This window comes from Ooceraea biroi, chromosome 1, assembly GCF_003672135.1.
Source record: "Ooceraea biroi isolate clonal line C1 chromosome 1, Obir_v5.4, whole genome shotgun sequence".
Taxonomy (NCBI): Eukaryota; Metazoa; Arthropoda; class Insecta; order Hymenoptera; family Formicidae; genus Ooceraea; species Ooceraea biroi.
Window position 1 is genome coordinate 860130 of NC_039506.1, and position 545357 is coordinate 1405486.

At 38.0% G+C, this 545357-nt stretch overlaps 42 protein-coding genes, 5 long non-coding RNA genes, 1 other non-coding gene and 5 pseudogenes across 79 annotated transcripts; 30 read left to right on the plus strand and 23 right to left on the minus strand.

Moving 5' to 3' along the window:
* Positions 1-22798: 22798 nt before the first annotated feature.
* Positions 22799-63607, plus strand: LOC113562455 (serine-rich adhesin for platelets-like). Its single transcript, XM_026972022.1, has 16 exons — positions 22799-23064; positions 27970-28151; positions 29109-29342; positions 34584-34933; positions 36311-36586; positions 41119-41437; positions 44142-44386; positions 44979-45253; positions 47258-47573; positions 49277-51257; positions 54836-54936; positions 57005-57523; positions 58069-58230; positions 60304-60460; positions 60985-61266; positions 61587-63607. Exons 1-16 carry the CDS (start codon positions 23061-23063, stop codon positions 62016-62018), a joined length of 5835 nt encoding a protein of 1944 aa, XP_026827823.1. The 5' UTR covers positions 22799-23060; the 3' UTR covers positions 62019-63607.
* A 2380-nt stretch (positions 63608-65987) lies between these two features.
* Positions 65988-107906, minus strand: LOC113561445 (calmodulin-binding transcription activator 2-like). Its single transcript, XM_026972021.1, is given in 16 exon segments — positions 65988-70023; positions 71151-71306; positions 72502-72986; positions 73307-73461; positions 74335-74442; positions 74736-74935; positions 75124-75371; positions 75499-75611; positions 75614-75699; positions 75701-75831; positions 76097-76870; positions 77115-77513; positions 77707-77895; positions 89732-89823; positions 106111-106399; positions 107674-107906. Coding segments are annotated over 16 exon segments (3792 nt in total). The 5' UTR covers positions 107902-107906; the 3' UTR covers positions 65988-69884.
* Positions 107907-108401: 495 nt separating this feature from the next.
* LOC113562456 lies at positions 108402-114364 on the minus strand. Of its 2 annotated transcripts, none has more exons than XM_026972027.1 (2): positions 113859-114364; positions 108402-108537 (listed from the first exon to the last, which is right to left on the minus strand). In XM_026972027.1, exons 1-2 carry the CDS (start codon positions 114336-114338, stop codon positions 108529-108531), a joined length of 489 nt encoding a protein of 162 aa, XP_026827828.1. In that variant the 5' UTR covers positions 114339-114364; the 3' UTR covers positions 108402-108528. The 2 variants fall into 2 exon arrangements, with proteins under 2 accessions (XP_026827828.1, XP_026827835.1); XM_026972034.1 differs by having other exon boundaries at positions 108490-108534; positions 113859-114363.
* Positions 114365-115378: 1014 nt separating this feature from the next.
* Positions 115379-119030, minus strand: LOC105285465 (AP-2 complex subunit mu). The gene is made up of 5 exons (XM_011349692.3): positions 118856-119030; positions 117876-118256; positions 117552-117802; positions 117222-117478; positions 115379-117140 (listed from the first exon to the last, which is right to left on the minus strand). The coding sequence occupies exons 2-5, from the start codon at positions 118213-118215 to the stop codon at positions 116660-116662; spliced, it is 1329 nt and encodes a 442-aa protein (XP_011347994.1). The 5' UTR covers positions 118216-118256; positions 118856-119030; the 3' UTR covers positions 115379-116659.
* A 619-nt stretch (positions 119031-119649) lies between these two features.
* Positions 119650-124675, minus strand: LOC113563223 (annotated as a pseudogene).
* A 5100-nt stretch (positions 124676-129775) lies between these two features.
* LOC113561804 (F-box/LRR-repeat protein 20) lies at positions 129776-143095 on the minus strand. Of its 2 annotated transcripts, XM_026969021.1 has the most exons (9): positions 142926-143095; positions 133169-133417; positions 132780-132847; positions 132136-132265; positions 131572-132033; positions 130911-131102; positions 130726-130827; positions 130378-130593; positions 129776-129906 (listed from the first exon to the last, which is right to left on the minus strand). In XM_026969021.1, exons 1-9 carry the CDS (start codon positions 142953-142955, stop codon positions 129799-129801), a joined length of 1557 nt encoding a protein of 518 aa, XP_026824822.1. In that variant the 5' UTR covers positions 142956-143095; the 3' UTR covers positions 129776-129798. The 2 variants fall into 2 exon arrangements, with proteins under 2 accessions (XP_026824822.1, XP_026824832.1); XM_026969031.1 differs by lacking the exon at positions 133169-133417 and having other exon boundaries at positions 142926-143094.
* A 7231-nt stretch (positions 143096-150326) lies between these two features.
* Positions 150327-155500, plus strand: LOC113563226. Its single transcript, XM_026974586.1, has 4 exons — positions 150327-150405; positions 150475-153333; positions 153446-153612; positions 154730-155500. Exons 1-4 carry the CDS (start codon positions 150327-150329, stop codon positions 155498-155500), a joined length of 3876 nt encoding a protein of 1291 aa, XP_026830387.1.
* A 481-nt stretch (positions 155501-155981) lies between these two features.
* On the plus strand, positions 155982-161465 carry LOC113563227. Its single transcript, XM_026974589.1, has 3 exons — positions 155982-159919; positions 160026-160155; positions 160236-161465. The coding sequence occupies exons 1-3, from the start codon at positions 156068-156070 to the stop codon at positions 160925-160927; spliced, it is 4674 nt and encodes a 1557-aa protein (XP_026830390.1). The 5' UTR covers positions 155982-156067; the 3' UTR covers positions 160928-161465.
* A 518-nt stretch (positions 161466-161983) lies between these two features.
* LOC105286742 lies at positions 161984-168659 on the minus strand. Its single transcript, XM_020034124.2, is given in 4 exon segments — positions 161984-162570; positions 162573-162745; positions 163114-163338; positions 168525-168659. Coding segments are annotated over 3 exon segments (429 nt in total). The 5' UTR covers positions 163308-163338; positions 168525-168659; the 3' UTR covers positions 161984-162508.
* Positions 168660-174747: 6088 nt separating this feature from the next.
* Positions 174748-191203, plus strand: LOC105286748 (serine proteinase stubble). Its single transcript, XM_020034111.2, has 10 exons — positions 174748-178495; positions 182677-183002; positions 183814-185266; positions 186323-186466; positions 186849-186995; positions 187959-188035; positions 188566-188666; positions 189177-189448; positions 189667-189821; positions 190108-191203. The coding sequence occupies exons 1-10, from the start codon at positions 178387-178389 to the stop codon at positions 190270-190272; spliced, it is 2949 nt and encodes a 982-aa protein (XP_019889670.1). The 5' UTR covers positions 174748-178386; the 3' UTR covers positions 190273-191203.
* Positions 191204-196021: 4818 nt separating this feature from the next.
* Positions 196022-204128, plus strand: LOC105286747. Its single transcript, XR_895307.3, has 2 exons — positions 196022-199920; positions 200935-204128. It is a non-coding gene; the product is annotated as an uncharacterized LOC105286747 (long non-coding RNA).
* Positions 204129-213109: 8981 nt separating this feature from the next.
* Positions 213110-224240, plus strand: LOC105286745 (serine protease lint). Its single transcript, XM_026972418.1, has 7 exons — positions 213110-213541; positions 217985-220377; positions 220813-221272; positions 221423-221612; positions 221885-222150; positions 222412-222566; positions 223077-224240. Exons 1-7 carry the CDS (start codon positions 213454-213456, stop codon positions 223236-223238), a joined length of 3714 nt encoding a protein of 1237 aa, XP_026828219.1. The 5' UTR covers positions 213110-213453; the 3' UTR covers positions 223239-224240.
* A 2306-nt stretch (positions 224241-226546) lies between these two features.
* Positions 226547-227723, plus strand: LOC105286744. Its single transcript, XM_011351901.2, has 2 exons — positions 226547-226828; positions 227447-227723. Exons 1-2 carry the CDS (start codon positions 226622-226624, stop codon positions 227567-227569), a joined length of 330 nt encoding a protein of 109 aa, XP_011350203.1. The 5' UTR covers positions 226547-226621; the 3' UTR covers positions 227570-227723.
* On the plus strand, positions 227579-233617 carry LOC113561379 (ITG-like peptide). Of its 2 annotated transcripts, none has more exons than XM_026972431.1 (6): positions 227579-227727; positions 229502-229690; positions 230996-231116; positions 231267-231416; positions 231514-231602; positions 232203-233617. In XM_026972431.1, exons 2-6 carry the CDS (start codon positions 229529-229531, stop codon positions 232344-232346), a joined length of 666 nt encoding a protein of 221 aa, XP_026828232.1. In that variant the 5' UTR covers positions 227579-227727; positions 229502-229528; the 3' UTR covers positions 232347-233617. The 2 variants fall into 2 exon arrangements, with proteins under 2 accessions (XP_026828232.1, XP_026828228.1); XM_026972427.1 differs by having other exon boundaries at positions 227580-227727; positions 230993-231116.
* Positions 233618-235484: 1867 nt separating this feature from the next.
* LOC105286750 (zinc finger and SCAN domain-containing protein 12) lies at positions 235485-240351 on the plus strand. Of its 2 annotated transcripts, none has more exons than XM_011351907.2 (5): positions 235485-237283; positions 237397-237814; positions 237910-238545; positions 238639-239207; positions 239386-240351. In XM_011351907.2, the coding sequence occupies exons 1-5, from the start codon at positions 237254-237256 to the stop codon at positions 239980-239982; spliced, it is 2250 nt and encodes a 749-aa protein (XP_011350209.1). In that variant the 5' UTR covers positions 235485-237253; the 3' UTR covers positions 239983-240351. The 2 variants fall into 2 exon arrangements, with proteins under 2 accessions (XP_011350209.1, XP_011350210.1); XM_011351908.2 differs by having other exon boundaries at positions 235486-237283; positions 237397-237805.
* A 950-nt stretch (positions 240352-241301) lies between these two features.
* LOC105286751 (peptidyl-prolyl cis-trans isomerase FKBP8) lies at positions 241302-244597 on the minus strand. Its single transcript, XM_011351909.3, has 5 exons — positions 243762-244597; positions 242947-243306; positions 242677-242870; positions 242299-242579; positions 241302-242148 (listed from the first exon to the last, which is right to left on the minus strand). The coding sequence occupies exons 1-5, from the start codon at positions 243786-243788 to the stop codon at positions 241835-241837; spliced, it is 1176 nt and encodes a 391-aa protein (XP_011350211.2). The 5' UTR covers positions 243789-244597; the 3' UTR covers positions 241302-241834.
* A 101-nt stretch (positions 244598-244698) lies between these two features.
* On the minus strand, positions 244699-249724 carry LOC105286752. Its single transcript, XM_011351910.3, has 7 exons — positions 249607-249724; positions 248450-248530; positions 248001-248096; positions 247007-247654; positions 246712-246908; positions 246238-246494; positions 244699-246084 (listed from the first exon to the last, which is right to left on the minus strand). The coding sequence occupies exons 2-7, from the start codon at positions 248528-248530 to the stop codon at positions 245777-245779; spliced, it is 1587 nt and encodes a 528-aa protein (XP_011350212.2). The 5' UTR covers positions 249607-249724; the 3' UTR covers positions 244699-245776.
* Positions 249725-250327: 603 nt separating this feature from the next.
* Positions 250328-251909, plus strand: LOC113562614 (peptidyl-prolyl cis-trans isomerase 5-like). Its single transcript, XM_026972457.1, is given in 5 exon segments — positions 250328-250510; positions 250814-251021; positions 251105-251122; positions 251125-251288; positions 251376-251909. Coding segments are annotated over 5 exon segments (609 nt in total). The 5' UTR covers positions 250328-250426; the 3' UTR covers positions 251511-251909.
* A 102-nt stretch (positions 251910-252011) lies between these two features.
* On the plus strand, positions 252012-255695 carry LOC105286753 (glutamyl-tRNA(Gln) amidotransferase subunit B, mitochondrial). 3 transcript variants are annotated; one of them, XM_011351912.2, is made up of 10 exons: positions 252012-252224; positions 252395-252542; positions 252621-252734; positions 252812-252984; positions 253088-253236; positions 253310-253542; positions 253638-253826; positions 253896-254029; positions 254098-254221; positions 254334-255695. In XM_011351912.2, exons 1-10 carry the CDS (start codon positions 252109-252111, stop codon positions 254547-254549), a joined length of 1596 nt encoding a protein of 531 aa, XP_011350214.1. In that variant the 5' UTR covers positions 252012-252108; the 3' UTR covers positions 254550-255695. The 3 variants fall into 3 exon arrangements, with proteins under 3 accessions (XP_011350214.1, XP_011350215.1, XP_011350216.1); XM_011351913.3 differs by having other exon boundaries at positions 252151-252256; XM_011351914.2 differs by lacking the exon at positions 252012-252224 and having other exon boundaries at positions 252401-252542; positions 252816-252984.
* Positions 255696-256141: 446 nt separating this feature from the next.
* Positions 256142-274593, minus strand: LOC113561443 (protein phosphatase 1 regulatory subunit 12B-like). The gene is given in 25 exon segments (XM_026975213.1): positions 256142-256176; positions 256179-256227; positions 258764-259084; positions 259444-259926; positions 261638-261709; positions 261945-262054; positions 262180-262363; positions 262553-262717; positions 263153-263336; positions 264120-264251; positions 265073-265255; positions 266747-266881; positions 267215-267323; positions 267410-267536; positions 267628-267710; positions 267929-267976; positions 267979-268059; positions 268366-268511; positions 268589-268722; positions 268869-269013; positions 269210-269373; positions 269995-270059; positions 270062-270108; positions 270243-270373; positions 273431-274593. Coding segments are annotated over 25 exon segments (3582 nt in total). The 5' UTR covers positions 273680-274593.
* Positions 274594-275380: 787 nt separating this feature from the next.
* On the plus strand, positions 275381-280725 carry LOC105286757 (ubiquitin carboxyl-terminal hydrolase 35). Its single transcript, XM_011351928.3, is given in 5 exon segments — positions 275381-275889; positions 275892-277020; positions 277126-277352; positions 277487-277693; positions 277696-280725. Coding segments are annotated over 5 exon segments (2643 nt in total). The 5' UTR covers positions 275381-275537; the 3' UTR covers positions 278424-280725.
* A 2232-nt stretch (positions 280726-282957) lies between these two features.
* LOC113563559 lies at positions 282958-297928 on the minus strand. 4 transcript variants are annotated; one of them, XM_026975215.1, is made up of 10 exons: positions 297616-297928; positions 288909-289032; positions 288231-288316; positions 286771-286863; positions 285879-285941; positions 285475-285558; positions 284574-284805; positions 283718-283903; positions 283394-283644; positions 282958-283296 (listed from the first exon to the last, which is right to left on the minus strand). In XM_026975215.1, the coding sequence occupies exons 1-8, from the start codon at positions 297688-297690 to the stop codon at positions 283749-283751; spliced, it is 912 nt and encodes a 303-aa protein (XP_026831016.1). In that variant the 5' UTR covers positions 297691-297928; the 3' UTR covers positions 282958-283296; positions 283394-283644; positions 283718-283748. The 4 variants fall into 4 exon arrangements, with proteins under 4 accessions (XP_026831016.1, XP_026831015.1, XP_026831018.1 ...); XM_026975214.1 differs by having other exon boundaries at positions 283394-283903; XM_026975217.1 differs by lacking the exon at positions 297616-297928 and adding an exon at positions 296007-296078 and having other exon boundaries at positions 283394-283903.
* A 9397-nt stretch (positions 297929-307325) lies between these two features.
* LOC113562013 (N-acetylgalactosamine kinase-like) lies at positions 307326-314101 on the minus strand. Of its 2 annotated transcripts, XM_026969897.1 has the most exons (9): positions 313917-314101; positions 313094-313261; positions 311906-312113; positions 311044-311152; positions 310666-310823; positions 310090-310230; positions 309480-309594; positions 308415-308619; positions 307326-308060 (listed from the first exon to the last, which is right to left on the minus strand). In XM_026969897.1, exons 1-9 carry the CDS (start codon positions 314084-314086, stop codon positions 307883-307885), a joined length of 1452 nt encoding a protein of 483 aa, XP_026825698.1. In that variant the 5' UTR covers positions 314087-314101; the 3' UTR covers positions 307326-307882. The 2 variants fall into 2 exon arrangements, with proteins under 2 accessions (XP_026825698.1, XP_026825700.1); XM_026969899.1 differs by lacking the exons at positions 310666-310823; positions 311044-311152.
* A 4121-nt stretch (positions 314102-318222) lies between these two features.
* Positions 318223-322201, plus strand: LOC105286761 (protein ABHD18). The gene is given in 13 exon segments (XM_011351935.3): positions 318223-318630; positions 319184-319268; positions 319369-319551; positions 319694-319806; positions 319901-319947; positions 319950-319970; positions 319973-320002; positions 320005-320036; positions 320113-320292; positions 320294-320311; positions 320405-320717; positions 320943-321228; positions 321416-322201. Coding segments are annotated over 13 exon segments (1461 nt in total). The 5' UTR covers positions 318223-318538; the 3' UTR covers positions 321477-322201.
* A 484-nt stretch (positions 322202-322685) lies between these two features.
* Positions 322686-344588, plus strand: LOC113563593 (la-related protein 1B-like). The gene is given in 17 exon segments (XM_026975380.1): positions 322686-324784; positions 333651-333724; positions 334207-334260; positions 334690-334870; positions 335061-335159; positions 335308-335474; positions 335689-335798; positions 335908-336106; positions 336394-337073; positions 338831-339052; positions 339373-339427; positions 339429-339546; positions 339639-339888; positions 340127-340275; positions 340472-340726; positions 342287-342420; positions 342535-344588. Coding segments are annotated over 17 exon segments (4224 nt in total). The 5' UTR covers positions 322686-323775; the 3' UTR covers positions 343003-344588.
* A 4706-nt stretch (positions 344589-349294) lies between these two features.
* LOC113563228 lies at positions 349295-350221 on the plus strand. Its single transcript, XM_026974590.1, has 3 exons — positions 349295-349359; positions 349472-349564; positions 349858-350221. The coding sequence occupies exons 1-3, from the start codon at positions 349295-349297 to the stop codon at positions 350219-350221; spliced, it is 522 nt and encodes a 173-aa protein (XP_026830391.1).
* Positions 350222-352855: 2634 nt separating this feature from the next.
* Positions 352856-358368, plus strand: LOC113562616 (microprocessor complex subunit DGCR8-like). Of its 2 annotated transcripts, none has more exons than XM_026972470.1 (7): positions 352856-352904; positions 354309-354801; positions 355206-355289; positions 355420-355804; positions 355884-356155; positions 356503-356939; positions 357061-358368. In XM_026972470.1, the coding sequence occupies exons 2-7, from the start codon at positions 354345-354347 to the stop codon at positions 357391-357393; spliced, it is 1968 nt and encodes a 655-aa protein (XP_026828271.1). In that variant the 5' UTR covers positions 352856-352904; positions 354309-354344; the 3' UTR covers positions 357394-358368. The 2 variants fall into 2 exon arrangements, with proteins under 2 accessions (XP_026828271.1, XP_026828264.1); XM_026972463.1 differs by having other exon boundaries at positions 352868-352904; positions 354320-354801.
* A 693-nt stretch (positions 358369-359061) lies between these two features.
* On the minus strand, positions 359062-363981 carry LOC105286768 (RILP-like protein homolog). Of its 2 annotated transcripts, XM_026972479.1 has the most exons (7): positions 363849-363981; positions 363146-363559; positions 362905-363049; positions 362674-362801; positions 361631-362001; positions 361347-361445; positions 359062-361272 (listed from the first exon to the last, which is right to left on the minus strand). In XM_026972479.1, the coding sequence occupies exons 2-7, from the start codon at positions 363455-363457 to the stop codon at positions 361149-361151; spliced, it is 1179 nt and encodes a 392-aa protein (XP_026828280.1). In that variant the 5' UTR covers positions 363458-363559; positions 363849-363981; the 3' UTR covers positions 359062-361148. The 2 variants fall into 2 exon arrangements, with proteins under 2 accessions (XP_026828280.1, XP_011350255.1); XM_011351953.3 differs by having other exon boundaries at positions 362929-363049; positions 363146-363939.
* Positions 363982-364023: 42 nt separating this feature from the next.
* On the plus strand, positions 364024-366282 carry LOC105286767. 2 transcript variants are annotated; one of them, XM_011351949.2, is made up of 7 exons: positions 364024-364109; positions 364235-364730; positions 364863-365040; positions 365120-365255; positions 365570-365719; positions 365872-366001; positions 366066-366282. In XM_011351949.2, the coding sequence occupies exons 2-7, from the start codon at positions 364647-364649 to the stop codon at positions 366255-366257; spliced, it is 870 nt and encodes a 289-aa protein (XP_011350251.1). In that variant the 5' UTR covers positions 364024-364109; positions 364235-364646; the 3' UTR covers positions 366258-366282. The 2 variants fall into 2 exon arrangements, with proteins under 2 accessions (XP_011350251.1, XP_011350252.1); XM_011351950.2 differs by having other exon boundaries at positions 364240-364730.
* Positions 366283-366415: 133 nt separating this feature from the next.
* LOC105286766 (dynein heavy chain 7, axonemal) lies at positions 366416-385088 on the minus strand. The gene is given in 53 exon segments (XM_026972459.1): positions 366416-366642; positions 366892-367173; positions 367259-367410; positions 367575-367806; positions 368060-368077; positions 368196-368204; positions 368302-368512; positions 368588-369185; positions 369247-369435; positions 369509-369689; positions 369758-370131; positions 370329-370555; positions 370630-370821; positions 370925-371212; positions 371308-371553; positions 371651-371823; positions 371958-372332; positions 372450-372638; positions 372731-372950; positions 373010-373239; positions 373349-373594; positions 373754-374063; positions 374133-374305; positions 374389-374610; positions 374687-374834; positions 374941-375135; positions 375303-375659; positions 375661-375694; positions 375697-375751; positions 375911-376132; positions 376215-376346; positions 376422-376591; positions 376697-377042; positions 377131-377721; positions 377920-378177; positions 378322-378600; positions 378683-378798; positions 378896-379130; positions 379206-379407; positions 379488-379714; positions 379858-380011; positions 380159-380424; positions 380512-380859; positions 382629-382789; positions 382792-382925; positions 383077-383137; positions 383140-383271; positions 383274-383296; positions 383376-383752; positions 383979-384164; positions 384279-384425; positions 384523-384676; positions 384751-385088. Coding segments are annotated over 53 exon segments (11508 nt in total). The 5' UTR covers positions 385005-385088; the 3' UTR covers positions 366416-366435.
* LOC109611478 lies at positions 385073-386130 on the minus strand. Its single transcript, XM_020034113.2, has 2 exons — positions 385799-386130; positions 385073-385654 (listed from the first exon to the last, which is right to left on the minus strand). The coding sequence occupies exons 1-2, from the start codon at positions 386128-386130 to the stop codon at positions 385096-385098; spliced, it is 891 nt and encodes a 296-aa protein (XP_019889672.2). The 3' UTR covers positions 385073-385095.
* Positions 386131-386796: 666 nt separating this feature from the next.
* LOC105286769 lies at positions 386797-394150 on the minus strand. 4 transcript variants are annotated; one of them, XR_003407014.1, is made up of 5 exons: positions 393991-394150; positions 392649-392885; positions 392497-392515; positions 391426-391756; positions 386797-390311 (listed from the first exon to the last, which is right to left on the minus strand). XR_003407014.1 is itself a non-coding variant. In XM_026972502.1 (5 exons), the coding sequence occupies exons 2-5, from the start codon at positions 392847-392849 to the stop codon at positions 390265-390267; spliced, it is 372 nt and encodes a 123-aa protein (XP_026828303.1). In that variant the 5' UTR covers positions 392850-392885; positions 393991-394150; the 3' UTR covers positions 386797-390264. The 4 variants fall into 4 exon arrangements, 3 of the variants coding, with proteins under 3 accessions (XP_026828303.1, XP_011350257.1, XP_011350258.1); XM_026972502.1 differs by having other exon boundaries at positions 391652-391756; XM_011351955.3 differs by lacking the exon at positions 393991-394150 and adding an exon at positions 393523-393984 and having other exon boundaries at positions 391652-391756.
* Positions 394151-397359: 3209 nt separating this feature from the next.
* On the plus strand, positions 397360-415691 carry LOC113562618 (annotated as a pseudogene).
* A 237-nt stretch (positions 415692-415928) lies between these two features.
* LOC105286773 (asparagine--tRNA ligase, cytoplasmic) lies at positions 415929-418932 on the minus strand. Its single transcript, XM_011351965.3, is given in 13 exon segments — positions 415929-416281; positions 416353-416616; positions 416693-416942; positions 417034-417162; positions 417240-417388; positions 417456-417599; positions 417689-417753; positions 417756-417845; positions 417914-418060; positions 418063-418248; positions 418251-418319; positions 418454-418520; positions 418756-418932. Coding segments are annotated over 12 exon segments (1653 nt in total). The 5' UTR covers positions 418482-418520; positions 418756-418932; the 3' UTR covers positions 415929-416149.
* LOC105287325 (eukaryotic translation initiation factor 5) lies at positions 418932-429390 on the plus strand. Of its 2 annotated transcripts, XM_026972126.1 has the most exons (3): positions 418932-419012; positions 427456-428414; positions 428531-429390. In XM_026972126.1, exons 2-3 carry the CDS (start codon positions 427788-427790, stop codon positions 428990-428992), a joined length of 1089 nt encoding a protein of 362 aa, XP_026827927.1. In that variant the 5' UTR covers positions 418932-419012; positions 427456-427787; the 3' UTR covers positions 428993-429390. The 2 variants fall into 2 exon arrangements, with proteins under 2 accessions (XP_026827927.1, XP_026827947.1); XM_026972146.1 differs by lacking the exon at positions 418932-419012 and having other exon boundaries at positions 427112-428414; positions 428598-428683.
* Positions 419528-426731, minus strand: LOC109611476. 8 transcript variants are annotated; one of them, XR_002193879.2, is made up of 11 exons: positions 425770-426731; positions 425293-425580; positions 424464-425019; positions 424164-424392; positions 423864-424060; positions 423664-423771; positions 420684-423479; positions 420357-420607; positions 420025-420277; positions 419794-419940; positions 419528-419617 (listed from the first exon to the last, which is right to left on the minus strand). XR_002193879.2 is itself a non-coding variant. In XM_020034095.2 (10 exons), the coding sequence occupies exons 2-10, from the start codon at positions 425367-425369 to the stop codon at positions 419881-419883; spliced, it is 4497 nt and encodes a 1498-aa protein (XP_019889654.2). In that variant the 5' UTR covers positions 425370-425580; positions 425770-426731; the 3' UTR covers positions 419663-419880. The 8 variants fall into 8 exon arrangements, 7 of the variants coding, with proteins under 7 accessions (XP_019889654.2, XP_026827692.1, XP_019889653.2 ...); XM_020034095.2 differs by lacking the exon at positions 419528-419617 and having other exon boundaries at positions 419663-419940; positions 420025-420247; XM_026971891.1 differs by lacking the exon at positions 419528-419617 and having other exon boundaries at positions 419663-419940.
* Positions 429391-430117: 727 nt separating the features above from the next.
* Positions 430118-436832, plus strand: LOC113562517 (annotated as a pseudogene).
* On the plus strand, positions 430146-435840 carry LOC113562536. Its single transcript, XR_003406965.1, has 2 exons — positions 430146-434481; positions 435700-435840. It is a non-coding gene; the product is annotated as an uncharacterized LOC113562536 (long non-coding RNA).
* A 113-nt stretch (positions 436833-436945) lies between the features above and the next one.
* LOC113562524 lies at positions 436946-439685 on the plus strand (annotated as a pseudogene).
* Positions 439686-441423: 1738 nt separating this feature from the next.
* LOC113562445 (ribonucleoside-diphosphate reductase subunit M2 B-like) lies at positions 441424-445755 on the plus strand. Its single transcript, XM_026971931.1, is given in 8 exon segments — positions 441424-441708; positions 442628-442649; positions 442652-442689; positions 443118-443303; positions 443445-443686; positions 443839-444067; positions 444335-444553; positions 444730-445755. Coding segments are annotated over 8 exon segments (1161 nt in total). The 5' UTR covers positions 441424-441645; the 3' UTR covers positions 444892-445755.
* Positions 445756-445879: 124 nt separating this feature from the next.
* Positions 445880-449933, minus strand: LOC105286777 (1,2-dihydroxy-3-keto-5-methylthiopentene dioxygenase). The gene is made up of 4 exons (XM_011351974.3): positions 449783-449933; positions 449033-449152; positions 446554-446733; positions 445880-446413 (listed from the first exon to the last, which is right to left on the minus strand). Exons 1-4 carry the CDS (start codon positions 449903-449905, stop codon positions 446279-446281), a joined length of 558 nt encoding a protein of 185 aa, XP_011350276.2. The 5' UTR covers positions 449906-449933; the 3' UTR covers positions 445880-446278.
* Positions 449934-450031: 98 nt separating this feature from the next.
* Positions 450032-456510, plus strand: LOC105286778. The gene is made up of 5 exons (XR_003406911.1): positions 450032-450164; positions 450984-451346; positions 451680-453073; positions 453739-454724; positions 454856-456510. It is a non-coding gene; the product is annotated as an uncharacterized LOC105286778 (transcript).
* Positions 456511-458318: 1808 nt separating this feature from the next.
* Positions 458319-463514, minus strand: LOC113562446 (ras-related protein Rap-2c-like). Its single transcript, XM_026971948.1, has one exon. It carries the CDS (start codon positions 462862-462864, stop codon positions 462319-462321), a length of 546 nt encoding a protein of 181 aa, XP_026827749.1. The 5' UTR covers positions 462865-463514; the 3' UTR covers positions 458319-462318.
* Positions 463515-463673: 159 nt separating this feature from the next.
* Positions 463674-480539, plus strand: LOC105286783 (phospholipid scramblase 1). Of its 4 annotated transcripts, none has more exons than XM_026971942.1 (7): positions 463674-464610; positions 472334-472439; positions 475442-475540; positions 475786-476003; positions 477092-477247; positions 477349-477510; positions 478707-479753. In XM_026971942.1, the coding sequence occupies exons 2-7, from the start codon at positions 472370-472372 to the stop codon at positions 478734-478736; spliced, it is 735 nt and encodes a 244-aa protein (XP_026827743.1). In that variant the 5' UTR covers positions 463674-464610; positions 472334-472369; the 3' UTR covers positions 478737-479753. The 4 variants fall into 4 exon arrangements, with proteins under 4 accessions (XP_026827743.1, XP_011350283.1, XP_011350284.1 ...); XM_011351981.3 differs by lacking the exon at positions 478707-479753 and adding an exon at positions 479825-480539 and having other exon boundaries at positions 464319-464610; XM_011351982.3 differs by lacking the exons at positions 463674-464610; positions 478707-479753 and adding exons at positions 467251-467269; positions 479825-480539.
* On the minus strand, positions 479960-487060 carry LOC113561377 (arginine kinase-like). Its single transcript, XM_026971934.1, is given in 6 exon segments — positions 479960-481608; positions 481895-482269; positions 482609-482647; positions 482649-482970; positions 484791-485567; positions 486703-487060. Coding segments are annotated over 5 exon segments (1125 nt in total). The 5' UTR covers positions 484832-485567; positions 486703-487060; the 3' UTR covers positions 479960-481260.
* Positions 485577-486567, plus strand: LOC105286781. The gene is made up of 2 exons (XR_895311.1): positions 485577-485770; positions 486260-486567. It is a non-coding gene; the product is annotated as an uncharacterized LOC105286781 (long non-coding RNA).
* An 11111-nt stretch (positions 487061-498171) lies between the features above and the next one.
* Positions 498172-502939, plus strand: LOC105286780. 2 transcript variants are annotated; one of them, XR_003406915.1, is made up of 3 exons: positions 498172-498296; positions 502362-502552; positions 502905-502939. It is a non-coding gene; the product is annotated as an uncharacterized LOC105286780 (long non-coding RNA). The 2 variants fall into 2 exon arrangements; XR_895309.3 differs by lacking the exon at positions 502905-502939 and having other exon boundaries at positions 502362-502660.
* A 6295-nt stretch (positions 502940-509234) lies between these two features.
* Positions 509235-512625, minus strand: LOC113561583. The gene is made up of 2 exons (XR_003406296.1): positions 511357-512625; positions 509235-510901 (listed from the first exon to the last, which is right to left on the minus strand). It is a non-coding gene; the product is annotated as an uncharacterized LOC113561583 (long non-coding RNA).
* Positions 512626-512922: 297 nt separating this feature from the next.
* Positions 512923-517481, plus strand: LOC105286785 (homeobox protein aristaless). The gene is given in 7 exon segments (XM_011351984.3): positions 512923-513414; positions 513864-514810; positions 514812-515091; positions 515094-515120; positions 515806-515884; positions 516181-516404; positions 516678-517481. Coding segments are annotated over 6 exon segments (1368 nt in total). The 5' UTR covers positions 512923-513414; positions 513864-514702; the 3' UTR covers positions 517328-517481.
* Positions 517482-518621: 1140 nt separating this feature from the next.
* Positions 518622-521550, minus strand: LOC105286786 (transcription termination factor 5, mitochondrial). The gene is made up of 6 exons (XM_011351985.3): positions 521180-521550; positions 520842-520975; positions 520449-520770; positions 519818-520239; positions 519410-519634; positions 518622-519139 (listed from the first exon to the last, which is right to left on the minus strand). Exons 1-6 carry the CDS (start codon positions 521363-521365, stop codon positions 518827-518829), a joined length of 1602 nt encoding a protein of 533 aa, XP_011350287.2. The 5' UTR covers positions 521366-521550; the 3' UTR covers positions 518622-518826.
* Positions 521551-523922: 2372 nt separating this feature from the next.
* On the plus strand, positions 523923-530609 carry LOC105286788 (maltase A2). 4 transcript variants are annotated; one of them, XM_026968825.1, is made up of 8 exons: positions 523923-524208; positions 525157-525259; positions 525479-525692; positions 526146-526285; positions 527790-527983; positions 528379-529387; positions 529569-529837; positions 530264-530489. In XM_026968825.1, exons 2-8 carry the CDS (start codon positions 525158-525160, stop codon positions 530487-530489), a joined length of 2154 nt encoding a protein of 717 aa, XP_026824626.1. In that variant the 5' UTR covers positions 523923-524208; position 525157. The 4 variants fall into 4 exon arrangements, with proteins under 4 accessions (XP_026824626.1, XP_026824624.1, XP_026824629.1 ...); XM_026968823.1 differs by having other exon boundaries at positions 523924-524208; positions 525153-525259; positions 530264-530609; XM_026968828.1 differs by having other exon boundaries at positions 523924-524208; positions 525153-525259; positions 527802-527983; positions 530264-530609.
* A 475-nt stretch (positions 530610-531084) lies between these two features.
* On the minus strand, positions 531085-540784 carry LOC105286792 (probable multidrug resistance-associated protein lethal(2)03659). Its single transcript, XM_026970687.1, is given in 15 exon segments — positions 531085-531912; positions 532117-532224; positions 532436-533514; positions 533843-534057; positions 534235-534920; positions 535228-535385; positions 535388-535867; positions 536218-536420; positions 536677-536833; positions 537150-537324; positions 537696-537951; positions 538588-538836; positions 539139-539273; positions 539952-540029; positions 540391-540784. Coding segments are annotated over 13 exon segments (3885 nt in total). The 5' UTR covers positions 539213-539273; positions 539952-540029; positions 540391-540784; the 3' UTR covers positions 531085-531867.
* Positions 540785-540882: 98 nt separating this feature from the next.
* LOC113563230 lies at positions 540883-544150 on the plus strand (annotated as a pseudogene).
* The last annotated feature ends 1207 nt before the right edge of the window (positions 544151-545357 follow it).

Below are 545357 nucleotides of genomic sequence, written 5' to 3' on the forward strand. Positions count from 1 at the left end.
GTGCGGTGCATCACGATGCGTGATCCACGGGAATCGCGTTCACCGGAGATCTCCATTCGTCCCGGTTGCCATCCTCCCTTTATGGACCATCTCAGAGAGGATCTCTTCTATCTACCGTCGTCACTGTCGTCGTCGTCGTCGTCGTTGTCGTCGTCGTCGTCGTCATCGTCGTCGTCGTCGCCGTCGCCGTCTAATTTTAAGTGTTAGATAATACGCACCCGGTGCGCTGGGATACTAAAACGGTATCGCGCGAGCGCACGCGCGTGAGCAACGTTAAATCGCGATGATGGCGATGGCGCGAGAGCCTCTTTGGATCTACACACACGTCTGTTCTTCCTATGTTCATTCCTTTACTATCTTTAAAGCTGTCCTCAAACATCTCGCCACTCTCTTTGAAAATGAAATAAGTCAGCGCAAGGCTCGTCATCGTCCAGCGAATCCTCTGGCCGAATTTTCGCCACGTTTCTTCCTGGTCTCTTCAATTTCGCTTTTCGTCCTTCCGCTTGTCCTTGATTCACTGGTGACTCCTTCGCACGATCCTGCGTCCCATTCCTGTCTTCTTCGTCTTTGATACATTTATCTTCTTTAACCCGAACCTGTCCAAGAACATCTCACTTTAGCTTCTTACGCTGTTCCCAATGCGAATTCTGCGCGCCCGACAAATTTTAGAATTTTCTGACTCTATTAAAGGTCTTTTTGTCGTCAGTTAGCACCGGCTTCGTTTCACTTTTGCTTGCTAATTTCGTAGCTTTTACGCAGCTTCTCATTAAAATGTTCAACTTGTTCCCTTTTTTTCCTTTCACTCTTTCTCCCCTTCTTTCTTTCTCTCTCTCTCTCTCTCTTCCTGCGGCAGAAGGATCTTCATTTCGCTTTTTCTTTTAACCAACGGCCTTACCGCCTTTTACTTAAACATTTCATTCCACTTTGATTATTTCGTCCCGAATCTATGCTTTTCCGTTACAACTTATCACCGGTTGTTTCTTCAGAATGCTTGTTTCTATTTCTATTTCTATATAATTTACCATCCTGTTTGATTTTCTTTGAGCTCCTTTCCGGTGCTGTAAATATTGTTCGTAAAATGATCACTTGCGGAACGAAAATATTTGCGCTTATTATTACAGTACGTTTGATATTTATTTCAAATCTGTTTCATTTTTTATTAGTTTTTCTTTTCTTATAAACGTGTCGTCTCTTTTATATTTATCCATACATATTTGATTTACGTTGATTTTTATTAATTTGGTTAGCCTCATTTTCCCGTTTTCTCGTTCTCTTTCTCTCTCTTCTTACTTTCCTTTTACTCATCTTCCCGACCGTACCCGATTTCGCCATCTACCTTCTATTTTACTCCACTGTCGCTCCTCCCCACTTTCTCCTTCTCCTCCTCCGCTTTTCCTCTGTCGTCACCGCGTTTCTCTCTACCTTTCCCTACCTTGCACGTTTCGTCATCACGAATCCTCCGGGCCTCTGTGCCTCTGTGTGCTCGATCTTGCCGCTATCTCCTACTTCCTCTTACTTCCGTCTTTTAAAGGCTCACCTTTTACCTCGGCTCTGTACTTATCTCTCTCGTATCATTTTCTCGTCAACTCGTTCACTCCTGTACCGATCTCGCCATCGCATTTCTACTTCGTTCACCGAATCTCCGTCTTCCTTCTCCCTATTTCTCTCGTTCTCTTTCTTCTTCTCTCTCTTTCTCTTTCACTTTCTCAGTTTCTCTTTTCCCTTCTATCTTCTCCCTCTTCCGTTTCTCCACCGCCTCCAACGCTCTCGTCGTTCCCCCGTTCTCCATCTCCGTCTGTCTCCGCGTGTTCTAATATGGCCACCCGGTGTCCAATTACTCGCTTCGTTCCCGCTACAGTTTTTCCGCCGCTGTATATCCGCCAACGGCCGCGACGGAGAAAGGATCCTCATCAACCTCCGCGCGACACGCCGTTCTATTTTCCGCTTTTTCCTCCGCAACGCGGCCGCTCATTCATCCTTATTCACCGGCCGCAACACCGCGCCGCGTTCCTCCCGCCCTGATGGTGCCTTCATGCTTTTTATTGCATCAAGAACAACAGCGATGTCCGATCTACGCGATCCCGATGTAAATTGAGCGACCAGAACGTGAGAATTCGCCGAGGAACAATCATGGGACGAAAACGCGATCAGAGAGATATCATAATGTGATTAACGTGAAAATTGCAGCGCGAGAATCACAAGAGCGTGCGGACTCTTTCGTCTTCTTCGTTCCTCTTCAGCGAGTGAATCTGGCTCGGCCGATTATCGCAACCGATTCCCAAAGTGCATGATTCTGCTTGGCTCGGGTCCAGAGAGCATCGGCGAGAGAAACGAATGCCACTCGTGAGACCGAAGTACTTTGGTATTTTCGAGAAGTGTTCCACGAACGTATGATACTCTCGAAACGAGAAATGCGAAAAAGAAAAATAATGGTGCAATGGTTAACAGCCGCGGCAATTGTTTAGTGCCGACTATTCTCGCGAAGAGGATCCTCGAGAAGCGTAAACTTCGTGGATATGCGGGATGATTCTCCATCGAACTTTAACATAGTTGTAGTCTCGCAACTTGAAATTCGTTGTTAAATTCGTTAAAATATAATAATTCCGCGCGATGACAATGGCTCGTAGTTTCCGCAAATATTTGTTGATTAAATTCCTGCGCGATAAATGCGTATTTCGTATGGTATTTTGCGTTTTCGCTAACGCGAGGATAGCGATATTGCGGATTTCGATCGTTCGGCGCAAAAACCTTAATGGCCACATCGGAAAAGACGATCTGGCGAACGAGGGGCCTATGAATATTTTGGCGCGTAAACGTAGCTTGCGTACGTTACAAGCACGAACTACAAAAACCCATGAAAAAATATGAGTTCCGCGTTTATTCGAAAATTGGTTTCTCAGTCAATCGCGTTGGGTACATCGAGCGTGGAGTATACACTCGAGGGAGGAAAAAGGGAGAGAGACTGATTTAACGTTGACCGCATTCACTGCAATGTCGCCGCCGCGTTTCGTTCACCGTCGCGCAAACCGCGAGATTATTTTTTTTTAATCAGACAATGGGTAATTTCGAACTACGTAACGTACATCTCCCTTTTGCGTCATCTCTTCTACCATAATGGTGTAATATTGAAATACGCGGGAAGCGTAAATCACAGCAATGTCTCTCTCGCGACGGCGTTTCCGGAGTCTCAGCGCCTCCAGCGCACCATTACGTTAATTAGAACCGTCCAACACCGTTAATCGTCACCCACGAACATCCGACTAATTTTTTTCCGCGTTTTCCGTACCTGACAGCGTTTTTGGCCAACTAATCACAGAGTCCCACGCATCCGAGTCATCCTGTAACTCAGCCAAAAATTGCCGTCGATCGGACCGCCTTCGCGAATACCTGTCGCAGTCGCCGAGTATCACCATTGAGCGCGTCCCCGCGCATGACAGTGCGCTTAAATTTACACGACACACTCATGCATCATAGCGTGCGGCGAAATGATTTACGTGGGACGCGCCGACGAACGAGAAAATTCGCGGTTTTCCGAAATTCCTTCGCGCCGTCACAATCGCGTCGCATCGCATCGCATCGCTTGCGACGATTTCAGTCGCGGTTTAACGACGGTGGATCTCTGGTTTTTAGCTGTCACAGCGCTGGATTTTGGCGGTTAGAAGGCACAACCACTCGGGGACCACTAGGGAGGGCCCCCAACCGAGGGAGACCGCCGCAAGGCGGTCAACAAATCGGGTAAGAGCTTGGATAACGTCAAACGCGCGATAATGCTGCATTTTCCGCGATACATACATGCGCATAATGCTGCATTTTCCGCGATTTCGAAATGTTTCGTGCAGTTTGCGCATTTCACTGGATGTTAATATCGACATCAAATCAGCGAGAATTCAATTTATGACAAGTCCATTGCGCCTGCTATTGCATGAACGTAATGCATATTTACGGCGTTATTAACTTGTATGCACGCTTGTAACAATTATTCGTTCACCAATTGGATTTCATGTACATTGGAATTAAAATCTTCGGTGATCTTTTCACCGCGAGCTTTGAATTTATGATGTCTAATCTTTGCTGTTGAGGGCTGTTGAAAAATAATTATGCGGGTAACGCAAGGATATTAACGAGTTTTATAATCATCTTGTTAGGGAACTTTAGTATTTCCGCGCGCGCGCTCCGGGATAATCTCTCTGTCAAATCTACCCGCTCATTAAAAGTACCGAAATTTCTCGGGAATAATAATCACATTATCGTTCTACGGCGAGAGTTAATAAGAGAAAAGTCAGCGAACAAATGAATCTGCACTAATCAATCTTCGTCGCGCGGTGCTTTATGATCTATAGCTTATTGCTGGAGGGTTGCTGATTCCGGTAGCTCTTTTTCCTCCGTTGTTCTGCGACTCTGGTACACAAAGCTTTGTCTTCGGCGCAGACTTTTACGTCGTGAAACTGACATGGAATAATTATGTTTATCGATTAGCGGAAGGATGATAGCACCCTTCGATTTGTTACGTAAAAACTCGTGTGATTTCAGTGAAATGATTAAAATACACCGGTATTGTCGGTATAGAAACCTTTGTTACGTACGCGTTGTGCGTATTAATGTTATAAAACGTACTTTTGCAACTGTCGTAATACAAGAAATAAAATATTAATAACCCGAAGTCATATATTATTGAACGAATAGGTTAATGTTTGGATGGACTCTTGCAACAAGTAAAATGAAAATTCTGTTGTTATAAACAAAATGCTGTCAGGGCAACAAAATATGTGATTGTTATTTACTATCTCTCTACATTTTTGTTTGCCATCATATGATGTATAGCCATAAAAGGTTTATTCCGATAGGAAAATATGTCGAAAAATTAGTCACATCGATATATCCAGTATCCCCATATCCGGTTTCTGAGATAAAGTGAGGCAGCCTATGAGCCGGGCCGATATTTTACGAGAATGGATACAAGGATATGATTTATCGGTTTTCGAGTAGCGCGGTACACGTATACGTTTGATATCTCGCACTGAAGTTAGTTATCGCAGATTTCGGTCGAGTTATCGTAAAAAGTCATTGGCAGAATCACAGAGCCGCCAAATGAAAAATGGTCCTTCATTTGTACAGGTAGATCTACATTTATGTCCATTCCTCGCGGCAGGTACAAGAAATCCATTTTTCTTCTGACTTTGAGATCGAGAACCGCTCGCTGCAAATGAGTCCCATTTTTCTTTGTCACAAGTGAATTTATCAATCGCTTTTTTGCATCGTACACACATTCATACTGTACTAATTTTTATATTATTATCTCTTTCTATACGCGACTGTCTACATTTGCGTTGAAAATTATCGTTTATCCAATGACAGATAATCCAGATAAGATCGTCGAGTATATACAATTTCATGAGAAATCGTGTAAAAAGTATTTTAAACGATTCACATTTGTGTTTCAATATTTAATTTTAGCTAAAAGCAATGAGATATATTTTGCCAACGTATATTTAATCTATATTCCATATTCTGATATCAATCATGGCATAAGTAACGAGCTTTAAATACTACTTGTATGGATTATAATAATACAACCGAAATGATGCAGGCGCGGAATTTGTATAAATCCGATGATTTATTGATCTCACGCGGGATTATTCCCGGGCGTTATTTACATTATGGATGGAACTCGTCTATAAAAACGCGTTCCATTTGCACCTCCAGGGTGCTGTTATAAAATATCAGCAATTAAAAATGCTTCGTTATATACCGTCGGGAATTGGGAAATTTTATTATTTCGAGTACGAAAAGATACGTAATAATTTTTTACCTGAAATTCATTAACAAGCCCCGAATGCCTCGATATTTTGCGCGCTCTCGTTTCATCCACGCGGAAAAGTGATTGCGACTAATACGTCTAACAAGTAATTGCTTTTTTTCGAGCGGAAAATGTTTCAAGTTGTTTGCGCGCTGAATGCAATGCTGACGGTGTGTTTCGTCAAGAGCGTAAACTTTGTTTGGCATTTTCGTTTGCTGCTTGACTACACCGTTCCAACGATTAAAGAAATAATTGAATTCGTTCAGAAAATACTGTTGCTCTCTCGCAGTTTTACGCTGGTTCTCCTTTATCGAAAATAACATTGTAAAAAGCGATATTGTCCGAATGACCGAATGTTAAAGCTCGCGTTGACATATCGTCGGATTTTGATAGGCTACGATCTCTTCTCCAAATATTTAGCCCGAAGTTGTTTAAATATAGATTATGCAATTAAATGCATCGTATGTATATATACATATATATGTGTATATATATATATTGGGTTGTTCGGAAAGTTATTTCGTTTTTTCAAGGAAAAATGAACGGCGGTTTTTTCATATTTAGAATAAATTTTATTCAGTGATGTATTGGCCATTTTGTTCCACTACCTTTCTCCATCTTTCTGGCAACTTTAAGATTCCACGCTCATAGAAGTCCTTCTCCTTATTGACAAAAAATTGAAGCAAGTGATTTTTGACGCCTTCATTTGAATCGAAGTTTACATTGTTCAAAGAATTTTGTAGAGACCGGAACAAATGGTAATCGGATGGTGCCAGATCAGGAGAGTATGGTGAGTGTGGTAGCACATCCCATCCAAGCTGTAAAAGCTTCTTGCGAGTGACCAAACTTGTGTGTGGTCTGGCATTGTCGTGATGGAATACGACACCTTTCCTATTCGCCAATTCCGGTCGCTTCTGCTTGATGGCAGCATCCAATTCATCCAGCTGACGACAATACACTTTCGAATCAATCGTCTGGTTGCTTGGTAGTAGCTCGAAAAATACGATTCCCTTCCAATCCCACCATACAGAAAGCATGATCTTCTTTTGATGAATATCTGCCTTAGATGTCGATTGAGCAGGTTCATCTTGCCTGGACCATGATCGTTTTTGCTTAACATTGTTGTAAACAATCCATTTTTCATCTCCAGTTATGATTCGCTTCAAAAATGGTTCATTTTCTTCACGTTTCAACAATGAATCGCAGATGGTAATGCGTCGAATCAAGTCAATTTCCTTTAAATTGTGTGGAACCCAAATATCGAGCTTTGAAACGAATCCAAGGCGTTTCAAATGATCGTAAACGGTCGAATTCGATAAATTTAACTTTTCAGCAATTTCGCGTGTTGTTATGCGACGGTTTGCATCCACCAGAGCCTTTATTTTCCGTCATCAGCTTTAATTGGCCGACCTGAACGTGGTGCATCTTTCAAATCGAAATTTCCAGTACGAAATTTCGAAAACCAATTCTGACACTGACGTTCACTCAATACATCTTCTCCGTACACGGCACACAATTTTTTTCTCGCTTGCACTGCATTTTTACCCTTTCGGTAGTAAAAAAGCAAAATATTACGAAAATGCTCACTTTGATTTTCCATGTTTGATGTGATGCCAAACAAAAATTACTTGACAGATCGCAACACAATAAGATACTAAATGACGTCTGAAATGTCAGTTGTCAAAATATAAAACGAATTTGCCGCTTAGAGTAAAGTTAAGTATCGAGGAACGCGACTAATGACATCTCTTTGTGAAAAACGAAATTACTTTCCGAACAACCCAATATATAAAATGTATTATATGCACCGCATTAGAACGATACGATATCGATGCAGCTGTGTTTAAAACGTTATATTCATAGCGTGCACGTGCGCCAATGAATTTTGTCTGTTCACGTCGACGTATCTTTTCGACGAGGGCGAAACATTGTGTATTCCGGATGTTTCGCGGCGAGGGCAATTGGTTGTGTTACAAGACGGTGAAATCAAGCGACGTTTAAATTTCGGGCCAATGTTGCCCGGAATTGCTCGCTCTATTCGAGCGCAAGTGCACATGGATAAGCTCTAGACGGTGTTCGGTACTTTAGTACTCTTTTAACGCTTTTTTTTTAGCTCTCGTCTCTTCCCGTCCATTTTGCCGCTCTCTTTTTGCTCCTTCTTCCCGGTTGTGCTGGTTGCACGTGTCAGAGCGACGAGGACTCGTGTAGCAAAAGTAGCGAGGCTTGCCGCACGATTGAAGGTACATCGTGAACTAACGAGCTACAAAGTGCATTTGAGCACGTAATAAATGTCATATGAAGAAGAGGAGCAACTTTTTACACCCATTCTTCCATGTGCGATCGTCTAACAAAAAATTCTCGATGGTAAATACCGCATCACTGGCGCCCGAGCACAATTCCTAAAATACGGCAGTGCAGCTTTTAGCATCGATCGTGCATTGCGGCTTGACGATAATTCGCGCGACCGGACGGCGCTTTGTTCTTATCGAAACGATAAATCGCATTGCCGGCGAGCAAACGTTGACTGTAACACGCGCGTTGAAATGCGCGTTATAATATTCTTTGTGATCTCTCTATGACGTCTCACAGATATTTAATGTTACGGAATACGTTAGTCTCCGTGTATCTCGCGTATGATTCGCATCCGCACGCGTGCATCGCTAAGCGAGCCGGCGTGTTTCACGAAACGTCGTGTATATTCAACGAAATTAGAAACGCCAGCAACATTATAATTTTACGGTCTCGCGCTGCACACTCATGTACCGTATACTCGACCAGAGGATATAATTCCATGGTGCGCGCACGTACGCGACGGTTAACTATAAGTAGGTAACAAGTAGAGCAGCCGAAATGCGCTGGAATTTATTGTGAACTGTGAACCGCAGCGGCGTGGTCGCGAAAACCGCGGCCACATTTTCGGCGTGGCTTAATCCACCGGGACCCGCCTGGTTTCCACTCGTGGGACTTTTATGCGTCCCCTTACTTGATATTTCATCGTTGTCATCGCAACCGCATAACGGCCTTTACGCCAAAACGATAAGCTCATCACAGCATGCGAAATCCACACCAGGACCGCTTCGCGCGCAACTCAAACGGACTGGACGGAAATTGTTGCCTTTACCGCGCCTTGGATTTCGAAAAACAGGATGTGCGCGCCACAGCCATTTCGTAATTTCGTGGCGGGACCAATTTGGCATTACGCTTGAAAAATATCATATATCTCAATTATGCTAGGAAAATTAATCTTTCAGAATAATATTCTAGTTAGTCGGCAAAGAATTTTATTATATTTTAAAATCTATGAGTAATGATTACTACATCAGATGCCGTTGCACCAATAAAATATTAGATTGGTGCAAAACTAATTGCGATTATCAAGTTGAATAGCAAAAACTGCGATTATTCTTACACCAATCTAATACTTGCGATGTAACAGAGTACGTACTTGTAAAAAGTTTATTGTTTATTCATATTTACGTAATAATTTTTCAATAACAACACTTTAAGTGAGTGATATACGTGGATGAGCATTCTCGGGGAAGTTAAATATGGAGGACAAGGTCATGTCTCGATCTCATCTCCATTCGTGCTTTTGTTCGTCGTCATCGCTGCCATACTCACGATCAACCCTCCATATAAACGAGGGGACGTGGAGACCGAAAAGAAACAAGGATATAAGTTCGCGGGATAAGCATACTCGATATCCATGCTTGGCGGTGGATCCTGCAAACTTTGCTTAAGAATCCGGACAGAGTTTAAATGCGAGATTCCAGCGGTCGAGTTTTCGAGAATTAAACTCGACGTCGCCTTACAACTAGCCAGAGAAATAGCCTTCTCTTCCTTTATGAGGAGCATTATTCTTTTAATATGGCTTTAAAGCATCTATAGCGTAAATACACTTGCAATTTCGCAATCCTGCGAAATCCGATTGTTACAGGAAGCAGGCAGCAATGCAGCTTCGAAGGCATCTCATTCAAATGCGATTAACACAGTGGCTATCTTAATACATCACAGACAGACAGACAGAGAGAGAGAGAGAGAGAGAGATGTGTACATACACACATAAATGCACCAAAGTCATTTCTAGTTTTCCTAGCACAATCGTGCTTCTCCCAACAATGTTTCTACGATTAGTACTCGTCCTCGAGCGATTCGTTACGGATCAGCTGTGTCGCTTTTGTCTACGATCGAATTGTCTGCGCATATGGATGAATTGTAATGGCGGATAACCGTTGAATATAGGAAGAGAACTGATGCATTTGCGCCGGTCCATGCCGTTAATAGGATTTATCGTGAAATCCGATGGCTATCTGGGATGTTTAGAATGTGATCGGCCCCTGCGGACAGATAATGAAAATAAAATTCGCGATTTAACTTTTTGCGCTCGTAAGAGCGTGTATTGGCGACAAGCTGACCGACAATTTTACCCCGTAGATTCTAGTGACTGCTTTTCCGACATGCAACACAATGTAAAAATTACTTATTGTAAAACAAATCATAAAAATCAAGAAATAGAAATAACGTGACGCTTTATTGAAAATCAATTAGTCATCACGCCATTCACGAACGAAATTGTATTTTGTGATACTTATCGGCAAGTATTGCGCCAGTGTTATCAATAAATAATTCGTGGCAAACATAAAAACTGTTAGTTCGAGAAACTGCTCTCTAAACATGGCCCGATCGATCGCAATACGGGGAATCATCTGCAGAGCTTTAAAGCGGCGTCATTTCGCGCCGTATCCGGGTCTATATCTTTTACTACTTTGCGTCACATGAGCCACAAACGACACTTACAAAAGATACGAGCTGGTTTCGTGCGCTTTTGATGCGAGTAACTGGCAGGGGACGGCGGATACATATAAGCAGAATTCACATGTATTTCTCTTTTTTTACGACGTCGTCCAGCGATGGAGACTGATATTTCCTGATGCGCTAATCGTTACTCAATGGTGCAATAAAAACGGACGCAAACGGCGTCCGGATCGCTTGGAAAAAACGTGTTCCTCGATTCTGTTTAAATTTTTTACAATTTGCCGTGTTCGTATTTCTCTCACGAAGGTACATTTCTTGATACAAGGCAAGTTTCACGCGAGGTATCTAATCCGCGAACGCAATATTCGCGATGTCAAGTACACCCGGTTCTTCCGAGTCAGGGAGCGACGCGTAACACACAAGGACAAAGGGCAATCTTACTGCAGCTTCCCATGTACGCACCATTACCGCGGCAATCCAAATCGCCCGAAAGTGTAATTGAGTTAACTATCGCAGTCAAAGTGCCGTCGTTTAAGTTAGGCTTCGGCTTTCCGTTTCACGACTCTCGACAACGCTCAATGGAGCGCTTGTAAAGCCATAGAAATGAAGAAGTATCATTCTCAATTTGCAGCGCAAAGCAGCGAGAATAAAAGGAAGCAATAAAATTAGTACATTCTCTTATAGGTAACACGAGTGAGGCCGTGTTGCGGCTGCATTATAAATTATATATTATATTCTCGACATCTGTTCTCTCTGTTCTGACTCTTGATTTGTCATCGCGGTCTAATGAGACGCTTATATCACACAGCTCTCGATTCAACATTGCTCTTCGAGCGCACGTCACTGCAATCGTGCGATCGACGAATTTCCGATAATGCGACTTCCCTCGCGAATAAGAAACGCGATACAACCGCGACGTATCGTGGTACTCCATATCGAGTGTACAAAACGTGCTTCCCGCCAGGAGATTTCTCTCTAATCTTCTTCATGGCTCTATTTTCTTTCTACGAGAACCCTCTCCCGATCCAGCAATAAGATTTGCTACGCGTCGTTCGTGCTCCTCTCTACTTCCTATGCAAATGATAAAGAGACTATTCACACTAGACAGAGGCAAGATCCCGTCTCTCTCTCTCTCTCTCTCTCTCTCTCTCTGTCTCTCTGTTTCTCCCCCATGTGGCGTATTTTATTTCTTCCATTACTCTTTTAGCGCGACGTCGCGTTTCCTGTTTGCGCGACAGTTTCATAAAAGTGCCACGGGATAATAAAACCGTATACTATAGCGATCTCGACTTGTCTATCGCGGCGATCAAGATCCAAACTCCATAATTTTCTTCCAGAGATTGTCGGTTACGTAACTTGACTTGTCACGCATCACGGGAGGAAGATTATTAATGAAATTCATCGCGAGATTACCCTGTTAACCTCTTAATTTTGTTGACTTACGCGATTATTCGTCGGGTCGTTAATAAATTTCATTACGCGTTGGTAATTCAGGGCAACGAGATATAAACGATTTTCCACGTTGATGTAACTTAGCGTGGAATTTATGGAGAACCATGGTCTGAGCTCGCGCCGCGCGTTAAGAGCATTTTGCAATGAAAAATAATGGGGTCGTTATTGCATGCAAATTTCACGAATGCCTGTGCATAAGAGTGTTCAATTAGATACGTATAATAGCGGTCATGCGAGAAAATAGCGACTTTACGCCCAACTGTCCCGAAATGCTCTTCTATCCTCTACAACCCTGCTTGTGCATTATGCAAATTTCATCGTAAGAGGTTTAACACTGTTCGAGATCTCGCATTAATGATAATAGCAGCCGTTCGGGCTTTACTGCTTGTCCGTTATTGGACGAAGAAGTGGTCAGAAATCAATCGTTTGTAATTATGCATCTTAAAAGGGTGCAGGGTGCGGCCGACTACAGACGATATATCAGATTGTTCAGATTGTTTTCGTTACTTTTCTACAGCAAGGCAGCGCTTTATAACTCACACTGACAGTTTATAAATATTTGTAATCTTTTCTCGATCAGTTTTTATAACGCAGCACTTGTTTCAAAACAGAACCATCAAAAGCCATCAAGATCGACGGCAATATAATTATATAATATATAATTATATCGCAACCGAACTCGAGCTACGTTGAGAGGGGGTTAATATTGAAGCAATATTTCAAATAATAGCAGGTTTCAGTTTATTATTTGTTACAAGAGATTTGCTTTTTCGCAACGATACGCACCACCAACAGTTTAAGCTTTACAATCGATACACTCCACGTCCATTATCAAATCTCCCGCGACACACGCACACATAGCTATGCAACGACTCCTATCTTACCCTCGTTCCCAATAAAATAAAGTTTGAGCTCCCGGCAGTAAACAAAGAAAAACTTTGGCCGTTATAACTTTGTATCCTATAGCCGCAAAGAGAGACGAAGAATAAAAGAAAACATCGCTGCGTCTTTTGAGCGTTAAATGATCCAAAAATGACGAATCCGGTATCTTCGCCTTTCCGCGAAAATCGGCACCAATCAGCCGGATCCTCCTTTCGCACGAATGTAACTGTATAAAGATTAAAGCGAAAGTGAAACAAGAGAAAATTCTCTGAATGGGGGATGTACGGTGGCTCCGTGGAAATCGATAGCGCAACTGGAAACTTCCACACTGCATTCACACCACTGCAGAGAGGAACGTTACGATCACCACGGGGTGCTAATCGTAATTAGGAAATTATGATTAGAGCATAGACCGGTTTGATTACTGCTTTATTGACCAGTAACTATGTTCACGTAATACGCTCTGTTCCACATCCTATTCGGGACGCCCCTAGAGCCTCTATCTCTCTTCCATCGTTCACGCAAATGTTTTACATTTTAACGAAACGTTAAAATATCTGTACGTTCTAAAAAGGATGAAAGAAATATTGCAAAATTTTTTGAGGTTTAAAGAAGGCAGAAGGACTCGTGAAAACTTTGTTGAAATCATGAAATTACGAGTTCCAAAAGTCACGTTAACAGATACCGCGAACAAGATGTAAAGAGTTAGTCAGTTTGAGATTATCAGGTTTGACGTATAAATGGCAGCTGTATCTCTATGAGAAATGTTCGGGCGATTTTACGGCGCGCCATCGCGGTGCTCGCTTTTCACGGTGATAAAGATTCAGTTTTATTTTTTATTCATTTATGTGAAGTAAAGATCTGTTACGTTTTATAAAATCCGGTCGCGGGATCGCGGGATTCCGTTGTAGTTTTAATGTCTAATTAGCATCGAGCACGCGCTTTCGCGGAAGTCCGTATGGATTGAGGTCGAGGGTACGGAGTACCTCGAAAAGTCGCTAACTGCAAATTTAATCGAAATGTACACTTGGGGTCGGGTACATATTTCAACTTGGATTTGCATTTCAGATACGTCGGATTTCTTTTCTAACGCGTCTCGTCCCGTATGTAATTCCATATGTCGTCATATCTGTTACGGCATTTGAGTTAGGAGTATACTTAGAATATGCAAAGTGTTCAAAATTAACCGGAGTATGTATGGCGTCGACCTCATTTTAAAGTCAGAACGCGTGGCATAATCTCTCCACCGCGAAACATAGTTTAAGTTCCCCGTGTATAACGATTGTGACAAAGAGATACGAATGTTCTTGCATCAGTCTTTCCGTAATTTTGCAACGCGAAATCCGGGTTACTTATTAAATTAAATAATTCTCTATCTTGAACGCGTCAAGATATATAATACCGCGAGAGCTCGCTACGACGAAGCATTGTAGCATTAACGAGATACTATTGCATATTATTGCGTTTCGCAAGAAGCATCATGAAAGAAATGATGAAATAATATTTGATCTGGACCAATGCTTTTTTTGCGACGTTATATTTCTGATTTACGACAAAGAGTTAATTAAGATTAACAATGCGAAGCATCTTGATTATCTCTTTGTTGACCTGACATAGTTCCGATTCCGCTAGCTCTCTATTGTTGAGCGTCAACCTACGATCTCCCATTTGAATAAAAGAGCAGCTATATAGCGCGCCGGAGAATTAATTGAAAAACTCCGGAATAATGTGGTTCGGAGTCAAATATAAATCGAGAATCACGGCATATCTTGCCGTGGAACTCTCAATAGCGAGGAAATTCTTAATGGCGGAACGGTCGCCACCGCATTTAAACCCTCGCACAGTTGCAAGCGTGAATAATCAAAACGGAAGCACGAGCATTAATTAAGGACACTATTTGACTTACGATGGACGCTTGAGGACTTAAATAGCGGCGATAAGTTGATAATTTATTTCTCTTTGGGATACAAGCGAGCAAACGTGAGTCGTATAACAAAAATAAATTTCGTGGATTACAACAGTTTCACAATGCTCCAGCAAATATGCAAAATCAACACAATCGCCGTGAAAAATACGAGCGCATGCATCAAGAAATCTATTTTATGGATATCGCGAACATTAAACGAAATGGGATCATGCGTTTTGCTGCAATCATGCAACGTCGATATGTATGCATTGACAATAACAGTGACAGCGGATAACTAGCGAATAAATTTCCACATCTTTACGTAGCCCTGAAAACACGACGGCGCGATTCATTCTTATATCGGGCTAATCGCGGAATTAATCCGTGGTTGCTTTATATTCGCGGGTTGAAGTTATCATGTTTGAAGAATTTTAAACGGTCCGTTATTACGCTCTCGGAATTAATTAAAGTCGTCCACGGTTTCTTATGGCTCTCATGTGCGATAGATAGAGGCAATGACACGATAATATAACGCACCTGATATGATCCTCCCGTCTTCTAACTGTAATTTGTTAACGTCATTAGATAAAGGCGAGAGTGAGGGGAGAGATAATTTACTTCATATCACCAGCCTATCCAATTAATTAATTTCCTTAACACTAAAATCGTCAAGTAACAGCAGCGCTGATAACAATGATATTTTACAATGTTATATCCATGACAACAATTTATTTTGTTTTATATTTATTTTATTTTTAGGAACCTGAAATTAATTAATGATAGGTCATTCTTTTAATGATATGTTAAACATACAGATGAAAAAAGAATAACATAATTACAGTGACATGCGGGATGTCACTTGCTCGCGAAAATAATCAGACGCTCTTACGAGACACGCTTCCGTGGTTTTCGCTGCGCGTTCGAGCCAGACACAAAATAAGAGCGAAACCGTCCTGTCTTACCGGGCTGAAAGCTGAAATCAAGCTTTTTTTCCACAGTTCCGCATAGCGCCGCGCTGACCCGGTACCCCGACAAATGAGAGTAGCTCCGGGGCCGACAACTTAATGAAAGCTGGTAATTGGAAAACCCATGCCGGCTGAATTAACGTAAAAAAAAAGAAAGAGAACTGCCCATTCGCTAACTAGATGCGGAGCAACCGATTAAAAAATATGACTTGCGAAATATGGCCGTGTTTCCGCGCTTATTAATCGACAGGCCGATGCACTCTTGCACATTTTCGCTCGAACATCAGCATAACGGCATAAACGGACGTTTAGATTAACATCATCTAAATTGGAAATTGTCCGTTATTCCGATTTTCTGTCAAGTAGTGGACAGTGATAAAGCTCGACAGACTGAGTTAACTGTAATAAAATATAGAATCTCACGCTAGAGAATCACTATGATTCGATATTTAACATTTTGGTGTAAATAACTTACGGCGTTACAAGCCAACATAATGCTCCTGCTTGATATATCTTGTAATACAATCACTTTTGCTCTGGTGTGTATTGATTTTCTTTGAATGCTGATGATTATCACATTATGAGAGAAAATGTAATATTCCAGTGAAATATGAAGAAGAACACGCTACAATGTAATGTAATAATTACGACGTTAACTGGAAAAATAATGTAGTTTAACCGCATAATAGTTGATTAATTATAATTTTTGACGTCATATACAGAAAGAAAACGGCTCTGTTGCGATATTATAACATTATCCTTAATTCTTGTTTCCTGCTCGCAATTAAAATTACTGGATAAGCTAGAATAATTGGATAATACTGAGATCGTGAATAACATTATTCGCGCTAAGCTCGCGCATCCCTGATAAAATACGCTTTTAGCGAATCAAATAGCGATTGCATACAACCTGATTACATATTCTCGGATCTTTGTTATAATATTGCATAATGACCACATTTTTAATTTCTCCTTAAAACTTAACTGGAAAGATTAGACAAAAAGCAGTAATAGAACAAATTAGAAATATCAGACAGTATATTTCCGGAAGAAAAACAGACCGCTCGCAAATTAGTTCACATGCCGAGACGGAGTTAGAGAAATGGTGAAAAAATTCGCAGACGGTGCGATAACTCAGCTTTCAACCTAATAATAAGAGCAAGCGAAAAGTGAGAATAATGGTAACGCCGTGTGGACGAAAAGTTCGCCTTCGAAGGGTGCTTTTAAAGAATGTTTGCTATTATCGAACATCGACAACTTGAAATTCGCACAATGGTCCAGGTCAAATTCAACCCCGCACAATACGTTCAATATAGCGCGCGTTCTTTCCTATCGAATTTTTATCGGCCGCGTGTATCGCGCGACCGCAAGTTCAACACACGAATTCCAACTATTTGTCATGTTCTGCTTATCCGTTTCTAATGGAAATTTATAATCGACGACTAACAGTTTATTTTCCAGCTAATTAGTAATGACGTAATAATCCAATAATTATACTTTATATTTAAAAATTTTATAATTATTATTTTATATATATATAAATAAATAAATAAAGCGAGGCACCTCTGATCATGTAATAACATAAAATTTGTATAATCTGCTGGATGAAAATTTATTCTGGAAAAATGGAAAATTTATTCTGATTTATCGAACGTATCTTCCTATTTTTACGCGCATATGTATCCACACTTGGAATTGTTATTTATATAAATGTATCTGTCACATTTATTATTACGTAATCGCTATTTCACCCATTTATAAGGGAAGAGTGATACATATTCCAGCGATAATCCCATTCCACTAATTCCTTTATATTAGAATCGCAAACTGTTTAAACTCTTTCAAACAAATCCGATCTCTTTGTATGTGCAAATGCAGCGCGAGGAGATATAACGGTTGATTAAGCGTAACGTTCGCACACAACAAATCGATCATCAGTCTGCTAAATACTACAGTTAACAATGCTGATCTTATTAATTAACAGTGACACCCAGTGATTGCGAATTTAACGTTGCATCAAATCAAGCAACGTCCATATTATTAATACGTTAAATCACGTAAATTGATAATGATAATAAAACGACTTTTCATGATAATAAATGCTGCAACCTTTCACCAAAATATTTAATCTCGAGAATTGAATGACGTCAACTCGGTGATGTTCTTCAAAGAATTTTACATTTAAAGAGGGAAAATTGTCTTTGAATCTCAGTCTCACACGGTAGTTGCAAATCACTTTGTAAATGTAAAAGACGGGCTTTTATTACATTCTTTTGCTATTTCATGCGTTATATATTCCGCGCATGGTCTACCGTCATCTGCACCTCGTACATCCTTATTCCGTTCGCATAGAGCGGCACTTTTGATTCCGTCGACACGCATTCAAATATTAAAACCTCTCGGTGTTGCAAATAAATGATTAGTTCGTCCGAGTAGTGAGGGTAAATAATAAATCGCGGAAGGCGCGAGGCGAGCCTTATGCATTATGCATCGACACCGCATAATATGGTGATTGTCGCAAGTCGGTCGAATTGGAGTGCGCTGCCATTATCTCGGGGCGAAGATATGTGTGTTATAAAATACTCCATTATATTATTCGACATCGTCGTTATTTTGAATTATTTAAACGGAACGAACGCGTGCGCGACACGTAATAAAAGAGCGCGTGGTCGCGATTCAATGTGACGAGATAAAATGATTTCTGCTATCAAAAACGAGATCGCGCGCACCGATACTGTCGCATTTAATGAAAAGCAATCGATTATTTCCAGCGTTTTGAGTCCAAAAACCGTCCGCATCGACTGTACTCCCCTGGCGTTCCACTTTCCTTTTTTGCCGCGGTAATTAATTTATATTAATCAAGCCGGTATATAAAATTCCTCCCGTTACTCGTCCTCCCGTGTCGTCCACTCGGCGCAATCCATGGCTTTTCAAACTTTTTAATCGGTTTCCGCAAGTTTTCTCCTCCCGATAACGCCGTTCTTTCCCGCTGGACCACCGCCGCCGCAATAATATAACTTTATCCACGCATCCGCGGGAAACGGCACTTGATTGCAAAACTGCCGCGCATCGTAGCAGCTTTGAAATACAATTTTTTTCGTTTTCGTCACATTTCCACTCTGCTTTAGCCTCTGATCTGCTCAAAATATGGAAATGCGCAGATCTGAATCACGAGTCATAATCCAAACTCTGAAATAACTGCCTTATATTCTTATTTCTACGAAGCAGATCTTATTATTCATCCATCTATTTTTAAAAAATCTTATAATTTATCTGTTGTATGCCATCTCGTGTACCACTATTTTATTCATGATTATTATAATAATTATCCTGGAATACTGTATTGTGTATTTCTATTATAGAATGATTGCACAATGATAGTTAGTGAACTTTTGAGAAGTTAAACTTACAATGAGGTCGTTATACTTTTCAATTAGCTCGTAATGGCAATATCGCAAAGTGCACCTTGTAAATTATTAATTAAATGTTAATTCAGAGGGATTCTCTTCAAGGAAGCAGTGGCTGACTTTTGACAAAAATTTTACTTCACGACGGGGGATAATAAAGGCGAAGCATCTAGATTAAAAGTTCCATGAGAATCTAATTATTGGGGACGAACCCGCAGTAAACACGAAGTACTTCAAGTACTCCACGCCACTAACATAGTACGTGCACTGCACACTGAAAAACGAAACAATACGGATCACTGAAGTAATTAGGATCGGTACACTGGGAGTTTGCTTGTTAAGAAAAACCGAAAGTCCGGCATGCTAATAAAACAGCAAGGCGGCACACAAAACATTTCACGTCATTGGCAAGAAATGGGAAGCGCAAAATCGAAGCTTGATGAGAAAATTAAGAAGAGCGAGTCGAGTAAAAAGTCAAATAAATCAACCATCACTCGCGAGCATTCACTGTTCTGCAGAACATTCCGGATCTTACGATTAAATCAGTCAAAACCGTGTAAATCACGAAAAGTGACGCTTTATACATACGGACAAAATGATAATGCTCGACAACGCGGGATTAGATATAATTGCCCGGGAAATAGATACATGTACGACCGTTGCAGCGATTTTCTAAAATCTCGGGGCGAGAAACAAACGGCATGTAGGTCACATGCACTCTGGAGGAAACCTCGTTGCGTCACAGTGCAGTAAGAACGAAGATTTAGAGAGCGCAGACTGGCGACAGAACTCGCCAAGGACGACGCGAGTTTAAATACGAACGGAAGAGCGGAAGGGTTCAGAAAAACTTAGGGAATCGGATTCATGATGAATATGAAACTGGAATGCGTTAAAAAACTCGGTGGACTTCGTGCGTCGTAACTTCATCTCTTTTGATGAACGCGAATTTTTAACTTCACATACCAGTGTGCCCTCCTAACTCATATCAACTTTATTATCGCGAAGCACTGTCACATTCGTCGCTCTTCCGCAAACTACGAAAAATTTCGTCTGCTTCCCTCGAGGATGGTCTCTAAAGCGAATTTTTTACCTTTCCCACCCTGACTTGTACAATTTTTAACTTCTCTGCGTTCGTTCGTTACGTTGCTTTTGATCGGAAAATGTATTAAAATCCGTATCTCTGATATCTCTGCGAGATAGTGAAGCATCTGGGTCTTGTTGGGAATAGAAACGCCGAGCATATAAAGCCGCGTCTCGTTCATATTCTGCGCGGAGCCAAGAAATCGAGAGAGATAGCAATCAGAAATTTTATTTTTTTCAGAGGATACGGAGCAAAGAGAATGAGATGCGCGAGAGATGCTTGTAGAACGAATATAAGCCGTGAGTGCATAGCGCGGAAGAAAAAGCGCACGTGCCACCTTCTGGTGCGCGAAATTGCAGTTATCGACTCGTTAAATTCGCACGCACACGAGCTTTATGCCGGGCTGTAAGCCGGCCGGATAATTCCGGCTGCAGAAAACTGTCTTGCCAGCGTGAGAAAAGCTCTGGTCGATAAACCTCTTCGCCTTCGGCACTATTCTAAGATCGCGTCGAAAATAAGCGATGCTGGATAACGCGCGTGCGGCTAAATTTAGGCCCCGGTCCGTCGTAGTGGTCGATCGTTATTTCACATAAGAGCATGGATTTCCAGATCAACGATCCACCTTCTCATTTGTACTTGCAAGGTTCGGTGCTACAGTGATCCAGGTAAAAACTTGCTTTTTTAAAATATTAGGTGCATAAATTCTTGCCGATAGATCCATGAATGGATCGCTTCAAGATGACTCTTTCGATGTGGTATTCGGATGTTGTCAGAAAAATGGGAAAAGATCGTGGAAAATGATGGAAAATACTTTGATTGATTTATGCTATATTAATTGTTTCATTTCAAAAAATCATTAAAGAAAAATGGCAAAAAACTGGCCTAATACATTCAATGAAATACATATAATCTAGTCTAAATATATAATCTTACGAATACTAAGATTGGTTTGCGCGTTTTTAAAGAAGCGAGCTAGATGATGCACTAAACCTTTCCCAGTGCTTATTTCTTTGAGTAGAATTTGTGACACAGAAAACGAGAAACCACTATGTGTGCGTTCAGTATTCTAATATGATGATTCGTCGCGGCGAGATTTTTACGCAAATGCGAAATTTCGCGTAAACTTTTCTGGGATATAGAGGGGAAGAAACTTTATTCGAAAATGAAAGGGCGGATACGACGTCCCGTTACTGAATGTTTTCCGTCAATGGAGTTTCCTGTGCACGACCCCGAGGGTTCCGTTCAATCCGGCGCGCGCACAAATGGAAACGACCCCAATGAAAAAGCTCGATTTCCTATCGGTGTTTTGTTTTTCTTCACGAGGTCATCAGCCGATTATTTGGATTAGACGTTGATATGGACCGCGAAATTGAAGGAAAAAAGAGGATAATTGAGAAAGAGCTGCTCGAAAGAAAATATATTTACGGCTAACGAACAATGGGTCGGATCGTTTACAATTTCTGTCACGCGATTACACGTTTATATCGATTGATAAGAAAATAACTGCGTGTATGTCCGGCGCACTTGCGTCATTTGGCGCAATATTGTCCGTTATTGCATCTATTGCAAGCTGGCCGCGCTGGCAGATTGAATAGAAATTTTCGTTGATCCGCCCTGACAGACTGCATATTAATGCTGACATTAAACAGGAACGATTATTAAACGGCACTCGTTACGCACATCATGTCGTTCCGTTTCTATAAAACGGATAATTGGAAATCGGCTATCGGATTCACCATTCCGCGCTTTCGAGAGAAACAATATCGCGACGCTAATTATTATAGCGCCTGCATCAGTGCGCCCTGCTTTAATGACGCAGCTTTTTTCACATTTGTTCACGTCGTCGTCGGAAACGTCGCACGTTTGCTTGGCAAAGACAAATTGTCGAGCTTCGAGTTCTAACGTTTCATTTTGCGACGGCGTTTCACTGTAAACCGAAAATCATTTAAAGCTTCCTTTGCATCCACTTTAATTTATGGCATGGAATTATCACCTCCCTTCGACATCTCCAAAATTGATCATTAAATAATAGTTGATTAGTGAAACAATATTTACCGATCACATTAATTAACATAAATGTAATTTGATGCGCACGCTAACATAATGAACTTGTAATACAATAATATGTAATAACGTTTGCATTAGAAATACACAGTGTAACAGAAATATATTTACAAGTGAAAGAGTAAAAGCTACATCAAAGAGATGAAACGGAGAGAGAGAAAGTGGGACGTTTCCAACAAACTTTTACGAGAAAAAGATGTAAATTGTGAGGGAGGGTCGAGTACGAACATGAAATTTTCCGATCCACTCCGTGTTCTCGCGTTCTTTGTATTTTCTGTGCTTTCCACCAAAGATCGTACGTCGAAAACGAGCCGCCGGAAATCGAAGGTCCTCTCGGCTAAGTATAGCTCGCGCCGTGCGAGCATAAGTCGGGCTAGTGACGTCGAGAAGTGTCAGTATACTGGATCCCGTGTGGACCGAGCGTTTTCCAGAAGCGCGACGATCTGCGGCGCTCCGATAGCGAGCAACTACAGCCTCCCGCAATTGCAATAGCTGAACGGCTTTTGTTCTTTTTGTTCGCGGCGGGTGCCAAATATTTCGAGTCTTATTGTTGCTGCCTGGTGCCAATCACGACACGCGGATGGATGATCGATAACGCCGCGTGTGCAAGCCCGCGAGTGAACGTGTGCAGATCGGGGGATTAAAATCGCGATCAGTTCGCAGCGTATCGGCGGATCATCAACAGGGGTGCCTCGATACCGCATCGCGATAGTGCAACCCGAATAACGCCCGTGCTCTCACGGACACTCGAATGGGTATTCGAATTTCATTTAATCTTTTTATTTATGGTTAAGTTTTTTCGCGTGGAAAACTGTTCTTTTTCAAGATGGAAAATAGATTTGTCCCGGGCAAGGGATGGAAAATTGATTTATCTCGACGGAGAGATGAAAAATTTACTTTGTTTTTAAAATCAAGTCAATAATTTTCATCGTCACGAGACAACGATAGAAATTGTTTACACGAGAGACAAGTGAAAATATTGATTTGGCGAAATGGACGACGGAATATTGTTTAAAGAAATGGAACGGTATTTTTATTTTTTATCTTGAAATTGGAGTTGGAAAATATATCTTCTATTTGGATAACTTTGACGGACATTCTAATATGGGTATGTATTTTCTCTACTTTCTCTCTCTTCGCACCTCTCATCTCTCTCTTCCATTTTAATTGCAAAATACTGGAGATATGCGGAGTGTCCCTTAATGTGGATGAAATTAAGGAGATTTATCTTATTCGTTTACATCAGCAAGCGCGCATTTGAGCTTACAAGACATTAGCCGCTACACAAATTACTACATGCTGTGCACCGCAACCGGAGGAATTATTCGGTATGTTCGTTGCTCTATGAGCAATTTAGAATTCGTTGATTATATGCAGGTGTATGGCACATCTCCGCGATCATTCAGGACCGGTCATTAGGTTACTGAGTTTAGGAGCAAAGTCAGACCACGATAACTTAAGCTCATGATAGCTCAAAACGTAGATTTATACACACCATAATCACCACATAAACATGTAGTAAACTTCAGTCAGAAATCCCGAATTTAAAATTTAATTTCATTTTTTATTATTTCTGCATAAATTCTATGACATGTAATATCAAAGCATTCTTTGCATTAAAATAAAATTAATTTAATTAAATAAAATTAATTTAATTAATTTAATTAAAATTAAAAAATAAAATTAATTTAATTAATTTAATTAATATAATTAATAATAAACGCTAACAAAAGAGATTTTCTTACTTTTGTCAATGGTTCTGTTCAAAGATTTAATTTAGCCATCACTGATATTAATTTCTCTTTTTAAATTTTAATTATTAAATTGATTTTAGCAGTGATATAAGCACAATTTACTTGTATAAAGCATTTTACAATGACAAAATTAAAATTGAACGTATATTATAAAATACCAACGCACTCCGCGAGCATTTCGTGGATAATGAATGGTAAATTTAGATTTCTGTGAATTTTTGGTGTTCAATTACTCCGCGTATCTACAGCGGATGCATTAGATGAGAAAAGAGGACCGTTCTTTTGAAATGACGTCCGCAAAATTCTGCCGCGCGCGAACAAAGGAAAAAGCTGAATCATTCGCAATGCTGTTTATTTTGTTTTGCAAGAATAATGATGCGCCACGTGCAGCTGCGTTTCGCGAACGTACGACACTCGGTATTTTCGAATGCCGCATTATGCGAGACCGCTTATTTTGCTTTGAACAAGGGAAAAGGCTGCCGATAAATTTAATAACTGCATTCGATATTAACAACTGATACTGCATTATTGTCAGTTTACTCTTTCGCATATATTTTACATGCGCATATAAACACAGACACATACAGGAACATACAGCATCTCTAATAAATTCCGGAGTGGTCACTTTCCTTTTATCTTGATCTCGTTATTATCGCTAATAGTGAAGACAATGTCGCGCATGGCCACGTCACAATGAATCACTTTAATTCGTCATTGCTTCCCAATGGAAATGTCATCCAAATTTATCGAGGCACGATGGGTTTTTTTCATGAGACTTCAAATCTCTATAATCTACCACGAAATATTATATCGCGCAATTAAAGCATGACAAAACCAGGACTGAAATAAGGGAAACGGATGAAATAAGGGTGTCTCGGAAGCGACAGGAAAGTGAGTGGGGTATCGAAGGGGGAGGCTGAAGTTTCGGTGAAGTTTCGAGGCTCAGTCAAAGTGTCAGAATTAGCATCCGTTTCATCCTCGCGGCAACGCCCATGAAAGTTGCTAATACAATCGTTGCTCACTGCCTGTTGCACCTTCAGACACACACCAAAGGTGCCACGGGGGTGGAGCGAGAAGGGCGGGGGAGCGAGGGGGATGGGCGAGTTCGCTTTAAGATCCAACAAGTGGTTCGTCTAACGGTAACAATGCTTCCTAATGTACTAGCTTTCGCCATTGTGTCGGCTCGGAAGCGCGATCGGTCCTCGACGTCGCGACGTCGACCTTCGACGTCAGTAACGTCAGCGTCGAGAGGCTTGCGAAAGCTGAAACGGATTTGGCTCGGCTCCTGGCTATCCGCGTATCCGCCTCGAACGATCTCTTTGAACATCCCGCACGTGATACTGACGTGTGCGTTCGTGTCGGTGGTACGCACGACGTTATTTAAATTTAAGTTCCCGCCATCGAGGTTTCGTACTCACGAAGGGAGCACGGGTTACTTGCGGGTCTTTTCTACTCTCTACTCTTACTTACAATCTTAGCTTAATCCGAGCTAATTTCAACGTGCAATGACTGTGCGATTGAACTGCTGCTATATACAAAGGATAAAAATATAGTATTTTAACAAAATTGCACTGTTCATTACGTTTATTTGTTGATGATTACTGAAATTTGTCAACGGTGTTAGCAGCTGAGAGTTGGGGAGAGAGTTTTCATTCCCGCAAAGATATTTTGATGTTTTAAGAGGTCTATGATTTTTTTATTAGCTGAAAGCTGGATAGTAGTTTGCGGTTGCGGACAAACGTTTGCGTCGGCGTTGTCATTGGAGCGACAAACTGTCGGATGCTTTATGAGGAGGTCAGACCTGAAATAAACCCGCGTCTCGTGGAATTAGAATTGACATTGATCGAGTATTTCCGCATCAGAGAAAGAAATGATGTAGGCCTCCAAAAGTTTTTATAGAATTTTCGGATTCTCACTACGTCATGTTCGTAAAGAATTGCTTCGAATAAATTGTGGAAACAATACTACAAGTGTACACTATAGTCAAATGTATTAATCGAGTTTGATAAAATGACATCAAATAATTTTGAAATATAGGATAAAAAACACGGATAAATAATGTTTTCGTCGAGTTAATTAGAAACGAGTTGTAATTAAAGCGAAATAAATAGTACGTTGTAAAAGCAAGAAAATGTTTACTTTAAATTATTAAAAAAACAATTTTTAAATACAGAGAGAAATGGAGAAGAAATGCAGAAAGAAATTTTAAAAAACGCTTACTAAAATCTGCTTTGGTTGAGAAATTAGATTCGCTGATGTATCATAATTAAATTCTGCATCAGATACGAAGCATGAGAGAGAGAGAGAGAGAAGAGAGAGATGTTACGAATTTTAACGAAATTAAATGCATAACGCTAAATAAAACATCCGGTTTGCTTTAATCGAGATTATCTCGGCTAATGCTCGCTTCGTACAGGCGTGATAATTAATTCGTGGATTGTATGGATAATTATCCACTCATTGCCGACGTTTAAATAATTATCATGGTTACCGCGGTTTTTGATCTGTAATACTATGCGTTGCAATTTGGTCGCAGTAACAGCCCTGTAATACATCATCATCTAATACTATTACATGGTGGTTAAATTACACGAAACTATTTTCACAGTAGATAAATTTAAACATTTAATTACACACTAGATTTATCGTGCTATCGTCACAGTATTTCCCACGAAGTTTTATGAAAGTTTTACAAGAATTTTACGATCTAGGATTTTACTTTACTTTTACAATGTAACGAAAGAATGCTATAATATTTAACATTATTATTCTCATTTTTCCTGCTGGAGATCGAAGAACGTTGGGAATAACGTCGACAGAAGTACGATCGCGGGATTCAAATAAAGTTCCACTTAAGATTAAAAGATTAAGATTATGAAAGATTCAATTAACGATGCACAACCGATTGCTATTTAATAGTACAGGGAAAAATTACGTTTCAGGTTAATTCGCGCGGAAAACTTACGGGGTTGTCCCCTGAGTTCACCCATCTCTTTACTACCGAATTCATGCTGATGATGCACCGTGTCTTAAAATAGAAGTGCAACGACTCCACGCAGATCTTGACATTGTCTTGGCACTCACGCTATACATCACGCACATCGTCAAAAAAGAATTGCGAAATTTCGGCTGTAAAAATTGAACGTGAATTCGTCGCAATTCGATTGGAACGTGTATAATCGTTAATTGCAAATGTAGCGAATTAATTAATTACGTTATAAATGCAATACATAATATACGCAATATTGGCTGACTCGTACAATAAAATGACTTAATCAGTAATATTTAAAATGAATTAAAAATATCGCGTACGCCAGTTGTTCGCGACTTCATCTTTTTCTCACGCGCGAATTGCGTGGTTGAGAATTTTATATAAACGTATAATTTATACGGTATAAATATCGACCCAATCACATGACTGATGCAAGATGCGTTACTCAAACAAACAACTGCCTTTTTCTTAATCGCTTAACACGTGGCTGGATGAATAAGATTTTGGCAGCGTTCGAATTTGAAACTATGGCCGGTCGACATATTTGTATATCTATTTATTAACTATGACGATGACAAGTTAAAATAATGCGAGATGGAGTAACACGTTGAAAGAGATACACTCTTGCATTTGCATATATTCTAGACGAACATGATAGAAACGCAAAGAAAAAAATATTTATAACATTAGCTGCATCATATATTTCTAAAGTAATAGACTAAAGATACATCTATATTTTTAGATTTATAAGGAATAAAAGAGGTTTGTATTTAAATTTAATGCCAACCAAGTGATATTGGAGAAGTGAATACTAATATTATGCAACCAAGAAGAGATAGCTTGTGTCCCACTTTGTGACGTCTATCCGTGTGCAAAGCGAACAGGATTGAGAGTAAGCTCTGTTCTTTTTACAGGCATGGAGCAGTTCGAGCAGCTGCTAACCTGCGCGATATGCCTGGACCGATACAGAAATCCAAAGCTCTTGCCATGCCAGCACAGCTTTTGCATGGAGCCGTGCATGGACGGCCTCGTCGATTACGTGCGTCGACAGGTCAAGTGTCCAGAATGCCGTGCCGAACATCGTATACCGTACCAAGTGAGTTGTCGCTGTCTTTTATTAAGCTATTAAGTGTTTCGACGTTAATACTGAATTTCAGAATTATCGACGATATGTTTAAGCGGTACCGGGGATTTATATCGAGAATTTTTATCGGACTCGCCTGATTACTTCACGTGGGATATTATTAAATTATGTATGCATTATGGACAGGGAAAAATAGCTCTTCGTAATTCCACAAATTATATATATATGAAGCACATTCGCGCAAACTGTCATCGATCATTCGTCGCGAACGACACCGTTTTTCAACAATTACGCCGTCTTATCGCTTTTATGTCTTTAATATGGTTGCGGCACGCTCGAGTACTAATGTTGAGTAATGCGAGTAGAAGGATAATCGATCTACACGATTCCGCCGTGCAAATTAAATGTTTTCGCGCGCACGGCGTGACCAGACGTCGTGCTATATATCTACGTGCCAGCTCATCTTTATTCAATGACGAGTCCAAGAGCGCAGGGGGATTCTCATTAAAGCGAGTGTACTCTAACGTTTCGCGCTAACGTCGTCTTCGGACTATCGTCTGGCCGGTACGTTTTCCCCGGAATAATCGCTCGCGATTATTCTGCGGAAGAACGCCAGAATTCAAAACGATTTTCGATTGGATTTCGCGCGGACGCGCGGAATTATCCGCGTCCGTATTATCAGAAGGAATCACAGAAGCTGGGAGCACGTTCGATTCGATCGAACCGGTGCACGGGATAATATCTAATAAAGCCGCATTCCGTAATAACGACGGTTAATGCGATCCGACATTCCGACAGTAGTTCCGTTCAGGTGACGTCAAAAAAGGAATGTTAGGCGCGCGTTGCATAATTAATTCGCGTCGTTGTTCACGCGTTTCACCGAGTCCGGTTCATTAATAAACGGCGCGCGCGCTACATTACAGACGTTAATCGAGCTGATCATACGTCTCCCCTTTCCGCTATTTACAGGGTGTGCAAGCTTTTCCGACCAACGTGACACTGCAACGATTCCTGGAATTGCATATCGAGATCACGGGGGAACTGCCGGACCCGACCAGCGGACAGACCATGGAACGTTGCGGCGTTTGCTCCGAGAAGAGCTACTGCTCCCTGTGCGTGCACTGTGAAAAGAAATGCTGCCCGGAATGCAAGGACGCGCACATGGATATCTTGAGGCGCGAAATTGCGCGCATCAATTCCCAGGTACGACATTAAACATCCTGTACTGGCTTATTGCCGGCATTGCCAGCGAGGAAGGTCAGTAGAGCGACGTGCGAAGAAATCCAAGTCGCAACTTACAAACAAAACGGGATCAAGAAGATTGGAAATAACGGGAGAACGTTGGAAAAATAAGTAGGACGATTGATTGATGATAGCTTAAGCATCGATATTTCCACATTGTGCGAATCTTTGTTAATACTGCGACTTTAAACTTAAAGTGTACGTGATTTTTAGTACTGCCCTTTATTATTGTGGTTTTTAGGGTTTAATTACTAACGTCAATCGCTTCTCCAGTTTGTATTCAATTAAAGGACAAGCTACCACGAGAAATTATGTACCACTGCTCGTATAGACTGTAGTCAGTTGCAGAACTAATTTTCTCTTTAGTTCGCGACGAATAGATAATTTTGCTGTCGTTATAACACGTCGAGGAAAGTGGAAATTGTTGTGTTACTGGTATCTGGTATCGTAGTGTACTTTAAATTCGTTACGTTGTGCCCTTCGGCGTCGCGACGGAAAATTTATCGTCACGCAAGTTCGCGCATCGCAATTAAGCGCACACGATGGGACGTACGTTGAAACAAGATTGCGACCCAGATTTTTCGCTTGCCGCGAGTGGATACGCAATATGAAGCTGTTAGTTACATGTCACCGATAACACAACACGAATATCAATTACATATGAAATACAATCGTGGATTTGTAATCAAATAAAGTATTTGGCAAGCTTATCGTATCGTATTATGTAAAACACGAGGAGCCATTTCTCTCGAAATCACAGAATTGCAATCTCGATTTCATGTATCTTAAAATTTCACAGATAATTTCGTCACACACCTGAAAAGGTAAAATTAATTACGCGAAGCAATCGGTTCAACTCAGAAAATCCGAGTTGAGCCTGCAAAGATTATGTTGTTCCCTGGAATAATGATTTAATTAAGCAAACAGTTGGAGCGCCGTAACCGTAGCGTCGATGTTTATCGTTAGGATTACGTTCGATCATTTATACCGAGAATTTCGCGCGACTGCCAGGTCTGCATCTGCAGAGAGAGATGACGTTCGGGATCATACGCATCTGCCGTGTGTCTCCAGAAGCACCTCGATGAATCACGTCTATTTCCAGCGGCGGAATAAACTGCGAGCCGCAATCCTCTTTGAGACAGTCCAGAGACACCGTGATCGCGCGTCGACGAGAGCGGGATATTGCGCGTGTAAATCGCACGGATTCGCGAGCGCATGTCAGCGATCAAATGTTACCAATACGGCTCTCTGTCGAACCTGTCTTTCCTGTGCGCCGCGGAAATTGCGTGTGCGTGCCTGAAATATGCGCCGAGCTCGCTTTTCCCGTCCGGGATCGATGCTGATCGCTGTTCGTGTCTCATTTCATTTCTCTCGATTATTCAGAAGTACATTGCGGATGAAGGCTGACAAAGTGGCGTAAATAACAGAAAAACACGTTGTCCTCTGTTATAAAAAAATGACACGTGTCCTAATCGAAATGTTCTTTCAGTTCGTGCAAATTGCAGCGTATATTAGACTCGTGTCCATCCTACTTTGATGGAATTTTAATTATAATTTTACAATCAAAAGTGTATCCATCCAATGTTAAACGCTGAAAAAGATTCCAAAAAGTGCTGTCGTATAATTAAATTTTTCCTAAAGAAGGATCGGCTACAGATTGGCTACAGAATGCGTAGATGAAAAGCGATACGAGGAATCTAGGACATCCCTGGGATCTCTTTCTGCCTTTTAATTACATTAATTTATTTATTGTACAGGCGGGATATAGAAAAATGCATGCTTTATATTTTTCTTATGCACGTAGTCGTCCCTATCGCGTTTCCATGCCCCGTTGTATAATTTCCATGATTTAATTAATTAATGAACAAATTCCAGCTCCGTGGATCTTTTCGAAGGCAGTAATAATCAGTGAACGTTGGTGCGCCGTTGGGAATTTTATTAGCCTTAATTAATTAGTTAACAACCGGATTTCTCTTTGAACCGCGGGACTTTCAAGCACATTTCCTCTTCTATATGCCAGAACCCCATTATTGTATGCACGCGATTGCGCATAGAAATTTATACGGCGAAATAAATACTTATTATGCTATAAAGCATGACCGATCTTAATTATAATACTGATTGTTTTCGATTTCGATCAGTCTCGCAAAGTAGCATAAAAGTATGTGTGCCTTATGCACATAATACCTTTTTGAAAAATGAAGATAATTTTCAAACGTGCATAGAAAAAAAATGATCCTCTTTATTTCGCGGAATATAACGTAACATAATCCTCTTTTAAAAAGCTGTTATTTAGTCCAATGATACTCGGAATTGATCAATTTGAAAAAGAATCACGCAATTTGCATTTATGATATGACATTCTGTAAAACGGCGTTAACGCTTAATACGTACTGGGAAATTGATATTTTATGTACACTTCTAGATATTTTATTTGGCATAGCGCACACGTGCACGAGTATTTTCCTACAAATATAATTTTTCTTCGAAAGCCAGTCGCGCGCATCTATCGCCGTGTCGTTTAAGCCATTAATACAATTTCTATGCTGCACTCTGGGAAATTTCGTTGATTACTGCGCGTTGTGCGGGAGCAACAAATGCTTTCGCACGGGCGTCGCTGATCCCAGAAACGCTCACAATCTCCCCAGCAAAAAAATTTGATTTATTTAGTTTAATTGTTCGCAATTTAAAGGATTTATACAATTTTCGGCGCCACGAACGACAGGCCATAAAATTACGCGCGGAAATAACATCTCTCCGTGTTTTGAGAAGCATAGGAAAAAAGCGTCGTTGTCGATCGATGAAATAAACGTGCAAGGGAGAATACGCGGTGAAATTATCGCCATGTCTCGGAAAAATTATGATCCTGACGCCGGAGACATGTTGGCAACTGCATTCACTCTTTTCCAACTCCCAGCAGAATAATTAAACGACCCCCCAATGATCCTCCGGATCCATTCCGTAAACTAAGCGCTATTTTACTCCTGTCGGCGCGCAGTGCAACCAAAAAGAAATATAACGATATGCAATTGATACGACTGGCTTTTTTCCGGGCGTTTTGTATCGAGCCTGAACAAATACGGTAGCAGCAGCATTGGAGGCGCGTAAATGATGCAGCATGTAACATAGCATATTTTATATATATAATAATAGAACAAAAATACGACATAAAAATCTTGGAATTATAATTATTTCTTCCATTATGCGATGACGCTTAGTACCGTGCTATTGAAAAAGTTTTTATTAGTACTTACTTTTGTAGGTAGCGTTACGTTACGTTGGAATTCGCCGTTGCTATTTGCGGGCGGATCATAAATGCACACGAGATAAATGTTTTCATTGGGTTCGACGACACTTCCGACACCTATGAATTTTGAGTCTTTCCATACCAATTGAATGAAATTACGCACATTCTTCAAATTTCTCGGTTGTAGCTCGTCGTATTTGTAATACCTGCTCTCTTGATACCTGCATACCGGAACAGCAAATGAAACGATTGTAGCAAAAAAAGCAATCTCTTTTCGCCTAGTTTGAAAATTGTATTTTCGCTTTTCGCGGATAAATATTGTCGAAAATACGTGAGGGATTACTGATTAGACTGTATAAAATGTATACGATTCTTGCAAACTAGTACGTTCCTCTCTGATTTTTCACCTACATATTTTTAATATCTATTACATTTTTGTCGGGGAAATCTCTAACCAGTTTTGCACTACATCCTCAGACATTCTCCAATACGGAGTTTGGCAGCCGACGTACACATTTAAACCATATGGTATATCTACCATCTCCAACTTATCTTTTATTTGCGATAAATTGTACGCGAATTGCTGAGCACGCTTGTTCAACTGCAATTCGAAATAGACAGTACGTTATTCGGAAAATAGTTGTTCTTTTTCCAGAGTTACATGTTGTTCTATCATTGCTAAATCTGTAAAGCGCGGATTCTGCAGAATTGTTGAAAGAGTAATAGAGCAACAGATAAAAAAATAATATCCTACCTTTTCATCTAGTAGCAGCGGTGGCGAATCGTGAAAGGCTCGATATCGATTGTGTACCTTCACGATATCTTCTATGAATTTTGAATCCTCACTGTATACAGAGTAAATATTGTTTCCGCCGTAAATATGTAACGTTAACAAATATTATATCAAATTTTACCTTGCCTCCATTTTTCATCGATTTTAACTTGGTCTTTGGCCGAAAGTCAAGTTACGCGATTGCATGATTCGTCGAAAATAATTGGCGAAAAAAGGAATAAAAAATAATTATTTCAGTTTCTTCATGTTTTAGGTTATACAATGTAATCGTTCACGCAATATGAGTCATCGATTCGAGACAATCACGAAAACAATTGAGAATATTATCTCGATATTCCACGGCATATTCTATCATTTTTAATTTATTATGGTCATGTACATAGGTGCGACCCTAATAACCTCCTTCTAAATTTTAGTTCTAATTCAGCGAGGGAAACTTGATTAATTTGGGTCAGCGCTAATCCGTAGCCGGTTCCTACCGAACTTACATGAACAGCTTAATTACATTTGACTTATGTATGTCTATGAAAATGTGATGCTTTCGTAGAGAGCACGAACCATACAGCTAGGCGTAAGGCTTACGAATCTTAGTATTATGATATTTATATGTTCAGACAGAGGTTTATTGCTTCAGCTAGATTCGCTCCTCGCGTTCATTCAAGCCTCTATATCTGGGTCGGAACAGTTATAGTACTATAACCATAATGAAACCTAAATATAGTCGTCAGCGCGTTCGACCGCCTCTGAGCTATCCAAAAGGAGAGATTTCAGTTTACCGCAAAAACGCTTTTCCGTGTAAGATTCCGCACAAAAGCGTCACGAATAAAGATATTAGAAAATGAGATGGGAATGAGAACACACGACGAAGAGACGAGATACCGAGTTTCAAGATGCCGCGTAGCAGGCTGGTCGTTAATTCTTGTCGATCGCGTCTGATTTCTATGTCTTCCACGCGGAATTCCTAAGCGAGTCTGCAGGTTTACATTAATAATACGTTGAACTTGCATTAATAATATTAGCGATAATTAGCAAACCCACGCTCGCCCACGTTCGCTTGACATTTGCATAATCGATATCGCGTTTGTGATACGACGGCGAGCTCTAAGCTTATCGCGTCCCTCGATATCCGTCAAAGCTGACGGCTCGGTTTCTATTCCCACAGGTGCGCAGAGGCTTGCACAGGTTGCAGGACGCGTTGGCTCTGGTCGAGAAGAACACGCTGGGCCTGCAAACAAATTGCGCGTCGGTCGCCGAGGAGGTGGACGAGATTTATCGGAGGCTGAGCAAGGCCCTGAAAGACCGTACGGAACATCTGCGTAACGAGGTCGATCGATACCTCGGCACTGAGCTCAGAGGCCTGATTCAGCTCAAAGAGAATCTCGAATTGGAAATCGCGAATATCCAGAGCAACTGCGATTTGGCGGAGGCGCACATAAACGAGAACGTGCCATGGGACGATACCGAGCTCCTGGACACGAAGGAACTCTTCCTGCGTACGGTGGAATTTATCAGGTTTGTCGCTCGTAATCCCTCTCATCTTCCATCGCCCCGCTATTTTTTGTCACCTGCTCGTTAAATTCACGACTAGGATTGTCATGTGTGCGAGCGCGCGCACGCGCGCGTGTCCTACAATTTATTATCGGCTATCTATTCCGCGGCCATCCCCTTTTTATGATGCGAGCCAGAAAAAATTGTCAAATTGGATCAACCCCTGTCGCCTCGCAACTTATTGTATTTCAATTTTCCCGAATTCCGTCGAAGTGACGCTTCTCATCGGTTTAATCTATTTTGATCGATTTAATGGTGTCAGCGTTATTTCACGAAAATCATCGCGGCTGTCTTTTTTCGAATCGATTTTAACGGGAATCCTGTTTGAATGAAAGAAATACTTGTAATTCTACCGAGCGAGATTTATTTGTCGTAGTTAAATATATTTTATCGGTAAAATGCAATTATTGAGAAATTAATAATGGAAGGTACTCAGCTCCACTCTACGATGTAATAAATAATAAAAAAGAGAATCCATCGAGAATGATATGTAAAGAGAGCGATATATTGCTAAATGAAAAAGCTAATCGTAATTCGAACGTTGTCGGTATGAATGCATGGTATCGACGCCAGCTACATGAATTCTTGCGAGATTTGTGTTAATAGCATTGTGAGAGCGATGGAAATCCAGTGTTAGCTACGTAATGTAATTAACGTTCGACGTTGCCACGCGCGCAATTACGAAACGTAATGCGCAAAATCTACCGTAAATTACAGACGTGAATCGTTTATTAACCCAAGTGTAATAATCATGTTAAGCAAACGGCGAGGTATCAAAGGAGCGTGTATTCCAGTCTCGCGAAAATGTTAGAGAAACGTAAAATCGCGCATTCGCAAGATAATACGCTTCATTAGCAATTAACATGCCGAATTAATGCCGCGATGAATTTTAAAAGCTCGCGTTATACGTGTCTGTCGAAATTCCACGTGTGCTAAATCAGGACGCAAAGTTATCGCGGGTAATCCTTTTCCCGGTGCATTATTTAAATCGCGCTGGCATGTGTCGAAATTCTGGCTCAGTCAAGTATATGCACTCGGCACCGTGTAGACGGTGTTATGCAACTCCAGTTTCCCTCAGTTATCATATGAGAATAAAATGGAGATTTTAAATAAATCGTGCGTTGAAACATGTCTCACTCGACCAATATTAAGAAAGTGTTTTTATTCATCTAAAATGTATTATAATAACACGAAGATTACATTGCATGATTTTTATCGGTTCTTCGCCGCGTGATTCTCGTATTAGTGCCATTATCGCTTTTCTAAAATTGATTACTAAGATTAGCGGTATGATTATCGTATCCTGGCAAATGTGGAGGTGTGAGCCATTGTTCTTTACAGGAATTTCGAATATGAGGCGGGGGATTACAGCCGACGAGTCCGTTTCGTGATGGCGCACGATCCGAATCAGCTTGTCCTTCACGTGGCAGGTTACGGCGAATTGAACATTAAACCGGAAAGCGGAAGCGGTGGATTGCTAGGGAGCTCTAGCAGTTTAGCCCCACCCGGAGGCTCGCCCGGTCTCATGAGAAGCAAGAGCGATCACCGTCTCGCCTCGCAATACAGGCAGCAGGAGGAGGAACGACTGGCGAGGAATCGATACGTTCCCGAATACGAGTAACTATCGCTTCCTTGTACATCTCTTATTCCGAGTATCCGAGTATCACAGTATTTTATATTCGGCTAACACGAGTAAATCGATCGTTTCCAAGTCATCGCGTTTTTATTATTGCGAAACTGTTCGCCTGTTGCGACGAGTCAAACTTCGCCGTAACACTTCTGCGTACGGCATTCCTTTTTATTACTAATTTGTAGAAATGATAAAGTTTATTTATTTTTATTATACTCTTATATATTTGTCGCAAAATGCAATGTTTCCCGGTGTTAGTAATGTCAGTCTTTGTAAAGTGACACAAAGTTTTTCCTAAAGGATAATATTTTTTGAAAAAATATGGAATATTGATCGGAAAAGAAATTCTTACGAAATGAAAACTTTTCAAAGGGAAGCTGCTTATATAAAATTCGATTTCTAGACCAGCAGCTTGACTTGACTTGATTAGAAAAACGTTCAGATGACGAAACCATATATTCCGCCATTTGTCAGTGAGATCAATTTATTCCTCCCCCGAACAGGAAACCGGTTAAAAACTGCAAGACAGTCAATTGAGGCAAGAAGTGTCCTTGGATCGCCAGACAGCCTGGGATCGAGCATCCCTTAATTTATGGTGCCAAGATTCAGTCTGTTTTCGACGAACGATAAATCAGCTCATATCGCGAGAACTCGCAGTCTTATTTACGACACCACCATACCGAATTGCTACGTGAGATGACTGCAAATAATTTGCGGTTTGCGCAATTATGGCAAACGATTGGTCTAGCGAGGGAGGCCGACGTATTTTGTTTATTATAGGGTTGAACTATAGGTACACCCGCGCGACATTTTATTGTTTATTGCTACGGGAAAGCAGATCGGACCGATAACAAAGTAGTTTCTTGCCGCTGAGCTTGCTCGGATGCCAGATTATGTGACGATATTAATATTCCATTCGCGTAGCAGATAAACGGTGCAGGTATTTCATCAGATCAGGCGCGTGATGATTGGTACGTGCCTATTTCCTGCAAAGGTCTGGAAGGGACATGTTTATGATACACTTACGCCAATAGGCTTAATCGAGTAATATCATTAGTCGGAAAGACCCTTTCTTCTGGATAATAATCCTAATTTCGTTTGGACAATAAGCTTCACTCGGACTGGCTTGGACTTTAATCTAGTCTTTACATGCAACTATTTCTCGATTATTTTTATTTAATTATTTTGCGTATTATTATGTCAAATTATTAAACGATATTTTCATACTAATGTGTCATTCGTGGTTCGTAGATATTTAATCACATGATTGCAACATCGGGAAAAACATTGCATTTTAATTATTAAATTTCTATGCGATGATTTAATGAAAAGTATATTTCACAACATAAAACAGTAAAGTTCATCGATATTTACATAGTAGATACATGTGAAGACCCTCGAACATACATATTACGTAATTAAAACTAATGAAAAATGTCAAGTTTATTATAAATCTTATTCTGTGTACATGTGATTATGAGAAGAAGCTGCGTATTTTTCGAGGTATTTCACATGTTTATTTCGGTATAAGTTATAAATGTGTGGTTGCGGTGCTCCTCCATTTACTCCATCTTTCTCTCTCGCTCTCTTTTCTCTTCTGTTCCGACTCAAAGGTACCTTCAGCTCGGAATAGGCGCGTCGGGTTTAATTACTGCCTGTTTCATGCAATGCCAGTCGTTAGAGCCCCTCGCCGGGCCGTTTTATTAAGCGGCCTCGTCAAAATGTAAATTAAATGCTTTAGGTACGCACGAGCACGTACTTTTTAGTAATTAACGCTCGCGAGCTGCAAAGACCTACTTCACATGCGGCAATCGCGGTTGCACGGTCATACGGTTCTGTCCCGTTTGTTATATAATTACGACAGTCGTGATCGTTTTGTGCGATTATTGGAGAAAATACAATTATTTGCCGTGGAGGTCTCATCAATTTGTCAGTCGCGCTCGGACCAGATATCGCGGGATTGTAAATGCATCTCGCGCAATGCATTTTCATCGCGCGGGGCGATGCGGATGCGGCAGTGTTTATTTTTGACACTTGCCTTGTGATATCCGAGCGAAAATTCCATTCGTGCTTTTTTTCGATATACATTCCTGTGAAGCGCATGTTCCATTCATTCTCTTTTTACGTGGCGTGAAAAGCCAAAATATACAAATACTCGTCATCGCCGCTGCAATTTCTGCCGCGTGTTCTTTCCAACGTTTTGGAGCGTGACGGTGGCCGATACCATATCACAGAAATGTAGCCAAATGATCAAGTTCCTGAAATTGATAATACTAGACGTTTGTAAATGGTGTAAATACAGATAGATGGATTAACAATCAACAAATTCCGCACGCAATACGTGTTAAACACGTGTGCTTTATCCGCATGCTTTCATATTATCGCAGGAAATAGCGAGAGAAAAATACATTATCGAAGCGAGATTAAATCCCGAACCAAAAAACTTTTTCATTTAATCTTAGCAAGATAAAAATATTTTACTACTGTACTATTATCGTCCATTATCTTCCATTATTTTTCATTATCTTCTATTATCTTCCATACAAAATTCAGAGAGAGATCTGTAATAATCTTTATATTATAAACATTAAACTTACATAATATTTTAATATTCTTTATTACAAAGGAAATATCAGAAAAACACTCTTTCCAGGAAATCTTTTTGATACAAAATATTGTATTGTAGAAACAAGTAATACTTTAAGAAACGAATATTATTTGTAAATGGATTCTCGAAGCTTCCTCTTAAAAATGCAAGACATGAACTTTTTTAATAACAGCATTTCCTAGATTTGAAAGCGGTCATCTCTTAAAGCTAGCGGCTAATTATTTATCTTCGGCTACCGACGGATCTTATTGCAATTCACGAACAAGATTGCTTCTCCGCAGAGAATTTCGTGGAACGCGATATTGCAATTCCTCCAATGGATTCCTCCAATGGACGGTCCGAGCAGATTTTGATTAAAACACCAGCGTATATTCTGATTTTTTAGTCATCTCACCTGAATGAAAGTATACTCCGACTGTTTGTTTATTCCATTTCTATTTATTTATAGGTGTTCTGCTATAGCTAATCTAGGTATACGACATATAGTTGTCACGCAACTCTTGGAAATCGAGTAGCAACGTACGTCGTTTCTCCACGACTTGCTTAAAAAAATGTATAAATTTTAGCTTTTATAAGCTAGTTATGTAATATATTAAAGAGACTTTTATTATGTACTTCTTCGAAATGTGATTTTAAAAATATGATAAAGTGAGAATTATCTATAGTTTAATTAAATTTTATTTTATTGAAATTATTTATTTTAATTATCTTGTATGTTACATCTTTTATTTATATTAAATTGATATTGAACGCATAAAAATTAATTCAGATTATCAAAAAATTCCTTGGCATAAAACCAACGGACTCTAGCTAATTAAAAATTTTTGTTCTAGGTTTATAATTCTCCATTATTAAACATATGTTATTAAAATAATTATCCATGTCGGTTTTTGTCTAGTTTCTGTGATGAAACATTACATACGACGTTGTCGTCGAGTGTATACGCTTTGACGTTAATTATTAAATTTACGTTGTTAAAATGTTTACTGCATGTAGATGCTTTGTCTCGCCGTCAAGGCATATCATTGCATTACACGCGGCACGTGGCGTGCTGTTGACAGCGTATTTCAATATTTAAAGGGTTAAAATATAAGGCGAAAATTTGGTAGGGCCTATCAGCGGGCATTGGGGAAATATCGGAGGAGATGATATGGGGGTAGAAGAGATGGAGATCCCCTAATATCATTTCGTCCTGTCACCGACAATTCTCTGGAACGTCCTCCCGAATCGAACTCAGATAATCTGACTATAAAGCAGGTCGCGTTTCAGCGTAGGGCTTGTCATTCGCCCCTTGTCATAATTTCAAGTGACGTATATCAGGGACACGTGTTTTTGCGAGATCTGCCCGCGAAATTGATAAGTTGTTATTCGTCTTCGAAGAGGATAGAGACGCTCTTATATTCACGCGATTTAGGCGGATATCCCGTGTCTGGCCGACGATTGACTTGATCTACTTTACGTATCTCTACATTACAGCTGGTTATAGCCAACTTGTAGTAAAGCAATACATATATTATTTTTTTCGCACAAATTTATAATATTAAACAAAATCGTTTTATTGACGTTTATTGAAGACGTTTACTCAATTTTATTGTGATAATAAACGGAATCTTTATTAAAAATTCATAAATACAGAATTACAGAATTTCGCATGACATGTATGTATACAGCATGCGCTCCAATTTTCTATCGTTTTATAACAAGAAATAGCAAGAAGTAACGCTTGGGAAACATTTATTCTTCGCGTCTAAGATTATTTGCTACATAATTTACTGATCTATCGTGGAAACGGACTTCTCTTCGTCATGTAATCTATTGGAGAAACTGTGACAACTGGTACTTCGACGAACTGTCCAGGCAAATCGGTTTCCTGACAACAATTTAATCGCTCATCATTGCGATATGTCCCAGGTACGATGCGCCGGAATACGAGGTGCCCAGGAACAAGTCGAGATACAGGAGCCGGTTTATGCGACATCGGGATGGTGACGATTCTGACGGCGATTCGAGGTCGACGGTGAGATTTACGGCACCGCAGGAGACGTCCGGTCTGCGAGAACGTGTCCTGGACACGGAAGATGCCGCGCGTGGTCCACTGTCCGGCATATTTCGCCTGACTGATTCGCCGCGGGTCATGAAGAAGTTGCAGGAGTGCGAGCGGGCTGGCAAAAGGAAAAAGGAGGAACCGGCAAGCCAACCCGTGCAACAACCTCAACCACCCAAGCCACAGGTTAGAGAATAGCACGCTTCTTCTTCGAGCCGCGCCTATACGCGAGTCTCGCAGCTAAAGCGGATTGAATCCATAAATTCGTCAGGCTCTCATGTAATCTTGATGAGACTTGACATTCCGAGCGGATATTGCAAATGAAAATCGGTTATCCGTTTTAGCTGCGCTTCATCAAGTTCAAAGTATTTAATGGCGCGACGCGTCGATTCGAAAAGTGCTCGGACGCGATAATCGCAAAAAAAAAACTGTCGATCAAAGAAATGTCGATATAGCATTTAACTAGTATTGATTGGATTAAATAGTGAAGAAGAATTGATTGTTGCCTAATCTCGGTCGAAGAAGTAATTCTGCATGAATCTCGCGTTTAATACGGTGGGTTCGTTAACAAGAGCTTGAGTATAACATAATATTGCCATGTGTAACTTGGTAAGTATATATTCTACTTATACTTTTCTATGTGATAAATAATTCATCATTTATCAAACCAGACACGCATAAAAATTTGTTTTTAATACAAATATTTGATAATGTAATAAAAGAACTTTTGAAAAGCTCAACGCGATCTTGATGTCGGAATAAAATATAACAACATTCTGAAATAAACCCATTATATACATATATACTAGAGGCATAAATACGCATAGCTTTCGCCGTTAAATAAAAATTTAGTGCAAACTGAGAGGATAATCCAGATACATTTGCTACATGTGCATGCACACACACATACGGAATTATTTCCATGCTGTATATGAATTCTATATGACCTCTCTCCGCGCCCTTTGTATAAGCCCTCTTAGGTCGCTCAGTTCTTATATCGAGGTATTGATCTGCTCTCTCTGCCGTTTACCTGTTTCAACTTCCATAAACATCGCTGTTATTATAGGTCCCGCACTAAAAGCGAGACTAACTGCCTCTAAGCACACGGCCATTATTTCGGTAACGTGTATTTGAGCCGAAAAATCTCGACGAAATTATAGCGAATTGGGGAACGTCAAGGGATGATGTACGAATACCTCGTGATCATCGACCAGAACAATGTTATTGATACCAATCGTTGTTACGTGACGTAATAACCGTCCACAAAATCCACAAAAATTCGTATCAATTTATTTATGACATTTTCATCGACAAATAATTCTCGGCCGGACATCCGTATTTTTTTTTTTTTTTTTATGTAACGCGCGATTTCATGCTCTACTGACTCATTTGTTTTTCTCTGTCGACGTTCATATTTTAAATGTTGATGTAGTCCAGTTGATTGAATCGAACAATCATGCCCGGTATTTATATGCAAACTTGCTCGATCGGTGTATATACATATTTTCGCGCCGAAAAAAACTGTACATTCCACAGGAGAAGCGTATCAGCGAATTTAATCGTCGTTTCCTGCTTATCGAAATACGTCCACGCGCGTGGACGTACATCACCACGTCACATCAATATTTAAACGAGTATAGACGTCGATAATATAGTCAATTTACGGTCTCGAATTTGATCAATCAACGCTATGGAATCAGGGTTGCATGCATTTTCGTGGAACACTCGGAAAAACTACCGTTATCACAATATGTCGGAATGTGATAACACGGTCACCGATGTGCAAAGCGCAAAAATATCGAAAAAACATTAACGACGATTGTATAAGAAATATTTGATACAACTACATACATTCTTTTTTTATTGGTATACTTAATTTACTGTAAATTTAATACTGTATTTTAGAAATGCAAGTCTTTAATTTTGTTCACGAGTCTTGATCGCGAGCTAATAGCGACTGATTAACTGATTAATTAATTAATTAAGCATGACTTTCGAGTGAGAACCCGTGAATTTGACATGGTATTTATTTTTGACAGTGATACCTCCGCACTTTTGCGCAAGGAATCCCTTATTATGGAGAAATAAACGGATGGAATCTCCCGAACTCTCCATGCTGACGGCCAGTGCAACGAACGAAATTTGTTCGATGCCGCGCATCCCGTTGTTCGGATGATAGCGGCTGGTGTCAAAAAGCTCAATGAATGTACAAATGCAGATCGGCCCGTACACGTGACACGAGGACCGTTACTTTAATATAACGATGATTTATATCGAGTATACATACATATATACATGTATACGAATGAGAGTGCCATTTCTACGATGATGTAAAATGTCAATCATTTCACAAACATTGTACAATGTTGATTTTCTATGAAATCACATACCAGTAGATAGATGTAACATTACGTGTGTACATAGATAGAACGTAGCCAATAGCGAAGAAGAGAGAGAAAGAGAAAAATGAAAGGAGTAATATAATATATTAAGTTTGCGTATACTTTTAAACATTGTATTTTGTATGAGACACTGCGGATGAGATAACAATACAATAATTTTACACTTTTTACTACGTTTCATCATTATACGCCATCCATTTAATCCCACATCACACCCACCTGCCCTAACCGATCACTGGCTGCACTCGCGAGGGCGCAGAGCGTGTTGCGCGTAATTACCGCGCCCAATTCACCACCTGTCGTATGCGCCATAATGTTGCATTTAGATGCACGTGCGGATTGCACGGCTCCAATAAATCGCATTGTGACGCATCGAACGGTCAATCGGCCGCCGAGCGAACTGCAATTTGCGAGTTGTAAAATGCGTATCCGAGGGAAAATCCATGTTAGATTTTCATAACTGTCATAATTGGTTTTCTGACGCGCAGGTACAAGTGAGAAAGGTACCGACTGCGATGGCGAGGCAGACCAGCGAGGACGATGAGATCTCCAGGATCAAGAAGCAGAACAAGAATGCCGCCGCCACCGCAACGGCGGCCGCCGCCCACCCCGAGACGGTGGAGGAGAGGCAGCCGACGTCGACGCCCGCTCCGGTTCATCCACCATCATCCGGGAGGGAACTTCCGGAACGGGAACCCGAGGAGCAGCCACTTAGGAGACCGGCTATAGTCAGGTAATAATAAATGAAAGCTTCACATTGTAAAATTTGATATATAAATGTACCAGAATGTGATTAACGCGTGTGCAAAATGTGATGGACGCGCGCGAAAGAAAATTATTCAACAAATCAATAAAGAAGTAGTGTATAAAATGTACAATTGCACGAGAATGACATGGAGAATGATAGTAACAATTTGATCATGAGATAACGAGTTTCTGTAAGTTAATTGATGTAAGCCTTGACGTCGCGTCAAATCAGAGAAGAAAAGCGCCGAGAGAAAGAATGGAAACAATGATAACGGAAGATGTCAAAATTAGAGATATCTGCACTTGTCACGGACTCGGACAGCTGAATGACGATCCTGTGATTTCCGAAGGGACCGGAAGCGACGGGAGCGCGTTTGTGTTCACGCAGATATTAATCACGCCGCGATGTAACCGCTGGGATTCGCGTCAGGCACTCGCGAGTACTATGTCGGACTTGGACGAGGAGTTCATCCGCGCGACGTTGTTACGTCGGGTGAACAAGTAACTTGCCCGAATTTCCCTCCACCTCCCTGCCTCTCTCGGGGCGTTATTAACGCTTGTTTGTAATATTGTCACAGGAGAACTTCGGAAACGCACGCACCCCCCGCGGCCAGGAGTGCCTCGTCGGACTCGAGCACCGGCTCCGAGAGTTCGACGGGATCAGGAATACGCAGTACGGGCGCGCCCTTCACCGCCGAGGAGATGAAGCAGAAGTACTTGTCGAGAGCACCGCCGACCAGCACGACAACCACCGTCCCGCCGAGCTCGACCGTGACACCCACAACAGGCAAGGAGTCGCCGAACACTACCCCGGCGCCTAGAGCACCCTTCCAGAGCCGTTTTTTAGGCGCAGGTAATTAGTCACGTGATCATTAATTATAAATTTTACAGTTCTCAGCTTGGAACAGATGGTAGCGGAGCTTAGGACTGATGCACGAATTATGGATGGTGATACGACAAAAGAAATATCTTTGTGATAGTGTTCCGTTCTTTTTTTTATTAGCAGGAGAATAATTAATTGTTATGTATAATTAATCATATTATTTAAGTATAAATTTAAGATGATATAATGAGATTATATAGTTTGCTGCTGTTGACATAATTCAATTGAAGATGAAACACCTTTGTGTTCTGTAGCGCCGGCTGCTTCCGCTGAAAAGCTTTTTCCACTGAAATATATTTCCTACAGAGCGAAAGTAATTGCGATTTAATGAGAGGCGGAAACGCTTCGCAGTACGTAAAAGGATTGCACATAGAATTTGCCTTGGACTACGCGTCACAGGGAATTAGAAGGAACAATGCAACGGGTAGTAATCGAAGGTTAGACCCTTTTATAGCGCTCCCGCAGTCAGAAGCCAGCAGCTCTATCCGTGTGGCACGTCCCAATTTCCGGTTGTGCGCCTATTACCCATTGTTTACACGAAGAGAATCGAAAGCACGTCTCTGCTCGCTTCGCACGTCCTGTCTAGCGCTCCTATTGTGTTTCTCAGTACCCCGTCTAGCACCTCGCGGAAATTGAATGCACGGACAAATTTGCGTTTAACTCTTCGCTCCTAATTCAGGAGACCTGATTTGCCCGAAGAACTTTTTCATTTCTCGAAAATGCAATATCGCAACTTTAAACGCAACATTAAAACTTTGAATGTTTGAAACTTTAAGTGTCTTCAAATTAATGCAATAGCGTTAAGAGATAATCTTTTTTAGAAAAGCTCGTTCCATAGCTTTGATAGTATGATGGAACATTACGCCACCTTGATGATTCTTTCGTTCCGGTTTGTAAATGTAATTTTATACGCGGATGTTCTCTTACGGTAAATCCTGCTTTCAAAGAAGAACTCAAAGGAGAACGGACACTTGATAGAATTGACGCGCAAGCGTCGCAACCACCGCATTTCGACGCGAATCGATCGTGAATCTCCGCGTGTCCGCCACAACTAATCCCGTATGCGAAGGGCGTGCGTAAAATGCGGCCGCACAAAGCGCAGGAAGACCCAGCGCAGTCGTGAGCTATAACCGTAACTCGCAATTCGCAAATGGAACGACAGCGTGTCGAGCCGCGAGGCACGAGCGATACTTCACGATTTGAAAGCTGAAATTGGCACCGGCCGTCGCGAGTTGCGGCACGGTAATTGCATTATCCATTCAACGCCCTTAGTTAACGTTGTCGGCTCGCTTTTCTGACGCCACGTTCCGGCCGTCACATCTCCGCTCGCGCGGACGCTCGCGGCTGCCCGCGCGTGTTAAGTCGGAGACGACATGTTTCGCCGTAAGCGAGACACGCGGACGGACATGGTGATGTTCGCGTTTGCCAGCCCATCCCGTTCCCATCTCGTCATCCGGGTGATCGATATGATCGCTCGGTCCGCTTTCTCATCGCCTTCCCGTCAATCGCGAACACGTACAGACAGATCTGTACGTGGGAAGAAAAGCACCCTCCTCCTGCTCGTGTAGCTGAGACCGTGCAAACGCACATTTCTATGCACCGCGACAAGTCCACTTCTGTCTCTCGCTGTTTCCTTTGTTCGTGATCGTGTTCCTTAGATCCTCGTTTCCCGACATTACGGTGTTTCCTTGCGTCTCGCTTCTCGCTGAACGCGTTTCTCCCGCGGAACATGTAATCCTGTCGGCCAAGGCGCAAGAAGTGATCATTCAATTGAGATATCTGAAAGACAATACTTGCAGCAACATTGATTATATAGTCACTTATGCAAGTTACATAAATGATGTATAATATATTTAATAGTTAATTATACAAAGAAAACTTTAGTGCATAATTTTAAGTGGAATTAATATTGATGAGATCAAAATGTAAATCAGATAGACATGAATTAACACCTGAACTTTTCTGTCATCGTAGGTAACCGTCGTGGTCGCGCGGCTCCGCCGCCTCCTATCCAGCCGCCGCGAGAGGAACCGCCAGCGAAAAAGAAGGAGGAAGAAGAGGACGAGGATGAGGAGACGAGCAGTTCGTCTGAGGAAACGGAGTCGGATACCGAAGAAGAGTCGGAAACGGACGTTCATCCAACGGCGAATACCGCTACTTCTGCAGCTTCCGTCGCTTCTCAGGATCGTCAGAGGAACGAATCAGCCATGGCGCGCACTGACATCGGGCCTTTGCTCGCTCGCAGCGCCGAAGCCAGAAGAGGAAGTAAGGAAGATTCGCCTTCGACCAGGCAAGTTTCTGATTTCTAAAAATCTGAGTTTGAATTTTAAAGAGAAACATTTAGGTAAACTTTATTCATTATTGATAATAGCGAATCTGAGTTTTCCAACAAACTTTTGGATATTATTTGATGAAGAATAATGACACTGAAATTTAATATGTCATTGTTTTGTTTATTTTTAATATGAGTATACCTGAATATAATATTGATATAATGTCACTTCTTCATTAAAATCGAGCTAATGTTTTAATTAATAAGTTAAATAGAGTAATATTACATTACATAAATTTAATAATATCATGTTATAAGATTAATATCATGTTATAATTTAAAATGTGGATTATGGCAGTTAAAGATGAAAAGAATGTTATCATGGAATGTTAATATTTTCAAAAGTTGTATACTAGTCACTTATTATATGTGTGATATTTACAATTAAATATTTATTTATTAAAATATTAATTTATAAATATTTTTTTAAGTAGGATTGCAGAAAATTGATAGAAATATGTTCTCCTTGTAATCTGCTCACTATGTTTTTCTTTCCTGTTTCGATAGTTTACGTGATGGAAAAACATTTAATGATATTTCTGCTGCAAGTATCTTTAAATAAATATGTACATTATTTTTCTTGTCACTTTATAATTTTAAATTGCTAAACAATTTTTTCGTGTAAATTTTACGTATTCAGTATTCGCAGGAACCAAAATATGTTTATTTAAATTCGTTACGAAGGGTACTATCGCATAAATGCATTTCGACATTTTCTCTCTCTCTCTATTTCACATCCGAGAGTTACAAACGGGTTACTGTACTCACTCGCGCTGAATTTCGAAATAAGTTTTTCCTTCCACTGAGGGTCGCAATCTTCTTGCACGAAACTATAGCCTAAGGAAAGGAAGAGCGTTCGGTAGAATAGGGAGAAACCGGCAAAGAGCTGTAAGTGCTCTCTGGTCGGGCTGCCGCTCCCTTCGGTTTTCGTAAAAGAATCACGTGGCTCGTTCCCCATCGCGCTGCCTGCTATCAAAAACTTTTCACGTACCGCTGCGAAAACTGATTAGCCGTTCAGTCTGGCGATGAATTATAATACATTACGGCGCGGAAACTCGAGCACGCGAATCGCGCGTAATGGAACGACAATCACTTTGTGCGATGAATCAATCGACTTTTACATCTTTTTACAAATTGTTTTATTCATTATTTTGTCAAGTATTTTATTTCAATATGTCGGTCAAAATTTTAAGAACTCGGATATCTTTTTTTAGCTACGCGAATAATGGAATGTATTATATCTTGATTAAAAAGCGCAATTATAATCGTCGAATATGATACGTAATATTCTCTCGAATTCTGTGATACGTAATACGTGATCCGTAATACGTGATCCGTAATACATGATACGTTTCTCTCTGTACAATCGGGGAAATCGAATTGGATAGCTGAACTACAGAGTTCGAAAAACAGAACTTGAAGATCAGTGAAAGGTTCGCGCAATCTCGCGTCTCAATCCTGAAAGAGAGGCAGCTTAGCTAACAGCCGATAGCCGGTTGAAATAACGTGACTCCAATGTTAAAGGAGAAAGAGATTATCACAGAACGCATCACACCAGTCGGCAAACAGCGTCCTCGACGACGCAATCAAGCCGGCATATCCCTTAGAAGTAGTAGCCCCCAAGAAAAGAGAGAAAGTCCGACCGATCACTCGTGTCTCAGGTATTCGTCGCCGAGGGGGAGCCCCGCGCAATCCGCGACGACGACGACGACGACGGTGACGACGACACCGAGCAGCGCCGCGATGACGACGACGACGACGTCGACGCCGGGCGGCTACACCAGCAGGTTCGTAGCGCACGTAGCTCACGGTCAAACGACTGCTCATGATGAGGCCACTTCTAATTCCAGTAACCCCCTCGACCGTGATCGTTTTAGGGCATTTAGCGCGGACGGTACCGGCGACAGGTACTCGGCCGGTGCTCGCGTCGTGGCCGATAAAGTAATCGCGACAGCTACGACGGCTATGTTCGCGGATTATGCATTTGACGGCGACGCTGATGACGGGGACGCGGTTAAATCGCAGCCGACGTACGCTAGCTCGGCAACACGTACGGACGTTATTATGGACACCGACAAATCGACCACCTCATCCACCTCCCTCCACCTCGCGATTAGCAAACCCTCCGAAAGCCTCCTCGAGGGTAGTCGCGACGATACTCGGGTAACGAGAGCGAGTTCGAGCGTGGCTCCGTCCGAGGATGAAGGCGCGTTTGCGGAAGGTCCTTCCGGGAATGATGAAATCTCATCGGTAGTCACCGATCACGGCCAGAACGGATTCGCTCGCGCGACCAGTAATGATTCCAGAACGACGCAGCACGACGAGATCGCGACCGGAAATCGTGAATCCGAGGATACTCCGGGTATCCTTCAAATCGTCGTGGAGGATGTCGACGCGATTGCCGATGCTGAACAGCCTGTGTCGGATATCGCGAGTCGGTCCGTTGCGATGATCGAGCGCAGGGATCGATCGAGATCCAAGGACTCCCAGAGCGTTTCCGAGTGCTCGAGTTTCGTCAGCGGACAAACGGCGTCCGACAGCGAATCGGGGAGTGATTCTGAAAGCGGCTCCGAGGAGGAAGACGAGGAGGAGGATGACGAGTCCCGGGACGAAAACTGCAACGTGAAGGAGAGAAAGGAGGAGAAGAAGGAAAACGAGAACTCGGATAGTGAAGACGGTGCGGGAAGTGACGCTAACGAGGAGAGCGAGAGTTCCTCGAGTTCCGAGAGCGACGAAGAGGCAACTGTATTGAGTGCTAGCTCCAACACCCGAGGCGAGAACAGCGTGACGCCCGACGATCGTTACGAGAGAGAGCTGAAGCGCCGAAGCGCCTCGATAATTGACGAGAGGAGCGTCGAGGAGATGTTTGACGACAACGGCTGGGTGATCACAGAGCAGGATCTACAGCAGGATCTACAGACCGATCTGCAGACCGTGTCCACGATCCCACCGGGCTTCCGATCGACGAACGATTCTGCTGATTCTGCTGATTGTCCACTTGAGTTGACCAAAGTATCTCCAGTCGATACGACCGATCTCGAAGACGCCAGTGGGACTCGTACCGAAGAGATTATTTCAAGAAATGGTGATCAGAGTCGCGACGAAGTATCGAGCAGTCTCGAAAGTTCCTCCGCGCGGTCGACGGGCACTGTCGACGATGTCGAGAGGACGATCCCTATGAGCGAGCGACGAGCATCTGAGACTCTGCCCAGAAGTCGCGTGTACAGGCAGAGCAGTCTGGGTAAGAATGGATGGCTGGTCTCTGATGAGTCCGAGAGCGAATCTGAGCGGACTACCTCGCCGATCGAAGCTTCTTCGGATCGAGACGGCGACGCGGGAAACAGAAGCACTCACGCAAACGACGCGTGGAGGATCGACACGATCGAAGATAGCACGATGGGCAGCATCGACGAGAACGGGTGGGTGATACTTAACAGCGATGGGGACGACGTCAGAAATGACCGCGTGGGGGATCGCAGCGCGCAGGAGAACACGATTCAAACGACCGGCCACGTAACGAAAACGAATATTGAAAATGGCACGTTAGTCGCGAACGTCACCCGGTCGAAGGGCACCGAGCAATCAGGATCCGATGAGGACGAGGAAACGCCCGGTACCGATATCAGTATACCGATGCAAATGGTAACCACCGTCTTCTGTGTGTCCGTGCTATGTTACAGCGTCCTAACGACTCTCTTCCTGTAATCCATCGGGCTCTGTCTCTCTATTTCTGTCTCTTTCTTCCCATCTGAGACGCACAGACACTACGTACAGGTCTCCTCAGGTCTTCCTCCTATATTCTCTCTGTCTCTGTCTCGCGCGTTGTTGGTATCGGTATTGATGATGAAAGACTGTGGACTTTACACGAGCGTGCACGGAAACTGACGGGACTGTCTTGTCGCGAGTGACGATGCAACAGCTTATCCGATAGGACACTTGATCCGATACTCGTTTAGGAAGAAGTTTGTTCCGCCCGCGAAGGTATCATTAATATCACCGTTACCTCGGGATTAGTTTACGTCAGAGGTTTGAGTGACACGAGATGTCTGTCTCGTAAACTTAATTATAAATTGCATTTAATTCGTAGCTTTAGAAATTGTTTAATCTGCGGATTGATTGATTCGAGAAGAAAGAAGAAAATAATTTGAGGATCTTATCAGTTAATCGGGATGTAATGTGTGACTACACAAACGCGGGCTCGAAATCCGATTAATCTCGAATTAATTCTGATTGGATTCCAACTGATTTCCAAAATCGAGCATTCCGGAATTTAAAAGTTTGATAAATCAATCACCGGGATCGGTTGTCAAAACTGGTACACCGGTAAATATTCAGGAAGTGCAGTAACGAGAACAGAGGAAAGTGTACGCTGATCCATTAAAATGCTGTTGCTGTCGAAACTTGCGCTTCACGCGTCCTCCGAGCAGTGTAGTCGGACGGAAGCCCTTCACATCGGTGATTGTTCATGAAACGTTCACGTAGCTACCTAGAGCCACGCTATTATATGGTAAACTTGCATTTTATACATTGTGATAGTCGTATATACGGCCGAAGCGCCATTGTTCCTACAATTGTTGATCCGCGGTACGTAATCCTCGCATTGCTCAAGTACGTAGCTTTTCGTAGCCGTGCTCATACATGTACACACGTACACGCGCTCATATTATCGCGGTAGTTCAGTAGCGAGGCAATTTTAGATTCGCGCTTTTTCATGCTGAGCTTTAAAGCTGTCCCCGGGGTGGCAGAGGCGGCCAGATGTCACGACAGCCACACGTGGCGGGTCGTTCGCCACGTGGACCAGCCGCCTCCCCGCGCCGCGGTATCTATCATAAGTTTTTGTACTCTCTCCTCTTAGTGAGTAGGCTTACGTCACAGTTTGTTGGTGTGATAAATAAACTGCATTTCTTTGTGATAACTCGTATTATTTATTTCCCTGTCAACCGTCCTCAGCATCAGCGTGACGTAACACGAGCAACCAAGTGTTGGATCCTGCCTGGAAATCTTGTTCACGTTTTCATTCTTTTTCTTCTTTTCCTTTTTTTCTTTCTTTTCTTTTTTTTCTTTGATCGTTCATTCTCTGTCAATTCTCCCTCCCGATTCCCCGCGTCCTCCGATTTCTTGTATATTCTTGTCTAATCTCCCATTTCTTGTTCGCTCCGTCCCGGTCCACGTATATGTCACCCTTGGGAATACCGCCGAGCCGGATACGATATGTACGAGAAAAAAATGCATATTTATTTATTGCACTAACAGATTGTACGTTTACGACAGCGCCGTTGATCGGTGGTGGTTTCACCGATAGTTTCGCGGGTGGAAAGCGGCTGTCCAATTTCGTTGTCCGTTTCGGGAATCCTCCGAATCGAATCGTTCATCATCCGGAATGTTTGTCAGAAGTGATTTCCATGCGCATTTAAATCGCATGACATTATGCGTCGGACCGCGGGCAGTCACTTTTGGATGTGCGCGAGATTAGATGATTTATTGCACGTGGAATAGATCACTTTTTTCTAAATTTTTTTTGACACGTGAAAGTTTATGAGTCTCTCGTTATGTGACGCATTTATCTTCCTAGTACATGGACGATATTTTTGTAGTTGAACAAGCTCATGACTAGAGATGAGCAAATAATGTTACATTGCATATGAAAATTACTTCTAGAAATTTACTTTGAATGATTCACGAAATTCTCGTTAAAGCATGGCACGATTTACCAAGTAGGATTTCCGAACGAGCGGCAAAACATAGCAGTTAAAAACACATAAATCATCACAACATTACATGATGATACTTTTGATCTACAATAATAATTAATTCGCATTGCGCATCTCGAAATTCACATTGATAAGTTAGTAGTAAATCAGAGGATATTAAATATGTAATAAGAGATTGGATTGACAAGTGGGTACGAGATTAAAAAAGTACAAATTTACACTTTCCGATAGTGGATTCGAATACACAAATCATTCCGCGGAAAATTGTGCAACGGGCTAAGAGAACTCTATAGGGAAATCTATACCCTGTAATAACCTGCGATTAACCCATTTTTCATTTTGCAATTTAAATACACGCTCCATTAGTTTTGCGAAAATAAAAATCCGCTAACAAAAATTTGAATGTTAAACACAGCTATGTGGTTTTTGCAACAGTTAATAATGAATTCATTTGATTAACTTTTAAAGATGATTAACAGATTTAATAATTCGATTGTACTTTCCAGCTGTAGCAGTGACAATGGCAACAACAATAATCAAACCACGGTTACTTATCAGACAGATCGAACAAATTGTTTTCTAAATTATAACAGAAAACGATAATTGTTTAATGGAAATTCTACTATGAAAGTTCCCGCAGTCGAAAGCGGATTACGCCTAGCATTAGCGCTGCGTGATATTCTTAGCACGTTGCACACTACTCCACGCTACATTATAACGAATTGACAGTGTCGTGAGTTCGCAGTACACAGCCGTTTGAGAGAAATGTAGAACCATCGATCCACGCCGCAATCTGATCTACCAGTTTCGTAAACTAGAAACTTCTTACTTTGTGTCACGTTGGTTCTACCGATGCACTGGGACCCGACTTAATACGACGAAATACGAACTTAGTTCGGGATTCGGTGTAAAGTCATACAAACCGGGCGCGCGATAAACTATGTTTATACCGAAGTTTCGCGGACATTCATGAACTTTCTCAAATTCGAGCAGACCCGCACAAACATTGTTTGACTCAATCCGAAAATTTCATCTGCAACGCGCAGCTCGTCCTTCACAACGCTACCTTCTCCCCGCGCGCGCGATGTTAATCACGGTTTAATATAGCCGGATTTGCACCTCCCCGGTTATTTGTCATTAATCAGCGGCATTTGCTGGAGCTGTTATCATCCGGTTACGCGACGTGATCAGAATATCTGCCGATGAAATCTAAAGCCTGTCCCAAAATTTCCATCAATTCGAGCGTCTGAAGCGGATTTCGCTCATTTCGGGAATCTCTCTCCAGAATAATTTACAATTTTCCAGTCTGAGAGGGATAAACACTTTACCGAATTCCCTCATCATTCGATTACGACAGAGTAACCGCCTCTCGAAGATAACAAAATGCTTGCAGAAATGAGATGAGATGTGTGCATGACGTGTTTCTGCTGTAAGATATTTCCGCTGTAGAATTCAAAATCACGAATCATCATAAATTACTTACCCGCATATTCATGGTCATGTATGCAGGATGTCTCACGAATCTCTGGTAAAAAGTGCGGCGCATCGGTGGCCGCCGATGATTGCACTCGTCCGTGGAGCTGGAATCAAATTATATCGGTGGCTATTTCGTAAGCACCTAGGTTCTCTTTTTTCTCGAATTACATTGCCGAAAGTGTAATAATACCCGCAACGTCACGATCCGATAAGTGTCGCGACAACTTCCGCTGTAGATTGCTCACTGACGGCGAACGCCTCCGGCGAGTGTACAGACCACACGTCAATTAGCGCCGAGATTAACTGCACTGATCTCGCAGCTTATTTCATTGTCACATTGAATTGACATGATCGGAATGACTGTATGTGATAATAACGGTTTTACACGTCTGCGATAACGCTTCCTCTCACTCTCTCTTTCTCTCTTTCTGATTCAAGCGGTAGAAAGAACAAAGCTTTCATTGTTATTTTACGTAGCGACATCCGTGTGTCTTCGCCACGTCGTCGCGTGTTGATTTGCTGCAAAAGCTCGACCGTAACGTGCAAATCGAGGCGTGGTATTCTTTCCGATCGAGATTGACGGGCGAATCACATGCTTCCGCATAAATTCCGACGCGCACCACTCAACGTTACGTGTAACTCGGACAACGAATAGATTCGCGGGCAATCAGATGCAAATGTCGCTCCCTCGTAAGCTTAATCCCATAAACGAGACGGTAGCATCGGTACATTGTGTACCGTCGTGTGTATGAGAAGCAGTTAGCTACCTAACTCGGTTACTTCATTCCCCTCAGACTCATTAGCGTACGCAATTTACAACGCACCCATATTATTATTGTACCTTTTAAAGCTTAATGCACGTGCAATGTGCAATACGTGCCTCAGCATCGTATAAATCGCGTTTCCTTCGGACACCGCTGCATTAGCGCGATACGCTTGTGCAATTGATAAATACATCATTCGCTTCGTACAAAGTGACCAGGCACGTTTAATCAACATCGTCCTAATTTCGCGAATCCACAATAACGGACGTACAGATTACTTGTGCGAACGCCGAGCATTCTTCTCTCGTGATTTTTCCTTCGACGACAATGATTGATATTCTTATTATGATTGATAGCGCATCCGCGAGCACGCGATTAATAATATAACGAGCCCCTACGTCTACAAACGCAATTAACACAATGTAAGATGCTACTCGCGCGCGAACGAGCGCGTTCTCACTCGGCCTCGTTTCTCCCGCTGAAGACGACTCGAGACTTTCGAAATAGAACGTGCTATAAATATAGGCGGTATTGTCCGTCTGTGTTCGTTGATAAGTGGTTTCCGTAGTATTGCGTCCAACTTGCCTCGCACCGTGGTTTGCGCTCGCGGCACGCATGCACCGAAATAGCTCGACGCGAGTCTCGCTCTCGAAAATACAACCGTTGGTTACCCGGCCATTCGCCCGCGATGGGTATCGTCTTTCCATGTGCGTACCGAGATCGAGGTACTCTCAGGGATCCTGCGATGCTCGAGGTGTGCGATTACTCGAAAGCTACTCGAATTCAGCTAGAACAATCGCGGTCCGAACCAGGGAGAAAAGCCAAGCCGTGCGCACGAGAATGCCGGGAAACCCGACCGCTAGAACGCGTAAAGAAACCCCCAAACGTACGTGATACTCGGATCACGAGCGGTTGATACCGCGAAAATCCGAGGTGCATGCGACGAAGACACTTGAGACGATTTTACAGCAGTAAATGGGAATTGTTTCAGTTTTCTTACGATTAACAACAAACTCGTTACGCTTTCCTGTAGGTAGTTTTTATTATGTATTGATCATGTAACGCAAGAAGATAAAATGAGACTACATTGCTCTTTCATCGCTGCTTACAATAATTACTTGTCACTTGTTGAATTACATGCATACGTGTCGGATGGAGTCACTTCAGTCTTACATCTTTGACAGAATTTTAAAGAGACTTGTGAGATGCATAAAGGAAACAATTCATAATCTTATATTCATAAGCTTGTAATTGCAATATCTTAATACTCGTCACGTATTGATTAGCATCTCAGAGAGATGAGAAGATATCAAAACTCTTGTGATACTACAAGCACGCCTCTACAAGATTGAAGTAGCTCACCATGTCGTCGTATTAGCATAAACCAAACTTCCATCAGACGCACGAAGTGAGCGTAACTGTTCCACTGATGTTCCAGGTTCCTGAACAAGAGCAGGAGCCAGGCGGCGATGATGGCGTCCCGCGAGCGGGAACGTGAACGCGAGCGTGAACGCGAACGCGAACGTGAACGCGAACGTGAACGCGAGCGTGAACGGGAACGCGAAAGGGACATGGACGCGGACATTGACTCGTCCTTGTCGGCGAGATCTCGCTACGCGGCCTTGAAGGAGCGACGCCAACGTCTGGCCCGGTCCAGGAGCTCGCACAACTTTGGCGGCGACGACCTCGACCTGGACGAGGAACCGCCGTCGCCGACGACCCAGTCGCCGAACGCCTACCTGGCGGCGAAGTACGGTGCCGGCTCCGAGCTGGCCCGTAGCCGCAGCACTCACGCCCTGAAGTCCAGGGAACCGAGCCCGGAACGCGATCGCCCGGGCGCGGAGAAGGACGGCGCGGCCCTCAGCTCGTGGGCCAGGTACCTCAAGAACAAATACGGCAATCGCACCACCAAGGACAAGGAACCGCCCTCCTCGTCCTCCACGATACCTTCATCCAGGTAATAATCGGGATTTTTTTTATGTTTTTACGATTTACGGATTTTTTTATGTTTGCGAGGAATGGATTTATGAAACGATCTTACAAAGACATTGCGAGTTAGAAGGCTAGCTCTGTGATTTTCCAATCAGGAATTCAGCAAACATCGAAGTTACCATAATATAACTGAAATCTCACGTGCGGAATATCTTGATCAAGTACCTATTTGCGGGATAATTAGTACACATTGCCGGCCATATTGCAAATAATGCGTTATGCAGTCATCTGTGGCACGACAAATTTAGTCGTATTGATATGTGCACATGGTTCGGATGGTTCAATGGGACCAATGTAGGATTACTGGTATAATAGATATTTATTATCCGTCGCGTTAATGCGGACTTAACAGAACGTGATATAAAGCGTGTGCGTTCGTCTTGCAACAGAAGAGATTATCGACAATAGGGATCGAATTGTATGAATTCAGCATTATTGAATAATTTATATTGTCGTTGCAATTGCAATGAAGCAAGAATCTCGGGAATCATCTTGGGAATTATTTTGCAGCAGCAGCGCGACTGCGAGAAGGCTATCGTTGGGCTTGCCTCTACGGCACACCGGGCAAACATCCTTCGAATCTTCTGACGACGACCAAAAAAACCCGTCAGGCTCCCCCACGTCCCCTACAGCAGCTCCCGTTATACCCGCGGCAGCAGGTTCCTCCACTAGGTGAGTCTTAATTAATTATATTAAAATACAAATATAGATAAGCGCAAACGTGATTTTAAGGATATCACTTATATTAGGAGTGTGATTTAGTTTTGAGGGTTTTGCAACAGATGGCTGTAGTGTCAGTTTGTTCCAATAGCTGTTTCCAATAACTGTTGTTTCTTACAGTGTTGACATTATCCATGACATTTAGTAGTATTATAGCAATAGATGCAATAACAGTCGTGTTTATATCATTGTAAAAATGCAACTTCCGAAAGCTCTTAGCATTTTCGACATGCGTTGCTTTTGTTTTTTAATCAAAAGAAACTACGGCTGAGGGTTATAGAATTCTTGTGGAAACTTATGGTGATTCTGCCCCATCAATTAAGACGTGTGAATACTGGTTTAGACGCTTTAAAAGTGTGATACTGATGTGAAGGACAAAGAACGCTCGGGACAACCAAGAAAGCTTGAAAATGCAGATTTGCAAGCATTATTGGACGAAATCCAACACATCCACTTCAGAACTTGCCAGAGCATTAAATGTTGATCGTACAACAGTTACCAAACATTTACATGAAATGGGAAAATTCAGAAAGAAGGGAAATGGGTTCGACATCAATTATCGGAAAGTGCGATTGCGAACCGGTTGAACATTTGCATTTCGTTGATCGCCAGGCAAAAAAAGAAGAGTCTTTTGTCTCGGATTGTTACTGGGGATGAAAAGTGGATCTATTTTGATAATCCGAAACGCAGAAAATCATGGGTGGATCCAAAAGAACCATCAACATCCACTCCGAGACGCAATATTCACGGTTCAAAAGTAATGCTCTGTATTTGGTGGGATAGTGTACTATGAGCTGTTAAATCCGCATGAGACTGTCACGGCTGATGGTTATCGACACCAATTGTACAAGTTGAAGCAAGCATTGGACTAAAAACGACCACCAATTGCGAGTAAACGACGGAAAGTGATTCTTCTTCGTGACAACGCTCGATCTCACGTTGCGTTATCAGTGAAACAAACACTATTAGAGCTTGAATGGCAAGTCTTCTCCGGACATTGCTCCATGCGATTATTATTTGTTCCGGTCGATGCAACACGCTTTAGAGGATACACACTTTCATAATTTCGAAGAAGTGCGAAAATTCGTCGACGAATGGATCAACTGAAAAGAAGAGTCATTTTATCGTGGTGGAATCCATCTCTTGCCAGAAAGATGGGAAAAAGTTATAGAAAACGAAGGAAAATATTTTGATTAAGGTATTCATTCATTATCATATTTAAATACATGCGTTTTTGAGCAAAAAAACCCTCAAAACTAAATCACACCCCTAATACATTTTAATTTTTCTTACAAAATCTTCTCTTAAATATGAAAACTCTTTTTTTTATAAAATATTAAATTTACAAACGTGCAACAGGGCTTAACTTTGCGAAATTCGATCGCCTTGAAAATGGTTGAGAATATAAGCCGTTTTGTCAGTTCTTTTTGTTCGGAGCTTACGACGAAAAGGAAAGAGAAATATTTCATTAGTTGAAATGAAGACGCAACGTGCTACTTGTTAGAAAGAACGTGCAAGTTTCTAAATACCCGTCCGGGCAAGTACTCTTCAATGGAGTCTTCGCCCGGATGGGCGCGTAGCGAGAACCAGCTATCGCAATCAAAGCACTTTATCCTCGTTATCCGTTGCGTTGCACGGTGCACTCCGGGACTTCTCGCACAGCTATAATTCTCGAAGATCTACCGCTGTTTCTAGCGGAGTGAAACATCGTGCCGCTTGAAAAGTGGATTTACGAAAAACATTCTTTTAAGAACAATGAAGATACAGGGTCCACTATATCCGAGTTTGCTTCTTTCTGCTGAGACTGCATTCGCTCGGCGAACTTTTCTTAATTCAGGGATTTCAGGAGTTACATAGGGCGAAGGGGATAATTATATTTATCACGTAACTGTTCGCGCATAGCCGAGCGTAATCAGCCTACATGAAAGATCTATAATCTTGCCTACGGAGGAAGATTAATATAATCGCGCCAAGATCGAGAATCCCTATAATGAGCTTTATTGACCACCGTTTCATCGGCTCCAGCAATGGTCGGAGGAGTCACTATCTGCTGAAGCGGCGGCAGCTGTTCAAGTTTGGGATGCGGGGGAGCGAAGCCGGATGCTTTACCTGGCCGAGAGGCCTCGCGGTCGGCCCGGACAACTCCATCGTCGTGGCCGACAGCTCTAACCATCGTGTTCAAGTAAGTCATTTATCTAACTCTCTCAAGACTGATCTTCGAATTTAATTATCCAAATTTATAATAATATCAAATCGCTAACAGTGATAAACGTAATCATTGGTTACATGATACAACGTAACAATGTTCCAGCGATGAAATTAGCAGTCACCAAAAAATCAATAAAAAATCTTATCTCGGTTGTAAAATTATTTTACCCAAATCAATCAATTCCGAAATGAATCTGTGTTTCATGACGCGTAACGATCCGCCGAGGATACAATTTTATATTGATAACAAGCACGACTCGATGAATCAGCCGAATCGTTTCCGGCAATAACAGCTAACTGCCACGTAAAGCGGAAAGTATGAAGCCTTCAGAATTTCATGGGCGCCACTCTGGTGGTATCGGCGATCGTAAATAAGCCAGACACGTTGCTCGCAACGACGGCAAGGACGGCAGAAAATTCCTCGTCCTGGTCGTTATTGCCGGCCGATTTTAATATCGGTGGCGCGATCAATACGAAACGACCTTGCACCACTCGCAGGTATTCGACGGTAATGGGAACTTCATGAAGGAGTTCGGAACATATGGCAGCGGCGAGGGCGAGTTCGATTGCCTCGCCGGGGTGGCCGTAAACAGGATCGGGCAGTACATCATTGCGGACCGTTACAACCACAGAATCCAGGTGCTTGACCCGTCTGGTCGTTTCCTGCGAGCATTCGGCTCCCAGGGCACCGCCGACGGTCGCTTCAATTATCCGTGGGGCATCACCACCGACGCCCTCGGCTTCATTTACGTATGTGACAAGGAGAACCATCGTGTACAGGTACGTATAGATTACATCCAGGGAAACAGTAAATTAATTAACGGCGAGAGTAATTTGCCCTATACGTGTACAATTCGGCAACAGCATTTTTAATCTTCGTACAGTAGATTTTGTCCGCTTAAAACGTGTACCGTCGTCGTGGTGCTGATGTACGAAACAATTGTTTTACACAATACAATCGGTCTCAGGGGGGAAAAAATGCATACAGCTTTATGTCCGCCATTCCACATTTCGATGTTATTGTCGAGTGCAATTGTTAAAATCCCGCACCGGCCATTGTCGCGTCACTGTTCTGACCGCTCGAAATAACGGCTTGGCAGGTATTTCAATCGGATGGCACGTTCGTGGGCAAGTTCGGCTCATGCGGTAGCGGACGCGGCCAATTAGAACACCCGCACTACATCGCGGTGAGCAACACCAACCGAGTGATCGTCAGCGACAGCAACAACCACCGCGTGCAAATATTCGACGTGAATGGTCGCGTGTTGACGTCTTTCGGCTCGGAGGGTTCGGACGACGGCCAGTTCAAGTTCCCACGAGGGGTTGCCGTGGATGATCAGGGCTACATCGTCGTCGCCGACTCCGGTAACAACCGCATACAGATCTTCAGCCCGGAGGGCGCCTTCCTCAAGTCATTTGGCTGCTGGGGCAGCGGGGACGGCGAGTTTAAAGGGTTGGAAGGCGTCGCCGTCACCTCCACCGGCAATATTGTCGTCTGCGACCGCGAGAATCACCGGGTCCAAGTATTCTGAATGCGTTGACCACCAGTTTCATCGCCAGTTTTCTGTTCGCGTTGAGAAGAGCGAATTATTGAGCTCTTTTGCTGAGCATACAACTTGCCGGTCGATGATATTCGCGTTTGTTAATATTGTTAATGATGAGCGAGTATAAGCGAGTATCCAGGATATATCTACTATATTTGCAGATAATGTTATGTATTTGGATACTTGGAGGATACTTGGATTGATGTTCGTGAGCAAATATTAATGGGACTCGATAATTTTGAATGTCGACAATCCATTACGACTTTTTTATCTGAAATTTATAACTAACAATTAGCAGGGCTCATTTAGATGAAACTAAAATAGAAAAATAGAAAAAATAGAAAATATACGAGATGAAAGGTAAAAAAACATTACAATATCTTGGTGAATAAATGATTATAATCGTGCACGTTTTATGATAAGCTGGCGTACCACCTGAATCAATATGCAAAGTCAATATTGCGAATCAGAGGGTTTTCCAGTTCAATTTCCATACAGACATTCTGCAAACACACATTTCAATAATTTCGTTCGTAAATCGGGAGTGAGATGTCACGGTAGCTTATTTAATTAAAATATTAACACCAATACCTTTTTTATCCACCTATTTTACGTTTATCCACATCGGGAAACCCCTCTCGTGTGAATCTTATGAAGCTTGATATAATTTTCTTCATCCTCTATTACCCTTCATCGTTTAGCAATAATAAATTTATCGCGTTCGAGGCAAAATGGGTAACGATGATCCGTTTTTTATTATTACATCGTGAATAATTAGCGAATAATTGAGTCACGCGAAATTTAGCATCTTTATTGACAATTAACAAAAAAATATTAACGAAACTCATCGCTTATCTTCACTAATGTTATTTTTATGCAGACTTGTACCATGAAATGATGATTTCAACTTCCAATTCTAAGAGGGAGGCTCAAATGTTAATAACTATTATACTTACCTATTTTTTCGCTAGGGACAAAATGGAGAAAATGAAAGATACCCAGTACTTTCCTCGTTCCAACTTTCTTTTCCCGAAATTTTCCAGAGAAGTCAGTTTTAATGTTTTCTGTGTGCTTTTGATTCGGAAACATGTAAATTCATTGTTTTTTTTGTGGTTTCTCACATTCGTTTTTCGTGTTACTTCGACAAACATTTAATTCGTACACTCGGTGCACGACGCGATATAGATTGAACGAAATATCGGAACAGACGGAATAATGAAAAAAGAGGCTGAAAAAGTAGAACAGCAATCATATCGACGAGCGCAACGACGCGTGAACGCAATCGAGCCGCCCGCTCGCCGACTCGAATTTTCGAAAGGAAAATCTCGAAAGGACGCTAGTCGATTTTCCACTCGACAGCCCCGAAAAAATACGCACGAATACCGTGTTTGTTTTTTATCCTCCTTTCCGTCTCACTCCCACTATTTCTTTCTCTCTCTCTTTCTCTCGTATCTATCTCTCTCTTCTTCTCGTATGCGCGCGATATCTGAGCAATTTAATTAAATTTGTACTCAAAATGACAGCAACTAAAGTTTGTACCGTTTGTATGCTTTAAATAAATTGTTGCGGAAAGAAGACGATGAGTAAATTTTTCTTAAATCAATCTTTGTCTTGATACTATTCGCCGTGACATGTTACTTATACGTTCTGCATGTTTGTAGCAGCAGATATTAGATAAAACATAAAAGGATTATTACTTTCGCGCTCTCTGAATACGATCGTTAAATTTAGCGGTTTGCAAAGTCCTGATTCGGCACTCCATTTGATGAGCAGTTGGAACTGGAAGTTTACTTTAACATCAATGGGAACTCTACGAGCAACTTCAACGACGCGTCCTGAGATCATTATTTGCCCGAGGATATTCCTTAACTCGCCGTAATTACATTATTCTCTATATATTCCAGTCCAGGCACAACTACAATATTCACTACTTACAAGTCAACTAGTAATTCACATTTTACTATGGACTGATTAATTGAACCAACGGAGCGTTATGTCTAAAACCTCGATTATTTGTTTGCACAATATTTAACAAAGTACTTGTGGATATAATCATTTGTAATTTACTAACTAATTTATTATAAAAAAATTAATATTTTATATATATTAATATTTTATATATATACCTTTTTGATATTCTGGCATTTGTATCTAAATAGTGGCACGACTTATGAATATTTAAAGTTGTTATTATTCAAATCTACAAAATTGCAGGAGTAAAAAGAGAGCCCTAGAAGGATAGGTAAATAAAAAGGTGAGTGAGTCAATAAATATATAATTTATTAAATGCAATGATGAAATGGTGTAACAATAGAGGGGCGGGCGAAACGACGACCGATATCGGTCGCCGCGAAGGCGGACAAGAGATAATACGTCGCCCCCGCCCGGCGCCCCCCCGGAGATCGGAAATATAGATAAAATATTTTCGTTATTATTTACAATATTAGTCGAACGTTAGTCAATAAATAATAAACAGTGGCGTAATCCCTTTATTTAATATAATTTAATCATATATATATTTATATATATAATATTACGCTTGCGATAATAAAAATATTACAAGAGATGGAGCCTTTACCGTTATTCGTTTCCACTAGTAAAATCTAGCACATAGTGCCAGCCGCAGCTGCATGACGTTTCGGCATTCTAAAATTTCTTGGTAACCGATTCTGCGTAGGATGGTACGCGATCCCTGACTTCTCTCGCAAGATTCGATAGCAAGATAATGATCAATTCCGCACGATCGCCTGAATCTTGGAACACCGAAACGTCATGTGGCGGGATTGATGTCGAAACAGCCGTCGAAACCATCATCAACGATTCGGGAAACCCGCGCTCTCTTTTTCTCTCTTTCTGCCTCGCGCGAACAAATCGACGACGGGACTGAACAACGAATCAGCTCGATTTTCGACGCGCCGAGTTATCACAACGAAAATACACGCGCGACGTATTAATTATCCGGAATAAAAAAAAAAGATCGTATATGTGTGTTCTTCGTGTGCAGTTTGCCGTGTGTGTGAACGCCGCCACGCGAGACTAGGAATTGTGTAGCACGAACCAGGCAGGCAGCAAGCAGGTACAAAGTGATCGTCGCGACGAAGGAACATGTGTCTGGGTCTCTATGATTTCGTGTCTCTGTGCCTCTCGTTAATTTCATATCTAATTCATTGTGTGTATTTTAGAGTGTGTGTACATGTGTGTGTGTCCGTTTGTAACTCCGTAATTTTGTGTCTCCATGATTCTGTACGCCTGTATACCCATCGTGATCTCGTGTGTGCGCACAAACATGATGGGCACCAACCCGATCGTTTCGACCCTTTCGACATCGTGACAGCGCGTGCAACGCGATGCCGCAGGCACCCGCGTGTTCGCGCGATCGCGAGTCCGTGCCCCGGTGTGCCCCCGTCCGAACCCCGAGGTTGAGAGGCGGGCACACGACCAGCTCCGGGTCACCGTGCCAAATTTTCGTTTTTGTTTCTTCTCTTTTGTTTTGTGAAAAATATACGGAAAGGTTTTATGCGAGATGTGTCGGCAACGTCCGAGTCACGGCGGAACAGCATCCCGCATCGACGTTCTCGAATCTTCGAACTGGAAGTGCGTCTCGCCGAGGTGCACTTCCGGTTCGTAAGAAACAGCGTCGTCTTCATCATAATCCCTGTAATTGCGAGGCTGCCATTCTCGAAGCACAATCTCGCGACAACGGCAAAGCTCGCGCGAACTCGCGTGGTACCTCGTTGCGACTCTGGAGACTGGACAATTGGAAATATCTCGGAATCTATAGCGTGAATCTTGATCGTTCCCGATTTTAGGAAAAAAGTTAATCTCGTTTTAATTTCAATCTTGCTTAATAGTCCGCTATTACCTACTGATTCGTCTCTGCATCTAGAGAGTAGTTTGAAAAGTGGCATGAGATAGAGTGTGTTATAGATTTGTTTTTTTTTTCTTTTATTAGTATTATTTTCCATCTGTTGTATCTCTCGAGAGTAATTAAGTAATAAAGTTATAATTATTTAATTAATTAAAGTGGCAGCAGTTAGGCCATGCGGCTCCTATCATCTAGTCGTCTTTGACTCTTGGCTTTCTTACGTAGAATTTAAAAATTTTCCTCCATTACTTATTAAACTTCTTTATATTTTGAGAATAATTTGTATTAAATGACTTTTTAAAGTTTATGTATTCTTCGAAGCGCCTACCCTAGCGATGTCTTTTTAATTAAGATTATTTTTCAGCGGCTTTTCTCCCTTCCTTCCTTCTTCCATTCATCTGTTTCTCGAGTCTCGATTTAACAAATAATCTCGCCTAACTTGCCCTCGGTACATGTTGTTGATTATGCGAAACAACGGCGAAACTTTGCACTCGCGCGGTGTCGGCTACTCCCCTGTTCGCCGTTCTGCGGGTAAAAAATACTGTATCCGACTTGTCTTGCTGAAATCCCCCGGAAAAGCGACAGTGCATCTCACTCTCGGTGCGCGCGATTGCACCTTGAGCTCTGTCTTTCGCCGAGACCGCGCGCGCCATATCGTTGGGAATCTTTCCCTCTTGCGTTTTCCACTTCAGTAGCCCTAATTATACCACGCGTGACGACAAGTTGCAGCGCGACAGACTAGAAGTGTCCCTTTGAAACTCGAGACTTTGTTCTTCATCGTCACCATCATCGTCATCGTCAGCACACACGTGCCTCCGCTACGTTTATGTAATCGCTAGCTCTCGTTTAATTAGATTCTTAAGTATGTAATAAGCAAAAATATGAATATATATAATAATAGTTTTGTGTATATAATTATTATTATTTTACTCATTTTAAGTATTTCGATAAGATCGTGATTACTTTAATTAATTAACAATGATTAAAAGAGTGTAAGAATTTGTCATTCTCTTCTTTCCTTCATTTTCCCGCCGCCCACCTCTTGCTCTTCCCGCGCACGTCTCTCGCCTCATTTTAATAACTAATAACTCTTTAAGCTTAATGGCATGAAAATGCTCGTTGGAATTGACTCATGTGTACAATATATTGTATATTGTAGTAATATCCCACACACACACACACCTTTGCACTTCGCGCAATTATCGTCGCTCTATTAGATCTCACAACCTCCGCTCCGTATGTGTGGTATGCGAAACTTTGCGAAACTCACCCCGGGAGGGGGGAGGCTCGATATGGGTCACCCGAAGAAATTCGGCAATACGGATCCGGCAATATACCCTTACCGTCACGAGACACGCGGTATCGACGCGTAACTATCCCGACAGATCCCGCGTGACTCCAGTTCGGACTCGCCACTATTCAGCCATCCTCGAATCTCCGTCTGTCCGTCCGTCTGTATCCGTCTCGTCTCCATTTCCGATCTATCACGGCGAGAGTTCTCGCGCGCGTCTTCCGCGTGCGCGGAGAGACGTACGTCGGAGACGCACGTGGATCTACCTCTCCTCGCGGTCTCCTCGTGTCCCATTGCGCGCGGAAATACTTTCTTGGATCACCATTAATTTATCACAATAGACGTTTGTCCTCTTCGATCAAGACTTGAACGCGGGACAACCCTCGGCGGGTTCACGCGCCGCCCTTTCGCGCGATCGCGCGTCCGCAATCAGCTACGCCCTTATTAATTTAACCGCTACTTAGTTTACGCTAGAGAACCTTTAAAAAAATCCCCTATCGGAGAGAGAAACGGTAGGTAGTTTTTTTGTAACAATGCGTAATCGATTAGCTTACGTCCTAGGAAGTAGTCTCTACGAAGTTGATTATACTGTGACTAGCACAGCCCGTGGATGAAGTTGCACCCTTTGGACGAAGGGCCTTGTTTCTTTTTTTTCTCTTTTTTTTCTTTTCTTAATTCTGTCATCCTTCCTCTTTTTGCATCTAATAGCTACCTCCTTCACTGCCTCTCTTCTCGCTCTGCCTTTTCCTCGCTTCCTCTTTCTCTTTCTCTCTGTTGCTCTCTCTCTCTCTCTCCCTCCCTCTTTCTCTTGCTCTTTCTCTAAAATTCTCTAAAATCAAAGTGTAGTCTTTGTCGTTAATTTTTTGTTTCTCAAGCAAAACGAATTTCATGTACGGAAGAGACCAGTTTCTTGCCACGTCAACGTTCTCACATCTAATGAATATGTACAATAGATTCTCGACGCTGCGTTCTATCACGGTCCTACCGTGAATGATAGGAGTGCGTGTCCAGCTTCGCGAATCACTTAAATTTAACTACTATGCCTCTCGTAAAAATATAGAAAATGGACACAGACGATAATACCGATAGGAAATCAAGAACTTTAATTGCTCTAATTATGAACGTCAATACTTCAAATATGAACCGATCGAATATTTGGACTTCCACCTTCACGCTTGGTACCTTTGAGTTTCATCTTAATGTATAGAGTCGATCTAACGTCGCTCCATGTTTGCTTAATACACATCCATTAATGTCAGCTCCGAAGTCCAACACGTGAATAAAAATATGGAGCAAGTCCGGAGTACATAAAGCTCGGATACGAAATTCACGAGTATAAATTTAAGATAAGCTTCTCTTGCTCGAGGCTGCGTCTTCATTCTCTTTTTCTTTCCCAACTCTGTTCTCTATCGATATGATCCTAGCCACAGCTTTGCCTACGTTGATTATGATAAACAACAAAAATTCGTAAACGCAATAATAAAGAAGAATAAGAAATACTAATTGTTTTCTACTTGTCAAGCAAAATTATTGTACATGGTGCGTGTGATCGGTAGCTATCGCCATGTCAAAAAATAGATGTAGTAATATATAAGTATTTATAAATATGTATCGGCATAAGAAAGTAAAGCTACGAGCAGTACGATGCTAATGATACCAGTCAATGAGATACGTCAGGCAAAGAAAGCTTTAACTTTTCAGATTTTCAGAATGTTATTCTTAAATGAAAAATTACGGTATCGAAGTTTATATATTGATCTAACTTTCGTATGGATTTAATGGATGGCAACATAGAATGAGCATTTAACTCGTTATCACTTTCAGAGCTGTAGACATCAAGACATGCAGTTTGCAGTATTTTCCGAAAAAAGCTTTGAATTTGTCGGTTAACGTTCATCAGAGAAGAAACATGATTACACCTATCTCACTTTGTAATGCAGAAATATATCGTTTCTAAAAGATCTACGCAGATCGGTAGAACTCGACAAATTCGCGAGTTATTAGAACCTACGAAAGAGACAGCAATTTTGTGCGATTCAGCTCGATGCACGCGTAATGGATTCAATCAAGTGTCGCTCATCACCCAACTTCGATACCGTCGCAAGGAATCGACGTACATACGTGCCGGACGAAACGGATCCGCGCTTCTCCTGGGAATACGGACTCGCTAGATGTACTTTACACGCTAATGCGAAAGGTGTACTTTGCGAAAAGCCTTTCGAGTCTATCGATCGACCTTGCGCGAATCTTCAGCAAACCCATCTACGATCGGCGACGCTCATTCGAAGGAGGATGCAGCGAATGCGGTAGCAGCGAATGAAGTACAAGCGAAACGAAAGTCAAGCGAGATGGTCTGAGGGATGAAACTACGCCCGAGCGTGTTAAACTCATCGTCATGTGGGAGCAGGGGAGCTCGAAATTATGAGACAAGACTTCAGGTAGGGAGCAGCAACCGCGAGTACGCAAATTAGAGACGCAGCGAACAAAGCGTGTCGTACGTCTGGTACCCTCCCGTAGTTATTGCTGTGTCTGTCGTCGTCGTTGTCGTGCTGATGACCTCGGGGTCGCGTGAGGATGGTATACTCCCTTCGCAGTGTTGCGACGGCCGATCCGGGATGCGTTCACCATCGCTCTCGCTATTGGCCATGTCACTTTGCTGTCGAATTATTATTCTGCGCGTTGTTGGATTGATGATTGGCTAGGTGACCTCCGGGCTGGCGGCTGCTAGGCTGGCCCCTGGGCTAGATGAGGGCGAGCTTTGGGGGACAGCAGCCGCCCGTGAAATGACTGCTGGCTGCCTCCCGTTCCCGTTTGCGACGGCCCTGGCGTTCTGCAGTCTGATTTAAGGGAGAAAACGTTTTATGTAGAACCCGCGGTCAGGCACATCGCTCGCGCGGGGAAGTGCATAACGTGACACCGAGTGATCAGGCAGCATATACCGGTAATCGCACGGCAAACAGACGTATCTAAGTGTTCCCCGATCAGCACTTTGCTCGCTAACACGAGTTTAACTCGTTGCGTTTAAACAATTTTCATGCTGCATATTTTAGAATCTTGTTGCTCGGATATCATTCGCTGTATTAATATCTACCTGCCTTTAATATAAAAATACACGTAATTCGCGTACTGGAATTGTGCATATTGAATATATTTCGGAGTTAAATAATTCAGTTGAATATTTATAAATTATTACGATATTTTTTCGGTCTGTAAATATGAATAACCGCTCAAAAATAAATATATTAATGCTGCTTCGACAATATTTTAATTATTCAAAATCGTAATATACGTTCTAAAGTTACAACACGCCGCAGCTCGCACCAGTTTCAATTACGCATATGCGTTATAAATATGCATTATGCTTGACGTATCCGTCCACGGGGCAAAGTGTTTATCGAGGAACTCAGTAGTTCTACATTGTCAAGCGACGAGAGAGACGCGGTTTCGTTGTACAAAGACACAGAATATATATATATGCCGACGAAGAACATTCCAACAATAAACACGAAGCATCGTCGAACGTGGTGCTAGGCACGGATACGACACGGTCCCGGTACATAGACATAATGTAACTCGTTAGGTCGTGTGTGCTGTGGTACAAGGTGCACAGGTCGGGAGATATAGAGACACGTAACGACGAAAGCGTTAATTCCCTCCGGCACAGAAGAGCACAGGAGCGAGCGAGGAGGACAAACGAGCATTGTGCACCACCCGAAACGATCGCCCCATCTACGAGGTCGTTACTTACCGGTCGTGAATCGTCCCACGACAAGCTGCATTAGTGACACACAGAAGAGGGAGAACTTTAGAACTTTTACACTTGTCTTTTTCTTTTTTCGTACGATACGATAAAGCCTTTCGTGTGCTAACGAGAAGTCTCTACTACGTAACTAATGTGGCGTGCACATCGTTGCAACAAGAAATGCAGCACTGTACACATACGCACACGTACGGGGATACTAACTTGATCTTGGACTGCCGCATGAACTGCTGGATCTTCCGCGCGGCCTGATGAGCCGCTTGCTGATGGACCGCCTGCTGCCTGGCGCTGGCCGTGCCCGGTCGCGAGCGATAATTTCGATAGTTGTTCTGGATCACCAGGGCCGCCTTCGTGGCTTGTCTGCGAATAAAAGTCACAACGTAAAGTCTAGACGTCGTAAAACGTAATTTGACATTGAAGTCTCGCGCAAGGCGGTTCGTGCTAAACTTTGAAGATGATTGCCTGTCGTATAACAAAGTTTTAGAGGAAAGCGTAAAATGAATGCGGCAACGATGAGAGAATAAATGAGAAAGAAGAGTGATTTTCGCGGAAGAATTTGTAATAAAACACCAGTTGTCAAGCGTCGACACATCTCGATCTTCATTCCTTGGCAAATGGCAGCCAAAGTTGGTCGCGTGCATAACATCCCTCGCTACTTTCTACGACTTGCATTTCTACAATGGGAATGTATGGCCAACAGATTGTCACTAATTTCAGCGACATTACAGCGAGAAGTTCAAATTGCTGGGTGTGTAACTTGGGACGGGAGGAACCACTGCTGGTCCCCATCTTCAACGAAAGTCGTATTAATTTAATGCCAACTTAATTCTGTATTCAGGCCACCGTAACGAAGACAAGGAAGTCCGCAAAGTTTCCGAATTATTTACGATGCCAATTAAAAGTTCGCCTCTCTTCCGCCCCCCCCCCCCTGGGAGAGTGCACGGGCCAAACTTCTTAGTGGCATCAGTCTAATTCAGTCGGAGGTCGTTAAGTCGGCCCACAATGGTACGTCTTGTCCCCCCAGTTATTAATTGTCGCTTATTAAGATGCCCCATTCCCCCTTTGTTTCTCTCTCTTCCCGACTAGTAGATTATCGATGGAAATTTAACTTTCCAAGTTCGAAGCAATTTGGCGATGTCCGCGCGATGCGAGATAATGATCTGTCATATTTAACAACCTTGAGCTCAACCTGATAACACGTGCTTGCACAAACTTGGGCGATTTGTAACTAACCGTCGCATGCATCGCACGGTGCAAGTTAATACTGTCGTAGTCCGACAACGAGTGATCCATATCCTTCTTAGGCAGACTTTCTAAGTGAAAGGGGCCGAGTTGGCACGCGAAATGGGAAAAAGGAAGGACATTGGAATGCGCAAAATAAACTGCTCTGGACACGAACACGGAAAGACACAATGGTAGATAGAAATAAATATATAAGATAAATATAATGGATATTACAGATAATTTTCATTATAATGATAAACATAAAATATATGGTATTCTAAATAAATCGACTAATAAGTGAAAAATTTCTCGCGAGCGGCGGACAAGTTACCTGTGATAAGCGTACTGCTTGTGACGGCGATAGTACTGTTGGATCAGAACGGCGGCGTGCCTCTCGGCTTCCTCTTGTCTCTGACGACCCTTGTAGCTCCTGTATGCCTTTTGGATCATCCGGGCGGCGTGATAGAGCTCTCTTTGCTCACGGTCAGAGAGCGTCAACCTGCTCAGGTCCGCCTCGCTGTCACCATTTCCGGTCACCGTTATGGCGCCAGAACCGAGCATACCGTTCAGCTTCCGCTCGCCGCAGTTTGATGGATAGTATTGGCCATTGCGTGCGTTGCCGTTGCTGTCAAGTTGCAGCTGCAGCTGCAGGAACTCGCAAAAGTCAGCTGTGGTGGGCGGCGGAGACGGCGAGTCCGGCGTCAGGCAGCTACTCGATGGACTGGAGGGACTGGCGTCGGCGTCGGCGTCTGAGATCGACGCGGCGCCGCCGCCACAGTCGCGATATGAGTCGAACAGTTCTCCAGAGTCGAGGGGCTACAAGCAAGAACGCGATTAGCATGTAAATCGAGTTCCACTGGGCGCAAACTTCTGGGAACTTTATTGTTATCCGCTCGCTGGTACTCCGATCCCAAAGTTTTATTTCTAATTCTGTGATTCCAAGTTATGGGCCTAATGGTCGCCATTATTCTTTTGATTGCACAGGCAAAGTTTTCGTGTTTGAATTAATCGTTCTGGTACGATTAACTCTATGTGTAATCTACTTTAAGATCTGAATAAATTGGGATGAAACATCGTGTAAGCTGCACGACATTTCGACCGATCAAACAACGGTAATGCGAACATCGTACACTTACCATTTGTTCCATCAGAGCGTCTTCCAAGGGTGATAGGGGTGCCGCGGGTGGTGATGAGGAAGAAGACGGAGAATCACCCCCCGCCCTCTTGATCCTTTCCGGTAGCGCCGCTATAATTTGCTCTGCCAATGTCAGCACCCTCACGTCTTCTTCCCCTATAAAAAGGAATTACCACCCTAGCCAAACTCGGAAAAGCTCGCAGTGGCAAGCCGCCGAAATCACATCGATCACAACACCGAGGTTTTAAAAGCTGTGAACGTGTTCTCTACGATGCACCGTTATCGCAAAATGACAGATAAAATGTTTTAAACACCAACAAGTGCGCCGCTACGACACGAATCGGACAAATCGGTGACCAACGTAGCGTTTCCTTACTCGCCGGAAGTCTCGTGAAGGACAGCCAGCTGCGATACGATCCACATCGATTGGCCGAACAGATCGCGCGTCTGTCCAGCTGACGGTTTTAGAATCACTACACGATTGTTTAAAGGACAGTAGCACATAGATCAGAGGTGTCGTTACTCGAGGGCGTTTCAACAGCCGAGTGATGGCTAAGAAAGTTTAGGCGTTTACACAGCAATTCATCCAACACCAGCAATTACGAAGGCCAAGCAATACACCAATGTTCAAGCTGCAAGAGTTCAGAGGAGTTAGAGGAGACTGCGGAGAATCGCTGATCGAGTCCAGTGATCTCGTAGAGATCTCAGAGAGAGAAAGAGAGAGAGAGAGAAAGAGAACACTATTGTACGTGTGTACGTTTCTTGACGGTGTATATTCAAAGTGTAAATATATGTATGTGTGTATGTGTGCGTGTTCATTTGCAAACGAGGGACGCAGTTTCAGCTAGGATCTATAAGGGATACGTATTTCATGTGAGATTGTAACAGTACGTCTAGGTCGACACGTTCTATCGGTGGTGTGTCACAGAGAGACAGAGAGAAAGAGAGAACAGACATAATTACGGATATTTCTTATAGACAGGCAGACAGACAAACAAATAGAAGAAAGGAAACGAGGAAGGTACGGACCTACGGTCTCCTGAGGGGTCGGAGCGCTCTCCATTCCCTGTTCGCTGAGGCCTAATGATGACTCATCCTCTTGCAACAATTCCATGTTGTCCAGTAGCGGCGAGCCACCTGTGTGTTTTTCGACAAACCCCACTTAATGCTATGTAACGTGGTCTAAATATTACGCTCGCATGACTTACGGCCTTTTTATGATTCTACAGTCTTTGCGAAGGAACGGGGAAATATACAGTGGCGCTGAAGGTTGGCGAATAGGAAGTTATTAACAAGGGAAGCCGTGTGGATATGTGTGTGTGTGTGTGTGTGTGTGTGTGTGTGTGTGTGTGTGTGTGTGTAAATATGTGGGTATGTGTTTTGCGTGTACACGAGGAAGAGAGGACAGTATAATAGCAAACGAGACTAACACAACGCCAGATCGAGACCGCTGTCTTGAGAGGGCCTCCTAGGGCTAGGGCTGGCGGGTCGCAAGAAAAGCCTCTCGTCTTGCCTTCGAGCTTCAAACTGATTCAGTTCTTCGGCGATTGTCGTGTGGCCGTTCTCCGCGGCCAGCTCGGTCGCTGTTCTATTCCGACAGTCCCTCACACGAAGCGCCATAGCGTTCCATCTACGAAGGCAGAGTTAACAAACACTTATTAAAAATAGTTTTAATGTTGCAAGATATCTGCAAAACGGAAAACACGAAAAACGCAGAATCATAATATAATATATTCGTCATAAACTTTATGAGCTACTTATTCGCACATGTTGTTAGTTAGATAAACATTTCTAATGCAAATTTGATTGTTTACGCACCTGTAAAGAATCCTGGCGGTGTCGGCATGCCCTGCCGCGCAAGCCCAAGCGAGTGGCGTAAGGCCAGCACTATCTTGTCTAAGAGCATCAACCTCGGCATCCAAAACGCTACTAGGATTTTCCGCTCTCCAGTGAAGGAGTGCACAGGCTAACCTGGAGTATCCCAATCCGGCTGCCAAGTGCAGGAGGGTAGGCCCACCGGATTGAAGAGGTTCCGCTCCAGCTCGCCAAGGACGGACAACAGCATCCTGTAACAGTGGATAAAAAACTTTTCGCTTTTCATTCTGTTTTATTATTACATAAAATTTATTGTGTGTATTGTTGTACGAGCTAGAATCGTTTTGAATCTGAGACGAATTACAGTTTTCATAATACCTGGCAATAAGCAACCAGTCGCTCTTCCAGATGAGCTGCAGGTGAAGGGGGACCGGGCCCCTGCAGACGAGCCTCGACGTCCGCAAGACGGTCCAGTAGAGCTTTTTCTGGCTAGGTTCGCTCGTGGGTGCTCTACGATATTCGAACGCAACGCTATCGGACACGACAAAACCGTCGCAAGCCACCTGAAGGGACGCTATTCGGGTGCGTGCGCGGACATCGACAACGCAGTACACCTGGTTGCACGAGGCACGCTTCTACTGGTTCCGCGTCGAAAAGTACCGAATATGATTGGGAACCGCTACCGCCAGTCCATGGACCAGCAACTAATACCTTGGAATACCATTGAACGAATTATAATTTGTGTAAATCCGAACATATAATAACATTTATCTATATAAAAGATAAACGTTTCTATTCTAAAAATTATTTAAATATATATTTATAATGACTTTATAATAAATATATGCAATCTGCAATTAAATTAAATATATTAAATTAATTAGAAATATAACTATAAATTGCACTTTTTCAAGAACAAATATATTTATGATAATTATTCTATGAGCAAAAAATAAAGAATAAATGTTTTATTCACCTTTACACCACCCTCGGTGTAACTCCATTCAGGACTATATTCTGCAATATGGACGGTTGTACCAGGATGACATCCGACGTCGTTCTCAGGACCACGCTGTTCCTCATGTTTCGTCTGATCGGCCTCAAAGTCGTGCAGCTCTGGCAAATCGCCGAACACGTCGAACGCGTCCAGATTTACCAGCACATCGTCCGACGAGTCGATGAAGTCCATCGGATTGATCATATTGTTGTCTGCTGGTGAGGGCGATGGCGATGGCGGCACCATGTTGGCCGACAATGTTCTCTGAATGTCCTCCTGACTCAGATCCAGCGTCTCAGCGAAATCGGTCACCTCAGAACCGGAACTGCCAATCGGTAATGGCTGCACGGCGGATCTGTCCATGTTCTCTTGCGCGTCGATTTCCTGTTGCGTTTGTTGCTCTCGATCGACGTTGTTTTGCGGCACAATTTGTTGTTCTGCGACCTGTTGCATTTCTACCTGCTGACTCTGTTGTTGCTGCTGCTGCTGCTGTTGCGATTGTTGCTGCTGTTGCGATTGCTGTTGTTGTTGCTGCTGCTGCGACTGTTGTTGCTGCTGCTGTTGCTGCTGCTGCTGATGATGATATGGTTGACTGTTGAGTATCAGAAGACCACCACCGCCTTGAATCTGTTGCAAACTTAAAACTAGAGGAGCCGGCTGCTGATTCTGAGTGGAATGGGAATGTCTTGAGTACACGCGAGGTGCTGGTGCTGCTGTCGTTGACGGTTGCTGACCTCCCGTGGTCGAAGAGACCTATTTTAAGAAATAGTTATGCATAACATATCAAAATTAACTTAACAAACGTTGAAATTAAAATGTTGAATAAAAAGCACTATCAATATGATAAAATTGTCATGACAGTCTTTTAGAGAAATTTAGAGAAATTTATTATAAGTTATTAATTGTTCCGAAAAATTATTGTGTAAGTATAATTTTAAAAAGTTTTCAAAAAATCTCAAACAATTGCAACGCGATTTAATGAGATTTAACTCGATACCTGATTGTCGGGCGTGAGTCTCCTAGGCGCAAGTTGGGTGCCGCTGGTGGAGGAAGTGGTGGATGCCCTCTGCCTATCGAGTAGCTGAGAGACTATCATGTCGACCGGATGGTTCGAGTGCTGCGTGAGATGAGGATTATTTGGATCGTCATCCCCGCCGAGGAACATGGGCCTTAATTGTGACGCTAGCTCGTCTCGCGTCCACTCCTTCTTGTCTGGCGGTAGTGCGAGACAGGGTGGCAAAGCCGCTAGCTTCGCATCACCGTCCGGATAAGGAACGTTTAGATAGTGGACGAGAACAACGTCCGGATTCTGCAGTAGCCAGTAGCACCGGCGGTGAAACGTCGGTAGGATCGCCGAGTGCACGTAACAACCGTAAATGCACTCGACACCCTGAACCTATAAACAGATTGACCAGTACTTGGTAGAATCTGGCAGCAATACTGCGTAACATTTTATTCACTCCACATAAAAATTTCTGAGATGAAATTTAATATGTTGAATATTGTTGTTATATGAGGATCATTATTTGTGTCGACTTCCTTTATGTTAATATTTAATATTCTTCTAATTGCTTTCGTAGTAATGCTACCTTCAGTTTCATATGATCCTCCCGTGTAGTTTTTCCATCTTTTCGCTTTTTCCAGCAATAACCGTCCCGCCGATAGCGTACTTTCTTCCTCGAGTATAGTAACATCGAGCCACTTCGTGGTCGTACTTTTACCTCCCGACTTTGCCATTCGACGTGCCTCTGAAAACTAATCAGGATCGCGGCAATTTCCTGAAAAGAAAAAGAATAATGGTTACATGCCTATACGTAGATATAATGCCACTAAAACATTTCAGTGCCTTAAAAACGTTAAAACAAAAATAAATTGCACAAGAAGACATTAAGACGAAAGAAACTCGATGTCAGGAATGTATTTTAGACATTTCCGCTGACGTTTGTCTTTCTTCAAAATTTGGCCGCAGTCCGGAAATCGCGTTGACGTATCTCTGATCTATCTTTCATCCTGCACCTTCATCTTTGGAGAGAAATGGAGCCACAAACACGTTGAACGATGAACTCGCTAAGATATATTTGCACAGGCATTGTTGAAACTTTGTTCTAAAGAATTTTAATGTGACCTAGTGCAATATCTGCACGGTGATCCATGAGAATGTTTTATTCATAACAGCATTACAATATTGTTTACAGACGCTTCGGATCTGTAGAATAATTTATCATCGTTTAATTGTAAAAAAAGCACTTACGTTACGAATTATCGATTAAGTACTTTGCTGCAAGCCTGTATACCTTTTTTTATAAAGAATATAAAAAGATAAAGTGAAAAGTGCGCACTCTTAATTTGTATTTAGCATGATATAATCAAGACAGATTGAGTGACAAGTTAATTGGTCTGAATATTGAATTCTTGAACGAAGCTTTCGGTCTGGAAAATTTTCAATTTTTCAGCCATCAGACCAAAAATACTTAATGTAATGAATAATTCAGTAGAAGCACGTATATACATCGGCGTGTCTAACGTATGAAAAATGAAGAAACTGTCTTTGCGGGTCGGATATCTTATCCGTATACCTTACATCGCGCCTGTAGCATAATACTAAGTAAGTGGCGAAATGTGCATGTTGCGTCATTCGCATTTACACGCCACTAACAATAACAGCGCCATTATTACAGTTCGCTATTGATTTTTGTGCCGCGAGGAACCGCTCGGCGCGATTTTAAGCGAGCAGCGCGATAGCGTTATTATTACGGCAGGAAGTAACGCCGGCTCTTGGACGAAAAAAGAAATTGCAATTACCGCGAGGACTTTTGACGTCGCGTATCACGATATGCCATTCGTAAATTCACTCTTCCCCCGTTCCGTCCCGTGTCTGTCAGCCTTAGGTATGCGCGAAAGCGACACGCAACAATCGGCACTCGGCCGGCCGACGCGATGCGCATAATCAGGGTAAAATGCAAAATCCGCTTCTATAAATATTCGCGGTACAACATGCGATGCCTATCGGCAATTCAGGCTACTTGAGGACATAAAAGAAGAAAGGCAGCCTCCGTGGTCAGAAAAAAACTCAACACCCGGAGGCGCGGCGAATAGGCAGGCCAGGAGTGCGCGACACGCGATCTAACGTGCCATAGATCGAACAATGCACACGGTCGATCCGATCGATCCGAGAGATTTAATAATGAACGGGCAGTAACGAAACGTACGCGTGCTCCGTGATTAATCGCGATTCCGAGACCATTAGTAAAATTTCCAGCGGAGATGGGGAAACGTGTAAAACATGACGAAGCGTTCATTATCCGCGCTGCAGAACAATAATTTGCAGAGTGACACAAGATTGTGAATTGTTGATCGTAAATTCGTGGGTGCTTACCGTTCACAGCTTAACGATCATAAATCCCGGTAATGCATAACACATCGAGAGTTAAAGTATTACACGGTATAATTAAATTACATGGAATTGAAACGCGGCCGTCAGGGATATCGTATGTCACAGCGGGCGATGTTTGTTAAACATTATTGTTATTAGAGAGTCGGGGTTAATGGCGGGGCATAATATATGTACGCAATTCTCGCGATATTCTAATCAAGCGAATTTGCCTTCAGCTCCACTGGAAATAATGTAGAACGACTGTGCGAGAACGTATGCCACATCTCGGCGAGACTGCATATAATAACTTAAAAAAAGCGCTTTGCCTAAAAATTCTCTTCCGATTCAATTTCGCTGATTTGGCAGAGTGCCCCGTGCATTTCTGTGAGAAAATTATAGAACGGCACTAAATATGCATATCAGCTGGAATATGTATCGTGCTTCTCACGAAGGTTACTATCGTACGTCATTAGAGCTTTTGTCAGGCGCACCCCTTCGCCCCCTGTTCACGAACTGCCTCTTCCCCCTGCCACATCCATTAAATTTCTTGGCCATGATCTCGGTCTCGCGTCGAATCATATGAGATGTATCTGGGACGCAATATTTTATATATGTGGCATAATATCTTATAATTATCTCCCTGACATATCTCCCTCTACAATTTATTCACAAATATGGAGCAATCTAGAAGTAGAATAAATTAAATTCGAAAATCGCGCGTGTATTCTCATATCACTGTAATAATGTAATTTTGTATCGCCGCAAATCATAATTGCATCTTTTTTTGTATAATTACATACTAACTACGTGCGAGTAAAACGTTCGATAACCGAAACGTGTACTATAAGTATGAACATTTATCACGTCTGGAATGGCTGCGATCCGCATTTATACGCCAGGCAGCATTCATCCGCCAAGTGCAAATTAAATTCCCGTGAGATTCTGTGGCTATCTTCCGCATGGTATTGAGGATAACCCGAATACCACACGACAACACGGCTACATGCATCTTGTGAACCACGTATCTTGCGCACATTTTGCAGCGACAGCGCCAGTGCCAGATTAGGCCCGCACCGTGAACCGAACCAGCATGCCATTCATTTTAAATGAGACATGGCAGAATTGGATTTTCAAGGTAAATATGAAATCAGGATACATATGAATCAAGATAAGCCATATGGATCTCATAAAAGATACGTGACCAAATTTATTATAAAAAAAAGAAATATATACATATCTATCTACTGGCGCATTTTTTCATCTATTTTTATTCGCTGAATGTTATTTCAACGAAATTTGCAATTATACATTCATCTTGCCTTACAAGATTTACTTTTCATTCTCTTACAACGTTGCGTCTATGATATCTGAAATAATTTACGCGAAGGCATTTTCTTGTCAAGTAGTGCACGAGTTTGGCAGTGTATTATGTTGCTGTAATAAATTGATCAAAACGAACTCCCAATTACTAATCTAGAATACCTCTTCCGTTCCAAATGTTAATCGCGGAAAGGACGACCGCGTGGCTGGGAATTCGTCAGGGGGCTACTTAATACCTTCGTGCCCCATGGGTATGCCTTCAACTTTCGAAAGGTTCTCCGGTGAACGTGGCTCGAATAATAAATAATTCAAATGAGGGATGGCAACGAGCAATAAAGAGGGTAGCAATAGCTATAGATGATTCACATGATACAAACATTATTAATAGCAGTAATGATAATAATATATATAACGTAACAAGAAGAGTATGTTATATATTGTACGAATATTGTACGTATATTGTAGAATTAGACACGAAACTTGCACATCAATTATTCCTCGTGTTCCAACCGTGCGCTCTTATCAAATTATATAGTACTTTGTACATAAAATTAATATATTTCATTGCAGTACAGATGAATTCTCTGGGTTGTAATGCATCCCACGAGATGAATTTTCTTGTTAAAATGAAACGGGAAGAGGTTTCCCTTCCCGGACTACATATTACTTATTTTAGGGCATTTTATATAGCGAGATCGTGGAGAGCATATGAAAATAGAATGGGGGGGACCTGATGCCGGCTCCACAGCCATTAGACGGACCGAATGGCGACGGACAACGGGGCTAGATAAAGCCTCACCTAGCACGCCGTGGTGATTTACAACTGGTTAATTGATCATTTGCATTCTAGCGAGGATGCTTCGTGCCGCCGTTCGTCGCTCGCCCAACGGAGACCAAAACTCGCGACCTCGGCTTTACCAAGCATTCATGCATCCTTCCTCGCTACAACTCCCCCTCGTACTTCTCCCCGAAGCTACGTCCATTTGCCTTGATTAATCGCGAAATGTGTCCGGGCAAAAATTAGGTTGAGCCATCACAGGTGAGCTCTATCACGCGTGTTCGCGCGTTTCACGAGTACGTCAATTAATTCTACCATATTTGATTACCAACGCCCATGTATGTTGTATTTGTCAAAATATTCTTTTCATTATTATAATAGGATATTTTGTTGATATTTACAAAATTTTTTTAAAAGTCACAGTTTTTTTAAGAACAAGTTTTATTATTTGCGTTATTTATATTCACAATATAGTATATTTTTTTAATTAGGCAATTTGTACTATGCAGCATATCATGCAAGAACTGTGATAATATAATAATGAAAGAGAAATGTAATTCTTTCATGTTAATCTTAATTTTTAGATGTAAAATATATCTTGTTTTCTGTATATTGGCGAGACTGGAAGTTTTCTAGCAATAATATCAGTGCATCTCCTATTTCTCTGCAAAATATATTGCACAATACTGTTTGAGGAACATATGTCTTATTATTAATAAATTCTGAATTTCCTTACAAATTCCTGACGCATTTGTATATTTTTCTGTGTGCTCATGTGCTGCGTTTCGCGCAGATCGTGAAATAGGTCAAGCAGCGTATGGAATATTTTAGTTTATGATATTCGCACATATGCATACGTGACAAAAGAAGCTTATAAAATATAGATGCGATTATCGATTGCAATGACAGAAATTAGCTTTCGTGTAAAAGTATCTTTTTGTAAAAATACTCACGTTATAAACGGCGCGAATATCGGACGCATATAAATATTCTATACCGTTTCAACAGAATTATTGTAAAATACATACATCGTATAACATTGCATTGGCATTTCACGAGAAAACTCCATCTGTTTCTGTTAATAAATTGTTGCTATTTAATGCTGAAATTTCTTGCTCTTTATTCCTTTCTTATTATTTTTTATATTAAACTATTATTTATATCATGTAGCAAAAAGCTAACTTGTCCGATCGGATTTTCCACAGCCACGATTTACGTCGGATATTGCTTTGATACATGTTCCGTCAGATATACGCGTTCAGACGAGAACTCACACTGGATCAAGTGGCAAAAGTTATAGATTCGTGGAAATACGACGAAAGAGAGTGGCAATGGATTTCTCCCCTTGGTTTAACAGGTACACAAACGCGACACTCTCTGTTTCACTGCTACCGGAAAGGATGTATTCCGTCTGATTTACGAATGCAAAAGGAGCGATAAATCGACTCTACTTCCGACATCCAAGACGAAGATGGTGCGTCCTTTCTACATCCGTAATTCAAGCGCGCAAGAGTATCGGTATTCCCACGATAAATCGTTATTCCCGACGGAGAAAGCTTCAAATAAAAATGTGTATCGGCTTTTCCAATTATAAAACATATTTCGCTTCCAATATCCAATATCTACGGCGACTCGGCACAAAGATGAATAAATTTCGTTCATCCTAAATATGTCTTTCCGATTGATTCATAATTTATTTTTTCCACATCAAAAAATAAAAATAATATTAATATAAAATTAATAAAAAGATACTATTATACTTATTTATTTTCATTAACTATATTAATTAATTATAAGAAATATTAAAATAATTAAACATTTTTAAATTCAGTTCCTGGAAATATCGAAATGTTACAATCTCTCTTCGCGAAGTATTCATCAATGCCTGCATGTAGCAATATTATGCAAACACAAATTCCTTATTGTAATAAAGATTAATTGCTATCCGCATACAATCATCATCGTCATTGTCATACGGTATCAGCAATTGTACGGAGAAACACCAATGAAATATCGATGCCGGCTGTGGCGTTGAATCGAACTGCCGCTGCATTGTATCGTCGCGACTATTCAGTGTCTCACAAAAGACTTAGGAAATTGGTTAATTTTTCCGAGATGACAGGGGAAGCCATTCCGAGATGTCGATGCGGAACGCGTCCGTATACAATATTTGAGATGCACTTCGGATAGGACGCCGTCGTGCCTCTATTCTCAATGAAGCGATTTCGTGAATCGAGGGCAATGCAATTTTAGACGGCGAACGTGGAAGCGTGCATGTATGTGTGCCCATGTTATTACAGTTTTTTGCGAACTTTCCGGATCAGCGAATCTTTTCGAAGTCACGACGACTTTATTTATTCGATTCCTATTTCTTCCTCTTCGAGGTTCTTTTTCCTATATATATGGACCTTATTGCATTCACATCAAAATATCTTAAATTGCAAACATTAGTAAACAAGACATTAGTAAACAATGTTAGAAACCATCCAATTCTTAAATAATTAAAATAAATATTATATTATTGCATATTAGAATAAATATTATATTACTTCACGTATACATGTTATACTTTAATTATCATATTTATAAGCAGCCATAATATTTATGTATCCACTCTTTAAAAAAGCCGTGTTAAATCAAATCGAAATCATTGTTGCCTCTTTTTCGCGACGCTGATTGGTTATCTCGATTCGCGTTGTGCGTTATGTTCAGTTTAGATTACCATCGCACGGCTGTCTTCGCGTGGAGGTTAACAATTTGGTAGAGTGTGATAATTGTGCATATAATAAATAATAGATGAATATTATTAGTCGAAAACATTATTAATATTGAAAAATAAAATAACGCGCGCCTGTGTTGTACTGGTAACAATATAAATAGCACCGAACTCCTTGGAAAAAGAAAAAAATTTTAATGGCTAGAATTTTTTCATTTATTGTTTTAACGAATTTTAAATCATCGAGAACTCTAGGCAATATGCCAAATAACAATATAAATAGCACAGAACTCCTCGGAAAAGAAAAAATTTTAATGGCTAGAACTTTTTCATTTATTGTTTTAACGAATTTTAAATCATCGAGAACTGTAGGCAATGTACCAAATAACAATATAAATAGCACAGAACTCCTCGGAAAAGAAAAAATTTTAATAGCTAGAACTTTTTCATTTATTGTTTTAACGAATTTTAAATTATCGAGAACTCTAGGCAATATGCCAAATAACAATATAAATAGCATAGAACTCCTCGAAAAAGAAAAAAATTGTAATCGCTAGAACTTTTTCATTTCTAAATCTAAAGTATTTTCAATCGACGAGACCTCTTCGCAATATGCCAATCCACTCTTACAAAAGCCGTGTTAAATCAAATCGAAATCATTGTTGCCTCTTTTCCGCGACGCTGATTGGTTATCTCGATTCGTGTTATGCGTTATGTTCAGTTTAGATTACCATCACGCGGCTGCCTTCGTGTGGAGGTTAACAATTTGGTAGAGTGTGATAATTGTGCATATAATAAATAATAGATATAAGATATTATTATTCGAAAACATTATTAATATTGAAAAATAAAATAGCGCGCGCCTGTGTTGTACTGGTGTATAAAATTAAGTATTCGTGTAATAATTATACGTACGCTGAAGTTGGCTTAAATTAATCTTAACTTTAGTAATAAAACTCAAACTATAATTAACAAACTATACGATATATCCGGATAACGAGTTTCTGCGGAAACGTCTTTCAATTAAAAGGTGCACGGCAAGCGGTCTCAAGCGGCATTTAATTATAACGACCATCGTCGCGATGTAGCTTCGCGAATCCGTGCGATTTAGTAGCCGTGCTCTCGCATACAATCGGAAATCAATAAGCACAAAAGCACAAACAGCTCTGTTATTTTCAGAGCGATCTCTGTCTGCAGATTCGTTTACAGAAATAAACCATGACGTTCCTCGCGTCGATTAAATTAAGTCTAATGTACTTGATAAAGTGAAGTGACAAAATCACGAATCAATTTTGTACCAGTTAATGTTTTTATTTTTACTTGCAAATTTCCTAAGTTTATCTCTATACAATACAACATACATATAAATTAAAATAAAAAATATATATTTAAATCAACGAAGAAATTCAAGCAATGTTTTTAATATTTCTTTAAAAATTTTCTTTAAAAATGTAGCATTTCTATTTTATGCTTGTTATTTTAAGATCTAGACTGACAATTACGTATGCATAAATTTATTACATTTGTAGGTATTTTCCGAAAAGAGGCTTAACAAGGCTGCGCGCATTTATATGCGGTCGCCATTTGTGCAAGAAATATTTGTAACATTAAATTAGGATGCACGGGACTTCTTATCCAGGCATTTCCTCATTTAACACTGCAGTGTAGGAGATTATTTAATAAATCAGCGTCATTAAGGCACATTATGAAAAAAAATGTAGAACCATGTTCGCCTGTAGGTATGTGCTAAAACTTATTACTGTAATTCCCCTCCTACGTATGTATTCAGCATTGCCTCGTTTCGGTACAAATGGGATTTCATCAGGCGACGGTAATAAGAGCCACGTCAGAACCTCTGAAAATTATTGGCGTCAAAGCGAGAAAAAACACGACGGAATATTCCATGCGTAGCCGAATTGTGAGCGTCAAATCGCGACCAGCTAAACCTCTTAAAAACGTGAAAATTGTAAAATACATTATTCATTTAATATATATATCATACTAAAAGTAATTTCAAAATATTGTCAAATTTTTTAAAAACATTTATTGAGGGCACCATTTATAAACCATTTATAAAGACTCCACATTTCCATTACACAAACGAATTAACACGCACTCAGGAGCATTAATTCATCGCATATGACTATGCTCGTCGACGTAAGTACAGCGCATGGATCGTAAAACGTGCGTGCAAGAACAACCTTGGGCCGAGCTGGCAAGTCGTTCGCTTTAATCCCCGCGAAATCTTTGTGTTCGCGAGAGTGATTTCGAGTGGCGAAGGGGTGGCGAACAAGCGCACGACGAATAAATCACGGATATCATTCCGGACTTTTGATCGTCGACGGCTGGTTCGGAGACTCGGCGGAAAGTGTGAGATCCGCTCACGATCCACAGCCGTCGGAACGCTCGTGTGAAAAATGACGTGTACGAGGGTAACACGACCGAAAGTGCGGACGAGAGCGTCGTTCGCCAGAGAACAAGATCATGCTGAAGGAGGAATCTCGCGCGGGATTTCTCCCGAGCGCGCGGTGGTATGCACCAGGGATTTATAAAGTTGCCGGGACCGCGAGAATTTACTCCGTTACCTGTCCGCGAACTTCTTCCTCGCAGCTCGAGCCGTCGCGTCTTACCCGAAATGAATCGACCGGGCTGAGTGGTTCCATAAATCCCGGGACGTCGCGGAATAACGCTGCCGAGACGTTGACAAATGTAAATAAGATTGAACTCGCGCCTCGCCGGGATTTCACGCGCGAATCTGGCTAAGTGAAAAGGATCGCAGCTCTTCAGAATACTGGATGAACAAATATATCCTTTTGTCTGGAAAGAAGTGAAGCTACATCGTAGATAGCGTGCGCCAACCGATGACAGCCATCACGAATGTATTATAATTAAAAAGTATTTCAAGAATTGCATCGTCATATTATTGATAAATTAGTAGAAGCTAAAAAGTTAATTTGGATTTTATCTATAAAAGTTGAATTTTTTTTATATAAAACTTTGATTGAAGAAAGCAAAAAGTTCGTGAATAATCTAGAACTCTGAGAAGATAGATGTTATCGCTGATAAACGTTCACAAACTGAAAAGGAAATTTTACTATATCTCGGGGAGCGTTATTCCATGAAATTGGCATGTGCTTTCACATAAAATATCTAATCAATGATTATAAATAGTCGACCAGGGAAGAAGTTGTCGGTTCTATTTCCAGGGAGCATATCAACATTGGTATAAATCACTTTGCGTGATTCCTGTTCTTCAACAAAGCTCAAATTTGTTGGCTCGCGCAAATCGATAATTCTCGAAGGACCCCAAGGACTTGATAATGTAGGTACCGGATAAGGCGAACACCGTGACACAGTATTCCACCCCTTTCGCGTTGACCCTATTAGCGATGTACATATGCTACGACTGCCGACGTTGAATTTCATTGAAACGTCTGCTCGACAGTTTGATAGTTCTCTAAACGCTTGCATTTTATCATTACAAAGTCAACATTCTACAACGCATATTATCAATCATCGGAACGACAGGAGCTGAAATCCGAATGAAGGCGAAATTACTCGAGCGATGATATTCCGTTGAAATTTAATAGATCCATCAGATAGAAGCGGGCAATTTCATCGACCGGGACATAGACGAATGCATCGAAAGGAAAAAACTGATGTGGGCACCAATGGAGACAGATAGCGAGAGTAAGATGAGTCTGCTAGAAAAAGAAAAGGAGGAAAGAGACAATCCTCCCATCGTCACCATCCCAAGGACTCTTCGAGAAGACGGTGTCGACGACTTTCCTCCCTCCAGGAACTTTTAATTTCCGGTACTTACGAGAGGAGGTGGTTCGGGAGGTTAACGAGCATGTGAAGAATCAGGGGGAGAGGATACAAGGAGGGACCGGTCTCTCGGCTTCATCATGATAGTCGTCGCGGGTGGCGCGCACGGGAATCGCAATTGAGTTCGGTTCGGCGATACTGAAAAGCTCAGCGCCGCCGGCTGCGAGCTCTCGCTGGCTCCAGCTATTGATCGGAGGCCGACCGACCTGGGTCAGGGTGTAGCGGTGTGGACTGGCATCGGTGCAAGCCGTCTACGTGAGCGGCGCGCGCGAGTATGGGTACGTGCACCCTTGCCGGCGCTGCACACACCGGCGCGGAGCCGCGCCGCTGCACACACCGACGTCGCCAGGGTCGTGACCAGGAATTTCACCCTCTCGGGCGAAACGCTGAAATAGCACTCCCTCACCCTGCCCTCGGCGATACTTTAAACAATCGCGCGAAATTTTGGGAACCGAGGCAGCCGATACATATGCCACAGACCGACAAAACCAGAATTAATAAAATATGGGGATAAAAATAACAAATGTTATTTGAACATTATTCTAGTTGTCCCGCTTTAAATATACATATATTTCCATAAAATATAATAATTGAAGAAGTGAGAAAAAAAATAGCGACTCGAAATTCGTCTCAAGATTGTACGATTGTACGATTAAAATTAATCAATCAGAATTTGTTGCACATATCTGAAAATTGCGCCGCCAGAAGCGTCTAGAGCAATCTCACCCCTGCTGACGACACTGGACGTTGCACACGAACGAGGGTTGCAACAGCTGCATCTGTCCTCTCTAACCGCGCCGCGTACCAACCAACGCGACAAGCAGCGAGGAGCGCGCGCGGAGCCACACGCTACCACACGTTATTTACTTTCCCACACTTTACTCTTTCGCGGCCGCGTATAAATATATATATCCGCTGGTCGCGGCGAGATCGCGATAAAATTCACACTAGGAAAAGGGGAACGACGCGCGAAATGGTCTATCGGAATTCCGGTAATTCCGGATCGGTCCGCTAACGCCGAAATTCGCCGCGGCTGAGCACGCGCGGAGAGGGATGCTCCAGAATGCATCCGGATGTAAGGTGCATTATCGGTATCTCGTACCATTTTACACCTCAAAGTACCTCATTGTTAAATTCCAGTCCGACCTCGAACCGGTAATTTGCAATATCCACGTGTTACTACTTCCAAATCGATCATCGGTAGGTTGATACGTAAAACAATAGAATAAACTTTCAGATATAGATTAAAAGAAGACTCGTGCGTATTCAAGTGTTTATTATAGAACATGAGTTTAATATTAGATTACGCTACTTGAACTTCTCAAAGTTTTCCTTTCATGTTTAATTTGTATTCGTACTTCCCGAAAGTCTCATGTTGCAGACTATAACGTGATCCGGTTTGACATCGATCGTGCAGCTGTGCGAAATTGCAGTTCGAAAGCGTGATGACACATAGGGGACCGTCAACGCGCGACATCGCGCACGATCGAGAAATATGACATCGACAGGTCGTTGGGTATTTGGGTTACGCGTGTGTACATTCTCTATTGACCCGTGAATTTAATATTCGTGTCTAACGACGAGCGATAGGTGGCTTACCTCGTTGGTGTTCCATCGATGCCTCTGAGTTGGAAAGTGTTCAGCTCGCGGCAAGGTTTCCAGATTTTCGGGGAGCTTTATCGGGTCGCCGTCTGCGAGATAAATTATTCCAATTAATAGCTGTTCTCAGGAAAAGTATAATGTATGTGCGAGATTGTAAAAAACATCAATTTCAGGAGTGATTTTCGTTACGTTATTTAATCGCTTTCCGTTACATTATTTAACGGAGAGTGTAAGTTTATGTCGTTGGCGTGCGCGCGTTTTAATCAATGTGACAATTTCGCAGCGATCGATAAACAGATCATTATTGTATCATGAGCAATGAGCATTAGTAACTGCTCATACTCGGTACACGTCGACCACACGTTAATATTACGTGCATGTCATTAGCTCTGTTTATACACAACCGATCGAAAAGTCCCATCGATCTAAGCTATGTATATGCACGCTCGCCATAAAATAGCACTCGTAATAGATTGCACCTTCCACGAACGTTATGAACTACCTACTCTCGTTAGAATATATAAACCCCGACGGTCTAAAAAGATTCTTTTACCGAGAACTCTAGCACGCTATATATTTGATTACGTTTAACTTTTACGCAATTACGTTTTTCTTTTAGATAAAACTCAAATATATACTGCTCTGTGAAGAGAAAAGGAAAGTATTACATTAACAATATCAAGCGATATCAAGCAATAAACTTTTGTGTAGAGATTTACCTCTTTCGTAAAGAAATTTATAGAAAATGTTGAGATATCGAAGATATCGTCATTCTTCAAATATTCTGCGGGTATCAGAGGAACGTTTCAATGAAATCAGAGTGTATGTTCTTATGTTCTTGAATTATTGGAAGCCAGGACCAACGATTCTGTAGCGGGACCTCAAGCTAGCTACCATTTGCTTGATAAAATGCCTCCGTTTCGCAACTCGCCTTTCCTCTCGATATTATTGATATTACGCACGGGACATTTGTATTTCTTCGCCTAAGACCTATACGATATATCATATGCCATTCCCAAAGTACCATCTTTTATGAGATAAATGCGAAATAAATTTACTGTCGTAACGCAACACTTTCTACTTTATGTAATAATTACATAAAATTTAAAAAATACAATTAGAAGATGGAAACTTGTAAAAATAACAAAGATATCACGTGTCTTTCATACCAGTTGTGTTACAATTTGCTTATAAGAATTTTCTTCACGAAACTGTTTAAACAGTAATTACAAGTTGCATGATAATAAAGAATAACGGTGAAGACGAAAGTACAGAAAACGAGAACGAATGTAGCTTGTTATATTTTTCAGATTTTTACATAAATTTAAATCACGATCACGTGCGATCGGAAAGTTTTTATACTCGTATAATTTACGGTAACCTTGTTATGCTTTAATTACCTACATGAATAAGTTCATTGCTCAAGTGCACTTTTCTGTAAGACAATTTGCTAAAATCGCTCTGATCGATTAAAATTCTGTATGTAAGTACGTTTCGTATCGATGAACATATAAATTCATTCATTTGTTTGCTTCCATCGAATCTCTCTCGTGAAGTACAGTGAGTCTATTTCACGTTTAGTCTTTAGTCAGACATTCACCGAAAATTCCTACCTAGAGCTAACAAGAGTTATTCAAGAGAATCAAATATTTATCTAATGGCGCTTAGCTTTCGGTAGCCTGTGACCTGTATAATATTTATCGATTCACGAAACTCGCCGAAACTAGGCGCCATTAACTAAACTTTCTATTGTAAGAATGATACTTAAGTGTAATCGCCGCGCGGTCTGCTAGATTCATAATAGCAAAGCAATATCTACTCGGACTTTTTAACATTTATCGTGGCATTACTTAGTTGATAGATACAACAATACATCATAAATCTATGCATTTTTCATAATCTTGCTGTACTATAAAATTGTGTGAATGATACTTTAGTGAATAATTTTCAACGACTTTTTTAATCTATAATTTTAATATGAAAAATGAGGGATAATTCAAGTTCTGCAAATTTCAACACAAACTGTTGCAGCACAAACCGTTGAAATTAATAGGAAACTTATTGTCAATATGACATACATATTTAATTCAGTAATACATCTTCAATCCATTTATTAATTCTATATAAACAAAATTAGTTAATGCGATTGCATTAAAAATGAAGAACATAGGCCAAGAAGGAGCTAGGTCTCTTCGTACTTTAAAAGCCTGTGAATCGATTTAGCTTTCTCTGCATTAGAACAAAAAGCAATTAATTTTAATCTCGAAATGCTCTTTCGTGCAACTTATTGCATTCCAAGCAGTCCCGCTCGATATTTCAAGTGCGATTCGAAACAAATTCCCATCCGTGCAAGCTCTCCAACCCTCTCAGACACGAAGAACGCTGGAATGCTGCGTGTCCCACATACACAGCGCAACCCACCCCCGCGTGGCGTGACGTATCGAAACGTGGACGAACGGCTTGTCTATGGGGTGCATAAATAGCAGGTAAACTCACTTGGGGCGAGGGGCGTCGGGTAGGTCGCGTGGTAGACGACACGCTGTGGATTCGAATGATTATAGCCCGCCATCTCCGTAGTGCTGGTGCGCGCTCGCGCTGCTCGGATCTTACCGATCGTCGTGACCGATCGTCATCGTCTTTGAGCGCAGGCGAGACGTGAGCGCAGCTGGGGCCGGGCGGGCATCTCCGGATGGACTACTCTTCGTCGTGCTGGTGGGCCCGCGTGCTCGGGGGATGATCGCGTAGCTGATATGACGGGTATCTGCCGATGATCGCTCCGCTTCGTGCGAGATGAGCTGAGAAGCTGGCCCTCTTTTTGTCAGGACAGCTCGTCCAGGATGCAGGGACGGCGCGCGGATTGACGTTGTTCTCGGCGTTGCGAAGGTTGCGCTCCTGGATGATGATGACGACGACTCCCCTTGGAACGGCAGGACATATCCCCCGGAACAACGGCGTGCACGCGAGTTTGATTATATTATTCGTAAGCAGTTATCGATTGACGGATATGTCATGAACGTGTCACGATTCCGGTCCGCTTCCGTCGTCCGCGGATCGTCCTCTGATGTTCTTTTTCCCGACTTCGTCGTATACGAGACGCAGATGATCTCGGGGGATCGCGATTGAGATTCTCGCAGTTTCGTCGCGTCGAAGGACACACGTGGAGGTGCACGCGGAAACACGGACAGAATCGATCCTCCGCCACCCTCCTTCGTACTCTCCTTTCGACTCTCTCTTTCTTTTTCTCTTTCTCTTTCTCTTTCTCGCTCTCCCTCTCTTTCGTTCTCTTGCTCTTTCGCTTTCGCTCTCGCTCTCGCTCTCTCTCTCACGCTTTTTTGTTAGATTCTTCTTCTAGTATAAAAAATTAGAGCTCCATTATTTTTCTACACGTCGTCCGGAGCCATCCCTCTCCGTGAACGTTCTTTTCTTCCCGTCGTTCTTCCTCCTCGTCCTGCTGCTCCTTTCTCGTCTATTGAACGTTCTCGTGAACGTTCCCTTGACACGGACGCGTTTCCGCTCACAAGCACGCACTCTTCTTGTCCGTTCGGTATCTCCCTCTGCTATTCTTCCGGAATCCCAGTCTCTCCTTGTTCTCTCTTTTTGTTGTGCGCTCCGGAGCTCTTTTTAGTCTTCTTATATCCTAAGTTACAACACTGAACCCGTCCCCATCGGGGGGACAAAATAATGTAAGGGTCACACAGTACAGAGAGAACTTAAAACGCGATATCTCGTCCCGTAGCAGTCGACGCGTGCTCCTCTACGATCTCCCTCCGTTTATACTTCCGTCCGGGTCTCTCTTCTTCACTTCCGTCGCCGCGTCGCGCACCCCGTCCGACCGAGGAATAACTTGAGAAAATAGACGATTTTTCTATCGATTTGATTCTTTCGTAGCTTGTTTCTTGTTTACTGTGTACTGCTTGTGTGTGCGTGTATATTACACGTTTCGCGTTTGGAAAAACCAGGAAATGGAGTTACCTCGTCGTATGCTTCTCTCTCACCCTCACCCTTTCTCTCTTTCTCTCTCGCTCTCTTTCTCTCTCGCTCTCTTTCTCTCACTCTCTCTTTCTCTCTCTCTCTTTCCGGTCACGCGCGCTCTTTAACCTCGTGTCTTCCTTCTTTCCTTGCCTCCTTTCCTTTCTTTCTTTCTTTTTACAGACGTCTTACGGGTGTAAGGTAAGGTTTATAGAGAGTCCTTAGGAGAAATGTGTTGTTGCTGTTTCGTGTTTACGGTTGTTAGTGGTGTTATTTACAAATATGTAATTTTTTGTTTTTGTTAATAAAATAGTTCAAATTAGTCTTTTGGCCCCGCGTGTCTGCTCCCGAGCGGCGGGAGCCGCAGAGTGAGGCAGCTCGCGACTCTCGACCTCCTCCTCGTGCCTCTCCACCCTCTCTCGTCCCTCTCCGATCGTGGTCCCCTCCACGCGTTACTCTGGAGTCCTCCAACCCCAACCCAGCACCACCAGCACCACCACGACCAACCGTGAGGAGAGCAATCGCGCTCCCTTTCTCTCCCCGTCTCTCTTTCTCTCTCATCCTCGGTGAGGTCCGACTATCCGGCCCCAGCCACAACCCCTGTCCTCGCTGTCTGCCGAATCTCACCCTCACCACCCCTCGTTTGCCACCTACCCTTCTTCCTCCATCTTCTCCTACTCGCCGCCACCCTCTCGCGCTCACCCTTCGCTGTAGCGACCTCCTCGTCGTGTCTACCTACGTACGTCTACTTACCACTTTTGCGCTTGGCAGTGTAGGTGCACCACCGTGCCAATTCCTGTGCGAAGCGACCGATGGTGCTGTTCGTTACCTACCTACCCACCTACCTACCTAGCTGACTGGCTGGCTAGCCACCTACCCCCGGAGAACTCGTTAGAGGTGTAAATTAAGGATTATCAAGAATACAAATTAATGTCAAGTCGTGTACTTGAAGAATGTGATGCGTTTGGAGAAGATTGATTGTTTATTGTCATTGCGGAAATGCGAGCAAAGCGCATCGCACTTTACGCCGAGATAATCATTCGTTATCCGACCCACCGTGCGGATTTGCCACGCTGTTCCAAATAATTTTCACCGTCGACGAATCGACGCTCGTACGTCTCGTGCCTCTGTCGCCGAAGCCGATAAATTCACGAGAGTTTCGCCAGAAAGATGGACGAGAGTTGTGCGAAAAGTAATCGCGAATTTGCATGCGAGGTGCAACCTTGAACCGCGATACGGCTAGATTTGGAAGAGAAAATGGCAAAGCAACGCAACGGCTTGCAGTTCAAAATGAAACTCATTGAATGATTTAAATTATTAATAAAAATGTTAAATACGATTGACAGCTCGTTTAATGAATATTCATTAATTACGGATACGCGTGCGATTAAATATTAAAAGCGTAAAGTTGATTAACATGTCATTAACTGAAACGTTTCTGGATTTACTAAATGTATTTTCGCTTATTCGGTTGATGTTAAACTGTTAACGAAATTAACTTGCTGTTTATATAATCACACAAGAGAATCACATTACACGGAACATTGAAATGAATCCAAGTTAGAGTTAAGTTACTTTATACGGCGTAAAGTTTACATAGTTTACATAGTTTTATAAGATTCATAACAAAGCATATGAAGAACATCATTAACATGCAAGTCTGTGAAAATCGTAAACTACTTGAGTAGCAAGTCTCCCGCGGTTCCGCGAATAACTTGCAAAAGTATGATAAACTTTATCTTTGTTGCTGCTGACGACATTAAAGAAAACCGCACGACTCCTTGGACCGACTGGTATAGCTATGCACGCGCGTCCGGACGGGTAATTTACAAGATTATGCATTATTCGGATTGCGACCATAAATGCACGGACTGAAACGACCGACTCGGCATTTTACCACGAAGATAGCCTGAACCTACCGAACAATTGGAAAAGGTACTATTCAGGATTTATATCGACAGAGGAATTTTGCGGCTTGTAAATAAAGAAAAATGTCGTAATGTCGTAAAAGGGCTCTTATTTTGTTCCAATAAAATCTTAGTTTAAAATTCTCTTGCTATTTTACACCAAAACCTGTAAGCACGCTTCGGTAAAAATAGATACAAATAATAATACAAACCGATCAGTTTTCTCATTAATTCGTCGAAAGTACTTTAACGAGATAATTCCCACAGATCTGGGCCAACGATCGAGAAATACGAGAAAATCCAAAGGAGGAGGGGCAAGAAAAAGAGGCAAGTAAATCTGTGCAATTACGAAGATTCGTTAGCGAACGTTAAAAACGTCGTCGTAAGCAGCAGGAGCCACAACGGGCAATCGGAATTGGCTCCGGCACTTCCGCACATGTCTCCCCAATCTCCTTCGAGACGCGGGGAGGATGGAAAGGGCGGCTAAACGATATTCCTCTCACAATCCGCGAAACGCAGGCCAAGTCCTCCCCAACTTCCCACCTATACATGAATCCTGCACTCGCTCGTGCCACGGGACTCGTACGATTGCAGCGCACGACCGGTGTACCTAGGCCCATATATATTCGTGTACATATATATATGTATACATGTATACGAGCACATATATACCTATAAGCGGGACATGACACAGCACACATCGGATTCTCACAGAAGGTTCGTGTCGAATTTTAATGGCGGTGCCGCCACCTCCCAGTGACCTCCGCAGTCAACCCTGCGTTGGAGGCATTTTGCGAAGAGGATGTCGAAAGAAAAAAAGAAGACACTCCTACCAAGCCAGGAGAGTGCAGAGGGGTGGAAATCACTCAGGCGTTGAGCCCCTATCGCCAATCTGATTAATGGATAGATTCATGAGCCCGGGTATTTATACGGATTTAAGCGCGCCGGTACGGTGTGCACGTAACTTCAAAGCCTGGCTAAATTAGCGAACGCGACAGCGAGGTCACGGTGTGCACGTGTACACGGCCACGGATGTATCGATGCAGCGTGCAAATAGGGGTGGAAGCTCTTCCGCGATTCCAAATAGTTTGAGAGTCCGTGTGATATGAACGTAATTAATTAGGAGGAGTTAAAGGGCAGCATGCTCCTTTCAAAAACGGAAAATTTGGATTAAACTATTTGTGAGAATATTTAATATTTCAAATATTGCTATATTCTATCCTGCGAAGAATCAAGCAGAGAATTTGGGATCAGTCAGAATAATTATGCGCGAGAATGAATTAGCTTGAAAATTAAATTTCATTTTTTTTGGATACCGATTTTATGAATCCGCGCTTGTATCATTCCGCTGACGTAATTGCGAAAAATTCAGGGTTCCTGCATAAAGTTATCCCGCGCGGACTTCTGATGATTGTAGATCCGAAGATTAAATTTCAATTAGTTTGCCTGCAGATCCGTCCCTGATCCAAATTAGCTTCTGATCACACGCCTCTTAAGCTCCCTCTCTTAAGCTGTCACTTTAAGCCCGTAATTTATCCGTGGCCTGGTAATTGAGTGAATCTCGTGTCGTCGAAATGAAACAACCCGGCGAAAATCTCGCGCGAGTTGATCAGCGAGGATCTCGCACAAGATGGTTCGAGAGGATTTCGCGTGAGTTCGAGGTGTCCTCTTGGCTTTCCGATACTCTCGACATGCATATGCGCGCGATCATCCCCCAATTTTTGTGCTTTCACATATATCATATAACGATGGTGATACTTCATACGAACTCAATCGCCATTATGTACCTTTGACATGACCCAGTGTCGTTTGTCATTTTTATGGAATTTCGCTTCATTACTACTGCTTTTCTGTCACGTGCGAAAAGAAACTCTCATGACTTTTCGAAGTATGATAAAATAAAGTCAGTCATATTTAGATATCGATGCCTGACACACAGAAAAAAAGTAAGTGTCACATCAAAACTTATATACTTGTATATACGCAACAATTTATAATCTTCGTAAAAGAATTTAATAATCTTAAATTTCAACTAAAATGAAATAATGAAATTATATCACGTTAAACGAAGAAAACAATTTTTGAATAAAGCAATTTTGTATAGTTCAATCAAGAAAAATATATTTTTATTATTTAAGAATAATTTTCTTGAATAGAAAGGAAACAATGTTAAATAGAAAATAACATATTTTCAAACTGTTTTCGCGTTGTGCGTTATGTTCAGTTTAGATTACCATTGCGCGGCTGTCTTCGCGTGGAGGTTAACAATTTAGTAGAGTGTGATAATTGTGTATATAATAAATAATAGATATAAGATATAATCCCGTCAACGTGAAAATACGTCTCTTACCTCCACGACCACGATCTTATTCCGTTATTATTTGACGCATTTTCTAGTCGAGAAAATAATTATATTGTATTCTTCAGGTGACAACTATAATATTGAAATAAGATTATAATATAGTTGAAATTCAAGATTATTAAATTCTTTTACGAAGATTATAAATATTGTTGCGTATATACAAGTATATAAGTTTTGATGTGATACTTACTTTTTTTCTGTGCATTATCGTTTCCAATTGAGCTTATTGAAACAGCGATGTACATCTTTATGCAAAAGTGTGTAACTCCGAAACGCAAGGGAGTTTCCATGTGCGTCACACTGTTAAACATCGCGTACACGTTGCTGACGGTTCGACTGTGTTGACAAAGTAAATATGCATTAAGCTGCATACATCATTCGCGATTACACACGTTCTACCGTTTCGTGAACCGCGTAGGCGGATGTAGAACGCACGTGCGAGATGATTTCTAGCTGTACTCGACATATGGTCAGAAATGATTACAATTGTGTTCCTTGGAGCCGATCCGCCAACTAATTTTTGGGTCCGTGCCGAGTTCACTAGCGTCTTGCCGCAGCTCCGTGATACTCGGACCATCGAAACGGAGCATTACATTTCGCCCATTTTGTTTCGCCCTGATTTATGATGGCCGCGATACAAAAACGCCTCGGGTTTCGCGAGCGGCAAACGGGACCGACGGTTCCCACTGCAAAAACAACGGTCCGCCAAAGTAAAACGATGATGTGCATGGTGTAGTGGTAATTCTTCATCATCTGTCATAATTTAAGCAGCGTAAGAAAAAAGATTTGCATGAGAACAACAAAAAGCTACGCCATATGAATTAGTCATAAGAAATGTCTTCCTCGCATATGTATTCTAAAAATTAATGATTTTCGTCCTGTAAAACATGGTTCGAATTTTTTCAAAATGGTAATTGTCCCGAAAAATGCAGCTACTAATTTAACGCTATAGATATTGCTTTTTCATATTCTTTTTTCTACACCTGCGGAGATATTTTTAATGGAAAGAGTTATTGCAGCACGTGTGATCAAATATTTTAACGTCAAATATTTAAGCAGCGTAATTCATCACTCAATATACGAAATAAAAAAATATCGTTACCACCGAAATCTCGTTTTCGCGTGACGATGCTTCATTTCAAAAACGTGACGTGCAATGTTATTGCCGCGAATGCGTATAAACCCATCAAAAATCTATCTTTGGTGCCGTTTCAGATCTAATATAGATTAATCTTAACAATTTTGTATTCACATATCAGTTTTAAAAACAAATAATGTAAAAATGCACGAAAAATAATATATATGCGCATTTCTGTACAGTTTACAGCGTTTCATCGCGTTTCAGATAGCCAGAAGCTTAAAATCACACCTGCAAGTTATCACGTCGTTTGTAGAGCGGATAGTACAAATAGATTAATAGCGTACTTTAAGATATAATCGCGACAATTAGCTTTGTCATTTATATCAGCAGACAGTTATCAGCAGGCTTTCCGGCTTAACGATCTACAATCTGCCCTCGCCGTAAAATGTATGCCGTTTATAAACCGATCCGTCGCTCTCTCATCCGTTCTTCGTCACCTCACATACCGTACCCAAATAGCCCCAAAGTAACCGAAATAGTTTAAGGGGGCATACATATTCATGCGCCCGCCAATCTTTTTGCTGCAAAATTGCGAGCGCGCGGCGCAACAAGAACATCACGACCGACGCCGTTGTTCGTGTTGAATTTCATAGCTTCCTTGAGGAACTTGCTTAATTAACGTGCGAAGCATAAGTGGGCGCGAATAAAATAAATAAATGAATAAATATCTCCGCCACGTTGGCGTTTTTCTGACCGAGCGCCGGAATCTTATTCTCATTAAATCGTTAATAAATCAATCCTCGTTTATCAACGATAACGCGGCGAAAGCTTATTCAAATGTGGCACATGAATAAGTTTGAAATGAATTAAGGTGCCGCGAGTATAACGATAACGATTCGCATTCGCCGACGGTATCGCAACGCTGATTGCATACCCACCAAAGGTTTTACTGCGACTTCACTACGTACGAAAGGGTTAACCGTACACGCAACCCTTTATCGACGGTCTGATTAATTATTGCTACTCGAAAAAGTGGAGTAGACGCATAACAATCAAGCAGCATATTCCTTTTTGCCTAATTTATTCGTTTCCCTTATTATTTTTCGACATACTGTGCACTCAACATGCTTGCAACTGTAAAAGTAATTCAGAGTAAAATCATTCTCAGGATACGGTAGGGAAACGGCATGAGTTCAATAGCGAACCCACGTGAATTAGGAACGCGCGGGAACAAGTAACTAGGTCTCCGATCGCATGTCGCTAAATTCTGGAAACGACACTCCGGCTTAGCACGGACAATGCGTTTCGAACACTAGCATCGTCCACCACTGATAACGATAACGCCATTAATGGACCAGGAACAGATGATAGAGACGGCATTTATCCTATCGCACAGAACCGATCGGAATTTGGTAATTCCTCTTCTTCAAATAAATAATTGGTATAATTTTATTCAACTTTTAATTGTTTTTCATTAACGATACGTATTAATTAATCACAGACGTCTGTCGTGTGATATTCCGCAAAAACGAAATAATCAAATACATAGCAGTTTTAAGTAAATTAAATTAAAAATTCATGATTTTATTTATTACTAGTATTAGGTACCTATATGACATATAATACATTTCTTAACTTTTTGGACTAAACGTATCTTTGTGGAACACTGTCCAAATTAATGATCCCCATGATCGTAAAGGATCGTTTGCGAATATCAGTCGTCGTTATTTGCACTTCAGACACTTGAGATAACTCATTTATCGCGTACTTCATAATTGTTAGATTATTCTTCATATCTTATGCTGTTGATTTCTTAATATCCATTTCAAGATGATGAATGAAGAGTTAGTGATTCAAACTAAGAAGGAGATTGAGATGCATAATCTTCTGAGACACTATGCCATCTTTTATGCTGGTTAATTCCCAATATCTATCTTCCTTCATCAATTCCGGAACTGTGTGTGTACTTCACAGATGTAACTTGGTCTACGTTAGTCGCTGACGATCACAACAAGGCGAGGACAACAAGGACCCTTTTGTGCGCTTTTTCAGGAGGATCGGTGGAAGGGCCATGCAAGGACAAGAGGAGAAAGGGCTAGAATTACGAGACACAAGGGCGGGGCGGAAGAGGGTGGTCGCGCTAACACGGGGCAAGCGCGGGGCGATCAATTACGTAACTCAATAAAAGTGGGTCACGTGTCAAAGTGCGGAGCCATCCCCGAGGTGTCCAACTTTTTGGTAAAAGCTCGTAAATTACCAGTCAGCCAGCTAGCTTCGCTTACTCCTTCCCTTCCACCCTCTCCCCCGCCCCGCGGTTTTAAATAGAATGTCGGTGGCTCGGGGGCGCGTATTCAACCACCCTCTCGCGTCTTTCTCATTCGTCGCTTTCTTTTTCTACCTTCCACATCCTCCTTTATTTCCCACTCTTCGTCTGGTCTTGCCTTCTCCGGACGCGTCATGTAGATAGTTCCTCACCCCGGTTTTCTTTTTTGTTTTATACGAAACGATCCAGAGCTGGCCAGACACGTAAGTCGCTGGTCGTTAGTCGTTGGCGATAGCTCGGCACCCATGTGGTAGCGGGTGTGATAGCAGAGGAGTGAGAGAATGAGGAAGAGGAAGACAGATAGAGAAGGTCGATTCATGAGAGAGAATTGTAGAAGAGGTGGAACGAGTGGGAGAGGGTGGCGGCGATACCGAAACGAAAAGCAGCGAGAGAGAAACAGGGGAAGAGAGAAAGAGAGAGGAAAGAGTGAGAAACAAATAGCTAGACAGAGAGGAAGCGTCACGGCAGGAGAGCTAAGACAATCAATAAGATTGCTAGGTCCGAAGAAACTCGAGCCTGGATTCGCCGAATGAGTTCGGTACACTTCCTGCCAGACCATGAGGAGACTCGCGTTTTAGCGAGCTCAGTCATTAAGCCGTATCCTTGAATGCGAGACGCCGAATTGGAGTCTCCGGCAAGACACGAAGAAAGCGGAGCGGGGAACTGCGAAGGGCGTCGGGGATTAAAAGGGAAGGGTGCGTTCTCTCGCACGGAAGGGAAGGGCCTGGTCTCCGAGGGGGTCGATATCTGGTCTAGTCCGGATAGGCAATCGGATAGGTCAGGATAGAACGGGATAGGCCAGAGGATGCCCGTGGATACCAGGCCGCGTGGGTGAAAGGAGCTGTCGGAGCAAAGAGGGTAGCGACGTGAGGTGGACGAGGGGTGGTGGAAGCTGCGCGATCGCCGCTCTGGCGGATATTGCCGGAACTACGAATTACCCCGTGTCGCTCGGGGTACTATTCTGCTGGGGTGCAACTTCTGGCGGAAGCTCGAATGAAGCGTTACGATGCTGATGCCTCCCCCGGAACAACGGCGCGAGAAATTCCGGGGGTGAACTTCGCGCGTCGATAAGGAAGGCCACCCATTCCGTTATAAGAGGGATGCACAACATGCTCCGAAGTTCATGTATTATTACATATATCATTATCACTTTACACGTATCACAGAATTAGCGCGCAGATCGATTTTGTATTGCACTTATTATTTCTCAAATGATAAGAGAGAGAAGTATCCAGATTTTTAGTGAAAGCGAAATTTTTAGCAAGAGATATTCTAGTTTATAAAATTATGAAACTAATGTATTTCGATAAAAGTGCAATTTATTGATATAAATACAAGACTAATTATTAAAGATTATGCAAATGATAATTTATTTATTTATCTAGTAATAAATTTCTTTCACAGCTTCTTTGACTCACTAACAGTATGAAGACATTTTTTGAATTTTTATGCAACGCATATTTTCTGATTATTACGATAATAAAATAATTACAATTTATAAATAGACAATTTTTCAGAATAACATTATCTTTAAAGTAATTTTTCTCAGCTTTTAATATTTTTCCAGTTGAAGAAAACAAAAGAATTTTGATCATCTAATGATGAATTCTGCTCCGAAAGAAGACGCTACAAAGGGTTAAGGTTTGCGCACGATCGGAAAACTGTAGATCCTAAGAGAAAGTTTCCCCAGCCTATGTGGCACTAACAATAAATAACAAGGTCGGCAATAAATAAGAAGCACGATACAGAAGGTCTCGTGCGTCACAAAAGCCGGTCACGATACAGAAAATAAGCAGGTATAAACAGAGACACATTCATCGAACAAGCATATTAGGAGAACTAAAAGATAATTTGCTATTTGGCAAATTTATTTTCAGATTAAGCAAAGCTATTAAATAATCATGTAAATAATTTCAAATATACTTGATATTATAATAAATTTTAGCCATTTTTATATTTCTGTCTTTACATCTAAATTTAGATAAAATCTTTAAAGCTTTCAATCAGTTGACAAGAAAAAAGAGTCAAACGTGATCTGAGTAGAATGTTGGAACGAAAGGTTGGTCTGTCTTACATTTTTCAATTAAAATTTCGATCAAACTTTGTATTAACTGCGTTAAACGTAACGCTGCAATAAGAGAGAGAGAGAGAGCATCGCAGATTTATTTTTTCTCTTTCTAATACGATGGCGACTAAGTGCTCCCGCGAATTGTTGTCGAGTTTCGTCACGTCGTTAGAACTTGGCGCTCGTAAAAACTGTCATCCCGAAATTTGCGCGACGTTTTAGTGCTAGCATCCACGTCTTGTACTTTCCGCATGGTAAAGAGTAACTACTCTACTCGCGATTCTTTCCTCACGACCTTCCCTGCGGCGCACGACCGCGGCTCCTTCTATTTATATTCGGAATCGGATTCATGCACGAGTGCCCTTTATGGAAGATGTTGCTCGAAGAAGCATAGAGGAGCCGACTGCACCCGCCGGCAATGCATATGCCGCGCGATTCGTAGTGCATGTACATCTCCGCGCGATGCATACAATCGATTCTGGAAATGAGTCGAAAGCTCTTTTCGCGGCGGGATAGATGGACGTAGGAAGATATAAAGCTGAGGCAAGAGGTCTCTCCTTCGGAACGTAGAACCGGGAAACGTGACGCAATCGTATCCTGGAAAACTCGTTTCCCGGGAAAACTAGCGGCGACCACAACGGAAATCCCACATAACGTTCGGAAAGTTTTGTGATTGCACGCGGATTTTCTCATGTGCTTCGTCGAAATCCAAGAGAGAACTCGGTTTCATATGCACCGTTCGAATGAGAGGCGGAACGTGAAATTAACGATAAAACGGTAACAAGATGCTGAACGCACGAGCCGCCGCGTAATTCTTCTTCGTTTAAAAAAATATTTGCGAGAAAATATTTAAGCAGAAAATATGCGTTTTTATTATTTTATATTATAGAAATTCCGGCCGTTCTATTGCCATTTCTCACGTGCTTCGTAATACAGATCAATAATTCCCATTTCAGAAAAGATCACGATCCGCAAAAAACGGGCATGGCAATAGATGGGACGGTCTAGGGATGAAAAGCTTTAGATCACCCTCATAAAACGTTCTCAGCACATATCGATCGATTCTGTTTTCGTAATCTCTGTAGATGGGAAAGGAGTAATCCGGTTTGGTGAATTGTAGACATATTTGCTTTCTGCATTCAGTTTTAAACTACATTCTGGGTTTTTTTTTTGTTTTTATACCCGAGCTATCGGTGGATGATGGCGTATCGTACAAAAAAATATCGTATCGACATTGCGTATTATCGGAGATCGACATGTAGCATGTTGTACATACACGGATTACGCTGTTTTTCCGTACGCAACGGCAGCTAAATTCATTTGTAACTGCACGAAACAATTTAGCGACGTATAAAAAGATGCGGCGATTTAATTACGCAGGAAAAAGTGATGTTGCAACGATGATTACGTCATGGCACTAATTGCACGTACGAATTCTATTTGGGATATAAATCGATTCTCTATTTTTAAAATGGCTAAAAATATTGAAGATTCAAAGATTTGACTATCTGAGAGAATATCGACGTTGTCGAGAATAAGAAGATCCTGAGATCTGAAATTCAGTAAAGAAGTTCACATATAGATCCAGGAAGCAAACGAGAGATCTTAAGATCCAGAACGGATCACAGAACGCAAAAAATAATTGAGATATTTGATGAACTGTGAATCAGTTTGTAGCAACGCCGAATATTGCATTTCTTTTTCCTCGTGAACGCTTTATCCCGAAATCTCTCCTCGAACTCAATTTAATACAAATTTTCTTTTACGACTTATTCTTATCTCGTTCAATTATCCGCACGTTAATGGTCCTAAAGAACACCTACTGCCCCTTAGCCAATTTACACAGAAAACTGCAAACTGTAAAAGTTGTAGGGCCGATAGTTTATCGTTCCCTCATACAGTCGCTCGTTGCTAATCGCGTGGTTTACGGGTCCCGAAGTCATTCCGGGCGAAACTCGAGTGCAGTTTGTGTGCAGTTTCCGTTTCCATCGTGATGAGTGGAAACTTTGGTCAGGCTTCTCTCCGTTCCGGTGCCACTGTTCCCGGCGCGGCAGCAGCGTTGTAACGACGGCTCGCTCGAAAACGCTGGCATTTGTTTTAAACTTCATTGCGATTTTCTTCAAGTCTCAACGTGCGCGGGAGGGGCTAATTCTTCGTCAGTGGCTCCGCTTAGCTCTTCGTGTGGGAGCGCCATAATTTTTGAGAACTACTTAAAGCTGCCTTAGACAGGCGAGCCTGAAAACTTCTCCTAACGACACAACGCCCACGAGAACTTCGCCACAACGTTGACGCCAATATGCAATAAGACTCGTGCTTGCAATACGCGAAACTCTATTATTTATTCCCACTCGCTTCAGATTATCAGGCAAATTATCCGACGGATCAATTCTGCATTTGTTGCTAAGAACGATATTTCATTCATTCCATGTCTATTCCTCATGTGATTGTTTAGCCGTTTAGCGTTTCCTTCCAGTTTCAAGATACAAATTGACACATCAGCTATTCCCATCCAGATATGTATTAATGTAGGCGCAACATTTGTCACATGAAGGATACGGGCCATATCGTACGTCTGAACGTCTTCCTAACCAGATGCACGCGCGAATAATTTACGAGACGATCGCTCGGGGCTGTCAAAGGTACAGATAAGTAATGGCGGAAGTACTCACCGGAGATGGGATCCGCGCTATCGAGTTTCCTGTCGGAGGCAACGTTCTCGTGTGCGACTTCCTTGCTCGTCCTTGGACGACATCCAGCGGCTGGGTTCGTCTCGTTGCTGACGATCCCGTCCTGGTTCTTGTGCTCGTTCCGTAGGTGATCGTTCCTCTCGTTCTTGCAACCACCGCCGCCAACCCCGACCTTCGGTGACGGTTTGCAACCGATGCCGACCAGGTTCCCGTTGATGTTCGCGTTAACGTTGATGTTGCCATTGCCATTGGTCGATGCGTGATTGTCGGCCTAAATGGTGCACAAAGCGATTTTCAAGCGCATCTTCTCTCACGGAGAGTGTTATTTTAGCCATTTTATTAGCTCGTAAAACGCGCACACGTGTATTACTGCGTAAGACAACAATGCTGTGTGCGGGGTGAATCAATCGGGAACAATTGGATATTACAAAAGACTCCAGCGAGCGTAAAAAATTTCAAATAGACCATCATATTTTCGATAATTTTATAATCTCAAGAGAAGCGTTAAAACTTACATTAAAAGGAGAAAAAAGCGGTGCGCCTTGCGCTTTTTAATCGAGCGTGCTCGTCAATCAATTTAAACTCGTCAAGATGAGAAATAACGTAACATTAACGAAAATGTGTAAATAATGTAGAACCGTTGCGCCAAGTCGCGACACTGAATCATAACGAAACGTCCGTCACGATAAAGAGCGATCTATCCTCTTTAACCCTTTACATTGGAACGAGGCGAGGCTCGTGGTACCACCTGCCACCCATTCCCAGCTATAATTGAAGTTGTCTCGTTTCGTATTGTAGGGCTATATAGGCAGTTTTTTTTCCTCGTGCGCTATACCGGCTGGAAAGGCAAGTCTTTTATTCTGTAAGTACTTTGTTGCGAGACTAACGGGGATCTTTCCCGGAGACATTCGTCCTAGAAAGGGAGACACCCGGTGTCTCGTACCTTCCTTCGCACATTCGATCCTGCATTCAGCGATCATTTGACCTTTTGCCGCCGACACGTTTTTAGCAGGAACTTCCTAATACGATTTCTACGTTGAACCTGGTAGTTAAATCGAGGTAATATCGACAAGCAATTTACCAGATAACAATTCACAAATGAGAATTAATTAACCGATCTGCAATCCGTTGGACGTTCACGGCTTAGCCCGCAAATAGCATCATTACATTCAGAATAAAGATCTGAATAAATAATCTTTCCTTTAACACATAAATACCATCAGAAATATTTATTACGACCGATAGTCGTCAGTGAAATAACTAATTTCTGGAACAATATTGATATCTCGGATCGCAAACAGCCTAATCGATCGTAGTTCAAATTAATCCCCTGACAGTATTTTCCTGAGAACGTATAAAAGAAAGACGGTCACGCTGACGTAACAGTTCTAGTTTCCGCGTTAGTTGCTGCATAATCAAAACCGGTGTTATAGCACCCGCAAAGTAAACACGAACAAGGGACTCCAAACCAAACAACCCTTTGATGGTCCACTCGAGATTGCTCGTCGATTATACCCGCGCAAGAGAGTCGGGCGTCATTCTTACCGAGCTGGTCATGCAGGTGGATGAGGTAGACGAGCGCACCACGACGATCCTGTTCTGATTGTGGTCGTTCGAGGCAATCGTGGAGACGGCTGCGTGATTGACCAAGTGAGTGTCGTTGGTACCCGTCGGATTGGAGTTGACGTTTCCACCAACGCCGCCACCAGCCAGCGAGGTCTGTCTGATCACCAGCACGCTGCCCGCCGGCTCCAACACGACCACCTGCCTCATCCTCGTCGCCCCGATTTTTCCGCTGGTCTTCCTCACCGAATGCGAGACGGTGCACTCTCTTCTCTCCTCGTCTTTTCGTCGACGATACCGACGACGATGACGACGACGACGATGACGTTAAGCCGCGTCGTTCTCCCAGCACGACACGTTCCACGGCTCTTAAAGCTCCCGCCCGTCCGCTGCCACCTGCTCCTTCTGTGCGCACAAAAACACCCAGGCTGATATTAAAGCTGTCGTTTTAGGGGATGATCCTACCGCCCGTCGTCTCTACCGCCACGGTTCACTCCCGGGGGTCGGATTTACACGCCCGCTTTCGGTTCGTAACCGCGCGAACGTACCGGCGTGGCTTCTTCCGGAAAGCGAATCGATGGGATTATTTCTGCCGACACCGTCGACGAGCGGACCTACGAGGCTCTGCCTCTCTTCCAATACCCGGCTCACGCGTCTACGCCTCGGCGACAAAGTAGCGGGCGTGTGCGCGTTCAAAAGTAAGTCGCGTCGGGTCTAGAAGCCGTCGGCTTTTAAATAATGGTCCGTTGCACATTCAATACTCTCTAATGTGTCCCGTTTTTCCTCTTCTCTTTTTCAACGATGACCAGAGTGTTTGTACCTGTAGCGGGAGATCGATCAACTCTGCTAAACAGATTTAATTCAAGGACTCATTATTGCTGGATGGACTTTACTGTGGAACTATTCTCGATACGTGTTAACGAGCCATCGTTTAAAAAGGGGAAAATTATTTTTCTTAATTAAATTAGCAGTTACCATCTAATATAGTGTAATTAGTTAATTACTTTAGTGTTTCTGCATTTATACGAATATACTTAAATTGACATGTCTGTCATCAAAATCTTTATTTATTTTTGAACAATATGATAACTGTAAAGACTGTATGGAGGTTTGAAATAGTTTTAAATATGCTAACGAGTATATCTGTTATTGCGCTGGCATTATGGCGTCTTATTTTGACCTAAATCTGTTGCAATTTGAAGGTTTGGTCAACCTTTAAAGTCTAGTATGATTTTTTCGTTTCTTCGCTCCACTCGAGCAAAGGGATTTGTTTTCGAGATCTCCAAGCTCGTGGCAAAAGATTTCGAAGGGATCGGGTCTTAAAATTGGATGGGTTTTCTTCAATACCATTTGTGCTCATGTCCTGATATCCTGCGAGAGATGCGCCATATGATTGAAGCTTGAAAACTGATAACCGCTAGAAAAACGATATATAGCAAGATTTATTTTTATAGAGTAGAATTCCTTTTCAAATCCGTCGAAGCTTCCGTCGAAGAAAATGCATGATGCTGTTAGTTCATGATTCAGTTCGTGTTTGCGGTGTTCAAACAACAAACGTAAGTCTAAAACTATATGATATTATACGCTACAATTCGCATCTTATCGATTTTCGATCATTTTGCTCATCGTGAAGTAGAAATTACACGAGCTTGTAGACGTCGAAGAATTATCTGAAAAGTATCAGCAGATTTATTCTCATTTGAGTGACTCCGCACGAGTTATTATGTGAAACAGCGCACATGGAAAACTGTTCCATCCTTCTAGACTCCGTGGAACCACTCAAGTTGGCATGCATTGTCATTAATTGTATTTCTTGGCGGCTACTGTCATGTATCTGCTCGGCAAATAGGAACTGCACCTGCAGCAGTGCCAATTCCCGCATGTAACAATTCCGGTGGTCTACAAAAGAATTCTCATGACAATACTTATTGTATAAAGTAATAAAAAAGAATCTTTACATTTCTTGCATGTTATATCTTATGTCACATAAAGCGAAATCATCAAACACATCTACCTGGCTGGAATAAACAATTGTCAACAGAATAACAAAAATCGGTGGTAAAAAATATATATATTACTACGTAAGCTAAATTGATTTATACACTTTTTTTAAAAAGGTTTTTTAGGGATTCCCTACTTTGCCGAAGCTACGAATTGATTCGATATAATACCTCGACGCCATAATTCCAGTCACAGGGACGCCACGCGTCTCGTCACGCACTATCTGTGACGAACTCACGGTGTGTCAGGTATTTTAGTAAGAATTAATGTCATTTGCTTGGCATGCTTTCAATAGATATTAAACATACAGGGTGAATGTTAAAGGCGAGTAAATAACGCGGCCATTCATGTATGGAGTCGTATCGAGCGCGCGCGTAGCGGATATCTACCGGTACAACGGCACGTGCGGCAGTAATAATAGAACCGTCGCGTCGTCGGTGCATTCACATGCGGAGGATGCCTAGCTGCTACTATCCTACAACACGTTGAGCACACACAACTTTTACGTCGGGACTTATGCACCCGTCCTCGATTGTCGTGGGATTAGACCGCGAGTTTAATCGAGCCGAACCGAAAGTCTCTCGCGAGCCGAGCTGAGCTGAATTACCGCCAATCTCGGATCGCGCGGTCATTTGCATAACGACCACGAGGACGCCGGAGATTCGTGGATTTACTGTGCCGTGTAGCTCGAGAAACGTGCACGGTGCCATAAAAATACGCTCGGGGGAGCTCGTCGAAAAATTTGAGCCATTTAACCATCTAAACAAGCGCGAGAGTATCAACTGCGTGGCTCGGGCTGGGTCGAGAAAAGCGCGGATTTAAATTTTGCATAATATTCTTGAATTTACCTCTTGCACATAGACTTACGTAGCGCAGTTACAGCGGTGAAAAAAACTGCGAGTGAACATGTTTTTTCGTGCAACCGTTGAGTGATATTTACGCGGCCTTTTTATAGTCATTAAACGTGGAACATACGTTCTACCTGGGTGATCCGCATTGCCGTTACATAATAAAAAGAAAAAGTATCGCTATGAACCCAAGATATTTTCTTTCAGGCTCTGGATAGCTCTTTCTCTCTCTCTCTCTCTCTTGTATGAGTATAAATTAATGTACCTGCTAATACATGGATTACATCTGTCACGTGTAATCCTTTGCCTTTGTGCATGTGCCGTTGCGTCACGTATAATCCCAGGATCCATGATCAGCACACCACGTTTTGCAAGTCAAACTAATACTGAGGATAATTGACGTTAAAATTCTTTTTGAAAAAACCGATGATTAAAAACGTGAGAAAGAATTCCACGCGTGATGAAACTCTTAGAACCCATCAAGAGACATCGCACATGTAACGTGATACAAACAAAGTCATCCCGACTACAAAAGCATTACAGAAATAATGTTGGATTTTCTCGAGCGCTCGCTGCAACATGCAGCTCGTCATGCAGAATAAAATCTAATGTGTCAGCAAAATGACTTGTATGGGAGAAAACACCCACCGGTGAATAAAATCTGACGTGCCGCCAATAACGACAAGGGTGTGAATAAAAAGAAATACTAAACGCGTTCGCGCTTCCACAGGACAAGCGTAGGATTATTTAGATTATAGTGCGCATCACGCACATTAGTTCCGTACTATAATATCATTAACCAGAAAATAGCAAGTGGGTGGTCACGAGCTTAGATCGATCGATCTCCTAGACGGCTATACGTTCCATCTTCCAAAAGCGAAACCGTCGCTTGAAGAATCGTCGCAATTTGACATTTATCGAAAATGGCATTAAAGAACGCGTGCGAGTAGTGAGTTTCAAAAAACCAAATCAAGGAAAAAGAAGCTGGGGAACTTTTGATTAAATCTCACTTGATTGAACATCATTCTAGAATAAATTTCTTTCTATTAACTATTGAGAAATTTTCTATGTTTCTTCTGAATACTTCTCGAGATAATAACAATTTCGCAGGCTGATATTACCTACTAACTGTTTCTTTTACAATAGTTGCAAACAAATCTACTATCGCGATACTATCGCGATCTTTCAATTATCTTATAATATCTGTATTATACGGAACAAACAATCGTCAAATCATTTCGTTTATTTTGGAAATTCGTGATGTTGTTATGAAAATACCCTCGTTGCAAAATATCCGCATCGAAAAATCGGTTGTAATCGAGCATTATTTTCGAACTCACTCATCAATCGAAGGTGGAACGTCAGTTTCCAAACAGTTAGTAAAACAGATACACTCTAAAGTGATGTTTCCGAGTACGGTTCCAATTATTCAGGTGGTTACTATCGAGAAAGCCATCAGAATCCCAGGTGCAGGTAACGCACGACGTGTCACTCTTGATAACAGCTGATTACGATGAGCTCGTCGAGATAACGAACCTAGTTTGATGAGCGTGATGTACGTTGATGTTACGTTGAAATTGCATCAATATTGTCAATGCCTACGAATTTTTCTCCATCACTAAAAAGCGACAAAATGCGCACACTCAATCGCGTTTACGTACAGACTTGGTCGAGTAAGAAATAATCGTTAGATAAACTTTTCATTTCCGTCCGCTTTTCAGATCGATCCGGGAGATTTGCGCAGTATGAAAACCCGGGAAAGGAGTGCTCGCTTCAATAAGTCAAGGCTATAAGACCCGGGATTAACCTTGTGTTCTGAAAATATTATCATCTACGAGGGTCTTTCACTACCCTTAAGGGATGTATCTACAACGTGGCTGCCGTTAGAGAAGATTACGTCGTGCCTGTGTTAGCGTCTATGACATTTGCGTTATGAAGGGCAAGAACAGATTTCCCAGCTTAAACAAATTAATCTTATTTGAATTGCCAAACTTTGACGCGGGAAATTAACAAAGGGAGAAAAGACAGAGTGAAAGTGATACAAAAAGTGAATTTAGTTTTATATTTATTTAAGATTTTCCAAGACAATTGAAATTTATAGGATTTCCAGCTGCTTTTGTAGGAGGAAGATAAATTCTTTTATGCGATATATAATTTTAATCAAACTTTCAAACGTTTTTGAAAAAAATATTATTCTGTCGAATGCCTGACCGGTCGAAAGTCTGCAATTTAAATTTTATCAATCCCCATATTTCCATCCGCGCGCGTGAAGCGATAAAAGCGCGTTGATTTACATAAGGCTTATTTTTCTATATCTGCAGCCTCGAAAATTGAATTTACCGAAATTACACCGGCGATAAGCTATCGCGCTTACATGCGAAGCTCCTAAAGCTCTGACGTGACTCGAGTTTCCCCAGGAATTATTTTCCAGAAAGGTCAGCGTACTCGCCCTTGAAAGATAAAACCTCATCGCAAACTCGTAAAATTCATATATGTAACTGCTATCGAACCTTACGCACTAATACAACGGCAAAAAGCGCAATTAAATTCAGTTCTCGTAAACTAGTCTTTAAATAGAAACCTGTTTAATGATCTTGTTAAAAATATATAAACCGCTTATGCGATCACTGAACATTTTTAGTTTCCAATTTCATACGTGTATAGCTTCAGTATTTTCAATTTAAAAGTCAACCTTTTAGTCAAAATGTAAATGCATACCAACCACAATAAAAACTGGAAGTACGTAATGAATGTCACAGTAAGCTTCTGATTAATAAAACCCGACTGTTTTCCCGGATCGATAAAGATCACATGAATTTATCGCACCGAGAAACAAACCCCGCCGATTCGTCGACGCTCCCGCCAAAAGCTCACCGCCTCATCAGCGACGAGGAGCATACTATTCATCAGCTAACGTTACTCGAACCAGGCCGCGAACGATCCGGATGCACGTGCGAGTGAGCGCGAACAAAGCGCGAGATTCCTCCCTTACGGATGGCCGCGAGCCACCGGGTTTACGATACGACGCTAAAAATAGCGGCACCCATAAAATCGCTCGCGCTCGCGAAGACCGCCACGCGGAGAAACTCTCGAACGCAGCGACGGGGACGACGTCGACGTTGACGATGACACCCTCTGCATCGCTCGTTTCCTTTTGCCTCTGCAGCTTGTATTTGTCGCGGCGGAACGCTCCGGATCGTTCAAAACGCGCGGAAAACCGCGCGATCGACGACGACGACGAGGTTGCACGCGGCGCGGCGTCGCGACGCCAGTCGTCAGTCTCACGAGGAAACGCAAATGAAAATATGGGATACTCACGGAATCCGTGCTCCGAGTGAGAACAGAGGGCCCGACGTCGTCGTGGATGATCATCTCGACGCCTCTCCCAGGGACGGCAGAGCGCGTCTCCGCGCGTCGCGACGCGTTTACCAGCGGCTGCGGCGGCGGCGACAGCACCTTCCTCCGCGCGACGTCATCGCGACGCTCATGATCCACCACCACGACGGCGACGACGACGACGACGACAGCGACGACGACGACGATAACGCCTGGTCCACGGCGACCTCGTCTACGGCGTCCGCTCTGCGTTTCCTCCTCGTGTACGTCAGGCACCGCTCGTCGTGCGCGCGTGCGTGCGACGCGTGACTCTCTCACGCAGGAAATCGCGCGATCACGCGTGCCCGCGGTGGCCGCGGTCGATCCTCGGAATCCATGACAGGTACACGTACGATACGTATACGTTGTACGTGCACGGAACGGAGCGGAACGGAGCGGCGGCGAGGCGAGCGTGGACCGCATGCGCCGCGTTCGGGCAAAAGTCGTCGCGCCGTCGTGGGAAAACTCGCGGGCGCGAATTCAAAGCACTCCCGCGCGAGTTTCCCGTCTTGGACGCGACATCCGCTTGCGTTCCGCTTCGAGAGAGTAAGAGCGAACGTCGAAAAGGCGACACGCGCGTCGTCGGGACATTTCTCGATGATAACCTCGATGACCGTCATGACCGATACTAAAACAGTCATGTGGACGTTTATTTATGTAATAAACATTACGATACATTATTTCGAAAATTGCAAGAGGTGTACTAGCGTTAATAATGCACTACGCATTTAATTTATGGTGCAATTTACAGATTGAATTAATTTAGGCGACAGATGCAGAAAGTGGGGAAAATGTCGAAAATTTTCATTTTGATAAAACAGTATTACCTTCACTTGATTGTTCAGTGATTTATTAGCTGTTAAATTTTAACATTATTCGTCGTGGAAGCGGACTATTCGGTCTCTTGCGCTTTCGGATTCCTCCGTCGAAATTTAAAAGGTTTCCGTACATCGAGAGATGGCGCGCGCATCGATATATCGTTCGACTTCGATACGAGCAGTAACGGGCTTCTGCTTCCCACTTCGTTTCAGTGTTTTTCAGTGCAGTGTTTGTTAGACTTTTTCAAATTTTAGATAATCTCGTATCTTTGATATTTTTGATTAAATAATCTCGTATCTTCTTCGACTAAAGTTTCTCGGATCTGATGTATCGTGACAACCGTGCCGATGAACGTGAGTATTTCCCATATATATTTAACTTCTAATTATACGCAAATTACATTACGTATTTTTGCTGTATTTATGCTGATAAATAACAGTTACGTCGAATCGAACGTAACGGTCCGTATAATGCAAATAAATTGCAAATTACTATTCACATGAAACATCAATGCATGTGAAACATGATTTTACGTTGTTTAAATTAAATCACAATATTTTATTTGATTATTTTCGCGAACGTTTCGAGTTTCAATTTTGTCGCGCACAACATTCAGGGCAATAACTCAAAGGAGAGTAGAGTAATTAAATTTACACACGGGCAGTGATTTATTTTACACATATATATATATATTTCATTACGCATGTGAACGTTTCGTAACATAGAGAGACAGAATCAGTTGCGCTCGTACAATTGCGATCAACGTTTTTCTTTCTACTCTTTCTTATTCTCATGCATAGATAACAGATATTATCAGCGTCCTACATTTCATTGAGCGCATCGCAAGCTTATGCACAAGTGATCCGCCGTACAGTTATGGGTTTTGTTCAGTGTCGCTCATTGTGGTACCAAAGAGGTCGTATAGAGCCTTATACTCTCATTAATTACATAAGAAATGAGTAATTAAATTCGCGTATGTATCAACACATTGTACAATAATACAAAAATTTAATATCATAATACATTTAAAGAGAAAACATTCGTTTACATGTGTAGCAAGATAACCCTAAATATGTTCATCTCGTAAACATAAATAACTGTAATATCATATATTTATCATGTAGCATTGATTTCAAGGAAAAAGCAAATGAGATTTCTTCAATAATTCGCTCCGTATTGTATAACATTTACAATTTTTCCTGATTTTGTGCCTCAACATAAAAATAGTAGAATAAAAAAACGAATAAAAATCTATTATTTTAGAATGATTCAAGAAAATTTGTAAATAATCCATAATTACATCTAATTAACATTATATTCAGCCACATATATTTTATATCTCATGATAAAAAACTTGATAAAATCTCATGCAATCCAATATAACCCAGCGTAATGAGACACCGCGACTGATTACGGTAAGGTATCAACGCGAGAAAATGGACGACATAAAATATTGGCACGAAAAAAAAGAATCTCCCTGGTACCCCGATTATCGTGTCACTCGCTAAACACTTATCCGCGGAAATTAGGATCTATCTTTATCCGAAAACTTTCTCCAAACACGTAACAATGTCGGCGTCGCCAGCTTCGAGAGCAAACGAAGACTCCGCTCTTGATTCGACTCGACAGAACTTCTTACTACCGTAATGTACAGGAAAGACTTGCCACTGTTGCAAATCTTGTGCTGGATAACGGAATTCCTCTTGAATATGTCGTATACGAGTTCGCTACGTGCTGTGGGTCTCGCTCGATTCGAAGTTTAATCATCCAAGCCATCTGGAAAATCGCCGCTTCGAATATGCGCTACAATGAAACAATGCCGAGAAAGATTCAATATCATAGTCGCGTTGACTCCTCGCATTGAGATTACTTCTTTACAATTATTCGTGTGTCGCCTCGGCCTCGCCGCGAATTATCAGCGCGAATTAACATCGCGTCTCGTACAAGCCGCTGCGCCCTATATAGCGCACCCATTTGATCACGTCGTGGTCAGAGTAATTCAGTTTGGACTCGAATACTTTCAAGTAGCGCACTTTGAAGCCAGACGGCGCGAACGGCACCTCGAAGTTCATCGATATCGGCGGTCTCGTCCACTTCTTCTTCGTGTCCGTCTCCAGTAGATCGATCTCGGCAGACAGCTGCGTCTCCTTCATGCCGGCCATACGCTTGATCTTCCATACGATTGCATTCTCCGACGCTTTGTACTTCGCCTTGCCCTTCAGGCATATCAGCTGCACGCCGGCGGTGTTGAGCGGCGTCGGCACGCGTACCTCTATCTTCTGTCCCAGCAACGAAGGCTTGAAGTTCGATTTTAGAACAGCCTTCACCTCCATCTTCGTCCGGCCCACCTCGCGCACCAGCGGTATCACGCGAAACGGCAATGATATATCCTTCGTTGTGCGGTATCTGAAATTCAGATAATCTTGGTGGTTTATCTTAATGGTATTATCTTCGTGCTACAAGACGCTGAATTCTTCACCATCTCACCTCATCAATTCGAATTCACCATCAGGCGGTATAAAACTAATGGAATGTTCGGTCTCGAATTTGCTAAGCTTAACGCACTGATGAAATTGACAGTCATCGATCACGACAACCGGCTTGCCGGATCTCGCACCCGTAGGATCATCACCACCGCCCCCTAGTCCGCCGCCTCCTTTCATGCCCTTCGCTTCCATGACGATCTTGTCGTTGATCCCAAACTTGCACTCCGGCATGCCGGACAAGTAAGATTTCATTACCACCTGGAGGAAGAAAGATTTTTCCATCAGAGATCGAGAAAGATTTCGACAATTAAGCGTTTTGCGGATAGTTCACCTTTCCAGCAACATGCGCGCTAAGAACTTGGCCCTGGGGGCTCATTAAGAGATTCACATATTCAAGGACGTCCAAGAAGAGCTCGTTGCGCCTGTACTTAATGCCCTCTCGTCTCCATCCGATCTGACCGGTAACTTGCGATGTTATCTGAGCCTGTTCCTCCTTGGTGGCGGATTTCACGCCCTGCTGAGTGATGAAGGTCTTCAGTACTCCCGTATCGCAGTTCTGTGGATATCCAAAGTCGAGGATCTCTGCGAGAAGACAATTAAATTATTAAATAAGTTGTGTACGATGATGAAAAGGTTTATTAAAGTTTATACTGACCGTCAAGTAGCTCATAGATAAGCACGAAGTTGTTCTTAATGTTCTCTTCGGAAATCTTGCCAAAGTACGACTGCATAACGTCTATGATCTTCAACAGCAGCTCAAACACCATGGCGGCGTTGACATTTTGTTTAGTGACGGCGGCTAACCAGATGTTGGCGCGTTTTATGTGGAAAAATGACGTTCTGGCGATGTTGGTCACGGGCGAGCGTACCTGCTGCCGCGCGTGGATAACATTGACACGGAATGCGTCCACTGCGTTCCGGCCAATGTCATCCCGATATACTCGGGAGATGAGTACCTCCCCCTTATGGTTGTAGACAAACAGACCCCCTATCATCTTGACAGAGGGTAGTATTAGCTTTTCGAGCTAGAATCAGCCTGTAGAAAAGTTAAAATAATCACGTATTCAATATTTAATAATTAATATTAATTTACAAATTTCTGTTACAACAAATAAAAATATAATATAATATCTCTTTCTTGGAATAATTGCTCAACAAACCCATAATGTTCAAGATCAACATATTTCCGAATTTGTGACAAAAATATTCCAAGATATGTGAAATCTGCTCCAACATATTATACTCGACGCAACTACACATAGCGGCATACAGTAAAACCGCAATAATTTACTATCCCTTCAGTGACAAGGATACATGTAGAAACGGTAAAAGTAGTTCTTACAGGTTGCTCGGCGAATGGCTCTTAATTAAAAGTAGAAAGAATATGTGCCATGTGTGTGCAAAGTTGTGATATCACAAACCCGTCGACTCATATTCCCGTATCGCGCAAGGCACAAAACGCTCGCAGATAACGCTCCGTTTCTTGAATGACATTTGGCACCGTCCGTCTTCGTCTGGTGTACCTTGCGAGACGGTTAGTGTTATCGATCGGATGCGGCCCTGCGTAACCCTTCGCGCTCAAGTAATTGTGCTCGACGAAAACCGCCATTGAAAGTGGGATCAAGTTGCACTTACGCATGTCTTCTTGATGATACTCTTCGTTGAAAATTCTCTACGCGATTCCGCGTATCCGCCCTCCACGACCGTCGTGCGATACCCTCGACACAGGCAACGGCAAGCCGACGGATGGGTGACGAATGCAACACCCACTTTCTGATACTGCCAACGAGAAACGCCGTGGGTAATGAAAATCGAGAGAGTGCACTCAATGTAACGCCACTGTTCACTGCTTGAAGAGAAGCCGAGACTGACCGATATTGAGTCATTTTACTACTTGAATTTCTGATCTAAAGCGAGGTCTACAAACGAGAATTAAGATAATCTTTATATAAGAATAAAAGTCCGTTCTTATATTAAGCTCACCTTAAATATCATCTTAAGATATTTGTTAGCCACTTAAATAGCTACATTAGTATTTAAGAAGTGTGCCTAAGCTATCTCATTATAAGAATGGACTGTGAATACCGACAGAGAAAGTGAAGGATTTTAATGGAAAGTTTTGGAAAAAAAGATTATATGAGAGCATGAAGAACGTATGCAGAATGGCAACCACAACCTATTTAACTCGTCAAGTCGCCATTCTTATGTGTTTCCGTAGCCCGCGTTTATAGATTTGCTTTTTAGTTCCTAAAACCTCCGCTACGAGCCTCCACTTGCTAAATTGATGAGTAGTATAATATTAAATATTGAGAAAAAAATTTATTTTCAAATATTATAATTATAAATAGCGTAAAATAAAAAAGTTTTTATTTTAAAGTGGCATGACACAAAATTATTTTGCGTTTAATGTTTAACTGAAACTTTAAATATTATATATTTCTATTGCACTTATTTTTTCGATTGTAATAAATGCGCCAGTAGCTCGTCATCTTTTGGCACATTCCATTTTATTACTCCACCTACGGAATAACATAAATGTTATTAATTACACAGAGTTACTTATATATTTTTAATTTCTCTATCGTGATAATTTATGAGCAAAACTTACATTGGGCAGCATAATCTTCCTTCAATTCCGTTGAATTCAGTGCAGAATTCATTTCTGCTAATCCTTCATAATTCTCGACAAAATACAAATTCTGTTCTCCTTTTAGCGACGTGGAAAACAGCTCTTCAATAACGTTGTAGTCCGCATGTTTTTGGCCTTGGCTGATAACAATAGCAAACGCTTCGTGGCCACCATTCCTTAGATTCTGCAAGCTCTCCACAGCGGTCCGTAAATTCTTTTTATCTTTGTCCTCGGTCACGTGTTCCCCATCCGTCACGAAGACTATTAATATAATAAACTATTAGCAATGTGCATATGTGAATAACATATTAAAGAATCCATTCCAAATCTTATAATAAAAAATAATCATTATACACAAACTTTATTTAAATCATTATTTTTTAACAAATTTTATTTTTAATTAAAAAGAAATCTAAAATTTCTATCATGAACGCAATAAATTTTCTGTTATTTTAAAATCAGCTTTTTCGTATTATATTATAATTCAATGATACATCAATAACGTCTTACCTACAATAACTCGTTGCATATTCGAGGCACGAACAGTATCTACCGACATGAGAGCAGCATTGATTAAGTTTGTAGTTTTCCCAGCAACCCCATCAAGATCCTCCTTAACTCGAGTCGCACGATTCGCAAGCATCTCCTGAGATAACGTGCCCAGAACATTGCAAGTATCCGTCTGGTTCAGAGCGAGAACTACCTTCGATTTTTGCGAGAAGGTAATCATGCCCATCGGATGATTGCGCGACAATCTGTTGATAGAATATGTATCTTATGATATCAAGAGCTCCCAGAAAATTACAAATTTATTAAATTGTAGAAATCAATTTTGCTTTAAAGAACTCAAGCGGTTCTTACGGGAAATATCGACGGATGATGGTAGCTGCTAGTTTCATTTCTTCAGCAAACCAAGCGTTCAATACGCTTAAACTATCATCCATTACAAAAAGTAAACCGGACTGCTCGTCTTTCGCTAGTTTACGTATTCTCTCTGCTAAATTTGTAGCTTGTTGCTGGATATCTAAGAGGAAAATAAAAAAAATTTGTAGATACCAAATTTCTCATATTCACAGAATATATATAATATGTTCATGGTATATATGATCGAACTCACCAAGTGTGACATTTTTGCGCAAATTTTGATCCTGAGTTTGACTGATGCTTTCGTTAGTCTTGATTTCGGTCGTTCTGTGAATGCTGACCGCAGCTGACTGCTGTTCTTCTTAGTGGATAAATTGCACAGAACATATTGACTGGTTGCATTGCAAGGTAATCCGTAGAACAAGGGTGATTGTAACCTTCGCGATCCAAGTTTAAACAACTCTCGCGATCAGGGAGTGGCCAAGAACCGTTGTCTTTGTCAAGGCACCAGGAACTACCACTGCCGATGCCATTCTTCGAAAGAACCTCACCATTCTCGTCTACCCATTTCCAACCGTCCTTGGTCATGATTGTTCGGCCACCAATCCAAATATGTTCTAACGCTGATTTGTTTGAAATGTATAAATAAATGTACAATTATTTATGTAAAATCAAATTTACAAATTAACTTAACTTTTCTTAAAAGTAGTTTTTACTCGAAAAAAAACTATTTGATCGCGTTTTCTTTTCATTTGAGAAACTTGGAAAGAAACATTGATATAAACTACTTTTGTCTTATATATTTCTAATAAATAAATTTTATTTAGTAATAAATTTATGTATACCTAATTCCGTCATTTTCTCCAATACAGTGGATAAAGTCTTAGCGTCCAGTATACTCGCGACATGACCGGATCTCCCTTGGCAATAAGCTTCGCCTTCATCCCCACGTCATTTTAGAGAGGGATAATATTAATCTTTTATCATTGAGTAATATGTCTCTCTCATTGCTGTCCATCATATTACGTTCTGGGATCGCTGCGTTTGTGAGAAGACATCATATTTAAATATTTACTAGGGCATCCATTAAGGAAATCAGAAATTAATGTTCTTCGCTATAAAATCGTAATATAATTACAATTATATAACATTAGAGTCAAAAATTCAAAAAACAATTCTACGTAAAAGTGATGTTGATAAATGAAAAATTAAATATCGATTTAAACGTTTTTGAAAAGCAAATGTACCATCTTGACAAACGAAAGGCCTTTTTCTCTCGCAATCCAGATCGAGGGAAAACCGGGGTTGTGTACTCCGCGCAGAGATGCCTATCGAGAATCAAACATCTTCCTCTTTGATAAAGATCATCATTTCCCGGCAGCGATATAGGGTGACCTTCTGACAAGGTGGATACGAAGTAACGTTCGACTTCATTGAAGGTAGCGTAAATCCCGAGGAAACCCATGTCCAATCAGTACCGTCGGCGCTGCGACCATCCAACCACACGCTCTCCATCGCTGGCAGGCCCGTAAAAGACAATTTATTTAAATTTCTTCAGAATATAAAATTCCACAGTGGAGTAGTTCTTCGTACTATTGATGAATCATAAATAATTTCCAATTTCACCATGAAATTTTACTAGAGTTCTATAAGAACGCCGATTGATAATCGCAAGTTAATTTTCCGTAAATAATGACTAACTTGTGAAACTACTCTTTGATATTCCACTTTTTTTCTGTTGTCTCATTAAACAAATTTGACGGTTCAGTATAAAAATTACGAATGATGCCTCATTACACGGTCTGCTCCTCAGCATGGCGTTCGCTATAACGGTGGCTGCCTCGTTGGTAAAAACCATAGCAAGATGCTTGCCCCGTTTCTTACACTGCAATCTCGCCTCTTTCCATGTAACGCCCACCCCCGTTAACTTCCGCACCCCTTCCGCTCTAAGTGTCTTCTCGTCCTCGTCATCGACGATTTTATATAAAGTATATCGTTGACCGTCGACGAGGACACTGCTACCCTCCGTAATGTTACCTTTCGATTTCTTCTTCCCTTTAAAAAATTTGTTCCAAAATTTCAACCTTTTGTGCTGTTGATTATTAGTATTACAATTTGATTAGACTCTCGAATTAGAGCCACATTTTTTGGGAAGTCGATTAGAACATTTTTCTTTTTAAACAATTGTCTTTTTGTTGACTTTATTATTATTACTTATTGTCGCGATTGTCATCTATTAATTACATTTATCCAAAATATAATAATAAGATATTTGATTAGATTAAGAATCGAATTCCAACTCAGAGTCAGATATTTTTTGACTCTTCATTAAATTGTTAAATAGATGATGTACAACGGTCACGCTACCGCGCTTTTATTACAATATTTAACGATACGTTCGAGAAGTAGTGTAGGTAGATGCGAAATAGTGTAAGTAGATACGAAAGAAATAACAGTATAATGCAAGGACTGATAATGCGAGTCGTGCTAACTACGCGCCGCGTGATAAAAACGGCAAATTAAAAGTTAAATTGGAATACAAATGGAAATCATGTACCGCGATGATAGAGCGATGAACGCGGCAACAAATGTCGTAACGATTTACGATCTTTTCTAATGGAAACGAAACCAATGCGCAGTATTCGTGCGTTACACAGCCAAATCGTGGACTTGTAGCTTCTCACCAGTTCTCATGCAGACAAACGGCTTTCTGTGTCGGCAATTTTCTGCGACGAGTGCGGGAGTGCCATGACCCGATCTGTCAAATGCGAGACAATTCTTCTCCTCCTGTATCTTCGCGCTGTACCAGGCCGGACGGTCTCTAATCAACAGAGACTCCGATATCAACGTGTCCCCTTTTTCCCCTATTGATCCAGGTCCAGTTGCTGGCGGAATCCTTCCTCTGACCCCCTACCCAGAGACCGTCGTATCCTGAACGAGCGCAGATAAAATTCAACAACGAATAAATGTGAGATTAAAATCAATCATTAAGAAAATTGTTTTAAGCTTGCTTATCAATATTTATATTCTCTAATCGCGTGACTTTAATTTATAATACGTTTTAGAGCGAGTTAGGATCAGCATCGGAACGACAAAGTCAAACTGAAAAGAAAAATCTTCTCCCTTTTATCTTTGGCAGAGAGATGAAAGATAAAATAATGAAACAAACGGTAGTTTGATTCGGACACCATCCGCGCAAGCCAATCCATCGTGTCGTTGTCGAGCACGGCCAATGTACTTTCGGTATCCGTTTCCGTCTCGCGCTTCAGAGAATCCGGCGGGTCGTCGTATCCCATTTCCGCCTGCTCGAGAACCGAGAGAGGATTTAGGTGTCCGTAAATGGGACAGATTGCCAGCGCTTCGTTCCACGGGACCCGTCCGCCGATCACGAGGAATTCCCATTGAGCATCCTCGTTTTCATTTTCCCATGTCATTACCGCTCCTCGGCGTGTAAGTGAAATGGTCCACAATGCGGTTGCTTGGCGTTCCTATTGAGAATGTCGTTCGCTATTACCCGCTTTTCAAGTCTCACCAAAGTGGCAAATCCCCAAATCTCTTCGAGAAAACCACCATTCTTAAAATCGCCTCGACAAACGCATCAAATATGTGATCAAAGAAATCCACAAATCCAATCATTTCACAAATAATAATCCTTTCACCGCAATAAGGCGCGATAACTTTTTGCGTCTTACTATGATTACAATATAAATTATACAAGCCATAAATTTTCAGAAATAACGTCTACATTTCTAAACTTTTTAATATCAATCAGAATTAATTCTCGCGAGAAGAATTAAACGATCTTCGTCCTACCTATTCGGAAGGTAGTGGCGATCTCGAGGATGCAGATGAAACAAAGTGCCCTCGAAATCATTTGTCACAGACAGACGCGAGTGCCGCGAACGAGTACACCAGAGAACGTATAAGACAAGGAATTAAGCTGGACTGAAAGGCTGGTCTTGTCGACTCCGACGAGATCGACATCGTCGAAGCGCATTCGGATCGCCAACGAGCTAACAGCGACTGTAATGAGCGCTACCAATCGTTGGTAATACGCATGATAATGGCAGATCGACGTGCACACGGTTGAGACCGGAACACGAGTGTCATGTGACGTGTTCCCACAATTCAATTACCCAGTGTATCAATAAATCAACACTGACCAGCTACCGCTGCAGATAGTCGGCGATAATCGTGAGTGAATGTCGAAGCCTCGAGCATAAAATCAACGTCTAATTCAAATTTACAATGAAACGGGTAATCAACGCCAAGTTCTTGCGCTCCTCCAAAATTCTCTCCTACCACAAAAATATATAGATACACAGAGGAAGCTATAAACGCTATAGAGTAATAAGTTATCCGCTTCAAATAGTCATCCTTAACGCCATGTTCTTTTTAATATATTATATTGTAAAATATTTTATACAATTATTTATACAATAAACGCGACTTTATCTTAAATACTTGCAATTTAAACATTCATATTTTTAAGTATCTGAAATTTTCTGACTCTGCTTTGCAGCATCTAACTTCGCGGTGCACGGATGGAGGGTGCGACGCGAATAAAATAAAGATAGTCGATGATTTGTCTCGAATATATTTTATTATACATACATTAATGAAAATATATACATGGTAGACTGCAGCTTCTCGAAGCAGCGAAGTGTCAATATAATTAGCTACAGTAATCGTACGCGAATCTGTTCTTCTTTTTTTTTTTCTTTTCGACGTCCTCTCGATAGCCGAGGTTGTCGAGGTTGTCGGGAGCACGTGTAGGCCGACACTGTAGACCATGGATGTTGCACATGAAACGTTTCTGGAGTTTCCGTTATATTTAAAACGGCTGATTGTAACGGTCGATTCCGATCCGTTTCCGACTCGACGAATCGTCGACGGTTTGTCGCGAGCATTACGAGACGGACCGTGACAATCCGTCGATACACGCAGCGGTGGTTGCCAGATACTTTCGCTGACTTCGAATTAATATGAATCTTTATATATGTATTTTTCTCTCTCTCTCTTTCTCTCTCTCTATCTCTCTCACACGCACCCTCTCGCCCTTTCACTCTTTCCTCTCTCGCTCGCGTTTTCTCTCTCTCTTTTCTTTCTCTCTCTCTCTCTCTCTCTTTCTTTCTCTCTCTTCGTATTCACAGCCTTCCTATTCGACCTACTCAGCCTTTCCTTACACCAGCCAAACACTTGCTCGATCACACGGCATCAATGCTTCGATCTCTTATCTCCTTAATTATCGTTACAACACATTCAACGGTGACAACTGCGGATTATTACAATTGATTAAACTGTAAGTGGCGATCTTCGAAAGTGTGATGGGTTTACTTTGTCGTTTTCATCTGTTCCCCTCTCTCTTTCTCTTTTCTCCCTAACTCGCAGAAATTTTAAATTTCTGAAATTCCGCACGCCCAGATCAAAGGGGTTCCCGACAGGCTCTTACGTCTCGCGTCATCAAACTGCGCTTCGTTCACAGGATAACGCAATGTAAAATCAACGATAACAGTAATGACTTCCAAGTGACGGGGCGATTAACGACAATTGATACTAGAGTCTCTGCGGATCTCCTCCGGTCAGTATCATTACGCGTGTACAATCCGCTGTCCGCCGACGCCCAGATACGCCGAGCTAAACTTTGGTTCAGCCAAACAACATTCTACGAGCGTTACAATCTGTCGCGCGCGGCGAGCGGTCTCAACGTCGGTCAATAACAATTTCAGATACAGAGAGTAGTTTTGTAACATTTCAGGCACTGCGATTGACTTTGTATTTTGAGTTTAGCTCGTGTATCGGGCAGCGCTTGGACTCAATCCGTTGGCATATCGATCGCGAAACTGTCGGAGAACTTTCGCGGCCCTTCTCGTTGCGGGCCGGCATCGCGCATCGCGCAAGTCTCTCGATCTTTGGGCATCGGCCGAGAGATTTGCGCGACGTGAAAGTCCCTCCGTTTTCTCTCCCATTCCGCACGGCGAAGAGAAAATCACGATCGGGTCCCAACGCGACGCGAGAAACAATCCCTGCCCCGGAGGTGCTCGGAGGAAACGGAAAACGCAAATGCTCGCAACGAGATTCGCGAGAGGTCGGAAAGCCTTGCATGAGTGCGGATAGCATGTGGTGTGTGTAATTGTGTGTCCTGCATCATCGCGGTTACGTCATGCGCGCGTAATCATACATTATCACTTATAATTATTAACCTGACTTCGAACGACACGTTTACAATGATCACGTTACTCCTCTAGGGATGACATGCAGCGTATAAAACATATCTTATCTATATATTTATTAATGTTTATTATATATACATATATATATATGTACATATATATATAGATATATATATATACATATATATATTTATATTTATATTTATATTATATATCTAGGTTGCCGGCATCCGTTATTTCTGTGTGTTACACGCTATATACTCATATATATACGCGGTACGTCTCTTACACGCTACCAAAGGATTAACAATCGGTACTTCGTGTTTCTCCTTTCTTCAATTATCCCGTTGTTCTCGCGCGACGACACGGCGTGTCGTCGCGCCGCCGGGTATTCACGTATTCGCGATTCACGAATCAAAAACAGAGGAAGGAAAACGAGGCGCGTCCCGCGTCTGACGGATATTGCACTTCGAAATCTGGACCGTTTATAATTCCGCGTTTTTGGTCTCCGACCGGCCATTAACACGCCCGAAATGCGTCCTCGGCTGCTTCAGTAAAAATCTGGCAAGAGTACGCCTTCTAAAAATATAGCCAATGCGCGTAGAGTGTCTTTTGTATTCAAAATAAGCTTTGTCGATTCGAAACCCAATCCGTTCCGTCGTGTGAGAACCTTCGAGGAAAGTTGCGCTGTGGAATTCCTCGTGTACAATTAAATCGGAAAATCGCAATCCACAAGTACGAGGGGCAGTTCGTTCCTCTCCTCTCGCGGTCTATTCCTGGCCTCAGGAATTCCCGTGTTCGATATTCCGCGTCTTGTAATAAACTGCTCGTCCCTCTTTCTCCTCTCTCTCTCTCTCTCTCTTTAGCGCCTGCGAAGATCCCGCAGAAATTGGTTGCGTCGTCGAGCAATACCGTGATCTTCCAATTGAAAGACGTTGCCGATCTCACGATCGACTTTACACATGCAATGGACCAAAGGATTAAACGTCTTTTTTTCTACATTTAGTTGCTTATTTGTTCTTCACACCGGGCACATCGTCACTGGCAGTCACGGAGCACCAGGGATGATCGCGTTGACGATGATCGCGCGCGGGAATCGCCAATTTACCGCTTCTACGATACGTCCGTGCCTTTATGATACTGCCGCCATTCCGTTTTTTTTCTTTTTCTTTTAACCTAGGCTTAAAAGTAAAAATACCGGCGTTGTTTCGCCGCCGGCACGAAGTTAATCGGTTAACACATTAACGGTTTGATTCGTTTGTCAGTCTGTGCCTCCTAGTCCATGACGAGTTACAAAAAACGAAATAATAATAATAGTAATAATAATAAAACAGAACATAAAAGAATAGATGATCGGGCTGTCGAGGAGGAGTTACGTTTACACGGGACTCGAAAGTACGATTCACGGGCGGAAATATACCGTCTGCCCGCGAATCGATGTAAAATGCGTCGCTCGCGTGCTACCGCTAAACTGCGCTAGTAACGGTAGTCGTACGAGTCTTGAAAGACAAACTCGAGCAATTCTCTCCTCTCTTTTTCTCTTGCCTCCTCTCTCTCTCTCTTCTCTCTCTCTTGCTCTTTCGCTTTCCTTTGTGTCTCGAGTGTCCACACAATCACAATATGTCGAATTTCATCGTTAAAGTTGAATTGTGCGCCCTTTTTTTAACGCGAGAAACGTCGCGTCATGCGTTTTTCTCCTTTTTTTCTCTTTTTCCTTTTTTGTTTTTTTTCTTTTTTTTACGGAAGGAAAGAAATTCGTAGGTATTCGCTTGATAATTACGTATGCGCGATCCGTTAATACTTTTTAAACAGACACCGAGAAGAAACATTTCCACCGAACGTATTTCGTCGGTACGTACATGTCTATGTTATACGATAAACGATAATAATATCCTAAATGTATCATTATACGACGAGATTCGATCGCGGTTCCTATACCGTATTTGTTCCTTTTTTTTACTTTTGCTTCTCCGTTTGCTCGTTTATCAATAGCATTATAGGCAGTGTTCGTTGAGAAACTGCTACGGTTGCACACCGAAGAATGTGCAAAATTCGATTCGTGATACGATTGCGCGCACTTTACGCTCGACTCCCGTTGCCCTTAAAAACTACCGTCTTCTTCCTCGCCGCCATCGGTATGCACGCGGGTGTCCATTAAGATATTTATAAACATTTATAAGACGTGTAACTTAAAATAAGTATCTCATGTTTATCGAGCAACGTAAATCGTTGAACTTGCTCGCGCTAACGCTAAGAGAACGTTAATCAAAAATAAGCCGCTCGCTTTTAAAGACGTCGCTCAGTGTAGCGCGAGAGTGGACTGAGAAAGCGCGTCGTTCCTTGCCGCGGACAAGCATCATGCTAAATGAGGATCATAGAGACATGGAACGTCGCTAAGGAAACCTGAGAATTTCTTTCCTTTGCAGACTAACTTCCCGCGCGTAATATAACCGAGATTAGCAGCGATGCACGTCCGTGATAACGGAGTACAAATAGAAATAATAGTAAGTGTAGTAGTAATAACAGCGGTAGTAGTAGCAGCAATAATAGTAGTTGTAGTAATGGTAGTAATGGTAGCAACAGCAGCAGCAGCAACAGCAGCAGCAGCAGCAGCGGTCGTAGCGGTAATTGCAGTAGTAGCATCAGTGGCTATGTGTTGATGATGGTGACGTACTTCACTCGTTGTGTGTATGGAGCTTGAATCGATTTCTAACGATTTGCAATTGACAACGAGTCCCGTTTCTCACTTATCAGTGCGCGATGAGCAACCAGAGCCGCTCCTCCGGTAACCACGAGAGAGAGGTCCCCACAATCGCCGTAGCCAGCGACCACCGATAAAAATCCACTGTGATCCCGTGGGTCTAATATCGGACGATTCTTTTTTACTTCGGAGTTAGGAGTTGAAGGCAAAATCACAGAATGACGCAGCACCGACAGTATCGTTGTCGCGAGGCTCCCGCACTGGGTGGCGGTGTCGGCGGTGCGAAATACGCGTGCACCTTTAAGTTCGGTAGGTGGGCCTGAAACAGGACGAACGACGATTTAATGTTGATGTCCATAATAAATTCACAGCATTAATCAATCAGCGGTAACCAACAGAGGCAACGAGTCTCTGCAGTCGATACGGTCTTGCGACTCTTGTGCGCGCGGTGCGTTTAGCAACAAAAACAGAAAGAAAAAGAAGCGAGAGAAAGGCGAACATTCTAAGTTTGTATTAGTCTGTAGACAGTGTATTATAAACCGTGCTCACGAGGCCGTTAAAAGCGTGATTCATCGGCAAGCGGAAAAAGCGACATTAATTACATTCCGTTCGAAGCATCGTAATGACGTGGAATTATGCTTTTTGCGGAATGCACGATTTACAATTCACAGTTCAATTGCGTGATATGCAAATGTCGCGTGCTAAATGTAATCTTTTTTTTTCTGCTTAGTGCGCTTCTGCGTATAACGCGCGATTGTCGGATAAAAATACTGATAAAACGGGACAATACTCTGAGTTTACGTATGCCCTCTCTGGTAATGTGTAGGCAGTCGTAAAGTTCGATACGCTCAAGATTGTGGCAGGCCTGCATCAGATGGTTCAGACCGTTGTCCGTGATGTTCGGGCAGTTGTCCAGCTCCAAGACGGCTAGGTGTTCCGCCGCGCAAGGCGACAGCGCGATTTGTCGGAGGCCTTCGTCGGTGATCTGCTCGCAGTGTGACAGACTCTGTACGCGGAAATGGCAAACGTGACTCTCTCTCGCATTCCCATTGTCGTAGCACTCAATATGGATATGCTAAACGCTCTACTTGCTCGCGGGTATTTAAAGAATGTCGATGTTTAAAGCTCAGACACTCACTAGTTTCTCCAACCTCGGGCAACCCATCGCCAGGTGAGTGAGGGTGGCGTCGGTGATTAAAAGGCACTCTTCCAGATCCATCTTCTCGAGTAGTTTGCAGTTCTGAAAGTCGAAAGTTGAATAGAGTTTCGCTATTCGCGCGCATTTACGAACAAACGAGCGGCTCGCTCGCCAGATCAACTCACTCTCGCGAGGGCCTGAAAGCCCGTATCCGTGAAATGGGTGCACGCGACGCACTCGAGTACACTGAGGAGTGGACAGTGTTGTGCCAGGCTAATCAACGTCGCGTCCGTTAAATTGGGGCAATTCGACAGGCAAACGTAATGCAGCCGTGGACACCGTTCGCTAAGTTCTCTAACTCCGTCGTCCGTTATATTCTGCAACAAAGATCCTAAGATGATTTTCAATGCTTGCAATGCAACGTCCACGCTTCTTAAATCGCGCAGAAATTTATGAATAAAATTATATTATATACTTTGAACGTACGTAATTTTCATCAATTATGTAAAATTTGTTGCCGACTAGATATGAATAATGAAATTCTTGAATATTGGCACGATCATAAATTTCATACTTATTTCCGTATTAAATCATAAAATCTCCGTGTTATTAAATCTAATACAAGCTGCAAATATTGCTTGACGCGAATAACGTTTCCCCACTTTCTCGGCTCGAAAGAGAGAAACCGCCAATTTCTCTTTTTCAGTGAACGAGTCTCGTCTCGACGAGAAGCACGGCAGAGCAATATCTCGTCGGCGACAAATCCACCGTGCGGCGTCTATCCGACGGCCGCAATTGTTCCTCTTTGCGTAACACGCGGATTCGCGGAGTCAATGGGATAAGTACCCTGCATTCGTGTAGATTGATGGCTTCGAGATTAGGACAGTAGCGCGCTAAGCACATCACGGCCTTGTCCGTCAGCTGGCGGCATCCCTTGCTCAGAAAGCTCCGGAGCTCCGGGCAGCCCTTGGCGAGCGCGTCAACCCCGTTGTCGGTGAGCAACTCACACCACGAGAGGTTGATGTGAGTGAGTAGCGGGCAACCGGCCGCGAGATCCTTCAGGGACATGTCCGTTATCTCGGGACACGAGTCCAGATTCAGTCGCTGCAGCTTGGGGCAGTGGCTGCTGAGGGCCGCGCAGGTCGCGTCCGAGATCCTCTTGCACTGGCTCAGATTGAGCTCCTCGATATTAGGACACGATTGGGCTAGGGTGCGCATCGAGTTGTTGCCGATACTCTGGCATCCCTTGAGCGAGAGCTGCCTGAGAAATCCGCCACAACGCCTCGAGATATTTTCTATCACTGGTCCCTACGCAAGAAAACATACCATCCATCGTTATCCTACTGCGCTAATCGCGAGCCGAAAGGTACACAGAATATGCAATAAAGTGGCGATTGGATCCCTATTTACCTCCACATCTCGTTGAAAGTCGAAGAGATCGATCCTCTGCCAATTGGACCCATCGAGCGCTAACACGTTCCAGGCCTTGCTCACTTGGGCACAACGGCATAGTGATACGACATCGAGGTATGAAAAAATTCTGTCAATCACAGAGGAGACCTGTTAATGCGAGTGTGTCTCGCGATTACTTAACACCTTGCGAACGGTCAAATGTGGACTCAAGCTTTTCGCGGAACTGATGAGAACGTAAAGCGTTTACGTGCACGTACCAAACACGAAGGCTCCAAAAATAAAAAACATTTGAAATACGAAAAACCTGAGATAATAAATCTTCTATAAATACAAAATATCGTGACATAATTTTTGTTTCGTTTTTGGACAAACTTCTGAATAGAGAGCGATCCAAATATGTTTCCACTTTATCGCTTTACGTAAGATTTCAAATATAAACGTAACGACATAATGTGCTGACATATAAGATAAAATATCTAGGTTTATAGATCAAGGATGTAATGGATATTCCTGTATTGCATTTCACCGTCGAAATAGATTGTCTGGTCGATAATTCTAATCATCTCATCGTGCTAAGACTGACTCGTTCCCAACGTATTAAGCATATTGAATGTGTTTAGGCGTCGGCAAAGTTCTCGTACCTGAGTAGCAATTCTTTTGGCAGTTTCTTGTTGATCTGCGCCTCGTCATCGTGAAATACCCATGTTAGCTGCAACGAGAGAGGGACATAATTTATACGACGTGATGATACGTCGAGGACCATGGGCCATCGGCAGCCGCGCTCACGTTATTGCTCGCGACAAATGTTCACAGAGAGAAGCTTGACATCCCGCCTCCGTTGTATGCACGGGTAAAGGGAACAAAAAGACAGGGAGAAGAGAGAGCAAGAAGGAGAGACAGGGAGAAAAGACGAGTGTTAAAAGCATACATTTTATGATGGGATATTAGAGACAGGGCAAGCTGGGGAGGGATGTGTATAGCAAAGCTCTAGCATCAGCATGACAGGATAGAGTTCTCTAAATTGACTAACCTGCATATAGGATTGCTTCATGGTAGTGACAGGGTTGTTGTGAGTATGCGATTGCGACGTGTAATAACCGCCCTGATGATGATAATGTTGTTGATGATGATGATGGTGATAATGGTGATGATAGGATGGATGCTGCTGCTTCCACCATTGTCCACCGGTACCGCTGCCTCCTTTTTCCGATTCCTCGATCGCCAGTACTTGGCTCCCTCCTCCCACTCCTCCCACTAATTGTTGGAGACTTACTTTTTTCTAAAAAATACATCCCAACGTGTCATCGCGCTTCAACAACGTGGCGATGCTCAAACTTTCATACGCATCGCCGTATTTCTAAATGAAAATTGTGATATCTCGCACGGTGTTTCCTTCCCATATGAAATCCTCATGTATGAAATCCGAGGGTTTCATACGTGAGAATGAGGTTTGAAGCCCATTTTAGCAATCGTTTGTCCATGATTATTCGTAATCTATTTTAAATATAATTTCGTATTAAACGGATGTTTTTGTTAATGGGCTTAAATTATAATGATTTTTGTTTATGTATCGAGTCTAGAGCTTTATTTGTCCGATTAATTGAATCTTTCATCTCAATTAATTATAGAGACATCAGTTGTGTAATCTGGTTTCCATTGATCATGTAATAATTATCGCTATCTCTCTTCCTCTGGTAATTATCATGTCATTGCTGAATTGTGGAAACACCTACGACCTCATCGTGTTCCAGATGCGCGACTTCCTTCCACATACTAATCGCCAATTAACAATTCATCGATCCCGGTGTGAACAATAGCGCATGCAAAATCAGGACTCAAATGATAGCACGTACGATCGGACAGTGAAACGATTGTTAATTCGCAAGTAAGGTACATGTCATATTTGTGATAAAAGCGAGCGCTTCCAATCGTGATCACCGCGACATCGTTAGTACAGTCCATCGCATACAGAAATTATTATTTCATAAAAAAGCGAACGCGGTGATACGAGATACACGTATGTCTCCGATTTGCTTTCTTTTGAAACAATAATTTTTCTTCTCATGCACATTCCTTGCGCGTGATAGACTGTACATCGACGCTTAAGTAACGGACAAGCACAATAAACAAAAACATTTTGTATTTCTAAAAACGGTCCTTATTAAAATTTTTATGTTAAAAAGGCAACATATCCATGTGTAAAGTTGTGCTGTGTTGATTGAATTGTATGTATTAAATTTATAATCAACTAATCTAAAAGTTAAAATAACATAAAATATTTTATATGTAATATATGTAATAGAAAGAATTCCACTCTACACAATCACCATATGTTAAACCTTTTTCAAATATTAAAGCGGCGATGACGCGTAGCGCGACATTATAATGAACCGTACAAATAACATTTTCCTTAAATAAAATTTAATATTATAAATATGTTCATTTTACATACAATTTCCTGAACATTCTAATTTTTCTACTAACTTTATATTAAATTACCTTATATATAATATTAATATCAGAGTTTGACATATTTGCATCATGTTAAATTAATATTTGCATTATGTTAAATTAACACAAAAATTTGAGTGGACCGTTTAGGACATGTAAAATGTGTTGAATTTAACACGAATCCTTTTGCTGTGTGCAATTGTGTGACATAATGCGATTCCGTTTCCTTCATTGAATGCAATATTTCCGAATTAATTCATATTATGTTCTCACATGATTCAAATCAGCGTGTGTTTCGTTAAAATTACATTTTTTTCTTAGCGTTCATGGACGCGTCTTGTTACATTCTCAATGAGGAAACGCGCTCACAAAATGCTTGATTCACGGAATTAATAGAAGTGGAAACATGCGACGAAGAGAAATGGAATATGCTGGATGTATGGGATAGGTACGCCAGTACTTTCAAGCGCAAGTTGTACCTGAATAAATCTCGAATATTTTTCTCGTCATTATTCTCAAAAAATGAAACGATGTGGTATGCGTACGTGATATGTGCAACCATGTGGACACGTACGTATCCTCCATATGCAATGATACATTGTAGCAAAGTTAATGTATCGCTTGCTCGTATATTTTATACTTTAGACATTGCATACATATACATATTAATATACAATCTATAATTATATATGTATATAGTATGGTTAAGCATGTATAAAGATGCGTGATTATGTAATGGTGACACTGGTCGATACTTATTAATTGGAAATTAAGCGGAATCTTAGAATACACCTACGGAAATATCAAGTGAAAAGATTTCACAAAGTTATCTATGTTGTTACCAAAATATTATCGGTTGAGATATTTATAGACGAGATATTTATATTAGAGATTAAGCAAAAGATAGTCAAGACCTTACATTTAGTATTTTGAAAGCTGTTCGAATAATGTAAAGATGAAAATATCAAATAATCATCCTGATAAAGACGCTTTGAACGAGTAAAATAGAAAACTTATTTTTCTCCTATCGATAGCTACAAAGAATAAATATTTTATACATCCTTTTCGTGCAAATTGTTGTTGTGTATTGTCAACGTTAACAATAAGTCAATAAATTCGCTTATGTCTGAGATATGTATGTAGAAACGATCTATACATAATATGCGAGATATATATATATATGGAAACGATCTATACATAATGAGGAACATATCCCATTTTGCATAGAATTAAGGATAGGAAGCAATTGTTACGGGCTGTAACGAAATAGGATACGAAATTATAATTTCCAATCAGTTTTTGTAAACGTTTATTTATTTAATGCCAATTCAGACAGGAATTTGTTTGTCTCAGTTTTCTTTGCGTCGAAAAGAAACTGAGAAATCATATTAGTATAATTTCAAATGTATTCAAATTTCTATAATTTCGTGTGTAAAAATTTTGGAAGAATTTGAATTTAGAATATAAATGTATCTTATTACATGTTTTGTACAATACGTATGCAAACAACAGCTACTTATGTGCGGCACAATTGTTTCCTACACATTCCGTGGTATCAACAAGTTACATTAATAGTGATGTAGATATGTTTTTTCATGGATACAGCAAGATTCTTCACATCCGCGCAAGGTATATTTGCAACATGCTCCTGTAAACTTAACAACAATATTATTACGCTATGATATATATCTATAACATAAAAAAACAAATTCAGCGGATAATTCTGAATGCGATATGTATGATACTACTACAGATAGAGTGTACGTGTATATTTGAGATTCATGCAGAATTGATCATGCATAATTCATCACGCAAATTCGTCTTATCTAAAACGACATTGGATAGCTTGACGAGTACTTTTAACAGTTTCTCGCTAATTGCCGGATATTTGCGTATGCGTAAATAGATCCCGAATTGAACCTCTAAACTGCACAATAAAGCTTCATGCTTAATGATCCGCCAATGATTCACGATCATTAGTGATGATGTGATGATTCGATCAATGAGTCTCAGAGAAAGAAAGAAAGAGAGAAATAGAGATATCTGTAGATGCAGATGAAAGCGCGTAGGAAATTTTACAGGCGCGAGTCCACTCTTAACATGCGGTCACCTCAAGCGAGAAATGATTCGTCCTCGGATTTTCCCGTGGTATTCGCGTGCGAGGGTTTATTTTACCCCGGCCGTGAAATTGGGATACGTCCTTTCGTCATTGTGCGCGTCCTTGGGATAAAGCGTCTGGAAGCGCTTTTATCAATAATGACTGTGCACATGGATCGCGCGGACGCGGCCCTCCCCGGGCTACCATGTCTTATCGCATGAAGTATGCAGGCGTTGCATAAAATTGTACAGGATAATGAGGTGGCCGGGGTCAACCGATAGCCATCGATAGCGACGAAGATACGCGTTCGACCTTAAACCGTAAAATATGAGCGCGGGTCTCGTGAGCGCGTAACTACGACTCGTATAATCGGGAATCGTCCTCGCCGCGAAATGGCAAGAATAGCCGGCGCGCGAGGGAAGATCCGTTTCTATTTTGCATTCTAAAACGCATTGCAATTCAAGCATCGTGATCCCTTCCCTTCGCCCTCCCACCTTCCCAGTTTCCGTCAGTCAAATGAATTTTACATCTTCGCGAGCGAGAAAATATAGTGCTCTCTCTCGCGGTAATTAATTTTATTCAAACGACGTAATCGTTTCTTGACGGGCGACAAAATATATATGTATACTCTTGATCGAGCGCCAAAATTTCCAGGTGCGCGCAAAAGTCGCTCATATCAATTCCGAGAAAAGCCAGTTAAACGTACTGATAAACTTATTGTAGGCCGACCGTGCTCGAGATTAGACCAGTCTTTGCGTTACTGTAAACAACTTAATGCGCGAGCGTCGACTTTAATGGAGCGATAGCGTTCGCCGTTTTTCTCACTGCAGGTTGAAGCGCGTTCGCGGATCCTCGGCGCGGTGCGAATTAATAACTGTATTATGACTTTACTTCGGGAACTAATTACATTTCAGAACACATTCTCCAACGCGAGTCGTACGTACGTAGCGCACAAACGTACCACCGTGTCAGGCATTTTATAACTAATCAAATCTCAAGATACGTGTGGTACTGCGATTTTCACTGGATGCATCGGCAGCCGCTCTCTTGGCCTCGGCTGGCCGTTTCTCGGATTTTGCTCGCGGTGCGCTCGCGCGGTATTTTGCCGCGGTATTTCGCGCGAGCGCGCCCAGAAGCGGCAAAATAAACGGACATTGATTCGGCATTCGCCTTAAATACACACGCGCATGCCGCTGTCTAACATAGCATAACATATGCACCGCGTCGCATCGCGCGTTAAACGCGGAAGACAAATAGCGGCGGGCCGTAAACAAAGTGCGCAAATCGCAGGAGATGCGACACGTATGACGCGGGGCGAGGACCCGCGCGACGCCACCGCGTCAATACGATTGCCTCCTATTATTCCTTATCTTTATCGAGGAGACCCGACGAGCGCGGGGTATTATGAGCGGCAAGTGTGGGCCGTCAAGAATCTCGCTGTTTCGCAACCGAAAAAAAAGATCGAGGACGTTCTAAAGAAGTCGTTGATAACTCGATGAGAAATATCGTCTCGTATTCCTAGTACATATCCCTAGGATCTGATTCGATTCCATTTGATTGGCCATTCAAACGAAATTTGTTCTAATTAATCGATCCTGATTGACTTTCATCCGATTGGCGCAATTGGCGGCGCTTCAGGCTTCATTTCATTCGTGTTAGTACCGTTATCTCTCGGATTATTATTTTTTTTTTACTTATTTATTTAAATGATTAAGTATTTTTTGTATTTATTTAATATAATTTTATTTATATGTATAATTTTCTTTTCTTTTATTATATCTTCTTGCTTTACTTATATAATTTGATGTAGTCTTTATTTAGAGTACGTAGTATTATAGAGTGATCGTCTTTACAAGACGCACACTTTCTGCTGTTTGGATGACACATTCGGACTTTGTTAGATATCGTTCCACCGTGCGCCTGAGCACGATGCAACGTGACGTCATTCCGCGTGCGCGTTGCGCGCCGAATGTCGCGCGCGCCTCGCAGTTTCTGTTTACGAGCCTCCTGCGATCGCCTCTTGCCACGCGATTCTCCTGAAATCCCGTTCGAGTCCCTCTTTAATCTGCCCCGGCGTTATCGAAGTTTGAATAGCATCTCTGGATAGTATATCTATCATAGTGGATATATTAATCGAGATTAGGGATGGTTATTACATTGAAAAAACGCTGATACACCGACACTTGACTGTATCAATCGAGCAATGTTACAGGAGGTTAAATGCTGGAGAAATTGAATCTCTCCATGTTCAATGTCATCAGAAGAATTCCACGAACAATGGAGTACGTAGATTAGCAAATCACATTTCTATTTTACATGCGTTATCTCTGATATCACACGAAGAGCAATGATATAAATATTTTAGACACATGCTGCGATTCTCGACATCAAAATTGTACCTCGATAATTAATAAATAGATCACCCGACCTGCATGCACAAAAAAAGAAAGAAAAACATTGCAGCATTTGTAAATCGTAAAGAATGCTGAATAAAATTAATTAGAAATTCTGCAAGCAATTTACCAAATAGATCAAGATCGGCAATAAACGAAAAAAAAAGAGGCTAAAGGACACACTCAGGCGGATATTTGCGGCTTCTATGTTAATAATAGATTTGAAACGAAAGGTGCGCGCATAGCACACCCGCGACCTCTATCGCGTTGCATCGCATCGTTGATATGCCGTTACGGCTTCTGGCTCGTGAAAAATCGCATTGTCCGCTCGTGACGAAGAAACGCGCCTACGAGACGCTCGGACGGACAAGTTTGCCTGAGAAAGGCAAATGTTTGCTCTGACATAGCGTAATCTAATCTGTCGACTAATACGAAATTATGAATAAAAACACCGCGAATAACGAATAACCTCGAGAGATCACCAAGAATCTGGCATCTGTCCCGATCCGTTTACAACCGCCGCGACAACTTACATGCGAGAGAAAGATCGAAAGATTTTCGTTAATCGATATTCGATATATCGGAGCATATCTGTACGCATTATGCGTAACGAAGACTCTCTCGTTACACACATATTCACGTATGCAAATAAAAGGAATCGATAAAAAGAGCAGGTCATGTTTACATGAACAACCGGAAACCAGGCGGCATTAATGCGAAATATGTCGGTAGCGAACACGCCATCGCATTGTTTGCTCAATTGTTCGGGACGATTAAAAAGTCGCACGGCCTCGCAAGGCCTCGCGATGCGAAATCTCGGGGGTACCGGCCGTGTCGATGGCCGAGAGGGAACCGTTCGTGACGCGGACGACACGCGCCGATGCATGTCCTCCTCCTCCTCCTCTTCGCGGAATCACGAGCGCGGATGCGTTGCTAAGAAGTCGGATTCCGCGGAACTGCGAACGACGACGCCGTCGCCGCCATCGCTTACATTTCGGCGCCGAGCTTACATCCGGTGCGCGCGACGTGATCATCGGCAGAGGACGACCGCATTTCGCGACCACATCACGCGATAGCCATAAGATTCGGCCGAATGGACGGACGGAAAACGGACGTCACGTGATTCGTCACGGCAGATGTAGAGCCGACATTGTTAGTTCACGAAGCGTCAAGGCGTTTAAGTTTTTCGAAGATGAAAACAGATCTTTTCAGCAAATCGAACTCCGAGAGTACCGGGAATAATTTGTTATTCCTCCTTGGGATCTGAAGCAAACTGTAATTATACTTCACTATACTTAAGCGAATCGAACTTTGACGGTGAAAATAATTCGTTATTCCTCCTTGAGATCTAAAGCATGAACTTTAATTATACTTTACTGTACTTAATTTTAATTTGAGACTTATTTAGCGCGTTTGGGTGCAATTTCACGTTCAACATGATAAAAAGCGGAGAGATTTATGATCTTCCTCGATACTTTCGGTCGGGAAAAATTCGTTGAGATTTCACAACACTGTGCAACTCGACTTCCCATCAATTCTAATATATCGTGTGAATTTATATTTTATATTAATATTTTTATCAATTATTTACGTAAATGTTACTACATATTAAAACGCACGATTTGTCGTTTCTATGTGCGTAGAGCCTGTTGCACGTCAATAACTTTTTGCAATTTGCAGCTCATGAATGAAGTAATAAAAATAGCAGTCGCAGAAATGCATTATATTTGCGGAGGCTGTAACAACATAGTGTCGTATTCAAGCGTTTCACTCGAGTTTTAACTGAAAACAGGTAAAATAAAGGCATAATAACAAAATGGATTTGTCAGGGAGACTTTTTCATTAAAACATGTACTATTATATTTATACTATGTACATATATATAGCACGTATGTGCACAGATTCGTAATAGTTATAATCCAAATTAGTGAATATACGTTTAACCGACTGTGTTTTAATTCTTATTATTGACATTTTAAACAAAAATCAATATTTCAAATTGATAATGAAATCTGAGCATCGACTTGTCACTGAACGATACATTTTTTATGACCGAGGAATTTTTATTTCAATCCGATACAATATACGTTGTAATGTTATAAAAATAACGTGCTAAACACGCACTTGATATTCATACTACGTAGATTCAAACCAATAACACTTCTAACGTAACGTGCGTATTATCAACATATTCGCATTATCTAATCCAAACAGCAAGATAGCAAAGCAATCACAATGTACAACAAAAGCACGATCTACTATTACCAATACATTTCCAATGCAAAATTGGGATGAATTCTATTTTTCTAACGCACTCGTAAAAGTATCGAGTAATTTGCGCGTAATTTCACAAAGACAAAGTAACAATGATATCAGAGAGTGAATTAAATGGAGATACGTACTCGCTTTATATACATATTTACACACACACACACACACACACACACGTGCGCTCGCGCTCGCGCGCGCGCGCACGCACGTCACCTAATGCACTCTAAATCACCTAATCCCGACTGCAAGACGGCGAGGCATATCGACTACGAAAACACGGTCCATTCACAGCTTCTTGCTTATCGCTATCGGGGCACATTGTTATCGGGAGCGCGGCACGCGCGCGCTAACTGTTTACGCGTCTACAAAGCGCGCGTTCGGCGTCCTCGCGTCCCGTATCGGTGTCGTCGCGACGGCGAGCGTCGCGTCGCGTTGCGCTGCATGCGTGCATTGCGTCGCGTCGTTTTACTGTATTGTGTTGTATCGCACCGTCTCGCCGAGAAAGATCGACGTCCGAGGAGGCGCGCGCGAAGGCCGATGCGCTCCGTCGTCACGACGTCGGTCGTCGCGGAGCACGGACGTACGTCGATTCGCAGCGTCGTGATTGTCAACCAACAACGGGACGCTCATCGACATTCCGACCGCGCACGAAGATTTCTGCACGCATCGTCATCATCATCATTATTATTATTATCATTATAATCATTATTGTCATGGTCATCATCGTCGGCGTAGGCTCAGTCTTCGTCTTTGTCGTTGTCGTCAAGTCATAGCTGCTCGAACGCCGTCGGAGCAAAGAACAAAGAAGAGGGTAGTAGCCAGAGCGCGGGGGAGGGGGAGGTGTGCATTTAACAACGAGAACGCACCGCTGACGACGTAGCCACTGCTGGCGGTCGCAGGAGCGAGAGCGAGACAGAGACAAAGACAGAGACAGAGAGAGGGAGTGAGATATAGAAAGGCAGAGTGAAAGAAAGGGAGAAATAAAGAATGACAGAAAGGAAGAACGGAAGGAAAGAAAAGACAAAGGACAAAGCAGGCAAGCAGGCTGGCTGGCAGGCAGGCTGGCTAGCTGGCTGGCTGGCTGCCTGGCTAGGCTCGCTCGCTCGGTTGTTTGGTCGGTCGATGAGAATATATACGTAGCACGCACGAAAAAGGCCGAGAATGACAGCATGTTGCCAACCAGCGAAGCGGTCAAGCAGCTAGTCAGCCAGTCAGCCAGTCAACTAGTCAGCCAGTCAAGCAGCTAGCCAGCTAGCTAGTCACAATAACCGAGAGGATGCCCTGGCGCATGACGCCTTCTCAACGCCGTTGTCCTTGTCGTAGGTCGTTGTCATCGTTATCGTCGTCGTAGTTGTCGTCGCTGTCGTGATAATAATAGAAATACACGGTAGCGGTAACAAGAATGCCCTTAGTAGCTGCCGCGCTTCGCGGAGGCCAGGGGAGCGGATCAGCTGTTCGCCTCGGCAATGACAACATTGAACACGCACGACCCCCCCTTGGACGTGTGGCACTCCGACGCGCGTTTCCGCGGCCGCGTTTCGCCGTCGGCGCGATGGCAACTCGCGTTGACTTACCTCGAGCCTGGTGCGCCCGGAGTGTATCATCCTTTTGCGTCGCGTTATTTTGCAAAACTTCCGGGAGTTCCCGCACGGTGCAATCGCAAAAAAAAAACGTCGCGCGGCCGAGCTAGTCGCTACGTTCCACGAGAGAAATGGCCGAGTCTACTGAATGCTCGACGTGCAGTTGCGGAGCGGGGGAGAGGGAAACAGAACGGTGCGCCGCCGCTTTCCGTTCACGCCGCGGGGAACGGCGCGCGGATTCGCCGCTCGCGGCCGACTTGACGACAGCGCGGCCAATCGGCGCGCCCGCAGCCATTGTTTACACGCTTCCGATTGGATCGTTATTTTTGAAGGAGTAGGGCGACGACGACGACGACGGCGACGACGTGCACTTCGTGTGCAACGACGTGAGAGGGGCATTCTCGATGCGTCGCGAGGCACAAAGGAAGCGAGAGTGTGCGCGCGCGAACGCGCGGTTGCAGTTGAGCAGTACAGAGCACGCTGTTACCGACCTAGGATTTCTCGATTATCAAGCGCGCACCTTGAAGCGTCCCAGATAAGCGCACGCGGAGTTAAGATCAGCGAGTGTTACTAGGTTCGCTTTGAACTCGTACTTCGGGTGGAGAACGCGGCCGGGAAATAACCCCGTTGACCTGGATTTAATTATGGCTTGACCGAAATATTTAATTTACGAGCGCGGGGCGGAGAGGAAACTGGTATGACACGAAGCGAGATCTCAATGATTCAAATATAACGCGCTAATGAAGTTGATTGTTGGCTAGCCATTTAGAAATTCGCCTCGCCAAAACTATTGATATAATAATTTTATAATGCACATGTACGATATGTAATAAATGTGACTAGACTGAAACGTAATTTAATGATTGATTCATGAGAAAGATTCATGCTTTATTTTCTGTCACGTTCGATGATATCATCGACGACTCGATGAAAGGAATGCGTAATATAATCGGTAATGAGTAGCGTGAGCAAAGTGTTTTAGCATTACAAATCAATATCGTGTACAATACAATACTCAGTCGCGCTTCATTGCAAACATACTTTTGAAAAACATGCAGTTTATTACAAGTATATTTAATGTAAATGAAATTTACTATTATTATAAAAAACTTAGAATAAAAGTTTCAGTGTCTGCACATATCATAGCGAGCTGAATTTAAAACGAAAGACTTTATAAAATGATTTTTCAAATTATAACTAAAATTGCTCAGCTTAATCGGAGAATTTATTTTTGTTTCCATTTTGCTATAAATTATATTAAAGATGCGCATGATTTACATTATTAAATAATTTAGAAACCTATACTGATAAGCAACATAATTTTTTAACTATAGAACTTACTTACAATTAGTAACAACAATTAGTAACAACAAATTGATGTAACGTCAGCAAAGCGTTAGATCAAGGTCACTTTAAAATATACGGTATATAGATAACCCGGTTAGAGTCCAAATAATAAATTGATTTTGAAGATAATTTTAATCTCTCTAGATTAATACTCAATTTAATTGTTTCTGTACAAAAAATGTATGGTTTTATATATTTTATATTTGTACCATTAAACATTTATCGATAATTATAGGTATACTTGCATATGTATAATAAATTCGACATACAATCCTTGTTTCAACTTTTGCCATATTGTCTATAATTTATGTGATGTTTCATGATGTAAACTATAATAATGATTTATGATATATATCTATCTCGATTGATATCTAAAACTTCTGATCAGAGAACCTTGCACGCTGACGAAATATCAGGCATAATCCTTGCATTTTTATCGTTATCGCTGATATGACGTCATACAATACTCTTATTTTAATTATCGGGATTGATAAAGTATAGAATGTGGAAAATATTATGTTCGCTTAACAATATATGTTTTAAAATCTCTGTATTTGTCTTTACAAATTTTAATTAGGAATCCACATAAAATTGTATTTATATATTGTTTATGAGATAATTTTTAATTAATTTTATATTAAAATATTGAAAATAATTCGTTACAATTTATATGAAAAAAGTTCAAAGCATTAATTTAATAGTTATCCCTTAATTAAAAAGAAAATATAACAGTTTAACTGTAAGTTGAATTATTTATATATAATAGTATATAAACTATATATTGTATAAAAAATATGATATCTATCTATTTTAAACATATAGACTGTTTAATTTATGCAATTTTTATTTATTTCTCACGTTTGTTTTAGATAATCTTTATATAGATTACTGATTAATTTAACTCTTTCCTTTTTATTTGTCATTATACTAATCTTAACCAAGACTCATAAGAAATCTTAACAAATCTTGTCTCTAGTAAATAATATGTATTTGTTAATTAAGCATAATGTTACTTTGAAGTGTATGTCCAGATTTGCTTGTCACGAACATTTGTTTCTATTATCTATTTGGAAATCAGAAGATAACTTTTATCAATGATAATCAAATGTATAAGTATGGCGGTACTACTGTCCTAAATAAAATTACCGTTTTGCCACAGATTTATATTTGATTTGTTCTAAACTAATTAATATTTTAGTTTTATTTCTTCTCTTCTTTATCATAAAATTCAATATTAAATTTGCTATTATTATCCATCTTACAAATTCTCTTATTTAGAATAGAGATTATATACAGGGTGTCCCGGGTTTTAACCGACAAACTCGTACACGAAATGAATATCAGTGTATTCCTCATTTGAAAACACTTTTGGCATTCTGATAGTAATTGCTAGTTGACACGACGATTGAAATCTAACAGCTACTGTTGTGAAAGTAACAATCATACTGAATCGTTTCAACATAGTGAACATGAATACATGTGAATACACGTAACATAAACATCTTCGACCTTCCAAATTCTACACTATGTTCCGTTGTTACTTATCTCATATTTCTTTTCAATATTGGTTTATAACTTTGTAATAAAGCATTTCTAAGCAAACTCGATATGAGAATTTTTTCTTATTTCCACTAGTAGAATATGCTCCCGCAGTTTGTCGGTTAAAACCCAGGACACCCTGTATATTCTGTGTAGATTGAATAATTTGGTTTATAAATATAAACGTAAGTATATTTATTTGATAATTATATTTTCAAAAGAATTGTTGAATCACCTTCAAAAAATTTATTGAATCATACATTTCTTGCATATGATTTTATTCCTTATTTTTAACGATGCCATGCATTCCATCAGTATCGATTTTACACTTCGATATAAAGCAATAAGAAATATGATCGCCAACCCGAATTATCTGAAAACATTTCAAGGTTACAAATGATAACATAAAGCTGTGTGAAATGCATGGAATTGCTTTATACATGTATAATAGTGTGTTCTATATATGTATATTCAGTTTTTCAAAAAATTTTAATTTTAAAAATGCTACACATTTAACTTCTCTCATTGAGTTTACTAAGTGACTTAATTACTAATTTTTGCCATTAATACTAATTATACTAATCACTTTTTTCCGCTTATGTGATTAGATATGGTTTCTACTTTATGATACTTCGCACAAAATTGTCAAGCGATAAGATGAGTATTGATATAAAAATCGATACATTCATTGGAGTTGTCAGTTACTGTACTTTTAACCGCTGAATGTGATACGTAAATAGAAAACTTTCCATAATGAAAAGTAAGTGTAAACTATGTATAATTCCCATAATATTATAAGTAATTTATATGACTCAGTTTCATATCAAGTTCAATATTAAATAATAAAATGCACAAATCAGTTCTAACTTAGGAATTCTGCTCTCTTACATGCAACCCATTATTTGTATACAGTGTATAATAAATTTCAATTGATCTTATTAATTATTATAATTATATGTCGCTTAATTATTATATATCGCTGTATGTGCAATAACAACAACAACAACAATGGTATAGTATATATAATGTAAAACTTAATAAAATATGTCGAATATAACAATATAATGTTAAGCTCATGAAATCTGTTTAATTATCTATTTATCTATTTTCTTATAACACATAATTTGACTGTATCAAGGTTTAGCTTTTCTGATATGTACATGATTTCTGATATCACTAATTAATCCCTTAATATCATTATTCTTAATGTAATCTCTTCTCCGAGGACGCATATACTATAATTTTTATAATTTAATGTGATTGCGAGATGTTTTTGTATTTTATAAAACTAAGAGTCAGTGTGTTACATTGTACAATATATGGATATTATTAAATTTTTAATTCATTTTGCGATAATTATACAAATTTTAAACTTAACATTTTTGCAAATTTATTTGAAAATTTCATCTAATATTAAAATATAAAATATAACAATATTACAATAACGTAAGAATGTGAATACAGTGAAGAGTAAATTATACACAATATTTCGTTTAAAAATGTGATCACAGAAATAAGTGAGCATATAAAAAAAATACATATTACCTTGTTTAAAAAGATTGCAAAGATAACTTTAAGAATCTTTTGTCTTGTGTTTTTATCTAAAAAGATAAAAATCTTTAGTCATTTTAGAAAATATGACACAATTCAAAACTGTTGTATATACTCATCTTATGTAAAATCGTCATTTAGATCGCAAGAGATTCCTTAAATATATGTGAACAAGATTTAGCCATTAAGTCTAAATAAACTAAATTTAAGTAAAAGATAGTCTTTTATCGTGACTCTTTTAACGTTAATTTAAAAGAACAAATCTATATTATCGCTAGCAGTAATCTTTCTGACTGTAAAGACCGATAAAAGTTATTTCTTGTTGCATGCACTAGGATTGGAACCGCTTTCATGATTCCATCATAAGTATGCAAATAAAGTTGTGGATCTCGGATTCTAAAAAAGAAACGATCGTACTTTTTTAAATAATTAACTATACATTTTATCATATTTACAGAATACTATTCAATAATCATCGTACTGATGATCACGTTGACGATCGTCACAACTACAAACGCCGAAGTCTCCATAAGCCAGTTGCATGACCTTCCATGCATTGGATATTCTCTGGAACTTAAGAATAAGACAGTACATCTTCCAATTGATGGATTGTTTTTCCTTTTGAAAATGCATCAAGGGAAAATCATGCCTTGCAAAATATCTGACAAGGTTGCATCTTGATAAAATACGCTAAATTCCCATAGCGGAAAATGTAAAGATTCATAAAATACTGAAAAGAGCAAACAGATTGTAACTTAATAAACTATATTATTTATTCCTTATTTTATACAGTAAATTTTGTATGTATGTATGTGCAGTGATTAAGCAGAAAATTATTTATCTGAATTATCAAATTGATAAATATTACCAGTTGATAACAGAATTTTGCTATAAGCTGCGTAAAAACTGAATTATATTAATTAATTATTAGTTTTAGGATTTACAATTAATTATTCCTTTTTGGTAGCAGAGTTTCGTAACTTGTACTCTAAGTTTCAACAACGGTTTTTCTTACCAATATGAAAATAATTTAGCTCAGTTAAAATAACAAAAGATTACTAAAAAAGATTTATTGTGTGATTTTGTATTATTTGATATTATGTGCATTTTCAACTAAATCTGAAATTCGCAATATCGAATTACAAATATATTATTACAAAATTTCAATATTTTTTAAAGAAATTAAATCGAGAGAAAACATTAGCAAATTAACAAACATTTTAATTTCTATATATTCTTTCAATTATTTCGAGATTACGCTTTTATTTGCATTGATACGTGAATACTTCAATAAGATAAAATCCCTGTCTTTTCGACGTAAATCTATTTTTATATTGAGATATAATTAGCTTATCAAAGTAAATAATAATTTATAATCATTTGAAATTAGTTTTAGTAGCTTGAAAGAGATCTATTATAAATATAAGCAATTATATATAATAATTGCAAATATATATAACGATCAATGACAATTATGACAATTTATTATATCGCATATATTTTATATATATAATTGGCGTACATTTATTCTGTAACATAAGTATTTTCTGTAAGAATACTGAAAACTTATACTTTAAATATTTGTTACATAAAAGAAAAAAATATAAAACTATTGCAAATGCAAAACTAGCGCAGATTGCTGAAAATTAAGTTTTTGGATTTAATTTCAACGTTTATTTATTCCACCCTATATCTAAAATGTACATATTTCCGCACCTGGTTAGATGTGCTTAAGTGATTTCTTTAAGAGAAAGATTTTGTCGATGTTAGATATGATAAGCCACGTACGTGCTAGGCGATAACACACTGTTCGCTTATAAAACTCATTTCGTAGCGACATATTCATCAGTTAGTGATTTAATGAGTGACCGGACTACGTCCCGGTCCCTAATTTTGGGTGATTCGGTATTGCAGCATGAAAGGTGAGTGGAATGTGATTTACAGAACACGGATCACAATGATGAAAACGATACAAACAAGAAACAGCAAACTAAAACATCGGATAATTGTTAAGTGACAAATGTGCAATTGTTGTTCTTGCAAAGAAAATCTTTGTGCAGTGAAAGTGTTTGACTGTGCAAGAATAGTGACAAAGAAAATAATAATGCAAATATATTTGAATTTTTAATATTTTTAATAAATAATTACTATTATTCTGGCATAAAAAATTTTTCTGGATTTAATCTAATCTCTGATTAGATTAGATTAAAAACTTGTAAATTCGAAGATATATTAAAGTAACGGAAAGAAAGATAAAAATTTAAATGTAACAAATGCTATTAAATAATATTTGATGTACGTAATATATAAAAGTCAAGCAAATTTAAACAGTTCTTGTTTATCTTATTATATAAGTGATATTATTATATTAGATTTTAATATCAATATCACTATATTAGATTTCAATATTTCAATTTGAGGATTATCAGATTTTAGTTTTTCTTATTGATTCCAATATCCAATTCAAATGTTATAATGTTTATAATGGATTTTAGCAAAACTTGAATTGTAAGCATAGTAAAAGATATAAGATAATCACTATTTGTGCAATAAATTAGTAATATATTGACAATAAGGAAAAATCTTTCGTATATAGAAAATGGCATTACCAAAAAAGAAAATACTATATGTTTATTTAAATTGACAATATAATTCTCATAAGTAATAAATATTATATATTTTATTTTACATTTTAGGTATATATTTAGTAGCCACTTTATATGTGGTAACGTTGGTAATTGCTGCTGAAGAATCAAGGACTGATATTTTGACAGAATGTCCTACCGACTCACGGAATAAAACTTTTTATTTGCGTCACGAGAACAGTTGCACAAAATTTTACAAATGTTACATGGGGAAAAAAGGGGACCCACTAGAATGTCCTCTCATGAATGGAAGTAGTAACAGATTCCACTTTAATCCTAAACTTCAAATATGCGATTGGCCATGGAATGCAAGATGTCAAGAGCATATATCCAAGCCATCTGCTATGAGTGTGTTAGCATCCGTTCCGAAATTGAATTCTTCAACTGCAACAGTAAGTGCAATACCAATACCTTTATGGACATGTAAATCTGACGGCAGAGTACACAAGATTCCACATGAGACTTTGTGCGACCACTATTACAACTGTTACGAAGGAAAGTGCATCCGAAACCAATAAAATGTGAACGTAATTTACTCTTCAATCCGCTACTCCGCGTATGTGATTATCCAGAAAATGTAGATTGTAGTGGCCTGCCTGGCACAACTCGAAGCACATCTACCACATTAACAACTACAATTAGACCGACATCACCAACTACGACACCAACTACAACACCAACTACGACACCAACTACGACACCAACTACGACACCAACTACGACACCAACTACAACACCAACTACGACACCAACTACGACACCAACTACGACACCAACTACGACACCAACTACGACACCAACTACAACACCAACTTCACCGCAACCAACCACAAAATCAACTTCAATACCAACATTTCCGACATCGCCGCCAACTACAACAACAACAACACGAAAACCGCCTTGGTGGACTTGTAAATCCGATGGCAGAGTACACAAGATTCCTCATGAAACTATGTGCGACCACTATTACAACTGTTATGACGGCAAAGTAAATCCGAAACCTATAAAATGCGAACGTAATTTACTCTTCAATCCACTTCTCCGCGTATGTGATTATCCAGAAAATGTAGACTGTAGTGGTTTGCCTGGCACTACCCGAAGCACACCTACCACACCAACTACTCCTACAATCAGACCGACATCACCGCCAACTACTCCAACACCATCACCTTCACCAACAACTGTTACAACATCGTCACCAACTACGGTGACACCAACTACATCACAATCAACCACTGAATCGACGACACCATCAACAACTTCAATACCAACACATCCGACATCACCGCCAACTACTCCAACACCGTCACCTTCACCGACAACTGTTACGACATCGTCACCAACTACGATGACACCAACTCCACCACAATCAACCACGGAATCGACACCATCGACGACTTCACCAACTACGATGACACCAACTCCATCGCAACCAACCACGAAATCGACTTCAATACCAACACTTCCGACATCACCGCCAACTATAACAACAACACGAAAACCGCCTTTGTGGACTTGTAAATCCGATGGCAGGATACACAGGATTCCCCATGAAACTATGTGCGACCACTATTACTACTGTTATGAAGGCAAAGTAAATCCGAAACCTATAAAATGCGAACGTAATTTACTCTTTAATCCAATACTCCGTGTATGTGATTATCCAGAAAATGTAGACTGCGACGCTATATTTACTACTATTTCAACAACCACAAAAATGTCTACGCCAACACCACCTAAATCATCAACATCCTCAACCACAATTACAACATCAATCACAAGCATTACAACAGACACAACACCAATTACGACAGCAACAGCAACAGATACAACGACTACTACAACAATTGAAACATCAAACGCAACTACAGGAGATACAACACCAGATACATCATCAACTACACCAAGTACGACAACAATTACAACAACAGATACATCTTCTGCAACATCAGACAGAACAATTACCAACACGCCAACAATTACGACAACTGCCACATCTTCTGCAACATCAGACACTACAATTACAAACACGCCAACAATTATTATAACAGACACATCGGCAACATCTGACTCAACAACAAATACAATGACATCTACAGCTTCAACAATAACAACATCAGATATTACAACAGCAGAAACGACAAGTGCGACTGCAACAACAACAGTTACACCTACAAGTACAACTACTGAGATAGCAAGTACAACATATATTACAACATCTGAGACGCCAACTACAAAGCCGCCTAACAGACCTCGTGAGAAGTGTCCTCCTAAAGGATCACCTGAAAAAGGGCGTATTGCACATCCATATCAATGCCATTTGTATTACGAATGTGAGAATGGTGATCCAATATTGAAACAATGTCCAATTGGTCAACACTTCGATTATGTACGAGAAGTTTGCGATTGGGCTGCAGTAGTAAAATGCATTCGTCCAATTCCACCAATTCATTACATGAAAAGCGATGAAACATATAAAGACTATCAGTTAGAATTGTCCCTCTACAGTCTTGATCCAACTATTTGCATCGGCGTCTGTCCTGATGAAGACAATGATTATATGATATTACTGCCAACCGACAACTGTAAAAAGTTCTGCATGTGCAGCAACGGCATGGCATGGATTCAGCCGTGTCCTGGACACCTTTACTTCGATTCTATAGATAAAACCTGCAGGCAAAAACAAAATGCAAAATGTGCAGTACGTCCAATCACTCAACATCCCTTCTTGGAAGCTGATAAAGTTGGAAAAATAGATTCATCAATTATTAACAGAAATGAAAACAAACTACGCAATATATCCGGATTAGCAGAGTCTTCGTACAATCTTGATCCATCTACATGTATTGGAACATGTCATAAAGAAGAAAAAGACAATGAAGTGTTATTACCAAATGAAGATTGCAAGAAGTTTTGTCCTTGTAGGAACGGCACAGCCTGGGTACAGTCTTGTCCCGAACCGCTCTACTTTGACACTGTGGAAAACATGTGCAAGCAGAAGAAAGACGCTGTTTGTGGAGTACGCATATTTAGCCGACGCCTCTTTGTCACGCATAATAAACTACTTGCGAATGGTGATTCAAAACATCTAAATACTGTAGACGATGACACGGAGGAAATGGACAACAATCCTTCGTCTGCAGTAGCCTTCGATAACCTCGACCCGGCCACGTGCATCGGAACTTGTCCGGCGGAGGATCCCAAGGATGTAGTGTTACTTCCAAACGATGATTGCAAGAAATTCTGTATGTGCAGCAACGGCATAGCCTGGGTACAGTCTTGTCCTGAACCACTCTACTTTGACACTGTGGAAAAAATATGCAAGCAGAAGAGAGACGCTGTTTGTGGAGTACGCATATTTAGCCCGACGCCTCTTTGTCACGCATAATAAACTAATTGCGAATGGTGATTCAAAACATCTAAATACTGTAGACGATGACACGGAGGAAATGGACAACAATCCTTCGTCTGCAGTAGCCTTCGATAATCTCGACCCGGCCACGTGCATCGGAACTTGTCCGGCGGAGGATCCCAAGGATGTAGTGTTACTTCCAAACGATGATTGCAAAAATTCTGTATGTGCAGCAACGCATAGCCTGGTACAGTCTTGTCCTGAACCGCTCTACTTTGACCACTGTGGAAAAAATATGCAAGCAGAAGAGAGACGCTGTTTGTGGAGTACGCATATTTAGCCGACGCCTCTTGTCACGCATAATACACTAATGCGAATGGTGATTCAAAACATCTAAATACTGTAGACGATGACACGGAGGAAATGGACAACAATCCTTCGTCTGCAGTAGCCTTCGATAACCTCGACCCGGCCACGTGCATCGGAACTTGTCCGGCGAGGATCCCAAGGATGTAGGTTACTTCCAAACGATGATTGCAAGAAATTCTGTATGTGCAGCAACGCATAGCCTGGGTACAGTCTTGTCCTGAACCACTCTACTTGACACTGTGGAAAAAATATGCAAGCAGAAGAGAGACGCTGTTGTGGAATACGCATATTTAGCCAACGCTCTTGTCACGCATAATACACTAATTGCGAATAGTGATTCAAAACATCTAAATACTGTAGACGATGACACGAGGAAATGGACAACAATCCTTCGTCTGCAGTAGCCTTCGATAACCTCGACCCGGCCACGTGCATCGGAACTTGTCCGGCCGAGATCCCAAGGATGTAGTGTTACTTCCAAACATGATTGCAAGAAATTCTGTATGCACAACGCATACCTGGTACAGTCTTGTCCTGAACCACTCTACTTGACACTGTGGAAAAAATATGCAAGCAGAAGAGAGACGCTGTTTGTGGAATACGCATATTTAGCCGACGCCTCTTTGTCACGCATAATACACTAATTGCGAATGTGATTCAAAACACTAAATACTGTAGACGATGACACGGAGGAAATGGACAACAATCCTTCGTCTACAGTAGCCTTCATAATCTCACCCGCCACTTGCATCGAACTTGTCCGGCGGAGATCCCAAGGATGTAGTGTTACTTCCAAACGATGATTGCAAAAATTCTGTATGGCAGCAACGGCATAGCCTGGTACAGTCTTTCCTGAACCACTCTACTTTGATACTGTGGAAAAAATATGCAAGCAGAAGAGAGACGCTGTTTGGAGTACGCATATTAGCCGACGCCTCTTTGTCACGCATAATACACTAATTGCGAATGTGATTCAAAACATCTAAATACTGTAGACGATGACACGGAGGAAATGGACAACAATCCTTCGTCTGCCAGTAGCCTTCGATAACCTCGACCCGGCCACGTGCATCGGAACTTGTCCGGCGGAGGATCCCAAGGATGTAGTGTTACTTCCAAACGATGATTGCAAGAAATTCTGTATGTGCAGCAACGGCATAGCCTGGGTACAGTCTTGTCCTGAACCGCTCTACTTTGACACTGTGGAAAAAATATGCAAGCAGAAGAGAGACGCTGTTTGTGGAGTACGCATATTTAGCCAACGCCTCTTTGTCACGCATAATACACTAATTGCGAATGGTGATTCAAAACATCTAAATACTGTAGACGATGACACGGAGGAAATGGACAACAATCCTTCGTCTGCAGTAGCCTTCGATAACCTCGACCCGGCCACGTGCATCGGAACTTGTCCGGCGGAGGATCCCAAGGATGTAGTGTTACTTCCAAACGATGATTGCAAGAAATTCTGTATGTGCAGCAACGGCATAGCCTGGGTACAGTCTTGTCCTGAACCACTCTACTTTGACACTGTGGAAAAAATATGCAAGCAGAAGAGAGACGCTGTTTGTGGAATACGCATATTTAGCCAACGCCTCTTTGTCACGCATAATACACTAATTGCGAATGGTGATTCAAAACATCTAAATACTGTAGACGATGACACGGAGGAAATGGACAACAATCCTTCGTCTGCAGTAGCCTTCGATAACCTCGACCCGGCCACGTGCATCGGAACTTGTCCGGCGGAGGATCCCAAGATGTAGTGTTACTTCCAAACGATGATTGCAAGAAATTCTGTATGTGCAGCAACGCATAGCCTGGGTACAGTCTTGTCCTGAACCGCTCTACTTTGACACTGTGGAAAAAATATGCAAGCAGAAGAGAGACGCTGTTTGTGGAGTACGCATATTTAGCCGACGCCTCTTTGTCACGCATAATAAACTAATTGCGAATGGTGATTCAAAACCATCTAAATACTGTAGACGATGACACGGAGGAAATGGACAACAATCCTTCGTCTGCAGTAGCCTTCGATAATCTCGACCCGGCCACGTGCATCGGAACTTGTCCGGCGGAGGATCCCAAGGATGTAGTGTTACTTCCAAACGATGATTGCAAGAAATTCTGTATGTGCAGCAACGGCATAGCCTGGGTACAGTCTTGTCCTGAACCGCTCTACTTTGACACTGTGGAAAAAAATATGCAAGCAGAAGAGAGACGCTGTTTGTGGAGTACGCATATTTAGCCGACGCCTCTTTGTCACGCATAATACACTAATTGCGAATGGTGATTCAAAACATCTAAATACTGTAGACGATGACACGGAGGAAATGGACAACAATCCTTCGTCTGCAGTAGCCTTCGATAACCTCGACCCGGCCACGTGCATCGGAACTTGTCCGGCGGAGGATCCCAAGGATGTAGTGTTACTTCCAAACGATGATTGCAAGAAATTCTGTATGTGCAGCAACGGCATAGCCTGGGTACAGTCTTGTCCTGAACCACTCTACTTTGACACTGTGGAAAAAATATGCAAGCAGAAGAGAGACGCTGTTTGTGGAATACGCATATTTAGCCGACGCCTCTTTGTCACGCATAATACACTAATTGCGAATGGTGATTCAAAACATCTAAATACTGTAGACGATGACACGGAGGAAATGGACAACAATCCTTCGTCTGCAGTAGCCTTCGATAACCTCGACCCGGCCACGTGCATCGGAACTTGTCCGGCGGAGGATCCCAAGGATGTAGTGTTACTTCCAAACGATGATTGCAAGAAATTCTGTATGTGCAGCAACGGCATAGCCTGGGTACAGTCTTGTCCTGAACCACTCTACTTTGACACTGTGGAAAAAATATGCAAGCAGAAGAGAGACGCTGTTTGTGGAATACGCATATTTAGCCGACGCCTCTTTGTCACGCATAATACACTAATTGCGAATGGTGATTCAAAACATCTAAATACTGTAGACGATGACACGGAGGAAATGGACAACAATCCTTCGTCTACAGTAGCCTTCGATAATCTCGACCCGGCCACTTGCATCGGAACTTGTCCGGCGGAGGATCCCAAGGATGTAGTGTTACTTCCAAACGATGATTGCAAGAAATTCTGTATGTGCAGCAACGGCATAGCCTGGGTACAGTCTTGTCCTGAACCACTCTACTTTGATACTGTGGAAAAAATATGCAAGCAGAAGAGAGACGCTGTTTGTGGAGTACGCATATTTAGCCGACGCCTCTTTGTCACGCATAATACACTAATTGCGAATGGTGATTCAAAACATCTAAATACTGTAGACGATGACACGGAGGAAATGGACAACAATCCTTCGTCTGCAGTAGCCTTCGATAACCTCGACCCGGCCACGTGCATCGGAACTTGTCCGGCGGAGGATCCCAAGGATGTAGTGTTACTTCCAAACGATGATTGCAAGAAATTCTGTATGTGCAGCAACGGCATAGCCTGGGTACAGTCTTGTCCTGAACCGCTCTACTTTGACACTGTGGAAAAAATATGCAAGCAGAAGAGAGACGCTGTTTGTGGAGTACGCATATTTAACCGACGCCTCTTTGTCACGCATAATACACTAATTGCGAATAGTGATTCAAAACATCTAAATACTGTAGACGATGACACGGAGGAAATGGACAACAATCCTTCGTCTGCAGTAGCCTTCGATAACCTCGACCCGGCCACGTGCATCGGAACTTGTCCGGCGGAGGATCCCAAGGATGTAGTGTTACTTCCAAACGATGATTGCAAGAAATTCTGTATGTGCAGCAACGGCATAGCCTGGGTACAGTCTTGTCCTGAACCACTCTACTTTGACACTGTGGAAAAAATATGCAAGCAGAAGAGAGACGCTGTTTGTGGAATACGCATATTTAGCCAACGCCTCTTTGTCACGCATAATACACTAATTGCGAATGGTGATTCAAAACATCTAAATACTGTAGACGATGACACGGAGGAAATGGACAACAATCCTTCGTCTGCAGTAGCCTTCGATAACCTCGACCCGGCCACGTGCATCGGAACTTGTCCGGCGGAGGATCCCAAGGATGTAGTGTTACTTCCAAACGATGATTGCAAGAAATTCTGTATGTGCAGCAACGGCATAGCCTGGGTACAGTCTTGTCCTGAACCGCTCTACTTTGACACTGTGGAAAAAATATGCAAGCAGAAGAGAGACGCTGTTTGTGGAGTACGCATATTTAGCCGACGCCTCTTTGTCACGCATAATACACTAATTGCGAATGGTGATTCAAACCATCTAAATACTGTAGACGATGACACGGAGGAAATGGATAACAATCCTTCGTCTGCAGTAGCCTTCGATAACCTCGACCCGGCCACGTGCATTGGAACTTGTCCGGCGGAGGATCCCAAGGATGTAGTGTTACTTCCAAACGATGATTGCAAGAAATTCTGTATGTGCAGCAACGGCATAGCCTGGGTACAGTCTTGTCCTGAACCACTCTACTTTGATACTGTGGAAAAAATATGCAAGCAGAAGAGAGACGCTGTTTGTGGAGTACGCATATTTAGCCGACGCCTCTTTGTCACGCATAATACACTAATTGCGAATGGTGATTCAAAACATCTAAATACTGTAGACGATGACACGGAGGAAATGGACAACAATCCTTCGTCTGCAGTAGCCTTCGATAACCTCGACCCGGCCACGTGCATCGGAACTTGTCCGGCGGAGGATCCCAAGGATGTAGTGTTACTTCCAAACGATGATTGCAAGAAATTCTGTATGTGCAGCAACGGCATAGCCTGGGTACAGTCTTGTCCTGAACCGCTCTACTTTGACACTGTGGAAAAAATATGCAAGCAGAAGAGAGACGCTGTTTGTGGAGTACGCATATTTAGCCGACGCCTCTTTGTCACGCATAATACACTAATTGCGAATGGTGATTCAAAACATCTAAATACTGTAGACGATGACACGGAGGAAATGGACAACAATCCTTCGTCTGCAGTAGCCTTCGATAACCTCGACCCGGCCACGTGCATCGGAACTTGTCCGGCGGAGGATCCCAAGGATGTAGTGTTACTTCCAAACGATGATTGCAAGAAATTCTGTATGTGCAGCAACGGCATAGCCTGGGTACAGTCTTGTCCTGAACCACTCTACTTTGACACTGTGGAAAAAATATGCAAGCAGAAGAGAGACGCTGTTTGTGGAATACGCATATTTAGCCGACGCCTCTTTGTCACGCATAATACACTAATTGCGAATGGTGATTCAAAACATCTGAATACTGTAGACGATGACACGGAGGAAATGGACAACAATCCTTCGTCTACAGTAGCCTTCGATAATCTCGACCCGGCCACTTGCATCGGAACTTGTCCGGCGGAGGATCCCAAGGATGTAGTGTTACTTCCAAACGATGATTGCAAGAAATTCTGTATGTGCAGCAACGGCATAGCCTGGGTACAGTCTTGTCCTGAACCACTCTACTTTGATACTGTGGAAAAAATATGCAAGCAGAAGAGAGACGCTGTTTGTGGAGTACGCATATTTAGCCGACGCCTCTTTGTCACGCATAATACACTAATTGCGAATGGTGATTCAAACCATCTAAATACTGTAGACGATGACACGGAGGAAATGGACAACAATCCTTCGTCTGCAGTAGCCTTCGATAATCTCGACCCGGCCACTTGCATCGGAACTTGTCCGGCGGAGGATCCCAAGGATGTAGTGTTACTTCCAAACGATGATTGCAAGAAATTCTGTATGTGCAGCAACGGCATAGCCTGGGTACAGTCTTGTCCTGAACCGCTCTACTTTGACACTGTGGAAAAAATATGCAAGCAGAAGAGAGACGCTGTTTGTGGAATACGCATATTTAGCCGACGCCTCTTTGTCACGCATAATACACTAATTGCGAATGGTGATTCAAAACATCTAAATACTGTAGACGATGACACGGAGGAAATGGACAACAATCCTTCATCTGCAGTAACCTTCGATAACCTCGACCCGGCCACGTGCATCGGAACTTGTCCGGCGGAGGATCCCAAGGATGTAGTGTTACTTCCAAACGATGATTGCAAGAAATTCTGTATGTGCAGCAACGGCATAGCCTGGGTACAGTCTTGTCCTGAACCGCTCTACTTTGACACTGTGGAAAAAATATGCAAGCAGAAGAGAGACGCTGTTTTGTGGAATACGCATATTTAGCCGACGCCTCTTTGTCACGCATAATACACTAATTGCGAATGGTGATTCAAAACATCTAAATACTGTAGACGATGACACGGAGGAAATGGACAACAATCCTTCGTCTGCAGTAGCCTTCGATAACCTCGACCCGGCCACGTGCATCGGAACTTGTCCGGCGGAGGATCCCAAGGATGTAGTGTTACTTCCAAACGATGATTGCAAGAAATTCTGTATGTGCAGCAACGGCATAGCCTGGGTACAGTCTTGTCCTGAACCGCTCTACTTTGACACTGTGGAAAAAATATGCAAGCAGAAGAGAGACGCTGTTTGTGGAGTACGCATATTAGCCGACGCCTCTTTGTCACGCATAATACACTAATTGCGAATGGTGATTCAAACCATCTAAATACTGTAGACGATGACACGGAGGAAATGGATAACAATCCTTCGTCTGCAGTAGCCTTCGATAACCTCGACCCGGCCACGTGCATTGGAACTTGTCCGGCGGAGGATCCCAAGGATGTAGTGTTACTTCCAAATGATGATTGCAAGAAATTCTGTATGTGCAGCAACGGCATAGCCTGGATACAGTCTTGTCCTGAACCACTCTACTTTGACACTGTGGAAAAAATATGCAAGCAGAAGAAGGACGCTGTGTGTGGAGGACGCACGGTTAGGCGAATTACAGAAAACGATGGCATGGAGGAAATGCAAAGCAATCCTTCGTCTGCAGTAGCTTTCCATAATCTCGACCCGTCCACGTGCATCGGAACTTGTCCGGCGGAGGATCCCAAGGATGTGGTATTACTTCCAAATGATGATTGCACGAAATTTTGCATGTGTAGCAATGGCGTAACCTGGGTTCAATCATGTCCAAAACCACTTTATTTCGATTCCGTAGAGAAAGTGTGCAAATGGAAGAAGGACGCTGTTTGCGCAGTACGGCCTTTCATCCAAAATGTATTCATTCCTGATAAACCTGTTCCGATATCAATTCAATAGATTGCTTCTATTTTAATGAAAATTATTGATTACTTATACGATATTACTGCTAAATGATACTGCTAAAAGTTCTGCATGTTTAAGAATGGTATAGTATGGGTGCAATGATGTCTGAAACTATTTTATTTTGACTCTGTAGAAAAAGTTTGTAAGCGAATGAAGGAGGTTGCACTGTATGATCGCTCAAGTATGATAGCACGTTTTCAGGAATGATAAAATAGTTGATTTAAATGATTCGGTGTAATCTTTGATCAAAAGGAGACAGTTGATCTATCAATCTATGGCAACATTCTGTTAGCAGTTGTCTATATCGATTCATGTAAGCGTAAAAGACTTTATCGAACTACATTTGTGCATTTGCGTATAATTTAATTGTTAGTCGTTCCTCTATTCAATATTTTAATATAATTATATTTATATAAGTATTAATAAGAATAGGTCTATTTACTGACATTAATTTATTTATAAAATAGTAAATTACTATAATTCAACAGCATTATGATTTCATAATGTATTGAATAAAGATATTTACTGTGTTATATGATGTAATAAACAGTAAACTACTACAATATATGTCATTAAATTTTTCTATTAAACTCATTTTATCTCAATTTTTTATTGTCTTTTGTATCAAATATTTCAGGAATTTTATTTTTAACATAATTTTGAAGATATATATCTCAAATAATTTTTCAGGTAATTATTATGTATGTTTAACTTAATAGTACTTAACTTTACAATCTCAAACTTTAAAAACTTGAAACAGATTCTGTTGTAATATTTTATGTTATATCTCTAAGTTTTTTAATAAAAAATAGTATGTGTTTTGTACTAACATTAAAATATATTCTATACATGCAGCTTGAGAAATTAGGTAACATATTCTAGTATTATTTGTAACGAGATAAGTTTTATTTAATAATTATATAAAAAATAGATTTAAACGAAATGAACATCTATCGATTTTTCTCATTAATAAGACAAATTTGCTACTACCAAGAGCTAACGAATGGCAGTTATTATTCAATCAGTTATTATTTATCTATCAAAGTAAATGTCTTAGTGCAATATAGATTTATTATAGTTCTTAATTATTGTTAACGAAGAATTTATACATACCAAATTAAAAGGGAGTTACAATTGCGCTAATCTAGATTCATATCACATAATTTATAGGAGTCTTCTTATCTCAAGCATTATTAATTTAAATATATTAGCCATTTTTCGATTAAATGTCTCCATGTTTCTCGATACTTTGCATTTCTGTATCATCTTCATGAACTCATTATCTTTAAAAAATGTTCTATGGTACTTAAGTGTCTCTGACCAATTGAATAATAATACGTATTATTATTATTAATATATATAATATGTATATATATATTAACATATAATATATAAATTGTGTATTTATATATATTTTATACTATATACAACAAATACTATAAAAGAATATAAATTAAATTTAACATTGATAAACGCTTCTTTCGATTCCTCCTAAACATCGAGACGGGGAGAGATAACATCTTTGATATATTTCAATGGAAATTAGGGAGAGTAAAAGGGAAAACGCTATGAAATTTATTGTACATTGTCCAAGTATTTGTCAATTACATTCGGATGAGAGCCAGGTCGTGTAGCGACGTGTACTTGTCAGCATCCAAACTCTAGAAGTCATTAAACGGGACTGGCTCTTTGTTCTGTCTGATCCTATCCCGTCTTCGCTGTTCATTTTGCCGTTGTGCATTGTCCAGGATCATCCTAAATATTTCCCAAATAGTATTCTCCGAGATTGGTGGATCATTTCGCTTTCCAAACCTGTATGATGTGTATATATAATTATTAAATTACTAAATGTTTTTAATTTTAACATTCTATCCGATTTTATATTTTCATAATTATATGATTAAACTAATGTTAAATTTTATATCCGATTAATTTTATATAATTTTAATTATATTTTATTTAATCGTAATAATTCTCTATTAATAACTTCATGTGAAATTGCTTTAGTCTGAAACATAACTATTATTTGTTTCATTTACTATTATCATATACACCGTATATTAATTTAATAATTATTTGTTAAACAATGTTATTATTTGGTTTGATTTGTATCACGAAAAGATAGACACATGTCTATCTTTTCGTCAAACAACGCTCTCTTTCAAATATAGAATCATTACCTTGCTGTTCCTGTCATGGAATAATACTCTCGAACAAGATCGAGATATCGCTTCAATTCTTCGGAATTAGCAATTACTTTTGGTCTCGTCGATCTAGCCATGGATTCCGGCTCGGCACATGCGATGACAGTTCCCACAATGGCGATCAACAGTAAGCAACAAAGAAAACGAGCTGCACTCATCTCTGTCCGCATTTTGAACGGCTTGAGGTAGCAGTCTCGGTTGCTGCAAAGACACAATGAAGCTTATATGCATGAAGACAAGCTGGGAAAGAAATAACGTGGCTTTAAACTTCATGTGTGTGATTATCCTGCGGAAAGAGAACGCTGAGAATCGTTTTTCTTTTTTCGCCATGACGAAACTTGCCGCCGATCCGCCCATCAAAGGAATACAATCAAAAGTTTCTTAACGTAATACTCTTCAGAAAGTGGCAAAACTTCTATCTGGGGATGATCAGGCATCGCGGACTTCCTCACTCGCTTCGGCGTAACCTTCCGAAAGCCGTAAGAAAACTGCGTTGGGGGTGATTGAGCGCGAACGATATTTGTAATTAATGTACAACTGAAAACTAACGCCATTAACTTTTTAGTTAGAGAAATTGTTATTGAGAAATGCTCCTTTGAGAATGCTCTGTGCGCCGATCCTTGCAATGCTCCTCAAATTGTAAGAAAGTTGCGTACTTACGTAGTTCTCCATCCATCTCACTCAGGAATCTTATATAACTAAAGCTAAATTTAGTCATTACTATGTACAAATCAATTTAATGTTATTATTGTGTTATTATATATGTGTACTTTATGTGCTTTGTACGTTGGGTTGATCCTAAAATTCTTTAAATTAAGTATTAAGTATAAGATCCCTTATACTTAATGTGTAAATATGTATTAAGTATTGCAGTTAAATTGTAAATATGTGTAATAATGTGCTACTTTATCATAATATTAAATACATATGCTGTTATTCTCGGAAATTATGCATATAGAATATTCAATAATATTTACAAATATGGCAGCTGCAATAAGCTATTATATAGGTGCACGATTACATGGCAATCATATTTGGTGCAAAGTAATTCGGTGCTTTTCTCCTGAGTTGAATCTTCATTTACTTTTTTTTTAAAAGGAATTTGTCAGCTTCATTGATAAATAAAGAATAGTATTAGAAAATGATGGCAAATAGTTCAAAGATTGACATATTTTTTTCTCATAAAATCTGAATTTCTTCAAAAAGGCATTGAGTTATTATGCACACCTACTTACACATTTCTGATAGCCTCTTTATTTTGTAAAGTTAAGTTGCGGAATATTATTATTATTTTAACAAAAAAATATAAAAATTCAAAATTAAGATGTGATAAAATTTGGATTATGGAAAATTAGTTGAAGAGATTAAAGGAATAATATACAGACAGAAATATTACAACAAAGTTAGCCAAAATACACAATAGTGGAAAGTGGAATTCGCAGAAACATGAAGTTGCGTAGAACCTGTTGCGTCGTCACTTTATCGATAATGGAAGGAATCCGTGGAGAATATTGGACCGTTTGTAACCGATTATCGTAATACAGTCGATTGATGGATCCGAACTTATAATACTCCATCCCCATCGAAGATATACGGAGCACCGAAACTTTTGCGTATCACCGATATAATTGAGTATTAATGACATCATCAATATCAAATGCGAAATCAAGAGTTGTGGGTTCGAGAGGTCGATCGTTATTTTCGGAGTTCGAAAAAGTGTCAGATGAGTTTGTACATACTTGTCGCAAGTGCTTTGAAATTAGATATCGAAATGTAATCGACGCGAGGAAAGATGTTTTCCCCAGTTTTTTTGTCGTGCTATGTGCTCTTGAATTTAGCGTATTTCTTGATTGTTCTTTGAAACGGAATGCGTCACGATCAGCTGTAATGCTTTATCTTTGAAGAGCCACGTGCTCTTAGAGATACCTTCGTGAGCTTCGAATTAAATGCGAGACGAGAATCAGTATACGTGCTCGATTTTTTTTTAAAGAATGTAAGAGATTCTATTTTTACTGCATGTCGGACATGAATTGCGATGACGTAACTCCTTCACATATTTCGCATATCTTCACGTCTTTCGAATATAGAGCGATAAAGGCGCAAGATATTATAAATTGCGGCACATGTAGAAACGCGAAGGGTTTTTATTACGATATTATACATAAGATATTGATGCTTTACACTTCTGTTACTTCCGTTTGCACAAATACTCTTCTTCATAAAATGTCACAAGTGTATGATATGTAAAATTATAATATAATCGTTTACAATTACAAAAGATTTTTCTTTTGCTGTATTAAATGTACAATCAGTGCAGCAAAAGAAAAACCTTTTATAATTGTAGACTGTTGTATAATTGTGTAATGTTGTATCATAATTTTATGCAGCAATGATACATAGATGAAGTAAAGTCGAAGTAGATGTACCGAAAATGAAAGACACGGCAAACGTGTTGAAGATGACAATAACGATTTCCATGTTTAATGGTTAGTCGGTCGACACGTGCAACTGAATGAAAATATCCGTCATTGTTTGTCGGCGTTGTATAACTGTAAGACATTTGTTATACGGCGTGAATGAATACAACTCGTCTTACAACGAGGCGTAAGTATACGAAGACGTAAGTTTCAATTTTGATACCGTCACTGCGTCGATGTTACGATGATGACGATTCGCATCAAGTACGCCTTCTCGTGGGATTCTGCAAGTTGTAATTATCTTACGATTCGTGCGAGCGATCATAGCAAGAACGCGAAATGAAATATTACGTTATTAATGAATAATGATAATGAGACTAAACCTGGTATTTTGAGCAGAACGTTACGTCACTGTCAGTTTCAGAAATACATAAAGCTCGCGAGTAAACAAGCTATATCTAGAATTTCGTCACTAAGCAATTATATAATTTATTTTATTTATTACGATTAATTTTCATATGATAAAAAATTAATTTTAAGTTTCTTCTACAACTCAAATTTCCTCAAAGATCTCAATTTTTAATAATAGCGACTATAAAAAATTTTATAATCTTGTACTTTTATAAAAGCATATAGCATGTATAATATTCTGTTCATTTCTTTGATTTCTTCTTCGACGCTTAATGCGCAAGGATCAATAAGTCACGATATTTTTTTCTTTACTCGTTTCTGTGATCATCGTTCTTGTAATATTGCCATCTTGATTATGTTAAAATATTGTATGGACTTTGTCAATGGTATCGGGGTCATCTCCAAACACTCAAAACGATTTCCTGAAATGTCGGAAGCGCACAAATCCTAGAGACAATCTATTCGCGTTACGACCCCACGTCCGGTACTTAGATCGCAATTAATTACGTGACTTTTACGGGCATCTAAAATGACGATATTACCTACCGGATGTCAAACGTGTCTCGAGTTCAATAGCACGAGGCGTTTTTCATAAGATGGAGGAACATGCCGAATCGACCATCTTCTCGCCTAGAGCAACTAACAGGCTAAAAGAATACACATCGTTAGCTTGCGAAGCGTCGCGTTAAAGCTCCCGTCGTTGGCTCAATGATCCACCCAGTAAATCTGTTTAAAGGATAGACGAAATTCCCACTGTGTAATTAATCCCGCGATTTTCATATCTAAAATATTAAAAATGTACAATTTAAATAATCTGCTAATCTAGCGAAAAGCGATGTGTGTTCTTACACATTTTATCTTAATTAAAGGAAATATTATAATTTTTTACAACAGACAGAGATTTCAGGATAAACATTGGCATTCCTTCGAAAAAAAACCAATTCATTAAATTTAAAGAGATGTTATTGAGAGAAAATATAATCCTTTCAAAAAATCGTAAGACTATGAGATTATATTTTAGAATTCGATTTTTTAATTTCTACACATACACATACATCTATACACTTTTTCCTTGAGGTGTTTAACCGCGACGTTGATCATAAACCGCCGGAACAATCAAGAGTTCCTTAGACTGTAAATGACAAGGGATAAGGCGTAAGATCACTTTTAATTTACTTGTTGAATCGGCTCGGTGGTGACAGGCTGGCGCAATCCGTCGGAATAAATTCGTTAAGAAATTAACCTGCCGCGTACGAAACGCGAAATGACAAGATGCCGCGCGAGGCAATTTCGCTGAATATGCAAAATTCATTGCGCCGCATCCTAATGCATGCGATTATATACTCGGACACAGGAAGGCTGCGGCCGATTACGACGATAACGAAGCATCGAGTCGATCATGGAACTCGATTTTCAGACGCGTTTCTCTGTGATGATGGCACATTCGTTACACGCCTGATTATCACCCGATCAAATCTGTTCCACGATGCCTTTCGAAATCCTTAGAAGAAAAGTTCGGAGTACATAGCTATACGATTGCTGGCAATGATCTCCATTGACGTATGTAAAACTTAGATTTGCTACAGATCACAGGGGATCTGCTTTCAAAGAACTTTTTTGACGGTAATCCCGCGTGATACGAGTGTCTTATAACGCATACTGCTTCATAAAAATATAATATGTAACTTGGACTAAACTCTTTGCGGCTTGGACATGTACACATGTATTAACTCAGTGTATCCACAATAATCTACGATTAGGAACAATTAACAATAATATTCAATAACAATCAACAACGGAACAGTCAATAACGGAACAAAGTAAGAAAATAAGAATATAAGACAAGAAGGATGCAGAACATAAAGATATTTTAAATAGATTTCGAATAAGAAAAAAAGAATGAGTGTGCATTCTTATGGCATCAAAATTATTTACTTTGATTTAATTTAATTTATTTATCATATATTTTAATAGCCGAAGTTAACCGGAAGTTAATCGTAAAGTAGTTGTTACGTGTTTTAAATATCGTTCAGCCTTTACGCTTAGACTTTATCGCACATAAATAAATATTATTAAATAATTATAACTGCATTTAATTTCAATTTGAGAAAGACACAATATTAATTTTTTTATTGTCTGATAATAATCTTCTTCATTCAATTTTACATAATACTATACATTTTCAAAATTATAAAGCAGTTATTTCTCGATTATTAATCTTTAATGAATTTTAAAAAAATTTAAATTTGATTAATATCACATATTTAATTTGATTGTTATCAACACTTATAACAGAAATAATAATTGTAACAAAATTCGTTAAAAACATTGCATCCAGTAACTATGTAAGCAATTAAAAAACATTCTGAAAAGAATAACTTGCAGAAATTGCTTCAACATAATTTAAATAATTTATTATATTAAGAATGTAATTTTCTAAACTTGATCTGCCAAATATAATATTTTCTTCGTATTTTCGAATCAATCACAAATTAAATAACACAACCGTCCAAATTTGCCTACTTTAAACAATGGAAGTTTAGAATTCTTCGTACTCACCGATTAAATCTCCCTGACGATCGGATCGTAGATCGAATGGCAAACCGCGAATAAGGGGGAAGATCGGCTTAAGAGCAATCCGAGTCCGTCTGATAGACGATTTCTTCCTCACCTGTCGGCAGCTTTCTGGTATATCTTCCTGACGTACCGGCGAACGTTTCAGTAGTTCGGATCGGTCGCTGAGCCGCCGACAGCAGTATATATACCTGTGAGAGCACCCTCCGACGCATCCCCTCGGCTGCAACCCGTAGCCAATCCTCGAAGTCCAACCCCACCAGTTACCCTCGTACTTGTGGCTTCTTGTGTGAATCTTTCTTTCGTGGATCCCTCGCACTCTTGCGAGGATTTCGAGATCTTGTGCTCATGATTTTCTTTTTTTTTCGAGAAAGAAAGTGATCGCTTCTCTCACTCTGATGTGAATACATTAGTAACTTACCCGGAAATTAATGCAGAAAATAATAAAATTTGGATTGATTTAATCTTTATTACTTATTACGGGATATATTTCTATCGTTGTTCTTTTTATAATAGTTTGCTGCCGGTGAAAAATTATGAAAGTTGTATATTTTTGTATTAAAATTGAAGGATCATTATTTTCTCCCACAATCAAATATTTTCTTTGATACTCCGAGATGTGAATACAACAATGACAAGAAAATTTCGTGAGCTCGTAATTTTGAGTGAACATTGAAAGGACGGACGGAAAATTTGATGCTCTTATTATAACAAGCTAATCAAAATCAAATATTATTACAATAAATTAAAATTAGATACAACCGAATTTTATACGAAAATATTAAAACCGCATCTGTCACGAGGCGATGTTATCTCGAATAATCTAAATAGATATGTATGCATATGTTAAATACTTTGATCAGACGGAGACATTTAAAAATATTTTTAATCATTATCAATCTTACTATCAATCCAGCAGATACTAGATCATGGCGATATATATGCAGCAACAGCTTTCGCTTTAATCCTATTATTCAAATTTTCTCGGCGAGCTGTCTGTTCCGTCCAATCCATGTCGCAATCTGATAATGAAATATCCTCTATACATAAAGGTTCGATTCATATCCACCCACCGGCTTATATCAACGGTTACAATATGGGTCAGGCGGATATCCACTTTGAAAAAGTTTGAAAGAAACGTATCCGGCACTATGCAATCACCAATCTCACATGATCGTCGATCGTTGTTAAGTATCCGTTAGTTCTCCAACTTTTGAGTGGTGATAACGACACGCGCAGATTTACACATGTCGCGAGACAGAAGGATAACAGATAGTGAGAATGATGGAAAAAAGAAGGAAAAAGGAAAACGAAGAGAGTAACCGGGAGAAAAAAACATAATCCTTTAAATGTGTGGGCTGACAGATCGTGACGAACATACCGACAAATATGGCCAGTAAGAACTCGACCTGTGGCTTCAAATCGGCTGAATCGGGGGATGAAGCGTGAAACATTGTTAATAAGAGGACACCCTATGGCGCGAGGATTCGCCGTTATCCATTTTCGGTTACCGCAAACTCCGTTAATCCGCCAATATTGATTGCTTTAATTTGTTTTTACTTTGACTTCCAGGTTAAACATGTAATTCAGAGAAGTCTATCTATCTATCATACGTATCATAAATCAGGAGAACTGAAGCTTTGCGATGAAAACTATTTGACGGATATTAATATTTAAAAACTATAAACGTTGTGCAAATATACTATTTATAAACGTTATAGAAATCGACGCCTACGAGAATCGAGAGTTGAATGTGTGTTGTAGATATCAAACTGTATATTCCAATGGCATATGTGCGTATTTGATTATTTTATCTCGCTTTCAGGGATGAAACGATATCGATAAGATTTTAGTACTTCTCAAAATTTCTCAAATTATCGACGAAATCGATATTATTAATTTAATAAAAAATATTTTTCTGAATTTTGGTTAAATAAGAACATTTAAAACCATTCTTCTGATGCAGTTAAAAATAATTAATAAATATATAAATTATACATTTTCTATCTAAATTTATCATTACGATTTAAAATATTCCTGCAAAACTTTGCATCATTCTGATTATCAATATACTTTTTCCATTGCATATTATTGTCAATGAGATTCTACGTGTCAAAACTACATCTTACACAAATCTCGCTAACCCTCACACAATATAGTCCTCGCATAAATAATTCCAAGGAATAGCCAAAAACAGAGAGAAAGAAAACCCAGATCATCATCAACTCACCCTTAATTTGACGCGGATTGAGAAGCACTGCGTGATAAGAGAACGGCGCATTTACGAGGCTCCTGTTAAGCCTTCTCGATATATTCTTCCCCCGTGTTTTCAACGATTCCTTTATTTTATCCACTCCTCGTCCCCGCATGTACGTTTCCGCCGTGCTTATCGTTGCCCTTGATTTATAACATCAGTCGAATGGTTTTGCGGTAGTTCCGCTCCACATTTGCTCTCACGCACATACTGGCACATGCAGGCACCCCCGAAACGATCATTGATAGACTTTCGTACTATATAACTATGTCATTATGATACATCGTCTGCTCCATAGGATCGTAGAGACACGGCCGACCAGCAAGATCAAGAATCTACCTAGAAGATGCATCAAAAGGACATAAGATCGGTCTTCATTTGACTGTTACTTGATGGCGGTTTGGCGCGGTGGAGAAAACCCTCCTTTTCTCAACAAAAATCGTCCTTCACCACGTGCGAAGAACGTCATTGCGTGGGTGTTCGCCGCGTTCGTGCTCGTGAAACAGGCTTAAGTCATCCCGATTTAAGTTCCCAGGGTTGCTTACATCCTTCGAGGTGAATAAGAAGGGATGAGGAACGATGAGATTACCGGGATGCGGAATTAATGGGTTACGTTTGAGGAGCATACTTCTGTTGTTCCGATTGCAGTTTTAGCGGATTGTGGTTGTTGTAGTATCTGATTCGAGCTAACAAGTACGCGTTTTCGCTGTTCGCGTGTAAGGTACGTTTAAAATAGATTTCGCGCACTTGGGGAGTCATTCCACGGGAAAGTTGTAAAGAAGTTGAACGGCAGAAGCGTTAATTCAACCGACGTAGTTACAACAACCGGTTCCGTAAAGCGCGGATTATAGTTATTGCAAACTTGGAAAGAAGCTTGTACTGGTGAGCAAGACCTGGATGGCGATGCACTTGTGCGTGTAATTTAAATAAGAAGGTAACAATTCGGTACGGAAAACTTAGCACAGAAATAATTTGTTAAATACTTCTAATATAATAATATATTGTATATATATATAACAATATTTATTTATAAAATTATAGTATCATGATATAAATCTCCAATTTTCTTTATAAAAATGATTGTTTATACTGTACATGACAATTAAATTAATTAATATTAATTTCTCTGCTCCTATTTTATTTTTAGATTCACGTATTTACTGAAATGGCTATTGTTATCTAAAAGTTTAATACTTTTTTATATTATTTTATATCCTGAACATTTTAACTAGACAATTCCATTTAAAAGTCTGAATTGCGTTTTAAATGTAATGCTGAGGATCGCCCTGTGTGTGTTAGCTCTATAGGTAAAGACTTACCTGGTGCAGGTACATTGTAGATATACATAGACAATGGATATACTAATACTAATTTATTCATTAAATTTGTTCATCAATACAGTATTTAAAAGATAAAAAAATGACAAGCAATATTATTATATCAAACATCGTAAAAATAGATATTTTTGATCTATATATTATATAATTATCAATATACCTAATATTGCGATATAATTACGTTTTACAACTTTATATAATAATAGACAATTGTCATATTCATAAAAATTGCTTCACGAAAGATATTCTCATTTTTCGGAGTTGCTCAACTTTCTTTATAAAATGAATCTTAAACAAGATTTTTAAAATTACGAACTTGGAGAGACCTGCGTTGGATAAAATGATTACCTAAAACCATTTAACATAAATGGAAAATTTCGTTAAAACTTACTGTCTGATACAAGTTGCTTGTTATTATAAAGAATTGAATTACTGATACTAATGATACATACTGAGAGATTCCCAGATCCAGAGAGATACCGAAATGATTTCAAAGATCGTCTCGAGTCAGGTAGATCTCCAACCGCATTATTATCCCAATTATCGCGTTGCTGTCTAAAATCGCGAACACACGAACGGACCACCGGCATTCGCCTTCGTTAACCATGATCCCGTCTTGTTCATTCGACGAAGTCGTATATCGAAGGAAAAAGAAAACATCGCTATCCCCTAATGAACATCACGAATCCGAGCGACGATCGGAAAGAGGAAATAATAATAATAAAAAAACGAAGAAAACGAAAAAAGAAGGAAAGAACGGAGGTAAAGGAGGCACCGTCGATGATACGAACAACCGTCCGCCGCCGACCTGCGAACGGCGACAACGAGGTCGTAGTAGGGGAAAGAGACGAGCGAAACCGCCAGGGTGAGGGAACAACGTGCATGCAGGAGAAGGAAGTCCGATGGTGGCGGCAGAAGAGGGAACCACCGCAACAGGTAGAACGAAGAGGGAGGGAGGGTAGAAGGGTACGGGGAGAGAAGGAGGTCTCGGGACGTTCCGAACGCGCGAGGGAGACGAAGAGGAACGCGCGAGAGAACGGTCATTGCCACCACCTCACCTCGAGTCGGAGCCCGCACGCTAGAGTCTTCGTCGGCACGAAAACCGCCGACCCCGGCACGATCTACCGTCCCCGGCTGTCTCGCAGTTTAGCTTGCCGTGGTTTGTACCCACTCGGCTCTTTACCTACCTACCTACCTACCTACCTGTGGGGGGGCCTGTTGCTCCTCTCTCACGAGGACGCGGACGAGCGCTCTCGCGCTCGCGCGCGCACGCGAGCGAGCGAGCGAGCAAGCAAGCGTTCACCACGATGCGTGTCGTCGTGGCCTGCCGATTCTTCGTGCAGGGGGAGCGAGCCCGCAAGCGAGCACCTGGATCGGGGGATCGGCTGATCCAGAAGTCGTGAACCGAGCAAACCAGTTCGATAGGTGCCAGCCGTGGCGAGCAGGTCGAGCTGGCGGCTGCCACAGTCCGAGTGTCTACCGAGCGGTATCCTTCACCCATCCTCGGAACCCCTTGTCGCGGACCTAATTATCCGACGTGACGAAACACTGATATTTGCGTCTCCCGAGTGGATGCCTTCGCGAGGTAGTCAAGAAGAGTCCTCGTCTAGGACCCGAAGCGATCGCGGGGTCATCAGATGAGACAGGGTGGCGCCGGTCGCGAAGACATCACTCGACGGGCTTCGACCACGTGGCCGCAGCCGCCCAGCGGGGAGTCACAGTCGTTCGAGGGTGTCAGGTCCAAATAATCGACGCCGGGTGATCTGGCTTGATCTCTTGTCAGAAAGTGTCAAGGATCTCTGGGACCTCGGTGATCACGGACGTGAACGACGACATCGACGAAGACGACGACGACAATGCACTGTCGCGACGCCTGACAACGTCGACAAGAAGAGCTTCGTGGAGCACCGCGGCAGGAGCAAGAGCAGAAGCAACAACGACCGCAACAGTCCGACAGACCGGCGGCTGTCAAGGTATGCTCTCTGTCTCAAGGTCCCGAGGTACGAAGAAGCGCCGTACTCTCTTTTCTTGCGCGAGTGACCTTCGTCGATATTACAACGGCCAACGGTCGGTGGTATCGTTTTTGTCGGCGTGGATGAGAGAGTAAGGGGGAGGGAACGGGGAGAGGGAGAGGGAGGAAGAGGGAGACGACGCAGCTTCGCGGATGATTCGGGGTAATTAAGCGATTCGATCGTGTGATTATATTGGCACTTCCTGCGCTGCGTCGCTGGGTTCCTAGTCACCGTTGTTACTGAACTTGGATGAACAGGTGCTTACCTCTGTGGTCCCCCGTCCTTGATCCTCGGGATCAGTACCCTGGCGCGATTAATATCTTCTTTTTATCGTTTCTCTGCGGTCGGACAGTTATTGGTTAATAACTATCGACGTGGTTTAATTTAATCTTCTTTTTTTATCAGCTTTTTCCATTAACTTCTCGCGGCCGAAAAACCGCTGACAGCTTGATCTTTTCCAGGATGAAGGTACCTTAAAATCAATCAATAAATTTCTGGGTAAAACGGTAATCGTGTCAAGTGTGTAAAATTGAATAATATTTATAGAAAAGAAGATTATACACACAGTTTTCCATTTTCTTTAATACGCCAGATAGACCTAAAAGTTCAAGGCGAGTGACTCAAGAGCAAACAACAACATAGTAGATTGTGCGTTGATTTTATAAATAATCTCACTTAACAAATTAAAAAAAGAAGAAAGAAGCAACAGTAGACATCACACTTGTTTGAATCCAAGTCAAGCAAACACGTAAATGATGGTGACTATGGTGATTTTACTTGATTATGCCGATATTATCCGCTTGATGAGCACGCTTTATTGCGCGGATAATCAATTCTCAGAAGTTCACATGTGTGTGTATGCTACCGTGACGTTTATCGACGAGCGGGACATATTGCAGATCCGTTGTCGAAGTTAACCGCATGTTCTTTGGGATAGCGGTATACTTGACTCGTTTCAGCTGAATTTCATTCGTACCTGGCTGGGTGAACGTGCGCGTGTGCGTGCATGCGTGTAAACTAACGTCCGTCTCGATTTTACGCACTTTCATGCATAATTCATGCGAGAGCTCACTGAGAAAAATCTGGTATCCTTTGAAACGGCTTGTTTATTTCGACAAAAAATACCTCTTAGACGCTTCTTCGCGACGATATTAATAATTGCTGACGCATGTCATTGTCTCTTGAAACGTCTGCAACGTAAACCCGTCGAGAATCGATACGAGAGTTGACTTGGAATTACATTCAGAGAGGAATTTGATAGAGAATTAACGGTATTTCCATTGGTACCGTATAAGACTAATTAAACTAAACTTGACGCGCTTATAAATAATCAAGCAGCCCCATAAAATTCTAAATTATATGATGAATACAAGCCGCAAAGAGCATCGCCGCCATCGTGATAGAAACGTCCAAGCTAATCTTACATGCGCTACCACAGAACGCACTTGTAGATATTATACATTATTTTGCTAAATAATCTGCTGTAATGGCGCGACTCGCGTAGCCCAGGATTGAGACTTACGGTTTTATTCGCGCGTAGATCTCGGCGCCAACCCACATGTGCGCCTCGCATTAGATACGTGAGCACAAATGAAAGTGGCAGGTACCGTTACAGTAGCGAGTGCCACGTTACGACAAAAGCTTTTTCTACGTGTGTGGACACCACGCACGTGCGTTCCAGTCGCTTTCGTCCGCCAATTAAGATACACCATTGTCGGCAATATGCACGATTTTCTCCTCAAACGGAGAGCAATATTAATCCCGCGGATGAAAAATCGTTAATACTCTAATGAAACTTAGTCTTTAAATGTAATCATTATTGAAAATTGAGAGTTTCGTCGACAAAGCGAAACGATATTGCTGAATTAATTTTAAAAGAAAGAATATAAGTTTTTCTAGCATTTGAGCATATTCAGTGCGCCTATTAAAAATCGCATGGCATTCTATCGGATTATGTACGCCTCGTTCTCAGTCAATCAGCGGACTTCGCGCGCCCAGACTTTAAGTGAAAGAAAACAGGATACTAATTAGAAATGCATTGACTACCGAAGATAACTGTTGCCCAGCATTTTAGAAGCCGGGACAAACCGGTGACCTGACCATCGACAAGCAAACGCAACTCACGTCGACATTCACTCGTTGCTTCATCCACCCGAATTCCTGTCCCTGGATAACTGTAGTGGTTTTTATCACTTCCTCGAGACGAGGCATAGGAGAATGCACGCTGAATGAAATCACTGCATTTCCCGGATTCCCGGTAAAAGAACGCTGATTTAACGCTGAATTAATCAATATTTATGACACTTTTTATGTCGCGATACAATAACCGATCACAAATATACAAAAATTTTATAATTCTTTATTGTGGAAACAGAAATATTATAGAGTATCTATAATGAAAGAAATATTAAAGTCTAAAAATATAAAAATTGATCATTGATTAGATGAAGAACAAGAACAGCTGCTCTTCTCTTATAATCAACAAATAAACAAAATTAATTATATTACTACATAATGATAAATGAAGCTAATAAAGTTGGCAGGAAGTTAGAATTGATGGGTAAAACTATGATTATTCATAATAGACTATAAGTAATGCGTTTAATATTCAATTTGAATATATGGAGTGCACGTGGATTGACTTGATGATCGCAAGATGATCGCCGCCCATCTCCACCGCAGCATGATACGAGCTCGGTGAAGTATAACGTTACACCCAAATTCCTGCCTCCGAATAACTGTAATCCAGTTCTTGCCGATTGCCCGGCGACGCTTTATCGAGTAACTACATCGCTGACGGCTCTATGAGCAGTTAGTCTCCCGAGATGACGAAAGATACGGACACGTAGCGAGATCAAAAGAATTGCCAAAAGAGAAACCGGAAATAGAATCTCAAGATCCCTGTATAAAAGCAAATTAGCTGGAAATCTTTCTCGGAGGACCGAGGTGCTTCCTGATCCTTTATCTTTTTCTTCAGCTTTGGCAGTGGCAGATCTGCCGAACAAATTGCGCAAAACGAGCGTTTTTCGCGATTAGGTCGTTGACCGAGTCGATATTTCTACGTCAAGATCGACTTGAAGAAGGCGACTACTCATATTCAGCCTTGAGTCTACATTCATCTCATCGTGCAGCCTGCGATCAATTGTAGACTCTGCCAAACATGTTTTTATCCGTCAGAATTGCATGTGACTGGACAAGTGGAGAAAAGATCAAGTAAAGTGACAATCACGCTATTATTTCTTCTATTTCTTCTATTCACGCTATTATTTCATCTTAAACTCAATTTTCGATCAAACTTTCGATTGAGAAGTTATGTAAGACATGTACTTGCGCTTCAATTAGATTAGATGAACAAACAGCAGCGCGAGTTCTTAACCAATTAAATCCGGATGTGATTTCACGCTCGATGAACAATCAGTTTCGGCTTACTCGTTTTAGCGCGTTTCATAATACTAATGTCAGTAACAGAGCGTAAGAAGTGTGCCGAGAGAATCATGCTCAAACATGAATTAGTCATAATTAGTTACGTAACATTCGTGTTTAGTTCTGCATCACGAAAGCATTTCACACTTCGCTTCGCTGTGCATACGAGGATGTGCACAGTCGTTTCCGTTTGTTTGCTTTTGTTCGTTGCAGAAGAGATAAATGAGCTGCACCCTTTGGTGTGACGAGAGACCAGCAACTGGCCAAGTGATCCAGTATCACTGAGGCGTCAGGAGCATTAATCCGCATTAAAATTATGAGCGTGATTATGAGAGACAGATGTAAGTGCACAGTGCAAGCCAGCCGTCGTCTGCTGACAGTGGCTCACCGTTTCTTCGACGGAGCAGCATCCGGTGGCAAATTGAAACGAGTCTGCGAGTGGCGTGCTGCTAAAAACGAACATTAAAACGTCGCATTGAGCACATTGACGCTCCGGAGTAATCAAGTGCAATTACGTCACGTAATTACGTCCAGACGGAGAGTTCTTCGGTTCATCACCCCGTCCAGTCCGCGTGAGAACGTTCCCAGACTTATTGTCGCGTCGTGAATGTCACGGTCGGTCTCGCCTGAATCGCATTCAGATAGATACCTGCCCTGCGAACCCTTAAAACGCACCGCTTTACATTAGTTAATTATATTACTAAAAAGATGGAGATCAGGTCTTATGACGAGAATGACTAATTGAACAGGTGTTTCGGAAAGAAAGAAACCAGCTTTCCTGAAGAATCAGTCTAATTCCTTCTGGCTGCCCTTTGTTTCAGATGTGCGAGCGACGGAAACAGGCCTGGGCCGCCATATTCATCAGCAACGTGTTGATCCACACCGTTGTTATCGCCAGCCCGATCTATGTTCCTCAATTTCTACCAGGAAGTAAGTGCTTCAGATTGCTCTATTATTCGCGGGAAGCGTATCAATAGTTTTCCTACCGATAATATCGAGAGGATCGCGGCGAGTTTCTCTATAACACATGATATTTAATGATCGCAATTTGCTGATTAAATTGCCGTTACGTCGTCTTACGGAAATTGCACGCTGCCTCCGGCGTATCGACCTCCAATTTGCCCATTATAAGTGGCTCTAATCGAGCATAATTGCAGACATAATCGGATTAACGATCGAAAGAAACTCGCGGCATTCTTTCAAAGTTATGACTCTTAAGATTTGTTATCACAATCGAGAATGATATTAAGATGCTGGTTAAAGTTACTGATCTACATCTCTCTCCATCAATATCTTCCGTATAATATCGTCCGCATCTTTGAATATGAATTTATGGACGTGCATTTATATGACGTCGATGTCATGAAATTACACTCTAAATTTTCAAGATCTTATATCAAGTAACTATTACAGATATGTTTACAATTTATATGTTAGCAACGATGTATAAATTTATCAATTTTAATTAGCAGATTTATGTATAAAGACCAGTTATTTGCAGTTTTCTTTCTGTTTCGTCAGAATCAATATCGGAAAGTGTACGTATTTATAATTTAAGCTGTTAATCTTGAAACGTGAGATGAATTTCTTAAACTGATTTCTATAGATCTACAAAATATTTGCGATCATTCCGCTGAGTCTTTACAATCGTTGCATTTTCCTCGTGTGTCTCGCCCAGCTGAGTAACGGATCGGTATACAAATGCCAGTAACCGGCACAACGAGGTCCGATCGTTCTCTACGTGCGTGTGCGTAAGCGCTTGCCTGTCTCCATCGTGCAGCGACATTGAACCTACCTTGAATTCGTGTTCGAACGGAACGTGGGCGGACTGGTCAGTTTTCTGTAGAAGTGGGTCAACCACGGTCATTGGACCGCATGACTTACAATAATTTTTCCGTCATCCGCCGTCACCCTCAGTTCCATGCATTTTTGTGTGACCATTCCCGTCGTGTGCCAACATGACAGTCACAACAATCTTATTATTTCATATCTTATTACAGCCTCCTCTTGACAGTATTCCAATTCCTTCTGCACAAGCAAATTCACCGCACTGTAAAGGATGAATCTCTTAAAAAATTTTTAGTGAGAGAGGAATTTGATGTTAGTGGAAGACAAGACTTTGACAAATATTAATTTTAATGCATATTTATCTTGAAGCGACATTATTCGCATAATTACAATAATTTGCAAGGCTTGTACGACAATACGAGGAAAGGATCCGTTTCGAAAGTAGATGTTGCTCTCGCGATCACGCGAAATTTCCGTTCCCTGACGACGTTCATCGCGATCAGATAAAGCACTTTCCTATGTGATCCATGATGCGAGTGAAATCCTTTGCGCGCGGCCGCGCGCGTGGGCGTGCGTACACGCTCAGGCATTCTCAGTACCGCTTGAAATTCCGTCAACCGCATAAAGGCGTCGCCTGCAACTTTCTTTTACGACACTGGTGACTAACTAACGCGTCACTTCCGCTAGCATACATTTCTACGCGGAAGGATGACCGGCGTAGGACTATTTGGGCGAGCGATCTGACCGACTGACCTGGTAGCGCGAGCACCAGAGGACCGTGAACAATTTTGTGGTTGATTTTCACTTATCACGAAACGTCCCGATAGATCTGCGAAAGAAAGTAAATACTCACGGAAAAACCGACCATGACGTTTCAATGACCCGTACACGTCACTCTGAAATACGTGAACTGTAGCGTGCGATTCATTGCACGCCTAATTATCGATTGTCTAACTTCGTCGATCTTATTTCTTGTTGTAAATCGTTAATCTGTCGTCAAACAAATCAAAACAAATATTTCTGTCGGGCATTTGACTTCACTGTCAGTGACAATATCTCTAATCCGTATCATAATCTTTCTTTTCAATCTTGTCTAAATCCAACGCAAGTGTTGTATATAGCGCTATTGAGTAACACGAAGTGTCCATCACGTTAAATAATTTGTCACTTTCTTTGGCGTAGTGCACCTATTCCCGTGATAAACCGTTGACGGTTCTCCAGGTGAGGTGCATGCCGAGAACGCCTGGTCCATCCAGGCCTCGGGTCAGATATGTCCGTTTAATCACGCTGAGCTGGGGCACCCCTGGAATGTGCACGGTGATTTCGTTGAGCCGAAGACCTCGGAGATAGAGAAAAAGAGAAAAACAGATAGAAAAAGAGATAAAGAAAGAGATAGAAAGGAAGGTAGAGAGAAAGAGAGAAGGCGTGAAGGAAGCAGGAGGAGATCGTGAGGTGTCTTAGAGGGAAACAGACTGTTACATTAGGCTATGACTGTGACCCACTTTTGGGTCGGGCAACTAGCTCATACATTGAAACTTAACGGTACCGAGATGCTTCGCCTCGCCTGACATCAATTCGTTCTTCGATATATAATGCGGCATACGCCGTATACGCACTAGCGGTGTTTTACGATGAGTCGTTGATAAAACTGCGATCGCGAGGGAATCTGAATTGAAATGTTCTTGTACGAAACTTACGGACTTGCCAGATCTTTCGATAATATTTGTCAAAATCAATAGAGCCTATTAACTTGGTAGTTGCACGTCTATCGTATCATGGAATTCTCGTTTTTCAACTCTTGGTTGGATCAGATTAATAATTTGCTTTATATGTAGGTAAGTTTTCGTGTTTATAATAAGTACGATTAAAATTATTAATTTATTATTAATTACTGATATATAATCAAATAGAACCTTCCAGTAAAAAAACACTTAAATTGTAAACATTAGATTGATATACACATTGTAACATCTAATGCATTGCTTAAATATTCATAATACTATTTGAACCGAAGTGGTATATAAATATTCATAATAATTATAATTAGGGTATTATATGTATAAAGTTAAAATAAAGGTGTGAGAAACTTTCTATCAATACTCTAGACCGTTATATTTTTGCCAGAAAGTTCATGTTCTTTTTTATGAAGCACTTCGCACTTCTTCATCTTCCTCTGACGCGCATTCTTCTCTCGTGGCTAACTGTATAGCAGGACCGTATGAATCATTGTCAAAGCAGACTTCTGTCACTCCGTTATACGCCTCTGATATTCCCTGACTTCTTAAGCTTAACGTTACATTTGTTTGTTTATCTACCTTTCGCCCAGATAATGCGTCAAAATCCCAGAAAAGAAACCTTGTTATTCGAATGATTCCGTCCAAGTGACACGCATGTTCGATTTTGAGCAACTAGTACTAAGCGATCTGAAAATAGATCGATTCTGTAAACGTTGCAAACTTAGAACAAGTTCCGTAAGTGGTATCAATGCAGCTGATGATTATCGTAGGAAGCGTTAATGACGTTAGCCACCACCGCTTATCACCTGCGGTATTCAGCTGATATTTACGCTTATTGGAATTTCACCGTAAAACGGAGCCATCCGTCATACTTGCGCCACATCTGCTTTTTGATTGCGCTTCGCAATTATGCGCCACGTATGCCGCCCCCCGTCTTCCATCATCCGCCGAAGAGATCGCCACTTGAACGCTCGGCAGGACCATTAAAAGAGAATTATAAGCAGATACGTTGACGATACGAGAGCGAAGTGTTACGGACGGGAATGTGGAACGTATGCCGTGAATGAACAGTTATAGACATCGGGTGAGGGTTGATATACACTCTGGACGAGATCAGAGAACACGGAAGCATTTATCTAGCCGCCGTTGACGGCTGTTCGAGGGAATTCCAGTTCGAGGCATATCTCCAACGTTTCATTTCGTCAGGTTCTGTTTTTTCTTTTTTTTTCATCGTGGAGCAAAAGAGCCTTTACTTTCGCATTAATTTACGAGATGATCTTCCGAACGGGAAGATCCCCGCCTATCGGCTAAGACAATCGCGTACCGTTGCGAGGCATCGCGCCGGAGTTCCGGCGAATTATCTTTATGAAGCATCCTATGAGAAAGAGCCGCATAGAGTAGTAGAAAGAAATACTACGAAGATATTTCACGCGTACGAAATTAAAAAATTTCATGATATTTGAGAATACTTTCGACAAATGTAACATTCAATGGTGTCTGCATTAAGAGATACTCATTGAGAAATGTTTCAGTTGATTGAAATGTTAAAGACAGGATGTAACGGTTGCTATTTCTTCGGTTTTACAGCCACAGGAAGAAACATCAGGCATTTGCCCTGCGTGTCACGCAGAAGTGGCGAGACCGGCGTGTGCATGTTCGCGTTTACTTGTGCGAAGGCTAATGGCACGCATCTCGGCACTTGCATCGATCGCTTCTACTTTGGTAGCTGCTGCAAGATCGACGACGAGCCGGACATTTTTCCGCAGGACAACAGCATCGACGATGGACCGCCGCCGCCACCAAGGCCATTCATCACGACCCACGGGCCCATCGAGAGCAATGACATACCAGAGTACTTTACCAGGCCGAAGCCGACTGATGAGAAGAAACCGGCCGAGACCCCTCAAACCACGGCAAGTAGATGTAGCGATCGCTAATGATACTGCGAATCATTAGCTTAACGCGTCCTGCCATGTGTCAGTGAAACGAGTAGCATGACGGCTTGAAATTTTGAGAGGCCGATCGATGGAATTGAAGCGATAAATTTGTAGAATAATTGCTCTGTCAAGTCATCCTTATTAACATCGCGAAGCTAGTGTCGATAAAATGAAGGATAATGAATGATCCGCGGTTTTGATGATTAATTTGATAGATTAATTTGAATCTCTTTATATGTTTGGCACACGTGGAGATCAGAGCAATTTGATATCGTTTTAGAAGATTTTTAGAAGAAGGTGAATGAACAGTGAGAGTGAAATAGTTTAAATTACGATGTGCGAAAGAAGAAGAGAATATTTTCTCAGCTCACATTCAGAATGAGATATGTATAATAACTTTCTCTGCATGAGATCATCGAAATAGGCACAGTAGTTCGCGTGATCTCACAATTGATTCATAGATGAAGAAAGAAAGTTGCTCATTAAAGCGCTTAATCATCAGCATGTAGCAAATTGTGCGTGTATGAATCCCATCTATAGATGTATTCTTCCATTCTATAGCAGAAACCATATGCGACTACCTATCATATCTATAATTATCATATGCAAAATATTGTAGAATATTAAATTTTTATTATCTACATCTTTCTCAGTTGATTGAAAAATTCTGCAAAAAAATATTAACTTGCAATGAATTAAAGATAAATTTATTCTGTTAATCAATTTAAGGAATATTATTATTCATGTAAATAATAAATAATTTTAATGTATCAATATAATTTTGTAGACGACGCCTATAATCTCGAGTACACAAAGCACGCAAAGTTCGGCAAGTACGTTGAGAGACACGACGAAGTTTGTAACAAAGAAGCCAACAATCACAACGATCGAAATGACGACGCAAACTACCCGTCTTTCGACGTTCCAAACTGTGCAAAACGTTGTCGAAGTAGGATCTAGCACGGAAGCCACATTGTTGAAGAGAAATACCACCGTGAACAGACCATCAAGTGTATCACCAAGCACGACAAGGCAACCTACGAAGCCGTCCCTTTCGATTTCTACCCTACGACCTATCATCGAAAATGCGACGAAACCAGCAAGCACCACGACTGTTTCGAAAGCAACTACGAAAAAACCTGTTACGTCCTCAGCAACAGTACACAGACCAACGCAGACGTCCCAGAAGCCAATTTCTTCCACCACTCGCAGGCCGATTCCTCAGTCAACTACAACGAGGAACGTCCTCACGACTACGCAGAAGATAGCGCCTTCGACCAGATTTCCACCGAGGAATACGACGTCAGCCAAGCCGACGACTCAGTCAAACACCAGGAAACCTATTAGCAGCACCAGGAGACCCACCACTGCTACGGTAACGACGAAACGTCCGCTGGTGACTACGAAGAAACCCAGTACGCAAACGAAGCGACCATCTACCTCTTCGAAGCCCTCTACGAGTTCCAGCTTTACTAGCTCTACGTTGTCAGCGACAACCAAACCTCACTCAACCAAACCTCACTCAGGATTGTCCAGTGGGTCGTTCAGCACTACCGTCACACAAAGTACTTTAGCCTCCACTGGAATCAGACCAGCAACTACGACGACGTCAGCTACGAGCACGAGTACAAGCAGTCAAAAGACCACCACTACAACAAAACTTCCAGATCAAAAACTGTCCACGACGAAAACCACGACGTCCAGACCAACCACCAAGACAACTACGAGAACGTCAACCATCAAGACGACCACTCTTCGATCAACAACGGCTAAAACAACGACGGGCAGCAGAACGACCACGTCTAGGCCATCGATTACGACGACGAGGTTGAAGCCCACCAAGGTCACTAGTACGACAACGAAGACTACTAGACCTGAATACACCAGCAGCACGATAACTACGGAAAGAACGAGGCCGTTGTCATCAACCATTGGATCAACACTTGGCGTTACGAAACCGAGACCAACCACGCCAACGAAACCCTTGACGAAAGTTCCCATAAGCACATCCACTGTTGTGGAAGTCACCACGAGCATCTCAAGTTCAATATCCACCTTTAGAAACGAGACCACGTCAACCTACGTACCTCCTACCAAGGGTCAGGATGCTAATAATACCCTCGAGGAGATCCCACTGACTACGTACTCGCCAGGGTTAGTGACGTGGAGTTCTAATTCTGATGAACCTGCTACGAAAACACCCGAGACATCCACATCAACGCCAACGACCACATCGCCAGGTGACAAATATAAAATTATTGTAGTTTTTTCCAATCTTTTATATCGTAATATTATTATATTGTGAATCAATCGTAGTGACACGAGGAGTATGCTCTTATATATTAATATTTAATGCTAATATAAAATTAATCGTATTGATATTAGCTGATTTTTACTAAAAGATCGAGAAATTGATACCTTGTAAAGCAAGAAACAACTTTTGAATTTTTAAGGATTAATTACGATATTATTGAACGGAAAAGAAAAGCGAAAGCGAAAGACAGTGAATTTACCAGTATACTCCATCAAACCTGTCGAGCTTTCGCTATTCTCAGCGTTTTGATGCCTGTGGCGTGCCATACAAACGTGGATCGCTATCATGATTTCCCATTGACGACAAGGGCGTCGCGTTGCACAATGAACGTTCGTTTTCTTCGTTTTCACTTCGTTTAGCATACAGATGCAGCAGAACTAAAACTGCTAATCACGTTTCCGATAATTCTTCGAAACTGTTGATTGATGCCGACGAAGGGAGTATTTAAAATTCGTGTCTGCACATCACCGAATGCAATAGGACATTGGCACGTCGCGAAAATTTATTATTGTATAAAGAATCAGATAGATCGAAACATTTTTTTACCACATTTTGCATATCACATAAGAGACTGTGGGAAGTAAATTAATTGCGTAAGTCCATTTCGAATGATACCTTGCAAGAAGAAACAAAATTCGTTCTTCCCTTGATCGTCCTAAATCAGAGATTCAAACCGGTTCGCGTTGCCTTGGATTAGCATAACGCATCTACCTGAAACTAAAACATTCTGCGAATCGCAGGTTTACGAACTAAAAAGGGCTTTCTTCATTTTTTTCATGTGCATATGGGAAGTCTTTTTAATGCTTTCAATGAACTTTCGGCTCAACCTAATTTATCCCCACCGAACTATTCTTATCGCGATGAATTATCTATTTCTCAAATGCAATTAAAATATTATGGTCTCCTAATTCCCAAAACTTCGTGGTTAATTAAAGTGCAATTATCCTTTATACAATATTTATTTCGTCTGTTCGCTTCGCAGAGCAAGCGGAAACTGATTGGTCGCCGATAACGACTCCGGATGGCTGGATAATGATACAGTCGCCTACTACCGAAAAGATACCGCAAACCCAAGAGTCGACGACCGAACCGGTTGCGGAATCCACTATACAGTCTTTGACTTCTGGTAAGGCACATTAATTGTATCCTTTGTGAGCACTTTGCATAGTTTACTCGCGATTGAAGAACTTTCAAGGATCGGCATAATCGCGCAAACGAGCAGCAACTCGGAAGGAATGCTTTTCAATAAATCAAAAATCAACTACGAGTGTCCGCAACATTTTGCAACAAAACTTTGTTTCTGATAAAATTCTTCTTTGAGATTCTTTAAAATAGAATGCAAGAATAGTCTTCCCATCTTACATGATCTCTAGAGGCACATTTGAGCGATGTATGTCGACGTAACGATATCAATTTAATGCGAGAATATTATAATAAATATGTCATTCTCTCGTTTTATAAGAATCGATTATATTGATTGATAATGCATGATTATCCTGCATTTTCAGTAAAACCAATCACAGAAGGCACCACCATTCCCGATTATATCACGAAGATACCGACACTAGCTACTTTGTCAACGATCGCCAGCGTTACGATTGACACGGAACTTCCGGTACCAATGGAGACCCTCAATATGTCAGACTACAAACAAGGTTAATGCTTAAATACTGGATGGATTAACGCCGTAATAATATGGCGAGCGCATGCACGGGTTGACGCATGAATAAAAGAAATGAGATCGTTTCCAGACTGGATGACCGGAACGAATCGTTGCTCGACTAGAACTAGTCTCAGGGACTAAAAACAAAATGATCGGTGAAATGCGGAACTGGATTCGGGTCACAGTTAGAATTCACGTTATTGCGTTTGATTTTGCTCTAGTTAAACCCTAAAGATAATTCAACTTCTGATGGCACCACGATGCCTTCATCTTCTTCTTCTTCTTACGGTAACATTGAGCTTTTCCCAAGATAAGAGAGACCTTGGTTCTGAGACAATTTACACATTATAGCGAAAGACCGAGTGCAGAAAAAATTTATACTTATTAATGCAGAATTTTTTAATTTTCTTGTTTCCATAACGTATCAATATTACAAAGTTCAATCGAAATTTTCAGAATCTTGAAATTTCCATCATAAATCTTTTCTTGAATCAATCAATTTTGAGACCGTCGCAACTCTTGTTATTTATATTCCACTTAAGTTGAATTACGACCGTATGTAGCAAACATTGTAATTAACTAACTCGCGTCTACTCGAACGTTTTTTGCCATTGAGTAAGTTACTGTCATGTAAATTGCCACTATTCAAACTGGTAACGTAATTTGATTTAGATAAGAATTCTCGGAGATTGTGGCAATCATAAATTCAAACGCCAGTAATTTCCTGTAATAAATGCACGCTGTGAATGTCGTAAACGTTGTGCACACGCGATATTGTCATACATAAAAAAATTCCGATTCCGCATACGGATGCAAAAGAATCAAGTAAGCGAGTCATCCGCGCAACGGTACCGGTTCATCCAGTCGAACGAACATCCGTTCTCCAACATGACCGTCCAACTAAGACTCGCGAAGTTACTCAAGGGTGTAAACTCGACGATGTTTATCCTTGCAGTGTGCGGACGACGACTGTTCCCGGAGTCCAGAATCGTCGGAGGTAACCGGAGCTCCTTCGGGAAATGGCCTTGGCAGGTGAGCGTCAAAAGTTGAACAATTACAATTATCAAAGACACGCAAGAACCGACACGCCTTAAAACGCCTTGAAAGAAAATTTGCCACTATTTTATATTTACACATACTTTAAAAATGGGTGTATTATTCAATTCTTTTGCATTTACGCATTACATTTTAGAGAATGTGGTTTCTGATTTATTACATCTTAACTAAATCCGATAATTATGTAATAGTAGTTAATCTCAAGGATTGCCATCAAAATCAATTCGACCATAAAAATTTCTTAATAATCCTAATTAATGAAATGAGTGGGAAGCATATTCGAGTCAGAATTGATTGATTCGTCGTCGCCAAATGTGCTGAAAAATTCGCAGTAATAGATTTCCTAAATATGGAGGGAAACATAATGATGACCAGCAATCTTCCACATCAATGATAACAATTCCTCCCACTCTATCGCGTGTAGGAGATAATGTGTAGATCGACGGGCGCGATCGCACGTGGCAATTTACGCAACTGATTCTCTGATGCTGCGGATTTCCTTGCAGATCTCGTTACGTCAATGGCGATCGCAGACGTATCTGCACAAGTGCGGCGCGGCATTGTTGAACGAGAACTGGGCTATTACTGCGGCGCACTGCGTCGAAAGGTGAGCGCCGTGTTTGCCGTCGCTGTGACACTCATAATCGAGTTTCCTTGGCATGATATCTCAGCTAGCCATTCATAGCGACGTTCTTTTAACGTTGCAGCGCAAAGACCATTCGCGACAGCGCGACCACGCTTACGATCCTCCCGCGCGATGAAAAAAGATTGTTTCCCGCCTGTACAAACATTTTCTCATCTAGCTTATTTGAGAAGCGAAAAAATCACGGCCATCGCTTGGGGGTGCTACAATATTCTGATGAAATAAAATGTAACAAGGGGTTCCGTGCAATTTTTTTAAAAGCAGATATTCTCATATTTTTTACCTGCTATTTAGATATCTTTATGTTTTATTAATGCGTTTTACAGAAGTGTAAATTTTATTTTTTGATATACAATTTTATTTCCTAAAATGCTTCTTCTCTTTTTAATTTTGGTATTTAAATTAAAACGCGAGATTGTAAAATAACAAAATCTATGAGGACAATTTTCTAAAAAGTTATTATGTATTTTGCAGCGTACCACCTAGCGATCTTTTATTAAGGATCGGTGAACACGACTTGGCGAACGAAGACGAGCCCTACGGTTATCAGGAAAGAAGGGTGCAGATCGTGGCGAGTCACCCGCAGTTCGACGCGCGGACTTTCGAGTACGATCTCGCCTTACTGAGATTCTACGAGCCCCTTTTACCCTTCCAACCGAACGTGTTACCGATCTGCTTGCCGGACGATGATGAAACGTATGTTGGACACACCGCCTACGTCACTGGCTGGGGCAGACTTTACGACGGTAATAAATATATAATTATAATTAAAATCGAAGGAAATTATTCAGAATAAAAAACCGATTTTTGTAAATAATATTAATATGAAAATTACAAGCTTGAAACTTTAACAATTTTATAATTTTATAATTTTAACGTAATTTTACTAGACAGTAAAATAAATCTTTTTTTGCCGTTTATTTATTACGTAGATATTTGAGAGTAGTATTTTATCTTTTTGCAGAGGGTCCATTACCGTCCGTACTGCAGGAGGTCGCAGTACCGGTTATTAATAATACTGTATGCGAGGCGATGTACAGAAATGCGGGTTACATCGAGCACATTCCGCACATTTTTATCTGCGCCGGTTGGAGGAACGGTGGCTTTGATTCCTGCGAGGTCAGTCCTTGTTTTACTTACAATTCTGTGCAGATTAATATAAATTCATCGTCTCTATGTCCTTGTTAAAATTTATTGTCATTTATCAATCCAAGATATCAAAATAGCAATTGTATAGTATATGTATAATACATACAATTTTGAACAAAATACAACTATGTATTTTGTCGCGTACGTACCACATTAAAAATAATTTTTTAAAAAGGGACGAAAATGTTTTAATATAAAATCCTGTAAAATATTATAAACTAACAATCCTAACTTTTTACAACTCTCTATTCTTCAGGGAGACAGCGGCGGTCCCATGGTCATCCAAAGAGCACGAGATAAGCGGTGGATCCTCGCTGGAATCATCAGCTGGGGTATCGGTTGTGCCGCACCTAATCAACCCGGTGTTTATACGCGCATCTCAGAATTTCGCGAGTGGATCAATCAGATTCTGCAATTCTGAGCATCGCGACGGAAGCACGCGCTTGCGCTTGTGATTCGCGCCGCGTCGACTCCTATGAACATTCAAAACGACCGCCAAACGACGGATCGATGGCACCATCTTCTGGAGCTGTGAGTCAAGTGCAATCTAGTGGAAAAATTTAAGAGAACCAGCGCGAGGATTCATGGAAATCTGTGTGCGTGTTGCGAATACGGACGACGTGTGGCGCCACTGATTCAATTTTCGCGAGTGAAGCCGCGAATTTTTGAATAAAACTAGCGACGATTCGGCAATGGGACGATAACCGATACCGCCGATTCGCGATACCAGAAACACTGTGGACTGGTGACAAATATTGTCGACGATTAATATTTTTACCGGTGATAACTAATGCGAGAACTGTGAGAGGATCGAAACTTTCGGTCAATTTAGTTTTTTTTATCTTAGAACAGATTGTAAAACATTAATTCCAGATTGGAATTGTCACTTTTAGGATAAATTAATCTCTCAAATATTCTTGTACCCAACAGCATTCCTAAGTTGTATTTCCTCTTTTTATCAAACATATTGATTTAACCGTTAACCATTCTTCTTCTGATGTGTTCAGTTTGCTCAAAACCTGATATTTCTATCTATTTTGTATAAAAAAGGATATAGTAAAACATAAGTTTCCAGAAATTACAGTATACACAAAAATTATGTGCAAATGTTGTTATGTGACTTAACATATTTTCTACAATAATGTAGTATATATTTAAATCGATAATTTTAACTTTATAAAAAGTTTGATATTAATTTATCAGTTTTTGTCCATGAATATACGTAAAAACTTTTTATTGCTCTCGAAATATTTGTTATTAAAACTACAAACTTTACGCGAAACATGTACGTTACACTGTCTTTTTATTTATTTGTAAATCATCAAAATATACAAGCAGTTGAGCGCAGAATATATAGAGCGTAAACCTAAACCATTGAAATTACTAAAAGCGAAAATATTATTCTCAATTTCCTTGAGTAATTGATTAAAATATCCGATTATCGAATGCAACTCAATAAACAATAAGCACGTCATTATTCACAAAAACAAGAAATTATGATCGAATCGCGAGTTTTACCAGTTCAAAATTCCGCATTGTCGATCATCAATTCCTCTCTCATGAATTTTATTCGAAATTTCCATAATAATTCCAAAACGATCTTCATGGAAATTTCAATGCCTTCTTCGAAACTCATGAATATCCAGTTATCCCGATTGATCCTGCAGAGAGGATCGAGAGAAAATGCACTACGGCTCTCTGTAAATTCTGTGCCCCCCTCTCCGCATCGAGGACTTCGTTTCGTGCTCACTTGAGTCTGGTCTCAAGTAGAAACGAACTGAGGGTATTAAAATAAAGGTAAAAGTGTGCTCATTAATTGTAACGGCTCGTTTGCGAGCGACTCATTACGCGCGTTTCGATCTTACGTATCCTCGATGCAATTGCGAGTCAAGTCTAACTGGATTGGAAAAACGGGAGGATGAACGCAGTTGTATTACGCGAGCTACACATATACCAAGATATTATTTATAATTAAATTTATAGAAAAAAATTTATATATATAAATATATAAATATTATTATATATACATATATATAAATCTGTGTATGTGAGCACGCAACTACACGTATGCAACGCTGGTATGCGTGTAATTTATTCCCGCACGTTGCAGAGAAATGGGAGTTTACGCGCAGACATTGCATGTCACTATATTTTTTAATTACATTATATTTTGATTAGTAAAACCGTCGCTCGCTCCCTCGCTCGCGCGGGCGCGATTGCGTCAGAACTTTAATGCAATTCATGTACGTTCAATCCGGTTACATGAAATATTTAAACTCACATCGATTTAACGTTCGCTTCGTGAGCAATACTTTTCACCAGTTAAAGACGAAGATAAAAACCGCCCTCAATGCGCAGTGAACAATGCTGCAGTTGAGATAACGCGATTCGACACACCTGTAAATATTTGGTATCGATCGAATTGGCGTGGTACGGTTTGTGCGATGTTCTTCTTCACCTACCTACCTACCCGCTTTTTCATCCCTTATCACCACGATCGCTATTGTGTTTACCAGACGAGCATTAAAAAATGATCGTCCGCGCCCGCAAAATCATACCAGTCTGCGCCCTCCCGTGCACCCCGTGATTTCACCCCTCTGCTACATCCGTGTGCATTATTCTCCGCCACAAATCCCCGCAACAAATGGCACCGCGAACAATAGTGTGGGCGCTTGATATTTGCACAGCAAGAGAGTTCGTGATTTCGAACATCGCCCACGCGCGTTGCACGGACGCCCACCCTCTTCGGTCTGAGCGCCAGCGTAACCGAGGATTTAGGCGAGGGGAGGAATTTTGCAAAATTGAGTTCGCCGCTTTAATGAGCGGACGCGGATCCTCGATAAACTCGTAACGAGACCGTGATGGAACGCCGCCAACGTTACATGAAAATTTCATATCGTTATAGTACGTTTGAAAAAGTTCTTTCTGGAAATTGATCCCCTGAGAGGTGTCAATAAACATCCTTCAATACTGATTTCAATATCTATAGAGAAGTATTTGTCAGAATAGCAAACATTCCTGAAAAAATGTCGTCATTAAGATATAATTACAATTAACATTCTTTCTCTCTGTCTCTCTTTCTCTCTACATATAATCGAGACAGAAATGAGATTGATGAGCAGGATGGACTCTAAATATGTAATATATTCTACATACAAGCATTATGGAATGCCAGATAAGCGAGAAAAGCGATAAGACGAGTTATAAACGTGCACAGGAAGTGAGAATTTTCACGAGATAAAGAGAGCCTTGATAGCGTTCGCGCGTCTTATTCGTCGTATTTCTCACGCCAGATATCACAGAATGTTAAGTGCGTGCATCGCACGGGGTTACTCTCCTCGGCTATAAATTTTCCCGATGTTAACGGTGCGTTGGCAGTCGTTAAAGATCGAATGAATCCACGTCTGGAAAGCAATCGGTAAAATTTCCCTTCCCGTGTAAAAGGTACCAGTCGACCAGCCGTGAAAGGCGTCTCTCGAGATACAGTTAAAATTCGATGGAGCTTCTAATCATGAAGTTTTATTGACCGCCATTGATCCGTCAAGCTCAATGCACTTATTTTTGTTATTACATTAATTATCACAGATGCCGATTATGATACGTGTTCGATGACGATGCTGTCGTTGTGCTTGTATTTCAAGCGATTGCTGGCTGCTCGTACGGTCGTATCGGCGAAACCGATTTCGCATTAAATGTACCAGAACGAATACGAATTCCTCGATCCGTGGGATCTGTGTAAGCGAGAGCGCGAAGCTCATGCGAAGGAAAATTTTATGCAACATCTGTTCAAGGCACCGTCATCTCATAGGGCTTAATGGAGGTACGCGAAGCATAAAGAAACATTTTCTCTGGTCTTTTACTTTTTTTTTAATACGTGAAAATAGACCGTATTTTAAAAGGTCTAGAATGCCAGGAAATATAGTAGAACGTTAGTTCACTGGAGAAGCGCATGAAAAAAAATCCCTTTTGAGTCTCAAGCGGGAATGCACAAAACTCTACTTAAGTAAAGTATTTCAGTGCACTCTTTTTCATTACGAGCAGAAATGTCATGTAGAAAGAACACTTTAGCAAGAATTTAAATTGTAATTGCAAATGGAGAAAGAAAGATTACTACTTCCGTCAATCTCAAACAGACTAGCTGCAGACGACAATTTTAATTTGTGAATTTGTCTGTCCTAAACAAATATTGTCTGTGTGTGTGGCCTGATTTTCATCAAAACTACATATCACACGAGAGAGAATGTGTACAGAAGAGTAATAATGTACGGAATTTCTGGTACACGCTATACCGCGTTAATCGTAAAACAAAGCAAAGCGACAGAAATAACGGGAGTTTGAAAAGATCATTGTGTTTTATCCAAATAAAAAGAACAGATTACGTAGATTACATTGTAACTTTCTCGTTAAATAAAAAGCTTTCACCTATGTCTTTTTTTCGTCACCACATAAAGAGTGGGAGACAAAGTCATTTATTTGCACATTTCTCCAAGAGTCAGATGATTGTTTTAACATCTTGCTTCTGTTAATTGACAGTCATCATAAGATCTATCCCGAAAAAGTGTTGAAACAATTTCGATATTTCGATATTTTCTTTGTTGTTTTTTGCAAGTTCTGATTAAAATATATAAAGGAATTATTACAAAATGCTTTCTGTGCGGCAAGCATCTTTTACTTCTCATTTTTTAGTTCACTGTATTCATACTTTAGTTCACTATATGAGATCTACGAGGACAAACAACTGCACTTGATATTCCCTGGTCAAAACAGCAATCGGCCTAGAAAGGAATCGCGGTTTTTAGATTATGTTTAATGGGACAAGCGCAACACAATTGCAGTCGATTTGAACGGCAATACAATTCTTTCGGAATGTGACTCTCTTTCTTTCCTTCTCTTCCTCCCTTTCTCCATTTCTCTCTCTCTCTCTCTCTCTCTCTCTCTCTCTCTCTTCTCCTTTCACGCAATTTCATTGGAACGCCGTGATTCGAGCGTTTGATAAAATAAGTCTATTAAAATAATGTTTACGGTGGATTTATATGGACAACTTTTTCCTGGCGCAATACCGTAATAAAATTCAACAACGTAATCTGCGTGCTATTCGATCTCATGCAGATGGATACGCCAATTTATTTTACTCGACTATTTTGAAATTTATTATACTTACGATCTACAGAACGTAAACATTGCGTATAAATAAACTGTCCTCGATATCGAAGTTTTATAATTGCCAGCACTTATTCGTGATATTCGAGTATCTAAGTGTGCTCTAGAAAATAAGAATGAGAAATTACAGAAATAAGCTCTACACTTTAATTAAAATATAATTGTAGACCAGAATAATGTACTATTCTATCTTTATTTATCTATTTTATGTTTTAAGGGCTAGAATTTTTTCATTTCTGAGTTTACGGTATTTTCAATAGCAGAGAACTCTAGGCAATATAAAAAATAATGATATCATCAACTCAGAACTCCTCGGAAAAAGAAAAAATTTCTAGGGGTAGAACTTTTTCATTTCTGAGTTTACAGTATTTTCAATAGCAGAGACCTCTAGGCAATATAAAAAATAATTATATCAACAACTCAGAACTCTTCGGAAAAAGAAAAAAATTTCTAAGAGCTAGAATTTTTTCATTTCTAAATCTAAAGGGTTTTCAATCGTCGAGAACTATTCGCAAATACCAAATAACAATATAAATAGCACAGAACTCCTCGGAAAAAGAAAAAAATTTTAATGGCTAGAACTTTTTCATTTCTAAGGCCCAATTTCTTCACCTCTCGATAACTTTATCCAAAAGATATCTCGTAGAATCAGTTTTCTTCACCTTTTTAACCTGACAGAATATGGTAATTTATAATAACATTCTAGACACTTTGTGTCAAAAGTGAGTAGTATAAAGAATAGCTATCCGTTAAGTACGTAATCAGAGGTTTCAATGAAGAAAATAAATTTTTAGTTATCTGAAAGATAGCTATTGAGAAGTATGAAGAAACCGGGCATAAATCTAAAGGATTTTCAATCGTCGAAATCTCTTCGCAATATGCCAAATCCACTCTTAAAAAAGCCGTGTTAAATGTCTTCGCGTGGAGGTTAACAATTTGGTAGAGTGTGATAATTGTGCATATAATAAATAATAGATGAATATTATTAGTCGAAAATATTATTAATATTGAAAAATAAAATAGCATGCGCCTGTGTTGTACTAGTGCTTTTAAATTTTAGATGTAGTAAATTTCAAAAAAACTGTTAACGACTTCTCTTTGCGGAACCTCAACTGACATATCAAAGCAAAATAAGAAATCCTATCGTATAGAATATCTGTCAAGAATGATCTGCAGAAACTCATCAAGATTCTAATTTAATAAAGAAAAAGAATTTAAACAAGAAGCTGTCTGCAATGAGAATTCCGCGCCCGTCGGACCACATTCGCTATTTTCATCCTTCGGCTTTTTCATCTGTATTAAATTAGAACTTCCGGAATACTGTTGTCGTTTCATTTATTTGTCATTTCTGGTTTTAACGAATACCTGTAATTATATTGCACATATTGAAAAAATCAATCATTTATAAACGTCCAATTAACTACTTGAGTGATACCTGTCGCTTAATCAACATTAATCTAAATCAACTGATAAGCTTGGATGCAGATAACAACTAGATGCATTGACACCAAAGAAAATGAAGAAGAAATATAAGAAATTAGGTCAGGGACTTGTAATAATTAAACTCGTAAATTAAAAAAATTAATAATCTTACTTAAAAACAGAAAAAGTTTTCAGGTATTATTACACCACCGACATGTTGCGAGAAAGCCTTTAAAACTTATTATTTTCATCGCGTTTGGTACTTGAAACTTTTGTTCAAGTTTCATATTACGCGTTACATTTAAGAAACAAGTTAGCACAATATCTTTAAACTTATAATATAATAGTAGTAGGTAAATAATTATAATGATAATTTTACTTGAAAGTTTTCTATGAATAGAATACAGAATATTAACGCTTGTTAGCGAAGTGTACTCCAAACTGCTTCCTCAGTATCTCCAATAAACTCGCCGTAAAATCCGCTCGAGGATACAGTAGCGACGAATAAATTAAAAACACTCTTCCTATATACTGCCATCAAAACATTCGCGTCACCATTATTAAACGAGCTCGAGGAAAGCTCGTCTACAAGGACGGAGAAAGCTCCGATAGATGTCTCGGTAACTGTGTATCCGATGTTAAAAAAATATTGAATTATAAAAAGGAAGAGAGAGAAGAAAATTTCACTTGGCACACAACAGAGGCTATATATGATAGAGATAAAAATCGTGCGCTCTCGCGCTCACGCACCCGCGCTCGTGATTTTCCCGGGTACGCTGACCGATGCAAAACTACTGAAAATGTCACAGGCGTGACAGAGGCCCGGTGGATGGATGTTACTGGATCGGGTTAAGTGGCTCTGGAGAAAGCCAGCTACCTCCGCCTTTTCCTTATGAAGTCACGAAACTGCCGGCGCGGTACCTCTATACCGCCGTGTCTACCCGCCGGCAAATCATCACGCCGGCCTTCACCCGGCGGTCGCGTCGCATCGTCAATGCAAATCGACGAGGAATAATAACGTCGCGCGGTCGTAAGCCGGGAAATTTTATCCTCTTAATCGGGACAACATGGATAAACGCTGAAACTCGCGGACCCGCGGGGATTCCGCGTGGGTTTATCGTGAGATATACGTGAAAGTTGTATTAGAACCTGCCGCGTTCGCGGATTCATTGCGACGCGAAAGTCTCACGATCGTTGGAATACACGCGAATTCGTAATTAAAATAATTTGAAAAATATATGTTTGAGATATAATATAATCGCAACAAAATGCAGGATAGTCCAAATGTTCTTCATGTTTATTCATGATGAGGGAATAATATGAAATGAATATTATGAAATATTATGAGGTAATAACATGTGAGACTGGCAGGGAAAATATTAATATTTTCTGTCAAGCATTATTTTGATTCAGAATATCACTGATACCAGCTTTATTAAATTCGCGGTTTGATAGCGGTTTCTGCGAATTTTGTAGATGCAGATCGCACTCGGAAAGTCTGTTTAATGACCGTGGTCTTTGAGAGCGAATCGTCGTTAATTACATTGTAGGTATTAACGCCGCAACGTGGAGAAGAGTTCGGAAGGAAAAATGCAAATTAGCTGTTGTTGCAAAAATGTAAATGAACCGCGGAATAAAACAGCGGGGGACGGAAGATTGAAACGCACCAGTGAAACGCTGTCTCGAGTTCTCCCAAGGACTGACAACAAATCGCAAGTTAAAAGGAGCTTCGCTAATCGCGCGATCATCTTATTTACTCTTGAAAGTACGTGTTTTCACGACAGGTAATCATAAGTTTGTGCCTCTTATCACAGCTCGTCGCACCGCTCTCAATTCCTCGTCAATGCACAGCTGAAAAAGGCGCCGCCTTTTAATCCCGGCTCGAGATCAGAATGACCTGTATATTTCGAGAAAAACTTCACCAGGAAACGTAACCATTCCACGTAACACCTTTCGCTTTATCTTCGCACGCATTTACCGTCTTAGTCCTACGCAGCGCATTTGCCTGTCGCATAGAAAACTAATTGTTCATAAAACTCATTGACGCATTACCATTCTCATTCCGATCTGCAATGGCCGGTTCAAAGAAGTACGTATAATTTTATAGGTCAAAGAGTAAATTAAATTAGCATATCAAATACAAGCATGCAAAAGTGTGCTCGAAAGCGCGGCGAACATTCAAAAGTGGTTAAGAGGTGCAAAGTAATTAAATATGTAAATATGTAAAAATATTGTATCCTGATAGTCATATTTTCACCGGAGATAGATTTATATCTCTCATGGATCGTGTACGAGACCGGTGCGGAAAAGAAAAGTAAACGGCACACTTTTGATCTGATGATGAGACTTTAGCCGCGTGCGGCGACTAGCGTGACCAGCTGGGTGACCAATCGGCCACGCAAAAATAGTGCACGTGAAGGTTGTGGGAAACGGTTGATCCGCGTTCCCGGTCTCGTGAGGTGCTGCTGATGGAACCAGCGAGATAGCAAGCTGCCTGGCAGAGCGAAGTGCGTCGGCGCTACGACGTCGTCGCGCCGGTGATCGATCAACGGATTTTCTTCAGGATCAGCGCGACCCGGCGTAGCCGCGCCGCAGGGTCACGGTCTGACCTTGGTAATTCGCGATGACGTCGCCAGAATTTCACGTATACGTGACGCACATGGATGTGACGCTCGATACTCGATGACGTTTCTGAGGAACGAGCACGCATGTCTTCCTCCGACAAGGAAACGCGAAAAACTTATGGAAACCACTGATGGAGGACTTTAAATATTTTGGACGTGGTGCAGAATAACTGCGCTGCGAGCAACCTGATCTGGTGAAAGATAAACGAGAATCATGCGGCTTTTTTTATCCTTCCACAAAGAAGGGATATGGAGAAACCAAGAGGAATGTACATTGCAAATTCACCGGATATCGGTAGAAACGAGGCGACGTTTGCGTCTGTTTACGGAAGCCTAACGCGTCCAAAGCGAGGGAAAAATGAACGTGCGCATCACGTGAAAGAGCAATCCTGACCTAGTTTTCCAGCCATGTCCTGGGTCATGACCATCGATTGTTTCCCCTCTCTGGCCATGGCGTCGCGACCCAAATGCTTCGGATCTTCCCTGGGATTAGGCGCTGTAACGATCCCCGGGAATTTATGGCGTCGCGCAAAGTGTCTTTCGCGCGCGGTAGCTCTACCACTTCTCGTCGCTCTCGTAATTGTGATATCGCGTCTCGGGATCTGGTCAGGTCGGTTACAGGTGTCTCCGACCAGCGCGTATGAAGCGGTTTAATTGGGATTTATGTCGACATCGCAGTCTTTCCGGATATTTCGCTGGTAGCCGCGAGAGATTCGCGCGTCTCGGAGCCTGTTCTCAGGATGATCTTTCACTGAGAGACTCGTTTAAATCTACGTGCGAACCGTGAGCCAAATTGGACGCACGAGTGATGAGAGATAGACAAGATTCTTCCTCCACTTACGCATTTCTTCAAATTGAGACCGGTATTAAATCACATGTTTCTGACGACAAAATAAATTATCATCGCGGAGCATTTGTCATTCAAAGATTGGGATTGTTTTTGGTGTTTTTTAAATGAAAAAGAGAGAGTTTTGTATGAAAATTTGTAGCTTATTAAAGACCTTATCATCAAATCACATTTGAAATCTGGAAATTGATATTTTCATGTAATGTGGCTTTTTCCACCACATATATATAGTATATATTATGTTACTTATGATAATATCAGGAGTACATAAACGGCCTCGAGGCAGATAAGATGATACATAAATTCAAGTATACTTCATAGAAGTACCTACCGTAAATTGAAATTATTAATCAACAATATACCAGTTTATATATAATAATTTATAGCATAATCGTGATTTCGCTTCTATTAATTCCTTTAATTAATACTAGCACTAGCAACATTGTATTATCACACAAATTATTGCAAAGCTAAACCAGAGTTAATATAATACATAGCTCGCCTATTGTCTGGCTTGTTGATTTTGCTCATGCATTGTGCACGCGATGTGATCGGTATATCGAGTTTCGACGATAACAAACGATAACGTCATGTTGCTTTCTACATTTCTTTTCGGTTCTATAAAAATACATTTACAGAGAGCCACGGGCCTTAACCCACTTACCGAAAGTCACGATCACGGTCAATGCTTGTGTGCTCGATCTTGCCGCGTGCGTCATGTTCTGGAGAGAAAAGAATCGTTCACACACCAGTCGGGGAGAATCATCCGATAATTCGTAGTTTCACTCGCCAGCGCGAATCGACTGTAACAAATTATATTAATATCTTGCGTTAATACTTAACTCGTTCACCATGTCGAATGCCGGATGCGTCTAACAAAAATTAGCCAACGTAATTAGTGATAAGTGAAGTAATAGCAATTAAATTGATTAACATATGTTTACCTCCATTGGCAGGCGCAAATACTCGCGTTTGCCAATGGAGGAACCGAGAATGTCGCGCGCATTAATTTGCTGTATCTCCCACACAGGGATGCAAAGAGAGAAGAAAGAGAAAGAGAGAAAGGAGGGAACACAGTAACGAGGCGATCACGTGGAGCATGTGTACTCGTAAGTAAATGAGATTCCATTCAATGATGGACGACGCCGTGCGCCGAAAGATACAGGTCCTGACCTACTTCAAGCCAGTCACGTTTGCGATCAAGGATTGACCCTTAGGTACTCTCTAAAGATGTATTCCTAAAACGGAAGTTAATTCGATGACCATGATTACACGATGAAGAGGACCCAGCAGGAGGGTAGGATGGTCTTACACTTGGAGCTTATTCCGACAAACGTGAACAGAGATGTTAGATGTCACCGCTCTGGAATTCTCTCATCCAAAAGTCACCGATGAGGCTTAGAGTACCGTATGAGTCTAACATGATTTAGAACACCACGAGAGGCACCGTAAATTTCTACTCCCGGTATTACCTTGACCGAAAAGACGCACAACAGTTGTGTTGCTTTGATTATAGAACATTGTACGTATTCTTCTGTGATCGGTATGGACATTGAGTAGTATTCTAAGTTTGTAATTTTACCGGTAAACAACACTCAACAAATAAAATTAATACAGAGTTTTCAAGGTTTCAGCATCAAAAAACTTAGAGACTTAGAGCGCGCCTAGATGCACTGGCAAAAACAGCTGTGAAAATAAATTTGTAAAACTTTCGCGCAGTGTCGTTTGTTTAGAGAACGACTGGCAAAAACTTTGGGGCTGCAAAATTATATATAAACTGCAGAATCCTGCTCCCCTTGCAGTATATTTTATCGCAAACCTAGGTCAGGCTATTTTTACGAGACACTCTTGCATTAATAATAAAACTTAAGTAACACTACATAATCAAGGAGAAAAAGTATGTGATCGATTATTTATTCGATTATTAAAAGTGCAAGGTCGGTTATACTATGATACAACATTGTATTTCAAAATTGCTTTCAAACTATTAGCAAGCATCTACTTTTTCAATTTTCTACTTCATGATTTTTCTCACGAGTACTAATAGTATACTAATACTATATAATAGTAATATACCACGAAGTTATCTAAGGAATTCATGAGGGATAAACATACAAAGTTTGCTAAACATCAACCGGGAAATGAATATTGCAACAGACTCAGCAACAATATGAGGAAGTCCAGATTCCAACGAAATTATTCGAATGCGTGGTTGAGCATTAATACAAAACAGTACCTGAAGTGAAAGAACATACCGAGACCGTTATCAATTACGCATTCCTGCGTTGCAAGGCTGCGTTTAAGAGAGCCACATATGGATTCTTCAAGAGTCGTCATAATTTCATTATGATTACACGGGAAGCAAATGGTTTCGTGGTTTCACCTCTCTCGTACGGGACACAATTGTCAATTATTGATGCACGTCCGCGACGACAACGCGTTGCCGTTGCTTTAGAATTGTTGAATCGGTTGCCATGAATTATGTTTCCTACAGTGAGCTCTAATCAAAATCTATTAGCAGCCCGTTACAACTGATTATGATTGCTCGATATCAAAACTATAATATTGATAACAAATGTTCATTACGTTGAAGATAAAGTATCTATTAAGGTCATGTATGAATTGGTGTGTATACTTAATGTTACTATGATATATGCTATTATCTGAATATTACTACTAATTATTTAAGTATTGATACATCGGTTAAGAGTATGTGAACGAACACGAAAATTATATATAAATGTTAATTATATGTATATTTCATTAGCTATTTATGTATCTGAAAAGATATTAATATTATCAATAATTAGTAATTCTTTATGAATATTTATAAAAACATCTCAAAATGTAAAATATTCTATAGCTTGCAAAAGTTTTACATAGTTTTATATAGTTACAGAAGCATTATTTAAAGAAAAATTATTTAAAGAATTATTAATTATTTATTAATAATAATATTAGTGAATAATATTAATAAATTTATTGTTCTCATTATTTTTGTACAATTTTTTACATATAAATGTACGATTATAAGCGAAAGGACAAAAATTATATTCTTCCGACGTCGGTACAGACTCGCATGATTAATCAGACAAAATCGACACAGTCATGTCCATTTGACTCCGAAATGAAGTGAAATTCGACTACGTGACGTGCCAATTAAGATTCCTGGTAGCGAATTGCCATCCGCGAAAGCCTTGTCAAACGTTTCGTCTCGCTCCGGTTACACAAATAGGATTACGAGTGTAACCTGTTTCCTTTGTGGAGACGGATTATGTTAATGAGCAGTGAAACAATAAACGGCGATATACACCGTACGTGTACAAATTACAGCTTAATAGCTCCAACAAATGATAAATATTTTACGGTCAATTAATAATTTATACCTCTCATGAGTAGGCGGTATTACGTATAACATGTTGCGAAACGTTAAGATATGCAATCCATTTGTAGAGAATACATATAAAATATCAAAGTAAAAAAAGTTCAAGTGTGAAAACTGTGCAGCATTTGATGCATAGGTTTTGCTGTCCCCTCTTTAGCCTCTCAATAAATGTTTAATGACACGCATGCAGATTTGCTAGTGATTTTCCGGCTTAGTATGGCCAAATTTGCGCATCGCACGCTTTCGCTGGAAACATGAAAATAATTAGGATTAGACGATATTGCAATTTCCGCTTGCAACTCGCGGCACCATTATCGCAGTAATGAGGAGCGTTTATGAGGGTTTCAAGCTTCTCTCAACGCGTGATAAAGCTTGGAGCTACTTTTGAAAATCACTTTTCTCTTATCTCTCTGGAGAATCCACGAGACGCCGGTTAAAAATAAGAAGACAAATTTTAATGCGCGAAATAAACCCGCTAATTAACAACGTTCTATGCAGCGTCGATATGCATACATATATGAAAATACATGTGTACGTGTGTACGGTTTTTATCTGATAATCCTCATTTCATTAGCGTATGTTATTAGCGATAATGAGGTAATATCATTAAAGGGACAGACTTTGTATCAAATGGACGATCAATGCGCGCGTTCATCTTGTAATACAACTCGTAACACCACGTAACGTTATTGTAATTATCATTTTGCATCTCTAAAAGCAAGAGCCACCATTAAATGCTCCTACGCAACGAGGAAAATCAAGGATACGCAAACGCCAGAAATTAGTCGTTTTCATAATTATTGTTATAAGATTAATAAAATATCTGAAGAATTCAACAATTTAAACAGTGCTTTTCTATGTTTGTGCAACACTTGGAAGAATATCGTCACGGCTTTTTGACAAATTCTTGAACTAGTCAAAAACTTATGTATTAATTTGATTTTTATATGTGGGAATAGTTTTCTTTCTTTCTTTCTTTCTTCATAATTAACCATTTAGGTAATGCGGATATTATTAGTCTATTAATTACTTGCTTGAAAGCGGCCGTTGATAACATTGTAATCCAGCGGAAAAATTACGCTTACATTACGGCTTGCTTCTCTCCGCTCTACATCACCTTAATAAGAAAAACTTATTAATTCCTCCATGAGAGTTACAACAAAGACGGAGCGCCCTGGAATTTTTTTAACATAACGAGGAAAACCTATTTATCTCTTTCAGGCCAATGCTCAAAGGCAATGCGCATCGTTACGCTTCTATTTTAATTAGAATATGTGAAGTCCCTTGCACTGACATGATAATGACGACTCAGTGTTCGATTACTTATTGCAAAAGCCATCGTCTATAATGTTGATTAAAAATTAAACGAGTTAAACGAGGTGCAGGAAGCACCTGTAGCAGTACCTTGATAATCATCATTTTGCAAATGTATTATCTTGGACGTGAGAACGAACACATTATTATGACTGGAATTTTATCTTCCGCCAGAAATACATTTCCCGCAGAATGAAACTGCGGCCATGAAATTCATTTAACCGCTTCTTACTTGGAGAACAGATTTTCACGCGCATTACGGAACCCGTAACGATACCGTATATTTTTCTCGGCGATGCTTGTCAGTGCATTTAGTTGAAAACATCGACGTGATTCCGCGACGGTAAATTATCTGGAGTGCTGAAAAGTTTCACCGACGTGATTCTGATACGAGAGCGACGTTTTTCAATGATATATAATATTATAATAATAATAGAGATTCCGCGCGACAAGTACTCATGACGCAGCGCGGAACATCACAGCTGATGGTCAATCGTCATCGTCAATCCTGATCGCCTCTTGTCAACGACTTTGTCAGCTGACTATACGCTCTCATTGCGCCCATCCGAGCTCATTCTTGTCTGACAGTCCCGTCGAAGGCTCTTTCCTTTCCGTCGATGACGGGCGTTGATCACATCTCATTTTCACGGTGGTATCGGCGACGGCGTTTCCTGAATGGGCAGACAGAAACCTGGAGCGACCAAGAGCGGCCGCTGGATGAGTAGGACAGTGTGTCGCCGTCCTGCACGTTGGGGCCCCGTTCTTCTCCACGTGACCTGGCCACTGACCCACTTTGATTTCTCCTGGCATCCTCTCTTTCTCTGCTTTTCTTTGTCTCTCTCTGTCTCTTCCCCCGATGACTCTCCTTCCGCGGCTCTCCCCTCGCCAGACGTTTCCGTGTCCTCCACCGTGAGGTCTCCCCTCTTCTGGTTCGATCGGGCTTCCGTCGAACGCATGTTGCCTCCACCATAAACGACCTCCACCATCGGCTCAACCGGCCACCACCACCGATCTTCGGCGAAGGCGCCGCTGATGACTTAGCCATGCGACTCCAGCAGCACATGCTGTGGCACAAGGTACGACGGCCAGACAGGTACCATCCCGTTTGCTAGCCGGATGGACGATCGCGACGATCGCGCGGTACAGATCGATGCGAGCGCGTGAGACTCACGGACGGAACCTCATCAAACGCGATTTCTCAGTTTCGGCGATAAGTCTCGCGCGAAAACGGGTACTGGGATCCGCCGATGTCACCTGCAGGCTGACGATCGACGAGTGTGACTCAACACGCGCGGCAAAGAGAAATCGATAATCGTGGGAGTACCGGTATCATTATTTCGAGATTCGAACTCGCGATTGCGCACGCGGCGCATGATTCCGTGCCGATCCGAATCGAGCGGCAAGGCGAGAGGAAGTTCAGTGAGGAAGTGCGGAAGCGGAGGGAACCAGTGATTTTGAAGAGGAAGTCACGCGGCAGAGGACGGTCGCAACAAGGGCAAGGTCGCGTTTCCTCTCTCCTTCTCTTTGTCTCTCTATCTGTCGCACGTGCGGAAGACCGGACGTGGACTTCGTTTGCCGGGATCAAGACGACGTTATGAGACGCGCTTAACACGGGCCCTCTCAGTCGCACTCCAAAGGTTAATGCGTTGCACGGTAAGTGGTTCGGCCTTAGAAAGGTTGTTTGATCGATGACGCGACGGTGGGTGGAGCGGGTGCGAGGTAATTTCCCCTGTGTACGAGATTAACGGAAAGGTCGAGTTGCTCGATCTTCATGATGCATTACATCCCCTTCGACTCGGGAGCTGTTAAAGCAGTTTTGCACTTAGCGTGGCGTGAATTACACGAAATTTAATCGCGCCTGAGTAAAGGATACGTATGTACGTACGATAGAAATGATTTTACAGAATTACGTGTCTTGTGAGGGAAGTTCCCGATGCCATTCGCGTGAGATTCAACAGATGGTCTCGATAAGAACTATCGTAACGAATTACCTGACAAACATTTAGCAGAAACAGATGTACGATATTTAATTATATTATTTTAAGAATTCGATAATTGACAACAAATTGAATTACTTAAGGATTTCAACGCGATACCGTTAAACTTATTTATTATTTACGGAACCCACGTGGTCCACATAAGCAAACAGCGTGATTCATCAGTTCGCCGTCGCAAATTCGAGCTAATCTCGCGGGAGAAAGTGCAACACGAGGTAATCGCGCGACTATAAAATTCAATGTCGGCAAATACACGTGAGTCCCAGGAATCAAACACTGTCCATCCGAAGCAGAACGTCATCGAGAATCAGCACAATCGGCAAGCACGATAATTCGAGCGTGGCAACGGGAGAAAGCCGGGTTCCCAACATTGGGCGGCGTGATAAAACGAAGCATTCCGATACACGTGGAGGCTTATTCCTCATGCTCCGTTGCACCGTGACGTTTCAATCTTCCGTCTCCCTTTATCCTTCTCTCTCTTTCTCTCTCTCCCTCGCCTCTTTGACTTCTTTTCTCGATTTTCTTTTCATGTAGCTCGTCCACGCGTCGTTAAACGCGAGCGCGCGACGCGTCTCCTCGAGCTAGACGCCGAAAGTAGCAGGAAGTATCTCCGGCGTACAAATCGATGATGCAAGTAACAGAAATCGCGACCTGGCTCGCTCCGCACGCGAATTTGCCCTCGTTCACCGACAGACGAGAGACGCCCGACGCGAAATGCACCGACCGTGAAGCGCACGCTTGAGTCACGTTGAAGTCGGCGCCGCGCGAATTAATGCTCGCGGAACAACCGTCACGCACGAAACCGACGAAACTCCTGTAACGCGGCCGCGAGCACAGTTATGTATGAAAATTTAAAATCGTCGAGCTGATAAGAAAGTGGTAAAGGTTGGTTGGCGTTGCCACACCGGTTTCCACGTGCCACGATCCATCATCTATACCTCATCTCTTTCCCGCATTGCTCATTGATGTCTTTTTGATCCAGATGGGAGCAGAAAAACTGAAAGGTTTATGAGTCTAATGGAAAGTCGTAAAAGTGTAATTAGTTTTCGAAACGGGTAAATGAGTTGAGACTTATTTTCACTTTTCGAAGGTTCTCTATAACTCCTCCATGCGTAGCGAGAAACCAAGAGGAACCCAACGGACGAGAGATCTCTCACGTTGACCCCTAGCAGCGCCTAACGCACACATCCTTCATGTGTGTGCACGCTCGATGTGTACCTAAGGTATGTGGCGGCGGGTCGTAACGGTTGTCGACGCTTCGACAGTTCGTTGTCGCTCTTTCCAATCATGTAGGCTGATTTGTGCACTTAACGCTTCTACGTGACGCTTTTTACCGGTTCATTCGCTGGATGAGAATCGCACTTGCAACACGTGGCGCCTTCTAAGTCTAAATTAAGGTCATGCAAACAAGAAATTCTTCAGCAAAGCAGTTTCATGCGCAGAGGATGAACTATAATAATTTAGATAATTTGAACACGCGGCAAATGCGATACTTAAATACATAAAAAATATTTCTTGTATTATATAATATATAATAGTTTTCGTATAGAGAATATTTTAAAATCCATCTTCTAATATCTGAAATTTTGAAAGTGTGTTCTATTATAAAAGAATTAACGTTGGAAACGTATATAAGAAAACCTAGATACAAAATAATATCTTCAAAATTATAAAATGATAAACTGGCATGAAGAAAAATAAAACGATTTCAATAACAATTTCAGTTTCGGCATTGACAAATTAATAATATCAATACACAACATAATGACTGTCACTTTCAATGTTTCGTACGAGGCCGTCAGAATTGGAGTCTTCCGCATTGAACCGAGCGCAAGAGGAATCGATCAGTTTTGCACGAGCGATCGCGCTCGAAATGTCTTAAACGATCGAGTGAAAGCAGAGTCCGTTTACGATCGCATCCTCGTCCCAGGTCTAGTTTCGCGCGATCTCCTCGCCGACTTCTATGTTCCATTCGAATAGCACGAGTTTCCTACTTTCTCGGATTATTTCGCTAATTTTATCGCACTGTTGTCCGGATAATTGACGCTCGTGCTTGCACTCGTCAGGAGAAAATGGAGGCCAAAGACATTTCGATTTAATGGATTAATTCAAGTCGTGCCTGTACTAGCGAGAAATGAATCGCGGCGAAAACGAGGTTCTTAGATTGCACGAGAATTTTTCCCTCTCATTTGTAAAATTTACACTTAAAACGTCGCAAATCAAAGATACCATTAACATTTGCCACATTTAAAATCTTTAATAACAAATGTAATAACAAATAATAACAATTAATAACAAATTATAGTGATTTAGGGACTAATAGTCTAGCTAGGTAGACTATTAGTCCCTATCCCGCGATCTTTCGTCTTAACGCTTTGATGTACATTCCGGCACCATCAATCACGCATAATCGTATGATCGATCGTCAGCAACAGTAGCAGCAGAGTCATTGACGAGCTCAGTGAATACCCACGACAGGTTGTCGAGGATTCGTGCAATCGGGTCACCCAGATCCAATAATCGAGAGATACCGAACTAAGCTTTCTCCAAGAGGTCCTGTGTATAATACCTCTACACGCATACCTGTGCAACGCACACGCTGCTCACCTCACACTCACGATACCCCGGCATTGATGGACGGCCAATGAACGCGGAAGAATTTTCGACTCCTTTGACTTGACAGAGGTCGAGGTTGGCGATCGGCGGATCTCGCCGAGATCACTGTGGACGATCTGTGCGACGAGCGTGTGGATCCACGGCGGTGAACCCGTGAGAACCCGTCGCGCTTTCCCGCGCGGATATTTTTCCGGCTCGCCGGCAGAAAATTCCCGCGCGCATCTTCCTCTGTCGGCGGTAAAGTACGCCGAGAGAGGACTCGTTCGCCATTGATCGCCGCGGCAGATAGCCCGGAAAGTAATGTCCGCCGGAATGTAACGTCGGTTTTGCACTGCCGGCGATCAATAAGGGATGAAAGCGCGAAACGACGTAGGGGACCAGAAGAACTAATTTTAGATAAATAAAACAGAACGTTATCTGATTTCAACGAGAAACGTAAGAAAGAATGAAACGAGAGGTGCCATCAAAAATAAACGTGATGAATTCTCGAATCGATTATTGTTCATATCTTTCCAATATCGTGTTTTGATGGAATTAATCGACGATGCGATTCTTTAAAGTTCAATCCTTCTTATCCTTCTCTTCGCATAAAAGACTTCGAGTATTACTCTTCGCGTAAAAGACCCTTTTAATGTGTCCTCATCAGAATAGCTTCGCCGTGACAATGGCGATGCAAGAATCTTAACGAGATCCGCGAATGAAAAGCGGCAGGGGAAAATGGATTTTTCTGGACGCGTCGCAACTGACAGCTCTCGTCGTAATCGTATCCGCGCGCTGTTGCTTAAGAATGATTATCGCCCGCGGCACGCTTTTGTTCATCATCGGAGACGTCAATTGGAAAACTGTACATGAAAACGGAACACCCGCAACGAAAGTGATTTCCGCATACCATGTGCAGAACGAAACGAAAGAATCGCATCAGCCACGTAACGCGTCGGGTGTAACATTCTCACCACGTAATTCATATACATGTGCAACCGTAATATTATACGTTAAAGCGACAGAACGTCGTTATCGCGAGTCGATCGACTCTGAATCAAGGTAAATCTGCACACGAAGCTGTGTGTGTGTGTGTGTGTTTAACCTTACGCTTGACGTTGCACTTAATGGAATGATTTATGCTTCTGGATTGCGTTAATAATTAAGAGCATTGTATGCGTGTAATCTACGGTCATTTCTACGTTATAAATTCCTACTACGAAGACAGAAATATATTAGTACGTATATTTAATGTTTTTTTTTAGAATGTCTATAATCTGCCATTCTGCACCGTTTGCTACGAGTTTCGCTCAGAATTGATAAAACGAGTGATTTGGTTAATTTATTCCGGAATATGCATTTCAATTATAAAATATACATTTAAACACAAAATAAATCAAACGGCATTATTTAATATGCAAATGCATAGATCGTTTAATACGATTTCCGATATATATTTAACTTAATTAGCATAATCCACCGGCATTTAATGAAATTAGCATAATTATGGTACATTTTGTCGGCATCACATAAATTGACCGGATATTTCGTAGTTTTGGGTTAACAAGCGCAGAGATTAATAATCACATCTACTTGTCCTGCCTGCCTGGTGTAACACTTCACTTTAACGGAACGTACTAAAAATCAGAGCGACACGGACGGACCATATATGCACGAAATCATTGCCGTAACTTATGTCGAAATGATCGTTCAGCAATTCCAGTTATTCCCACCGTTATAATTTATCTTTATGTGAACGAGACAGCTTCGATAATGGACTGATAAGTAACCCCAAATAGAAACCAATTCCTATCTCGTGTTCTCTCGCGGTTTCAATCCATCAACGTCCGAAGTTATTGCCAAAACTCGTCATACAAGATTTGGGAGTATTCGGTGACCCCCGAACTAGGATATCAGAACGCGGAGTCTGAAATATTCAAGAATCCGCGTGCTTCCGCCGCCTGATTGGGATTTAAATGAGCGGCGATTAGTCCGCATGACACGTCGTACGACGGGCCTGAATGGGCTAACAAGGCCGCGCTGGGAATGGGACAGAACGGGGGCGAATTGGTAACTGGGTCAGCAGTGCCTTCGTGAACTTGCGTTTAAAGCAACCGGCAGCTCGACGCCGCTCATTCTGGTCTTTCTCGCCCGTTGCTCGTCTCGCCCATCTTGGGTACCGCCGCTCCCCGCCGAAGATCTCCCCGGCGATGTTACCTTCAGCTTCCTTCGACGCCACGTCCCCGTTCCTTCGTCCCGTACGTCCCGAGCCTGTGTGACTGACTGTAACGGGATTCCACTGTGGGTACACGCATGCAGTGGATACACGCTCGTCGTCTCGTACGGGCGACGCGTACATATGCGCGCGTGTTCACGCGCGGTACTCCTTCTCAAGAAGGAAGAGACACGCGGGTTCAGGGCAACGTTCCCCCATCAATTTTTCATGACTCGCGATCACCGTGAAAGGTGCGCAGCATCTCTCCACCTTCCGTGGAATTTCGACAGATTTTCGAGTGCAGAGGCGAGGCAGAAGCGAGGAGGCGAGGAGAATATGTTCTTCTTCTTGCTCTCGTTAACGATATCATTTTGCTTCTGTCTCGCTTAACGTTGTTATACACGTATATTAATTGAACATGTGTGATTTCATATATGTTACATCAGACGTGCGATTAAATGTTGACCTAATTGAACGACTAAAACGTCGTCCATAATTTCTGGTATTTAAATTTATTATAGGTAATTGAAATGTTGAAATGTAGCACAGATTACATATGCATGAACTGCGAATCGGTATTTTTATAAATTATAATACTGATTGAAATGTTGACCTTTCGCCTCTTGCAAAACTTAAAATTAAATTAATAAACTTGTTTATATTTATGCATCCTATTATTGCGTTTTTCCCATATTTACAAGTATAAGCATTACAAAAGGAGTGTTAATCTATTGTATAAAATATCCCTTGGAATAAATATCTCGGATAACCTTTTGTATCTACTCTTCATAATTGCTAAAATATCAATCATTGTGTTCGTCGAATCATAAATTAATCTATAATTTAAAATAACATAAATGTGTGTGTGTGTGTGTGTAACGCCAATATTATTTACCATAAGATCATTTTTCATAAAATGCGTACAGAATAGCATTCATCTTGAGGATCATAGTGTAGAAGTATGTGTATATGTGATCGTAACAAATTTAATATGACAATTTCATCAATATGACATCATATGACTTATTAGTTTTCAATACAGTGAATAATGTATATCTCACAAACAGCAATTATTTATTTTGCATTATAGTACTCAATGATATAATTAAATTTTTTAGAAAGAGACTGTTGTATATAACTTTTCTCTAATAATACTATATATATGATCTTATATATGATATATATAATTAAATGTATTATTAGATGCCTACAGATTCTCGAAAATATATAGTTACCAGTGAGATTATCTCACCTCGTGAGATAAAGTTGATTAGGGAAATCCGCGGCGAGAATGTATCATTTCTTAACGGCTTCCAGTTTTTCTGGCGTACGTGCGAAAGGCTGATATTCTGGTACCGTTACGAAGGACAAATATGTACGTCGATCTGGTAACCAGATCTGAAAAGTTACGACTACCGAATGATCGTATCGTATACTGAATCTACAAAGGAGCGAACTTTGAGTGCCAATTAATGCAAATCAATATTAATTCTTTACTCAATATTTTAAAAAAGCGAATAATAAAATAGATATACTGCATCATCCAATGGATGAAATAGATATCTTGCATCAAAGCAATATTCTCTCTCATTTTATATTTAAATTTATTTACATAAAAATGAAAAAGATAAATATTTGTTATTGAAATATATTGAATTATCTTTTTATTAATTTATATTAATGCGGCATATATTAATGCATAATATAATAGAGAATGTTCGTAATACATATATTCCAAGAAAAGTTATTTTGTAAGTTATATCCACTTTTATAATACTTGTATAAGCGCATATTTTCTTGCGTCACCTTTTACACCTGATAGTCAGGTTTAAAACTAAAGGGTACCTTAAGACCGTCGTTGAGCTGGTGCCAAGGGCCGCTTTTATAAATAAATGAACGTTCACTTAAAGTAGAGCTATCTTTAGGCTTGAGAAACATTTTATAATTTAACACTTTAGTTAATCCTTTGATACGACTGACATAAATCTTTTGAGAAAAAATGTTTGTCTTAAATAATTAATATATTAATATTTTTTATTACAGATGGCTGCTGAGAAAGGTTTCTGTCTGTTATTCATGTTGCTTACTCTGACATGCACCTTTTCTTACTCCTGGACACCTCAGAATGAAGGTAATTACTTAATTGATATTATTTCCACATATATTATATATTATTAAAAAAATATTTTAAAAAATATATGAAACAACACAATAAACTTAAAATAATGAGCATGTAAGTAGGTAATAGTTGCTATTATTTTTCAAGTACATTCATTTTCATATAATAAATATGTCTCCCACATTATTAAAAAATAATGGATGCATGAGAAATGCGGAAACAAGGTAAACTCGGATTTCTACTTTTACAAATTGTTCTTCCTACCTTAATATGCATGCCACGGAGTGCACTGTTCGTACCGCAAAATGATACGTTCAAGTCGGCAGTCATTACTGACACCAAATTCTACTTTCCATATTTCTTTAAGGAAAAATCAACAAAAAGAGGTGGAGTCAAAGAGGAAGCTTTTCGCAGTATGCCATTTATTCCGACCGCGCGCTGAGGGCACGGACGAGGTGAAATTCGATTTTCTGCCGAGCTGCGCGAATATCGATGTCCCTCGCGCGCGCATACACATACATGCACCATACACACACATGCAACACACACACACACTTACATATACATATGCCGCTTTCGGTCCCTTCCGGCGAGCGTGAGAAGAAGGTCAAGGGTCGCTGTCGACGGAAAGGTGTGTTAAAGTGTTTCATGTTTTAGCGAGCCGCGTTTTATGGATTTTTACGAATTTGCCAACACGGCAAATATTGACACCAAATTCTACTTAATCTTTCGCGTCTCCCCTCGAAAGTCGCGGGAGAGTTATTTCCGCTTGCGTAAAGCAAATGAAAATTTTAAGATACACGTTTGAAAGCAGCACACGTTCCGGGCAATATCGTTCCGGATATATAGGCATCCCAGAATTTCCGGATGTTACTTCAGTCATAGAGATGCGTATTTATGAATAGTAAATATGAAAATATGACGGTCATTTTAATGATATCCCCAAGTTATTTAACATGATTAATAAAAGACGAATTAATAAATCAAGCTTCATAATGCGTAAGCAGATTACACAAAATTTTGCTTGCTTGTTAAGTTTAATTAACCACTTCAATATTAATACGACTTTTGTCGAACGATGGCGTCATACAAGACTTTTCAGGGAAAAAATTGATCCCAAACTTTTTATGAAATTTTTACACAGCCAGTGGTTGTAAAATATTTTGTGCAATGAATTGACAACAGATCTAAAAATATCTGTCGAGTGTGTCACGTACAAAATTGTGTCAACGTCGCAAGTCTAAAAATGCTGTTCTCTCTCAACTCGATATTCTCGAAATTATTATTGCAAGCCAAGTCAGTGCATACCGAACGTGTGAGTGCATTTGAATACTTATTAGCGTATGTGACGGCTTTGCCCTATATATTGGAAACTCACCTTTCTCCACTTTCGCGGGTTGATTTGTGTCAAGAGAGTTAGCGACGCGCGCGACATTCGCCGTAATATGTACAGCTTTGCAATAGTGTATCATATAGCACTTTTCTCAGCGACACCTATTATTCTACACCTTCAATGCATTTGTTATATTGAACAATTATATGATATCTATTGAAAGAACTTTCTCTGAATATGCTACCACGTACAAATTATCATGTACTTTACCAAGATAAAACCATGGACAAACGTACTTTATCAAGAAAACTTTTTTGAATTTACTTAAATAATTAATATACAATCCAAGTAAAAACTTATTATTAATATGTATCAATGTATACGCGTATGATGGTTTCTTGGTCGGATGCAAAACTTGCAACGGATAATGTAACAGTTTATATTTTTGCTTACTAATGAGAGTCTACATAATTATTTTGTACATGTTAAAGTAATATAAGATGCAGACTAATGAATCTCCTTAATAATAGCAACTTTCAGATGATGTTCACATTATTCTTGCTCTTTTTGCCTTACTTATTTCAGAGTGCACCTTGTACTCTGCCAACGCAAAGAAATATGCGTGCCGTGGGAAATGCATACATAGGCAGAAAGTTTGCAGCGAGTTAATTATCGCTGCTACTTATTATCTAAAGTACATCTCACTCGTTATGACACTGCATTTAAGTCAATAAGAAGCTAGCAAAATCACAATAAATTACATCATCATTTTTATCATGACACCCTAATGTCATAACAAGAATTCTCTATTCTCAATCTTCACAATTATCGATCGAGATCAATAAACTGAACTACAACCTACTCGAGTTTTCGAGCATGCAGAATATAGTCTATATAATCTAAAAATTTACGCGAAATGTACACACCGAAATCGCTCGTGGCGCAACATGATGCTTCCGATTTAACTCGCATCAATAACTCTCAGAGTTCGCTGCAGAGCTTGCGGGAATTGTACATCTTTGATGTAGAGTTTCCCGTTTTAAGCGGTGCTTTATTATGCATGAAAATCGACAATGAGCCATGAATGCTCGCGTGTTACTTCACGCGACTCGCGTTAATTAATCAGACATCACGCATTTTGTACTTTCATAAAGATTGCACAGATTGTCATACGGACTGTGGCGTGTCTTATGTGCCTCTACAATAGACGTAATAACGTTTCCACACACACACACACACACACACACACAGAGGCAAATTACATAGCGAACTCATATTTCGCGGGACTGTGCATGATCCTTTGGTTAATCTAAATTGCAAATTGTCCACTCTTTTTTTCCACGCTGCGTAGAAAAGAAAGTTAAGTAATCGCGCTCGCGGTAGAAAACGTACAAACCTTTTTACGCACCAGCGTATTTTCGTTTCAAAGCTCTCCAAGCGATGAGTTTAATTCTCGAAGTCCCTGTTGAGTTGAAGGAACTCAAACTTCATCATTCTATCTATAATCGAATGTAATCTTGTTCTGACAATACAAATAATATTACAAATTTCGTTATTTTTTATTTTAGAATGATTATTCTATATGCTTTTATTTTATACATATTTCTCTCTCTTACGTAACAACGCGGGAGTTTAAAAGGAGTATCAAGACGCCTAAAAGACGTCCGAAAATCAGGATGTCTTCCAGATGACTCTAAGCAAGTTTTAGACATTTGTATTCCCCGAGCACGCGCTATTAGAAACGATGAGCGAATGCAGCATATTGATGGTGATAAATACGACATGGATCGGTAAGATGGGAGAGTCCACACATAGCAAAAATCTGGAACGTCGGCCGCGAGAATCCAGACAGGCATTGCGGACGGATCGCGGAGTAGGTCATCATATATCGGCAGCGTGCAAGCGTGTAGAAGGCACGTGCGGCGTGGAGCCTACATGCTTGCTCGTCTATGCTTTGGCCAGCTAAGCATAACCGGAAAAGATAGCCGCATATGTGCAAACACAACACACGCGCAAATGGGCGTACATCTTAATCAATGTTTCCCCGCCGCATCCCGATATTAACTCAATATCGACGGGGTACATTTTCTCTCGCGTGCGGGAGAAGGAAATGAGCAAGAGGATGCATGTCGTCAGAGTATCAGGGACATTAGCGAAAGAAGCTATAAAGATAATTTGTGGAAGCGATATAACTTTCCTTTCGTTCTTTTCTCTTTTAAACAAATCAATGTCCATGTAAACTCCCGTTTGTGTTTCACTCGCTTCCCTGCCTCGTTGCTCAACGTTCTTGATTGTATCTTGATTGTAACATCGCTGGTGGAAACGTTGCAAGATAAATGACGTCCGTATATTTTCGGTCGATGCGCTGAACGGTTATTTAACGTTCCCTCTATGAGCATACGGTAACCAATATCGATCTCGTAATAAATCATCGATCTGATTTCTTTACAAGGATAAACTGAAGATTTGGGACAGCAGTTTCGAGCTACGTGAATGCTATACTTTTCCACAACCCAAATACCAAACGGAGCGATCTTCGGGAGCCTCCTCCTCGCGTCATGCGACATGACGTCCAGAATGATAATAATAATGATTCGTTCTATAATCGTTTATAAAAGTCCCCCTTTTTTATATTTATTTGGAAATTCTCTGGCCCTGTGTATGTAAACTCTGTGATCGCATTTCAAAAAGTATCGTGTATGCATCTCTTTACACGAAATACTCTATTTCGTCCCTGATCTAATTCTTTCTCAAGCTTCAAGGGGCAAATTCCTTGATTCCGCCTCGAAAGTTTTATTTTACGTTTTTTTAAATTAGACTGTTTATATTCAATAATGTAAAGACCTAGTTATTAATAAAGTCATATTAAAATAATTTGTAGTTAAGATCGGAATAGCCTCATGCACATTGCAACATTAAAGTCACAAGGTTAAAATAATTTCATTCCAATCTCTACTCATAATTTTAGATCGTACAACAAATAGTTCTCAGGTATTTCCTAGACTTTCACATGTTTTTTTAATTTCTCCGCTTATTACTGCAATTCGAATAGAATAAAGGCGCAAGCATTAAAAGGAAAATTATGTATCCTCGAATAATCTTTCACTCTGTTTATTTTCCAGGTAGAAAGCTGTTCGGCGGCTATACGATAGTACCGAAGGCGTGTCGGCCGTTGATGCCATCGCGCGTCAAGTCGAGCGAGCCAGCGATATGCATGTTCAATTACGAATGCACGCGACGCAACGGCGAGGTCGTCGGCGCCTGTATGGACGGCTTCCTCTTTGGTGCGTGCTGTCAACTGCCACCCAAGAGCTCAATGAACGGCAATGACGAGTCTCCCGGCAACCAGGAGCTCTTCCACCTGCACCAGATCGACCATGTGCCCGATATACCAATCCTGTTGAATCCGAACGGTACGCCGGTCGGCATGTCGGTCCCGCCGACAGACGAGATCATGAACACCGACAAACCGAGTATTTCGAATCGTCCGAACGGCGGCGAGACGACATATACGAAGCTATCCAGTTCGAATCAAGCTTCTGCGTCACCGTTGCCGTCACCTGACGTCGCAAACAATGCCGAGAAGACACAACTACCCCAGCAAGCGGACGTCAGCCACTTGGCTGATAACTTCCCGGCACTCTTGGGTCAGCAAGACATTATTGACGATCTGAGGCTACCGGGATTATTGACTCATTCGGAGTCCAATAACTATATCCACGACCATCAGGACACGTCTGCAGTGAATCCAGTCACCACGTTGTTGAGCCCCGATCAGATTCTGCAGATAGCGGATCCGGTAGATCAGCTGCCGGCGTTGTTCTCCCACGGACTCGGCAACAATCACAGCGATCCCGAGACGATACTGCTGAACGAGAACGGTACGATGCTCGAGGAAACGAACAACCCAGACGAGATTTTCCGACCTTCCACCGAAACAACGATCAGTGAGAGAATCACGCAGGGTGGTAGCACGTCGGATATCTGGATCAAGTTCCCGGAGCAATCTGCGTCGTCCACGATGGAGTTAACATCCACATCGCAAGCTCCTAAATCAACACCGGCCGTGATAACGAAGATGCCGATGGTGACTCAGATGTATGCCAACACGCAAAAGCTTACGAGCGATCTGTCTAGCACGCAACTCATGACAAACACCTTCCAGAAAGTGAACACGATCGAGAAGAAGACTTCCACGCAAGTAACGAATTCGATAAAGCCCGAGGTTACCACGCCAATGAGCACCACCAGCGAGAAAGACGAGCTAGTAAGAGTACCGACCATCATGTATGATTTGCCATCAGGAGGCAACAAGAAAAAGGATGACGTTCTCGACAAGGAGGAGATTGCCATCAATCACATAATCTCCATCTTGAACGACACGACGCCGAAATCAGAAGTTTCGGTGACTCTACCGGTTCCTAATTCGTCGCCGGTTCAGGCCTGGGTGAGCATTGACGAGACCTCGAAGCCATCCCATCACGTGAAGGTTGGCTCTTCGAGTTATCGGCCGACTACGCCTGCGACCTCGACTTTCCCTTATACTTTCTACAAGCCTAGCTCTCTTCACAGGCCCTCCTCGACGTATTACAATTACGAGCTCGTTCCTACCGAAACGACCTACACGTCACAGCACTCGACCTTGAGCAACTCTTACGCATCGCGACCATCTACGCAGACGACATATTCTGGCGCTTCTAGCAGCAGTAGCAGCAGCAGTTTTGGCAGCTACTCCGACAGTCGGCCTACAACGAATCCACCAGCACCGACAGTGATAGTTCTTGGTCCACTCGGAACAGAGTTTACGCAAAAGACAACTCAGAAACCTATCACAAGAAAGCCCGGCGCGACTATCAGGCCTACATCAAGTCCAAGTAAAACCACTCCCATCAGACCTATCAGCACAAAAAAACCAGGCGTGTCCACCACCATAACGCACAATGTCAGCACCGTTATCTCCAGTGTGGCTACTAACAACGTGGTGTCCACCAGTTACATCAGCGTCAATCTGAAAGACGGTACCAGTGCGAAACCGATAATCGGTCCAGTGAGCACCGAGGCGATCGCACCGGGAACCGGAAGCACAAAGGAGCGACCGAGCACGAAGAAGCCCGTAGTCTGGACGACGATCTCCTCGTGGTCCGACAAGCCGACGTTCAATCTGAAGCCGTCGACATCCAATATTAATTGGTTGTTTAAGGACACCATAAACGACGATGCCGAGAACACGAAAAGCACTACCAGCACTGTACCCTGCGACGATGAGACCGCAGCGCCAGACGATCTCATCAACTTCCCACCGGTGCGGAATCCGAATCTCAACATCTCCGTGCCGATCTCGCAGCAGGAGAAACCGACGATCGTCGAGACGTTCAACAACACCGGATATCCGGATATCGAACTGATTAGCGAGAACGACATCCCTACGCCCACGTTCATCGAAGACGCCGTACTGACGAACAAAGTGGACGCTTTCGTCAACAAGCTCGTCGAGTCGCTGCAGGGTAACTTCCAGGTAACGACGCGATAACTTGTTTGCCCACGAAAGTTTTTCGCCGTTTGACAGTGTTCCGGATTGCTTTAGGTTTTACGCAAATGCAACTTAACTTTGAAACTCTTTGAACGTCACGAGCAATCTCTCTCTTCTGATAAATGCAGATAACTAAAGTCTCATCATTGCTACATACAGCAAACTGGAGAGCTTTACAAATTTTTATTTCTTATGAAAGTTCTTATATCTTTTGCTTTGAAATTTTTAGTCGTTGCAATACTGTTGCATCAATTATCTATTTACGTAAAAATTAAGAACAATCAAAATGTGATAACACAAGATGAAGCAGGAAAAATTGGAGTAAATCTAAATAGAATATTTAGCGAATAATATAAATAGAAAAGAGGTGCAAAATTAATGAACATTCTATTTTTATCATTTTTCCTTTTCTTTCTACAGAACCTAAAAGATGTGGTCTACAGTCAAAATAGTACCACAGCGACTTCAACAGCTCCTTCAGCAACTCCTTCTACCGTGACGAGAAGACCAATCAGCGGGAACACCACGACGAGAAGACCAACGCGAAAACCCACGACCAGACCATCATCGTTATCGACGACGACGAAGAGGCCATCAGCGACCACGAAAAGACCCACTAGACCCACTCAAAAACCACTATCGTCTGAGAAGCCAACGCGTCCCACCAAAGTGACTACTGCGAAACCTAAACCGAGCACCCTGCAGAATGTCACGACAAAGAGACCTCAGATAACAACGAAACGCCCGAAACCGACCAGAAAAACCACAATTACACCGTCCAGCAGCACGGAGGCTTCGTTGCAAGAGCAGAGTCTAACTTTGACGAACGCGACTGAGAACAGCAGTGCAGATACGAGTGCCGAGCCAAATTTTCGGACTCGTAAGTGAGCGATCGACAAGTTTCAAATTCCCATAAAAATTCCTACGATTAAATCCAAATATTAAATCAAAATTTGTATTACTATGATTTATCACTACAATTAATATCGTAGTTAATATGGAGTATAGAAATGATTTTTTGCGCCGACAGATTGCGGCGTGAGACCCCTGATGTCAAGAGCGGGAAAGATAGTCGGCGGAAAGGGCGCACAATTTGGCGAGTGGCCATGGCAGGTATTGGTCCGCGAGGCGACCTGGCTCGGCCTCTTTACGAAGAACAAATGTGGAGGTGTACTTATCACCGATAAGTACGTTATAACAGCGGCCCATTGTCAACCAGGGTAAGTTATATATATAAATTTATAAAAGTTCCCCCACAAAAATTGAAAACACGATAAATAGAAGGATTATATATTCAAAAGATAACAATGTCCATCCCTTACTTTCACGTATCGTGGATTAATTAAATATCCAAAGTCCAATCTTAGCAAATTAGTAGTATTTAATTTATATTTAATTTATACTTTAACTTTTACTAGCCACAGAAGAATTTGTACTAACGTTAATCGTAAAAACGCGAACGTAACATCGCACATCATCCTGTTATTTGCAGTTTCCTGGCTTCGTTGGTCGCGGTGTTTGGCGAGTTTGACATTTCGGGTGAGCTGGAGTCGAAGCGCAGCGTAACCAAGAACGTTCGCCGCGTCATCGTGAACCGCGGCTACGATCCTGCGACATTCGAGAATGACTTGGCGCTCCTGGAGCTGGAATCACCAGTGCAATTCGACGAGCACATCGTGCCGATCTGCATGCCGGAGGAAGGTATCGACTTCACCGGTCGCATGGCGACGGTCACCGGCTGGGGCCGACTTAAATACAGTGAGTATCGATCCCACGCGCTCAATTTTATATTGTAAGTCACGAATATCGGTGTATGGGATTCACGCGATAAAAATTTCCCACAAGACTAGAAAGTACAAAATGGAACAGGGTTACCGTGACGAGAACGGAGTAACTACTTTCACGATGACTCTCGCGTGGCCTCCTACGCGCCCGAATTCGGCTTTGCTTCTGACTTTCTTTTCGCACGTTGATCTGTCGCCTCAAGCTCAAAGCTAACGGTATCGTTATGTTCGACAGATGGTGGCGTGCCGTCGGTGCTGCAAGAGGTCCAGGTGCCCATAATGGAGAACGCGGTGTGCCAGGAGATGTTCCAAACGGCCGGCCACTCGAAATTGATTTTGGAAAGCTTCCTCTGCGCTGGATACGCCAACGGCCAGAAGGATTCTTGCGAGGTAATCCGCAGAATGACTTTGCTTCCCGTTGTACTCCATTAGCTTATTGCCTGTACTAGCTATTAGCGGTACCGCTTTGATCTTCTCGGTAAATAACACGATGATTACTCTACTGGCTATATGGAGTGTGAAAATCGCATATTAGTATTACAGGTATTACTCACTTGTCAACTACCGCTATTATCTTATTGCGAGTCTTCTCATTCTTCGGCAACGTTTGCCAATAAAAAGCACGTTTTAATTTTCATATTGCTATATGAATTAGACACGAAAAACTCATATCCACATAATTGCCCATTTAAAATATGTTTTAAGATCTAGTTGTCTTGCTTGCTCTCACTTTGTGGATTCCATTTCTTTAGAGAAAAGGCTCTAATATTTCGGCAATTACTTCTTTCAATTCGTCGCCGATGCGACAGTGAATATCTCCACCTTCCGTCCCATGACGTTAATCCCGAAAACAGGTTTGAGACAAACAATATAGACAGCCGTATTAACAATCTTCCTCAGGGCGACAGCGGTGGACCGCTGGTGATGGAGCGACCGGACGGCAGATGGTTCCTGGTCGGGACCGTTTCTCACGGCATCAAATGTGCGGCTCCGTATCTACCGGGTGTATACATGAGGACGACCTACTTCAAGCCCTGGCTGCACAGCATCACCGGAGTCTGAGAGATTGGGCGATCGCCATCACGTTTTCACCGTGGTGACGTGAACGGCACCCGGTGCCATTCTGTATAAATGTACAAAGGAAGCCTAATTTATTTCTCCGTCGGGATAGAGCGCGTACGAAACTCAATTAAGTAACACCCCCGCGGCAATAACACATTGGACACGCGAACGTCAGGATGACTGTCCCGATTTTTAAATAATCGACGAGACAGCCCGCTTCCACGCATCCATTACTTCGTGTTTTCCATTAGTGCAATGGGAGATACATCTTGCACAAACAGCGACTTACACTTGACGAGCTTCAAGTAGTCAGATGGAAAAAAAGAGAGGAGCGCGCCGACTCGGTTCGCGAGTTATTTAAATTTCGAAATGGAATTCCGCGGAGCAGTCCATGGCGTTGCGTCTCGGCGCACGACCAGCGCCCGACAATGCATTTATGCGTATCAATGTTTAAACTCAGCTTTACGTGTATGTGTGTGTATGTAGTCGCGCAGGAGCCATTTTTGCAGCGAGTTTAGAGACGATCAGAAATTCTGAACTGTAGTAACTTTTGAAACTGTAGCATTGTTCATTTATTCGATATTCCTCGTACGAAGAATCGGAGAAACGGATGCGGATTATTCATGATTCACGTCGATGCTCAATATAACATTGACCATACAGTTCCTTTTATTAAATCGAAGCCAGTTTATTTCTAACACAAGATGCCTTCGTCGAGAGAAAAATCCTTTAACTTCATTATAACAATTTAATGTAATAAGTCAATTAATTATAATTAACAATCTTTTGTATTTATGAGAATCTCGTTATATTAGGAATATGCGTGTGAATTTTAGAATACATTTTATTTATACATGTAATAAATTTCATGTTCTTCTCCGTCCGTTTTGCGAGTATTCGAGTTGGCATCGCGACATGTATAGACATAAGCATTTAAAGACGAGTCTATTATTTATTTCGTTGTTAGATATTATTTATTGAATACATTTTTATACGATGACAGCGTATGGCTATTTTATTCTCCACCAACACCCCGCGCGAAAAAATAAAAAACACCGTCGACGATCTTGACGTCACGGCGCAATTCATACCGCCTCAATCTTCGGGATAATCTTTCCATTAAAAATAGCGGCAAATGCTTTCCAAGTCGATCGAACTTTTAATATCCTCATCGTCATTACTTATGAATAACGTCATTGTGCCGATAACATCGTCACTCGCTTTTCATAATTCTTCCTGTCGTGCTTCCTATTGTTCGACACATGTTTATATTGAAAGGTCACGGTACCGATAAAAATCTTGAAACGGTAGCGCATAAAGCACAGAGCACTTGCCTACGCATAGTAATTTCCATAATACTCGTATTATCTGTAGCGAGAACTTGAAGTCACTTCAAAGTTTAAATATCGTTTTGTATCACTAGATTCGATTCCTCTTTATTGAAAGCAAAACGAAATGTTAATTCAACTTTACTCTAAAACAGTTGGGTTTCGTATTATTTTTTTTACCATTAATCATGATTTTGAAATCATTAAATACCTGTTACATTTTAGATTGATCTTAAAGCAACCTTATGTCGTGTATTACAAATATTGTTTTAACCTTATGTTTGTGCAAATAAAAGGAGATAATGATAGTATGGAGTCTAGGTGATAGAAGAAATGAAATATGTGCTATAGATTAAGATCTTCGAATGTGAATTCTGTTAAGCGTAGCCATGCGTGAAGTACCTGCGGCTATTCCATCTAGCATGGAATAAACTCTTTGTACAGTTACGCGTTTATCAGTATTGCATTACGGCTGCTATTAGTTCTCCTTTCTGAATCCCGTAAAACAAAAAATTACGCTTATATGGACAGCAAAATGCGTGTATTAATTGTGCATAATTGCATGTAAAATCAATATACAGAAAGTAAATGTCAATCGCATACGCTTGAGGAAAATTGATAGAACTCCGAACAACAAGAAATAAACGAGCTCTGTTTATGTAAATAAAATAACAATTTTTCATGAAGCAATTTACGAAACAGGCAATTAATCTTAACTCGCACCGGAAGATATTGTTTGGTACATAAAAACTGAATTCACCCAGACGAGAAAGGATTACGTCATGCAATTACATGAATCGGTTAAACCGCTTTCGAGAGCATGAAAATTTAATTCTCTGCAAATGTTCATGGGTAGTCGATGAGTATTTCCGGCCAGCAGAGAAAGGGTGCGTGACTGCTTCGGATGGACCATTAAGTGGCATATCGACTCACTCCGATGGAAAACAAATTTCACGTCAGCGATAGAGATCATCAAACGTATCTCAGCTGGATAAATCATTCCAGTGCGCTCGTACGCGCGCTATTTTACGCCGCAATACAATGCACTTTCCACGGTGGACGAAGTTTCTCGGAAGTGCAGAATCTGTTAAACGGCAACACGCAAAGTCGAAGTAACGTTCAAAGCTACGCTGAGGAACATCGAGGCGCGGGGAAAAAGCAAGGTAATTTAATGGTGCGTGAGTACACGTGTACGATGCGACTCAATGCGTACGTGAAGGTGCATATGTGCGCCTTGTGTACTTACCTGTGTGCCTTGGCATTTCCTTGCACAGGTAGTAGTTGCACCATGCACGGACGATAAATGCATTTGTCACACCGTGTGTTCGTTGGAAGAATCTGCGCACGTCTGTCCACTCGTTTTCCACCTCCGCGAAAATGTCCACTGAATGCCCTTTTCAGGAAAAAAAGAATTACGATACCGTTATTAGATTTCAAGGTTAATTAATAGTTAAAAAAAATATTAAAGCTGAAGCATCAGAAGCTGTGGAAGAGAACAATGCGCAAAATAATTTTTCATATGGCGAGATCAACTCAAAGTGGCTCAGCAATGAAAGAAAATGTGAGAAATCTAGCACAATTACATTTTCGAGTAACTTATGTCGACAATCTTTCTTACAAATTTGAGGAACTTTTTTACAGATCTGAGAAACTGAGAAGAAGAAAACGTAAAATAAAACAAATGAAGCAATGTTTATTCATCAAAAGTTAAATACTTTGACAGACTCTTCTTGCGTTTCTCAAGATAAAAGTGTTCTTACAGAAGAAACCTTAACAGAAAAGTTGTATATTGTCATTCCTTATTCAAGAAATCAGATAAAAACATAAAAATACTTGAAAACTAATCGTCCGAATATTTCCCAACAAATCTCAAATCATTTCGCGTTTAGATGCCGCGTTTAGTAAAAAATTCAAATTTGGCCGATCGATAAACGTATTAATTCGATCAGAAAGGATTGAACAATGGCAGTTCGTTCTTGCTTCATAACTACCCAGTAAACCCAATGAACGTGGGAAAGTAACGCGGGAGGGTGTTCGCGCGGGGTGCGCAAGTATATGGAGCAGGAGCGACCGCCCGGCGGGCACATCAGGATACCTTGGATCAATACATCCAAGAGAGAACGAGACCGGTGGCGGTGTAAGGAGCGCGACAAGGACCAAGCTAGAAACGAGCAAGGTAAACCCGACAAACGACAACGACGTGTCCTGGAACACGGGGATACGGCCGCTCGTCTTCGTGATTTTCGGGAACACGTGCCTGAGGTAAATATAATGAGAAGCACGAAAGTCGGGGTATCCCACGACACGGACGACTCTTCTCAAAGTTAGGCTTGTACGAGCGGAGAACGTGATTATGTCTGACCTTTCGCAGACAGATTGCTCGCTCTTACTCGCGAGGTACGTTTTGAGTTTCCTGAACTCGTCTGTTGACAAAGCCGGTGTCCCGAGGAGCGCGATTATGTCGTAATCTGCAGGAGAATTGAAGCCGTAGTCCGAGAAAAATTGTGCGAAACCGTGTGATTCCGACGCGACGCAGTCGCAGTTTTTCTTTTATTCGACGTGCTCTTTGACGCTCTTAACTTTTTCCTTTTATAGAACTCAAAAAAATCTGCACAAGCAACAAAGTCAAGCGGGATTGTTTTTCCTTTTTTTTTGTTAAATGCCTACACGAACTCTTTTAGATGAAAAGAGGATTATTCATTATACGTCCCACTCGATCATGCATGATTATCAGTGCTTCACGTGTCATTCGTCAGCGTGAGTAGTTGCAAGTGGTTCGGGACGAAGCCTCGTTCGAGTAGCTCCCTCGGCCTGCTATCTCGGGTCGCTCGATAGACGCGAGAGGAAGCCGAAGATCTGAATGAACAAAATGTCACGTAGGTCGTGATCGGGTGGCGCGAAAAAAAAAAGGGTAGAAAAGGAAGACGGGCCGGTGATTGTGGCGCATGCGCCACCCTGTATATGCGCCCGTGTGATGGCAACCGGAACGACGTAGAAGTATAGATTGCCGAAGCGAACGCGGCACGGACTCAGTCCTCCAGCGAACTCCGCGTTGAGGACTTGTTGATCCTGTGAACCTACTCATCAGGAGATAGTCGATCCTGCCCGGCCAAGGTGCAAAGGCGCTTCAAGCAAGTTGAGCCAGGGCGCGCAAAAATATTGTAAGTTATCATTTAAATTTAATAATAGAAAAAATATAAACGTTCAAAGTACCATGATTTCATGAGCAATATCTCACGGACATTGTTTTGTTACAATATTCCGTATTTTTTTAAGGACATCCTTAACGATGTCGTTTCGACACAAACTTTTCATGAATGAAATAATCACTGTAATAATAACGTACTTTAAAAAATCAGCGTTAAATTAATTAATTTGTAGAAACGTTAAGTTAAAATTGAATTTCAATTATGCTTGGATACTTCTATGACCCAATTAGTTTGACTGAGAAAATAACCTGAGAAATTTTAGATTAACTTAAGATTATATAAATTTATTAAGATTATGAAATTTATATATTATTAATTATTATCTTCTCTACTGACGATCCCTATTTCAAAAATACGTACTAAATGCAACAAAGAAATTTTGCAAAAAAAAGATTAGAATAACAAGTACTATCGATCATTTACTCGAGGTTATTGCTAGCACTGACCCAATGTAACTCATATCATACACTGAGCTACCATAAATTACAATTATCCTTGACCGGAATATGAAAGCAGTTCGTTACATTTTTCGATTTTTTACAAATACATCTTAGCATGTATTGCTAAATGCAAGTATGCAACTTTTCAATGTATGATATGATACGCAGAATGCTTCTTCATTTCTTACTATATCATGATTAAATTTTTAAGTGTTCAAATTAAATAATTGACTGCTTTCAGACCACAATCTAATAATATTAATCACTTCATTAATGCTGCGATAGATTACAATCGTACATCTGAACCGCAGTATTCGCTAGCAGTAAATCATAGGTTCAAGTAATAACTATGGCATTGATCAATTGCATGAAGACATTGCCCTTATCACTTCTACATTATGAAATCGTATTGGTAATCGCAAGAAGATTGCATCACCAAAAGTAGTAAAAGTATTGCATTACCGGCATTCGTACGATAAGGCATCGTATAAAACGGGTTCGATGCTAACGGCTAGCTGCGTCTTACGGATCACTGCTTGTAACAAAACAGTCAGGATAAACAACACGGAAATAAAATATGTTTGCAAGAGAGATATGGCAGAGAGGGAAAGAAGACCATGCAAAATTTCGTTGAAATTCAAACGGTAACGAATTCCTTCTCGTTCGGTTTTGTAATTCAAATGTTCTGTTTTTTTAAGCCCGTAGATGGATCTTAGCAAACCACTGTGCGAGTGCGATCCAGTCTCGTACAGAAGGTCTTAAGTAGATTTCATATATCTTCAAATCAAAAACAAATAACGTAGAAAACGATATGATTTTTCATTCAAAATCCCGAGAGGCTATCATATCATACCGAGAGGTATTCATAGTCCATTCTTATAACGAAATAGTCTTAAATATATTTTTTAGATACTAATACAGCTACATATTTGATTGGCTAACAAATATCTTAAGATATCATATTTAAAACGAATTTAATCTTAAGAATAGAGTATGAATACCGTCCTAAAATAATCCAACAAATCAAGAAAAATTTTTAAAATGATATGTTAATAAACGCCATAAAATAAGTTTCACATTCGGGAAGCTTTCTCTAAAACACTCTTCAAACATAAAGGCTCATCTTCTGCGTAATTTCAGTATTTGCACAATAATATGTAATGGTCTAAGATTCATTTTTTGATAACACTGCATATGTCTGCTAATACCATGAATCTTTTTGATAAATCCAATCTAAACGTGCCACGCAATTTTGCATAAACACCCTCTCCCGCGAATGATTGCAGAGCGCCGATCAGTGTATCTCCAGCAACATGAAGGCCTGTACGGCGATAACGCTGGTACTTGTGGCGAACACGGCGTACATCGGTGTCGAAGCTTGGGGTGGTCTTTTCAACCGCTTCAGCCCTGAGATGTTATCCAATCTCGGCTACGGCGGTCACGGTGGATATATAAATCGTCCTGGGCTATTACAGGTATTCAGAAAATGTAGATGATAGCTAGACTAACATATTGAATAGATAGAAAAGCAATGTCCTTTTGACATGTTTAAAAGGTAACATTTCGTTAACGTTTCCTTCACATTTATAATTTATGCACCGTCTTAAATCTTCACATTATACGGACATATATTATTATGCATAAATTTCAAGTGCTCTCTGGATATATTTTAGATGTCAAAGATAAAGATTCAAAGATACCTTTGAATCTTTCAAATACTCTCTTAAACATTCTTTTATTCTTTTGGATATCTTGCACCAATAATGGAAATCTGGATGTCAAAGATAAAAATCTAGAAAATATCTCACATTTTTCAAACGTATTTTATATATCAAAGATGAAAGCTCAAGAACTCTTGAATTTTTTAAATACACTTTCAAGGTGTATTTAAATGCCTCTTGAATCTTTTATCATTTAGTTTAATTAGCAACATTATGCCGCAGTATAGGTCACGCACGATCGATACTTCATTTTAGAGTCGCGTGCACTTGCACTTGCATAACCGCAAGAAGAATTCTCCGGTGACTCCGTTTATTCCGCTTTTCTTCGGTATTCCACGCGAATTGCGATCCGAAGATTGAACAAAATCACCCTCGCAACGCGACGTGTGCGGAATTACCGCGGCTATAAAAACTTTTACTGCGTTTCAACCTCATGATAGAGAGAGAGCTACGATCCATTGATTGTTCAATATCTGCGCACTATTAAATTTGCAACTCCGTTTTAGATAATATTTTTCATTAATTAAACACTCTAAAATAAAATTAAACACTCTATGATTAACATTCTTGCTTATGAAGGAAAATGAACATGCGAAATAATCTAAACAAGATTACGTAACAAATCTCTGAGTAAATCAAAACCATTATCGTTTGATTTGTATTTGACCCGCGGAAGAAAAATTCCATCACGCGATAAACATTTGATAGTAAAAAATTGATGATTTAAGTAAACAGGAATTAATGAGAAGATAATAATGCTACTTTTTGGAAATTGCGATGTTTCCTCGGAAATTGCGACAGTTTAATCTGCATTTCATAAGATATTTTTATTACACTTCTTCGAGCTTAATCTTACTATGATATGGAATAATTTTCAATCAACATATTATGAACTTTCCTTTAACTAGACACTTATAAATATTTCTATATATCGATATTTAATTAGCATTAATTACAAGCGTGAAAAACAATTTTATTTTAAATTATTATATTCTATTTATGATATCGCTTTTCGATTTTTATTTGCAATTATAAAGAAATGTATCTTAAATAAAGCAGGAAGGATATGGCGGCATATATGGGGAAGCAGCTGAACCCACAGAAGAACCCTGCTACGAGAGGAAATGCGTATACAATGATCATTGTTGCCCAGGTGCTATTTGCGTAAACGTCGATGGAGGTAAATACGAAAAGATAATCATAATACAATTTCTGATAATCGAAAATTGGAAATTTAAAATTAATTGAAAATAATATGATCTTTCTCTCTCTCTTTCCCTTTCTTTTTTTCCATTGTATAATCAATAAGAAGATAATCGTGATGTTCCAGTTGTCGGAACATGCGTCTACGACTTCGGCATGAAACAAGGTGAGCTCTGCAGGAGGGATAGCGATTGCGAAACCGGCTTGATGTGCGCCGAGATGCCTGGTCGCGAAACGAAATCGTGTCAACCGCCGACGACTTCGAACAAGTTATACAGTGCGTTGACTTGCGTATCTTATTCTCGAAAAATGCAACTCTGAGAGTAGATCGGAAGAAAAACAATTTATCGTGACAAATAATGTGCTTGTTGCAGACGAGGAGTGCACTATGTCAAGCGAGTGTGACATCAGTCGTGGACTGTGCTGTCAACTACAAAGACGACACCGACAAACTCCTAGAAAGGTAACAATTCGATCAACTTGCAAAATGTGCCGATAATAGTTTAAAGGGATTTTATGGAGAGAACATTCTAAGACAAAAATTTTTGTACGAAATGTCGAGCTTATAATAGTTTTTAAATGAGGAGCGATTAAAGTTCTTTAATGACTAAATTTTAAAGCTAAATTTCATACGCTTAGATATGTTGAAATGTTATGCAGCATATTGTGTGTTATTTTAAATTTTAATTTTTATAAGTGTCTAATATTTAATTATACATATGCAATGTACAAATATGCTGTATATAAGAAAAATGAAATTTATAAAGTTACTATTGAGAATTTATATAGTAATTTTGATATTTTCAGAAAAATTCTCTCTCTCTCTCTCTCTCTCTCTCGAAATTTCAGCTCTGTCATTAGTGATCATTTTAACCGCTTTTCATCCAAAAACTATTATTACTTTTTTCAAAAGGGAGAAATATTCCAAGTAATAAAAAACATTTTCTTCGCGTGATATTTTCTATCACGTTGAGTCATCTGAGCGACTGCAAACATGATTCTTCGAAACTATTTTTAATATTATTTTTCAACTGTTCCTAACATCTCGACAATTCATCGACAGGTTTGCTCGTACTTCAAGGACCCGCTAGTATGCATCGGCCCGGTGGCGACAGATCAGATTAAGTCCGTAATCCAATACACCTCCGGCGAGAAACGAATCACCGGGCAGGGCAGCCGGTTATTCAAGAGGATGCCGTTCGCCTAAACGCCTGTTCGTCGTATCCTGACAGCGCGTGACGGAGGGGAAGTATATACAGTCTAGAATAAGTTACAAGAAAATCAAATTCTCCTTTAGTCGTTGTGAAGACACTTAGGTCTAAGCCGATCCAACATTATCTCAATCTCCTTCTTAGTCCTGACTCTCCTCCACGCCAACAATACATCGGGAAGTATGACGTGATAAGTGTGCGATGAAAACAAAAATAACTGTTACTCGGGGAGGTGCTATTTCGGGGTGGTGCTTCTTCCTCGAGGGTAGCGCGACTGAAAAAAAAACCTCTGACACATATCATAGTAACCCGTCTCATAGGTCTCTAGGGATAAAGGATACGCTAGCGTAGTCGTGATAAGGAAGAACGTGCGAAGAATAAGGATAAGAGCGCCGTTCACGACAAAGACGTTTCTTAATGATATAGGGGCATATAAAGTACATACAGAGCGTTTGAGAGAAGTATATCGTTAGAGACGGTTTATCTACAGATCTACCGGTTGAGCTTCTTTCCATAGTAAGAAATTAGCGAGTCACTTAATCGTTCACTTAATCGTGTTAAGACGTGATTATACTAACGATAAGATAAGTATGTTGGATGAGAATGTGATGAGAAGGTGCGCACAAATAAGAAAGTAGAGTCGTATAGTTATCGTCATAGTGTCAATATGTTGGCTACTCTATTCCGTTAATTAATTAACGATGCTCTTATTAAAAATACAGAACACATGCAGCCGGTTAACAAACTAATCTATCGAGAATCATGCAGCGATGCGCAGTGATTTCTAATAACTATTCATGCAATGTGTTGTATTCTGCAAACAAGATTTCTCTGTCAACGATATGAAAAACGCCGATACTGTGAACAATAATGTATCTCAAGTTACACGGTGCATCGAATCTGCGGTTTTAGCTGCACTTTCATGTACCTTCTTCACTTGATATTTTGCTGCATAGCGCAAATATTGTCGAGAGACGATATTTATTTCAAAATTTTTAAATAACGCTCGCGAAAATAACCGATTTATATGATTACACAAAAAGAACTATTTTCTAATGTATGAGAGCTCATATGTTAAAATAAACGTAATAACATCAAGTAATAAGTGATCAATTAATTGATATTATATATTCATGATATTAATTAATATCATGAATAATTCTAAAAGGTGTGCCAAAATTCTGAAATATCTTTCAGATGTACGTTGCATTCCTATGCAACGAGATCGTGACACATTTGACAAATAATACGATAAAGAAGGTGCAGCTAAAAAAAACAGAATTACCGTCAATATTATAAGTTGTGATACAGTTTTAGTTGAAAATCGAAAGAAGATTTTAACAAATCATAGAATGCCAGCAGTTTCGTAGGACGTGATGACATATATGCCTGCAGTGGCGGATTTGGAAAAATAATATCCAGATGAAATATTTTCAACAAAACCATATTTCCAATTGTAAAAGCACTTTCCATCTTATTGCCAAGAGATGAACATTCGAGATACAAACAATCATAAATTCACAGAATTATTTTCGGAATCGTTAATAGAAGCTGGAGTTCTTTTATAGATGGGACAAGAAATTGGTTTTTTATAAATCTACCACTGCACGTTCTGCTATCCATGATTTAAACGCACAGAAACACTTGTTTTCCTCCCATTTTACAAACAGCGGTTATCCGGCGAAAAAGTACACACTAATAATTTCCTTTTACAGTCTCATGGCGGAAAAGTGTTTTCTACAGGGGGAAGAGCTGAAAAAGGCGCAAGTAGCTTGTAATTCGATCGATGTTTCGAATACTCTTAATAGGAATCGTATTTAGACATTTACTCGACTATGTCGGATATGTCTATCCCTATTCTCCACCAGAAAGAACTTTACACACCATCGGTGTGTATATATATCGTAATATATTGTAGAGTTGTAAAACGAGAGACTTTAAGATGTGTGTAGCAGAGGGTTATTATACTGTAAACGATACATATCAAAGAGAAAGAAGTTTTGCTTCGCTAACTTATATTCAGAGGTATAGCGTTATACATATAAATATACACAATATATGCGCGATAAACGAAAGAAGAAAAGACATCTTAATGCTTAGTGGAAAATATAGATGTATGTATCGTTCGTTTATGGAAAGAAAGTATTGAATGAATAATGAACAAAAAAAAACAGACAAATTATTAAAAATCGCGGAAATCGCTCTGTTAAGTGTTACAATCGCGGAAATCGCTCTATCGAATAATAATATCGTGGAAATCGCTCCTTAATTGTATTAACGTTAATGAAATCGTAATACTAAATGTACAATATATGTTGTCTGTGGCTACCGTAAATATCACTCTATGGCAATTTGTTATGATATTAATCGTTATTATCGTTGGAGGAAGTGCAATGTAAATAATAATCGTTTGAGATCGAGTACGATGTTTTAAGCATAATCGTGGGAGCGCAATATTAAACATCTTTGGAGATCACGTTCACACAAACAGTAACAACAATAACAAAACCAAAGATAACAACATGTTTTAATCCTGCGGTATACATCTGATTAAAATCTAAATATATTAAAACCTATCTGATTAAAATATACCTATCTGATTAAAACTTAAAAAGAGAAATACTCTCAGCGAACCGTCGTTTTCCACACCACTGGTGCTATATATACAGTCGCCGAGAGTCCCCTGAAGGCATATTATCAATTAATTCTTTATTAACTCTTGATATTTCCCACAACATTAACTTACCTGTGTTAAGAAAACTCAAAACATATCATGAAATGCCTAATGCATTTAAGGAGTTCTAAATACGAATGTTGACTATGAAATATATTATCCTATTGAATTATATTTTGATCTTTGATCTATATATATATAAATATATACATATATTTATTGTGTATACTTGAACTCTCTATATATTTACACAGTATGCATATATTTTCTTGAGGCGTATATATATATATATCTATAAATTAACGTATAAAGATACACATACACACACGTCCTGCTATATCGTACGTATGTAATAGATTGAGCACGGATTTCGATTTAATAATTTTTCTTTGTCTTTTTCAAAATAATTTCAAACTAAAAATTCTTTCCTCGTTTAAATGTATACGAATGTAAAATTGTTACACACGTCTGAAGCCGCTAATTGTAAATTCTTTTTAATCAATTTTAATTATGATCATTCATGCATAATGTCTTATTTAATGCAATAATCTGAGAAAGCTTTCCTAGTAATATAAGTGTTGCAAATTAAGTATTCTCTTCAAGTGCTTTTTTAAGAATTTTCGAACATCTATCATTATGTAACTGTGTATAATGCACCATCAGGTTGCGTAATGTCAACTATGGATACTATAAATATCTTGATTTAAGTTCTCAATTATTATATAAATATAGTAAAAACTTTCTAAGTATAATATGGCTGTTACGTTAAACTCATAATCATTTATAGCATAAAATATTTTTTGTATTCTACATATTATGTATAAAACAATGAATTATTATTTATTAAACATTTATATATTATATTTATATAATTTTCCGGATAATATCACGTATTTTACGTATGTTAGTTTTTTTCTTTCTTTCTTTTTTTGTCTCTAAAATCTCCATTTCTCTTAAACATTTCCTTTTTTTCATCGGTCTAAGGAAACGTTGAAAGATTGTGAACTGCACACACAAAGAAATACATATCATAGTCTGTAAGACCTTTGCCTTGTAATAGAGTTCGGAAGCACGTTCACAAAACATGGAAGGCGAGACATGAAGGCAGACAGATACATATGTACGAGTTATCGCAGGTTTTAAGGGAAATTCGGCCACTTGGCCTTGAGTCGAAAGTACCTCTGTCAAAAAAATTAATCTCAGCGTAAAACTTTATGTGTATAACATATATATGTAAATGTATCGTTCAGAATTACAATATTTAAAAAAAAGAGTTCTAATAGTTAAATGTGAAATACATGATGGTGCATATGAAATAAACTGAATATATATTTCTGTCACTCCTTTTAACTATCAAGTGTTTTCTCCTCAAATGTACGTTCATATAATTGATATTCAAATTCATATATATTACAATTTATAAAATATTGTGTTCTTACACACATATATATTAGTTCCTTTCGTTATATCAATTTCTGGATACTTACCGGTTCGCTAGTTTACGTTGCCCAGACATATACAACGCTGTTAACCTTATCCTAAGAAATTAAAATAAGTTAATTATTTTCTATTATTCACTGAATATTTATTCTTTGAAATCAAGATTTAAGAATCTTTTGAATAAAAAAATTATCTCGTAAATGTCTAATTTCCTTCAACGAAAACTAACTAACGAGCAAGGTAAAACCGAACAATCGTTAGAACAACCGACATCTTTGATTTGACCGGTCAGAAATTTGTACTTTTACAAAGCAAGATTCTTGTTATCAATTCTTTTCCACGCGTCTGTTCTGCATAAAATTTCATAAAAAACATATAAAATGTACCTTTTCGTGGTAAAATATTATCGTTTTTCCTTAAAAATCACGACAAATACATGAAATCAAAATTGCCAGCCACGAAACGTATCTTCATCAAACTGCCGCGTGAAGATAACTGTATTCATAAATCGAATATCTTCCAATCATATCGACTTCGAGAATCGAATATCGATTTCACGATGTGGACACACATCGCATATGTGTGCGAGCGCGTTTTCTGCACGAGATTCTTTTCTAGGTTATACAGTGCATTCGCTCTACGTAATGCGTAAAGGCACGTAATTTTTCGAATGTTTAACATAACCCTTCAAAGAGAAAAACAGATTTGGTCTAGTGTTTTTTATAACTATATCCTTTTGCAAGTACAAATACAAGAGTAATTAAACATTCAAACGTTAGTGCACCCGAAATGATGACGCTACGTTTGTTTGACAGCCAGGTAGGACAAAGACAAGGAATTATTCTTGTGAAACAAGTTGACGTCACGTTCGTCAGATGTATAGATTCCATTCCTGTTATAATATTATTTTACTCTTTTATTTGTTTCTTTAGGGCTACTCCACGGTAGACGCCGTACCAAACATGTGCGTGGAAACCGGCGAAATGGAGAGCTGCGACTACCTGCGAGACTGCATTAACAATTTTGAAAATAAGGATTCCAGAATCAACTTACCGGCTACGTCCATGGGCACCTTAGCCACCAGCTTGGAAGGCAGCAACTTAGAGGACGTCAATTTGATTAATATTGATTTTAATTTTATGAAAATTGAGAACATGTTTGTACAAAATACTGAAGAATCGGAAAACATAAGGAGCAAGAGAGAAGAGAAGCAGGAAAAATCGATGGATATCAATATTTCAGGATTGATTGAAAATCTTGATAAGACAAGCCGGAGTTGCAACACATTTTCGAATTTTTGGAGGGGAGAATCATATGGTGTAACAAAACTCGTTAACAATGGTGAATCTCGTATGTCTAATACAAAGATCTAATAACTCAATGTCCACGCAAGAAACAAATTGTAGGACACTGTAATTATTCCACTAAATTTCTATTTCTTACAGATGATAATAATGAAGACGTAGATCTCAATGCGAATAAAGATAATTGCACAAGTGAAAATGTTGCATCAGAGCTGAAACTAGGAACGAAGATTGATAATCAACTAGCGGATGAGGTCCAAAAGTGCGAACAATGCCTCATGACATTCAGGTATAAAAGGCACTTGGATCGACACCTAGAAGGTCATCAGAAAAATAATTGTCCACATTGCAATGAGAAATTTGCCAGACGAAAGCACCTGGCGGTTCATTTATTCCGTGCACACGGAGAAAGGATGGTCAGGTATCCACATTCGTGCGATGTGTGCACCAAGAGTTTCCCCAAACGTGCACTGTTGAACCGTCACAGGGCGAAACACAGTTACGAGAATGGCAAGGTGTGCTCGGAATGCGGGGACATGATAAATATATGTGAGAAGGAGCATAAGGAGAATCAATGTAGGAAGAGGCGATTCACGTGTCAACAATGTTCGCAAGCGTTCAGCATCGAGCAGACGTATTTGTCCCATATTCAAAATCACAATAATTATAAATGTCCAAATTGTAACATCGGTTTTGCATCGAAACGAAAGGCGCACGAGCACTTGAGGACGGTTCATACTGCGAAACTGGACGACTCGGACAACTCGACAAACAGCGGTAAGTATTAAAATCATCATGAGAGAGCGAAATCAAATTTGATTGCTTGTCTAACTATTTACTATTTATTATCTAACTATTGCTATTTTACAGGTCCATATTTTTGTACTGATTGTAGACATACATTCGCCAAGAAGGACGACTATGTTCAGCACTTGGAGTCCGCGCTACACCTCAGTAAAATTGACAATAGGGACATACCTATAAGGACTGTATTCACGTGCAAGATCTGCTCGAAAAGCTTAGTCACGCAAAGAGCTCTGGATCAACATGTCAGGCGAATACACAGGGGCAAGAAGCACTTTGTGTGTAACGTGTACGAGTGTACGTTTCAATGCGCCAGAAAAACAGATCTGAACAGGCACAAGCAACTGCACGTGGAAAAGCGAAACATCGTGTGCGAGTATTGTGGCAAGACGTTTACGAGCATTAGCATTCTCAAGGATCATGTGCTCTACATTCACAGTAAGGAACGACAATTCATCTGCGAAAAATGCGGCAAAACATTCAAGAGGAACAGTTTGTTGAAAAGGCATAAATTGTCGCACGAGCAGCATCGACCTTTTGTCTGCACGCACTGTAGCACCGCGTTTAAACGCTCGCATCATCTTACTCGTCATCTGGAAGCTTGTCACAGAATCACGCTAGAAAGGAAGAAAAAGGTAATGCGTGTAAAAATAATCTTAAATCGATATATTGATATATGTAGCTACATCTGTACGTAAATTTTATGCATGTATGTATATATATGTATGTTGTATTTTATACATGTATGTACATGTATATATATATATAAAATTTACAACTACATAAAACTTTTATGGAATATTTTTTTAACAGATGGTAAAGCTCATGAAAACAGAAGATGGCCATCTTGTGCCAGTGCCAGAGAAATCGAAAACATTAAAATCTCGCAAAGTAGAAACGATAGAACAAAGTAGAAAAGAGAACAAAGTAGAAAACGAAATAGCTCTAAACGTGGAGAAAGATTGTCTACTTAGGAATATAGATGAAAAAGTTGCAAGCGTCGATTCACAACTACAAATACAATCGTCGAGCTCGGAGAACTTGGAATGCCCGAACGTGTCGTTAGAATTTACGAATTTACCTGTCGATTCCATTCCGCAAGTTTTCTCCATAGTGGATGTAAATACGGGACAGGTGCTAACAGTGGAAGTCGCCAATCCGGAATTGCTAACCAACAACGAGCTTACTGATCAATGTGAAACAAATTGCAGTGAGATGCTAAACTTACCGTACTATCAAGATATAGATTTTCAAACTAATCTTCAAAACGCGGATGAAACATATTATGATAATACAAATTATGCAGAGGCATCATTAGAGGGTTCCTTGTCGTTTATGAACAGTAATAATAAGTTGGAAACAATAGAAAGTTATTTAACCCATGGATTTCCACCCTTTCTTAATATTTGAAGATTTATAAGATGGAAAATTTGTGTGTATGTTGTGTGTTGCAGCTACATTTCCGCAAAAAATTTTCAGACTGTTATTTTCAGATTGTTATTTTATTGCATAAGTAGAACATAAGTAGAAATAACATTATTTATTTTGTTAATATTAATTGTTTTATCAAATTTTATAAAATATATTTTTACGCTACAGAACATTCTTGTTTTTGATGTTTATAGATGGATCAATACTCATATCATAAACCATTATTAAAATGATATTTCTTAAAACCTGTTTACATATATGAAATTGATACAACTATAAATGATGGACATAATCAAATAATCATTTCCTACTTGCCTTTTTCCTTTTCTTAATATTTTTTTCATTAACACAAAACATATTAAAATATAAAAAATTAAAATCAGAAAAGTATAATGCTATAAGATTTTAATTGAACACAATATGCTCTTCAAATTACATATCATGAACCATAGAAGTGTCTCGTATTAAATATTTGCAATGTATATGTATGTGTATTTATGTGTACGTATGTATATACGTGTATACGTTTGTAAATTTATATATCAGCTTCGTTTTCTATTAAATAAAGAGTAAATCGATTTTCAAATAGTTTATCATAAATATATATAAAATTTATTAGACATTTTTCTATATGTTCATAATTTTATACATGTATAATTGTACAAATTACATGGATGTCAGATATGTCTATACATACATACAGACATGTATGCACACACATACATATACATACCTGAAGTTTTAAAAAAAGTTAATTAATAATTTTTAAAATATGTATATGTAATATAATATACATATATAAATGTATATATGTATATATACATATATACATTGCGTGTGTATATATATTATGTGTCTATATTATAAAGAAAAACAATTGCATATTAATACCACAAAATCTGCATAGGAACTTCTTAATTACTCATGATCATTTTAACTCTTTAATCAAGAAATCGTTTAAGTAAAAATAATCGCATTATCAGATTTTTAAAACATTATAAAAAATTGCTAAACTTCCACAAATACATTCGTATACCTGATACATAACTTTAGACACATATTTACGCACGCATGTACATATAATTGCATCTAGATAGCGCATATATGTAAATCTTATATATATATATACATATATATATATACACACACACACATATATACACATAGATATATATGTGTGTATGTGTGTGCATATACTTTAATGAAATTAGTGTTGAATAAAAAATGTTCATGTCAAATTAAAACGCAAAAGCAAAAGTATTGCAACGTTAAACTGGCAAAAAAGATTGGACATATAATTACGTAATAAAGTACAATGCAATTTTTATTACAATCTTTTAAATATAGCACTTTTTTAAAGTGACTAAACACAAATTATTATTAAAATTATTCTTTTATTTGTGACATGTCGGTGTACATATCCCTTACAGTACACTCCCTTTTGTCCGGTATATCAAAATACGCCGTTACTATTATAAATTATAAATTTGCTCGTGAATATTGCATTACTTTATTAGGATTTTTGATTCGTTCAACTTAAATTACTACATTTGAAATACTATGGTTCAAAGATTTAAAAAAAAAAAACATTCTGCACTCTTATTACTTACATGTCTCCAGTACCTGTTCTCATATTTCAGATTTAAAAACTTTATCATGTATAAAATTATATATTGTCTTTCTTGTCAAAAATATTTAAAAATCAAAACACATAATACTTTACTTGTGAAGAACACACGTGTAGGCTGTCTTATTTTGCTGAACAAGTTTCAATGTAAAATCTTAAATTCTTAAATAATTCATTACGGCATGTTTTGTTCTTTTTTTTTCCTTATAAAACGAACTTGTGTACGATTATGCTAAAGATAACAGCAGATGCTCCTCCAACTACACTCCACAACATTTTCTTATTAATTCCATTTTTATCTTCTTTCTTCTTGCTCAGCACACTATTGGAATTGGCATTTCCGCTAATACCTAACATTCTGCGATATAAACTCTTTTCTTTCTTAGCATTTGCCACTATTGTGTCTGCCAATGCTGATATTTCAACCTGCAGAATTTTCATGTGAGGAACCAAGTTTTGTAATTCAAGAAGAATATTATGGGCCTCTTTACACTCTCCTTTATCCGCCAATAGTTTTGCTGCAAACAATATAACATGTATAAAAATTCACACTTTCTTATTTTCTAAATGCGTAATATTGCATAATTAAAAAATATAATGTCCATTTATTGAATGCAAAGGAGAAGAAAAGCAGAAAAGAAAAAGTTTAGGCAGCATTTCCTTATTACCTTTCCTGTGTAAAGCCTTCACGTTGTTTGGTTCATGGTGTAAAACACAATTTAAATTCTCTAAAGCAGCATCAATCAGTCCTAATCTTATCTGTGTCATTGCCATATTGTTACGCACTACTAAAGAGAGTTTTAACATTTCCTCTTTATTATTCTGGGTCACTTCTGCATCTAGTAACTCTTCCATTGAAGTAAGAACTAGTACCCTTTTGTAACATTCTAGCGCAGCATACAGTTCTTTTCGATCGTACCACCAGTTCCCACGTAAGCGCTTCTTCTGGCTTTAAAGAAATGAATTCAATCAAAAGTTATTTTTTAACTGGCTTCGAGTACTTTCGAAAAATGACAAACTTTTGTACACATCTAAACAAGACTTACGCTAGCTCTTTTCTTTGAGAGTAATTGAACTGCGTAATATCAAAGCTCCTTGCTGTTAACAATTCGACGGTGTATACAAGAGGAGTGCCTGCAGGTATATCTTTGGTTCCTGATAGGCCATAAGCAAATCTAGGTTCAACGATAACGTCAGCCACTTCCCCTATATTCATCAATACAATCACCAGGTCTAAGCCCTGAAGTTTAAATCGTGGTATTACATATAAAGTTTCAATACAATACACAACATAAATGAAAAGTAGTGTGCAATACCTGTACTATATCACCATCTCCTACAATTATCTCAAGATTGGTATGTTCCTCTACTGTTATCTGTGAATTCTCAAAACGACCTGTGATATTTACTGTACATATATCGCCTCTTACTGGTTTGGTCCATTCTTTTCCTTCTTTTATAATTTTCTTCATCAACTGGCAATTACCAAGTACATCTTGCCAGCAGTCTGGGACTTCAGGTGTTTTTTTCGATTCCTTAATTTCTTCCTTGGGAGCGCTAGATGGTTCTCCCACGTTTTCATTTTCATTTTCTTTTGAACCTTGTGCTTGTACAATAGTCTCTTCTACTTCACCTTCACATTCCTTCTCTGTTTTATTCTCCATATCTTCAATCGACTTAAACAAAAAAAATGGATTTAATTTAGTAATATATTCAACAATTTTCTACTGCAATCACAAGTTCTCTACATATTCTCTGAAATATGTTGCTCACAAATACAATATAATAAAATTATCTATAACAATGCGATAAAAGTTTTTAATGACATACAAACTTTCTGCAGCGAGCGATCTTTTATTACAATCTTTTCAGAATTTCAAATGCTCGATATCTTGCTCACTTTGTACAGAAAGGCAGCTCTATTGTATACAATAAATATACAAAGGATTTGACACGACTCGCGTTTAATACAATAGATAGCTAAGATAGCGCAAAATGCGAAGTAAACCTGCGAAAGCTATGCTGTAAACACAGCGATGAATAGGCATAAAATAACGAGAGAGACGTGATCGGTCAAAGCGACAAAAACGATCGGAATCGGCATAATCAAACTTGGCAATTAAATACTTACATCACAATAAACCGAAGCAGGTGCCATATGATGTCTTTTCTGTTTTTATCTTAACAATATCAACTTGTACGTTCTCTTTCGTATGTACCGACAGTTACCGCACAGAAGCGTGGCAACAATTTCTTGTTCTCAGAACCTTCGACAAGCTTCCAACTTCTTTCAACGATAGACGGAATATGACATTGATGTGATGAGGACTCTTGTGCGCATGCCACGTTGTAGGTCACGTGACTGTGTTGGTATACTCGTGCTTATGAAGTCATAAACTCAAGTGTGTTTCTTATGATATTTTTTTGTTACTAATTACAACGCTAACGTATGGGGAATATTAAATGTTCTCTCTTTCTCTCTCTAATATACTTTAAATATGCAACATTAATATTACAAATATATATATATAAACATAATAAGCGAGCTAACCTCATTTAAAATTGGAACAAATAAATTTGTTGTAACGTACTTCGGCAAATCGGTTACAAGGGCAACGAAATTGTTTGATATGTCAATAAACATTGTATTAATTTGAACTATTGCTATAAAGAAATATTGCTCTCACTATTTTTAACTACTTTTATTTGATATTCTTTTTCTGTACAAGCAAGAATCTTAATATTTAGAGCAATTAGATACGTAATTAATTAACAAACCAGGCGTAGCTTTTACGTTTGCGCACGAGCGTTTCCTTTGAAATTCCATTACTGTTTATTTCTCTAATGTATTAGAAATCTTTGTCGATTGACCGAGCAGTTCAATACGAAATTGCTGTATCTCCAACAAGCTCCTTACACGTAGTCTTACAAATTTTATTTTGTTATCCTCGCAAATTGCAATCCAGATTTTATATAACTATCAGTGAGAATCATAATAATATAAATAATAAATTAGAGGATGTTCCATACACGTTTTTCTTCAACAGGGTATAATAAAATAAAAACACTTATTATTCTTAACTTTGCTGTAATACATTGATTATAATAATTATGATATAAAACATACAAGAGTAGGATATAACATACTAAAAGTATATAGTCAACATTATATGCACACAAATACTTGTAATTCAAAGTTTATAATATAATCAAAAGACAATTTTCCTTGTTTTCACACATCTGCACATTCTGGGTTTACTATTTATTAAATATTTTATTTAAAACATGCACCTATAAATATATATAATAACATTACATATATATGTATATAATAGATGCATGTACATGTATACCATGCACATATTTATTATGCATATGTAAAGGCATATAAATATGGTATATATACATACATGTATAAAATTATTATATATACATATATATCATATAAATTAGCAAGCTTATACCCAGCTTGGCAATTTTAATTTTAAAAATGTTTATATGTGTTGTATATTTTATCTATGTGCAGGCGTGCATATACCCATGTATACACATACATATGTATATACATTTTTTATTCTCTTTTTTAAATTCGATGGATTAAAAAAACATTTTTAAAAGATATTAACACACACTCAAATATTATAATAACAATATCGTGCAGATTCTAAAAGAATACCATAGACAACTTCATTTAAAAAATCACAAAAACATATATATAGGGTTTTGCTGTTAAACAATAATTTTTTATATGTAGACTTAAAAAGGAGTGATGAAATTTGGTTAGAATTCGTGAATTGTGTGAACAGTATCAACATGCTCTTAATATCTTGCTGAATTCTAATAGCGGAAGAGAGAAAAATATTTTATCAGATTTTTGATCAGCCAATAATGATTATAATGAAAATACTGTAGTTAGGAACTATTAACTCCGAAAGTAAAATTTGCATAATTCTCACTCGCTTACATCTACCTTAACTTTGACCTTAAATTTCCTTGCTCGAATTGGAATTATCGATTATAATAGTGCCTCTAATAATCTAAACGCATTACCTGAGATCAATGCTAATAGTGTACTTAATAAGATTAAGATCAATGCTTTTCATTATGTTAACAGGTTCATTTGTTTCCTGCTTCCTTCTTGCGTTCTTAGAAAAAAAATCTTTTTACAGCTACACCAAGAGTAAAGGAACTTGCTCCTATAGCCAGGATCCATAAAACTTTTTCGCTGAAACGAAGTTCCCGTTTTTCCAGTACCCTTAGTGTATATAAAGCAAAGCGCTTTATTTTCTTAATTTCTCTATATATTGATTTTGGTATTACTTTTCCGTCATCAATTTTACATTCATTAGTAGGCCATGTGCTTCTAGGAAGCCAAAACTCCTCCTCAGTTCTTCTTCTTTTATATAGTGTTGCTTCTACATCCTTTTTGTGGTTATTGAAAAAGATTATTGTATCTGTAAATAATATAAAAATACATGTATAAATCTATAAAAATTATATGCATAACGGATTTTACATTTAAAAAATGTATAAATAAAAAATATACTGTTTATTTATATTAGCGAGCAAGAAAAGTAAGAAAGAAGAAATTTCAGTGACTTTTTTACCGTTTAGAAACTTAGTTTCCGAATCGGGTGGACCACCATGTTCTAGAATGTAGTTTATAGTTTCTGCAGCCTCCTGGTACTCTCCCATTATAATTTCTGCGGATGCGATGCTCTGTAATGTCCTTAGAGGTTTTACTGCGACTGCTTCCAAGTTAATTTCATGGAACCATTCCTTTCCGTGTTTTTCCAACGATATAAAACAATTTTGTAGAAAGTATTGCAGCACAAAACTACTGCTTGTTTGGGTGATCGGAAAGCTTTAAAAAAATTCAAATAAGTGATCATACATAATACATATTTTGTTATTACACAGCATTACTTGATTAGAAATAATTAATTCTAATAGGTAAATATAGAATAGGAAGATAAGATTAGAAGAAAATATAAGAAATTAAAATAAATTATAAGATATAAGAATAAGAAAATCTAATAAAAAGATGTACAAGTAAATTATATAATTTATAAGACCATTACAATGCATTTTGTGCAGGTTTATCTTTGTGCTTTCCAGAGCTTTTTCTCTTCACATTTACCAGTTTAACTAAGTACCAAATAGTTGCATTATGTGCCAAGCCAGTTCTTTGCCCATACTTATTAAAAGTATGTACTGAACCAATTTCAAATCTAGCGCATTCATCCACATGCATTGTTTGTAGCGCTATATCTATTCCCTAAAATTCAAATAATATCGTCATCAAAGTGTGAATAAATTAAATTAAAATAAGAATACAAAGTGTAGCTTATAGCTATAAATATATAGATATAATACCGCGCATATATCCAGATTTCCTACATATATAGGACGGTTAAAACATTCATCCACAATTGTGCCATTGCTAAGTGCGCCAAAAAGATTTATGATGCAGATATCACCCTTTTTTGGTTTTTCTTCATGTTGTACGCCCGCTTCTATAATTTGCTTCTTTATGTTTCTATAACTACCTATCGAATCACTCTCACTCATTTTTGTTAAATAATTGTGAACGTTCACCTTATTGTGAATGCCATGAGTAGAAACAAATTGCCCTAACTGAAATCCTTTGAAGCTCGATAAAGGGCAATCTTTTATTTCAACTGCTGATTTTGATTGACCATGCTGTTTTTCTGTAATTTTATCTATTTGGTTTTTAAATCGATTTCCTTTTATACTTTCATCTGCTTCAGAATCTTCGTCATCTAATGAACTATCTAATGAATATAACTCAGCAGAAAGCAATTCTGCTTCTGCTTTTAGTGCATCCGCACTCAAGTTTTCCGGATCAAAGTCTGTGAATTTGTTTGATGTTATTCCTTTTATTACTGTTATTGGAACCTGGTAAAGTAAATTACTTCCTGCAGCTTCATCTGGCGTTCGCCAATTCGAACTTTTAAGGGCGGGATTCTGTGGTCCTTCTTTTACCATTTTTATTGTTTCCATCTTGAATATAAAATTTTTTTCATAATACGCAATTTCAAATTGGTTTTCTTAAAATTGTAAAATAGTTATGATATTCTCTCTACATTCTTGCTATATTGCAAAAAATAACTATGTTATATAGTTACTAAAGTACAGTATTTATTCTACCTTATATGTATAATATAAATTATTGCATCTTACATGTACAATCAAAAAAATTACATAAAATTAATTTATTGAAGCATTTGACATAAATGTTTTATAATAATTTCTTTGTACTAGAGTACAAACTTTCAATTGGACACATTAAAATCGACCTACTATTCATATTAACAAAAAATATGTCACAAACAAAAACTATTCTCACCAATGATAGGCGGATGGTAGGGAAACCCATGGTTTCTGTGTTCTTTATGCCAAGTAGCTCATCCATCTTCTGCAAGGTCTTCAAGGGTGATTTGGTCTTAAATGTAAATTTTTTTTTCATAATCAATTACAAAATGGTTTTTTACAATTGTGAAATAGTTATTATGATCTTTCATAACATTTTCGTCACATGTAAAAATAATTATATAGTTGCTATATTATATAGTTAGTAAAGTAAACTGTATTTATTCTACCTTATATAATATAAATTATTGTATCTTATGTATACAATCAAAAAAATTACATAAAATTAATTTGTTGAAGCATTTGACATAAATGTTTTATAATACTTTCTTTTTACTAGAGCACAAACTTTCAATTGGACACATTAAAATCGACCTATCTATTTATACTAACAACAAATATGTCATAAACAAAACCTATTCCCACCGATGGTTTTCCATCATCTGCACTGCTTCTGCCAAATATCTCATCCATCTTCTGAAAGGTCTTCAAGGGTGGGTTGGTCATCTTAAACATACAGTTTTTTTTTCATAATATTCAATTACAAAATGGTTTTTTACAATTGTGAAATAGTTATTATGATCTTTCATAACATTTTCACCACATGTAAAAATAAGTACATAGTTGCTATATTATACATATAGTTACTAAAGTAAACTATATTTATTCTACCTTATACAATATAAATTATTGCATCTTACCTATACAATCAAACCAATTACAAAACATTAGTTTTATACAGCATTCCATATAAATGTTTTATAATTTAAAATTTAATAATTTCTTTTTACTGAAGCACGTCAAATCTCCAACTGAGCGCATTAAAATCATCCTACATACTCATACTAACAAAAACATGTGACACAAACGCGATTCTCACTGATCCTTTTGTTTCTGCACGGGTAGAATTGGAATCAAACTCAAAACAACTACATAAACGAAAAGTTGTTCTTAACTATTACGGAGAACATTTCGAGACACTTAACTGTATTAAATTAAATATATATTAAATCTTAAGCATTAAAAGGTCATATTATATCGTACGATCATTATAGTCCAGTTAGCACTGCGAATACTACAAAACACTTTCTCTGCTTCGTTTTATTTCAAAGGAAAAGGATAGAAAGTCTTTTGTAGCATTCGTAGCACTCGCTAGACTATAGCCTATACTACATATCCTAGTACGACACAGGACATGTGATAACAGGAGAGCGGTCACGCTACCGTTTACACCCATATTTTTGCATTGAGAAATTTGAGAAATACAACACCAAATGTGAACTTACATTCCATTTAACATGCACATGATCTTTTGTCATTATGAAATCATGTGCATGTGCATGTTAAATGGAATGTAAGTTCACATTCGGTGTTGTATTTCTCAAATTTCTCAATGCAAAAATATGAGCGTAAACGGCGGCGTGACCGCTCTCAGGTTCCTCTCTGGTGATAATCAAAGAAAAAAAGAAATTCGTTGTTCCATGCAGCAAAAATATTGAGGGTACTTGAAAAATACTTTACTAGACTCTTACGATTTGATACGATATTTCTGAATAAAGGATTATTCTGTAGAGATTATGTACCTTGGAATAGTAAGCTACGGACGTACTCTTCTCCACCCTCTTCTCAACTAACTTCGTCAACAGTATTCGAAAGAGTAGGAAGATTAGTAAGGTAGAATTAGAAATATGAGGATCGGTTTTCGTGTTCGTGCATGCGCAATGAACACAACTTCAGTGATGAGTGAAGTATCTAGTGTGAATAAAAGAATATATATCGATAGCCTATACAAAATGTCAGAAGAATATAATAATAAGGAAATAAGATGATAAGATTGTAAAATAATGTACATTTCTTTTAAATAACGAAACAGATATCTTCTTTGAGAGAAAAATCACAGAATATCAACATATTGCGTGAAAAACTGCCGAAAACCTTACCAGTATTTTTACAAAAGTAAAAGATACATATGTATTACACTCATATATACATAAAACATACGATCATTAATAAATATTTGAAATTATAGAAATATTAAATAATAAACTTAACTTGTATAATATTCTTTCAATAATACTTTTCCAATATTTTAATTTACATTTCCCATCATTAATAAAAATCTTTGTTTCTAATAATAAACTTATCTTTTCCTCGACTCCTACTCTTCTCATTGCTTCTTATTTGAATTTTAATAATATATTAATATATCTTCTTGCTACGCTCCTGTGTTGTATCGTCAAATAAATGATCCAATCAGGCGCTCCCACATTTCACGTGCGCGCACGCGCACTTGCTTGGCATCTGGTGGTGGTCCAGTACTCGAGTCTGACAGATTTGCTGTGGAATCGACAGCGGTAGGCACTAGGCAGCTGTAGGACATTTGCGCAATTGAGGGAGTGTAGTATGAAGTTGTTATTGTTTTTGGGCCTAGTGGCCACCGTTTCCTGCGCGAACAATGTCGCAAACGGGCCGAAAGTCACCGACAAGGTATAACATAACGATCTTCGATAGTAGAAGATTTCTTCTTCAAAACCGTAGTGAAAGCAAATCGTTAGGAGAATAAAAAAATTACGCTCGCACTAGGCACTGAATACGTGGCACTTTTACCTTATCGCCGCTCGACTTTTAGCCACGAGGGCGAGAGACGTTTTTATCGCTGTCTGCGAAAATGTTCATTCCGTCCAGAATTAACGGCGCCTTTGTCCGAAAATATGCTTGCCGCAATTTTCATATGCATCAGCTGATCAATGAATATTAATTGGGAATTAATGAGCTCGATTGAATTTGCAGGTATGGTTCGACATAAAGATCGGAGGCACCAGTGCAGGCAGGATAGAGATCGGCCTCTTTGGTAAAACCGTTCCCAAGACGGTCAAAAATTTTGTGGAGCTCGCCAAGAAACCTGAAGGCGAGGGATACAAAGGCAGCAAGTTCCACCGGGTGATCAAGGACTTCATGATCCAAGGGGGTGACTTTACGAAGGGAGACGGAACTGGAGGTTCAGTCAACTTCTTCTGTCAACTACTTGGCACAGCAGACCTATGCATGTTGATTGCACCTACGATTTATTTTATTTTTCAGGTCGCAGCATCTATGGTGATCGTTCGATGATGAGAACTTCAAGCTGAAACACTATGGTGCCGGATGGTTGTCCATGGCCAACGCTGGTTAGGATACCAACGGATCTCAGTTCTTTATCACAGTCAAGCAGACTCCATGGCTCGATGGTAGACACGTTGTCTTTGGCAAAATTATCAAGGGAATGGTACGTAAAAAATTTGATAATTATACATTTCTTATATTATTTTAATCTTAGCATGAGTATGATCCTTCATTCAATTGCGATTTATAGGACGTGGTACGCAAAATTGAGCAAACGAGCACGGATTCACGTGACAAGCCAGAAAAGGACGTCATTATTGCCGACAGTGGTGCAGAGACCGTAGCAGAGCCATTTAGTGTTTCTAAAGACGACGCTACCGACTAAATGCCAGCATTTATTGACCATCTCGTTATTCTTTATAATCTCTCTTTGTATCATGAACGATAATTTTTCCAAGCTGGATGGCTCTGGCATCTTCATTGGTTGATCTCTCTGGACGAATGTATAAATGGCATCAATTGCACAAACGGTCTCTGTGTTGTGATAACTGCCTGACAACCTCATTCTATCAATGAAGATTGCCGTACCAACGACATCGTGAGATGACTACAACGTTTCGCGGGATCACGAAGCATTGAAACTACAATTCGTACATAAAAATCGTTTTTGGAACGATCGTTTCTATTCCATTTTTACAGCTCTGTATACTCGTATTACACGATGAATTTTGTACATCTGTAAAGAGATTTTTTACATTCACAAATAAACAGAAATTGTTTAAAGTATTGTCTGTGTTGTCGCAAGTCCTTGCTTCCATAAAAAGAAGATCAAATCGCATTTCGTCAAGTGGAATAGATGAATGTCTGAAATGTCGGACCAAAATGGTGGTCCATTAGTGTCAAGAGCGATTGGCATCTGGTACTGTCCCTTTTGTATTCTGTACGAAGAATTTTGATACCTGACGTTGAAAAAACAATCAAAAATGTTGCCCAAGAAGCAAGCATATTTTATATTTGCACACAAATGGATTAAAAAACGGAATCTTGATCTTTCACGGCGGTTCTTGTCGTCGAAGATTCAAAAAGAAGCGAAAGTCCGGTGAGAGGTTAGGCTATGACGGATATTTACGTGTAAACAAAATTTTATAGTTTACTATTTCATTAATGAAATTATTTATATGTCGAGCCAATGAATGCTTCCAATGCTTCAGCTTAAAATGTGTTTTGCAATCGAATTGTTAGTTCTAACCTCTCGTTTTTTTTTATTAGGGAAAAATGGAAATCCACGGTAGGCTTGGAAGTTCACGCTCAAATTGCAACAAAATCGAAATTATTTTCCAGCGCATCTACTAACTTTGCCAGTGCGATTAATTCGTGTGTCTCATTGTTCGACTGCGCAACACCAGGAACATTGCCTGTAAGCAATTGACAATTAATGGTACACAAAATATTGCAATAAATATTAATTATTATTGTAGATATGAATATATTGCAGGTGTTGAACCGAAAATGCGTGGAATTGACGGTGCTGGCGAGCTTGGCATTGTCCTGCCAGCTGAACGAGATTTCCTTCTTCGAGAGGAAACACTACTTCTATGCGGACTTACCCGTGAGTATATTGTAAGAATATTGTGGAACTTAAAACATATTATACATTCATGCCTTCATCAGTCGTGATTTGTGTAGGCAGGATTCCAAATCACTCAACAGAGGCAACCCATTGCGGTCAATGGAGAAATTAAGTTTCACGTGTACACTCCAGGCATTCATAAATCATCATACTTGAAGTCTTCTAAGATCAAACAGATCCAGATAGAGCAGGACAGCGGTAAAAGTTTGCACGATGAAGATGCAGCAAGGTATCTGGCAGCAATAAATTTCTGTCCAGTTGTTTAATTTAATTAATTTCAGGCAAAAAATTGAAACATTCCGATTAAATTCTTGTCATTGACTCTTCTACAGGAGTTTCATCGATCTCAATCGTGCCGGGATACCGTTGATGGAATTCGTATTTGAGCCCGACTTGGTCGATGGTGAGGAAGCCGCTGCTCTTGTAAAGGAGCTTGTATTCATTTTACAGCAACTGGGTGCTTGCAGTGGCAAGATGGAAGGTTGGAACTATTTTTTTTTAATTATAACTAATGTACAACTAATGTGTAATGTTTTACGATCCTTGAATTGTAGAAGGAGCACTTCGTGTCGATGCCAATGTTTCTGTAAGTAACCAAAATGATCTGGGCATTCGGACGGAAATAAAGAACATTGGAAGCGTGCGCGCCGTTGCTGCGGCTATCAAATACGAAATAAGTAGGCATATCTCCGTTCTTGAGAACAACGGTGAGATATTTAATGAGACCCGGGCGTGGGATGCGGAAAACAAGAGGACCGTTCTTATGCGCGAGAAAGAAGAGAAAGAAGTAATATAAGATTTTTATTTTGCGAGATTATTCTTAACGCGCACTCGCGGATTATTACATTGTTAAACTTGTTGTAAAAAAAAGAATATTTTCAGGATTATAGATTTATACCTGAAACGAACTTGCCACCTTTACGTATACATGTCAGAGAAGATTTACCGAATAAGGACAAATTGGTCGATGCTGTAGAATTGAAGAAGCAATTACCTGAATTGCCAGAACAGATACGTCAAAGATTGAGGGATGCTTTTAAAATACCGCCGGAAATAGTAGTATCTTTAATGGTAAATCTAAATAATTATTATTTAAAAGATATGAAAAAGACGGTACGTTAAAATTTCATGTTCTTTTAGAGTGACCTTGCATTATTAAAATTATTTAACGAGATAATAAGAAATGAGAACTGTGATCCCCCATTAGTCGCCAAGTTTCTCGTCATGAATGTATTGACTTTTATTCACGAAAATGACTTAACAGTCGAGTTTTGGTAAGGTTACTTCTATTATTACAGCAAACTAATATTAATTGAAAAGCACTCACCTTATAAATTTACAGTATACTACATCAAGATTTCATTGGTCAGATAATTAATTTGTTACAAGACAAATTAATCAACTTAGTAACGGCAAAGAGGATTTTGGACAATTTAACAACTGATTGTAAAAAGTCTCCCAGAGAAGTAAAATTCTATCTTTCTAATAAAAATATACAGTTTTGACAGAGAAAAGAAACATTTAATAATTGCTTAACTTACATAACGTATGTAATTTCCATTTGTTCATTATGTATAGATCGTTAAGGAGCACAACTGGTTTCTGATATCGGATGAGAAACAACTAGAACAAATATGCTTGGGAGTTATTGAGAAAAATCCAAAAATTGTATCGGCATATAAAAATGGCAAAAAGAAATTGCTTAATGCATTATTGGGAGAAATTGCAAAGATCACGGAGCAACGTGCAGATATGGCTGCTGTTGCAAAAATGATGGAAAAATTATTAAAGTAGTAAATTGTAAATAGATATATAGATACTAGATCTATAAAATTAATTTTATAATTTTATGTATTGCATATTTGAATAAATTGTTCAAATATAAACATAATTTGGTTAGTTACTTACCTTCAAGCAAATACACTTGGTGCATTGATCAATTTCGTACATTATATATAATGTTTATAAACAAATATGTAATGTATATATAAGTGTGTGGCTTAAACTAGCGAAACAATAAATAATAAAAGTAAGGTTCATGTAAAGACTATATATATTAAATATTTACACAAGTGTTATTTTCTAATAAACTTCATTACGAAATAACTACATTGAGTCATCCTTTTTTTTTATACAATTGTTTACAATAATATCATTAAAAAACATGCCTACTGTCAATTACACATTCCATTATCCAATATTTATAAGTTCGTCTGTATCCGGAGTTTATTGGGCAACCATTATTGGTGTTGCTACAAGAAAATAATAGGTAACGATGCGTTTTACATTGGACAAATAGTTAAAAATAATAACACAGATTCTACCACACCAACAGCGCAAACTGAAGCCACGGCTGCAGTTTTAACACATAGCAGCGTTTCAGCGTTTTTAGTTTTAAGGACATTAAAAATCTTCTGGTATGTCTAAAATATATTTTACGTATCATCTGTGATATTATATAAGAAAACTGCATTATTAAAGAGTAATTAAAAACATTTACTCCCGTACATATGCGTCAAATTCCGTGTATACTGCGAAAATGGCAATGATGGAAAGATTTATAAATTGCAGTCTTTAGAGAAAGGCCACTTGAGTAGCATTTGAAAAAGTCATGTTCTTTGATTACTTTTTTTTACCACCTAATTTAGTTAAGTCTAACAGATATTCGTTTATTGCTTCGGTAATGCAAACGGACTCATTTGTTTAATGATTTATTGCGGATTTACTTGTATGCAGTCAGAGTATTTGCCTTGGGTAAAACTTCTGTTTCAATTACTAAAATGCCACATCACCATTGTCTATTATATATTTACAAAATATCCTTATAAAGAATCAACATCGATAACGTGATTTGTTAAAAAAGAAAACTGTCCGTAAAGATTAACAGCTTTTTTTCCTTTTTCTAATAATCGATTTAAAGTAAGTCTAAACCGTTTACTATAAAGCATTGGCTTGGCTTTTTATATATATATATATACTGAATTATAAAATTCACCTCCTTAAGACATTAAAAAGTAATTCCACAAAGTAAAATTCCTCTAAGTCTTTTACGATCAAGTATTCACAGTCTAGAAATAGGAGTAGTATCTCTTTTCGCCTTTGGCACAGCCATGCGATTAACTGATCTCATCATTGGAATAAGTTAAATTACTAGCACAAAAATATAAATTCGTCGATAGCATGATGCGCGTTTGTAAGAATACTAGCGATAATGATGATGCTGCTATAGATAAAGCAAATCATTCGAGAGAGAGAGAGAGAAAGAGAGAGAGAGAAAGATACATATATACATACATACATACATACATACATATATATATATATATATATATATGGTTGTAGTACAACTTAAAATTTTTCAGCGATGTGCAGTTAGACTACAAGATTTATTTGGACAATTTGCTGATTACTCTGATCAAGCACCATTTTCATCTTTTAGCCTCTGATTTTCGCATTTTAGTTGGTCCATCACCTAGAAAAAAAAATGTCACGCTAATTCTTTATGTGCTAATCGAAAACGTAACATCATACAGAGGAATATAAGGAGATAATGCCGTTATAGACGGAATAATATATAAGTGCTCACAAAACATAGGAAGGTAAACGGAAAGAGAGGCAACAAATATTACTGCAACCAAAAATCGTTAAGGTACTCGGATATCGTATTCTAGCAGGAATTAAAAGAGATGTTCGAGTATTATAAAAGAACTTAAAGATGACAGTGAATAGCAGAAGCGTTTGTCAATTTACGATCTGCGTATTATTTACGCAGAATCATAAACTTTATTTCTTTCGAATATTATTGCATTTGTACATAAAGTATTCTTCGTAGCTAATCATTTACATCTAATCGATCAATATTGCATTAGCTTAAAAAAAAAAAGAAAAGAAAATGAATTTATTTATAAACAGTTATAGAAAAATCTGAAACTATTAAATTTAAGATCTTTACATACACTAAATCTATATAGACAATATCTTATAATAAAGTTTCTAGTTGCTTGGAAATAATTCATCTTCGGACTTCTTCGGATATATACAATCTAAGTGAAGCTTAATTAAGAGATAGTTTAAGAATGTAGTCTTAATTAAATAATACTTGACTCCGAGTTCAGGGATGTTTCGTGGATATATGGGGGAGCGATCTTAAGTTATTTACAGTTGCAACTAATATCGCGTAATTATTTGCTACATTCTTTCTTCTTGAGCATTTTCAGAACACTACAAAATAATATTGTTGATCACGAAAGCTTTCTAATGCATACCACTGAGAAGAATAAAACGACAAGTATGCAACATTATACATAACAGTTAAAGAGAAATTAATTGTCAACTTCGTGGCTGATCATTTCGAGAAGTAAAGATCTATGTCATAAGTAAAGTGCAATGAAAATGCAACAATTTAACATTTAACATGCTTTTTGAGAGAGAAAGAGGTGAAGATCTACGTTAATACAGTGTCGTAAGAGTGTTGATTTTAAATTAATAATCGAATATGTTTCAGGAATTTCAGTACTCTCACACAGTCGCAATTAAGATGAATAAACCGAAAAGGATAATCAGCTGCAAAGTCATAACTTCGTTCTTTTTTTTCCATATGAAAACGTGCCAAAGATGATTAATCTTAGTGCTCGGTGATATATATATAGGATTCAGTTTATAGATGTTACGCTCCATGTCGAATGGTGGGTTTACATATGGAGGAGGTTTTCGAAAGTTAAAAATAAGAAATGTATGTTCATTCCCATATGTCTAATAATGACAGACTGCGTTCCCTTATTTCTTGTTAAGATTTGTGCGATATTTTTTTTTTAGTAAATGTATTATGAAGTGACTCATTTGAACATGCATCACACAATCAGTCGCGATCATTCACTATGATTTGTCGTTGTACGATCTTAGATAGCCGTTATACGTACATTATAATATTATATACGTTTATCGTTAAGAATCGCGTAGATATATATTGCAGAGCTATAAAAGTGCTATAGTATCACACAAATAATAAGATATGCGATCGTATAATATTGATCATAGTACTCAGGATGAGACATGTGTGTATTACAGCAAACCTGAAATCTCTGTTCATAAAAATAAGCTGGTACAATCATTTCATTTAAAAATTTATTAACGATCGCGTTTTATATTGGAATGCACTTTGCAAAGCTGAATCATATGTATGATATAAATAGATGAGTAGTATTATCGTTTCAGTTTTAATATTGGCGGTCAGAACACAAAATTGTAATTAATCATTCGATTAATAATTAATTAATTAATTAATTAATGTACGTGAGATATGATGTCTATCGTTAACGCAGATGCTGTCATTGTGTCCTTTACCTATTTAGTATTGGTGAGTTTGGATACGACGCGGGTAAGTGCCCGATTTTCGGCTTTCAATCTCTCATTTTCAGCTTTGAGCTTTTGTAATTGCTGTAAACAGTTAAACAATTAGCCTAAAATCCCGCCACTACTTTTGCTAGTCCCATAATAGCCAAAAGCATACAATTAATTCGCATTTTATTCATAGTCAAATAAACCGCATATAATTTCCCACTAAACTTTACCAGGGTTTTTCAGAAGCGAAATTCAACGGGGAAAATAACGGAAAACTGACGAAAATCAATGTTTCCCGCGTGAAAAACCAAATACCAATCTGAGAGACTCGGAAAGAGAGTAAAGCGCCACAAAATTGGCAGGTAAGAAAAAGCGCAAAGCACTCGGGTCTTCATACAAAATGATCGTGCTATTTCCCTTGCCACAAACACAGTAACATAAGAAAAAAAGAGATGACAGTGTGTACTAACTAAAAAACTTGTGAGTACACATACATTATACATATATATGTACTGGTATATGTGCTCGTACACATAAAATCATAAAGAACAAATGTGTCCAACCTCCTCGTTATTTAATTCAATGTATGAAAGCATTCGTTTCATTTGCTTTCACAAATAACAAATAAGTTGTTGATATCGAAGAAAATACAAAGGACTTAAGCTTACCTTTAATTCTTCTTCCATTTCCGAAAGTTTCCTTTCCATGGCTCGCCTTTCCCTTTTCTCTGCCTCGGAAAGTATTACTTTGTTTTGGTTGGTTTGCGCCTTCTCCAACAAATGTCTGACTTCTTTTAGTTGCTCATCGGAACGTTTCAATTTGTCCTTTAACCTTTCATTCTCGGCCTGAGATTCCTCGTATAATTTTTTATAATCTAATTCACCGTTTTCGGAGCTATTGGATTTTAGTCTGATTGGCGCTGATGATGCTTCCGACAACGAAGATATCGAACCTAATCTATTAGTTCTCCCAGAACGATCGTTGCCGCTCTAAAACACAAATATAATATTAAATACCATTAATTTTTTATCAAAATATATCATTTACATTTTTATTTTTAAGAAAACTTTTATAAATTTTATATATTATATTAGTATCAAATATTATATAATAGATAATATAAAATATAATAGATAATTTCATATAATTTATGTTTGTGTATAAAATGTATTTTAATATTAATATAACAATTAATTAATTAATAATTAATAATAAAAATTTAAATAATGATAGAAAAAGAGAAAGGGAGAGAGAGAGAGAGTGAACATTTCTTAAATTTTAAACAATTTTTTAAAGTATTATAGCGTAATATAGAACTAGAATAAATATCAAGGAATTTTTTGCTTACAGCATATCCCTCGGAACTAGTCAAACTTTGCAGACTGGAACTTCTCGAACTGATACTAAGACTCGGTTTTATTTTGGATCTGTTAAAACTCTCGGTCTTTTGCATGTGTGGGCGAGCATTTAGATAGTTGTAACTAGGAGATGGACTCAGATTCAGGGGACTGACAGTTGTATGAGAGGGTAAAGTCATACCACCGTATCCCGTTACTGTCCCACCATATGTCGTGAAGAGATTTTGATAATTCGAGCTATTCGTGTACGGATTCTTTCGAAATAAATCGCTACTCTTACTTTTACTCAGAAAACTAGAACCGGAAAACAGATTTGGACTTTTTGTGCCGAGTAAGCCCGTGTTATACGTTAAATTATTCTGATTTAACGAGAGCAAACCGCCGATCCGTGACCTGTTTCCAAAAATTGATTGCCCATTTGTTGACGCTTGAGCTCTTAAGCCCGCAGCTGTTGTTGGCTTAGTATGCGTTCCCTTTCTGTATGAAGACATGGTTTGCGTCACGTGCAAAATTATTATAAATCACTACAACATCGGCGACTTCTTCGTGAAATTCACTAAATTTCTACACGTTATTTGCACGTTAACGATTTGCGAACAGCTTTATTATAGTCCACAATATCTTAAATGCATTACAACGCGCTTTTGGTTTTTAGAGCGAAGTGTGTATACTCAACGTCGCGGACAGCGGATGATAGACTGACGGAGACTGGCCAGGAAAACCCAGGACATCGGGGCAGTTTGCTTTAAAGCATCACTACTATGTGCTATTTTTGGAATGCACGCAGAGACGCAGACAAATATCAAGGTTGTATGTTTTAGAGAATAAATGCAGCTTGTATCGCAATTTTAATAACGTTTTATGCATAGTAGCTCAAAAATAATTTACGGACAAGTTAATTTATAAATAATATGTTACGATACGTGTGCTATTTTATGCTGGGAATAAATTTAGATCGAATAACAGCGCGAGGATAAATTTCATAATATTAGGTAATGGTAGCCACCCACATGAGGTTTATATAGGCGCACGCGTTAACGACCTGTCTGTCATCGATATACAAAAGACTAAAACGTTTTAGCGGTGTTCATGAGCAATAAATAAACGGTATCTATACGAATCTTAAATGTCAAAGCATCACATTGTATCCCGACCATTGATAGAACACTTTTAGATCACGCTTCGGACAATGTTCATCTCTTTCTCGCTTCAATCGCGCAGATACAAGATAATTCCTTGCTATAATTCAAGTCCTGTCATTTATTAGAACCACTCCGATAATTCTACATGAAAAAGTGGAGGGATATCCGGAGGATTAAGTAAAATTATATATGTTATATATGAGTTGACGTCAGTCGTGATAATTTTTTTTAGTATTTTTATATCAAACATCGTATTTGTCGAATGCACGTGACAGAATATCGAATGCTGAACTATTTTTGTCGAGAATACATGGAACAGAGGTTATTCTTTCAAGAAGTTAAAAATAGTATCAAGTTCCTGTAGCCCACGGAAAGCCATACGTACTCGCTACACGACGTAAGCGAGAAAGTTATGGTGAAACTTTGAGTGGGTGAGTTTCCGGGATTGCACAACTTGGATGTCTACGTCGAGAAGAGCGTGATTTTTTTCGAGTAACTTGAATTTTTTCAATATTTCAATAAAGTAATCATGAGATTAACATGAAAGAGGAATCTATCGATATATTCAGGCCAAAATAAAGTGATGGCTCATCGTAGATTCTTCCCGATTTGCGAACGTTGTGTTTCCCTCTCTCTCTGCGTCATTCAATTGCGCGTTATCCAATTTTGGATTTTTGGCACGTGCGCGTGGTAAATTCGTGGCAAGAGACTCGTAAATTGAAATTCGGACAGACGCTTTGGCGTCAGAAAAGCTTTTGTAAATTGAAGGCCAGTAAAATAGGGAAACGACATATTTTAGATCAGCGGTAGTATCCATCTATCACGCAGTAATATGTTTCTCTCTCTCTCTCTCTCTCTCTCTCTCTCGCTCTCTCCTCTTTCTGTACGCAATTTACTTTAAACCAAGTAACTTCTAATTTTTGTAACAAGGCAGCGTTTTACATTTTCAATTTTGCTTTACGTGAAGGATGTATTCAATAATTTGTTAATATTTGCATCTATACTGCGTAACAATATTCTGAATAAAAGATGGATTACTCACTTCATTGTGATTGACTTTGGAATCATCACAGTCTCCACCTGCAGTGATATCTTGTTTCTCAGGATCAATTTCCTGTAAAAAATCAAAAGTGATCTTAGACGCTTCTATCTGCATGTGTATGTATGCTTAATTTTTCTGTAGAATAATTTTCTTTATTTAATTATTTCTCACAATTAAACAGTGTGAAATCTCTCAGCTTTTTAAATATGTATACTTTCTCTTTTATATCTTTTGTAATATAAACTAGAGCATTTCGACAAATAAATAACATTTTCAGATATAGTCTTATTACAAAAATGTTACTAACATCCATGTCCACGTGGACAACACCTGTTGATCTCCTTTTAGGCCGACGTCTCCTTTGAATGACCGCTTGCGTAGCTTGTGCGTTCCTACTGTCATTTTCCTTATCTTGCTCTGTAACATATATGAAAAGGATTCTGACTTTCTGTACAAATAGTTATTTATTTTACGCATCAATTTATCAAAATTTTTATAAAAATAAACGTTTGTGTTTTCTATGTTGCATTAATTATTCTCACCTTTATCATCAGGCTGCTTCAACGATCTCCTAAGTGGTAAGGTAATCGTAGTTTCTGTACTACTGGTGGCAATAGTCTCTACTGGCGCCGACGATGGTCTAGGTATACCAGTTCCACCGGATGGTCTTCTCATGTAGGCCGTTGTGTTATCAGCTGGTTTATTATTAGCATCCTCTAACTGGAACTAGATAACAAAATTCATGATATTATAAACCTTGATTAACGATACATGCGTATAATACATTCCCATCCATCGATTAAATCTTGTTTTATCCTCCATCGAATTGCGGCGCATCGACACGACAACCAGACAACGACCGGATGAACATTCATGAAGTAAAGCATAAATAAAAAGATGATTTTGTAAGCGCACCTTGCTTCCATTGTCTACCCTTAACCGCCAAGATGGTCGTCTCTCAGGCAAATTAGACTCCTCAGAGACTTTATTCGCAGTAGTAACGGTAGGTTGCGAGGTTGCGGTTGTTATTGTAGCTGTGATCGAAGCTGTATTGCTGACAGTAGTAGTAGTAGTCGTAGGCTGGATTATTTAAAAAAATAAGAAAAAAAGGTGAATAAATCGCTGGATCACGATTTAAATGGCACACAATTGCGCGCGCGCGCACACACACACGCACGCACACGTACACGCGCAGATACACAGATACACATGCGCGCGCGCGCGTTATTTTACTAGAATATAATAAAAAATAAAATATTATATACTTTCGATGTAAAACAACATAGATATTTTATGGAAGTCATCGTCGTTAAATTGATCACAGTCAATTATTAATGTCGCACTACGTTTTAATATTCACTATTAATGTCTGAAGATGCCTTTCTTACTGCTATTCTACATTCACTCAAAAAGAGTACTCTTAGATGTGATTCAGTTCATACAGTGATTTCTCTAATCGTATGATAAGACAGTTTTTAACGATAATGTCGTTGACGATAAAATCTTTGATTCTACCTGCGTGGATGGCGTTAAAACCGGCGATTCGTTGTTCTGTTGCTTCTTCTTCACTAATTGTTCCGCGCTCTTGATCTCATCTAACGTTACACCTTGAGTCGATCTTCTGGTTTCTCTCACTCTCTTCGCGTGGGCTTTCCTCTGGGTCTCGCTCTCCTCATCGCGCACCGGCGGAACGAAGGATCTGTACAGACACACACAATAATACACATGAGATATAAGAGTGTCAGTTTTGCAACGGAATTGCAGCGGAAGGTACATAATATATGTGTACTGTCAAGTTGTTTTATCTCTGTGCAGTGAAAACATACTCTTAGTAAGCATCTTTAACACAATCTGTAAGCAAAAACTCTTCACATAAAACAGCACAAAAGTACATATCTACACCCCTGTAAAAAATAACTGATACGTTCTTTTTGTTTTAGGTATATCATAAGTATATTACTGTATGAGTTTTCAGTTTCTTCCTTGTAGAAAAGTATCATACTTTTTTAACTTATCGCAAAATCGAAGAAGCATAATACTTAATGTCAAATCGATAAATCCAGAGGACTGTTGAGTAATTTTTGCAGAACACCACTTTTTTTTTGCAATGAAATGAATCACGTTGCACGTATTATAGTACCGTTTTACGTGTTTAACGTCGCGGATCAAGTAAAATATTTTTATTTATGGCAGTGTGTCCATTTGTCGACCACGAGGAAATGTAGTATTTGGGCAACTGACCGAATCGAAAAGTGTGGCTGCTTGTAATGAAATAACTATCGTATCAAATGTAGATTAAGGCAAATAAAAGGAATAATCACACTGCAAAAACAAATGTTCATGCTACTGCCAGCAAATTAACGTAAGTCATATTTATAAACATCTGAAGATATATATATATATATAAATATATATATAAATATATATATAGGCAAAAATCACACAATATTTCAGGAGGATCTTCCGAGCAGTGAGTACCCACTTGAAGAAATTCTTGAAGATATTTCCTGGACTTAGCTTGCTCCCTCCTGGTGTAGTGGGAGTTCCAGGAGCAGTTGCTACTGCATTATTTGTATTCGATACAACTGTAGATGCAGCATCCACTGGTTGAACACTACCCAGCCACATTAATATTATAACGCACAATACAGAATGTGAGTATATAGATGTCAATTATATACATGTAATAATATATTTAAATGTTGTAAATAAGTGTTTAGGATCCGTGCGTTGGGAAATGTCCGTCAAGTATCAATTATGTGACCAATAAAAATATAAATATAATGACTATAACTTTTCATTTCTGAATTTACGGTATTTTCAATAGCAGAGAACTCTAGGCAATATAAAAAATAATGATATCATCAACTCAGAACTCCTCGGAAAAAGAAAAACTTTCTAGGGGTAGAACTTTTTCATTTCTGAGTTTACGGTATTTTCAATAGCAGAGAACTCTAGGCAATATAAAAAATAATAATATCAACAACTCAGAACTCCTCGGAAAAAGAAAAAATTTCTAAGGGCTAGAACTTTTTCATTTCTCTCGATATTTTTATACGTGGCTCTTTGGATAATTAAAAACGTACTCTCGAGTACTAGAAGCATGAATTTTTATACTTATGTGGTAAGAACTGAAGTCAAATAATGTATATTCGTAAAATACTGTGAAAGAATGATTTAATGTTAACTAAACTTGGAGATTTTGCGGGATGATAACAGAAGAGTGAATATATAAATTTCGCAGCTATTGTTTTCACGCATTTCACGAGATGATGAAATACTGCAATCCACTATCAATCTCTTGTTAGAAATAGATTAAAAATATTATTTGTAAAAAAGATAAGAAATGTATTTAGATATAAAAATAGCATTTTTTTAGTAAGTAGTAGTGTTTCGTAATAACTGTGCGTATCTTTAATATAAAACTTTATTTACCTGCGGATTTGATTGACTGGAATAGGACTTGTTGTTGTTGTTGTTGTTGTTGTGGCAGTGGTAGTTGTTGTGATGGATGACAATAAACTCGATGCCAATGTTTTGGATGCGGATGTTGGTGAAAGTGTATTGCTTCCTTGTGGCAGTCTTGATAATTCCAAATTTAATTTCACGTCTTTTTTTCTAGAGTAAGAATAAAATAAATAATTAAAAAGAAATTATATTTATAGTAATAAACTGTATATATACAACAATAAGGATAATTGAGGAATAGATGACCATAGGGGAGAGATAACCAATCGTTCTAATTTCGCTACTGGCCGCACAGCTGTGTTATCACTCATTTGGTGAACTTTTATATTTGTAACAGGAGGGTTTTTAACGTTTTCCAGAAAAAAATATAATAATTGTGAAAATATTCTTATTTTAAACTTTATCGTCTACTGAAAAGTTTCTTGTATGTTACTATTCCCGCACAGGTATTAGAAATATCTAGCTTGAACTAACAGAAACCAAAATTTTAAGTTTATTTATGCTTTCCGCATCTAGCTGACGTCGTGCAGTTTCCACGTGCAGTGCCCGCTATGTTTTATGAAGTGCTGTGGTCATCTCTCTCAGATAATCGGGAGAAATAGCCATAGTAGCTCAGAATAGTTTATTAAGAGAAATTATTATCATTATTATTATATATTTTTACAAAATTTCTCTCTTCATTTCAGATGCCGAACAGATATATATCTAAAATACTCGTAGAAAATAGACAGAAAAAGATCTAATAGATACTATTAACAACTGTTATCAAAATCTTTTTTCTAAAAATATAACAAGTGTGCTTAGGCCTAATTGTAATCTAAAATTATTTCTTCCCTCTTTTTTGTTTACTGTTACATTAATTTTACGGCTGCCCAACTAAGTGACAACTTTGTACTTTATAGTCATCTCTTTTTGACATGTAGGAAAGATGACCATAAAGTATAATACTAATAGATTAATATAATATTAATCTATTTTTGTAAAGATTTTTCATTAAAAACAAGATATGTTTCCTGCCTTTTCTCTCCCATCTATCATCCCCATATATCATGGCCATCTATCCCAGAGTTATTTTATGTGTACAATTTTGAGTAAAAACTTTCAACGAACTTCCAACTTTGTACTATTTCGCAAAAAGCATAAAATTAAGAATAAAAATATATTTGTATTTATTAACTCTTCTATGGCTAAGTAAAATAATTCTTATGTCTTATTAAAAATTTTTACAACATTCCGATTACATATTTTCAAGAACGTTTTTTCATGAAAATATACAGATATTATAAATTTTTACTTATTCAGAATTACCTGATCATTTACTTTAGCCATGAAAGTGTTATATGTATAATACTAAAAAAAAAAAGAATTATTTTTACATGTACATAAAATCAGGCAATAAATGGTTACACATTGAAAGCCCATGTCGACGAAACAGCTAAATCAGATTTCTCTCACATGGTTTCACATCTTTGAATAAAATACTAGTGATGCGTTGCGATATTTAAAATGTTATATACAAGATGATTATGTCGGACGCGAGTTTAATAAAATTACTGACAAATATATATGTACGAGTGCAGTTTATATATTGTACCGGCAGAAAAGCACTGTAAACGTTGATTAGAAGCATGCGGCATGTACCTGTGTGTTTCGCGTAGAGATGCAGAGCGGGTCGTAGCATTGGTGTGAGTAGGAGTAGCTGCATTGCAGCGGTGGAGGGTAGGGCAGGAGAACGTCTTGATGCGGGCACGTAATGCCAAGTACTGCTCATAAAACCTGCATCACATGCATCACCGTGCCATGCATATCTCTAATGCATATCTCTACACTAATCATCATGATAGTATAGAGGCATACGTTACGAAAGTACGAAACACTGGGGACTTGGAATTAATGCAGACACATGAAGTATGCGTAACACAATATCTTAGTTGTACGTAGCGCCACTGTTAATAGCATTAGATATTTGCACATACTTTGATACTGGTATCATTAGCAAATGAAAGAAAGGGAAACGCTACAAATGAAGCTGTAACATTTTAACAAAAACAAAAAAAAAGAAACAGATAATTGGTACAATGAACGCGTATGAATCTTAATTAGACTTACTTTTCGTCCGTTTCGAAACTATGCGTTCTTCTTAATACCACTTCAGGCTCTCCACTAACTTTGTTTGGTACTGTTGGTATCTTAATATTGTTATCCTTATCCTCGAGTTCTGTAGTAATTGGACAAATAAAAGTTTATTAAAGTGATTCAACGGCGTGTCGGCAAGCTGTAAAACGTAGCCGATACTTGACGTACTTGTAGATGTAGAATTAGTAGTTTCAGTACTTTGCATCCTATTTCGAAAGGAACCTGAACGTCTCCAAGATGGTACGACACCTTCCTCGTTATTATCAGTCTGTTGTTTTGGAGGCAATATTGGAGCCTTGAGAGAAATATAATATATAAAAAGATTAATCGAAAATGCGGAGTATATATTAAGACAACTCGTTATTAAAATATAAATGCGACTTTACCTGATTAGGAACTTTATTAGTTTCGACTGGAGATATTGGACTATGGGACACATTTTCATCTTTGTTTACTCTATTTTTCTTTTCTGCAAAATAAATGAATGGAGAATCGTCACGTTGTTCGTTTTTCAAAAGAGGCAAGAGAATATTTGAAATCTAACTGTTCAAAGAAAAAAACCAATCCAGTAAGTTTCGTAATACTCTGATATACGATCCGACGTGATACATGCAATAATAATAATAAATGACAATTCGTATTACAAAAGAAAAAAGAAAAAAAAACAGTCTTACAGATCAAACTTACCGTCATCTGTAAGACATGTCGCGTGGTTAGACTTATCAGATTGATTGAGAAAGTGGAAGAGTGTGATTCTGAGCTAGTCTCAGATTCACCTTCACCATCACTCTCTTCCATGTGTGTTTCACGTGTTGCTTCTGTCCATGCAGCAATGTTATAAGAAATACAGATTACAGTTAACAGTATGTAAATTAAATTTGCAAAAACTGGACTGGGATAGGTGATTGCGAAAAGATAGTTTGCAAAACATGATTATTCTGTGTGTATTCTCCTCTTTCTATCTTTCTTTTCACATAAAAGATAAACACAGAGATTGCAGAGTAGACAGTTATTATACGTAGTTATTTCGTATTAATATGATTACTTCTTTAAAAAAAAAACGTGAAAACGTGCGGAGATTAGGTTGTACATCACGAGGTGACATAATGCAAGCGGGAACTTACCGACATCACTGTTTGTACTAGTGCTGGAATCTTCTTTGTCCGATTGAATCTCCAATTCAACCTTCTTAACTTTATTTGGTGTTTCCTCTTCAAAGATGTCTGCAGATTCTTGCACCGCTACTGTACTATCAGTATTTACTGAGACGCTGTGATATTTAAGAACAACATTTAAAACATGATCAACGTCCTACATGTTATCGTTCGAGGTTGTCTCATCACGTACCGTTTCTTTGGTATAGATGATTGCTTTTTATTATTTGTCTGCGGATTCTCTTTCATCATAAGTGCTTGCTGCTCTTTCAAATCCTCGAGGGCCTTGAGGATGTCTGCATCAGCAACGTCGAAAGCAGTTTGGCCCTGGAAACAAATTATTGATAACAGTATTTCGTAATCGTGCTCGCTACCACTATTCAGCCTACATCCAAACTGGATTAGCCTGGAGCTAAGATTCAGCTTATGCTGGGTATACAATTATGTATATATATAAATGCTCATTCTCTTACGGCGTAATTTTTCATGTCCATATCACAGCCATTCTCAACAAGAAGTTTGCAGGCTTCTAGTTGCCCCCAATGCGCCGCACCGTGCAAAGGTGTCCATCCATCAAAGTCCTGTGCATCAACATTGCATCGAGCTTGTAGTAATATGCTGCACAGAAGTATTAAAGGTGCTCAATAAAAAGAACCAACTTCGAACCTGCATTTATTATGTTAAAGAAGATTGTGAAATTTTTTAGAAATATGCATCCACGTATCACGAAAATATAACTTATATTCTCTTTTTGTCTTGGTAGCGTATTCTTAATAATTTTCTTATTATTAATTGACAAATGAATGTATCTTACTGCATGACTTTGATGTAGCCTTTGGCAGTGGCGACATGAAGTGCAGTAGCTCCTGATCTAGGATGCATAGAATCCTTGCCTGGCGCACCCGACCGCCAAGCTTTCGCGTCATTCAGCATTGACCGTTCCTCTTCGCTCCTCGCTTGATCACAATCGATACCTGCAAATTAAATTTATTATACAGTTTCTGCTGAATGATTTGATATTTTACAGACAGCAAAATAGTTTAAGCGCAATTTTAATGGTGAATCCAAATATTTGGAAATAAAACGTTTGATATCAGTATCTTAAAAAAATATTTTTGTAATCAAGCAGCATTTGCGTATGCACGAAATACGAATAATTCGTACGTACGTAAGCGTTGGTTAAGAGATATTTCAGTGCTACATTGCAATGTAAAATTATATCAACTTCTTGAAAAGAGGTCAATGAAAGAGGACATCCTTGCCAATACGCGATTTGCCGTCTCGCGAGCTTTCAATCAGATGCTGAATTTCAAGTATATTTAGTGCACGTGGTTTAAAATTGAAATATTTACGTACTATGTAATTTAGATATACAACGTCTGAAAATGTATGATCGATTTTGATAAGAAACCAATAAAAGAAACTAGTTTATTTTATTATTCATACAGTTGGATTGCTCGCAAAATTAATGTTAGACGGATATAACATAGATACTTAGGATGAAGATTTTCTCTGATCTTCCTCGGAAATCTATAATTAAAGGTTTTACGCAATAGGTCTCGAACATCCTGCGGATACGCAGATATAAGTACAAACCTGCTTATTTATATGCTGTTGCAGCATGTCTTCCATCTCGTCGCTTTCCGCGATATCCAAAGCCAGTTGCCATCATTGTTAACTGCTGCTAGATTGCATCCTTGTTCTATTAAGTATCTATAAAAGAATGTTTTTAATTATTGCGATTGACACGATAAACGATGGTCAACATTCTTCTTCTCGAAATCCTTTAAAAATTTAAAAACTGTGCCGGAAAATATTACTTTTGTTTGTGAAAAAGATGTACTAACTTGGCAATAGATATGAATCCACAAGATGCTGTAGCGTGTAAGGGTGTCCATCCTTCATTATCTCCACGATTGATATCTGCTCCTTGTTCCACCAAAAATTCCACCATGTCCAAGTCATCGTCAATACAGGCCTATTTAATGATCATTATAATAATATGACGAAATGTAGCATGGGTATGGCACTAAATGCTGATTATATTAATATGCGTGAGCACCCGAATGAGACAGATGTACAGCGTGCACGATTGGCAAGATATATTTCGAGTTCTTGGCATCAGCCGCCGATTTTGCTCAGTTTGGTCGCAATAAATCGACATTATATTACAAACGCGTTATCAGATTTTCGAATGTGTAATAGCTTTTTTTGAAGAACGCAAATTGCATCTTTGTGTTTCACATATGTAGAATATTATGTTGCACATGCACGCGTGCGCGATGCAAATTCTAAAATTTGTACAGATTTTATGTTATAAATGTTCAACGTAGAATTACGTGAAACATAAAATATAGAAAGATATATTTGTCATTCAATCATAATTGTCATCGATACTTAAAAGTTTATAATCGACCCGTACAGATTAAGTGCATGTTGAAAACGCGAATCATTTTTCATGTCATTTAATGTAGAAACTTGTACAATTTAGATATTATTACCGAAGCGAAAAAAGTTAGGCACATGTTACAACATTGCTAGACACAGAGGATTTAAACTGAACACAGATGCTGCAGCCTGTGACTTCTAACAGAGAACTATAAATAGCATTTGATGCCTGATGTATTTTCACATTCTATTTTCGCAAATCCATGAAATGCCTTAACTTCCTTTTCGCTTAAATAACGGATAAATATCATTATGGAAAATATGTTATTCCATTACTAATACCTGGGAATAATTCCGTACCGTCATCATCTTAATAAATCGCCATAAATGTCTTTGTATTTGCACAATATTTTGAGTTATACGTCAAATATTATCTTTTATTATTGTCTCATAATTCCATGCACATAGATTGTTACTTTACATTATTTTGCAGAATTTGCTCATTTAAATAATTATTTCTCCGCAACGTAATGCAAATATAATCATTCGGTTTTCACAACAGAAATTCTTATACATTGCCTGACCTTCTCGTTAATATACTTCATTAATTACTTAGATACTGTAATAACCGTTATGGTATGTATGTACAAGGTGTTCCGGATTGCCCAGTTGCGCCGGCTTTCAGAAACACCCAGAAATAGGTTGCTCATAAAAGCTTGCTACGCGCAAAAAAAGTCGTCAGTATAGGAAGGAAATGGCACTATACGATGCTTACTGCTATGTATTTTTTGAAAATCACGCTATATAAGACTTTCATAGCAAACTTCAGCGCATAATCAATTAAGTATTATATCACCAAGTTGAATTTTATGTCAAAATTCGACAAAATAACTAATAATTATTATTTATAGTTAATTCTTAAATGCTAGATACAGACAAATGTAATGTTAAATATATTCATGACTATGTTCTCTCTGGCTAGAAAACATGATTTAATGTTTCAGTTTCTAATACTGATTATAGTTAGAAAATGTTTTGGTAATCGGTTTATCTACACATAATTATCACAAAGTGAAAGAAATATTAAGGAAATTAAAACAATCACTAAGTAAATATATATATGTACATATAACCATACAAGCAAGTACAGTTAGTTACTGAAATGCAATAATAGATGCAAATCGAATACACAAACAAATGCAAATCAGATGCATTGTAAGTTGTATTTTGATAAATTGCACACAGAATTACATGCATCAAGCCTTAATGTTGGAAAATGTTGGACTCAGAAATCACTTTGTATTCCAACATTTAAATTGAAAATGAGATGATTAACATGTTTAAACACGAATAAAAATTTGCAGTTATATACATGTATTTAATTATAAAGAAAAATAAATTGTTTCAATAACATATCCGAATAAACAAGCATGAATAATAGCAAACAAATAAAATTATAAAACGTGTTTTATTATTAATAATAGTAATCGACGAAGCCATATAAAATAGAAGGGTTATTCAAAAGTTAAGTTGAAGATTCAAAGCTGTCTTTTACTTAAAAAATTAAATTAAATTCTCTATGAAATTATAAGTAACACATATCTTATCAAACAATTAAATGAGATTTTTAAAACTGGATGAATATTCCCAGGGAAAAAGTTATTATAGTTCTGAAATTGTATACATATAACAGTAATAGTTATATCAATGATTCTCCTATATTATTTCAATTTTATTTATAAGATCTTTGTTATGATGCATTCGTATACAGCAAAGTAATAAAAATTTTCATATTTTTCATATTTTTATACTTCATATTCTTTACTTCATATTCATATAATATAATAATTTTTCTGCAAAAAAACTCATATTTATTTGATATTCCTATATTGCTCTAAAAACATTTAAAAATTTCACAAGTTGAAATTACAATCACATAGTATATCGCAACTTTGAAATTAAACACAAACGCAATTAACGGAACATTAGCTAAGCAAATGCAAGAAGAAAAAGTAGAGATTAATTATTTTTCGGAGACACTAATTGTGTAAACTTTTCAACTGTGGGAGTCGAGTCGGTGTGTCAAAATGCCTCGCAGTAAGGTTAGGATTATCGTTACACAAGCAAGATATTACCGCTTAAAATAGCCCCTCTTTTCACTAATACACGTAAACAGTAATTAACGGTTGAGGAAGGCAAACGCTGTTCGCGGTTGGCGCGGTAACTACGTTCTCGTCGCGAGGGCCTATTAGTGGTGTCGTAGTGCTGTAAAACCAGCACTAGTAAAATCATATCAAGAACGAGCGCGCGCTGCGCTGGGTACGTCTCTCGCCGAGCCCTCCTCGCTGGCTCATTTTACCGATGCGATGTGTCAAATCGCGACGAACCCCCGCGAACGATACTCGAAATCGGACAGCTGGAGTTCGCCGCAGCCATCTTGCGGAATTACGTAGGTTCTCAGCAAAGACGGAGCACGGGAGAAAGAGGAAAAGAAAGAAATAAAGAAAGAGAGAGACGGGGACGTTTTCCGAGGGAAAACACGGAATGCGCGCAAGCCCACCGAAAGCTGTCAAAAGCGATGGGATGCCGACGGAGACGCCGCGTCTCGCACGGTCGCTCTCGCTCTCCTTCTCTTTCTTTCTCTTACCTGATGAAGCGCGGTGAGACCGTCAACGTTCCCGGTGTTGATGTCCGCTCCCTTCTGCAGTAGGCGCACGACCTCCTCCTTGTCGCTGGCCGCGCACGCCGCCAGGAACACGCAGTCGGCGGAGAACTTGATCTTGCGCGCGACCTGGCGCGGCTGTGCGGGCTCGCGATTCGTCTCGGACTGTTCCCAGCGTTTGAGCTGTTCAGCTCGCTTGAACAGGGCCGAGCTCGAACGTGTCTCGAGAGACATTGCCCCGGCGGCGACGACGACGACGGCGGCGACGGCGACGGCGGAGGCAGCGGGCGGCGGCGAGTAATAAGAAGCACGACGCGTTCACGGCGCCCGCACGAGCGCTCGTCCGCGCTCCTCCTCCTCCTCCACTCAGCGGCAGGCGGAGCAGCAACGGCGGTAGGCCAGCAGCTCCGACGACCGCTTCTTCACGTCTTCTCGCGCGCACGGGCTTCGCTCCTTCTTGCTTCTTGGCACACGCGCGCGGCCGCACACACATGCAAGCGGGCGCGTCGCGACACGGACGCACACGCGCGAGGTCTCACTCGCTCATTCACTCGCTCTTGCTTGCTCGTCCGTCTTTTTCTTTCTCTCCTTCTCTCCTTCCCTCCAACTACTTATCTGTCTATGTTCTCTCTCTCTATCTCTCACTTGCTCTCTTCTCTCCAGTTCTTCACCGCGCGTCTTTAACTTCGTGCTTCCACTATCTTTCTCTCTCTCTCTCTCTCTTTGTGTAAGACAGAACTACGACACGACGACGACGACGAAGACAGCGGTGGCGGCGACGATCGCGGTGATTGCACTATACACATGCACGGCCGCACACGGATACGATACACACACCATTCACACACACACACACACTCGCTTCACCGAACGCGATTCGGCACGTGAAACAGGCGTTTCCCGCGAGTCTGCTCCATATACGAGCGAGCGAACTCGCGCGCGCGCGAGCCGTGTTCTCGTTTGAGTCTTACTTGTCGATCGCGCCGAGTCTCGCCTTGTGACGGGTCACCGGAGGGAGCGGTCGTGCGATCAGTCGCCTTCAGTCGAATACCTCCTCCGTCAGGCACTCATTTACGGAACAGATAGACCCGCGTGCTCCCTGCTATTCTTGGCCGCTCTCTCATGCACTCGCGTGCCGTGCGAGAGTCGACTCGAAACTCGATTCGCGCCGCCGCCAACGCGATTGGTCGTCGGTGTCCCTAGAAACGATCATCGCGTCGGTAGAGAAAACAAAAGCGGCCAAGTGATAGTGATTTTTAGTAATCAATGCAGATACGAGACAACTTCACCGCCGATAAAAACGCATTTGATAATTATTTATACATGATTGTATATTAGCGGTATAATTTTTAATACAGTGTAGCATAGAATATACAATTATGCTATCTAGTCATACAATTTTCATTACAATTCAGGATTTAATATAGAATTGACTCAATTACGTTACTATTTTTAAACTAACATAAAAGCGAAAGTTATTATATGTATAAAAAATATATTATGTTTAAATACTGATTTTTTATTATTAATTAAATTATTATTATTGATTTCGAAATTACTTTTTCAGAAATACTCTAATCAATCGTTGACAGAAATTATATGCTGCTGTAAATATAACGCAAGTACGATTTTATCAACGTAACGTGGTTAGAAAATTGATGAAATTCAAGAGAATAGATACAATAGCGTTACGAATTACGAATCGATTCTCTACAGAGGCTCCCTAAATCACCGGCCTAGCAATCTGTCATTCTTCCTTCTATTGTCATACAATACATGCATTTTCTAAACGGTTCTACACAGACACGGTGATTGGCTGCTCGATAGTGAATTTATGGAAATTGCAGGTTTTTTCAAGAACTATCAAAGCGCCGCGCATAGTGACGTATCTCTTCATCACGCGCTAATCTCATGTAACATATGATTTATGGTGCAATGCCTCCTCTTCTTTCTCCTCTATGCACTTTTTACTGTCATGGGATCAATTTGATTTTCCCGAGAATCATCGTCGTTGAAGGTTAATGGGTGATCCTCGTCGTCGATTTTAAATTAATTGAAACGAGTTTACGGCGGAACTCCGGCTAACGGAAATATGGATACCGAGCGCGTGTTGGGGAACGATATCGGGCGATGCTTGAAATTAATAGTGTCGGGAAACGATGCAGCTATCAGTGACGGTTGGTTGATGCTGCAGAGTCTACGAGGATGCAATCAACTGACCGATTGCGAGGACGTGCTGAGGGATATCCTTAAAAGTCCGGTGCTGAACGTGTCGGAGGTGCCGAAGATCATGGCGTGGATGTCGGTATACATCACGGAGAAACGTTTCAACGCTAATCCGATTTCCAATGATGTCGCTGTGTTGCTGCGGAACACGGATATCGGAGAAATGTCGCACCTGACCGAACTGCTGAACACATTGGCCGATCACAGAGTGTACCTGCCAGGTCGGCGAATCACGCGAAGCTCTGCGAAGCGATCGTCACTAGTTTGTCTTCCTTCCAAATGCCCTTGGATGCGAAAAAAATTGCCGAGTTCTACGATAACACCACTAAAATTCAACATTTTCTCAAAGCGCTATGTTCAAACACGAAGAACGGTGAGCACGACATTCTCATGTTTACCTGCCTCCAGACTCTCTACAATATCATATCAGATACAAACAGGAAGCCAGAACCGGGTCCAGGACTTGCTGCTATATTACAGTTAGTAGAATCCTCTATTATTCCACAGGCAGTGGACTGGATTCTGTCCCAATCTCATTCAGACCGTCAGCTTGTGCAAGCCTTGAAAGTTATGTGCAATTGGCTTCCGAAATGGCGAGGGGACCGGCTCAGTGTTTGGATAATGGAATTTATATGTGGTTTAGAAAAACAACGAAAGTATTCTACCCTCCTCGAACTTACCGAATCCTCGGTGGATATATTAGAGCTGATGTGGACGGTATTGCTGGTGCCAGTGATCCGTCAAAACGCTTCCAATATCATATTTTACATTTTAAAGAGACAGAGCTCACTGTCGATTGTCCAGAACATAGCCAAAAGGATACCAAGATTGATAAAGGATTTAATGAAAGAGGATTCGGAGTCCAGCAAGGAATGCATACAGAATTTAGTTGACATTATGAAAGTGTACAGCAAGAGATTTTCAACGTGTCCTATGTTGGGATACGGAAGTACAGAGAACTATCCATTTCCCGTATTACCACAGATGCACGTTGTCAAAGAGATTTATACAGAGCCGGTATGGATAGACGAGACAAAAGAATTTGAACCGATCGTAGAACCGGAAAGGCCGCTGTCTGGAAAAGTAGGGCTCTCTAATCTTGGGAACACTTGCTACATGAACAGCGTGCTACAGGCTTTATTAATGACCAGACAATTCTGTCAAGAAGTATTAAATTATCGACCCTTAAATGAAGCAGGAAAAACACCTTTAATAGAAAAACTTCAAAACTTGTTTGCATTGTTGTTATACTCTAAAAGGATATGTTTGGCGCCAACTGAAGTGTTACGAGCATCAAGACCCACTTATTTTCTGCCTGGACAACAACAGGATAGCTCAGAATTCCTCTGGTTAGTATGATGCTTTTGCTACAGAAATTAATCCTGTATCATATTATTTTAATGTATGATTTCATATTTAATTATGATTAATAGAAATGTTTTTTTCTTACACAGTCATCTGCTGGACGTTTTGCACGAGCAAGAGAAATCTGCCAGTAACTGCGGCGGAAGCGACACTGCGGGGACTCTCAGGTGCAAAATTGAGAAGCAAGAAGACAACGTCACATTACCAACGATGGAGGCAACAAAAGGCGTCATTAAGCGCTGGACGACCGAGGAAGATCTAACGGAAGGCTCGGCGTTGCAACGGAAGACGCAGTCTTTGGCGGATTTTACAGGAGGTGACAATTCGTGCTTAAAATTATAGAGTCAAATAGATTGCATCTCCACACGTATAGCCGGAAACTGAAAATTTTTCTATTTACACACATATATTCCCATAATATATTGTTTCACTTGAATATTTCCGTGACAGGTGAGGAACTAGGACAGCGACTTAGTGATTCTCACTCGGACTCGACGGACAGCGGTATACAATCTGTAGGCGGCGAGGAAACGAGCACGTACACCTCCCTTATACACAGGGTGTTGGGCGGAGAGTGCCAGATCACGTATCAATGCGCACAATGCGACACCAGTTCGCGCAACACGGACAAGTTTCGTGACCTGCAGCTGTGCTTCCCGAGGAGATACAAGAGAATCAGGAAGTCTCCGTTCAGGATCTCATCAATTACTATCTCACGCCGGAGAAGCTGACGGGCGAGAACAAGTACCGTTGCGACAAGTGCACGAAACTGTGCGACGCGCAGAGGATCATCACGATCCTCCAGGCGCCGGCGCACCTGATTCTGACGCTGAAGCACTTCCGATACGACTTCGATAGCCGATTAAGGACGAAGCTGCGGCACAAAGTAGTGTATAACGACACGATACAGTTACCGGTGTCGGCAGTACCGTGTACCGTCGCGGAGACGTATCACTTGTACGCCGCTGTCGTGCATTCCGGCTACAGTATGGACTACGGACATTATTTCACGTATGCCTGTGATTCCAAGCAGAACTGGTACAAATTCAACGACAGTTTCGTAACGCAGACCACATTCGAGGATTTCAAGAGTCTCAAACCACCGGACACGCCGTACATACTGTTCTACGAGAAGTCAGGCGCTCACGACAGCATCTACGAGGACGACAAGCCCGAGCTGTCAACTCTGAGTAAACGTATACAGGAATTGATAGCGAACGACACGACGGATTACATAGAGGAGCTGAGACGTCGCGCCGCGGTGTCGCAACGTAGCCAGCTGCCAACGAAATCGCTGAAGCAGCACAACAATTCCGATGACGATAATCCGCCGCCCAGCAGCTGCCGCGGCGCGATCGACGTTCCGGCGAATCACTTTCTCTATTGAACGAGCGTGTTTTCCGCTCAAACGCGGCGATTTCGGCGGATCTTGCCAGTTGCGGAATACAGTTCTGTATATCTGTTCTAGGTATTTTATATGTATAAGCAAAAGAGAGACTCGTGCGTCGATCATCACGCGGAGAGGCACGTCTTTATGGTTCCGCACCATATCGTATCGCTGTAGGAAATTTCTATGAGAACTGATACTCGTTTACGTCTTGTGTTTATATACGAGATGGAACATACATCGTTATACAAGTATACACGCTGTTGCTGTAACTCGGCGACAGTTATAAATGATAAAAATGGTTACGGCAGCTATACAAACTAGCGTGAACTCGAATCGATAATGCACAACGGAGATTCGATAATGTAAAGTATAAGCACCATGAATGATAATTACATGAAACCGAAGTATAAGTTCACGCGAGAAACGAAATTTAGGTATTTAGGCTATGGAAGGAGTTGGTTTTTATTTTTTAGTCACTAGTAATGTATTATAATGTGTTCAACGCGCTTTTAAATTTATGTTATCTTAATGTGTTAATAAGGAGACTCGTTTGATTGGACATTTGAGCTTTACTCATTATCATGTTATTTTTATTAAAGCTTACGTTAACATGCACTGTACACTATTAAAATTATGTTTTCTTAAACGCGCAACTTCTCATTTTACCTCGGCAATGCGATTTGACATTTTCGACGTAAATTACAATTTTCTTATGTGTAGGTTGTGCCATTGTAATTAATTCTTATAGGAATCGTTCAAATACTCAATGCGATATTACGTCTCTTTTCTTTTTTTTCAGCATTAATTACACAGTAAAGCTCTTAAGACATGCAATTGTTTTGATAAAATAAACGTCTATTTATTTGATAAATTTGATGAAAGTTGTTCAGGCAACAGTTGTTCTATTTAGAGTTTACTTTGTCAGATGGGAAAAAACATTTTTATTTCATCAATTCGTTCTTGTTACGGATATTTTCTTTTAAATGGAACAACTTTTCGTCTGAATGTTTGTTATTGCGGTGTTTTGTTAAAACTATTAATTAGAAAATGTGTGTTATCAAGGGTGAGCAAAATGTAAGTGCCTCACTCTACGTATGCAAGATATTGCAAAATTCTATCTGCCAAAATAGCAAACCTTTTTTGATGCGTATTAATAAATATAGTGTCTGGCAATTTACATCGATAGACTTTTGTAACATCCTGCGTATATAAGTTGTAAAAATTCCTGTCAATGATTAGATAATTATTGACATCTGTATATTATATTGTTGATGTTAATAAGTAAATCCACCGTCATGAGGTCGTCGTTAATTCGAAAATTGATAACTCGAATTCGCAATTACGGATTTTATAATACCGTCTCGGGAATTTTACATATTAAAACGATATCGTGTCCAAGAAGATGCTTGTGTAAAGTTACCAGGACTGTTATTACAAGAACATTAAGAGAAAATGAAAAATACGGCTCAATCGGCTGTGGTTCTTTATACATGTCTTACTACAGAGCAGTATTTAATAAGTACAAGAGATACAATCCTTAATTTACTTGTTGTAATTATTACGTTGCGTTTGCTTGGGCTTTTATTAAACGCACTTTGCCGCATAAAGTTGTAAAATAACGTAACGTTAGAATATCTGGGTATGTACGTGTAAGTGTATGTGTCTTTTCGATATATGCGATGTTCGTGTAAATGTGCCACATCGAGCTTTTATTTATTGACGCAACATTCGTTCATTGTTCCATATTCACCATCAAAATTGAAGATTCTTTTTTGTCAATTAACGAAGAGCATGTATCCTAAAGTAGCGACGTTTGCACTCGTGTGTTAGCACTTAAAATTATAGCAAAGCACCGTGCTTCGAAATTACAAAAGTTAGAAAAAAGCAAAGTTGTTGTTATTATAAATAGTTTATTTTAATTAATAGGGACACTGCAATCTACCGCAACACTCCAAACACTTCGTAAATCTGTGATAACTTTGTACTGTCGAATTGACAATATTGATTTCATTTAGCTCGATATCTTAAACTGATATACGCGACATGTTGAAATTTATTATTGTATAATCTAAACACATAACTGCAGCTTTTAAGGCTGTATAGTAGGAAAATAATTAATGTTAAATAATATCGAGTAATTAAACCAAATTATATTTAAAACGATCCATTTATTGTCAATGTCAACTAATATTTATTAAGTGTGCAATGTTTAATACTATTTGAAATATCGTTTGCTCTGAAAGGTTAATATAATCTTCACATATTATCTTCGTATTAATAAATTTGCTATCAAAAGTAATATGAGAAAACTATATCGCTTGCGTCAATACTCTGGTACTTAAATAATTATTAAGTTAATTATGAAGCTCCATATTTCTGCACTATATTAGAATTATATAATCTATTATGCATTTTGTTCAATAATTTCTACTTGGTAATTATTTAGATGCAATTTTATGTTATTTGTTGCATGTGTTCTAGATATCTGCATGAAATTGCAATCAAACAAATCCAGATAAGAGTAATCTTCACTAAGATAAGATTTATATAAACATTATTTTCTTCCAATCGGAAAACTAACATCAGTCTTCCTTGAGATGCATTATTTTCTCAGAAAATCCAAGCATGCTGCTGGATCGATCTGGATTTTATAGCTCAACACCGTGCTCTTGGCTTGAACACCGAGGAATGCAGGGCAATGATGCTGAATATTCCATGCATTTGTGACTTCAGAGGAGAAATGTTTTTGAATGGCAACCTTATTTGCGCTTACTGCGCACAACTGTTGGTTCTATTATTTGCATATTTATCACGAATTTTATTAGCAGGAAAGACCATATTATTTACGATCGCACCCTCGTCAATCGCGCTGGTTCATGATACAATCTTCATCAACATTATGGATAGTTTAATGATTCACACTTTTGTCAGGTATATGTGCGCGCTTGTTAAAAATAGTATTTGAATCTGCACATGCAAGAGACTAATCCAGATCAAAAATTAAAAAATCGCGACATTTCCATCGTAACCTCGATTTTTTTCTTTTCGAATCTTGCAAGGATATTTGTATTATACTTCAGATCTCTCTTACCAGCATAATCACTTTTCTTGACAAATCCGTTAATACGTTGCGATTTTCAGTTTCAATTTTAAACTCAATCTCGTCGTGTAATCTAAAACCTACATCCTCTTGTCCTGATAATATTGTTTCCGCAAACAAATGTTCGATATTGTTTGATAAGCTTAAAACATGAGTTTTGATTTACCGATCGTGTTAAAACCCAGATAACACAAAAGTTCCAGAGACAATCTAAGAACGTTCAAAGAATGTTCAACGTTCGTAGGACGTTCTTAGAATATTTCTGGTACTTTTGTGCTATCTGGGAATAGAAATGTTTGTGTATGTGAAAAGAGAAGCGTTATCTAATTATCACACAATTACTGTTAAATAATTGCTAAAATAATATCAATGCAATATTTATGTAGGGTAAATGTCATTTAAAAAACTGCGGTTCTGCAAAATGTTGTATCCTTTGTACGAACAATTTGGGTTTTGTTTTGAACAATTGGGTTTTAAAATGCTTATAGAATATATATTGCAACTGTAACTTCTAAATTCTAAAAGCTCATAAAAATCATGATCTAAATCATATGTATATGAATACAAAACTCCATGCATGCAAAATTTTTATATTACGTTACTGTTTTCTATAAAGTCTTCTATATTGTGCTGCATTTTCTCGGAAAATGGCTTGCCCTAAGATGATTGATTTGAACAACCCTTTTCTTTCTTCGCTCTCTAGAAACTATATATATATATATATATATATATATATATATATATATATATATCAAAGTTCGCAAACTGGCTGCTCGTTCAATCATGCTACTATAGATAGGTGATATTTCGTCAGCAGATAGTAATCTTCTGTGGTGCTGATGGTCGATTACAAAATTTCATGGTTCGATTAAATACACGCGATAACTCCACATCTCTCTCTCTCTCTCTCTCTCTCTCTCTCTCTTGATGAAAAATCTTATCTTCATGTCTTTGAGACTGTATCTGCTTGTAATTGTTTTCATCTGTCTATCAAAGTTTCCTTCATCGTATCAATTAATACGTCGCAAAACCGGACAAGGGCTCATAAACTCTCCCGTTCAATATTGAGAGGCAAAGAGGATGTTTGCAAGGAAACAATATAAACAAAGCGATCCGTTAAAGTGGATTAGACCAATATGAAACTGACTTTCAAGGAATACTATTTTGTGTCGGATAATTGCAAGGTAAGATCGGATCGCGATCTATTCAATCGATATATGTGGCATAGATATAATGTCGATACTGCAAGCTACAACTTTTTATAAATTGTATAACAATTTTGTGTTTGAAAGCTTTGCGTGCACCGCGCTAGTGTGCCCGGAAGCCATAAAGGAAACCATAAAATGAATGTACACATAATGGACACACACGGGAAAATACACACTGAAAAATTGAGTATTTCAGAAAAATGGAAGAACAGTCAGACATGTCGTAAATTCTCGACAATATTTTTATTTCGTGAGTCGGAAGAGATGTAAACAACGTCTGTTATACAATTTTTCTTTCGCAGTGATCTCTTCTTAAACTCAAACAACAGCTACATCGCGTCTTTCTAAATCTATAAAAACGCATATTTCAACATTAATTGACACTCAGAAATGCAATTTACAATTTTCTTAACAGCAACAAACGATCCTTCCTCGAGTTGTTCACTTTCCGAAAATATACACAATGGAATCATCTTGGCACTTTCTTTATGAATTTCGAATGTCCAATCGAACATAACTTTCGAGTATATCTCTTCGATATGTTACGGTATCCTTTCGTACGCTGTGAAAAAGAAAATTGAGTTAATAAATTTCATCGCCAAACACTTCTATAACTGCAACGAAATGTTATCTGTTTTTTTTTAAATAGCATTTTTTACCTTCATATATCTGTCCGCCATGTTTTATCTGTTAAAATAATATCCCTCTGCATTTACGCGCTTCCCTTCTGAACTTTGTTTCCTTTAACCTCTGTTATCTTTATCTACGTTGCTCATCCCGATTGGTCCGACCAAAAACCAAACTTCTCAATTTTCGATCAGTGAACGGTATTATTAAGTAGGAAAAGGGTGAATAAGTCGATGTAAAACTTCGTTTTTTTTCCACAGAGACCCATCAACATATCTATACACTGATGACACATGTTTTCCACGAATGTGCACGTATAGTGATCACATATATTTGAAGTATTCTTAATTGCATACGTGATTGTGCCGAGGAAGGCCCATACCGCGTTCATGAGCAATCATGGACATGCTCTTCGTCGCTCGACGGCGACGACTGGTTGACCACGATTGTTATGGCGTCGTTAGGTTGCAGCCAGGTCCTTACGTTATTACGCTCAATTTTCGACAATTTTCCCTTTGTCGGACCCTCTGTTGTTGGCATCTCTAAAACATTCACGTACAATGGACACATCAAAGAGAGCTTCTCGCCCCTGGCCATTCAATTATCCCTACACAGTAAAGTGCAATGAGCAGAGTCTCGCAAATCGCATGAAATACAATAGTATTAGCCATTAGTCTCTCCCGTTGGACCGTGCACTCTTTTCGTTTGACTGAGAAAGAATTATTATTCCGCTTAATTACGCGCGAGACAGAATTTCGTCACACTTGTCCAATTCTCTTTTAAATTGCTTCGAATTTTCAGAGAAAATAAAAATACTGAGTTTTTGCACTTCCGACGATTAGGCAGTGCAAATCGCGATATTTTGCAAACGCGATGTTTTACACGCGAAATATTTGATAAGCGACATTCTCGATGACATTTCGAGGATTGGAGAGTGAGCTAAATGTGCGCAGCAACAATTGTTGTTCCGCGCGCAATTTCTCGTACTAGCAATAAGCGTAGAAAAGCTCTGACAACCCGGAATTGGTACCATGTTTTAACAGATCGATTTATGGAAATGGCACGTGTCGCGAAATATATACGGAGGAATACGGAGTACGAGCGATAAGAAGAACGTGACATTTTTCCTCTTTTTACTCCCCTATGACAAATTCATAAGTCTATCTTTAGATTTCTCTTCCGAAAACGTAGATGAAAGCGTATATGCCTTACCTGGCCTCTGTATCTGATTTGACGATGTTGATGTGTCTGGAAACTGAACGTGCTTCCTTGATAGGCGGTCCCCACTGGGACTTTTCTCCGATAAGGGAGGATTGTGACATGCCGTGGGACTCTGAGTTGGTGTGGCTTTTGTTTCGTTGTTGGTTGTGCCTTTTCGTGAACTTAGGCACGACGTGGTAGCGGTCGTGGTCGCCGGTTGAGTTACATATCTTATTACTGGACCCTTTAAAGATAATAAAGGGTATAATAATATTGTGTAACAAGAAATTTTATGGATATTTCACGTCAGTTAGCGACAAGAAAAGTTTTTTTTTAAATTATTATTAAAAAGCTGAAGAATTATTAATTAAGCTAATTCAGCTGATGTTGATCTTTCATGAAAGCTTGCGAAGATATATTTGCATTACTTATACAGAGGTGGAATTTGCACGAGGAAGGAGCCTGCGGATGTATTATCTGATACGGAAGTATTATCTTCGACGTATACAGAAGAGAAGGATATAACGGAATCTGACAATCGATTTCCCTGGGATATTGATTACGAGATACTTGACGTAAAAGTTGCTGTGAGTATCCCCTTACTTCGTTATTTTGTTAGCCCTCGAAAAGCATTGTATTTTTCTCACTGACCTCCCATTAGTAAATTCTGTCTTTCTTCCTTTTTCGCTTTTTATGATATCAGGTTTCTTACGAGATTACAAAGAAACCTTACATAATTAAACTGAAAATTGACTTGAATCCACTCGCGAACCATTTTAATACGCGCACTTTCAACAGTTCTACATCTTCTTCTTGAATAAGATATTTAAGAACGCTGAACAGTGCTGTTAAATAATTCAATTAATCATCCCTTAGTTCATTTTCTTTTCTCTGAGAAACTTTGAATACTAACCCTATATACGTAATCGTCCCCTGCAGTGCCGCGACCGGCCAAATATTCTTGATATTGAGAGATGACACATAATAGTGCGTATATCTGCAACAATTTTTGTATATTGTAAATGATCAAATATCTTAAAGTGGAGCAATGGATAAATTGTTAAGAGTTATTTAATATTTTTTAAATATTTAATTAATTTAATAATTCTTCGCTTTCTCTGTCTGTTAATTATTTCATAAAAAATGACTTAATTTTCTATGAAAATATAATATTATTTTCGTACCATGTAACTATTTTATTAAGTAGTATTACATAAAGTATTTTTACAAGTTTCCTTTTATGATTAGAATGTTCCAAGATTTTGTAATTAGGTACAACTATGATAAATACGTATTTAAAATTAATGAAATACTCACATTTGTACAAAGTATAAAAAAACTCAGTGTGTGGAACATGGCTGTCGTCGGATTGAAGTTAGGCTATAGCAAATAAATTATTTAACTTTATCACATATAAAGTCCCATTTCACGTATGTAATGTAAATTTAAAAATTATAAAAATGTAAATTTTAAAAATTTGATAAAAATTGGAAAAAGGGCATAAATATTCTTCAATACATTCAATTTTCGTTATACAAATTTAGTTTTTTACGTTTCATTTATGAGACTAACAAAAAGTTTAGTTTCAACTTTTTTCTTTCGTAGAGTACAGTATTGCGTTAAAATAGTTACGAGTTTTGCAAGTTTTTGCAAAACTCCCGCTTCCGATTTACGTTTCCGTAAGTTCCGCCGCGGACCGGTATTCATAAAGTTCAAACATTATAAAATAAGGAACAAAAAAGAATTTGATAAAAAATAGAGAAAACATATTTCATATTTTACAAAAGAATTTTAATAAAACGTTATGGTTGAAATTCGAAACAAAAAATTGAGATTATATTGAAGTTTGCATCACGCGCGATAATAAAATCTACAAAAATATTCTTCACATAATACAAAGCAAACAATACAAATATTAACTTCTCCTAGAAATTATATATTCAAAGGCATAATTAGAAAAACGATTATCTATTTCAATATTTTTTCCTTCTTATTTTTAATTCTTATTCTTTTATTTAATTTATGCCTCTTTTCTATTAAGGTTTTAAATCATTTTAATAATTCAATCAAATCAATATGTTATTTGAAGTAGTTAGTAGAAAACAATTTTTTGTCATGTTTTATAAATATAAAACAGATAGATTAATATCAAAGACACACATATTTAATATAATATAATATAATACACATTTCAAAGAATGAAACTCACTATAACAGAAAACAGATACAGGGTATGTGCTACATCGATGATGATACTCGAGATGACTACGGTGATCCATGGAATCAGCAATATTTTGTGATTCTGAAAACATTCATTTATATATGAGAGACTATGAATATAATACTCGTAAAGGCTCCACATTTCACGTCGTCGGATTTCGAAAATTTATTCATGTATTTTTGCTTAATGATTTCTTGTTATTAAAATGATCAAATAAAATAAATTATGGAAATTCTGTAAAAATATCATAGACTATAGAAAGCACCAGGTGTATGTTTCTTCGATAAATTAAACATTTTTGTCACGCTCTCAAAAGGCTGTCCCCCTTCATCAGTAACTTACTTTATAAATATTCATGAATGTATACTTATACGTACAGTACGTTCCTATCGCGCGAATATTATGGTTTGTTTTATTAATGATATTTATCAAGGGGAAGTACTCTCAGTATAATTATGATACTTAATGTAGCCTCGCTACGTTTTCTGCTTTTTCGCCCACGTGAGTTTACGATTTTTATCGCTCATAATAATATCATGCACGCAAAGCGGATTATATGGTACGTTATTGGCAGTTTAAATATGTATATGTTACTGTAAGAGAATCTCACTGGTCAACAAGGAAACCTCTTGCTAATATTGTAATTTGAGAGAAACCTAAAATATATCATATCATAGAGTCACTATATATAAAATGTCAATATATATAATGTTCTATGTATTTTCTTCGTCAACCAAACAAGTCGGAGAACTTTGAGCAGATATCTTAATTTAAATCTCTATTTGATCATATTATTCTCGATTTTAGCATAATAAAATATTATACGATCTGTCCTCTCTAAAATTTTTTATTAAAAATATTGTTAAGGAATTTATTCACGTTAGTGCATACGAATCGTTTATTCAAATGTCCGTTTTATGTTATGTTTAATAATTCGTATCTCTCGGGAATAACACATTTGCGTCATACCTGTAGCTTTTCGCACGAACCATTCGGGAACAGTAATAATACTGTTTTATTACGTTCCAAGTGGAATCAAAACTATCTTCTACTGCATTCCATAGAGGAATTTAATGGTGAATGTAATGGACGTAAAGATAAAATGCACATAAGGATCTACCTCTTAAGGTTTCGTACTGCAAAAATTAATTTTGCCGTTTTTTAAGTAGCAGATATAAAAAGATGTCCTATTACTTATAGTTTTATTTCTACGGAAGGAATAAAACGACAGCGTGTACAGAATAGAATAAACATTGTGTCATTATTTTCCTATGCAACGTAAAAACAGTATATGCTAATGTAAAACTCTAATATAATGTTAGGAAATAGGAGAAGCCCACTACTGCATTTTTAAGTGAATCTCCCGTAGTTTACTTGTCGTGAATAACTAAACAAACTTGCATTGCCATTATGGCATTATTGATGATTATTTCAAGATTTTGCCCTACCATGTATAAGCCGTACAAAAGAAGGAAGCTGAACGGCACGCCGCAGCAGGAGCAGACAAACACCATTAAGTTGAAATAAACCGTCGCTGAAACAATATAAGCAGATGTCGTTTAAGCGAAGCCGGCTACTATAATGGAGAATATTGTACGCGAAGCCATGCGTGAGATCAAGAATTTCATTACGGCGAGATATGGTACACAGTAAAAACATTTGTGTTAAATTCAACATATTTTCAAATGATCCGCTCAAATTTTTATGTTAATTCAATATAATATAAATATGTCAAACAATGACGTGCATAAAAATTAGTAGGAAAATTACAATGTTTGGAAACAAATTTTATGTAAAATAAACACATTTATAATGTTAAATTTTCGTTAAGGAAAATATTATTTGTATAGTTCGCGCGAATAATGTCTGAAAAAGGTTGATTTAACATACGTGATGTTGTAGAATAAAATTCTTATTATTATGTATAAAATATGTTATTTTAACATTTGGATTAGTTGAGTATAATGTATTAACTTTACATAACAGATGTTGCGTTGTTAACATGAAATTTTAACGAGGATCGTTTTTTAACAAAAATACAAAATGTTTTTTACTGTGTAGATGCCGTTTTCAACTAGCTAGAGCATTCGCTATGATGCTATGTGCTATTTCCATTGTCTACTTACTCGGCGAGATGAAGTCCTCTGTCAGGAAGCTGAACGATACTGGCATTGAACGATTCCCTTTCAGATACTGTTTCTCTTGAAGGAGTAGAGTGCTGGTGGTAAACGCTAACAGTGTGTAATATACCTAAAACCGAGTAAAAACTCGGATATGCTATTAATTCGTATCTATAAAATACGCGGTACGCATATTAATGTATCATAACAGAGATTGCAAGGATAAAAAGTCCGAGAATTGCGAAATTTTTTGTAAAATTTTATACTGTGCATTTTATACTACATTTTGGATTCAGCAATTTAAATCCATTAAAGCGCAATGTATTCCAAATAAAGCCATTAATTACAATTTATTTATTAACACTATCATCAGATTTTCATGGGCAATACAACGGTGATATCATTATTGTTTAAGCGGATTATTCTATCCTATAATGCGTATATAATTGTCTTAATGCAGACCCGCGGGTATGAGTTGAACGTTTTAACATTAAAGAGTAATTTGATTTTCTCTTCTGCGTACCATATTTAAGTGCACGTGTCTGTTCTCTCATTTCCTAGTTTAGCGATATTATTTAGATTATAGATTTATAATTTTAATGGGAGTGAAGAGGTGGGGTAGAAAAAGGTAGAAAAACGACTACGACAAGTAACACCGGATGTCATACACATCTAGCGAATAATTCGATTTCACATTAATTAGCAAGTTTGAAGGCAATCCTATTACCAATTTGCAAGGAAGAGGAGAGACGCGTATGTTCGCTGCAATAATCCGAGTTAGTTTAATTCAGAGAATGTCAGCAGGGGCTCTCGTCGATGGTATCCAATTTTAGGTATCCTAGTGCCTCACGATGATCCAATATTAAATAAATATTCCCCTTTCCCTGCTCGATTTCTGTTTTTTTGTGAAAATAAATGTAAAGCCTATATAGCTATAGAAAATACAGAACAAAATACAGTGTCCGTTTACATATTTACAAAAGAAACAAATCTTCTAGAAGCATTACTCTGCAGAACTAAAAGTTTAGAAATTATAATTTTGGAAATTGTTTGGATACTAGTGTTAAAATGTGATCGTTTCGGTGAACACATCGCGGATGCGAAATCTTGAGAAACATTAAACCGTTGTTACGCATTTCAATTCTAATAAAATGCCGCGCACGAAAAAGTTCTCAATATCCTGAAGTTTTCTTTCCATCGTTTGCGATTTATTCACGGCAAATATCCATTTGCATTTTCAAATTTTGCAATCTTCATTCATGAAAAACGTATTAAGAGAAAAATACTTAACTCGCGTTATATCGTTATTGCGAAAGTTCTCATCGCCTCGAACATATCGTTTGTGTTATATCTACGTCACATGAGCAGCTTTTCGTTGGCGAGTTTTCCTGGAAGTCAGCGTTCGGTGGCGGATAAACGAATAGCGATCGGTCACGTGATCAGAACGCGGAGTGTTCGACAGTCGGTTTGACCGTTCGCGACGGGTTGCGGTTGAATCGCGATTGCTTCGTGCTTTTTTGCGTCTGCATTCGCCCAAGTGACATCGTGTATCAACGAGTGCCGAATCCAATAATGGGCGACCGCTGCGGCGTATCAATTAGCACGAACGAACGGAATTGACGTCGGTTTTGGCTCGTAAATCCGCCGAGGAACGAAGCGATCGCCATTCGCGTCACGCGTTTCGCGGCATCCCTTAAAGCCATTGCATATCAAAAAGTTCTAGTCGTAATCGTAAGACTGTAAGCAAATCGACCAATCACAATCAAGCATTCTTTTAACGTAATAAGTATGTTTGATTGGTCGATTCGCTTACGGCTTTGCGATTACGACTACATTTTTTTAACAGCCTTCACGGTGTTGGTGATGCCCCAGGTAGCACATGTTAGCCTAATATATGTTTCTTAGACGTATCTAATGTCTAAGAAACATAAAGTACCATTTAAGAAACGGTTTAAATAGAAACCGTTTTTAGACCGAAATTTTAAAAACGTATTTTTCACCTTTCCACAGAAACGAAAAATGTGTTTTATTCAATTGATTTGAAATTATATAATTAATATAGAAAAAATAGTAATTTCTACTTACTTTGCGAGTGTTAATTATTTTTACATCATACGTTTCAATGTACTCGATTATGGAACAAGAGACAAAAATCAACACAAGTGTGTGTGATTCCCACCTCTGATTCACCAAGCGACCGATAGATGGCCAGGCCAGACGTGACGTTCTCGCAAGTAACATTTGTGTTATCACCTTATAAATAACCATCCGGAAAACCGATCCAATACTCTTTTCTTCTTCTTTTCTTTTGAAACTTTTGAGATCACTATTACTTGAAGTGATATTTCAAAAGAGTGAGATTCCACTACAAGAAATTTAGAGAGTAATTCATAAAATATAAAAATCTAGTTTTTTACAAAAATGTGACTTAACTCTGTCTATCTTTGAGGCACTGATATATAGAATTGATAAATATTTTTCTGATGGTTTCTGAAACGTTTTTTTGCCGAAAAAGAAACGTTTCTCCTAACGTTCTTCGTTGGACATTTTTCTCCTAAATAAACATTTCAATAAAATGGTTATGAAACGTTACGGCAAAACGTTTATGAAACGGTTTTGAAACCAATGTGTGCTGCCTGGGGCGTGAAGCGCATCGGTGAAGCGTGTATCGGGAGTTGTGTCGAATTTAACGGACGGGCGATCTTAACGCGTTAATCGCCGATGTGGACGGAAGCGTGATTAACCTGTCTGCCGATATCGTAACAGGTGTCGGTCCCGGACGTGTCGTGTCGAGCGAACGTCGCGATTCGCCGGAACGCGGTTTACTCGCGTTATCGCAACTGCAATCGGGGCATCGAGGGGATCAAGAGGATCATCGGGATTAATGAGGGTTGCCGCGAAGGGATCACCGAGTAGGATTACAAGAAGACAAGGGATTTTCGCTGATTCGCAGTGTTCGACTAACGGGTCAATGATTGCGTCCGCCATCTTTGCTACGATGTCGATGTTTTTTTTTAATTTTCTACCATCCAACCCCGTCGCGAATCGTAGCGAGGTATCGCAAGTACCGCGTGAACGGCGTGAAGCATGCCGCGATCGTCATTTCTCGCGCGCGGATGTGCGTGTGCTGAAATGCGTGCGAAAGGTAAATCTAGCAAATCAGTGCATAAAGTGCGCGAAATAACTGTAATAATATAATTACGAATAATAATATAATTAATAATAAATATAATTACGAATCGCGCATAGTCTGGCGCTAGTTTAAAAAATTTTACGCGAGTAAAATTTAGTATGTGCTGCGTGTCGCATCTTGTTAATCAACAGTGTTGAAATTGTTAGTGCCAAGGATTACCAAGGACTACGAGGAGAAAGGGAAGAGGAAGCAGGATGCAGCCAACTGAGATAGAGTGGATATATGGGGATCGATGATATATTGACGCATCAATATCGCTGCGGCGCATCGAGCGGTGAGTCGACACGTTTACTTTGCTTACGATCAGCGTTGATTTATCGGTGACGATTTTATACATGAAATATCGTCCGATATAATAACAGATGCTCGTATAAGCACCGCGAAAGTATCGCGACGTTTGATATCACACATTAACCAATTAATTGGTTATTTAATATATTTTATTGAACTTGTAACACGAGAAGATTCATCTGAAATTTTATCTGAAATTTGAGAAATGAAACAAAATGATCATCAGAATTTATTTCACGATGTTACATTTTAATTTTATCATCATCACGATTTTATGACTCGACGATTATCGTTTAACGATTAACTGGCTGACGCGATCAAGCTGACGTACGTTCGTGCGATCTCTAATGAATCTGCTTTACGCGATTGAAACGTGGGCGTGGGATTTTTGCGAAGATTGAAAATTATTTGGCGTTACAAGAATTAAGTGGATGTATGAATGAATGAGATGACATCATGTTCTATCGAGTGCACGAATTTCCAAGGGTTTGTTGTGGTCAGAGTTCGTCCGAGATGTTTATTCAGCGTTAGAAGCATGCACACGTGCACGCACACACACACGCGCGTGCGCGGCAAAAGCTCGAAACTGCTTACATGACAACATTAATTAATACTGCGACGTGTTGCGTAAGCATATCACGCCGCTTTCGGTGCTTTGAATTAAATGAAAAGTCGAATGATCATTGTCGTCGTATTAGTTATATATATAATTATATATCATATCGTACCTACGCATATTAAATGCTATGCAATCTGCGGCGTATATTAATATTTTCGCTACGATATGAAAATATATTAAAATATATTAGCCTAGCGCGCGCGGATCTCGTTCCGATACACATCCGCGATGTAATAATGAACGTTGAGAGCTCTAAAATCTCTATTCGTAGTGAGAAAATTATTTTTTATATCTAAAAAAGATCCAAAAGGTTCAAAAAGGGATTGATGATGAATAAACGCGCGTGAATTTGCGTTCCGCGAGGACGCATGATACTGATATTAATATTTATAAAATAAGGTAAAAAATTGAGAAGCCCGCGACGATTTTTATTAAAACTTTATTATTAAACGCTCGACTGGTCGATCGCTACTCATCCGGAATCATTTTATGCTAATTTATGTAGGAATAATAATAACGCGCGTAATGGCTGCACGCTTTAACTTTATTGAAATCCATCGAAATGTACAAGTCGATATAATTCTCGGACTGTGATCTGTACTTCTTCATAACAGCGAGAAAGACGTGCTTAATTAAAATTAAAAACAGAAACGCTCCAAGTAAATAGCGATGAATCTGTTTTTCTTTTTTGTCCCACTACTTTCGTAATTTTTTCTAAAATTTTAAAAGAATATTTTTATTAAAATGTATGCTTGTGTATGGGCGCATGTGTGTGTTTTAAATAAGGTTGCTAAATGATTTTCGCTAAAAGCGGGAGCATAGACTTTTGCATAACGAATAACGCATAATGCATAAAGAAATAAACCAATCAGAATCCTCCATTTTCATCTGCAGAATGGAAATGGAGGATTCTGATTAGTTTATTTGCGTTATGCAAAAGTCTGTGCTCCTGCCTTTATCGAGGAACTATAAATAAATTTTGAATCTACATATATGAATACTTTTTACATTAATAATCATCTGTCTGCAATATTTCAAGGCGCAAGCAACTGAATACAATTTATTATAAAGATATCTCCTCAAAGATTATTTTAGTTGACACGGTGCAACCAACACATATGGATGTTATTAATCATTCGCGATGAAGTTCCAAATCGAATTTTTCTGTTATTCCCTCGGTCGAGTGCTCCAGACCCTTAAATCTGAAACACCTTTTTTTATAACGTAGGGTGTACAAGGAAATTAAACGAGCTTGAAAGCGTCGCTAAAACCGTGCACCAGAGACCGGTAAAAATAGGGAAAAAAGCAAAAACTCGTCTCGAGGCCCGTCCCTCCATCCCGCCACCAATTGTCTCCGACATTCTCGAATCGCTGACTAGGCATATTGCTTGTCACAGCCCTCCTGTCAGACCCGTATTTATGGTCACTCGTGAATTTCATTTTGTGGATCTATCAACCGACGCATGTCAAATGAGATATTAACTTCTGCCGCGGTAGAAAGCAATTTTTAGCTACCTAAAAGTCAGCTGACGAGTAATTCGTTCGTCGCATCAGATTGCATCTCAAGATCGATCTCTCAATTTACCTTGATCTCCTTTGTCCGTCTTGACAGATATTCGATTGACAGATACAACTGTGGAGGTGCAACATGCGAGAGTGGATCGACGATCAATTCTCGATTAGCGGGGAGCCTATAAGCTTCCGCGGGATGAATTTCAGGGAAGCTTCAGAGAAGCAGATTAAGGTTTGCGCAGTTTCGCATCAGCTTTTTGTATCAGCCGCGATATACAGCAAGGTAGTTAGTGACACGATCAGATACCCGAGTCTGAGGTTACGGTGGCGGAGAATCAATGCCGTGGCATTACGGTTGTGTGTAATGGGGTTGCTGTAATTTGTGCCCAGGGAGGCAATAAAACGATTAATGAACTTGGGTAACTAGAGCGTGTTTTTCGGGTTCCCGCATACAATAGTATAGCAATGGAACCATAAACACGAAATAAGATCACGGGGGCATGTTAATCGAGCTTGGCGTCGCAGATTAAAAAACTATAACGGCGAAGCTGCAACAGGAAGAGAAGAGAGAGGGTAGAGGAAAAGTAATTTCCTCTAGTCCAGAAAATAATAATCGATGAAAAGGTTAACAGAAATAATTGGATTACATTCCGGAACTTTAGCAATTATAAGACAAAGATATCCTTAATTATCCGACTCTTAATTTCCTTCGGACTAGAATGGCATCGCAGATATTATAAATTTCCGCGATCTCACCTAATTACACGGGTCTGTTGGATAACAGTTTAATGAAGTTTGTTTTGCGCACGTTTTCGCGCTTCGTTTAGCTTCATGTTCGTCATAATTGTGAGGCAAGCAGAATTTTCACAACAAACGCGTCTCCGTACAATAATAGAGTATGGCTACGTGTATATACGAGACCCTTTCGCGATAGATATTTTTGCGAATGGTAGAAATGCGTAATATTTGTTTCATGTCCCTGCATTAAAATGCACTGCCGTAATTTATTTTCTTCCTGCTGGGCGCAGTACAAATTTTTATCAGTGAATAAACATTTCGATTTTTAATTTCAATCGTGCAAATGAAAACGCGTACTTCAATTGAACTCGTAAATTAATTATGCTAATAAAAACAGTGCATATGCGTGTCCATTGTCACGTCGATTGTTTTACGAGTTAAAAGCGATGTTTCCGCTCCAAAAAGATCGAAAAACACTGTATAGTCTGTATCCCAAAAGCGAGATTTACGTATCAAACGCGGTGCTGCAGCGATTTTGTTCATTTCGATGGAATGCTTTCACCAGTATGGCAAAATAAAGCTTCTTTTACTTTTTTCCTCCGATTGGTTGATTGGCTTCTGCGGAAATGCAGCCGAAAAATCTATCGTGTGGGAGCGAGTTCGAGAGGTATGCGTGCGTGCATGCGTGTGTATGTGCGTGCATATTCGCAATAGCGTGCACCACAAATATGCATATTTCGATTGGACTGACATGTTTCCGAGAGAATATGATGATCAATAGTTGTTAGTTGCTTCAATGATGTAACCGGAGTGTACGTCCTGCGATGAAATGTTCCATGCACTATTAACAAATTATAAATCGCGATAATGATGAAATATTAATGATGAAATTCAGTATCAAGCACATTATTTGCAATACATTAGTAAATCTATGTTAGATTTTCTATTACGCCTACTATTGTTATATTTTCACTTATTTCTTTCTTCAATGCGCACGTCAGAAATCTTTTAGTTTTAATAATTAATTATTACAGATATCACGCAGTTTTGTCAAAACTGAATGTCGTAAGGAATTAATAATTAATGTCATTTTTATTTATATTTATATTTTATATTTTATTATCTTGTTGCTAAAAATATTATTTTCCATTCTGAGAACAATTTTAAGCGTCATATACTTAATATGAAAACAGTTACAAATTTACATTAATAAATACTTGGGAATACAATATAAAAGAATTGCATTTTATGATAAATTTATAACAATCACAGTCAGAGATTCAAAATAAGAATTTCAGAAATACCAAGGGGCAATATTTCTGAGAAACATTAACATCAAAATGCGCCTTATATTTTCATGAAATTTTTGAAATGTTTGTGATATCTAGAACATAAATAAAATAAAAAAATCCTGTAAGTCTCGAAACATTATTTCGTTATTTCGCATCGTGACGTCACATCAATTGCACTCCATCAATTGCATGTATGTTGTAAAAGCTATCATTCAGTAACATTTAGCTATTCTTTATATAAATGCTTTTTGTTACATTGAACAATAACAGTTAAGTCAACCAGTAGGTGGTTTGATACAGGCATTACGTGAATGTTATGCATGAATTGAACATTTGCGTAATTCTCATTACATGATTATGTTACAAGATACATATTTTGCTACAATATATTCTGCATTGCGACCGAGGTCGATTTTTATTAAACTGTTTATAAAAATTTTATAGAAAGATATTATTTCCGAGTACATTTTATTGCAGCGTTTTATTTTTATGGAGAAGAAAAACCTTAAATTGTTTACAATCGTCTGTCGCCCTGCGTTCCATAAAACATATGACTAATCATTGACTCATACCACTTGTTTCGGCTAATGACCCAGATAAAAGTACAACAACTGATCATTAAGTGTATGCTCGTGGTAATTGTCGTTTATTACGCCAAATGAAATGTGGCAAAACAATTTGTGGCAAATTATCTTTCATTAAAAGATAAGAGATTTGTGAATGTTTTTCGTCCCAGCCACTGTATTACGTTACTTTATTACGAGAATTTACGTGAATCATGAATGTTCAAGAAACCCTAAAATACTATATTAATATATCACCATATAAAAATTTGTACGTATTATAAATTTTACAAACGCAATTCTAAACAATTTCCATGACGTCTTGAAAGTAAATACACGAGAAGTCGTAAAAATTCCATATCTACAAGTTTACGTTCTCGTCAAGTTTTCATCTCTCGCCAAATATCCGTGGAGAGTATGCGGAAAATTTCATTTCTATTGAATTTTACTCATGACTTCCCATCCACAGTTCCATGAAAGCACAGCACACAACCGCGATACTCACTGTAGTATAAACACCACAGACGTAGCTGCCTTTGCGTACAGACTGCCAACAGCAACAGGAATGCATAATAGCCATACCGCGTGTACATGGATCTTCTCGAAAATTTCGGTACCAATGATTTCCGATCGTTCAGCTTCCGGTGGAACTTGCACGCCACGAGTTCTCGCTCTGGATCGGACTTTCGCGTTTTTCTTACGTCGCGAACAATTGGAAACGATAAACAAAAAATATCACTCTCCTCGCTATGGTTTTTGCCCCACGAGATCAATACGAAAACGCAAGATTAGGCGAGGGCGGCTCGGCGCCGACTGTCGGTTTCTCCCTTGCGAAATTCCCTCCTCCGGAGTTATCTCGCCGCGCAAAAAGCCCACCGACGGCGACGCCTGCGCAATTGTCTATAATGTCTTATCGCCTACAAGGCACTTTCGTAGCCGCGAACACGATCTGTCCGTTGGCACGTATTATATCACCTGGAGAAAAACGCAGAATTAAATCGGAAAATGACGTCTCTTGTACTCCGGGATAGGTCTCTTATATGAGAGTCTGGATACGCGGACGTCTCTTTCTTTCTTTTCTCTTTCTCTCTCTCTCTTTGTCTCTTGCATTCTTCCATGAAATTAATACTTCACTTTCAGAATTTCACTCTAATTGAATTCTGACTCATCATTGAAGTTTTATGGTTTGGCAGCTTCTAAAAGGACAGTTCGACGATTAAATAATAAGATATTGACAGTTTCATGTTTTCGTAACGCAGAAACTGATGATAAATTTTGTATTTCAATTGGAATTAGTTTGCGTGAAATGTGACACTTTTCGATGTAATTCTTCAAGCGTTTTCTCAAGGGCTCTGAAGGATTCAAGAAAAAAGCAGATTTCTAAGATAAATTTTTAACATCCATGAACTTGAAACTTGGAAAATCTCTAAGAACTAAACAGATCAGCAGAACTTTCCATTTTTATTTTTATTGTTGCACTCGCACTAAAATTTCTGTTCACAATCTACGATTGTTTGACATCGAACAGAAAATAAAATGAAATTTATTTTATAGCATTTTAGTTGTCCGTCGGTGCTGCGTGTTATTTCTCGATGTATGCGCGTCTTTAAGATCATCGAAGAATCCGCGAAGGAAATGAATGACAGAATGTAAAATAAAAATGAATAAGTCACTGTCTGGATAAAATTCGGATCAGCCCGGTTTATTTCGTCGTTGATATAAAAATCTGTCCGTGAAGAATCGCGTTATTACGATCGCCAGTCGAATCTCCTTATTTTCTCAAATCTCAATCCTACTTGTCGCCTGTTTGTCTCGTTTTTCGGTTATTTGCTCCGCGTGTTATTATTCTAGCTGCTATTAATAGCCTGTTTTCGTGTATCGATTGGGATATCGAGCGACTATCTCGCGACATATTAAAATCGTGTAACATAATCTAAAATCAGATGTGTATAATATATTACAATAAAATAAAATTAAAAAATGATAAAAGTCGCTACAGCATCTATTTATATGATTTATTTATGCATATGTTACGTAAATACGCAGAGATTTCGAGTTTAACGCAATCTAAACGTATGTGCCAACACACGCGTTTGTTATTTTACTTCAAATGTGTTATCTTTGATTCTAAGTATCTAGAGCATAATTGCTCTAGATGTGATTCTCACGATTAACAAGTGTTATAGTAACAAAACGACATTTCGAACTTTCTTTATTATTACAAAGTTTATAACGATTGTCAACACATGAAGTTCCAACTTGGTCGAACAATATAACTTCGTTGAAATAATGATTCGTTAGTGTTACGAGAGGTCGAGACAGGAGCATCGATCCTTATGGTACAGCTTGTTTGCGCGGTTACTACTTTATGGCCGATGTTTCATAGTTTAGTACTGTAAAATTCCACCGATCCGCCGTTTTTCTTGATCGGAGATACAAGATTTCGTTATTTTTTCGTGTTATGCACCAATTTCTTTTTTCTTTTTTTTTAAAGAGAATTATCACCCATAAATAATGGTTTTTCACGAGGGAAAATCTACGTTCCATCAAATAGATAGCGTTTAATGAATACGCGCAAAAAAGCTATTGATCCCATTGTTCGCATTTCGAACTTTCATTGAAACTCTTGCACGTTTCAATTACATCAGCTTTAAAAACTCAATTAAGGCTTGGAAAAGATGTTTATTGTCTAGATTATTTTATTGGACATTTATTGAACGTAATAATTGAATTCCGAGCACAAATTTATTAATAAATAAATTCTTGTCGTGTTTTGTTGCTCGAGAATCCAGTTTTCATATGTATGTGTATATGCGCGCGCGCGTGTGTGTGATCCCTTTAATATATTTTATACATCTATACATTTCCTAGATTTTTATCCGGTTTTGTCCCTTCATGTGAATGGTTTTGTACCTTCATGCACGAGGCGAACTTGTCTTGACAGATGCGAACGTCAGTGAATGAAATAATTAAAATTTTACTCTCGTGCTTCCCAATTATCGCCTTTCAACTGCCCCGGGTACATAATTTATTGGGATTCTACCACAGCTGTTGTTGTCACGGCGTACTGAACATCACATAGATGATTAAATATCACACATGATCACACATGATTGAATATTTACACATTTAGTTACTATATGCATATCTTTTTTAGACTGCTGAGACGTTCATCATTATTTCAGTACAATTGCTATTATCATTATCAACTCGCGCATGGAAACAGCCACGCACATGGACACTGCTGTCTATGTAATTGTTTAATTAAAATGACCTCGAGCTATAAGCGACCGCAAAAATGAAAATTGCAGAATTTACATAAAACGAGATTGGCGCAAAGCCCGATTCATTTTAGACGATGCATGAATTAATTGACAATGCATAATATAATTTATTAGTTTGTTTAATGTGTACCCAAGGAACTTATATGAGCGAAAGTATAATTTAATGTCGGATTTCTACGGAAACACGATTCTCGAAATTCCAAAAGCGGACGAGCGTTGAAAGGAAGGAAACAAAATTTATTCATCAAGACCTAGGCAAATTAGACTTAGCGTTCTCGAGGTCGCGGATGGAATTATTAAGCTCTATGTATGCGTATACTATGTGAGAACGAAATTCAATATTTGTGTGACGGGTAGTCTAATAGATAAACAAGATGCAGATGCATCGATGCATAAGCTTTCTCTTCCTCCAGGCAATGCGTACTTCCTCCGACATCCAGGTTGTGCAATAAGGAGTCGAGGGCAACTTTACGATGGTAACTTCCACACACATACCCTTGCATTGTGCGAAAAGTACCAAAAAGGGTAGACGTGCTCGGAACGCATTAAAACTTGTGTAATGAAGTTAGAGCAGTAAACTATTTCGTCTTCGGTGCAGGCAAGCTGCACCTTTCGACACTCGATGTTCGACACTCGAAGTGCCGGGGAACCGATGCGTTGTTTCATTTGCGAAGCGAATGCATTTGCCGAGTGCATCCTTCCGAAGGATTCGCGCGGAGACAGAACGAAATGGGAATGGAAGAAGTGCGAAGCGGCGCGGTTTCATTTCGTGAGATTAAAAACGTCGCGAAATCGTATCGATTATCCGCGATTATTTCTCACCCGAATGTTTCCGAGTGAATCTTTATGAGCGCCTTATCGATCTGCGACCGCATATAGCTCTCTTGATTCTGAATTATGCCAGCGCGCAAGTATATCCGCTACGTAAAACTGGAGCTGACGTTTTTGCACATCAAAGGCAACACCCGCGCTTTGTCGCAGTAATTTAGAAGTGCTTTGGCACAAAGTCGGAAAATTACGGGTAACGGACAATTAGTTAATTACAATCTATATTGGTCTTGGCGCGTACATGTGTTTGAATTAACATAAATAAGATAAATTATACATATAATAATATAATATGATCAATAATATAATCACAATGTACCGAGTCCGTTATTATTTATTGAAATTAATCTTTAATCATATATTATGAAAATATGAATACAAATTTTCTACAGTTCTGCTTTTCTTAGGGCAAATATAATAGAAGAGTTTCGTACAAATGTTTATTAACACATCATTGGAGGAATAATGCAAAAATTCGATTTAAATTAGAAATACAACATACAGACATACAAAATAAACTATCTTATTCCGAGAATTGAAAATATGACAGCAGTCTTATATCTTTACCCTCCCTTTTAAATCATATGTTTGAGGGAACTATTTTGCAAGCACATGATAGGACACGTGCGTCTGTTATCCGAACTGCTAGCTCCTACGTGATCCTGTGAAACTGTATCCTTCACATATACATACACATGAACGTGTATATTAATGTATAAGGAAAGCTGTTTGAATTTATTTTGCCGACGAAGCCTCAAAGATTACGTTCGCTTGATGGAAAAATACGTTGTCAGCTAACACGTACTGCTACTCCCATTTTGTAGAAGTCTTTACAGATTCCGACCTAAGAAGACGAATATACAAGAGACAAATATACGTAGTACACGAATAAACGTAGTATGATAGTGTAATATAAAAGCGAGGTTTTTAAAATTATTGTATTTTGTCGTTTAGGTGTTAACTGCTTGAATTTGCACCGAATGTGTATCATCTTCTTCATATTTATTCTTATCTTAGCATAAAGCGGACAGTAATGTAGGACAGTTATTTTCGTGTAGCAGATAAAAATGGCATAGACAGTAGTGATATTTTTTTGTGGAAACGCACGTACGTACACGCACAGTTGTATTTTTATTTTTAGTTATTATAATTAAATTAATATTATTACATGAAAAAAAATTTGTAAATATACGAGAATATTGTAAATATCTGTTCGCTGGAAAAGCTGGTTATAACAATACTTGCATCTTTTAACTTCTCTATTTAAGTTATTATTTAATTGATATAACTTGCAGAAACATTATAACAGTCCGAATTTCTTGTTTTCTGATATATTTCTTGTTTGAATATGATTGAAATTCTAGTGCTATAATTAAATATAGGCGATTTTTAATTATTACGTTACTGCAAATTGTTTTATTTCCGAACATGTCATTTACATTCTGTTACGTAGTGATTTACAGTTGTGATTTATAACATGCATAATTCAATGGAAGCTCTCTTTTCTGCATTACTCTTTCTTACGTTAACTTTTGCTCTTTTGTCTTCAACGCGATAAGACAAGGTATTGAACTTTATTCCAAGTAAATGAGCTACATCCCTCAGTGTCACATTCTATACAAACTTCCTTCATTACATCGTTTCCTTTCCATTTTTCTTGTTTATATTCGAATTATATTAAATTTACGAGTAAAGGCACATATAATGTCACGAAATAAAAATTACTGTTTTTAAACGCGACATTTAAAAAATATTATACATATAATTTCAAAACAGATCATTTTGCTAATTATACGCTTATTACAATATATATTTGAGATATTTGCTTTCCAAAAATTCTTTAAAAAATAAACAAATAAATCTTTTGATCTTGGTTTTTTGCTCTTCGAGAGTTATTCTAACGGTTCAATTCGGATGATAGAATCCACTTTTGTAAAGAAGTTGACTCATGCCCTTTCAGCAATAACCGATTTAGTTACGAGGGTAAAAACGCATCTACCGTTACGCACCGGATCGTTACTGTTTATTGCAACTGATATTATCTTTCGAACAATTTTAATCTTACGAGCACTTTTTTAAAGACTAGAAGCTCATAAAAATTATAATTTACCAGATGATAGTATTTTCTTTTCTTATCTTTCCTTTTTTAAATATTTTATCGAGAATTTAAACGAAGTTGAGAAATTTGTTAAGGTTTGAAGAATTTTTTAATACTTTAACATGAATTATGAGATTGTGCGATAAAATTTTTCAAGCGTTTTACGGGAGGACTTTTACGAAGTAGATAAATGGTTCGTGAACTACTTTCAGAATACACTTCTATTCTAAAACTTTAAGAGTTTGTATCCCCAGAGAAACCTGTTCACTTGTGAAAATAGAGTGGCGATTGAATAGGGTATTAAAGATCTTACTAGCCTTGTACTTTGCTGAACAAAAGCTCGCTTTCCATTCTCATTTCTTTCACGTTTAGGGCCATTTCATTAAGTTTAAGATCTTTATTATCGCGATCATTGTCAAGCCATTTATTCAGAAATAAATAGCGTTTCTTTAATTCATTTGCTAGGATTTTTCAATAAATCTAGAATTTCAAAGAATGATGAAAAATAATATTATCCATGCAAAGAAGGTCTTTGAAAAATATGAAACATAAAATTTTCTTCGTTACTAGTAACGTACATCAGCAATAATAAAAATATACGTCGTTAGCTGTAACAATATGTAAAAATATTCGCATATGGGGGATCCATAGTATAATGCATAAAGAGAAAAAGTCTTTTTTTATCTTCTTGGAAGGCATCTGCTGGTCGGTGTATTTGCAAAAGAGACGTATTCGGCTTCTTTCTTACCTAGAAAAACGTAATATCGTGCAAGTATCTACGCGCGGTGAGAGAACACAGACCCTTACATATTTCAATGGGACGAACCTTTTGAATAAATTGAACGACGGTTCTTTTTTCAAGCAGACATGACGGTATATCGATCCAAAGTATAGCACCAATGATCGTGACGGAACTTTTTGATGAATCGCATCGTGTGCAAATCCGCTGAAACTTTTCTTCGTTTCAATCTCACACGAAAACGCACGTGGAACGTTCGTGATCGAGTCAATGCCCGAAATCTTTTTGGATCCGAGAGATTAAGGTAAATCGGTCATCTTGACGCGACTCCCCGATTGCGAGAGTGTGATTCACAAAGAGCTAAGTCCGACAAACGAGGGAGTGATGTAATAAAGCCGAAAGTGACGCAAGATACCACTGTATCATCTCTGAAATGACTTTGAGGGGAAGCGTTTGATGCGAACAAGAGAGATAAGGTGTATGCGGAAATAAGTTCGATTCGTTTCTGTCCTCATCTTCTTCCCTCGTAAAACATGGTTTGGAAATAACTCGTCGTTCGTCTCCAGCTTTAGTGAATCCAAAAGGATGCACGTTTGTGGAAAATAGATATACATATGTATATAGTACGTATGTATATCTACGCGTAAGCGCGCATTTTTCGTATCGATCCCTCGATTTTGATGGAACAGCTTGGTACGAATTTATATCCCACGTTCTATCGAGCGCATTAAAATTTTCAAATACAGAAGACATGCGCATGGCTGTGCAGTTTTACGGTAAAAGATAGTTTCACTCGTTTCCGTTTATTCTAAAAAAAAAATAGTAAAATTTCAACGGACGCGAGTGAAAAGTCGTGGATCGTGGATTCGCTCATGTATTCCGGAAAATCTGTTTCATCGACATAAAAGATGAAAAAGAATGAAAACCCGAAGCGTGAACAATCGACAAAACCTGTAAATGTGCTTAAAGGTGCTATATTCGAGCTACGTTCAAGTCCTTTCGCGCATTCATGCTGACGACAGCTCAGGTTTCTTATTTATGTTATTTGTACATAACAAATAATCTAAAACGTTGCTACACCACACCTTACCGGGTACCCGCAGTAACGTAGGATAATTTTATAATCATGCAACTTTATAATTGTAGCGCAGCTAAAATTGGATATAAAAATTTACTGGATTCCCTCTTCGTCAGAAAATAAAAAAAGAAATAATAGACTATTTTTTAAAATATTAAATATTTCTATAGCAGAACTATCAGATTTTCGAATGATATTAACGATATGGAGTAAGCTTATAATCCGTATTACATCTGCCCTATACGCACGATTCTTTTACATATGAAGCGGTTTATATAAATTATATATTGACTCCACTCTGAAACATTTAAATTGTGACAGATCAATAGTCGAGTAAGTCCCAAGAGAAATAAGTAAGCTTCGTTCACGGGATGCCATAAAGACTTTGAAACGTTTTCGACGAGTTTTCGGAAGATTTCGTATGAAGCTTTCGACTTTAACTTTTCGGTAGCGAAATATGTACTAGTCGAATATATATGTGCCTGGCTTTGCTTTATCGCTCCTGCAGACATCGACTAAATCCAGATTTAATTTAACTCAGCATACAAAATTGGATGAAGATAAAACGCGAGCAATTCTGGCACCGTTTACGCGAATGTGTTATCCACTGTTCTCGTAAAGTATCGATTCAAGTTAATTGCGATCCTCCTGTCTTGTACTAGCGACAGAATTAAAAGGGAACAGACAGTATCGATTGCATTCAATTGACATTTTTACGACTAGCCGCGCATAAAAGAAGCACGTAGTAAAGAATAAAAAGTTCGACAACCGTCGAAACGGGGACCGGCACCTTTTAAAAGCTCTACACACACATACATACATACGCGCGCGCGCGTGTGTACATTTCGACTTTAAATTCAGTCCTGATTTCGGTTTATTTGCACGGATGTTTGCACTGGCAAATCCGTAGAAGTTGCTTCAAGAATCAAAAAAGGAAAATCGTGTGTACCTCTTTTCCGCCGGTTGTAATCTTATAAAGCCGTTTCTTCATCCCTTTGAACGTGCAGCGACACACAGGGACGTAATATCGTGTGATTTGCAAGTATACAGTACATGCCTTGCCATCGTATCATCCTTACGGAGTACATGTATGCTCCCGTTGCATGGGGTCGCACTGCAACAGTCATTACAACCACGTATTAATACCGCGCGACCTGAAATCACGAACGTAATGAGCACGTAGGACGTAGGACTAACGTGGAACTTCTAGGAATACTCGAGCTAGATGCTAACCATATAAGCTAGTTAATATCCATGTAAGTTAGTTAATATTCAGATAGATAACTGCGTCAAATTATAATCGCGCAAAATTTCGACGACGTCTTTTACCATTTGGCGTAAAAGTATTGGTACCAAACGATATCGAAATAGTGCACACACACACATATGGTACTTATTTTATTAAATATAATACTTTACCTTTGACTTTAACTGTGTAATCATCGTGAAAGCGTTGTCTTTTCTGTTCGCTCCATTTCGGCGATCATAAACGGATAATCTTCCGATTGCAAGTATTTGAGTACAGCCATACCTGTTTAAGATCTGGATTTCAATCCAATCGAATGTCTTTTGCACCTAGAATGTCGGAGCGGTAATACTCACGCGATTGAAATTGAAAATGACTTCTCTGAGGAGCAGTACCGGTGATTACTTGTTGAAATTTATCAGACGGACGGTAGAAAATCAATATCTGCGTGTTGGAGCTTTAGGTACAGATAGTACGGTAGATAGCATTCTATCTCTCGTGAATAAAAATTTCTCGCGCATTCTCCTCAGACGATGCATCATACGTAATCCAATAACGTATGCATCTGATTCAGCGCACTTTGAGGATAAGTTTACTGGTAAAGTCATTTAGCAATCTATCTTCTTATCTTTTTTATATGTAACGCATATTTTAGTTGCATAGAACATGTGATGAAATAGCGGATAAGTTATCCCGTATTTTCCTATGAGCATGTTGCATCTTATGATTTAGCGCACAACAGTGACGGTAATTTAATGCGGGAGTAAACTAGTGAAATTTTGTTTGAGTAAATTCCATTGTTCGCTGTTGTGCTAAACTTCCGCCATAACTCATTAAAGGTCTTATCATAGTTCATCGGTAAAAAGATACGAGCACAGAAAAGACAAGATCCGTGCTCGTGTCTTACTGTGTTTGGATTGATGTTATAAATTTGCTAAGAAATACATTTTACCATGACTTTTTTATTAATATTTATTTAATGCAAAAAATGTACAGATATATTTAAGCCACAATTCTTGCATTCTTCATTCAGAATAATGAGTCTACAAATTTTTTAACGAAGCTTTTCGTGCGTGATAATTATGTGTAACTATATGCAGAAAAACAAAAGCTAACATTTTAGTTTCTAACATAATTAAACTATGTTGGGGATCAGATTTTGGTTAGACACTCGACACTCGACATTTTTTTGTAGGTTTGATCCCATGACTCGAACAGGATTCATCGTGTATGTACAGCAATTACATGGCAAGAAGCAACGTTCCGAAAGATATCCGTTTAAGTGGTGGGTTCGGTTTCGAGCCTCAATACTAAAGGCACGCTACAGATAGCATACTTTTGTCAATTAAAATTTTTGGTAGAAGACGAAGCAAGCAGAATAAAAAGAGAAATGTAGAATAAAGCGAGGTGGAGAAAATAATGGAATGTCAATAAAGGGACGCCATGACGTCGCGGGCCAAAGGGTGCCACTATATTTATCACAACGCAGGCTTTACGATTCAGAGCAGTGTTGACACAGTGTAAATGACAGCACCCTGGTTCGGTGCCGTCGGAAATACCATATCCTTGAGCTCCGCTTCGTCCTTTGTACTATTCTGACAGAGATATATTCGGAGAGCGTTCACAAATCGCTCAACTTCATTTTTACTGATGATGGCCACGATGCAACCACCCCAACTGTAATACCAAAGAAACGTGATTTATTACCTTAGCTCCATTTGTTCCATTTTTATCTTGAAGCGCGGAAATTAAAATCAGATTAACATAAGAAATAATATCAGAAAATATTTTATATAACATTTTACATATGTTTTTTTATAACATAAAATATATTATTTATCATTTAAGTTACATGTAATAATGTTGTATTTGACAACGCTTCCTCATGCTGTAGAGAGATTTGTACCTCTGGCAAGATGGAATCCGATTTAAATGTAGTTCAAAATACAGTTTCTTGTACAGCCGCATGCACAGCATCATACCTTAACTGGGCACAATATAATACACATATTTAATGATATTGATATTTACCCAGCTCCCGTGAGTCTAGCACCGAATGCACCGCAATGTATAGCTTTCTCGACGAGTGCATCCACATTTGGATGGCTGCACTCGTACAGTTTATGGAGACTAGCGTGGCTCTCCGACATCAGGCTGCCGAGCTGTTGAAGCTTCTCGTGTTCCTTTATGCCATCTTCATCGTTTATGCGGCAGAACTCAAGCACTCTATTGGCTTCTACGGAGTAAAAGCAACGGTGTAATGTACGATTAATCAACGCGAATTTACTAGATACTGTGATAACAAACATTGTGCTTTTTACATGACGACGACGTGATGTAACAGCGAAAAAGAACTCGCAGAGCCCTTAACGAAATTAACGAACTAATCGATCCAATGTTAATTATCGTGCCTAATTATAGATCATTAGTGTTTTTTCTCTACTGAAAGAGGGATAGTTGTAAAATGTGGAAAAAACTTTAGGTATATCCCAAATGGAAGGAAATGTTCCGTAGCTGTGTAACAGTTTTTTCTTGCGCGGTTAAATTTCTGCCGCAATTTAATTTTGCAATGCGAGCTCGAGTTAACTTTTTAGCCGTTTAGTGGTCGCATTCGATGCAAATGTTCGTCGAGATAATTTATAGCTTTATAGAATAATGTATGTGCATATGATTGATCGTCGTGGTGCACTTTTGCACGCAAAAACCCCGGGTTGCGCGATAACTTCTTCGTAGGAACATTGATCGTGAAACGGAAGGTGGATCTGCAACGCTTTGCACTTCTTTTACGCCGCCGGTGGTAATATTAGTAGAAATAGGATGGAAATCAATTAAACGCCTTTATAATTGCTGTAGAGTATAATTGCTGCACTAAATGAGACGAAACGAAGTTTGCGTTCTACTTTTTTAATGGCTTGTACTTTTGAACGTTTCTTTTTAGCGAGCACGAAGTTCGCAAGGAAATTTGCCGCAGGGAATTTTGCGTAGAAAAAGTTAAGGATACATTGACTGGAAAGAAGAGAGCGTAAGCTCTCTTGATTTATCGAATCCGGAATCGCGTTTTACGATTTACCAGCGCATGAAAATTGATGCTCTTACCTTGAAAAACGTGCAGAGCTCGTTGATACAGCTTAAACGTTTGCGAAGCATTAACGGGACCGATGAGAGATGTCTCCTTGAGTTGTTCGTAGTTCGTATTGAGAGCTTCGCAGATCTGTGAAGGAGGAAATTTATGTTCCGTCGATGATAGGCGCTTTTGCTTCACCATTTTGATGAGAGACTCGCTCGACGAAACGTTATTTAATACCGCTCACGTTACATAAACCGACGTGGCTTTACGTGTACGCGAAATACAGCTTTATCATCTGTTTATGTCACGCTTTGCGAAATTTCCTCTTTAGCTTTAATCATGTCTCTAGGGAGATTCCTTCCGTCGTTAAGGTATCGTACAAAGGAAAGATTCCGGTCTTGCGTTATTGATCCAGCAATAATGCAACAGTTTTGCTATCCTGATAAACATTGGGCACGGTCAACACTCGAATGGATAATCATTTGTTATCGGCATCGCATTCAATTTTCTTAATAGAGGAGGAATAGAGAAATTTTCAGAAAAATAGTCGATCCGGAATATGTGTATTGATATCGTGTGCCGAAAAAAGAACGGATATCCATAGAAAAGAAAGAAAAAAAGAAATACATAACGATATACCTCGTCAAGCGTGTACGGTTCTTCGTGCAGGTTCATCTTTACCACGTCAACCATCTCGTCTAGGTCATAGATGAGGCATTCTTGGATGTCAAATAATCTTCGTACGAGTTCCCAATCCATATTTCTTTTCTTAGCTATCATCTACGCACCGAGAGGCAAATTTTATGGCTCAGTTGGGAAATGATAGTGTGAATAAAAGATTACTTCATGAAATATTCAGTTCTTCATTACTCATTGTTGGTGTCTTGAACGAAAGCGTTTTTCGGTGCAAAGAGGAAAGCGGAGAGGATGGAATTGGATCAGCTGTGAGGGTTGGAAAATGTCCTGAATAAACGCAGGATGCATCGGTCAACGTCCATCGGAAAGCGAGTAGCGTGAAGTGTAATCGAAAACGGGTCTTATTAGTTCCGGGATGGTCTCTCTTCGTGTATTTATAGAACTTTAGTGTTCAACGTCACTCTCGAGCCAGAAAGATAAATCGAATCGGGGCTCGCAATCGCTTTACTCAAAATGGATGTTCGCGGATAATGACAATTATTAAAAAGACATAGCTTTTAAATATTAAAATTGAATTACCTGTGCAGCTAGCCTGCATTCCATAACTCTAAGATTGAAGTCGGCCGACGAAGCTTTATTGTGATAAGCTTGACTATGTGCTATTACAAATACTGCATTCTCGGGTAATGTTACATCGGTGGCACGTAATGGATCAAATTCTATCAGCTTGGCCGCGCCTTTAGGAATAAACGAAAAGTATATTGCAAAAAATGAGTCGAATTTTTTGCGATACGACAATTGTATTTTATATTTAATGTCACAATCAGATAACTATGACGAATTATTTTAAATAGTCAAGTTTTTTACTTAATTGCTCAAGCGATCTCAAATTTTTCTTGAATTTCGTGACAAATAATTTAATTTGCAAGCCAATACGTTAATAAAAATTACAATTACCTGCTTTTCCAAGAAAAGCGATAGCCTGATCCATCCCGCCTCCTTGAGTGCCGATATGTCTCTCAGCTCGAGCACTGATTGTCGCCAATTCACGTTTTGACAATTGATACTGCAACGTATACAGATATTGTCGAGAATGTCGAAAGATAATAATGACAATCGATGTCAGAACAATTGTGATTCACATTGATGACTCGTCAACGAAAGCTAACAATATTCGAAATTTGAATGAATAAGAAAGAACTTGCGAGACGAGTTTTGAAACGGAAACTCTTGAACCGAGTAATGTACAGAGACGTAAGATTGACGGGAAACTGAAAGGGACAAGATAATAATGTAGAGAAGAACAATACAAAGCATCAAAGAAGTGCCTTTAAGATTCGCAACGGCTATGTTGCCTTCGGATATCCATTTGAGCAAACACGAAACCGTCAAAAGAAATAGGATCTACGTCCGAGAAAGAAAGAAATGAAAGAACGCTATACGAGGCGAACGATAGTTTGATCTGTTTGGCAAACACAATACCGGCCAGTATAAATAATCTATTCACAAAAAATATTACGTCTCATTATGCGATATCATTCCTGCATTTCTTCATTCACGGAGACGTCTAGGAAAATTGAACTTAGCTAAAAGGCTATCAGAAGGACAACTTCCCGCAGTGAGAAAAATGTCTCGAACCAATTTAAGTCCAAAGAAGTAATTTACGAACTTTAATTTTAATATTCTGCAGCTGCTCGCTTATTAATTACTTTCCCAAAGGGTAGATATCTTTAATGCCATTTTGCATAATAAAAAGCAAAGTAATATAATGATATTTAATATCCTTCGTAAAGAGTCAATTACTCTGAGCCACTCTCACCTGACTGGCATGCACGATCGAAAGGAGAGCGGCTGAGACAAGCGCGCTAGAACTGGAAACGCCGGAATTAGGAGGTATGTTGCCCCATACCGCAGCGAGGATTCCCGAAGGAACGGACTCTGTTGGGATTACCTCGAGTGCTCCTTTTACACCGCACAGAAAATATTTGTACCAGGCCGGTCCGCTGTCGCTATCACTAATACGGGATCTGAAATGTGCGACTGTGCTACACACTTACGTCTGAAAGAATTTTACTATTTAATCATCAAGATGAGATCTCGAAAGAAAGAAGTATGTCCGCATTATCAAAATACAGCAGCATTTACTCGAAATTTTTGTTTTTTCTCTTTCTCTTGTTGCACGTAATTATTATTGTCTTTTATCGTGTATTATTATCGTATGGGACATGTGACATAATAAGGAATATAAAAGTCGAAAGAATCGATAACGATACGTTCGACCAGTCCGCCAGCTGAGTTACATGTTATCTGACGTGATCGTGCGACATTGAATAATGAATGAGATTAAGAAAAAGTTCGCATATTATCTTCCCAGGTATTATACCGGGAGCAAAGGAAGCACGGAGATAATTTAATCCAGGGCGAGGTTGCGCAAGAGAGAGCACGAGATATTATCTGCTTTTCTTATATTACGTGTGGCGTAGGTCCGTCGGTCATCTATCATTTCCTCCCAGGTTTCTCACGTCGCGAAATAATAGTTTTAACTATAATAACATTTAATCCGCAGTCATATAAAATTAAAAACCAAAAGGATCACAACCATTGTGCGCGCACGTACGTAGCTGCGCGGATAAATTGCACATAATTCTAGTTTTAGCCATAATCCTTAGTCATAATCCAAGATGGTCGCAATGAGGGATCAGGAGCTTTAAATTGTTAAGGGGCTATAAGTGCTTATAAGTGCGCGAGGCCACACAACTGCAGGCATGACAGTATGGGGACGGTATTACATTATACGTGCCACATGCGTATACCGTGTTATATGGTAGACGCGATATATATTAGTACATGGAATCTTAGTGACCGCAGAAAAAAAAGGAGGAAAAAGAAGACGCGCCGCGCAGTTTCCGCAAGCTGTTAAAAAAATTAATCGACTCTCGAACTTGCCTGAACTGCCGACCTAACGTCTTTATGTTAACAGATTGAAACTCTTTAGTTGCATACTCACCCCACGTCCTCGAAACTGCATCGAAAGTCCTTGTATACGGGATCTACGTTGGTGAGATGAATGTCGTTATCATTCGACACTGCCACTGCCACAAGTATGTCTTGCTCGATGGCCATTGGACAAACGGCATATCCGCAGTAATCAATGTGCTCGCCTATCAAATTCACTCTGCAACATGTGCGCGTGACAGAGTCATTCATAAATGTACCTGTCATTATCGAAATAATTCAAGGAACCTGCAGAATCTCTCCATCAAGCGTGTAAATGTATTATTCGCGTTAATGTTGACTAATCACGTGGGCTACAAATTCGATTTACGATCAATTATTGTTGCTATGTGATAGTCTATGTAATCGCATATATCGAAAATTTGATGCTGGAATTTACGTATATGCGCCTTTGTTCACGGACACACCTTTGAGCACTTTATTTTTCAACTATAAATAGTTTTATTGCGTAATCAGGCTCATACGTGGCGTTCCACGCGTTACGCGTGCTTTACAGACTTATTAAGCTCGAATGATATACGACCGAACTGAGATCCATCGTCAGAAAACGTATTGATCCTTCATTGCTGCGAAGGAGCTTAAACTCGCGCATGAAGGGTGAACGTCTGCGATGATTAACGACCCATTAGATCGCTCATTAGCATCGCATGATCTTTGAGGTAGTAATATACATAATATACTTTATGCCTAACATCGCGTGACGCGATTCAAATCTTGATGCTTCTTAAACTCTGCATGAACGGCCGCGTGATGGCACTCGGTAGGATCCGTGAAACACGTGTTAGAATCACGAATAATTTATATACTGCTCTCACCTTCCTGGCACTCGGGCGAAAAAGGAAGGCTCCACGTTGTATTTGCAGACGAAGTGAGCGGCCAAGGTCTTTAATCTCGGTGAAATATCGACGGTGGGTGTCAGGATGGGCACGAAGTCATTCGCTTCATGGAGGTCATCCGCGTCATCTCCGTTAGCGTGATCGGACATTCCTAGTAGCTTAAACTGGACACAGAAACATAGGAAGACGTCTTAGAATTACAGGTTGCTTCAAATTCATTCGTGATAATTTGTATTTTTCAGATGGTTTCTCTGTCGTCATTATCGCTGCATGATTAGCGTAATGAAACGCGTACCGACGCATGATGTGGTTGCATAATCTGTTGCGATTGAATGCTTTCCCTTAGCATCAGCAATAACTTCGTTGGTAATTACAGTAGTCTCTCTTTGAGACTCATAGCTATGGCAAATACGCTAGCAAAGTAAGAGTACGCGCAGCAATCCCACCGTGCAATCACAATTCGAGCCTCTTATTCCCTAGCTGAATGATCATAATGAGGCTTTATTAAAAGGAGTCAACTTGTCGCGGCTTTCGTGAAACGATCCTTTTTGCACAACAAAGTGGAAACAAGCACATACATAATAAATTTGGCCTCACGGTTAAATTTCATTATTTTGTGAAGCTGCTATCTCCCTCGAGGCTCACCACGCGCAACGCTTTTATTCAAACGCTCAGTGAGGTCGCGGGACACAGGCTCGCCTACTAATTCTGATATTCTATGATATTTGATGGAAATGACGTTTAATATATATAGCGAAGCGGCTTGCTACGTGAACCGCATAATAAATCTGCTTTATCGCGAAATTATTGATGGGTTAATGCGGCATCACGAGCCGAATAAGATCCGCGAAGCTGCTAATGCGTATAATCGTATTTATGTTGTGACTGCATCGGAAATCGAATTATCAATATAGTGCACTATTATCATTGGCGAACACCACAGTTTTATCTTTATGAGCCATTCTCAGAGATGCCGTTTCCTGAGATACAATTGCGAGACATAATGAAAACTTCCATATTGTACTTCAAACAGATGTTGTTTGTCATTTGTATTATCTATCTTTCAAATTTTAATCTTTATTGTATGATAAGATATATAAACTATATACTATATAATATATAATTTATATAATACATAGACACATAACATTATTATCGATCCGATAGAACGTTGATACATTTAGATAAATAGATTTATGTCAATTTTAAAAATATCGTGAAATTATTATCTTATCATTTATCTTATTATTTAAAATACATTTATATTAATGTGCCTTCGATTTATCGCGTCAGCACCGACACAATGCTGAACTACGTTCGCCGGCTCAGATGCGGACGATGACAAAGGTAGACCGAATGGCTCAAAATAAGAAATGCGTTTTCTTGGTTCTACTGAACCGTTGACGACTATATTTGACGAATGAAAGAAATTAACAGAGTAACGATCTTGCTCGTCTGGCTGGTCAGATTCGACTCCCTCTTCGATCTCTCACACAAAGCTTCGGTATCTTCCTGACAATAAGGTCGAGCGAATACTTTTAAAACACCCGATATTATTGTTTATCTCTGGATATCTTCCCGTTTTCCCGTTGTTATCGGGGGTTTCAGAAACTTCTCAATCTAACAAATATAATACTAACTAAAACTAAATTCTACTTCATTCTATTAAATATTGCAGCACTACTACTACACAGTACTTACAACAGTTACTAAACTACACTGTCAGTTTTATCCTTAACAATTTACATGTATTTTAAATCTGCACATTACACGCGATATAGGAAATAGACCGTAATACATAATTTAATGAAGATAAGCCTGAACTCGTAAATGTAATGTGGCATATAATAATTAACATTACTGCGTGTTCCAAAAGTTTGGAGTTTGAGATTTTTAATTCAAGAGAATATTAACAATAAAACAGAATTCAAGGGAAAATACGCAAGAATCGATTAACGTCCTATCTGTAGTTTCTATTTTAATTATTAAATTAAATTATTAAATTATTATTAAATTTAATTATTTAATTAGGTTTAAGTTTTTGGAAGTTCTACGAAAAAGGTTTGGAGGTTCTACGAAATAATCATGTTTATTATCGAGAGAGAAGTAATATACCGATGCTCGTAGTTACACTGTGTTCAACTTTCTTTCATGCATACAAAGCAGTACGATAGATCCACGATTGCATAATTAACGACAGATGTGCTGTTGAGTTACAAGTTTCGTAATAAATACAGCAATATAACACCGAATTCCTCAATCTGGCATCGATGTGTATTTGCAAATATCGATATATACACGCGTATGTGTGTGTGTGCATTGACATTTCATATCTGATCATTATTCTCCGCGTCTGACGTTTTAATCTAGGACAATTGCTTGATTTTCAATCGTTGATAACTCATTGAATGCTATTGGCTTTCTCGCATTCTTATCGAGGAAAAAGAAAATTAAAGTCGGATTAAAGATCGCAGATAGAATGCGAGATCTTAGATAAAACGCGGAAACAGATGCAATGTTCTGTGTACTGTAGTTTACGATCCTTACATCTCTCTGAAAACTATAAATTAAATTACGGATGTATAATGTAAGTAGAAATGAATGTAAGGACAAATAGTTTGCAATATTCATATCATAATTATTAAATAAAATTTGTCTGCGTATCATGTTTGTCTACGTATTACAGAACATTCTCGCTGAATAAATAAGACAATAAGTTGCCTTTGAAATTTTTATAAGACTTGTATTTTACTGATCTTTAAAATCAATTATATAAATTTATTGATACCCAAATTACATTAATCTATATTTTCATATTTTGTAAAGGAACATTTTTCAAATCTGGCTATACTGGGATTTCAAAAATAAAATTCTAGTTTACGAAATAACAACCTTATTTCGAAAGTTTCGTTTCGATTTAAATTCTAACCCAGACGATTTAGCGGAAAAAATAAAAATTAAATTACTAAAATCGCTTTGTAAACGAATTATTATACAACCATCGTTTAACATAAGTTTCGCGGAAAGGCACTGACAGCATTCCGGCCGCCGGATATTGCAATCTTCATTTGATACATTGCACTCGTATTATCTGGCGGATTTACATCGTCGGTGAACGTGTGGCGCGTGCGCGTGCGCGAAATTGTCACTCGTGGTTATAGCCGGCCGATGCCGCGTCAGCTGTTCGTTTGTGAAACACGGAATACAACGCAAAAGCGGAATATGATTGGCGGCGGATTCAATGAAGCGTCTCAGGAAAATCGCCGGGCCGGCTTTGACCGAACGACTGGGACATACCTCGCTCTGCGACTGCTTGCGACGGACTGCTGAATAACGCGGCGCGTTATCGCCGGTTGATAACCTTATCAACACGTGATGCGTTTGTCCGGCGTGCGGTCCACGTCGTACCACTTATCGATCTATCGCATTTACGTGGTACAGAACGCTGTCGGACGAGTCGCTGCTGCAGGTACACGATGCTGCTTGCGGCGGGTAATTCGAATATTTTCAAGATAACGTGGGGCATCCACGGAAATTCCTTAAGGAAATTTGGAGTCGTTGATGTTCAAACTGACTTATCTTCCATTTCCCAAATTATGGAAAATAATAACGCTGAACAAGATGAATTTATTTAGAAACTGTTTTCTAAATACCAGAAGCCATTCCATAAGCCGCAAGACAAGGATTATGAATAAATAATACAAAGTTTTGCATCCGAATTTTGGATATAGCAGTAACTTTAGTGCAGAGAAGCGTGCACAACTTAAAAAAAATCAGAAGAACAATTATCAAATTTCTATGTTAGATATTGAGAATAAGCATTATATAAAGGGATATAATTCATAAAATATTTTAATATAGCTGTAAAGTTTAACATACATATTTTTTGTAAATTTACATATTAATATTATTACATAATGATTATTATAAAAAATATGTTATCTATACATTCTTTAAAATAAAGAAATCTGAGAGTAAGTTAACGGGAGCAATTCATTAGTTACATATCGCAAATTATTATTTAACGTTTTGTAATACAAAATTTGTATTATGTTCCATTAAATGTTTAAAGTTTGATATTTGAATAATTAATTATTTCTTGTAACAATTATACATTTATATCAATTTGAAGATAGGCAGTTGTAAATATACTAACAGAAAACACAAGTACAATTATAAATTTTATCAATGTTATCTTACATATGTTATCAGTTATCTTATATTTTCATATGTTGTTATTTACGTGTGCGCACGGAAATTCGTCTCCTACTGCGCGAAGTTACTCGATCTCCCGAGCATACACGGACACGATACGTAATTGTGTACGTCACGAAATCATTCCCTCCACATGTTACCACCGTTACCGTGCACCGTTTCTAGCATCAGACAGTGCAGACAGATTCTACATCTTTCTCGCGATAAGCGAGTCCGAGGTGCAGTTTGGAGGCGTGAGATAAAGTATGTGAATTCGAGCAAGTCACCCGGTTCGCGGTGCGAAATCGTACGGTTCCCGCGTGTAATGCGCAACAGTGTCGTATCACGACACGAAGTGGTGCAGCGAAACTGAGCGACACATTCGCATCGACCAGACGTCAACCGCGATGCCTCCGAGTCGCTTGGATGCCGTCTACAGGAGCATACTTCTCACGAAGTTCTTTACGAAAGGCTGGGGCAGTCCCCAAAATTTAAAGCGGTAAACAGCCAACCTGTAGCCTAACCTAAACTACTTCAGCACTCATTGAGTAGTTCACACCAACTTTCGATCATCAATGAATGGACAATCATCTGCGTAGAAAGTATTCTCCGTTTTTAATAATAGTGAATAAATGTAGCATTTCCAATATGATTCATTATATTATAATTACAAAGAATTATTTGTCAACAAAACTTTTTATGCTCCAAAGTGACGTCGATATACGTATACACATATATATATATATATATATATATATATGTATGTATGTATGTATGTATGTATGTTACTAAAAATGCGTTGCACATTTGCATGCCAATGTTATTAATTATATCTTCGTATTTGATAGTCTTAAGTATTTTCTGCCTTTTTATGTCATAAGCTCTGAATATAAATAGAAATAATCCTTGACAGATATAAATTCTTTCTTTTTCTTTTTATAATTTTGTAGCATATCTAATTAAAAAAATGTATTAAAATACTTGTTTCATTTTATAGCAACATATAGATGATTTTCTTAGAATGTGCAACATTTAAATATATTTTGTTTCAGAATATTTGAATTCAGGAAGGTTATCGCAAACCGAGAAGCCTGCTACAATATGATACCACTTGACTATCCAATAGAAATAACGAAGGTTTGTTGATTTGTATTAGTGGAAAAAGTTATTTTCACTAACACAAATTTCCCATTAATTTCAGAAATAATAATGCATATATGATTTTTCTGTGTAACAGGATGAAACTTGGTCAGATTGCCATGTAATCGAAGGTCAATTTGAATCACCCTTTGAGAAGTATCTTCCGGGAATAATGCCGGATAAAACCAAGATCGCTTATTTTCAGATGGTTTTGCCACCTAAGTGGAGTTCTCATAAAATAAAGCCGATTTGTTTGCATCTCGCAGGGACGGGAGATCACGTATGTACGAGATTATTCGTTTCTAACTTGTTTCTAATCTTTATTATATCTATCTGATTGTCTTCTCTCAAATGTGTACAGTATCATTCTAGTGTTAGTAAGAAATTTATACACATCTTACTTATTAATTTTTATTAATTAGTTTTTTTGGCGACGTAGAAATCTTATTGCTAAGCCTTTGCTGAAAGAGTCGGGAATAGCCTCGATCCTGCTGGAGAATCCGTTCTATGGACTGAGAAAGCCGGATGATCAAAAGTAAGAACTATATCGGAAGGTTTGTACGGGTTAAAATTCTTAGTCAAGCCAAGAAATCCAGTTCTTTCTTTCATTACATAATTGTTCCTTTTAGACGATCGAGTCTGCACAATGTATGCGACATTTTCATCATGGGAGGCTGTTAATCATGGAATCAATCATTTTATTAATTGGTGCGAACAACAAGGATTCGGTCCATTGGTATTACTGGATTATCAATGGGTGGACACGTTAGTTTTATTTAGAAATTATCCTTTTTATGCAATTATCCTTTTCACGCACGTAAACGTGTTATCTATTCTGCAGATGGCTTCTTTAGCAGCTACCAACTGGCCAAAACCAATTTCACTGGTGCCCTGTCTGTCATGGTCAACAGCTTCACCTGTGTTTACGGAGGGTGTAATGAGCGCATCGATAAATTGGGCACTTTTAGAAACGCAATACTTTTCGGACAAAATCTACAAGAACGATCTCGCAAAAATGGTGGAAGATTATTGATCAGGATGTAAATATCCGATATTTTTGTATTATGCATCTGTTCATAGCATAATATCTTTTCTACAAAATTTGTATTTTTTCATTAACTAAAAATTTGTAGGATGCCTTCTTAGCTGGTCAGCATTTCGCTAAGCATTATCCCGCAAGTATGAAGAGAGTAAATAAATTGAGAAAGGAATATAACAATGAAAAAACGAACAAAGACAATAATACTGTAGCTGAGAATGGTACAAATTCAATCGACAATATGACAATAATAAAATCGATAATAACGACAATAAATTCCGCCAAAGCGAGGATAAAGCAAAATAATAAATTACAACATCAGATTGCAGAAGAAAAGGCAGCGGCCAAGATATTCCCCTTAAATCTAATTCCAATCGATTCAATCAAAGATCCCAATACTCTCAAAGGTAAGTTAGTTAATCTCATATAATTAATTCGCCTTGCATGTGACCCTAATTTGTCCTAATAAATCCCTAAATTGTAAAGAAATATGTCAGATTGATATATTTCCGTTACATCTTCTATGACGGTATTTAAGTGAATGTGAACGTTCTCAGACTGTCTTATCCGTTGTATTTGTCAGGCAGCATGTAAGCATGTATTTTATGCTATTGTTGCTTTTCCTATGACAGGAGTTTGCTTACTGCCAGTGCCGAAGCATCCACTGTTTTCAGACAACAAATGGCGCGAACACGAGGCCCTGCAATTTATGCGCGGCATAATGGACGAATGTACGCACTTGAAAAATTTCGAGACGCCAGTTGACACTGAATTAATCATCGCTGTTTGCGCCAGGAATGATGCTTATGTACCGCGAGATCATTGCATGAGCCTGGAAACAATATGGCCAGGGGCTGAAATTCGTTACATCGATGCTGGCCACGTTAGTGCGTACCTCCTTCATCAGAAAGTCTTCAGGTATCTTCAGTCGAATTTCTTGTAAAACCCGTATCAGACTATGTACTGGAGATTGGAATTTGACCAATCAGAACAAAGCAGACCAAGATTGCTCTCCAATACGTAGTCTGATATGGACTTAATGTCTTCTTGTTCGTTAATATCGCCTGTGAAAAGTTCTATCATATTTACGTATACTTTTTTTCAGATCCACTATAGCGGAATCTATCCAGCGATCTTTGAAGAAATATCCTGTCAATGCCAGTTGACGAGCTTGTGATCTTCTCGCAGCGAATACACGCTACTTCAGAGCCATAATTACAAATTTAATTAGATGATGGAATATTCAACTATGTGATTGACCTCGCGTATCTATTATTAAGGATCTTTACGTGCACATAATCTATTAGGTTGTTACGCAGGTGGTAATCTGCTACGAAAAAGTACAACTGTTCGAGTCAATTTATAATAATTGTTTATAATAATCAATGTTGTGTTAGCACAGCAAATGTCGTGTGGTATCAGCCAATGATGTTCCTACGTCAAGTAACAACTCGTTTGCGGCATAGCGGATGCAATCTTTTTATACACGCTAACTTTATATAGATTTACACGCGATTTCTTGATAACGTACACTTCTTTATAGACATTTTAGAAAATTATGAACGTGCACGGTTTTATCACGTTATTGTACATACTTGTTGAAATTAGTAATTAAATGTCACATGTGATGTGTCTACTAAGTGATATTTGTGTGCTAATACTTTGTATAATATTATTTAACGTGAAACGTTTATGCAATAATGATCTGTATATAAGTCAGTCTGCTTAACAATGTCAAGAACAAGTTTCATTCGACTACGTCGATACGAGACATCACTCTATTCCTGTTCAACATGAGCAACAAATAGAATAACACTTGCGGCTGTTAAATTAAACTTGTCCCATGTAATATCAGCCAAGAATTAGTAATGAAAGGAAAGTTGAAATGGAACGTGAGTTATATATCTCTATCTATTTGATGACCAAATTAATTAATTAATTAATTCGGTGTTTCTTTGAAGAAATTGAGCCTTCAATTTCTTTCGAGAAGAGAGTCAGCTGCCTAATAAATGGAGAAATTATATAAATAAATAAGAAAATGATGAAATATCTTGAAGATTGACATGTTTATTTCCTTTTTTAATAAAGGCTCAATTTCTTTAAAAAAAAAAGCATTAATTAATTTGTACACCTGGTACATATATCTGTCTTTTTCTCCTTCTCGAACTTTTGCTTTGAACAATTTACAAAGCAACGTGACAACCAATGAAACTCGTTTTTGTCGGAAAAACGCGCGGCCAGTTGGCCGTCTCGTCCCGAAAATCATCCAAAGGAACTTGTCCGCGTTGAAAATCGCGCGGCGATGATGTCGCTCGCGTGCGGTAGTTCTGCGGAAACGTTGCGCGCCATCTCGCGCGTCGTATGCACGATCGATCAAACCGGAAGCCGGTAGGCTGTGCTCGTGCGTGCCTCGCCAGCGTTAAACCACATGTGTCTTGCGTACCGTTTCGCCCGTGGAAAAAGCTCCGCCGAAAATGCGCCGTGTTTACGTAATCCGCGGTAACGCGACGCCATGCCGGTGCTGGTAGACGCGTGAGTTGAGCGCGAGGTGCAGTCAACGAAATATCGCGTAATTCGCCGTGATTCGCGAAGTCACGCGGGGCCGCGCGACCAGTGCGTATCGGAGGACCGAAGATACGAACGACTGCGTGTGCGTGCCGTGACCGACCACCGCTGTTTGCCAGCATCCTCGCGGCGAGTCGTGCACGTATGGTGCGCATCCGGAATATTCACCGACGACCGTTCGCCGGTTAGAGGAGGGCGGTCTCGCGAATCCTCGTGCGTCGTACGGATCACCGCGTGTAACCTACGCCGGGAGTTTCGTGTCGCGGCAAAAGTCGCCGAGTCAGCGCGCTCTCGCTTGAAAAATCCGCCGGAAAGCACGAGGCCACGAGGTGCTCGTGCCACCGCGTCATCGTATTACCGCATCGCGGTCTTCACGCGATCGAATCGGCCGGAAGGAGGTAGGAGTCGCAGCAGCACGTGCACCGTGGACGTACGTGCGCGTATCAAGTAGGCCCGCATCTGCTTTGTTCGGGCGACCGCGTGTTCCGACGCCGTGCGCGCGTGCGTCTCGCGCGAGAGGAGCGAATTCTCAAAGGTGCGTTCTAATCACCGAGGTGGGTGAGTCGAGCTAATAGAAAATATCGCCGTGGCGCTCCCCCCTCGTCGACGAGAGCGGCCGCGCACGCGACTAAGTCCCTCGTCAGCATGGAGAGGGGCATGTGAAGTGCGAGCACGCATGCGAGGTTAGATCGCGTATCGCGTGAATCGCCGTGTTTCGTCGCACCTCGGCAAACGTGAGGATCATCCCGGCTGTCGCGAGAAGAAACTCCTCGACAGCAGTGAGGGGGACACCGACGACGACGACGACGAGACCCGTTAACCGGGTTCGACGCGCGGCCTCGTGCACGGTGCCCAAAACCTCGTGTTTTTGTCCCCGTAGTTACGTCAGTTCGCCGTGAGATGGCAGCTAAGGTGGCCGGCCAAGGGGGCGCTCAGAGCGCCAATGAGAGGCAGGAGGCGGGGCCTTGCCAATCCTACGCCAGTGTGCTGAATCCAAAGGGCTCGCAGAACCGCTCGACGAGTTCTTCCCTGAAGGGCTGTAACAAAGAGAACATCGATGGACAGGTATCGGTTTCACAGCAGCCTCAGCAGCAGCAAGCGAAGATGGTTGTGAAGGAGAACATAGTGCCAAGCGTGAGTAAGAACAGATCCAGTCAACACGTCGGTCGATGTCAGTCGACGCAGGTAGTTCAGTCGAAGCAGCACGTGGAGATTTCCGTATCGGGCTTGCCAAACGACACGCGCATCAATATCGAGATCACCGATAGTCGCAAGGGAGCCACGTCGAGCTTGCCACTCGCAGGGCACGATAAACGTGATCATAGCGAGCAACGAGAAGAATCACCGCAATTTGAGGAACTTGTAAATAAGGTTGTCAGTGACGGCGTCGGGAGCGACGGTGATTTCCAGACGGTCGCGCCGAAGAGCGCTCGTCGTAAGGAGAAGATGCACCGCGAGCAGCAGCAGCAGCCGCATCGCGAAGCGCACAACCGGCGTCGCGAAAACAACCGCCATCAACCACGTGGTCACAGTGGCGTGGGAGGTGCGAGTATCGCTGGTAGACGCGGCAGTGATGAGAGACCGCACAGAGAGCGCAGCGACCGTAATGGCGTCGTCGAGCACGGCCCGAAAGAGGCCCATTATTGCAAGGATGATGAAAATGTCGAGCTGGAAGTGCAAACGGCATCTTCGTCCCCCGTTAAATACGTAGAGGCGCCGCTGCCTAGAGTGAATCCGTGGATGAAGAACAATACGCCGCTCACATCTGCGACGACACAGACGTCCACCTCGCAAGCTTCAACGTCCACGCAAACGCCTCCGACGGTACCCAAATGCTCCGACAGACAAAGCGACAAAGAAAGGCGAGTGCTGCAACCACAACAACCACAGCAAAAGCAACCTGCAATCGGTGAGTTAGACAATTTATGAAAAATTTGCTTGATTGAATTTACTATTGATTAGTTGGCAAACATTAAAGTGAAACTTGTATTCCTCGCTCTCAAAGTTCTTGAGCTGAATGAGAAATTTTTCTTGCACAACAGATTTGCGTAACATAATGTTGTAAATAATGAGTGAATAATTGATTTTGATTCTCTTTGAATACATTGTAATAGAATTATAATAGAATCAGTCTAACATTTGAAAAACATTTTAAAATTCTCTAAAGTAAAAAATTCTCAAAAGTCTGAACTTAAGTAATAATGGTAATTTGGGTTTTCCCTAAACTCAGGTAGGCAATGGTATACTGGACATTGTATGGTGAAAGAAAGATTTATACCTGAGTTCTCGGTAAATGTAATTATTAGAATTTGTAAAGCTTGCTTGCTCTGCAAGTTTTACGCTCTTAATAATATAACATAAATTATATAAATAAATTAAATTATAATAAATATATAATAAATAATTATATAATAAATTAAATTATATATATAAATTTCTCTTAATATAGAAATTCTTCGTGCCATTACTTTCGCTTAAACTGTACAACTTGTAGTTAACAAATATTTGCAGAATCGCTATCTTTTCCGATGTAAAAAATTGATGTAATAATTTTTACTATGTGTACTGGCATAGAAATTATAAGCATACAAAATTCTAAATTTCCAGAAATGCATTTCCATAGATAAATAGCTAGTATTAGGTTGTAACAAAAATCTGTAGCGTTGTTAAATTTTTTTTTAAAGGAAAAAAAAATATATTCTAGAAAGATGGAATCATGAAGCTACCACAAAGATGGCAAATGTTAATAGAAGACAGCGCATATGTAGTTGAATATTTAATTTTGTCTTGGAATTTCACTAAAATAATGCTACAGAGTTTTGTTACAACAGAATATAATTTAGAGAATACTCGATTCTCAGAAAATTTGGTGACACTTGGTAAATGATGCCTTCCCATTTTCATGGACTTTTCTTTGAACCAATATTTTCTTTAAACTTTTCGAGAACTAAGCTTTTGTTTCCTCACAGTAGACTATAGATGGAACTTGACATAGACTTATTATATTATAGAAGCTTACATTCTCCAATTATATTTGCTCTTCAAATTTTATCTCATGTTTCATTGCAGTTTTACATTTTGCATTTTTTTTGCATGTTTTGAGCAACCGTTAAAGATATAAATTTTTCTTTCACCATACAATGTCCGGTATACCATTGCCTACCTGAGTTTAGGGAAAACCCAAATTACCGTTATTACTTAAGTTCAGACTTTTCACAGAGTTTCTAACTTTTGAGAATTTTTTTACATTGCAGAATTTTTAAATGTTTTTCAAATGTTTCTCCAAATGTCAGTTTAATAAGAATGTGAAAGAGAAAAAAAAAGAAGTTCAAAAGAATATATTAGAAAGATCTTTTATGTACAGTAGGTAGATTGGGAAAGCAGGTATTCGTTTAGCCTGCGTTCCGTTGAAACGTTAAACTCGAACTTTTTATAGTATTTTACAAAATTTTTGTTATTTTTTAATATTATATTTTTATATACACAACTATTGAATTGTAATATATATTCGTTAAAAACATACAAGTAAATTGGGAAATATGTAGACGAATGTGTGTGGTAGGGAATTGATTGTAAACCAAAGTTTTTTTCTGGCAAAAGTCTAGGTGTAAAGTTTTATTATTTTAATGTAAATTTGAGTTCTTTAACACAAAACTTACGTTAATACAATCTTTTAATATTAATATTAAATTAAATTTTAATTTTAATGTTAATATTCAACATATTCACTGATATTTATTACAATATCTTTATCGATAAAATTCTATTCTGCTTTTCTGTAAAAACATTAATTACATCTAACTTTGTAGATAAAGCTTTATGAATGTATGATTCGTACTTTGCCCCGCCGCTTCCTCTGCCTCTCCTCCGATTTCGTAATAGACCTTATCATCTTTCTCTAAATCTTTTCCGATAGCTCATACCGCGCAAAAATATTTCAGACATAACGATTACATAATTATTAATTTGTTGCCAATTTTATTTTATTTGCACTAGCTCGCACTTGAATTTCGTTGAAATTCGAGAAGTAATGTTGAAAGAGCCGATTTTACGGAATATTACTTATAAATAGATTGTATTATACGTGATATAGAATGATTCGTTCAAGGAAAGGAAATATGTGTTTACCTACCTGCTTTATTATCTCAATCATGTAATACGTGATTGATATCTTTCAACGTCCAATTACTTAAATGTAAAAAGTTAATTTAAGTTAAGTTAAAAGGAGATAATATATTTCGTACGCTCTGTACATTTGTTATCATGTCTCTAGATTAGAATATCGAAAACATTCTTAAAAATACGGCACAAAATCACGCAGATCAAATCTTAGCGACGACTGTGCGGGAGGTCTTAGCGAGGTATATATTACGAAACAAAATGAAAATAGAAACGCACGAGTGTGTGAGCGCTGAAAAATCGAGAAAAGAAAAACGTCGTACATAATGGAAACTCAACTGAGGACAGATTAATGAACAGAAGTACATGTTGTTCACTCTTCGTTTCCTCGTCTTATTATTTCCATCAACTGCGCTAATATTTTTCTGGTCGGAAAAAATATCCGTTTCAGATTCGAAAATCTGGAACGTACACGCATGTACGAGTCTCGTTCGATTGCGAAAGAATTCTTATCGCGTCTTGAAATTAATTTAACAAAGATAATATTCTTTGCCATAATATGTAGTTCTCACGTTCGTGATTTAGTTGTCTAATAATTGTGCGCGATAGACATAACCGTAAACCGAAAAGAAAGCAATAAAATCCGAGAAAACTGAAGCTCGTGGCATGCGTCGATACTTACTCTTCGCATGTTTGATAATCGTGATAGCAAAAACGGCAGGCTGCGAACGCCTGAGCGACAACCTTATCTTCGCGCTGCCAACATGTCTCAGTATACGTGGCACCAAAATGTCCATGTGGCGGAGATGTTGCCTTCGGCAATTTGTTTGCATATTGACAGATTCGATATGCCTTTCATATGCGTCAGAACATGGAAAATTATTCGCTTATCCTGCGTTCCGTTGAAACGTTCAACTTGAACTTTTTATACTATTTTACAAAATTTTTATTATTTATTAATATTACACGTGCGCGCGCGCGCGCACACATACACACACAAAACTATTGAATTGTAATATATATTCGTTAAAAACATATAAAAAACAGGACGAATATACATACATGTAACATTACAGTCCAATATTATATTTGTATTATCGTATAATTAGATAAAGAATTTTAGTTTTTTTCTATATTAGCGAAAATGCTAACGTGCATTCCCCGCTTTTTTTCGCAGGCCACGCGGAAACGCGAAACGCATTCCGGGAAGTAGCCCATCCTCGCAATATCATTATCATATCGAAAAATATAACAGCATGGTATTTTCGATTTGACAAGTCAGTGTGCGCGCAGCATGTTTCTCGCGCAATTTTTGGCCGCGCGAAATATCGCCGAATCTGCGGGACACGCAATTGATCCATTTGATCCGATTATCTACCGAGACGAGTGCGGGAGAATACTATTGCGAGGGCAACGACATTGACATTCCTTTTTTGCGTCGTAGGAGACACCTTGCATAGTTACGTTACGAGAGCGTCCGTGTGACGCTTTGTCTTACTTAACGGTCTGTTTGAATGTTCACTTTCGTCCGAAGCCGTGACTCGGTTGGAAACTTTTCTATAGTTTTGTCCTGCTTACTCGTTTCACCTAATATAGGGTGTTTTCCAGCAACGACACAGTGCGACGCAGTGTATCATTCTATCTTCTTTCAATACCAGCGAACAACAAAGATAGAATGATACACTGTGTCGCACTGTCTCGTTGCTGGAAAACACCCATAATGTTCGCAGGTATTTTCAGTCTTGCTGACAACCACCGGTAATCCCGTTAGCAATTTTCTTTTGTGCAAAGAAATAACTTTGGAATTTATAAGGTTTTCTTAAGTTTCTTTCACTATTATAGAATTCGAAGAATCTAACTAATAAAAATCCTCGGTGTTATTCTGCCTATACCTATTTGACTTAAATCAAGTACTTTATTTGTCCAGTGTTGAAAGAAAGTTTACTGTTTCTAAGTAAGTGGCACGCTATTTCCGTTGGCGATACGATTGAGTTCTACAAAGGAGCTACGCGCACACGAAATTGTCTCCATTCAAATCGTATGTCTGCAGAATTTACAAGATTAGGTCTCTCGATTGAATCTTGCGCAACGAGACACGTTCGTCGCCCATCCCTTCGCGATGCGTCGTGTGACGTTGTTCCTCGACCTTGCGTGCAACACGAAAAATGCGCGTACAACATTAATGAGACGAACGAGACGGCGCGGCAAGATTTCAACGTGATCAACCTTAAACGCGGAGCGAGAACGCGAGGTAGGCCTTGGTCTTACTCCAATTGACCAATCGCCTCGGCGCGATTCGATCGATCCACGATTAAAATACGTCGCAGAAAGTGAGAGTCGCGGAACGGAAACCTGTTTCGGGACGACCGCGATTCGAGTTAGAACGTTCGGCTGGCGAATATCTTGCGAACATGTTTCCAGCTGCTAGAGCAGTGTTTCCCAATTTAATCCGGTTACCGAAGCCTTCGTACGCTGATATACGCCTGGCATTACGTTGTACGTGCAATATCAAGAAAGTTTCATTCAAACTCGCTGGAATTACGAGAGCGATGGGACGCCCTTTTATCAAAAGTTCATTTTACAGAACGCCAATCTACCGCGGAAAACCATTTGGGAAACACTGCGAGGAGCGTTACGCAGCGACTCGCTCATCTTTAGTACGTTATACGAATAAATAACGAGTGAGATGAATTGTACAGAAGAATATAGAGAGGGGTATGTCGAAAGAAGGTTGCACGGTTTTTTTATACCCCATTCCTCGTTTCTTTCATTTTCATATACGTAACATAAATGTATATCCACGTGTTCGTATATTTTTTAAAAAGAAAGGCATTTACAACTGTTGTGTTCTCAATTTTTTTCCGTCTCTTTTCCTTCGTTTATTAATAAGCGGTTTGTAATATTCATTTGTAATATTCATTGATTCTTAAGATTAAATTTATAATACATAAGAATTTATAATACAACATACTGAAAATAATTATAAATTCGCAATATTAATAATGATATTTTAATATTTATATGGTTGTGCAACGTGAAGAAAAAAAGAATTATTATACGATATTTAGTGAGAGTGCGCAAACGGATAAACTTTGTTCGATAGTATAATATCTTGATATCGCACGACATATTCTTAACATAAATTTACATCTGTGAATCGATCGAATCGAAATAATCGTGTCGTTGATGACATCACGTTGCTCGGTTACTAATTGACCAAACTGCAACTGCAGGAACACTTTTCACGATATCGAATGATTTGGAAAAAATAGTTCAAAGGTTTTAATCAACAATTTATTTAATATTTTTACGTTGTAATATTTTTACGATTTCTCTTTCAGATGCAAAAGTTCGAAAAAAATTCCTGCTATAAACTATTAGGTACATAATATTTCTTTTCTATATTTTATATGTTCATTTTTGTATGTTTATTTTCTACCTTTCCTATTTTTAGATTTGTCGAGAAACTTGCAAGCCTTCACACAAATACCCAAGCGAAATATACAAGCCCTAAATTCGGCTAACTTCGGATAGATGTTTGGAAAGATAGAAACTATTTATTCCATATGGATAGCACTGGTTATAAAAGTATTTCACGTTCTTGGCCGTTAGGAACAGTTTTGTCGTTCTTGTCGGTGTCGGTGTCGGTGTCGGCGTCGGCGTTGGCGTCGGCGTCGGCTCGTTTCGTTTCATTTCATTTCATTTCTTGAGCCAGTCGGCCCTCAGTGGCTCGTCGACGTTCGAATCGTGACTTCGGCATCGACCGCGATCAGCCGTGCTCCGTGATCGCGCTAATATATTGCACAGGTTACACGGAACTTGATCCAGAAGATTCGAGCTTTTCCGTTGTATAAAATCACGAGTAGCGCGATATGTCTTCATTACGTCCGACTTTCTTGGGCGACGAGACAAACTAGTCGTTTAATTATTTATCCATTTAATCAATCCGTTTATGAAGTTCAGAATTTGACGTCGAATTATTCGATAATTCGCGGTGAATGGGCACGCGTGACTGCGTGTGAGTGTGTGTGGCATGTAAATTCGATCATCGTGATGCAGTCAGAATATTATATATATGTAATAGAGATCGTGAAGTTCTTGTTGATGTGAGATAACACCGATTCTCAGCATCGTGGTCAAGACTGCAATTTAATTAAGCTGCGATTCGCGCGCGTAACACGAGGCGGAAACGAATTGGATTGTTGGTTCTACCGTGACAATCGTGAGAGAAGGTCGCGTAGGCGATACGATGAAGATAGATGAAAGCGAGAATGAGTCTGTGAAACGTGAGTCAACATTAACATACCGCTATCTCCAGCATTATGCACATTGCGTAATATGTAACGTAACATAAATCTGTCAGCGCAATATAATGTTCACGTTCACGAGAATCTAATTAGTCTCTATCTAATTAGTGCAAATAAATGATAGCCGGAGCTTGTGAGTGCAGCTGTTGATCTTACAGATTCGCTATTTTGTAACACATAATAATAATAATGACAGTATGCATGTATGTTGTGTATCGCACAATTTATATATTTATATACTTTTTATTATGTATTTATAAGCCCAGTCATAAATAACTTCCCACGCAGGTAATAAATATAGACGTGTAGACAGCTGCTTCTCAAAACAAAATTCTCTACTTGCGACTACTATTACGGCAGCGTTATACAATAGAGATTTACAAGTCTGAATATCATTTGTTTTATTTTACAAAGTTCCAAAAACATTCGAATCACGTAAGATTGTACAAGTGTCTTAAGTAAGTTTACTACACCTCGTGACACATGCATCTTAAATTCTGACATATTTATAAGTAGAATTCCTGAAAGAAATATTGCAATTCATTTATGTATCTCTTTGATATATAATAGGAAAATTTTTAGTCTTCAGAAAAACAAAAGCAGACGACGTTTTACTTTATTCTTTTTTTCTTTTTATTTCATAAGAAAATACTTATTTATCGATTTATCAATTATATATAATGACGTAATTATAATAGAAATAGTAGTAGAACGAAGAAATATATAAATTTATAAAAATGATTATAAAGAGAAGGAGGAAAAGAAAGAAACTTATGATACAGTATTATTAATGATAATAATTTGCAGTTTTTAAACGTGTAACTTATTCGTTAAAATAAAGTTTTGTCTTACACCGGAATTGTACCGGAAGAAAATGTTACAATGTTAAAAACGCTATCATATTTGAATCGTTGTTTATTATTTGGAACGCCTACTGTTGTCAGTGATTGTACGAGGCAATTTGCCAAAATCGTATCTCTGCCTCCGCATTGCCCATGATTCTTTGGCATTGAGATTTGCAAACAATTTGCGCTATTGACAAACAATTTCGCTCGGATTGTAATCGCAAAATCGGTTTATGTGTTTTTTTTTCTTTCTTTTTCTACACTTGACCTTTCCGATCATGCACAATTAATTTTCTAGTGGAGAACTAGAAAAATAAACTTGAAGTTAGTATAAAATACTTAAAAAAAGAATTTAAGATAAGTCTCAACGATAATTGTACGAAAGAGCTCTCATGGACCAGATACAATATTTAAATCGAAAATAGAAAATGTGCGTAAATAAAATGTATACACGAGTTTTTGAAGCTAATAACACTGCAATGGACACGTGTGCTAACTCATTTAGCAATAGAAAATCACGAGCAGATAGGAAATGCAAGGCGAAAGGGATAAAGTGACTCGTGATCGTAATTCCTGGAGGACACGTTTAAATAGCCAGAACGTGCTATGTAATATTAATGCGTGATACACGCCCGTTTTGCCGATCGCTTTATAGATGACTATAATTTATCGGTCCGGTTCATGGCTTTCAGATTGCTCGTATATCGCTTTAATTTTTACTTTGGTGGCCTTGCTACTTTCGTTCCGACGAAGCGTGCTACACGGTGGCTCGTGTCAGATTGATTATCACTTAATCAATCATTATTACAACCGTTTTTTCGCTCGTAACGGCACGACTATTACGAGAACGATAAAAGCGTCGTCAGAAAAGATAGTATCGCTTTTCATGATCAGCGAAACTATATTCTTCGGGAAAAAGTTTTGCCTTAATTCTGTTTTCTTCGGCGTCGTTGTGTTTACTCTGTTTCTCATTTCTGATCTGACGTCGGATGTGCTGATAAAAATATTCAAGAAACTCACACACGCGCGTACGCGCACATGTGTACAATGTACATGTACATGTGTAAAGATAATCGAGGTCATGCGGTTTGGAACTGGTTATAAGAGGGCCGATAAAGATATAATTACTTGGAGACAGCTTTCGAAAAATTTCTGCATTTCTAAATTATTAAATGTGACGTCAAACATGTAACGAGCTCTATGTTCTACGAGTTTTCTAATCGCAAATCTTCCTTCTTGTTTCTTGATCTTTCTTGATCATAATGACCAATTTGTTTATTAATTGTTTTCCGCATTTTATCTCTTATATATTGTTTTACATTAACAATTCTTTGCATTTGGTTGAACTTTGAGAGCATATGCCTTCTATTTGGAATTTATTATCCACATTTGAAAGAAAATACGTTACTTTTTATTACATATTGCACTTTTCTTGTTAACTCATAAGGAAATTTGTCATAATACTTTATGAGTTATATAAATATGTTTTTCTTTATATTTTCAGAAAATGGTATCGAAAGCAGTGCTCAGCCTACAATTGTCAGAGCCCCCAGAGATAGGAGGAGGATCAATCAAAACGTAATATATTTTTATTTTACCTCTTTCAGCTACATGTGTTTAGGATACATGCATGTATTTATAAAAAAAATAGACAAATTTACAGCTTGCATATAACTGCATGATAAGTTTAAAAGAGAAGATAAATTTTTATTTCAAGAACACGTTGTTCTAAGTTAGATAAGTTATTTATGCTAAAAATGACTATATTGCAGTTGTTTGCAAAGAGATAAGATGACAGTAAATAGTAATCTAGGTCAATAGTTTAATAGATATAATATCATGCATGAAAAATCAAATTTCTGAATTTGATAAGAAATAAAATATATTTGATAAAAAATAAAAATATATATTTGAACAAACATTAAGAGATAGATGTTTGTTTCTTTATAGCTTATCACATTTTAGTGTATTATAATATTTAAGAAACATAATTATCGCTGTTTTATTGTAATTTTTATATTGTTAATAACACAACTAATATTTTATGTGTTATACAACAGGCAAGTGATTTTTCGAACATTGGCGATTGGCCGACTTTAGGAAAGCAGACAGAGGTACGTATCGTTATTGAATTTTTATAATATTTATTATTTTTTACTATATATAATTCACTTACTATATATAGTATTTGTTATTTTTATTTAAGTTAAAAGATTGCATGTAATAATAATTAGAATAATATAATTCCTGAGAAAATATATTTAAATTCTTATTCTTTGTCTGTTAAAAACGAAATATGTTATATATTGATTATTACATGATAAATCACACGCAAAAACTAGAGCTTACAGATTTGTTCATGAATTTGTAAGTGTAAAATTTTGCTAGAGAAATATCAAATGTAATGTTGACGTCTTAGATAAAAGCTATTACGTCTGACATAATATGTTTAGCATTTGTACACGAACGCTTTTCATTTTAATTTATGATGACTATATCGCTTTTTTTTAAAGATTTATACAATAAATGATATTTTATTTTAGAGGAAAGCCATATCTTCGAAACAAAATGTTACTAACGGTGTTACTAACGGCGAGTCAAGCAACTCGAAAACGAATAGCACCAGCACAAACCTCGAAAATAGAGGCAAGGAGAATAAAGAACAAAACCACTGCCAGGATGATAACGATGAACAAACGGAAAACAATGAAAAGAAAAGGAAAGGTAAGTTTGTTCGTGCATTGGGAACTTCAGAGATAATAACGATATAATGAATCTCTTGTAAAGAGAGAGAGAGAGAGAGAGAGAGTAATCATATAGTCTTTTTGTTTTCAAATTATTTTCAATGAAGCTAAACAGAAACATTATCTTTAATATACAGTTGACGAGTCTGAGTCTGATACCATTTTTACAGTGAATAAACAAAAATGGGTTCCGTTAGACATCGACTTGTCGCAGAATCGTGGAAATTCGCGATCGCAGAGATATAACCACAGGGAGAGGAATGGCGAAGGTACAATTATTTATATATATATATACATATAGTAATGGTGTCGCATCGATAACTGTAAATTAGACTTTAACATCAAAATAAGCGTATGATGATAACGAACATATTACGAATAACAGTTGCGACATTGAATACAATGATTTTGTTGTAGCAAACGATGGTGAACACTGGCGTGAAAGAGATTATAACAGATCGTCAGGATACAATCAGCGAGGGCGCAATGGAAGAAATTATAGAAGTAGAGGACGGGGCGGACGCGACCGTGGTAATTTCAGACAGCGACACGAATACACGTACTACCCCACGGATTACACACAGGTAATAATTTCTTGCTAATATTCGAAGTTTAAATTGTTGTCACCACAATTGCAATCTCCTTCTTCGACAATGATGTTAACATAAGTGGGAATCTATCTGATAATACCCATGATAGATAATAGCGATAGTAGATCTGAGAACTTTCAGAGTGAGGTACACTCGCAGACTTTTCTTCACGACAGGTATGGTGTAACGTGTTTCCTTTATCTTGCAGATGAAGTATGAGAACACAGACGCTGGGTACATGATACCTTATATGGGCACTTGCTACTTCAATGATCCGAATTATGTCGTCGCATTGAAGGACTCGATAAGACAACAAATGTACGTTTCATACATTTCACATAATTCTTATATTTATTTCATCAACCTGATATTTCATGTAATGTATATACGACTTGTGGGGTAACTGTTTTCTTCCTTTTTTTTGCAGAGAGTATTACTTTTCTGAAGAAAATCTCGTGAAAGATTTCTACCTCCGTCGTAGAATGGACGCTCAAGGATTTTTACCTGTTGTCTTGGTTGCCTCTTTCTCACGTGTACAAAGCTTAACGATGGATTTGCACTTGGTGTTAGAGTCTGTTCTAGAATCTGAAAAACTCGAAGTGATAGAGTTCGAGGATGGATACAAGGTATCGTAAACGCTTTTCATGTGTTTCGACGAAAAAATCGGCCGTACGTAAGCAGCATGGATCTCAAAGAGTAATCTAATACGTCATACAGATGTGTATTAGATCCAAGATTTGTGCTAAAGCAAATAGAAGAGGATTCGCTAACACCATTAGAACTTGTCTCAAGTTCGATGAATGGAGTTTGATAGTAGCCTCATTACACATATTTAATTATTCGAGAATATTTTCCTCACATTTATCTAACACACAGCGAATATCTCTAATACTTGAATGTTTTTACTTTGCAGATTAGAACAAGATTTGATCCGTTAAAATGGCCCGTCTCGGAAGCGAGCTATTACGCTGCCAAATCAGAAGAATGTACTCCATCCTCGAACGAAGTAACGTTTCCTACTTGTGAAGATGCGTTTTACCCCTCCGCAAAGATTTTAACCACAGTACCCAATCCCCCAGTTCCCCTCGTTTATATGGCGGGGCAGCGCAGTAAATCGCAGAGTACATCCTCGTCGATAAGCGAGACTTTAAATCCTGATGTACCGGAATTCGTGCCGATGGAATTAATGGGAAGGATCAATGATTTTCTTGCGGTGGATATGTGCGACGAGATGAATAATGAGAATCGATTTGTGAAGGAGAACACTGCCGAGGAGTCACCAAGTAGTGTAATAATTGTCTTTGATAATAATCTTCTTGTGAAAATAGACAATGAACCAATCGCAGCGGGTTCCTCCTCCACTTCAAATAATGTGTTCGAGGGAGAAGTGAACGAAGAAAAATCAGAATCGTCGAGTGATAATGCTTGGCAGGAGGTGAGACGAAGAGTCAAGCAATCGCACAAAGAGAGATCTGAAGAAAAAGAGAAGATTGATACCACCAAGAACGTCGCACGGGAGGAACTGGATTTTCAATTTGACGAAGATTATGACATATCACCTCCGACTGGTCGTCATAACGCCTTTTCGGAATGGTTAGTTTATTATGACGAAATTAATGATACTTGGTATTACTATTCGAATTGAATCTAACTAGAAATCATATCTCGACTGTTAATTGCTTAGGATTGACTTTGATTATAAAGAAATTGGACTGTCCGAGGTACAACGAGTTTAGGGTTTGTAAATAATTTAATTAGACCTCTCTCTCCTTTCGTTTTATTATCTATTTCAAGGAAGAGATAGATAAAGTAGCTGGAGATGCTGATTTAAATATTTTAATACTTAGATTTTTTTGCTAATATTTTATATTACGATTATCCTGTGATATCAATTTAAAACGTGCATGGTACTTGAGTAATCAGATTGTATTATCTGAATATTCGTTATTCGTTATTCGGATAATAGCTACATTAACAAAAATAAACTTGACAATGTCAGCATCATTAATAAATTTTGAAACAATCTTTTCAACGGTGGAAAATTTCGTTACGGAAAAACGAAGTTTCCCCTCACATTATACACATTATACACATTTATTGCTTTTATGTTTATTTTTGTTTTGACATAGATGTAAAAATGTTTTATAATAATAAGTGTTCTACATATAATTGTTTAGAAAATAAGAAGCATACATCTCACGCAAAATTTACATAAGACGCATCATGTATATTTACGCGACCAATCAACTTTCTATACACATTTTACACATACCATACACGTAGTAATACAATGTTTTAGGAAATTCTCAATTAATTAACTCGCGTTAATTGTCAATGTTAAATCATAATCTGCTGCAAGTGCGAAATTTAAAGATCTTGAAACTTTATTACTACAGATTATTGGAGTTCTGGAAATTGTGTAAAAAAAGAGTAAGAGAAAAAAATTAAAAATTTTTATGTAAATGTATCATGTCAAAAGCTTTTCTATACAAATTGTAATACCAAACAATTGTATGAACTAGATATAAGATAGATAAGATTCAATTATGATGTAGTTTTAGAAGGCAGATTTTAAAAATACATTAGTAAAATTTTAATGTATAACTTGGTATCTATTACATCAAATAACTTGTTAATTACCATACTAATCATTAAATTTTTCTGAATATTGTTTCGTATGTATTATTATAAACAGCTAACGTAGAAAACATTTGACACATACACACACAAAATATAACAACATACCGTTCTTTTTGTATAATTTTTGGACATCTAATAGCGTCAAGTTTTATATTAAACTTTCTCTATTACAATTTTTTAATAGTCATGTTAAATGCGTATCTATTGACTTATACCTGACCATATTATATGCGCATTATGTAGTATAATAACAAAAATTACATCATGATTTTAATTATATTTATCTCTATTGATAAATATAATTTATGTAACGACAAACGAATATTATGGCATTTGAAAAATTGTTTAAAAAAATGAATATTATGGCATCTGAAAAACTGTTAAAAAAAGGAAATTATAATCGATTACGTTTTTCAATAGCTCTTCTTGAATATCAAAATCATCATTTGGAAAAAGTTTATAATTTCCATATGTCTAAATTGATTTTTCTTATTATTTTACAAAAATAGTAAAATAAAGTACTAGAAGAGTGCATACTTGGTTTCTTCTTTTATTTTTATTTTATATGCAAGAGACGAAAATCTTAAGTGTACATAGAAAAGACTTAAAGTGTCGTATAATCTAGGTAATATGGCCCGAATATTCGAGCGTTTCGAATGTTACACACTTTGGGGTAGTATCCGTTTGGTTACTCACATAATTCTTTACAGGTCTGAGGATGATGAAGATTATCTGTCGGACAGAGATATTAATAAGCTGCTTATCTTCACGCAGACCAGTTTTCCATCATCTAGAGCCCCAAAGCACGAGGGTTACGATAGAACAGGAGATTGGACTACTAGAGTGAAAATAACTCAAGAATTAGAACAATTCATTAATGCTGAATTGTCTGATTATGCGCAAGAGCAAGTAAGGGAAGCAAGACAGTCAAAGTGTAAGATCATATTTCATTTGTTAGGTACTTGCAAAATTATTGTAAGATCACAAATGTAACAGCGACTTAATAATCTTTTTCCTTAAATTACTTTTTAATTTTTAAGTGGTCATGCTTGAATCAGAATTAATAGTCAACAATGCATTTCGAATAAAACATCACATTTAAAGGAAAAAGTAGCTTGAAGGAAAAAAGTTGGCAAAATCACTGCTATACCCATTTGTAAATTTATGACGTTTTGCAAGCACTTAATACTTTGAGAAACTTATGAGTCTATTAATAAATAAACTAATATAATATTGATGTGCATTCTTACAGTAATGGCTCGTCCTCGTCTAGTGGAAGTTACAAAACAGTCAATATTGTTAGCCAGAAAAGATTTTGAGAAAATGGCACCGAAAGCCCCAAGAAAGGCGAATCCAGAAGTTCCACCACCACCTCCTTTCGCTATAGAAGATTTTAGAAAGTCCGCAATCGGCCTCACCACCTCAGGTATATTTCAAGGCTTGAAACACTAATTTTGTGAAATAAAAACCAGATCATTTGTAAAAGACATACTATAAAATTACGATATTTCTTCACAGCTTCCAAGTACAAGTCAAGACTTTTCAAAGAAAGATCACAAGCCGGAAAAGAATCGCTGAGCGAAAGGCCACGTGCAAAAGAGGGACTAAGAGTCGCACCTCGTTTCTTCGCCGTTGTGAAAGATAAGTCCGTTGATCCGAGAACACCACGAAAGAGAAAGACCCGTCATAGCAATAACCCTCCGGTGGAGCATCATGTTGGCTGGATCATGGACGTTCGAGAACATCGTCGAGGACATACTCAGGGTACGTAACGCCATAATTAAAGCTTTTAGCTTTAACCAATCTTTGATTGGTTCGTGTCAACTTCTATGACTAATCTGTTTTCGTGAGCGAAAACATGATGATATATTTATATATTTGTCTTCTTTTCCCGGCTGAAGAAGCTACCGTGTAGAAAGATTTCAATCTGAATAGAAATAATCGACAGAAATATGAAAATCGAAATTTCGACGCATACTAAAATTTCTTTCTTGATATTTCAGAAGTAGCGCGGGCACGAGTCCTAATGAGGGCTACCTAGCGAACAGTTACGGTAGCATGCCCAGTATCTGCGAACATCCCAGTCATGCATTGTTGAAGGAAAGTGGATTTACGCAGCAAGCATATCACAAGTATCGTTCACGCTGCCTGAAAGGTAAAAATCTCATCGTAAACATTTATATTTTTTTTAATATAACGTAACTTGAGTGATTGCGAAACGATGAGTCTTATTCTTTCCCCGGCTAAGAAAAATCGGTGCGGAAATATTTTAATCTGACTGTCATTCAAGTAAATCATAGATAGAATACTGAATTAAAATGTTCACTTACGCCATGTTTCATATCTTTCAGAGCGCAAACGATTAGGTATTGGACAATCGCAAGAAATGAATACTCTTTTCCGATTCTGGTCGTTTTTCTTGCGAGAGAATTTCAATCGTAGTATGTACGAGGAGTTCAGAACCATAGCCAAAGAGGATGCCTGCGAAGGATATCGATACGGATTGGAGTGTCTCTTCAGATTCTTCAGTTATGGCTTAGAAAAGAACTTCAGGCATGGATTGTACAAACATTTTCAGATGGAAACGATAGACGATTACAAAAATGGTAAGTTCAGATTTTCTTTCTATGCTATTTCGCTTCGGCACAAGTAGGTTGTTTAACTATGATTATATTAATAGTTAAACGGTTGATTTGTGCAAAAGCAAAATGTGTTCTTTCGCTAACACCATGAGGACATCTTTGTCCTGTGAATGGGGTTTGATAGTAGTAACACAACAAATAATTAATGAAAGTATCTATCAAAATGCACATTTGAATATATCATATTTTAATGTTGAGAGTTTATTTATGACCCAGCTGGCAATATAAATTAATTTAATATACACGCAACGTTTCGGCCGTAGTTTTCGGCCCTTCTCAAGCGCTAATCTCTAACAATAAGTCACATTCTAAAAACAAATCAACGCAACTCAGTTACAAATGTTAGAATTGTTACACTTTATCACATCGCGATAAGTTATCAATTAATACTCACTTGCTGAACATGACTTATAATCAAATTAAAAATTGAAAATGAGAATCAGAGACACATGTGGTACAAGAACCCGCACATCTTCGAGGCACAATAGCTTCTGACTGCGTTATCGAACTCCGCCACAACAACAAGTTTACGTGTGTATCAAAATATTATCGTATGTAGCCGGTAAATTTTCAGTGTCCTTTTGCGAATTGATAGCCTTATTGTTTCGTTTTATAAAGTACATTTCGGCAATCTCACGTTTTTTGAAGTGGTTTTCCTGGTGTAACACTGCTGCATCACACCATTCGAATTCGTGACCGTTTTCTATTTTAATAAGGCTATCAATTCGCAAAAGGACACTGAAAATTTACCGGCTACATACGATAATATTTTGATACACACGTAAACTTGTTGTGGCGAAGTTCGATAACGCAGTCAGAAGCTATTGTGCCTCGAAGATGTGCGGGTTCTTGTACCACATGCGTCTCTGATTCTCATTTTCAATTTTTAATTTGATTATAAGTCATGTTCAGCAAGTGAGTATTAATTGATAACTTATCGCGATATGATAAATTGTAACAATTCTAACATTTGTAACTGGTTGCGTTGATTTGTTTTTAGAATGTGACTTATTGTTAGAGATTAGCGCTTGAGAAGGGCCGAAAACTACGGCCGAAACGTTGCGTGTATATTAAATTAATTTATATTGCCAGCTGGGTCATAAATAAACTCTCAACATTGAATTACTGACTGGCTAATTATACACTTTTCGAATTATATCATATTTTATTGCATGCTTCTTGTTGAACCTCTCAAAACGATACTGAATACTTGTCTTTGCAATATTAAAATTTTATTACTGTAAAATTGCTTTTCGAGATATTCTGTTTATATCGAATTTTTGTAAAACTCAAATCGTGTAATTTCGTCGGATAAACGACTAAGTAACTAATATTCAAGGTTGATTTTATTCTCAGAAAGACAGAATTTCGTATGGTCGATTTTATTATAAACTCTTTATCTTTCTGTATGAGCAGTCGTTCCTCCATCATTTTTTTTTAATTGCAATGTGCTCAATTATTTATCATATTTTAATATTTTATATTATAATAAGATATTAATTAAATTTTCATTTGGATTAATAGGACAACTGTATGGATTAGAAAAATTTTGGGCATTTTTGAAGTATTACAAGGACTCTGATCAACTTCCCGTGGACTCTAGATTGCAAGAGTATCTATCAAAGTTCAAAAGTATCGAAGATTTTAGAGTTGTGGAAGTAAGTGTTATTATTAAATATTAAAATGCTGTTTTTATTAAACACTTCGTTCCAATAGAGCTCATAGTTGTATAAGATCCGTAATATATGTAACTTTCATGTCGTTCTTTGCAGCCTCAGATACACGAGATGTTCCAAGCTGCGGGGAAACGTAACAGGAGCGTTTCCGAGAGCGCGAGCGCCGAAGCTTCACGGACAAGCAGAGAACGCAGACTGTCAGGTAGCAGAAGTAGTACTACACTGCCAATACAAATCCCAGGCGAAGCAAGTTTCGAAGGCAGAGCAGAGAGAGTACGCTTCGACTCGGTACCTCTATCGTATTCCCGAACCAGAGCCGATTCCTTCGGTTCTTCCAGGCCATATTATCCACGACGGCGAAACGACTCTGCACCGAGTTCGTGCGGCCATCGAGATCTCAGTAAGCAGCAACCTCACGCTAGACAGAATTCTGGTTCCTTTACGAAGCCTCACGAGGCAGGCGGCAAATCGCAAGTCACTGCCAGAACACAAGCCAGCTCCAAGTCCGATGCGAGTAAATCTGTCGCGTGCAAAACGGACCCATCGACCAGTTCCCAAAAATGAAGGAGTGCGATTGTTGTACTGCGATTATACAAGTACTCGGCCGAATTTTATCTAAATGATATTGCGAGGCAAAGGGATGTCATGGTGTTCCTGTGATGAAAGTGTTGATAATATCTGCGGTGACGCGCGTAAGTGGCAGCGACTGTAAGCAGTTTCAATGAAGCACATGGATAAATTGAAGGACGCTGGCGATCTTCTTTACGCGCAACACGAGTATCTACGAAAGGTAAACCCGCGACGTAGTGATTTGGACTTGCAATTTTGTATGTAAGATGTACCTACTGATATTTAAAACCCCTTGGCGTGGCGATACGCGCAGCAGCTATCGTTGCGGAAAATACTTTCGCTTTCTTCTCACATTACTTACTTTGATTGCATTGTGAGATAAATGGCCGAGAATGGAGGAAAACGGAATGATGAGAGGACGAATGCCTGTAAAGAGTTGTGAGTGTGTACATATATATATATATTTTTTGCTCACGCTTTTATTTCATATATTTTTATTGCGTAAAAACGACAAAGATTCGCGCGGGTGGAGTAGTTACTATATATAGACGTACTATACGACGATGTTGTTTACCCGTGCGAGTGTTTGATGAAAAGGATGAACGTGCTATCTTTATCCAAAAGACAAATAAATATTGAACGTATGCGAATAATGACCGCCTAAACATTGAAATCGCGCGAATGCTGTAACATATGAATTTAAAAACCAATGATAAAAGTTGTATAAATTGATAAACGCGAAGTTGCTTAGATATGGATCTATGAGAACCGTTATTAAATGTGTACTTCTTGTAATCATTGAAATATTTCTTTACATTCTTTTTGACATTTTTATTCGGAAGCCTTTTCGACCAGTTTTTTTTCCTTTTTATAGGGAATACTTTTCTGCGAAAAAGCATTATTGTCCCAATTAAACGAAATTTTTTTAGCCTTTTGAAAACTCGCATAATCAACATACTTCTTGTCTTCTTACTTATTTTACACATTTGTTTGCCAAGCATAAAATAGTATAGAGAATACCACAAATGTAATAAATATCATACAAACTGGATAAAAAAAATAATATTGTCTTTACACTTTAATGTTTGTAAACTTTTTTGCTGTAAAGTCATTTGTAAATTCTTTAAAGTCATTTTTTGGAATCAAGTTTTTAAAAATTGCGTTGCTCAAGGTTATCACGTGTATGTATATTTTATACGCTTTATGCAATAGTTATTTTTATATCTTATATTTCACAAGTTGAACGAAATGAATTTATTATGGACATTGACTTGTATCGGATTCGTTTTGTATGATGACGAAGTAATATTCGTCGAACGTTGTTCGTCAAATAATATGCACTGGCTATTAATCAATCAAAAGTTCAATAGATTTGGTATCAACGATTTGTTTTTTTCTTCTTGAACAAGTCGGAGAGGTTTCCCAAACTGTTAGATTATGCAGAGATGTATATTCGAAGAGCGATGATATGTTTTCATGCCAATAGGAAATTATTAGATTCATATCCTGACATCTTGGTATACTAGTCACGCATTAAGCAAATTATACCACACATAATTTACACAATTTATATAAAAAAAGGGAGAATAAAAGGTGATATACAATTATCACGGGTAATTATACAGCAATAATCCTTAGAGGAAGCGAACGGTAGTAGCGTTGATTAGAGAAAGATATGTTAGACAGGAGAAGATATTGTCAAACGTGAAACGCGACTATAATATTCACTTCATTGCTTGATTTTCCATTAGCGAATACTTAATTCGCAGCTGTTACTTGAGTGACAGTTACGAATAACATGTATAATGACATTGATACGCCAGCGGTATTCATGTACATCGGCATACTTATTTAGATATTTATGTCAATAGTAAGCAACGTTAATGTCGTTCCCGAAATTAAAACAATAAGTGAACGAACGGACTCGCACTAACATTATTTGCAATAGACGGTCAGTAAGATACGACTTACTCCGAATTCAGTATCAAATACTCGCGTGTACCGTACATACATTTATCGCAAAGTCTCTTATCTCCTTCCTTTCTTTGTCTTCCCAAGACTCATTGCTTCGACAAGACCTTCTCTCGTGTCGTGATACAAGAAAATGAACGGAATCCGAAACTTTGTCAGATTAAAACTGATTCTCACAATACTGTCGATTCGAAACATGGCGTTATCGAAATTTTGCAAATAACATTCAAACTTGCTAATAATTCGATGAGTAGTTTCATTAAAAAGCGTGAAATTGTAATATTTAATGTGCATTAATTTGCAATAAATGGTCAGGAGATTCATGTGCGATTAGGTAGCGAAAAGTGCATCCCATAATAAAAATCATATACTTATTTAAAAAAATAATAATAATAATTACAGAACGTGCCTGTCAATACTTTGCTTCCGACAGTGATAAAGAAAATTAAAAGAAATGAGTGAAACGAAAAATAATAAAATAATCTCTAGATCTGTGTGTGCGTGCGTGCTGGAGAGCCGATTCGTCCGCGAAGCATTCTATAAGCAGAAATTGATTGATTTACTACAAATTAATAAAATTGATGCATTATCTCTTTTCGTTTGTCAAATTAGTCAAATTATATTTTGAGCATACAACGAAACTGCGTACGTTAATATTTTTCATGTTACCACAAACGGTCGTGACTAGGCATCTTTGCGTTCAAACGAAGCGAACATGAGAGAACATGAATCGAGAAAGGGGAGATGAAAAATGATCGCCTAACAGATGGAGAAAACAGAATTGTTAGCACAAATAATTCCCGATCGATTTATCAGTCGCAATATAGTTAATATAGCTGTACATGGTGCCAGACGAGAAGAGGATGACTAATAGTGAGCTAATCGAAAAGCTCCATGCTCATTGATTACTGTATATATACTTTCATAGCTCGTTTCTCGTCGACCTAAATTTATCCAGTTTTTAAGCGAATGACATATGCTTTCTACAGCCGACTATAACGGCGATAACAATAACGAATAGAATTTAGCTATCGTAAATTAATAGGTTTACAAAAATTAAGAATACAATAGATTATATATATACATAATATATGGACTTGTTCAATTCGTGGCGCACATTTTGAAAATCGTTAAACATTGAAAGAAGAGAAATGCGGGAATATATAATATGCTCTGAGAGAAGACATTAACATTGAGAGGATTCACAACAAAACCTTCAATCTATCTCATTGAAATTGCATCGTTTCATATCTCGCGTATGTTAATTATCCTGCAACGTTGTTTTCTTTGCAAAATAGTTAAGCATGTAACATATAATGATAATGTACATAGTTTTTTATCCAAAGTTGAAGAGGCCCGCGCCATGAGATCAATGTCCAAACTGAGTGTAAAAAGATTATACATACATATAAATATTATAAATTCTTACATTGTTACTTATATATATTGCTAATAAAACCTAATTTTACTTAAGGCTTTACGCTAAATGAGGTTGAGGTTATTGATTGCTGATTTTAAATTTAAGAAAATGAAAATAAAAAAATATTTCATATAAAAAGAGTATACATACATTACTAGTATGATGGGTGTTTTGCGTATCTATGTGAAAGGATTATGTGCTTAAGGAGAGGCATTACTAAAATATGCCACAGTTGTTAATTTTGTTGAATTATTTCTTTCATTGCCATTTATTATATCTACAAGATATATTTTTCCTTTTTTTTACATTATTGCAAAGAAATGTCTATTAACGATTCGGCCAAGAAACACATTAATATTATCTTGTTCAACGAAATAATCATCAAAATTCATTTTAAATGAATTATTCGCGACACAAACACTTAGTAATGACTCTGATAAAAAGAAAATATGGATTATTAGCTATCTGCAAAAGGCGGCATTTATTAGTAGAATCTATCCTTAATCACATAACGAGAACATACGATGTATTGAAAGGCGTCCCTCAGCGATGATGAAATGTGCAAAATGAAGAAAAGAATCCGTATATTTCGCGCTAAACTATTAACCAGTCGTCAGTCGCAAAATTCGTTTTACAAAAAAACATTACTTATACATTTCTGCGTGTGTGTATAATATTTTATTAACAATGTTATATGTATGTATATGTGTGTATGTATATATGTATATACATATACACATGTATATGATAATAAAATATATATATCATTATTTTATTGTTCAGTTATTTAATGTAGCTACTACAAATTATTGCAAACAGTGAAATTGGCACACATGTTCTTTATTGATTTAACTTTTGTTTTATTAATGGAAATACGGAAGTTTGTTCCGTAAATGTAAAATAACGCGAAACGATTGACGACTGAATTGATGACCGGTGTTCATTGTCGAATCGATCGATCGATCAATGAGCACATTTATCAAATCGTGAGCTTCGGAGAATCTCATCCGACCGCGCCTTGTTTAAAGCGCTTCACAACACAAGTTTCAATCGAGATGCATCGAGCGTACCGGACTTAATAGCTGATTGTCGAGAGTGCGTATCCTTTTTCGGAAGCGAATTCCCGGTTCGCATACAATAGTGCCTTCGAGATCTTACTTCCGGATCGTAATTTTAAAAAAATGTAGCATCAGTCACGCAAAAGAAAGAAAAAGAAAACGTGCCGAGGGGAAAGGAGCACCGTGAATTCAACACAAGTAGAATTACACTTAGAAATCGCTAGAGAGAAAAACCGCGGTAGCACAGCCGCTAAATAGTAGGAGCAGGGCCGGTCGAGAGTAGAGACGAGATCGATGAAGGATAATGAGCCATTTGGGAGGATGATATCTGCCACACAAGCCTTTCGTTGAAAATGATATTGCATATTTTTTCAACTTCTAACTCGGATGGCGTCGCTTGGCGTCGGAAGACAGCCCGTTCCTAACAAATTCTCGTATCTCGCGCGCGATGATCGGAAACGGTTGTCTTTCGGTGCAAGCGCATCCAAGAATGCAACATGCATCGACCCTGTAAATATGAAATCGACTTATATATAGAGAGAGATATGCGTATAGCTCGTACACACATACACACATGTACACGTATACATATATATATACATATAATATATACACACACATACATAGCGATTGCGAGCGAGTGTGGCTTTAGAGGATCTGGGGAAGAATATAATTCATAATATGTACCTCTCTATAGGGGCTGGTAAATGTGCCCACCACGGTGAGTGATAAGATGCGTTGTATGTGATGCGTTTAACATGTGTCGTGTGGATTGCGAGTCTTGTACACGTAATCGACAGTTGTAACGTGACGTTTGCGAAATACATAAAATAAAAAAAAGACCAAAAACACTGATCTACCGAGTACTGTTTTGTACATCCTCCTTTTCCTTGCGATTGAAAGCAATCAAGCAATAAAACTTATTTTATAATAAATAATTATAAGCCATTGAGGATTTCAAATAAATAATCGAAGAAGAGTATATAAATATTACGTATTCAAAACGTATGCAAAAAGAAAATGCTCTCTTTTTTAACTCTGAAAAATAATTGATTACTCTTAGAGAGTTCGTTGTATAGAAACTTTTTAAAAATTGAACAATGCATAGATCTTTCTGAGTTGGTTATAATAAATATTTAACATTTTTCATTTTAGCATAATTATCTGTTGGATTTCAATTAGAGAATGATATATTGTTATCATCACTGATCTACCTTTGCTTGATTCTATATCTACATCTATGCGGTTAGAAGATTAGATTTTCATGCCTCTGGTCCTCTTGAGAAGCTGCGTGAAAAGTTAAACGAATTAACGAGATCGGCGTCGAAAGAACCAATGATATATTTGGCGACAAGAAACTGAAAGAATTGATGTCAAAGTCTTCCTGCTGTAAGAGTTGCCACTTTGCGACCTGTTGTTATATATTTTACATATTTTAAAAATTTAAAATTTTACTTGGCGCATTGGGACAAATACTTGCGAGAGAAAAAAATTGTACAATGATACGGAAGTAAAACGACAAATCTGAAAACATAATCAAAGTCAAATAATGGAAATGAAGTTTCTCCATTATTTAGCTGTTATATTATGAGAGAAAACAGATTTGATCGTCGCAAATTAAGTCTGTTTTTTACGCCTATTCTAAAGGCACACGCATTGTGATTGATCTCATTTAATTTGCAAGGGAAGTTGTGCAAAAATTAGCTAAATGATGGGCATAGTGTGAAAATTGTATGACAATTTAATTACAATTTCTAAGGACTTTGTTTCTATTAAGAACAGTCTTTCGCAATGTGTGCGACAGAGAAGCCTATACTAGAGAACCTCAAGTAAAAGTATGGACATCGTGGATTCGCACCTGATTGGTCTAGTTTCTAGTGGATCGAAAATGGCGGAATTGAGGTTTATCATTAAGGGACTCTATCTAAAATACATCTTTGTAGTGGTACGCTACGCCACTGCCGCCGACGTGACGTCACACCCCCCCCACGACCACCGAGTGGGGGTATATAAGCCGCGCCGCGCCGAGCATCCAGTCTTTCCTAGTCGGGTATTCTCCGACTTTGGTTTGCCCGGCTCGCCGTACGGTCGATGTAAGCGCTTACGGGTAATTGCGAAGGAGAGCTCCTTCCTCTCCGATTTCCTTCAAACTTGGTAGAAATGTATATTTTGGTCCTAAAACACGATTTGATCATCGACGTCAGGCAGAAGGCTCATTATGACGGTTCCAAAATTACGTTCGACAAGTGTATCAACATTCCATAATCGGAAATTAAACCGGAGTAAATACAACATCTCGCATAATGTTTTTTCGCTTATAACTTTCTAATTTTATTAAAATATCCTTTCTTTCAATTCATCGACGCGCTTGGAACGTTCATCATGGTGTGTTGCTTTCAGAAAGCTGGGCTACAAGTTCGCGGACTGCTTTCACAAGGACAAGCAGTCATTCGATTTATTTAAGCATCGGTCGGCGCAGCACGTGGACGTAATAATTCTGGTGGACTGGAACACTATGCAGGAAACTTTGACGACCAGCACTTATCTGAACATACTGAAGGACATTTTCGAGAAATGTGATCCCGGCACAAAGCATAAGAAGATCAAGATTCTCAACGGAGGCTACCAAAAGTGGCTGATGACGTATCCGACGTTTACAACGAATTCCAATGTGGCTGTTGCCCGAGTTCAACAATGTCGCGAACGGCGCAACAATTTGGAGAACCCGGACGCGCCATGCGGACCCCCCGCCACCCTAACGTAGAAAATTGTTTTTATTTATATGCGAAATTAATTTAGTTTACTATATTGCCAAATAATTTTTATTTTTGCTTATTGGCTTTTATTAATTTGTTGCTTGCATTGTATCTGTGCTTACTGGCTTTACACTTGCGTACACTTTTATCTTATTTCTGTTATTACTTGTTAATAATAATATGTATTGTAATTTTGTTCCGCCGGGGCTCTCGGACCCGCAGGCCTCCTTCCCTTCCTCCTGCGGGACTCTCGGATCCGCGGGCCTCCTACCCTTCCTTTCCTTCCTCCCGCCGGGGCTCTCGGACCCGCAGGCCTCCTTCCCTTCCTCCTGCGGGCTCTCGGACCCGCGGCCTCTTCCCTTCCTCCCGCCGGGCTCTCGGACCCGTGGGTCTCCTACCCTTCCTTCCCTTCCTCCCGCCGGGCCTCTCGGACCCCGCGCGACCTCCTTCCCTTCCTCCCCGGGGCTCTCGACCGCGGGCCTCCTTCCCTTCCTCCCGCGGGGCTCTCAGACCGCAGGTCTCCTTCCCTTCCTTCTGCGGGGCTCTCGGACCCGCGGGCCTCCTTCCCATCCTCCTGCGGGCTCCCGGACCCGCGGCTTTCTTCCCTTCCTCCCGCCGGGGCTCTTGGACCCGCGGTCTCCTACCCTTCCCTTTCCTTCCTCCCGCCGGGCCTCTCAGACCCGCGCGGACCTCCTTCCCTTCCTCCCGCGGGCTCTCGGACCCGCGCGGACCTCCTTCCCTTCCTCCGCGGGCTCTCGGACCCGCAGGCCTCCTTCCCTTTCTCCTGCGGGCTCTCGGACCCGCGGGCCTCCTTCCCTTCCTCCCGCGGGGCTCTCGGACCCGCGGGCCTCCTTCCCTTCCTCCCGCGGAGCTCTCGGACCCGCAGGTCTCCTACCCTTCCATCCTCGGGCGCGGTTTTAGTGTCACCGACTCAGCAGTATGACCCACCCGTGGGGCATTCTGCCCGGTCTCGACAGGGATGCACGGCATTTTGGACGAGCGCAGTCCGGGGAGGGTGTGACCGAACCTCCTGGGGGCAGAGGACGTAGCCCACAGGGGACGTAGGTCGTACAAAATCACCCTTTTAGCCGGGAGCGTGGAACCGCGGAGAGTCCTGACGTAATGCGCCTTTTAGTTCCAGGACTCTTTGTGAGCGGTTTGGTTGGTGGGATAAAAAAAACTTACTTTTCTTACACTAATATTTTTAACCCTAAAGTAAGGAAGGTTATATTGTATACTCCTCATAGATAGTGACCATAATTGTGACAAACGAAACGCCCATTTTCAATCCACATGTCCATACTCTTAAGGCCGTGGCACACGAAAAACTTAAGCAGTAAGACTTAAAACTTAAGAGATGCGACCAATCACTTCGAGAATGTAAGCAGCCATTTTGAAACTTAAAACTTGTGATTGGTCGCATCTCTTAAGTTTTAAGTCTTACTGCTTAAGTTTTTTCGTGTGCCACGGCCATTACTTGAGTTCTCTAGCCTATACCAGCGCTGGAGTAGTCCACAACCTTGCTTTAAGCTTAAGCCGTAAGAAAAATTAACCAATCACAGAAGAATATGTAGAGAATAATCGACTGTGTTGGTTATTTTCTTACGGTTTTAAAGCTTAAAGCAAGCTTAAAGCAAGGTTGTGGACCAGGGGTAAGGGCCTTCGCAGACAAAATTCAGTAAGACAAGTAACGTAAGGATTCGACCAATCGCGTTGCTCGAATCCTTACGTTACGGTTACGGACGGCCAAATCGAGCAACGCGATTGGTCGAATCCTTACGTTACGTCTTACGGAATTTTGTGTGTGAAGGCTCTTAAGGCAGGAGCACAGACTTTTGCATAACGCATAAACAGATGCATAAGGAATTTGATTGGTCCATTTCCTTATGCACATGCTTATAGACCAATCAAATTCCTTATGCATCTTTTTATGCGCTTATGCAAAAGTCTGTGCTCCTGCCTTTACGTACGGTCTTGTGTGTTGCACCGGTGCAAGTTAACCTTAAAGTGAAGCGAATATTTACAGAATTCAGTGAAGAATAACCTAAAATCTATCCATTTGCACTTTAAGGGGATGCTGGAGCTGCTACTGGAACTTCTTCGCATGGTGCTGCCATCGCACAATATTTGCACAATAAAATCTTTTACAAAAATTTGGCAATTTGTACGCACAAAATTGCAACCATGCCCTCTCGGAATAAAATAAAGAAATATAATGAAGCTTTTAAAAGTGCCTTTAGAAGCGTAATAAAAAAAGAAATTTATAATCTTCTTTACAGAATCAAGAAAATTATAAATTTCTTTTTATTACGCTTCTAAAGGCACTTTTAAAAAGCTTCATTATATTTCTTTATTTTATTCCGAGAGGCATGGGTGCAATTTTGTGCGTACAACTTGCCAAATTTTTGTAAAAAGCATTTTATTGTGCAAATATTGTGCGATGGCAGCACCATCGCAAAGAAGCGCGCTCTCTATTTAGGGACTTTAGGACAAACCCACTGCTTGTAACTTTGCGCGTCCACCGCATGAGGTCGCCAAGATCAATTTAAAAAGATCAGCAAAATATCAATCGTTCGTCATTCTACTCTTGTTGAGTGACTCGTTCGGACTAATTCTCGAGACAATTGAGAGAAATTGCAGAAACATAGTTATTTTTCAACTAATGCGATCACGAATTGGAAGAGCTTGTCTGTAAGTAATACTGCTCACAATGACGAATTAAATAAGTTTTGTTCCCGTATAATACGACTTCCAATATCGCGAATTTCTTGTAGTATACGTAGTACCTATTACTTAAATTTATTTGCACATAAAATATTAATACAAGTTCAAAGGAGTTGTAACCATTTACTGTGCATGTGCAAAAATAGTAAGAGTGGTCATATCGTTCACAATCTTCACATACTACGAAACACGAATTGGAAGGAACAATCTTTACAATCATTTTGTGACCGATCATACATTTGCGTTCTTTAATCGTTTTGCGATATCTAAATACGGATATAATTTAAACGCTGGCTTTAAGAATAAATCGCATATATGCTTTATTGATCGTGATACGCAGTATTGAAGCGCATATGATACTTGATGTGGGTAAGAGTAGCGTAAACTTCAATATTTGATTATCATTGCGAGTTTCATGATGAAGTGCGATTCAAAAGTCTTTTCTTTTCACTCGTATGCATAAATATATACACACGATCGCGTTTATCGTTCATATTCACACAAAGCAATTGCGCTAATTTTACATGCTATTAATATATATCAATAGTTATGTTGCATTAACAGTAACAATACATGAATGAGAGGTCTTTTTTACATAAAGCTGTTGCGTTGATTTATATAGCAGCGTACATGGTATACACAAGTCTGTGTATCGTAAAAGTGTTGAAACCTGTTTGTCACCCATTATCGATACGATATAAGATTTGTGTATGTATATTTGGTAATCTTCGCGTATGTTTGTCCAACGAGCTGAAGATCAAGTATACAGTTTTGACTAGTATCATCGCTGAATTCCAACTAGTAACAGGTTCAATCTCTCAATGTTGTTCCTGTCTAGATCTGGAGTTCAATGCGATGTGTTCTCGCAACCGTCTACAAAAACGAAATAAAGTAACTGCTCGCTTGTACAATGTACTCTCATGGATACATAATAGGCCCCAGACTGCTAACACTAATGCAAATGTCCAATTTTCATTGCCATTTTGTGTGGTTATAAATCGATTGGACTTTGGCCTCATTGGTGGAAGTGGTGTGGCCATACAACGCGCTTAATATGTATTAATCCATGGATTGTTTTGTATGGACTTGAGTTTACTGGATACCGCTTGTTATTTTTAGCTATATTCATCGTTAATTTGCGTGCAATATATGATTATGGTCTGTACACGTATGTATGCATAATCGTGAAAAATCAATACGACTTTAAGCCCAGACGTTCAGATTCTATAAGTCAAATGTTTTGTCTAGCAGAGAGAAATATAGGAATTTTAAAGGATTATGGGGACCTGGGTATTCCGCTATTCCACTCACGTTTATGTAACCACTACTCTTGTCATTTAAGTAACTGGGCTCTGAATTTATATTTTATAGTATTTTAACAGATATTTCGAGATTTCCACATATGCAATGGATGTTAGGAATATAAATGAGATAGCTATGAAAGATGCAACTTTGGAAGATAGCGCACATAATCAAAAGGTTACTATGGATCATCAAGCAAGATCTAGTCCACAAAACGAGAATCAAAACTGGGACATACCATGTTCCGCAAAATTAATGAAATTAGATTATGGCACTGCATTGGTTAATCAGTCCAGCACGTCCGATGATAGCCATTGCCATGAAATGGAAGACACTTGCATTGACAATAGAGATATCTTGCACAATGGTTTGCACAGTCAAGAGACTCTAGAGGATAACGGAAATATCACTCCTGATGACTTACGGCAGTTTGATGTGCTAGACGATCTAGATCGTCATCCAGAACAAAATGATGATGATGATTCTGATGGTGATTCAGTTACGGACGAAAGTATGGACTCCGAGGTGCCAGATGAAGAAATCGAGGCTATGCTAGAAGAAGGTATATCTAGATATTTGATATAGATCTAGATATATAAAGTTTTCACGTGAAATATGATGAATGTAAGCAGCAAGTTAGAATAATTCAAAGAATCTTCACTTATTCTGTAACAAATCTGCTATAAATTAATTTTTATATTATTTTTATATTCAATACATTTTTGTATTTAATATTTTATATATTGGATTGACTTGATTGGAGAAATTTGGAATTTTGCTAAAAAATCCACAGAGACTTTTCGGGCAATGCAATATATAATATGTTAAGATATGCTTATGTATATTGCATACCATATATTATACACCAGATATTATTACACAAAAAATAAAATAAAACAAAATAAAATTTATCAATATTTTTAATAGAGATTAGTAAGCAAATTCTGATTTTATTTAAATATTCAGGTCTACCAGAAGAATTCAGAGGAAAAAGAAAAGACAAAAAGGATAATTTGCCTTATGAGGAAAAGGAAAAACTTGTTTTGAATGGTATGAAAAAAAAACAGTATTATATTGCATTTATTTTGCTAGTCTTTATATCTGCTTAAAACAAGGTATTTTGATATAACGTCGTAATTATGTAATGCTGAGGCATCTTGTATTTTGATATTATGTGCAGAAATTGGACATAATCATTTTGACGTTTTGCCCGAGGGTTGGGTACAAGTGACACATAATAGTGGCATGCCATTATATCTACAAAAACAAAGCAGAGTTTGTACTGTAGCGAAGCCATATTTTCTTGGTCCGGGAAGCGTTAGGAAGCATGAAGTTCCTGTAAGTGCCATACCTTGCCTTCAGTACAAAAGAGCCTTAAAAGAAGAGGAAGAGGAACGAAGGAAAGAAATGGAACGAGCACCCAATACTGAGAATTGCAATCTCCCTAGTGCAAAGATAGAAACAATACAAGAGAATCGTGCTGCGCACTCACTAGATAGCGAAAGCTTAAGAAAATATTGTCAATCTTTGTTCCGTTTTAAATCTATCAAAGTAATGAGATTTCAGTGAGTATCGACACATTGAGATAATTATGATATAGAAAAGATTTCGTTTCTTTTACGTTCAACAATTTCTCTGTCGTAGATCTTGGTCAGCACGTCGTAAGTTCACGAAGAACAAAAAGCATCGTAAACAACTCGAGCGCCCAACTTTACCGGATGGTACGAAATTAATAACTTTCCCTGTAAGTAGTACTGGTTCGGGTGCCAGTGGAGCCGCCGCCGGCGACGATAATGGTCAGAGACCCGCGAAACACTGGATAATGAATCCGTCGGGCAAGAGTTACGTTTGTATCCTTCACGAATACGTGCAGCATGCGCTAAAGAAGCAACCAACGTATAAATTTAAGGAACTAGGTAAAATGCAAATATTTGATAATGCATAAAATGTGGTATACATGTGTTGTATATTGTATGTGTGTGTAGTATATCCAATATCTGTTGTGATATCATTGGGTAACAAAAGTTGGTAGCGTTATTTTAGAGAAATTCAAAAACAAAATTGTTATGTATATTTATTTATATTATATTTATTTATTTATTCAGCTACATATATGCCGTCTTGTTCTACTAACATTTGCTAGCTTCATGATTCCATCTTTCCAGAACTCATCATCTTTTTTCATTAAAAAAACACTTAAACGCTATGGACTTTTATTACAACTCAATACATTGATTAACAAAATTAACGTATTTTATTGCAGAAAACGCGGCGACACCATATTCCGCGGTAGTCTGTATCAACGATATGGAATACGGAAGTGGATTCGGCAGCAGTAAAAAGCAAGCAAAGGCTAATGCGGCCCGAAAAACTCTGGAAATTTTAATTCCTCAGATGAAGGATAAGATTTCCGGCGACAACGGTGGTGATAATGGATCAAACAACGCCAGTCGTACGATAAAAGCGTCCAGAGGGAATTCCGATGCAGATCTTTCATTTTTCGACGAGATTACCATCACTGATCCGCGCGTCGCGGAATTTTGTGCAAAAACCACGGAGCCTTCGCCGCACGCTATCTTGATAACTTGCCTTCAAAGGAATTACGGTTTGGGAGATATGCACATTAAATATTCGGTAAATACATTGAAGCATCAACGAAATGAATTTACCATGAAGGTTGGAAAGCATGAAGCTACTGTTGTAAGTATACTGCTGTCTAGTTCCCTTAAAAAAATCCGTTTAACGAATTATTGATATGTATTAAAAAATGTTGGTTCGCTGTACGCTAGGTATTTAAATAAGTAAGCATTAATAATTGCAGGTTTGCCGTAATAAAAAAGATGGAAAACAACGAGCGGCGCAAGCGATATTGCAACTTATGCATCCGCACATACAGTCTTGGGGTTCTTTGTTGCGCCTTTACGGGTCGCGAAGTGTAAAATCCTTCAAGGAAAAGAAACAGTTAGAGCAGGAGATCACTCTCTTGCAGGGCAAAGCTGCTGTTAATCAACCAAATCATGCTATTCTAAGTAAACTTAGACAAGAGATGCGTAAATTAGCCGAACAGCACGAAGCGATACAACCTATTGGTAAGTTTGTGTCACCGGATTTGCCAACAGGATCCGCAGCTAACTTGAACAATGTAGATTTATGAAAGAGCTAGTCAATAGATTTTATGGAATCTAATTGTAGGAGGAAATGTCTTTTGTAGATTGTAAGTTATCGTAAGATGTAACATCTTTTAAAAATTACATCTTCGTCTAATGAAGGGCAAATTATGATGTGCATAATTATGAAATATACGTTACGATTTTTTAATAAGTATTTTTGTATTTTATATCTAGATTGTAATAGCATTATTAAGCATTTCTTAAATGCTTTTCTATCCTTAGGTTGATTAGATCGAAATGTACACTGTCTTTACGTATTTTTTAACGAGATTATATTTAATCTAATTTTTAATAAGATCTTTATTATCGACCATAACTGGCAAATAGATTACAAAGGTCGCACAACGTGTGTGACACACGGTATTCGTCTCGGTTACAGGCAACTTCTTGATACAAGTTGTGCGTTGCGATCATGAGTACTGTTTGTCTTATTTATTATGGATATTTGTCATTTTTTACCAAAAATGACTTTATTCTTGCACTTGATAAGAACTTGAAATACAAGTCGAAACGTTGTGCGATCTTTGTAATCTATTTGCCAGTTATGGTCGATAATAAAGAAGATCTTATTAAATATTAAATTTACTGGCGATTCGAGGAGTTATTTTTAATCTAATTTTGCTTAATTCGAGAGATGCTTAATCCAAGCATTTGAAACAGTGCAATTATGATAATCGTATCATGATACATATGTATGACAGTATCTACTTCGTTTTATTTTTTCATTGAAACTTATTTTCTGCAATGTAGGAATTAAAATATAAAATTACCAAATTTTCTTCAGCGCAATTTAATATAAGATAGTATTTTAAACAAATTACGGTAATTTGTTCTTGTGTGTGAATCTAAAATATAAATATTTTAATGCATATCAATTGCAAAAGTCGATTTTGTAATCGATAACTTAAAATGTGTGATGTATGAATGCAAGCTCTTAATAAAATTATGTTACAAATTTTTGCTTTGTATTATTGATTGAAAACACTTAACACATTTAAAACGAATCCTGTAACTAGAATATAATTCTATACAAATTAATTGTTATACTGAATTGCGTGCATGCATACGTGTATGTGTGTGCGTGCGTTCTTCTGTGTAATGCATTCCACAGAGAAAGATAGTTTATTCTTTTACAGTCTTTCTCGCTCTCTCTCTCTTTCCGCTAAATATAATAAATGTTTAATTATAATTACAGCACACCTCACAAACAACATTATAACTTATACTTTATACCTCATATTTCATATCAATAAAAACATTTATGTAGCCAGAAAGTTGAATTCATTTATTTAAGTATCTTAATTTCATTAAACTGAAAATTGAGACTTTCTCTTCAAAAAACTTTAATTTATTGTTTTCTTGATTATTTTGCTAATATAAAATCTAAAACATGTAATACACTTGTGGTTTTGATATGTATAGAATTCAAGAACAAAGTTGATATAACAATAAAAATGTAAAAAACAAATTAACCAATATAAAAAACTTTGATTCATAGTTGAAAGATATAAATGTCTCTGAAATGTACAATATAAAATACGAGATACTGAGACATGCAGGTATATGATATTCTATTGTATTACATTACAAAATATTTGCAATATATTAATACAGTTAATTTTTCTGACGATATGGACTATCACCTCAGTTTTGTTACAAAATGGATCAAAGATTTATTTGCTACAGCTCTGAATCACATTCATTACATATTCTTCATTATATTCGGTTGATCGGAAAGTCTATGCCAACCCAAAAAATTAGTACAAAATTTTGCGTTACCGCAAGATTTGCACGGATTGTTTTGGCAGAGTTTAGATGTAAAATTTTGTATTAATTCTTAACGCAGAGCTGTGCGTTTGAATTTTGCTAATGGGATTGGCATGGACTTTCTGATCAATATTGTATTATAATCTATTTTATCTTAAACTCACCTTCCGTTTTATTGTTCAGTTTTTGGAAAACGTCAAATTGTTCAAAAATTAATAAATAGTGCTGAAGTAGGTATTGCAATAACACAACTACTTTATATTTATAAACAATCAATTTTAATACAACATGGATTGCAACGAATCTTTTGTAATGGAAATTTTTAGTATTCTCGCATTCGCACAGTATTTACTTTCCTATATATCATTGCAGAAGATTTTATATATGATACGGTAATAGAGGTATCAACGCTCGTGAGATGATAGAACGGGTTGAATTGAAAAAAACTTTCTGTATCATTTTCCAGACAACCACGTAACATTTTGAGATATCAAGTAAAGAGGATTGTCAAATGATAGCACCTTGAGGCGGTAGGCGTAGTACTTTAAATAGGTAACTATTAAAAAATATGAGAAAAGGATGCCAATAGTGCATTATCCTTCTCCTTTTGCTGCGTATTTATCCTCGTCAATACAATTATGGTGTGCTGAGAGCACTCCACAACTTAGATGCATATCACCTTTGTGCGCAAAGCGTGCTCTCATTTGGGAATCCATTTTACTTAATATCTCAGAATTTTACATGCTTATAAAATGCAGGACTTGCTTCACTTAACTCGACCTGCTTCGCGAGCGTTGATATCTCCTTTATGGGCACTCTGTATATATTTTTTCCTCCAGGAAGATATATTATTTCTCTCTAGAATATATCATGTACCTATTGACGTAAATATATCAGCTATGTCGACTTATTTTACGAGAATATTTACAATTATAATATAAAGGAAAGCACATTCATTCTTACATTAAAAAATGGCACAGGTTTTGAAATATATCCGATTCGATATAGCACATATTTTCTCAAGGAATTGTAAATTATTGTAGAAAAATTGAGTAATATAAGTCTACATCGTGAATTTAAAGTGTCATTACTTATCAACTATGTATAAAATGCAACGACAAAAAAATGCGATACGTGTTCAAACATTGTATGTTTTAATTACATTATAAATGTTCTTTGACATTCAAGATACGAAACATATTAAAAAGTTAACAAATAAAGATACAGCTAAAAAATGGTTTATACGAGTTGTCAGTATTGAATATACTCTAATAATTACGTTCAATTACAAAGTTACAACAAGTTGTTAATCCATTGGTAACATTGTATAGAAATAAAATAAATTATCGATCAAGGATAAGATATAAAACTTTGAAAACTTAGCTATATAGATAATAATTGGGTACTTTGGTGTCTGTGTAGAACGAGACCTGTTTCATATTAGATACAATTAGAACCTCGTCAATGCGCACTTGAAACTACACGCACTTAGTAAGTTTGGAAGAAATTGAGAATGTTGTTTCGTCTACTCTTTCCTACATTGTCCTGAGTACGGTATATACACTAATTTCATCTGAATTTGATATATTTGAGGGTATCAAAATGGAAAATACTGAGCAAGCTTGAACGTTGTACTAAGGTCGTGCAGTTAAATACACACTGTCCTATTTTTACAACTATACAAGTATATACATGCATATCTCTTCCTTCGCTAGAGATTTATACAGGTAAGTCTAATATTTCAAGTTCACTCATTGCATGCACACGTTTATCTACCATGAACCAGGTCTTAATAACATGAATTATTCTTCTTACAGGAGTCCACGTCTACATTAAAATTGCATATGCATGTATTACCGAGCAGTCAGAAAACGTGATTATGTGAATAAAAAGTGTATTTATAAGAACTATATTATTCCTGGTTATTCGATCAAAATTACTTAAAACTATCCAACGCATTTTTAAGAAAGCATTATATAGTGGTATCACAGGTACTGCTACCGGATAGGGCCATCTTTGAAAGACTAGAGAGACTCCGTCTGGGACTGCTACCTCCAAGGAAGCTACTGCTAGACTCGGAGAATATTTTACGGAAGCTGTAAAGTCATAATAAATTATTTACATTATAAGCAGATATGAGAGAATACGTATTGACATATCAAGCACGTACAATTTACGAATACCGGATTCGGATGACTTTTTCCAAGGTGCATCATCTGGTTCGTAAGGAAGCGGCCCCTGTACGGGTGCATCTTTGTCATCCTCTGGACTATTATATAATATACAAAGAGTATAAATTTTATATAGCGAAGGATTCTCTAGCATCTAGTTTATCCTCAGGAATGCCATTACATTACATATTACGTTATAAAAAAAAATACAGGACTATCTATGGACACAAGAAAATATTTATAAATCATGCTTGCGCAGAATGTCTATTGTTCATTGACTCACATTTCAGGCTTTGGTCGGTAGAGTTCTAGCTCGTCTTCTAAATCCGAAACTCTTGCTTTCAATTCGTTCCGTTCATGCAAAATCTCTTTCAATTCAGCAGTTGTAAATCTGGGTCGATCGGGATCGTCCAAGTCATAAACTGCCTTATTTGTTAGATCGGGGTAGCCTTGTAATTTACTTAAATCTTCGTTTTCCTTCTTAGCCATGCCAAGTCGACCTCGGAGGTTAATCAGTTCTCGATTCTGATCTTGCAACTGAGCTAAAAAGTCAGCTCTTTCCTCCACCAAACCTCGAGCCTGCATTTGCGCTTGTCGTTGTTTACGTTTCAATTCTCGCCCAAGTACGGTAAGTTTCTCCACTTGTGCAGTCAACTGTGCAACACAATAAGATAGACTTTTGTTATTTATAGCATATATAATAAAATTTAACATCGTGTCAATATTTATATATAACATTTGTGTTTGAAATATAATCATAGATATTGGGTCAGTCAAAAAGTTTGCTCCGATCTTTGCGTCTTTTTACTTTATAAGCATTCAGTAAAAACATTTTTATTCAATAACCAAGTAATCACCATCTCTGTCTATGATCATAGATTACTGGTGATTACCTGATTGATGAATAATTTGTTTCTATCGAATGAAATGAAGTAAAGTTTGACAGAAAAACCGAACCAAAGTTTTTGACTGATCCAATATTTAGAACCCATTATGAGTAAAAACTTAATAAGCATTATAGTAATTGTGCATACTTATTACGTAATTTATATTAATCCTCAAGTATAAGCATGCAATTTCTGAGATTATATCCTACATTCCAACTTGTCTTATTAGCTTATTTTTGGTTTTTGTTCTATTTTTCTTTCTATATTTATTGATTTTAGCATAGAAATTTCATCAATTTTAAAGATGCATTGCACCGTTACTTAAAATCCACTTTTATACTTGAGGATTAAAAGGCTTTTTTAATCCTGAGATTAAAATTCAGTTGATCAACAAACAATTGAGATGTGTGCGTATTGACGTAGGTACTAAAACTTTTACATTTTCAATTTCTGCAGTCTTTTGTGACAGTTCTCGATCTCTAGCGCGAATCTGATCTCTCTGTTTATCTATCATGGACCTTAAATGCTGCAAAACAGCCACATCGACTTCCTGACTAGCTGTAATGGCTAAAAATTAATCCAAACAGTAGTTAGTTTATCCAGTTCGTGGTTCGTTAAAAATATCTTAGCATTCATTGGATTAGTAAAGTATTAGTTGCGGTGTTAGTACTTGTTTGTTTACTGCCGTACTGACTATCACTACGAGATTCTTGCAACGCTTCGGCCAATCGTCTATTCTCCTCCTGCAATCTAGTGACCATGGCTACTAAATCACGAGATTCCTGTCTCCAATGTTCTTCGATCTGCTCTAGTTCCTGAAAAATCAAACAGAGACAATGCGTAACTGTAAATCAAGATCATATCAAAACATGCAGCATGACGTGATGTAATTGCATAAAAATCACAACTACCTTTTCAAATCGTTGTCTATCTTCGGCCTTGCCAATCTTGTCGCTTTCAAGCTGAGAGATTTTGGTGCTTAGCTCCTGCACCATGGTGTTCTCACGCTCGTTCTTGGTGGCGAGATTCTCCAGCAGCTCCAAGGCGTTTATCACCTTCGGCATGAGATTGGTCACCGACTCCACTCCGAACAGGTCGATGAGCTTCTCGCATTCCTTCCCTATCTCGGACGCGATGTCGTACACGTCCACCACCGACACGTCAGACGCGACTGAGTATTCTTCCATTTTGCAAGTCGCGCTATTCCTCAGGCAAAAAGGCATGAATACAAGTTTTACCGCTTGTCACGCCGTTTACGCACAGACCTGCTCAACACACCACGGAAGGGAGCTCGTACGGAGATGTACGTCCACCGGAACGTTCACCTACGAATCCGAATGTTAGAATTCAAACGCATCTACGACTGTAATCTCGATAGGGGGATCGTGGAGCCTGCAATCGGCGAGATTACAGTGTCACAGCCAACTTTGCAGTACTCCTCGTGCACGTGCGCTAGATGTACGAGCAAGCGGACCTATCTTGGAGCGTTTACAATGAAATAAACTGCGTGACTTAGGTGTGGCGTTAATTATCAAAATAACAGTTCGCTCCGTTAGTGTCGTTCGCGGTGGACGCTCGCGTCATGCACACTGATCGTTTTTCTAGATCGAATACCAGCTCGGAAGGCGTAGCACGCTCCGGTGATATCATAGCAGTTCCATCAAAATGTCATATTTAAATTCCCATCGCATACACATCGAAACGGCGGAGCAGATGATCGAGATTACTCACGGCATGCGCGTGTGTGTGTGCGCGCCGATGACAAATTCATCGAGCTCGCAGCCGAGAGCAACGCCTTCTCTCGGTGCGTTGCGAAACGTTGGAAATGGAGCGATTGTCCGTCGACCATCGATACCTCCTTTTTCATCACTCTTCGTAAGTTCAATCAGTATACTAAACGACGTCGTTTCTAAATAAATCTCAACGGGAACAAAAATTTAACTGCTAGATTTTATTAATTCTGTTTACAAGCACCTTACACGTACAGACAATTTTTCTAGCACAGAATTCAAGAGATAGATATGGACAGAACGACCGATATCTTTTTCTCTGATAAGAGAATTCGCAACTAATCTTCATTAAACAGCGAAGTGATTAAACCGATTAATTGTAAGAATTGAAGATTTTGAAAGATGTCTCGTGTCAGTTTCAAAATCGATCCATGTCACATATGTTGCATTCGATATATCGAGAATCTCGATATGACTCGATGAGATTTTGTATCGCGACTTTACGCAATTACAAGATTACGAGAATCGTGTTACTTGCCATGACAATGGCTCCTGATAACCATAGGAATATAAATTGTTGGATCGTTAAATATATTTAATGTGTCCGTATATATTCGCGAACACATAAATCCTACTTGGAACAATATAAGATTGTCTCGTCATCGTAATATAGTATTAAAACATGAGTGAAGCGAAAGAAAATAATTCAATTTTGATCATTCGAATGGAGAAACTCTTGGGAGGCATTGCAAACAAGATACAATCGGTAATTAACAAACTTTACTTGATTTCAATAACGCGCTAAGTCTAAAAACAATTGTACAGCTCGCGATTGTCAATAGAATAAAATTTAAATACCCACTCGAGTCATTGCATTATTATTATTATCATTTAATAGATTGAAAAACATGGTGCTCAAAATTCGCCGTTGCTTCAAGAGATCATTGATCTCATTGAACTTTTTAAAAACTGTGTTATATCTCAAATGAAAAGAACTCCGGAAGAAGAACGCGTGCACGCTATCAATTTGCTTGATTACCAAACAAAAATAACAGAAACGTCATCGGAAATAGAAGGTAAGTTTGATTATATATTTTTACAAACTTATTATTATTCTCAATTATTTCGTGCGTGAATTAAAGTATTGAACGGTAGTTTTACAGAGAACATATGAAGAACAAGATTTAAATACTGAGATTTGTGTGAGTGATATTGTTACATGCATAAATAATGAAGAACAAATAATGAGAAATATCAGAGAAACATCAGAAGTGGAGATACCAAAGGAAATGTATTACAGAGATATAATGCTATTTTTATTATTAATTAAATAAAAAGATTGACGTCTTTAATAATATTTAGGTGTACAAATTAATTTGATGCTTTTTTCTAAAGAAATTGAGCGTTTCTTCAAAATATTTGCCTTCATTTTTTAATATTTTTTCTCATCAATAACTAACAACTCTCTCTCTCTCTCTCTCTCTCTTAAAAAAAGTAAATAAAAACTCAATTTCTTAGAAAAAGAAAACATCGAATACCTTATATTATAAAATTTTACAATAATTTTTATATCATTTTACATACAACGAATTTTGTGACTGTTAGAGAGGAGTCAATGCAAACGATGTTAATTATAAAACAACGAGAAGAAGAACGAAAAAAACAATTGCAATCTGAAATAGACGCAACAGAGCATAGATTGCAGGAAATCATGAAACGTAATGCGCTAAATGAAAGAAAGCTTCACGATATGTGGTGAATGTAACACAATTTCCATATCATTTCATAATATGTCCATACTCCAAAATAAATTCATATCAAAAGCATTTGATCAGAAAAAAATTTAATTAAAAAACAATTTAATGAGAAACATAGATAATTATTTACTAATTGATTTTATGTTGTAGCGCTGAACTCGAACGGAAGTACACAGATTTTCTCGCTAAATACGATTGCGATATCGGCGCATCCTATACATTAAGAGAGAAATTGTTGAAAGATTACGAAGCTATTAAAGCAGAAACGAAGAAGATGGAGGTTCGTAATTTTTGATCTCAAAAATAATACATAACATTTTAGAATATTATCAATTTCATACCAGGATCAGTTAGTCATACAACGAGAATTATACATACGATACAACAAAGAGCGGGAGATTGCGCTGAGGAAAGCCTTTACCGAAAAACTAGAGTTCTTTAGACGAACTCGAGCTGCTAAGATCATCCAAAGAACATGGAAGACGTATCTTGAGCGTACTTCTCTAAAGAAACGGAGAAAAACGAAAAAGAAATAGTTATCTGCTACCGCATTTTTTCTATCACCTTTTAATCAACTTGAGTTTTGAAAATAGCCAGAAGTTACACGGAACCAAATCAGACAAATACGGGAGGTGTGATGTATTAAGCTACGTAATTTGCCTTTTAGAATGATGAAATTGAAAAACAATGTACGTGATATTACATTGATATTCTTTATTCACTGAGTTGACAAAGCATAGCTGCTCCTCTTATGATCCAATGATTGGGTGATTTTATCGTTGGCAGCAATATGGCTATAACAAAATTCGTGGAGTGACCGGTAGTAGAGAGTACTCCACGACGTTCAGCTGTTTTATAGAGCGGACAAACGTACGATAGCCTTTCTTTGATGTCCTGTTTCTTCATCGGTATTAACCATATCTAACAATAATGTATAATATAAAAAAACTTTATTAGTAACAATAAAGAAGTAAACTTAGATTTTTATTTTGAATATAAAATTAAATTATATATAATAATAAAAAATATTAAATCTGTATTTTACACTTATTCAATTATCTTAATTACATCTATTATTACATTTTTAACTTAATGTTATTATTACTTATTGGAAAAGTAATGCTTTGTGTTATTAATTTATAAATGTTTTTGAAATGTGAGAGTACTTACATGTGGCACATTGTCATAAAGTATTTTGGGAAAACTCTCTTCTACAGTCATCTCCTTCATATCGAATCTTACACCATCCAAAAATAATCCATAAATATAAACACCATCTTCGGGTGCGGACTCGAAGGCGGTCTCTTTTAAAATTACGAAATCGAATGTGAGAAGATCTATGGGAATCCGATACTTTCGTGCATAATTTTGCTGTGTTCCCGTTAAAAATGCTTGTGTAAAATAAAACCCTGGCAACCAGAATGTAACAGGCGGCCCTTCGTCGTACCATTTCTGTTTAACGATAAATTCGCATGAATATATTATTTGTTTTGCAAATATACGTGACAGTAGAATATTAAAAATAATAGAAAATTACTTGTATAAATATTAAACGTTGCAAAAAGTCGTGAATATAACTGCCCAAAGGTTTCAGAGATGGATAAGAATTTTGTTTCCATAGAAGAGGTATCTTACTCGTCAAAATCGCTTCATAAATGTCTTCAAGCTCGAAGGACATCATGATTACACCTGAGTACAGAATCATAGTATAATTCTTAAAAATATTAATTTCTTTTTACAATATTCCTGAAGAAATAATGCATTAATCGTCGAATTGTTAAGCAGAATATATATATAACAATATGAAACATTTCAGATATACACATATCTTTTTTATTGGATTAGATAGATACCTTTGATAGCTTTCCGTATGTTGACGAGACTGTTTCTGATACATTGTAATAATTTGTTAAATCTATCCATCTCTTGCACCAGTATAGTGTTCATGCTTTGGCTATATAACATGGGGTACTTAGCAATTGCGGCAACTAGATCGTAATCATCTGGAAGTTTGTCCAAAATTTCTGTTGCAACGCTATAAACTATTTCGTCATCAGACGCTTGTCTCAAGCCTTTAACAGTTTCCTAAGAAGAAATTGGAATTTTCTATTATTATATTTTTATTAAGAATAATCTAATCCAGTTTAACATGACATTAAATCAGGATAGGCATAGAAAACGACCAAGCAGGATACAAAGAGGATTCACTCTAGATCTAGATAAATCTAAGTCAACAATCTATATTACTAAGGCTTAAATAATACACTATCTATTACTAATATACTATTTTAATATCATAATAAGTTACTATATTGAAAGAATGTGATGCGTAACATACCTTAATTTGCCAAAGATCCTAAGTTATGCAATAAAGAGAAATGTAATACATAATTTTATAATTACATAAAACCCAATAATGAAATAATTAATTAAAAATGAATTATGTTTGACAATACATATTCATAATTACTTACCAATCGATCCTGAATAATATTCGATGGAGTTAAAAAAAAGAAGAGATGTGAATAAAACAGAAAGAATATAGTTATTGTTTGGCAAAACATTTAGATAAAAAGTTACCTGCGTAAGCAACAAAGAAGAAAACAGTAGATCCGTTTCTCGTTGGTCTTTAAGAATATCAGCATTTTCATTCATGCCAAATACGCTCGGCTCGGTAATTATAGGAAAACTTCTTGTATAAACAAGATATCCTTCATGTTCTCTGATAATTGGACAGTAATAAATAGTAGAGGATTCATCGAAATAGTACACCTTATCAGTCAGCAGTTCCCTAAGTAATGCGATAAGTAAATAACAACTTGCAATCGGCAGATTAAAATTTAAAAGGAATATTATCGATACTCACGGACAATAGAACTGTACCAAAATAGTATTTAGGGTTCTACGATCCCATTCGTCTGTAACTCTGCCTCCATAATTGCACTCTCCTGTAAGATACTTGAGAGCGTCGAATTGCACGTCTTCGTAGTCATCCAGGAACATCTTCAATTGCAGAGCACTGATCCTGAGATCAGTCTCATTGAACTCATAAGGGATATTCCAGCCGATTGGGCCGAACTTACGTCTTTCCTGCACAACTGCATGAAAGAAACATAACGAGTACAGAAGCTTCTTGAAAACATCGCTCTGAATGCACCCTTCAAAGAACTCCAGATTATTGATCGGATCGGTTGCGTAGGATCTCAGAATATTGGCTCTGAGTCCCTTGGGCGGCTCATTCGTCATCTTGATGCCGTTTTGCAGGACTGATATGGGAAAATGTTCCGCTGGGTAACTAGTCAGCCACAGCCGGAAGTCCTGATGGATTGTTTCAGGTATTAAACCCTCACAAATCTTCTCCAGCGTCGGCATCCAACTCTTGGCCAGGTGACAATTTTGCAACACAACCCAATTACCATGCAACACTCCGTTCTTTATCATCCCTTCTGCTATTGGTCCTTGACCTAGAGTACGATGAGACACGGTTGATTTACGCGGGACGTTATCACGTTATGAACATTTTACCTTGACCAAGGGACAAGCAAAAGAGACGCTTGGCACCGTAGCCCTGCTCATCAGCGAATGTTAGGAGAGTCTGTGCCGGATCGGCGCCGGGAGTCAAGATGAATATCAGTGGGATGCAACAGTTGGAATCCGCGAACGCAGATGCCAAGTCAAAAGGCGGTGGTTCTATATATTGTGTGCCCATTTGTTCTAAAATCAAAACGATGGTTAATATCCATCCCATCCCTTAGCTTAATGCTTGCTTCGAATAACGCGTATTTACTTTCCACAAATTCTTGTACTGCGGGAATGATCTTATCGGGTCGGATACATCGCAAAATTAACAATCGTTCGAGTAAGTCCAAGTCTTCGTATGGGGGTGGGAAGAGCTCTTTCTGCGGTTCCTTCGAATCGAATATCCTTTTCCATCTCTCAATCGTTTTGGAGAACGCCTCTCGAATGCCCTACAGAGAATAGGAAACTCTTTTACTATTATTAATTATCTAAACGCACGATTACGCACAAGATTTACCTCGAATCCTTTGACTTGATCTAATCTACACAGCTCATCCCATTGCTTGACGGGTAACCATTCGGCCGGATTAACGTATGGATTCTCCAGACCTATCCCACCAGTCAGTAAGAACATCCATTTGGCCATGGCTTCTGGCATCTCACTTATCTTGCGCAGATTGATAACGAGGAGTAACACAAACAACAGTTTATCTTTTTCAAACAACGATCTACAGATATTGACGTAAAGGGAATATGTGAAATGTTTGGTCAGGTCCTTCAGGCGTTGTTCAACATTATCAGCTGGTTCTGTGTTGGTAATAGCCATGTTAAAGAGATTTACGAACCACACTAATGAATATTGGTACATCGGATCTATAGTGGCCAATGATGCTGCAAAGAAAAATAATTCCTTTATATAAAATTGCTTTTTTTTTATAAAACTGAAATATTGATGAAACATCGGAAACAAAATTACTCGAAACGTGACTCTAACACAAAAGACAAAAAAATGAAAAAGATAATTTGGATAAAGAAATATATCGATAATATTTCTTTATTAATTTGCTATTAATTATTATGATATGTACCTATTGTAAAAAAGAGTATAGTTGAATAGGCCGCGATAGGTTGATATTGCAGTCTCGCAGCATCGATTGATTTCTCTGTAGCTTCTGTGGCAGCTTGTTTCACTTGGATGTCATCGCTCAAATTTTTAGACGACGTTAGAATGTCGATAGCTTCTTCATCCTCCAAGATATTACCCTCCGCCGCGGAAAGTACCTCCAAAATTTTATCTTCTGTCTCCTTCAGCATCCTGTAGCATCAGGTTGAGAGTAAAAGATAAACAGACTTTTAAAAACTAGAAGCTGATTGAGTCAACAAGTATACTTTTTGTTCTCGGCACTTTGCACAATCAAGATGTTCTTTTCTGACTCTAAATCGGGCCTTTCTCTCGCAACTACAATACCGAGCAACTGATCTTCCAAACCGCTTGGTGTTATCATGAAATTTAGTAGAGTTACTCTTACAGCTATTTCTGGCAGATAATGAGGATTCCTTAATTTTGTCGTGATGTAAAGTCTGTTAGAAAAATTATTATTATTACTTGATGTAATATGTAAAGATATTTATATTTATATAAAGATATTTTTTGGAATATATCGTGCGGATAATTAAAAAGTACCTAAAATTAGTGTTGTATTCTACTACAGCGTCGCCCAATTTTATACACCATGCACCCCCGTGCTTAAATGTTTGCCTTAAAAGTATCGGTTCAAGTACAGCATCTAATTCCTCTTCCACATTTTCCAACAGCACTGGCTGTCCAAATTGTATCGCATTTTCTAAAACTCTCACGTAATCGAGCTGAGTCAGTCGAATAATACTTATATTATTTTGCTTCTCCATGTTTCTTATCCACTTGTTGGCTTGGCTTTGCGGATCTATCATCAGCGGCCACCTTCTGGCATTCCTAAAAACGCAAAATTACGCAACAATTCTCATTCTCGTTCGTTACTGAAACTATTATTGACTTACACAACGATAATCCCTTACGTAACGACTTACATAACGATAATTCCGTTATCAACAGAAAATGCATCGGCAGGTAAACCAGCGATGTTCCAGGATCTAATCAAAACTGGATCGCCAAGTATTTCACGTAATTGGAAATCTTGGCTGCAAATTACTTGCAAATCCGTGCACAGTTTCACCCATTCGTTTATCTGCTGCACACGAAATGGCATAGTAAACGGACCCAAGTAAGCTACTACACCAGAAGCGATTATCACGTCGCCCGTTAACCGATAATATCTAGAAAATAGAAAACAGATGTAGTTAATATATTATATAACAATTTTGCGACACTAAAGAATGATGAATAGATTTTTAAATAGATTTGAAACCTTACTTGGTGCTCAGTTGTTCGGCAGTTTGAAACCAACGTGCGTATTCTCCGCCTAAGCCTCCAATAAGATCCTCGGCACGTTTCAATTTCGTCTCGCAGTCCGCCACTTGATCGGACATCGTCTGGAAGTTTGCCTTTCTTTCATTGAGGGTCTCTTCAAGATCCAATAACTTTTCCTGGTCGTAAATTTCAATAATTTTAATGTAAAATTCATCAATATATCTTTATTAAATTTTATTTATATATCTTTATAAAATTCAAAACTATTATACTCTGATAATACCTCATAATAGAACTTTATAATATGTACCTGCACTTGACGCAATTGTTCTCGCTTGAAATTTAATAGTTCCATAGCCTTGTCATAGGCAGCTTCAGCTTCTGCCAGAGCTTTTCTTTTAGGAGCGACGATTTTAGCGATTTCATCGTACTCGGACATTGCAATGACCCAACGGCACAAACCTTCGCAAGCTGTTGAGACCTTCTTGATTTTTTCTGGGTCAAAGTCTGGATTAGCCAAATACTCTTTTCGTATCGTTTCTATTACTTTGTCCGGTATATTGTCCTTGTCAAAGTTGAGTAGCGAGTCCAAGAACTTGGCATCGCTGAGCATTCGCAAAGCAGCCTTCCAATAATCATCGATGTACGTACCTTCCTTCGTATGCACTCTCTCTGGTTTTATTTGCTGTAATTAGCTTAAGTTAATCCAAGAGATTAAAGACTGAGTAATAAACGAGGCTAAAGATTAAATAATTCTTGTACGAATGATATTTTATACTATCTTCCGCTATATAATACGTACCCTGAGAACACAAACGCTTTCCACGATAAGTCTCACGCCATATGGCGGGTGTTTCATTGCTTTAACTATTGCGATATCCGTCGGTGTTAATGTATCTAATGCTTCTTTAGCTCGATTTAAAATGGGCATGGCTTCTGCCAGATTAGCATCACATTCAGCCCTTATGACAGCTGCTTCCTTCGCTACCAGCTAAATATTATAAAAGTTTTATTAAACTCGAGTTTCTCAGATTCAATAACACTAATGATATTGATATTTCGTGTATTATCGTAAAATCTTACTTCTGCCGCTACTTCATCGACCTTGACCACTTTCTCAAATTCCGCCACCTCATGACTCTCCCTCTCAACGTCGGCTAACATTCTTTGAACATCCTGCGTGGCTGCGACTAATTTTGGTTGCAACTGCTTTAATGTATCTTGCATTTCCGTTACTTGATGTTGCGTGCTATCTAATTGTCCTAATCCGCCTTGATATCGAGCTTTAGCACGTAGCACTTCTCTGTGCCATTATGCAAAATTGAATAAAAGGATTAAGATTTAAAACTGAATTATACGTACCCACGTTTCTTATCAAGCAAATTTTTAAAGGTGTTAATCATTTCGAGATAAGAAGTTGGTGTCACATAATTGTGTCTGTTTAAGCGAATTAGGAATTCGTCGCTTAATTTTTGAGTCGACACGTGAAAAAATTGACACATGTCAATACCAGCCTTTCTCTCGTGATCAGTAAGCTCGACCGTAGCCAAGAATTTTGTCGCGACTGCTAATAAAGCATCTTCAGGCCATGACTAAAATAATGAAATAAATTGTATAACAATGTGTATTTTCTATATTCAATTTAAAAACATATATATATATCTTAAATAAGTATTAATATGAACAATGAGAGTTTAATACCTGAAGCCAATCTATGGTACAGCAATTAACCAAAGCCGGAAATTTTCTAATTCGATTTCTGAAAGCATCGCCGATAGGTGACATAGTAACAACGATATGCAACTGATCGCGAATAATTTGTACAAATAGATTAAAGAGAGCCGCGGGGCTACCGTCTGTTTGTAACGATCGTTCTCGTTGTCGATCAATCTGTCTCATTTTCTCACATATTTCAGCCTTTTCCTCAGTCGTGAATATATTAGGCACCTGAGCAAGAATCGAAATTGTCATTTTTACATGTAATACAAAAACTAAATTATTAAAAATAATAAGAAAAAAAAAACTAAATACATGAAATCTTTCTGCAAACTTGAAGAAAAAAAGACAAAATAATAAAGAAGTTAATGTTATGTCAATTCTATTCACTTCTCCCGAGTTAAGCATGTTGCTGATGTCTTCTAAGAAGTTCTCTTCCTTAATTTGCGTGTCGCTGAAAAAGAAAGTCGAATGCAATTCGCTAGCGGTTGCTTTTCTCATGATAGCTTTGATGTCCTCGTGCCATTCGTGAAGACCATATTGTTGCGTAATCTCGACTTGGAATACGTCGTAGTCACAGATATGCGATGCCAGTCTAGTTAAAGATTGCCTTCCAGATCCGCCGACGCCGACAAGGAGAGCGTGACTTCGAGGCTGCTTGATAATACGAGCAATCCTCGACAGATGTTCAATTGCGAACCTGTAACATGCATTCAACTTAATGACAAGGCAAGGTAATTTTGTTATATTTTATCAAGCATTCAGGTACCGAAACAACACCAGATTCATAGGCTTCTTGGTCATTGAATTGTATTCGGAGAGATACGTCTCTATGATCTCTCGTAGTTGTTCTAGATCACTAACTTCCTGGTACAAGCGAATGTCTCCCTTGGCATCGGTGAAGTCGCAATATACTAAATTTCGCAGTTCATTTATGGAAATCTGTAGCAAAATGTGCAGAAATATGTGACACGAATGCATAATTTTTTATCTTTCTCTTCAACGAATAAACAACAAGATCTTACACAACTTTCGCCATCCGGCTTCTTAGGAAGTAAATCTTCGAAGAGATCCTCCATTGAAACTTCCATGCGTTTCTTTAGCGTTACTTCTGTTTGTTGTATCAGCCAAGTTAGATCGACGTCGTCGACTAAACGATCGCTGAACACACGAAGTATCTCGTGGACCCATAAACGCTTCATATTTGAAAGCGCAGGCATGGTCTCCGGAACCGATAAAAGTACTCCCTGCATCATAATTAATTAATTTAGCTAAAACAAATTAAAAGGGAATAATATAGATAAAAAACATTTTGGATATTACCTGAATCACTCGTGAGAAATCTCGAAGATTAAACATGTAATGGCATTTTGCAGGTGTCGGCAACAGATTACATAAGCTCTCTTTATAAATGTCTAATGTCGCAAGGACGATCTGGTCGATGCATGGATCAAATTCTTTACTAAAACCTCTACAATATGCAAATATGAGAAAAGGTGCTGAATTTTTATTAAATAATACTTTTAAAAAAGCGAATTTTAAAGATATTCTAAATGTTTTCTGAAATTTATACAAACCTTGTATCGAGATGCCATAAAACAATTCTACTAAATATCATAATCATAACGTTATCTTCAAATTCAGATATCGTTAGAACAAAGAAGTGACGTTTAAATCTTGGCGTAACGTCTTTACCAGCGATTGGCGGTTGCATAGCGCACATCAATTGAATCTCAATTAATTTTATGAATGTCCCCTCCTTTCTGTCATACCTGCAAATTAAAAATATACGAATATCATCTCTATATCGGAATTAATATACATATAATATCCATAAATATTTACTGTTATATGTATAATTTTAATAAAAATTATTATATGTAAGAAAAATTATGTTTTTGATATTAATATCAGTTAAACATTTTATAAAATATTTTACCACTGCCAATGGTCCAACCATTGCCGTAACAATTCTATCGGCGGTTGCGCTCCATATGTTTCTTTCAGCGGCATTGAAATGTCATCAACGAAGACGATCCAGCGTTTGCCTATGGGTGGCCCGTATACACCCTTCCGTCTGCGATCCAACTTACTCATGATAATATCTTGCGTCTGATTAGCAGTGGTTTGCGCAGAAAAATTGATCAACAACGGCTTATTCACTGCGGCATTATTTTTCTTCAGTAGAAAATCGATTATGTAGACTGATTTTCCTGTCCCCGTCGGACCCACAAAGAGTACCGGTTTCTGATGCTGAACCAACATCTGAAAGAGCGCGGTGTATCGTGCGTCTCCACGTAGGCACTATTATCTGATTGACAGGAATGTCACGGGAATTGCCGGCACATTTATTAATTCGTCCGACCATAATTTCCATTTTCCTTTGCCCTAATAAAGAAAAGTTCCACATTAAGCTGGATGTAATAGTTTTAAAAAATAAAAATGCTTAAGAAATGACAGATTTACTTAAACACGACGTTCGAGATATTCTTGTAATTTAAAGTTACAATCAAATTAATTTGAACGTAGATATATCTTTATACTTACCTCTTTAATAAATCTGTAATCAAACACCAGATGATCTTTCGGCATAACAAAGATATACGGTTTCAAAGGCGGCGGTACCGGTTCTTGTAACTGAAATTCATTCATTAAATCAATTGGAAATTCTTTTTCCAAAAGTCCACGAAATAGAATACTGAATTGTTCTCTGTATTTAGCTTCCAAAGTACCTCCCATAGCCCAGATGCACGAAAAAAAGAATGAGCCCTACACAAAAGAGTTTCAGTTAATCGAATTATTGTATTAAGCATTATAAAATTTTGTTAATTATTAGCCGTAGAATTTCAACCTCTATTTGTGCTCGAAGATCGAGTTCATTAATATTTTTTATTATTTCCTCATTATAATAATCGTCCATAAAACAATCCATGAGATAAGTGACAGATCGTGCAAGATTTGAATCGGGCATTGGACACATTTCCTGCAAATCGGTCAAATATAAACGAAATTAATTACATCGTTTATTTCTCGTTTTAACAAAAAGATATTTTTTCACCTTAACGTTGCATCGACGTAATAGGTGAAAAAGAGGTTTACAAAATCTGAGGAAAAGCGATTCGTGCAGGAAGAGACGTAGCCACTCATCTATTATTTTCGGCAGTTTCGCTATCCAGGAATTTAACAAGGGGTCCCATCCCAACGCGGTAGGCTCCATGTAAATCATTCCTGCAACGAATAATCGATCAGAGAGTTCACCAATTTCAGTTTTTATCTTATAATTCGTTATTGCTGTATTTACTGTTATTAATCTTTATTGCGAATTCTATTTACCACAACGAGATACCGTGGCCGGTGAAGCAGTTTCCAGATCTAGTGGTTCGAATATCAAATTGGTCGTCGGTGCCAGCTTAATAATCTCTCCGCTCATTAGACACAATTTCTTGTTGTCGTCGAGGACGGTGTTCATACTCTCTATCCATATCGCGTCTATTGGTCCATCGAAAACCAGCCACTTTCGATTTTCGTTGGTCGAAGTCGCGAAAGCTCGATAGCTAATAGCCAGAATACCATCATTCCATTCGCGGGACGCTGGATCAAACTGCCCATACAGCTGACCCAGTGTTATCGACTTCGGATTGATCACTGTTATCTCTACTTTATTCTCGTTTATCCAGTTCTATTCAAAGTCAATAGGATTTAATTAACTTAATTGTTACAGCCGTTTCTTGATATAATAAATTTAATCTTTCTAATACGATGCTCACGTTCTCTTCACAGATTTTGAGTGCATCGGCAAGCACGTTGTAGGCCGTAGTCTTGCCGGCGAAAGGATATCCGACGATCATGAATCCGTGTCTGATTAACATCATCTCGTACATCTGTTGGATTTTCTGCAGGAATACGGGAATACATTGAATATTCGCATCGGCACACGCCTGATTTATGGCCGCGTTTAAGTGCACGTAATCTGGCTCCGGAAGTTCAATGTTTGGAAAGAGGTCTGAGGTGATACCCTGAAACGATATATTTTTCAGGAATTTTGTTTTATTCGTGCATAAATATGTACGTACATGAAACAAAGGTATGTCCTCGCTGAGGAATTTAGGTAGATTTACGTCGGTGATACTTCGCAAGATCAAGATGTCCTCGTTTTCCTCCGGGTATTTCAGTTTCAAGTTTCCTGCCGCTATTAAGACGGACTTCACCGCACGCATACCGTAATCGTAATGATTCTGACTGGATAGTTGTTCCGAACATAATTTATAGGCCATAACAATCTTTACAGACAAAGGTCTTGCATTGTAGAATCCATATGAATACAGTGTGTTCTCTGCTATTAAAACGTAATCTGGTACCTGGTCAAATATTTCGATAAAATAGAATAAGCGAAGTGCATCTTATATCACTATTTTTTAAAATAATTTTGCATAAATAAGAAAGATGTTATTATAAAATGCTTTATTCAATACACTAGAGTACAAATAAGAATGTACTCTAATAGAAACTTGTAGCAATGTTCTCTTTCATTTAAAATTATACCGAAAAAGTCTTACCATCATAGCTACTGATCGGAATAAAGCTTTCAAATTGTCTGGCAATTCTGTTCTCCCAGCATATCCTGGATTCATTGTAATGAATACCGCACAAGTACGATCCAGCTTTAATTCCGTCTCCTCGAATAATAAAGTCGTTTTTTCCGCGTGTATAGCTCGTTGAATAGTCAGAATCTGCTGTGCCACAACCGATAGGACTTCCAAGTCGATGCGGTTAAATTCATCGAAGCAAGACCATGCGCCTGTGCTGGCTAATCCCTGAAATAAAATATTTATGCTATATTTATATCAAATAAACAAGGAAAAATAGTCTTATTTGTATTACATATAAATTACTCTTATTCTTTTACAATTCTCTCAGTTTAATTGTACAATATTAATTGTAAGTTAATCTTGCTATACCTTGAAAAATTTGCCCAGTGCGATATAGTCCAACCCCTCCGAGCAATTGAATACAACACATTGCTTGGCGACTGCCTTTGCCAAGTCTTTTGTAGTCTCCGTTTTTCCGGTTCCAGCAGGTCCTTCTGGAGCACCGCCAAGATGTAAGCTCAGTGCTCCAAATAGGGTACGATAACATCGATCGGTGAGTGGCGTTATCACCAATCGCGACGTATTACCTAGATATTCATATGCATAGCCCAGTGTGGAATTTATCATCATCGTGTACATGTCCTCATCCTGCAAACGAGTGACGGCAATTTTATCACCGACAATATGACAGAAAGACGGTCTCTACTTGGATTGATCTGAATCCACTCACTATCCAGTAATATCTCATCTGACAAAGCCACTTGAAGTCTGTGATCTGGGTCACAGCTTGCTCGCACAGTTGCACCAATACGTCGCGACTGTGGACATCCAACGTCACCAGAGCTTCTGCAAGTCAAAAAAGAAAATAACTTCCCGATCGACGCAATAAAATCTTATGTCTCTCATCATTTTCATTCATTCAATTCTAACGAAGTGTTTCAACCTAGTGTTGTCCGGTTCTGTGTTGACAGTTTTCCGCGAACGAGCTTGACGATCTCGTTGAGCTCATATGTGCATGTTTCCACGTATTCCATTAAAATCTCGGTACCCTTTGGAAGCTTGTCGGTTATATCCGCCGTCCAGTACATTTTACTGATGCAGAGAATGGTTTGACCCGGCCATTCTAAAGCCCATTGACTCCTAGGCTTAGTTGGAAAAGCATCTTTGGCGCGTATTACCTAAAGAAGAAGTAGATAATTATATGCAATGGTTCATATTGATACGAAGACTCATCTCCTGTAAGCTTGAGTGACCTGAGCCTTTACGCTTTTCTTCATGTCACTCTCGAGTTCGAGAAGCCACTTTTCCACTTGTCCTCGTGCGGCGACCGTATCGATTATGTCCTCAAGAATGATCTCCTCCCCTTCAGCTGACATCATAGCTGTAGCTTCCATCGCGTCGGTGAAGCTCAATTTCGCGATGCCTTCGAAACATTTTTTCAGATGTGGCTGCACGCTACGATGTTAATTGAAGAATAGAAATTGTATTATATAATCATCATAAATATATAATGTTAATTAGTGCATAAGATATACCGTGTGGGATCTTTCGTCTCAGACAATATTTCTAAGAGTTCGTCATTAGAGAGGAAGAAGAATCGCGGGAAGAAAAGCCTCTTTTTCTCAAGATAAGCGGCGAGTCCTTTTTGCACCAGATCGAGCAAATGCGTGCATTTCCTTAAACGATCCAACATCTTGTCAATTTCGACGACGAACATGACCATCGGGTCAGCAGCGACGATTGTCATTAGTTCCCTCCAAATCTGCGTTTCATACAAGTATTTTAGATTTTAGATTTATAAAAATTTTATATATCGCGTAAATATGCGTATTTTATGAAAAAACATATCTCAAATACTATTATTTATTTTATATAAATTTAATTCATATGAATAATTGAACAGACTTTGTCTACTGCGCTGAAACGTCGACTCTCTTCCGGCATTTGTTGCTGTATATCAGGTGACGAAAAAATCGGTTCAAGATACATCCATGTCCCTTGAACTCTCAACCAGTAATCCATAATATCTTGTAGCAAGAGTAATTTGGCTTCCCATTCCCTGACAGCATAAAATAAAATGACTTTATGAATTTTGCTACGGCAGTTACAGAGCCAGCAAGTTTTAAAGTGTTTTAAAAGATATTACGTATAAAATCATGATTTATATGTATAAAAAAATTAAAACTTTTTATATGTAAAAACTTACAGAGTTTCCTTTTCGAACGGCTTTATGTAAAGGGAATTCTTCATTGTCTGAGCCTTGGTCAGATGATCGTCGAGCAGTAATTGTATTTCATCTACACTGGCGATGACATATGTGCCGGTATCGCGATAAGGATTTACGGTAAATGCGATATCTGCCCAGTCAGAATACATCTTGAACAAAGCTTTCTCTAAATTGCCTTCCTTGGTAGCCGCCTCAGATATTGTCTCGAATTTCAATACATAGTCGCCTAAACCATAGTCGAGAATCTGTGGATATAAATGCAATTCTATAATATATACGTAATATCCATCACCGATAATGAACCACATGATTACAAATTTACTTGAATTTACCTTGGCCAATGTCATATACGGATCGATTTTTATAGGAAATCCAACGATCTCCGAAACCTGCTCCCAGTGACGACTCTTCAGAGAAGGATTCCCGAGAGTCAATATTACAGGCATGTTCTCTTTAAAGTCCTCGATTTTTGTTCTTACGATCTCAGCCAGCTTCTTCACCGCTGGTTCTTGAAAAGCCTTCTCCAATTTGTATATCATGCGATACGCAATACCGGTTTCATTTTCAATTACTTCAGGACCGTGCGAACCCACAACACTCCCCGTCCAGGTTTCATAATTTGTTAAGAAGTCGCAGGCAATGTCATAAAATCTTTTGTAGGGTGCCAATTTATCAGCTGTCTGTAATCAGAGCCAGGTGTGATAACAATATTATTAATAAATTAAAAAAGAAAATGGAGATATCTCAGGGCCACTTCGACCAAACTCCGGTTAATTTAATCGTCGATTAACTTACAGGGCGATCAACATAAAACTTATATTATTTATACGAGAATTATATTATTAGAGATTTTTATGTTATTTGCCCTGCAAGTTACTAGACGAATTAAATTAATCGGAGTTTGGTCGAAGTGGCCCTCAGAACTACTCGGAAAAAGAAAAAATTTCTAAGGGCTAGAACTTTTTCATTTCTGAGTTGACGGTATTTTCAATTGCAGAGAACTCTAGGCAATATAAAAAATAATGATATCATCAACTCAGAACTCCTCTGAGAAGAAAAAAATTTTAAACTCGAGAACTTTTTCATTTCTGAGTTTACGGTATTTTCAATAGCAGAGAACTCTAGGCAATATAAAAAATAATGATATCAACTCACAACTTCTCGGAAAAGAAAAAATTTCTAAGAGCTAGAACTTTTTCATTTATGTGGTTAAAGGATTTTCAATAGTCGAGGACTCTAGGCAATATACCACCTAACAATATAAATATTACAGAATTCCTCGGAAAAGAAAAATCTTTTAAGCTCGATAACTTTTTCATTTCTAAATCTAAAGGATTTGCAATAGTCGAGAAATCTTGGCAATATGCCAATTAACAGTATAAAAGTCTCAGAACTACTCGGAGTAAGAAAAAAGTTCTAACGGCTAGAACTTTTTCATTTCTGCGTTTACGGTATTTTCCCTAGCAGATAAATCTAGACAATATGCCAATTAACAATATAAACATTCCTGATGGAACGTTTCTACTGAAATCTTAATGAAGTACATCAAAATGTTATTGATTTTCATTTTGAAATCTATATCAATTGACCCACTTTCGGTATCGTTTCATTAAAATTTCAGTAACAATTCAATACAAGATACTAATTGTAAGATTAAAAATTATTCAGTAAAGTTCAAAATGAAATCAATATACGTAATGAATTTTATGAAAAGTTATTCAGTAGAATATATTGAAATTCAGTATATATTATACTATATATGAGAGGATCAGGATGAACATGATCCAAGTCATAGTTTTAAAATTATTTAAAGAAATAATTGATTTAATGCACTTTAAGAACTTGTAAAAATCATATATATTTTAAACTTAAACATTTATAAATAAATGTATTAACATTAATGCAAATATTTAAGTTAGTTAAGTTGAATATTTAAGTTAAGTAAAAATCTGTATAAACATTGTACATTTTCTTTGCGTTTCAAATATTTTTACTACTTTCTTTAGGATCATAATCTTTCAGCATTTGCAGTATTAAACTTTCATTAATAAATCTGTAAAGTATTATATATGTATTGTATTTTTCATTTTTTTTCAACATTTTCAATAATTATCCTTACAATTCATAATATTTCAGTATTAAATGTATGATGCATACTGAAGTGTAACTAAAATATATTCAGCAATGTTTTAGTCTTTTTCATTTTTCGTTTCAACGATTTCATAGCTATTTTCGACGATTTCAATAATTTATTTCCATTAGGGGATATGAATCAAAATAGAAGTTTCAAACACTGATACTACTTTGATATCCTTTTTAGAGAAATATTGTTCCGGGAAATTAAGTTGATGTTTTGTGTGATGATTTATTCAATATATATTTGTATCACTAGGATACAAATGTAAAATTTAAAATATGCATATAAAGTTCACAGAAACTATACTATTACCATCTTTCTTAAAGGATACTGCGACATTTCCCAGCCGAATAATTTCTCCTCTTCATTGAATTCCGTGATCGTGTCCATCGCGGCGATCAACTTATTATCAAGACTCGTAGCTTTCTTTTTATATCGTTGTATTTCCTCGATATTGCCCCAGTATTGCAATCGTCGCAGTATTTCGCGTAAAGTTGGAGACTCTGTTCAAACTTCTCGATCCTAGTTTTAAGTGTTGCCTGATACTCGCCTGTTTTACTCGCAACTATCTCTCGATGCTTCTCAAAAACTTCAGGCATTTCATAGTACCTAATATGTGAAAGTTTTGACACAATTATTTGAATTGTTATCATTTTTCTATGTAATTGTATTAACTAATGTAACTTATAATTTTTTTATTTATATAAATCAGAGAATATAAATTGCAAGTTGCAATTGTATTGTATCGATATTCACTTACCGATGAAAAGCAAAATTATTGCTTTTCAACTCGACCGGCGTTAAGTGATGATAATCTGATAAAATATTATATATTTCATTACTTCCCGCAACTGATTTTCTAACACAAAGACAGTTTCTGTTTCAGATTTATGTATAAAAGCCTGCAGTTTCATAAGTTTGGATGTATTAGGCGGTATACTTAAGGCTTGGTTGAAATATCTTGATAAACATCTCCTATACTAAACGTGAAATTATCATTACAGTTAGATTATATTTAAATGCAAAAATCATATTTGTAAGTGTCGACAAGAGACTTACGCTCGGACTTTTTGTTGGTAATCGGCGACCATTTTCGAAACTATTTCATTTCTCAGGTTCGTAGCTGTAGAAACAATATGGTCTATAGTATGATGCCTGCGAACTTCGAAAAGGTCGGTAAAAGATGTTCGATAAAACTCTAGTGGGATATTCTTGCTCAGTTGATCATAATACTGAACGAGTTCGCAATATTTCTCATATGGTTTAGGCGGTTGGGTCTTTAGAAAATCCTCAACGTAATTGACATCCTCGTCGTTTATCAGGCTTATATATTTATCAAACTCGTGCAGTTGCAATTCCGGATTAATCCTGTATCGTTGTATTAAATTCGATATAGTATTCATATGCTGCTCAAGAACGTCCGAAGAAATTATTGGCTGCAAAAACAATATAACAATATAATATATATGTTGCAATGCAACAATAATTATCATATCACAATGTGATTTTATTTCTGATTTTGTTATAATTATCATGATTCTATTTAACTGAATAATTAGAGATGACAGTAATAATTTTAATAATCGTTTAATCGTTTTATTAAATAATGTAATAACATATACAATTTAATAATTAAAACAATATTACATAAGACATACATACCTTGAGCAGTCCAGTATTAGATTGCACCCATCCCAGTTTTATCTCCGCACGAGGTAACGTGGTTACAAACTCGTACAGAGAATTTAATAACGTTGAAAGTGTGTCCACAAACATTTTGAATGTAGGATCAAAGGAGATAGACGTGTTCCTTATCACAAGATGTATGTTAAAGCCACAGTTGATGCCCTGTTTGAAATGGCAATATTTAATGTATTTAATCGCATTATAATAAAAAGAAAAAGAGAGTTAATAGACAGAAATTTTAGTCTAATACCTATATTTGCAAGGAATCTTACTTACACCCACGTCCATGAGATAGTTGATGTAGTCTTCCATTGAACGCAAGCACAAATCTCGCAACTGATCTTCCATGACGTAGGCAAGACAATTAAAAAATCTGTTATATTCCGGATCATTCGCCGATGGCAAAGTTTTCTTCTTCAAAGCCTGAATATGGATACTTTGATCAGACGTAAGAAACTTTATGTTAATACAAAAGGATTAACGCAAATTTAATTATAGATTGTTTCCAGCGATTTCTTACTGCGAGCAAAATATTGCATATTTTTGGTAGCCATCGTTTGAGCAGATCATCGTTTGTGCTTCTGAGTATTCTCGAAAATTGAAAATCAAAACTTGAAAGATCGTACGATTTTCCATACGATGCAAGCTCTTGTTTATCTACTTGCTTGACTTTCCTACAATTATTACGGAAATCGTTATTATTCTGAATTAAAGTTTGCAACGATTGCTCTGACATCAATCCACTAACCCATATTCACGATGCCAGTAATCCAAAGTTTTGCGTATGCACGGATGATACAGGACAATCGACCTCTTTTCCAGTTTTGCTCGTATTTTTGTATATTTAACGCCGCGCTCTGGCGAATACGGATCGATGATCCCTCGGGAAAGGAGCGGCTGAAACATGCACAGCGTATAATCGCAGGGGCAATCGAGTGTGAGAAGCGATTGTAGAATTACAAGGGTATTTGTGTGCCGGACCACTGACCCAACAAGATGCATCCGAAAAATAGAAAGAAAGTGTCCGTTGTAAAATAATATTTTCTATTTTAGGAGCAATATAATTGGAATCAGGATAAATGTCATCGCACATTCACGTAATACTAACCGGAGCAAAGAACTCGTACACCTCTTCAAAGGGCTCCTGCAGCACAAAGTCGACAATGGATTTTTTCATACTCGTAACGTAATCGCGCTTTATTTCATGTATCAATCGGCCGAGGTACTCGTTGTGTCTCTCCTGCCATTCAGCGGACACCATGCTCGTTATCTTCTTTAACGTGTCAGAATCTAAGGTACCCGCGCGGGCGTCATCGACCTCATGAAGAATGTAGTAGTAATACCTCAAGAGATTCTTGTCTTCCTCTGTGATCCAACCATCCGTGTCATCGTCGATGCTTCTCGACGATGCCGAAACCGATGAAGCTCGCTCCCGAACACCGTCATCGTTATTCAAAAGCGTCCTCTCTTTTGCATAACTGCTGCATATTTCCATCATGTCCTCTTGCTGGCTTTCATCACTCTTTCCCGACCCTTTAATCTTTCTGATCAAGTGCATCCGAAATTCGGCTCTCCGCTGGCGTAGCAATGTATAATAATCGTCCTTTTCGGATATGACCTTTTCTTGATCTTCTCTCTTTGCTTTGGTACTCCTTTAAATTTATTTACTTATTTATCATTTATGAAATTAATACAAAACAAATGCATTAAACTATTGACAATCAAAGATTAAATCATATATGTGTAGCACTCTTTCCGAAAAAATATTTTATTGCATTTTGCGGATCAATAATTACCTTGAAGACGTTTTGCATTCTTGTGACAAGTCAGAAATACCCGATTCATCCGAAATACAATTTTTTAAACGATTAAAAACTTCTTCATATGCACGATTATGTTTAGCAAACTTGGTATTTAGACAATAATCATCAGAACTAAATTTTATCCAACTGCAATGTTTTTTACGAGCTTTCTTGACAGGTTGTTCACCGAATTCATTGCTTCGTTTTATTGATTGCGTGCACAGTTCCAATTGATGAATATTAATTTTTTTATCATTTTTATCTTGTTTCGTAGCTTCTTCCTGTTTTTTATGTATCTTTCTTTCCTTTGTGCAATGTAGTTCCATTGCCTAAAGATATAAATTTTTACCATTGAAATTGTTATGCTGATATAAATTTAGGAGTATTAAATGTGCGTATAATTTGGTATAATGGAATATAAGACAAGAAATTTATATAAATTTTATACTAATTATTAATATATAAAGATACTCAAACTTTTATTATGTTGTAAGGACTCACTTACCGTTTTTAGATGTTCTTGCATTTAATACAACAGAAACATATATAACAATGAATAGTTGATATCTTATAAAACACTTTGAATTATTTATTCTTATATTGTTAAACTTCAAACTCCTTTACACTCTTTATTAAATCACTCGTCCATATGGAAACGCATGTAACAGAAACCTAATGACGTACGGAGGTTTATTAAGCCTCTACGTTTACGTTACCATAGCAATCATCCTAACATTGAAAACATGTGTTGTATTAATTGGAGATAAGAATATTAGGTAACTACTCAGTTTAGGAGAGCCAGCTCTATTAACTTTGATACAAGTTGAGATCATCTTATTGAATAATTTTCAAAGGATTTTGGCAATCGCTCGTTGTTTATTAAAAAGTTAACAAAATAAGTTTAATGAATGAAACGTAATTATCTAATTATGAGCTGAGAGTAGATTAAGGACTAAATACACAAGCAATACAGAAAAGATAGATCATCACCATGTGTCTCAACGGAAATATTTATTGCATATTTATATGTATGACATCGCTTTTTCGGAATAGTACTTTCACAAGTGCGATAAGTCTGATATTTCGATCTCCAATATTCAATTTCCAATATTTAGATAATTCAATATTTATACCGATGGACTGCATTAATTTACAAATTGCGTTAATTTACAATTTCGCGATACCAAAGATACGAAGATAACAATACGATGTAAATATATTTCCTTTTTGTATATATGTATACGTATATATCAAGTGCTCCAGTAACGCAAAATATAAAGTCGCGATATTAAATTCTCTATATATCTGTATTTATAACGCATATGTATATATATATATATATATATATATATATATATATATATATATACCAAGACAATATTCTACGTCCACATACATTTGATTTGATTGTCTCTCGTCTCTGATATACGTAATACACCATTGATCCCTCTATACATCTAAATAGGCAACATGAAAAGTACTTTTTTGCTCTTTTTTCCTGTCATCTGTGTAAAGTTAGCCCCGCATTATATTTGAACTTTATATTTTTCTCAATTATCGTTGTGCCTATGTTTGTGTCAATTTATGCCGCAAATCGCAGTTCAATCACTTGAAACATTTTTCACAAAAAATGGAGAAATCAACTTTTTGTTAGTTCCATACTTTTCAAATTTTTAATCTTTTATAACTTTGCTAATAATAGAATTTCTTGTTGCAAGTAGTACTTTTTTACTATTTTAAATATAAAATAAAAGTAAGTAAAATCCCCTTCTAATAATCATAGACTTGATAAAATTTCATGGAAAAGGGGTGGGAAAGAATTAAAAATTTGACATTTCTGAAATTTTTTGGTAATGCCAGATTATGCTAAAGTAGCATACTTCAACACAACTTGAATTACCGAGTTATTTGACTTATCGATTTTTTCTTTGTGCACAATCAGCAAAAACGTAGCATAATATAATATTGTTATCAAAAATTCAAAATTTGAAATGTGCGGGGCTAGCAAAAATTTGGTATTTTAATTTTTTTATGAAAAACACTTTAAGTTATTGAGCTACAACACAAATTGGCACAAATGTAGCATAACGCAGTACAATTCAGAAAAATACAAAAGTCAAAAAGGGTAGGGCTAACTTCACACAGGTCTTCCTGTCCTAGAAAAATACGCAAACGAGAACGCTCAGTGAATTATCAGAAATAATTCGCCGTCGTTGAACGGATGCGTGCGTGCGTGTATGTGTGGCGTGTATATGTACATGTCTATATGTGTGCGTGAAAAAAAAATACGTTGGACCTCGCAACCTCCTAGCATGCCCCTTGCATACTATGATCGGAATTAAAATATTAACTTACATACATACATACATACAAGCGATTGAGAAAAAAAAGGCAAAAGCACGCATATACATGAACAGTGGTAATGGCGAGTGCTCGCACATCCCTTCTAAATTCGCCAGCGAAAATGTGTATGTAGGAGTGTTCTGCAACACGGCAATTCATGGTCAAAACGGGCACTGCCGGGATATATTGATTTTCTTCCCCGCACCAACGGCGTTGGTTCCGCTGAACGTTTCCACGTTAAGCCATATAGTCATCACCAGTCACACAATAAGTAGCATTTGTAGCACGTTATGCGGGAGTAGACCGCACGAATTGCGGTAATTTGCATCGGTTCGCCTTTACGCGAGGAGGTTTGCATCTGCAGTACATCCCGAAAAGGCCGAATGCGAGTAACTCCGATACTTCGTCATCGAATCGATAATTTGTACAATCAGAGAATTCACGTCACATAAAGGAGTCAGTTTAAGTGCCTCGCACATTAAGATAAATTCTTTATTCCAAATTAAGTTAACTTTGATTTTAATTTAGAATAGAACTACTATTATCGCATTCTCTCCAGGATGTCCTGTGATAGTTGCACAATTAAATCTAACGGCTTGTACAATGTTGATTAACACAGGTACATTCAATGTGAGTACAGATACATACGGCGACCTGATTGATTGGTGAAACTTATTATCGTTATTAACTGACTTAGATTCTATATTATATACAATGCGATTTATATCTGGATAAATTCGTCGACTATTTTAGCTTGATTTCAGATTTCAGCAGGGATAAAATGAATGCAATGGTACTGATAACGATTATCCATATTACTGATAACAACATATGTCGATTCTCTATAGCAACATTATTGATCCGGTTCTTTTATGCCTGACAAGCAGTATCAGCGTTGCTATTATTAAACGAAATCTCTTTTAGTAAATTTCAAGCTACAACTGACATTAATAACTAATATTATAAAATACAGTACATCCTTGATGCTGTCTGACACTCTACGACACATAAACACGTAAAGTACACAGTGTTTACAAATTTTTCAGTTATATTTAAAATGCGTTATTGCTATATGCTTGGTAATGTTTTTAAATTTAAATAGATTTATTATATACATAAATTTAATTAAAAACTTTTAAACACATTAACTAATTATAAATTAATAGTTGAAATAACTAGAATAATGTATTATTTTACCTTAAGGAATGACGAAAATTACTAAAATAATAAATAATAAATAAAACTAATAAATCAATAAATTAATAATAAATATCTGCACCTCGTAAAACTCTCACGACAGTGTCGTGCATTCTTCATCACATCTCTTTTTTAAAGTATATATTGTGTCATTTACAAATTCTAATATTAAATCTCTCTTGTATTACATAAATCTTTACGTAATATAAAACTAGCTTATACACACATTATCTTGCAAACTAGTGCAGAGAAAAATTTAAACGATCGCGCAACGTCACACGTCTTGTCTGCTTGTAAATGCGAATGTCTCTCTTACATTAAAGTAAATTTAATATTGCGAAAATATACATACAAGAGGAATCATCTGTCATATGACACATTGCTGCTAAGATACTTATGGAAGGCGTATTAAATGGACATACTTTATAATCGAACCGAATAAGAAACTATCGCCGTACATGATCAAGCTACTCTATAAGACGATTGCAGATTACTCCATAATGAGTAAAGTACATGAGCCGTATCAATTAATTATACCTACAATTATGTTTTTCATGTTGAACACTAATGTAGCTTTCCTCACGCTTGGCTGCACAGCAGCCACAGCAGACTGATACTTGTCTCCGCGAGGTATCAGGAAGATTAAATTCGAGCGTATGTCAACAACGACAAGTTGCATGTTCTACAGACATTTTTATGTTCACGCACGGATCATAATTAACGGCCAACCATTGTAATTAGAAAATTGCGTTTTACATTATTTGATGTTCTCAGTTGGCCCACACATACACGCGTATGCATAAGAGCCACGACGCGGAATCGAATTGACAATCGGGAAGAAACTTAATCCTATTTTTGCTTTGTTTGCGTCAATCGCATGCTCGCACGACGGAACGGAAAATCCGGAAGTCATCGAACGGTTAAGGTCTTGTGAAGCGATACCGGTACGGAGTCCAGGCGAACAGTTCTAAGGGAAAAGAACAACATATCCATTGTGTATCCAGTCACACTTGCCAGCATCTTCTAGTATTTTTATAGCATGCAAACAGTACCAGCGCAGGCCGTTTACTATTTCCCCGTCTCACGCCATTCGGGATGCAAAATTAGTACGCACTCTGAAAACGCCCAGCTCGCTTGCGTAAAAAGCATTCCTCCTTGCCATACCATACTCTTCACTAGCGTTTCTACGCGCGAACGTAAATTAATAAGTTTCAGCCGATACACAAGCTGCGACTTCATCCTTCCATTTTGCTCGCAAACTTCTGTTTGCCATCTCTTTTTATGAGGGGAAAGTGAAGAGACCAAGAGTAATGAATCCGTAAAATGACATTTCCGTTTCGGGTTTATCTCATAACGTTGCTCGAATTTAATTATTAATAATAATAAATAATAATATAAATTGTATTTAATTATAGTTATTATATATAATAGATTCTATCCGTTTATTTCTATTAGAATTTCAAAAAGAAACAACGCGTTAGATAAACAATGGAAGAGATCTCGGTCTTTTTGGTTTCACTTTCGCTCTTCAATTGAAAAAGGAAAACCGAAAACGAGCCAAGTGTCAAAAGTAATATCCTGAGCCGATGACACTCAAAACGATTGTTGACACTTAACTGGTAATTAGCTTTTTTTGACTCCCCAATTGACCTCAGGCAGTCTATTCCGATGCAAGCTGCCGTTTCCAGTTGCGCTTATTGCTCAATGGTGAAACATGCCCGATTGCTACGGATCTGCCGATTAATTTGTGAAAAAATTCAAGTGAACAAGTCTAAATGTAATCTGATGAATTTGTAAGAATGATAATCGAGCAGTCTTGCGAGGAAGATGCATATCACGCGTGACACTCCATCGTGGTGTAATTATAGGTATCACTGGCAAGCTCTCGATCGTGAATCTGTGCCGTAATATTTACATTGAGGGATAGAATTAAATGATTGAATGATTTTGTCTCGATTTCGACAGCAATCGGCTTCCATACAGGATGCGAAATGATATTTCCGACCAGCCGTCGGGCAATGTAAAACATTGTTCCGCCAAATCTGCAGAACTAAAAGCTAAAGACAGTCAGTCGCAAATACCGGCTCGACACTCAAATTGATCGGACAATTGGTTGGTGTGGTCAACTCGTTCTCGATCTGCCTGTAGGTGGTATGGGAAGGTGTCTGCAATCTGGTCTGGTCGGTGGTAAAGCAAATGAGACGATGAGCACTATGAGCGGACTACTGTTTTTCTTTTTTGGTTTTTTGCAAAGGAGACTGGCAGTAGTGTGGCGGCAGTCACTACGTGAATCGCTCTACGATTTACCGTGGTTGGTGAAGCACGGGCAAAGCGCATTCAGAATACGATTGCAGAATCCACGCGCCCGGTTGTTCCAGCCAGCGATGGTATCACCACCCTTCAATCTACTGCCTGCACACACACACACACGTACACATATATAACTAGCACTTATATAAATGTCAATTTTCAAAGAGATCATTATAATTGTCGTCCTACTTTGTAAAGTAGCTCTACAGGGCGTTTTGCCTAACTTGATTATTTGAAATAGCCTCGTTGTTTGTCGAAAACGTCGGGAAAATACATAAGGAAAATTGTTTTTCTCGAAAAAGTATGTATCACGATCAATATAATCTTGTTTTGTCAAGGACATTAGAATTCAACTTCCACATTTAATTATGTTTTCATTTTTATACATCTCTGGTTTAGCGATCTTTCTTATATAGCGACGATCTTAATCTTTTGATCTTTACCTTAAAAATATTTTTCGTCGACAAGAACGAAGGCATTACAAATATAAGCATATTTCTACTCGTGAATACAAATATGCATCTATTTCCATCCAATTATATTTAATTATACTCGATTATTATTACCTACTTGTTCATCAAAATCTATATATTTTTTTCAATTATATCTTTGCGTCGATCTAGCGATCTAGTTGTCTAAATACTTATCGGACTATCTTCTTTCAGTTATTCTTTTCACACCTCTCATAAAGTTTATAACTTTACTTATATCTGTCTTCTGTCTCCTCAGTATAGCCGACGCGAGTCAATCAGGAATATTTTTAGAATTTTTAGAATCGGGAATATCGTATTAGAATATTTAAGCCACGTAAAAATAAAACTCTGAAGTAAAGTTTTACTTACCTTCACCTGTAGCAGCTCCCTGAAACACAGGTTACGGTTTTAAAATACATGTCTCATTAATAAAAAAAAAACGCGTTGTCTTTCTAGCTTATATATGAGAAACTCTTGCCGTGAAACTTTCTCGTTTGAGTAAAGTTCCTCAAGTTTGTTACCTCCGACTGAACTTTTCTCTTCGAAGCTTCCGTGGTGGCGGTCTCTATCACCTCGCTGATAAATTTCGTAGTTTCCCGCATGAGCTCCTCATCTTCCTTGAAGGCCTCCTTCCTTTGCTCCAACGTTCCTGACATCAAATTCTTCTCGTGCTCATCCATCTTGGTAGTAGAATGGAATGATATAGACATCTGATCGGTCATAGTATCATCAACGACGACGGTTTTCGTATCCCAGCCCTACAAGTAAAATTATCTTTGATCAAACTTTGATAATCTTGCGCGAATTATTTAGGGATGGTTTTTATACGTAACACCGCAGATTCTTCGTTACCTTGTCGAAAAGTCACACATAACGCAATATAGCTCAAGGATAACTAAATAATTCAATAATAGTCCGACGTGCAACTTAGTGCGACGCGATGACGAGGACGCATCAAGTAATTTTAGACTGAATTATCGCTTTCTCTCTCTTTCCCTCTGTGATCACCGGCTTGATATTAATTCACTAAGATCCCCGCGATCGACCCTTTACGCTCGGCGAGCCCTGCGCGCACGTATTATCGGTCAATGATCGATGCAAAAGCGGGGGATGAAGCCACCACTGTAATTTCGGCGTTTCCTGATTTCGATGCTATAAATACACGAAAATGAACGTTCCTGCTGCTGATCGTGTTTCTTTAAGACGACGTAAATGCTTGTGCAATTCTTCTCTTTTACTTTACGTTCGACATACGTTCTACGTTAATTGAAAGCACGTATCAAGATCCCTTCATCATTCAATGTCGTTCAAACGACATGCAAACGGTTTTGCACATTTATCTAACTGAATGCAAAACTGGTTTTGCACGAGAGCGCGCGTCAATGGGAAACCCACCAAGATCAGCAGCGGTCTCAGTCCCGCGACATCAGTTCAATCGGCGTTCGATGTGTCGCGACCCGAGCTAGTTACGGAACCAGCGATGTGGCACATATGACAGACGAGACACCACAACCAAGTGATGACGGGTATGCCACAGGTGGTGCGTATTGCTTCGCCGCACACTGACACATAGACACTGAACACACACGTACACTGCATACGTGTATGTGCGTGTGAGGTACTCCCAGGGATGCGGATGACGTGGACGTGTCTGATGCCAAGGACGGCGTTACGGCGAATCGAGACCGAACTACGTTGATCGCTGATAAAGGCCCGGACCAAGAGAAAGAGAGAGAGAGAGAGAGAGAAAGAGAGAAAGAAAGAGCAAGAGACAGAGAGACGCAATCAGCTATCGCGAACCGAGCCGGTCGCTCTGACGAGTCCTGACGGATCCGGACTCGTCGGCACTTCATGGACATGGACCTGGAACGGAGAGCAGAGAGAGTATCCGGTTGATGATCACGGCGCCGAAGAACGGGGCGGAGAGAAAACGGGGCGAGACGAGGTACCCCGCATTGTCTTTTGCAGCGCGTCTTCAGCGTGACGGACCGCGCTCCACCAGGTAATGATCGATGCCGAGCGCCGCTACCAGGCGAAGCTGACTCTCTTACCCGACTGGATATCACCCCAGCCAGACCCCGGAACGGAGCATGCGTCGGGACATGCAGCTACTAGGTTTCCATGCTTCGTCTCCATACACCTCTCTTATCTGCGCGAACGTGTACATACGCAAATGAATATGTATGCATGTATATGCACGCGTATACGTATACGTACGGATATTTGTCGCCGTTGCTTTGCGGTTTCAGGCATTCGCTGTCTCTGTCGATCGACTGGAGCGAGGAATTTGATTGTACAGTACGGCTCGCCACAGGTGTTGATTATCATACGGCCGGATCCTGCCGTAGATAAATGCAGAGCGATTATAATGGAAATATATGTTTCGCGACGTTGCGTGAATTCGCTGAGGAATTCGCGGAAAGATGGAATTTCGAGATTTCCGCAGATTTGTTTTTTTACAGTGTGGAAACATCGAATAAAACTATGTACCTGCATGAATACGCTACATAGGTGAAGCACTTGAAGAGATTCATTTGGTTCCATTATCGTCTCGCGTAACACGCTACTCGTATCATACAGCATTTCTCTGTCATTGTAATTAAAAGGTCTTGATCAATTGTTTGATGTATTTGTAAACCACTTGCCGGTATTCGGATTTGTATGTATTACATCCCAGCAAACACAAAGTAACAGGTAATATACATGTTAGTTATAATTTCCCACTCATTAATATAAATACAACATAACATACGTGTTATGTAACAATTACATTGTTGAGTGGGAAATTATAACTAACATGTATATTACCTGTTACTTTGTGTTTGCTGGGATAGATGTGTAAACGTACATGAAATATTTGTTGATCTCGAAATACCTGTTGATAAAATAATGATACCCCAGGCAGCACATGTTAGCCTAATATATGTTTCTTAGACGTATCTAATGTCTAAGAAACATAAAGTACCATTTAAGAAACGGTTTAAATAGAAACCGTTTTTAGACCGAAATTTTAAAAACGTATTTTTCACCTTTCCACAGAAACGAAAAATGTGTTTTATTCAATTGATTTGAAATTATATAATTAATATAGAAAAAATAGTAATTTCTACTTACTTTGCGAGTGTTAATTATTTTTACATCATACGTTTCAATGTACTCGATTATGGAACAAGAGACAAAAATCAACACAAGTGTGTGTGATTCCCACCTCTGATTCACCAAGCGACCGATAGATGGCCAGGCCAGACGTGACGTTCTCGCAAGTAACATTTGTGTTATCACCTTATAAATAACCATCCAGCAAACCGATCCAATACTCTTTTCTTCTTCTTTTCTTTTGAAACTTTTGAGATCACTATTACTTGAAGCGATATTTCAAAAGAGTGAGATTCCACTACACGAAATTTAGAGAGTAATTCATAAAATATAAAAATCTAGTTTTTTACAAAAATGTGACTTAACTCTGTCTATCTTTGAGGCACCGATATATAAATTGATAAATATTTTTCTGATGGTTTCTGAAACGTTTTTTTGCCGAAAAAGAAACGTTTCTCCTAACGTTTTTTCGTTGGACATTTTTCTCCTAAATAAACGTTTCAATAAAATGGTTATGAAACGTTACGGCAAAACGTTTATGAAACGGTTTTGAAACCAATGTGTGCTGCCTGGGACACGTGTCACTCCGTAATATATTTAATAATTTATATCTATACGACCATCTTTGTGTCAGAAACAATGTGTAACGTGAAATCTGTAACATGTATAATTGTAACATGAATTTGTAACGTGAAATTCCAACAGTTGCGAAAATACTTCTCACGCATTCTGCTCTCGCAGTTACATCATTAGAGAAGCAATGCCGGGATATGTATCCCATAATTGATGTCAACTGGTCGCAATTAATAACACGCACGAAGTGCGCCGAGTGCCGCAGTTCCTCGGGAAATAAGAAATCGCGTACGTGGTGGATCGTTTTTCACGCTACTCGATTTCAGTATACGATGACAAATTTTCTCCACTTACAAACTACAAAATAATCGATTGCATCTGATCGATCATATTATATCATCAACGACGACAGTTTTCGCGTCTCAGCCCTTTACAATTATCTTTACAATTTACAATTATCTTATTATAATAATTATTATCTTATTATATTATATTATAATTATATTATTATAATTATATATATTATTATATTATTTACAATTATCTTTGATCAAACGAAATAATCCTGCGCGAATTATTTGTCGATTTCCCTTATTTATGTAACATCGCAAATCCTTTGTTACCTTGTTGAAAAGTTCAATTTCTTCAAAGTCACGCCGGATCCGGTGAAAGAAGAACACGTGTCGCGATGCACTTCAAATGGACTTTCGGCTTTATAGTAAGAAGCGGTTCGGAAAGACTGCTAAATATAACGCGGACGTGTTTAATAGCAGAAGATCGATATGATCGTACGCTGAATAATTTTCCTCTGAAGAAGCGCATCGCTCGATTACAGCTAATGTGCATCTTTCTTCTTTTACGTGACGACGTTACGATATAATACGTACATGTTGCGCACGTGCGTTATCCATTCGCCCTGTTTAAAGCGCAAGACCTGTATAATGTCTGTAGAGGTCTATCTTTATTTTCTATCCAATATAAAAATAACTATTAAATAAATATTATATAAATATTGAATGTTGGCATTGCTGATTATTTTTGCTGTAAAACCATCATGATTTTATATTAGATTTAATAAACCTGACGAAAACAGAGTAACATATTTTATATGCAAATTGTGCAATAACATTTAAAATGAGACAAATTGCATACATGTACAGTTTTGAGTGAAATGCAGGTTTCATTCAAGATTTTCCAGTTTTAATAGCGAAAGGATGTTGTTATACAAACAAAATAAATGATGTAAATTGTAAAATCCCTTGTATCGTAAATTTAAATTTAAATGTTGAGAAACTCATTTTAAAACGAGAAAGCCGAACAAGTTAAATCCAAGGTCACGTATGTGACAAGACAAACCGAATCTCTTGAAAAATTGTTCAATTTTCTCTTTATCGTCGCACGATCTTCATTGGTCCTTCATCGTAACTCGATCGCGCGACGACGTAAACGTCGTCACCTTCGGCCGTGGCACTCCCGAGATATCGATACAAGAATTCGCGCGACGAGAATGCGCGCGCGGCTGTCGACGTCGCGGGGGCGCGATTCGGCGCTGCGGAAACCGCCTTTAGGCCAGCCAGTCAATGACGTATCGTCCCCGCAGCCAGTAGCCGGTCGCGCTTTGATCAGCCAGTTAGCCAGCCACTGCGCGGTGAGAAATGTGGCAACGCCGCTCTTGAGGGGCCCGATTTAAAGATGGCCGCGCCGCGGTCGTCCGCTCGTCGTGTCGCGTCAACCTCGAGACGTTCTTCCGGGATTGTCGAGCTCGCTGAGTCAAATTGAACGACGGATCAGTCGACATCGGTGGTGCCTGCACGAGGATTCGACTGTGTACTCTGTCGCGAGCGGCGGATCACGCCGTACGATGATCTAACGTCATCGTAAGCGTACGTACGTCACCGGGCGAACATGAATTGTCATCAGATACTGAGCGGCGCCTGCAATGCGGGCGATCGCTGCTACGCCGTCGGCTCCGTCGAGGGAATCTCCTTCACGGTGAGTCTTCGTCCACGCCGTGACAATCGTCACGGTCGACGCGGCGCGGCGCGGCGCGATCAGCGACCAGCAACCGCCGCCGGATGATGTTTCGTAGAATTTCACGCACGACCAACTAGTCGGTATCCTCGCATTATGGAAGTCAGCTGATCGGATGACACTTGGATTAAGGCGTTGACTCGCGCTAACGGCGCGGGCCTCCGCTTACCCTTGAGGCCGCGACTTCCTTCACGAAACGCTATATATATAATATATATATATATATATATACACATTTATTCTTTTAATATTTCGTATGTTGTACTCGCGATGTATGTTGCATATTAATGTGCCAATCTTTTGTTGATACGTAACCATTAGGCTATTAAGAAACTTGGATTTTTAAGATACAAGCTATTAATGAGATTGATGAAAAAACAAAATTAACATCTAATCCAATTAATTTGGGAGCACAGATTGAGAACCAATTGTTTGTGACAAATGTTATACATATTTCATGTAGGCGTATGCTGCTGGCTGTAATATTGTGATTTTGGCCAACAATTTTGAACGAGTTCAGATAATCCCTGGAGCTGTACACAACTATATTAGAATCAGTTGTCTGGACTGCAGTACCGACACAGGAAAGATAGCTGCTGCTTATGAAAATCAAGTTTGCATATTTGAACCAACGCCGCTTATACACAGCACTTGCTCACATGTTTGTATTAATTTTTGCCTATATATTGTTAGACCTATATTTTGTTTAAAAAAATGTTTTTATTACTTTTTCCAACTTTTGGTGGTTCTTTAATGTTAAAGAATAATTTCTTAATTTTATAGCAATTGGAATACAGATGGGTTCAAACAGGAAGTCTGCAAACAGAATCAAACATCACCTCTCTGTCATGGAATTTAGAAGGCACAAGACTGTTAACAGGTGGCGAGTTGTTACAATTGTGGCATCAAAATATCATGCCGTTTCAAGAAGAGCACGGTAGGTTTATTTCTTCATGGTTTTTATATTTCATTAAGACGTGTAAATACACATGTCAACTAAATCTTGCGTAATTATGGGAAATTATTTTCAATTTGTACTAAAATGATAGTTTATGATAAAAGTGAAGTTCCATTAATGTGACATACAAGATTTCTCTTCATCTTTATACATCTCAACCTTATATGTTTTAATGTGCGTACATTTAACCTCTCGTGTCAGTTCGAAATATTAGAATTATCATTTTCTCGTTACTTGATGCAGCAATATTACCTACAGCTACAAAACCAAAAACATTACAAACAGAAGAAGCAAGCACTACTGGAAGCAATCATAATGTTACGGCAAACACTTCTCAGGATCGTGAGTTCATTCCTTTTGAGAATGAACGTATAGTGGTTGATGTTATTTGCATGCTAAAAGCTTTGCACTGCATTGTAATTTATTCTGAAAGGCAATCATCTGCATACTTTGCTCAATAGAGTGTCTTTTAAAACAAATGTGTTGCTTTAAGAAACATGATAAAATTCTTCAAAATATTCATAAATCATCCGTAATAATGTTGTGCTTGTATTTGATATTGCTACAATTTTTGCTTAATTTTTGCTTTATTTTACATATAATAGCTGCAAGTAATAATATCAATATATTGATACCAACGCTTAGTTATTTTTATGCTTGCTACATTTGACATTTCAAGTCACGCAATTTGCTATTACATAATATGAGGACATGTTATTTTATTCTAAAACACGGAGATTTTCTACAAATAGAGAATGAGCATAGAACATTTCTCGCATCTCTAATTTACTTGGGCATTAAGTACAAGCTTCTTTCATTCCATGTTCCAGATATATGCATTTTGTTGTATCTAAAAAAACTGTGATGCATGTTAATACATAAATTTGCTTCTTCACAGCTGGTACGGTAACGTTTTCGATTGGAGGAGAAGCTGAGAGCCCCGGACCTGGAGACACATCCAATGATCCAGGCGGATGGAACTGTGTATGGAAATGTCGTACGGCCACACCAGTCCATCTTATGAGTTTCAGTCCTGATGGTACTCTATTCGCAACAACAGGAATGAATGATAGATTGGTTAAAATATGGTTCGAGAATAAACAATGTACGTGTCGGTCAATTCAGATAGATAAACTAATCGCTTTTCTATATTCGTGGCTAGTCATTATCAAAGCTTATTTTTTTGCTTCTAGTATTTCCAGCAAGAAGTATAGATCATACAAATTTCTGTCAGTCCGTGAGTAACGACAATTATAGTTTCGTTTATGTTGCACACCCACGTGCAGTAACTCATCTCTCCTGGCGCAAGACAAGTAAATACATGCCGAAGTAAGTAACACATTAATATAATTTCTTCTTGATGACAGAATCAGAATAAAAAAAAAAGTATTATGCGCTATATAATGAAACTTTCTTTTAATTTTAAAAGTACTATTTTTTTCTATATTATAACAAAACAATTATGCAATAATCGTTATATACATATATACTACATGTATGTGTATGTGTATATATATATGGAAGAAAGAAATGATATTTATTTTATGAATAAATCATTTTCCTTTGTCATAAATTAGAGGCTCCGTATCCAATATGCTGGTCACCTCGTGTCGTGACAATATCTGCCGAGTGTGGGCAGAGACGATACCTCCCGAGATCGAAGGTTTAGCTAATATGAGCCAGTTTGAAGGTTCCGATAGGCATGGTCATCATGGAAAACATCGTCATCATAACATGCACAAGCACCGATTTATGCAACGTCTCAAGCACATGAAGTATGAAAAAAAAAATATATATATATATATATGTCTTATCTGCACTTAATTTATCTTCTACTTTTCTGATACTTGTCAAAGAGTCTCGTGAAATATAGAATGATACATAAAGTCTCTGTTTGTAGAACGTGTTTTCATATTCGACGACATGCCAAGCAGCAACATCAAGCTGGACATACGCTGGCACCGACTCTACCAACTCTCCCATCTACGTATTCTGTACATGATTTTCATAATAATTATCAAACCTCTGGTCATTATCCGGGAATGCATTTTCACTTAGCAGCTAGCATCAATGCAGAAACTGGTACAGTATTTAATGCATTCTATGACGCATGAAGTAGCGTATAAAGTTTTTGTTTTTATTTACATTAGCATCGCATTTTTCTTTTAATATTACTGAAATATTGGTAATCGTCAGTGGATAGTATACGTTCATGTTATAGATATACCGCTAGTACCAAGCCTAATTACCGGAGATCCTGAAAGAGAACCGAATTTTATCTTACACTGGCTAAATAATAAAGAAATGCACTTCACCATGCAAGCCGAGAACATATTGCAGGAGTTAACGCGTAAGGTAGTGGAGAAGGAGGAAGGTTTACAGCACCAGGATGCTGAACACGTGGAACATGATTCCGAGGATGAGTGTACGAGTGAGTGTTGAATTTACACGAATCATTGCGTGTTTTACTCTAAGAATTAAAGAAAAGAATTAATAATAATAATAATGTGCTCTTCAGAAAAGGGAGTTCGGCTGCAAACGCAAGCCCAAAAGCAAGTCGTCGGTGGACGATCAATGAGCCAAGAAGATCACAGTAGTGATGAACATCACACCGCACATACTACCTCATCTCATCACAGTCTGGTACACAGCGTGCATTCTCATCCAAGTCTTAGGTAAATCTGCAAGCTATTCCTTCTGCACGCCAACTATCATATCGATACGTGATTAATTATTGAAAAAATTTTTTTATTAAAAAAAATGAAGATTTTCACATTATAATTCCCTGTGTTGCAGCAATACAACTTCCATCAATTCCATAGCAACAGATGCAACGTCCACCATGAACCATGCACCAGACTCACTGGATACGAAAATAGAAACGCTGTTACGCGATTGGCATCATAATCCGGACTTGCTATTCTCGATACATCCGATAGACGGCAGTTTTTTGATCTGGCACATTGAATGGCTGGACGAATATCATCCGGATCCTCCGACAAGCGCAAATCTCATTTTCCACTCGTATTCCGAACGCGTTCCCGCTCGGCGATGCGTCAACAATGAGTCACAATGTGTCGATGTACTCTCACAACACCGGTGGGCCCTTGCTGAATATCCGCGAAGTCGCGAAATCGTCGTCGAGCCGGCCGATCCCAGCGAAGTCGCAACGCCTTTACCTAGTCTTATAGAACAAGATGAGGAGCAATCCACTCTGACTTCGAAGACGGGTCAGGAATTATTGAAAAATCTGGAGAACGCGAACGATCAGAATCAAACGAAAACTGAAGGCAGCGCATTAGAGAGCAATAAAAATGGGCAGGATGCAGATCTGTTGGCTCATCCTAGTCCGATTGTTTCGATGGTGTCGAAGCACTCCAATGGCACTCTGAATTTATGGCAGTTGACGTTCGCGGATAAACGAAATTCTCACAAGTTTCTGAGCATAGGCCACGCGTGCAGGGTTCGGGCACCGTTTCCGCGTGAACGATATCACTTGTCATCCCGTTCTGCTCTGCTCGTAACGACCTCCCATCATAACATACCGGAATTTTCCGGTACACAGTCCTCAGAGTCTATCGAGACCGTGAGCGGCAGCAAACACGATACCTGTAAGGGTAAAGACATCATGTCGCCTACTGGCTTTTGCAGCGAATTGATATTGTGGCGAGTAGACGCCGTGGGACCTCTGTCAAAGAGCGGCGGAGTTTCCGAATTGGCGCGTATCAACTCGCCCGAAATATCGGCATTCAGTAATGTAGCTTGGATCCCGACATTATTGCGAGCAGACACTGGGAAACTTGTCTAACTCGCCAGTGCCTGCTTCGTAGCCAGCGACGGGGGAGTGCCTAAGGGTCTACCAGGCTGTCATCGATGCAGAACGTTACTGGCGGAAAGTATCGATCAGCGAAAGAGAAGTAGAATGATGGATTCGATGGCCAGTCTTTCGACGGACATGTGTCGGACGACGGCATCAGGCACTCCATCCACGACAGAATAAAAATAGTGTCACAACAGTCGACCGCAAGACCGGGATGCGTTATACAGCTGGACGCTATTGCCGACGCCACGCACGATTGGCAGAACACGCAGTTTCTTCATGTCTTTCAAGAACAACTGATCACCGGTGAGAGAAACGATGAGAAGCTACCTGGCGTCGACACGTCGTCCAACGATTTGGGGCTGATGGAATCGACATTAGATGCCATGGTGGATTTACAACAGTCGGCGATCTTCGAGGAGCCGTTCTACATAGTGGTTCTCGAACGTACGCAACAGGGCACTACCGTGCATATGTGGCGACTGGTGATAGCGTCGCAACCGGAAAGTACTGGCTTATCGGGTTCGATGATGTACGTAACCGGATTCCCATTTGGTCCAGGACGAGGACGACGAAGGTACACCTGGTAGACTGGGCACGAAGGCAGACGATCACGTAGAACTAGTCCAGACTGGCGGTCGGAGTCGACGTGAAAGCCAGGCCGATTTCGATTCCGACATTTCTCCCCCGTCGCCATCAGAGTCATGTTCTTATCACCACTACGAAAGTTTGCACGCAGGAATTGCCGTTACCTGACGGAGTTGAGGTATTCATGCCGCACCTGCTGCGGGACTTTGAGTAGCTCGTCGATTTATCCGCCTGTTTTGCGCCATACATTATTGTAACAGCGTGCAGCGACAGCAGTGCGCTTTTGGAAGTGTAAAGTACAAAGAAGCCGGACGACAAGCTAGATTAAGAGTGGGTGCGAATGGGAGATGACGAGGAAAGATCAGGAATCCACTATCGACATCACCGGCCAGCCGTTGAACATAAGCGCGGCCTACAGTGGGCGCATCGCCTGCGCTTACAAGTATGGAAAGTCGTTTACGCGTCCTACGAAAAACGATCCGGATTCGCGCTACGTGAACCTCTGTGTCGCCATATACGAGTGCGAGAGCACGGGCGGCAGCGAGTGGATCCTCGAGGACACGATCCACCTGAAAAATATCCATCTACCGAGAATACCAGTCGATCAGCATCTGGATCTCAGTTATTTGTACGACAGTAGATTTTTGCAAAAGAAACAGCGGCTCACTCAGGTGTTGCAGACTCTCAGCCACGAGGATATACGGTCCTCGAGAAACGGGGAAAACGGCGATTCAACGAAAGCGAACGCTGGCTTATTAGCAGTTCCGTCGTTCAGTACTCTGCAATCTTTACGCAAGTCGATCATAGAGAATGGTAACACATGTCCGCTCACGCAGAAGCATCTGGTACAGCTTGATTGGGTCTCGAAAGAAGATGGTTCGCATATTTTGACCGTGGGCGTCGGGTCCAAGATCATGCTATTCACTCCTGTATGTTCGGATTTGGCGCAAGCTAATATGAAGGCAATGAAGGAATCTCAGAGTAACAATAGACCGATATTGAGAAAGACCTCATCACTGGCTCAACCACAATTCGTTGATGAGATTCGGTGGATGAAGTTGCGCAAGATCGAACTGATGACGGCGGACGGCCTACCACCCCTGCCTATGCAGATATCCTGGGTACGCGATGGCATCCTGGTTGTAGGCATGGATTCCGAGATGCACGTGTACTCGCAGTGGAAGCCGAATCCGAAGAACGATTGCTTCCACTCGAATCTGCAGCATCAAGAGTCCGATGAGTTTCAGGCGAGTCGCAACTTACGCGACGAGGATCTGCGCACATTAGCACACGAGACGTCTCAACGGCGATTGGCGAATGTGTCTTCCATGCCGCATCTGTCGCGCGTTAGCAGCATCAATCTGACGATGTTGGACGCTAAGAAGAAACGCGGTATACAAACTGAAAACTTGAGTTTCGACTACATGCCGGATTACGGATTGTTCGAGGCATCACGGATAGCTTGCCCGGTTTTGCCACAGTATCATCCCAAGCAGTTGATGGAGCTGCTAAACTCAGGGAAGATCAGATGGGTGAAGGCTATATTGGCGCATTTGGTGCGATGTATAGGCAGCTCCTGTTCCCTACGGGCGGATGATGAAAACCTAGTGAAACAGCGCAGTGGATGGTCACGATCGAGGACAATGTCGGTAAGTTACGTGGGCACAACGTCGCCGCTCGAACCAAGGGGCTCAACTACGCAAATCCCGGAGGAATTGACGCTGGATTACGCAGAGATCACGTCCATCTCCCCGCTTCCATTGTGGACCCTACTGATGGCCGATAAAGAAACCAATCTGCCCCATCAGCAGAACGAGGACAAGCACGATTACAACGAATTATTCGACAGTAATGTGGACGAGGGAGAATCGTTGGACGATATGTTAGACGAGGATTATGAGCGTTCGCGGCAAAAGGATAGACGATCTTCGGTGCCAGAAAGGCAAGGAATATCCCACTTCGGTCCTAGGCAGGGCAGACTGTTGTCGCGTCTCTTGACTCACACTCATCTCCCAGGATTGTCTAGTCTCGATCAGATGCATCTGCTCGCCCTGGCGGACACCGTGTCGACGTGCAACGTCGATTTCGCAGAAAGATTCGCAATTGACGCGGCAAAAAACGCGATCGCCAAAGAGAATCTAACGGGTATTCCGGACGGCGAAACTGTCTCTACCGATTCGTTGGATGACTGCGGCCTCAGATTCCTGTTGGCAATGAAGCACTATAATTATCTGATACGCTGTCTGCCGCTGGCGCAAAGAGCGCAATTTCAGAAACAGGGTATAGCATCGAACAATCTCGTGTGGGCGTTCCATTCCGAATCTGAGGAAGAGTTGCTGGGATTAATACCTTCTTATGCCAAAGGTCAACCAAAGTGGTCCGTGCTGAAGGAACTCGGCGTGGGCTGGTGGATCAAGAGTAATACGGTGCTTAAAAAATGCGTAGAAAAAATAGCGAAAGCTGCTTTCCAGCATAAGCAGGATCCTTTAGACGCGGCAATCTATTACTTAGCGATGAAAAAGAAGAATTTAGTATGGGGTCTGTTTAGAAATAAACGGGACGACAGGATGACGACCTTTTTCTCAAATAATTTCGCCGAAAACCGGTGGAGGAAGGCGGCTCTGAAGAATGCTTTCGCTCTGCTTGGAAAGCAACGATTTGAACATGCGGCGGCGTTCTTTTTGCTAGCTGGTGCGCTAAAGGACGCTATCGATGTGTGCTTGAGTAAACTTAACGACATTCAGCTCGCGATGGTAATAGCCCGGCTTTACGAAAACGATACGTCGTCGCCTAACATGAGAAGATTGTTGTACGAGGAGATCCTAGGCTGCGACAAAGATGGACAAAATCAAGATATGAGCAAGGTACATCCTGATCCTTTCTTGCGTAGTATGGCCCTATGGATTTTAAAGGATCATTCCGGTTCGCTTAACACTTTACTTCTGACCAATGTCGGTCACATGCATCCACAATATAACGATGAGTCTGACAAACCGGAGGGAACGACGGGTAAGTAGTCGATCCGTTGCACATTTTTGCGTGCATGGAATGCTCTGATAAAAGTTTTATTTTTCATCTTTTTATTTTCAGCGAATCCAAATGTTTTCAATTTCTACGTTTATCTTCGTACACATCCATTACTAATCAGACAATACATTGCGGTCACCGCGCAAGATAAGAAGAAGGGACATTCAGTAGTGATATCGGGCTTCAGTTACGGCACGGAGACGAAGAGTCAACCAGACAAACAATTAATGTTAGAAGACACCATTACTCCGTTGGAAAGGCAGCTGTACTTTACAACAGCACACGCACACTTTAAGGCTGGCTGTCCAGCTCTCGCTCTTGAGGTTTTGTCCAAACTACCAAATAAAGTAATGGATACAAATGGCGAGGATTCTCCTAGTGAGTGAATGTGAATGTATATGTTGATAGGTTTACATGCTTGACATGAATAAGTTGTAAATTCGGAACTTTCTATTTCACCAGGCTTACTAAGCAGTCCAAATAAGTCCAAAGCTCAGGATACTCAAATAGATACCGGTATTATTAACTGGGGAAATACATCAAATGGAATAAACGACAATAAAGGTATATATAGAAGCGTTTTAAACGAAGTATGTTAAGAGTTTATTAAAATTACAAAATATTTGCAGAAACAGCCACCGCTGTAGATTGGGGTACGCCGTCATTTGACTGGTCTCAGAGTACTAAGCGCATGGAAGAGGATAAACTAGAATTAAACTGGGACGATGATGAAGTGGGCGAAAGCGAGGACATCGATAGTCCTCCCATGAGCATGAAACTCGACAAGAAAAAAGAGGATAAAATAGAGCATAAAACAGAGGATGATAACAGTAAGAACCTGTTTCTTACTGCAAATTTTATTCGATTTAATTTGTTTTTGTAATTTAATTGTGCAGTTAATGGAAATGATCAAAATTTTAGAAGACGCGGCAAAGTCAGCTGGTCAATTGGACATTATGGCACAGCAATTGAAATTCGTTGCTTGCTTGAAGATCTTAATGGAGGAACTGTCTACGTTAGCAACAGGTTTTGAGGTGGACGGTGGTCAATTGCGATATCAATTGTATGTGTGGTTGGAGCGAGAGGTTGATGCACTGAGACAGCTTTGCAGCTATAGCACTAACGCAGATGGAGATGTGAACAACGCATCAGAGTGTAATCTTTTTTTTTATTTTTCATACATAACTATTGTGTAATGTATAGTAAAGATTTTGAAAATTAGAATATATAAATTCTTAATATTAAGAATTTATCATAATAGAAAAATAACTGTTTTAGATGAAGGTGGTATGGTTGATGATGTTCCTCCATACAAACCTGGTGAGCAACCAACATTACATCAGATACTAGTGGCAGAAAAATTGGACTTTGAAGCTAAAGTACAGAGAGCTGCTAAAAGAAAGAAATGGCTGAAAGGTGAATTATATTAAATTTATATTATTAATTTTTTATGTAAACAACTGTGTGTACAACAAAATTAATAAATATTTTATAACTTTCAGCTAACGAAACGTTATTGAGGACACTGTTATCATACTGTTCGTTGCATGGTGCATCGGGTGGAGGCCTAGCATCAGTAAGAATGGAATTGGTGCTTTTGCTACAGGAATTGCAACAGGAGAAGACTCAACAACAATTGCTCAGTCCCCTTCCTTTCCCCACTACGTTACCTCTGTTAAGCGCCAGTGTTGCTTGCAATAAGACCGTCGTGGCTGATCCGGTTCGACACTTGCAGGTTTGTCAGAAAACTTCCACCTTTTTTTTATTAGTTTCGATATTTATTACATTATGTTCCTTTATTCCTTGCAGTCTCACGCACATGATATGCTGCAAACATTGGTAGAACTGCGCAATCCGCCGATGCCTAATAGAAACACGCACTACTGTGAAGTATTTATTATGAGGGACTTAGCGGTGGCGCTTAGCGCTTGTATTTATCAGTCGCTCTGTGACTCGGATACGTTCGTTATGAAACATCATCAGCCGGAAAGGTAAGTCACAATGTTTGTTTCGTGGTCAAGTCAATTTATTAATTATTGTATGCACTGCAATTTACATGTTAATTGTTTCTTAGTTTCCCGGCTGTTGCCGAAGTGGAAACGTTCTCGGGTGGCCATTTAGTTGCCTCGAACAGATATCACCGACGATATTCGACAGACGATGGTGTATGCATAACTACGTCGCCTTCTAAGTGGCCAGGAGTCACAAATTTGCGCGCATTGCTAGCTAGGGAGAAAGACGAAGACACCCCGAAGCTGAACATTTTGCTCTGCGAGGCTTTCGTGGCGACGTACATGAGCCTTTTTATCTACGCTTTGTCCAGTTGCGATAGCCATATCTTGTACAGACTAGTAGGACAACACTTTGACAATAATACATGGTCCTGCCTCTTTGGCGGTGGAGTCAAGAAATTGTTGCGCGTAGCAAGTACTAGTAGCCAGGTACGAGCATTTTTTAACGTGAGTTTCGCATTCGAAATGTCTGAATTTTCTTATTCTTATTTTTGTGCCTCTTTGTAGGGCGGTAGTACGACTAACATCGAACGGGGCGATAGCGTAGCGAGCGAGATCCAAAGCACCGCCAGCGGCGTATGGAACACCATGACGTCATTGACTAAACAGCGCGTCAAGCTTAACATGAAGCTGTTGGGGCCATTTACGGGACAACAACCGAATATGAAGGAAGATAAACCTACGTACAGAGAACAATTTGTTTCGCCCCAAATGAGCATGATTTCTTATTTTCTCATGAAGGTTGGATATCTACGGGCTTCTCATGAAGGAAAGACTACATCTCTAGTTTACGGCCAATAAAACTCTGTATATCATTCTTCCAGCCACGCATAGAGACCGAATACGCGGACGAAATTGATTATGATTCCTCTGATTCTGCGGTCTCGGACTTGGATTCTACAGACGACGAGGAGGACGTATTCGATACGAATACAAAGCCAAAGAGCAAACCAAAGGATAATACAGAACATAGCAATTCTAATTCGTACAGTTGGAGCGTTATGAGATTAGCAATAGTTAAAATACTACAACAACAATTGCAAGATTTTCTGACTGTCGCCGGCATAGAAATGCAAGGTATGAATTGTCTCTTAACACGTTAACTGCCATATCGAGATACATGAACCAGTACAAGAACTGTGTAACACGTCGCGCCGGATTATTTGGACCAACTTTCGTATTAAAAATCGAGAAAATATATTTAATATAATTTATAGAATTTCTAAAGTTTGACAAAGCAAAAGAAGCAAATTTAAAGTAAAACTTCATAGGAAAATGTAATTTTCGTTTGCGAGATGATATATTTTGAGAATAAAGAAATGTATAAAAATTAAAATTTATAAATATTTCTATATTTATAAAATTTATGCGGTTCGTATTACGTGATTTTATAGAACCTATCCTCCGCATTGTACTTTCTCAATTTTTATTTTATGCTATTAATAAATACGTATAAATTTTATTGTAGAATTACCTGTAAGTAGTCCACTAATCCACGGTACACTGGGCATTGTTGCACAGTGGCAAGATTCCTTACGCGAAGAATTGGAACTTAAGGGTCCACCAGCAGCGACTTACATACCTGGCTGTGCACCAGATCCTTCTCCTACACCTGGAAAGCCAGCGATTCATAAGTATCGATCCTTATTGGAAAAAGGAAACACACCCTTTAAGTAAGTATGCAAAGCCATTTTCCGTTAAAATGAGATAAGGATCAGAAGAGAGGAACGTTTTTGATGATTTCAGCACACGATTGGCGTCTGCAGCACCTGCCAATCGCTTATGGTGTTACCTAGTTAGACAGGAATTGGTACAAGATATTTTCATTCGCGCAGTGTTTGGCAAACGAAGATCCCTGTCAACAATACTTGAAAGTGCCCAATCGATCGTTGACGGTGTACATCGAGGAACTGGAGAGGATAAGGGTAGTGACAGTGGTACTACAAGCTTGCCAGAACCAGTTAGAATTATTCACAAAGAACAAGATAGCATCAGTGCCTTCTGTCTTAATCAGGTTTTTGCTCTTACTCTTTTTTTTTTAGCTATAATAATTATGTGTAATCACCAATGAAATTTGTAAAACAGATCATTAAATTTATTAAATCGTGGTAAATATAAAATATTTTGTCTAAATAATATTTGTTTGGTAAGCTAATATTATGATTGATAACTTTGTATGTGCGTCTAGGTAAATCCAGGTTTAATGGCCCTTGCTACACCACGGGAAGTGCAAGAAATGAACATTTCCTTGCTCCTAGAACTTCCATCGTGGCTGGAAGATGAATGTGAATTCGATATTATTAACTTGAATAAGCAACCTGATCCAGAACCTGTACAGCCAACCAGTTTCTTAGTCATACAAGTATAACATCTAACAATATTTCATACTAGCATAATGATAATACATTTTATCTTATACGCACTACTATTTACAGACAGCAGCAGATCGTCCGTTGCTGGCACAGAGTCCTCAGACGAACAGTCCTCAGCCTCACTCAGGTATAGCCAGTCAAAGTGGACGTGGCGCGAGCGTGGTGAGTTTCCGTTATATTATAATTTATATAGTAATAATATCAAAAATCGCGCGTCTTATTTTCAAGATTTTCCTTATTTGTTTTCAATGGGAGGTACATAAGTATATAGATTTTATATTTACAATAAATAAAATCCATGAACAAACATATGACAAATTTAATCTTGTATATTAATTAATTTTGTAAATATAACTAAAATTATACATTTGTGTAAAAAACTAATATTTACTTCACTTTTTATTTTTTTCTATATATTTTTATCTATATATTTGCGCGTTACATTCGTAATTCGATACAATACCCATTGAATGCTAAGTTCGTCTTAAGCTAAGTAAAACAAAACGCATTTCACTTTTCCTGTGTGTTATACTGATTTTATTTATATATATATATATTTTCTTTTTATTTTTTGTCATTATATGCCACGAGCAGAAACATGATTTGCTTTTTTTAGTGTGTATATCACTATGTATCGTTTTAATATGTGTGCGTGCGTGAGTGTAAAAAATGTACAATTAATCACTATCATACTAGAAGTATTTAACGAAAATAATTAATTCACACGCAGGAAGCTTAATCCTAACTGACAAAATATTTGTAATACTTACAAGATTAGCGACAAAAGCTTTGAGCATCTAATAACGAGAGTTTCCCACCAACGTAGGAAATTATGAGAAGCTTTTAACAAGTTTTTAATAATGAGGGTATAGTGATTTAAGCGCAAGACGTGTACTGTCAGTATATATTCTAAAAATCCTATGTGTATCAAATCCCTGTAATGCATATACATTGTACATTTGTATGACATTCACCTAGGTAACGAGTTTTTGTTTGTAAGAACATTTTATTTCATCTTTGTGACTCGAAAATGATATATATTGTGGATTATTAGACGGTACTCGGGTAATTACAATCAAAATGATACGAGTACAAGAGCAGCATCTCGCATCAGACAGGAAAAAGCTATGTCTATAAATGAATCATTCACATTGCATGATATATATCGAGACTAAAGTGTGCACTGTGTCTCACGTATCAGGCTGCGGTTAAATTCAAGGCTTGTTCGCGTCTTGTGCGGCAAATGTTGAAAGTATATTTATATTTTTAAATATCTAAAATTAAGAAAGAACAAGAAACACTTATCGACAACCTGCAACACAGGTGATTACCTTTCTTTCAATCAGACAAATTTGTATCTAGCGTTTGCTAATTGGAATAAATAGCGATTACATATGTTACATACATTTTAATAATCATAAAGAGAAAACGCATTGGCGAGACAAGTCTTGTAAACCGCAAATGTGGTGTACTGGGTTAGGGTAGCACAAGTGGTGACGGAGACAATGTTGCTTGTTCAATGCTTGCCTAACATCTAACTCGGTCTGCGTCACTGAACTGGCGGCTCATTCGCTCGCTCAGATGAAGGGGATGCCTGCTTTTCCTGGCTCCCACGACCTGCGTTTCTGTCAATTTGTTGCTGATAGGAGCAAACACTTGTTAAAGCCGGTGAGATTTACATGTAACAGACCCTAGTTCTAGTGCAAATTTCATGTTTAACTTTTTTCGGCAACATCAGATATCTGATTTATAATATGCAAATGGTTGATATGAAAATTTCATATGCGGTGATACGTCATGTATCGTTACTTGTATCATCGGAATTATTTCAAAAGTACAAATTGCATTAAAAAATCACTTTGCATTTTTACGATTCTTTACGTATATTGCGAATCAGATATCATAAATTTCAAGAAGATCTTATACAGTTCAATCGTAAGGCCTGTTTTTAGAAATACATAGTCGTTATCGTTATCATTTCTAAGAGTTCGTAGCGATTATGCACAATGTATTGATTTGTATTTTTCTTTGCTTATATTATCGATATTATCGATGCAATAGTGCGATACGACGGTTTTACAAGAGTATCGACGTATCTTCGATGACATTAGCAAATATGGTGTTTTATTTGCTCCCCTGATTCTTTATAGATGTTATTTCTAATTTGCTATGTGGAAACTCACTGTCCTTATCATGAACATTACATCAATATCAAGTGAACATGTTTGTAATGTGGGTATCCAGTGCATGTATTAATGTTTAAACTTTTCAATCTTATTTGACTAACTGTAGATATAACTCTCGCAGGTAATATGTTCAATTTTCGATAATATCATACTTCTCATATTTTTCTTACGAAAATCATAATATTTTAATATGCAAAGATTTATTAATGTTTCATTGTCTAAACCTCGCATTCACATTTATGTTTATGTTCACACATTAATTAAACATCCACAAAACGCTTACTATAAAGATAAACATTACAACAGCTAGTTCTGTGAGCTGATGTGAAAAGCAGTTCAGCCGAATATTAATTGCACATTATTTTAATCGGAAACCTGTTGCGATGTTCAACGCATGTTAAATGTTCATTATACAGCTCTATTAAACCTATCTTGCATCGAAATGATACCCAACATTATTTCCTAATATTGCTAAATGTTTTTATAAAACTGTATTTAATTCTGCTAAAATATATAAATGTACATATCTCGATCTGAAATCTTTTCGCTCACAGATTCAATCAATTTAATCGACTGAATTTATTCCGACAGATTCTGAAGCACAAAATCGATGGAATTAGAAGAATTTCTTCACATCCGCTTTTACCGCTTTGTGAGTATTTTTCTATCAAATGTTTTAATGCAAGACTTTTATGATCATGTATTTTAATGTAGCCAAAGGAAAGATCTTTTTTTGAGTTGACATATCTCAATCTCGAATATTTCTTCGTTTGATTATCGCGTACTAAGATTCAGTAAGTAATAACGTTTCTATTCTTTTTCCATATCGTCGACATCAGATTTAACCGGATCACAAGATGGCTCTGTGTCGTTATGGGAATGGGGACACCAGACAGCTGTCGCTACTCCAAGAGCGCCTGGAACCTTCGCTAAAGTGACCCGCGTGCGATTTTCTCAACACGGCAACAAATTCGGCGTGGCCGATTCCGATGGTCATCTGAGTCTATTTCAAGTTGCCTGCCGCGAAGGAACGGCTCGACCATTCTTCGTAAGAATCTTGTTCAATATTGAACGTATCACTCGATACATTCGCTCACGATGACGTTATCGAATCTCTATTTTAGACGTATCAATGCCACAGTAAAGTGACCTCGGACTTTGTCTTCCTCGGCGCGTGCAGTCTCGTAGCCACCGCAGGTCACGGCTCGGAAGGCCGGAATGTAGCATTGTGGGACACACTGCTTCCACAAAACAAGTCTCTTGTACAAGGTATGAGGGCCACTTCAACCAAACTCCGGTTAATTTAATCGTCGATTAACTTACAGGGCGATCAACATAAAACTTATATTATTTATACGAGAATTATATTATTAGAGATTTTTATGTTGATCGCCCTGTAAGTTAATCGACGATTAAATTAACCGGCGTTTGGTTGAAGTGGCCCTGAATATCAAAAAATGATTTTGATTACTAACGGATGATATCGGCCTTCTTCTGGTAATCGTGATCGAATTAGTGGTATTTCATGTTTCAGGCTTCATGTGTCATGAACAAGGAGCGAGTGCGTTAATACTGGCGCCGCAGCATCAATTGCTGATCAGCGGCGGCAAGAAGGGTGACATTAACATATTCGATGTGCGACAGCGGCAACAAAGGCACAGGTTCCAAGCGCACGAATCGGCTATAAAGTGTTTAGCGCTTGATCCACACGAGGAATTTTTCGTCAGTGGAGCAGGTGATGGTGACATTAAGGTACGACGATTTGTTTTTATAAGCGTTTGAAAAAAGTTTACAACATGCATCATTCGCCGATAACAAACGATATCGAATATTTTATTCGTAGATATGGGGGTTGACCGTCCATTCCCTCTTGTACTCATTTCCTGGTGAGCATCCACGGTCCAGCTTCTTCAAGAACATAGGACAGGTATGATGATCCGCGATTCGTTGAAGTAAACGAAGTAGCTACATGATGATTACATGATGATTTTCTCGCCAGGGTGTTACCCAGTTACACGTGGACTCCGCGGGTCGACTGTTCTCATGCGGAGCGGATGGTTCGATGAAAGTCCGTCAACTGCCAGAACGCGATTGTGTAGTACAAGCGCTTTATTAGGGTTAAAAAAAATGGAGGGAGATGATAAGAGAAATTAATAAACCGTGTAATTATGTTATTTAAGAGAGCCGATATTTATTGATTATATACACACACACACACACACACACACACAACACGAATTGTTAAAAAGAAATCTACGCAATTCTCATCGCTGTTGTACGATATACTACTCTTACATACAGACCGTGCAAACGATGCGGTATCCTTTTGCATGGCTAGTGTGTTGTGACAAGCTAATTGAATGTTATTTATAAAAATTATATATATATATCGTTTTGTCAAGTACTACTTTACGACACGGTAAGGTAAAAAGTTCCGCACGAATATTGTTGTTGTTTAAAACTGAAGCTCTTACATAGTCCAAACATAGCAAAGTTGTAATCTTAGAACGATAAACGACTCAAAATGTTTCCCGGTCTAAAGGAAAAAAAAAGAAAGAAAGAAACCAAAGCAGCGAAAAATACAAATATACGAACCGTAGTAAACCGAAAACGAATGCGATATTTAGAACGGCTGTATTTTCCCTAAAGTGTATTTCGTATATGAGGCAGCATATGTATTGCTAATGATCATTCCTTTCTCATGAAAGTAATATTAAACAATTCGAGATAAATGATATGTAATCTACGTACCTTCATATTTTAATATGTAATATATATATATATATTTATAAATCAGTTAATGATTCTACTGTTTATAGCGGCAGATAATTTAAAGACGATTTAGCTGATCTTTATAGTAGCTATTGACTAATAAAACGAGATATTTCTTTATGCTACAGAGATATTGCGATTTCTGTGTATTATTTGTTGAACTAGAGACAATGTGTGCAATGTAAGTTATTGTTCTACAATTACAGTTCGATGAATTGGTTCAAACAAATCCTTATAACGTGTATTTGAAATACCTCCTTTCTCATTGTCGCCATTCTATAACGTGATGCAATATTATCCGTAAGGCACGCGAAAGGATATTGCCGATGGGCAATTTCTGAATAATAAAAAAACATAATACGAAATTAGGGTTGCTTTCTAACAGATTTTCTCTTTTATTATCTATTTCCCAAAGATACAAATAATCAATATTTAATTACATACAATATCTTTATTTAAACAACCATTTTCAGTGATATATTAAGTAGTGTCTTATTTAAATGCTGCATATTTTATTATTGTAGTGTAAAGCGAAATGTCTCTATGCTAATGTACCATCGACATACACGCATATCGATAGAATGCTCTTATGGGCGACAACGCTCCAGGAAACGCGGGTATAAACACACCTCGCGTATGTGGTATCTATTCAACAGCCAGCACAAAAATCGTTCCAGTCCCAACCCGTAACCACCGTGAGGGCAGGATCCGTATCTCCGCTGTTCGAGCAATAATAATTATTCATACAATCCTGTCATCACGCCAATCCATAAGTCTTATACATTCTTACCTGGTCTGTGTACCAGTAGTATGGGGTTGGATCGATGTTCTCACGGCTGTAGCCCTCCATCATCTCGTTGTAATCCCAGATACGCATCGAACCGCCAACGATTTCACCCACGTTCGGCAGGAGCACGTCGACCGATTCAGTCAGACGTCTGTCTTCCGGGCAACGTTGCATGTAAAATGACTTTATCTCGGCGGGAAAACGGCAGAGCATTATCGGTTCGTTAATAGCGTCGGTCATCTTTCTCTCTGGCATTTCTGGAATATCCTGTAATATAAAGGATTATTGCGATCACTTATTGCGATCCGTTGAAAGGATTAGAGCTTACAACATTTATTCATACCTCTCCGAACTCATAGAAGCTACCGTCCTCCTTCGTGATGTTATTTTCTCTCAGGTACTCGATCGCATCGCTGTAGTTCATCCGCTTAAACGGCTTCTTGGGCACTTGGAAGTTGGGATTCAATTCTTTCACGAGGTGACCGAGCGGTGATTGCAAAACTCGTTCAACTACGTCGCAAATCAAGTCTTCTAACCGGTCTAATAAATCGTCGAAAGTGATGAACGGACATTCCGCCTCGATGTGCGTGAATCTAAAAAGTAATTTGGTAGTAGTTTAAAAAGTAGCTGGAGAAAAAGAACAAGCCAACTAGTTTAACACGGAAAGAAAATTTGTATACAAACTCGGCAAGATGACGACGCGTTCTCGACTGTTCTGCTCGATACGACTGGGCGATGCAATACACATCTCCCATCGCTGGAATGCACGTTTCGAGATACAATTGGGAGCTCTGAGTGAGAAAAGCAGTTTCCCTTTAAAAAGAAAAAATATTCATTAATTTATCCGTGATTACAGAATGAAAAACTCATCTTGCTTATCTGATGCGTACCCGAAATAATCTAACTTGAAGAGAGTCGAGCCACCTTCCACTTGAGTCTGTACCAAAGTTGGCGGGGTCACTTCGCAATAACCGCGGTCTTTATAATGATCCCTGAATGCTTGTGTCAATATAGACCTCATGATCAAGATTCTCGATGTCTAGAACGGAAGACAAGGATTCAATAATAACTCATACTGTTTTAAGAGCATTAGAACTTTCATGTACATTTTCGCCTCGGATCATTATGTGTCTGTTGTCCAACTGTACATCAGGCAGAGCTTCCTCGTTCAAGATGGAATCCGCACCACCTGGAGGTGACGGCCCAATCAGTTTCCAATAATCGACAGATAATTCGTGTCCACCAGGTGCCTAAAATTATGTTAACGCATAAATTAATCAACATTATTCAAATATGTTTATCACCAATAGTCGCCGAGTTCATTGTATATTGGACATACACTTTTCCCTTCAGGGACAGCTTTTAAAGTTCCAAACAGCTGAACGGCAGCCTCTGTGGCAAGATCAGGGCGTCGTAAGTTTGACAAAGCTTGTCAGTCAATACACATTGTAGGAAGCCTGTTCCGTCTCGCAGCGTAATAAACATGAGTGCCTTGCCTATAGTAATATATAAAAAGCTCAATAAGGCACCATAAACACAGATAATTTTAATCATGTGACTATACCTTGCCGCCTTAGTCGATGCACCCATCCAAACAACTTGATTCTTTGATCTCTGTGAGTGACAGCTTGTCCAATTTTAATCTGCTTCGCTGCCGGCAAGGATTTGTCCTCCTCTATAACAATCGCTCTGGCTTCTTCAAGATTCTTCACTCTTTTTCTTCATCCTCCAGTAATTTCTTCTCCTTCTCCTCATTTTTATGCTGTTCTCTAACCCAGATCTTTTGTACCTTTTTCAACTGAGACTTGGATGCTGGTTCATATTTTTTGCCATCTTCATGAGAATCGCAATAGATGACTGGAAAGGGTTCCTTGCCAGCGTGACGCATTGCTCTTAGATGGTTTTGAAGGGGCTAACTTCCGAACCATCCCCTGTCTCGTCATTACCATGCTTTTCTGATGTATAAATACCTTAAACAGGATATTTATTTAATTACATTGCAGTGTTATAACACACTCATTAAATAAATCTATTATGTACTCAAAAAATTGTGCATTATAATTTTTATCATATAATACTGTCGCGATTATGTGATGCAACTTACCCAATGATGTCGTCTCTTTCTCAGACATCTTGAATGATAAATCTGCTTCCAAGTATATTTGGATATGCTAGAAAATAAAACTGACTAATTACAACTGCCATATAACTTTATAATGACAGCAAATTGCATATTATATTTGTACAAAGTTCAGATTTTAAATGAAGGAGAAAATAAAGATTTTAAATAAAGAAGAGATATATCATAAAACAGTGCATTAAACGTTTAACATATTGTCATATCAGGTATTCTATATTATATTTAAAAAAAAATAGAATACCTTACAAAGAGAAAAAGGTTCTAACCTGTCAATAAACCTGCCTCTGAGGTGCGCCGGATGATTTGAAAGAGGTTAATTCTTTGCTACCAATTCACCGGTACAGATCTGACTGGTTCTACGAAACGTCTGACGAAACTCAACGTGTCATTACTGTCATCAGCAACGTGCAGCAACGTTCTCCACAGTGCTCTACGGTTGAACAGTCTCGCAAACGTTGTATCCGGCAGTGGTGGTGGGAGGAAGGATGACGCAACTTGACATGTCGCTATCAATTGCACGTATGTATGTACATACAATACATATGAATTTCGTACTTTTCCTTTTTGCCTCCGAGAAGAAATATTTTTTTATCCTTTTTTTATATGGATTCCTTGTATACGTAAATTGTCATAAACAGCCCGATTTTGCAATCTGGACCTCAAAAATTTATAAAAAATGGAAGTATGGGATTTTATACAACTGCGCTTGCACTTTAGGTGCTATTGTCAAAGGAAAAATTATAGACCTTTTTTCATAAAAATCGCTCTTTCCGAATCTGCAGCTGATTCTTCTGACCACGAATATCACAATTATATCTATCTTCATATTGAGGTCGAAAAACGAAAAACGATTCTACTGTTTATTCTTATTTCGCCAGAGACCTTACTGTCACTCCTGTCGACCTTTTTAATATAAAAGTTTTGCGTCTGACGCAAAACTCATATTAAATTACTCTCATACTCATATTTAATTAAATCTCATTGTCTGTGGTATAATCTTACTAAATCCTAATTTTTAATAATAAAATTAATCAAAAATAAATAAAAAGTAGGAATTTTAATATTTTAACAAAAAAAGCAAGAAGTATCGATAGTTCTAGCTTTTCTTGAACTGAACGGATTCTTTACCTGAAAAAATAATTTGCAAAAATAAACTGACCTATGAGTTACTTAAATTTACAAAATGTAAATTGTATATTTCTCTTCAACAAATTTCAAGAATAATATATAATAAGTATAAGAATATAATGTGCTACAAATCAGATATATACAATTGATAATCACATAGAATATATAAAACTTACTACTCATATTTTATATAGTGTGTATCTTACGGAAAACGATATAAAAATTTTATTTGAGTTCCTTGAAAGTACTTCATGTGTACAGAATTATGTTTTCTTGCGGATTCTGCTCCTACTGCTCTGTTCTGGTACATAAAATGTAATACACTGAAAATAAAAAAGTCCAAATTATTTTAATAACTTCTTAAGATGCTTAATCACTACATTTTCACTGCATAAAAAGAAGCGCACCTGTTCATCCAAAAAACTCATGAGATTGGGAAGCTTGCATTTGAATCCATGTGTCCGTAACGTGGAACGTAACTCTTCGATATTTATAGGTTCGTATTGTAATATCTTGTTATACAAAGCTTTGTCAAGATTTATCAGTTTCGTAAAGGCTTTTGTAATATCTGATGAATTTTCTAACGGCGGATACGATTCGGTTTCATAAAATTCCATTTCTTTGCTGACTCTATCTTTTAAAGAATTTATACTCTTATTGCTGTAATAAATATCATTACGCTGCATCTACCGTACACGATATATCAAAAAAGAATATTTAATATTTACATTAGGTTTACCTATCCTGAGAACAAAGCAGTTCATCATCATTTTCCTCGACGTTGTCGGGTTTTTCTACATAATTATCTTCTACATTCCGCTTTTTTTTTGGTGGGCCATCATCTTCATCGCTTGATATTTCAGTGACTTTTTCTTCTGGAATCACCTCAGTTGTAGGTATCAAGGGATGAAGCTCGTTATAAATGTGCGATAACAATTTTACAGCTCTGCTACGCTTTTGTATCTTTAATCCGTATTTTTTCATTTCTTTCTGGAAATTAAATAATACACTCGTACAAAAAAACATATTTTCAATCAAAGGAATTTATCATTATTAATAAACTTACGTGCAATTCAGGAGAACTCATACTATTGTAATGAGGCGAAGGCGTAACATCTTTGTCGAATATTTTAGGCTCAATTTTTGCATCTCCAATCTTTTGACTATAACTGCATTGCAATTGCGAAGATATATCTTTAAAAGTTGTCTCCTGATTACGTAATATGTTGCTACTAATCTGTCCTTCTGATAAAGATTTTTTCTTAAATGTCCTAATAGCTGCAAAATTTTGAGTCAAAGACGTTCTATTACGGTCTAAATTTCCAGACGTGATATCGTCAGCTATGCCGCTAGTTTTGATATTCTTGTTATTATTTTTATTAGTGCATCTTCGTGCATTACTTTTTCGAAATTCTGTCAAAGTTAACACGCTACTTGATTGACTCCTTTCCAAAGCTTGCTGTTCTCGTTTTTCGTATTTCTCGACGTCCACGTTTGCAAGATATATATCGTCTTCGAAGTTGAAAGAATGTTCGATGGACTTTTTTAATTCACAATTGTTTGACGACTCTGACATAAATTTATTGCAGTCTTTGCCGTCTGAATATCGACTTTCTACATTCGAAAAATCCAGACTGGAAAATGTCGCCGTCGAGTTTGGGATAAATCCTTTCTGGTTATCACGCGATTTATTTAATCTAGATGTGTTTTGCGTAAAATATGCGTTAAGGTTTACATTATCAGATTTGCTACCTGTACTACTGTTGACGCTATCATGATTTGAACCGATTATCCCACTACTGTCTCTTTGTTCCTCTAAAGTTGTCGTCACGGCTTTTGGAATACTGACTGATTGACCATTTTCTTTATCTTCTATATTTTGTCCATTATTCTCTCTTGATTTTTTAGATTGTTGCACGAGACGAAACATTGGATTCTCGTGATCAGCATCATCGTCTTGTACAGGACAACTGACGCTGGAAGATATGCTCTCAATCTCTGTATCCGACGAAACAATTATATCTACATCTTGTGTCAACACTTCATCATTCTCACGTTCATCAATTTCATTACTTTCATTGACCAAAGTGGATGAGGTACTTTCATTAGACAGATCACTGTCTGATGCATTTTTCTCGATTACCGCGCGATATTTCGCAATGCTATTATCCTTGTGATCTTTCATGTATTTAGAATACATAGAAATCTCTGTCTCATTCACTTCTACATCAGAAATACTCTCATTTGACGATTGACTTGTTGTTGTTGCTGATGGTGGCGCAGTTACGACTTGCTTTGTTAAGTTGCTATCCTTTTCAGCTGGTGAAGTAAAGTTTTTCGTGCAATATAACGTATCATCGTAAGGTTCTGCCAGTGTCTTAGGGGATACAGAAATTGGATGTAAAGTCTCAGTTTGCTTGCCATTTTCACGTTCACTAGAACAATGAGAATAAAATTCTGGATTTTTGTTAGCATATGACTGTATGCATCGTTCCATTATACTTAATCTACCAGGTTTATTGTTTGTGCTGATTGGCTGTTCAGCATTACTCGATTGAGCATCTTCGGGGATACGTTTGTCTATGTGAAATGGATTTTTATGTCTCATAGGAGATATTTGTACGTCACATTCTATATCGGAATCTGTATCTAAATCCGAATCCGATTTTGCGTTTTGCCTTTGAATTTTCTCGATGAACAATGTTAGATCACTTTTCTGGTTTGGTATACTCGATTTACTGCTTTGAGCAGCGTCACTCGAAGAATTTTTCTGTAAAGAATTGTTAATGGTGGGCGGTTTCACTGAATTTGATTCAGAATCCGAATCAATCTCGATTACATCCTGTTCCACATTTTTCGAACAAGTGGCTGTATCTTCGATCGATTCTGAATGTTCTGCGCTCCGAGGCCTCCTAACTGGTGATCTTTGACTAGAGATATCAGCGTCTGCATCTTGTTTAATCAAGCTTAATAATATGTTAATATTTGAATCTTCCTGCTCCTCGGAGCACATTGTGCTTGTATCATTATACTTTGTCACGTCAGGCGCATCGTCAAACATGTCAGGAGATGCGCTAAAGTCAAACTTGGTGGGTGTGTTATTTCTAGATTTTATTTTATCCGGTGATTTCATTAAAATAATATTTTCACTTTCCAGAACGTAGGACTCCTCTATAGATGTGTGATTATCTTCAAAAGAATCTATATTATCTTCCTGCAACAGTGCTTCTCGAGGACGCAGATTGTTGTCCAAGCCATCACGCGTATGATTCGACGATGTATTGGAAGTAGATTCATTTAGTTTCAAAACACCTGAAGTGGTTTCCACATTTTCATGTATACTTTCCACGTTTTCACAATTTTTAGAATCATCTTCGACTTTTGTTACATCAGATGTAAGCTCTCTTTGACGCAAGTAAGCAAACAAATCGTTTACTTTATATTTTCTCGCTAAACCTCTGATGCTCGATAATGACGCATCGATATCGAGTACCTTCGAATTTCTGTTTATCACGCCACAATAAACGAACTCTAGAAAAGCCAGAGCGACGTCGTAATCCGTATCGATCCAAGAAATTTTTTCTTTCGCAGTAGCGAATTCTGTATCATTGGAAATTACGTCAAGTAAGATGTTAGCACAACGTACGTAGAAAACTAGCTTGTGCGTCCAAATGTGTTTGCCGTTTCTCACGAGTATGATAATATCACTTGCGGAACTATCATTCAGTATGTCTCCCCAACTTTTTACAAATATATCAAGAAATCTTTTCTCCTTGCAACATGCTTTCATCTCATTCGAAGAAATCGTTAATTCCTCTTCATCAACTGCTGCCTCTACAGTTTCTACTTCTTTTGCTTTTTGCTTTTTGTGTAAAAAAATAAAATATAAAATATAATTACATTTTATATAATATATAATTATGTGTTACATGAAGCTGATTTAAGTTATACACAAAGCAATTCTTCTATCGCGTTATATGACACTACTATATATATTTTACATATGTATTTTTATAAATAGTTTGTTAACTTAACAACCAACTTACGCTTAATTTCTGTTCTTTCTTGGACGGCGTAGTCTGAGGCAATAATTGGTCTACATAAAATACATTTTCAGACGCAGTTAATCTTGTCCTATCCCACAATGTATTCTCCTAGAAAAACAGAAAGACATGGATGTCGGAATGCACATACATTCGAAATTTGCAAAATGGTTTCTACTAAATTAAGAATCGAATGTAATTACAGTCTGACGCAATTCCTGAAGCAGTCGATTTTTGATAATAATTTTCTTTTCGACGTTATCACTCCGTTCTTCCTCTTCCTGCAATCCTTGAGTGAAATCTCTGTAGCCCATAAGTATTTCAGCTATTCTCTCTGCTAAAATACGTTCCCTTTCTACTGCCGTACGTCTCTGAAGAATGGTCCGTTCAATAGGTCTTTCTTAAAAAAAAAATAGAAAGGAGGATTGAAAATGAAGATATAAATTTATTTTAGTAGTCACACTTATCGATCGCGGCAATTATACTATACAGATAATACATACTTCTCTTAGTTTTATTGGACAAGTTATCTGCCGGTGATATATTTCGGTCGCTAATGAATCCAAAGCTCTGCAACGTCGTTTTCCGACACTGCTCTGCATTATTATCTGGCAATAACGGATTGGACGATATAACCATCATTTGTTCACCCCATTCTTCCATCTCCTCTTTTTCATGTAAGGATTTGGAAAGTGCTAAAGCAAGCTGAAGATCGGGGTCGTCGTGGGACGCCTGGAAAAGCACACCTATTCAAACGCAAACTACCCCAAAACCATTTCTGTCATTCCGTATAAAATACCTACCAATTTACGCGGAGCAGGTTTCTTCTTCTCTTGTAACGCAGGGGCGGAAAGTAAACCCAATGACTTCCTCTCCGCAGCCTGCCGCTCTTGCAGTTCCACCGCAACCATCAGCTTCTTCGTCGACACGTTATTTTTTATCGCACAGCTCTTCATATGTACAGCTTGCGAGCTTTCATCTTTGAAGTTCTTAAAACATAACGGACACACGCAAGCTGTTTTCACATCAGCTGGGTCTGCTTTTTTCTCCGATTTGAAAAACGATGATTCGATCGGTGGCTGTTGTACATCGTGTAAAATTTTCCTACTATGTGACGGTTTGCCCTCGATTTTTTTGTCGTTGTTAATGGGTTTCGATTTAGAGTGGGGTATCGGCTTTTTTTTCGACTTATTCGTGTACTTATTACTGCTAATAATTGTTGGTTGCACAGAATACATTCTTTTCGGTGATTTGAAGTCCAGTATACTATCATCGTCACATTGAGACTGTGATGTACAAGTTGTATCATTCTTTTCACACTTGTCATTGGAAGTAGAAAGACGAGTCTTATTATCTGCACTAAATACAGAGAAACATATTTTTGTATTACCCTATCAGGTTCTACATGTTGACATAAAAAGTAAACATAAAAACAAATATTCACAGGAATTAATTTTAACAGGAAAAAGAAACAATAAAAATATTGCAAGATCGTTTGTACATTACTTATATTTCTTTCTCGTAAAATATGTTTTATAAAAAGGTACTTGTTATTACATAAAACTACATGTTTGACTGAGGATTGAGTTTTAATACATCATGTTATGTATATACACATATATATATATATACCTTTCTTTATCTTTCCTTAACCGTAATCTCCTCTCTGGACTACTAGGCTTACATAACCCACCTTCTTTAAGATCCATTATACATCTATGTGAAAACTCAATGTGTACTATTATTTAATCTTGTTCAGTTTTTTGTGCATCCTCTGATTCAGGTTTAAATAATCCTTCCCAAAACAGCTTGTCGGCAAGCTCGTGCATAATTGGAGGATAGTCTACAAGATAGTCCCTTTTTCTAGCCTCTTCTAACATTTTCTTATACGTATCGTCGGTATTTGCGAGCGGAATTACACTGTAATAGTGGAATAAAATTTCATTACAGGAATTATGCTCCAATTCTAGAATAAGTTAATATTTGTAAATACTATTTCCAAGATTTTTCGATTCAAAATTAAATAAAGTTAAATAATAAATAAAATTGAAGAATACGCGAAACACAAATATTTATCCGAAAATACACGAATGCATACGAAGTACTTACTTTTTTCTATAGGAAAGGTATAATATACCACCGTAGAAAAGTGTCACGCCAAGTGATATGAGATTTACATATCTTCCGAGCGGGGTGCCTCTGGTCTGACGCGGTTTTCTATGCGTTTTATCCGCAGGATCATGCGGCATTTCATGTAAATTAATCAAGAAAGAAAAAGCTCAAGTAATGTGCACCACGTTATTATGCACAATCTTCAATGATGCAGTTTAACATTATCTATGCGAATCCTCTAATAACCTAAAACGCACGATTCTTCCGTGCCGTATCGCACGTGAATAGAGAACACGATGTAAAAAGAAAGATGTATTGCGCATAGCGGCGGCGGCATGATGAGCGCAACCAATTGAAATTTCGGTCCAAATGCACCCGCGAAATTTGAACACGAAATACTCACATATATTTAAAATATTGGTCGCACGTACTTAAATCTTAGTGCCCACGATGCTAGAAATCAATTTGTAGCTTTTATGAAAAAGCTGCAAGTTGATTGGTCACATATTTCTTGGATCGAGATCTCGGATCGATTTCTAGCATCGTGGACACAAAGCTTTAAATGCAGATATTTGAGAGGCCGATACCCAGACAGCACAAGGATGTCCTAAGGACATCCAAAGAACATCCAGGACGTACATGTGTGATATCCTGAGGATATCCCATTTTAATCCTCGGATCTCCTCTGGATGTCCCGAGGAAGAGGAAATGATAGCCGTATATGATCCTCTGGAATATCGAGGGAAATCCTATGAAATATCCTAAGGATTTCTATAGGATATGTTTGGGACATTATTCTTACGTTTCAAGGACGAAACCCATACAGCACAGAAGCTCCAGGGGACGTCGCAGGGACGTCCACAGGATATATGTCCTAATTGATTTCTGTGCTGTATGGGTATTTATCAATTCTATATATCAGTGCCTCAAAGATAGACAGAGTTAAGTCACATTTTTGTAAAAAACTAGATTTTTATATTTTATGAATTACTTTCTAAATTTCGTGTAGTGGAATCTCACTCTTGTGGAACGAGATATCACTTCAAGCAATAATGATTTCAAAAGAAAAGAAGAAGAAAAGAGTACTGGATCGGTTTTCCGGATGGTTATTTATAAGGTGATAACGCAAATGTTTCTTGCGAGAACGTCACGCCTGGCCTGGCCATCTATCGGTCGCTTGGTGAATTAGAGGCGGGAATCTCAGGATATCCTGGATGTGTTTAGGATAATTTTAGGACGTTATAAGCTATCTGACATAATATAGACAGGCCATATATTTTACAAACATCCTGTGGTTATCCAGTGGATATTTATATTTTATTACAATATTCAAAATTTCTAATTATGTTAAATATTTTACATAATTGAAAATAATTATAAATACATACTAAATTTTCATAAAACAAATTTAGAATCATATCTTAAAACATCCTCGAAATATCCTGAATCGTCCTGGACATATTCAGGATAATCCTGAGGACATTTTGTGCTGTCTGGGTAGGGATGGGCGAAATTTGGAAATTTTGTTGCTATCGCTCGTTCCGTTTTCCATTCTGCATATGTATTTTCTAATGTTGGAAGTCTCTGCTTCTATTGCCGTGCCATCGCTATCACTATCGCTTTCGCTTTATATTATCGCCTGCTAACTTTTTAACGATAATTTCGCTATCGTTATCATTACAGAATCGCACTTCTGCCAGTTCTGCCCATTTATTTATCACTATCGCTATCGACCGGACGGACTTCAAACTGTTTTTCTATTTCTATCAAACTGTCACTGGCCGGAAGCGTGCAACAGAGGGGATTTCCAGAGGGGAAGAATCAGGACGAAGACAATACTTCGACTTGAACGAAAGAAGATTGATCGCTTACTCGACATCATCAGCCGCTTGAGAGACGATCTTCTTGTTGCGATTTTTTAATACTTTCACAACGAAGTCTCATCAGAGATTATTGTCAATCGGAAGAGAAGTTCAGTTTGTCAAAAGCAAGAGGAGACGGAAACATCAGTCACGATGGTGAGCGTGAATGTTAACCGCAATGTCAGTGATGCCTTCTACCGTTACAAGATGCCGCGGATTCAAGCAAAAGTGGAGGGCAAGGGAAATGGCATCAAAACGGTAATTGTTAACATGGTGGACGTAGCAAAGGCGATCGGCCGTCCAGCCACATATCCAACCCTATACTTTGGCTGCGAACTGGGTGTCCAGATACAATTCGACTTCAGGAATGAACGCTTTATCGTTAACGGTTCGCACGATGCCACAACACTTCAGGATTTGCTGGACGGTTTTATCCGGAAATATGTTCTCTGCCCTGCTTGCGACAATCCGGAAACCGAGCTGATGGTCAGCTCAAAGAGGGGCGCAATTTTCCAAGATTGCAAGGCTTGCAGCCATCATGGTCGCATCATGGAGCGCAACCACAAATTGAACACGTACATTCTAAAAAATCCGCCAAGCTTGAATTCAGCAGTGCAAGGTAGTTCATTAACGGAAGGCAATCGCTCGAAACATGTCAACGAAGAAGCTGCGACTGCGGCCACTGCTGTCACTGCCAACGACAATGATCAATCTGGTTCTCTGGAAAATGAGCTCAACAACTCTGCAGACATCGTGGTGGAACCACCGCCTGAAAGAACGGTGAATAATTCATTATTATTTATTTATTAAAATAATTTAAAACTTATTTATAATTATTTTAAATATATACTATTTAAATATATACTATTGCTAAAAAAGGCATATAATATTTGCAGGTGAGGAATAAACTAACAAAGAAAGGATACTTAACAATGACAAGTAAAACAATCTTAATATTATTAGGGGCAATTGCTATAGCTGCTAGTGCAATACCAACAGTAACCACTGCAAGTCCACGTAAAAGACAAGAACCATCACAAACATCAGAAGAAATAAGAAAAACAATTGAAAAAACAACTGAAGGAGAACAATTAATTGTCATTGATGATGAACAAAACAATTTCAGTAATTTAAAAATGAGTAATAGTAATGAACAAGATCAAGATATAACTACTCCATCACCTGAAACAAAAGAAAGAGGCAGAATTTCTACTGCAACTTTTCTAGGAATATTAGCAGGTCAAGCAATATTGATAATAATTATTTGTCAAACATGTGGAGGATCATGTATAGGTATCCTATTAATTGGTGTTCTTATTATAAGTGCCTTTGGTCTTATAGTTAGTTATTTTTACTAAATAAGTATAAATAATAATAAGTAATAAAAGTAATTAGTTATAAATAATTATAAATAATAATTTATAATAACTAAAACTTTTTAACGTATAGGCTATATTAATATAAAAAAAACTTCAAATAATGAAGTTTTTTTATTTATTTCATATTTCAATTAGTTTTACTAATATAAGATCATTTTCCTTTTTGAAATTATTGTTAACTTTAATAATTTTTTGTTTATTATTATATTAACTATTATAAAATACAATCTCTCTGTACGTGGTATGGTATGTTTATATTTTTCATTATTTTGAACTTTCTAACTCTGTCTCGCAATATTGTGTTGTAGATTAAGCTCTTTATTTTTTTGTTGATTTTTTATTTTCCAGTAATAAACAGGTTTATTGAAGAATTACTATTATATTACGATTTTCTTTATTTAAATCAATAAAGGGTTCTTTACCAGTAAAAGTAGGACACATTCCTCCGGGATGAGCAATAAATAAATTTTCTATTCTTCCCCCTTGAAAACAAGTTTTTTACCATGGATCAGTATAATAATACACAGTTTGTGCTGGATCATCAATGTCAATTTTAATTTAATTTGCTAATAAATAAATTAAAAGTCAAAAATATTTCGGAGTTCGTCAGCTTCTCTCACCTTGCTGATGTATCGGCGGACATCTTCAAGGTGATACGCGATATCACCACTGCGGGACGAGTGGCGCTGGCGGCAGTCATATGCGAGCATACTGTCCTGCAGCGCAGACTCAGTTAGGTTCTCAGCCAGTCTCGGTTTAGCACGTTTCAGTTTCGATACGTTTCTGGTCGAGTACGACGTGGTATTCACAGGAATCTGTCAACAACAGGAGTCCTCGCCAATTCCTTTTAGCGACCGACGATCCCCAGCGAGCAGAGCAACGGCGGAAAATAGCACAAGACTGCTTTGAGCGACCACTCTCCATTCGCGAGGCATCCCGCAGCGCAATTCGTTGACCCTGATCGATCAGAGCAACGCAAGCACCACCCGGGACACGTCGGACTGTTCCCGAGGAGGACGATCCATCTGTCCCGTATCTCGGCTCACCCGAGCGGAAGATTTTCACGCTAGAAGGCGGCCGTCCAGCAGGGCGATACCATTTTATATGACTTTACTTCGACAACGAGGTGAGCTTTCCCTCGTCCTCTCTCTCTCTCTCTTTCTCGCTCTCTCTGTCGCTCAGCTCTCTTGCTCGTGCACGCTAATTTTAGCGATCAGCCATTTTGGACATCCATAAGGCACGATGCGCACGAGTGAGGGAGCGAACTATGATCCCCTTGCTCTCCTACGGAAATAAGCGTGTCCCTCTTCTCCGACGACGACGCCTCGAGTGCGTGTCGCATGAACGATGATGCGTCATTGCCATCGCGGGGGAAGAATCTCTCTTGAACCGGTCTCGCGAATTGCGCACACGCTGCACGTATCTCGGCCCTGCTTGCTCGGTCGCACTCGTGGCTCCCGTGTTGGACACAAAACTGATACCTTCTTATCGATGATCGGCCCCGCCGATAAAAGGAATGTCGCGACCGCATGCGACTGTATTTCTGGATAAACGCGTTTTTTTTTTGCGATGTTCCCTGCTGATCGAAACACGCATCGGAAAATTGTGTATTGCACCTTGAGGAAGTAAAGCTTCACATGTCATGTATTCGAAACTGATCCTGCAATGTTGCGATATTTTTATTGATGGATTCGCCTCGATGTAGTCTTCGAAGCTTGAACATCTGTTTGTTTATACAAAAATCAAACGAACAGTTTAGCCCCAAAATACATAGGTATCTAGTGCAAATATCTTGGCCTTTTATCTGTTTGTTCTTCGCAACATATCTTCAATACGTTCTCTACATTAAGAAGAAGAAGGTAGCTGTGGGGAACATAGTGATTTAACTCGAAGCAAGTGCTTTATTGTTGTATCGTTGCTCGGCAGTGTCTATTTATTAGTGTACATTCAGAATGTACAGCGTTGGATCAGACGAATAACAGATATTCTTGTAAACAATTTGCATCACGCGTCCGATGTATTCGGCATTACAAATTTGCATGCTGCGAACATTTGAAAATGATATTACACAATGATTAAGCTTATATAACTACATAAAATGATTTGAACTTCGCGGTATGACATGCTCGTTTGGAGAAAACGTGAGAAACTTATTGAATTAATTTTCCTATGTCGTCATGCCTAACCATCGATTATCCATTTTCTCATTTCTCCCTCTCGTGTTTTTATATGAAAATTGTATATGTTTTAAGATTATAAGATTAACAAAATCCCAAGAAATATCTTTTTTTTCATCTCCATTAGTGTTTCAAGCACTTCTGATAACATTAAAAAACATTCAATATGTTGATTGCTGATATCTCACATCTCCATTTTCAAAGATTTTTCAAGTATAAAGTATCATGAATCTTTCGCTTGCCCGTCTTTATCAATGTTAATAAATCAAAATGCCAGAAATGTATTATAATATCTCGTTATTTAAATAATCGATATTTTAATATCGGTTAAAGAAATACATAGAATACAATAGCTCCCCTTGAAATATGTAATATGAATATTTATACATTATTTCGTAATGTAACAATTACTACATTTACACGAGCGCTACTTCCGTAGTAACTTACTCGAATTATAATAACTTACGATAATTCTCTGCGTGTAAACGGGGTAAACCGATAATTCACTGCGTGTAAACGGGGTAAGTTACTATAATTCGAGTAAGTTACTACAGAAGTAGCGCTCGTGTAAATGTAGTAATTGTCGCAATAAAGAGTAGATAAAGAAAGAACGAACGAATTTACGAACGAATGCTTCGTACGTCGTTTACATATCGTACAAATTGCGAATTGCTGTGTCATCTAATGATAAGTACTCCACTGGTTCAATAGTGATCGCTTAGTAACTCGTCTATCGCTTAAATTAGATATTACAATGCATATCTGCCATTTTTGTTCACTAATATTGTTGGGATAATATCGATTACGCTATTTTTCTATAGAATTTTATTTAAATTGTAATCGATCAGTTTGTAATATCTTATATCCAAGAAATCTCTAACAATTAAGATACGATATCAGCAGTGATATTAAATATTTATTGTTATCAATGGTAACCTTATCTGATATAATCACAATTTTTGTTTCAATTTATTTTTTGTTTTTTTATGTGACAAATTTTTTATCCAAATATTTAATAAAGCAGATAAAAGTTAATACATATTAAATTTAATATTAATCTCATAAATTTACGATAAATCTACTTGGATTTAATAAAATTAAATAAAATTCATTTTATATTACAATTTAATAAAGATATTATTTTTCACGGTACATCTGTAATGCTCGTGATTTCGCACTATTTAGATTTAGATGTTTGATATATGTATTTAATTAGATTACATGACGTTATAAAAAAATGCTTAAATAGCTATCGGTGAATATCGGAGGCTAAACAATCTATATGTAAATAATCGTAAAGAATTTTTCTATTTCGCAGTTTTTGTTTTTTCCATTACTCTTTCTCTCTTAATTTCATCGTGATGGGCAATGAGAATTAATCTGTATTTATATTATTTATACACTCCTATCAATAAATATAAACGAAACTTTTCTCGATCAGCTATCAATACAGAAAATTTATCTCTGAAGGTTGAACATTTTACAGCATTAAAATGTGTATGAATAATTTATATATATTTTATATGGATGGACAAGAAAAAATATAAATAATTATTTAGCTAGATAGCTATTTAAATAGATATTTAAAAATTTTTAATTCTCCCTCTCTGCGTATACGCGCGCTTTTGCTCTCATTATTTCTCTTTTTCTTCTTCAAATTAAATAATAATGATAAAAATATTAAGAATAAAAGCACAGTGTATTAATTAAGAATTAAAAACATTGTTTTGTTGCATCCTATGTACTTTTTCAAAGGAATAGGTGCTTTTAAGTTGCAAAGATAATTTGAGATTATTTCATTAAACGGTGATAAGTTAAATGTTCCTCCTTTGTTCGCACGAGAATCGCAAGATGTTTTTTGTATTTATCTGACTAAGATGGCCTGCCGCTTTGACCCTTAAACATGTATAGCGTTTTCGATAACGATGCAAAATAATACTTCTTAATCAAACGTTAGTGGTTCTCATGTCAGTACGAGACATAAAATTTCCGCAATACAAACATCTCGCATACGAATAAATACTCTGCGATTTATCGCGTTGCAATTCTACGTTTTGCGATATATGTGCCGTATATATATATATCGATATAAATAAAACATATGTAACATTATACATAATATTTCATAGAGATAACATAAAATAATCTTGCCATTTGCTATAGTGCAGCCGAGAGAGGAATGTGTTGTCTTCTAAGAACGATATGATAATATTTATTGGAAGGAATGTGTTTTTGTCAGCAATGAAGTGACATTACAAGTCACGCGCATTCACTTTCTCTGAATCCGAATCGCCAGCAGCTTCTCGCAAGCAAAAGCAAAAGCATGCCAGAACGGGTTTCATGGCGAGGAAAGCATTTGTCGGGGATTGTCAAGCCGACACTCACGATCGACAACAGCATAAACAAAACTTCTAAATTATTTATCAAATTAAATATTTGTTTATTCAATACGCACACATGCACATTATTCAAAATATGTTTGCCATTTAATTTAATTGGACACAGAGATAGTCAGGAAAACCGTAAACGAAAATCGTAACGAGATTTCCAATTTGGTCCGGACCTGGGTCAACCTATTCCACGACCTTCCACCAGGTCTTTCACGTTACTCGTGAATCATTAAACAGAATCACTCCCACTGATCAGCCAACCGCAAGATATTTCTACGAGGCACTGTTCAATTCTTGTTCACGGGATTAGGATTCAATTTTGAGAGATTAATCTAATCTCGCGCATGCGAGTGTGTATTAATGTCGTGTTCATTGTATAGATATCCGTCGTTCGATCGGCGAGCTACTACGAACCGAGCCGAGCACTCGGTAGTAGACGTAGAGTGACCTTGCCCGAAGATTACTTTTCTCTAGAGGAGACATCGGCGTACGAATCGGCGCCGTTACCCGGATCAATATACCGGCGCTGGTGCCGAAGACGCGTGCGCACCGCAGGGTAGACCGACCCGGGTCCCGAGAGTCGTCAAACCACGAAGAGACGAGCGACTAGTCCAGTTGTGCTAGCGAGAGGCCGACCTCCTCGACTCGCGAGCCTACCCCTGCGCGAGAATCGATTCTCTCTCGGCGACACGACAGACCTGCTCCACTTTTTCCCTTCTCTCTCTAACTCTGTCTGTCTATCTGTCTGCTCTCGGACTTCGTCGTTCTTCTCTCTCCCTCTCTGCTCCCGGGAGTGTGCTGTCGAGGGAAAAAGATCTGGGTACACCTGGTGATCAACGACAGCGACTGCGGCAGCCGCGTCACCGTCGCAAATCACGACTTATGCGTCTGTACCGAGCAGGTAACTCCCGCTCCCTGGTGCACACGCGATTCCCCGAGGGAGTTCACCGCGAACGATCGTCACTCCCCCACCGCGTTGACTGCCGAGATTTGCTAATAGGCTGCGGCATAACACTCGGTATTCACTCGTAAACACCCTTGATAATGCTTCTCAACGATTTTCTCGTGACACGTTGACACCAGTCTCGCGACGAAGACGCGAAGCAAAGATTTTCATCTTTTCAAACACTTTACTTTGTAAATTCGCGATAATATTCGTTGTTATTATAACAATATATCGGTTGTTCCGTAACGTTCTGATTATATATTACGCCACTATTATGTTCTATTCGGTCAGCTATTTTCTAAAAGTATTGTCTAAAAACTTGCACCTCATTTACTACAAGTTTTCTGAACGTTTTGCATGTTCGATTATGCACTTGTCATACTTACTCGGTATACGAAATATAATTTAATTCTGTCTTGATACATGCCAGCGTGTCTCAATAGTGTCTTAAGGTATCTAATAACCACGAAAGCGCCGCTTATAGCGCTGTAAATGGAGCGCAAGAATCATATTAATAACGTACAGTTATTGTAAACAACTGCATCGGCTGCAATTGAGCGTGTAGAAATACGAGTGGCACTCTACAATACCAGACTGAAATGCGTATCGCGTCGTATTTGCATTTGCATATCTCAAATATACTGGCTGATAGAATAGAACATTCTATCCTTCGAATGTCTTATGTATATCGTGTTGTAACGTCTTTCTTTGTCCTTTTATCTTAATGCGAAGACAACATTGATTTCAAAGTATTTGTAGCGATCGTATAACTTCGTATGTGATTTCTATATATAAGTTTTGTAAAGTAAATATGCATTACTAAATCAACCTTTTTCGCGTCAGTGTAATGGAAAAAGTATTATTATAAATAAGTTAAAATAAATATTTATCCTTATAATATAAGGATTAGTTAAACTTTTATTACATTAAATAAAATTATTAAGCTCTTATTAAATTAAATAAAATGTTGAAAATTGCATACGTTTCACGCGTTAATATCAAGTTTAATCATTTTAGATAAGTTTTTGCCATTTAGTGTTAGGCTACCGTTTAATACACTTCGAGCGAGTTTTTATTTTATCGTGATTGCATTTGTTCGATTACTAAAAAGGAGAGGAGGGAGCTTAATCTGTTTATCGCAATTTTGTTTTCACGATCTTCAACATCTTCAAGAAGGACATTCAGTCCCATTCAGTCCTTGCGACTTTCACTATCATGATCCTGATACAGTCCGTTTCGCCCGAAAATCATCCGGATGATCGTTAACGTCCTAACCGGATGAGACACACCGGTCTGATGACATCATCTATGCCCGAAAATTCCCCGGAATTCATCCCCATGGTTCTGTATCACGTGAGCGCTTTTAGCAGACCGAACCTGCATGGATAAAAAAACGACCTGCAAGATTTTCCTTATTTTCCTCTACACATGGAATACACCCTTAATTCCGTAATTAATATGATCCCGAGGTTAGCGCAAGAAACATAATAGTTACACTGCTTGAATATGTGAAAAGATGACTTTTAATATATTTGCCAATTGCCATTCGAATTGGGAAATGTTTCAACTTTGTTGTAAAATAGAATAGAAGCTCAGCATCGCACTTCGAGATCAACAGAAGGAATCAATGGTCCATTTTCCGTCATTCGTAGAAACATCCAGGATATCATCCAGAAGGAAAGATTGGCGTGTAGCAAGGCGACGGCGACGGTAGAGCGTTATCATCCGACAGACGATCATTAAACGGCAACACCATCACTACCCACGATCATTTGTTTCGCGCGACTTAACCCGCGAGTTAACGTCGGCATTATCACCAACCTGGTACCACCAATCGCCAGGCTTTCTTAGAGCGACGAGCGACGGACAGGCAGCGTGTATGATCATTGAAGACTATCCCCGTACCCGCCGCCACCGCGAAACCGAGGCAACACCCGAGGCATCAAGATACCATCCAACGGTTCTTAAACCTCCATTTGATTCTGCCCAAACACAGAACTTCAAAATTTTCCAGGTGAATATGAACTTTGATGATTATGAAACTAGCCACCTTTGATTTTTAATCTTGATATAATTAATTAAAAAATGTATGACACGATATTACTGTAGCAAGTTTCTTTTTCAAATCTTTTAAAATTAAATTTCTGGTCTTTCTTTTTTATTTGATTCACTATGATTAAAATTAACTGATGATAAGCCTTTAAGATATTAATGTATACTTGTGCAGTAATAGGCATCGGAAGCTACAACCGTTCAGAGAAACGTGACTGGCGTCAGCAGCGGGTAGCGGCGCGACACGCCTTACCGCTAATAAAGATTGCAACCTTGAGAAGAGGCAGAACAACCCTGACTCGACACGCTGTCACGAGCCACCGCGAGTGGTAGCAGCAGCCCTTGCCTGCTATTGGTCACCACCAGCTATCAAACTGTCGCTGGCTGAAGCGTGCAACAGAGGGGATTTAGAAGAACTAGGACGAAGACATTACCGACTTGAAAAAAAAAAGAAGATTGGATAACGTACTCGACATCATCAGCCGCTTGAGAGACTATCTTCTTGTTGCAATTTTTTAATACTTTCACAACGACGTCTCATCAGAGATTATTGTCAATCGGAAGAGAAGTTCAGTTTGTCAAAAGCAAGAGGAGACGGAAACATCAGTCACGATGGGGAGCGTGAATGTTAACCGCAATGTCAGTGATGCCTTCTACCGTTACAAGATGCCGCGGATTCAAGCAAAAGTGGAGGGCAAGGGAAATGGCATCAAAACGGTAATTGTTAACATGGTGGGACGTAGCAAAGGCGATCGGCCGTCCAGCCACATATCCAACCAAATACTTCGGCTGCGAACTGGGTGCACAGACGCAATTCGACTTCAAGAACGAACGCTTTATCGTTAACGGCTCGCACGATGCCACAAAACTTCAGGATTTATTGGACGGTTTTATCCGGAAATATGTTCTCTGCCCTGCTTGCGACAATCCGGAAACCGGAGCTGATGGTCAGCTCGAAGAGGGCACATTTCCCAAGGTTGCAAGGCTTGTGGCCATCATGGTCTCTTGGAGAGCAATCACAAATTGAACACGTAATTCTAAAAAATCCGCCAAGCTTGAACCCAGCAGTACAGGGTAGTTCATTAACGAAGGTAAACGTGGCAAACGCTCAAAACGTGCCAACGGGGAAGCTGCATCTGCGACTGCGGCCACTGCTGTCACTACCAACGGCAATGATCGATCTGGTTCTCCGGAAAATGAGCTCAACAACACCGCAGACAACGTGGTGGAACACCACCTGAAAGACGGCCAATAATGATGACGATGATGACAAATGGGCGGTGGATGTATCGAGGAGGCGGTTAGAGCTCGTCTGCAGGACCTGACAGACGGTGCGAAGGGTATGACCATCAGTGATGACCTCCGATAAAAGCGAGAAGGAACGCATGGATATGTTCTACAAGCTAGTCAAGTGCCGCCGTGATGCCGGTCAACTCGATAACAATCACAAGGAGATTATCGCCGAAGCAGAACGACTGGAGATCAGACAAAGCACATTGATTCTCGCCGAATTGCTGTTTGATCAGAGCATTGCTGCGCAAGCGAAAAAATACCGTGTTTTGTTGCTACGCTTCACTCATGATGACATCAAGGCACAGAAATATCTTATCAGGGGTATCGAGCAAGTAATCCGCACTGCATAAGGATGCATTGATGCCCAAGGTCCTGGAATTCTCAGGTAAAGTGGCAAACTTAAAAATATTTAAAAAGTGTTGTGCATGGTAGTGTGAATGTACGGGCAAAAAGTGAATTAAAATCAAAAATATAATAAATCTGCAATATAATACTGATTAAATTCGGCCTTCGTATAACATAATAATTTGCACGTTTTACATAATTTTAATTGACTCTTTAATATGTCAAACTTTCAATATGTTATGGAAAATTTAATATATTATTAATTTACGCGCGCGTGTAATTAACTTTTATTAACATGTTCACCGTATAATTGAAAGACCTTTCACCGTAGACTGCTTTATATTTGTTTTATTTTTGATATTAGAAAGATTATTTTTATGAAAATAAAATTTAAAAAATCGCTATTATGATACTGATCTTTTATGAGTGATTTGAAGCATCACACGTAGCACTAATAGTGAACTTTTTCTGTTTATATTTCACAAATTTTATAATTAAACAGCTGTTTTTAAATTGATAATGTGCTCTAAAATGTAGAAAATGTTTAGTCGTTCTCTCTCTCTCTCTGTACATTCTTGATAAAAGTGTTATATTTTTAGTAAATTTCTATTTTTCTCATATTTCTCTGCAATTGTTTTCTATATTTTATATAATCTTTCTATAACTTTATATAATGTTATTAAAATTTTTTGTTTATCTTGGAGATAAATTATTCATTATTAAGTATTTCTACGTATTACAAAATTTTTACAAAGATCAAATTAGGATTTAATTTAAACTGTTTGTACACGTATTTTTTAGTTGTTTTATGATGCTGACATCCTGGAGGAGAAGGCATTTGACGAGTGGTCGAGCAAAGTCAGTAAGAAATACGTCTCAAAGGATCTGTCTCAGGAAATTCACGATCGGGCCGCACCATTCTTAACATGGCTAAAAGTTGCGGAGGAAGAGGAGTCAGAATCCGATGAAGAAGACGACGATTTAGAGGTAAATATTCCTCATTATTATATAGATTTTATCAAATGAAAGAGAGAAAAAGGATTTACTCTTTTTAACGTAACGGTAACTTTGTAATTTTTTTGAGAAGAAAATCCGTTTTGAACTTTTATTATTACTTGTATTTTAACATATTTTGTGGCATATCTAACGACATATCTAATGCTGTACGATCCTTTTTTTTTTAGATCGAATATGATGATAGAGCCAAGCAGGAGTCGCTGAAGCAACAACAGAAGCCACCGGGCAACTCAGAAACTTGCTGCTACCACTGGCACCGCTGCCGTCGTGAATGGTGATTCCGATGAGGATGACTTCGATATTGATGCCATTTAAAGCACACATGTACACATACACACATATACATATACGCGTGAACAGATGATAAAAAAAACTACTGGTCTCGAAAACATGTAATACGAGATGTATGATAATTTTCTCTTCAAGCACACAGAATATGGAGAATCGTGCAATGCAATCTCAAGTTATACGCAAATGAGTGTATGGAATTTCGTTGTTTTAGTATGACGAAAGCGGCATAATTGCCGTTTTATGTCTGAATGTTGCTATATCTGAACAAAAAAAAATGGGAAAAAGAAATTTTAACTGTTTTCAAGCGTTCAGCGTGATTTAATCCGTCTATTGTACAGTTCTTATGCTGCTTTTAATTGTTTTAACGATATCGTGTAATTGCGTGTTTATCACAAAAAAAGATTGTTGTTTCATAATTAATAATTGTTACAAAGATTGTTTTACTCAGATCGGAGATGCGCGTATATCTTGAAATGCATCAGTCTCAAGTGGAAAAGAACGGAAAGAGAGACATGTATAGTTTACCATTATTGGAAATTGGCCTGCTAAAGCGTTCTTTATTGTATCTATTTACTATTCTAATTATTATTCAAATAAATATGTTTATGCAACGATCTCCCAGGGTTCTTGGTTCTCGCAACAAAGAGTAAATGTAAAATTTACTATTATCTATTTACATGAGTGATATTAATCATAGAATAGTACTTGGATTTATTAATTCAATGATGCATATGTAATATAATTAATTATATACATATGTAATATATTCTGTAAAACATATGATAATCATGTTTTCCTCAAAGTTTTAAAATCAAAACTAAGTTAATTGTAATAATGTAAAAAGATTATAAGTAAATATATGATTACATATCACGTCAGAAATAACAGAAATAATTTTTCATAGCTTTAATATATTTAAATCTTTATATTTATGCTTCTTTAAAGATCTCAGTTTTTAATTTGAGGAGTATATTAAAAAGAAACTATTATATTAAATTATATTCTATAAATTAAATTTTAAATTTAAATTATATATATATTAAATTATATTGAAAAGAATACATATGTTTTTCTTTTTTTATCTTATTTATATAATGTTCAAATATAAATATTCAACAGTTGTCTTATGCAGCAACTAAGTTGATAGTAATTCCTACTTTTTCGATGCAATTCGATCGCTCGCGTTTTCGTGCTTCTCGTACTTTTGTACATCGCTTATTTTTGATATATTTCCTTTTGCTTTCATATAAATGTATAAATAGTGATCAATGTTTTTATATCTCGATATTTTTTTAGAAGGTGACTGAGAATCCGCATTCGACAAATATATATCCAGTACGTAAAGTGCAACATTATGCACGTGATATATTAGGTATGTACACTGAGGTGTATAAATGACTTCCCTTTTCGGTGTAAATGGTGTAGATAAGCGCGCCATCTGCGTGGTGGAATGTATGCTTCGTTTACACCTATCTACACCGAAAAAGGAAGTCATTTATGCACCTCAGTGTACGCAAATTAATTCGGTGCTTCTTTTGTTTAATTTTGGAAGAAGATGTAATTATTCGGTTTTATCTAACTTTTATTTATGGACATAGTACGGAACAGAACCAAACGTAGCGTGTTACCGACTGAAACAAATGTCTGGCTACGTAATTCAACGTCCATGCTTGTACATAAAAACGCTCGCCAGATGTTTCACTCAATTACCTCACATGTCCGCTCTTAGATTTTTCACTGACAACAGGTATGCTAAAATATGGTTAGAGATCACCTTATGACGATGATTAATTGCGAGGAACGGTATTTTTCATCCGCGAAGAAGTTATTTGCGAATATTTTCGATGAGATGAACAAGATATTAAGGAAAAGAAAGGAAATATAAAAATTGGTAGATTTGGCGGCAAGACGCGATCAGCTGATTGGTGGTCGGCGGTTTACGCGCGAAATGCTGGAATCGCAGGCCAATAAGATCCAATCGAGATAATTTTACCGCGTAATTGCGGCGGCAACGTTCCTGTGGTTGCTTCAAGTTGCTCGCAGTTCGTCGTCGTCATCGTGGTTACGGGTTGGTCCCATCTGAAGTCGTGGCTCGAAGATTACAGAAACGTTCCAATAACGATGGCGTTGCACGAATCTACCAAGGAGAACGTTCGCAAGCACCTTGAGGATGTATCGTTGCATGTAAGTTATTTATCGGCCTTTTCGGCAAGCTCCTTTCGGTTTCCTCCTTCTTCTCTTGAACATTTATGCCAACAGGCAACAATGTTCAACGTTGTATTTTACTTCCACGATTCCCTCTTTCTCACTCTTCATTCTTGTTTTCTATTTTATTAAACAAGAATTTTATTTGCTTTATGTTTACCAAGCTGATTTGTCTCTTCTTTGGTCACAAGTTTTTGTTACCTTTATTGTCATTCTTTACTCTCTTTTTTCTTTGTTTAAATATAATTGTAGTTAGATTTTATGATAATATGAGATAGTTTACGACTGTGATAAGAATTTCTGCTATTTCATGCATAGAGTAAGAATATCTTGTATCAAGAAAAATGCTTGTGATACTATTTGCTATTAGAAGGTGTGAAGGTCTTACACATTAGAACGTATTGCATGTATTAATGTAATATATTGTTATGTAATGGATAATGTAATGCTTCATAGAACTTTAAAATACATTTCCTTGTGTAGCACTTATATATTAGTGATATGTTGTGAAAGTATACGTCATGTTTGCAAGCAAAGAAATGTTTATAAAATATATATGTAAAGTATATTAATGAAAAAAGTATCGTAATTACAATTCAGATATTTTATACTTATATAATGCTGGATTTAAGTTAAATACATTTAAGATCTTAAAATGTTACATTTTTTATTAAATGATTGTTACAAAGTTTTCTTTTGATGACACAATATAACTTAGTTTTTTGTATTATTATTAAATCATAAATAAATAGATATAAGTCAGGTTTATGTGGGAAGGCAAAAGTGATATAAATTATATAATAGTATAGTTGCTAATTCTGCTATTCATTATTATAAATTTTTTCGAATATATTATTATTATTATATCATTTAAATTAATATTGCTTTCTGTTTTTAGACATCACCAAAGAAATCGTGCATATCCCGACTATTTCTCAAGATCATGGATTAAAAACTGAAGTAAATAATACTTTTTTTATAATTTTCTACAATTGATATCTACATTTGTCTCACATTCTAAACATGTGTTTTCTCGACATGCCTAATATCATATTAAGAGGGGTGATAAACAAAAAAAACAAAATGCGCTGACAAATGTAGGATGTTCGCATATAATCTATTATTTTATCCATACTTGTATAATATATATTCTACATCTGTCATACGTGCATTCTACGTTTATTCTGATGCTGCTTTTCACGTAATATAAGAGAAGATGTGGGTCTAGAGTGGAAAACAACTGTAGAAGATCAATATCCAAAGTTTAGGCGGCATTAATGTACTGAATTGTGTTTATGATACTGTACATTAATATCCTTTATTTAGTTTTTGTATTTATGGGTAAAATATATGTACATTTCATTCATGAGATAATAATACATTTACAGCTTTCCAAGACGAAGGCTGTGCGAAAGGTGCAATTGAAGGAGGAGTTCGATCCTGAACTGGAGCCGTTGCTCCAAGAAGGTCCAAATCGCTTTGTAATTTTCCCTATTCAATATCCTGATATTTGGGACATGTACAAAAAGGCCGTGGCTTCCTTTTGGACTGTAGAAGAAGTAGCTCTCCACAAAGTGAGTATTTAAACGATAAGACTTCAGAACGAATGACTTCATAAATTTATAAATAAAAGATAACCGAACTAAGACTTAGATTAGAATTTTACAAGTTTTTTCTCTTGAATTCTTTATAACGTATTTTTAATTTCTGAACAGCTGGACAAGAAGCACTGGGATGGAAAGCTGAATTCCGACGAAAGATATTTCATATCTCACGTTCTAGCGTTCTTTGCGGCTTCCGACGGTATTGTCAATGAGAATCTAATTGAAAGATTCAGTCAAGAAGTGAAAATCGCAGAGGCACGCTGCTTCTATGGTTTCCAGATTGCCATCGAGAATATTCATTCTGAAATGTATTCTCTGCTCATTGAAACTTATATCTCTGATCCGAAAGAAAAGTAAATATGCAAATATAATTATAACAAGTTATAATATATCGATAATTATATTTGTTTGCTTTATATATTTATAGGTATAATATCAAGCAACTTTTAATTTTATTATTATTTTAATCACGGAAAATATTTTAATTAATGTGTCTTATTTGAAGGGACTTTTTATTTAATGCGCTCGAGACGCTTCCCTGTGTTAGGAAGAAGGCTAATTGGGCATTAAACTGGATCAATCATGAGAGTGCTGCATTTCCCGAGCGTGTTGTTGCATTCGCGGCAGTTGAGGGCATCTTTTTCAGTGGCAGTTTTGCTGCGATATTCTGGTTAAAAAAGCGAGGACTTATGCCAGGTCTTACTTTCAGTAACGAACTCATCTCACGAGACGAAGTTAGTATATTAATTATATCTATATTTATGATAAAACATTTATATTTATTATTTAGTAATTATTAAGTTACACATTAAATTATTAATTTTATCCATGCATATTTAATAATAGTTTAATTATTAATAATTAACTTTATAATTGATTATTACAAGTAATTAAAAATATTAATATCCTAAATTATAATGAAAAAATTAATTTATTAATATCAAATTATAAAGTGCACCTCATGCATCTGTGTTTTAATTATTTTATTACTTTTTTCTCAGGGATTACATTGCGATTTTGCATGTTTAATGTTTAAACATATTATACAAAAGCCAACGTTTGAGCGCGTAAAATCAATAATAATGGATGCTGTGGAAATCGAAAAAGAATTCTTAACAGAGGCGTTGCCAGTTGAACTGATAGGAATGAATTGTACACTCATGTGTACTTACATTGAATTTGTTGCAGACAGATTGTTCGTTGCATTAGGATTTGAAAAGGTTTGTAGACAAATTTTATTATCTCGTACACTTTGCATTTATTACTCTTTTCCTGTTTCCTTACATGATCTAATTGATAATGGCTATTGTGATAATGAACAGTTTTTACCTTACTTTAACTTTCTTTTAATTTTTATGTAATTAAAATAGAGATAATTTTATATTGTTAATTTTAGGTTTATAATTCGGAAAATCCGTTCTCGTTCATGAACCTCATTTCCTTAGAGGGCAAGACAAATTTCTTTGAGAAGAAGGTAGGCGAATATAAAAAGTTTGGAGTTGTGGAAGAAAGTTCTCAGAAAAAAGCATCGAACTTGGTGTTCGATGCAAATTTTTAGCACATGGTTTATCATAAGTATTGTAAAAATAAGGTGACTTCGCATATCTTGATCCATGAAGAAGTTGTACATTAATTATCTTTAAGATTTAGAAATAATTTTATACTAAAGTGATATGCTTTAAAATTGTATGACATGTTTGCAAGACAGAAATGTTTATAAAAAAATTGTAAGGTACGTATTAACGGCATCAAAAAAAGTATCGTAATTACATTTAAGATATTTTTAATAATTTTGTAAAATACTATTCTATATACATTAACAATATATGGAAAAAAGATAGTTGCCATTATTCTAATTCACACTCATTCAATATTTCTATTACTAATAAACAGTGAAAAAGTTTTGAAAATAGAAAATAATTGTATGAATTGTTGTTATTCCGATAAAGTACTTTGAAATTACGATACTCTTTTTATCGGTCAATCAAGTTGTTTAATAAGCCATTGAGAAGAGAGCTTAATTAGAACGAAACAAATTAAATTTATAATTAGAGACTAATTTACTAAAATGTTCTTTTATGATTTGATATCGATTTATTTTACAATGGTACGAACTCCAGACATTTATATGCGTGTTACGTTTAGATATAATTTATCTTTTCTCTATGTTATATTTTCATTTTTTTTTGAAAAGTTAAAGTATCGCAAAGTTTGATAAAAGAGCCTTGTTACATCAATTATTCTATTATGAAGTGCCACTAAAATTTTGACCAAGTTAAAAACTGTACATAAATTTAGATGAATAATCACAATGAGGACAAAGATTCTTTAATTTAAATCTTAAACAGTATTTGAATTAGTAAGTCTTTTGACATGTATGTAGACAGTAATGTTATGACAATAAATATGATTTAAAAGACTACTCCTCTTCTGAACCTTTATTATAATTGCTAGAGATTTAGGGATTGAAAAATCTATGATTTGAAAAATAGAAGAAAGCAATTTTTTCTATTATGTGGTTTATCCAAAGAAAATAAACATATTGAAGAGATTGAATATATAGCTGCTTTTATTTTGCATTACAAGGATTGCAATTATTATTGTAATTACAACGTTAGTTTCATATAAACGTACTGCATATGTAATATATATTTTGACATATAGAATATATATATACGTACTCGTATATAAAGTATAAAAAGATATACTTTCATGGAAGCTCATATATTTATAATATTGACTCCAAATTGTTAAAGAGAAAATTGTGTCTCATGGCCACTCGGCCACTGCATACTAAACGCGATATCCAATGAGAGCTCTACTTTTCCAAACTCTCTATCTCTATCTCTAGCAGAGCTCTCATTGGATGTCGCTCATCGCCTATCGCGTCCAGTGGCCATTATGTCTCGCTCCCTCCTATCCGAGCATCGAAAATTATTAAAATGTTAAAGTGAAGGCGCTTGAAAGCCTTTATGTAATTGTCTCAGATATTGTTTTCGGCATTCCATTTCATCAGCTGGTCTATTGTACGGCAACCAAACTGGCTCACCAATGAAGTATCGTTTGGCCTTTACATAGTTCTAAAAACACACATAGGAAAATTAAAATTCAATACGTTTATTTAAGAAATATATTTTCCAAAATATTTTCTTCAAAGAGAAAGGATGAAATGAGTGCTGAAGAATTGTTTAAGAAAGAGAAAATCTCTAAGCGTTCTTACATTAGTATCCAATGTGAAACGGTGATAAATCCCACTGGGTATAATTATGAGATCACCAGCCGTCACTGCGATGCGGATCCATTGATCTTCCTTGTCTCGTACATCAAAGTACCCTGATCCATCCAGAACTAGACGTATCTCCTCGTCGGTGTGAAGATGTTCGGTGAAAAAATGTTTTAACTAAAAATTTGTACGAAGATATTTTATGAACAATTTTATTTGAACATGTCATATCGATTGTAGTTCTGAATGTGTGCTGCCTAGATGGCAGCACAACGGTCGACGAAACTTATATGCTACAAGTGTCCTCTCCCTGTTATTTATCGTGGTGTCATAGCATCGAGCGGACGTTATTGCATTATAAATTCTAACGATGCCTCAGAACCTGTGTCCTGAAATGCGAGATCGTATCGTCGAACAGTGGCGGGCCGGAAGACCAGTAGCGGACATTGCTGGTGAAATTCCATGTTCTATAAAAACTGTCCGACGATGGATACAACGATTTTGCAAGAACCGTGATTATGCTTCGCATGATCAGAATAATCGTAGTCCTCAGAAAACCGAGGCGAAACAAGAGGAGGCTATCGCCGCTGCAGTTGTTGAAAAATCCCTCAGATTTCGGATTCGGACCGTCGAGGAGATCAACGCGAACGTTCAAACATCCGAGAAGACCGCTCAGCCACGAAGTCTCGACGAAGCTGAATATCTCTGCGACCGACCAGCCCACAAAATCCCGCTGACTCCCATCCATCGGGATCAGCGTATCGCGTTTGCGTTAGAAAACTTGGTGACGAGCCGTGAGGAGTGGGAGACTACGATTTGGACCGATGAGAAAATCTTCATATCGTCTGTCGACCGTATACCTCGCGTACGGCGTCCAGACAATGTAGGGTTGCGTGATGTTGAGCCTAGCCACAAAAGTGAGAAGATTTCATGCACAATGTGGGGCTGGATTTCTGGCACCGCATTCGGAGAGCTGGTGGACATTCCAACGCGAATGAACTCTGCGGATTACATTAGCATACTAGAAGAAGTCTTTCTTCCATCCGTACGTGCAATCTATCCTGCACAGGAGGTGCCAGTTATCCGACTGGTGCAGGATAACACCGGCGTCCACACTTCGCGTGAAACACGAGAATGGTTTCGGGATCATCCGGAGATCCAGTTGATCAATTGGCCTACTTATTCACCAGACTTAAATTTAATCAAGAATATTTGGACAGAAATGATTCGACGATGGAAACCGAGAAAGGAGAGGACGGTAGCAGCGGTAGTCGATCACGCGAGAGAAATTTGGGAAGAACTTCGGTTCCAACCAGACTTCCTCGCAACCTTGTTCGATTCAATACCTAATCGACTTAACCAAGTTATTGACCGGTCTGGATTTTGGACGGATTATTAAAAGATGCTTCCGCGCTTGCCCCACAAACGGCTCTTTTCAGGGCCAATAAAACTTTAACATTGTGAGTAGAGACGCCTATAGAGGCGTCTCACTCCGAAAGCCGGCTGGCAGCGGTGTCCGGCCGGTAGGCCTATTTTACAACTCTTGACGAGAGGGTCGTTATCATTATATTGTCGTTGTGCAGCTTTTTTAACCATATATATTATGCGCAATAACAATATAACGATAATAAAACTGTTAAGGCCGTATTACACTACAGGTTGCGGGCTCGGTTGCGGTTGAGATTACGGTTTGCGATTGGTTGCATTCCAATCACTCTTGAAGTGTAGCCGAACCGAATCGCGTAGTGTAATATGGCCTTTAACTTAACGTTAAATTAGAGAATTCAGACGCAGTGTGTCTCATGGCCACTGCACACTAAACGCAATTAGCGATGAGCGACATCCAATGAGAGCTCTACTTTTCCAAACGTCTCTAACTCTAGCAGAGCTCTCATTGGATGTCGCTCATCGCCTATCGCGTCCAGTGACCATTGTGTCTCGCTCACTCCTATTCGAGCATCGAATGTCCTACAGTTACCTCATTGGCAGCAGATATTAAAAATTCTTTAAAGAAGTATTGAATTCACGAAACTGTGTTCAAAAATGGTCTCGTTTGCCCACAGTGCAATTGCGCACATGGCACATTAGGCCAATCAAAGTGCTTAGTTGGGTTGGGTTAGGTTACATTTGACTGATTTTATTGGCCTAGTGCGCCATGTGCGCAATTGCACTGTGGGCAATTGATACCTTCCCTTAAAAAATAAGGGAAATTATATTTAATAACAATAAAATATTCCGGTGCGTATATATATATTATTTTCTTTCTTTCATCCAGAACTTTCATGAAATGACTATCAATATTTACACAATAATGTTTAACTATCTTTTAAAAAATAACTCTGAACGATATTGATCTACAAAAATTATTAGGTGTACAAAGGTATAAAAACGCACTGAATTAATTTGTATACCTAATAATCAAATTTCTTCCTGTAATATACTAAATACCGTAAATCTAGATAGATAGCTTTTATACCTTTTCTTCATAATTTTGCAAACACTCTTTGGAGCACGTTATCTCATCTTCGTACGAATAACCACGATTCTCTCTTAATGTTTTCAGGGTTGCATCCATTCCATAGTTTAAATGATTTATCTGAAAAATGTAAGTATTAATTATAAATGATAAATAAATATATCTATAAATATGTAAATATTGGTTGACCGCAGAGGCTGTGCGGATTTTTTAAACAAAATTTGAACGCAAACCGGTGTATTAACTTTTAATTAATTAAAAAATTTATTTTATGTACTGAACAAAATAGCTGAACATTTAATAAGATTATATAAATATTACGCGACATTAAATAAATATGAGTAATTTGCAGAGTATACAGGTGTCCCATAACTCTTCATTAATATTTCAGAGGGTTCTTTTTATTTGAAAGAAGAGAAAAGATATAAAGTGTTTTGTAGCATTCGCAATGCTAACTGGACTACAATTAAATAAAATACAAAACATATTCCGTCCTCTATCTTCTTTCAAGTGAAAAGAAGGATAGAAAGTATCTTGAAACATTTCTAGCGTTAAGTGGACTGCACACGATTTATGTTTTCAAACGTGATTTCTATTATATTCAAGGTTAAGAATCATACACCAAATCAATTGCACGCAACTCAGAATGCGAAATAGACACGGAACGATATCACCGAGATAATCAGTTTTCGAATTATAATATATTCAACCATAACGTTTCACGAATCTCGCGTGCTCGACATTCCTAACCTGAAAATACTCGACACCCGTAAGCGTGAAGAGGTCTTCCAGCGATACGAATTTCGGCGGTTGCCGGTGATGTTCCAATCGTTGATCGTCGGTGTTGTTGTCCATGTACCAAGCGCGCACCATTGTCGTTCGATCAAAATCAAACAATATTTCAAACAATCAAGAACAAGAACAATTCCACGTAGTTTGTTATTAATCAGCTGATATGACGTAAGCGATCAGTTGATTAGCGCGCGACTTACCGGATAAAGAGTTTATAGGGTTCCGCTAGAATATATGATAAAAAATGTGATTATGTTTTTGGTTTTCGATTGTTTGTGATAGTTTGTAGTGGTAAAGGAAACAAATAAGAAGCATTCGTTAAATAGGAAACTTTAAACAGGTGAGTCTGAATTTATATATATATTTCATAGTATTGAGAATTGTATTCACAATTAGTATTCTTTTTTTAATAATTCTATATTAAATATGTTTATTTATTTATATTTTTTATTATCAGTTCACACAATATATCCCTATTTATCAATATCTAAAAAATCTACTTGGAATATGCTTTAGCTGTTATATCATCATAATTGTTTTCTCTTGTTATAATTATTAATATTGTTATTATATTATTATTGATAACTGTAATTTCATTGTTTATATTGCATTTGATATTTTTACATATGTTTACTTTTCTTAATAACTTTCCCTAATAAATAAATAAATAAAACACATATTTTATGTATATCTTATATAAGAATTTCAATATCAGATTAAGTTATTTTAATCATGTACAATGTATACTATAGTAATTCAAGATATTTGTTCATATTTAATTTTTAAGAGAAGAATTATATATAATTTTATTTTCAAGTTTATAATTAAGCTTAGATAAATTCTGTATTCTTAATTTTGTCTTTGAAATCACTATTTTAATGGGATTGTAATATTTACAATTAAATGATAAATCAATTATGTTTAATCATATGTTGTATTATAAATTATTTTATATTATTTTTATACTTTAACTAATGTTTATACATGTAATTGTACTTTACATGTGCTTTATCTTAACATTTATTTTATGTAACATAATATTTTACTCGTGTCGTTTCTTATATTTTATGTTATATGATATAATATCGTATCATATATTTTATTACACTTAATATTATTTACATATTACTAATCCTTTTTTTTCAATTTGTTTTATTAGATTCTTATACATATAAGATGGAAGCGTTTTCTCAGGAAATACAAAAGTATTTGATGAAAATGGAGCAGAGACATGGTAAACTACGATTTCTCTCGTCTCGAGCAACAGAAGAGACTTCACACACCATTAACGAGATAGTAGAAACCATCTCTAGCATCTTTCAAAGCACAAAATGCATCTAATGCAAAACGAAATAAGTAATCCTAGAATGAAAAGTATTATATTACGCTAAACGTTGCTTGCGGTTACAACTGGCTTTTGTTGAATACGTATTTCAAAGTACAAACTTTCCTCACGGAGGACGTGCGATATGGTCACATGGTTGGACAGTGGCCCCCATTATCACCGTATCTCTTTATACAGGTAATTAGATAAATGGATAACATAAGTAGAAAAATCAGATTAATACATAATATTGAATAAAATATGTATAAAGTAAAAGAAAAAATAATGTAACAATTGTAAGTGTGAATTATGTTTGTTAAAGGCAATCTGAAATATAGATTATTAATATTTTATTAATATTATTATTATTATTATTATTAATATTAATCTATATTTTAATCTAATATGTTACTAGGTGTACACATGTGACCTCCCCCTCATACATACATTTTTTTCCTTCTTTACATACCATTGTCAATTAACAAATAACTTTATTTATTATCGCGTTTTATGTTCTTGTCATTTGTATAGATAATATGGAGCTTCAAGTATGAGATGATACTGGCCGAATCATTGATGTACATACCTTTGGATCTGTGCGTAGAGATCTTGGAGATAGTAGTCAAGTGCATTCCTGAGCTGGAATACAAACGAGCGAAGCATCTGATCATACAATTGACCAGCAACATATACAAAAGGTGCCTACAGTTGCACAAGACACGATCATCAAAGGAAAATGGGAGGGAATACGCATGGCAATTAGTCGCGTATTTTCAAATGTTGCTGGACCCGCTGACTGACTTGAGGAGAACTCGTTTCTCCATGCTACCCATCGTACCCGAGACGATGTACGAGGAGCATGGCATTCTCATAAAGACGTTGCTTCGCCACACCAAGAACTGTATATGCATGCAAGGAGTAACAAACGAGGACAGCACTTCGGCGACATTTTTTACCCTTGGCTTGCGCAGATATGAAGACACGCTTCCTGTTGAGGATATAAAGGTCATTACGCAGAAGCTGGCACAGGAATTAATCGCCGTGTTGTTGAACCAGATTAAGAAGGTCGACTGTCACGAGTACTTCTACTGGGCGGAAGTCGATGACACGGATAACTTCGCGATCTCGTTGCAGCGTGCAATTGCTATTGAATGCCAGGATTTATAGACTTCATGAAGCGAGATATCTTCCCGGAAAGGAATGACCATTTGGAGGAATGCTTGAAGCAATTCGCGGGAGATCGGCAAGCGACCGAGTCCGTTTTCACTATTCAAGAATTGCGTTATTGCATCGTTAATGGCAAACTGGAATATTTTAAAGAACTGATGGATCGCTACAAGGAGTGGGACGAATCTGTATTGGATTTTCTTGAAGAGCACATGCAATTGTGCGTCGCGCATATGACGAAATACAATACGAGCACCTTATTGGAATATGTTTATGTATTTACCACGCAGAATCTCTGGTCGAAATTGTACTCGAGTTTTATTTTGAAGTCGGTGCTGAGAATATTATCGACAGTGAACGTAATGGAATTCTATTGCATCGTATTGCGATACGCGATAAAGCATGTACACGACAATCCTCTCACGGAATTGTACAGCGAGAAGGCCTTCATGCAATTTGTAGCGTCTAATAAAAACATATGTGAACATCACATGATGCGTTACGTTCTAGAAAACTTTCTGCTGAATACGAAAGCAGTAACGCTCACCCTGACGAAAATTCTGATTGGCAACGTGCAAGTCGATCATCCTCTGTTCACAACGAAGAAGATAGTGGCACTGCAATCGTTTTTCAAAATCAAAGTGAACAATGAGTATAACGTACTGATATCGTGCCTAAAAAAAATTGTTTGCATAACAAATCCCTCGTGGAATTCTAAGAGGTTCATACATTTCGTGGACATCATGTTACAGAACGAGGTGATTTACAATTACAGATATAGTTATAAGAATAAATTTTTATCTAGAATTTTTATCGCGCGGATATGTCTATATGTAATTAAATGCTACTTTATGCGTAGTAAAATTAATTTAAGGTGTTCAACAATTAGAAAACAATTATTTTATATACAGGGTGTCCCAGACCTACCGTATCACCGGTTAATGGTAGATTCCTGAGATGATTCTGAGACGAATGTTCCTCTTGCAAAATGTCGAGGGTGGCGTAGTTTCGGCGCTACGAAGGGTTCAATTTGATCTTAATTTTTCGCGGCTGTTCAAATTGAAGTGTGCGCGATGCGCGGGACCCCTTCGACCTACTGTCACTGAACGCGGGAAAATTCTACACAAGGATAGGATAACTACAACCCTTCGTAGCGCCGAAACTACGCCACCCTCGACATTTTGCAAGAGGAACATTCGTCTCAGAATCACCTCAGGAATCTACCATTAATCGGTGATACGGTAGGTCTGGGACACCCTGTATATATATTTCTTTGATTCAATCGCAAAATTTCTTTTAAATTTCATGCAATATTTCGGAATTTGTTTTTTTCTCACGTAAACTACAGTCGCATGATCGTGAACTATTTCTTCCTTTTGTTATCGATTATTTTTACAAGAGTTTGCTTATCTTTCCGTTACAGGTGATATCCACGGACCAGTTGATGAACAACGTTTACATTTCTTATCTGACTGGTGCCTCCTTCAACTTCCTCAATTTAATGTGCGTGTTGCTGTGCATACGCGATATTCTGAAGAATAAAGATTCGTCAAATGCAACGAATTACTCGCTATTGGTGATAGCGTTAGTAAGGAGAATATCGAGCATAAGAAAGAATAGGCATTTTCCAGTCCGTATTATTAACAAAATGTTAAATGATATAGACAGTATATTAGAAATATTGCATAACATATTTCTGGAAAAGGAGAAATTGGTAAACAAGGACGAAATAATTCATGCAATCAATGGATCGGTGGAGCCGCTCGATCAGGCTACCATAGCGCCTATGATTAAATCCCATGGAACTGTAATGGAAATAATCCAGGATTACGAAAAACGGTGCTTCGTCATACATACGCGATTCCGCACAGGTGCACATGTATACAATGTCAACCGACGCAAACTGATATGTACCATCAACCTAGATCGAAAAAGCTTGATCCGCCATATGATTTTGCATGCCACCACCATAGAGTACATCGATTACATGTGCGAAATGAGACGAATAAGTTGGTTTCATTTTGGTTGGTCCAGCGAAAGAAATGCATTTGAGAACATAATACTCATTACCATCGAGGCGATGAAAGTCGTTATGATTTACGAGAAAAATTTTCCCGAAGATAAGTTTGTAATGCTGCTACTCTCCGCCGTGAAATTTTGCGAGATAGTCGCGGATGATTTAAAGGACTCAGGATACGTGATCAACGTTCTGTTGCTGAACTTGGCAACCTTGAATGATATAGTCAGCTATACGCCTTACGCTAAAATGTTCAACCTTATGCTCTCGCGTATCAAAGACAGCTTGACACAATCCATGCATAAATATACGTACTTTAGAGACATCCTCTCGTGGATCAAGGTGTATCTTGTAAACGCCGAGCCTTTAATGAAGCCAACTGAAGATATACCGTAAGTGAGCGACACAATAAATATTATAAAATATAGAAAATAGAAATATCATAGAGAATATTATGGAGTAGAATTTATTACGTAATATACACACTGAACCACGTAATAAACTCATTTTATTTATTTTACAGTGTTACCTTGGGCGTCCAGAAATTGTACATCTTGTACTTACTTGTCTGCGTATACCTCAAGATATCCAACAAACAAGATTATTCTTGTATTGATAGGATGTGGAACTCTATCGGCAACTCTCTATTAAGACTTGATGACGCATAAAAAAATATTTACACGCGGTTTTTAATAGAATAATCAAGTATTAAACTAATGTCCGAATTGAGTACAGAGAAAGTGAGTGTAGAAAAGTCAAGTAATTTAAGAAGAGTTGTAATAAAATTTTGATACAGTTTTTAATACAGCTTTAATAGAATTATAACTGTTCGCTCAGAAAGAATCCATCATTAATAGAAAATGTTATTATTAAATGCCATTATTAAATATTTTTCTTTCAAATAATTTAATGCTTGAAAGAAAATATTATCATTTGAATATATATTATTTTAAATCTATTTCATTTTTACTAACAAACTTTATTTGAAATATATAGACAGTATAAATGTTTTTCCTGAAAGACTGCAGTTTTGTAATTATAGTATTTACTAGTAACTCTTGTATTTATATTAATATGTATTTTTCTGAAAAACAGTGTATTTTTGTGATTTGCGATTGGTACATGTACCAATTACGCGTACTTCATAGAAGCGCATGTAGAATATAGTTCAATAATAATTTTGTATTTTTTAGATGCATACACGATCTGTCCAGCCTCTGTGTCTAATTTTAAAAAAATTAAAAAATTTTTTGTAGCGTTATCTTTAAATGAAAGTACGAAGCTTGACATTTTATGATGATGACGATCCAAAATTTCAAGGCGCATTAGTTCTGACGTAAAATGTGCCAATACTTTATTGACTTATTGACAAAAAAACATTATGGAACAAACAGCTAATATTAAACTTTGCTTTAAGCTGAGCAAAATAGCTGACGGAACGTATGAAATAACGAAAAGTCTGTACTAGTGATTATTTGTCGTTTCGGATCGTTTCAACATTTTCAAATGGTACACTCGATTTCGTAACGGCAAGGAAAACATCACAAACGCTTTATGAGCACTGTCGCCAAAAAAAGTACTTCCGAAAACGTGCAAAAACTTAAAATCCTTCGATCAGATTGCAGTGTGTTTGCAAAACTCATCAAGGAATTCACTGGCTTATATATCTAAAAGCACTCAAATTCTGATCGAGATTTGGGCAAACGGAAGGCACACTTCGTACCGCATACGCTGACAGAGAATCCAAGGGATGCTAAAGTGGAACACTCCAGATACACGAAGAACGGTCGATATTGATCTGAATTTTATGAAAATATCCTAATTACTAAAAAAACATAGTATTTTCAATATGAACCACTTAAAATGACGATTATTCTTACAACTCAAGTTGGCGATGAAAGGAAAACGTTACGAAATCGTTCAGAACATTCAAAGCTCGCTTTTGTAGGTGATTCCAAAAATGAAGTACAATGACTGTTCTGGAAAATATTTTAAACACTTCCGACGTTTTATTGACTCAGAAGGAATGTATTTTGAGAACAAAAAATAAGAAATAATTGATGTTATATTGATTTTATATTTTTTGGTACCAGAGCCTGGACAGTCCGTGTATGTAAAGTAATAAGGAAAAGAAAAAATTGTTCAACTGTACAAAATAATAATTTTACATTCATTAAGAAAAAAGTTGTACTTTATGTAAAAAGGCAGAAACAAAAAATATTGATATATTCTATTGTTGTTATTTAAGATAATCTTATAGTGATAATCCCATTTATATAAAGTTTCGTATACGTATTTTTTTATCTTGTCGTTTATTTTGTCGTTTGTAGCTTTTTTGAGAGACATAACTACTATATATATTATACTTATACGCGTCACAGAATTAATTTCATAAAAATTACAAAACAGAAATAATTAAATTTAAATATAAATGATTTTCTGTTCCTTTTCTTTATTAAGTTTTTTCTCTTAATAACTCGAAATCAAATTGTTGTACTAAGATATTTTGTTACTCAGTTTTTTACTGATCTTAATGATCTTAATATATCAAATTTGAATTGCTAAATTTAAAGCCTTCGATTCTTGCATGAATATCTGAGACGTGGTTTTATCATTATAGAAAAATACGTGTACGGATCTTTATTCTAATTCTTATATTTATTAAAATATGTATATACGTGATGTGTGTGTGCGCGTGTATGTGTATACTCAGGGTGTTATTGGATTGATGACTGATTAATAAAATACACGTGCAGGAAATGCAAAATGAAATATAAAAGGATTTTATTTGAAACGTATATACGATCATTACCTTAGTCTTTCTCCTTAATCACAAACATTAAGTTTTTTTTATCATCGACATCATCGTACAAACTGAATTATGATTAATCACCTAACAAGTTCGACATCTTTACAACGATAATATTATTATGCTGCATACGACCTGCACTTAAAACTTAGTAACATAAACCGATTTCTCTATAAACAATTTAAAATTCAACACGATTTCGTTAAGATCGTTATTTCAAGCAATAATGGCTTAAAATAGCGAAATCGTTAGTCCTAAAAAATATACACCTAGATTTTCTCGTCACAAGTTTATGTCCAATCGGTCTCAAAATTCTAATGCTATATTTGTGCGATAGTGCCAAATGCCATTGTTACAATGGTTAGTAAGTAGGAAAAAAAACAAAAGAGAATTGTGCGAATAAAGAAAAAATGTGCACCAGTCTAAACGGTCTAAAAGATCTCTTAAAATTAAAACCTAATTATCCTTTTTTTAGATATTGCATGTATCAGATGGGCAGAGCTTTGGGGTCAACATCTTCGATACTTACAAACAGCGAGGAAAATACCTTTGAATAATAAAAAAAAAATTATTCGTTACAATGAAATAAAAAAAAATGTAAAAATTTTATGGTAATCGTTCCTCGCGGAAGAAATATCTCAAGAATGCAACGGCAAATGCAACTGTGACTTGCGAATACCACGACTTATATCATCATGACTAGATTCTCATGCTGGTACTTCACGATAAAAGTACGATAAATTGCTCGATTACTTAGTCATCCGAACAAAAGAATTGTGTGTAAATGTATATTTAATGTTCCTCAAATAAAATATCCTGAAATAATGTTTCATTAAAACTATTTTAAGATAACGACTACTTTACGCGAAAACGTCGCGAGAAGATAATACTAGACGACTCGAAAACATTTTCGAACAATTATCGGCGGCTCATTTGAGAAAAAGAAAAGAATAATAAATCGAACTTCTCAGTGTAAAAGGACTTCAACTTCGTCAATTCCAGCATTCTAGTTTCGTCTGCCCATATGACGTCGTTCCACATATAATTATACTATTGTAAAATATCTTGCACAACCGTGCGCATGAAAGAAAGAAACTGCATTTGGTCTATTACGCAATGCACATTTTTTTTCTTTCGTCGTAAGATATTCACTTTGAAATATTCCATCTCGTCAGAGTTTCAAGATAATTACCTTTTATTATATATATACTTCGACTCGCTATATATTTACAGATTCTTCACATTGTAAAAAATATATAACGTATTTCGTACTCAATATATCAGATACGCAGGTAGAGTAGTACTGAAAGGCCGATATACACATATCTAAATCGTGGTGTTTTTCTTGCTCTTTTTTTCCGTTTTTCTTTTCTCCAATTATTAATCAATATACGCGACCCGGTTACATAACAAATGCGCACATACCTCCAATGCATGCAAATCGTTACAATATGCACACACGATACATCCTTTCCTTTTTTTTTTTATTCGAGACACGGAGAGGGATAACTAATTCGCCGATTGTACAAGTAAAAGTGAAGGGGGCCAAAGAGAGAGAAATAATTCTGGTCCTTAGATACATGATATGCTGGCCAACCCCAGACACGGCGCAATTTTCTTTTCTCGACGCTCTCCTCCGCCGGCAATAGCTCACCAAATAAAAATTAATATTTCATTATCGTTAGAATGCTCCTTATCGAAGATCAACCGTGTGATAAAAATCTCCGGACGCCGCTTAGAAAAATAGCGCGTGCAGTATCCGAGAATTGGACGCGCGAGAGATACGCACGTGGCACGGTTCTCTCTCTCCTTGTACAAATATATAAATAGATTTTTCGAGTATATCAAATACCTAGTGAGCTATCTAGGCGGACGACGGCCTTGCGCGTCCTTTGTGATCCGGATTTCACACACGTGTGTGTATGTGTGTGTGTAAACGTGTGTGACGTAACACGTGTGTGTAAAATAGAGCGAGAAACGCAAGCAGTGTCGACAGGAGTCGGGTGATGACAATTAAAAACGCTTTATAAAGAGGCCCTTCGATCGAAGCTGGGGAATGGCTCCGCGTTTATTGTAACACGACATGGAAAAGATGCGGAGTTACGACTACGGGATCACAGCGAGACTAAGAATTTTCCGCGAGAACGTGACGAAATAGCAGTGTACGAAATGTTCCGCCTATTCTCTCGTTCGCCCGTTGTTCGCCCGCAAACCGCGAGATTACTCGCGACCGCAGTTTCCGTCGCGGCGTCACGTCGATTTTTTTGTTTTTCTTTCTTTCTGACACGAGAGCCGAAAAATAGTACAGAGCACCATTCGGAGAAAGTGCACCGACAGTGATATTCCAAATTACACGCACACACAGACACCCACACACACACGGACGCACACCGTTTCAAGTATGCGAACGATACCTCTTCCCAGTATTTAAGATCAATCTAATTACTATCGTAGAAATACTATACATCAGTTCGTCCTTTTTCACTTCTTTTAACTCTTACTTCCCGCGATTTCCTTTGAGAGTTGAGAAACAGTATCGCACGTATACGACTCAAACAATACATGCGTTAATACCTTACCGAGTTAGTGTGTATACAGACTATACAAATTATAAATACATCTCTCTTGTCACACACAGAAGCGAGACAATATTTTATAAAATCGGTAAAAGCATACTAGAGGTTTGAGTGAGCTTTGCATTCAATCCTTGGATGCCTGATAACAAAAATTTGTAGAAATCTAAGTAGCAATATTGAGAGACAAATTCAAATAGATATTGTAGAGAAATTACTTGAAAAATTCCAGAAAAGGAAGACACAATCTCAAAGGGAATATCATAAAAAACAGTACAGTACAATAGAAATGTTCTTTGTGCATTCAAGGATTAAATGGAGTGTACAAACTGAATAGCGTGTCATGACTATGTTACGCTCATCAGCTCACCGATAAGCGATATTTAACATCGGATAATGCGATTTTGATCGTACAAGAAAAATTATACGAGTTATCCGTTGTTAGCACAGTTAACTTGTAAAATAGATCCATGTTTTGTGCCTTCGTGTTGCAACGTAAGTTTTTTTTAAATAATAACATTCGATCAATCTTACAAGTTACATGCGAGAACCATTGCAGTCTTCTTCTTGTATTCATCGATTTTAACGATTCTGGACAAGGAAATTTTGTAAGAATAAAATATATAGTTTTGCAATTAAGACACTTTTTGTATTGGTGTCGTTATTATCAGTGATAAACAATAGTGTACAAATGATTTGATATGAATAGTGAAAATATTAATGCAAAATTACGAACCTTTCCAAGAGATTTTTAATTCTATAGATAAACTATTGTGCTCTCCCTCTTCTCATTGGTGTGTAAAATCACTCATGTTAAAAGGTCATCAATCCCATAGTAATCGCGTGTGCAGTCTTGCGGCCTACGTAGTACAAATGTTTTTTTTTACCGTACAAAGCTTACAAATTACAAGTTTAGATTGACGTTATTATGTTAACTAGTTTTACGAAATGTTTCTCTCTTAATATTCCCACATAATTGCGTGATAATAATAGCCGGTGACGTTAGATTTTTAATAAACTGAAGCCAGCCGCCTTCAGCTTTGGCCTTTAGTTTTTTTAAGATTCTTCTTTATAATCACACTGCGACATTAGTTGGTTCATCTCTCCCGCATTACGGTTTGCCGATACAGTATTATGCTATGCCAAACATCTTGAAACGTTAAAGCAAAATGGAAATAAGATATTAGAAGATTCGCTATATAACAGATCACAAGAAATCTCACAATTGAATTATCTGTTAATCGTTAAGGTGTCGCGTATAAAACCTCATTCTCAGTGCTTTTTCCTTGCGCACAATAAAATATCTCAATGTTAGGACTGTACAGTCGGTACAGGGTTGTCTCATCTAATTCTTTTGATTATCCAAGATATTTTGAATTATCTTACACAAAACTTCTGTTTTGAAGAAACAAATATTTTTTTAATCTGAGAAAAATTATAATTATCGTTTACTGAATCGAATGTCCTATTCGCGAAATACTTGTCTACATTCTTACAAACAATAGAGATAAATCGGACTATTAAATTAGATGAAACACCCTGGATAGCAATGTCACTAACGTCTCGTATAAAAACAACGATTTATACGATATCTCGCTCGTTAAGCCTCCTTAGCTTAAGTTAACACAGAATGATTGCACAGAGAAGAGTACTCTCGAAACCGAATCACTTTTGTCCCTTGCTCAAGGCAGATGGACTTGTAACGTAACGTACTTTTGCAGTTACGTGCAAAATGCATGTGATAAAGTGGACTGAACCTCGTCACTGAAACTCGATTAATCTCTTTCAGTATCGAATCTCTATCACCATGCCATAGAGTGGATCGACCATCACAGTGATTCCCTCAAGGTCTGCGAGTAATCCTTCTTCAGCGCAGCACCTAGCCTGCGGTAACTCGGTTCGCGAACTTGCGTGTGACGATTCTGTCTGAAGTTGAGCAGAAGGTCGATATCGAATTTGGTTTCGCACACCTGGGCTGTTTTCCGACACCTTCTTCCTTCTCACGAGCGGAGTATTGGTCCTTTTGCCGAGGAAAAGCTACCTTTCGCTCGCTCCTTTTTCTCCCTTAAGCCTATCTATATAATATATATATATATTTATATGTATATACATTATAATATTACATAGATAATACTATTCGCGTATAATAAAATATCTGTATATAACGGCCGCCGTTTGCAGGACGGTCTTCCGGGAATTCGAAAAGGGAGAACCGCGATTCCCTCCGTTGGAAAATTCATAGAGCGTCCGACGTAGATTCGATTTCGTGGGTTAACCTTGGCAGGTGCACAGCACGTTCCAAGATCCAAAGGGAAGGGAACCTCCACGGGAAGAAGGTTCTCTGAGAGAAGGCTAACGAGACACGCTGACGATATCTTCCCGGAAGCCACACTGTACACTGTGTATTTTTCTTTAGCACGCTCCAGGGTCTGGAAAGAGACGTGGAGGGCACCCTGGGACGAAGAGGAGACACACCGGCGAGAAAGCTCGACGTAGTTCTCCCCGGAGCACTGTACACATCGCGTGTCTTCCTTCATCCAGTTCAGTCCGCGAGTCGACGATCCTCCGTGCTGGAGCAGCGCGCGCCAAAGTTTTGATTAAGTATTAGAGGATGGTGCAACAGCAGTAGGTCTTCTTCTCCTTCTCCGGGCTGAAGTTCATCTCGCGCACGATCTCGGCGAACATCTCGTTGACGTTGGTGCGATTCTTGGCGGAGGCCTCGACGAACGGGCAGCCCCAGAGCTGCGCGAGCTGATGGCCCTCCTCGGTGCCGACCTCCCGCTGATGCTCGAGGTCGAGCTTGTTCGCCACGAGCAGCACCGGCACGCGTTCCGTGCCCTTGACGCGCGTGATCAGCTCCTTCATCGCCTTGATGTCCTGGAAGGTCTGGTGATTCGTCAAGCTGTAGACGACGACGAAGCCCTGGCCGTTCTTGATGTAGAGGTCGCGCATCGACGCGAACTGCTCGGTGCCGGCGGTGTCGAGGATCTCGAGCACGCACGGCGAATTGTCCACCTCGATCTCCTTGCGGTAGAAGTCCTCGATCGTCGGATCGTACTTCTCCATGAAGCAGCCGGACACGAATTGCACGGTGAGCGCGCTCTTGCCCACCCCGCCCGAGCCGAGGACCACCACCTTGAACTCGCGCATCTCGTCGTCGTCGTCGGCTCCTCCGCGCCTCCTTCTGCGTCTCCTCCTCTTCCTAGACGTGTCCAGGACCGCGCCGGGGTGTGGAGTGCCGTTTCACCCAAGAGAGAGAGAGAGAGAGAGAGAGACGGAGGCAGAAACGAGATAGGAGAGAGCGAGCGCGAGAGAGAGACTCGGGCAGAGAGAGATAAAGGAGGAGAGAGGAAGAGTATTGCACCTTCTCCCTCTCGTGCGAATACACACTCTGGCTGCTCAACTAAGGCCTAGGCTAAGCAAACGAGGCGCCTCTTTCGTCCTCGTCTTCCTGCTTCGCCTCTTCGCTCGCCTCGTCACGACAATCCGCGACAGTCCGCACTCGTCCACCCGATGATCGCGAACAAAGGCATCGACGACGATCTCGCGAGTATTCACGGGCCGTGTACCGCGAGACTACGACGGAGGCAGGGATCACGCGAATCGGCAATCGGCTCGCACCGTCCCGTTGCACGGCTGCCACGATATTACGGCGAAGCTGACGGCAAGCCAGGACATGACGACATGAACTATCCGCACGCTCTATGCGCGAGCACACCAAAGAGTACACAGACTCCCGTCCGTGCCCGTGCCCGCCCGTCGCAGCCAGTCACAGCCTGCCGTCTACCTCCGTACCTCCTCTTCCTGCCCCCCTCCCCGCTCCCTCGCCACGCAGCCCAGATCTGACGTACGCGACGCCGCCATCTTGTCGCCGCCGCCGCTAGCGCCACCGTCGCCGTCACCGCTAGGCTTTTCTTCGAACGAACGCGTCACGTGCGCGTCGCGCACCCTAGACGTTACCAGATGTCCAACTGCGCGGACGACGATTATCGTTATCCTGAAAGCTGTTTCAGGTTATGCGATTTTTATTCACGATTCTGTGCAAAATGCCGGGTAACTTCATCGCTGAACGGTCTGATAAAGTATAAGCAAGAGGAAGAAGAAAATGTCCAACACTTTGCGTTTTGAGATCTTCCTGCGTCTATTTCATGATCGCAAGCAGTCGTGTCCAAATGATTGAAGTGATTAAACAATGAAAGCAAGAGTCCTTTTGTGTCGAGCAAATTAGTGAAAGACTGTAGGAATTCTTGTTTTGCGAACTAAGATAAAGTTATCAAAATATGACTCAACCTGTTCGATCATTTTGATTATCGTTAACTTGTGATTCACAAAGTGAGAAATCACGTAAATCGCATTATGCGATCAAAATAAATCAGTTTTCTCTGATATTTTATGTATTCAGATAAGATGATTAATAGAAAGTGTAATCATCCATAAATCAACAACCACAAAATATTCTGGATGAAATCATTACGTTGCAACCGGTTGCAACGCAACAATCAACGTGATCGAGTCACGCGCGATCCAGCTGACCGGAAAAGCGCGCGACTTCAAGTCGCGTTTCCAGTGGAGTAACTAAAGTCACCAGATCGTCTCGACCAATCGCGCACCGTCGTCGCGGTGGAATTACATAGATCTCTTCAATTTGCACTCCCCACACTCCCGGCCTTTCCTGTTTTCCTTTTCGGAGAGGCGCACGGATATATATTTGTTTCGTTCTAAATGCAGAAAGAGTGCGAATAAGAGAAGCACGCGGATTCGAGATCCCGAGGCGGAAGCGAGGAAGACAAGCCGCTTAGGTGCCTTCTTCCTTCATCGCTGGACACGAGTGTCAATTTTTTCTCATCTACCGAGCAACATCGTCCACGACCTTGTCGGTTTTCAAGGAGCAGTTGAGTGAGTTGCGTTTCATTGTATTCGTGTGTAGGATGTACGCTATACACGCGAGTGTACGGTGTACGTACACACACCTAGCGTATAATGCCGTCATTCACGTTCACGCGCACGCGTGATTACTCGTAATTTACCGGAGTTACGTTAGACCGGATAAACACGGCAAGATGCGCAAATAGCTGTGAAAATGGATAAAAAATTTCAAAGTCGATACTCGTCGAGGACAGATGAATGATGGACCAACAGCCACAGCGCAGTGCCGAAATAACATAAAAACATGAAATGCAATAATTGAAAAATGATACAGCGTTATACACATATCCATATATTACGTATTAAACGTAAATGAAATTGGAACGAGAATGTGATGTTACATATTGTGATGACATATCTTTTTCTCTTTGTGTCCCGAAAGTAAACAAAAATGCATCATAATTGTAATTTATAATTGTAATGATAACTAAACTGCAATATGATTTTAGAAATATTTGCGAATAAAATAAGTTACCATAAAACTATAAATGAATACTATAAATATAAATAACTAGCAAATACTATAAATAATTACTAAATAATAATTATAAATAAGCAAGTAACTCTATAAATAACAAATATATAATACATAATCATATAATACAAATATTATATAATTATATAATTACATATATAATATAAATATATAATTATAATATATAATGAATGTATTACAATAACTAATTTACCCTTTGCGTAGGGTGTGTCATAAATGAGTCGTGACGTCAAGCCGTACGAAAGTAGCGCGCGACTTATTTCAATTATGCGGAACTATTTTCCTACGCCAGAGATCTATTTAAAGTAACGATCTGATGAAAATCACAAAATTGCCGCGACAACTTCAGATTTCTCCGAAAATCTGAAAACCCGAAAAAATTATTTTCGCGCAAAATGTATATTTTATCGAAATATTTTTGCAAGCATAGAAAAATTGCATAACGTAAAATAAAATGCAGAAAATAGATATCTTTGTATCGGTTGTCCCACTTCGATGGGTTTAGACACAGAACGTCGATGATATTTTTAGCTTAATCGCGGACCACCACGCGATCGCTTTCTTCTCGCTTGGCGTACGCAAGCATACACGAGGACGCGAGGACTCTATATCATAATCGCCACTGACTGTGACTGACTCATCTCACGCGCGTTACATTCCTGCTGACGAACGCACGTTGACCAACTATTTCCGTGATCATCGGTCGTCGCGCGATAACGCGATTTCGTGCTATCACGCGCGAGAGGAAGGCTGATTTAACCCAGAGACTTCTTGTTTTTAATTAATTCCTATTATTATTCCTTAATCTGTTTCATGTTACTCAAGTTCAAGTGAGTTCATGTATCGTTCGAGAAATTGTTAATTCGCGAAACCGTGACTGCGATTCAGTTAAATCAATATTTCGAAATCTTTTTCCTCCTCGCCCTTCTTCCTCCTTCCCCGCTCTCTCGTCCCAGTTTGCTTCCTCCGTCCGTACACTCCGTATTAAAGCGAGAGAGATTTAAAGTCGCGATCAAAATGAATAACGCAAATTGGCAGGTTGAAATCGGCGAAAAATTGCGAGAAGCACGCGTTGCCGCAAGACGAGACTCGCGTTGTTTCCCGTTGTTTCCGTTGCCCGTTAGTTTGTTTCACCGTGTCCGTTTCCGAATTTATTCCGAGGCTTCGTGGCCATCGTGATGGCCTTTAATCAGACAATGAAAAAAAGCTCGTCCCATACAATACAGAAGCTTGCAGCAACGTTTTTGCAATATTACTGCAATGCTGTATGGGACGCGAGCAGCAAACAATTATAACGCGTTTTCTCGCGTATTATTCGACGGAGAAATTAGAAAAGAAAGATAGATTCATCGTGATCCTTTTTCTTGTTCCATTAGAAGCTTTTATTAGAAGCTTTTTGTACAATGTACACACACACAGACATGTGCTACGTGTATGATAGCGATCTATATCTAGAGATATAGATTGTTCGAGAATTCGTCGAAATTTCTAATTTTAATACTTGAAATTCACTTAAAATTTTATTTAATGATTAAGTTTTTAATTTTCAAAGAGAGATTCTTCGATTAATCGTGATTCGACGGAGAATAATAAAATTCATGAGGTTTTAAATATCCAAGGTTTTAATGATAATTTCTGCAAAATAGAACAAGCGAGAATTGCTCTGTAACATCAAAGGATGACGTAACTTCAACTTCTAAATTATATCAGCTCTACTCAGATCTAAATTAATGACATCAGTGCATTATTGCGGAAAATTTGTACTGTCAATCAGTCAGTTCATTCTGCAGTAACTGCATGAAGTTTACGACAGTTGCCTACACGATCACGTTGTAAAAACGTTCGGAGAGCAGCGTATTCTCTCTTTCACTTTGTCATTTTTCTTTTCCCTGAAAAAACGGAAGTGCACGTCGTTTACTGCTTGCCGTAGCCTGCAAGTGTGTACGTGTGTGTAGTGTGTGTTTACCGGACGATTTCTACATATAGAGTGACAAAGGAGAACACGTGTGATTTACAAAGAGAGGGAAATAATGCTCATGATGCGACTGTAACTGCAGTTTTTCATTATTCGCGTGACATTCTTGACGTCATCGCCGTCTGCTTGTTTCTCGCGTTTCCAAAATATTAAATCAGGTCAGTTGGAAGTAATTGCAATTAAGATAGTGAAAAGCAGCACACAATAACGACTAGATAAGATGCTCGCTCGCAAAACTATTGTCCACTCTTCATACCGTATCAGGTACGACAATAATTTCCAAAAAACTGAATCTTTCCACCTCGCGTAAAATAAGACGATTGATGGAGATAAGACTTAATTGGGAGTTGCTTTTAAAAATCTGAAATAAAATTGTCTAAGAAGAAGAGAAGTGTGAAGAAGATGGCATATTCTACAGTTATATAAAAATATATATATTAATAAATATAAAATTATATACACATCTTTTTTTCTTCGTCATATTATCTTGTACTAAAAGATAATCTTGTTTGATAGAATTATATACGTTTATTACGCAAATTCTTTTAGTTTAGTTTTTTTTTTAGGTTTTTAGTGTGTGAGTTGACTTATTTTTGTATTAAACGCTTACGTGGTAAGAACATGACTAAATTGGCCGAATTCACCGCTCTGACGAAGTCGTTCTCCTCTCCTCCTTTACTTTTCTACAGTTCGACAGTTTTACAGTTGGGTAAATACATGCGGGAGCATACGATTGAGTCTGTTGTAACTGCAACTGTGAGAGAGAAGAATTCGGTCGCTCAGGGTGGCAAGATAATGCCGGGCCGGCCCTGGTCTTGCACGACCTTGCGGTATGCCAGACTCTCTTCTCACACATGTGAGGAACGAATGACATCACTGGCCGATGAAAGTGTACATAACTGAACAATGCATCACACTCTTCGCTTGACCATTGTATACCGGTGATTGAACTTACTTGCTTTCTTGCTTTCTTCCTTGTTTGCCTTGTTTGCTTGTTCACTTGATGCCGCTTTTTTTCTTTTTGAATAAACAATGCGAAAAATTGAATGAATTGAATTGAAGGGAAGATCGGAAAGGAAGGAAAGAAAAGAATGAAGGAAATGTTTTCTGTCGGACACATTTCACGGTTATTCTCAAACTGATTCAAAATACGATAAGTTTGGAGAACTATCCCCAACAGAAATTTCCAAGGATTTTCTGTAACATTTATTACAAGTCTCTGTTAATTACTTCAATGTTGATTATTAGCTTTTAAACGAATCACAATATACGATTGTATTTTGCTTTATTTCATATACAAATACGTGAATATTTAATAAATTGTGGATTACGTTCAGTCGGAGATTAAGAAATGTTTTTTAATATGTTTCACCGCAGCAAAGTTTTCGATCTCTGTCGACTTTTATGCATCTTCTTGTTCAGTTGTCAATGCATTTCGCAGATTGGACGTGAATTCAGTGAATTCCAATTTCTGGCGCGCAGTAAGCAGATCTGCATTCGTATTTCTGCTTCGTGAGTGTGCCGATTCTAATCAGAGATACGCGCCAGAACATTATCGAGGCGTTCATTCATGATAACAAGTAGCTGAAATAATAGCTTACGGGGTCATATTCGATCGATGAATAAACACCTTGGAAAAGCTGAAGGCGACTTTTAAGAGATACCGATAGCACAGTAACCGGATGGCACGTTTTGAAGAAGAGCATGAGTCACGAATCTCCACGCTCGAATCGAGTGATTTTTCGATGTTCGAGGCCTCTAATCTAGGTTTGCATTGCGTACGGGAGAGACATGTGGTTTCGTCAAGGCGGAGATAAAAGTATTCGTTTAAATGGTGCTTTATAACGAATGGATTGAAAAACTTTATTATTGATTGTCAGTTTCAATTAGCATCAGATTTAGCGCAGAGAAATCATGCAATACAAGTTTACTTTGTACAATTTTATATGTATTATATATTAGATATATCATATAAAGTTGTCATATAAAACTTTCTTATTGGAATTTCGTATTGGAAGAATTTAGAATTTAGAATATAGAATATATATGTATATCATGCGTATTGTGTGTTTACATATAAGAAGTTATTACAACAAATAATGCTAAAAAGAATCATGCAAAAATGTTGAAAACAAATCACGCCGTTTAGATATTTAGATATTTCTGAATCGATCGGCAAAAATTATTGAAGAATTTGAATATATACTTTTTTCTATCTTTTTATTTATATAAGATTAAATGTATTACCAACTGAATAAGTTATAAAGAGTGAACAAGTATCCCATAATATTGTTTATTTTTATATATTCGAGGAAGCTAAATAAATGAGATAGTGTTGCTTAAAAATTGTCATTTAAAAAATAATAAGGAAATGGCATTTCATTAAGAGGACCGAAAGTTCAGAATATAAAGTTTATTATTCAATATTTAAAAATTAGAATATCTATAGTTTGAAGTCTATTATTTATCTAATCCACAATTTAAGAAGTTCTAAGTCTTGAAAAATCCGGAAACTATCTCTTGGAAAATTTGATATTTTGATGGTATTTTGTCTAGAATTATCTCTCAAACGATTACTTCCTCAAACGCAGATAATATTCCGGTAGTCAATGTCAGATATGAACAACGGACAGGATTCCGATAAACAGTCTTATAGTCTCGTTGCAACGTGTCATTTGCAGAAATTGCAACGATAAAAAAATATTAGCCGTACGAAACAAACGTATGAGGAAACCGTCAATTGGGCTTCATAAAACCTTCATTCGAGGCTATTAAAAAGTAGTACAATCCGATGTAATGTACCCACGTGGGGTACGTCCAATTGACGTAGGCGATAGGTGATTTCGTCTTGCTCCGGATTTACGAGATGCACTGGAATTCCGTTACAACCATTGAGCAAAGTCGAGTGAAATAATGTCTCAGATAACAAACAAAGGATATTTGAAGGCACTCGTCAAGTTTCGTACCTGGATTATATCTCGAAATATTTTCTTTCACTTTTTCACAGATTCTAATATACTGTGTTGTAATATATATTCGTCTCGTTTTTTACTGTTTTTAATCATGAACGGTTACAACCGACATTATTAAAAACATTTAAAAAACGGGATGAATACAGGGTGAGGCACCTAAAACAGGCCACCTGAATATCTCGGCTGTTATTGGTGATAGAACAAAATGTGTCAGACCAAACTTGCATGGTTTCGAGGGACACATAATTTGTTCTAAATAGTTTTTTATTAGGTGGACGCGTAGAGGTCATATGAAGGTTAACTTCGTTTTTTTAAATGGTATGATATATTTTTTTACGTACCATCTAGTAGAGCGTTTGAAGATGCGCACATTGATCTACGGGTCAAAATCATTCAAGGTCACTGAAGGCCAACTGCAAGGGAAAATAATTTACTTTATATTGCCTAGAGTTCTCTGCTATTAAAAATACCGTAAACTCAGAAATGAAAGTTCTAGCCCTTAGAAATTTTTTCTTTTTCCGCGAAGTTCTGAGTTGTTGTTATCATTATTTTTTATATTGCCTAGAGTTCTCTGCTATTGAAAATACCGTAAACTCAGAAATGAAAAAGTTCTAGCCGTTAGAAATTTTTTCTTTTCCGAGAAGTTCTGAGTTGATGATATCATTATTTTTTATATTGCCTAGAGTTCCCTGCTATTGAAAATACCGTAAACTCAGAAATGAAAAAGTTCGAGCACTTAAAAATTTTAGCCTTCAGTGACCTTGAATGATTTTGACCCGTAGATCAATGTGCGCATCTTCAAACGCTCTACTAGATGGTACGTAAAAAAACATATCATACCATTTAAAAAAACGAAGTTGACCTTCATATGACGTCTACGCGTCCACCTAATAAAAAACTATTTAGAACAAATTATGTGTCCCTCGAAACCATGCAAGTTTGGTCTGACACATTTTTTTCTATCACCAATAACAGCCGAGATATTCAGGTGGCCTGTTTTAGATGCCTCACCCTGTATATGTTACAACTATAGTTTTACGACATAAACATTTTCGTAAGTTTATATAAACAATTTATTTGTATTGCATTGTTTGCACAACAGTGTGAGCAATTAATGGGTAAATTACGGATTTTATTAATAGATTCGTTATTAAATTACGAATAAAATAAAGAATAATTTAATTAATAGATTGCCCACGTGATTGACGTGTATACCTGCATGTGCGTCGAGGTAATCAAAGCTTAAAATCCAATGCAACGATTATGTACTGATAATGATTCGTTTTTAAACTTTGATTGCCACATAAATTCCACAACGAGCGATAATGTCTTACTCAGAGTGAGTTTATCTAATACAACTTCATGATTTCAGTAGAGACTCGTGAGCAATCGTGATCCACGAGATGCATGTTTGGCTTTTTCATGAATGATCGAGGAAGATTCCAGCAGTCGTAGTGGTCGTTCTTGATGACTGCGTTACCATTGATTTAGGCGGACAAATCGCGAAACAAAGGATACTTATTAGCGAAGAGAAAAAGTATTATCGGCGAAGCATGGTCTTCTTGTGTTTTTGACATGACACTCATGTGTGTATGTAAATGCACACATAAATGCAATATAAATGATCTTTACAAGGCGATACGCGCGGACGATGACCTAACAATTTCAACGACATAAACAATAGCATATGTAAGCGATATCGCGGCAAATACATACATTGTACATGCAAGAGAGTAGCTTCCGTCATCGGCCGACTTGTCGAGGAACTAATGCTCTTGATTTCTCTCTCTCTCTCTCTCTCTCTGTCGGTAGAAAAGTCATGCACACGGCACCTCTATTCCTTGGAATAGTCTTCAGTCATATTTATAATTATTGTATTTTTACTTGTTCCGTTATTTTTGTAATTTTTGTTTGGAAGCCATATCATTTTTGTTTGACTGATGTTAAGGCAATGTGTTATGCAAATTTGTTTTTTTCGACATTGCAAGGCGATATGGGCTAGTACCCAAACTCATTTTAGTACCTTTTTTAATAAAAAAAAAGATATTTATAATATATTGATTTTATTGGTTTCTTTCGTAATTGCGTGAATGACGTAATAACGCCAATCCGTAACATTGTTCAAGGACGTGTGTTGCACTGTACTTTTTTCCCGTCTATCTATTTCTGAAATAATTCTTTTTTCTTCAATGCAACGTATACAGAACCCTGACCATTTGACCTGAAAGTTCGTGTTTGTTTTGTTCGCAGACGGGATCAGGGTAAGCCGGAAGAAGAAGAAGAAGAATGTACAGCCAAAAATATCCTGCGCCGAATCCTCCGCCGTTGCACGCAACGGCACCACAACCAGAACAAGGTAACAATTGAAAATTCGTCAATCGCACGGGATTTCTCTTCTAAGTGTTTTCGAGGTTTAAGCGAAAGCTAAGCATACGAAGCATAAGAATTTGATATTTGCACTAATATACAAATTAATATACAAACATGTGGTTCAACTAATTAAATTCCAGCGGACTTGATTCTTTATCGCAATTCCCTAACAAGAATGTAAATAGAAAGTAAACATTTGCTTAATTTGCTGATAGAATCAGTTTAATATAACGGAAACAACGATGGCAGGTAATTCAGACTGATTATCGCCGTTTCGTTGTCGTTTTCTTATCATGAACCCGATTCGAATCTAGATAAAGATGAAGAAAATTCAGTTGGCTGACGATTCTCTAGGGTAGTTGCATTTGCAATCCTCGAGTTCGCTTTAACAGGATTAGCATTTCTCGATGCTTTTGTTTTCGAGTAATTCTGTAGCCAAGAATATAACTAGTTAAGTAACTAACATAAGTATCTAGATAAAAAAGATATAAACATTATGTATATAGTTACTTATCACGATTGATATAAAGCTAAATTTTATATAAATGTTATCGTACAATTTCTATTTCTAAGATTTCAACCTGATCATTTTATCAACGTGATAACACAATTAAAGAAGATAATTTCATATAAAATATACCTTTTTGTCACGAATTTACGATTACACATAAAAATGTTTCTTTGATGCTTTTTCGGACATGTTAAGTTGTGTTTTTTTCTTTGTAAAATATAATATATGTATAATGTCAACTTCACTGTCAAGTTTTAAATCGTTACCATATGTATCAATATAATTGCTACACATACATGTATCACAAATGTTGCGTTTTGGAATTACAATTTTTTAATAATTATATGTATGTAATATCGCAATTTTAATGAAGCATAATTATCATGATCAATTAACGATTATATAACACGACTGACTTCAAAAGTGCTATTGGCACGAAACTGTCTACTTTGTGTTGCTCCATTGCTTTAATTATGATATTCACGATTGGAGTACGTTCGTGATTCTCCATCAGCAATCATGAGCCAAACATTGCTCTTGTCATCTATAATTGCAGTTTGCCACGGGAAACTCAAGCTCGCTATTTTATCATATCATGCAATCTATACAGAAGAGCAACACGTGGACGGATAGTCGCGAGCACCGTTTGCCGAGAGCACGACGATCAGTATAAAGTAGATAATAATCGTCTTCGTTGATGATGGTGCCGTCATCCAGAGAGTCACATTCGCTGTTATCATTCGCGCAAGTAACGATGGCGCCGAACTTTTCAACCTTCGGATATATACATTTCCTCACGTCTGTGTTGTTGTTCGTCGAGATACAAGATAATCCCACGTGTTTGAATTGTGGAAATATTCTGATAAGCGACAAGTCGCACGAGTGATTATTTGATTCTTAACCAGTACACAGCAAGTATCTTACCTGTTTGGTTGTGACACCTGAAAGAGGAGAAAAGTGGAAGAGTAGTAGAATAAAATGATATTTTGAGAGTTTAAGTAAGAAATTAAATGAGTTTGAAAAAAAAACGAAAGAAAATTGAAATACTATGAGAGAAATGGTCGAATATTTATAAACAGAATTTGCACAATTTGCTAACAATTTTTCTGTTCATGTAAACTTTTAATTAATTTGAAAATATTAAATCCTTGGGTTCTTCTGATTAAAGAGAAAGAGAGAGAGAAGGAAAGAGAAATTCTTAGTACTGAAGATGGTCACTTCCATATGTCTGCGATTTCAGTGACGTATTGTTTTCTGTATTTATCTTCTGGATGATAAACGAAAAAGGAAAATATCCAAGCTAAAGGAAACGAGGGTGGCCACGGAAAAGTACACAAGTTTTATCTTCATCAAGCCTCAACGAGGGTGGAGAAAGCGCATTAAAGTAATCATGTGATAACTAATTGTTCGTGAGTGCTGGTGTCTCAGACGCGTCTCGAAGATCGCTGTGATATTTTCATAAAATTAACAATCAGTATCGAATAACTGGTAACAAGAACTTTTAAACAAAAGATTAGAAGGTTGCATGAATATAAGTGAATAAATATCGAGGAGTGTTAAAATTTTTAAAATTTTTAACTATAATATTTGTGATTTATTAATAACATCAAATAGAAAAGAGTGTTCATTAGTGCTTAAATCGAATTTGAGAATTCGAAGGAGAGCCAAGTATTTCTGTTTAGTTAATAATCATGATAAAAGAATGAATAAAACTGGTGATGACAACAATTATTGAATTATTGAAGAATTAGACTTAGCAACAGAGTGTGAAGTTTTTATAGTTTAATAAATAATTTAATAAATACTTCAGTTTTAATTTCATTAATAAAAAGCGTCCAACGCTGTATAAAAATACAATCTGTGAGTGATATTAAGACATGTTGAATTCTGCGATGGAATCCGAATACTTCGAGACCTCATGGAAAATCAAGGTTGTACAAATCCGTAGATGGTTGAAAACTCTCTTTCAAAGTGCGATAGATCGATGTTACAAACCCAAGAAGAAGGGCTATACCAGATTTCTCACTGACGAAGAGCGGAGGTGTGGCACGATTATTTCTTAAATGTGTATTTTGCGCTGTGTTATGCATCTATTACAGGGAACATATGTATATGTTTACTTGTGTTCTTACTAAATAATGATAACGATTAATTTTATTCGAATATATATTATTAAAATATTATGAGTATATTACTGATATTACGGTATTTCTGATATCATTCAACTGGCATTGCCAACAAATATAATCATGAGCTAATATGTATGATATAAATAATGTCTATATAAATCTATATTGATTTTACTCACAATTCGATCTTCGTCTTTTTTTGGGGTCAGATTATTTAAGAATAATTATATTTTCGTATTTCTTAAGAAATTTACATTAACTATCGTTATTTGCGGATTCGTAAATATTATAGCATGGTAATTCAACGTCACTGTTTATCGTTTTCTTTTTTCCTTTGTGTACTTTCAGTTGGCTGGTCTCCACCGAGTACGACATATCCCGCCGGCTTGCAATACCTTATGAACCTTGATTACCTTTTCGTGAACCAGAAAATTGAGTTGCTTCAAGGTGAGCACTCGGCTTTGCTGAGAGATAAAAATAAAGCGCTCCTCTTTTGTGTATATTCTCCAGATCTGCACAACTTGACGAAGCGATTTACGACTGAATTCCTCGAATAGATGGCCTGTGCAAAAGAGAAACAGAGAGAGAGAGAGAGACACGCGCGCGCGCGCGCGCGCGTGTGTGTGTGTGTGAGATAAACTTACTTTAATAGTTATATTATTATACATGTACAACATTGTGTATTGCTTTAGCTTTTACTGGATGGGAGACTAAGAACAGGTACACCATTACAAATCTTAATGGCGAGACGGTATTCTACGTGGCTGAAGAATCGGACGTTTGTGCACGATTGTGCTTGAGCAAGTACCGTCCCTGTGAATTTGATATCTTCGACCAAAACCGGCAGCAAATTCTTCGCATAGTACGACCCTTCAGGTGCGACAGTTGTTGTTGTCCGTGCTATTTACAGGTAATTTTGCTCTTATTGTTAGATTTTTTATTACGTATATTGTATCTGTTTCCTGCACAGACTGTTTCAAAAACGCTTAAGAAAAGAACTTTCACTTAGTTCCACTTTTTGCATTATTCAAGGTTTCTAAAATCAATATTGCTCCTTTAAAAAGTAAATAGATTGCTATTACATATAATCATTTACAACTATTTAAAATTGTATATCTTTAATTTTATATTGGATAATAAAAGTTCGTAGCGCTTTTTTAATGAAATTCTAAGACAATTATTATATATATGTGTACAAATATTTATTTAACGATATACGCGTCGTTTTGTTCTCCTACCATTTGCCATCTTGACGATAGGTTTATCAGCAGGTTCTGTCTTTCAGAATATGTCATATTTTTCATAAAAATAATCATTATTTTCATTACTTAATTTTTATAATGAACCATTTCTCATAAAAATAAATGTACTACTAAACTTTTATGCTTTACTTTTATTATAATCCAATATTATATAAATCTTAAAAATTTTTTACTTCTTGACAAGAAAAAAAAATAAAAAAATAAATACATTAAAAATTAAAAATCTGTTTTTATTTAAAATGTAATGTCTAATTTAATATGATTATTATAATAAGAGCGTGATAAAAACTAGTTGAGAACCGTTAATCTGTATTTATTACAGTCACTAACTTCTGCACATGTGTGTGCCATCTGCCAGCTTTACGTTTGACAAAAAGTTTGCCACACTGTATTTAAATATTTGCTTGATTCGTTAGAAATCGCAAGTAATTCTATTCATCTTTGGCTAACTTTCATTAAAGAAAGAATTTATTTTATATAATTATTTTTACAATATCACTTTTCTTAATTCAGATACAATATGTAAGTGCGCGCATGCACGCACACACGCGCGCGCGTCAAATAACCTATTAAAAATTAAATTGCTAATAAATTTAATTTTATTTGAAATTAGAAGATTAATAAATATCGTAGTATATTAAAACTATTTATTGACAAAAAAATATTTGACTCTTTTATGTATAACGTAGCTTCTAGTAGATGATTTAATAAATATGATTGACATTATTTTTTATAGACTATAGAAGTATATTCTGGAAGTACTCTGTTGGGCAGTGTTACTCAAGAATGGAGTCTTTGGCGACCAACATTCTATATTCGCGATGCTTCTGGCGAACCGGTATTAACAATAAAAGGACCAATCCTTCGGTTTTGCATAGACGTTAGCTTCAAGGTACATTTCAAAGCTTTATTTGCAAACCTCTACGAACATCTGCAGATAGCTATGCATAAAATAATATCTTTAGGATTATTCATAAATGACCAAATTTGCAGGTCAAATCTATGGATGAGAAGCATCGCGTCGGTGTAATCCAGAAACAATGGAGCGGGTTTGGTCGAGAACTCTTCACCGTCTCTGATATGTTTGGTATTAGTTTCCCGCGCGATCTTGATGTGAAAATAAAGGCCGTACTGCTGGGAGCAGCTCTTTTGATAGTGAGTACCGCTTGAAGTATCAAAAGTATACAAAAGAGAAATGTTATGTCTAAATTTCTTAAATATTAAGTGAATGTAAGTACACTCATTTAATTAATAATTACTTTTCTAATATTAATTTATAAGTATAAATTATGATATCAATGTAAAATATATTAATTCTCATAATTATCACATTAATAACAATTTTACCAATCTAATGGCCTCTAAAGGAAGAAGATTATTATATCGGAAGCTAAGAAGTCACTCAGCTTTAGTTTTCAAAATATAATTAATAGAAATTTGATAAATTTATCGGCAAATGGTCAGCTCAGAAGTTACCTAACAACTCTTAACATATGTTGGTAAATCCATCAAGTAAAAAACCTCGAGTAACATCCAACAATGTAGTCGTTGTGCATTGTTTATAACAAAATTATTAAAAGAAAAGTTTAATCAAAAAATGTAGCATTTTTATAATAAAATAATAATATAAGAAGATTATATGTATAATATATATGGGAGTGATAGAGAAAAATCCTGTGCGAAAAAACTTTATTTAACTCAATTCTAATTTGTCGAGTTTTGTCTTTGTAAATTTTAATTGTGATTGACTTAAATCTAATACAGAATACTTCATTTTGCGTGATAATTACGTAAAATTTACGTTTCCTTTTATTGAATTTATTTTATTCAGATCTAATGAAAGTTTTTTCGATTAAAGTTTTTTGGTGACATTCTATTTATTACTGTTGTCAAAAAGAGTTTTGTCAATATTTTCTCAAGTTTTCTTTTTAATAACTTTAATGATGATTTAATAATCAACTTTAATGAACGATGTCAGATGATTAAAATCTTTTAAACGTAACTTGTGGTTATGACTTCGATAATATATTATTAATAACTTCTTTATAAATAATATAATAAACGAAACTAGGAACTTTTTTAAAGATTGCTCAATGTCATGATCTAACCAGATATTAAAATCATTGAATTCTGATTTTATTGATATATTTATTTATTTTGTTATTTTCGTGTCTACAGCTATCTTACAATGTCTACAGCTTTAAAAGTAAACGATGTGCAAATTTTGATATTGGGTTATGAATCTTTAATGATCTGTTTCTTTCAAAGTTTGCTGAATGGCCATTCAAATCATTGAAATCCTTGATATGAATAATTATTTTAACTTTTAATGTTTTTTTTAAATATTTCAGGACTTTATGTATTTCGAGGAAAACAAGTGAGGTTTACAACTCCATTTTTAATTGAAAAAAGAAGTTAAAAGTAAAGTACTTACACTGGATTATATTTTCGCCAAAAATACTTTGCGTGCGCGTGTGTGTGATGTGTTAAAGTATTTAGAAGACATATTTAGCTATAGTTATTAGAGATGTTCTATAATATGAATGAAAGCAAATATTGAATGTGCACATACTCAGGATAAAATTTATAATTACATTTATAATTAAATTAGCTATGACTGCTATAGCTGCGTTCCGATATTCACTGCCAGTACTGAAAATCTATAGTATACGTGACATACACTATAGCTTTTCAGTACTGACAGTGAATATCGGAACGCAGCCTATATTAGCTATGGCTACTCATATTTTCTAACTACTTTAGAAATAATCTTTACTATTTTATATATATATATATATATATATATATATATATATATATATTCTTGGCCAGAGCTTAGTATAACTAATGTTGGAGATATATATATATATACAATACTTAGATAATCGGATGTCTTCGAAGCCAGAATTCGATCTTGTTAAGCTCTCTATTTTCCACAAATGTTGTAATTGCTGCGTACATTTACATCGTTATGTCAATTTGCAACGTATTCCTTTTTCTATTTAAGTTACAAATTTTAAATATTAAAATTACAACGGTAATGGTAAATAGTGTATACATTATTATCCAGTTTTCAAGTTATCACTTCTATAAGTGAAAAATATTCTTACTTGATGTATTTTTATACATCTTTATAAAACTTATATAACTTTATTAATAGAAATTATTATATTTAAATTAGTATTTTATATATAATGTATAAAAGTTATAAAGCTACAAAGAATAAAACAAGCATGTTCGCAAATCGTTAATAAATATAATATATATTTATATACTTATTCGTAATTTTAATTTTGTAAGGTTTTTCTATACATGTATATTGAACTGTTTAAGATGACATGGAAATATGAGTGTAATATGTAACTTGGGATTTTTTAAATAAAAAGTTTAATGCAAAATGATCGAACATGCAACAACTCCGGAGACGGCAGAAAATGGAAATATCCGAATAAAATCTTTTGCATTGCAGTTGGAAAGAAGCTTACACGAATCAGCACAGCTTTGTCCGAAAAATCTGAAATGCTTATGGTATAACCAAAATTTATATCCATACATTGAAGAACGAAGTACGACATGTATTTGGCAGAATAAGAACACAACGGTATACGTAATGTGTATGTCTTTTTATTTTCGTGTTTCATTACTTGTATTTCGTACATTTGGTTGTCGAGTCGGCTGATAGTACACTGTCTATATGCCGCAGCGTTTGGCTCGCGTGTTTCGTAGTGCGTGTAATATTTTCGTCGCGCAGATGTTCTTCCTGTTGACTCACTCACGTAGTAAAAAAGAGAATGAAAAAACGTGAATACGTTGCTCCACTCCATTCGCAGCACCAGACTAGAAAACCGCCAAGTACCGGCAAACGGCACTCTCGACTCTTTCAGGTTCCGTTACGGATCGTAATACGGACAATTAAATATCGTCGTTGAATGAATATTCCTTAAACAGCGACTTCTTCCCTCATTTTTTTTTCTTATCTCGTTTTAATCACGACAATCACGACGAATCGCAAGGGACTAGCACTAGAGCATTACTAAGTGTGTGTGAGAACGCGCGTGACTATGTATCATCGGTAACGAATATATATGTATATATAAAAGCAATTGCGACAAAAGAAAGTTAAACAAAATTTGCAAATACACTACATCCAAGAAAGGTTCTCTCAATTTTTCAAAATTACGCACTAAAACAGAAACGAAAGGAACATGTGAATAAAACTAAAAATACTGTCAAATACAACGCGCAGAGTACGATGCAAACTATTTTATAATTTTTTTTCTTTTTATTGAATCTTCTGGATTTTAGTTCAACGTACTTTTCTTTAGTAAAACAAACAATGGGTCTTTGCGAATTGATAAGAAAGAGAGATATAGAAAGAAAGAGTAATTATTAAATTAAATTAAGTATAGAAATTAATAATAGAAAGTACATGTTAGTAAATGTTTAAGAAACAGCAGAATGTTTCTTCTTCTCCTCTCTTTCTTTCTTGGCTGGCGGGTTAATTTTGTAATTTTAATCATTTTTAATAATACAATAAATATTACGTAAAGTTGATTTTTCTTTATTAATCTACAGACTGCGGATAATAAAAAAAAATAACGCATGGTAACACGAGAGCAGTTTGCATCGTACTAGACAGTGCTAATTGTACAATATCAATATAGATATTAACATAAAGACGCGAGAAACGCGGAAATGTGGCTGGAAATGTTAATGCCGCCGGCTACGAATCTCGGACGATTCTCAGAATCATTCACTCGACAAGTTCTTTCCTCGGAATAAAATTTGCGCGCCGTTGACATAATTTCCAGCGTGACGTCACGTAATACAGTATAGCGTCCGACGAGGCTATGACGGAGGGAAAACGAATACAGTGTCGGGGAAGTGCCAGGGAAGGGGCCGGATTTAGAGGCTAGCCTCGAGCTTGATGAGTTCGGCGATGCCGTCATTCATCTCCTTCACAGCCTGGTATTCGGTGAGGCCGAGGCGGCGCTTGTTGGAGATATCGTAAATGCCACCCTCGGCTTCGGTGTGCTCTCCGCGCGTGCCGCGCACCTGCAGATTGTACTTCGCCGCGACCTCCTCGAGTTTGGCCTTGTTCGCCGCGAGCTTCGGCACCTTGATGTGCACCGAGGCACGCACCGTCGTGCCCAGATTCGTCGGGCAGAACGTCAGGAAACCGAAGCGATCGTTGTGCGAGAACGGCAACCGCTTCTCGATCTCGTTCACCGCCGTCACCAGACGTCGGTAGACCTGAAGGAAGAATAAATATTAGATAAAGTCGATATTTTGAATGTATACGCAACTTCATTATTTTGGATATTCACATAAGCACGCAATTAAATCGAAAATTCAACGACAAATTTAGATTCTTAGCAAAACTAATATAATTATTTTATGATAATATTTTTTCAATATTCATAGTCTCTATATTCTATAGGCGCGTTTCTAAAAATTGTTTAATGTAACGTACAAAAAGAATTACGCCAATATATTGTGTTAAAAACGAGGAATTAATAGTAGAGAAGATTGTCTTTACCTGTCCAAGATCACCACCCATCTGCATGGAGATGATACGGAGATGGTCCTCTTCGTTGCACCAGACCAGGAAGGTCTTATCATCGTTGTGGAATATACCACGTCCAGTGGGCCAGAAACGACAGGCATTCGCTGCCTGGAGGAAACGGTCACCCTCCTTGAAGAGGAAGTGATCGTCGATTAGTTTTTGCTGCACATCCTTGCTCATGCCGGTAAGCGGGTAAAAAGTGCCCTTAAGTTCACTGGTGAGGCCCGACAACGTGCTAGAAACTTTTTCTTCCATCTCTTTGTACTGAGCCTCGGTCAAGCACGGGTTGAAGGGATATCCGTCCAGGGAGCGACCACATCGCACGCGAGTCGACACGATGTATTCACCCTACAAGAAAAAGAATTATTAAATAGCTATTTTATTTGCTATAAGTAAATATTTTATTTTCTCTAATATGGGATGTTAATAAAATTGTATCAATATCTTTCTCTCTCTTTTGATTCTTAATTATATTTTAATAAATAAACTATTTTGAGATATATGGCGGCGATAATGGTACGTGTAATATAATTCAACAATAAAATATAGAAGAGAGAATATAATATTCAAATGTTATTTATATTCAGCCAATGTGACTACGCTATACAATTAAGTATGCAATGAGTACAACTTAGATTAAAACATTTATAATTAATAACGTAAAGTAAATGTTTATAAGAGACTTACAGCCGGATCAAGATTGCCGAAGCAGTCGACATCGCCAAAAATCTTTGGGTGGGTGCTTGTCGGTTTTTTTGAAACCACCGTGGTAATCATCAATAATGGGGTCGAAAATTTCGGCGAACACGGTGTATGCCTCAGCGTCGGGTGCATAGATACCAACACCAGAATCGTGATTCTCCAGACCGGATTGGATAACGTCCAGAAGAGTGGAGCCAAACGACGTCTTCCTGGTCTTGAGTTGATCAAAGACCTCCTTCGTCAGATGTTTCTTCAATAGCGATTTGCTATCGGACGCCGCCAGCTTGGCATAGCCGGTTTCCAGTTTGTCCAAAACTGCCGCATCAACCATATTGTTGCTCTTTTTGCTTTAACAAAATGTTGAGCAATCTCATTAAATGTAAAACTTTTTATATCTTAAGAATAAATAAATAACTAAACATCAACTCAATTGAAGGGTTTACTTCAGTGACGCAATCAATTTAAAATAATTTATAATTAATATTTATAATTTCTGCTATTTTCTCTATTTTTGTAAGATCACATTTTGTGATAAATTTTTTCGATTTTTTCAATTGAATCCTTCAATTGGTGGCATCATTTTATTTTGCTCGTCTTAATTATCATAGTGTGCAGAACATCGAAAATATGTTTTATTATAGAGTTTAAAAAAGGATGCTTGCAAATGTATATAATTAGTCGATTGCATTCTTATGACATTATCCAAATGCGAAATGATGACAAGTATTTACCAAACATCTGTCACGTCTTGATCTAAATACCTGTAATTAATTCGACCTAATCGGATCAGAATTTTTATCTGAGTTGAATCATCGTACGACGTGAATCAATGTTACTTTATATTTTTTTCAACGACGCAATATTACTTTATCCATTGCCTTACATATTTTCTTCGAGTATTTTTAATTTCTCCGGTGCAGCACATGTGCCCTGTTGTTGGTTTATCTCTCTGTGCTGTGCGTTTATCTCTCTATCTCTAGGATGCACTATTCGAATTTTATCTGTTGTTATTATAATTAAAACTATTAAATATTGTCCATTACTATGTAATGTAATGTGAACCCAAATTATACAATAAAGTAAAAGTCTGGTGGAATCATTTAAAATAAATTTAAGTTTAAAAATCGAAGATTAATTTCGTCAAATTAAAAAAAAAAGAAAAGTAAACACAGATTATTGTTGCATTACATTTCACTGAATTATTTTATTCCGAATTACTGAAAGGATTAGAAGCGTAATTATTTATTGCACATAAATACGGAATTATTTACACGTTTAACGTAAGAATAATTTTAATTTTCGGCAAACTTGCCAGTCTTATTTGAAAGAAATCCGAGTACAGTCATCGAAGTGCATCCTAGATTCGAAAACCGAATGAGCATACGTACACGTCGTTCGGCATTGTCGGTTTGTTGGACGTTTTGTTGGTCCTCCGACTCGCATATACCCAGCGACGAGCATACGCCGCCCATTGCTCGTCGAGATACAATTATGCGCCGATCGTCGCGTCGATTTGAACGAGAAGAGACGAGACGACAGTCTAGCTCGTGCGAAATCCTTTACGCAAATACATGCGGGTCGGGCACGATGTCACGTTAAACCATCGCTACGAGAACGTCGCACGAAAATCCGGAGACGGCATAAACCCGAGAGAGCACAGCCTGGCAAGTTTGTTAGACAATTATAAAAATCCGAGAGCTCAGTTAAGTATCGCAGTTCGTGATATCCGGTTTACCAGATTTACGTTATAAGATTTCGTGATAAAATTATCACGAAAATTAGGATTACTATATTTCCACACTATTTTTTAATATGTTATTAATATATAACAATATATTGGATTGTAATATATTTATCCCGTTTTTTAGTGTTTTTAATGAATATATTACAACCTATATTATTAAAAATACTAAAAAACGGGACGAATATATGTTACAATCCATATAAATTTTTAAGTATCTTATTTTAGGCGTATTAATTCTATGTAAATTATGGTTTTCAATACACTTAAAATAAAATGTGAAAACGCATGTGCAAAAATTGATACATTGATGAAAAATAAGAACGTATAGAGAAATAATCGAGAATGCCAAGAAGGAAAAAGAAGAAGAAAAGAAAAGGTGAACTTTTTCATCCCGCTCGGGATGACTTTCTCACGGATACGTACTCGTCACCCGACGTGGTATCCTTCGAAGTACATCCGCCCATGTCGCTGCGACGACGAAGACGGCGTCCCTGTCAAGCGAGATACGAAGCCGGATAGAAAGAGGAAACAGACAAAAAGAGAGAGCAATCGCGTATCAAAGGCAGAAAGAATTCTCTCACTAATTGCTTGATCGTCTTCGAAAAGTGCCTTTTAGAACGCGCCAAGTCAATTCTTCACGTTTTTCCAGTTTCCACACACGCGCAACGACGCTCAAGCGGACGACGAGCGTCAATTAAGTGCGCGCTTCCGGTGCACGAAACGACGACGAGAGAGCGCGCGCGAGAAAGAGAGAGAGAGAGAAAGAGAAACACGGGGTGTGGTGGACGAAGGCGAGAATCCTCGTCGGAAGAGTAGGTAATCTTCGGCCGAGCGATCTCGTTCTTCCAATCGTGACGACACACTACTACACTTGGCCCTTTCCCCCTGATTTCTCGAGCGAACCGGCGAATATCTCTTCAATTATCGTCCACCCGGGCTGATGGGAACTCTTGGAGCTAGCTCGCGGTAGGTCGAGGGTCAAAGGTCGCGGCCGAGAGACCTTTTCGCTCGTATTTACTCTCCTCGTATGCGTTTCGACCCTTCCTCTCGACGCGTGTGCCTGCCCTGCGTGTCTGGCCCTTCTGAACCACCCTTCTGGCTGCTACTGCTGCCGCTACCGTAGTTGCTGCTGCTGCTGCTGGATGCTGCGCTCTGCCTTTCCGGCTCCCGCGTGTCTCTCCTTCGAATGCGGAGTGTGCTCTGCTAATGTGCGATCCACGAAGTGGTGGTGCTCCACGTTAGTTCTCGCGTTAATTCCGGCCGCGTTACAGGCACGCTCGCGACACGCTCTCGCACTCTGACAGCGACTGACAATTTCCCCGTGCAACGAGTGAATGCGGATTTGGAAAGTATGAGGATCCGGGTTGGTGATTTGCAGGACGCTTAAGTGAGATCTTGAAAACGTAAAGCTTTACTACTAAAAATGAGGGTGTAAATATTTATTCGCGAGAGAATAGAAACTGCCATTGGGCAGAGATATCACATCAAAAGCCGAGTAAAATATTGATTTATTCTTTGTAATTATTAATATTATTCCGAAATAGTGTAAAAATTAATTCATAATAATTAATATGGAGAGATTAAAAGTATAACTGAATAATCGTAGTAAAATTTTGAGGATATAGCATACTCTTGATTTCAAAAAATGAACAAGATATTGGCCAATGAAAGAAAAAATGTATTTTGTATTATTCTCACTCCTTAAATAAATATATTTGTTGAAGCTAAGTAACACAGATGTACATAACACGAATTAAAAATATCATGAATCAACAACAAATATTTGAATGGTTAGTTAACGATATAAAACAATTGCTATTGTAAATTGTCCTATAATGTATTACTATTAAATATTATTAAAAGAATTATACAGTCTATAATTTTGTCCACAGGAATCCTCAAGAATCCTTCATTTACTCATAGTTTATCAAAGATGATATAACTGAATACTTCGAACAATACGCAGGACACGCGATGAATTGCCCAGCTTTTATATATGCATTTCCAAGAACTCTGACAGTGCGTTCTAACGGACAATTAAAACGAAGATGTGCAACGAAAAGGAACGAACAATTGGGAACTCGGAAAAAAATCAGCAAACGTATCGAGAGCTATCACGTCACTAATCTCGTAAGACCGCGGAAAGACAATACGAGTCTCGAGATCTCGTTATCTCGGACAGATAGGAAGATGGGAAGAGTCACGGGAAACGTCTCAGCCGGCGCGATGAAACGCATTTCGTCGTTCGGGAAGGCGAATGCGAGCCACGAGATGCTGCGACGACCGGATGATCGTAAACGAGATGATCGCGGACGAGACGAAACGGAAGCACCACCTCTTCGCTAATTCTTTCGATGGCTCGCGTCACGTTTCCGGCACTTCTTCCTGTCTCCTCGTCGGATTTTCGCCAGGCGCGCCCTCCACAGTTTGTCGCACAATGCGTGGATATAAAATATAATACGTGTACGTGTACGTGTGCGTGTGCGTGCGAGCGTGTGCGTGTGATCGTTTAGTGACACTAGGGGTGTGCGAGCTGACTACACGACTGACTAATTTGTGCGGATTTCTATATGTATATATATATGTATATGTATATCGAACTTTCCTTGAACGGTGATGAAAATTTTGCTTAGGTGTGTGGTGTGATGTGAACACTACAGTCTCTACGCTATCACTAAGCAGGAGGCATTCTGCGTGCCGTGGTTTCTTTCTCTGTCTCTCGCTCGCTCTCGCGCTCTCTGTGTCTCTTCCTTCAACTGGCTCTCTCTCTCTCTCTTTCTCCCTCTCCCTTTCCCTCTATCTCTCTCTCTCTCGTTCTTTCTTGTTATCTTCGTCTTTCGCATGCCCGAAACGTTCCTCGCTCGCTCGCTCGTTCTCGAGCTACTCCCTACTCTGTTCAGGGTGGGGCACGCCGTCCGTCCAGCGGGGCACAGAAGGATACCCGGTCGATAGCACGCACCTACCACCCACCCACACCGTACGCCGCACCGGTGCCGCCGAGGGCGAGCGGGGAAGCTCACGCACACTCACGCACGCGTGCAACACGCGCGGTGCACCGGCGCGGTGCGCCGCGCCGGTATGCCCGCTCTCGTGATTTTTGGAAATTTCCCACTCCCAGAATCTCGCCGGCCGTAAGTGTCCCAATGTTAATTGAGTAATATTAATAATGATAATGTCGATAAGTGCGTTAGTATTTATTAATATTATACTGCAAAATTGGAAAGTTAAAAGACAAAATTGTTTACGTAGTAGAAAATCGTTGACTATCAATTTTACATTTAATTTTTCGTATATTTTTATCAATGATTCGACGACAACGAAGATGACAAATATAAACAAGAAGTAAATTTTAAATGTTATGCAAAAACCTTGAAGAACGAAGCAGCGACATGTCAGTGGCATTTCGGTATTCCGATAATTTAAGTATAGCTTATTCAAGCGTAGCGAAACCGCGAGAGCATATTAGCGTGGCTGCTGCAATCGTATTCGCATTCGTAAAATCGATAGCATTGCTACAATGGAAGACGTCCAATTCGGTAAACACGAAATTTATTCGTGTAGAATGCGGAAGCAAATGTAATGTGATAGTATCGTCTGTGAGATATACACGTTTACACATTATTAATAGAGATTAAAAATTATATTATAGATGTGCAAATTAATTCAGTTCTTTTCTTAAAGAAAAATTGAAAAATTTATAAAAACAATAATAAACATATTAATCTTTGAAATATTCACCACCATTTTCCACTTTTTCTCCATCTGTCGAGCAACTGACGAATCTTTTCTCGAAAAGGAAAATAAATGAATACTCAATTGTTTCAAAAACAGAAGCACCGAATTAATTTGCACGCCTAATGTTATAATTATGTGCGATATTTGTAAAATATATTTGATACTAATGTCTGTGCTAGATAAAATAAACATTTTCGATTTTTTATTTTAATTTACGTCTGCGTTCCATTTTATATTTAAATGTGCCTTCAAGTTCAAAATCATTATGTTTTTCTGGCGAATCCATACTGCATATTTTATGTAATTATTACGTAAATTTCTAAAAGCACAATACACGCTCGGGAAAATATGCACGCACACATGTGACACACAATTTCCAATGCAAATATGCGGTGGCGAACCGTGCAGTGGGTAGTAAAATGACCGATTAGTGACCGGATGGATAGCAATGGAGGTGTGACAGATCGTAAGACGTCATTTCGTCCAATCGACTATGCGTACGTTGGTGCATCGAAATTTTTATGCGTACATACGCTTGGACACAAAGGAACAAATTTTCTAGGCACGTAGTTTCGCATTCCCATTGCGCAACCAATATTATAATCTGTTCGCGATATCAACATTTAATTAATTGCAAGTTTTCTCAAGATCACTTCCGCTATTGCAATTATAATTGAAATTAAAATTAACATTGCTAGATTATCAGAAATACTATAATCTAATTCTTTTATTAATAGTACCTAATACGTGTCATTTACGTAATAAAAATCGCATTTAATCCTGAAGATCGTGCCAAGATAACGAGCTAATTCTAGGCAAACTTTACGTCCCCCTGTTTTGTGCAAATACGTGTTATTCTTGAGAATTACAGTTGTTATTAAGCCGGAAGCGAGAAGCAGCAATTCAAAAGACTCGTTACTGCGCCTCTCGCGTTCACCACTTCACCGCCTGGCCTCTTTAGTCTCGCGGAGGACGTTCAAAAGAGTCATCGTCGGGAATATGAAAGGGCGGCCAGTGTTGGCGTAAGGAAAACGCCAACGGATGTGCTCACTCCCCCGAAAGGCGCATTCGCCACATAACTCTCTCAAGTGACATTCTCACGGGAGTTCTTTGATTCTCCAGCTTAGATTGTTTAGAGAAGAACAACACAAGCTATCAGAGGCTTCGACATGCGATTACAATCTCGAGATCGAGTTTCACGAATGCTCTCGTACGCAATTGAATTATCACGACACCAGGTATTCAGTGGCAGGCGATAAGGGGAGAGAGAGAGAGGAAAAGAGAGAGAGAGAGATCCGTAGTTATTATACATTTACTCTTCACGAGCCAAGATAACGGCCAAGACGTGGCGTCTTCGTCAAGGCGATAAATGTCGATCTTTCGCGGCCTTGTTTTAATCGCATTTTTCGTTTAACATAACGTAATGATTTATTTCGTTTCATGAAAGCAAACAGTCAGTATTTAATACTGCTGAAGCAATGATAATGTCTTGACGTTGCAACTAAACATCGTTTCGTTGCAACAGCTATTTTTATCGTGTAATTATCTTTCGTGAATCAAATTTTTATCACGATAAGGGCTACATAAGACTTGGGAATATTCCGAGTATTCGTTATCTTTAAATTATTCACCAAATTAATATTCCTACAACAAATGTAATATATTAATAAAAAATATAAAACGATGCTTTTAAATATTAATATTAATATAAAGAATTCCTCGAGCACAAGTAGACCTATTTTCAAATTTTGCGATATGCATAAAGCGCAGCGGAGAAATCTTTCGATATCACTTCCACATAATATGATTTGTATCAATCTCGCTCTCTGATGCTGCATATCGTTTTAAAAACTCGTACACGTGACAATGATGTAATCAAAAAGTAGACATACGTGATAATCTGCAATTGTGTCTGATAAAAAGAGTTCAAAAATTATAGCAATCATGTTACATTAAAATTTGTTGCGCGAGTTACACAGCAAACTGTTGTGCAATCAGTTGCTGTTATTTATGTGAGATGCAAATCTCACGAGACCGACTGACGTTTGCAATAGGATGCTCGGAGCATTAAGAGAACGTAATGGTCGCGATTCATAATATCGATCGTCCACTACGATATCCCCTGCGAAAATTTCATATTATTTAGATAGATATTAATCGTTTAGTCACGTTCACGCGTCCAATCAAAGATACTTGTCTAACGCACGTCTCTACAATTAATGTTTGCCGTGAAAATATTCCTCAATATTCGCAACTTCGTTGACAATATCTATAATAGTTTCCTGGAAGTCTTGCATTATAATTAGTGACTGTAAAGCACTATTTACTTACTCAGCTCCTGTGTGTTAAATAATAATTGGCTTGTAACATATATTCGTCCTATTTGATTAGTGTTTTTAATAACGGATACAACCCAATATTATATAATTGAAAAACATATTAAAAACCCTCATTATTAACATAAAAAATGTAACAGAAAAATCTCATATTAAAAATACTAAAAAACCGAATATATGTTACAACCCAATAGTTTCAGATGAGAACTATTTTCCATATGATAGAGTCATATTACATAATAATGCTGCGTTCGCAGATGAGTCGAGAGAGTCACGAGTCTAGCGACCGGATGCGAACGTTTCAGAGACTGGTTCCGCTCAATTCCACGAAGGAGCGGAGCTGAATTACCGCGGATTCCGAGCGAACGGCACGTTCGCCCGCACTTCCGCCATAACTCTAGCGACCCGGTGGTCTCTATGGTGGTGCGTGAAACACCATGAAACACGTGTCGGCCAGACGTGTACGAATTCAGTAGTTGACGCCACTTGCGCGGCACTCCGCGCTCATCCGATCTCACTCGGTTTTATTCACGTGCTTGCGTCGACTTGCCCAATTTATCTTGAAAATCTCGCGCGGAACGTTAAAAATACGTTGAAAATCGCGCGCGCACGAGAGAATTGCGTAAGTGCGGGCGGAAAAATTTGGCAAGAAAAAAGAAAACGGACACCGCTCTCTTCTGTGAGAGGACGGAACCGTCGCTTATTCTTATTTTTAGAGTCCCACCTACACAGAGATACGCTTGCTTGCGCATCGTTATGTAACCAATTGCAATTGCGAATGTATGTGTTCTCTCTCGTTCAAGGTTCGTTGCGAGGAGAGGAAGGGGAGAAGGGTGCGGGGTGGAGGGACCCGATCAAGACTTCGAGCGGAAAAGAACGGGAGAGATACGCCTTGCCGTTCCGATTATGCGCGCGCGAAAAATTAATTGAGCGAATCAATACAGCGAGAAAGAGCTCCCCGGAACGTCGTTCTAACCACTGGTCAACTCGATTTTCTTTCCTCGATCTCTGATATGAAACTCTCTGAAGATCTCTGATCCTCGACACAGTTTCTTCCATTTGCGTCAAGCGTCGTGTTCTTCCCTTTTTCCGAGAACGGAAACGAAGGCTCGCCGTGAAATTCCTAATCCTCTTCAAGAGAACTTGCCTTTTGCGAGGATTCAAAACTCGCATTCGATTGCATTTCTTTTTTTATTTTTATGTTTGTTTGCGTCGTAAACGGTTTGCAAAGTTGAACAATGTTCCGAAAGGAGTTGGAGATGAAATAATTGTAAACGGAATCTTCATTGTTGCAAACGAGCAATCATTGAGATACCACAAACCCCCCGCAAACAAGGTAATAACGTAGTTTTTAAACGCGATTAAATACGTTATTTTGTCGATTGCAACTCACGATTGACACGAAAGCTTTCGAGAAGGAAGGGGACACCTCTCTCGGGCAACTTGGATCCTACAAGGAATGCATCTATTGATCCGTGCAGTCGTGCAAGCAGCTCTCTGCAACATCACGCTATCTGTCGACGACTCGTGGCAACTCGATGACCTCATGCGACAAAACTCATGTGATACATATCTCGTATCCTATAATCGATAATTTAGTATGGATCGTCTCAATTTTTCACAATTATTAGAACCAAGTACGTAAAAGAACGTTTGTTCCTTACATGTTCATTGTAAAATCTTTGTTTACATTAAAAATAAAGAAAAAAATCAAAATTAATAAATAATTATTTCTAAAAAATATATATGATATATATATATATATATATATGTATACATATAACTTTTTAAAAGTAATTGTTATGAACAATATTTTTTCTAAAATTTTATTTACTGTTCCGAATTATATTTAAAACTGATATTGTTTTCACTATTTTATTGCATCCTCTGTTCCTTTCTTCTAGAAGCTTATTGAATATATTTTTACGGTTCGACATACGCCGTGGTAATGAGAGTCTAATGAGAAAACAGTTGGCAGGCGCGATGCAATTATTATGCAATATGGAAATCGCGCTTGGCACTCTAAATCCGACGTGTACACGCGAAGCTATAAATTGAGATCGTAAACAACACAGACTTCTCTGTTGGCCACAGATGAACCAATTTATTTCTAGACGGATGTATTTCCCATCATTCTATTCACAGATAGTGTCCATTGCACTTTAACAAAATCCATTGAATATAATATCATCAAACATAACATCCTAAAACGAAAAAAAGAACGAAAAACTAATTTTTAACAGATTAATTATTTGTAATCTAAAATTTCTTCGAATTATACTTATCTTTATGATTACAAGAAAAGTTACTTCTATTTTATTAAGATTTTTTTATTTTATTATAGAGACTATCGTAAATCAATATCTAACTATAGAGATTTTAGATTCTATAAATCCTTTCATATCACAATTAAATTATAATGATAATGTCAAGGCCACACCTCTCTCTCTCTATGTGTGTGTATATTGTGTGTGAAGCTAAAGACAAAACGAAATGAAACGTTATAAATTATTCGATGACTTATAGTCCAGCAACTTTACATATCCCTTCAATTTTGCGTGATGTTTCCCGTTTGTGTGGTTTGTCATACTTTTAAAACCATGCAAAAAAATTAACAATAAAATTATTAACTTATTAAATTTCAAATCAATAAATGTTATTTTAATCATGAAAGATAAAATTATGATTAATAAATCAATATATAATTAATAACTTGCTACATAATATGTATTAAATAAAAACTATCTATATACTTTTCGAATATTTTAAAAATTTAATATATCTTTACGCGTATGTTATTTATAATGTTTCAAAATATATTCCCTGCACAATTTATCACCTCAATTTTTCTTACGTCATAAATATTTTTAAAAAGTTATTTCAATTAATCCCACAGGTTTAAAATATTTTCAATTGCATATTAGACTGATTCCTATTTGTAATTACATGTACGATACTTCTTAATATATTTCACAGGTGAGCTATAATTGCTGATCTGATTGATATGCAGCGTACCGCTTGGCTAATACGGGGCTAATAATAATGCAACGTTTTTAGCGTCTAATTTTATCGGACCGAAATAATTGCGATCATACCGAGGTGATTATCCTTAGAAATTTTATCGCATACGTCACATCACGGAATCACGGAGGAAACATCACAAGGTACGCACGCAAAGTTATCAGAAAATTTTTTTATTTGTAATTGCGAAAAAATATCAAAAACTAAACTTACTGAAACGTGTTATTCCGGGATATCATGTATCGATCAGGGCGTAAACATTATTATTTTACTTCGAGCATGTGCGATATCGAGCACTGATATGTGCAATCTATAACACAAGTGTAAATCACGAGCTACAGGTGTAAAGAAGAAAAAAAGAAGCAAATATACTAAATTAAAAAACGAAAATTCAAGGGAAAAACGAAATTCGCATCAAATTCGAAAAAAATACTCACGACTCGGAATTTTTTTGCGCTCTTCCCAGAGCAGTCTGTATACACGTCAACGTCAGGTATAAAAGTCGAGCACGCGCGAGAGGCAAGCTACATCTGGCCTTAAAGAACTGAGAAACGTCACTCGATAATGCGCCTGCCTGCGCAACTTAACACGCATATGTAGAAAAAGAGTTGCAAATATACATGGTATAAGCAATAGAACACATGTAACGTTTGCGTTAGCACACAATTTAACAAATAGTTGTTAATAGAATATATGTTATAAACGAGGCGAAATATTATTTTAGATTGTTAAAGTTAATTTTAATGATTATATAGTAACTCCATAATATATATTAATTTTTATTTATATTTAAATTTGAAACTTAAATTTTAAATTAAAGTTAAAACAAGTATGATTATCATAATTAAGTACAATTTCAATTATTACGAATTTTTAAAAGTTTGAATATAAGTACTCACACATAACATTGTAAATGCAAATCTGTAGCATTATTTAAAATAAATAATAAAATATGTACATGTTTTCGACTTTATTATTTAAAACCAAAGAGATAAAAATCAATCTACTACCTTTTTGCGGTCATTTTTCGAGAATCTAAATAACGAATCATGTTATAAGATGCTCACAATAGGGTTTCATATGTCGCACCGCAATAAGCATTGTTTGATATTATTCAACGGAACACGACCGATCGATGAATAAGATCGATCCAACCATCGAGAATAGTCATTCTTGGACACTCACATTATATTCAGATATCTATATATATAAAGCCGTAAGTATACTCGCAAGTCATAATACTTTCCAATTATTATATAGTTACATATAAATACCTGTTATACAATCAAGATTTTAATTTTATATTATGTATCTATAAAATTATATATTTCTATGTATGAATCGATAATTGAATCAAACTATGTTTTTAATAAATTATATGATCAAAATTATGCATATTTTTCATATCAAATTTGAAATAATATCTTTGCAATTTATAATCTGTTTTTTAGTAAATTTGGAACATCCTGTACAGAACAGTTCGAGGCCGACTGCAAGCAGAGGGAGCATCCCTGCTTACTTATGTAATCACTCTCTGTCGGTAGTTTGCGCACTGATCTATACACAACCGGCTGATCCGTCAATGCACTTTCGAGCGGAAATTCGTCGCAACGCGCCTAACAATTTGCATGTTCGATCAACGTGGCGATTGATCTTGATTGGCAACGAAACGATCATCGGCCGGAAGTGGGAGGCAATCAAGAATTATGTATATTCTACAGAAACATAATAAAAGTTATCGATCTAAATCAATTTGCTGTGAAATTCCAGCGTTAATTCATTGTTCAATGTTAAAAATGATCACGGACAATGTGTTGGATCAGTCAAAAAATTTGCTTCGATTTTCCATATCAATTTACATGTATTATAATAATATTGATAATGTTTATATCATAGACAATAATGTCTAATCACAGACAACGACGATGACTACCTACTTGATTGATGAATATAATAATTTATTTCTACTGAATGCAATAAAATTTTCCACAAAAATGTTTATCTCTGGTGTTATTATAAATACAGCCTATTTAATGTATTACTTAGAATTGTTATTTATTTTATTGGGTGTTAGACATATATATTTGTAATGTAATTTCTTTACATGAAAGTACCGGATGTTGCGTCTGCAATTTCAATCGAAGGAGAAGCAGTTTGTGACGCGGTGATGCTGGCTAGTTAATTCGTCGGCTCGCCGACCCATCATCGTGGCTAATATTATGAATTAGCTGCCTGTTCACGCAATGTGCCACGCGCAAACATTTATGTAGAGATAGTCTGCAATTGTTGAATACGTTACGCGTGAAGCCGCGTTGCTTTATTTTTAATCGTGACACTTGATACATTAGAACATATTACAGTTTCTATAACGAGGATATATTTATATCAAAACATTAAAAAATTGCAAAAACATCAGTTACGTAGTATCCATGTGATACCAATTATATTTGTTTATTATTGGCTCAGTCAGAAAGTTCTGTTCGAGTTTTGAAAAGTTTATTGCATTCAGTAGAAACATACACGTTTATAATTACTCGCTAAAAGTATTAGCAAGAGAAATCAAGAAATTTTATGAGTTTCTCAGTTCCATCATAGCAAATTTCATGAAGTTTCGTCGTTATGACTTCGGGAATCACAATTGCCTACATAACAATGGGGGCAAAAGCATTTACTTGGTCGCCGTAGCATTATCATCTCGCGCAATTCATCGTGCATAAATCGCGTCATCACTTCTGAGAAATTTCGCGTGCAAACGACGCCCAGTCCAGTAATCAGCTGTGACACAAGCTATGTCACGAGCTGCAATACAGACAGAATCATTTGCAGAGTCGATCGTCGAGAAACAAGATATTACTTCGCCTTCGCCTCCACGAGAAGGGATCGGGCGTTTCCTGTTTCATTGCAGCATATTACGCAATTTGCCGTTTCGCCCGGATTTTCAGAATTAATTTTATCAGGGAGGACAAGTGACGCGAAGGATATCAAGTTATAGCGCTGGGACAACAATGTACACGGCGATTCAAAATCACAGTTACATCTGCGAATTTCCGACCATGCCGAGTGGTCCTTTGCGAATAACAAAAATTGTAGCCAAAACGGCATGAAGAGATTTTGCATCGAAAAACATGTCGATTTAATGAGATTCCACTTTAACGAGACATCTAGCGTTAATTTATTTAAGATTAATTACATGAGATACACATAATTCACTCGTTTGATAACAAATAATCATGGAATAATTAAATTTTTCGTGCAAAGAAAGATTACAAGTTGCTCGATGTCTACTTATAGGCAAACTGCAAAAGTCTGAAAATATCCTTTTCAACGTATTCTCAAAGTAGCGCAAGAAACTAAGCTTCATATTGTTGCATTGTCAGACAGTTTCCTTTGTGCATAAACATATTAATATTTCTTGATTACCATAAAAACATAAAAGAAAGTAAAAGTAACAAAAATATCAGAATATTATTAACTGAGAAATTTATTCGCTTTCTGCGAATAAAATTAATAAAATAAGTAATTACATCGATAAAGCAGGAGAAAATGAACTTTTCATCCAATCCACAAAAGTAAAAATAAGTTTTCAACAGCGAACAGCATTCAGCACATGAACATCGGCACGCTTTATCAATTGTCATTCTTATCCTGTTACGTAAACGCCTCAAGTCCCGAAATTCATCTCGTTTCGCCATTACTAAGCGGTGACTTCAAGCTGATCGATTTTCACGAGATGGAGACTTGTTATGAGCAATTACGAGGATCTTTGAGTCTCGAACAAACAACTGTCTCTCATTCGATGCAGGGATCGTAATCAGCAAGAGTTCTCGTTTCCATCGCCGCTGTCAGAGCAACAAAGGACTCGATGCTGATCGTCACGTTTTATTTCACAAACAACTATTGCGAATATCGTTATTTACCTCCATTTGCTATCGAAGATCGTACAGAAATTATCGGTTGAGACGCGACCGTCTCCCTTCGAGTATTCTGAGCCCGAGGAGGCTCGCGTTAAGCCAACAGCAACTTGGTAACGGAACCGAAAGGAACGCTGGCAAAACCCGTACACGTTAGGCAAAACCCTGACAAGCTATTGTCTTCTTGCCGCTCGCTCGCTTTTCGTTCCGCTCGCGAGACGAAACGTTACGATTCCAGGCTGAATCATCCACTGATAATCTCGCGCGAGCGATACGATCGATTGAATCGTTCGTAATAAATTCTAGTTGACTTATTACAGACGAATTAACCCTGAAGAGAAGGCCGATTTGCCGGAAGGCGGTTATGCTTGGAGATCGTCGGAAAACCGACCATCTCACGTGAAAGGGTCCGCCGGACTTCTTACGAAATTTCCGGAATTGTGACGGGACGGCAGATCGCGCGAGTAGAAACGAAAGGATCGCTACTTATGACTCACCTGAAGGCGACGTACGTACGAACGATGAAAGATCGAGGAGCGATCGGGAGGCGCACCTTGGATCCGCGAACTACGCACGTACAACCCGCGAGCCGGAAACGAAGTGGCGCGGCGCGGAATCCGCTCGCCGCCGAGAGCCTCTCCTCCCGGCGTCGGCCAATCGCCGTTCTCCTTGCAACCCCCACTCAACCCGTTTCGCGCTCCGTGTTCCGGCGTTCCGCTATTTCTGCGGCGCGCGCGGCCAGAAAAGTTTTCTCGGTTGCTACCTGAGGCCCCCTTCCGCATAAGATTCCGTTACAACGGATTTGCCGTACGTAGACAGCGCATTTCCTCGATATCCGTCATGAAATGATCGTGCCTACTGAATTGTCTCTTCCTGTCTCTCACTTTTTAATCTATTCAATCTATTCAATTTTCCTACTACATCAGGTTAGTTGTCATGTTATTTATTATATTGTTCAAATTAAAATACTGGTTGAAAAAATAGGGAAGAATAAAAATTAGAAAAGCATACTAAAAGTACGGAAAAGTAGAATAAATCGAGATATAATAAATATATATGTTCGATGATATTCAATATCTTCTACACACACGCACGCACGCATGTACATGTGTATAGAGCTGTTTTCCATATTATTTTTGATATTATAAAATTTATATCAATCATATCTTTTATTCTAGAAAATATAATGTAAATGTAAATAAAATAAATAAGGTGCATATCAATTTATGAATCTCGAAATAAATTAATATTAAAATTATTAAGATATTAAATTCAAATCAAAATTAATATAATTGAGATGATTATTTTACAAACATTATTGGATATTGGTGATTGGTATATCAACAGAATACTTTTAGATATTTTATATAAAATTCTGTAACATATCACAAAATCTGAAGAATATTGTAATTTTTCAATTCCTGATATACATATACACTGTGCATATGAGAGGCATCAACGACGGTAAAAAGACAAAAAAAGAGCATTTGCTCTTTATCATAAATCGTGGAATAGATCGACCGACTCCCTCTAATTCGATCAAGGCCAAGGTCTAGCCTTGCGACCATATCGGTAGCGAACTTCGAGCTTGCCGACTTTTCATTGTCGAACGTACTATTCGTAACATATATTCGTCCTGTCTTTTTAGTGTTTTTAATAACGAATATATATATTTAATATTATTAAAAACACTAAAAAAACAGGAATATATGTTACAACTCAATAATATTCTTTGCGGTTCATTACACGGTGAGACACGTTGTATCTCTATCCAGTTGTGCAATCTTTATTCTACGAACGTGATTAAACATTTATATTAAAGAGAAAAGAAAATTTTCGTCCTTTAATTAAACAAAACTTTTTTGCAAAATTATTTTAATCCTTTTAAAATCAGTTCGATTCCGCGACGTTCCATCGTTTCGATATCATATGTGGGTCATCCGACGAATCAACGTGGCGGATCGGTTTCCGGAGAACGCTGGGAGATTCCGGGGGTGCCGCGTTACGAAATCAGCTGTGCGCTCGCTCAGGTTGCTCTAGGTCGCGCCAGCCGGTATCCCCGTTTCCACCCCCGTCATGATGGAGAGAGAGAACTAAAGGTCGCCCGCGAGTAGATCAATACCAAACTACCCACATACCTACCTATCTTCTCCCTGTCGCGCACCAATAAGACTATCCAGGGAGGATTAAAACCCTCTCGCTACATCGACAGCCTCTCATCCGCGTGCCACTCTCGCTTCGTATGATTATTCCTATATATGTACGGATAATCGTTCGTTCGACGAGTTATCTACTACGCTTTCTATGAGATGTCCCTCCGAGATGGATCTTTTCACCGAGATGAATTTAAAGATCGCGGTTTTAAGGGTATTGAGAATATTGAAAAGGCAAATGGAGTTTAGAAAAAATAAAATTAAATGTCAATTTCAGTTTGAGACACGAATTTTGAGACACAATTACTGAAACGTTAAACTCAAACTCAAAAGGCGAATATTAAGTCAGAATGAGCATGATATGAATTTTATGGTATCAGTAAATTTCAATGTTAATTTTTCAAGTTTTAATGGGGGCAAAAGTTTAATAACAAAGTTGCGATGATTTCATTTATAGTTTTATCGTTATTACATTCATTGCATTATTCATTCATCGTTGCATTGATTTTCATAATTCCTTAAAGGGATGCGTAAGAGAGAGTAGAGCCAATATTTGCTTGAACACGGCTTAGTGACACAATATCGACGCGTCTATTTTGGAGTTTCGAAAAAACAAGTCAATAAATTGCCTTAGAGCCAGTTAGATCCGAGAGACAACATGTTGGCGATATTTCAGTGAAAACATCCGGATCGCGTTTCGTGCAATTAAAATTACACCGTTTGTGATTAAATTGTCATACATCAAGTGAAAATGTTGAATGACCGCAAAGAAAGTAAAATATTTATTAAAAATGTATTAAAAGGTTCACAAAATTGTTCGAATAGGATGTAACAAAATATAGGTAAAACTAATTTTGAATCTGGCATAAACTAAGAGAAACTATCGTCAATGCTAAATACATTTGTATGTATTACGCACGTCTGCTAACATTTACGGAACAGAGTATACTCGTTTCTTGTCAGTTACAAATTTAGAAGATCCGTGAGAAGATTCAAGAGACATACGATAAATCGCACTTACACACGATTTCGATACAATTATATCGTATTACAATTCTTATATCTCGAAAAGAAAGAATATGTGAAAAGACATCTTTATCATTTGGTCGCAATCGTATCTCATCTGTTGTTTAAACGTAACGGGGGCAGTCAGGCAGAAAGAAACAGTGAGTCGAAGTTTGCTGACCGTGACCTCGTTGTTGCATGAGACATGCGCGATCGAGGGAAATAAGAGAGGCATTCTTATCCGCCAAATATCTTGCCGGAATATCTCGCCAAGTACCGGCTGACGCGTTATGTCATAAACGCGACTCTGACGCGATGAGTCTTAAAGCAGGACAAGAGCCAATGGCCTGTAGGCGTTGAGTTTAGCGGTCTCTGCCAAGCAGGGGAATTTTCTCTCTTAATACAATGTGTTTGTTCCTCGTCCCCGAAATTCATATGCGTAAAATCGGTAAGCTTCTCCGAGGTCCAAAGTTTAGCTTAATTAATTTAATGATTATCATGGCTAGTCATTCTATCTTCTTGCTTGTTAGAATTACCGGCATAATAAACAAAGGAAACCTGCAATTCTATGTATAAAATTGTTAGAAAACATTTCTAAATTATTATATTTATAATTTAATCTTATTGTTGATGTTAAGATTAAGGGCGACCTCGCCGATTTCGATTATTCATAATTTTGTAATAAACAACGAGCGACGGCTAAAATTTTATGGTAGTGAGAGCCATGTCCTTGACAATATATTAGGTCGGTGCATAAGGTCCTGCCGATGGGTCGATAAATATCGTTTCAAAAGATAATTCCTTCTTTCGACGGAGTATTCGCATGTTGTCAAAAAGTCAGAAAACGAGTAATTATAACAAATAATTATTTTGTCCATTCTATTATATTTTTTTACATTATTATACTATTGTTATGCTTTTTTAGATTATATTATTTAAATTAATGCTATCAAAAATAAATAGTTGCATGTATACAACTCAAAGGAAAAGATTTGATAATTAAAAGTAAATGAGAAAACGATATGAAAGAAGAAATCGTCTTTCTCACATACTTCCTCGTATACTTTTTTATGTAACGCTCATGTCGTTATTCGACGGGATCATATGTCGAATAGGCAGCTAGTAGTTAGAGAACTACATTTAGCGCAGAATTTTCGTAGACTAGCTAGCTCCAGGATCTCCCGGATGGGCCTATGTAACTAGCTAAGACCAAAATACGCGGCGCAAATGCACTGTAACCAAAATTGTTTTTCTTTTTTTACTCACGTCTCGCTATACAGATAAATCTTGCGGTACAGTCAGTTCAAGAATAATTTTGCAAACTTTTGGTCATGTTGTCAGAATATTGTCTTTTCTGCAGATCCAATCCAATTTTAAAAAAAGACAGTAATCACATGAATTACAATTATTAAATGCAAACAGGACTGTTATTTGAAGAAGCAAAATTTATTTTACTATCATTTTATACTATTTCTAGTAAAAAGATATAATGCATTAACGAAGGAAAAAGTAAATACGTGTGTGTGTGATTTATAATTTAATTCTATATAAAAATTTTGAATTTACATATAAATTTATATTTTCCTTTCTAAAATTTATAACTCAAATTAATTGTTCTACAATAAAATATAAATATCAAAATAGCAGAAAAGACGATGAGACATATTATAACGGTAAATATCTCATAAGTCAGCTAAGCATTTCGATCATGAAATTATGTTATTATACTGGTCAAAGTGTAATTAAGTTGCCAAAATATTTGATAGTTGATCGAGATCACTACTGATACCGCAAAACTAAGATTGTATTCATGATATAGACATTGAATTTCAGAGATTAAAAAGAGATTCGAACTGCTGCGTGCACACGCGAACTTCTATATTATATGGGCAATCTTCGGATACGGTCGCGGAAAGGCGAACGTGCCATCCACCACGATGTCCCCACGTTGCGATTACGTAAGAATGGTTCCACCACAAATCGATATCGTCGAGTTTTGATTCGCAGCTGCGATTACATTTCAGGTAAGTACAAACAGCACTTGTTCAATAAAATTGACAAACTAAAACTAAGCTATCGCATTTCCATTTCATAAAAACATTAATATAAAGTTATTATAATTAATGCGAAAAGATAAAAATTAACATATTAAGATAAAAATAGAAGAAATATGAATAAATTACACACACATTGTAATATCCAAGTCCTATATATAGAGTATCTTGGTAACATCAACCGTAATAATTTTAAGAGTTGATTCTGGAATATCTTAAAATAAAAACGAAAATATTCTCTCTCTCTCTCTCTCACTCAGGCTATAATAGTTGTTAAATGGAAAGCGATACAATTTTTTTAATTTCGTTGTTTTATTTCAAGGCAAAGATTTATATTATTCAAGGCAAGATAAATAAATCAAGGACATAAATTTTTGTCTTGATAAAAAGTGAAATTAACAGAATTTTAAATCAGATATATTTATATCACTGTATTAAACCTCTGATAACTTTATGTATTCGTGAACATGTGATATTGCAGTGCAATAAAGTACATATTGGCATGTACCCATATCTGACGTATAAACTTTTATTTCCGCTTTTATCGCGTGACTTTTATCTTATAGATTATCTTATAGATGTCTAGGAAGATCAATCGATGATCATAATAAAATGCATGATAAAGAAAAATCTGTATGCGACAGATTAGTAGTTGACTTTCATTGATGCACATGATAAATCAAACGGTAGTTATTGGAAATTCTGATTATTGTATCAATAATTATCACATAATTATACGAACAATGATTATGCAATCGATTATCACCATTATTAATTATTCATAAATCATTTACAGCGTGAACAGTTTAGTTGTTTCAATTTTAGTCAAATTTTTTAAAAACTTAGTCCGAATAAATCGTAATATGTGAATAATAGAATGAACGGAATGAATAGAATGAATAGAATAGAATGAGTGAAATGAAGGGAATATCTGACAGTTTTAAGATAGATGATAAATTTTAAATAATAATTTAAATGATTAAATTTAAATGACGATAAACTTTAAATTAGATATAACTTAAAATGACGTTATTATTTATTACGCGGAGTTTGAGAAATATAATTTTTTTCTGCTTCGTATTCTTTTAGCTGTAACAGCAATGAATCTTGTTTACTTCTAGATGCTCGAAAATTTATTTAGACCAAGTCCAATGCAATCTCAATGAGTGATGATTTTATTTGCAATGATGCATTGAGAAATCGTTTTGCTTGGCTCGAGATCGTATTTCATCAATTCCTATTTTCTCAAAAACCAAGAATTTGTTATTTTTAATTCATATCCAATGCAATGATTTCCGGTCAATATTTACTACCCTCGATTTGCGAGCGCCAATTAATAACACGGATGGGTTTTTGGCTAACATTAGCTTTCCACAGCAAAATACTTACCAATGCCGTAGTGAATCCCCGGAAACCTACGAAAGCGATCTATTTTTGAGCTCCGAGAATCGCTGTTGTCAGGCGGCTTCTCGATTCCCTGCCACTTTGTAAGGGATTTCAAGAGAGAAACAAAGAACAACTCTCTTCTTAAGCTCTGAAAACAAGCACTACCAAACCGTCCAAACGAATAACGTAATGGAGCGCAGCAAAGAGAAAGAAAGAAGATTGTACTTTTGCAAATATTTATTAAATTATTTTAAACAAGATATCACTGCAACAAAGGCTCACGAATTACTAAAGAATGAATTGGAGAAAGAGACAGAGTTACTTAACATGTAACTTTTTGTATAAAAAATTTAAATCAAGTGATTATTAAATTAAGTTTAAAAGATAAAAGACCAATTAGAATAATACGAAAATAATTAACAGCAATTCTATCAATTGTTCTCGTGTTATTCTACGAGTTTTTCTCTCAAACTATAATCGCTTGATTTAAATTCTATCCGTTAAAGTCATTGAGTAAGTTTTGGCACATTTATTTCTACTCATAGTCATCTTTTGTACATACATATTACATTACATATTACATTACATATATGTATAAAGAATTTTACTTAGTATTATATTATAAACATTTGTTGCATGATATTTTGAATTTTTCGTAAAAATTAATTTTATAAATTAAGATATCAAATTATACAAATATTTTGGAATTACATCTAAAAATAAATATGTATATCATTTATTTGTAAAATTTTTATATTTTTTTACATTTCGATATATATTTTAAAATATTTATCTAAATCATCGTTATTTTTATCATTGTACAGTTTGCTAATTATTGCAACAATGTTAGATAAAGTAGATAACAGCAGGAGAATCCGTTCCTTATCCGCTGATTTCAGTTGATTATTGGAGCAGCAGATGGCAGCATCTGCCGGATTTTAAGATAAGCGCTTATTAGTTATTGAGGTGGTTATTGTTTACAACATATGTGCGAGAGGTTAAGAGTTCATATCACTCATGTTTTTCTTAAGAGTTTAAGAAATGTTTTTTTTTTTTTAATTTGTAAAGAGCGGGCAATATGGGCTAGTTCCCAGCGCCATATGTATTTATATTTTGTTTTAATAAAAAAAAATAATAATAAGCGCTTATACATCTTTATTTTAATTTTGCAATTTATTTTACCATACCTTAAACTTTGCGCTAATTTGTAACTACTCCTTCTTCACTGTTACTCAATGTATGATAGGTGACAAATCGACGTACATTTAAAAAAGAATTGCAAGATTATGTTTTGGGTATTTAGCATCAGTTCAATAACGGAGAATAATAGCATACATATTTTCGGCATTTCATGTCCTTTTACTTTAAAAAAGACAAGAATGCAAATCAAAAAAAGATTTGTATAGTGTATGGAGAGAGTCCAGTAAACGAATTTCGTGCATGTAATTTTTCTTTCAATGATGCACGCTCAAGACAGGCGGTCGAAGTTGACCAAATCCAGATGTTGATCAAAAATAAGTCCATTTTAATATAACATGGATTGAAGCAAATCTTCTGTAATGGAAAGTTTTACTATACAATTCAACAAATTTGCACCATATTTACTACATATCATTGCAGAAGATTTTATACACAGTGTACGGTAATAGAATCAATCATAATAGAATCGAGCATCAACGCTCGTGAGATGACAGAACGGGTTGAATTGAATAAAAAAATTCTATATTATAATTTTCCAAACAACCATATATGTAAAATTTTGTAAAAACCCTCTCGAGCAGCTTTTCGTTCAGAAAATTGGCAACATATTTTATACCTTGTGATCAATTAGTCATCGCGTGGACCCACATAATTCGTGAGAACGCGAATGATTCCACGTACATTGTGAATCGCTTTCTCATGACATGTTGAGGGCAAAACGCGCTCTCTGTTCTTTCTCTCCCTCTCTTTCTTTCCTTTTATTGTCCCGCATAGAGGCTCACCTACGTAACGCAATATAATGTGGCTGCGGGTGGAAGTGATTCACGGGCACACATATCTACGGATCTGATTGCTCCTGTATTCATGGAAAAATGTGGAAAAATGCGCCCATATACCAAGTCGCCTAAGATGGTCAAGCTTTAAAATTTATCTCTAGATCGCAACTTTTTCTGATCGAGATAAATTTCCAAATCATGTTGTACCTAAAAAGTTTCCTTTTATTTATGGTTTTATTAATGGGTATATAATATATGAATACTAATATAAGTATGTATATATCTTTATTTATTTTGTTGCAATAATTAACAAACAATACAGTGATGAAATAAGATCATTCAAATAAATATTTCAAAAACATATATTAAAATATAAAGAAATATGTAACATAAATATAATATAAATATATATTACAAATTAAGCGCTATCTTCTTATCTTCTGATCTAACAATATTTTTTTCATACAACTTTTTTATGTACTTTTCAGTATACTTTTAAATTTTTATTTCTTTTTAGGAATAAACAATTTATTTTGTGATATTTGAGGTTGTTATGACGCTATTTCTAAAGTCTTAATTTGCTCCATCAGTAAATTATACTTTCGGGAGTCCTCCAGGATCCCGTATGGCGAAACCATATGCTTTTATAGTCTGCTGGCTGAGAGATGACTCTTGTGCCGACACGCGACCCACAGCCATTCTAAGCACTTAATTCTCTATCATGACCGAGAGGACTATCGGTATAACTGAATTCTCTGGAATCTTTTGTCATTTTCGTAGCTACAGAAATAGAAAAAGCAGTATTGATTAAACAGTCTTAAATTTAACAATCTTAAAGTCTTCTGTCTGGTGTGCGTACATATATACAGGGTGAGGCACCTAAAACAGGCACCTGAATATCTCGGCTGTTATTGGTGATAGAAAAAAATGTGTCAGACCAAACTTGCATGGTTTCGAGAGACACATAATTTGTTCTAAATAATTTTTTATTAGGTGGACGTGTAGAGGTCATATGAAGGTCAACTTCGTTTTTTTAAACGGTATGATATGTTGTTTTACGTACCATTTAGTAGAGCGTTTGAAGATGCGCACATTGATCTACGGGTCAAAATCATTCAAGGTCACTGAAGGCTAAAATTTCTAGAAGTGCTAGAACTTTTTCATTTCTGAGTTTACGGTTTTTCAATAGCAGAGAACTCTAGGCAATATAAAAAATATAGATATTAACGACTCAGAACTACTCGGAAAAGAAAAAATTTCTAACGGCTAGAACTTTTTCATTTCTGAATTTACGGTATTTTCAATAGCAGGGAACTCTAGGCAATATAAGAAATAATGGTATGAACAACTCAGAACTCCTCGGAAAAGAAAAAATTTCTAACGGCTAGAACTTTTTCATTTCTGAATTTACGGTATTTTCAATAGCAGAGAACTCTAGGCAATATAAAAAATAATGATAACAACAACTCAGAACTTCGCGGAAAAAGAAAAAATTTCTAACGGCTAGAATTTTTTCATTTCTGAGTTTACAGTATTTTTAATAGCAGAGAACTCTAGGCAATATAAAGTAAATTATTTTCCCTTGCAGTTGGCCTTCAGTGACCTTGAATGATTTTGACCCGTAGATCAATGTGCGCATCTTCAAACGCTCTACTAGATGGTACGTAAAAAAAAATATACCATTTAAAAAAACGAAGTTGACCTTCATATGACCTCTACGTGTCCACCTAATAAAAAACTATTTAGAACAAATTATGTGTCCCTCGAAACCATGCAAGTTTGGTCTGACACATTTTTTTCTATCACCAATAACAGCCGAGATATTCAGGTAGCCTGTTTTAGGTGCCTCATCCTGTATACGTACATCTATGTAATTGTCTAAATAATTTTATAGCTGTTTTTAAAGTTTTTCGATTCGGTATATAAATTTTTTACATTAAATCGAAATACATAACATATTTTATAAATAAAATCTTTTCGTAGTCGATTAAACAGAATAAAGAAATACATTGATACATTTTTATATATTGAATCGAAATATATAACATATTTTATAAATGGAATCGATTGTCGTAATCGATTAACAGAACATAGATATCGCAGTGAGAAACGATTTGGTACAGGAGTACCGTTGAGGATATAAGCGACGGATACGAGCGAGCGCGGTCGTCGCGACTTAATCAGGATGCAACGTCATCGTTTAAAGTGTCGCATTTTCTCGTCGCTTCGAAGGGTGATAATTGTGCGAGCTGAAAAACCTGAGTAATAAACGCCCCTTTAAATACGACAAAACAATTTTTTTTCTGGATTTTACCAAAAGTTCTTGGGCAAGAAAGAGGATCCATGGTCCAAAACTCTTTGCTTACTTATCCCGCTTTTAAAGAACTTCAACTGCATAAAACTTTAATAAGATATGCAAAAGTAATCAGACACAAAAGAATAAGCGATATCTTTTTCTAAAGAGCTTGTTTATTTCATGCACTAGATAATAAATGGATAATATAATAACAACCTCAATATAGGCTTTTCCTAAGCAGTAACGTTTAAAAATATGGAAAAATAGAAGTACGCGTACATGTGTAATTTTTCTATCTGAAGTATTTAATTATACCGGCAATATTTATTAAGTATTACTGTTGTTTTAAATACATATGTGAACGGCAAAAAAAAATAGCAGCTTCCGATATTTAGACTGCTTGTCCAGTAAAAATGAAAGAGTTAGCTAAACACGAATTACAAGTATGTTCTATTCTAAAATAATAGACCTTTTCAGACGGATGCTCCAGATCCGCTTTTGGATTCCATACTTTCGTTTCGCCTAAAAAGATCTCGCTTCCACGAAAGTGTTATCTATATTTACTATTACGTATCACGAAGGTATACACTGTTCGCATGTTACCGTATTTTCAAAAGTACCGAACGACGTTGGGAAACAATTCACATGCTGGGTTATGTGCCAGAAATATATATTATATGACGAGAAAGAAAGAAAGAGAAAGAGGAAGAGATTTTATTCTCTCTACTGGAGAATGAATGGATCTGAATTCTAACGTTTTATTGTGCATGATTGAAAGAGCGTCATTCAGCTAGTAATAATCGATAATTTGTAATAAATGCTGTACATAGAAATATATTCTTAACAATCTTTTGGTTTTTAAGTAGTTTGAATAGAGACAAGATAATTTACAATCTATGTGACACATTATATGTATCTTACAATCTTTATATTATTCAGAATGTTATATTTAAGTAATAGATTTTTATAACTGTAATGTAATTATTTATATTCATTTTTTTCTTCATTTCGAAGGTATAATATCAATAATTATATAATAAAGTCTATAAAAGAACACTATAAGAAATAAACTTTTTGTTAATTAGTATTAGCAAAAATGTTATTGTTTAGAAATCACTCAACTCAATTAAACATATTGTATCTGCAATCAACAGAAGAAGCCTGAAAACGTAACATTTTGTCGATGATACTAGCGGCATATAAAGAGAAAGAAAGAGAGAAACGTGGCGGAGGTTCCCTGTCGCCTTCGCGCAATTACATCCAATTGAAGTAATTTAGACCAATTGAGCGTTAACAGGCTCAATTGGCGGGCCCGACGCTGCGCGTTCGTTGTTAAAGACTCGACATACCTAGGACGTAAAAGAAATACGAATAACGTGAAGAAAAAAAGTCCAACGTTAAGAGACGTGGTCGCATCCGCATTTCTCTCTCTCTCTCTCTCTCTCTCTCTCTCTCTCTCTGTCTCTCTTTCTCTCACACACACACACGCGTGCATATGCGCTTCTGACATAGCTTGCTATCGTGATTTCGCATTCAGAAATCCATGAAATCTCTTATATAGTTCAGCAAATATAAAGATATACATACAAAATGTACAATATATACATTTGATATATTGATATAGTATATCAATGTATTAACTTTTGACATAGTATCAACTTGAACTCAGTAGATAACAAATTGATTGATACTTTATATGCAATTATATTATAAAAATACATTTATATTTAAATTTAAATACAATTATATTATAAAAATACATTTATATTTAAAATATTTTTGTAATAATATTGTTTTGGCCCCTAGCTCTATATATAGCGTTCTATTGCTACTTCATAAACTATTATCAAAGGTTTTATTACTGCTAATATAAAATATCAAACAATTTATTTCAAACTAATTGTACATTGCATGTTTTGCGGTTTTATTACTGCTAATATAAAATATCAAACAATTTATTTCAAACTAATTTTACATTGCATGTTTTGCGCGTTGCGAATCACTGATATTAATTAAAAAATAATTTTGACGCTTTTATATTAATACCACAAAATATCAAATAAAATGAAAAATGAGAAAGATACAAGAAAAATTAAAAAAATATAATTAATATAATGTATTACTTATAATTGATGTATAATTGGGATGAAATTAATTATTAATCATTATTTCATAAAAGAAATTAGGAACGACATAATTGCAGCAACTGCGCAAATATAAAAAATAGACTGGATGATTCATTGGTTACATCTCTGTATTTCTGTGAAACTGCTAACATTTTATTCTTCCAATATTTCATTACATATCTATCTTATTTCGTGAATGCGACACATGTAGCACATAGCTAAAAAAGGAATATACTAATTGATTACTAATATACTCGTATGTATGAAGTAATACTGCATAGTATAAGTTAATACTGCAAGCTAATTTGACTATGATAGTCACAGCGGTGGAAGACGTAGCCGAAGAGAGGTGGAGTTTAAAGGGGCCGAGCTACTTTGCCCCTCAGTAACCGCGCTGGAGGGGCAACGACGTATCGCATTCGTCTTCATCTCTTATCTCTTTTCAGGTTTCGTCCAATCCAGTCGCTGTGAGGTAGGGAGTACTCGAATTTCTCCTTCCTCATTTATCTCCGTTGATCACCCTTTTCTCACCCTTCTGTCCGTTCATACCAAAAATTTCATTTGCATAATCATTGTATGCACATGTTACATATTTTTAGGATACGTTTCAAAAAGCAAATGAGTAAGTAGTAATTTTTTAAAAGAATTAATAGTTATTTTTTAATCACATTGTGATAAAAAGCGAAAACTCGAAAGAGTGCAAATAAATTTCGAACTATTTTATTGTACAGGATGGCACACTTTTCAAACACAAATAAACAATTTCAAAGATCCAGAATTTAAGATAAAAAATTTTTGCACTACGTAACAATTGAGTATCGCGAGCACCGCGCGCGCGTTCGGTTTTCACAAGCTTTAATATTCTATTTGCGAGCAACAAAAAAATATTTGCTCTCGCTCGCTCGCGAACTCGAGTGGAACTCTGCGCGCGCACTTCCGCTACGTCGTGCGAACGCAAGAAGAAACATGATGGCGCGGATATATAATCACCAATAAAAAAGGATCACTTCCGCTTTTAGGTCACTCGCTTTAATTTTGTCTTGACTATTCTTCCAACGACATCGTGAAACTCAAACACCTGACGCGACGGTGACGGACAGTCGGTGGCGACGGTGGCACAATTGTAGTAGGTCATGTTCACACTACGCCGATGAAGAACAAGATGGAGGATACGCGACAGATGAATGCAAGAGAAAGTCGCGGATGCGGAGGGTCAGTGCAGGAGACTGCGTTACACTGCAGCCCGTTGCTCACCGGACCTTCACTTATATCGTCGCTCAGCTAATAACGCTAGTAATGTGATATGATTAGCTTAGTTGAGTTCAGTTTAGTTCGTATTCGTTCAATTTAGTGGTTCGCCAGCAAAATCACATCGAGTTAAACCCATTTAGGCCAGTTAAGTTACCGACTTCTCCTCGTTCTCTTGCGGCCTCTATCGCTGCCACAGCCGCCGCCGCCATTGGCCTCCTGGGGCCTGTCAATACTCCTCGGCGAACAAAAATATACCGCCGATCGTGGATACGGGCCCGCATGAGATCCTGCCCCGCTGCCGTGAAACTGGAAATTAAATTGCCATAGATCTTATCTCGTCCATTACATCTCATCCATGAACGAGGGTCTCCAAATGACTTCGCCCGAAGATGCCCAAAATATCCACCTAGAGGTGTAACTTAGAAGAAGCATTTGCTGTTCATCAGTTGTAATCTCTAAAAACATTTATGAGAAATTTCCATGAAAATTTTCAACAAGGAATAATGATATCTCTGTAAAGAATTTATAGAAGAACTAAAATCTTAAAGAGCCTAGTAACGCATAGAAAATTGCAAGAACAAAAAGAGTGCTAAATCATCGAATTTAAAGCTGCTCTGGTGCTTCAATTAAATAATAAATGACTGTTACTGCGCTCCATTATTTCGCATCGAGAGGAACAATATGACGGATGACGATGAAACGATCACCCGCATTACAGCACCTTTGCCTCGAAAGTCTTATATTAATTATCACATCCCCTATATTTGTCACATTCCCCCATCGTCAATCCTGTTCCATGATGAAACCAGTCAACAAATATACTTTATTACCTGAATATAGATATGTATCACTACTGTTACTATTAATTATCACCAAGACGTTTTGTCACGTATTTCGATACATGTATCGACAAGTATCGACAATAAATTTTCTGATGTCAGAAAATTTATACATGAGTACTTTTAACAAAATAGAACAGTCTTGATAAAAAGATATATCAATAAAAAAGAAAACATAGCGAAAAAAGTAGTTATTTCTTTTAAAAAATATTATTAATTATAATAATATGAAATATGACGAACGAATAAGAAGTTATCGAGGAGATGATCGAGGTGGATCAGGATCAGTAGACAGTCAGGTTGGAGACAATCGATTGGAGCAGAGAGCGCGGTAAAATTAGCGCGCGTAGAGCCATGCGCTAATTACTGACAACGAAAATTAGCGGTTAATATACGCGTATATACGCACGGGGCACGGGGGGTAGTTTGATTGGGCCAATTCGAGGCAATTCCTGGCGATTGCTGATTTCATTGAGCTTGCGCTAAGAGTGCCTGGGCTCAGTGCAACGCCAACAGTGCTGGACAGCGGACCATGGATCTCTTCTTCGAGGCGACGAAGGTATACGCGCTACGTGTATCGCCTCGATCGAGCGCGGATCGATCGATCAGCAAACGACACGCGCGCAGATTTTCTGCTGCGGATGTTGAGCGGAGCCTTCATGATTCATACCCGTTGAAAATTAGAAAAGAGAATAAGACAAGACGAAAAATTGGAGAAATGATTTGAATTGAGAAAATGAAAAACACGCGAAAACCAAAAAATGGAGACTTATTCGATAAAATCCAGGACGCGTCTGGAATGCTCTTTCATGTCGATAATAGTATTTGTGTATACGAAGATCTACAAATTCTTCATTGTGTCGCATCTAAAAAACACGAGTGGCTAGAATGATCTAAGTGGTAGAAACAGAAATATAGAAAACAGAAAGACGACAGAAAGAATCGTGATGGAAGAAAGGTAAGATATTTTAGGTAACATTGTAAGATAATTTGTTTTATCATGTCTGTGTAACTAATCAAAACAGAGAGACTATATAAAGTGTATTATTATAATCCTCTGCCACACATATTATTTTTACTATATGAAAAAATTCATCTAAGAGAGATAAATGTTCCTGTTCTTTCTATTTTAGAATCTTTCCATTTATATGCAACATTTTAGAATCTCCTTACATTATTTTCTCTTTAAAATTCTATTTTGTTTCCGATTTTTAATTTAGGTACAACTGCATTTAAATTATATTGCACTCCTGTGCAATTTAGACTTGCAAGACAGAAAATAGGCTCCTCCGTTCCCACGAGAAAACGATCTTCTCTATTCCCACGAGCCTGACGTTTACCCTCACGCATATGATCGCACCCTCGTATTATCCACCTCCGTTGCAGATGAAACTTTTTTGCGCACAGGTTGGAGAGAGGGGCAGTCGCTCGCTGATCGTCGAGGATTCACCAGAGGCGGGGGAGCGAGGAAATGATGGCGGTGGACCGCAAGAGGCAGCATCACCGCACCCGCATGAAGCAGGATTGGTCGGGTCCCGAGTATGGGGGCGGCCTGGGCCGGCATGCTTCGGAAAATATAAGCCTGTGTGAGAGAGTGGCGGCTGATTAACTGGAGACTCGGGACGGAGAATAGTGGCGAGAGTGAGTGTCCCCACGGAGAGAATAGAGGACGGACGTTCTCATCGGGGAGACGTCGTCGTCGCCGCCGCCGTCGCCGTCGTCGTTGGTCCAGTTTTCCAAGGTCTGCCTTGGAATAATCGGCCGGCGCGTTGTGCGAGTTAACGCTGCTTAAAACTAATCAAAATTAATCATAACCCGGGTAACAATTGATCGCAATTGTCGCGCTAGCTCTATTACGGGTAATCGGACAATCGGTTACGGCCGCCTCCTTTTTTTCCATCCGACAGGAAGCCGGAAAGAATCTCGGAAGACAAATCTCGGTGAAGTCACATGATGATTTTCCATTATCGATATTGAGGTGTGAGACAACAAACGTCTATCTCTTTGGAGTTTAATTTAACCGGAGGAGAATCCATCATATACCACGTGAGGATGTGGATTGAAACGGAATATACTTAAAAGAAGAAGCGCCACGGGAAGGAATAACGGAGGGGTGAATAGTAATTCGTGATATTCACTATTGGATCAACTCGGTCAACGGAGAAATTCAACGTGCATTCAACAACTACTGCTCAACTTATTGAATCAAGGTTTTTCGCGAGCTACAACACAAGAGGCTGTTTAAAATGGACGGCGCTCCATCGTGGGACGATCCGATCTTTTCGGATTTCGGAAGTCGTGGGACCACTGGAGCCCACATTCAGGTGATGCTGAGTCTGAGTGGCGGCCATCACGGGCGCCGGTGGTGACTTAATGCCAACTGGCGGTGGTCAACTTCACAAACTGGATTCATCTAACAGCCCGTCGCCGCATCATCAGACTGCAGCGCAGCATTCGCATCATCTACAACAGCAGCAGCAGCAAAAGGAACTGAAGGAACTCGAACTGTCGGGCATGTACGCTCCTTTGCCGCCGCAGACTCAAGACGTCACCACGTCAACGTCCACAAGCGTTACGCCAACTTCGACAAGCCTGCAACAAAGTCTGCAGCTCGGCAACGCACTTAAGAGAAAGCCGACGATCCCATCAACGCGCTGGCACCAGGTAATACAAATGTATATTTTGTTTTCTTTTCGCTTTTCTCAATGCTTTCTGTCATATTCCATTGTGTGTAATAACATCGTATCTTCATTTGATAATTAAATATTTATTAGACTAATTAAAGATATAAAATAGAAAAATATGAAATATTATAATTGAAAAGAATGAAAACGAGAAGTTTTATAAAAACAATCGTTCTATTTCATTATATAATATTCTAAAGACTTTAAGATCATTTTAAAATCGCAAAAGAAAAAATTTCAAGTTTGAGAAATTTTTCTACGAAATGATACGCGAAAAAGATTACAACTCATGCATGCCTAAGCTTATTAATACATTCAATTTAGCTAATTTTTCGTTTACGCCAACTGGATTATTAAAATTAACTGTAATGTGTTCATATAATAATTTGCAAAATTTTAAAAAATATTAATTAAAAGTATTAAGTTGTTTAAATTTAAATGCAATTGTGCGTTATAATTTTCTATTATTATTAAACAATCATTATTTTGCAACTGTATGTAATTACATTGCTATAATATTATTCATGTCTTAACGCATTTATTGCATCGATCACCGGTAACATGGCGGTGAATGTATTCAGAAATTGAGTGAAATCATACACCAGTATTAAATCATTCTTAAAACTAACGATTTTACGATTGATGGAGCAATATTAACTTTATAGTTAACAGCGAAGCACAACCAGCGAAAAAGGATTCGAAGAAGAAGACTGACAATAATAACATCAAAAAGAAAAAGACGAGGTACATATATGACATAATCGTATTAGACATTTTATATCTATTATTTTATGTTTTATATAAATATCTTAAATTATACTTCGATAAATATAAGTATTTAATAATGTTTAATTATTATGAAAATCGCACAATTAATAAAACTTTATATATGGAATTTTTCGATTTAATTCAACTTATTCTATTTCCATACGAGCGTTGGCTAGAATTTTACCGGACATCCTGTAATTTATCACTGATTTAAAGAGAGATCTAAATATATAGAATTAAATTATATTTATACAACATTATGTATTTTTTAGAACAACTTTCACGGCGTACCAACTCGAGGAACTGGAAAGAGCTTTCGAGCGGGCACCGTATCCAGACGTTTTTGCCCGTGATGAACTTGCAGTAAAGCTTGCTCTGTCTGAGACCCGCGTGCAAGTTTGGTTTCAAAATCGTAGGGCAAAGTGGCGGAAGAAGGAACCGCCGCGCAAGACAGCCGGCTATATGGCCACGGGATCCGCCAGTCCTGGTTTATCAGGTGAAATTAGAGAATATACTATATCGTAAAAGCAGTTTTGCAAAATTTTTTATGTCAGTATTTCACAGTCAACCTGCATAAATATATCTCATACATTTATCTTGTAAGACATAAAAATTTAAACAAATTATGAAAGAAATTATTTTGGACACTAAATTGACAAAATGACTCAAAAAGAACCCCTCAAAGAGATTTGAGGAATTCAAGAAAGAGCTCTATGTTTATTTAAAATACATTTATTTTCTAAACTGCTCTGTATTTTTTCCATCAAAGGTTCCTTCACCTCGCTGAATAATAATCTCAACCCATTCGCATCGCCGACAACGGCAGCGGGTCCGCCAGACGCGTGGGCGTACTCGTCAGCGTATGACCTGGCACCTCACTTGAATCTGCTCAGTCCATCCAACTCGCCGTATTCGAGCGCGGCAGCGGCGGCTGCTGCCGCCGGTTTCGGCAACAACGGGGGTGTTTCATACTCGTCGTACGCAAGCATGTTGCCAACGCAGCACGACGCATCACTGTTCGCCGCGCCGACCGCTGTCGCCAATACTATGCGGGTCCACCAGGACTATATGAACCCCGGTAACAGTCCACCACCGCCACCCGGTGGGCCTCTCACCCGCGCCGATTATCAGACGATGGTGACGACACACTCGCCGCCTACTCATCTCACGGGTTCCATATCCGAGGATGAACACGGCGGCTGCCTGGCCGAGAAATACGCGCACGAGCAGGCCGATTACGGGCAGCAGCAGCAACAGCAGCAGCAACAGCAGCCACCACCGCCGCCACCTGATCAGAAGCAAGACTATGGCATGCACTCACCGCAACATGCACGCCAGGCTATGAAAGATCAGGTGATGGTGAAGAGCGAGCCTGGCAGCCAACAGAGCTACGTGCAGTTGCCTCCTTTTCTGAACTGACTCGCGGTCTCCTCCGCTCCAGGCTTTTTCTAGACAATCCGTTGGGGTTTCGTGACGGGCGCGAGGAATATTAAATCTTGGACACTGTCGATTTTTGAATGGACTCTCCACTAGCGCTATTTAATTTATGTGTTATTTTATTATGGCCCTAAAATGTGTATTTTTATGTTTAATTAAAATAATTTTAATAATTTTATTTTGTAGAAGAGAGAGAATGAATAAATTGTTACAATTGATTTAAACAAAATAAAATTGCAATTACTGATTGAAATGCTAGAAAAATAATAAAAATAGAATTAAAATTGAAAGCGTTAGTGGGATTCCAATCAGCGTGGCACTGAAGCTATATTATAAAGATATTTTCCGATCAAGTTCGAACATTCGTGTTTTGTACTCGTTACTTGCGATCGATAAGAGATTACATTGCGCTACTTTATTTTATATGCAAGGTGATACGCAAACTTTGTTAGCGTGTTTGGGTAGTCATTCTAACAATAAGTGAAAAAGTTCATATGCACCATGGGTCGATTCGATTTCGTTGCCAAAATGTGGACTGAAATGCATCGCAATGCATCGAAAGTATCGTACGAACACGTGGAACGCCCAGTTTGATCCTTGGGAGGGATTCTGGCAAGATTTATCAGTTTTATGACAGAACATCTTGTTATTTGCCGTAAAACGCGGTGAATCTTTAGACTTTTTCTTTCAGTTCATCGATCCCCTAAAGTTTTGACATTTAAATACGGGACATCTAGTTTAATCTCTCACGCGAGATTATACAAAAAGAAATTAATTAAACTAATTTTAAGTGACATCACAAAAGACACATGTGGTGATTATTTATATAAAAAGTTAGCGTTCTAATCACATTGAACAACATTTCGCGATAGTTGTTAGTACTTGATCATTCTTTTATTTGCTTTTACAGAAGCTTTGCATTAATTAAAATACTGTCGAAAAATAAATTTTAGTTGCATTATTAGCAATTATTTCTTTAAGAAAATAACTTTTCTTAATGTGCTCGGCTAGTGAAAAAAAGAAAGAAAAAAGAGAGAAAATAAATATTAGATCTATAAAATAATTTGAAAGTTCTCGAGTATGCGTGCCTTGGATAGGTCGGTGCCTTATAAAGCGAATATATTTGGTGCCTTTGTATGAAGAAACATAGATTTCAATTGAAATAATCTCTTATATTGTCTTCGACTTCTAAGCAAGAATAATTTATAAAAGAAGGTGAAGAAGAAACACTTATAAAAGAAGATGAAAATGAAGATATAAAAAGAAGATGACAAGATTAATCAATACATAAATATCATTCTCTTTAATGTCCCATTTAACTGTTTATAAAATATGCTACTTTAAACGTTGTACTTTTCATATCATTTTTACACATCACATATGTTACAAATACACAATCTTGTCTATTGTGTAATAATTTTCTGTAAAATACTGTTTACAAGTAAAAATGTTTATGTACTGTGTACGTTGGTGTTGTTATGTTATATACTAGATGGCGTTGAATCATCAATCAGATTATTACAGATGCTATCGCTATCTTCGATGCTTACATCATCAATATCTGAGATACTCGTGTCATCATTAATGCCCTTTAGGCTACGTTTAAGACTTAGAGGATCCAAAGATTGTTGCTGCGCATTATATCTGCCGCTCCAAATGCCATCGTCCGTGAAATGATTGTCCTTTTCCAGCATGTACAAGCACAACGCAAGATATTGATTATTAGTAAACGAATGCTCTGTACTATTCGAATATTGTTGTTTCAGGTCAGCTAGTACTTCTTCTACTCTTGATCTACAATTAATAGAAAATTATTAACAATTCTGAAAATTTATAATATAGTAATATTTATATTTCTTTCTTTTTTATAGAACAATGAGATTTTCAAAAATCATCTTCAAAAAATCTTTAAAAACTAAAATGAATATAAAAAGGTAAAAATATATATGTAAAAAAATATATAAATTTTAAGCATTTACAGTTACTTTATCAAATATTTTTAATTGTAAAAGTCTATTTTAAACAGATAGAATCTATTATTATATAAATTATGCATGTAATTACTGTGCATAGAGTACGATGTGTATATTTTGGCATATCTCGCTTATTGTAAAATGTTGTTTAAGATATTTCAACATTTGGTCAATCTCAACAAATCCGACCGTTTTCCAATGCTTGTGCCTTGCCAGTATATTTATTAAATCGACATGATCTGTTCCCAATTCTTTCGAGAATACGTATTTTAGGGCCTTTTTAGTTGAGATTATACTTATGTTGTTTTGCAGAAATCTAGAATGGTATATTAATTAATTCAATAGAAGAAATGAGATACGAAAATGGATCGACGATTTTGTTAGATATATTCATTATGCCGTAAAACGTGTATTAAAAATACACGTTAGTTAATCAGTTAACTTTTTACGTATGTTAAGCACATTTACGTGAAAGTATAAATATCGAAGTTTTACTTACTTTTCTAAATTAATTTTTTTGGATAAAATGGTGTGCGGACGGGCCCACTTTACACGATTAACAATATGTAGGAAGTCTATGCGATCCTTCGTCATGTTAGTGTGAAGGATTATATCCAGAATTCGAGGATGTTTCAGCCATATATACAAATCGGAATGCCGCTTTATCATCTCCATCCGCTCAATAAAAGTTTCATTATCAATCTTTAATATCTTATTGTACTTTTTTATCTGTTCGTTCGGTATTTCGTATCGTTTAAGGGTCACTAACAATTGTTTTATGTTATTTGCGTCTTGGAAGAGTAGATAGGGATAATTCTTTAAGAATGTCACAATCGGCACTCCACAGATATCGTCAAAACTGTTCAACAATAATCTGATGTTGTCGGCAGAAGCGGTAATGACAAACGCATGTTTTTTTATCTGTGTAAAAAATAGAATTGCATAAATATATTTTAAGCATGTGTTAAAATGCGAATATTTAAAGAAGTAATTAATTAATAGATTTGCAGATATTTAAACAAATTGATGAAATGACTAAAAAAAAGAATTTGAGAAAACCCTTATATTTATTTAAACTGTTTTATATATATAAAAAAAGGAGAATTAATCTAAGAAATAATTGCACTCACCATTTTCTCGTCGTAACCAAGATCAGTTCTGAGTATTTTCAATGTTTCTGCAATCATGCTTACGCTTTTCCACAGTTTATAACTGCGCAATAGTATTCTATCATCCAAATATGGTAGCTCAAATACCTCAGTTTTGCAATGTAAAAGACATGCCTGATAGTATTGTTTGGCCGTCAATTTGTCCTTTGATTCCAACTCGGAAAGCTTGTTTGGAATCTCATTACCAAGTCTACTAAATATATTCCTGGTGATGCTTTGCTCAGCCGGTATTTTTGTTATCTCCTTAAATGTGGATAACTGTTTGCGAAGAAGATGAGGGACTCTAAAATAACACAAGAATTCTTGAAAAATATTTATAAGTTTCGAAAAATAATTGATTGGTAAGCGACATACCTAGTTATCAAAGACACGTCCAAATTTGACACTCCTATATCTTTTAGTACATTAATTCTATGTTCTAGGCAGCAATTGCCTAACATGAAACTATATTGCAGATCTTTCAGTGGCTTGACATTGACATTATATTTCTGAAGCATAAATAATAAATAAATAAGTTATTATTACATTGTACAATGCTATATGTTTCTATATTATTGTACATTTTATAACAAATGCAATACAAAAGAACATGTATGGAAACTATTAATTTGAGATAAAATATTAATATATATTACATATAAATTTTTGTGTATAAATGTAATGTAATAAATTATAAGTTGCCGCACGCTTACCTGGAATATCATACAACTGTTTATTATTCGATGACGAGGAAAAGTAAGAATATTTTTATTTAAATAAAAAATTTGTTTAACTTCATTAGAATTTAAATTTAGAATTGTCGTTAAGTGCTTTTGCAATTTTTCCTTTCTCAATAAATACGTTGATAACCTAAACGAGTTACTGTTGTTAAATCTCATTGTTAAAAAGATATTGTACACCTTATTGTATATATTTTTGGTTTTATTTAATGACGTTTTAAGTTATAATCGTCTTTCTGTCAGTCATGTACATTTTTATTACGTATAATAATGCACCACTACTTTGTTGATTATGTTGATAATGTAAAACATAACCTACGAGTGTTATTACAGTGTGCACACAGTATATAGAGTAGCAACTCACTTAATTTTTGCTTACTGGAGTGCGCATGCCTAAAGTTAGGAACTACACTAGCCATAACTTTTCTCTCACCCATGCTTTCTGTTTCTCACTCTTTTGCGCTCTTTTTTTAGCACATTTTTAGTTCGGTATCTAAAATTGTAATAACACTTACATGACAAAAATAGCAGAAAGAGCATTGGCTGCATTCAGCAGACTCAATAGTTGGACAATTACCAGATTTTCCGCTGAAGCCCTCATCCAATTTGCATATATTTTTAGATCTAAAGGAATATACCAATTGATGATGCAAAAGCTGATGGGTGTTCAGTTGAGTCTGCTGAATTCAGTTATTTATTTATTTATTTATTCACATATTAACGTGGCAACTCCCTATTTATGATATTACGATTTAAAAAGAGAAAAAAAAAGGTGAAGTTTCCTCCTACGATAGGCCCTGTTGAGTTCAATGCGAGATTCTCTTTTCCTCCGAAGAGGACAAGATTACACACACTTTGCACACATTACTTTGCTTTAACCAATACACTCATGCCCATCACGAAAGATCAGCTAGAACGCCTCCTCTCTTAAAATTCGTGAAGATGGCCGAGGATAATAGGAGTCAAGCTACGGCACTTTCTGCCACGGATCCAGGGACCTTCCTCAGAGCGATAAAGTCACTAACGGACTTCGATAGTAGCCCCGAAGTGCCAAACGAGGGAACTTCTTGAGGAGACGCTTGAAGAACTGGTATATAAAGCAAAATCTACTGCGAACAGTGCTATCGAGAAACATAAAAAGTGAAGAATAGAACTTATTTTACTTACGAGATAATAATTTATTTTACTAAATCTCATTCAAAATATGTTTTTCTTCGAATTAAAATTATTTAATACGTTACACAATTTATATTCTGTTTTATCGAATAAATAATTACAATTGTACTCAAATATTTTTAATAATTTGAATAATTTCGGATTAGATAATGTTTTCAATGATTATTATATAACCGCATTAAAAATGATTTTCGTTTATACTTACACATTTTCTCTTTTGAAATAATCTTTTAATAGAATATTTTAAAACTAATTATGAATCATTTTGCAAATATAAATAATTCTTAATTATGCGTTATTAATTCAATTAATTGAATTTTCTTGTGTTTTATACATTATAAAATTAAAATTTTAAATCTTTATCTATTTCAGACAGCACAAGATAATTATAGAGTCTCATTCAAAGCGCATCCGGGACATACATGTATGATATCCTATTTTAATTCTCGGATCATCTCAGTATTGTAAATTATAGCGTACAAAGTATATAAAACTTCATATAGCCATCTTTGCTAATTATTAGTCCTAATGCTGCATTATTTTTTTTTAGACGCGTTAGAAGATTCGCGCCTGCCTCTTCTGCTTCCTGATCAGTTGTCTGGCAGTCGGGTTGCAGTCTGTACAGGCGTTCGTTACTATTGACCGCCACAGGACCCTCTTGATTGTCTTTTACTAGGTACGAAATCATATTGATGGCTTGAATACTCTTCCGCTTTGTGTATTTGCTTCGTTTTCGTGTTTCTGTTTCGTTCTGGTCTGGTCTGAGGGGTATGCTGGCTCCTAGACTTCTGTTTCTTCTGTGCATAGGTATGCAGGTAATTTTATCCTGTCGGCCGAAATGTTGTGTTTTATTTTTTTTTCCTTTTTAGGATATTTGTTTTATTACAATATTTGACATTTTTCAGATAAAATGCCTTATATGACTGAAAATAACCATGTATCCTGTTAAAAAAAATAGTTTTAATAATACTATAAAACATGAAATATAAAATAATATTTTCGTCACTATAAAACAGTTTACAAATATTTCAGGATATTCTGGACATATTATGGATAATCCTGAGGACGTTTGACGTTGTCTCTAGGAAGTTTCAATAAATTAAATTATATTATAGCTTTTTTTTCAGGTTGGAGATAGAGAAAAGCGCGGAGACTATTCAGAACTGTTAAGACTATATCAGGAAATTAATTATCAAGAATCATCACTATTAACTATTAAGAAATTACCTTCTCATTAAACATTATATTATTAAATCTCTTTTGTTAATAACTTTAATCAACAATGAGAGTTGGCTATTAAATTCTTTGCATATTACTCGGGATTATGACCTTGATGTCATATATCAAGGTCATGGAAATCTGAAAAGACTGATTTTATCTCATCGGATATTTATCGACGACAGTTTTAAATTTTCGGAATTCATTTTTAAAATACGTTATATGAGTAAAATATCATATGTTCGTTATGGGACACCGTGTATCGATATTTCTGCCGTCTCTACATCGCACGCGCATATCACATCGTCGTTAAAGCGCAGAATCCAGACAGACCTAGGTTGGTCAGAGCCTCAGAGGGGAACGAAATGACATAGCATCGCTAAATATAATACAGCGAAGTACGCGTTCCACTGTCGTCGGTTACTGGCAAAGGCGACTTAACAGCGGAGACGGTCATTGTTTGAATACGTCGACATCCATCTCATCATTTACGGTCGTTGCATACGTAAACGTTGCATCTCGTGTGTTGAAATAAAGCTGACGCAGTAAAAAAATGAAGTGCTAAGTAGACCTTTCTTAGGGAACGGCAGTGTCTGCAGAGTCCTCAAGTGAGTCTCTTTACGGCTTATAATATTTTTTTGCAAAGTTCTGTTTTATTCAAAATCCGTGTCGATCCATCGTAACGAAAAAGTTAAATTGTAAATGAGAATTTTTTCTCCTAACATTCTACTTCAACGTGCATATGTAAGTATAAAAGCAGTTCCATCTTTAGTTAAAGAAACATTAATATTATTATCAATGGACTATAATAATTAGTGTTTTATCATTAAGAATCGAATCATGTTAATTAAAAAATAATTTAATTTAAATTAAATCATATAATAATTAATTTATTATTATTATTATTAATTGATATTGTTAATTGATAACCTTGTGAAAGAATTTTCAATAGTTACTGTTATTGTAAAAATAAATCGCAAAATTTTAATTTTATTAATCTTTGACTAATTTTCAATCAATTAAAACAGTTGCTCAAGTATTTTTAAACTATGATCAACTGAAAATTAAAACTGCACATATTTTGAGATAAAAATAAACAGATATTGTCTTTAATTTAACTATGGATATATTTACGCAACGATTTTATTTTAAAGTAAAATATTTTAATCTTTGATCAAGATGTACGTAATGTTTACTACTTACTTCATAATTTCTCTTGTGATTACATACATAATGCAAAGTTTTAAAATAAAACGTTTGGACAAATAAATTTTTTTCTTACATAAAATAAACCTAAAAGAAATATAAAATAATAATTATAAAAAGCAAAAAACTCAATAAATTGATTAATTAATAATTATATCACTAATATTTAGTAAATTGTTCCAAGTAAGATCTTAAAAAATACTTTCTTTTTATTACAAAAACAAGATCTAATTATGAACTGTTTGCGAAATCGAATTAATATAAATTTAATTGTTCACTATTAACTGGAATTCATAAATTCTCTCATCACATCATGTTAGCATAAAAGCAACATATTTATGTGTAGCAAGGATGAGTATCCAGAAACCAGAAGGTCTTTTATCAGTTGTTATACCAACTGAACTTCCACCATCTCCGAATTCTCAACAACTGTTTATAAGTCAGGATCAACAGGTGTGTTGGTTATAAAATATAATTTAATCTCCATACTTTACTATATACATCTCCGATTTTTAACTTTTTTTCTACTGTAATACTATATAAAAAAATTACAATTCCTACGTTTCTGTTATTCTAGAAAAACTGTGTGTTCTAAGAATTTTGTCTGATATACCTACATGCATCTCACATGTATTTAATGAATGTGTGTATATGTGTTTAATCATTCAATAGGATGAAGAAGCGTCTGATTGTCCTTTATTAACGCCGAGCCCACCACTTATCCAAACGGAGAAAAGTCTGCAATCGGTGCCACTGTTCAATGCCTTGGAAGGAGTTAGAGATCCATTAGAGATGATAGACACACCAACGCTTGAGAATATTAATACGGAAGATGGACTTAACTATATGAATATTGTGAATAGTTCGAGTAAGCCTTTAAACGATGGTACGTTTTCCAACTATTAGCATATTTATAACTCATACAATAACTTATACAGTAACAGATATCTCCATATGCATTTCATGTATGTGGATTTTATTTGTCTTTTTCTACTAGTAGTTATTATTATATATTTAATTTCAATTTCCTTTAATTTATCTTTTATTGATATCTATTTAGCATATTTAATATACTAAATAAATTTTTAGATTAATAAATGAATAAGTAAATTTACAATGTCGAGCAATCTATTATTTAAATTATATTTAATTGCCTCATATATTATTATATGTTTTACTATTATTATCGTCATACACACGTGTACATCTATATTATTTATTTATTGTGTAATTAAATATCGATAAAATAATAATCAATTTTATGTAAAACATTTTATGATACCTATTTGTTCTATAAACGGGGTTGATATTATGTGCATGACCAAATGTTTTTTCTTAGAACCGAGTTCACGTGATCCAATGGTGGAATCGACGAGTAGTAGTGGGAGTAGTAGCGACACGAACGAACCCGTTTGTGCACAGTTGTTGACGCAATTAAATACTGCTTATCAACATCTTGCACCAGATGCTCAAGCTTTAGTGAGTATTTCAAATGGGATCTCGTATGTTCCTAGATATTTTAATTTGAAAAATAAAATAACAAATTGGCACATATCAAAGAAAATTATAATATATAAATAAGAATTTATACAGATTGAATAACACAACTTGGATGGAAAGGAGAAAAGAGGTATATAAGAAATAATCCCAGATAGCACAAAACGCCCTCAGGATCATTTGCAATATGTCCAAGACATTCATGATATTTGTGGCTTATTTTGAAGTATTCTTAAGAATAGTTTTAATCAACATATACGTAACTATTTCAGTTATATTAGGCATTTATTTAATTGGAAAATGTCAAATATTATAATAAAATAAATACTCTATAAATATCTGGACGTCCGGAAATTTGAATATATGCTATCGAGAATTGTGTTACATTTATGTTCGATATAATTATTTTGCTCACTTACTCTTTCTCAGGAAATCTGGACATCATACATGTCATTCTGAATGTCCTTTGGATGTCCCAAAGACATCCTTGTGCTGTCTGGGGTGAAAATAATGAATACAGTTATTCCTATTTAAATAGAATCAAATCTTTAATTTGTTAAAACTGCATTTAAAAGTTTTATACGTCCATACGTCAAGATACAAATATAAATACAAAAGCTTTTTTTATAATATTGACATATTGGAAAGTAGAAAACATGAAAAATATGATATTACATTATATTTTTAATATTGACAAAATTCATATAGAAATGCTATTATAGAAATTAACAAATATTGAAAGAGAGTTCTGAATTCACTGTGAAATGTATACGCGTGAATGGTGCCGCGTTGTGACTGCACTCGCATAGCTATGCTCACATGTTTCCTTACACGCAGTTAAATTGATATTTGAAACATCAACTTACCAGTTGCTTGTACCCATGGAATCCTGTTGCAAAATAAGGTATGACTAGAGTGACCATAAAAGAATAATTAGGATAATAATTAGAAATGATTAGAATAATTATATTAATTCTAATAATAATTAGAAACTGCATAGGAATGCTGTGCGAGATAGGAAATAAGAAAAAAGCTTATTTTTTCAAGTAATTATATGTATATTTATCCATTCATTTTTTAATTTTGAATTGTAAAGAAAAAATTGAAATAAAATACCTAAAACATTTAGTAGAATAAAACGTTCGAAAATTCCTCATAAGAGGAATTCTCGAACGAAAAATATCTCGGGGAGAAAAATATCTCGAATGTCTCCAAGTAAAAGAAACCAAAAACTTGGTCACCCTAGAATTGACGCTTTATTATGGCGTCATCGCACAATGCTTAAACATATGCAGATATGTTTTGCTCTTTCCCTGCTACAATTTCTGTCTTTATACATGTCTTTGCTATTCTGCATTGTGATTCAGATGAAAAAAAAAGATTCTGAAAGAGAACTTCTATTTTCAGTAATCTCATTGATGTTATACTAATTCATCGCTTTCCGCTTCTTAACATCATCATATGTATTTATGTCGTAACTGTTTAGTTTTACAATCAGGAGAACGGTGGCAAGCCACCGCTTGTTGGGATTCAGTTAGTGGTGCCAAAATCGCCCAAAGATTATCACTTCATGAAATGGAACTGGCCTCTAATACGAAAAACATGTTACTGGTCGCTGATGTCGATTCTTACTGGATGCACTGCTTTAGTTATTGGTATCATCGCTACAATGCCTAAAGGGTGCGTATTGAAATACGTCATTTTATTTAAGCATTATGCATAAGTGGAAAAATGATAAGATTCGAAAAATCGAAAGAAACAATCACAATTTTTAATTTAACAAGATCTCCAGTGATTTGAAAATAAGAAAAAATTTGTGAATTAAATAATAAAATCTCACAATATTTTTTTCTCATAAGTGCAACAATTTTGCATTAAAATATATCATACAAAAAAATTCTTGTCATAGCGAAACCGTGTAATAAATAAATATTTATATTAGGAAGTAATAAATAGATACATTTTGATTCTTGACATGAATACACATATGTATAGATATTTGCAAACATATTTTAAGACAAATTGTTTAAAAGGAAAAAATATCCGAACTATTTTGTGTGTCTCTATTTGAATAGATGTGATCCACCGGTGGAATGGTGGCAAGGTAGCACCTTCTACGAGATATTCCCAGCCTCCTTTCAAGATTCAACGAAAAGCGCCGACGGGATCGGCGATTTTCGTGGAATAACCATGCGGTTGGACTACTTAAAAGGGCTCGGAGTGCGAGCCATTCGACTGAATTCGATATTTCCAGCGTTACATTATCCAGAATATTACTCGAACATCAACAGCATGACGGACGTGAATAAGGAATTGGGTACTCTGGAAGATTTTATCGTTCTCGCGCGTGAAATTCACAAACGAAACATGAGTCTGGTGCTCGACTTGCCTTTGTACCCATTTGTGAAGAACTCTAATGATGAGGACGCGCTCACTGCGAAAATAAATGAGACCGAACGTGCGTTCCGGAATAGACGAGATACTGCAAACGATGCAATACTTCACGAGGTGCTACCATCCGCATTGCCTACGTCGGTCGAAACTATTCGCGATGTCTTGTCGTCTGCATCACCACTATTAGGAAAAGCCAAAGGACAAGTGCTCTCCAGTCACTCTGATCACCGACAACATCCTGTTAGTGAGGCCATACGAATCTGGCAGCAGAGGGGAGTGGATGGTTTTTATCTCAAAGGATTGGAGCACTACGTTAACGAGAATACGTTCGTGACTAGCTTGAGATACTGGAGATCTCTTTTACACCCGAACAACATTTTTATTTGTCACATAAACCTGTTGAATGCCGCCACTTCCACCGCTGCAAGAAACTCCATCCTGTCCAGAATAGATTTGATCGACGTGACTCTTCACGTGATGAATGATACAAAGGACATTAAGGCGCAGATCGAGAACATCACGAAAGGTATGCTTTTCGAGAAAGCTAGCTATCCATGGATACACTGGTCCATCGGCGGCGTGGATATCGGCAGGGTGGCTTCCGCTATGAGTGTTAAGAATGCGAGTGTGGCGGCTTCCCTTCTCACTATGATACTACCCGGCACAACTAACATATTCTACGGAGATGAGGTATGAATTAAGATAGTATAAAGAAGAGAATGTAGAGATCTACGTTCTTTTGTAACGCAAAGCATTATTAGCAATTTGACATTTTAATAGACAAGTCTTCATGAAATTGATAGAAGTTGAAAGATTGGTATTAAAAGAAAAAAAAAAGAAGTAAGAAATATTAGGATTTCTATTTGTTCAGATAGGTATCGAAGATTGCGATTGTCAGGATCACAAGGATTTGGCGCATGTGCACAATTTAGTTCCTATGTATTGGGAAAAGAAGGATAACTCCGACAGCAGTTTTTCAACCTTAGGAATTACCACTTGGCTACCGGAGGCTGGGAAGCCGGTGGAGACCAGTTTGAAAGGTACTGTTACAAACATGGTAAAACTGAGGATGGAAACAACACCGATTTATGTCAAAGCAGTATTCAAAGAGAATCAAATCATGGTAAACTGTGATGTCAGGTAAATCTCTTAACTTAAAATTATTGTACATACAAATAATAGCATATGTAATGAGATTAATATAAATATGATAAAAATAGTAAAGTAGAAATTTAAAAGGACAAAAATGTCATGTCTTGTAAAGGTTGTATAATATATAAAATATGTATTTAATTATGTGTATTTTAATACACACACATACACACAGAATGGACTATATAAACCGTTACAAATTGTTTTTTCATATAGATAGTTACCCATAGTTACAAAAGAGAGCGACAAAATTATATACAATCACACGAGGCATGATATTTTTATTTTTTAAATTAAATGGATTCCCATTGTACTATTTCTTCCATATTTATATAATATCGACGGAAACATAATTTGTAATCTGATGGTATAGTTTATTTATTTATAAATTAAACTTAATGCTTATTTATTTAGATATGTCGAAGATGAAATGATCGTAATTGAGCGGTGGTATCCACGAAGAAATTCTTATGCATTTATTGCCAACTTTGGCAATAAAACGCGCACCAAGGACCTGTCTTCTCTTTATTATGGCGGACGTGTTGTTATAGGACCAAGTTATAGAATGAATCAAGATATATACTTTAAAGGACTTACCGTCCCTCCTGGAGAAGCGTTTGTAATAAAATTAGATAAATAAGAATTTCGATTAAAGAATACTGCTCAGATTAAATTTTTAATTTTATTTTTGTTATATGAAACTATAATGTCAATGTTGCTGAAATAATATCAAAAATGATGGGTATATTATAACAAAAAATTAATTTAAACTTTTCTTCTTCCTCTTTCTCTCTTTTTGTGCAAGCTTCATTAGCAAAATAATTTATTGATAAAAAGATGAAACACTTCGTATTTTTATATTTTTTATTTGTTTTTTAATAGAATTTTTAAAAATATTGTACATTTTAATATACAAATATATAGTCGTAAAATAAAAATATATAATTATATTAGGTCAGTGCATAAGTTCTTGCCGATTTTGCAATTTTTTTATTGAAATAAAACAGCATAAATCAATCAAAGTATTTTCCATTTTCTACTTTTTCCCATCTTTCCAACAATATACATATCGATATCACATCGAAAGAATATCGAAAGAAGGAATCATCTTTTGAAAAAATCCATTCATCAGCGAGAATTTATGCACCGACCTAATCCAATCTTTATATAATTGTAAACGAAATGCCTTCAAATCGTTATAAGAGCTTGTAATTACAACTTTTTTAGCCAATTTTGAGTGTCTTCCCATAGCGGAAATATTGAATTTTTTTATTCATCCATTATTATAACAAAATTACATTTTTAATTGATTTTGAATAACATATTTTTATTTAATGTATGTTACGATATACAAATGTATTTTGAAAATATATTTTATATTTTATAATATTTTCAAAATATGTATATTTAAAAATATTGTGCCAAAAAATAGTAAAATATTGCAATAAATGCTGACCTTTGACATCCTTGGTACGGAATAACTAAATAAAAATTAAAAGAATCTGTTATTAAAACTCTCCTATTGGTTTTCTGATAATCCCTATCTTATGAATAAAAAGATGCATTATTAACATTATTAATTAACTGCAAATGCAAATGCTAATAAAGGAGAGAGAAAAACGGAGGAAGGAAAATGCTGAAAGCAAGCAGAAGGAAGAGTAAAGGAAGAGGATGAGGATGAGTAAAGGATGAGGGGAAGAAAAGAAAGAGAGGAAGATGGAGAGACAGACAGACAGACACGGAGCACTAATTGTAAGATAGTTAATGTGTAAAATTAATTGTTAATGTGATACTTTGCATATTACTTTGAATCTAGTAACGAAACTTTTTTGCATTAAATATACTTTTAATTAGTGTAGGTCTCTAATTATAATCTTTTTGATAGAAGAATAAATTTAAATAATTTGCAGCGCCTAAACTTGACATCATTTTTTTGAAATATTATTTTTAAGTTATAAGATTATCATTGAATTATAAGGGGAGAATATATTTGTGAGAAATTAAATACATAATTGGTATTATCTCGATGGTGACTTTTGGACGGTACGTTTCTCATAGAAACTCTGAAACAATTATAAAATATTATGTTAGTGATAAATCATAGTAAAATATCGTTTTAATGATAAGGATAATTTATCCTAAGTTTTTTAAAGATCTTTTTCGACAAATAAAAATGTGGTTGAATGAAATATCTAACAAATATTTTATTTTATTAATATTTTTTTAATTATTATGGTTATTGTCATGAAAACGGAATTCTCGCTTACTTTTGTAGCTATGTCGACAAGATTTTTAGCCATCGAAACACCAGTCTGTTGCACCATACTGTAAAACCATCCTTTCAGTTGTAAAAGAACATATGGATGATCAAATTCCTGAAATTGTACAATTAAAGCTAATGCGCTGTGAAGATTTATATCATTTTAGCTGAATTTTTAACTGAAGCAATCGATTTCTAAATATCACTAAATGATAAAAGTAATTGGTTTAATTTTTATTTTAAAGAATATTTTCTGATTATTTGTAAATTGCATTTCTTTATTAATTCTTGTTAAAAATTTTCGATTATTTATGATTCGTGCTTACCACAAGACATCCAGCATTCATTACAATTATTCTGTCGTTATCCATAATGGTATTTAATCTGTGAGCTATGGTGAACACAGTACAGTTTAGAAATTTCGTTCTAACTGTTTTTTGTATGAGGGAATCTGTATAAGGATCGATATTGGCAGTCGCCTCGTCTAACACCATGATACGATTATTCCTAATAATAGCGCGTGCGAGACACAACAGTTGTCGTTGACCAACACTGAAGTTCGATCCCTCGTCCGACACCTTGGTATTCAGTCCAGCTGCCATCTCGGAAATTGTTTCTTTCAACTCGACATCCTGAAGAGCCTGCCAAAGCACGGCATCTGAATATTGATCAAAAGGATCAAGATTTTGTCGCAGGCTGCCAGTAAATAGGAACGGCTCTTGAGGAATGATACTAATCTTTGAGCGAAAATCGTGCAAAGCAATAGCGTCAGTGGAAACTTTATCTATATAGATTTCGCCTTCAACGCAAGCTAAACGGAAGAGAGCGTTGATTAGAGACGACTTGCCCGCGCCGGTTCGACCGACGATACCAATCTTCTCCTTCGGCATGACATTAAAGCTGATATTTCTGAGGACGTAAATGCCTGTAGGACTGTACTTCAGACTCACGTCCTTGAATTCTACATGACCCTTTGTCGGCCAATCGTCCGGCGGTTTCGTTTCCGGCTTACTGTCGATCATCGGCTCCTCTTGCAAGTGACTGTATTCGAGAATCCTTTCGATTGATGTTAATTGGCTTTCTAATTCAGCCGTTTGTCTGACTCCCCATTGCAACATATTTGTCAGTCCCATGATCTGCGTGATTGTTAGACCGATGTTACCCACAACGGCCAAACCATCAAAGGCCGTAAAGATGACAATTACCACCCCGATGTAAAGCTGACAGAGCAAGTCAAGGTAAAAACCAAAGGCTCGTGAAGTGCTCATGAAAAGAAAGCCGGCAGATGAATTAAGATCTTGATGATTACATAAATCCGCCATTAATATCTCTTCAGCATTGGAAGCTCTTATTGTTGTCAGGCCTTGCAACGATGCTCCGAGAAGATCAAAAATCGGTGAGCGTGCTAAATTAATATTGTTCTTCTTTAATATAATATTAACATAATATTATATATAATATTTATTAATCCTTATTTTCATTATATTGAATATATGTATAGCTACTCAATAAAATTTAATCTTTTTGTAAAAAGTGAATATATGTATCTGTATGTAATTCTAAAATTCCATATGCTACATTTTTTTAAATTACAATAAAAATTATCATCATGTTGACTAGATTTTTTATTATAGATTTTCGTAAAAATAATATAGTAACGTTGCGTGCAGTAAAAACTTTATAAAAATATCTAATTTAAGTAAATAATTATATTTTTTAAATAATTCACTTACTTGTCCCTTCTAGACGTTTGATACTACGGCTAGTGCAAATATATATCATGCGAAGATAAATAAAAATGCAACCACAAATTATTGTAGGTATGGCCAACCATGGGGTAACAGCTACGATCATGACTATTACTGTGATTGATATAAGTCCAATGACTATAATATCAAATATACACATCGACAACATTAAATCGACGATATTGATATCTCTAGCAAACCTGATTAAAAATAAGAATATTACAGATTACAGATACTTATTTACAGATTATAAAATATTACTTATTATTATTAATATTATTTATATCGATGCAACGTATTTCTGAAGAAATCATAGAATCCACGGGACATAAAAAAAAGTTATTTATATATTCTATCAGTTGTTATATAACATTTACCTGTTTAGTATACGGCCAGCTGGATTTGTATTATAGAAATACATTGTAGTGCGTAATATGCTATGGAACATGGCAGAGTGTAAATTAATGGAGGACCACATGCATACGGTGAAATACACAATCGTCTGGAGCTGCCAGAGCAATATGATGACTGCTATCATAGCACTGTATATGTAGATCATAGAATCACGAGATAGCATACCCTCCCAGAGAAATTCCATTGTATCGTTCTCACCTTTCTGCCATGAATTTGATTCGACATTTACCCAAAACGCGACGAAGTAATCGCTACCACCAGATATTATTTGGTTCAGTATGAAAAGCAGCATCATTAGTGCAATAATTAAGGGTTTTTTGCTTGCCTTGAAATAAGCAAAAAACACCGCCGACGACATGCGACCCTTTGCTCTCGTCTCGTATGTTTCAGGTGCTGCAATGTCCGAGATTTCTCTGTTATCATTTATTTCATATTTTGCTGAGCTTCGTCGTCGACTTGTGGTATGTTCAATTTTGGTTTCCTCCGACTTTGCATCCGTCGCTTTCAATACTTTCATGAAATCGAGGCCCATTGCTTGTAACTGATCAAAAGTCCCTTGTTGCTCGATACTACCATTGTTCATCACGATGATATGGTCGACCAAATGCAGATACTGCAGTTGATGTGTTACTAATATCCTTGTTTTTTCCTGATTAACCATGATTGAATAAAGTTGTTAACATTTTCAATCAAATATTTTAAATCATTAAAAATGTTTCAAAGCATTGAAGATTTTTGATGATTTAGAACAGTGTTAAATCATAAAAAATAGTCAGACATTACTGAAAAATTACAAACATAGTTGCATATTTCATTTTTTGGCAATATTATTATAAAAAATATAAAGTTATTATAGATTGCATTACACACAAGTCACTTTGCTAAAATTAGGAAAGCCTTTCTTATGTCAGTTGCTGATAAAAAAATTCTCGTCAAATTTATTTTGCAATTCTTGCCTTTAGATAGCCGCAAATACATTCGTCGACGAGGCGTTTGCCAACGTGCGAATCCACGGCGGAGAGCGGATCATCCAGCAAATAAATATCGGCGTCCTGATAGATCGCTCGTGCCAAATTGATTCTCGCGCGTTGCCCACCGCTCAGATTTATCCCTCTTCGCCTACGATAGTGCGATCGCCATGAGGAAGTAAAGCCACATCCGACTCCATCTGACAAATCTTGATTACTTTATCGTAACGTAATTTGTCCATCGCTTGGCCAAACAAGATGTTTTGCATCACAGAAGAGGGGAAGATCCACGGCTGTTGGCTGACGTAGTTTATCCTGCCACGACTTTCAATGCTTCCGCTCGTCAGAGGCAATTCCTGAAGTATGGCTTGCAAGAAGCTACTTTTACTTGAACCCACTGGACCAATCACGGCTACGAAGCTTTTGGCAGGTATAGTCAAATTTATATTACACAGTGAATCATTTTTGTCATCGCTCTGCCACTTAGCATGGACACCTGTCATACGAAGTGCGAATGAATCTCCAACCGGCTGATCTAGATTTTGTTTCGTTTTAACAATTTCCGTGTGCATCATAAAATTTTGTAAACGACGAATACTGACCAAAGCCTGTACCATCTGATGGAGACCTACAGAGCACATTCATAAAGTATAAAAACTGCAGATTTGCTTTCATGCAACTTATAATAACATGACACATTTTGTGTAACCATAGCTAATCTTATTATTACTATTGTATAGATGACAAAAAAGCTTATAAAGAACATTATTTTCTGTGCTAAAAGCAATTGTGTGATAGCTATTTTTATCGAAATTGTAAGATTATTTTAAGAATTAATTGATTTTTATTTCGTTATAAAAGCAATAATTGCTTTACAGCATTTAATAAAGCTAGATTATCTTATTTTAGTAAAATTTGTACTTTTTTATAAATAAATAGACTTAATTAATAAAATGATTCATTACATTCAAGTCTTACCCATTGAAAATCCAAAGATCATTGAGTTTCGTAATACATTGTAGTACGCTGTCACTAAATACACTGTTTCAGCATTAATATAATTTCCGAACAGGATGTATGCCAATATTGTAATGAAAAGACAAAGTCGTGGTACATAACAATCGAAAGTAAGAGCTACTTGTTTTAGGATAGAATACTTTTTTATTACGCTCATCTCACGCCTGAAAGCAGTCAAATTTTTATGATAATTTAGTAAATTACACAACTATATGTTTAGAAATTTTAACTGATTGACAAAATTTTTATTAAGAAAATTAATTTATTTCAAACATTTTCTAATGGCGACATTTAAATATTTCAAAAATATATTTTTCGTAATGCATTGTAGAAAAGTGAGACTCTTTAATTCATTTCTTTATTATTGATAAGCGCTTTATTCTGCGAATAAAACGTCGTTGATTTAAAATGCATACTTACTTTCTCGCTGTTTCCACAAGATTGTAGAAAGGTATTTCCCAAACATACATTTTTATTACTTGCATTCCAGTGATAACTTGATTCATCAGCCTAAGTCTATCGTCTGATCTTTCTGCTGATTTAAGCGTTAAAGGTGCCATTTTTTTCGCCAACAACGCTAGAATAATACATTTTCTTTAATGTAGATAAGAATATTAATTTGATATACTTTATATCTCAATCCAATTTGTTTAGTGACAGGCAAACTAATTTATTTTACACATTATATGCAGGAAATTGTTTTCAATACACCGATCAATATGTGCAAGAAATGAGAATTATATGTTGTTTGTTATTATAATACTATTATAATATTATTATTATAATAAAATTATAATATAGACCAAGAAACGATTTTATATAATTTTCTACTTTTGATGCTACAGTTTGATATAACGACAGTAAGAGACGAAAAATGTTATCACATCACATACCTTGAAAAGGAATAAATAGTAAAAACATCGACATTCCTATCACCGCTGACCATCCTATTTCGGAAAATATAATATATGTAATTAATACGATTTGTATAGGAGCAATCCAAATGTAATGCAGATCCCATAAAGATGATTCCAATCTAGTAATATCACTACTTAGAAAATTTATCATCTGAAAATGGAATAAAAATTCAAATATACATAAGAATAGATTTTATTGCTTTTTATCTATTATATAATAAGCAGTAATCTCATTCCATCTTTCTATTTTGGTAATATTTACTGGTATTTTCATAATCAAAACAAAACACTGCATATGTGGTGATAACAAATATAAACGGATCAACTCATGAGGAGTGATCATGAGGAGATAGAGCGCATTAAGTCGAATAGAAAAATCCTGTATTGTTCTATTGAGTCAGTAATGTATTATCTCTTTACGAGCGGTGGTACTGGATTCTGTATATGCGGGGGATATGATAGTTATGTAAAAATAAAAGTATACACTATCAATACAGTTAAATACTAAAATATTTAACTTACTTGGCCAGTAGACGTTTCATTACTCAGTACAGAATTGGAAAGCTTCAATATTTTTTGATAAATTAGTGCATTACAAGCTATTCTAATTTTCAATCCGATATGCATGGTATAATGTATAGTATAATGTGTAATAAAAGTATCTATAAATGACAACAGTATTATGCCAGCTGCACAGTAATATACTTTATTATCCCATTCTTCTCTGTTGCTCGCAAAATAACGTAATAAATTAGCAAGCAATAATGGTTGATACATTCTGTAACGTAATACAATAACTAATTATTATATATTGTACATACATACATATACAATAAAATAAATTTAGAAAGAATTTATAATAAAGATTTGTATAATAGAATGTACGCCTCTTTGTAAGAAATACTGCCTATTGAAGATTTTAAATATAGGATATTGAATTGACTCATAAAATGAGCGAAGTGAGCAATGGAAAACTAATTGTAAGCTCATGAAAGTACTCGACGAACGCTTGTCGTGAGCAGCTTAGAAGGCGTTTACATCCAGTAGACAGATCTAGGATATTTGCTGAATGTGCAATAAATACTAAGTGTACTACTGGATGCACTCAGTGTCTCTAAAAATCCAACAAAGGCATCTTAAAGTAGACACTTTACTCTTAAAACTGAAAAAGATGATACTCATACGATAATTATTCTTATTCAAATTTCATTAACTTTTGCCTATAATTTTTCTATGCCATAAAGTATATATCATACCACATTTTTGTAGCAACGTATTATATGTCATATTTAATTATTATTAATAAGTAAAAATTGCTTTAAAATCATAGAAACTTTTGTAAGCATCTATATGTATTATGTGCTTTATAAGTATGTAATTAAATTAGGTTTTATTAGATTAGAGCTTAACATACCTAGAGAATAATTCCATAAATCCTTCTGCTATCCCAATTAGCAGATACGGTTTTCCAAAACAGCGTAGCAGTACCTTTAGCAATGGCTTGGAGCGGTTGTTTCTTTTAGTGCATGATTTTATTTCTTTTTCCCACGTTTTCCTTATACTTTCGCCTAAGTAGCTAGTTCTATCTTGTATAAGAGTAGCATAAATATCGGTCTCTTCCAATTCTTTTCTGTATCCAGTCCGAAAGATATGTCGTGTCCACCTATGTATTAATTACTAAGTTATGAAAAAATTATTCAGTTTATTTTTTTCGAGGTGGGAATGGACTCAATTTACATGGCGTCTCTGCATTCTTCTGCATTTACCGCGTTTTAAATAAAAGAATTATTGCGAAGGTACACAGTTATGAATTTGTCTGTGTGTATTCATTATATTATAATTACATTAATATTAAGATCCTTATGAGTAGTTATAATTCTTTATCATATTGTTAAGGCGACACTATATACATTTTACATTCTAACATTTAAATTATTTTTAATGAAGATAATTCGTAATACTCACCAATAAGTAAGAAGAGAGATTACATTCGCATTTTGCCGTGGATTCTCTGGATATTTTCGTTGATTGTTGAACATGGTGATACACACTTTTATTCAAATAAAATATCTTTCACTTTATATATAGCGTGAATTATATCTATAAATATATTTCAATTGATTATTATGTGTGTAAAACTTAATTTATCCCTTAACTTTATAAAGGAAAATAGAAAAGTTTAATATATGTTCATATTGTGAAATCCTTGATTTTGATATAATCTTATACTTTTCGTAGATTTGGTTAAAAAAAAGCTTAAAATAGATTGATATTTTTTGTAATATTATAAAAAATACTGTATTTTAGTTTTAAGAGTGTACATGTAAATATATTTCAATACATAGTTTATACACGTACTTACCACAAAATTCTAAACTTTTAATGTTTAAAATATAATATCAAATTTGGAAAATCATAAAATGCAATCAAAACTATTTATAATTATACTTATATCTATTAATATTGATACAATGGAAGATCTATGCTATGTGCAGCGTTGGAGTGAAAGAAGAGAGATATCCGTCTTCTCCTCATATCTTTTTTCACGTTCTAATAAAGAATTATCTATATCTTATCTAATTAATCTTTTTTTAGAGAAAAGTACTACATTTATTAAAGAACTTACAATTAAGCTTGAAACTTATAAAACATCCTAAATACTATGGTTTATAATTAATGTCAAAATTATATAATCATAAAAATACAAAATCGTAATTAAAAATGATTTACAAAATTTTGAAAAATTTTAGAGAAAACATAATTGTATATTGTACTCACCGTATCGGTTATTTTAACGGTCACTTTAATTAGCTTCCACTTAGCTCTTACTTCTTTACTTCTGGATCATGATTACTTCTGCAATCGCGTTCATCTTTGTTAGTGACTTGTATATCTATGCGTGCTCTACTATCGCACATTCTTATCACAAACGCGAAGTTGATTAAACAATATTCAGTGTAATTAACCTCGAAGAGAAAAATCAGTCTGATACTTGAATGGTTGTAAATCTTTTGATACTACGGTTTATCACTGTTCGTAGAAAATGTTCATGAACTGATAAATTCAACTGATATATAGAGAATTATCTTAAAATCCATCTTTGAATTATCTTAAAATTTATCTTTGCACTCTTTATATATAAATTCAATTTAATTAATAATATATGTTACGCGTTTAACAATGCGATAATATTTACGTTCATTCATGATATCACTACCTTGCCGAAATTTTATTAGTGATTAGTACACAGTATAACACAGTTTTTAATATAAGTTTAACTTCTTTATTTTAACTTGTTTTATATAATTATAAATTATAATATTTTTCTTTTATGAAAATACGCGCGCATACTGGTTTAGTACTGTTAATAATGATTATGGTGAAGTAACTGTACATTGAATATTATGTTTCCTAAGTATCTGCACAGGCAATTCTTTATGCATGTACAAAAACATTTCCCTATTCATTTCTGTTTTCTTTCTTCGCGAAAGTAACATCTGGCAAAGTTGGAACGTCTGGAGAACGGGCATTATTGCATATCAGAACAGCCAAAGAGAGCGATATGTAATAACACGCGAAGAGGATATTAGGTAAGAGCTATAATTATGGCATGTCTGCGATCTTTTAGATGAATACTTATAATATATAATTCCACTTACGATATTGAATTCAGAGAGACGACGAAAAATATGCACGACTGGTTTATTAATTTTGCAAGCAAATTGATAGCATACATTTTTTATTTATTATGATCGGAAGTTTCGTCCTTTCTTCCTTTAATGGACGAAGTTTACTTCGACGTAGGTATGATATGTTTGCAGTCAGTCTGCCTTACGCTTTCGACTTGTGTTGAGATCGAGTGAGCTATGCAGGTACAGAAATTCTTTCTATTTAGGCGTTTATTTATTAATAACATAGAAGACAATCTTATTGATGAGACTATAAACATGAATTAACTGAGACAGTTGAGATTTGGAATTTCTATATTAATTTTTTTTTCAAATTTACGAATGTTTGAAACTTATTGAAACATGTGCGGAATTCTAACATTAATCAATTACATCAAATTTTTAATATAATTGTAACATAAATAAATAATAGTAGATAAATAATAGTAGAAAATCTCTTTAAGAGTTATATTTTCTAATAAATTTTCGTGTAAAAATTAAAATGTGACATTATCCTATTATACACGATATCTAACACTGACGTGTCAATGTTAATGTGCAGATAGAATTGATTAACTGAACAAGAAAATCTTCTACTATCTTGCAAAGAATTATACGTTCAAATTTTTGAGATATTAAGTAAAGAAGATTAGCAAATGAGCGCGCGTTTCGCGCAGTAGACAGAGGTACAGCAACGAGCAAGGCACAACAGCGGTCATATTATTTAACTACTAATATAAATACGAAAATATAAACGAAATATAAACGAGGGGAAAAACAACGCGTTACTGACATATTCTTTTCTAAAATTTTCTAATAGCTTGTTGTCATGAGTAAAACGCTACACTTGCCTTCTTAGCGTTTATTTGCAGATTTTTTTTATTTACTATATCAAAATTTTATATGTTGTTTATGAAATAATAGAGGATTTTTATGCTAATCAACTATATCTTTATTTAATTAATTTGACTTGTATACTAAAGTTGATACGTTTTATTAAAGACATACACACAGAGAGCATATTCACTATACATGTTAAACAAAACGACTTCTATTTTTTTCCAGACAGCAAAGCTCGCTCGTGCGTCAAACATAGTAACTTGGAATAAATGGTTTATGACATGTATGGGCTTGTGGCCGTTGAATGTGAACAATTTTTTATATGTATTCTTCACCACGTATATGATAATTTATTGCTCTATGGCAGTGAGACATTTATTGAAACATTTCGGTCAAGCGGAAAGCATCATTGCAAATTTGACGGATAACATTTTTTTATCAATGATAATAGGAAAAATGTTTATATGCAGAATGAGTTGCAAAGACATGACCAAGTTTCTAAAAGCTATTAAGGATGACTTTACGACACATAATTACACCAGTGTACAAGAAGAAATGGCATATTTGCGTTATAATGAACTTGCCTTAATATTTACGAAATATTCAATGTCCATATCAGCATTTACAGCTACGATGTATTATCTAAGGACGTTTATTATAAATTGGAGGCAATGTAAGTATAATGTACACGAGTAAGACTTATATTATATGTGTAAGACTGACATACATGTCTAGATGTTAATTAAATAATATGTACTTAATAAAAAGCAAAAATATGATTGTTACTCTTCGTTTTTTCTTTTGTACAAATCAAAGCAATATGTGAAGAGTATATTTTGTAATATGTTCTATAAGATTTAATAAATCTCTTAAATTCAAAAATATTAAATTTTATCCATTATTTGGTACAACGCATTTTTAACGCATTTTAACATATCTTTCATAATATTATATATAATGAATTAGCGGTCTAGTTAAATGTCTAATTAAACTAGTCTAGTATAAAAGTCAGTTATAATATTATCAAATTTACCATGTATACAGTTCTGACCGGCAATTTTTCGTACGATGAATTACCATATCCAGTTCAGCCATTCTTCGAGATTAAGGATACCACCACCTATGCATGCGTTTCTGCTTATCTGTTTATAACTGTGCCGATTATCATATGTGGTTACGCTGGAGCGGATGCCTACGTACTCAGTATGGTTCTTCACATTTGCGGCCAATATGCCGCTTTAGCGTATAAAGTTGATAATTTGTTACGACATCAAGAGAATTATCAACGTAACATTGGTAACATCGTAATAAAACATCGCCTACTTATAACGTAAGTGTTTATTTCATTACCACTTTTTATTGGTAGGTAAGTGATATCAATGATGTCTACAATTATTCAACGAAATAAATTCTTCTCATGTGTCCTGCATTTTTGAACAGTTTAGCTTAACATCGAGAATGATTAGCATATTTTAACGATACAGGATGTTCCAGATTAGCAGAGATTTTAGAAAAAAAATTTCACCATTATATTTCTTCAGCAAACTCTGGGCACGATACTTTTACTGTGTTTAACTTTGTTTCATATGATTACAGTAAGTTTCATGATTTATGACACTTATGTACAGTTATGAAAAATTATTGCTTTTTTTAGAAAATTTATATTTATATTAAAATTATAAATTTACGTTATAAATTACTATATGAGTTTTAATAATACAAATCAGAATTTTTGTGGGAAATATATTTTCAGTATACAGAAAAAATCTAATTATATTTTAGAATTCAGAACACTGGCGATAATGCTAGCGTTGTAGCTTTTATATTGTTACATTCTGGTATCTATGACGATTTTTTGGATATTGTTACATAGGAGATTGTTTCATTAATGAGGTAATTATGTTATATAACATAGTATAATAATGTAGAAATTATATCGCTATAGTTAAAAAATGTGTAACATAACAGTCTTAAACTAATATTATTAATAACATCAATTTATATTAACAAATAAATTGTAAATTCCAAGTGCAATTAATTTCTATTTAAATGTATATATGAAATATTTTATGTTGTTTATAGAGTGCTGCATTACGTGATGCATTTTATAATACTGAATGGTATAATAATCCACCATCATGTACAAAATTAATCAGCATTTGTATGGTCCGAGCTGAGAAACCAATGGTGTTGACTGCTGCTAAATTCTTTCCGTTATCATTGAGCACATTTACAAATGTGAGTTAATAAATTTTATTTATGTTATAATATATGTACCTCTTTTCTTGTTCTATTGTTATTCTTGAAATTTTTTTACAGATAGTAAAAACATCAATGGCATATTTGTCTATATTACGCAATTTTATGTAAAATTTTAGTACATAATACATTTACCTATATTCAGTACATAATATAATACATTTGACCGAAATTTATTTATGGAAAATAAAAATTATATAGACAACAAAAGTTTTGGCTGCGTTTTGTTTATTTTGTGGATTATGGCTTTTTCATGAGGCGCGGTATATGGTTGGAAATCTTTGATCATAAGAAGTTTAAATGAAGTCACGTAATAGTTTCACATGAAAGAAATGGAAATTACAATGAAAAAAGAAATAAATAATTATAAAGATATATCATAAAAGACAAATTTATCATTATTACAAAACATAAAGATAAAATCAACTCAAATCTAAAACTAAATTTTAATCTCTTTAATCAAAATTATATAAGCAGAATCTAAACCAGTTTTTAAAAAAATCTAATATAACTCAAACTAATGTAGAATGTTTTCCAGCATTTTACACAGTGTAACACTGTCTAATATAGAGGGTCTAACTGCGATGTAGTAAATAAATTAATTCGACTAATAATAATTCGACACAGAAAAAACGGATATTTTCCAGCAAATTATACAGATAATGCATAATGTGCCCAACACGATGATGGCGAATATTTCGAGAATTAAAATATATTTTCTTTTCCTGTAAATTAACGCTTAATTTCTTTAAAAAAGGAACCGAATCAATTTATACATCTAATATAATATGTAATAATAGATATTCAAAAATTTATTATTATTTATAATAATAAAAATTACAAAGATAAAATTTATTTATTGATTAATATTTTAGTTAAAATATTTTTAATTGAAAAAATGCTGGAATGTCATATTTTATGCAGCATGCAAAGATGATTACATAAAAAAGTATTTTTTTATCGTAAAGTTTATCACAAAACATTTTTCTCTGAGTCTTGAAAATGTTTAATAGTTGTTTTACTCACATTGTATAATAAAATATTTACTGTGCAGTTTTCGTACATAGACACGTAGTAGCAAAATAATAATCGTGGATGAACATAACAGACCGTTTTGTATTTCGTACAAGACAGTAAGATAATTGATACATCAGGAAAAATGATAGCTAATAACTGTTTAATAATGAGCTAGATGAACAATAATAATTGCTTAATTTTAGGGGTTTATTATGATTGTTAGATATTAAGTCTTTACAATCCAAAATGATCGAATACTAAATATGCTACACAAATATACGTTCGATGTAAATGTTGGAGACCGTTGTGCGATCATTACATATTGATTAATATAATTGTAGCAGAGGAGGTAGGTCTAGCGATGGTTTGCAATAATGAGTTACAATTGTTAATGCTCAGT

Excerpts from the sequence above, each read along its gene's own strand:
- LOC113563559 (XM_026975215.1), bottom strand. The coding sequence starts at position 297,690 with ATGGCTATTATGCATTCCTGTTGCTGTTGGCAGTCTGTACGCAAAGGC. Across the intron at positions 289,033-297,615 it reads TCTGTGGTGTTTATACTACA|GTATATTACACACTGTTAGC; the intron begins GTGAGTATCGCG and ends ACTCGGTTTTAG. Across the intron at positions 284,806-285,474 it reads GGGACGATTACGTATATAGG|GGTCCAGTAATAAGATATGT; the intron begins GTTAGTATTCAA and ends TTATCTTTAAAG.
- LOC105286769 (XM_026972502.1), bottom strand. The coding sequence starts at position 392,849 with ATGACCGATCAGATGTCTATATCATTCCATTCTACTACCAAGATGGAT. Across the intron at positions 390,312-391,651 it reads CCCGTGCTTCACCAACCACG|AACTGTTCGCCTGGACTCCG; the intron begins GTAAATCGTAGA and ends CTTTTCCCTTAG.
- LOC105286751 (XM_011351909.3), bottom strand. The coding sequence starts at position 243,788 with ATGGCACCTGCTTCGGTTTATTGTGAT. Across the intron at positions 242,871-242,946 it reads GAGATGGTGATATAGTACAG|GGCTTAGACCTGGTGATTGT; the intron begins GTATTGCACACT and ends TTTAAACTTCAG. Across the intron at positions 242,149-242,298 it reads GAAGGCTTTACACAGGAAAG|CAAAACTATTGGCGGATAAA; the intron begins GTAATAAGGAAA and ends TATTGTTTGCAG.
- LOC113561379 (XM_026972427.1), top strand. The coding sequence starts at position 229,529 with ATGAAGGCCTGTACGGCGATAACGCTGGTACTTGTGGCGAACACGGCG. Across the intron at positions 231,117-231,266 it reads TTGCGTAAACGTCGATGGAG|TTGTCGGAACATGCGTCTAC; the intron begins GTAAATACGAAA and ends GTGATGTTCCAG. Across the intron at positions 231,417-231,513 it reads GACTTCGAACAAGTTATACA|ACGAGGAGTGCACTATGTCA; the intron begins GTGCGTTGACTT and ends TGCTTGTTGCAG.
- LOC105286783 (XM_011351981.3), top strand. The coding sequence starts at position 472,370 with ATGTACAGCCAAAAATATCCTGCGCCGAATCCTCCGCCGTTGCACGCA. Across the intron at positions 476,004-477,091 it reads GTTGTCCGTGCTATTTACAG|ACTATAGAAGTATATTCTGG; the intron begins GTAATTTTGCTC and ends TATTTTTTATAG. Across the intron at positions 477,511-479,824 it reads TGGGAGCAGCTCTTTTGATA|TTGGAAAGAAGCTTACACGA; the intron begins GTGAGTACCGCT and ends TTTGCATTGCAG.
- LOC113563228 (XM_026974590.1), top strand. The coding sequence starts at position 349,295 with ATGGACATCGTGGATTCGCACCTGATTGGTCTAGTTTCTAGTGGATCG. Across the intron at positions 349,360-349,471 it reads TCGAAAATGGCGGAATTGAG|CCGCGCCGCGCCGAGCATCC; the intron begins GTTTATCATTAA and ends GGGGTATATAAG. Across the intron at positions 349,565-349,857 it reads GTCGATGTAAGCGCTTACGG|AAAGCTGGGCTACAAGTTCG; the intron begins GTAATTGCGAAG and ends TGTTGCTTTCAG.
- LOC105285465 (XM_011349692.3), bottom strand. The coding sequence starts at position 118,215 with ATGATAGGGGGTCTGTTTGTCTACAACCATAAGGGGGAGGTACTCATC. Across the intron at positions 117,803-117,875 it reads TATCTATGAGCTACTTGACG|AGATCCTCGACTTTGGATAT; the intron begins GTCAGTATAAAC and ends GTCTTCTCGCAG. Across the intron at positions 117,479-117,551 it reads GCGCGCATGTTGCTGGAAAG|GTGGTAATGAAATCTTACTT; the intron begins GTGAACTATCCG and ends TTCTTCCTCCAG.
- LOC113562446 (XM_026971948.1), bottom strand. The coding sequence starts at position 462,864 with ATGCGCGAGTTCAAGGTGGTGGTCCTCGGCTCGGGCGGGGTGGGCAAG.
- LOC113562455 (XM_026972022.1), top strand. Across the intron at positions 47,574-49,276 it reads GAAGATTCGCCTTCGACCAG|GTATTCGTCGCCGAGGGGGA; the intron begins GCAAGTTTCTGA and ends CTCGTGTCTCAG. Across the intron at positions 58,231-60,303 it reads GCAGCAGGTTCCTCCACTAG|CAATGGTCGGAGGAGTCACT; the intron begins GTGAGTCTTAAT and ends CATCGGCTCCAG.
- LOC105286753 (XM_011351912.2), top strand. The coding sequence starts at position 252,109 with ATGTTGCCCAAGAAGCAAGCATATTTTATATTTGCACACAAATGGATT. Across the intron at positions 253,543-253,637 it reads GCGAGAAAGAAGAGAAAGAA|GATTATAGATTTATACCTGA; the intron begins GTAATATAAGAT and ends GAATATTTTCAG. Across the intron at positions 254,030-254,097 it reads GACTTAACAGTCGAGTTTTG|TATACTACATCAAGATTTCA; the intron begins GTAAGGTTACTT and ends ATAAATTTACAG.
- LOC113561804 (XM_026969021.1), bottom strand. The coding sequence starts at position 142,955 with ATGATACACTCCGGGCGCACCAGGCTCGAG. Across the intron at positions 131,103-131,571 it reads TCAATCTACACGAATGCAGG|AATATAACGGACGACGGAGT; the intron begins GTACTTATCCCA and ends TCTTTGTTGCAG. Across the intron at positions 130,594-130,725 it reads GCCCGAGGTTGGAGAAACTA|AGTCTGTCACACTGCGAGCA; the intron begins GTGAGTGTCTGA and ends TTCCGCGTACAG.
- LOC105286786 (XM_011351985.3), bottom strand. The coding sequence starts at position 521,365 with ATGAGATTTAACAACAGTAACTCGTTTAGGTTATCAACGTATTTATTG. Across the intron at positions 520,771-520,841 it reads GACGTGTCTTTGATAACTAG|AGTCCCTCATCTTCTTCGCA; the intron begins GTATGTCGCTTA and ends GTGTTATTTTAG. Across the intron at positions 519,635-519,817 it reads AAAAAAATTAATTTAGAAAA|ATTTCTGCAAAACAACATAA; the intron begins GTAAGTAAAACT and ends ATACCATTCTAG.
- LOC105286767 (XM_011351949.2), top strand. The coding sequence starts at position 364,647 with ATGAGTGAAGCGAAAGAAAATAATTCAATTTTGATCATTCGAATGGAG. Across the intron at positions 364,731-364,862 it reads TTGCAAACAAGATACAATCG|ATTGAAAAACATGGTGCTCA; the intron begins GTAATTAACAAA and ends ATCATTTAATAG. Across the intron at positions 365,041-365,119 it reads AACGTCATCGGAAATAGAAG|TTTTACAGAGAACATATGAA; the intron begins GTAAGTTTGATT and ends ATTGAACGGTAG.
- LOC105286752 (XM_011351910.3), bottom strand. The coding sequence starts at position 248,530 with ATGACCAACCCACCCTTGAAGACCTTTCAGAAGATGGATGAGATATTT. Across the intron at positions 247,655-248,000 it reads CTACCATCCGCCTATCATTG|ATGGAAACAATAAAAATGGT; the intron begins GTGAGAATAGTT and ends TTTATATTCAAG. Across the intron at positions 246,909-247,006 it reads GAAATCTGGATATATGCGCG|GGAATAGATATAGCGCTACA; the intron begins GTATTATATCTA and ends TTTGAATTTTAG.
- LOC113562616 (XM_026972463.1), top strand. The coding sequence starts at position 352,876 with ATGCGATCACGAATTGGAAGAGCTTGTCT. Across the intron at positions 354,802-355,205 it reads CGAGGCTATGCTAGAAGAAG|GTCTACCAGAAGAATTCAGA; the intron begins GTATATCTAGAT and ends TTAAATATTCAG. Across the intron at positions 355,805-355,883 it reads ATCAAAGTAATGAGATTTCA|ATCTTGGTCAGCACGTCGTA; the intron begins GTGAGTATCGAC and ends TCTCTGTCGTAG.
- LOC105286745 (XM_026972418.1), top strand. The coding sequence starts at position 213,454 with ATGGCTGCTGAGAAAGGTTTCTGTCTGTTATTCATGTTGCTTACTCTG. Across the intron at positions 221,273-221,422 it reads CGAGCCAAATTTTCGGACTC|ATTGCGGCGTGAGACCCCTG; the intron begins GTAAGTGAGCGA and ends TTGCGCCGACAG. Across the intron at positions 222,151-222,411 it reads CTGGGGCCGACTTAAATACA|ATGGTGGCGTGCCGTCGGTG; the intron begins GTGAGTATCGAT and ends TATGTTCGACAG.
- LOC105286768 (XM_026972479.1), bottom strand. The coding sequence starts at position 363,457 with ATGCCTTTTTGCCTGAGGAATAGCGCGACTTGCAAAATGGAAGAATAC. Across the intron at positions 363,050-363,145 it reads ATAGACAACGATTTGAAAAG|GAACTAGAGCAGATCGAAGA; the intron begins GTAGTTGTGATT and ends TTGATTTTTCAG. Across the intron at positions 362,002-362,673 it reads AGACTGCAGAAATTGAAAAT|TTGACTGCACAAGTGGAGAA; the intron begins GTAAAAGTTTTA and ends TGTGTTGCACAG.
- LOC113563227 (XM_026974589.1), top strand. The coding sequence starts at position 156,068 with ATGGACAACAATCCTTCGTCTGCAGTAGCCTTCGATAACCTCGACCCG. Across the intron at positions 159,920-160,025 it reads GCAAGCAGAAGAGAGACGCT|GAAATGGACAACAATCCTTC; the intron begins GTTTTGTGGAAT and ends GATGACACGGAG. Across the intron at positions 160,156-160,235 it reads CGATGATTGCAAGAAATTCT|CAGAAGAGAGACGCTGTTTG; the intron begins GTATGTGCAGCA and ends AAAATATGCAAG.
- LOC105286788 (XM_026968825.1), top strand. The coding sequence starts at position 525,158 with ATGAGTATCCAGAAACCAGAAGGTCTTTTATCAGTTGTTATACCAACT. Across the intron at positions 525,260-525,478 it reads TTATAAGTCAGGATCAACAG|GATGAAGAAGCGTCTGATTG; the intron begins GTGTGTTGGTTA and ends ATCATTCAATAG. Across the intron at positions 526,286-527,789 it reads CACCAGATGCTCAAGCTTTA|TTTTACAATCAGGAGAACGG; the intron begins GTGAGTATTTCA and ends GTAACTGTTTAG.
- LOC105287325 (XM_026972126.1), top strand. The coding sequence starts at position 427,788 with ATGGTGAGCGTGAATGTTAACCGCAATGTCAGTGATGCCTTCTACCGT. Across the intron at positions 428,415-428,530 it reads AACCACCGCCTGAAAGAACG|GTGAGGAATAAACTAACAAA; the intron begins GTGAATAATTCA and ends TAATATTTGCAG.
- LOC105286777 (XM_011351974.3), bottom strand. The coding sequence starts at position 449,905 with ATGGTGCGCGCTTGGTACATGGACAACAACACCGACGATCAACGATTG. Across the intron at positions 449,153-449,782 it reads CGGGTGTCGAGTATTTTCAG|ATAAATCATTTAAACTATGG; the intron begins GTTAGGAATGTC and ends TACATTTTTCAG. Across the intron at positions 446,734-449,032 it reads TGCAAAATTATGAAGAAAAG|TTAAAACATTTTTTCACCGA; the intron begins GTATAAAAGCTA and ends ACAAATTTTTAG.
- LOC113562456 (XM_026972027.1), bottom strand. The coding sequence starts at position 114,338 with ATGCGGTCCACGCTCGCCTCGCCGCCGCTCCGTTCCGCTCCGTTCCGT.
- LOC113562013 (XM_026969897.1), bottom strand. The coding sequence starts at position 314,086 with ATGTCCGATCACGCTAACGGAGATGACGCGGATGACCTCCATGAAGCG. Across the intron at positions 310,231-310,665 it reads AATGCAGGCTAGCTGCACAG|ATGATAGCTAAGAAAAGAAA; the intron begins GTAATTCAATTT and ends CTCGGTGCGTAG. Across the intron at positions 308,061-308,414 it reads GCTAGACTCACGGGAGCTGG|TTGGGGTGGTTGCATCGTGG; the intron begins GTAAATATCAAT and ends TTGGTATTACAG.
- LOC105286748 (XM_020034111.2), top strand. The coding sequence starts at position 178,387 with ATGTGCGAGCGACGGAAACAGGCCTGGGCCGCCATATTCATCAGCAAC. Across the intron at positions 185,267-186,322 it reads GCCAACGACCACATCGCCAG|AGCAAGCGGAAACTGATTGG; the intron begins GTGACAAATATA and ends TTCGCTTCGCAG. Across the intron at positions 186,996-187,958 it reads TATGTCAGACTACAAACAAG|TGTGCGGACGACGACTGTTC; the intron begins GTTAATGCTTAA and ends TTATCCTTGCAG.
- LOC105286750 (XM_011351907.2), top strand. The coding sequence starts at position 237,254 with ATGATGACGCTACGTTTGTTTGACAGCCAG. Across the intron at positions 238,546-238,638 it reads GGACAACTCGACAAACAGCG|GTCCATATTTTTGTACTGAT; the intron begins GTAAGTATTAAA and ends GCTATTTTACAG. Across the intron at positions 239,208-239,385 it reads CGCTAGAAAGGAAGAAAAAG|ATGGTAAAGCTCATGAAAAC; the intron begins GTAATGCGTGTA and ends TTTTTTTAACAG.
- LOC105286744 (XM_011351901.2), top strand. The coding sequence starts at position 226,622 with ATGGAGCAGGAGCGACCGCCCGGCGGGCACATCAGGATACCTTGGATC. Across the intron at positions 226,829-227,446 it reads TTCGGGAACACGTGCCTGAG|GTCGTGATCGGGTGGCGCGA; the intron begins GTAAATATAATG and ends AATGTCACGTAG.
- LOC109611476 (XM_026971891.1), bottom strand. The coding sequence starts at position 425,369 with ATGGATCTTAAAGAAGGTGGGTTATGTAAGCCTAGTAGTCCAGAGAGG. Across the intron at positions 425,020-425,292 it reads TTAAGGAAAGATAAAGAAAG|TGCAGATAATAAGACTCGTC; the intron begins GTATATATATAT and ends CTCTGTATTTAG. Across the intron at positions 419,941-420,024 it reads TGAGTTTTTTGGATGAACAG|TGTATTACATTTTATGTACC; the intron begins GTGCGCTTCTTT and ends TTTTATTTTCAG.
- LOC109611478 (XM_020034113.2), bottom strand. The coding sequence starts at position 386,130 with ATGGAACTACATTGCACAAAGGAAAGAAAGATACATAAAAAACAGGAA. Across the intron at positions 385,655-385,798 it reads GAATGCAAAACGTCTTCAAG|GAGTACCAAAGCAAAGAGAG; the intron begins GTAATTATTGAT and ends ATAAATTTAAAG.
- LOC113563226 (XM_026974586.1), top strand. The coding sequence starts at position 150,327 with ATGTCAAGAGCATATATCCAAGCCATCTGCTATGAGTGTGTTAGCATC. Across the intron at positions 150,406-150,474 it reads TGAATTCTTCAACTGCAACA|ACTTTGTGCGACCACTATTA; the intron begins GTAAGTGCAATA and ends ATTCCACATGAG. Across the intron at positions 153,334-153,445 it reads TGACACTGTGGAAAAAATAT|ACGATGACACGGAGGAAATG; the intron begins GCAAGCAGAAGA and ends TAAATACTGTAG.